Raw genomic sequence first — 493,401 nt, forward strand, 5'->3', positions numbered from 1 at the left:
TCGGGCACTCTGCATCCCAAAATCTCACCTGGAACCAGGAGGTGACCAGGATATGCATGACTGGGGCTGCTGGGCTGACACAGGAGCCGTTCAGCCATTCTGAGCGACCTCAGGCAGGAAGTTTAAATTTTAAGAAGCTGAGACCCAAAGATCTCTGATGCACTACCAGCCTCCAGATGCAAGCCGCTATTTAAGGCACAGCAAAAGCGAGCTCTCAGCTTGGGCCTGCTGGAACATGCGCAGCCAAAACCACATCAAGCAGCGAGTGGGAGGCTACTTGTGCAAGGCTGTCCTTCCACAAGGAGAGAGCTACACCAGAAAGTCAGCCCAAAGGGAATCAGGGAATCAAAGAGCATCAGGGAATGCTGGAGTTGGTGAGAAAACCCCAGCCAGGTAGTGCAGCAAAACCAGCTCACATTTGGTTACCCCACAAACAATGTTGTAAGAACAGAGGCTAAGATTCCATGTGTGACTTCAACACTTTAATTCCACACATTTTGAATCATTAACAGTGAAAATTAACAGTCTTTAGGATTTTAGGCAACATCGTGTATTTTTCTAACTCCTGAACTTGCCAGGTGTCCCAGTCAAACCCCAGAGGTACAAGATGTCCAAATCCAAGCCCTGGGTGCTGCCATCTGCACTAGGACACCCAAATGCCCATTTCATGACCTCGAGTGTCCGAATCAACAGCCAACACAGCTTTACAATACTGTTTACAGACATTTTACAGAGGGTTTGTCAAGAGCCCGGAAGCACATTTGCCTCAGGGAAGCTGTACATCTTTAACACCCCTGCCAAAAGGAAGAGAGTATGCAGTAACTTACTGTTGTGTTACTTTTACTAGTAAATCAGTTATTTTACAGAATCAGTGCTAGAAAAAATTCAGCATTAGAGAAACTGAAAGAGAAGCCCAAGAAGCATTGAGACCCTTCTGAGGAGCGAGCTTCACTCATTTAGGGAGGAATTGTGAGCAGCGCATGTATTGAACAGCTGACTTGCCCTTGTGAGGCTTGTACTTGAGCTAGAAAAACATCACCAGTTTGCGAACTACTTTCCTTTGACACAGCCCAGTGTTTTTCTTTGTCATCCTGAAAGCAGTAAGGTCAACCAACAGATATTAAATACTAAATAAGATAACGTACCTAGAATTCCATGAATTAGACAACAGGTTTGTTACCTACTCTGTGCAGCAACCCAGCTGCTGTTAAACAGGCAACAACAGAAATCCCATTCTCTTCACAGGATCTGAAGGCTTCGCTCTCTGCAAACGCCTGTAACTTTTGCCCCCAGGACTTACAATGTGTTTTGTTCACACGTTTTACAAAATGCCATCAAATATTCCAAGAAAGGGCTTGACATCATCACTTTCACCATCAGGAAGGTACCTGACGAAGACAAGACCAACAACAACATCAGGTTAGGTGTGGTCCACAGCCTATGACATCAGGAGCACTACACAAAGTACAGTCAGGAGATACCAGCACAAAACAAACAATTGTAAAATGTTTTCCTTTCTAAGTTAATTGCTACTCTTAGTGTGAAAACTCATGTCTTTACAACGAACATTATAAATTGACACATCACCCGAAGACCAGTGTTCCAGGAGAACTGAGCACTGGAACACAGGCAACAGAAAACACAGACAACTCTGTATTACCTGGGATCCATTTCTCTTTCCTGGCCTCTTGTGCAAATAAAAAAATCCTCTTTCCGAGTGAATTTAGAAGAGCCCGATGTTGTTTCTGAGACAGAGTACCGGATGTTTCCTAGCTCTTCTGGAGGATTCCAATACTTTTTTCCTTGCAGACTGAACTGCAAAGCAAACATTAAAGGTTTACACAGTTAAAAACCCAACTGAAAGTGGAAGTGCCAAGCTGCTGCAGTATCAGTACCAACAGGGATGGGCAGGTATCAGACAGGGACCAAGCACAGGATAAATACAATTACGTACTGGATGACGGGCAGAATCACAATCACATTGAGTAAAGGGGTTTGAAGTCGTGCTGTATATAGTAAATTCCAGACCGAGTTCTTTGTATCACTGATATCACTCTGACCACAGGATGCACGTGTGTTTGCATAACACCAAAAGGTTCAGACACTCAGCATGTCCACACTTATTCATCAGTCAGATACAGTAAATCAATTTACATGTTAAATACGCTAGTTAGAGGAAAATCTTGTGACTCACCATATTTATATTCCCACTCTGTGCAGATAGCACATCAGAGGTGAATGTATCAGCCACAGACACCACTGAGTTCTGACTATCAGTCTCATCTTGCAATGAGCACAAACTGAAAATAGAAAGTTGAATAATTTTAAGTATTTTTACAGAAGTGCAGAACTATTCACTCTTCAGTTCAGGATTTTCTATTTATTCCCCTGCACACTTAAATAAAAAAAATAAATCACTTAATAATCCATAACTTTTAAAAGCTGACATTCCACTCACTTCCATGAGAGAAGAACCTCCTATACATTTAATCATACAGATGCATATGAAATACAGACAATGGTGTTAACTGAATCAAATGGTGATACACTAAACACATTGCTTACTCTATCAAAATGTCATTGGTGGCTCTGCTGCTGGCAGGCTGGCAAAGTGCTTCATGCTCCTCTGGAATTTCAAGACAGATATTTCCACGTCCCATGTAAAAAAGGAAGTTTTAAACACTGAGTCGCAAAACAGTCAAACTCTTTTGTAAATGTTTTACCTAACATGATCAATAAGTTTGAAAATTATTTAAATGTTTTAACACTTGAAATATTCATGCCGTGGGCTCTGGGCTAATGTAAAGGCAAACAGGGTTAAGCAGACGGAAAAATTAACAAATATGCAGTTGCAGACCACACAAAAAATGTCTAATTCTTACTTTCTCAGCTCTCCCTTCCATTCCAGCTTTGTCTCAGTACAGCTGACACTCAAGGCAGAGCAATAAGCCTAGTGATTAAGGCAATTAACCAAAAATGTCAGGCAGTTCATTGTATGCTAGAGGAAATGATTCTCAAATAACAGCCTGCACAATAACTCGTGTGTAGGAGAAAAAGAATGTTGTCAAAGTAACCTTACCTAATTCCCTACTGGCAAAGCTGCTAGCAAACACTAATTTCTCATCATCAATGTCGTCCCAAACATCACTTCTCAGCTCAAAGTCCACAGTCAGAGCATCTGAAACACAAGCTCTGCTTTTATCTATATCAGAGAAGTTAGGCATTAAAGATCTTTAACAGCTTTTAATGTCTTGCCTCCTGGCTCCTCTCCCTCCCCAGCACTGGATGTTTCCAGAGAAAGCTGTACCACGTCTGTAACGGACGGGTACAAAAACCATGCTATGCTTTAGGGCCAGCTGTTCTATCTGTTGAACAGAGGATTGTCACACATGCTTTTGCCTCAGCATTACTTTGAGAAAAGAGACCCACGGTGTAGGGTCTAGAAACACAGGCCTTGTAAAAATCACTGCAATGCCCTTCTTCCCCTTTGCCAGAAGCATCAGTTCTCCACTGATAAGGCAGACTGATTATTTAACACAAAAAGTAAAAACATGTGTGGCCTCTCCAGTGGAAAAGAAACAGAAAGAGAGAATTCCTTTACAGACAGAGCTGTTTGACTGGCTGTTAACTCGGTTACTGAATGGTCACATTTCAACATCTACCAGACCAAAGCTCACATTTCACCAACTTCTCCAGCAGAAAGGAAAAAGAGGAAAATGTGGGTAAAACAGAGGGGTAGAACACTTGTTACCAGTGGCTTCAGTGCGAACATGTTATAGCCATGACTTTCAGGGAGTACGTATCAATTTGCTCCCTAATACCTTTGATTTCATTACTGTTTTATTTGGAAGTACATTTAGATGCTTAGCTCTGAATTAGAAACTCTCAGCGACAGCACAAAGCAAGCCAGTGAAGGCCACTATGCTTCCCTGTACATTCAGTGTTTTATGATGCTGTACCAGTGACTGCAGTAATTTCAGCAAGCTGGAGTTCACCAGTCTATTCAAGTCCAAACAGTGCAAATGGTCATTTCAGACATTAGCAATAACTTACTGCTCTTTCCATAGCTCCAGGACTGCAGCTGTTTCCCAGACCCTTCTAAGCTGTTACCAGTACCTACTTGGGCCATTGTGGGGGAGGAAGAGGTCTGTTCATTGCTCGCTCTGCTAAAGAAAATCAGTAACTTTCCAGTAAAAAAGCTACCAAAAGTTGCAACACAATTGTATCCAAAAAACAGTTCTTAGCTGTTACAACTTAACCTGCCCTCTAAAACAGGACAGATTTCTATTTTTGTTACTCCTATTAATCAGTACCTTGGCAATGCTGGCAACAAAGCTTTAGGTGAAAAAGCAAATTGTTTGAGATCCACATTTTGCGCTTGATTTAACATCTGCATCTAAAGAAAGTAGATTATTGTAACCAGTAAGATATAGACATATTGGAAACTTGCTTTTTTCAATCTTAATGATGCTGTTAATGTTGCATCAAGTTAACATTATTTTTAAAGATCACACACAAAATCTCTCTGGTGTCTGCATATCAAAAGTAATCAGTTAAAAAAGCTTGGATTCCCTGCTCCTACTGGTGTTATCCAAGTCCCCTGGCAAAGTCAGACTCCTTTATCACTGACTCACCTGTACCAGCTGTCGGCTAAATCATCCTCTTTGGCAAATAAACAAGCAAACAAAACTGTGACTAGGAAATAAACCACTGCAATATCACAGGTGCCATTGTGCCAAGAAAGGTGCCAAGAAGAACTGGTATAGTACTACAGTCAAAAAGACAGTGTAAGCCAGGGGATCTTCAGAACTGAAAACCCAACATGATTTAGCTTCTTATGAACTAGCAGATCTACCTGTCAATGCCGAAAGATCTCTTAGCAACACCACAAATATCACTACTTGATTACACTTGGGTCATGTTTTGCCAAGGCCAAGTCACCGTACAGTCCCTTCCAGTGACACCCCAGTCCGTAACACCACACACAGAGAGCACACGCACAGCAGTGGATTGCTGGAGGTGCTCCTGACAAGCAGAATCTCTCAAAGCTTTCTGGACCTCTGGTACTTTTGTACTTTGCTTTTTGCATTTCACACAGGAAAAGACAAAACTTCGTATTCAGTTATAAAATTCTCTCTGCCAACAAAGTACACAAACACATCAGAGATCAAACCAAATCCAGTCACTGGCTAACTGTGTTCAAACGAACCTTTAACCGTTTCACTGGCGGTACAGATGAGATCGAGTTCCTGCTCCTTAAATCAGCAAGGTACAAAGAAAAATTTGAATCTCCACTCATCTCTGATTTCGGAGCTACTCCTGTTTTACCTGAGAAAAGCAATTAGAACAGCCTTCAGAGGAGTTTACACGGTTTAAAATCTAATTCTTTTCAGATCGATGGAAAGTTTGGTAACAAGATTAGCATCTTCTATTAAAATATCCTGAAAAATTTAACACACCACTATTTATATAACAGTGCAAAAGCCTGACATTGCTCTTAAATCACATGCTAGACGTTCTGAAAAATATTAATGATTGCAGTGCCTATGAAAGTGCTATCAGCAAAACTTTTCATTACTGCTTGCATGACTGCATCATAGCAACAACTCAGGCCTGACTCTTGCCTATATTGCTTCTGTTAACGTTGCTTCTGCTAGAAATGAAGTTACTCTAAATTACATTTGTCTGAAACTGACAGAAATAGTAGATTTAATGAAACTCACAGCAGTCATGTCCACACACATCTTTATTCTTACAGCGATGGTTGCATTCTCTGCTTCCGTATTTCTTGTAAACAATCTCCTGTTTAGATCTGCCTCCTAGATAAACACAATACAGAAATGCTCTCTTTTTAATTCCATATCCATTTCTGGGAGCATACTTCCTGCAGTAAAGGATGGGCCACAAGTCATCCGGGACACTAGAATTTAGTTGCCTTCAACAAAACTTTAGGCTGCTTTAACAATGTACTTGGAAAGAACTTCATCAGAGTTATGGAAAGAGAGAGGTGTGACGACATTTCCCAGTTCAAACAGTAACATTTGATGCCAAGCACCAAAGGTTATTTTTACTTTCCAGTTCCTTAAAGACCTGTGCTGTCACACTCAACAAGCTGCAGCAACAGCACAGGTAAATAACAACCTAGCTCTGGACTGAAAGCAGACTGCCATGTTCTGCTGCCTTTGGCACTGCGGATGCTGTGACCTGACCGTTTACCTGTAGCCACTTCTGCTGCCCGCAGACCTTGGGGTGAGCCACAACACGGATCAAGGGAAGGCTTCGCTGTCAGTTTTCGATCTGCAACCACCCTGCTTCTGCCTGGTGCCAGTGTCAGGTAAAATGCTGTGTACGTTTGCTGTATGTCGAGGCCAACTAGGAAACCCAGACAGAATTATTGAAAATAAACAATTTCTAAACTACCGATTGCCTTTGGTTTTCCAAAGAATTTAAGAAAGTATAAAAGTTATTAAAAGATCACGGAAATTCATCAGGATAATGCACCATTAAAAATGCACTACTACGAGAATGGATTCTTTATGACTAAGATTAAAAACCCCAAACATTCTAAGAATTTAAGACAGTGTCTCAATCAGTAACAAATTCAGCCCCTCAACAGAATGTTTGTATTATTTTTCCCTGGCTTTGCACTGCCAATATAATGTTAACTTCAAAATTGTACTCACTCCGTTACAGGAGCATCAGCAGCTTGGCACTCGCAAGGAGTACGTCAAAAGTACTTGTGAAGTAGAGTGCTAATAACAGTTCTAGTTCTAACTAAACCAAGATTGATATGATAGTACAACACACACAACTTGTAAAGAGTATTTTTGTATTTTATTGGACAAATTTTCCAACCAGACAAGCTTATAAAAAATGAGAGATCACCTTCAGGTCTGAAACAGAAGCAGACTAAAATAAGTAGAGACTAGGAAGGCCTGCTTTAAGTTTCTCTGTGCTGTTGCTAGACTGGTGAGTTTTACTGAACTCAGCACAGCATGTAGACAGCCAAGAAGCAATAAAAGGACAACCTTGTCTTCATCTCTGGTTACAACATCCTCCCTTTTTCTGAGTTGCAGGGTTAGCCATAGGAACACAGATTATCCCAGGCTGGATTCCTGTAACAGTCCCACTAGTCAATGTTTATCTCAGAAGCGCCCATTATACTTTGGTTACCCCAGCACACAGCAACCGCAGGGCCCAGAGACAGAATTTCATAGTTAGTCTGTTGTTAAATTGTGTTTCCGAGTTATAGGTTCCAGAGCCATTGCTGCCTCTCTTCAGCTGCTGCTCCAGTTCAGTTCTATGGAAGCCAGCCCTGAGGGGACCAATGTTTCAATCCACACATCTTAAGGCACAACGCTCTCCACTGTAGAAATGTCTTTCTGCTGGAGGGGACCACTAATCCATACCCAGTACTTCTTTATCCTGATGCAAAACCTCACCATTCACAAAGACAGCTCTTCTCCGCATAAATAACCCACGAAGCCGATAGGTTGTTCCTAACGAAAGTTAATTCAGCTTCAAGGTGAAGAGCAAAAGCAAATCCTAACCTGTACCAGCAGAGCCAAACACTACCTCCTGGTAGCAGTTTGGATGTCTCCGGGTTCATTAATATGCGAGTAATTGAAACAAGCAGGTATGTAATTAGGACTGTTAAGGAATACTCAACCCAGCAAAAGACATGCAATAGAATTTTGTTTCCAGATCCATTCATTGCAATACATTTTTGTATTTATATAAAGTGTTTTAATAATTTATTCAAAACTCTCCTGCAGTTGTTTTTAAAGCACACCAATCCACCTACCATAATCTGAACTAATTAAATTTATACTGATGACTTCTGACTTAAGAGCTCTTCTCACATCAATTTTCTTTGTCCAGTTGCCAGTTTTCAGCAGCGCAGAATCCCTGAAATGTATCAGAGAAGCTTTGTTAGACATGGACAATGCAAGCAAGGCCATGCACTGCGGCCTCTGTAATCAAGCGAAAAAGCCTTTATTTGGTCTTAGCTCTTGGGTTTTGCTGGGTCAGTGGCCTAAGGAAAACCTTCCAATGGGATTTTTGGCCACAAGAGTGCCAGGATCCTGCCAAGCAGATTCAGCTCTGCCAGAAGTGCCAGACTGGCCTGAACTCACATGAAGGGCACACAGTTGGAAAAGATTTTGTTTCTCTTTCCCCATTTGCTCCAAGCATATCTTGGCTAACCAAAGAATTTAATTCCACCTCTGAGCACAAAACAATTTAGACTATATGATATAATTAAAGAAATCTAGTTAATAAGGCTTGAGAATGTATCTTTTTAACAGGTATATTTACTTGGTTTATAGTTAGGTGGGTATTACTATGACCTCCACACTATGTCGTCAGTGCTGTACAGGCGTTTACCCTTGCTCTCTGTGCTGACAAGCACACTGGCATGGTTGGTGGATGTGAACCTTGCCCACCATTTTAAGTGACAGCGATGACTAGAAAACGCTGTGTGACAGAGAATGATTTGGTACCACTTAGCATTGGTGTAGAAAGTACTGCAAATGCTGCGAATCACAGAGAGGATTAAAAGCCAGCCCCCTGAAAAGATGTAAGGCAACCCCCCTGGTCATACGAACATAATCTTCTGATTAAAAATGACTTGGTTGTCAGCGTCTCCTATGATCAGAGTAACGTAGTGAAAGTCCGTTGCTGTCCTCTTTGCCTGCAGCTGCTCGTAGTTGGTTAACGTGATGGTTATTAGGATTTCTGCCAATGTATCACTGTATTTTGGAAGCTAGGGAAGAATAACATAAAGATGTTATTGCTAAAAGATGCCAAGTAAAATATATGCCCTTCGATAAATTTTTAATAGAAGCACAACAGCTCGATCCAAGCAATTTCAGTTTGTGGTACCATTTCTATTTGTTGCTCTGAGACACCATTACACCATGCTAACTTGCCCACAGCTGAACAGCCGAGATTCGATTAAGTGTTGAGAATAAAAGAGAGTCTACATTGAGCCCTAGAAAAATTCTCTGTTGTTTGAAGCAAAACCAGAAAGACATAAAAAGAAAACGAGGTAAGTTTTAGCATCCCAACATATTTGTAACTGTTAAATCTTTCTTCTGAGAACAGCATTAGAGCTATTAACCTGCTACTATGGCAAATGAAACAATAAACCAGAACTGATTGTTACACCAATAGGATTTCACATGTTTATTTAGTTTTTAGCTTCAAAGGCATCTTCAGTTGCACCACCTTTGCGAGACACCTTAAGGCTGTTTTTCAGATTATGTGACCTGTTCAAAGACCAAACGCGTACCAGAGCCTCAAAGCTCTGCTCGCACATGGAATTGCACCCTGCATCTATAACATTAAATGCTATTATGAGAGGCCAATGCATTGTAGGGATGTACATCCCAGGGCTCTCCTTCAGTCTGTAAGGAGACTCTTTAAAACTCTTAAATTTATGCGTGCTAAGATGCAAAGAGGCCTCTATATTGTGTAATATTCTACCAGCAAAGGCTCAAAATGTCTTTTAAATCAGTATTTGCTCTTTCACTTAATAATATCAGCATAAAAACATAAAATAAATAAAAAAGCATTTACCTGTTCAATGTCAAGTTTGTATTTTGGAAGGTGCAGAACAGATTCTTTTATCTGGTTTCCAAAAGGCGGATGCCTGTTCAAAATCTGCAGATTTAATTTCATTTCTGATACATTCAGCTGATCAGAGATGCCAAAAGAAACATAAATTCAAGGAATCGATCACCTGAGTAATTATGCTACTAACAAAAGCCCTGTCACTCCTGGTTCTCTGATGTCAGCAATGCCCAGGACAACAACATCACCAAAACAAAAGGCCAGCACTGTTTCAGCCTGGACCACTTCTGCTCAGGTGAGAGCCAGTGAACGAGCCAAAGGCCTCAAACCCGACTGCTTTGGATTTATCGGAGATGAGGATTCTAACAGTGCTCCAGCTTTAGTCAAAAAAACCCCAAATGACAGGAAAACTGTAACAAGGGCAGAAAAGAAAAATGAAATTCCTAAAGCCCAAACAGCAAACCCCAAGTAAGATCCATTTCCTTTAGAAATCCGTTAGATCTTCCACACCACCGTTTGCCTCAGAACAGACACCAAGAGGCAAAGCCCTTGTTCTGGGCTGAAAACTGACTTCCCCATCCTATGGCTAACTTAACTGAACCCAGCAACAGCGGGAATCCAGGACTCTCACCATTCACCTACAGTAAGAGAAACTGTCGATACCCATTCCCTTTTATGTTTTCTCTAACATTCCTACAAGGGAAACACACACTGCCCTTTGTTTCAAACTATGTTAATGACCAAATTCCACACACCAAAGCAACTGCTTTTCAAAAGCAGCCAGACTGGTGAAATCATCCCCACTAAATTTGCTAAACCAAAACATATTGTCAAAGAAAATGAGCAGCAGCTGCACTTTTTAATTTGCTCATATAACTCACTTAAACCATGCAATGGTGCTGACTGCTATACAGCAGATCTACGTTAACCACACTGCTTGTATGGGAACAGGACTAACACTCCTCATCTCCCTTATCACAGTTATCTGCACAGAAAACTACAAATTACCAGTTCGAGCTCCCTTGCATTTATGTCTTCTATTTTTTTGAATGTTGTCAGCCCTGCATTTACCATAGCGTTTGACAGCGAGACACCTGTGAAAGATTTAAATTTTATGCTGTTAAATAACAATCACTTATCTCAAAATCTTCTCCACAACGCAATGATAGCAGGAAAAAACAAGCAGAAATCATTTTCTAGCATGTTTATCCCAGCTTTTTGTCCAGCAAATCACTACATGTCTTATGTTGTTGTTATTCAATTTCACTTATCCATTAGTACAGAGAAAAAGAAATGCAATACAAATCAAAGAACAACTTAAATACTATGAAATCCAGGAAAAAAATCACTAAATGTATTACTTTTACCATAACAGACTATCCTGACAACTGTGGGACTCAATTGTGGCAAATGAGTAATTAAGATACTCATTTAATTACGTAAGCAGACCCTCAGAAATCGGCAGCCTGATAATAAGGTTTGATTCTCTATCAGATTACACCGTTATCATTTCTGACTAGTACCTACCAATTTTTTCAAGTTGTTTAGACACGTGAAGTGAATTTTCCCAAAGCCTGCACCTGAAACACTTGGCTAGAATCAGAGAGTTCAATAGAGCGGAGAAGTTGTTCTTACATGATGCCAGGAAGTCAGACAACCCTGTAGAACCAAGGCTGACTTGTATTACTCAGACAAAATGTTGGTTACTATTAGACGCCTTAGAGAAGGATTAAATGTTACCGTACATCTAGTAACCCGTAAGCCATTTCTAAATATTCTGCCAGTATCCTGTGTCAAAGTGAAGTCCTGAACAGGAATGCATCCTAGCTGGGCCTGAATGAGACTGGGAAAAACAGTTTTTGGTACATAAGCCGTACTGTAAACTAAGTGTAACAGCATAACAATTTCTACCACAAAACAAAAGAAGATTCAGAACAGAAACAATGAAATGCAAGATCTGGTCCTCTGTAAAACAATACAAATTTTAGCAAGGCCTTCAACAGCCATAAAACAACAGCTTTTCTATAAGAAGTAACAACATGATGTGATAGCTACCAGTTTATTTTCATTTCTCTTGTTTTTATCTTCCCCTCCATTGGAAACCTATGCATGAAAATAAACATGTTTTGTGCCATTCATTTTGTTTCTTGTTAAAAAGATACTTTCCTTTTTCAATGTATCTATTTTTGATACCTGATAGTTATTTTATCCTTGTCTCTGTTCAAAGTGTTCAGTATTTTCTTCTCATTTGTTCTCAGCTTGATATCCAGAAACTCAGTGCAGTTGGAGATCATTGTGATCTGTAACAACTGAACTCTTTTAGTGTTTCTCTGCCTTTTTCTACTGCTTCCTCCAACTTCTTTTTAAGAAAACATTTTTAAAAAGCCTCTACTGTCTCAGCACTGTGACCATGCAGAGATGGTCGTTCAGGTCTGACCCGACTCCCTCCCCTTCACCCTCCTGTAACAGCTGTCATGTGGCAAAAGGGGAAGATATTTCTTTCCGTTTTCACATTACTTTTCCCCTTCAGATTACCCCACGTCAACCCCACTGCTCATACTTTATGACATACAAGGCAAACACAAATAGTTTTTGCAATCATTATGTATTTCACTTTACTTCCTCCACCCTTCAATTGCAAAGGCAGCTACAGAACAGGCTTTCCATTTAATCATGGCCACTCTGCTCTACTGTAGCATTTGCTTCAAAACAAAACATCTTTTGTGACCCAGCAGTGAGGATAACAACCTGTGATCTGACAGAGGAAAATTACTTAAACCAGTGAGACAAAGGGATTCTTTTAGAAGTAAAACTTGCTCTCTACGCAGCTGGATTTTACAATACAAAACCAACTACTAAACCACAAAACAATACAGTATTCAATACACACACTGAACAACTTCAGCAACTTTCTATCTTGACAAGCAAGGCTGGTGAGAGGAGAAAGAGTTGGAAATTGCAAGATCTAATAGTACAAAGCCTCAGAAATGCTCCATATGGAATTGATCTAGATTTATTCTCTAAAACTTCACATAAATAAACCTCAAGCTCTTTAAAGGGAAAAAACCCTTCAGCCGCTTATCTTTGATTCTGTTTAAAACCAATTGAACATACATAAATTTTCTTCATGAAGTTAAATTACCAATTCCTTTAGCGTCTCTGTCCCCTTAATGATGAAAAACTGTTTCACTGTATCAAACGCAATATAATACCAGGCCATTAGTCTTCCCGTCTCTAGAAGAGAGGAATATATTTTAAAAAAGAAACTTGTCAAGTCTTTTCGGTGTATTTTTTTCAAGTCACAAAATCAAATCCATTCCCTTAGGACGTGGCTCTATGCAATCCCCCTGCTGCCTCAGTACATCCTTGCCCTCAGCTGCTGCTGAGCCTCACTGACCTAGCACAGAGGGGCAGGAAGAACACATGGAATTCGGGTTCTCCAGTGGAGATGAATTCACACTGACAAACCCGACTGGGAACTGCAGCTGCTGAGAAGCCTCCCTCCTCTGGCAGAGGGCTGTGAAGAGCAGGTACTGATCAAACCTGTCTTCTGTTGCAGTGTCATACCCAGTTATTCTGGGATCATGTTCTGTAATTGTTTCCAAATAGGCAATTAAATCTCCAGCACCCGCAAGACAAAATCCATGCATGGATCAGCATTCAGAGAACGCTGTTCAGACATACACTCTGCTCAAACTGCCTCTCGGACCCTGCTCTCTACATTTGGGTGCCCTGTTTCCGGCAACAGGAACAGTTGTGCCCCTTTGCAGTTCACTGCTAGCTCAACATCACTTCTGACAATTTGTGTATTTTTAAAAGAGTTACCTGTTGGTTTGAAATTATTTGCTTCATCCATCCTGATCAAATCAAGAGATGATAAATCATTTAAGTTCTTCAAACACAATTCTGTCAATGATTTGAAAACAGACACATTTTTAGGGCACACAGAAAAACTTATCTACGTACAACCCAAAACAATGTCACCATCAAATTGCAATGAACACATAGCCAAGTATTTCCCAGAACTCAAGCCAAGGATTTAGACTGGTCCTGCTTCTGCTAAAGTCAGTGGTTAATGTCCCTCCAGGGACAGCTCACTCCAAGACATCTCGTACAGGACATCACAGCTCTTTTTCAGAAAAGCACAAGTGGCAAAGTAAGAGAAACCGAGCACACGGAATGCAGGCTGCCTTGTTCAATTCTGAATGAGGGACCAGAGAGTCTGCAGCATTTATACACAAGATTTCTGATACCGCACTAACACTGAAATGGCTGAAATGTCAAGCATCCACAGGTATTCATGAATCCTTCACCAGAATTTTCATCCTGTATCAGGTGCATTTGTGTTTTCTTCACTAAACCTATTTTGTCAGATACCTGCACGAGGATGACTGCAGCGTTTTGGTTTTCTCTCTTTCCAAACCAACGTAATTAAAAGGCAAAAACTGCATTAATACAATGTTCAGCAATTAAAAATAAGTTGCAAAAGCATCCAAAGCAATAGCTCCCATAGCAACCAGCAATCACTCACATCGTGTGTGAATGTATGAAAACATAATTAAGTGCATCACTACAAAACATGTCACGTGTGCAGGGAAAAGGAGCTGGTTTCCTTCAGAACTGTAAAAAGAGATTGTTTCTAAGACCAGAGCATTTCAAGGAAATACAATCCACACCTAAAACACAATTGTAAGTGCAGTCTTCTGCCCTAGCCCTTTCTGTAGAAGGGACTTCACACCAGGCCTTCTCCCATAAAGGCTGATTTAGGCAGTAACATGCTCCATTCCTGCAATTTTAAACTTTTCCAAACAAGGCGAAAACATTTACATTTTACATCCTTTGTTTTCAAGGCTGAATCTATGATGAAGGGAAGGTGACAATTTCTGAAAAGAGTTTTTTAGAAAGTATAGTAACAGAAATTAAGGAAAGTGAATGAGATCAGTCAAAGGATGATTAGAAAGAATTACAAGAAATCAAAATTAAAAGTGCTCTGCTCCATGTTTCTGAGTATGGAGATGAGATAGGTAAAGCCATCTAATTTTTTTTCTCTATGCAAGAAAAACTTTTCCACCAATCAAAATATACTGATAGTGTTTCAAAAGTATCAAATTAAATAACTAGCACAACATAGTAAATCACTTGTTCTGTGAAGGGCTCTATTAGAACCCATGGAGATAGAAACATGGATGAACCTGCCCTAAAATGCAACATCTTACTGAAAGAAAGCTTAAAAGCCATTTACCTTGTAATTTTGCTTCAATTCCAGTTTTATCCAACCCAGATGAGAAACCTTCATGAAAAGACAAGAGGCTTTTTAACCCAATGCAATTCTATACTCCCTCCTCAACTCCGTAACTCCATTCCAGTCATGTCTGCAAATCCCCAAACAGAAGTGCCTACAGCCATGCCTGGTGACTTTGGAAGCAAGCACGGTGCAAGCGGCAGCGCCCACAGCGATGGCCAGGGCGGGGGATGGGGAGGCTGCTCTGGACAAGATCAGTTGTGACCCCAGCATTAAGGTCACTGAACTTTTGCGGTAAAAAAGCTATGAAATACTAGACAATTTTCTTCCTTAGCAGCAGATTGCATATTAAGCACTGAAAAGTACATCACATATTGGGACAGCATTAATGCATGGCCCAGTGTATTGAGAGCATAACAAACATATCATTACACAGCTGTCAAAGGCTTCTTTCACAGTTTTGAAGGGTTAGACCATGCTGAAACTCTTATCTCTTAGAGTAAGGCACTTGAAACCCTTCCTTCTGTAAATGTTACAGGCCATACCACACACCTTGTTTCCAATCTCTTCTGAAAGAACAGTCCACAAGAAAACGAAAGCAACAAACACTATGGCACTAACACATCCCAGTGTCATAGTTTAGATTGATTAAAAACAAACTAACAAACCGTAATGAGACGGATTTTTTAAGGCTCTGATGTACAGGAATGTCGATCGAATCCACTCCAAAGCCACACTGACATTTGTGACAGTGTGCAGCACTATTTCTGCATTTAAGTGCTCCACAAGATGCCTGTGCAAGCTGGCAAAACAAACCAAACAACGTCAGTACATTTCCCAATTAACAGCACTAAAACTTGGGAAAAAAACCAAATCTTAACCAACCTCCTCCCCTAAACCCACAACAATCGCCTGGTTTGTTCTATGGGTTTTTTTTGTTTGCATTTGGTTTTTAATCCCTGAAATCAATAGAAAACAGTAAAGAATACATAAATAATCAACAATGTCATTTCTTTGTTATCACTTAATGTCCAGCAGGGAAAAATAAAAACACTTGCCAACTGCAAGGTTTCCCAGTCATTTAGAAAACAAAGCTTCACTCATGTAAAAGTCACAGCAGTGTTGATAGTTTGGATATATTTGAAAAATTAAAGCTTAACAAAACTAAATGAGCAAAATTTCCTGTTTTACCCTTTAATGTTTTAACTTTCCTACCTACTTCCATTGCTACTGTTCACCTCGAGTGAACTCTATAGGGTAGTGTTTACCAGGCTCTATCACCTAAAAATTCAGAGACACAATCTGGGTTCAGTTCTTGCCTTTTGCCTTTGCATTATGGACTTTTCCAGTTCCTGCTGTTTTCCAGCATACAACGATCTTTTGGTTAAGTTTAAGACGTTCTCAAGATAGTTTTATCTGATAAAACAGAGGCTGTCAGTGGCTGAATGGCTTGAGTTGAATTGCCTTAGATTTTTCTTAAACGTCTTCTAAACAGACCAATAAGCACCCCAAGCCCACCTAAAAAACCACTTTCTGTAGGAACTACGATACATTGCTCCCTTCTATACAGCCTTACGAAATCGTGAGTTACCTGCTCTCTATCACATCAGCACCATTTAACATCTGTATGTACTTCTCTCTCGTGCTCCAACGAGTCATGATAACTGCTGTGGCTGTAGTGTCAAACTGAAAGGTAAAAAGCACACACAAAACCTGCTCTCTAGCTCCCAGCCGAAAACGCATTCCATATCTGTTGAAGTCATTAAACATGTTTTCTTAAAACCCTTGCTGAACTGGCTGTTGAATGCCAAGGCCTCTGTAACCTAAAGTCAAGTCCTCACTCCCCTGGGCAGCGAGCAGGATCGGAGACCCCAACCCTGTGGCAGGCTGGTCAGCACAGCAGCCCCTGTGTGCTCGCATGTACAGCAGAGACCTGCGGGAAACACCCCAAACTGAATTGCACCAACCTCCTGCCAAGGCCCACAGCCAAGGAAACGACCATTAGTCATCCGCAAGCACTAGAAATTCTTGAGTGAACAGCCAGGCCTTTTGCAGTAATGTTTTGTCTTTATCACCTGCTCTCCAGCCACCTCACCTAGATTATTTAATTTTGTAATGGAAAAAATCCTGTCAGACTGATTTACTGGGGTTTGTACGAGCAGTTTCCCGACCCTTGTGTTTTTCCAATCAGATTAGTGTACATGTTATAGAAAGGCAGAGCTTGGTAAATACTCAGGTCTTGACTCCGTGAGTTAAAGTGGCTCAGGATTCTGCGTCACAATTTTAAAAATCTTACTGAATTACAGTCTCTAGCAAAAAAACCCCAAAGTTAGGAACATCAGAATGTCCACACCAGTTCAGGTCTTAGGCCGAGATAAGATGCTGTCAGGTACACAGCATCTGCCAGTCACTGACATAAGCATCCTCTGGAAACAGAGGCGGTGCAGGCAACATCCTGTGTTAGGCTTTAGCTGTATTCCCAAAAACTAAAAGATCTAGAAGTGTAAGATCTAACATAAATGAATTGGAGACTTTAAAGAGATGTAACTAAAACAATCATTTTTTAATCCCTGCCCTTTCTTTTTTACAAGCAGAGCAGTGTCTAAACCCTTTCTAAATACATCATTCTTGGCACCAGCAGCCTCTTGTGGAAGCACAGTGAACTATAGCTCTTCAAAGGCAGCGTTTCTGAGCCTCCCCCTCTGCTCCACTGCTAACTCAATGAGATATATCATTGCTCTGTTGTCAGGAGAACAAAAGCACATTGCTCTCTATCCAAGAGTCCGGAGTTTTTATCATGTGATTTATAAGCTGTGTGCCAGCTCCCTACATTTCCCGTACTCCTCATCTGCTATGCAAGCCAAGTGTAATCTTTACATCTTCGCATGACAAGGGGAAGCAGCACTTTTCAGCGGACAATACAAAAGCAAATAGATCTCTTTCTTAATGAAGAAGTTACCCAGGAGCAGTTTAACTATTCATAACATCCCTTTAGGAACCCAATGCTGCAGTAAGATCATGAGCACTGTAGTTTCTCCACCAAGAATAGTTTCCACTGCTCTGCTTATAGAGAGCATCAATAGAATACAGTACGGACTTACTTGAGGCCTCCCTGCTCTCCCGATCATCTGCAGAATATCAGTTTCGCTGTACTCCTGGAACACTCCTCCAACATAGTGCATTGTGGATTTTATGACCACCAGGTGCGCAGGCAGATTGACTCCCATGGCTAGAGTGCTGGTGGTAACTACATCAGGTTAAAGAACATCAATGAGCACCGCCGGAATGTCCAGCAGGAGCTAAACAAGCAGCCAATAAGTGACTCACTTGTGATTCCTGAAAGCTCTAATTTCCTAATGAAGTCAGTGGGCGTTCTGCATCACAAGAAGTCACACAAACCACAGACAGGTTTTTGCTTAACAATTTCGGTGTATCTGATCATTAGCATTCATTTATTACCAAACATTCTTTAGCACACTCCAACCCAGATATTTGTATTTAGATGCTCCTTAACATCTGGAGCTAGCCCAGAATCATAGAATCATAGAATAGTTTGGGGCCAAAGTGACCTTAAAAGACCATCCAGTTCCAACCCCCTGCCATGGGCAGCAACACCTCCCACAGGATCAGGCTAACCAAAGCCCATCCAACCTGGCCTTGAACACCTGCAGGGATGGGGTAGCCACAATTTCCCTAGGTAACCTGTGCCAGGGCCTCACCACCCCCATGGTGAAGAAATTCTTCCATATGTCTAGCCTAAATCTGCCCCTCTCCAGTTAATACCCATTGCCCCTAGTCCTGTCAGTACAACCCTTTGTAAACAGTCTGCAGCTTCTGCCAGCCTTCATAAGGTTTCAGATAGTTATAAAGAACAAAGGATTCAGAAAATATATTCTAAAATATTACTTTTCATTTGCATCAGAAGAAAAACAATGATAACTGTATTTGTCTAACAAAAGCCTCAGTGACCAAATCTTCAATTTTCTCCCTTACATCTTGTTTCACTTGCCCAATGTTGTTTAAGTATATAGAAGTTCACAACAGGAAGTAGATATGCAAGATATATCAAGATGCCATAAAGGTATCAAAGGAAGTAACAGACTTATTCACACTAAGGAAAGAGAATGATGCAGCCACGACCTATGTGGTATGAAGATTCCCTTCTCTAGTAACATGTGCCATTATCAAAGATACTTTGCAGTGATACAGAAAAGTTATCTAAACACCTCCTCCTGCCATGCAAAAAGAGTCATCAGTCTTCATTAAGGGATAGGTCCTACAAACCTGGTTTGCAAGTTCCTGCCCCGTAACAAGAAAAGCTTTCTGCAGTAAACCAGGTTCCTTCCACAGTACTTTATTTGTCTTCCTATCTTGGTACTTGAAGCTTAGTTAACAATTTCACTTGAAATTTTGTTCTACAGAGTTTACTCAGCCTTTTTTTCTCTTTCTGTTGCACAGATTGCATACCTTTTCCCTATTTAGTCATTGAGATTACCAAAACTGAGTAAACTCCTCTGTGGCATAATGTTTTTTAAACAGTATCAGGTACAGTATGCTGTTATCTGTCTCCAACGTAACACACACAGAGAAGAAACATTATTCCTCTTCCTTGGTGGATAGGGAGGGTGGCCTCTGTGTACAGTGAAAAGCAGAACAGTCCTATGGTCATCAGTAACAGTGTGTATGTGTGCTCACAGGGTAAAAGGGCACGTGAAACACAAACACATCTTTATCTGCATGTCACAAAGGAACTCCAAAGGTTAAACATACCACAAAATCATAGCATATCACCCCTTCCAAGCTGCAATCTTCTCAGGACACACTAACAACATTTGCACTTGCCAAGTTACATTCACTCACAAAGCACTGGTAAGTCTCCTGCAGTAAAAGCTCCTTCAATCACTTTTCTGTCGGATACCTCCATGCCCGCATGATGATAAGCCACACCACACATTAAGAGATCTGAAAATGGAAATCACATCCATCACTTAGCTACGTGTCCTTAATCAAGTACTTACTCACAGAGCAGAGCAGTATGTTGTGCTTACCTCTCAGTTTGGAATCTTTCAACGAATTTGCAGACCTCTGTAACCTATGCAACACACATACACACACACAAAGAACACTTCAAAATCACAGAACAGATCCACTAATCGAAGTGCAATACAGAAAAACACAAGTACAGTTTTAGCTGCAAAAGCAAAGTATCACATCAAACTAGACAAAATCACTGAAGACTGCAAGAGGCCTCCCTTGACAGGTACATTTTTACATCCTTTCCCACAATTCTACTGCATTTGTGCTTTATAAGGATGTTCTTGGTTCTCACCTCTGCATTAGACTATCAAAAGGACACAGTCGGAGGATAACTTTAAATATACACCCTGCACAGTTTCAACTGCCACCTTTCCCATCATGGCGAAGGGAATGAGCTGACTCTCTGGGGCAGCTCAGACATTTTCCCAAGTCACAGCCTACAACCTCGATGTGCTGTTCACACAGGGCAAAGACCACCACATTTGAGGGCCACAATCGGGAAGCAGCTTCTGCAGCCACCATCACCAGGCAACTATGACATAAATCACAACTGCTATAGGTCAGAGTGTAATTATTAAAGGTAGCTGATAACGCAAAGACTTCTTATGGCTTAACTTGAAACACTAAGACCATATCCCATTCAACTATCCATATATTTAATCTTTCTACTACAAGGACTTATAGATCCACAGGAATCATCATTCATATGTTTCAAAAGCAACTTTTACAAGCAACTGGATGTTTGTGAGAAATACCCTAAAAATCTGAGAATGAAGCTTCCCAAGAAGAGTGTCAATTTATCCAAAGAACATCAGCTGTAGCGACAGTTTTGCTGCAGATGCTCCTCTGCTAGAAACTGTACCAGCTCAATGGCTTCACAGATGCCACAGGATTACTAAAACACAGAAATGCTTATTAACAACTCAAATACAAAAATACCTTTGTTTCTGTTCGATACTCAGCAGAAACTTAGCGTCTTTCGCAAGAACAGAGGCAGCCTGCTGTACTCCTTTTCTTGTGGCACAGAACTATAAATAAGAAAAGATTTTTTTGAATCAACACCTTTAAGAAACAATTTCCAATTTGATGGAAAAAACAAGCTGCTGTACCACAAGCGCTGGTTTCTGTTCCGAGTATGTTTGTATAACGCTGGCTATCTTGTAGTTGAGAGTTAAGTCAAATTTGAATTCTGTCTGACTGTCACTGCAAGGAAAACCAAGAACGACTTTGCGCAGCTTCACCGGCCGCTGATCATCATCTATTTTCAGACATACAGCAGGCATCTTGCTATCTGAAAGCCACTCTGCAATCTTTAAAGAAGAAGAAATAAAGTTGAAATGACAAAGTTCTGCTTTTAATCACACTCTGCTCTAACTTCATCACACAATAATTAACTCAGCTTTTGTCCCACATAAGCCAGTAACATATCTGACATCGTGTTTATCACTAAAATCACAGGGGAGGTTCTGCATTCTACATGACCAATTTAATTTGGACTGAAATCTCAATTCTGCTGTGATTTGTACTTAGAGACAAAAACCACAAACAGAAATCTAAAACCGAAGCCTTTCCATACTTGGCTGATGGTTCCGTATGGCTGTAGTGATCTGTCACATTCACACTGACCTCACCCTGCCTTCAGCCGACAGCTTCAAAAGGACAGCTTTGTCAGCAATTGGAGTTTATACCTCCATGTACCTCCTACAAACTACAGCTCCATGAATTAAAATACAGTTAAAATGTAACTCTTACATCTTCAGCGTTTGGGATTGTTGCAGACACAGCTACAAATCTCAAGGGAGGAACAGTGTCATGGTTCTCCGAAAGATGCCAAAGAGAAGACTGAACAGTCTTCATCCGACTGACTACAACTTCTAACGTTGCGCCCCGGCTTTCATCCTTTATAACATGCACCTATCAGGAATTGTAGAAGATCAGCTAAATATTTCTCCAGCTACAATGTGTACATCTGCTAAGTGAACAGTATCCTTTCCAAATCTCCGAACAAACCAGTGCACACAAAACAGTATTTTTTTTACCTCATCAATAAGAAACAGTCGCACAAGCTGGACTACAGAATTGTCTCTCCACCTTCTAGTCATGCTATCCCATTTTTCCTAAGAGGAAAAATCAATTCAACCAAACAGAAGGTTAAAATGCTTTAAAGGCCAACATGTGCCAGAAGTACAGCCCAAGCAGCCCTGCCCAAACTTCAGTAAACTGTTAAATAAAATCCATTAACCCAATCCCAGCTGACACCATCGATGTTTCACCTGGCACAGAGGGAGGTTACTAATGGCAGTTTATATGAATGAGTAGCACACACAGCAGAGCACAGGCAAGCGTAAGGAGCATAAAATGACTGCTTATTACACAAACCAGAGGAGCGGCCTAGCAGTAGACAGTGAGCAGTCTACCCATGTCTGCTTATTACAGGTTTTTGTAAGGATCAGGACTGAAACCTACTGGGGTTGTGATAATAATGTGAGCATGATGTATTTCAAACAGATCGTCCACCACTGTATCTCCTGTCAGCTCCTTGCAGCTGAGTCCTATCGGTCCAAATTTTTCTTTCCAATCATCAAAACGCTGGTTGCACAGAGCTTTTATTGGAGCCACTACAAATAATGCAAAATAATCAGGGTTGTAGCAGGAAAACCACACTGTATTGCTAAACATGCCAAATGCATACATTCTTAAGCAGTTTTCTTAATTTCCCTAATTTTCAGCTTTGCCTCCAGAACCATAAACTTTGTAACTGGTATCATTATCCTCATTATCCTATTCCATGTGCACAGATCAACGTGCAGTTCGGGCTACCCCATCAGCAATCAGAAACAGAATGCTTTAATTAAGGTTATTTATCCCCCTCATAATCCTGAAAGTTCCAACCAGCCTGTTTGTATCAATGCTTTCAGGGCAATCAAACCCATTACAGCACTCGGAAACACTCCAGCTCAGTGTGCTGACAGAGAAACTGTAACACACACCTTTAATTAAAGACACAGCACAGTACACTCTGAATCCACACTGGCTTTATTCTAAGAATTTGTACATATTGGAATTGAGAAAAAAAAGTAGGCTGAAACTTTTGTAAATATAAAGCTTAACCATTAACAGCAAGACTGACAAATCTATCACTGAATTAATTCATTAAAACTTGGGCAAACCCAGTTTTCAAACCTGATTTGCATGATATGAACTCAACTCTCAAAGAAGGAAAGAAAAACGTGTACTTGTGACCCTCTTCAGTAATTTCATTAGTTCCTACATAGACCACCTAACCCAGGAAGGGCACAGCTCTGCTGCCTCTGAACTGACAGACAGAAAGCAGCAGTTCCCATGAAACCCTGCCAGGTTAATGTATATTAGGAAACTGGATCCTGCTTTCAGAGCAACAGTCAGGCACGCAAAAGATACCACACCAGCTCTGGTTCTGACATTCAGAACTGGCTTTCATTTCCTCTTCCTCCCTCTCCTGTCCTCATGTACGCCTCATTGCCATAGAGGACAAGCTCTTCACAAGGTTTTTTAACCTTTATTTTTTTAACCTTCAACATTTCCTACTGCTGTCACCAAAATGCTGAAAGCTGCATAATACTTACTGTAAACAACTTTAATGTTTAACCACGGCAGCGGCACTTCCATGAGCAATCTGGTAATGGCCAGCTCGAACATCACAGTTTTGCCAGAGCCTGTCGGAGCGCAAATCACAAAATTCCTGTCTGTGTAGAGAAGCTAGGGAAGAATTGCAAAGGAGTGAATATATCACAGCTATCGGTTGTACTTGCTCAGACAACCCAAAAGCACTGTCTGGGGAAAACACCACGGGGACATTATTATTACATTGATATACAGAGTCCTCTAAAAAACTGTGTATCATGTGAAGGGACAGCAAGTTCTGCTTTTCTTAATCTTCCTGTGGAAACCATTAAACACAGTTCCTGATCTGTACACATAAATAAACAAATAATTCACACCTTCACACAAACGTATTTAAAAGGAAGAAAAACATTTCTTAAAGTCCTTGTGGTCTCTTCTCCCAGCTAAGCATAATCCTGCTCAGCTATTCCAGGAAGAGGTTCTTGGGTATATTACAGTTTTCCAACTCCTTTTAAATTCAAAATAGCAAAATACCACATAAATTTATCTGCAAAGTATTACATGCAGGTGCAGTTCATATTTCATACTTACATCATCCAAAGCTTTAGACTGTGCATAGTTAAAATATGGGAATTCCTTAAAAATACTTCTAAATTGGGTTGCTTGGCAGCATTAAGGAACTTAAAACAACTGAGTGAAAATCATACAATTTATTCTAACACTGTATCATCTGATTCCCAGCACATTACCAACCAAAACTCTTCCAGTGTAACGCAGGAAATTTGTAGCCACAGGAATAAAACCTCGTGATTCTGTCAATGCAAAAGCATTGCAGTGAGCTCAGTGACTCAGACCCAGCAAGCACAAGGATACGTATTTCTGCAACAGACCTCAACATGTCCAGTTTTCTTCCTGTAGTTCCTAAGGAAATAAAAGCAGTACAATCATGAAACCGGGTTTGTTTTGAACCCATAATCGTGAAAGACACCTTTGCAACATCATTCGTGGTGGGTGTTCTGTGAGGTTCAACGAGGAGCTGCAAGGTCCAGGGGATACAAAAGCTGACAGGACAGGACAAGGAAGTCACAAACTCATCATTTGCAAAGCTATTCATTTACCTGTCATATCCAGAATTGCCGCAGCATTAGGAAATGGTTTCATTTTAATTCCATTTGCAGACACAACGTCCCCATCATTTACCCTATACAGAGTAAAATCGCAGTCTCGAGTTACTGGAGCATGATTCTTTCTCCGTAAAGCTTCTTTTCTCGCTTCTTCCATGTTTTCACTCAAATTTAAGTAAGGATCAGTTTCTTTCACATCCATAGAACGATCTTTAAATTCGTTGCTTTTGTAAACAGAATCAGACATTTTAAATAAGCTGCAAAATATTCAGGATCTTCATTAGTTTATTGCAACCTCAAACAGTTTCTCTAATGGTATGTTTGTATCAGAAACAGAGCTAGCAAGATACAATCAAAAACAAGTTTGGATCTGGCTGTATTTGATCCGACACTCTACCACCTGAAGAAGACACCTCTCCAGATACATTTTATCTTTACTTTCATTCCAGACAGAACCTGAAAAAAAACCCTGTCTGTCCGGATGGGAATCCCCACAACAGATTAATTCTCAAACTGCATAACTAAAACCAACAGAGACACCCCGGACAGAAGAGGAGTTTATCTGTAAAACCTTTCCTCCTAGGAGCACTGAAACCATGCTGAGAACGGTTCAAGGCTGGCTGACCTCTGCTCTAAAAAGCCAGTGATCTCAGCCTGCTCATGCATCATAGTGTGGTTAAAGAACTCAAAATGGTATTTTGAAAAATTTGCGTTATCTAACAACTTCAAAATTAAAGCAGCAACCCTCATCCTTGCTTTCCTCATAAAAGAGGCTGAGCTCAGGACACATTTAATTGCAACACTAAAATACTGCAAACGGGAAATATCTCTTCTCCTTACACTGAGAAGAGTTGGTGTGTGGAGCCCTACTAAAGTACCTTTAATTAAGGACCCAAACATCTGCGTCCAGCACGTGTATCTAAAATAACAGCATTATTCTGACAGATGATGAGTTACCAGAACTGACCAGACACACACCTTTTTCTAAACGCTGAATGAACACTTTCATCATCACCCTCTGCTGGAAAATTACTTAATATCTTATTTTGGGAAAAGTCTGTACCAGGTTGCTGAGAAACCCGTGTTGCTGTTTGAGATTTGTGTGGGTCAGAAGACAGAAACAATGAAACCATCTTCAGACTTTCACGCTGAAAACTAATGTTCTCTTTCTCTCCCATGCTTAAGTGGAGCACTTCTTTCTCTGAGGCGATGCCAAACCGAACAGGGGCTGGTGATTTACCATTGATTGCTTCACCATTACTTTTACACTGCTGTGTAAACTGCTGGTGCATTCTCCCTCCTACAAAACAACACATTCTTGTTACTTCTATTAATATTCATAGTAGTTTTATTAAATATCTTCCACATAAAATAAGCCAAATTCACATGTATCATATGAGCTGGTATTTCTATCTTACTGCAAGAACCATAGTATATATTTTATGACTCGCGCTGCTGAATGCAATGCACCTGCTGTCAAATGAAAAGTTCTAAAAATAGGGTCACTTTCTGGGTTTCCTATACAAAGTAATGGAGCAAAACTGCTCCTCAGAAATACAAATGAGTTTAAGAGAGAAATTCTTCACCCTGTCCCAGAATAAAGCTGGTCTTTTAAGAAAATGACACAGTGACCAAGCTGTAAGTTCCTCCGAGGAACAGCTGCGAGATAGCCCTGCAAACTCAGCAGTCACTACCGGTAATATGGTCAGGGACGGGCTGGTTTCAGAGCCAGCTTGGTTAACTATCGCCTGTTGCAGAGTTAGCTCTCAGCAGGATTGGTGTCCTGATAGGGCCGACTGTACAAAGATTGCTGTCAGCAAACCGAAGGCAAGAGCAGGAATAAGCAACTGAATGCAACAAGATCTCGGAACAGCTCTGTTCTGCAGCCTAATTGCAATGTTATCCATCTAGAAACTTGCAATGGCCCGTTTGTCCCATAACCTCAGCAGTGCCAACACCACAAACAACAGAAAGCTCATTTAAGTGAGCAGGTCTTAAAGAAATTGCTCTTGCATAAAGCAGGAAAAAAATCCTTTCTGTCATAAGAACAGAAGTCCTGAATAGAGAATACTAGAAATCAGCACAGTGGCTCAGAATCACAGAAATCTGGCTGACAGAGATAGAGAAACCAAATCCGTTACCATCCATTTCCTTCAATTGATCCTGAATGCCTAGGCAGAAGGAATATTCGGCTTCACAGCAATCAATGGCCAGGTTCAAATCTGCCCTCGTGAAGAGCAATCTGTACAAAGCCCCAGAAGGAAGACAGGTTCATGTAAACCCCATGTTCCCTGGGTGCAAGACAGAGCATCAGATCCACGTGTCGCATTATGCTCTTACAGCTGTATCCCACTCCATTAGGATGCTTCATAGAACAATGTGGAGTAGCTGAAATGTTAATCCCACTCCTCACCTTGCCCACCTCTGCACAGTAAACTTTTAGCCTGTATGTGCCCAAAGACAACTGCCAATCCTCCAAAAATGTGAGACCATTACTCTCAACTAAAAGACATTCTTTGTCTCTGTTTGCACACCTAGAATGCTTCATATCTCACAGTATTAAAAGACAGAGGAGGAATTCTCTGTCAAACTTATTTCTTCTTATGCCATTCAAAACCAATGTCAAACATCACGGTTCAGTGGCACTTGGCAGTGTTAAGTTTACAGTTGGACTCTGTGACTCTTCTCCACCCACAATGACCCTATTCTATGATATTTTACTCAGTAGAGTGTTTTCTTCCAGTTCCCTCTGCAATTCCTCTGCGGGCGGAATTTCAGCAATAGCTGGAGCAGGCGCAATACACCAAGTCTTCGGCTTTTCATTTTCTAGAGACCTATTTTTAACACACAAGCACAAGGTGAAAGCATTCTTTAAGCATCCTTCACAGCATGTAGCTCAATATCATCAACCAAAATAACCTACTGTTTCTCCTCAAAAAAAAAAGATATGCTTATTCTTTTAATCACAGAAAAAAGGAGTAAAACTTCAGCTGACCCATATTTCTTTCAGCCCTAAGATACACCTGCACCACTCAATACACTGTGCTTGGACAAACATTTTGCAGTATGGGTTATAAATTTCTAGCCCCACATCGCTATTGGTAGGCAGAAAAGGGAGTTACAGAAAATAACCAAAAACCACAAATCAGAGTGTGGAAAAACTTGGGAAACAGTTATGTATATCTTACAATAAAAATTTACCTTGGTCTTGTACCTGGTCTTTCATAAAACAAACTATCCAATGAAAAGCCATTGTCATCAGAGTGGAACATTTTCAGAGCAAACGTGAAGTCTCTTGATCTGCAAAACACAGCACAAGGAGCTGTGACACTGGAATTGCTAAGCTGAACCTGTATATGCAATACAAAGCTCGCCTGTTATCAGTGCCAATACTCAATTTCTAGCTTTTTTTTCTTTTAGAGCTCTTGACTGGATCCCTAATTCTTCTTCAAGAAAAGAAACCCCCTCCTGATAAAATGTGGCTCCTCTTACTTATAATGAAAAAGTCCTGTAAGACAGCACTTTAAACAACCTGTACATTACCAGGTCAGGAGAGGAAGAGTGGGTGTGAAGGAAGATATAGATAAAAGTTTACAGTACATTAAATGATTTCTAATAATAATGCTTCTATACAACTGCAGACAAAAATTATGTACATTTTTTTTCCCTCCAGCATCTCATTAGCAACACGTGAAAAAACTCTTTCTGTGTGCTTTGCAAAGAACATTCAGGTTTACTTAATCATGGCACACTAACAGCTGTGAATCAAAAGATTAAAAAATATTTTTCTTCCACAGCAGCTGTAAAACTTCCAAGTATCTTAATGTTCCAAATTTAAACCAGAAAACATTTCACAGTACTAGCATACAGAGCATATAATAAAAACTGCCTTTGAACACAATGAAGACAAGGTTCTAGAACTCAAAGCAAGGCACCCGGCAATGCCCCTTTTATCCTCTTCTTCAGAGGAAGTCTGCAATATCAATTCCACCAGTTTCCGCCACATCCCCAGCACCAGGTTTTGCCACTTTTCCCTTCACACTAATAAATCAAGAATTTAGAAATCACACAGATAAATCTATCAAAGACGGTTGCTTTCGCAAGCTTTCAGTGTCAGGAATCCAAAGCAGGAGTTCTCAGGCTAGGCATCAGCAGAGACGGCAGCAAGCATCTGTCAGGAGTCCCATCAAGCTGAAGCTATTCAAGTAGTAATTATCTGCCTTAAGTGTTTATCCAGCTGAATAACCATCACTCCATCAGCTCCAAGACCAGCAAATACTTCACACCAGCAGGAAATGGTTTTTATACCTCAGTTGGGGAATCTCCAATCTATTATTATGCAACTTCTATTTTAATAATTTGGATTTGTGATTCTCACCCTTGAGCAGTCCTTGTTACTCACAATATTGAATCCTCCAGGCCCTTCAGGCCCTCCTGTACATCATTTATTCTTTGATTGGTCCCATTAATTCCAATTGCTTAATGATGTAGGTACAAATGAAAGATGTGATGGCACAACAGCCCTTTATGCAGTGTTGCATTCATTCCCCTGGTTGCCGGCCATCAGCTGGGACACCCCTCTCAAAATCCCCAGCCGAGGGGAAAAAACATAAATAAAAAAAGGAGAAAAAAAAAAGGCTGTGAGATGGACAGGAATGAAAGGGTCTTTTTGAGACTCTCAATGCTGTTTGACACCACTGGGAAAACGCATATTCAAGGGAGTGGGGTGAGAGAATGAGTCAGTGCTCACAGGAGCAGCACCTCCTCTATGAAGAGAGGCTGAGAGAGTTGGGGTTGTTCAGCCTGGAGAAGAGAAGGCTCTGAAGAGACATTATTGTAGCCTTTCAGTACTTAAACAGGGCTGATAAGAAAGATGGGGAAAAATGTTTTAGCAGGGCCTGTAGCGACAGGGCAAGCAGGAATGGTTTTAAACTGAAAGATAAGTTCAGACTAGCTAGTAGGAAAAAAATTTTCTCAGTGAGGCTGGTGAGGTAGTGGCACAGGCTGCCCAGAGAGGTGGAAGGTGCCCCATCCCTGGAGGTGCTCCCTGGGACAGGAGCTGGGCTCGATGATTCTTTGGGGTCCCTTCCAGCTTAGGACATTCAGTGGTGGTTCTGTGTCCAGAGTTAAGTTGGATGGGCCTCTAAGCACCGTGGTGTGGTTGAAGCTATCCTTGCTCCTGCAGGGGTATTGGACTGGACAGGCATTAAGGTCCTTTCCAACACAAACCATTCCCGATTCACCCTTGCACACAGGTGTCTGCCAGCCCCATCAGTAACCACCTCTCCTGTATCTGCTGTGAAAACAGCTTTTTCAAGGCTTACTACAAACACCGCGTGCCTCAAGGGCTTTTGCTCTGATTTCGAACTTTTTACCTCCCTCCCAAACCTCCCTCTCCTCAGAGCTCTGCATTTCATAGAATCATTAGGTTGGAAAAGACCTTAGAGATCATCAGCTCCAACCGTATCTGTCCACTACTAAATCATATCCCCAAGCACCTCATCTACCGTCCCTTAAACCCCTCCCAGGATGGGGACTCCACCAGCTCCCTCAGCATCCATTCCAGTGCTTGAGAACCCTTTCAGTGAACAGATATTCCCTAATGTCTGATCTGAACATCCCCTGACGCAGCTTGAGGCCATTCCCTCTTGTTCTATCACTGATCACTTGGGAGAAGAGGCCAGCACCCCCTCTCTGCAACTTCCTTTTAGGTGGTTGCAGAGAGCAATGAGGTCTCCCCTCAGCCTCATCTTCTCCAGGCTAAACAACCCCAGCTCCCTCAGCCGCTCCTCCTAAGACATGTTTTCCTCCCAAGACCTGTTTTCACCTCAGCGTGCTCTGGAGGTCCCAGCCTTCAGGGACACCGACCCAAACGATCGACAGCCGCTGCCTCCTCGCCGGTGCCAGGAGCCCACAGAGGGGACAGAAGGTGTCCCTTCCTCAGGGCGCTCCTTCTCCGCTCCTGTGAGAAACCCCTCGAAGCCAGGCTCCTTTTCCCGCCTGAGCAAACGCACCACAGGTCAGCCTCACACAAAATGGCGGCAACGGGGGTGCCAGGGCGGTGCCCCGCACAAAATGGCGGCAACGGGGGTGCCAGGTTGGTGCCCCCGCACAAAATGGCGGCGTCCGGGCCGCCCTGAGTCCCAGGGCCGCGCCTGCCGAGCCAGCGGGACGCGGCGAGTCCCAGCCGATCGTTTCCCAGGGCAGCGCCGCCCTCCAGAGGCTGCGGCAGCCGGGCGGCTCCGCGATGGAAGCGTCGGGGTCCCGCCGGCACAGCGGCCGTGGCTGCCGGCGAATCGAGTCTGAGACCCGTTTGCAGCAAAGGCGCCCACCCTTCATAGCCCGCCTGGGCAACACGAGGCGGCGATCTCCATCCGTGTGCAGCCAGAGATGGGGCAGAGTGTCTCTCCCACTTACATGTGTATAAATTTTCAAAGAAATCTTATACCAGTTCTGGTTGAGAAAAACATGCTATAAAAACCATTCTGTCAGAGGAACTTTCTGTCTGACTTTAAAAAAATACAGTTACTTGGATGAAAATTCAACTCTACTCCAGCTTGAATAAAAATATTCCACTTTTTGTATCAGTGAAACCAAAAAATGCCACCAAATCAACTCTGCAAGATTCATTTTCGAACTTCAGAAAGGAAGGATCCTTTAACGCAAGACTGGGCAACATGAGAGCGATCTCTGTGTGCAGCCAGACAAGAGCTGAAGGTGTCTCCTGCTTACAGGCATGTGGATAAATCTTCCCAGAATCTTATGCATATTCTATTTTCCAAAGGCCGTGTCATTAGGAACTTCACAACAGTCAAACCTCTTGCTAATTTGGAGCTGAGACAACCTGTACTTGGATGAAAACTTAACTCTACTTTAGCTTAAATCAAAATACTCTACTTTTTATTTCACTGAAATGAAAAATACTGGCAAATCAACCCTCTAAAACTCATTTTAGAGCTTTAGAAAGCAACCACCCTTCAACGCCAGCTCGGGCAACACGAGGCAGTGATCTCCATCCATGTGCAGCCAGAGCTGGGACAGAATGTGTTTCCCACTTACAGGCATGTGGATAAATCTTCCCAGAAATCTTAGGTGTGTTCTATTACTTTCCAAGGACTCATTTTAATGTCATTACAAACTTCACAGCAGTCAAAACCTCTGATAATTTGGAGCTGGGTCCAGTGCTCTACCTGACCATGCAGTCTTTCCCTATCTCAAATGCAAACAGAGGTGATTATGGAAAAAACCACCCCTCTGTTCAGCACAGATAAACTGGACACAAGAGTAACAGTGTCTAGAAAACCACTATTTGAAAAAACAGGCTATAAAAACCCACTCTATCAGAGGGATGTTCTGTCTAGCTTTCAAAAAAATAGTTACTTGGATGAACTTTAATTTACCTTAAATTCAAATAGCCCACGTTTTGTAATAGTAAATGCTTCTTGTATCGGCAGGTGCCTTTGCTCTGTGACACCGGAGGGACCACTGACACCCACAAGCCCTGACACCAGTGGGAAGGGGCCAAATTTCCTTTAAAACAGAAAAAAAAGACATGTGGAAGGACCCCTCTGGTGCCAGATTAGAGCTTGCCCAAATGTGGATTTGCCAGGAATTTCTCTGTTGAGAAGTTATAAAATCATAGAATCACAGCATCATCCAATGGTTTGGGTTGGAAGGGACCTTAAAGATCATCCAGTTCCACCACCCTGCCATGGGCAGGGACAAGTCCTGACTCACTTTTACTTTTTACTAATGGAAAGTTGCTTTAGTTAAAAGAAACCTTCATGTGTCACCTTCCACTTATCTAGAGGACAACACTATCAGAAATGCATATTTGTGACTTTTGGTTTACAAGAAGCTCTTGAGAGCAGAGGTGTTTTTTTCTCTCAGTTCACACTAAGAGTATGACTGAGTATAAATTAGAGAAGCTGGTGGATTCCTGCACTGTATGACGCTATTAGCAAAACGATTCCCTACAGGAAGAAATAAATACACTGAAAATATTGATTCTTACAATTTTTTTAGTGGATTTTGGAAAATTGTTTATATATTCTTTTCCTGCTGCTGAACTAGAGCAACTGCCTCAGCTTATATGAACCAAAACAATACCACCTAAGGTTTTTGCAACACTGCTTTTTCCCCCACAGAAACAGTGTAACTTATAATTCCGGACTTGCCAGGATAGCTTTTGAATTAGTAAATTCAAAATAAATTGCAGAACTCTCTCAGAAAGAGTGAATTTTGAGCTGGTTCAAAGCTTTGTGCCATTCAACAGCTCCTATAGAGGCAGCTATGGTAAATATGTATTTCCTCATACATAAATAGATGAAAAGGAGACAGAAGATATTCTCAAATATTGATTGAATTTGACATAAATAATTTTTATTTAATCAACATATTTGGTTTACTTTCTTGAAAATATTGATTAATTTTTAACTTTTCATTTCAGATTCTTAGACATTGTTTACGCAGCATAAGTGCATTCTGTCAGACTGCGCAAGCCCAGGCCAATTAATACCAGGTAGTAAAAGTTACACTCATTTTTGCAGTTCTGTTTATATGAGATCTTTCATTAATTTTTCTTACCTTATAAAGTCTTGTATCACAACTGTGTCATATTACAGTATTCCCAAATTTTGCACCAAATGTTTAGATGCTTTAATCCACCTCCCCATCTAATTACTGGGCAGCCAACCAAGGGTAAGCAGCACTGCATTCCGACTTCCAACATGACAGGATCTTGGCCAGCACAGAACAACAAAAGATTTTATGATAAAGAGCTCAGAATACAATCAGGGCTGCTAACGAACCCCTCGTCTGAAATTAAATTCTGAAGCCACCAATGTTATTCAGTAATTTCAATAAAACCGGGGAAATGTTTGGGCTTATAAGCATACAATAAGCATTCATTTTGTGCTTGTAATAAATTCTGAAACCAGAGAGCATTTTTACTTCTTACTATTAGAGAACGCCATCTTCGATTCTGGCCTCAGGCAAGTTTCCATCTTAGTTCACAACATCTGCTTTTAGCTGACCAGACTTTAAAGTTTAAAGCGATAATACAAACAGTTCATTTTTTAAAGCTATTTTTTCTTCGATTCTCTTCCCTAGGTGACATCTCCCTCAACACATGCACAAATCACATAAAATATATAGCAAAGCAGTCTCTCAACTGCTCTGAGACAGTTTAATTTTTGATTTTCCCCAAGCCTAACATCTGATCTGCCATATGTTTTGAGTCTTTCCAGCTCAAGGAGATCACATACTAAGTCATAAACCTGCATGTTCTGGAGCAACTAGAAAATCACAAACACCAGGCATTGGTCAGTGATCCGTATGATAACAGAACAATACCCATACTTAGTAAATACAAAGCTGTTAGAAGATACAGTTTTCTCCAGAACTTACAAATTGAGCAAATCAGCGGCAAACAAATTAAATGTACAAAAGCATCCAGACACGAATGGGCTGACAATCATTGGTGTCTTCTCCCAGTTCCCTTTCTTTGGCTTTATCCAAAATCTCTGAGATGTGACAAAACCATTGGTCTCTAAAGAGTGCCCTCTCTCATAACAGAAATCACTATCAAGCATTCGAAGGTCTGAAAATTCCAGGCAGCCCCTGAACTGTACAATTTTTATTACATGCTTGAGATGTTTGCAATGATTCATTTATTAAAATAATTGTAAGATTCAAGAATTTAAAAACAAATAATATTTGCAGCTGTAACCTTTTCCAGTCAAAACTGGGAAATAAAAATACAGTGAAAAAAAAGTTGCTTAGACAAGAAAAAGAAAAGGGGAGTTTCTTCCCTTTTCTCCTGCTGGCTGGCATTTAAAAACATGGCCCTGATGCTGCACCACCCTTGCAAAATGCAAACCAGGTGAATAACTCGATTCGTGGCAGCTGAAGTTACTCATGTGCATAAGTGTTTGCAAGGTTGGGTCTTAAGAGAGCTAAACGCAGCTCCATCGGGGCCCTGGCAATGCCGCTCTGCGTGTCCGCCGGAGGGGATCCCCCGGTCCTGATCCCCGTGCTGCTCCCCAGGGCTACTGCCTGCTCTGGCCATGCCTCTCACATATTTAACAGTGTATTTTTTCATAGTGAGGTGGGGAAAGTGTTCTTTTCTTTCTTTTTTACCTTTGTTTCCTTTTTCAGTTTCTTACCTGTACAGGATTCTCTCTTTTAAGAGATGAATTCCTCCCGCTGAACCCCTCAAGCATAGGCTACCCACCAAGGACCACATGAATTTTGTATAGTATTAGCATCTTACTTCAAATAACGAAACAAGAACATTTCTTGTTCAGAACTCCACCCTGAACAAATCTCAGCATGTACAAACATAGTATTCTATGTCGCAAACTATTGATGCATCTATGTTTTGCACATATATCCTATATCAAATATCAGATATCATATCACATCATATTACTGAGTATAGAATTTACAATTCACTTAGCTGATACTTTTTAATTTTTGTTTATTTAAATTAAAGGCTCGGTTGTTCAAATGTGGCCTATGCAGAAGGAAAGAAAATGAGATTAGTGCTGTGGTGGGATTTGGCATATACCTTCTAGGAAACAAGTCATCACTGTTTTCCTTAAAAGTAAAACATCAAGAATGTCCTGTTGATACACGGAGTCTGCTTCTGAATTAATGACAAACAAACCTGGAAGTTATATGTGCAACCACTGTTTTGGAAAATAACTAATTTGGCTATTTTTATTGTGTCGATTCCAACAATCTACGTTTTAAAGAGAGGAGAGATGGATACTTTTTGAAATACAGCTATTTTGTTGAAGTCAGGTCTCAACAGAAGAATGGGGTACAACAAATTGTCCTTATTTCATTAGCTTTTTCTCTAGATTATTATGAACCAATGATATTTACTATTTTTTATATATTTACTACATACAATGGCTAACATCTGGATTCCATGTCTTTGACAAGATTTCCTGTCAGCACAATTCCTTGCTTTGGATTGGAATCTATAATTCTATCACTGAGAAAAATGGTTCAGAATCCCCTAAAAAGGAATACATTTGTAGATTTATTCTTTTTATTAGATGACTGTATTATATTTTAATAGAATAAAATAGATATAATTTTATCCATAAGTATATAATTATAAAATCTACAGATTTTTCCTAGAATAGTTTTCTCATTTGTATAAAACATAAAACATTAACACAAATTAATGTTATGAATAGTTCTGCTGTGAGCTTTGTGCAGGAGCAGGGAGCAGCAGTGATAATGTTTTCTTGTTGCAGCCTGAGCCTGTTAATTTTATTGAATCAGTTCCCTGGAGAACATAAAGTCTCTTTCTACCCAGGTTTTGAGGTAATATGCACTGTTTAGGAATTTCATTTTGTGTGCAGCGTTGTCAATTCTTAAAACCTTTACTAATAGTAGTGTTCATGTATCACTGAATCACTGAATAAATACACGTCCAAAAGGTTCACCTTATGAATCTCCGGTTCTACAAATACTCCTCGATAGTACTTGCAGAGCAGTTGGCTTTGAGTCAGGCTTGTGAGAGAAACCTGCTAACTTTCTGCTGCTTATTAAACTGACAAGAAAAAGACATTACGGAAAGAAAAGGTCCATTGAATAAGTCAGGAAATGTAATTCTCAGGCAAAGGGGTGTTTCCCATCTTGGAAAAGCTGTGTACACAGAAATCAGAATATGACTGAGGTATCTGTCCCCATTGGAGGGACAGGAGAAAATCCGTGAGTTTTGAAAATACAGCTCTGACATAAGGTGAATTTTCAGAATATATTTTGCGTTAGACAAAGAGTATTTTTCACCAAGAGGGGTTATGTCTTGTTGAAACTTTTTTTATTTTGGCAGATAGTGTTTTGAGAAGCAGACGGGGGTAAGGAGACCTTGATTCTTCGCATGACACTATGGCCACTTAGCATCCACATGTCGGAGTCCTCAGGGAAACTTGTTTTCTTGGATTCATGTCCACTCCATTTTCTTCAGCAAAAGAAAAAACCAGCAAGTATTTTCACTCCTGTCCTCTTTGAAATGCTCGTCCAAAGATTTATAGGAAAGCTTATTTTACGTGTTTTCTTCCTTCCCTGGTCCCATCCTAATTACTAAACTTACGTTGATTAAGGTGGAACAAAGCAACTCAGCCACACAAGCCATGTTTGAAGAAGTGGTGTGATCCACAAGTGAGGTGAAGGGGGTCCAGCCAACATAATTAATGGCTCAATGTAGTCAGGGCTAAGACACGTGTATTCTAGAGCTAATTCTGATAATCCTGAACTGCCTTTCCTAGGCTGACAGCGTGCTTACTCAGTTATTTCTAATAATCTTCCATACTGTAGCTGTGCTGTGCGTTTTAAGTTAAACAGCAACAATGTGCCAATTAAATTTCTGCAGCCTGTATGATCTGAACACCCTACAGATCCTTAGCTTTTTCAAAGTAGGTCCGTGTATACAGATTTTGTTTGATCTCTGGTTCATGTCAACCTGGTTTTGAAACATACCGTAACTAGAAAATACTTCTTTATGATATGTTAGTTATCAGGAATGTGATCTGTACTGATAGTGGGGGAAAAAAGTTCATGCAGTCATCTTTCTTCAGAAAATAAGTTTATTCTCCTTGCATTAAAGTAGAAAGCATGCACTCCTTTAAGTTTGGATTTTCTCCCATACTTAGCTATTTTAGCTTTTATGATCATAAAGAGCATTGTCCCAAGCCTTTTGATTTTAAATTTAATAATTTGATGCTTGAAAGTATAATAGTATTTACTGAATGCATCATAAAATGGTTAAGTGCAAAACTGTGTCTCTCGTACATGCCACCAAAGCGCGGTCTAGTCCTGAGGAGAGCAGTAGGATGTTATTGCAGTTGCAGCACAAGTGGAGAAGAGTTATGGACCTTGCAGTTGATGGAAGGGTTGCCAGCCAACCCTCCTGAGTCCATATTACATACCAGGAAAATGTCTGTGTTCTAAAGCACTTGCACCATGTTGATGTAGGAATTAAACATGCTGTGGGGCTTTGAAAGGTGTGAGGGAACCCTACTGTTGCAGATTTGACAAGATGTTGACATTATAGTACACACCAGAACGATGCGAGTATCTGATATTAACATTATTATGTTGAGTACTTCATGACAGTTCTCGGGTTCACAGCCTTCCTGTACGGTTTGATGCAGTTCTGTTGCACAAGTCCTGAAAGCATTCGAACAGAATATTTTTTTCAATTTAGAGAAATTTGTACCGCTATTAACTTGAGCTGCGTTGTGGTTTTGTACTGAAAATTACGGGAAACAAGTCTAATTCTAAATGTGACAATAGCAAGTGTCTTACATTCTGCAATGCAGTAACTTGTACAGATGTTCCACTTTCAGTTGGAGTAGTTGGTGCGATTGTACCAGTTGTGACACGTTATCTTCTGCAAACAAAACCCAAATGAAACAGAAAGTTACCTGAGAACCAGCAGAAGGGTAAGCCTGACTACACCGACCTTTGAATTGTCCAGCACCAGGTGGGTTTGCTCCAAGCAAACTGTGGACTCCACATTGCAGAGCACGACAGGAATAGGCATTGTATTAGATGGAACATGTTCTGGGAAACTTCCAGACTTAAGAAGTAAAGGCAGTGACTGAAGCCTGGAGGCTTCTTACCATCACAGAAACATTTGAGTTCAAAATCCCATTGCACTTTGGCACAAAACGCTGAGGATGGTTTACACAGACTGAAGTTATCCTCAAAGTAGCACAACTTCTTTGGTGACAGTGGAGAACCTGAGACATCAACGTGTTCCAAAGAAAGAGAAAAACTTCTGTCAGATGGAATTTTTGATAAAAATGGAAGAGGCAGCAAGGAACACAGTTGAAAAATGCAGTATGTCGACACACTACCAAAAGAAACAGAGTTGGATATGAAACACTTTTATAACAAGCTGACTACTGACAACGATACAGAAAGTAGGTGACAGCATTTCAAAGTCAAGACATTCTACATACTTGTTGATGTGTTTACAACACAGATGAAAGAGCAGTTTCAAGATTTCACAGAGAAACGCAAGCTGACACGTTGACGTTGATAAAGTTTTAAAAACATTTTCTCATATAAAGTGATGAAAACTTTGTAATTTGCATATTTAGTCCAGCTATTCACTAATCAGCCCTTGCAAGTATTAATTCAGAGCAGACAGACTGAGTGGTTAGTTTTTTGGTCAGATATTAAGGAGAGAAGATATTTGTTTAAACACATGGAGAAAGATGGCATGGTCAGTGGCCTGGGGCTGTGGTTGCTGAAGAAGGCAGGAGGTCTCAGTGCTCTGAGAGTTCTGTGTCTCTTCTGCTGGGATGTGGTGTGCCACATGGGTTTTCTCTGGAATATCCTGTGAACAGCTGAAGGCCTTGGCTTCCCATGTAATTTTGGGGAAGACTTGGTAAATTATGGAATCTAGCAAGTCACTACAAAGTATGTGGTGTCTCCCTCCTCTTTTTTCCAGACAGCATTGTAGTTCTAGCATTCACTCAAGATCCCTTCCCTTTTATAAAGGGATTTCAATCCACATCTCCCACATTCAGGGTGAAAACTCCAATTACTCAGTTGCTGGGTTTTGAGGGCCAGGCCTTTCTCAGCTCCTCCATGGTAAAACCATTTGAAATGGTTTGGCATAATTAAACCTTCTGTAGGGAGAGTGCGTATGTGCCAGCATGAGTGTTTGGCTCAGGAAAATCAGCTGGGAGCTCCCCCGAACCAAACCACTGCATTCCCCCAGGCTACAGGAGAGTACAGACATGTCTGCTCTTGTCCAAATATTTAATTCATGCAAAGGAACCCAACCAAAAACCCACTATAAGCAAGCAGAATATTTCTGGTGACATCAGTGATGTCTGGATCACATTTGCAAGGAGAACCAAAGAGTCAAATCAATATTCAAAAGTGGAAAATGTAATTTGTTTGCATTCTAATAGCACTGAACTGCAGGAGTGGATTTCATGCTGCTTTTAAATCTGTTTAATTTAGTATGGAAGAAACTAAATATTAAAAACTTCTACCTTAACAGAATGCTTTTGCAAATCATACTGACTTACATCAAATTAACAAGATCTACTTACTCTGAATTTTGGCTGCAGCAAACTTGCAGTATTCTTTAGAAATAACACTAATTGTGAAAACTGGGAGTGTGAGCAAGGGCAGAGCACCAGAACATCACGACAGAAGGCCGGTGTTTGCGCAGTTTTAGAGCACGGATTTACCGTGTGACCACTGCAGCCGGCAGCTCTGTGGCATGGCTCTGCCCACTGCTTTCATGTACAAACATGTATGAGTATGTATAGCTGTAAGGGCAAAACCTGGTCTACAGCAGTTAGCTTGGGGAGCAAGGTAAAACCTAGAAGCCCAACTCCTCTTTTGCGACCACTGCTGCTGTGTGTCCAGCTCAAAATACGCATCTCACCCGTTATTCCTTTCTGCCCATTCAACAGTTGTATAATGTGTCACTGAAACAGAGAATTTCAAGGAGCCAGTGTTTTCCCAGTAGCTCCCACCTCCCCTCTCTGGTAGTAAAGCATAGCTTGATTTTTAACTGCTATAACCAGCGATTCCTTAACTGATTTCTGGGAAGCCCACTGGCATTCTCATCACAATAGGATGAGGGCGAGATTTTAAGATCTATGATCCTCGTGCTAGGCCGTTTGGTTGGCATTGTCTTTGTGCTTGGACAATCCGGGACAGACTCAAAGTGATGCTTGAGAAACTCCAATACCTCAGACCGCTTCCGTTTTAAAATACCCAATTATTTTAAGACTCCGCATCCAAACCTTGGGCAAATGTGTTATCTCCAACTGGAATGTTCTGCTCATGGTGAAATTTCAGCAGAACGTGGCTTTGTTTCAGCAGCATTTCAGGAATTTCTAATTCATTCAGAACATTCTGGTAGAAAAAGGCAGTAAAATAAGATTTTGCAGGTGTGGAAATTCTTTTTTTTTTAAAAAAATCAGTTATACTTTTGCATTACCTATATTTTTCCTAGTTTTATTTTAATAGTAGAAATGTTGGCAGCCTTATTTGCTGCTGTCACAAAAACAAGCCATCTTTACCACGATGATTTATGTAGCTAGACAGTCTGCAGCATGTGTCTGCAGTTATAGAGCTGCAATTTGCATGAAATGGTATTTTTATGTTATATTTTAACATTATACCAAGAATTGTTGGCCACGTGTTTGGGAGGGATTAAAAACCCGCTATCCTCCTGTTAAACTGGGGAGAAGGGCTTGCTGCTCATCCCATTTCTATTGGCTGTTCACAACATTTCAAATAACCCGTTTTAAACACCACATCTCGCAAGAAACAGCTGCAGAAATACTAGAAAAGAGAGGAAAAAGCTGAGACTGAACACAAAAGATATGGCATTTCATTACTGTCATTGTCGTATTAAACCTATCTTCTAGGTTAACAATCTACCAGTTCTCAAAAAAAAAGAGACAAGCTATCTCAATCCTTTACATCCAATTCTCCGCTTTGCCATCAACTCCTTTCAAAACAGGCAACAGTTGATGCCGCAGGGGGACTCTTCGGAATGCCCTCAGCTCTGAAACACTGGCTGGAAATAGGACTTCAAGGTGGTGGAGGGGAGCACGAGCTGAGCTGAGGAGGTCTTTGATTCGGTCCCATTGAATCATTAGCGTTTCAGAAAGACGAGAGCACTGGGTGTTGGATAACATTGCTATGGGGAATTAAAATACTGTCCAGAGGCCCTTTGCTGAAAGGATCTCCCTTCCCATGGCTGTGTTCTCTTCAATAATTCAGGCGAGATGCCCTATGTGCTCTCTGCATCGCTCTCCTTGCAGGATGCAGCTCTTCTCTTTGACAGACTGCTTTGGTGTGGGCTCGGACGCTGCCCCCAACCCCTTCCCTCAGCCCACCGGGCCCCCATGCTCCTCTGCCAGGGACGCTGCTTTTCTTTCTACGTAGGGCTTTCTTCTGTGCGGGGGCATGGAACAGTTTTCTTGTCAACTGCGCTGCTTTTTTCTCATGTCTGTAGCTCTTCAGAACCAGAAGTGTGGGAAGCACATGGAAAACACCAGAGAGGTCCTATGCTCCCCTTTGTTCACCGGTGACCTGAGGGGGTAATTCTGCCTCCGTTACATCGGTGTGAATGAACAGAAAATACAGTCCTGTCTATACTGCTAAACTAAGAGAAAATATACACAAATAAAAGTAGCTAAACCCTGGAGTTGGCAGCTTTTAGAGGCTGACAATTGTTTGGTTTTCACTTTAACCCGTAGAAGTTAGAGGCACCAGAGAGGAAAGTCAGCAGGATCTGCAGGATCAGAGCAGTGACAGCAGAGGGACGGTGAAGTTCCAAGTGCCTGGCAACAGCCTAAAAGTGGAAAATTTAGCCTTGTACATCAATTCCAGTACAAGCCTGCGTGTGTTTTGCACCAAAACCAGCGACATCTCAGCACCTCCTGCTTGTGGAATACCCATGGTAGCTACGAGGCAGCCGGCGGCTCCTACAGACAGAGCACGGACAGCCCCCACTGCCCTCCTTCCCCGGCCAGGGATGCCAGCAGCAAGGCCATTGCTCACTGGGCAAAAGACCTGGGGCACCTCCCTGTGTTACTCATGAATTAAATTCATTTACAATTGTCTTCTTCACATGAGATACTTTAGAAAAGCCTGCTGGACAACAGCATTGCAGATCTCACAGCTCAGTGTTTGCCGCTTGCTGCTTTCTTGAAGAATGACATTATTTTTGATCCATTTACCTCATCATTCCCATATTTTGTGGCTATAACAGGAAGCAGTTGCGTAACCGGCTCACACGGTTCTGTAGCTGTGCCATCTGGTCCTGTGGTTTGCACACCGCAGAGTGAAGAACCAAAATTAAAACCAGGATGCAGTCATCAAAACTCTGCCCTGGAGGGCTGGTGTGCCGCCAAACCCTCTGCTTGGAGGACCTTACTCCGACAAAGCAATTGTCATAAACTTCCCTGCGCCACTTTGGTCTCCGTGGCACGCTCTGATTTTGCTGAAGAGAATACCTGCGTCCCTGAAGTCCCCTGTGCTGCACATACAACATGTGCAGCTGATGGTTTGGCTGAGCAGAGGCATCCTTGTTGCCCAAACACCTCCATTCTGCATCTGGAGGCTGCAGACCCGGCTGTCCCGAACCAGGACTCAGTGGCTCAGCCCCGTAGCAGCACAGGGAGAACCGCATTCCCCACAGGAGTACTGGGGTTGTGGTCTGTACCTGAGCAGAATGTTACGTGCTGGGCTCCTGAGCGATGGCGCAAAGGCCGGGCGCTTGCAGGCTGCGCTCTGGATTGCTGTGGGCGCAGTTAATCGTCAGCCTGCAGCCCAGCACCTCTGCCCAGCGAAGCACAGTGCTTCCTCTGCCTGCTTCTCTCTGGCATCCTCTTACTACTCAACATTATTTCGGTGTGTATAATCAAAAAAAGGCATTAAACTGCCCTGTCCCTTCCAGAGGCAGTTTTTGGAACTTTGTGATGAGGATGGGTTTAGCCCATTTTCCAGAAAGCGCCTCTACCAAGGAGAAATGCATAAAGAAAAGAGTATTTCATCTGGATAACCCAGTGTTTCTATTACAATCACATAACGTCTAATTATGTACTCCATAAATCTTCATATTTTGTTATGAAGCTCATAATAGCAAAGGCTGATAAATAGATTCTCTTCCCTGGCCACTACCAATTGAGTAGAAAAAATACTTATTTATGAAGCTTTATTAATAAAATGTGAATAATTCAAACAGCTTCTTCAGCGAAGAAACAGCAGTGGAGTACATTCTTATTTGCATATAGATGAAATGATGCTTTAGTGTCAGAGTGAAGAATTAAATAATAGGAGTTTTTACAGTGCAGCCCTGACAGCCTCATAAATATTATGGTCATAAGTTGCAGTTTCCTAAAAATCTCATTTTATCTTTTATTACAAAAATATGACCGAAGGGCCAACTCCTGCTCGTTTTATGTGTGGGAGTATTCCCAGTGACAACACAATTACTCAGTCAGTGAGGTTACCGGATTCAGCCTTGTGTCGGATAGCAGAGCAAAAGCACAGTGGTATCTACGGATCTGTTGAAGAGCAGAATCTCTTGTTTAACCACAAAAAAACCCTTGAATGGTGGTAAAACACAGAGACTGACAAAGACAATTGTAACTGTGCGCTCAGACAGATGCTCAAAGTCAAGATACAACACGGGGAGAGGCAAAGCGCTCAGCTCACATCCGTAAGGTGCCAGTATCCCCTTGGTCACACAGGTACCAGTTTGGCCACACCCGGCATTCCTGTTAGAAGGCAATTGATCCCACAAGCTGCAGCAAGTACAGAAACACTGAAATGGCCTTAAACGGGTTGTTCCTCCTGAGGAAAGCTTTGGGTTTGTCTCTCAGCTGAGGGGAGACCTTATTGCTCTTTACAACTACCTAAAAGGAGGTTGCAGAGAGGTCGCTGTTGGTTTCTTCTCCCAAGCGATGGGTGATAGGGCAATCACATGGCATTTTCTCTGACTTCAGATCATTCTGCGTGGTGTTCTCTATGCTCACTTCATTTCCTCAGTTCCCATCGTGCACTGTGAGCATCAGACCCGTGCGGACCATACCCTCATCACCCTCAGCCACCATGAACATCAGCGCTCTGTAAGCCAAGGTCTGAGCCAACCTTTTGCTATAGCCAACTCATCAGCTGACTGGCCAGTCCTTTCCAACTTTCCCACTGGATAGCAGGGCCTACGATCCTTATTCTGACCTCTTCTATTGATTTATTAAAACATACTTTGTTTCAATGACACCCAGTTTGTGAAAGGTCAAGAATTCCTCTGCATCTTTGCCTGAGGCCACTTTTATATCTATTTTTAACCCCCTTTAAGCAGGCTGCACAGGCTGCTATATTCTGGTCTGTTTTCTGACACCACAATAATTCTTGATATTTCAAATATAACTGATCAGGAAATCCTGGCAGAGACCATCCCATCCGAGTGCATTATTCCAGTGCTACGAAGCATTGGGAAGGGCTTGTTTGCACGTGAGAGCAAAGCTGGCAATCTTGGCTTTCCTGTAAAATGGTTAAGAATCATAGAGTGGTTTGGGTTGGAGGGGATCTCAAAGCCCATCCAGTCCCACCCCTGCCATGGGCAGGGACACCTCCCACTGGCTCAGGGGCTCCAAGCCCCACCCAACCTGGCCTGGAACCCCTCCAGGGATGGGGCAGCCACCACTGCTCTGGGCACCCTGGGCCAGGGCCTCCCCACCCTCAGCGTGAAGAATCTCTCCTTATGTCCAGTCTAAATCTGCCCCTCTCCAGTTAAAACCCTGCACTGCTCTGGATTGGAACGGGGAGGGTTTACGCGATGGGAAAGCGAACGGGTCCCCGCCCCGGTACGGGATGCCCACCCCGCGCCGCCCCCGCCAGCGCCGCCATTGGCCCCGCCCCCTCCATCGCGGCCCTGCCCCCGCGCCCCGCCCCCTCCATCACGGCCCTGCCCCCGCGCCCCGCCCCATTGGCCCCGCCCGCCCTGCGCCGCCATTGGCCGCGGCCGCGGGTTCCGGCAGGCGCCGCCATTGGCTGCGCGTGGCGCTCGGGCCGAGGCGGCAGCAGCGAATCCTCGCGCGTGAGTCCCGGTCCCCGCGCTGCCCTCCTGCTCCCCTCAGCCCCCCAGCGACCCCTTTCCTCCTCTGCCCCCTCCGCTCTCTCCTTGCTTCCCTCAGTCCCCTTCCTACTTTCAATCGGCCTCCTGCTCTCCTCACCCCCCCATTTCCCCCCTCAGGCCCCTCTTCCCGCTCCCCTCTGCTCCTTCTCCCCCCATCCCCCCATCGCTCCTCTCTCGTCCCCGCTCCCCTCTGTTGCCTCCCAGCTCTCTCTCCCCGCAGTCCCCCCACTCTTTGATCCCCCTCCCACTTCCATCAGCCTCCTGCTCCCCTCGGCCCTCTCTTCCCGCTCCCCCCATTGCTGCTCTCTTATCCTCTCCCGCTCCCCGGTCTCCTCAGCCTCCCCTTCTCCCGTCGGCTCCCCCATCAGCCTCTCCTCGCTCTCCTCTGCCCCCGCTTTCTCCCCCCAGTCCCCCACTGCCCTCTCTTTGCTCCCTGCAGCCCCTCTCCCACTCCATCAGCCTCCCGCCCCCTCAGGCTCCTACTGTGCTCTCTACCCTCCCCATTCTCCCCCCACACCCCCCAGACAACACCTTAGTGCAGGGCTTAACCCGGCCGCAGAACTTCCCTCCCTTAGTTGCCAAAGTCGAGGCATTAGTATCAGCTTTATTGTTTCCAGGTGTGTCTGTGTCAGCTCCTGTTAAGGGAGCTTTGCCCTTTAGCAGATACGATCCAGGTGCAGGCATCCCTTAGCTAAGGGCTCAGGGGCTCCAGGGAAGCTGGGGAGGGGCTTTTGGTCAGGGGATGCAGGGATAGGATGAGGGTGAACGATTTTCAGCTGGGAGAGGGGAGATTGAGGTGAGACCTTGGGGAGAAATGTTTTCCTATAAGGTTGCCCAGATGTGGCTGCCCCATCCCTGGAGGTGTTGAAGGCCAGGTTGGATGGGGCTTGGAACCCCTGATCCAGGGGGAGGTGTCCCTGCCCATGGCAGGGGGGTGGAGCTTTATGGGCTTTAAGGTCCATTCCCACCCAAACCATTCTGTGATTCGATAATTTTAGTGTGTAGGGTTGAAATGTTTGGGTCGGAAGACCCTCGAGCTTCATAGGCTCTTTGAATCTGTCGCCGTCTGTTTGGTTTTACTTATATTATAGAGAACATTTTCTTTAATCCAGAGATGTGATTTAGCTGTGAGAAAGTTCTTCAAGCTGAAACTTTGGATCATTTTGGTCTTTGTCTTTTTTAACCTTAATGTTGTCTTGAGTGTAAATGGCATCTTTTTTTTAATGTAAATCCTAAATACGTGACTTAGTCAAACTTTGTCTGATATTCCATTTTATAACTGTTAAGCTTACTTCCCAATTAGTTACCCATTGTTCAATATACTCGACTATCTGTGGTATTGGGTTCTGCAGATTTTAACATAAACAAAATGACTTCATGAGTTACAGAGCCCCTTTTGCCCTCCCTGTGGTCAACAGGGCCTAAGCGTGTTCCATGGCGGTGTGCAGGCAGGCAGATGTGTTCATTTTCTTTGCCTAAACACGGTGTTTGTGGCCAGCGTTGGACTGGCAGAGCCTGGAGCTGGTGTGAGGCTGAATCGAGGCCAGCATGCCATAGGGAGCAGGACAGGGGCTGTATTAATTTGCAGTCCTTATTCTGCTGCTGAGGCCCTGCTGTTTCGGGTTTGGAACTGGCTTATCTGCCTATGCAGCACTAGCAGAGGGAGTGCCTGCGAGAGCGCAGAAATATCCCTAATCTCATTTCTTAGGTTGTCAGTCCCACTCTCCAGCAAAGTTCCCTCAGAAATTGCCTGTCCCCGTTCTGTTGCATGAGGACAACAGAATAAAGGTAGCTCCAGTTCCTTGGGGACAAAACAGATGAAATCAGTTTAAAAGGATCTATCCTCCAGTCTGAAGTTTTTCCGAGTGTTTCCCCTACGTGGAAAAATTCAGCCAGAAATTTGAAGGTTTGGCAGAGTTACAAGCAAGGGAGATCTTTGAGCGGCACCAGTGTTGGGAAAGGTGCTTACTGGCCCACCTGTCACTGGTTGTCCTGCCCTGTAGCTCTCTGCCTTTGTTTTCCTCTTGAAGCAGGATTATCTGGGTGTTTTGTTTGTATGATATTTGTATAGTTTACTAATGTACAGATGTATTGACAGTGTTCCCATGATTTGGGAAGAAGCATTTCAAAATAAGTGTGTGCCATTATTTCTTGTTATGTCTATGCTTCTTCTGTGGTCTTCCTTCCCTCCCCCCTTTTTCCCCTCTTGCTAGAGGTGCAGGGGGGTTTACTGGTTTACTTTTTCTCTGGAATAGTGGGTGACGCTTTGCTGTTTTAAGTAGCATGGAGGAACTCCTCAAACTCCCTAAATCTCATCTCGGTACTGCGTGCAGGGCCAGGAAGTGTCTCACCAGATCTGCTTGCTCCCCCAGGTGTCCAGCAGTGCTCCATAAAGCGCTGGATATTTTCCTTCAGGTGTTTTTTGTGATGGAGGTGGTGTTGAATCCTCCTTGCGATGAACAGCACCCTCCTCAGGCTGAAGACTTCCAGGAGAAGCAGGAGCAGAACAGCAAGCTCTCAGGTATGTGCTAAAATGGATTGCTAATGAGTTTTGTTGCTGACATGCTGCTTTATCACTTCAGGAAATCTCAACATCCTTTGTGAGCCTGTCTCTGTGTGGCCTAGTGTGGGAAGAGCGAAACTGAAATCACTGAATGGAAAACTGCTTAATCGTTTGCAATAACACAGTCCAACGTCCTTGTCCTGCCATCTAGCGATTGCAGCACGGCATGCTGCCACTTCAGTGCAGAGCAAACGTCTGTTTTGGTGTTTAAACATTTATTTATTTACTTAAGTATTACTTTAGGTATCAGTGAGAAAGATTGCGTTATTTACCTTAAAAAAAAAATTAATATTTTCTTCTGCTTACTGAAAAAAATTGTTATAGTTTTGCCTTTGATTAAGTGGATCTTGAAAATCTCATTAAGTCATTTATCAATGAGCTGTAACCTGATGCCAGAAGGGTTTGGCCTTCTCAGAAACTGCTGGGTGGCAGAGAAGGTGGGGGGGTGGAGAAGAAAAAGAAATGTTAAACGGTGCAGTTTGAGGGAATATGATGGTGAACAGCAATAATAGAGATACAGAAGCAGGTGTGCACATGGTAGCATCAGCAGGGGTAGATAGCTCTGTTGTTTTTTCCTCTATTTATGTGCTAAGTGTGATTTGTCTTCTCAAAAATAAATCTGACATCGAATCAAGCAGTAGCATTCTGAACTTATTTTCCTCATTCTTTCCACAGCAGGAGTAAAAAAAGATATTGAAAAACTTTATGAAGTGGTGCCACAGCTTCTGAATGTGTTTAAAATTAAGGAAAAAATTGGAGAAGGTAAGTGTTTTATTTTAGCTTGCTTAGACTTGGATTTCTTTTGGTATTTCTAACTTAAGAAGTGTAAGTCTAAGATCTCCATATGTGTGATTTAATGAAAGGCCTTTTGGATTTACTTACTCTTTATAGGAATTCTAACCTGTTGCTGAGCACAGAGGTGTGTTAGTGAGTGACATTTTCAAGCCTTTCAGAAAAGGGGTATTCCAGTTTTGACAACTAAAAATTTTGTAGATGCATTTGAGTAAATTAGGTCTTGACACTCCATGCTTTTTCTCTTTTTCTTGAGAAATCTGTTTGTATACAGCTGTGTTTTGACTTTTGAACTGCTGTTCTTACAGTTGGCTTTGTTTCCACTGAAGCCCTGCAGGCAGAACTGGAGTAGGAGACTGGAGGATCATAGCTGCTTTAGTTAAATAAAACTAACTCTTTAATACATACAGTATCAAATTCTGGGATGCTTGTGTGGCCCTTGCCTTCAGATCCTACTGCAGATGCCTTTAATAGGCAGGACTGTAAACAGATTCTTAGAGACTTCTGAGCATGGGATCTTTTTGAAGCTTCACCAGTTTGATCTTTGAAATGCCCTGTGCTCCCCACTTTTAAAGAAAGACGTTGATAAGAAACTGTATTGTTTTACAGCTGTTTTGTGATAGGATGCCTGTGGTGGCAGGCTGGGTGGCCAAAGGCTTTTGTCTTACCTTCCCCACCCCTAAGGGATCCCCCCAAACCATCCCAGCTCCATTTATCACAGCAATACATTTCAAAACCAAAAAGAGTTCTGTCTGTCGTACAAAAGACAGTGTAATTAGACAAAATCTCTTGTTGTGAGTACTACTCTGATTTTGCTTTTGGGAGTAAATGGTGCTTTTAAAAAAATCCCACTTGCAGCATGAGAAAATAAGCTTCGACTTGGGATTCTGTGCTGGGGTCACTTCCATTTTTAGTGGTTCTCGCCACAAAAAAAGCATGTCTTAAGTCAGCTTGGGAACCCTTCTCTCTATAATCGGTTCTACTAAATGCATGGGACTCTAGAATTTTTATATATTTAGGACCACTTGGGGGTTTTGCTAGCATTTTGATGTACATGTGTGCTTACAGACTGTCAAACTAGCACAGTGCAAACACAATACTTAAAATCTAATCAACAGTAATTTGTACTGCTTATTTGTGTGGAAGAATGCTTCAACTTGTATATGCAGACATCTCAGATCATTAGGATAAATTAACCCCCAAGAGGTATACCAAGGTGTTGTTAATTAAATGAGTGGGTAAGTTTGCATGCAGTCAGAGTGCTCTCTCTCAAATGAGTCCATCACATTCTGTTTATGCAGTAATGCCCTGGGCAAACCAATAGTGCAGTTTATACATCACGGGAGAAGTCTTAACTGTATTGATGAGGTAACAGAATTAGGAAAAATGTCGTAATTTCAGAGTGCTTTGAGTTGCGCTTTCTGGATTAGCGTCATGTAGCCCGCTTACAGCATGGGGAGAGGGGAGTGAGGTGTCAGATGAAAGTGAGCTGCCTAAACAAGAAAGAAAATCAAAGACGGGAAATTTACATTCAAAGGGTTTGGTGTCCCGGCAAGTTAGACAGTGTTACATTTGCATTTTTACTGACAGAAAAAACTTGTATACAAGATCCCTGAATTCAGTAGTAGAAAAAAGGAACTGCGTTCTTCTCTTCCAGAGTCTGCTTTTGATGTAGCATCAAGTGTACTGCTGGATTGTGATCTGAAAAATCCAAACTGACCTAATTAAAAATGCTGAAGGCGGTGTTTTTTCTCCTCCTCTACAGGTACTTTTAGCTCTGTTTACTTGGCCACAGCACAGCTAAAAACAGGATATGAGGAAAAGCTGGCTCTGAAACACCTGATTCCCACCAGCCATCCTCTGCGCATTGCTGCTGAGCTCCAGTGCCTCACGGTAGCAGGGTACGTAAATGATAATCACCAGTGTCCTGACTATACTGCTGTACATTATCTCGCTGTTCTGTATTGATTTATTTTCCGCTTTGGCACTTCACTTGCTGTTTTTTAACTGCAGACAAGTGTGTTCTTTTTATCACGAGCAAGTAAGAAATGGAGTGCCTTACCTGTTACAGGTGCCTTTTCTGCCATTCCCGGTTTGCAGACCTGTGTTTTCCTTCTCAGAAGTTCCATTATATATCTCTGCAGTAACAAAAATCCCACTTCTGAAATGCTTAAACAAAATAATCTTCATCAGAAAATGTGGTTTTGGGAACGAATGTTTGTTTCCAGAATGTGAATAGCACCTTCTTAAAGTAGTTGCTGTCATGAAAGTGAAGTCCTACGATTAATTACAGCGGTAACAACAAACCATGGCCTCGCATTAATCTGTGGAGCCCTCGCTGCAAATTGCAGGGCTTGAGTGGAACACAGTGATGAGGAGCCACAGCGAATATGCTGACTGCAGCTGAGATTGCTGTCAGTATAGATTCGGTTAGAAAAGAAAGCCTGACTGAAGTGTTTAAGAAATAAAGGAAAATAACCATCCATCTTACCATCTTTGTTCAGTGATGTTACTTTTCTTCTAGGGGACAAGATAATGTTATGGGAGTTAAATACTGCTTTAGGAAGAACGATCATGTAGTTATTGTTATGCCATATCTGGAACATGAGTCCTTCCTGGTGAGTCCCAGGCTTTTTATGTGCAGTAAAACTATTTAATTAAAGCAATTGCCTAACTACAGTTATCAATATATTCTTTCAGGACATATTGAATTCCCTTTCCTTTGAAGAAGTGAGGGAATACATGTTTAATCTATTCAAAGCACTGAGGCGCATTCATCACTTCGGCATTGTTCACCGCGATGTCAAGCCCAGTAACTTCCTTTACAACAGGCGGCTGAAAGAGTAAGTCTGTCCCGGTGACAGCGATGTGGTCTTGTTTTTCTCTGCCGGGGCAGAACAGAGTCAGTTACGCTTTGGGGTTTTCTCCTTCCAGCTGTAACACGAGTGCTTAAGCAATAAATAGGGATTTTTTTTTTTTTTTTTTCATTTGTAAACCTTTTCTTTCTGTGTTTGGGGATGTGAGGAGGGGAGGATTTTTGTTTCATTCTTAATGTAATATTGGCTTCATAGAGCAACCAGTGCCTGGAAAAAATTAAGATTTTTCTATTGAGTAAAAGTATTTATTGTTTTGAATATGATTGAGAAGAATAAAATTAGCATTTATCTTTTTTTAATAAGAAAGCTAATAGCATGCATAGACTGATATCTGTAAACCTTCACTCATAGGTAGAGTAAAACTGACAGATGAGACAGCTGGATCCAGGCTAGTTTCAGCTTATGTTGAATTAATGTTTATAACTGGTAGAGTTGAGGTTTGCCTGTAAGTTACAGTATTTAAAGGCTGTAAAAAGGAGGGTACTGCTTTTTTTTGTGAAGAGCTGAAATGGATAGAATAAGGAAGTGTTTCAGTGTGAGTGGTCCTGTAGCTGTGCTGGTGTTGCACTGTGTACAGGTTAGACGTTGAGGGGCTGCAGTGTACCCAGAGAAGAGGGACGGAGCCGGGGAAGGGGCTGGAGCTCAGCGGCTCTGGGAGTGGCTGAGGGACCTGGGGTTGTTTAGCCTGGAGAAGAGGAGGCTGAGGGGAGACCTCATCACGCTCTGCAGCTCCCAGAAGGGAGGTTGTGGTGAGGCAGGTGATGGTCTCCAAAGTAACAAGTGATAAGACGAGAGGAAATGGCCTCAAGTTGTGCTAGGAAAGGTTTAGATTGGATATTAGGAAATATTCCTTCACAGAAAAAGTTGTCAGGCACTGCCAGAAGCTGCCCCGGGCGGTGGTGGAGTCTCCATCCCTAGAGATGTTTAAAAGCCATGTGAATGTGGTGTTTAGAGACGGAGTTTAGTGGTGAACTTGGCAGCGTGAACTTTATGGTTGTACGCAATGATCTTACAGGTCTTCTCCAACCTAAAAGATTCTATGATTTTATATGGTGCAAGTTTGTAGGGGAGACTTGATTCTGTTTTGCTTTAAAAGTTTGAGCAATACGGATTTTGTATTTCAATCTGTCAAACAAGTTTGTAGTGTCATTCCGCCCTTTAGTGTTTGCAAGAGCCTTGATCTCTGCTTCAGGTGTGGAGGCCATGGAGCTGGGTTGGTCTGAGCCCCAGGCACCATTCACCGTTCGCCTCATCTGCCTTTATCTGTGCCTCTGCCTGTGGGGATCCTGCAAGGGTCACGGCACTTGTACTTGGCTGTAGGACCAGCATAGCTCCAGGAAGGGGTTGCTGACAATATTTTTTTAACACCATTGGAGAAAGTGTGATATTGAGAGGATTCTGGGATGAGAATGTAAGATGGGTGTAGGGTAAAAACTTCGAGGGGTTAGGTAAGATAGGACAAGAAGAGGAGAAGGAGGAAGACTGTGATGCTGGCAGCAGTACCGGTAAGCAATGTATTGAGTAAAACATGAGAGAGCACTAAGTAAATGGGTACTGAATAGTAAGAGGAACTGATTGATGCATACTTTGTGACTCCTGATTCTGAATTTCTGTCTTTCAGGTATGCCTTGGTAGATTTTGGCTTGGCACAAGGAACCCCCGATACAAAAATCGAACTTCTCAAAGCTGCCCATTCTGAAGACCAGGAGGGAAGTTGCTCACAAAATAATTCCACCGTAGCCCCAGGAAATGAAGTTTCTGTCAGTGTCCCAGCACCTAAGCAGGCAGCTCAAAAGGCAGCTGCAAAAGCAGCCGAGAAAAGGCCCAGCTCACTTTCAAAAGCGCAGATTAAACAAGGAAGAGGAGGAAAGGTTCTCAGTCTATTTCATTAATGTTGTTGTATGCTAATGCATTGCTTCATCCAACAGGGGGGGATGTAATACCTGAAAAAAAGCAGTGCCTGTGGCTCTTGCAGGGTCCTAAGGTGATGCACAGAATGACAGCTTTTGTATCAAAGTGGCTGGTTTTATGTAACCCTGTTGGCATCATTTACAATCTGTTAGATAAAATACAGTGCTGAAGGCTGAACAAAACCCTAGTGTGGGTTACTGTTTAGACAGCCTGAGGTTTTTAAGTGATACGTCCTGTGGAGCTCCTCCCCAAGCCAATAACTATTCATCTTCATTATTGTCCCTTTCTCTTGGTATTGCAGGAGGATTCTGTGCAGCATTCTGTCCAGCGCTCTGTCTTTGGAGAGAGGAATTTCAATGTCTATAGCTCTGCATACCAGGAGAACTCGAGTACAAAAGTAAGGAGTGTCGCTCATCAGGAAGGGCAACATGTTACACATTTGAGAAATGATAGAAGCCGTTGTTCTGCCAGACTGGACACTGCTCAGGCATGCTGCAGAACTAAAAGGTTTTGAGTAGGTCGTTGTGTGTGTTTGCTGAAAGGTTCGAAGAGGTTTTCATTTTGTTTCAGTCCTTTATGAAACTTTTGGAGGCGGTTATGTAGCTGCTTCCGTAGCAGATCTTTGTATGCTGAATTAATCTCTTTTCCTAGACATGGATCTGTGCAACTAAGATACACTAAGGTTGTCAAAGTTAATTTTTTTGTATTTTGCAAATGAAGCTGGAGAGAGAACTTGTAATAAATATTTTTCTGCCCTTTTTGTAACTAGTATTTAGTACGATGAGGAGGAAACCCCAGTGAAATGAAAGGGTTTGGCCAACAGTGATCATCCTATTGCAGAAGGAGAGTCTGTGCCTGTGTGTTGCTGTGGCAGTCCATAGACTTGTTTTGATTCTCACACAGAATTGAAAGAGTTCTTGAAACATTACACTAACTTGAAAAATACTTGTCCTGTAGCTTCAGAATATCAAATGTATAGTGGTTTTTGGTAAACGTGAGAAATGTTTTCAGAAGGGGAGGAGATCAGGGTATTTAGAAAGCTCCAGTGACTGTTTTATAGGTGTACTATTGTTAAAAAGGGTTACTTTCTTCTGTTCTAAAATCACAACTTCTTGCTCACAAGCACCTCTAAGGTCTTAGTGTTTTAGGGACTAGCCTATCTGTTTGTAAAGAGAAATCTGTCCTCTTTTCTCACTGCAGCTCATAAAGCAACCCAAGATGACGGATGTTTCATCCAGGAGATTGGTAACAAAGAAGAAGATTATTTCTACCAAAACCATGAGCAATGGGGCCGCCAGGAAAGCTGCCAGTGGTTGTCCCTCGAACCTGATTTGCGACTGCTATGCCACGGACAGAGTTTGCAGTGTTTGCCTTTCAAGGTAATTTGCTCTGATAATGTTGTAAAACTTTCTGCTCTGCTGTCAGGCAAGGTCAGAAACTTGGATTTACTGGGCAGCTGATTTAGTAGGTGACAGAGAGCATTTGATCTGTGTGACCCATAAAACCCTGAGTATGCTCTTCTTAAATAAAAATAGTTCATGGAATGAATGGAATCGTTCGTTCACTGCTCTCTGCAGCAAGAGGTTCACAGTAATGATTATTTATTGGTCCTGTAGTTAATTATCCACGTACAAGTGTTATAGCAAATTGCTTGGATTAATTACAGCACTTAGAGGACAAGACATCAGTCTGACATTAGGAGTTATCTAATAGGTCACGCCAGCATGTTGGATTTGGGAAATCATGACGTAGAATAAAAAAGAAACATGAATAGGTTTGGTTTTTTTTTTTAATTGAAAGAGTATGTTTAAGTTTTGGTAACAGACAGGTTAATAATACAGTTCAACTCCACATGGCTGCGGTTGGTTTTGGTTACAATTGACTATTGTCTTTCATCCACACACTGAGGGACAGATCAGTGCAGAGAACTCTGCTCGCCAGGCACAGCCTGTGGGCTGCCTCTTCCCAGGGCGCGATGAGACCGTAGGAATTTGCCAGACTCTGTTCCCCACAGAAGGAAGGCACTTCCTCTGGCAAGTTTATTTCATTTTGAAATAGTTGTAATCTCACACCTTTTAGTTCATTTAACGACAAGTAAATTCTTGTTGACGCTCAGAAATAGAAACCGCAGTTTGCTGGAGACTGACACAAATCCAGAGCATCTACAGTCCAGAATCCAGTGCATTTTTGGCCCTTGGATAATTAGCCTCGATTTTAAAGTTTCCTATGAAAACAAGCCTTTAGCAAAACTGTTGCTGCTGTTGGATGAAACTGGAGAAGGTCACTGTAAGTGAAATATGCAGTAGGTATTTCTGTGCTAGTGCCTTATGCTAGATAATCTAATAATCAAATGGGTCATATAGTAAGGCTGTTACCTTATGCAACATAATAATTTCATGCTAGATAATTATAAGGTGCTTCAAACTTCTATAAAACTTGATGGCAGGGTTAGGCTGGTCACACATATCTTGCACAAGAATATTCTAAAAATAATATTAAGCTCCATAATTAACTTATTTATCAACTTCTATATTCTAAACGCGTTTGTCTCTTATGCCAAGGTGCCAGCAAGTCGCTCCCAGGGCAGGAACACCGGGATTCAGAGCACCAGAGGTGTTAACGAAGTGCCCCACTCAGACCACAGGTACCGCACAACAGACTGAACCAAGGGCTTTTTCACCTTCTGGTTCTTCTCATTTATCCATGTTATGTTGTCTTTTTTGATGGGAACTTTTTTGTTTAGGTGTGCAATTAATCACATTGTCCCTTCTAATACTTAGCAAGCACTTCCTGATTTTAATTAGAAGTTTATTATTCAGAGCAAGAACAAGTTAGGAATGTTTTCCTGTGTTTGAAACTCTAATGTGTCTTTATTCCTGTAAGAGGTGGTGCCATGTGCAGGAGGTGAATACAAGGAGTTTTAAAAGAAAACAAAGCTGTTGGTTTTTATCAAGTTTCTTGGCTTATTTATTCAAGTAAAATCTTGAATGATTCTCGAGGAGAGGACATGCTTCAGGCTTTTCTAGACTGTTACATACTTTGCTAGTAGGCAATAATGATATAATTGTACCTGTGTGTTAGAAAGCATTGGTTAACATTTCTTATTATCAGATGTTTTCCTTTTTCCTGGTGCTTGAAGTAGCTGGTCTAGAAATGTAATGATTTTTTCATAATAATTTTTTCACTTACTAGGCTTAAAAACTCCCAGGTCAGGAAGTTTCAGTAATCTGGGTAAACTCCAGGGCAGAGCAGAGGGACAGTTAATGCAGGAGCTGGTGTAGGCAGGGTGGCAGAGGTTGTGTCTGCCTGGGGAACAGGGGAGCAACAAAAGCAAAGTTACCCGTTAAGCATTTGGCATGTGACCAGGAGTTCTGACTTACAAAAAAGGGGGATAAATACACATGTCCTCAAACATTGGATTTAAGATGATGTATACCTTTTGAGAAAGTTGTCCATTTTCAGTCCTTAAAGTGCATAAACACACTCAGAACAGACATTGATATGTTTGATCAGCTCATCCCTGGATAACTGACTGCTATTGTGAGACAATGTCTGTGCCTTGGGTGTGACTGGGGATTCCACGGGGCATGACAGCCTGTTTGGAGTTCCCGTGCCTGCGCTGGAACAGCCGGCTTTATGGGCTAGAAGGGATCCAGAAATTCTGACAAGTTCAGGCAATCTCTGCATCTGTCTAGACAGAATTTGGGCAGAAAGAAGGCAAACCTAGGAAATCTTGGACATGTGCTAGTGTGTTGTGCTTTCAGACGAGTTCTGTTCTCCAGGGTAATGGAGATTAAGATTCCAGAAAATATGGGTAAAGCTGGAAACCCTTGGGTATGGCACAGACAGCCCTGAAAGCATGGAGTCAGTGGTGCCGGCTCCTGTCATACATCAGCAGAGGCCTTAATGAGAACAGGGTGAATGATAGTGATATTTATGAGGTGATGTTGTATTTGAACCAATAAACCTTGCCCGCTCCCATCTGGGACTGTTGGAGTCACTGCTCACTACCAGTTCTGTGCTGAGACCGTGTTACCAGCTGGACCCTTCTGGCTCTGTCCAGAGCGACTAGCGCATCCGAGCCAGGTTCCCAGTGTGGGGAATACAGCCTAGACCCCTGGTTTAGGGTGTTATACAGGTCCAGTTTTGCTTTAGTCTGGTCTGTCCCTCTGCTCCCCTCTCCTCTGGCTGTACACTGACTGGAGAACCCCAGACAAAAGCTAAATAGCAGTTTTATGGTTTTGATGTCCTTGTGCAGAGTCTTTCAGTGTGCTGATGACCCCAGCCCTGACAGAACAGGATTTACTGAGCCCTTCAGATAGAGAACATCTATTGATTTCAGCAAGAGTTAAGTAATTAAACAGCTTTAAAAGTCTTGAACTCATGACTCCCACTTTCCCAGTCATGCGGGGGATGCGCAAAAACTTTGTGACAGGAACTATGAAGAAGATATAAAACTTTTCCAGTATAAATTGTGCCAAATGTTTAACTTGATATTTTTATTTTTTTTAATAAAAGACTTTAGTTACAAAACCAAATTAAGTCAGCTTAATATATTTTTTCTCAAAGTCTATGCTAACAGTGTTTCTAGCTAAAGTGTCCAATATAATTACTGCCTACTTTACTTATTTTGTTCAAGAGAAGCAGAATCCTTCAAACTCTCCTCCACTTTCCTTGTAGTCTCTCACAACATGCACCTTAGTGAGCCAAAGCCTGATGGCACACAGGTGCTCACATCACTGTCAGTGTTGGTTCCCCCTGTGCTTTGGCATCTCTCCCCAGAGTGCTCTGTACTCTTTGCAGTGTAGGGAAAGTGATGAATAACTCCTGACTGCTGCAGTCCTGAAGCTGGCTGGCTTGTCCGGTGATCTCATGTGTGAGAGGGACGAAGTTGATAGGAAGATAAGTTCTTTAGCGCTGCCTGACTGTGGCAGCCTCAGTCCAGAACAATTCAGATTTGATTTCATTTGTGAATTATTTATGATGCCTCTGTAAGATTTTCTTAATAAGAAGCAAATAAACATCAGAACGAGGCAGTTTTTCACCCTCTCTCATCTCCCTGGGTTAAACAACCTCAGGCGCTGGTCTGGTGTATTTTAGGTTTAGCAAGTTAATGGAATTACATGAAATGTTCCGTAGAAAAGTTCAAGTGCTCCCTCTGCATCACAGCAGGAAATTGGTCTTCAATCTAATTATCATAATTATCACTGTTTGCCACAGTGTTATCTGTGCAACCAAAGTCAGTAACTCAGAACATAACTCTGATAGGTACTATCCAAGTAATAATTTCTCTTTAAAGACAGTTGTGATTTTGTTTGTGATGAAATTGTGAGTTGAGTTATTGCTCTCGATTGCAGCAATTGACATGTGGTCTGCGGGAATCATATTCCTGTCTCTGCTCAGCGGCCGGTATCCATTTTACAAAGCGAGTGATGATTTAACTGCTTTGGCACAAATCATGACAGTTCGTGGATCCAGAGAAACCATTCAGGCTGCTAAAACTTTCGGTATGCAAACCTTAATTATGGGTAAAAGGGGAAAATATATGCGTGGTCTGTTAGTCAATGCAGTGACTGACAATCTGTGGGGTTTTTTTTAATATATAAACATATTTTTAGGTTTGGGAGTAATTTTGGAGGTACATCACACTTCTTCCACGTAAAACACTAAAAGCGCTGGTCTATAACACAGCTTTAAACAAGTTTTGTATTCTTTTTTTTCTAATCTGCATATTAGGTATTCATGCCATAGGTTTCTCAACTGCTGTGCTGCCTTTTGCTAAGTCAGGGCCACTTGAGGTGAAATCTGCCAACTGAATGTTTTTCTGCTGGCATTCGGTTCAAATTCTTGAGGCAGTGTTGCTATTCCTGCACAATTTGCCTAGAGGCTTAAGTCAATGTGACTTAATATTTAGATGATGTAAACCTGGCTTCCCTCCACCTCTGAGAAGGACTAGTAAAAAAACCCAAACCCCACCAGCCAGCCTGTTTAAAAAACAAAACCACCACTAAGCACACAAAGAACTAAAATACCTGTTCCCCAAGTTGTTGGCAAACAAAATGCCGCAGCACCTGCTACCTGGAAGGGTAAGGGACAGCATCGATTCTTGTTCTCCAGAGATGTCAAAACCAAGGTATTGATTTTCTTCAGTTCTGTTAAAATGACAGTGAAATGCAAAAAGGCAGAGTGGGGGGTGAAATCTGAACAGCCAGCTCTGTTCTGAGCAGAACCAAGACTCGTCCTTCTGCCTTGCTGTAAAACGTGGCTGATTTGGAGGGAGGGGCGGTTGGGTTTGTGTTGGTGTTTTGGGGTTTGTTTTAGTGCTGGTTACACATCAAGACACAAAGTTTCCCTGAAACAAACTTAGAGTTGCATAGAAGTGTAATAAAGCACGGTCAAATCTGTCTTCCAGGTAAATCAGTTCTGTGCACCCAGGTTGTCCCTGCACAAAACCTAAGAACCCTCTGTGAGAAGTTGAGAGGAACAAACAGCAGCTGTAAGAGATCCCAGGGTGAGGCACCCAGCAAGGCTGTAAGTGACTCGGCGTCACCAGTCGCAGCAGACAAACCCTGTCCTGAGACACTTGGAAAGCAACCTCAGCACCTAACAAGCTCTCAGGAAGGCGATGGTGCGTTGGAAATCAAAGCAGCAGACTTGAAAGGATGGGATCAGGTTCCTGACGAAGCATACGACCTCCTCGACAAGCTACTAGACTTGAACCCTGCAACAAGGATAACTGCCCAAGAGGCTCTGCTACACCCTTTTTTTAAGGACATGAGACCCTGAGAAGATTCCTCTTCTCTGTTACTGCTCCCATGGGTTTTCTGTGGAAATGAGATGCTCAGGTGGCTTTACCTTGCAGTCCTCAGCGTTCACACGTGTTGCAATACCATCACACCATGCTCGTAACTACTGACGTTATCTTGTACCGTTGGACTGCAAATGGAAGTTTTCTGTAAGAGATACTCACAGGTTTGAAAACAACACAACCAGCACTAATATCACCAAGACAGAGCCGAGGGGTTACCACTGAGCATACCTGTTCTCTGAGGAAGTTACGTTGGATCAAAAGCTACAAAGAGAGAGTTTCACAAGTTATAATGCTTAATTATTGGAATGCGCCCATAAAACGTACACATTTGCCTTAAGCTATGATGGAAATAAAGTGTTTGAGAGGTTTTTCCCATCTTTTAATACCTCTTTGTTCCTGATCAGTACACAAGGGACCAAAAATGGGACAGTGTTAGTTGGGCTCAGATTGTTTTCAGAGGACAGGGTTACTCTGGAAGTGCTGCTGGAGGTTCTGTCATGAAAAGAAAAGCACAATTGCTTTAAAGGTACGTTTTTGGTCCTGTCTGCTCTCTCCTACTTAGGCAATAGCAATAACTGCTGTTACTTACTTTGTGTAGCCCAGGTGTCCTCAGTGCTGTGGTAACTGTCAAAGTGCCTCAACTGCTGCCTTCAGGAGGGCTCATGTGACCTGCGCAGGTTTGGTTTGTTACAGAAAGGGATTTTTTTTGTTGTTTTTAAGGAATATCTGTTAAATAAAGGATTTGGCTTTTCTAACTTTGGAAGATTGCCTAGAGTTGCTTCTGGAAAAATGAGTCAGGTAAGGTTTTCCCGTGGGATGGTTCTGCTTGGGTAGAGTTGTGCATGTTAGTGTCCTGTATGGGTTCCTCAGTGATAGGAAACACTTTTCAGATAGCTCTGGTATCATAGTGGAAGCACCGTAATTATCCAGGAGGTCTCAGCACTGCATTGGCTGTTGTCTGTGCTGAGTAGGAAAATCAGCCCACAGGCGCTCTAACCCCACGCTTTCACTGTGCAAAGTGAGGTACATTGCAGTCAGGAGGAGTTACACCAAAACTGAATACATTGTTTGTCCATGTGCATTCTTTGAAATGCTGATGGAGTTGTGGCTAAGGGGGGAGGTCGTAAAAACTGTTCTGAGAAGAGATTGCTGCTCCTATAGCTCTTGTCTAAGCCTTCTCCTATGAGTTGGTGGTTGCAATAGCACAAAGGTCCCAGCTGGGGCTGCAGAGACAGCGTTTCAGTATATAACCCCCCCCCAGAGTCCATAAAGTGAGGGTAACGCTGGACTCTTCCTGGCAGCGGCTGTTAGAGAAAAATATCTGCAGATGTCAGAATACTGATTGCAGAAAATCTCAAAACCCGCAAGGCCTTGGGGCCCAGGTCTCAGTAATTTCTGCTGTTTATGTAATTTCAACACAGCGCATCACTGAGAAATTGTTTATCTAAAGGAGCTGTGGCCAAATTTGGCAAGCAATGCTGCCTGCCAGCAGCTGCAGCTGTATTGTTTCCTCCTCCTTCACTCATGCTGTCTACAGTGCAATGAGTAGCTGAAAAGGGGCAAAGAGATGTCAACTATCCATCACCAGTGCTGTGAACGACTGCAAAAGAATGAAAGCTAGAAGTAAAATAGTAATGCAATGGACTCTCAATTAGAAAGAGAAAATCAAGGAAAGCAGCAAGGAAACACTAGCATTGTGCAGTGGTTGCTACTGAGTTTTCTGCTTCTCCTGTGGCTCTAGGAATCACTTGGAGACAGAGCTAACAGCCAAGTACCAAAATTCCTTTAAAGTTTAATTACATTATTTGAGCTGTTCATAAACTGAATGTAAATCTCCTGTGGTACGAGCTGCACTTAGGAACAAACTGCACAGAAATGACATTTTCACAACGCATGTTCTGTGGGGGCGAGGCTGCAGCTGGGTTACTGTTTGGTTCAGGACACCCTGCTCCAACCAGGATATTAAGAAACTGGAAATAAACCAAATCTGGCAGGGAAAAGCAGCATGGACTTGAGAAACTGCCACCTTGACCAGAGCGCTGGGAGCAAATCTAAACACGCCTGTGTATCAGCTTGGCACGGGCTGGCTCCTCTGTACCGAGCCAGGCTATGCAGGGAAACAGCGGCACAGCTTCTAAATGATAACTTACAATTAGAAAATAACAGACAATTGATCAATTTGATGCTTTGACTTGGCTGTGGTCAATCTCCTACCAGCCAGTATGAAGGCTGCAGGAACCCTGGTAAATAGTTTTGGACACGGATGCAAAATCCCCAGCCCAGCACCACTCCAGTACCTGTGTTCCCCACCCCTCGTTCAGAGCTTATAAATGGAGACTCAGTCCGGGGCTTGTCCTTGGAACTTCCTCATGGAGATTCCTCACCTACAGGTTTCATAGAGCACATAAAGCTGATTAATAAACCCTACCCTTTCTAGACAGCATGGATCCTAATGAGTTTGGTAGGACAGTGCTGTGCCACTCCAACTGATTCCGGCTGACCCCACACCATGCTGATCCCAGGGCTGGGGGGACAGCCGAAACATGCTTTTCTGCCTGTGGCCTCCAGTAAAACTCGAGGTAAACACCAAAATTACTCTACTGAACCAATTCTTTCTCAAGTGCCCATTGACCATGATCACTGTTTGTGAGGTGGTGTTGGGATGCCTGATAATGTTATTGCATAATGCCCAATAACATATATACGCCAGCACACCCATCACTCTGGAAATCTGCTAAGGAAGGGATGAAGGAACTGGAATGCAGCACTGAGCTGCCTGTGCTGGGCCCGGTGGCAGGGACACCAACCAGCGTGTCCCCTATGACTGAGGAAGGGAGCTGCGGGTGCAGAGGAGCCGCACCACCAGCTGTGGAAGCTCCAGGTGGTGGTTACCATGAGGGGCAGCTCTTCCAGGGCCACGTTTATGGCCCAGCAGAAGAAATCATTCCTCAGCATTAACGCTGGCCCAAACACTGAGCTCCAGCAGCTGCCCAGAGACCAGCGCAGTGCTGTGTGCGGGCACTGCCTCGCGCCCGGGGCCACGCAGGATCCCCGGGCAGGTGCTGCAGGTGGGACGCAGCGGCAGGGAAGCACCCAGGGGCGCGTGGCCTCCTCCCAGCTGGGTTCTGCGCAGCGTCTGCCTCCCCGCACCAGCAGGCCCTGCAGGCAGCGCCAGCACCAACCCCTCCTACAGTTTATAAAGCTGACAAACGGAGTAATAGATTGCCTTTAAAGATATGCAGCTTATTTATCGGGAGGAGCTGAGCTGGATACAGCAGTGCAGGATTTTTTCCTTATCAAAACAGACATAGAACTGAAAGCTGGATGCTACCAGCTACCACCATAAATTCCAATTGCCATCAAGCAAACTGCAACAAGTCATTAATATTCCCCTCCCTGATGGGGGGGGGAGATCTTCCTGTCCATCTGCCCTTCTATACTGGGTTGACTTTTGTCTTTAACTACTCCACACAGTTAACAGGGACGCACCATTTCTTGGTAAGTCTTATTTCTCTCGGGTCAGAAATATCTTTTTCAGACTGTAATAAGAAAATGTATTGTCCTCCCTCCTTGCCTTCTGCATTCTCCTTCCCAGAAATTATTTCATGCAATCGATAACGTGATCGAGCACACCAGACCTAAGCCCAGGAGGGATCTTCAGCAACTCTTCTGAAACTTGCTGGTGACCGAAGTGTCAGAAGAATCCTCTAAACTGGGTTCCTTCATTTGGGTGGAACAAAGCAACAGGTTCTACTGTCTGAGAGAGCAGAACTCAACCAAAATGCTTCAAAAGCACCTTCAAAAGCTGCTATTTTATAGATTTTCAGGTGTTGCATCAGTGTCAGGGCAAGAATGTGATTTCCTCCAAGCCTTTTCAGGCACACTTCTCAAAAATTTCTCTTTGACTCTGCTATCGTAAGCGCTAGGACAATCGAGGTTTGAATTCAGAACTTCGGCAGGATACACGTACCCAGGCTATCCCTGCCAATAACCATCAGGAGCACAGAAAGGGTCTGGACAGGCTAAAGCCAGACGAAGTGACCGAAACACATGGGAGGAGCAGCAATGACATGTAATTGGAATGAGATTCCACCTGAAAGGGGTGGAGATTCATTTTGATACCTTGGAAGAGTGAAAAGGAAGAACTAAATTTTCACAGCCAGAGTCCCTCAGATAACTGCACAAACCCTGGTCACTGTGCACACCGAAGCGTTACCAAACACACTGTCCTGTCTGAGAGCAAAAAGAGAACACGCAGCGTTTTGTAGGCTATTTGTGTGCTGGGGCAGGTGAGCATGCAGCAGCCCTGCCACCCCATCCCTTCAGCATCCAGACCCGAGGCTCACCTGAGCAGCTACAGCCCTTTAGGCTGTGGCCCCCCAGGCCCCCTCCCTGCAAACCAAGCGTGTGGAAAGAAAAGGGAGTTTGGGACCACGTGCCTACATCTCACCCTGCTGTGCAAAGGCAGACTGAAGCTGCAGAGCAAAGTCCATCATGCTTGAAAACTGCTTCCTAAGCATAACCTGGCGAAGAAAAGAGCTCGGAATAGCGATTAAAAAAAAAATGACCCCCCCCTTACTTGGCAGCTCACGTCAAAGCAGCTCAAGCACATGCCTGAAGCTGCCCAGATGGTTGGGTTTCCGCTCCAGCGGGGCCTGTGCTGATGCTGCAGCGTTGCAGATTTACGGGACCGAGCAGCAGCCACAGTCCCTGGATGCTGCTGGCACCTCTGCTCGGCTGCGGCGCGCTCCTCCACGCGCCCACACGGATCCTGCACTCCTGTAGCTCACACAAAGCCAGAGCAATGCTTCTCAGACTCCAGCAGTCCTGCCAATTCCAGCAAAGCACACACATCTCCTGAGGATTCAGTTTATGTGTATGTGTGCTACGCAGGTACAGAAGGTTTTCACAGCCCAATAACTGACCAGGGCTTGCAAAATGCCACAAACCAACAGTGGGCAAGGATGAAAATGCAAGAAGAGGTGGCTACAGAGTGAGTTAAGGTACAGAGTGAGTTAAGGTTACTACAACACCCTTTTTTCACCTAATGGTGTTAAAAAGGGGCTGTACCCACAGTGCCTAGAAATTACCGTGTGTGTTACAAATACTCGAGTTTAATCCCTAAACCGTTCTTCAAAGCTCTTTGCGAGCCTAAAGCATCCGGTTATTTCAAATGGACGTTATCTGCCTCAGAGAGAAACTCCCTTGCGGGGGAAGCTCTGGTTGCCAAGCGCTTGGCAGGACAGATTGCAGCGAGGTACCTCGCCCGGGCCATGAAAGAGCGCGAGACAGAGCCCGATTTAACAAAATGAGCTGCACCCACTCCAAAAGCACAACGCCAAGTTTCAAAATACTCTGGCTTGCAGGAAAGCTTTAAAGATAAGTTTCCAACAGCCATCTCGACAGGCTGCTCGATGCACACGCACGCTAGGGTTTCATACAGAAATACAGCTCGTAATGAGGCCGCAGCAAGGGAACTCCTGCCAGGAGGAGGACATATATAGAGAACGTGGTCGTGCATTGCCTATAAAACTCGGTCCATTAATTACAGCTGGCGAGCAGCGCACATAGGAGACAGGGTGGTTGGGAAATCGATTGCAAGAGCTGCTGGTGAGAAGACAAAGTCTGTGCCAGAGGGCCATAAGCAGTCTGTGAATAAGTGAGCCTATTCCTGCAAAAGGTTATTGACTGCAGAGACAAAGTGGCCCACGGACCCTTCGCCAGTGCTCCAGACAGACAGTGGCTGACCTGCTAACCAAGCTACATCGAAAATAACTCTCCCTTACAGCATTCTTTCCCCAAAAAGCTGCAGATGCCCATGTCCCCAGGGAAGAAGTGGCGAGAGGGCCACAAGATGCACAAGTCTTGCCACATTTAAAAAAAAAAAAAAAAAAATTTCTAGTCCTTCTTGGTTTCTGAAGCACACCGTGAGGAAAAGATAAACGGTCCATTTAGGAGGCATCCATGGAAGAAAGCCCAAGCCTGCCTCTGAAAAGGTAAATGAATTTACTCACTTCATGTGTGCGAGTTGCAGTGATACGTGCAGATCCTTCCTCGCCCTTCTGGTCGCGTTTGCTGGAACAGACTGGCTCCCCAGAACTTGCAGCTGCACAAAGTTAGATCATCCATTGGGGAGACAAACGCACAGAATCTAAACAGGACTGTGCCCTGGACAGAAACAAACAACATGTTTATTATTATATAATAAACAGAAGCACGTAAGATACTCCTTCTCCCCATCCCTGGAGAGCCTGCGGAGGAGCCGCAGGATTCACCCCAGCGGATACGGGCAGAACCTCAGAACCTGCATGTCTCACACACATATTTTAGCATAGTTTTGTCATTATAAAACTGTACTACAAGAAAAGTTAACTTAGTGGCTTGCTCGGGGTGTTAATGACGCAGAAGCGTGTCACTTCAAAACAAGTGTAGCTCACCTTTAGAGCATGCACTGCTCTGATCACACCCACCTCCGGTGAAGTGAGGAACTGCTGGAACTGCAGCAATGGGAAACTTGCTCTTCTCCGAGATACATAGGAACTGCTTATTTCTTCATGATCTGGATTTTCATTTAGTTATTACTGCAGTGAAGTGAAACAAGAGCTGTAGCATCCTGGTAAATTAATTACAGCCCACTTCCCCTCCACCTCTTGTGTGTTTTGATTCTAAAGCTGCAGGACAGGCAGGCCCTTCCCTCTTCCCATCTCCAATTGATCTTTGGACAGGACCATCTCACACCTCAGTTTGGAATTCACTGGTTTTCAGTTGATCATAGAATAGTTTGGGTTGGAAGGGACCTTAGAGATCATCTAGTTCCAATCCCTCTGCCATGAGCAGGGACATCCCACTGGATCAGGCTGCCCGAGGCCCATCCAACCTGGCCTTGAACACCTCCAGGGATGGGGCAGCCACAGCTTCCCTGGGCAACCTGGGCCAGGGCCTCCCCACTCCCATGGTGAAGAAATTCTTCCTAACGTCTGGCCTAAATCTGCCCCTCTCTGGTTTATTCCTAGCTTCTAGGAGGATCTGTTCCATGATCTTCCCAGGCACAGAGGTGAGGCTGAGAGGTCGGTAGTTCTCAGGGTCATCTTTTCTACCCTTTTTTAAAACAGGCACAACGTTCCCCTTCTTCCAATGACTTCTCCTGACTGCCAGGACTTTGCAAATATCACGGAGAGTGGCTTGGCTTGATTTTATCATCTACTCCTTCCAAAACAGAGGTTTGCTTTTGGATAGCATTGGGTCATTTCCATGCAGGTGAAGCCCAGCCATCGCGGTGCTGCTGGAGCCGCAGGTCCTGGCTTCGGCAGGGTTCTCCGGTCTGCGATACGTGAGCACGGCCTCAGAGTGTACACACGGAGTTACCAAGGCCATCAGTGGTGCCAGGGAGGTCTCGCCTGCTGGGGCGGAGCCATTTGTGGTCAGCTGGGATGAGGGGATGAAGGAAGGGAACCACCCATGCCACACCATGTTTCCGGAGAGCACAGCCTGCACCCACGCCACCACCCTCGCCTTCGCTGGAGCAGGACTGGACCAGGATCCTGGTCTGCCCCACTGACTTGCCACACTTTATTTTTACACTGTTCATGCCAGAATCAAGTAGGTAGAAACTGGCATTTTGATTTCTAGCAGAGGATATATCGGTTGTCCCAACCCTACATGTTGGAGATCAAGCATGCCCCAACTTTCACACCTGGTAGAGAGGTGAAAAGAAGTTTCCTCTCATATTGTGTCCTCCCTTTTTTACGGAAACGAAGACTGAAGCACCTTGCCTAAGAGCTCTGTTTGCTCAAGCCTAAGATACCTGCAGCGCACTCACTGAACCCCGAAGAGCTCCAAACACCTCCACAGCCTATAAAACACTACTCAACAAGCAGCAGAGAGGTTCAGACTCACATCAATAGCCCCAAGCCTGGTAACACCCGACAGGAAGAACGCTGAAGAAACAGAGCGCCAGCCCTGCCCTGGTCCCTACAACAACAGGAAATGTGTTAAACAAAAGCCTGAGCTCATCCCAAGAAGCAATCAATGCCCCCAGTGCACAGGAAAAAGGTACAACCTGGGAAGAGAGGTCAGGAAACACACTGGCAATGAGCTCGGTCATGCGCAGCCAGGCTCCTGGAGAGGTTTTGCTGCCCCTCGAGATGCGTGAATGGCACAAAGCTGCTCAGGATAAACCTGATTTCTACCACTTTCTGCAGCACTTTGATGAAGCTGTCAACACCCCACAGCAGAGTTGGCTTGCACATGGCAACACATCCCATCTGGAACCTCCCAGCGTTTGGGAGGAGGGATGGGCCCACCGAGGCCAACAAGAGAGCAGAAGTAGGGCTGCTCCACAAGAGGACGTGACCCAGGAGCCAAAGTGACCACAGAGCATACGGCCTCCTCACCAGGAGGGGCAGGGCAGGGGGCTGGCACATCAGCAGCTGAAGCAAAGGGATGAACCGCATCCAGGGTCTAAGTGGAGAGACCAGGCAGGAGCAACAGGAGTTGGGGCTGGAGACCGGGCCACAGCACGGATCCGAGACCCACCCAGCAGGCAGGGCCAGGGCGAGCACGCTGCAGAAGCCTGAGCTGAAGCGCAGTCCCGTCCGGGGGCAGAGGGTACGGGGGAGGCTGGCTGGGGCCAGCGCGGCACTCGAGGCCCTGACAGCAGCCCAGACCTCAACTGCCTTCTTTCCTCGCAGGAGGAGGGCACGGTCACAGCTCCATTGCTTTTATCATGTTTTTGAAAGGAAAGACAGCTGCCTCAGTACTTGTGTCTCTCCTTTAAGAGAGCAGCTTTTAAAACAGCTGTTAGGGTAATTGAAGCTCATGCTGTCAAATAAATTGACCATGTGATTTCTGAGGTTTACTTCATTTATACCTTCTAAAGCCAGCCCCGGGGACCTCAGAGCTGCTGCTCAAGCAAGTATTTCAGTGCTTTAACTCGGTATTGAAAACATATTACTGTCATCTTTCAACCTCCATTTGTGCCTCTCTCACAAGCTGCTTCCTGCCACATCACACTCCTTCGTTTCTGGGTTTCTGTGTGAAGAAAAAAAACTCAAATCCCAGGCCTGGCCTGCACTGTTAGGTAACCTCGCAAGCAGTGCAGGAATTTGTGATGCTGAGTGGCCGCAGCTGAGTGAGCAGACTTGGCAAGCTCCGGTTTTACTTCCTGCGACACTGGAATGCGGAGCAGCTCGCTGGGCTTTGGAGTTTGTACAGTAATTATTGCACTAAGGAGTCAGCCTGAGAAAGGAAAACACTGCAGGCGTTGAAGCAAACCTGCTGGTGGGTCTGCAGAGCGGGACTTGACCAAAATCAAGTGTTTCAAAGTAGGTCAGCACAGCACATTGCAGGTGCGAGTACGTGGTCACCGGGCTGCAGCAGAGCGTACAAGAGCAGGGCTCCAACCCAAGGTGACTCTAAACTGCCCTCTTCCTGCCCTTCTCCCCATTCCTCTCCCAGCTTCTGCATGTCCCACATATTTTCAAGCTACTTCATTTCTAAGCTGGCGTCTGCTCCGAGCAATGAAAGGAGAGGGGGGTTTCCTTTGGGAGATCTAGAGAAGTGCGTCTCGTTCTCAGGCTCTGGTGCCAAGCACCCCAAAGGTCTCCAGTCACCAGGAGATGTGACTTCAGGACAGGCTGCCCAGGCATGAGAGCTGCTCGCTCCCAGCAGCCAGGAGCACTGCGGAAACAGCAAAGGGAGGCTCAACGCGGGATTCAATACGCTATAGGATTCAGATACATCAAATATTTGCAGATGCCTCCTGAAGGATCTGGCTGCACTGCTGCACCAAACCATGGGCTGCTACGTTTCTCAGCGGAAACACATATCCTCTCCCTGACCCCAAGCCTCACAGTTCAGGTTTTGCAGGAAAGCTTGAGGATAACAGATATTGCCATTTCAGGCAGCATTATCTCCACCCAGGGGAGCTCTGGAAGGTGAGCTGGACACACCTACGTGCTAGCAGCTACCCTGGAAGAGTCTCTACTTTCCCGTTCCTCTCCCAATGACCAGGCTGCTTGACCCCATCTGTGGGACATACGTAACCCACATTCCTCACAGCAGCCTCATTGCTCAGTGATGACCACTGCCCCAGCTCGGCATCGCAGCGTTCCACCTCCAGGCTCGGGTCACTGAGCCCACGGTTCAGTCCGGGTTCCTGGGCCAGGTGATGTGCGAGTCACCTCCTCTTTGATGATAAAGAGGAGGCATAAACAAACCCCTTCCTTGCACAAGCCATTCGGGCTTTGGACACGTTGGAGCACGTATCGACACAGCCGCCCCAGAGCGGCATTGCCTGAAAGGGCATTTTGCTCTGAAGTACAAAGCCACAGCACAGCCTTTCAGCACTGGGTTCAAGGCCCTGTGGGCAAGGCCAACTCCACACCGACTCGTCGGAGCCTCCTGCTGTTCCTGCTCTTCCTACTAGAGCCAAGCCCAGTTCCATCGCTCAGAAGCTCCCCTTGGCAATTCCAGTACCACCTGTGATGCACAACGGCATCACTAATCATTTCTTTGCCCCAAGACTCTGCAGAACAGACTTGACTGAACCATTTGTGCCCCCAACAGCAGTTCCGTTTCAACTGAAAACTTGAAAAAAGTAGGAATTGAAGGATGATCTCTCCATCCTAGGAAGAAATATCACAGACCTCTACGGCCAGAACACAGCACACGGCTTTGAGCGAGTCTCCTCAAACAACTTGTAGGATTTGTTTAAAAATTGAACATACGCTATGAGAAATTATAGGTTTCATCGCATCTACCTTTTAGATTATGATAATAACCTATAGACTTCAAACGCTCCAGATACAACACCTGAAGGGTGCAGTGATTATCCCTTTCCTCCAGAAACACACTTGGTTGAAGAGGATCCCTCCTCAGAGCAGCATCTCCCGCCCTTTTCCCCACCCTTTTTCCCCCCTCAGAAAATACAGATTCTCTCTTCCGCTCATCTCAGCGCTTCTGGAGCCATCGTGGTGGTGTGGAAGTTTTTGTTTTGCTGGCACTACGACTGCAACACTGTTGGTGCTGAAGTTTAGACCAGAAGAGCAGATTAACAGTTCAGCTTTTGGATAACATAGAAACACTACCAGGGTGGTTTAAAAGCAACTTACTGTCCCATCCACCCTCACCTCTGAAAAATACAGTTCTACCTAGACTATAAAGAAAGGATTTCCACACTAAAGTAAACACGCAAGAATCTTCTCCTCCGTGGTAAGACACTAGCATCGCTTTTCTGTCTTTGTTTCAGACTTTCCCCATCTCTGCACTTTCCCAGTAGCTGTGATTTCTATCAATTTTAAATTATGAAGTGCACACCGTCACAATTCCAAACAGAACTTTTAGGTTGTTACTTTGGTGTGTTTCTGTGTTTTTCTGTCAGAACATACTTCCTGCCCATCACATCTTTGCATCCACATCCAGCGGGTACTGAGCACTGATAGAAGGCAGGAACCTCTGCTGTCCAGATAGTTAGTGAATATTCCAGATATATAGTGAATATTCCAGAATTTGCCTCATCACATAGTATCGGCAGAAGCAAATCTCTATTAGAGTCCTTTGGCTGATGCTGTTCTCCCCACTATTGCATCGGAGGCAGCAGATGAGGATGCTCTCTGGAGAGTTCCTCAGCTTCACAGAAATTCTGACGCTATCGTCTGGTGCTTCAAGTGTCACAGTCAAACGAGCCCCAGCCGGTCACGCTCTCGTCCAGCATGTTCTCTCACTCGGCTCACACACCCTTCAGTTAAACAACCGATACGTTAATTCATAGACCACACTGTTCAGCCTGGTCTCCTTCAGCAAGGAGGTTTCAGCCCCTGTGCTGTCTGTACATCTATCACTTGTGTAACCTCCCCCCGCAAAACCACTCCTGACCTTTTCTGCCACATCTCCAGAAGGGCAGAAATCTCCCAGATTCATTACTAGCTGGCTCCTAGATGGATGAGAGACCTGGATTTGTCACCCATGCAGCACACACACAAGAACAGAGTAAAACAGCAACAAATCCATCCAGGAGCACGCGAGGGAAGCCGTGAGCAGAGGGGCACAGCACAACCTCGGCGCTTGGCTGGATTGCCACGCACCCCCTCTGCACTTGGGGAACGACGGGCACGAGGCACGGCCACGCCTCACCGTCTGCTGGAGCCGCACAGCACACGGCGCTGGCGAAGGCCCCAGCGCCCGCAGCACAGACAGCACCGCACCGTCCCGCCTCTCACGGTCTTTCCTCTTGTCCGTTTTCAGTTGTTCCTCCCAGTTTTTCAGATGGTGTAGGTTTGCTGCTCTCGCTGGCCTCTCCTTTCCCCTACCTAAAAGACATCTTAGTTTGTCATCCTATTTCACCCAGCCTTAGCCCCGGGACCGCCTTTCACATAAACACTGTCACTGCTTACAGACTGCCTTTAATCGTGACCGACTGCAGACACGCACTGCAAAGCTCCCACGCGGTCTGCTCACCTCAGCGGCATTTTCTGTGCCAAGCATAAGCTCCTAACGCTTTGCATTTTCTTTCACTGAAGAGTTTTAAATGCAGAATGCATTTCATTCACGGAATTGCCAGCTCCCTTCTTTTTACACCACAAGTTCGAACTGCTCTGCTTTCTGCTCTACTGCCCCATAAATGGGTTACAGCAAATACTGAAACCGCCTTTATCTTTTATTCTCCAGTCCCTTGCATTACTTAGTTCTATTTCCAGTTAACACAAGCTTTTGTCGCCAGCAACACTGCCTGTTGCTATGGTTTTTACCCCTCATGTTTGTTTCCATTAGTACTGGTCCTTTGTCAGTCGTTTGACATGTTTTTACTTGCTTCATTTGTAGTTTATCTCTTTATTGCCTCACTTGCTTAGGTATCATTTGGACTCAAATAATCTGATCAAGTACCTGGAATACTTCCAGACTTTTAAAACAATACTGTAGGACATTAAGCTTAGATTTAGAAGCAGCCTAGCTCCTAGCCAGCTTCATTTTCCTGTTGGGAGACTGCAAGGCTTTCCAGGAGCAGAGCATACTCCACATTTTTACGGCTGTATCAATGATCTTTCTGGCCTTGGACCGAAACTCAGTTTATACCCTATTGCTCTGTGATGCACAGACAGGCAGGACTTCAGGATGGAGCCTTTGTAAACGGAGACGAGCAGCCAGCAGTTTTACCCCATGTTTCTAGCCTTGGGTATCTTGGATTCCAGTTGATTTTCTGACCCTGCCTGGAGAACAGAGAGTTAGATACTGCCTTGGACTAAGTCCCTTCTGCTAGTTTCAGTGCTTACTCCATGTCCAAATCCCTTTGGAGCAGGCCATTTTCATATCAAGAAAGAAACTAATGTCTCTACTTTCAAGGAAAGTCTTGGTACAGCGCGCACCTCCTACAGATGCTCTGGGCAAAACCAGAACTAGAAAGCAGAAGTTGGTGTTGGTAAATCTTCTTCCCACAGTCGCCCAGAGCCAATGCAACGGCCCACATGAACGCTCACCGTCACAACTACAGATTACGCAGTCAGAATCCTAAGAACAGCAGCACGATTTACCCAGGCAGACAGTTCACTCCACATGGTTTCAGGCCAAACTGCTGGTCATACACAACTGTCTTGCAAATATTACAACTCAACCTTTTTCATGTGACATTTCCTACCCTCAGTACCCATCCTCCCAGCTCAGGTGCACCACGGCCTTACAGCTGTGAAATTCTAGGACATGCTGGGCAGAAGAAATCAAACAGAAGTTCTGGTGAGCAGTCACTGCCTGATCTGTTCATCAGGGATGTTTTCTGACGTACATCCATTCGTACATTTACCACTTTCCCACTCCACTTGCAATTACACTGGATGTGGGGTGTTAACATCTACAGAACTGAGACCAAATCAAATAATTCTGCTCTTTCTTGCGATTTAAGAAGCTATAACTGCATTTTACTTTTCACTTTGTAAATTCTTAAGTTTCCTTATGCAGGACTTGCACACTAGAAGAGAATAATTGGTACTTTCCAATTCATTTTTATTCTTAATTTTTCTAAAGGAGTGTTGGGAATTGTACACAATAGGACTGAGTGAGCCATGGATACAGGCATGCCGACCCCTGCAAGATCAGGGAGAGCGAGTATGCATTCGGCAATTCCCTCTCAATGTTTGTATTACAGCAATACTAGAGAATATCTGTAAGATAATGCATCTTCTCTGTTCTGGACATTGTTTGTTCTGTGAAATACAGGCATGCATAGAGAACATGTTTGGGCAAAAGACTGCGAGCTTTCTCTTGCAGAAAATTCCCCTCCTCCCTGCGTTTCAGTACTTTCTTATCAGGGATTCAGAACTTGCTGATTAGGAGTTGCTGTGCAGAAACAAAATACCCAGTCAAATCCCCCGAACGGCACATCCTTCCTATACAGTGGCAAAGTTCATGACTGAAGTGTTTATAACATGTCTCATCGTTTACTAGGTAGCATGCTTTCTATCAAATTTTTATAGGGAAAATCTACTTTGCCAGGAAAAAAGTTACTTTATTACTGGTGAAAAATCACAATGGAAATGCTGCTATCAACCCTCCCCCTCATAAACATCATCAAAGAATCGTACCAAATAAGGTTTGTAATGATCTTTTATTTAAAAAAGAAACAAACTATTTATACTTTTACAAGACTCTGTCCTATTTTAGTAAATGTTTGGCAAAGTTATTTGATTAAGGAGCAACCTGACCCTCATTTAACACGGTTATTTGCCATAATTTAATCTTCCATCAATTCAGCTTAACTACTAAGTGCTACTAACTAATCTTTTGATATCTTCAGGTTAAGTAATACCTTTTCATAGCTTGGTTAAGACTGTGTTAACCAAGATAAGTGACCAGGGATCTTTGGACACTTCTTACAGACATCCAAAAGCTGACAACAACAAAAGACTCAGCAACTCAGTGGTGAGTGCTCCAAGGAGAGCAGTGTGCTCACCTCTGTGATCACTAGGTGCATCTTTGACTCCTACAACAAGCTTTGCTTCAGAGCCTTTTTTTTTTGATCTCTGAAAGCTTTTTAGAAGCTGTGATTTCTGGTCTTTACCCAGGCGTTGAAGCCCACCCAGTCCCATGTTGTGCTACCCTCGTGCAGCATCTCAAAGCAGCTTGGACATATCCAAACCAGAGTCTGGCACCGGTGCTGGAGGGCTGCATCCCTCGTCCTCCCTGCAGTCGCCTGCGTGTTGTCCCCGGGCTTTGCCACCAGCAGTGCCCGGCACCCCGCGCTCCTCACACAGTGGCACCACGTGCAGAGCTCCCACAGCTCCCACCGCACAGCATTACTCAAGGCCCGAGCCAGCGATAGCACACCCCTCTAACCTCATGAAGGTAACCGGCTGGTTCTCCCTCCCCCCAAATTATTTTGTCCATTCACTGGATAAATCTCTTATTTCCCGATATGAGAAGGTTTTGTTCTCTCTGCCAGTGCCAGTTACCCCGTGTGCGCTCACCCACCAGATCATTTATGAACCAGGACTGCCATGTCACTGCCTCCACAAAGGCTTTCTGGGTTATTATTCTTTGTAGTAAAAACCAGAAGGGTTAAATAACCTCCTCTAGGTTACCTGAAATGACACTTGGCACAAGTGAATAAAAGTGTAGTCTTCCAAACTGCAGAACCATTGCTTCCCTCAGACTGAAAACTGTTCCTTCTACAGTGAAATCCTTATTTACCCTATTCAGAAAAACCAATTTTGCTCTTGAAAATTGAGAGCTGTGTGTTTTCTTTGGAGGTAATAAACATTATGCAGGATTTCTCATCTTGTTTTTCCTACTGTATTACCATCCACACCTTTCTTCACCTAATCCTGCATTTCTGAGGGAATCACAAAATGTGGAAGCCTGTGCCTTCACTCCATTTAATCCAGTGTTTGTGTGTTCTCCTTCAGTTTTTCCATCTATTACATTTACTTCAGCACTCAGCATTTCAAGGACGCCAGGAAAGATTATAATTCCTGGTATCTGGAAAATACATCTTCAGCCAAACCCTGGTAGCCTGCTCAGCCTCTGCTTCCTCCCCGACCGCGTGCCCAGCCAGCGGGACACCCCGCAGCGTCCCTGGCTGGCACACGGGGCAGCAGGCCAAGGGCTTTGAAAGCTGCCTGCTCTGTTTTGTGGCAGCTTCACTCCTTCCCTGGAATAACCCAGGTAGCTTCTTGCACAACAAAATGCTTCTAAATTGCAGGATTCAGTTTAATAAGTATCACCCAAGAGGAAGTGAACAGCTGCTCTGCACTCCCCTCTGCCGTCCTGCCCCTCCAGCCACGGTGGCAGTGGTCACACCGTCCCTGCCTTGGTCCTACAAGTTCGCTCACATCAGGTGATCATCTCATACAGGTCAGAAATGTAGTAATGACTTAAATGTGTACAATAACCATTATAATCTCTCCTAAAGCATGTAAGAATACCCGCTATATCTGTCAAGCTATCTGACAGAGTTCTGCTAAGGGCAGCTTGCAGCAGCAGAAGGCATTTTCCTCGGCACTGAAAAAGGCAGATCTGTGGATGATGCACAGGCAGAAGAAACAACATTTGATTATTGAGTACCTTTAAGAAAAGCATCACCTAAATATGAACTTGTCCTCATAAAACCAGAGTTGGCCATTGCCAACAAAAACCTTCCACAGAAGACATTGGGAGGAGATGGTGACAGCCTCCACGTAGCTACGAGACATCAGAAAACTGCACCCAGGCTAAATAAAATAGCAAATAACAGCTCTGCGCTCTGGAGAAGCAGACAGCAGAAGCCACTGCCCAGGACGCAGGCTGAGAGATGGCAAGGCTTGGACTGTTTCAGTGTGAACGATTTGGCTCCAGCGGTTCCCTCGGAGACAGCACAAGCAGCTGTGGGAGCCCCAGCCCGGCCAGCAGCGCCCGGAGCCAGGGCATGGCGCGCCTGGGAAGGCTGGGATGTCTGAGCGAGGAAATAGCATTATCCTCAATTCCAGTGTCCAAGGCAAAAGGACATTATGTGCTTCTTTTTAATGACTAGAGCAAGTCATGTTTCTGCCAAGAAGACACAGGCCAGTTTCTCCTAGCAGAGCGAGCTCTGCCCGCTCTCCTGGGCAGGGACAGGAGTGACCACTCAAAGGGGTCCCTGCACCCTGCTCCTCACCAGCCACAGACACTAGAGAACACGGTTATCCTCATTGGTTCCCGTTTTGCCAGAAGCAGGAAAACAATGTAGGTGCTTAAACCAACTACGTGCATCAAGTGCAGAGGCTGACGAAGCTGCCCACTGCAGCCTGAAGTCGGGTTCCAGCCAGAGTGGCCCATGTGCTTTAGTCAGCTCTTTGCTTTTCTCTTCAATTTGTTCCCGAATCCTCTGCTTGAAGCAAGGTTGTTGCATCTTTTTATTACCATTATTTATGAGACATAAGGCAAACACACTTTCCACCCTAACTAGCAAACCAGGCCAGCTCCTGTCTCTCGCGTACAGACCCAGACTGGAGGCGTGACAGCTATCTTTCCTCTCCTCGTGTCCGCCCTTAAACAAGCAAGACTTTCTCCAAGGCCAACTGTCCGGTCCCATCACCACAGACTGTCGGCGAGCTCGTACCACACGATGAAGCAGCAGTTCCTGCCTAACTCGTGCTGCTTCCCAGCACTGCGAACAGTTCAACATCCTCAGTAACACAAAGGGTTAAGGACAACCAACAGTCCCCCAATCACCTTCTGCATAAGTTATTAGTCACTTTAGTAGGGTATAAATCAGCAAAGCAGCAGATTAGTGGCTGTCAGAAACAGTTTACATATCAAATTGTGTGCTGTCCTCCAGAGTTGTCTTTGGAAATAGAGGATCAGTGGCTGCTCACATCCGAAGTTACTTTGAAAGAGAAAGCAGGGAAAACCTCCACTCTCGAGGGTTTTTTCCCTTTCTGCCCACTTGACAGACAGAATTCTCCCCCCTCCAGGAGAAATGGCATTCAGCTTTAGTTTCTGCTGTGTAAAAGCAAGGGCTGGGGGGTGGAGACTGATTAAGAGTTCGTTCTCAGTCCATATTGGCAACTATCATGATTTTATCACCACTCTTCAATTTTGTCCTAGGGATGTATTTAATAAAACCCTCACATTTCATTAAAAAAAAACCCCAGCTTTAGTTTGTAGCTCTGCTTGCAGAGAAGCCTCAGTTAACTCTGTAGTAACTCCTACACAGGTAAGAAACCAGAAATCCATCCCAAATTTAAGCCAGCTGACCTGGATAACAGTAACCTCTCTTTTGTAGCATACAGTTTGGCATGGACTTCAAAACCTGCCAGAGAAGCAGGGTAAGTACCTGGAGCAGCTTGCTCTCTCCAAGCTTCACGCTGCAAGCCCTCTGCCACAAAGCTTCAGCAACTGTTAACTGGTAATAGATGGCACCAGAAGGCCTGAAATGCAGCGTTATCTGCACGCCCCGTCCGATGGGGCAGGGAGCAGAAAGCAAGGAGGTGGGGGGAAAGAAAAAAAAAGACAGATCAGCAGAAAATACAGCTGTAAGCATGGGGAAATTAGCCTAATTCATAACAGGAATAGCTGAGAGAAGCCCCTAGGGACAAACAAATGAGAGGGAATTGGGGCTGTCTTACTAACAGCATGAAGAAAGCTCACAATAAATTAAAACAGAACTTGCCTTGCCCGGTACCTGGGCTAATTAATTTCCACTGGCTCTCAGTGCTGGTTATGGCTAATTCCCCAATACAGAAAATGTTGAGCTGGAGCTGCAGCAGAGACTGCTTTTTTTAATTGCCCCACACCACCAGAACTCTTTCACATTAAAATAAAACCCTTTTGGCCTTCCACCCAAACACAAGCGGAGGAGGAGGCGGAGGGTGCACAGCCCACAGCAGCCCCTCACGTGCACAAGTGCCCACGTCAGTGGGGATGGGCTGAACACTGCACCACACACCGACAGGTCCTCAGACCTGTCCCCTTTATTCGCCAAGGTAAATTCCATTGCCAACAGGGAAGGTGCGAAGGTTTAGACCCCACTGCTTTAGACAGCATGATTCTGCAACACGCCTGCGCTTACAGCAAACTATACCAGGCAAGGGGAGACTCTTAAGCCATTGAACAAGAACACCAGGAGCACGACAAGGCCAGAGCAAGGGGAAACCGCCGAACAAAATCTACTCTTTAACATCAGCGTTTGTTTGTTTGCAGCAGTTGTTATCTCAGGGACAGCACAAGGAGAAGCTGCTGGTAATGACCTTCCGTATCTTAACTGATCGGAGGTGCCTCAACCAGGACGAAGTGGAGGGATCTGCTAGTCCTCGAGCTAGCAGTGAATACACCCTTCTCTTATCTGTGTCAGCACAGAGATCGAAATATCCCAGCATACAGCCTTGAGTTTTACAAATCGGCATTCATAAGAACCTTGCAAATTCCAATCAGATTATAAAATGTAAGCCCTCTGATATAAATTACAAAACAGACTCCTGAGAACAAGCTCAACGGCTTCAGAGTCAATATTTCACAGAGCGCTAATTGTGGCAACACAACTGTGTTGAAATTCTTATGTCCCTGATGGGTTTCCAGCTTCCATTTTCAGCTGTAAACAGTCAAGGAAATAATGTTTGAGTTCCTCATTTCCCCAGGGGAAGGGATATGTAAAGCTTTCCAAAGCTTCGTGAATTCCTTTGGCAGCTCCTAATTGAGCTCTCCCCCTGCCAAAGAGTGAGTATTTCACCTCGTGGATGTTCTCAGAAATGTGAACCCATGCACTAGACATTTGGTCAGCATTACATTCGATAGTGTATTTCCATGTGCTCGACGGCGGTTCTGCCCTTAGCTGGATAGCTCGGGTTAGCCTTGCAGAAGTGATTCCTACGTTGTAGAGCACGGAATCAGCCTTCTGAATCTGTGGCCTTGGAGAAAGGACATATGGAACTGCACAATCAGAGAAGCCGTTTGCCCCATGTCCAAGAACAGCACGAACCGTGGCAGGGAGGGTTTGCTCGAGGCCCTGTCAAGTAGGTCAGCTACAAGCCTCAGTACAGAGCAACACAGAAGCTGTCTGGCGCCAGGTGGGATGGGCCTGGACAAGAGACTTTCTTATGTTCTCTTTGCAGTATACTTTTTCCTAGGTATATGATGGAATCAGGGCTGTCTAATCACCACTGATCTGTTCATCACCTTGGGAGGAGAGCTCCAGCTGCGTTGGACTGAGAAGGGCTGCCAGAACAGGCATTGGGCTGCACAAGGATTCCAGCCACAGCCTCTGGGCCAGGGGTTAGGGTTAACCCTTGCCATGGGTTCGGAGACACAGCTCAGAGCTCCAAGCGGGGCCAGAACACAAAGGGGCAGCCAGAAGAACAGGTCAGGCACACAAACAATTAACTCCTGGCCATTTGTGAGGCTATAACGGGGCATTCTTGTACACCAATTAGCCAGCATCTGCGGTCAGTGTCAGAGCAAAGCAGAACCAGGAAGGGTTTGGGGCACAGTGGCACCTAAGGGCTGCCAGCAGGGAGGGTGGGTTGCGCAGATGTCCGATCCCTGACAGCTTATTCCTCTGGGTGGTACCTGAGGGCTGTGGGTCAGCGGTCAGCCCACAACCAGGATTAAGGTTCAGGGCTGTCTCTCTCTGGTAACTCTAACTGAAAAAGGGACTGAACCCTTTTCCACATGCACCATTCATTCCCCAAACTGCCAAGGACAAAGCCCTCATACAGCCCACCCCTTCCTTTGGGGGGTCACCACTTGGAGACCTTGGCTTTTCCCATTTCTTACCCAAACAGTAACTCTGGGCTTGGTCTTAGCCACGTGCCCAAAGATAGAGTTTTCTCAAGACCTGATTCTTCCTGCTCTTTTTCATGTTAATAATTAGTCTTGTCAAACCCAAGGTAGTCCTGGGTTGTAAGCACGTGGTCCTTGTTAATCTTAGGGCAGCTCCACCAGCTGTGGAGCCGATTATCCCAGCCCTGAATTTAGGCTGGATTTCTCCATCCTGACTACCTAGAAAGGAGGGGAGCAGTTAGCAGAGCTACTTGCTCACAAAGACCAGCCTGCTTGCATCGCAAACCGTAAGCACAGTGCTGTTGTAAACTGTATTTGTGGTCATTTTCTTGTCTTAGCATTAGTATTTTATGAAGTTGAAGCACCAGTATTGGTGCTATACTACTTGAAAGCATTAACTGCTTCTATCCATCAGTCCTCGTTCTGGAGCCCTGTCTTGATGCCACAAAATAGGCAGCCCAGGAAGGCTTCCCCGCCTGCTGGAGCCCTAAACCAGGGAAGTGGGCGAGATGGCGTTTCTGTGTTACATCAGGAGGATGCTTGCAGGAGGAAAGGGAACAAACAACACTGTTAATACTGTCAGCAACTGCAGACCTGTAAACACTAAAATAACCGAGGCAGCTGGCAAAACCCTCTTGAAGAATAACTATGGCAAACCTCTAACTCCAAAACAGAAATAGTGATCAGTTGGCACAAAGAGTGTATTGTATGCTGAGAAATAGTCCTCAGGATTCCTTGGGGGCTAAATACATTGTGCAACAAACACCACCTGCAGGAGCACTATGGAGCCAAGGGATACAGGGGTAGACAGGAAAGGGATGACGGTAGAAATCTCACTAGCCAAGCTCACCGCTCTCCGGAAATATTATAATACCACATACCAGAGTGCCCAAGTTGTTTTTCTTGCTTCATAATTTGATTTTCCATATGGTTTCATAATTAGCCACCTTAGTTCAAGATACCATTTAAGATCTTTAGGAAATCTGTCTTATAAAATGTTTCCTCAGAGCAGTTTGTAAGCAGATAAACTCCACAACACTGGTTTTGTGTGTACAGCAGTGGTAGAGCTAACCAGATTCCTGGAGGTCCGCCACAAAGCAATGTTTCTCCCGTCGGCTTAGCAGGCAAAACCAGCATACCAGTGGCCAAGATGGCATGGTTATACCGATCCCTTGTAACTCCATCAACAATAAAAAAAGAATTAGTTGGTAGAAACAGAGCATAGGTTGCAAACCACCCCCCAAACACCTATGACCTCAACCAGCCAGTTGCCATTAAAGCCGAAGTTGCAACCTGGTTACTTTCCAGCGTACAACACAAGTATTCAGTGAGCTCAGGGCATTGCACAACACTGTCTGCACAGAGACGGAGGAATTAGTTTTTCCAGACTTGGAGCTGTATCAGAGACAGCTCAGATGCATTCACAGCTGGTTCATTTTGGACCCAGCGATGATGTAAGCAAGCACCGAGCAGCAAGTGATCTGCTGCGCATTTGCCAGAGCAGACTGGGACACCACATTCACACAAGAACTCTCTCGGACACAGACTGGCCTTTAAAAATACAAAGCAAGCAAAACAAAAGAAACCCAAAGTGCAGATTTAGTCATCTCAAAAAGGTTAAGCAGCACCAAATAAACGTAGCAATGGCAATCACTGGCTCTGCCTCCTTATTGGTACCTGCAGCTGAACCTGGTTCACCTCAGCTCCCCACCAGCACTGCAGAGCAGCTCTCCTGGCTTTTAGTGAAACCACGAGTGAGCTTCAATAAAAGCTGCACATGAATTGCCCTTTGCCATCATTGTCCTTTTCCAAACATGATGGTTTTAGAATGCCTAAAACTAACAAATCTTAGAGACTTCCTAAACATCTCTGTATGAATTGATGTTCTCGATTGTGCTCTTTTTAGAAACGTGCAAAAGTTTACCAAATAAATACATTTTAATATAGTTTCAGAGTTTCACAATGAAAGACGTGTAGTTACAGCAGAAGCTCTTTGTATTTGCCCATATAAGTTTCTTTCCTCTATTTACCTTTTCTCCTGAAACCTCATTCAAGGACCAGAGTTGCCTGCATAAACAGTGAAGCGTGTCCAAAAGAAACAACAGTAGAAGAAAATCCCTAGGTCAGCAACAATTTAAACTGTGATTGTTTCAAACCACCAATGTTTTACACAAGCCAGAGTTTCTTCAATCTCAGCTTTGGCAACAACATATGTACTCAAGGTTGCGCGCTCCCCTCACCGAGTCGGCAGCGTATGAGTTTCCCACGTATTAGCAACATTGCCTCCGTTAGAAACCAGCTCTTAAAATATCAAAAAATAAGGCATTTCCAGCCCAGTCTTCTCCCACATGAGGTGGGTGAGAAACCATTCGCCCAGGGCCCAGCTCCACACTAATAAGCCTACAGCAAACCTCTGCCACACAAGCCCGCAGCCGTCGGCCGGTTGGAACCGTTTTGGCTGTTGGAAGGTGCTGCACGGCCAGCACCGGCTGCTCTGCATCCCACTGGGGCCATCAGCGTGCTCCTGCCTTTCTCCTCCAGAGCAGCATTCCCGGGACGCTCCCACCCCGGTTACTACTCAGGCACGAGGGCACTGTGCTGTGATGCTCCCAGGGTATCCCTAGGAGCCGGAAAACATAGATGTGTGCAGTCATACAAATACTGAAACTATAAAACCCCAAGAAAACGGAACCACACCTAAACCCAAGCAGCTGGGATCAGGGCCAGGAAGACAAGCGCGGTATCTGAGCCTTGCCTTCAGCTCCCACCTACGAGGGGCGAGAGCTGCGGGTGCTGCTCAGTGCTGCGGATCGCCGTCTGCGCTGCCACAGTGACATCCCACTCCTTTCGGTCTCCCAGACTTCTGCTTCCCTGAGCAACATTCTGGTGTTCCTTTGGTGGCCAAGGAGAGGAAGAGCAGCCTTACCTCGGCCCAGGGGCTGGCTTGTCCCCGCTCTCAGCCTGCACCGCCATACCCCCCCTCCCACCACGAGCAGGATAAAGTCACTGTGGCATTCACATCTTTCATGCAAGTTAAATGGAAGTGGGTAGAAAACTGAGCCACGACTTAAGCTCCTACTCTACAAAAATCACTTTCTGCACATGCTTCAGAGAAGATATCCTGACATTTGAATTTTTTAAGGTTTTTAAAACTGATGCTTCGCACTGCTTAACACGCACATTTTTTCTCAGATCAGTTTGCCCTCGAACATTGAGCCGTTCATCTCTCCCTGCTAGGAAAAAGGCACATATTTTTTCTTGAGTCTTAAGTGAAAATAAAGGAATGCAGCTTATCTGACATTCTGTTTACTCTTATACATCACCATTGTGTAAGGTCTATAAATATTTTCCATTTCCTGCATTTTAGCATCTGCAAGATTTGTCCACAGTCTTTTAGATCAGTATTCATATATTATTTCTGACAAAAGTTGAATAAACACATTTCAAGGGCTCTGCCCCCCACCCCTGGATGTAACTTTACACTCACATACAAAGTCCCTGCAGGATTCATATTCACTGTCCCTCTACAATTTCAGGTTCAAAGGCCTATGTTTAAAAAACTGAAAACACAGCACATGAATTTTGTTAAGCTGCCTTACCTTTGCCTGCTGAGCTCAGCGCGGCACTAATCCCAGAAGTGGTTGGCTCCTTCCCCTGACATCCTGCACCAGGACGGAGCCTCTGGAGCACCAGTGCCAGCCAGAACACCCAGCGGGACACTGAGACCCGGAGCAAGCATAGACCCAGATATCCAATTACTAAACCCTGGGCAGGTGTCAGCCCTCAGCCCCTGATGTCCATCTATCAGACCCTGGGCAGGTGTTGGTAGTTGACCCCTGATGTCCAGCTCCCAGACTCTGGGCAGGTGTCGGCAGTCGACTCCTAATGTTCAGTTTCCAACCCCTCCTGTGCAGCTGAGGGAATAAGCTCAGCTGTGTGAGCTGAAACGGGGACAGAAGGCACAGAGCAGAAATCCATTTAAAACCAAACCCTACTTTCGGTACGAAAGCCTTCAGTCAATTCAATGAGCCGACCCGATAAGGAAGGAGAGTGTTAGAATGATTTTACGTAATCCTATTCCACCAAAATCACCATTCAAATTAAGTAAAGTTGTTCCCCTCTGGAGAAAAGTCCTGCCTCCACGTACAGGCTCCTCTGCGCAGTGCATTTTGTGGGCGATAGTTTCTTACTGTCATGGTCAAAAGCTAAAGTAAGATTTATGAATTCTATGCAAACAGATACTCTGGTAGAAACGTGCCTGTCGGTGCCTACACGGAACGGGAGAGCAAACCAGAGTAAAGAACTGTGAACCAAACCCTTGTGCCTAGCAAGGATAATAGCTGGATTAAAACATTGTAGGAAAGCATTTACACAGCCCCAAACAACCATACATTTCAATACGTTAGAAGTTCTGATTTTAATTAATCTTCCTCTTGTCCTTCAATTATCTTGCCTTCGCTGCTTACTCATCTCCGTTTTAACCCTCATTCCAACCTGGCTGTGGGAAAATGTCTTCCTCCACAAGTAAACTCATCATGATGCTCAGAACAGGGCGAGAGGCTTTCTCTCAGAAGTTAAAAGGGGAATCATGGAATGGTTTGGGTGGGAAGGGACCTCCAAGCCCATCCAGTCCCACCCCCTGCCATGGGCAGGGACACCTCCCACTGGATCAGGGGCTCCAAGCCCCATCCAACCTGGCCTGGAACCCCTCCAGGGATGGGGCAGCCACCGCTGCTCTGGGCACCCTGGGCCAGGGCCTCACTGCCCGCACAGGAAAGGATTTTTTCCTAAGATCTCATCTCAGTCTCCCCTCTTTCAGCTGAAAACCGCTCTCCCTCATCCTCTCCCTGCACTCCCTGGTCCAGAGCCCCTCCACAGCTTCCCCGCAGCCCCTTTCAGTGCTGGAAGCTGCTCTAAGGCCACTGCGGAGACTTCTCCTCTCCAGGCTGAACAATCCCCTGTCAGAGAGTTTACTAAACAGAATTTAAAGCTTTCTGCAAGAACGCAGCCAACTGCTTTTGTTTCTTTTTCACCCCCCTGCACCCAAGGAACAAGTGAGTCACCTCCGTGACGCACCCAGCACACACTGATCAGATCACACAAAATAAATGTCTCGAGAAACAATCTGTGTTTCCAAGAAACCTTCACGGCAGTTTGAGCTGCCCCTTCATACCTTGTCCAATTTCTCACCCTAACTTCAGAGAAGTCATTATGGTTATAGCACATACCCCGGTAAAACTGCTGCCCATGGCTTTTTCCCTGCTCAGAGCTCATGTTTGGTTGAACATGCCTGCTCTTCAGTCCGAGTAAAGCGCGCAGGAGGAAGAACTTGAAATGGAGAAGACAGTTTATGGAAGGAGCCCCTTCTGTGGGTTGGATGTGGATGGCTGGAGAGGGAGAAAGGAGCCCTGGAGCTGGAGCAATATGATTGTGGCAGGACACTGCAGCCTGCAAGCCAGCAGGAGACGGTGGGCAGGAGCCCAACACTCGGGCCAGCTCGCTCCAAAATCCAAAGATGAATTTTCTACATTCATCGTTTACAGAAAATTCTACACAAGAGTGAGAAGCTTATTAAATGATACAGGACATGGCATTCATCGCTCAGAGCCAAAGTAACCTCAGAGCATGCAATTAATTTTGAAATATGGAGTCAACAAAACATGGGTATTTCAAGTTTACCCTGGACTACGATGCCTCCTCCCCACACGAATCCCTTCACGACACCTCCCATTCCTGGGAGTGTTTCTTTTACAGCCTGACATGAACACTTGTGCAGATTCGCTCTTCTACAAGTCCTGCAGGTCGTGACAGAGGGACCGTGCTGTAAACACCCTGGATGGACACTGGGAGCAGAGAAGAGGAACAACAGCCTCTGATGTCCTACATGCTATCCTTTAATATAGCTAAGGAATTCACAAGTGAACAGGATCTTTAAAAAGTCAGCTTTGTCAGTAAACAGATGGCGCCTGTGCAATCACAGCTCCAGGTTCCACTGGACACACCTGCTGGTAGTGGTAAAATCACCTCATTTATTTCTAATTCGTGGTGTTATTTGCAGTAGGAAAGAGCACTGAGTGTTTCACTGTTTGACTTTGGAGACTGCACAGGGAAAACAAATAAACGATAGGAACAAGAAACCCATACTTTAAATTTTTATGGAGATTTTCTTAATGCAATTCTTTAACAATATTATGGACTACATGTCAAAATGTGCCTTTCAGCAAGAAAAGTCAGAAAACACCACAGTGAAGCTTTTTAACCTTTCACATTTCCCTGCAGGTTGCTGCAGTAGCTACAGGAGGACGGAGACCTCCGACGGCTCTCAGCTCTCGGCCACGCACCACCTCTAGTGCCATAAAGTGCACGTGAAAGCCGAATGGGCCAGAAGAGCGAGGAAGAGACAAGTTACAAGCCTTGCCAGGGTTCCTGGCAGAGCCGGGCTCTCCACAGCCCCGTGCCCACGGAGCGGTTTCCATCCCTCCATAGCAAGCACAGGGTTATGCTTCTTAAACGGCATTTGGACTGGGAACGTCATTCTTCAGAACTGATGTCTAAATGGAACAGAGCAGATAAGAGGCAACCCCAAAGGGCTTCAACTAGGTTGTTTGCACCTCAAACAGTACAATACTGCATCCTCAGCTCCCTGGATTTAGACCTGTCGAGATCTGCTCCGAGTTCCCCGTGTATGGGTACCAGAATCTGGCTCACTGAGGTAATAATCAGTTGCATTGCAGAAATGGGCACAAATTCCCTGCTACAAAATCTACATCAAACCTCCAGATGACTCAGACGCGCAGGCAAGGTGGCCTAAACAGGTACTTTCTGTGTCTAATTTACAACGTGTGAACCTGGAGTATGCAGAAATAACAAACGCTAACAAGAAATCCACTGCTAAGACCTATTTGTCACTATCAGGATTTAAAATGAAAGAAGATAAGCACAAGCTGCTTTTAGTGCAAAATGAACTCAGACCATGAGAGGAGGAAGATCCATAAAGGGAGATGAGCAGCACAGAGCCAATTGTTCAACTGCTCTACCAGAAAGAGATTTACGTGGGCAACTCCCACTAGGGCTCCAGTAATTTCTGCACAAGCGCCGTGTGCCTCAATTCGGGATCAGACCCACAGCGTTAGATGCTCGCAAGGCAGTTTCAGCTCTGTGGCATTTGCCTGTTTGCATTGGCCTGATAGGAACATCAAAGAAAAATCGCTGCTATGAAGAAATGTTTTTCTTAATTAGCATCACCAGTGAAAAGCTCTTATTACTGTCTTAGGGAGAGTAAAACCCGATGTTTTCACAAGATTTATATGCTAGCTTTGATCAACCCATCTCCCTCAAGAAAAAAGAAACAGGCAACCCTTCCCTGAGCTGTTTTCACTGTCCCAATGACAACTACACGAGTTATTGAGTACTGCAGAAGAACAAAACAATGGTGTGACATTCCCCCAGCTGGCTGCCAGCTCGCCCCAAGCTCACAGCCAGCGAGTGAAACCCGGTGATGTAATTCGGAAGAGCAGTTTAAATCAGGCTTCATTTCAGCCCTAGAATTCCTCAGTAAAATGGACAATGCAAGATTTCTCAGGAAAGACTTGGACAGGTCTCAGCTGGACCCAAACACTGTAGGAGCCGTTGCAGGGGTCACACAAGGTGTCCCGCTGCGGCTGTTGGTCCTAGGAGAGACGAGAGGTTCCCAGACATCCCTGCGAGATCTGTCCTGGGTGATGAATCAGGGGGTATGCAGAAAGCAGAGCCTGTGAGACATGGCAAGTGGTCTCCTTACATTTGATGACTGATAAAAGAACTACTCTGATTTATAAAAAAAAAATATTTTAGCCCTGTGCAACAGCTTCACGTGTCCGTATTTACAGAACTGGGCAGCAATTTCTTTCCACAAACTTAAAATCGTCCCCGAAGAGCTCAACACAACAGACAGCCCATACAGTTTGCTTTTTTTGCCCTGCCCCAATCTACCAGCTGTCTAAGAGCAGTGAGTGATTTTACTGTTTCGGTTGCTATTCCAAGGCACTTGATGAGCCCTGAGTGTCAGCCGCAATCTACGTGTCGTTTGCAAATACCATGTGTTACTTCTTTGTCCCCAGGGAGGTCACCTCATTTGCAACCCCACTTTGGCCAAGATCAAAGTGCTAAGCTAGATTGTGCTTGCTTTGTCCAAAAAGCATGCTCAGAAGTGTGAATGGTTCACACACACTTGGTGCAAGAACGGCAAGAAGCTCAAGAGAAAAAGAGAAAGAAACTCTCCTGCTTGAAACCTTGGATCAACGAAACAGCTTTGAAGCCTCACTGGCGAGTGGGCTTCATCACATGCCCTGATAATTAGCCCAGTCCTGTCCAGAGCACGGACACGCTTTAAAGCAGTTGCCAGTTACAAACATCTGGAAACAGGCAATGAGAATGGGGTTTATAAAGGGTGGGACAGTTACAGCTGACTCACGTATGACTAATGCTGGCGTTTGCCTTGGCAGCCCCATCAAGTGTTGCTCCGAAAGGAGACGCGAGGGCAGCAGTGGCCCAGTGACGGCTGTCACCCTTGTCAGGAGCCAGGCAGCCGTTTGGCTTCACAAGCTCAGAAGTGACAGCGCCTCAGAAACACAGCACAGGGCTCTGCACGTTGGCAAAACCTCTCTCTGTTTACAGGAGAGAGACTGCCCCAGAAAGACACCATGTCCATTTTACCGGGTTGCCCTTGCCTGGGCAAGGCCACAGCTGCTCTGGGAGTGAAGAGATCTCGAGTGTCACCCCCGTGTGCTCCGATACACGGTACAGAACCCCCAAGGGCTTTGCTGATTAATATCATCCACACGTTTGTGGAGGACTGCCCAGAACACCTGCCTCAACCTTCTTTGGGGTTTTCCTAGCAAACCCTGCACCATCCATGGAAGGCAGCAGAGCTCCGGCGCATCGCTGCCCGGCACGCCTCGCTCAGAACACGTGCATTTTTAAGAAATGAGTATGGCATTCTGCCCTGGCTGATGCAAAACGTGAGCCTTCTTGACTCAAATGTGAACAGCAGGACCAGCACCGCAGTTGTCAGAACTTCAGTTGGAAATCAGAGCTTTTAACGCTGACTAGAGTTGAGGAAAAAGGCTTTTCAGCTGTGGAGTAAAATTCAGATGTTTGGAGTGGGCAATGTGCTGAACTAAAGCTGCGAGAAGTTTGAGTTGGAAAACTGGGGACTAGGTCCTGTTTTCAATAAAAGTCTTAAAGAAGGAGGGAAGAGCCAGAGTTCCAGGAATCAACTTTGGATCTGAAGTACACTGGTGGCTGTCCAAACTGACTGCTTGCCAGGTTTTATTTCTGTTATTCAGTGCTAAAGAACAGCTTACACACTTGAGAGATGCTCTGCTGGTGTAAAGGGACAGAACCCGACTAAAGTTGAAGGAGCAGGTTTGTACCAGCTGAGTCTCTGGCCCTTCGTTTGCTCTAAAAATGAAATATGGACTCTGAATAACAACAAACTCTTTTTTTCCTTCAAACATGGCACCAAGCCTGGGTGCTGCAAGCGCCTCCAGTTTTACACACATTGATTTCTTTCAGTGCTGTGAAAACTCTTCCAAAAGGTTTGTAAGCAGGAGGTACCAACTGAGTTATCGCACCTAAAGACAGAAGCTGCCTATCTGCACAGAGGTGACCCTGTCTCCTCTAGCCTCCTTCTATCTAACTCTTCCCTTCACTGATTGTGTCAAAATACACTTACATCACTTTATTTTGACACTGGCACCACCAGCACTCATAAGCTCTGAGCATTGATGAATTCATTCCCATTCAATTAAACCACATGATTTTTCTAAGAACTACCCCCCAGCCTGGCAGAGAAGACATACATCCAGACGGATCCCAGCCCACTGCAGGTGCTCAGTTAGGAAGGGAATTGCTGTAGGGTCAGCCCAGCGCCGCTACAGGGGACAGGCAAGGTGTGCTGGGTGAGCCTCAGGAGCGCCTGCCTCCAGCGACCAGACAGGGAGCACACGGGGGGGCTCCCCGAACTGCCTGAACTAAACAAAGAGAATCCAAACTTCCACGTTTTGAAAGAGAGAACAATTGAGTCACATCTGCCACACGCTTGCTCACAGAAGCACTGCCTTGCACGCTCTAAATGCTTCTGCACTACTCATGCCCACGTGCATTTGTCCTCTAACACACACACCAGCGCTTTCCCTCCCCGAGGTCTCCCACTACCAGGCGGAATGATGAGTATTTGTATATATGTGTGCGTCTATAGTTAAAAATGTAAATGTGTGACTACCTCGCTTTTTCGTACCAGAGTTTGTCCTTGGTTAATAAAAGCTCATTAAAGCTATTAAAATGCAGCTGGGGCCCATGTAACCATACTATTTGTCATTACCCAAATAAACAGGGTAATTAAGGTTTGTTACAGCTTCTAAAAGTGAATAGCAAATTTGTTCTTGGGTCACTGTTGTTTAACCAGATATTGACTAAGAAGGATGCACACCAGAAGTAAGACATCTGATTTTCAACATCCTGTATCCTTAACCCGTGATGTAAATTTTCATTTAAGCTTTTTGGTTTTTACCTTTTGAGTGAAAGAATAACGCCATGAATGAAAGTTTACAAAAGCAAGCAATGAGAAATCTTTTGGAATCAGCTTTGCATAACCCCATCCTACCATTAAACCAGAAAACAAAATTAACTGTACGCAAGGCGTTGCTGGAGCCAGATTTCTGAAGTTCTGGACATAGCTATGGGCTCCTCCATAGTTTGTCCCACGTTCAGGGGACAGGAATGACTTGAGCAGGAGAAATCATTCCTTGTCCACAGAGCAGATCATCCTGTGCATTCCACAGCCCGCAGGGACCGGAGAAGGGCCAGGCAGCAGGCCTGGCAAAGGACTCTTGGTTTATGACAAACCCTTGTTGTCTAACATCTAGTAAAGCGTGACTCACCGAGGGACACACATTTGAGGGGAGTCACAGAAAAATTAACTACGCACTGCCAGTAAAAACATGGGTGTATTCACTCTGGCTTTGTAATGGTACAAAGCGTGTCAGCAGGGTACACGCTTCCCAGTGCAATCAGCCCTCAGCCCTCTCTGCACAAAACCAGTACACTCTGCTTCTCATGTTACAATACTCATAATCACAGCGTCGATCCAACTTGTGCTGTCAAACAACTCAACAATAACCTCATCATGGATTCCTTCCTTTTTCCATACGTAATTACCAACATCACCTCCCCACATCAGCGGACTGAGGGCACCGCCAGCTCAGTGTATCTAAAATAAACATACAGCCTCACCTTCTACTTACGTAGGTGTTTGTCCCCCTGTACCCGCTCCTACCTCTCTGCTGACCATCTTCTAAACCTTCTGCACGCTCCATCGTTGTGCACAGGCAGCTGGGTCCGTGCTTCCCCATGCACCAGTGCTGCCTGACAAGCACGTTCTGGGGTTCTAAGAGGGGGTTTAAAACATTTTGTCAGAGGAGTGAGATCCAAACCCCACCTTTGGGTCTCTTTTCCACTCTGGCTTATGACCAGAGCCCCCGCACAGACACCAAACCGAGCCGCCCGCTGTCTCTCCCCACGCCTCCTGTGGCGCTCCCTTCAGACACAATTTAACCTCTGGGGTGAAAACCTGAGCCACTCTCCCTCCCCATCAAATCCTCCCCCATCTTTCAGCAACAGCAATGTTTGATTCTGTTAAAACCTGTCCACAACAGCCCTGCCCTTCCCCACCCCTCTCCTGCTGTGCCTACACGGATGGTCATGGCTGTTCTCTCAACCCTGCAGCCCAACACCTCGGTCCCCTCAGTGTCCCCGGCACCTCTGTGCCGGCAGCTCCTCGCCTCACCCACCAAAGCCCTCCCGGACGCTGTTCTGAGCTCTGCCCCGACCGGACCCGTTTGCTCCTGCGGGAGCCGCACAGGACAACACAGAAGTGGACGCTGTTATTCTAAGCGTGGCTTTTAGCAGCGGGGGAGCTCCCCAGAAGGCAGCACGAGACCTTGACCCGTTCTCCTCGCACTGCGAGCACGTGCCAGCACTGCGCGTTGTCATTGGGTTAATGACTCCTAACCGAAGCCTTTGGTAGCCCACGGACCTTCTGCCTGAAACGAAAGCCAGAGACAACTGCTTAGCACACACAACCCCCTTATTTGTCTGAAAAGGCCTGTTAACACAGGGCACATCAGGAGGGACGTCCCCCAGAGTCACTGTCACAAGTCGAGTCAGTAACAACCCCGCTCAGTTGCCGATGCCCAATCCTGCAGGCGTGAGCTCCCGGTGACCGGCAACGTCCCACCCGCACGCAGGTCACGGCGCAGCGCCTTTCAGCCCAAGCATGGCACGAGGCTTCAGCCTCCCATTTCCAGACACTTCCCAACTGCTTCCTTCATGCTATTTTACAGTTTCCTTCCGGTGATTTAAATTTTCTGACATGTTTTGGCACTCAAAAGTTTTGTGAAAACCTAAACATTCCTGCTGCAAATGCCCCCCGTGTGGGATCCTCTGAAATCTTCCTGTTTATTTTATTTCCCACTCTTAACAGCTAGAGTTACGAACCACTTCTACCATCACAGACTAATACAAATATTGTGTGGAGCAAAGCTTTTCCCTGGATCCCAAGCGCTCCCGACCCTGTGGAACACGCCTGCTTGCACGGAAGGACAGACAACTGCTTGATCCTTTCCCCCTTGTACAATGCAAACCTGGGTGCCGAATGCTCAGAGAACTGGAAACACAGCAGCTGCTCGCAGAGAGGTACTTTGATTTTAGCATGTATACTATAAAAAATCTACCTGGTTGACAAAATAGAGTGAGCTTGCTGAGCCACTTGAAGCACCTTTAAATGCCATCAGCTTTCTCTGCTTAACACTTCACGTTCTGATTGTTAAAACACTGATTGGATTTTGTCAGTACAGCCTGCTCTTCGCTAGCGCTGGCGTTTACAAGCCGCAGTAAAGCCACGGCAGAGCGAAAAAGAGACTCCACCCAAATATTTTTTAACCAATTCTACAGATGCCAAAATAACTGGATGGAAAAAACCTTGACATTTTCAAAAAGTGCAAGAGTAACACCGCTGCACTGCTTTTCCTCCTCGACTCTCTGTAAACCAACTCGCTTTATGCTTTTCCCAAACACAGAGGAGCTCAGCCCCGAACCCAATGCCGGGTGGGCGAGACGGGCTGCCCGGCAGTCCTGGAGCCTCCTCGGCGCACACCGCGTTCCGGACACATTGCAGTCCATTCCCAAAGGCTTCTAGCAAACAACAGACTATAAAAATGTAATTGAAGCCATGAAGCCGTAACCTTCTTTGGGGAGGTGAAGCAATGTAATTTGAGCTTTCTTAAGCAAAGAGTTCAAACGGTGTAAATGCACCCAGGCTGGCAAGGCCAGGTCTAGGGCCAGCGAGCTGGGAATGCCGCACAAACCCCAGGCTGCAAACAGACGTCCACCCTCATAAGTATCTGCTTCACAATTACAAACTGACAGCTGGGAGAATTTATCACAATATTGGCCCCTTTTCCTTTTGTATTGCCTTGGAGGGAACGCTGCGATAAATTTAATCCTGTTTAAATCAGCAGAGCTCTGGACTGTGTCTTCTGGAACCGGCACTCAGTATTTCCTGACTCTCCAATGTTTGCTTCACTCACGAACGCTTGACAGAAACAAACACACACAGCACCGATCTTACTCCATAACATGGTAAAACTCTTACTTCTTAATGTCTAAAAATATGCAAATATATCACAATTTCATGGTTAATAACTGCATTTTAAAATTAATTGCCCACATGAGAAACGATCATGCTTTCACACCGTGTCTCAGTCAAAATACAAACCTGAAAGGTGAAGAACAGCTCCAGTACCTTTATTCCGTGTCAGCTCTACAGAGCTCGTTGCTAAAGGAAAAAACTGTCTTGAAGAAACTGAAACTGGGTTGTTATGAGGCAATGGACCTGCTGCACCTCCCTGAGCTGTAAGTCACAGGCAACACGCGGGCTTACAATTGCTTCTCACCATCAGCCTGTTCTGCACTGATGGAATCTTGGTATTTAAAAGCGATCATTAAACATTCTGGATCCCTTTCTCAGGGAACTCTTCTGAGAGTTAAGAACCACAACCTTTGACTAACCCAGGGAACACCACCGAGGCTGCTCCCCTCGAGCAACCTGGAAGAGCATTTTGCACATGAAATACAGGAAATAAAGCACTAACCAGGGTAGTAAACACTCAACTCCTTGCGCCGCTGACACACGGCCAGACTATCTGCTCTAGCAGGATGACCCTTCAGCAACAAAAACACTCCTCGGCCTCACTGGCGTCTCCCCAGTGCCCTCACAGCCCAACGGAGCGTTGCTGCTGCAGCCAGAGGAAGAAGAGCAGGGCCTTGGGCTGGGGTTGGCGCAGGAGACTGAGGCTGAGTTGTGACATGCAGCAACATACCACCAGAGCTCTGGACCTCAACTTAGCATGAAGAACAACAGCATTTAACTAAATATATGTACCGGTTTCTGCAAAAAGACTCAATAATGATAAGCCAACCAAAGGCAATGGGTAAAGGAACACAGAAAGGTGGAGAAGGAGGTCATCACACAAAATGAAATCCTGCCTTAACACACGCAATTCCCACCAAAGTGGGAATCATCATCACCTAGATGGTATTTAAGGTCCTTTGGACAAACCATTCTACGATTCTAAGTTTATGGGACACAAGGACAAGGCAGCGAGACAGAACTTCATCTACCGACTCCAAATAAATGAATCGTGGCATCAGTTATTAATAAATCGATATATATTTTATTATACACAAGAAACTAAGATGATGTGACACTGTTGTTATCAAAACTGTACAACTATGCATTTCCACAAGTCTCTGGAATACTGAATGTAACATGAAATACAAGCAGGGTGTTCAGACTGGCCACAGGTATTAGCAAGTAAATTTCTCCCATTCTTTCATTTTAGGAAACATCTGGCATTTGGATCTTAAACAAATGTACTTATTTGCTCAAAGGTGAGAATATTGTTTGGAACTGGTATGAACATGGCAGCAAAGAGCTGGTAATGCTGTGAACATCCCCACGAATGGCAAACAACAACAGAGCAGAACAGTCACCTCACACGAAGGGATGTACAACCTTCTTGTGAAGCCTGAGGTAGATACATAACAGAAAGAACAGTACATACAGGAGAGAAATGGTTAGAAAAGGGCAGCAGGAGGGTAACGATCATCAGAATCCACAGACATTTTGCAAAATCCATTTCCATGTGGAAAAACGCTACAGAAATAGACCAACACAGAAAGATCTGAGATCTTGAAACACGGATCTAGTAATGTCCAGAGCCAAATGCAGTAGAAGGTTAGAGCTAGTGGTTAGACGATGCACGACACAACGATCAGTCTATTTTGTAGTTAAGTACGTTACTAAAAGCTTTGACCGACAGAAGGTATCCCTTTTAAGTCCAATCCTCCCATTCTTACATAGGAAGTTCCTTCGCAGTTGATTCCATCATGCTGAACGCATGCATTCCATCGCATCCACTACCACCCAGCCCATTCCTTTAACGCCTTCCACTGGGACAGGAGCATCTCCCTGACCTCCCTCACCCCGCGGTACCTGCCACGAGCCATGCAGCACAGCAGGACCGTGTCTGATACGGGCAGGAACCAGCTGTTTGCGGTTATGCTTTTTGGAGCCTGCCGGGAAAGCAGAGACAGAGGAGCACCAGCGCCCTGACTGCGGCAGCTCGGCTAAAGCACTGCACCTTCCTGAACAAAGCAATCAACTGGGAATGCCCCGGGTTGGTTTTCTCCCCCTTTATCTCTCTCTCCATTGAAGGAGAAATAGCTGTTCCATCTGCTAAGTAATGATGTGTAGTTTTGGTAACCTTGAATAGACAATTAATTCAAATTGGTTAAAATTCTGCACTAAAAAGTAGCTAAGTACACCAAGCTCAGTTAATGTATCCTGTATTTCAAATACAAGTCGACAAATCAAACTTTTGATCCTTATATATTTTTGGTTTATCCAACGGTAAATATAAATCTGTAAATTATTTTAAAATTAGAGTAAATTTTTGATAAAAAACATTAATAATGCAGCATGTTTCTCTCGAAAGTACACAGGCATCTATTTTACATAAAAGTTTCCAACCTGACCATCCCAACAACAAAATCAAATACTTCCAATAAGAAACTACTCAATAAAATATCTGAGGAAGGAAAGGGTTAAAACTGGGGAAAGAATTGACAAAATATGTAAATTTCACAGTAATTGATATTAAACATTTCATATAGAGTAACTTACATTTATCTAAAACATTTAAATATATCTTTATACAGAAATTTAATGTAGTAAAATATAGCTATGATTGAACTTAGACTCTAGTCTTCTTTGAAGACACCTTTAAGGACTTGACACATAGAATATGCGTACGCAATACATTCAGCTGAAGGTTAGGCAAAGCGCTTTCTTTCCAACCCCCCCAGTAGCACATTCGTCCTCCCAACACCTCACATCAGAGGTGTCGCTGCACACCCTTATGCACGGGGACAACTACACTTCCGCTACGATGTCCTCGGTGTCACCAGGGCGACTCGGTGGCCCTATGGCACAAACACGTCTCACGCGCGTAACTCCACACGGGCTCTGAGAACAGCCGTGACGCGTAGAGCCAGGCGTGCGCTCGCATGAGCGAGGACGAGGGGGTAGTTACCCACATGCATAAATGTCTGCAGGATTGGTAACAGCTTTCATTTAAAGTGAGCAATATTCCACCTGACCCCGGGCCCCCGGATCTATTGCACAGCCTGCACTCTGACCATCCTGGTGTCAGCAAGGCACAAGAGTAGAAACGGCAAGAGAAATGTGCAGCTCAGAGAGACCATCGCTCTTGCGGAACGGATCCCCGTCTCCTCTTGCAGGACACAGGTAAGCTTAACTAAATCAATGAACGTCACTCATCTCATTTTTAGAGGAAAAAAAAAAATGCTCATTCTTCCTCAAAGGAGAAGGATCAGTAGAACACATTACAATTACAAAGTGGCAACATAATGGTCAGACAATTCCACCTTAAGTGTCTTCGTCTTTCCATTTGGCATCAATCTGAAGGTCGAGACATGACAATGACACTAAAAAAATACTGTGCGGATTAGTACCTTTCTGCCATTCCCACATTCCGACTCTACTTTGGGACTACCCAATTGCAACATCCACACCACAGTTCAACACAAACAACAGCACAACTGCTGTAAGAGAACAGTTTCAGCTCCATGGGCAGCATTCTGCCCAAACAACAGGCTCTGCTGTACATTCTTTGTGCCCTTAAGACCATCTCTTCTTTCAAAGAGAAGAGAATTTGGGCTAAAGGATTAGAACCAAATCACCTTTTTGATCTCCTTTATCTACCCATTATAAACTGAAGAGACAGTTGTTTCTTATTTTTTTATCTAACTGTGGGCGCTATGTCTTTTCTGTACAGAAGGAACACTGAGCTGACTTCCCGGTTGTTAAAGCGGTAAGTTAGGCTCTGCGTACTTCAGCACACATCTGTTTGCATAAAGACATTGCCATTAAAGGCACAGGCGCGCGCGCGCGCACACACACACACACACATGTAAATTAATGCACAAGAACATTATTTACCTTAATGTTTGTGTGTGCCAATATTTGGTATAGCAACTTAAAAACATCTCTTGTTAAAGAGCTTTGGCCCAGAGAAAAGAAAGGGAATGTCAGAGTGCGCTCTTCTCCACTTCACAAATCAATGCATATTAGACCAAAAATACCTGGAACAAACCCGAAGCTGCAGACACAACAGGAAAGCAAATGAGATGCTGTAGCTGTAAGCTTAACAAAACAAAGGTTACTCAGAAGTGGCTAAACATAGCTGGAGTAATAAAATGTTATAAACCAGAGAGATCTGATCTTGAGGCTTTCTGGCTTACACAAACAGAAATCCTTTGACCCAAGATCATCTTTGTTCTGCTTATCTTGTTGAATTCCCCTGATGAACACCTTGGGTCAACAAGAAGGTTCAGGGAAAGAAGAAAGTCATACAGACAAAGCAGCATCCTCCGAACTGGCACAGATTTCACATTGCGGGCCGGCGGCCCTGAGCAGGTTGCGGTACTGTACAATTAGTAGCTTTGTCACATGTAGCACAACACGCAATAGGAGATCCACAGGCCGTGTTCACCCACGCGCTGCGTGCCCACGCTCACACACAGTGGCTTCCCCCAGATAAAGTCAGTCTTTTGGGTTTTTTTTTTTTTTTTCCTGTAGAAAAATGCCTCCTCGTTTGTTTTTTTTTTTTCCAAAGCAACCAACCCCCTGGTTGTAACTTTACAAAGCTGATGTCCCCACACAGCCCTGTGAAGCCAGGTGCTCCTCCGCTGCTCCTCAGGCATGTTCCTCTGGAGTTAGGTAGCGCTGCTGCTGGAGCAGGGCGTGCTCTGCGTGCTGCCGATGCTGTGCGCCGCACTGCTGTTCTCCGAGCCCGGCGGGGATGTAGGGACCTCCTGCCTGCCCGCTGCTTCCCCTGAGGGAAACAGGAGACAAGAAGTGGGGTCAGGAGAAGGGAGATTGAGAATGCTGCCAAGCTGTCATAGAAAACAATAATCCTTTCCTTCCCTGTCGTCCTCTTCGCATTGTTTGTCTTTCCGTGCAAGGACTATCTCGGGTGGCAGACCCCAAACAGAGTACTGCTGTAAATGTGACCAGACTTTGGCACCTCAGCTTCGCTAAGCACACAGGGAAAAGAATAATGCTGCTTTTGGAAGGCCTGTAAGAGCAGCTGATGGAAACTGCCAAGACAGACACCAGCACCTTCTCTCATCAGCTGTCTCTCAGATGGGTCCAGTATAGGACTCCGACCAGGTTCATGGAGAAAGGCCAGTGAAATGTAGTCTTTAGTTTTAACACCAGTTCACAGAGCGACATGTTTACTAAAACTGGAGCTGAAGACAATGTTCTTCCATCAGCTGGATACCACAAATCCTGAGACACGGCCAGTTTTCCTCAGGGAGAAAAACAACAGGCTACCCTGCAAGCTTGACTTGATTTACTCTGAACAGAACATGCAGGAAGCTCCCCTATAGCTACCATAGAACATGCAGCACTCATAACCTGTAGGCAGAATGATTCTCATCATTGCTCGTTGTTTTCTGACAATAAATTAAAAGCCCTTTGTTATTTGGATTGCCAAATCAGGCACTAGGAGTTAAAGCCAAATTTACGGCTGCTGATGAAAATCTGATTTTCTGTCTGCTCTCCTCACACCCCTTCTGCAGCCGTGGCTGTGATCCTGTGGCAATCAGGATGGGAAACCATGCTCTCAGCACAATAATGTGGACAGGCTGCGCTGCTCGAGCCGCAGACCAACTGTGGCAGCCAGCACCACCACGGCTGCTGCCCCAGCAAAGGAGCAAGACGGAAATGTTTTTCCAGATCATGGGCAGGAATGACTAAGACAAATCAAAGGCTGGTACATCTCCTGCCTCCTAAGTCTACAGTGATGCAGATCTCCGGCTTCACGGTGCCCTACGTCATCTGAAACCCAGCTCTGCAGAGTCCAATTTTAATTCTCTGCTCAGGACTCGGTGGCGCTCCTGTTGCTCAGTTCTTGCTTCAGTGGCAGGGTGAGGGCCGGAGACACAGCCTGCATCCAGAGGGTTACAGAGCAGGGACGAGCCAGCTTCCTCCCACAGGAGCTGCTCTGGCACATCCCCATGCCCTGCATGCTGCTGCCCAGCTGCCAGAGCCCCAGGCTCCTCCGGAATGCAGCCACAGAGGAAGTGTGCCTCTAACGCTTTGTGTCTTGGGCCAGAAAACGTCTTTCTGCAGGCTTTCAGTGTGCGAAGGTCTGCTCTGGTGAGGGCTTCTCACAGCAGAGGCTGCAAGTGCTCTTTGTAAGGGAAGCTGGCAGGTTTGCCGCTAGTGCTGCAGCCACAGCTGTACAAGGCCCCACAGCGCACAGCTCCAGCCTTACGCCCCACTGCTTTAGGAATGGGGAGGAAAGAAGAGATGGGACAGGACAGAAAAACAACAAACTAAAACACTAAACCACATTGCCCAGGACGCCAATGAAATGTTTAAAAAGAGGGTGAGGATCTCACGCTTGAATTCAGCGTTCAGCACAGCATTCACCACTGTTGAGCAGACTTTTATTCTATTTTTCTCAGTCTACGGAACAACTACGTAGCTCGTCCATGAGCAGTGGCTTTCTGATCACGTGCAGTGGGGCAGAATCTACTCCCAGTCATCTGCGAATAAACCAAGTTTCAGCTCTAACTGGCATTGGAATGGCTTTCCACCCATCAGAACAAACTGTTATCAAATCAATGTCTGTGCCATCGTGCTGCGAGAGCTTTCATAGCCTTGTCTGGATGTCCTCCCTCTCTTCTCCTCCAGTTGTTTGTGTACAAATCTTCTTTTCTTCTGTACTACAGGAAATATTTATAAAGGCAGTGACAAGCAAACTCCCTTTCATTAGAACACAAATATCAGACAACACCAAGCCACTATCGCCTACTCCCAGGAGGAAAGGCTGCTACAGCCGCACGCAGAGGACCCGCAGCTACACTGCTCCCCCAGTGGGGCCCCGGCCCTGCACCCTCCTGCCAGCTCTCCTTCCAGCTCTGCTGTCACTCACGGGAGTGCACACAGCCCTGCGTAAGCCTCAGTGTGTCAATATGATCCGTATGCCGTTACCCATCAATTCATTTCTAAGCTAAACACATGCTTTTCTTCTGCTTGGCAAAGCACCAGAGCAGGGCCGGCGTCCCCGCGGGTCCGACAGCTCGCTGCTCTCCCAGCTCCTCTGGAAAGCGTTCTCGGAGGCACCTTCCCTTCAGTTCAGGATGGGAGCCGTTCCCCTCCGTGGCCACGCTCCGCTGTGACTCAGTCGCCTCTGCAGCACCTCCTTTCTAGAGCGCGATCAGCAGCTCTGCGAGGCCACAATCTTGTTGAACAACACATTTTCAGTGTCCTGACTGAAGGGGATCCAAATCAAAGTGATGCTGTGAACATGGTCAAGCACCCACAGCTGGACTGGCTGATTTTTCCTACATTTTATTTCCTCAACACCTACCTAATCTGTAGAGTGGTGTTTATAAAGAATATTCATCAAAAGGATGTCCAGAAATGTCAGTTAACATGGAAGCAGCATTCCCCATCTGTATTTTGCATGTAAACAGTCTTCTGTGCCTCCTTACGGAACCAGAGCTGCTCAAAACGGACACGTTTCAGCTATTGACAGTAAACAAGCTTTCACCCATCCCAATGCAACAACATGCGCTTTATTATTCACACTTCGGAAAGCTGCCAGCTGTACTCCCTGTCCAGGAAGTCTGGATGTTTGCTTTTCTATCTCCCTTTGCCAAATATAATTGGTTGCTATGTCAGTTTATTTTAAATCAGATCCCATAAAAAAAGAGCAAAGTGGGGGAGGAGAACGCTTTTAACTTCTCAGATTTTGGAACATTTTCTCCTGTTAACTCACAACATGTCCTGGAGAAGCAGGAAAGCACGCTGTCGAAGAGGGTGAAGGAACCAAGAGTCTCTGCAACATTCACTTTACTTGGCCTAGTGGCCCAATAATTGATCAGACTTGTGTGTTCAACCTTTCTTAAACACAGTTGATTACTCCTTTTTAAGGCAGATGTTACATTGGCAGATATTTACAGGGTTAAATTTTGATGGATTCCTGCATCCATGTACACCACAAGATTATTGCTTCCTAAGACTCCCAAGCAAGTCACGTTAATTGTGGCAATTCTGCTACTGTCCCTTTGTTCTCAGGCCCTCTCTGGGCAGAACCAACACCAACGTGGAAAGCTTTCAGCCACCTTTCATGTCCTTTAACCTTCTGGAAAGAGGATCAAAAGTACAGAGTCCTCCTGCAGAAAAGAGGGCTAAAATTTCCAACCCCCCCCACCTTGCCACAATGCTAGCATCCCTCCTTTCTTCCCTTGCTACCTGTTTATCTCAGGCATCTGCACTCCAGGTTGAATTATTTCAGAGAATCCAGAGTCTTTTAGAGCACAATTGTGATGCTTTGGCAGAAATCCCTGATGTTTTTTATTACTGAAATCAGCAAATGTCCTACATGAAAAAAACCCAACACAACAATCCTTGTTCGATATTTGGAGATGAAATTCTACTTATCTCCTAGTTCTTTTCCGCTATCGGTTGTTTGAGGTTTTAATGTTAACAGCCTATAAAGATGAACAAAAGAGCTCATTCATTTGATGCTTTCTCCATGCTACAAGTCCACCAGCAGAGACACACTGATAAATTATAATGGCAAACCTCCTTACTGCTGACAAAAACAGCTTTTTGCTGTATACTTATGGTACTAGAGCAATGAAAGTACCTCACTTGGCTCAGCCCAAGCTGCCATCTCCACCAGCAGGAGCTTATGTCCATGTTCTAAGTATCCTCAAAACACAGGTTTGGAATTGACTGAGGCTTTCCAACCCTTCCTCTAAATCATGTGCTAGAAACCCAGCACTGCTCCCAACAACAGATGGGATTTCAGAGCACAATTCAGCATTGCCTGATTCTCTAATGGCAGATGACAGCCGCTCTGTAGATGAAATTTAGATTATGTCTCTCTTTCCCCCTCCTTATTTTAATGAAAGTCTGCAGCCAGTTCAGAATGTTTCCACTGGATTATCTTGTCTGCCACAGCCACTGTCCTCTCAGAGACTGTCCCCGCCAGAGCCTTCGTCACACTCTGCTCCAGGCTGGGCTTTGTAGTACGAGTTATTAGGCCCAGAAAAATTATGTGCACAGGAGCGTAGGTTCATTTCACAATCCTTTGAAGATCTGAACCAGATCAGTTCCTACATATTTTTTATCATTTCTGTGACACTCTGATCTGATGAGTTACAACGTCCCCTCCCTTTCCTTTCCTCTAATTTATTACTTTTGGTCTGCTCTGTTTCTCCACATATTTCCACCCGTCAAACAGAGCCCGAGCAGCTGCCCTCTGCACGACGCGGTCACTGTGACTGATGCGCAGCCTCCAACGGGACTGGCCCAAGTCCCTTGCTGCTGCAGGATTTATCGTGTTGGCTTCCATGTGTTCCTTGACTACTGACACACAACATGTGTCTACAGATGGTTCTGTACATGAACAGAGACTGAACTCCCACAAATGCAGAACCAACAATATTAATTTAACAATTTTTGTAATTTTTTTATCAATAATGGCTAATTATTTGGGAATTGTCTTCTTAACTTAAACACTTACTCAATGAAATTGCATTTACTCTTCCGCTTTGTTTCAGCACTGTATGAGGCAGAATTATCCTATTTATACATATTACCACAACTTTTACATTTTCCACATTTGCCTCAATTCCAAACAAGCTTCGTACAAAGCTGATGCACTGAGAAGTATGAAACTGCTTATACAAAACTGCTGTGCTGCCAACTGGAGAGAAATCCACCTGTTCGGGGTTTTTTTCCAAACTGACATAAACTCCTGGGTCATAATATTTACGGCATCTCTGATCTGACAGGGCCTAATTCTGACTCCTAAATAGCTTCCACAAGGTTTTAGATGCTGAAAAATCCCCACAGTAGGCTACGTGAGAATTCCAGGTCTGAAGTAAGGAAGGAATCCTGCCCCTGCATGTGGTGCTGGTGAGGCCACACCTCAAATTCTGAGCTCAGTTCTGGGCCCCTCGCTCCAAGAGGGACCTTGAGGGGCTGGAGCACATCCAGAGAAGAGAACGGAGCTGGAGGACAGGGCTATGAGAGGCAGCTGAGGGACCTGGGGCTTTTTATTCTGGTGAAGACGAGGCTGAGGGGAGACCTCATCGCTCTCTGCAGCTCCCAGAAAGGAGGTTGTGGGGAGGAGGGAGCTGGGCTCTGCTCCCAAGTAACAAAGGATAGGATGAGAGGAAATGGCCTCCAGTTACACTGGGGGGTTAGGTTGGGTATTAGGAAAAATTTCTTTACTGAAAGTGTGGTGCAGCCCTGGCAGAGGCTGCCCAGGGCAGTGGTGGAACCTCCACCCCCAGAGGGGTTCAAAGACCACGTGGCAGTGGCACTTGTGGACACGGTTCAGTTGGCATCATGAGGTTGGGCTGACGGTTGGATAGGATGCGCTTAAAGGGCTTTCCAACCTTAGTGATTCTGTGATTCCTATCATTCTGTGATTCTGTAATTGACCTCCCATTCTACCAGTTCAGTGTAACATCTGAAGAATGGAAGAATAAACAACTGGTGCAAAAATTCTGCATAATCCAGGCCCAAGAAGCGGTTTCAAGTTTAGGTACATTCAGAATATGTTCATGAAGATAAAGCACTAGCCATCTGGCCCACTCCTTGTCCTGACCACCCCACATCCCCAGCCCCATCTGCCTCATTCAGTAACTGCAAAGAAGTTTTTAAAGCAGGAGTACGGGAACCAGAAAGGATCCATTAACTGATATGTAACTCAATTTGAAATAGAGACGCTACTGACGATGACGCGCAAGCCAGGAATACTCAGTTTTACTCATGTCCCAGATGAGTTTTCAGATTTGCGTTTAGGATTATTTTAGCATATTTTAAATCATGTTTATAATGCATAACACCTCCCTTCGGGGAAGGGTGGGTACCAAACCACTAACAGCCTCATGGGAGGAGCTGCTGGAAACACCCTCAGGAAAGCAGAGAGCGAGAGAAAAGGTCTTGGATAGCCACAGCCGGCCCCCTCCTCTTCCCTCCCACCTCGCACGAGGGCGGCCCACACCACACCTCCCACAGCCTGACCTGTGCTGAGCTATGCGAGAACCCTCACACTTACCGGTGCGTGAGTAGATAAACCAGAGTGCTCCAGTCAGCAGGGCTCCGATCACAAACGCCGCAAAGGCAATGCCCACGACCGTCAGCGTGTCCAGCCCATAAAACACCGCTGCGAAGGCAACACACAGTGAGGAGTGTTTAGTTTCAGAGGCAAATAGCATTGTGCAGACAATCACCCTTGCACTTCCATGGAAAAGTGTTTTAAAAACCCAGAGTTAATTAAGCACCATTTTAAGGAACTGACGAGCAGATTTGCATCAAGGAAATAAAAGTGATGCTTTCAAAGCCTGGCTTCAGTCCAATCAGCTTTTCCATACCAGGAAGCAAAACCTCTGCTCAGCACACCCAAATCTGCGAAAAGTTGCACAAATCAAGCTTTTTTCAGTCATCTGTTAATAATTTGCTTTCAATTAAATATCTTTAAAAAGTGCTTGAAAAAGGCTGAGACTTTTGGTAAAAGATGCTTTGCATTTAACTGCCCCAGTGTTGAAGCAAACTTTCCCCCCATCTCCTGCGAGCTCAGCCTGCGCTCTAGGTGGAGAACGGAACTGCTGTTAAGAGGGAAGAGATGCCAGCAAAAAGTCAGGGAAAACATAAATAGAAACAATTGTTTTTCGCATTTGGCAATGCTTGCAATAAATGAAATGAACTCCAGAACACAAAAATAGAACCGCACACACACAAAATCACTTTCTAGGGGAGAGGCCCTGTTGTGAGACAGTTTCAAGGGTAACAGCATCTGGTTCCTGGATGTGTTGCCCCCTGGATGTTTGCATTCAAACAGAGAAGCTCTCAGCTTTTGTGGTTTCCCTGTTGGTGATTATGAAAACTTCAAACAATAATCATCACTCTTTTAGCAATCATTCAGAAAAATTTCTTTCTACAAAACTGATTTCTAGTTTCAGCATTTTTAATGTCTCCCGGTGCACAAAATGGCTTTGGGACAGTGAATTACATCTCACTGGCAAAGCTGGCCAGGAACTGAGCTCTCTGGATCTTCTCAGTAGCATCTTTCCGTGGAATTCCAGTTCTCAAAACACAGCCATCACCCTCACTTTACGTGTTCCTGCATCTAGACGACATTCCTACGGACCACCCCCAGCCCAACAGCTCCTGAGATACTCAGGGGCCTTCCCCTCTTCCCCCTTGGACAAACACCTTCTTCAGCAGCTCCTGTTGGCCAGGGCCTTCAGGACCTGTTTCTGGGTGCCTGTGGCCAAGTTTGCATGCGCAACAGCTCACACACAGTGGCCTTGAAGGTTTTTCTCCCGTTTCTTCTTTGAAACTATTTCTGAATCCTTTGGCCACATCTGATCATTCTAAATGCTAACAGAAAACTCTCCTAAACTCAGCAGCACAAGACAGAGCCAGCGTCCTCTCAGGAGGAAACTCAGTAGAGGGGAGAAAGTCACATGGAGGCAGAAAATGGCAAAGGCATCATTTTTTATTCCCCTTGCCATTTTGAGCAAACTTAGTCCCAGAGACACAGGGCCAGGAGCAGAGGAAAACAACATCTTTGCACTTTCTCTTCTAATCCTCCCTGTTCTCCGTTCATTCTTGGTTTCGACTACAGATTATCTTCACCCTCCTGTTGACTATTGTCTTCCAGTGGTGCTTCTCTCATTTTCTTCCCTTCCCGGCTCAGTAATTGACCTTGGTTGATTCTCTCCACCAAGACAACAGAAAGAACAAAGAACTGAAGCCACCTCAAGCCAGCGATCTCATCTACAGCGTGAGTTGTAAGTGCTGGTGCCGGGTAACTGGGGACATGGTCAGCTGCAGGGCAGGGGAGGGGAGAGGCTGAGAGCAGGACACGGACCTCCGTACGGTGGCACTGCTCCCAAACCCCGGTACCGCGCAGTCACAGCCTCAGCATAGATGCAAAATAACACACATGCATAAGAAAATGAACTTGCTCTGGTTGACTCTCAATGGTGTTTTTCCAAATTTGATTTCCTCATACATAAAAGTCACAGCCATTCTCTTCACCCACTCAGGGGAATCTCTCAGCCAGCAATACCTCAGGATTCTGTTCTTTCCCACAATTTCACACACACACACACACACACACACACACACACACACAGAGTCAGAAAACTTGACATTCATTTTCTTTATTGATCTAATACTTTCTAGTCAAAAGTTTAAGGCTTAAAATGGATTGGTTTCAGTGTTACTTACGTGGCTGTCTCACGTTCGGCTTTGGCAGGGAAGGATCTAATTGAAAAAATAAAGACAAGAAACCACAAAACATTAATCAGAGTTCCACACGCAGCCTAAAAAAAGTCATGCAAGTGACCTTCAGGCTCTGGTCTGACAGAAGGACATGAATTGTAGATTTTACAAACCTAGGTCTTCAGGAAAACCAGCTCAATGAACTTGCTCAGCTCGAAAGAACTGTTTGTCTGGGAACACACCTGCAGAACCGTTCCTGAATCGCACACTTTGCCGGGGAGCACACTGCAACCTTTTGCACCCCGATGTCACCAGGTGCGACCCGCGGTAACTGTTTATCCCTGTGTGGAGCTCTTAAAGAGCACAGATTGCCACGACTGTGATGGTGATGACATTCACCTGACCACTCACCGATCACAAACATGAGATACCAGCATGCTAAATCACAAAAAAAACCCTATTAAAACCCAGCCCTGGCTATCGCCTCTAAAGAGAAGTCAGCACTACGGCATGGCACACACTGCTTTGTCCAGATTTCAATAATATGTGTTGATTCACACATTTCCCTGAATCCTACTTGACATTCTGTTTTGGAAGTTGTGTGGGTTTTTTTTGTTTTGGTTTTTAATTATATATAGCTATCATATCAAAACTATTATTCTTGGCCAGGATATCAAATATCATCACCACTATCAGCAAGTAACAGAAAGAGACAAGCACACATCTGTTAAAAACATGTAGAATTTCTTTCGCTGCACTAGCTTCTCTTATCTCTCTCCAAGAATGCCACCTCAAGCAGAAGAGCCAGAGACTCTGGCGCTGGAGCCCAGGACCTGTTTGCTTAGCTGCAGTTTGATCCCCAGGAACTTCTGGCACCTCTCAGCGTGTTCAGTGCAACGGCTGCAAAAGGATTTGATGAGAGGGTGCCCAATCGTTGGTTTTGTATCTTTAGCAACTGGAAAGACTTTTAATTGCTACAAAAACACAGTCACTCAAAAATACTGAAAATAAATGTATTTATTTATTTAAAGTATTGTTAAACCAAGATGACGCTTCTAACTTCTCAAACCCAAATGGCAGTGCTAAACTGCCACCAGTGTCCTCTCAGATCATTGAGCTCCTACACAAATCACAGAATCGTGGAATCAGAGAATCACTAGGTTGGAAAAGACTTCTTAGATCATCGAGTCCAACCATTCCTATCTGCCACTAAACCATGTCCCTGAGCCAGTTTGTTCTGGCTCTTGAACTGCCACATGCACAACTGCCCCCTCTGGCTCGGCGAGCAGATCCAGTGGCAGCACCTCACACAACAGGGTCTGCAATGGGGAAAGCTGGCCTGTTCGCGTGACAGAATATGAAGAACACTGCCTCCAAGATGCACATTCTCCTGTTCTGCAACGCAATATCATTTCTTCTCCAAATCTTAGAGGCACACAGCAGCCAACAATAGCATGGGCTTTTACAAAGGGTTTGCTCGATTCACTGTAGAACAACTGCATACCAACAAAGCCACCTCGCTAACATCCCACTCTGTACCGTGGCTGAAAGCTGAGATATGCTGGGGAGCTTCCCATAAAACATCCTGAAACTAGGCTAAATCACCCCCAATGCAACAAAATACTCTATCAGGCTGTTGTCCTGTAACTGATCTTAATAAATGCAGCTCATCTCTGCACACTGAGACCTTGTGCCTCTCACAAAGACAACATTCTGAGTGGACCCTGGGACGGGAGCTGCACACAATGCTCCAAACATCGGAAGGGCAAGGGAGCTCAGAGTACGAGCCTGTTCATTGAAAGCTGAACTGCAGGATTTACTCATTCCCGATAGAACAACCACTGAAAAAAAAGAGCGCTTTGTAAAAAGCAAGAGCACGGAATCAGGCCCAGAGCACAGTTTCAGCTCTAACACTCTGACGGTTCAAATACTTGCCTTTAATTCACAGTGGGTTTGATCTGTAAGAAGAGTTGGTTAAAAAAAACGACAACTAAACACAAGCCAACTTGCCGAGTTAAACAGAACCAGTCGTTGCTTATGTCCCCTAGCAATGCTGAATGGTGCTTTCAATTGTTTGAAGACTAAAAAAGCAGGCACTGTACAAGGGAGATTAAAGGACTTCTGATCCCCATCCTTTTGACACTCCCCAAAAAGCATTCCAAAATCAAACAGCCCTTGGACACAACTGAAAGTTTTTTGATGTGCGTGTGAAGCCACTGAAGCTTCTCATTAAACTGCTGTGCTAATACAAAAAGAAAAGGTAACACACATATCTTTTCTTCTACAAAGACAACAGAACACGATTGATGCTGTTGTCAGAGGGAGGCACCAAAAAAATCTTTCCAATTAAATGAAGGTATGAAAACAGGTCTTATTTCTTATCACTCACAGGACATACTCTTAAGCTAGAGCACAGTCTGGCATTATCTCATGATGCTCTTCAGCCTTTCAGCTTCTCCAGTCTGTTACCAGCCACACTCGTGTTTGTTTCCACAAAGCTTAGGTCATCTAAGAAGCCCCACCAAAGCAGAGCGAAGCCACCCTTGTGCACCTTGTCTCTGCTCTTCACAGTTTAACAGCCTAACGAGTCTTTCTCCAGCCACCTCGTTGCTTTACACCCCAACCAGGCTTTAGCATCCTCAATGCTCTGCAACGCTCGCATTGTTATTCCTAAATACAGATTTACAAGCACAAAGAAACGACACAGCAGGGAGCTGAGCTCTGCCTTTGATCTCTGGGCAACAAGAAGTTGCTGGAAGCGCCTCTGCTTAGTTTGTACTTCTCAAAGCTGCATTGTTGTGTAGTACTGTATTCCTGTCTAAAAACACATCCAGAGTTCAATCAAGATTATTAAAAACTGGCAATGAACTGCTATGATGATTGCTGCCAGGGAAAGCTCTAACCAAGGGACGTCTTACACGTACAGCTTCACCACAGGATCACACCCCGCCATGCACTCGGAGAGCTCTCTCAGGCAGCTCCATGCTACACACTATAATATACATGGCTTCATTAAACATTCAGGCTCACTTTCATACCTCCCAGTTTTTCTCCATGTGTTATTACGACAAGGGGCTTAGTGAATGTTTTCTTGTTGTGCATCATGGCCAAGATCATGTCCACGTTGAGAGAGGTGCAAGCTTCATCAGGAGGAACGCACTGCAAGTGGAACAAACAGTGTGCGAAGTCAGAGCCACCTGGCTGCCAGGCCAGCGGCACCAGCTGCTCCCTCATGAACAGTTTTATCTGATATTATTTACCAGAAAAAGAGGAGAATCTGCCAACAACCCCCATGTAATGTGCTGGGCAAAGGGAACTCGGCACTGCGCTCCAGCTCGCCCCTTTTCCTTCAGTGAGAGCCCCTCACCCAGAGGAGACTGGCACAACTGAACGAAAGGCAAGAATTCTTCTATTTATGAATAAACGCTCTTTTTAAAAACCTGTTAGCCAAAACTGTAGCCATCAACACACGATCAACAACAACAAATCACCTTTAAAAAATACATCAAGGGGATGTGCAAAAACCCCAATGTAAAAATAAATACAAAATTTTTAGAACACATTCTTTAACAACTCATTCACAGCAATTTCTGTTAGTTTTACAGCAAAATTCAGCAATTCCTTTTTCAGATCACAATATTACATGATATTACACACATCTTCAGATATTAAAGTTAACATTGTTCTTGCTTTGGATACGTATGTGCAATGGATAGCAAAGATAAATCCACTTGCACAATAAAATGCGACTTCTATTTATCCCATATAAATACCTAATGAAATTGAAACAGACTGCAAAGTATGTGGTCAAAATGCATTGCATCATAACCCTCATCTACTAAAATCTTGAGCCTAGAGCTATCATATTTATTACACCAATTCTGTAGAAAACTGTTCAACAACTTCAAAGTTCAGGTGAAAAAAACCCCCTTATTTTCCCCTAAATCGGGCAGTTAGATGTGAATAAATTACTTACCTTTGGTAGTCCTTGAGTATCTTTGTCTTTGTTTGTACACAAAGTCAGCTCACAGTGAAGGAAGAGCAGTGAGATGTTGAACATCGGTTTAAACACAAAGCTAAATCGTTTTTTGTCCTTCTGTGCATGCGGGACCGGGAAGTTCACCTTCTCGATGCTGTAGAACTTAACAGACTCATCTTTAGGACAAATGTTTTCTATAATGGTGTAGTCAGACATTCTGTCTGGGTTTGAGAACGGGGAAACAAAGCATGTTTGAATGGCAAAGCCCAGGGATCTGTCGGCTTTGGTCACAGACACCTGCATTACAGAGAAAGACATGGTCAGATCCCAGTTTAGGTCACATTTCATTAACATTTTCAACAATTTTTAAGCAGTTTTCCCGCACCACTTCCAATCTGAACTATTTGAAGACTAAACGTTAAGGGCAGACTGCGAGACACAAAATCTGTGGTTGAACCCAGCAGCTGTTCAACAGTGTAAGCGTGCGTAAACACGGCAAGCCCTTCTCCTGCTGAGAGTGGATGAGAACTGCAGGGCAGGGCAGACGCAGCTCAGGGCTGCAACCCACGGCTTCCCTCACACAGACCATGGCAGAGCCGTACAAAGGCAGCTACTAATCCACATCTTCGGATCTGTTTGGAACTTTAAAAAAAAAGAGAAAAACATAGAAGCAACAGAGGCAGCAGAGAACCCCCCCAGCCAGGAGAGGAATGCAGAGGCAGGGAGGTCAGGGGCTGGCGTGTAGGTGGCATTCCGGGACTGGGGGGAACAGGGGAGCCTCCTAAAAAGCCACAATTTCTTGTGAAATGATCCTTTTCGTTTATCATAAGTCTGAAATTCATATTCTGTTATGAAAAATAATTAAGACTGCAAACTTCCAGCTGGACTGGAACACAGACAACAAACACTACAGAATAATTAGGACACAAATTTAGATGGGATTTGTAAGAAATGGAGCATGTTGCTCAATAAACAACAGAAGTGCTGTGCCTAACCATTAACACTGTCAGATGAACCCAATTCCACAAGAAATAATTGCCTTCTTCGAAGAAATGCACCTTAAAATGTGTACTTAATCCCTATGTGCTGCCTGGATGTTTAAGGATGAGCCTGCCAAATTTTCCTGTGGTCTGTATAGAAATTTTTGGATACTATGATTTGTGCAGTGAATTAAGCCCTTTCTCATTCTTTGTCTCCCTTACACGAGCAGAAATTAAATTAGAGACGAAGGGATGGAGCATCAAGCATGCAAGACCAACTTCTAAAGAGAATAGGAATAAAGCCTGAGGAATGAAAGCCAAACTATGTGTACCGACATGTCAACAGTCTGATGAGGTGAACCAGTTAAAAATAGATTACGGCAAGGAGGAGAGGCACACTACAGCTTCGTGAAACACCATCAGGTAAATAAAAGGATGAATGATATATCAGGGAAAGAAGAGAACTACAGAAGGAAGGTGAGACCAAAATATGAGAATAGAATGACAACAAAGACAAAAGAGAGGAAAGAAAAAAAGCCAAAAATTCAAATACAAACCTGATTTCTAGTAGAGAAAGAAAAGGCAGATGGAGTTCTTACAGAATGATCTAAGCAATTTATTTACCAAAACACCAAATATAAATTGTTAATAACAAAAGCAAAACAGACACAAAAATGAAAAAATGAAATCTCTGTCAGCAAAAAACAGTCACAGAAGTTCAGCACTGACACAGATTTTCCACTGTGCAAGAAGGAGAAAAAGAAAAAAAAAACCTTCTGCCAGGACAGGTGATGAAGAAATCAGAACATCTGTCTGAACAAACAGCCCCAGAACCAGACAAATCCGGGGCTCCCAGCCAGGAGATTCATCCCAGAGCGCAGGAGAAAGCAGCCGCTTTTATCCAAATGAACAAAATAGTGTGTCTTTCATAAACACAGTCTTAACCGAGCATGACACGCATTCTCTTTGCTTCAGCCATCTGAAGTACCTTCCATGGGGTAAAGCATGAGCAAGAGACACAACACTGAACCAGCGAAGAAAGCCACACCAACGGCAAATGCTTACGTGCAACATGGGGTCCCAGAGCGGAGCTGACTTGGGCAGGTGGAAAACTCAATATACTCATTTTTCTGGTCTGATCAGCCCAGAGCTCACGGCTCGTAATTTATTCGTCTCTAAACTACCTCATTGCCAACGTTGGATTTATCAATGCCCATCATTATTTGAGAAACACAAAATTCTACTCACAGCACTACCTTTAGAAATACTGACTGCACTGCTCTGAAATTGCCCAGATTTGAGAAGCAATTTGCAATGCACAGCAATGTTACCAAGTGCAAAGTGCACCTAAAGGCAAATGCTCCTGGCTATTGACTTTGCTGCTCTTATTCACCTGAAGCTGTTGATTTTCGAGCATGATCACTCAAAAGGATTGCAGCTGGTGTTTGCGAGTGGATTGGGGGAGAGATAAGAATCTGTACTAACTTTTTTGATTTGTTACCTCAACATATATCGGCCCGTTCTCTGCGACAGAAAAGAGTCCTTGGCAGGGAGCAAGGAACAGATCCGTTTTGTACAGCTCCATGTTGAAGGTCACGTTGGAGATATGTGGTTCAGGAGACCAGAACGTGCCCTTGTTATCCGCTGGCTGCTGCAGCGTGCAATTAAACTGAAACGAAAACAAGAACATAGCATCCTGAGTCAGGAGTGGCAGTGGGATAAGGAAATTTGGAGAGCACAGTGCAGGCCCACCAACATTCTGTCTACATAGTGCAAACCTTCACCAGAGTCAAAAGAAACACAAGTGAGAATAAATCTGTTACAAGATCAATCAATTGCTATACAATTAATGTAATTTATGTGAAGTGCCAATTACAACAGGCATTTCTCTATTGTCAGGTGCAAATCTTAAGAGTGACATACCGCTATTTTAGGCCAGATCGAGAAAGCAACATCGCCCTCATCAGCATCCCCTGGAAATCCATTATCCCCCGATTCCATGTCATCATCATCAAAGCCGCTGCTCTCAGCCGCTGAAGACAGCTGAATGACGATCTGCACAGAGCAAATTGCAAGCGCACAACATTAGGTGACAACTGAGCACCCTCTTCATGGTCATTATTTTCTTCTCACTTCAGAACAATGCAAAGCCCAAAAGAAGGGCTCCGGCTGGGTGGAAAGTGAAGACACAGCTGAAGTAGCCTTGTGCTTCACATGCGAGATCTGTTGGGCACATTTACAAAACGCCCCTAAGGTTTTTCCAGAACTCAGAGCCAGAAAAGACACCAGTCCGGGTGCTGGTATCTGGAGGAGCAGCCTCGTGTTTCCACTCTATTTCTGGTATTTCTATAACCAAAATTGAAAAAAAAGAAATGGCTTTCTAAAGAGATTTTTTTGCAACTTGCAGGTTTCCTTTATGCACTCATGGAAAATCACTTAAAAGTGTTGGGGTCATTAAAGGATTCTCTCTTCTGCATTTGCATAACGTTTTCAGAGATTCACACCCAAACCCAGGATGTCCCTCTCTTCTTTTTTTCCTTTTTGTTTTTCTCTGAATTTCTACCCAATCTCCACACACACACCTCTTTTTCCCCTCCTTTGCACACTCTCTCCTTTCTTCACCTAGAAATGCCCATTTTTGTTTCTGATGTTCCGTGCTCTGCTCCTCCGTGCCCTGCAGCTTCTCAGCTGGTCCCCTCCCTCACAGGACTCCATCTTTCCTGGACACAGTGACCACTAAGCAGTGGCACACACACTCTTTAAGATCCCACTGCATGGTGCTTATTCTTTCGGAGAAATGCTCCAAATTGTGAAAGATGTCATACATGATTCAGAGCTGAAATGAGCAGTCAAGACTAGTAAGAGACATAGTGGAGGAAGAAGAGGAGGCAAACGTCCATTTTAGTTTGGGCCACAAAAACAGAACACAGGAGCGATGACGGTATTTAGCTCCAGAGAGGTGCTGTTCTGCAGTTTGGAGAGGTTTCTGCCCCCAGCCTTTGGTCAGGACTGTGTCCAGGGTTTGGTGCTCCAGACCTGCCAGTCTGGAAGGGTTTTAACCAGGCAAGGTCAGATCAGATCACTCTCACTGTGTTTGGGTTGGACCACAGGCTTTCCACCATTTGCCAAGGCCACTTCTATGGACGGGAAAGCTCACAGAGCAACGTGTCACAACCTCGCAGCCCAGGTCAGCTATGCTGTACTTGAGCTCGTGAGCTGAGCCGTCTGGGAGCAGCTGCTTAGAGCAAAATTGGGCTCCTTAGCATCATCACTCTCATACAAGCCCTCAAGAGTGCCTTCATCGCATACATCAATTGACAGCAAATACGAATCCAAATTATAAGAGAAACGCACACAATTTTTCACACACAACTTCAGAAGAAGAGAGTTTCACTTAAAATAATTCAGCACATGAAGTAAAAGGCATTGCCTTGTGCAATGCTCCCTCCCCTCCTCACAGCTATGTGGTGCTGCTGGCTTATGGGCACACCACAGCTGCACAGGGAAACCTGGTGCAACCTGGCTCTGAGACTGGTACAGACACTCCCCAAAGTGCAGTCACGCAGCTTTGTAGGAGTATTTAACTCCAAGCCCTCCTTTTCCCTTCGGGATTCTATATGACCACAAGAGCACACTGAACGTGCAGCCTTCGTACCTCCTTGAATGCAACGACTGTGGCTGCAATGAGGTTTGAGCTAGACAGGAAAAGAGCAGAACGCCTCCTTTCTGCTAAGACTAAAGCTAATGACAACGGCTTCCTTGTACCACTGGCATGGGCAGTGCAGAACGCAGCTCCTCTTTGTAAAATACTCACAGAGTTAAAATAAACAATCTTGTTCAAGATGTGGGCTGACCGAGTCCCGCATTCGTTCAGCAAAGACTCAAAAATGAAGTGGGTCCCATTCGTCTTGGCTTTGCAAGAGTGATCCAGCAGTGAGAGTTCTGTCTTGGTATAGCCACTAGCCTGAAACAAAGGTGCTTTGTCAGTGGTTGAAACCCAATTGTGTTCGGCTGTTGCTCACGGTGCAGCTCAGCTCAGAACACTGCTCACAACTGCCGAGGGGAGGAAGTGGAGCTCATTGTACTGCCATCCAGGGAAGGTCACTCTCAAAACGCTGTTGTACATGACAGACAAGGAACAAATGCAACATGGAACAAAGAAAACAACAGGTTCATTATTAATCTGCTGATTAATAAAGCTGACTCTGTCTAGTCTGAAATGAGCTAAAAATGCTGTCTGTATCAGGCTCTTTTCCACAGCACAAATGGACACAAGCAAGCCATCAACTGGTAGATGGTAAAGGCAGATCTGTTCAGGTCTCACACAGCTATCAAAAGCAGCTTCTTTGTTCTCTGGAGCTTAAAACCTCAGACTGACAGTTGAGTACAGTGACTTTTTGACAGAACCAACCCTGCAACAGTTTAGTCAGAAATCCCTCTCCAAAATACAGGATTGCTAGGAAGTGGAAACAAGACCCTGAGTTACGCAAAGAAACTCTACAGTATAGCTTCCTCATCAAGGAGTTTCCTGGGTGGTCACAGCTGTAAACTTTAGAATGTTTATTTTTTTAATCAAAATACAAATAAAATGGTTTGCCGCAAAAGCCTGCCCAAATTTGAGAACGAAAGATGACACTAACCTGCAGTGAGTCTTTTTCCACAGCTACCGTCATGACTTTGTCATCACAATTTATCGATGGCACTACACCCGCACTGCCCTGAACCTCCTCGGGTTCTTTATGTTTTGAGAGGGAGTGCTCAAAGTCATGATTTATTAACGTATGTACTGAATCCCTGGACGGGAAGATTCCTGTTCCCATCGCGTTATGCCTTCCTCTATTAATGTGAAAAGGAAAAGCCGGGCCATCACTTAATGCAGGGTTCTTTGGTGCGGGCAGCGGGTTAGCACCCAGCAATTCTGTCAGCTCTGGAGGAAGAGAATGGTCTTCTTCATCATTCATCTCTTCTAAAAAACAAGAAGGAAAATCAGAGCATTAGGCTATTGGATATTTTTCCTTAAGGTATCCAGAACTAATAATTTCTGTACAAACAGAATATTCTCCAGAAAGGAATCCCTTGCAGGACACCCGAAGCAGCATCTCTGTACTCTCCGTGTAATCAGCCACACTTCCTCTACTAAGGATTTAGCTGTTACCGAGGCATTTCATCTCGGTATATTTAGTCCCTGCCAGGAATCTACCCCACTAAAAGCTGAAAATAAACTTTGACAAGCAGCCCTATTACACGTGAAAGGCAACCACAGAGGTAAAAGAAACATCGCATTCAGCAAACACACTATTTCGGTGCTGCTGAAATAGCCTGAGTGCAAATCACTGGGTGAAATTCCTCCAGGAGCTACCCCATCCCAATTCAGGCACTCCACCACTGCGGACCTGCTCAGACAGCCAGGCTGAAGCTAAAGGAGAGGTAACTTTATACTGAGTAGACACAAACCCTGTCTCCTGGCTTACTCACGCGACTGCTCAGCACAAAGATCTCAACACCTGGCCCAAGCAGTTTGTGATCTGCAACCCAAGACAGTGCAATCGACATCAATGTGAATGTAACCTTTAGCAAAACAGCTAAAAACATTTTTAGTGGTTGAAATTCAGAATTCATTAAAAAGCAGATGCAACTCCACCAGCTTCAATGTACCCAGACATCTTGACATCAGCAAGGACTTGGGCCAAATAACTGATTGGTTTTAATGTATCTGTATATTCCACTTGTTCACGCTGTCTTGGTAAGCCAGTTTTGTCTGTAAACAACTGAAAAGCTTATTTAACTGTCTCAAGGAAACACAATGCTTATACTTCTGCAGAAAAATAAAATCAGAGCTGGCTTTATTAACTAATAAGATATGCAGTTGCTGAAGTCATTCCAGTGAACACTGAGCACGACGGCTGTAACTTAGCGAGACAATCTACAACCATTAATAGCACCAACACTGCAGGAAATAACACAATTTGCCTGGACTTTTCCAATCAGAAAACCACATTATTTTAACCAGCATTCATGAACATTACCAGCACTCTTGGTGACGAAGGCAGTGCAACCCCAACAACTAAGCACCTTTGCAGCCATCGCATTCCTGGAGACCCACAACATATTTTTCCTATACACGAGTCCACTCCGTTTACCTGTCTCTTCCAGTTGCAGATGGAATCTGTTCGCAACGGGGGCTTTTGTGTAGGAGGTCACTGGACTATAGCTGTGCTCATGAGCCCACTTGATCAAACTCTCATGCGACGAAGGAATATCAGGAATTATTGATTTACTCATAGTCATGGAGCGTTCCGATTCCTTTCCGAACCCAATACTGTTTGATGTCTACAAACAGAGAAAAACTCGCTGATGATTTACCATTTAAGGACACTTAAAATGCAACAGTGACACTGACTGAATGGATTTTTTACTCTGTTTTACTCTATCAGCTAAGGCAAACAAAGAACACCTGTGAAACAAACCAAGCTCTGCCACCTCAAGCACAACCACCGCACACATGCAGAAACCCCTCCTTCCTCCAGCCTCTGCCTGGAGAACAATAAATCAGGGCAGTCCTGACAGGCAGAACCTGTTAATCCCTAACCAAGACAGAGACGTGTTTACAGCCGTTCGTAAAACGCTGTATTTTCTTCAAAACTGATGGGACAGGACTCCTGAGGTGAGGGGAACTCACAGGATAAGTGGTTTTTCTAATGTTCCCTTCATTTCTTTGAATCAAGCATGACTTCAGCTTCACGTGGGCAAACCTTTGCTCAGAGAGCATTACTGAAAAAGGCAAAACACAGAGTGCTCCTGAGGCAGAGTTCATACCAGCTCGTGCTTTCAAGGCAGCTGGCATTGAGGAGACTTTGTGCCGCTCCGAATGAGCTTCGTACTAAAAATGTTGTGTGCCTCCTTCAGAACATTGAGGATGTTAAACAGAGCCGAATTCACTGCTTAACAGAGTGATAAGTAACACCATGCACATTTACGTGAGGCCAAACTACCTAAAAGACAACATACACTTTCTGCACATAAAGAAAACTTAAAATTTAATTAGCAATTCCAGTTTCACACAAATGCATCAGTAGAGGAAACTCAGAAATGCTCTTGCTGACTTCTTTCTTTTATTACTAGATGATGACAAATAATGGCCAGTCAGTGCTGGCCACGGGGTACAAAGCAGTCACACTGGCAGCCAGCTTTTGCTTTACCATAAATGTTCTGCAAAATAACAAGTTTTCTTGTCCAAACGGACAAGTTGAAGGAACAGAATGAGCATCTTGAGCTCTCAGAGGAGCAGTTAGAAAATTTCACTAGCGCTACACTCTACCTTGCTTGTAAGTGCATGGCACCTTACACTCAAGCTCGACACACCTGTGTGTATTTTCACACTCACAGCATTACTGCTACCACTACAATTGCACTGGTGGCCACAGGACAGGCTGGACACCCAGCAGGAAAGGCACCGCGACCCACCTATCAATGATTTCAGCAATGTGCTTGAACTGCACTCCCAATACGCAGGCGCTACCCCCGAATGCTCCATGACAAACACCCCCTCCAGGCCCGATTCCCCTCTCCATCACACAGACTACATTTTTGTAACATCCCCATTGATTTCTCTCAAAGTGAACAGATCTCCGCTCTCATTAGCTCTAGACCACCAGAAGACTGACTGCGCTGATGTCCTGCCCAGACGGCTTTGAGGCAGTGGCCACAGGGAGCTGTGGCCACCCATCACTGAGCTCAGCTGCACTGCTTTACCTGACCTCAGAAACGGAGCTTTTGGACAAAGAAGTGAATGAAGCTCAGAGACACTTGAGGGAATGGCACGGTTTACCTTTAGCTCCCTCCCTCATCTCTTCCTAAAGACCCAGTTCCGCATCCTTTTAAACACTCACAACTTCACAGTTGAAGTCGAAGGGAATTTTAGGTGCAGCTTGTCTGGTCTGAGGACGCTGTTACCAGTGCAGCTACCAAAGACCTGCAAAGGCCACTGAAGAGAAGAAGCAAAAAGGAAGCAATAGGTATCCCGTTTTTAGTGCCTTACTACTGGATCAACTAATCTTTTATTCTTCAACAGATAAAAACCTTGACATGATTTATCACATAATTTTCATGTTATCACACAGCTTTGATTCACTGCAATTACAATGCTACACCAACTTTGCTCTATCTCCCTCTCCATTTTCCTCTTTTTTTTTTGTCACAAGGAGACAGCTGAACAAATATTATCTCCGAATTTTACTGTCCTAGCCGGCACTTGACCATTTCCAGGGCTTGTTTATATCTTCCTACTCCATGCTGAGCCTGTAAACATTCAGCCCTGCATTGCCTCAATGAAACAAAACCAATTGCCAGGGCTTTCAGAGACAGACAGTCCTTCTCTCACCCGCCCTACCAACACCTTGACATGCAGTGTGTGGAACCAGGCGATCAGAGCCGCCCACCGACCTACCCAGAAATTGGTGGGCACTGTTCCTATGTGAAGAACAGTCCCTCCCTGCTTCTGAGACCCTCACAGGCTGGTTCTGCACGTTTCACCTCTCTCACTCTTTGCTTCCCACCACTTTTATTGTCTTTCTGCAACTTGACCTCTGCCCACTGCGCATCCCCCAGTTTTGTAGGACACCGAATCCAGAGGAAGCAAAGTGAACGGCAGAGTCCACAGGCGCAGAAACACACAGCACTGCACGGGGGCTGAGGTAGGCACAGACTGCAAAGAGGGGTTAAATGCAGCCTTGGAGGAAGGCACTGCACGAGTATTATCTGCAATTACTTTACCTAAATTGCTTTCATTTCACTTGGGTTTGTGCCCCTCCTCTTTCAGAGTTCCAAGAAACACAGCAAGCTGGAGATGAGCTAGATGACCCAAAACGTCTTTTTCATTTCTTCTCTATGAACTTAGACCACAATAACTCACAGTCCTGGGTCTGAGGCAGCTTAGACCTAACCTTCCCCTCTCCATTTGCCAATCCCCTCAAGACAAGTCTGATTCGCCCTGTCGTACCGAGGGCAAGGAGTCAGGAAAATTGAAGCGCATGGAACTGCTTCAACTAATAAAAAGAACATTGTGAAACATTACCTAATTGTTTAGTAATGTTTTAATGCATTGTCTAAATTTGGGCTTGGAAAGGCCTCCAGCTTAATAGAGATACAAACAGATCCGAAAGGCTGGATGTGCAGACTTTTAGCGACATGGGTGTGGGGGGGTTAGTTCTCTTCCACATCCCCCTCTCAATAAAGGACAAAGACATCCAGCAATTGGTGCATCTCTATAAAAGCAGCAGTACAGCAAACAGCTACTCACAAATCCGAACGTAAATACAAAGTCTTTTATACACTGACATTTCCATATATAGTATTCCTTTCCCTTTTTGTTAATCTGACTAAAACGTTCCTCAGGGCTCAGTGCTGGGTCCAGCTCTGTTCAATGTCTTTATCAATGACCTGGATGAAGGCATTGAGTGCACCGTCAGCAAGTTTGCAGATGACACTAAGCTGGGAGGAAGTGTCGATCTGCTGGAGGGTAGGGAGGCTCTGCAAAGGGATCTGAACAGGCTGGACTGCTGGGCCGAGACCAATGGCATGAGGTTTAACAAGGCCAAATGCCGGGTCCCGCACTTGGGGCACAACAACCCTATGCAGCGCTACAGACTGGGGGAAGAATGGCTGGAGAGCTGCACGGAAGAGAAGGACCTGGGGGTGCTGGTTGACAGCCGACTGAACATGAGCCAGCAGTGTGCCCAGGTGGCCAAGAAGGCCAATGGCATCTTGGCTTGTATCAGAAATGGGGTCACCAGCAGGTCCAGGGAGGTTATTCTCCCTCTGTACTCAGCACTGGTGAGACCGCACCCTGAATACTGTGTTCAGTTCTGGACCCCTCACCACAAGAAGGATGTTGAGGCTCTGGAGCGTGTCCAGAGAAGAGCAACAAAGCTGGTGAGGGGGCTGGAGAACAAGTCTTACGAGGAGCGGCTGAGAGAGCTGGGGTTGTTTAGCCTGGAGAAGAGGAGGCTGAGGGGAGACCTTATTGCTCTCTACAACTACCTGAAAGGAGGCTGTGGAGAGGAGGGAGCTGGCCTCTTCTCCCAAGTGACAGAGGACAGGACAAGAGGGAATGGCCTGAAGCTCCGTCAGGGGAGGTTCAGGTTGGATATCAGAAAAAAATTCTTCACAGTAAGAGTCATTGGGCACTGGAACAGCTGCCCAGGGAGGTGGTCGAGTCGCCTTCCCTGGAGGTGTTTAAGGAACGGGTGGATGAAGTGCTTAGGGACATGGTTTAGGGAGTGTTAGGAATGGTTGGACTCGATGATCCAATGGGTCCTTTCCAACCCTGTGATTCTGTAATTCTGTGATTCTGTTACCTCCTAACTCTCAGTTCAGAAATAATTTTCACTTATATTTTTTACTTAGACTTTCCACAATTACTAAAGAAGCACTTCAAAAAACACAGCAGCCTTGCTTTGCTGTACTCAACTGCAGCCCCTCAGACATTCGAAAATACTCTAGAATTCCTCTCACTGAAGATTCACCACCCACAAAGAGGCAGCTCCATGGCTATGGAGTACGGTACTCTGTCTCCAACTGTGAGGTGAACTGATGCACAATTCCCTGTCCTGTGAAAGTGGATCCACAGAGGCTGAAATCTAGAGTGGGGAATTCTATGGAACAATCCAGAATGCAGCTTTCAAGCCAGGCATGGTTTTTCCTTTGAGTGCAGTAATCCTGACCTTGACCTTTCTCTCTAAGGGCTGATTATTTAGGACCTGCAAAATGACCAGATCACCCTTTTCATCCCTAAGATAAAGGTGCGTCAGGCATCAAAAGGGAATTTCATCATCCAATCTAGATAATTTTTCCATTCGATTTCCTGAGCAATGCCATAATTTATGCCCTTTTATTTCCCTTCCTTTCAAAATCCAGCATGGAATCCAGCCTACCATTCTGTCTTCTTAGGAGACTCAGATCAAGCACCCTTTGAATCCTGCCACAACTGCTCTTGCTCACATTAAAATGAGAAAGCCACTTAGCAAAGTAAAATTCTTACAAATACAGACTGCTGGAGTTGGGTCAGAAGGGACCTCAAAGCCCATCCAGTTCCAACCCTCTGCCATGGGCAGGGACACCTTTCCTCTGAATGAGGTTGCTCAGAGCCCCATCCAATCTGGCCTCATCATCCCCACAGGAAAAAAATCTTCTTCCTAAGATCTCATTTCAATCTCCCCTCTTGCAGCTGAAAACCGTTTCCCCTCATCCTCTCCCTGCTCTTCCTGATCCAGAGTCCCTCCCCAGCTCTCCTGGAGCCCCTTTCAGTCCTGGAAGCTGCTCTAAGGTCTTCCCACAGCCTTCTCTTCTCCAGGCTGAACAACCCCAGCCCTCTCAGCCTGTCCTCGTGCAGGAGGTTGTCCAGCCCTCAGATCATCTCTGTGGCCTCCTCTGGCCTCACTCCAATAGCTCCATGTCCTCCCTGTGCTGAGGACTCCAGAACTGGATGCAGGGCTCCAGGCGAGGTCTCACCAGATCAGAGCAGAAGGGCAGAATCCCCTCCCTTGCCCTGCTGCAAAACTGGTAATCAGGAGGCCACTGGGTGGTCCTGAGCAAACCCCCAGCTCCACTGTACAAGGTGTTACTGACTGATTGCTTCAGACAGAAATCAGCAGCACATTTATAGGCTGCAAGATCAGTCCATTTTATTTATTTCAGAGCATGGGTAACACGCTTTCTTAGTGGAAATTATCTTGAGCCACAAGGCCTGGACCAAAAACCATCTGAATGAGAACCTCCAATTACGCATAAGTATAGTCTCAGCAGTTCAGCTTTAGAGATCCTGGGTTTAATTGTTTTAAAAGGTATGATTTGCGGTCTGAGCAGAAGTGAGGTCAATGTGCCCTAACGCTTGCTGGGGACAGAAGCACTGGCAGGGCAGAGGGCTGGAGGCTACTGCAGCCACAAGTGGAAGGAGCACAAACATTTCCACTTCTGAAGGGCCGTGGGCGTTTGCCGCGTATCCAGGATTATCTACTCTGTGCTCACAGGCATCCTTCCAACTTCTGAGATGAACCTGCAGATCCACTCACCAAAGTGACAGCAAAAAGCGAGAGGAACATCCAACTCAAAGAGACACAGACCCTAAATCCTTGCACTAAGCACCTGGCATCTGCGACATGCTGGTCAGTTAATGGCCCATATGTTAGAAGTCAATGAGGAAAAAAAGGTATTTTCTGTATTTACTCTTGCATGCTGTAATAATTCAAAAAAGCAGCTAAGAGAGTAAACATTCAGAAATCACTACGTTCCAGCACCATATGACATCTAAATGGAGCCTATGCTGTTGCAGTGTGACAGCTCTCAAAAAATAAAGGTGCCTTAACTTACAATCACTTCCAGCTTTCCCTGAACATCATGCGACTTGATAACCCAGTTGACAGACTTCTTACACTTGAGGATAAGCACGACGTCTCTGACGAGTTTGCTGCCCGGTTGAGATGGTTTAATGTCAACGATTATATCCACCTGGAAAGTACTGAATGTGGAAAACAAAAGTTAGACCAGAATGCCAAAAATTTTCAGCTATCAACCTTCTTCCAATCCATCTTGTTTCCACTGTCTGGCCAGCTGATTAAAATGCTGGAGATTATCCCAGGCAATACAACATGTGCGAAACAGACTGTTATTGCACAGATGCTGAAACAATTTTGCGTAACAATAGAAATAAATACTTTTTAGACAATATTTTAGTCTCCTGTTTACGAGAAGTGTGCTGCTGGTTTCAGCTGCTCCTTACAGTGGGTTGCTTATGTGACTAGTGGTTTGCTTTACAAAGTGAATTTCATTTTCTTCTTTCATTGTGACATTGCTTAAATATAGCTGTTTTGGTTTCCTCTGGCTATAGCTGTATTAAAGCTCAAAATGATACCTTACAAAAAGCAAAAAGACAAATTAGGCAGGTTGATAGCAAAAAAAAAAAAGCACCAGTACTAGACTGAGGAGTGTCCCTGCCTCAGAAGTTGAATTGTGGAAATTACTTTACTTAGGATCTTGCATGTGCTGAGGAATTAAGCCGCATATTCAGTTTCCAATATTTCTGGATATATACTTAGTTTAGAAAGAAAAGAAAACAGATGTCAAACCTACTGCTTGCTGGAAAATAGATAAACGCTACCCTGATTTTCAAGACTTCAGTAAAATAAGTAGAGCAAATGGGTGTGCACCCATCAATAACATCCCGTCATGCAAAACAGTAACCCAACAGAAAACCCTTTACTTCCAGACCATCCTACAGGGCCCTATGTCACGAGAACATGCTCATCCCCAAGTAACAGGTTTCAGCCAATATTCTGCACTGAGCCTTCATGTGTCCTGAGACCTTGGCTTCACCTCCTCAAGTTTTACCCCTGCCCGGCTGAGCTTCTGACACTCCTTTGTGGATATAACCTTTGTAAAGGTACCTATGGGTAACACATAAAGCTGAGAAGAGAGCAAGAGGAATTCAACTTATCAATTTTTACTTTTAATAACAAAACATGTAAACACTTTGCAGTGTTACCATCTGCAGAACAAACTCCTACCATACTACCAGCCACGGCTGAAAGCCCAGTGGGCCTGGAGACAGGGCTGCATCGCAGAACACTGCAAGTGCTTACAGTGCTGCTGATGCCAAAGGACAGCACCATTCAGGATGTGGCTGCAAGTGCCACCACGCAGAGGCAGATCATCTGGGCTTGCCCACTCCACTTCCACTACGTCTCAGCACTTCTTACTCTCCCAAGGTTGCTAGGCAAGGATATTCTCAGCCTCTGGTTTCACCATCTCACAAGGGGATAATTACCCTTCCTGTAAAAACCCCTCCTGCCATCCACTTCCATCTCTGTGCACAAGATCCTCTGTAGGGATGCCTTGTGCTCACCTGTAACTCATGAGCACAACTGGACAATGCCGGATATCCAATGTCTGCAGGATGCAGACAGGATTTTAATTCTACCTTATCTCTCATGAAACTTACTTTTTATTTCTTGCAAAAGGGAAAGCCACCTAAATTTCACAGGATCTCTGTTCTAGCAACCACACCCAGCATTTACAAGGAGCTTTCCCAGGTATGACTATCTGAAGAAAACCCCACTCGTACTCCCAACTGAGACCTTGGAGAGACCAGTGAAGGATGGATGCTTTAAATGTCTCACCTCACAGCTTCTCAGTAGCTTTGACAATTTAGATAATCCTTAAAACACGTACAGAGTGTTGAGCAATCTCCCCTAACCCCTAGCCATAGACAGCTTTGGTCAGTGGGCCACTGACAACCCCTAACACCTCCTGCAATTATCAAACTGCCCCTTAGACTCAGCGAGTAACTTAGCAGACGATCCTGTCGTGATTCTGCAGACCAGCCATGGAGCCATAGACCATGGACTGCAGGTCACTCCTCACCTCAGAGCCCTGTGTCAGAGCCACTGCCCTTGGCCTCGTGCCAACTACCCCAACCCACGACAGCGCAAGGTGGCTTTAACCTCTCTCATCTCCTCACACAGCGGTCTCACCTTAAACCCTGCCTGTCAGACGCTGTCCCTATTCATAGCCCCTTACTCACCTTATTCTTGGAAAAATGTGCTTGATTCAGCAAGAAGAGGGGTAAAATACAATCCATAAAACCTGTGCTTTGCAGTCTTGTCCAGAAAAACCATGGAATCATGAAGCAGCATCCAAAAACTTTTACACACTGAAGAACTAATTTCTATTTTAGGCAAAGCACTGAGGTTCAGGCTCTTGTTGTAGGGATGGAATAGCTACTTCCATGTGATTTTCAACAGACAGGTGAAAATCCATGATTTCAAACAGATTCAGTCTATTCAGAGCATACTTTACCTGTACGGATTGGAATTTGGAGTGAGGAGTTCAATGATGTGAACTTCTCTTTCCTGGACGAAGTGAGACATGAGGCATCCCTCTGCTGATTTTGGCTGAAGGTATCCCGCAAGATAATTTAAAGAGAGAAAATTCTTTTCTATGTTGCACGAAGGAGGAAAAACTTGATCTAGAGAGGAAAAGAAAAAGGAAGCATATGCATGTTTACAGACTGGAAGGGGTCTCTGTCACCTGCCACAAGCACTTGTGACAAAGTGGCATCGAAGAGAGATCACTTGAACTACACAACACATCTTTGGTAAAATACATACTTCTAAACTGAACAGTTTCTGTTTATGGATTTAAACAGTTAATGAAAGAAAATCCCTACAAAGAAAACTGAAGACAATACCAAAGCAGAATATGTGAGCATTTTTCAGTACATTTGATTTGTTCCTTGCACCTTTAAAAAAAAAGATTTCTTTCATTTGAAACTCACTCATCAAAAATTTTTGTGATTGATTCATTCTCCCTTTAGAAAATGTTTTATTCTTGTAACTCTAAACTTACCATACTATCAAAGACAGTATTTTCCTATCTATTGTATAGTCAGTCAGTGTTTAGAAATACTGCAGCTCTCTTGTGTGTGGAAAACTGAATAAAGTAGGAAAAGGATGAAACTGTTGATATTAAGGAAGACTGACTATAACAATGATAACTGAAATTAAGAAATTCTGGATAGTCAGTTTCTCTTATGGTTTTACCTGCCTACTTGATCGCCAATATTAACTAGTGAGCAGAGCAAAACAAAAACATTCATTGTATGAAGTTCTTGTGCACAGCCTACGCTGCCGTTCCCCAAGAAAAAGTATTTCCCTTGAAAAATAGGAATACTTTGCATTTCTGATATAGCTTTACATATGAAACGTCATAATAGACAGAAGGAGTAAGTATCATGTTCAAAGACACAAAGTCCTGTAGGAATGCATATCCCTGTGACTGGCTCTGCGACCTCTGCTTCCCTGGTAAGGTCAGCAGCAAGACGGAAAAAAAGAAATAATTCAAATAAAATGCATTATGCATGCAAAACTGTGGGTGAACTCTGGAAAGCTGAGCTGAGACCCCTTGCTCCCAAAACAAAAGCTGTAATGTCACCCCCAAAGCGCCTTTGTGCGGGGCAGCACACAACTGTGCTGGGAGACAGAGACTCGGTGACCCTGGCCACTGCAGAAACAATTTGGGGAGTTCCTCCTCCTCATCCTACACAAAGTACTCTTTTGAGTATCAACCTTGCTGTCCTCTCCACCCAATCTATGGAAGCTGTATGAGGCTGTGCCTATTCACACTGCCTCAGCAAAGCACTCTGACATCTGCTACGTGCCCTGCCAGAGCAGCCCCGAACGCAGCTGCGGTTCTGCCAGCTCCTCCCACAACAGCAGAGAATGGAAAATGATCCCAAATGCTCTGCGCTGAGCCTGAATTTACACATACAAACACACAGAAATACTAGGAACTGGCTTCTCAGCTGCTGCACAACACGATTCAAGCCATGAAATAAAACCTCTGAGCTGCACATGGATGGTCACACACGTGCTATTGTTTGCCATGTCAGAGAACTGGGTTCTTGCTCTTGGTACTTCCAGAACCGCTGCCTTCTCCCTCACCAGCGCTGAGCTCCCCAACCTGGGCCTCCTCGACAGCACGCCTTCTCTCTGCAGCACATTTCACTCTGTCACTGGCTGGCAGACACACTTACACCCCTCTTCACCAAAACGTGTTTACTCTCATCCCTGCCAGACACCAAGATCTGGACTGGGGCAGAAAAGGAAAGTGATCCACTTTATCCTCCTTTGCTTGCTACACTTTTCTTCAGTCTCAGGGCAGTCTACTCGCTTTGGAAGGGACTGCAGGTGCCTGCAACTAATTAAAAACCCTCCTAAACCATCCAGCCAATAGTCCATTTATGGGCTCTGGGCCTCTCTAATCTCCACAGATTCCCACTATGGACTCAGACATGGAGCATGCCTGTGATACCCTCAGCAGAGGATCCCTGGCCGACATGTCCAAGTGTCTTGGGGACCCGCTGGCAAGCAGGGATGCGGTGGAGCCATATGCAGCAGCTGGCAGCCACCTTCCCCTCCGGCACATGCCATGCTGCGCAGATGGGGGTGGACAACTGCACACTGCGATCTGCAGTTTCCACTTTACAGACAAGGACAGACACTGTCTGCTCTATTCTGCACTAATTAGGTGTCACCCACAGGTTCTTGGCTAAATTGGATAAATGTGGAGAATCCCAGCTTAAAACCATGAGGAGGTTTTTGTGAAAACAAGGGCTGTTAATCAGGTGTGGTTTTCCAAGTTGAGTGCCTTAGGCAGCAGCAGTCCAGTTCAGCAATAAAACCCCCTTCCAACAGAGCTTCCCTTTCAAAGTCTGGGCTCGGAATGTGTGAGGCACTTGTGATTTTCCCCAGCCACTCTGATGGCAGGGCGTTCTCGTGTGCAGTTTTCTAGCCCTTAGCCTGATAAGATCAGCACCTTGACTGATGTTTGATGGCAGGTTAGATGAACAATTTGTGTGTGCTGGTGTGTATGGCATACAAGTTCAGAGTCAGGACTGCAGCTGCTGCCAGGACAGGAGCACAGCGTTACCCTCTGCACACAGCCTGTATGTTTTCCAGCCTAGCTATTGTTAGGGTTGACTATTCTCTGTTCTTATTTAGCTAAAAATGTGCTGAAATGAGGCTCCCTCCAGGCTAGCACATCTGCCCTGGATTTACACCGGCGGTACTGCATGTGTTCACTAACATTTAGCTACCTGATAAGTCTCCCTTACTTGTACACTCGTATCATACTGAAGCATGAGGAATTAAACTGACTTCTACCAAAAACCATGCATTAAGATCACCATCACCATGGCAGTCCCACTTTGTAGAGCCTGACAGCCAATTATCATGCAATCATTTTGCCACCTCCTTCATTACACAAACCAAAGCAAGAACAAGAAACTCCACTTCTCATTCCCCTTCCTCCAAACCCTCACTCTGGCCCCTTCAGGTCCTCACTGTGCTCACCAACCCTGCAGTATTGGATGGCCACTTGTTCGAATCAACACTTGTTCGAATTCATTCAGCTGCGCTTGGCCCTGACCCAGTTTGCTCACTCACTCAGCTGCCTCTCATCTGCAGCTTCAAAAGTGATTCCAGAACCCCATGGTGTCAGAAGAGGTTTTATTCTACAAAAGATCACCCTTCTTCAGACCATTCTGTCCTCTAGCTTGCCTTTTCTGTTCACTGCACTCAGCTGCAGCCTGAACTGCTAAGATGTTACATCTTCCACCTCCAGATTTTTCTAAGTCGAGTGAGGCTGAAAGGCAGACAATTACACGAACACTGCCATGGGATTTGGTGTCAGTCAGGTAGCAAGGAACTCCTGCGGGTGACCCTGTAGATGTGCTGAGCAATAGCTGTGATTCACAGCCTCACAGCTGAGGGTACACAGCTAAAGTACTCAAGGAGTGAGAGCTTTCTATGAAACACCTGAACTGTCCCTCAGTGTATGCTGCTGTCTGTAGAATCCAGTGATCCCATCCTTCACTACGAAGAGAAGTCAACCAGGTCCACATCCCACATGGTTTCCACAGGACCCCTTGCACGACTGCCGCAGCTCAAAAGCTGAACCTCTCTCCATCCCATAATGCACCCACTCACTCATACTCATCTTCTGCCAAAGAGTTAAATTGAAATCAAATACGGTTACAGCTGAGCTAGTTTGTAGGAGCCTTCTCAGCAAACGCCTATTTTGATTGCCTGCCAAGCTCCATTTTGTGTGCTTATTCCTAACTAAATTGTGTTTTGACACATCCTGAGGATAAGGTAAAGCTCTCCTGTGGAGCTGCTTTGTCTGACTGGAGACTGCAAATCAACAACAAAGTTTCATCTGTTTTATGACATATCTTATTAAATGTTCATCTCTGCAACAGAGACCACTACTCCCATGTATAAGTTCCAAGGGCACTTTAATAAGCTAATAAATATATTTCTGAATGATTTTCTGGCACTGGAATCAAAGACTGGTGCCAAGTAGAACAAAAATCATGCAGGGGAATCCTGTACAAATTTGGCAGGGATAAAACTAATATAGGCGTTTTCTGATTTTGGGGGGCAAGCCTCATGCTTTAGGAAATCAAATTATCAGATACAGGTGGTTAGGAAAGAATGTTTTCTCCACAGAAAGTTCTTGTGGTTTTCTTTTGTAGCCAACTGGTTCAGCTATGCCAGAGTTTCTCTAGAAATCCTGCTGAATTAGGCTGCTGGTTCTAGTAATCACTGAGCGCACCAGCACTCGCCGGATGCTGATACATTGTCCTAAGGATTTCTACTTTTCCCATCACTGAACATCTTGAGAGACTACTAGTTTCAAAATATCTGGACCACCAGCTGCACACGAGTCTCCATTCACTGTTCACGGTCTTTATTCTTGTTGGTTTGGATTTAGCCTAAACCAGGATGTTTGCTTTAGCCTGAACTTGGATGGCATCTTCAGAGAGCAAAGAAACCAGTGAATTGCAGGCCAGTAGGTGAAGAACCCTGACAGCTGCAAATATCCCATACCTGCAGAAAGAACCAGGCCAGCCCAACAACCTTGCTAATCGAGGACAGCCTCCTCTCCTGCAAGTGCCTTTCCCCAGTCATGTATTTTTCAGAATATGAACTTGCACAGAGATAAGCAGGGCATAGACCCTCCTGAACCGCCTTCCTCTAAGAACTTGCTTTGGCCCCAAGTTGCACCGGTGGAGGTTTAGATTGGATATTAGGGAAAATGTCTTTATTGACAGAACGGTGAAGCCTTGGCAGAGGCTGCCCAGGGCAGTGGGGGAGCCTCCATCCCTGGAGGGGTTCAAGAAGTGTGTAGACGTGGCACTTTGGGACACGGCTCAGTTGGCAGAGTGGGGTTGGGCTGATGGCTGGACTGGATGAGCTTAAAGATCTTTTCCAACCTTCATGATTCTATGAACAGAGTGGAGAGAAGAGCTGTGGCTCTTGTGCTATCCACAGCTGATGAGCCACTCAGGTGGAGCTCCCCTGCAGAAGACACACTGTGTGATCGGCATCCAGATGAGGGAAGCGTGAGCCAGAAGGTGCTGCACAGACTCATGTTGCTAAGTTGTTCCAATGTTGCTCAGCTGCAGAGATACAGCCCAAACCCTTCCCTGGACTAGACCTGTGAAATCCCCTATGAGCTGGAGTCCCCTCCCACCTGCCCTAGGCCACCTGAAGAATTTGGCATGCGGCTTACAGGGACAGGAAATTTTGTTCCTTGGGATGAAAATAGACAAGGACATCAGAGTCCACTTATCTTGGTGAGGAAAGCAATCATTCCTTGCCCAAAGTAGTCTGGATCCTTATATAAGCAAATACTGAAAACAATATAACTCGGTTCTTTCTAGACCTTACTCTCTACCTCAGGTTCTCTGCTTCAGTCCTTTGAATGAATAGTTTAGCTTTGACTCTTGTACGACTCTGGCCAACTGCATCCATGTCTGAGCATAAAATTATGGCACTAGATCTCATTAAATTTGCCTAAATCCAAGGTCTGGTGTTTAGCCTTGCTCTTATTTCTCTGCCTTCCCCTTCCGTATCTCACCTCTTGGAAAAAGCATGTTTAAGATTAAAATAAAAAATGGGAAATCATACTACAGCAAGACTTACTCCAGAACTCCCATTGGTTCTGTTGGCTTTGAGTTTATTTACCTTCTCCTACTTTAATATAGATGTTTCTTGATATTTTGAGTTCGGTGAAAGATGTCACTGCTCCATACTCCTTCTGGGCCCACTGCAGCAGATGTTCATTTTTCTCAGGAAAAACCTTCTCTTCCTTTTCTGCTGACAAGGAGAAATTCCCCTTCTCAAACCGAACAACAGAGCCTAAAGACACCTGATGGAAACAAAAACCATATTTTTAACAGGGGACACTTACCCATGCAGATAGGTAGCGTGTTTAAGCAATGCGATCTGTCACACCCAAACACAGTGACTGTGGGGGATTACAGCTTATTTCCAACAGCGCCTGAACTTCACTGTTCTAACCTAATGGACACATTCCCTCACACAGCTGTAACACAGTCCCGGCTTCCACGCTGCTGCAGAAGACAAGGCTGCAGGAAAGGAGAACCATTGTCTTGTGCTGTCCTCAGAGCAGCCTGAGGAGAAGTCTTGAGTCGCTCTGCTGCTCGCCTCCCCATTCCCTTTCCCTGTCTTTCTGGTAAACCAGATTGCTCTGGTGGAACAAAAGTAAACTCTTCCTCCTACTGAAAAATCCCAAACCACCGATGATGATAGGAAGAGTGAAAAATGCAGCATAATAATTTCTAGCCTGTCCTGAGTATTATTTACAAGTTATAACAGCGTAACGGTCATAAGTGTCTCTCTAATCTTTTAAACAACAGAATACATTAATAGTAATTATTTCACAGATCATCTGAAGTCAGGTTCCAGTTTCAGAAACTAATTAATGGCAACCAATGATTACCTTCCCTGCAGCTACTGTTCCAGCTCTATTTCACAATGTTATATATCCATTTTTTAGCACCTACAAATATTTGCCCAAGTAGACGGATAAATTACAAACTCCAAAGATCTTCCCTATGCCCGCAGTGATTCCGCTTGCATTTATCATGCACATATCACATTTTCTCCTCTAAGAGAAGGCCCATGTAACTCAGAGATCACTCTGACCAGACCTGTCACAGAAACCAGCTCAGCGATTCTTTTGCCAGCATAGTTTTCAGTTTAAGCTAACATCTGTTTCGATTCGGAATGATCTTCTTTATTTGTTGCTTTCATATGACTATTATAAAACATTTCCTTGAGATGAAAAAGTCTTTATTCAGTGAACACAGAACATATTGGATTCTCTCAATACTCTCACCCTACTACAGTAAGAAAGCAAAATCTGTCATTAAAAATATCCACATCCCCAAATCTACAGAGCGAGGAAAAGAGAGCAATGTCATTCTCTTCAAAACCCAGTTAGCACATGGCACTCCCTTTGAACTTCCACTGCTGATATACCCCATGGACTGGATTTACAGCACACTTCCACAGCACTGCTAACACACTGAATTTTAGAGTGTGCCCGGCATCAGAGGATGGCACGGACACCGCACTGGGCAGGGCAGGCAGGGATCACAAGCAGAGCATCGGCAGGCGAGACACCTCCAAGCAGCCCTGCCCTAATGGGAAAAATCTCCTGTGCACAAAAATGCAGGATTTAAGGATTGAAGCAGTTGTTCTTCAGCAGGGATACTGAATAGATACTGGCATTCCAGCATCAGGAGCAAACCTCCGCAAGTACTTTAAAAGCACTACAGTTTCTCCAATAAGGACAGTAATGGCTTCGATTTGCACTATTTCACAATGGTTTTGGTATTTTAAGGTCAATATTAGAGGAAAGAAGTATCAGTGTGACCTTTTAAGATATTTGAGGAAAGGGTGAGAGAAAATAACATGCTTTATTATTATTAGCTGGCAATACTACATTTTCCCTGTATTTCTCAATTGGTACTTGAGATATTTGCACGTAAGCTAACACAACAGCTTTCTCCTCAGAACACACTCAGTTTTCCACTTATTAGTAATTAGAACTTGAAATCCTTCTGAATCATCTCACCGTGTGACAAACATCTTCCAGCGAGACAGATCCTATCGATGGACCCCAGAGTTACTGAGTCAGGTACCAGCCAGGAACCAGCAGACAGAAAGCGGCGACCCAACAGTCTGGCACAAGCATTCTCACTGAATGATCACACATGGAAAACAGCTCCAAACAAACATCCAGCTCATCAACTTTTATTATTTTAATCCCATACTGAAGCCTGTTTGCAATGCTGGTTCCATGACCAGGTTTTAGGAAGGAGCACAGGGTTCTGTTGTGGCTGCCAGTGTTGGTATTTTCACTACTCGGACTTCAGGCAAGGTTAAGTGAGCCAAGCACTTTATTTTTTCTGGAAAGAATTCAACAGCTTCTTCCAAAAAAGGCAACCGTCACTGTTTCAACACCTGCCTTGAGCATTAACTACTTACTCCTCACGGCAAACCAAAGCAGCGTGTTCTAATGTACACAGTCAGAGCATTAAAACCAAAGAAGGTTTTAAATAGTTGGGGAAATATCAGTAATTTTTATCTGAATGCTCATTAGACAGCTGACTGGGTGATTAGAAACTGCTGCCACACACACTTTATCTCCTCACCTCATCTCCTCGCAGCAGTTGCTTTCAGAGTAGAAAAAGCACCCCGGCTCTATTCCTTCCTGTTGTTGCGAGGACATTAGAAGTGGCTGTGGCAGAATATCCTCTGCAGCCAACTGCGCCTACACGCCTGCCACATTTCTGAGGCCAGCTGAGATAAATTCCAAGCCTCAGGTGGAAAATCACTTTGCACACCCAAACAATGCTGGCCATGTCCACCAACTATAGCAAGAGCCACAGTTCAGAGGGCTCTTTGGTAGTCCAAAGGGATGAGGGTCACATACAACGTGGTGACAACTTGCTCCCAAACCTTGAATGTCCTATTTAAGAACAAGCTGTGTTTAGGAACGTGTTTTGATCCCAGGCACCACTGACCACTCGGGAGAACAGGGACGGCAATGTTCTCTGCTCCGCACAGAAGCAAGGAAATGCCCCCTCTTGTGCTGGAAGAAAAGCCTTTATGTGTCCCTTAAGAAAACCTCCCAGCCTTACATAAATGACCTTTGCAAGGCTGCCGTGGTGGTTCAGGACATCAGGTACCCTCATAGGTGCCAAACAGCGTAACTCACAATTCCCAGAAGAAGCGCCCTGAGGCGTCTCAAATACACAAGCCAGGGAGCAAGCATTGCACACACTCCAAACAGCATCTTCTGGTTCTTATTTTACCTATTTCCTTCTCTCCTTTTCTATGTTTATTGCTATTTCTTCCCTTTGAACCTGATCCAGAGGGGATATTTACTTTGTTTGCTTTATGACATTTTAAGTACCCGACATAGCTATAATTCAGAACTCCCAAGTAGGAAGTAGGCTCACAATTTAGCCTTGAGAGAGAGGCAGGCACCTCTGCGAGATGACTCAGTATGAAGTGAAGCGTCCACGGCACGAACCAATCCCTCCCCTCACAGCAGCCACTGTCCCTCCAGCACGAGTGACCAACACAGACACCCATAAAGCCAGGACTGAGGCAAATACACTAGCAGAAGAAAAGCAGCATCCTTCATATTTTTATCTGAGCTATGCAGCACCAGACCTGTGGCAGAACACAGAGGAGAGGAGTAAATCTGCTCAGAATAAAATCAAAAACTTGAACCAGCTTTCAAAGCAGCCCACGTGGGTTCAGACTCAGCTGAACATCACCGTGACCATTTTTGATAATGTGCTTTGATGTGCTTTGGTCTACTTAGAGAGGAAAAGAAAAGCCATGGATGGAGAAATAGTAGGTATTTAGAGACTCAAAAATAGATCCTTTGTTGTTCATAAATCCACATATAACACACAGCAATCACCAAGAGAACCATTCTCTTCAGTAAGCGAACAAGAAACATGTTGCTTTTGAAATGACATGTGAATCACCCACCAGCTTTGCACAGTCCTCACCAGCCGCAGAGGTGCGATGTGCTCAGGCAGCAGTAAAATTGTTCATTTTCAGCTCAGTGTTCTCAAGACCACTTACAGTCATCACAAAATTCCACTCCCAGTTTTCACATTTTTGAAAACAAACACATAGATAAGCAGCACTACCCTGTTTTGTTTCAGATTTTAATTCTGCTTCCCAGAAGAGGCTCAGTGCACCAACCACCAGAGATCTCCATAGGAATTAAGGCTGCTCACCACTTTCTCGGGATGAGAGCAGAACCTCGTGGGATCAGACCCCCGCATGGTTTTGTATACCTAGACGGGTGATCCTGGCATTTCCCATCAAAGCTGAAACTGTGTCAGACCAAGTGAAACTCTCAGAACCCCCATGGAACAGTTACTAGAATGATAAAAAGGAAACAAAACCAAAATCCATGTGCAGGGGAAATCTGTTCTCAAAATACAGGGCTCAGCAGGGGTTTATTGATGGCTCGCAGGTGACTGTACATTCATCTCACATTAATCCAACAACATCTTCATAGACTCAACATAACACTCAATTGATCTGAACAAAATAAGGCAGCAGAAGCTTTTACGGGGATTGTTTCAAGTTAGACTCAGTTTAGTGGAAGAAGAGAAGGGGAGAATCAAAGCGTGTCTATGCAACTGCAGCTATAGTTTCCACGGGAATCAATGACTCAGTAACACAACCTGTTGTGATTTAGTATCTCCACATCACTAACACTAATGGTTTGCCAAAAAAGTACCGCCTGGTTCTGTAAATTTGACCAGCTAACCCCCTGTTTGCTAAAGCAAGTGAAGAGAGGAAGGAGCTGTGACCATACAGAAGAGCCATGACCATCACAGATGACTGTTCCAGGCCCTCCAGCCTCCTGCAGGATGGGTCTGGGAACAAACCTCAACCACTGAATGACAGAATGTTGCTTTTTTCCTCAGTCTTAAAGCCTGGTTTAACTTAAGCCCAAATCTTCACAGAATCATAGAACAGTTTGGATCAGAAAGGACCTCAAAGCCCATCCAGTTCTGCCCCTGCCACGAGCAGGGACACGTCCCACTGGATCAGGGGCTCCAAGCCCCATCCAACCCGGCCTTGAACCCCTCCAGGGATGAGGCAGCCACCACTGCTCTGGGCAACCTGGGCCAGGGCCTCCCTGCCCTCACAGCAAAGAATTTCTTCCTTATATCTCATCTCAATCTCCCCTCTTTCAGTGTAAAGCCATTCCCCCTTGTCTTGTCACTCCAGACCTTTGTAAAAAGCCTCTCCCCAGATTTCCTGGAGCCCCTTTCAGCACTGGAAGCTGCTCCAAGGTCTCCCCGCACCCTTCTCTTCTCCAGGCTGAACAACCCCAGCTCTCCCAGCCTGGCCTCACAGCAGAGATGCTCCAGCCCTCTGAAAACAGTGGGTCTGGGCTCCTAGAGGGATGGTGAGGAGCAGGAGCACTCCGGCACAGTTAGCGACAGCAATGTGGAAGACCAGCATCAGCTCTGAGAGGTAGCAGCATCCAGACCTGGTCCCTCACACTCTCAACACAGCTTTGGTGGGAGAAGTGACCCGTGCAGACAGCCCCCTCTTGAAGCAGAAAGAAACACCAAGCAATAAAGCCTGAATTTTGAAACAAGTCTTAAATCACCTGGGAAAGAGAAGATCTCATATGAACTATGTGATACTTTTAGCAAACCAGGCTCCAAAAAGTGCAGGGCTTGAACATCCTGTGAAAGGAGAAACGAAGGCACCTGGACCTGCCTCGCTTCCTTCAAAATTTACTGGCACACTGGTATTTCTGAAATAGTTCTGCCCCAACCAAAGTACTTACAGTAAAAGCAGAGGACATCTATATATCACAAAATTCCCCTATTTTGGGACATCTCCCTACCACATACAGACATCTTCCACTATACACTGCATATTTGCTCCATGGGCTGTATCCTGCCAAAAATACCACCTCTTTTTTCTGTAACACTTTCCTGTGGCAAGCTCTGAATGACAAATACCCCTCAATATTTAAAGATGCTTCTACAGGGTTATTGTACTCAAACTCCTTCTACTGGATGCAGGCAATGCATCCCTTTAAACATGGATATACCACCCTGTCACTGTCTGGCATTCACGATTCTGACAAAATTCTTCCTCTCTGTCACGAAGAATGTAAGAACAGCCACGATCTGCAGCCTGAGGTCCCTTGACACAAACCAGTTAGACAGATGGCAGGAAAGCGGGGCTTGGCAGGGGGTCCCATCCGGTCATGGGACAAAGACCCCAGGGAAGTTCACTACTAGGAAAGCATAATAAGAGTCACTGTTTACTAAACACTGCTTTTAATTAGACATTAAGTGTTGATTTCACACTCTTTCAAAAGGCAAGGAAACAGTGTGGGGAGGGGAAGGGGGAACCTGAACTCTGTCAAGTGGGAAAGGGCAACCAAAGGATCATTGCCAGCTCCTGAGCAGAGGATTGGAGAAAAAAAACAAACCCAAGGCTCTACAGAAATGTAAAGGTCCTTTAAAATTCCTCTTCACACTGTTACACAACACTGAAAATCCACTGCTCTTACTCTGACTAGTGACAGGTCCCTATTTATACCAGATTTATCACTAGCCATGCATTTCCTATCCCTTCTCACTCTCCTAGTGCAGCGCGCTGCCCACATCTGGGGCTGTTTAACCAGCGATTGGAAAGTCAGCCTCCTGACTTCCCATTAAATAGGAGGCACAGGAAAACAAACAGCACTTGTTTTTCAGTGAGTCTTGTCAGTTCTCCAAAATCTAGTGCAAACCATAGCACAGCCTGTGGTTTGGTGGCAAAGACCCAAAGTATGTGAACCATATTTTCATGAAGTGAGAGGAATAAACCAGCTATTGGCTGGAGTAACAAGAACACGGCTTTTTTTTCTTAGAAACACAGAGATGACTAATAATTAAACTTTTCATTCTATCACTTATTCTTCTTTCGAGCTTTTCTTTTTTTTCTCTTCAATCGCAAGCCAGGAGCATGTGATCTAGCTGTGTATTTATCATTACTGGTGTTGCTTCCTCTTATGACTGACTGAGCATATGCAGTCAGTCCTATTAAACAGGTTCTTGGGAGTAAGGTTATTTGCTTGCATAAGTGCTTTCTCATCCATAACTCTTACTCATTCAATCATCTGAGTAACTAACTCAGGGAAAGAGCTGAAGCATCACATCTTAAATCAAATATTATACAAAATCACACATGTAGCTATTTAAGAGGGCTTGGGTTCTATTCTGACAGAGATTTCTCCCAGGAAACCACAAAGGACTGGGTCCCTTCTTTCACTGATTTAACTCTCACTACTTTCTCTTGCCCAGCAAATATATTTCTAGGCCATAAAAGCAATTGAGAAAGCTACCAAATCTAAAGAAAAAAAACTCCCTTGCTGAGCAGCACCTATAAACCCCTCTTTCTGGGAAGTTTCATAAACCTTCTGGGTTTCTGCCAAGCCACGCTCGCAATAAACTGCTTTTAGGGAAGGAGAGAAATAATGACGTGATGAAAATGGAGGAAATAATTTTGTTACATGAAAAACTAGAAGTGGGACGGTGGGAGAAGTCTTGTAAGGGTTTTCTGCAAGACGGACCTGCAACAAGAGCACGGGTAAAAGCATTTTCTACAGGTGTTGCCTGGCAGATGTGAAACTGCCATCTGTCCTAAGCCAACCTAATCACCAGGGAAGATGTCCTTCAGCTTCCTCCCCACTTTCCCCCTTTATGGTGTTGTTTTTTCCTCAACAGAAAATAAATGTATTTAGCACAGACGCTGAGTATTCCTCTTGCTGAACGGAGCCGACCTCCCCACCCTCGCCTGGCTCTTCTGAGTGATGGTGGGACTGATGGGCCAGCCCCGGAACACTTGAACAGAAGATGCCTCTTCCCAAACTGTTGGGGTTTGAGGCATGTAAAAACACCCAATGAGACTCAGATGATAAGATAGACCAGTCACCAAGATTCTCAATTACGTGGCTCAGGCACAGTTCAGGCACTAACCCACTGCAGGTATTTTTTGAGTGAAATGCTACGATACTTGGGTACGTTTATTTCTAACACAATGAGAATGAAGTCACTAAAATCACAGTAATTTTCCCAGCACCACTTACTTAACCCATAAAGGTATATGTAACTTGTATAGAGTCTGAAAACAACCCTGTCTATAGCAAAGGCACTGCTTACACCTCTCTGGGCCGTCACCCTTTGGCCACTTTTCACTAACACAAACAGAAATTTACATTGGATTTTACCAATATGCTAAAGTTTTTCCTTAGTTCTAGCTCCTAGTGTTCCTTCTGGTCTACAGCTTGGAAAAAGATGCCCTGAGAAGCCAAATGACAACACAATGAGGCAGCAGACCAGTAAAGAACAACTCCTCCAGCACCAGTGCCCATCTCTGATGGCTTTCTCCACAGCGCCGTTGCTCTGTAAGCATCACCATGCTTCGATTCACTGCCATGAGTTCGGGAAAAAGTCCTCAAAACATTGACATTAAACCTAGCCTCCTGTTAACACAACACAGCCTTTGGTTTGGCTGAGGTATGCTATTTAATATTAATGGTAAATAATCCCACTGTGAGGTTTAGCCCCCAGCAGACAATGTGTGCACATGAACTTGAGAGGTGCCTCTGTGAAGATGAAGCATGCGACAAGTCACTGTGCTGAGTCAAGTCCTGTGCATCACACAATAAAAACATGTGCAAAACCTCATACACGCACCCAATTTATAATTTTATATTTAAAAATGTTCACCGGAAAGGTACCGTGTACTTCCCACTATACTATTTCCACACCCTCAAAAGCTGGAGTTTCTCCCGCATTCATCTGAAACATCTGCTGAAGGGACAACCAAGCTCAAGGCAAAAATTCAAGCTTGGACTCTATGATAAGAACTTCAGCTACAGCCCAACTCAGTAGTACTGCGTTTTCCTGTCTTTCAGATATGCACTGACACAACCTTTAAATCTTTTCATCCTTTCCTTTAAATAAAGCAATCTCAGGAGGCTCCACTGTAGTGGGAACTCAAAGAATGAATCCCCAAGGTAGCAGCCCATCTTCCTACAGAGGGCACTGAGGACACATAGCCCTACCTCCACCCTCTGCTCCAACACAAACACCATTTCAGCGCAGTGTGCCTTGGTTTCTCCACCCGTACAGTGGCACTAATGGCACTTCACAGAGTGTTCTGATTCATTAGCACTATCAGCAGATAATGAATACTCTTTCTAACACAGTTCTCTTCTTTGTCAGAAATAATCCTGGTTCTACTAACACAACTAGCTTGTAACTTTTATTTACTTATTCAAACACACTTCCCCATAGCATTTTAAAAACTTGTAAAGTTGTATATCAAAATATGATGTTTTACAGAAAAATAATTGCTAGGAATAAAAGGAAATCAACAGCTAAGAATTCACTAATGGTTACGTGATTCTCTAACTACAAACTCTGACCTGGCTCTAGGGCTGCAGTCTTTACCAGCAGTGATGTCCCAGACCTTGGCATTTGAGATTCTTCAGGCCGCTCAGCTTTCTAACCAGTGATTAATCAATGGAACAGCACGATTCATATTTCACATACAGTACATTCATGAAATTGTGAACGACTGCATTCTATGAAAAGTCAGGAGGAGAAGCTGGCAAGGCAATGATTGTCCTGTTCAAGGCTCCCATAGAGACAGACACAATAGCTATGACACTCCCGTGATACGTGTGGCACAGATCGCTGTTCTGAGGACAGAACTCATGGGCATCAAAAAAGGGTTTTAGAATCTGAAATCTTACATGACTCAAACTACTGTGTTTTCTGGCATGGCTACACATTTCAGGAGAACGAACAAGACAGTGCTGCAGAAAGACACGGTGAAGCCAAGTATTTTCAAACCAGGGCCGAGGAAGCGAGCTCTGCGTTCAGCTCCTTCGGAGCTGCAATCTATACTCCTAGGCTCTCAAGCCTACCAGAGGCTCTGGCAGGGAGGCGGGGAGCTTCTCCACTATTGGAGTAGAAGCAGTGTGTCCATCTGCCCCACCCCAACCATCACTCCTGGTTCTGCACAGGGACAGGCTTCTCTAGGCCAGAAGCAGTCCCAGGGACTGAGAAATGCCATGGCTCAATGCAGGCAAAGAGCTCTGCTGACACCCTCGAGCCCCTCGCCCCCCGTCTGGCACACCGCGCTTGCCCACAGGCGCTGCTGGCACTTACTTAGGGTTTCCCACCTTTGCTGTGGTGCATGATTCTGTGCACTTTTTTCAAAGCATTTGGGAAAACAATGCGTTTGTCCTCGTGAGCAGAGTGGAACTGTGGGAGCAATGGATGGTCACAGCATCTCAAGTGTTCAGCCTGCAACCTCCTGGCCCATCACCCCAAGCCGCACCAGCTACTGACAAACCAGTACATGGAAAGTGGGAAGGGATGAGCCCCTGATGAGAGACTGGAGTCAGCGTAAGTTTGCAGCAAAAATACTGCCTTAGAGAGAAAAGACAGAGAATGAATTTCTGGAGAGAGAGGGACTGCAGGGACCAAACTGGGAGAGGTAACGGCAGATCAGTACTCAGTGCTTTCTGTTCTGCAGGCTCATTCTTCAAGCTCTTTACAGAAAACAAAAATAGCAACCTTAATGTGGTGAAAGGAGAAACACATACATTATACGGCACATGAAGAGATCCAAAGCTCTAATGGAATTACTTGGGTGTTTAAAGGTGATTAGGGAGCTAGCTCTCTCCTTGCAATGGAAAGGTGTGCTCTCCCATCCGCACAGCTCATGGGGAGCAGCATTACCCCAGCACCACAAGCGCGCGCTAGGAGGATGGTGTGACACATCACAGCTTTCAGGCCTTGCTGTGACCAGCAGAGCCTGAGAAAGGCTGGAATACTGAGAGGAGGTGTTTGAGTCCCACCACGGAGAACTGAACTCGTAGTGTCTCTCAGATTCTTCTACCCCATCTGAGACTCAGCCCAGCCCCAGACAATTTCTCCTTTGGGACAAATTGAGAGTGCTGCTGCTCGCGTTTTCAAGGCCACTTTTGTAACCAGGAGAGCTTGAAATAGTCTTCGGAAGCAAACACTGAGCTAATTGTACAGCTTTGGCAGCTGAGGCCTTCAGCACATTCCTATTGTTCCTATGCATTAATACGACCTGCTGAAGCCCTGCTGAGCCAAACCGAGCGAGCCCAGCAGGGTCACAGCCTCAACACCAGCATGGCCCACTGAGCAGCAATGGATGGCTCCCAGCAGAGCACCTCTTCGCTCCCAGAGGCAAGGCAAGGGCAGAGGGGAAAGCCCAAAGGAGGAGGAAGAGAAGGGAAGAGAGAGCCAGATGCAAACTAGCTGATATGGAAAGGGAGTGATGACATAGTAATTGTAGAGCAGATCAAAACTAAACTGAAAGTAGGTCCAAGACTCTTTTAACTGATAAAAGGTGCTGTTTCTTTTGGCCAAAGAAGAGTGAGGAATCTTAGCGGGCTGTTGTTCATCACCTTATTCCTCAGTCATTCTCTGACCAGAGCTGAACTATACTGGTTGCAGCAAGGACATTTACCAGGAATGTAATACAAGAAGATAACAGTTAAGAGTCTCTGACACAGTAATGAGAAAACCTGAGATCGCAACTACTTTAGAACACAAACAAGCTCAAGTTCTTTGCACCAGTCAGTAACGCATTGCACTGGAAACAGGACAGAGTCCTTCAAAGTTCAAAATACTAAGGGTACTCTTACTCTTGTACCCTGATGACAGGAAGGACAAAAGCAATCCTAAAAACTTGTGGTGCCTACAAGTGACAGGACCCTGTGTGCTTAACGGTGTCACCCCTACATGAGGTCAGAGAGCAGTGTCCCTTGCCAGGGAGACAATGCAGTGGCACTGCCACTTTTCCCTTCCACTGATGCACAGTGACACCATCCAGTTCCCATTCGGCACTGCAGAAGCCACCTTGCCTACCACTGCCAGCTGGGCTGGAGGAGCAAAATTAAATCCTATAAGGCTGCAGCTAAAAATAATCAAGTTTAGTTCTGCAATTAGAGTTGAATATAGTAAAAGCTGCAACTTTAACAAAGACGACTCATGATAGACATGATGTCAGGCATTAAAAATTTAATCCAAACAACTTGTCTGTTTCACTACAAATAGCAAATCAACATCCTGGCAAACTGCAAGGACGTGATTTACAAATACTAGGTAATATCTGGACCCTACATTCTAAGCAGTGCTCCAGCCTTTCTGAGAAATAAGAATGACTTCATTCTAGGCTTAGCTTGGTCACTTCAACAGCCCAGGCTTCACTGCAGACATAAACTGTGAGTGCACATACTGGGCTCAGTACATACAGACATTAGTTTTGGTCACGGACCACACAACTAGTGTCCACTCACTGTATTCCCCATTGCTTTGAGTTTCTTTGCGTTGTGGCACCATTAAGCTTCTAATGAGGACTGGCAAACTATTACACCCTCACAGCTTTTGGGACTGGAATGGCTGACAGCGTTCATAACTACACAATAAGCAGAGTCTGAAAAAGCAGGTTTGGTTTCTTTGCCTTTAGCTTTGCCCTTCCCCCTAACCATTCCCCAGAGCCCTACACCGAAACGTGACCTCCTGTTAACTTGCTTTTTAGTGTACATTTGAACGCAAATGCCACTCACTCTGTGTCTCTGCTACAGAACCAGCTGGAGGGCTGGCAGTACTTACAAAGAAAACTCTTCGGACTCCAGGTGCCAGTCTTTCTGTTTTCAGCTTCCAGACCAGAGGCAAAGGAGAATTGAGAAGAAACACCAGAGGCTTCTGGTGGATATGCACTGACGAAATTGGATTCAAATGTAACGTGACCTACGGAGAAAAACAGAAATACGTGAATACTCCCTTGTAGGTTTCAAAACAAAAGTGGTATTTAAAACAATGAATCAAAGGTCATTTTCATATATATTATAGCTTCCAGCATTCAGACCTCTTGACCCAAAACTATAGACTAATCTAATTCCAAGAACATCAGTCGGCAGAGCACAGATAATATAAAGAATAAAATAGTTAACATTTGTGCTCTACGCTTGCAGAGCACTGCTGAAGTGTTTAAGGAAACCTTGGCAAACGCTGATGAAAAATAGCTTCTGTGAAAGGTCAAACCACTAAGCCGAGAGTTGGAGAAAGAGGAGATAAAAGGAATTGCAAGCAAACCCTGAGTTCTGGTTTCTAGACGGCAACCTACAAAGCTGGCTTAGAGCACAAACCTCATCTGCTGATGCCATTAGGGCACAAATCAAACCTGCAAAACAAATAACACTAAACAAAAACCAGGAGGGACAAACCCAGAAGCGCAGGCGAGCGTGACACTAGTTTATGGAAGGAATTCCAACAGAAACGTTAACACACACTAGGGAAGGAAAATGCCCGTCTGCAGGGACTATAGGCTACGTGGGGAAAATGATCCCAGGGAAGAGGACATCACAGACTTGAGGCAACCTGTTAGAGGTGATTTGCAAGCAACCAGTCTGCAGTGGTTGAAAGCCCCTCCTGCCCAGCTCCTCGTATCCCAGCGTCACCCTTCTAGAGAGGGCTGACGGGAGCGACACTCCAATCATGCACAAAGCAGAGAAGCGCCTGTTGGGTTTTAGCACATAACAACTTGTAATTGAAATCACAGTGGTTTTGCAGTACCTAATAAGCTTTTTAAGCAGTCAGCATTTGGCTTGATAGTTGACCTTGCCTTACAGGAACAAAGCTTTCGTCTGCAATCAAGAGGTGATGTATCCCACAGACAAAGCAGGGAAGCCAATGTCCCACCAACAAGTGGCCGGTGGGCCCCCTGACAGAGCATCACAGGTCTTTCTAGAAATGGTATAGATGGAGCTAGCACCAACACAATCACCCATTTCATGGAATCACGAGAAGGTTTGGGGCGGAAGGGACCTCAAAGCCCACCCAGTTCCAACCCCCTGCCATGGATCCAACACCTCCCACTGGATCCATCTGAGTGGTGGCACACAGAAATGAGCAAACAGGTAAATTCAGAATAAATTTTGTCTCTTGCTATAGAATTTGAAAGGACATCCGAGATAAGGAAGACCCCAGGTACAGTTGATTGCATCATTCTTATACAGTGGTAAGCACCAGTTAGCTCACCATTAAAGTAAACGCAGACTGATCTGGCAACCTAACTAGATGAAAGCTAGACACCAAACTGAATATTAGGTGCCTATTATTGTTGAAAAATGTTCCAAAAGAAAAAGTTAGCTTTCTTATTTTAACTTGTTTTAATTTTCGCTCCCCCAAAGTGCAAAGCTCCCCACCACTGACGAGGGAAAGGGAAGCCCAGGTCTCAGGACTGACAGCAGAAAGACCTTTTGCTGCTACTTAAGGACTTGCCAAAAAGCCAGCAAACAGCTGGCTATGTTACATACCCGCTGGCAGCTGAGCAGAGGCTTACCTGCAGATTTTACCAGATTCTTAACACCCACTGAATGAAGGCGTTTCAAGTCCCGGCAGTGAAAGAGATGTCAAAGCCTAGAAGCACACCTCTGGTACATTTACCTTTGTCATGCTTGATTAAAACTTGTTGCAAAACTGCTATTAAAAGAACAATTCTGCATTTGAACTAAACCCAAACCGCTTTCAGAACAAATCCCTCTTTAATTCCACCACCTCAGGCAGCGCCAGCTCCGCTGGGGGGAAGGCTGGGCACCATCACCTTCCACCCCAAGGCAGCCTACTTGCTGCCTGGTCTCTCCTGGCAGGAGGGATGCTTGGATTTGTGCATTTCCGGAAGAAAATACCAAGTATCACAGATCACCACCTCTACCAGGGACCACATCTCTCTCCACTTTCTGCCTCAACAGGATAAAACACTGCACAGTGTCAGCGCTTTGAATGCTAAGGGATGACAGAGACCTCACACGCCAAATAGCCCTGGATCTTAGCTAAAAAACCTGCTTTACAGTGTAAGGCTGTAAAGTAAAAAATATTTCTGTTAGCTGAAAATAATAGAGCACATAAAATTATTTGTTTTACAAGGCTCTGGCTTTGTTGTTCTGTCTAGAAATGGGGAGGTAAAACCAGAGGAAAAAAGGGTGTTTGGAAAATTAAATATTAAATTCCTGGCTATTAAAACTAATTCATTAATTCTATGGCATTTCAACTTTAATCACTGCTAATTAGTAATAATCTGTTTAAATTATTAAACACAATTACCTTGTTCTGAGGCTATGTTTTCTTACAAAGCAGTAAAAATACTGTAATCCAAGTTTACCAAAGCAGCCCAGTACCTTCTGCAGTCCTGACCTGGCAAGTAGGAGATCTAATGGTATTCTGATATTTTTTTAGCTCCAAAAGGCGTAAAGTGCATTTGATTTTAAACTCTCTAAACTTCAAAGAGTCAAAGAGAAAAATCTACCACACTAAATGCAGCCAGTACTAAACACACCCGCTCTCCTCATCTGCATCCATAGTCACATTTTCACACCCAAGAATAACTGGTTCCCTCTGATCCTAAAGGAAGCAAAGACTAATGTAAATATTGATGAAATGAGCTCTAATACAGGTTTATCTACTTAAATAAACAAGAACAGACAAACAGCATCAATCCTCTCACACTTAACAACAGGGCACTCGGCTTGGGTCTGCACCCTGGTGGGGTTTTCATTAAAACCTCAAGTCAACGCAAAGCTCCTATTAGAAATTTTAAAAATGTTTGCTATTTCAAACCTCTGGTATTTATTAAAATCAGCAGCAATACAAGAAATACAACACAATCTGAAAACTCCATCTTGGAAAGAGCCAGGCCAAGTCCTTTGGGGAATAAGGAAATGGAGAAGTATCTCTGTTTCTCCTGATCTCAGACAAGGTTCTCCAAAGCCAACATCTATCAGACAAGACAGATGGCTTAGACTTCATGAAGACTTCAGCCTGTTGGTCACAGGAGACAGCACACAGAGCAACCACACCACCTCAGTGAGGAAATCAGAGACTCTGCAACAGCATCTGCTATTGAGCTTCGGAGCTGCTACCCCTTTGGGCTTTGGAAATTAAATATTTATATAATATACACATATATGATCGTTTCCATACGTGCATGGAAATAATCAACAAAGTTTGAGCCGTATTTGGGAGCAGTGACATATCTATCCATGCCTTTGGCTGGGACTATAGGATAAGTTATATCACATAATAGAATTTTCCTACGTTTCTGCCTGAAAAATGCAGGCTGATCCTTAAGAAAAGCTACAGAACTTTACCACAAAACCAATTCGTTTTTCGTAAGTACATTAAGTGTCCCCATGAAAGCTGTCAGAATAAATGTAATTTTGCACTAGCACACTCCTCAGTTCACTCACAAGTAAGGTAGCAACAAAACACAGAGTGGAATTCATGTTCCTAGTCCTAAAGTTGAGAGAGACTATCATTAATGTGAGCGTGCTTCTGCAGCAGCCTCTGTCACTATAGTCCCTGGTATCTATATTGCCTGGCACCATAGTCCTTGGCCGAACAGAGTCCTCAGCACCAACCTGGGTTTCTAGTCTAAAAAACACCCCAAAGAGCAACTTGAAAATTGCTCAGGACCATCTCAGTCACCATGTTTTCCACAATTCCATTTTGCGCTGGAGGCCCTGGGCAGCCTGGCCGGACCACAACCGTTCCCTCTGAGAAGTCGTACAGAACTAACAGACTACTCCCAGCTATTCCCCCTCAGTATTGAGGATTGCCCCCATCGCTGTCTGTGCCCGATGACACACAACAGCAGTACGTACTAGGGGAGACTCTTTTCTGTCCTTGGAAAGACTCACAAAGATAACATGGGCAGAGTAATAGCAGTTGCTTGTTAACTAGACCAAGTGACCTAAAGGTGCTTTAGCCCATTTTATGATTCTGCTTTAATTTTGCTTCGGTATTGCTTGACCAAGCAGCTCACAGAGCTGTGCGAGATGGGGAAGACTTTGACTGAGGTAGGATGTTGCTGAGAAGTACAAAAGGTGTGCATTTTACAAGCTTATAAGGAGCAGAACCACTGTTTTCCTTGGTTGGTCAGTAGTTGCACCAGCCCTTCTGGACACATGTGTCAGCAATGGTCCACTTGGCAAGGCTCAGCTTCAGTGGCTGTTCATGAGAGCTCGTGCCTCTTCCTGGCTCAGTTCTGCCCTTCACCACTCTCCTGTGGCACCCACTTCTCCAAATAATATGTGACTAACTTGTATGGAATAAGACAACTTGGTCACAGGTGGAAATTAAAGATTAAAGCTGTTCTAAAAATTGTACAACAAAACCTACAAATTGATTTTTAAAAAGCACACCAACAATAGAGCAGATCACTGACTGGGACAAGAACCACAGGGAAGTTCCATCTGCTGGAATGCATTTTTTCAACAGACATTATAAAAACTGTAAAAAAACCAAAAGTAAAATAAAGACTTAAAAAAAAGACCTCACTTCATAGGTGCCATGTCTATCTTACTTATGCTGTAATTCCTCAGCCAGCTGTACGGATCTGTTGGAGTGGATCCAGAGGAGGTCACGGAGATGATCCGAGGGCTGGAGCACCTCCCATCCAAGGACAGGCTGAGAGAGTTGGGGTTGTTCAGCCTGGAGAAGAGAAGGCTCCGGGGAGACCTTAGAGCAGCTTCCAGTGCTGAAAGGGGCTCCAGGAAAGCTGGGGAGGGGCTCCTGATCAGGGAGTGCAGGGACAGGATGAGGGTGAATGGTTTTCAGCCGCAAGAGGGGAGATTAAGATGAGATCTTAGGGAGAAATGTTTTGCTGTGAGGGTGGGGAGGCCCTGGCCCGGGGTGCCCAGAGCAGCAGTGGCTGCCCCATCCCTGGAGGAGTTCCAGGCCAGGCTGGATGGGGCTTGGAGCCCCTGATCCAGTGGGAGGTGTCCCTGACCATGGCAGGGGCGGAAGTGGATGGGCTTTGAGGTCCCTTCTGACCCAAACCATTCCATGATCATGTGCTCCTATGACACTTGCATGTGTCCACGTTGGTCTCCACAGGTTGCACAGGCTGCAGAATTCCTTTAAAGTCTCCAGCAGCCGCAGTGTTAAGGCAGCCACAGAGGCTCCTCTGTCCCCGGGGATCACAGCTTCATGCAAGGCTGAATATCACCACAGAAACCAACTACAAAAACAGTCTGCGGGCTCCGGCCCCGTTGCTCTGGTAAAGCAATTTGTACTGCAAGAAAGGCAAGGGCACAAACGCTGAAAGCTGATCAAAGCAAACACTGCTGCTAAAGGGCCATTTTGTTTTGCTGACTTCAAGGCACGGAATCGCAGGCTGTTTTGTTCTAAAGAGATGAAAATCAAGTGCCAAGGATCTGTAAGGTCGAATTAACTATTCCAGTGTGATGGTCGTTAGATAAATTCATAGCACATTTTCCAAAACAGTCATTACAAATTGTGCTAATAAAGCAGGACAAAATACACTGCGGTGAACTGTCCTGCCCCAGCGAGGACAGCTCTTTGCTAGGAGAGCAGAAAACTGAATACAAACTCTCAGATAATACAAACAGGCTTTCTGACTTACAAGTGATGCACTGAACCTGGTTTTATGACATCTTAATTCATTACTCAGCTGTAACCATTAAGTTAATTAGCACAAAGCAGGCAAAATTTAGACGAGAAACGTGAAGATTCATTCCTGCCCCTGACCTCTCTAAGTGTTTCCACTCTTGTTAATGTAACGTTCCTAGGACATGAATTACCTGGTACTGAAACAGAGAAACTAACCCGAAGAACGTGATCTCTCCAGCTCATTAGTGCAGATTACCCAGTGCAAGAGGATTAGAATATCTACTGAAATTCATTTGAAAAACACGATGTGGATACATTGCCTATGAAAGAATTCCATCAAGGATTAATCCCCGAACCCACCTGAAGTGGTGGGATCTAGCCCCACACCACTTTTCAGAGGTGTTTCTCTTTGCTGTGGGAAGGGTCTCCAGGCCAAATTTTTTCTGTTTAAGATGTAAGTAAAGAAAAAGTGTATTCTTCAGATGGGAGCTGCAAACTCAAAACGAAACGTTTTCTTTTTTGCACACTTGTCTTTTCGCTCTGCTCACTGAATATCATGTTACAGATCTGACACTGAACCATCTGTAGCAGATTTCAATGTCCAGCTTTCATGAACCAATGGTTTTCGAGAGAGTGCTGGCTGATTTTTCCAAGAAACACAAAATATGTTCACATGGTGTCACTGCTGGAAGATGCTTTTGCTCAAAGGGTTACATATTTGTACTCTTTAACCAAACGCATAAACAAGTTCCTGTAGGCAGGTGAGACCCCTCTGGGAAGGTTTTCCAACATGGGCTCTTACTCGTACAGAGCAAGCACCTATCTGTTTGTGAAAACTCACCCCAGCAATGAATCATCAAATGGTTTGGGTTGGAACAGACCTTAAAGATCATCCAGTTCCAACACCTTCTACTGGATCAGGTTGGTCAGAGTGCCATCCAACCTGGCCTTGAACCTCTCCAGGGATGGGGCAGCCACCACTGCTCTGGGCAACCTGGGCCAGGGCCTCCCCACCCTCACTGTAAAAAATGTCTTCCTTATATCTCATCCAAATCTCCCTTCTCTTAGTTTAAAGCCACTACTTCTTGTCTTGTCACAACAGGCTTTGCTAAAGAGCCCCTCCCCAGCTTTCCTGGAGCCCCTTTCAGCACTGGAAGCTGCTCTAAGGTTTCCCTGCAGCCTTCTCCTCTCCGGGCAGAGCAACCCCAACTCTCTCAGCCTGGCCTCACAGCAGAGGTGTCAGATCATTTCCATGACCTCCTCTGGACTCACGCCAGCTGATCTGTGTCCTTCTTCCTTCTTCAATGAGACAGAAAATCTTCAGAACAGCACCAGAGAAATAAATACTTCCAGGAAACCTGCACTGCCACTCAAATCAAGCACTGATCCCCACAAGCAGTTACTTTTTCTCCTGCAGAACTCGAAGCTGTGCCACCCTCACAGCTCTCGCCAGACGCACGGCGGTCTCTTCCCTCTGCCAACACCAAAGGATGCTGCTGGGGCAGGGACCTGGTCTTTCAGGAGTGAGCAGGGGGCTGCAACATACATCGGGAGGGAAAGCCCTTTTGTTTCTGCATTTCTGCCAGGATGAGGCTCAGGGAATGGCTCCGAGTCCCTGACGCCTCTTACCAGGTGTGGGGAGAACCAAAGTTTATTTCCAAGGATCAGGCAGCACTCTAATTCTAAAACCAACCCCTCGCTTATTTTACCCTGAACATATGGTTGCAAATGGATTTGCTTTGCCTGGACCTTCTCGCCCCCGCTCTACAGAGAGAATTGGATGACCAACCAGCAGTTACAGCTCAATTGTGAAAATCATGGGAAAGATTCATGCCTGGCACAATTCCATTGAGTCACTGGCATTAACCCAGAGCCTGATATGGTCCCATACATTATCTTATTAAAAAGAACATTATTGCATAATCTGCTGACCCTTAGGATCTACCACCCAGACTGCCAAACTGGGCTCTACTGGAAAGCAGGCAAGAGAACAGAAAGGTTGGTGAGGACTACCCAGCTCTGATCTACAGCCCACTGCATGCTTTCCATTAAGAAGTATGGTCAGAAACCTTTGACCAAAAAGAAAACCTTTTTTTGTCTGTTTGTCCTGTGACAGGGGTTAAAGGTCAGGGTGCACTGTGCTAGACAGAGTTTGCTCCCCAAAGAGCTTACAAACCCAGATATCCCAGTCCCGCACCATATGTGCATGCCAACATCCACTAGCAAACTATTTTGAAGTAGGCATGATGTTCACAGGTGGCCACTTCAATGTGAAGATGTAATATTGATGATTCAGAGCAGAAATGGCAGCTGCAGTGCATGTGTTCAATGGGACAACTACGTAAAGCTCCCTTTGGCCTCAGTGCAGCTGGAGTATCACCCGAGCAAAGCAACACGTGTAAACTGCCAACATCAGCTTCCTTCATCTGGAGATACAACATCTAGTTTTCTCTATGCACACATATTTTAACCTAGGTTTCACGTCCTAAGTGTTATCTGATGCATTACACAGTTCATAGAATCAGAGTTCTCCTGAAAACTCAGATTTTCCAAAACCTTCTGGCTGCAGCAAAGCAAGCAGACAGTTTGTGCATGGACATCTCTGCTCAGCTCTGCCAGCCAAATCCCATCTTCCCATTCTATCCCCACTTTGGGCACCTGCAGATCCTGTGCTGCCCGCGGTTCGCTCAGTGGACAGCCCGTGTTCACGAGGGCAAGGCTGGGACCACTGCGCCCTTTCCTCCTGCAACCCAAACCAGATGATCAGGATCTCAAAGATTAAGTGAAACCATTTGTGCCATCTGCCCTTCGTCGAAGCAGTCCAGCTTCCCAGTGCTAGAGACCCAGGAACACGATGTTTCGCTCAGCCCTGCATAAATCAGTAGAGGTCAATACCATTCACATGCCGTGTAATGAATCCTAAGGGGAAAGGCCTTCTTTTATACATTTTGTGGGAAAATTTCTTGTTGGCTTTAGATCTATTTAAGGGCACGGGATCCATTCCTGTAAGCTGCAAACACAGCATCTCCTGTTGTCGTAATGGCCTGTTCATAAAACAGTATCACAGCAGACTTTTACTTTAATTAATAAGTGAAAAGACTCATGTGAAAAGGAAACGCTTTCCTAGACAACATTCTACTCTGCACTGTACAGATACTGCAGATCTCAGCTCTTCCTTGGTGAATCAGCTGGGCTGCAAAGTAAGCTTAATTTCATAATCCTTTTCCCTTCTCCCATCCTTAACCTTTCATCAGGTGTCCAATGTCCTGAAATAACAAAGGCAGGAGAATCACTGCTGCACTAGAAGATGTGTGAACACACCATGAAAAGCAGTACCTGAACCGAAGCAAACTAACAGATAAAAGGCAGATGACAAACTGCTGCCGGGACCATTTTCCTTAAACACATTTGGGGCATTCTGAGCACTTTTTCTTGGAACAGTTTCTGCTGCCTGTATTTTCAGTGTTAGACAGATGCAGCCACTCACCCAGCAATTCCATAGCTGCACTAATGTACCACTAATTATTGATGCATCTTCTCTCCTGACGGGTCTGGTCAGTCACAGCTCAGTTCAGTACCAAGGGTGTGTTCAGAGACTCAGTGCTAGCACTGCCTCATCTCTCTTGGGCTCTGAACTCTGAGTTCAGAGTTCTTCTCAATTGCAAAACACCATGGAGATACAACACAGCACACAGTGTCAGAAGAACATGATGGCAAAACTGGAATTGGAATAAAGGGTAAACCCTGAACAGATGAACATCCTACCTTCCACTGTTCCAAAAGCTGCAGGTGGGCAAGGAGAAGATGCTGAGACAATGAGGCTTCAGAAAGCAAGAGATTACAAACAAACATGTAACAGATGATGAAAAGCCTGCAGTACAAAGGGTTATGCCATTCGAGAGCATATGTAAAACAATCTGTTCCTCAAAGGGTTTACAGCCAGACCACACATAGATCCAACTGACTGAGAAAAAGAAACATCATTGTACAGGTCCCTTAGAGATACACAGTCACACTGGGAGGTGTAAAAAGTGGAGTTCACATTTTTATTGGACATGCAAAACTGAATTCTTTCTTTCCAAGCCAGGGTGAAGTACAGTGTGCGTGCATGAGCCACAAAAACCCGAAAACCTAAGCATCAGCACTCAATTTAGGAAACAGCTTTGTTTATTATCAGAAACCCCCCAGCCTGAGTAAGAGTTGGTGCAAGCCTGTGTCTGTAATACCTACACCAGCAAATGCCACTAGAAACTAAAGACACAGGAAAGTGCTTTCAGAGGAGAAAAAGGAATCGTAACCAGTCCATCACCTCACTGCTCTCCTGGGGTAGGTTTTCACTCTTCCCAAATTTTTTCTATTTCCAAACTTCAAAACATCATCAGCACTTTTACTCTCTGTACAGTAGTTCAAAGAATTCATTTATGATACTGACTGCACAGGAAAAAAAAATAAAAAAAAAATAATCAAACCCACCAGACCTCTACAGAACCAACTTTCCTACTCAGTCAGGCCTACTTGCACAACAAGAGTGTATGTACTCACAGAAGCAAAGCCAAGCAAACCAACAAAATCCTCCAGAAGACCTTTTGAGGCTGTCAGTCAATTCTTTTCTTGCACAGTGATGCCATTCCACGCATCAGCTTTCCAGCTGCCAGTATAAGAGTGGGCTGCTGCTCCTTGTGGGCGGTGTTTTCCCACAGAGCTTCAGGTGTATTTCCAGTGTCCAATTTACCACGTAGCAACTACCACTCAAAACCCCGTTAGTGGAAGAAAGGAGGCTTGTTCCAATGATCTATTGTGAAAAGACACCCACAAAGCAAAACTAATGTCATCCAGAGTCACATTTCTTGACAGACCTAGCCTTCACTTAGGTATGTGCATGTACTCATAGACTGTCCGTGCAGAAGAACTGAAGACTTTGCTTGAAGACTTTGCTTCCTTGGGTGATGACCGAAGAGTGAGCTGGATATGTCAGAATGCTGGTTATCTCCAGAAAGGTGACAGATTTTAATACTTCTCCCTCACTGAGGAGACTTAGGTCATCACCAAGTATCACTTCTCATCTAGAAACACCGACTACCACCACCATGTGTATGACATGGCATGAGCTCCAATACTAACACAAATATTTCTGGACTACAAATTGCTGTGGTGATCATTAAAGAGACATTATTATTTAAGTACCTATAATTCCTTCAAACTTTTCCAAGCAGTTGAAGTTTCAGATGTTGGCACCTCACAGTGGTGTTTTCACAGCTTCTCCTTTACATGACAAGTTTCCCTGCTGTAGGAGCACTCTGCCTATGTTTCACAGCAAAGATAAGAGACTCTTCTAAAGAAATACAAACCCGAGTACAGGATAAGTGTTTCCAAAAGCATGATCCACATTAAAAAACCCATCTCAATTAGAATATTTGTTCATTTTCTCATCTGTTGCCCCTCCAAGGTTTTTCCTTTTCAGCTGATGCAGGAGCATGGCTGTCAGGCACAGCAAGCCTGACACACAGTTTGTGTTGGAAACCTTCCCCAGTGCTAGGAGGCTGGAGGAGAACAACTCCATTAATTCCAGCTTTTGGTTCAAAGAGACGCTCCAAAGAACACCACAAACACGACCACTCATGACAATGTTGCTCCAACATCTCATACACACATGCCCAAAGTTACACTGGAACCTGCCCATCGAGTCTGGGATATCAACAGGCGCCCAGAAATGTCATCACTCCCTTCATTATCTTTGCTTGGGGAAAATAACTGTAGGCAAAGCAGTGATTTATAAATTCCAAGGTGTGTTAGACAGAAGCTCTGAGGACGGAACTGGAGACCAAGGATGGGCATCACAGTTTATGATCAAAACACATGCATCTCTATGGAAGAACATGTGCAGGCACGTGCAGGGTGCACTCGCACACCCATGAGCAGAGACGGAGGGAGAGTCCATCCAGCAGAGACTGTGGCAGCAGCCCAGGTTCTCTCTACAGGTCTGCAGCAGCACCTCAGCTCCTTTAGGCATTTGCAACAGGGAAAACAAGAGACCAATTTTCAGCTTCTGGGTTGTTCTAAACAGCAGTCAGCAAAACCAAAAAACATAAGTGATCAGAGAAGTCATTCTGCCACTGTCCCTGCTGAACCCTTTACCCTTCTGTGGTGGGCCTTGGCTTCAGACACCCTTCCACACAGGTCTCAAACTAAGAAGCAGGTCTCACTTTCTGCATACAGTCCCCTTTCTAAAAACTGAGCACACCAAAGCTTTGCACAGCACTTTGTGAGTCATGAGAAGTCCCTGCTGCCTTTGTAAGGGCAGGCGTGCAGCAAGGCGCTCCTGAAGGACAGCAGGCTCTGCACAAACAGGCTCCTCTGGGCGACACACACTTTCCTCTGGCAGTTCTGGGGGGCAGAATTGGAAACAACTGCCAGGTCTGATGGCCAGCAAATCCTGAGCTGGCTGGAAACATCCCACAAAGACTGCAGGCGAGAACAAACAAGAAGAAAAAGCCACATTTAAAAAGACTGGATTTTATGCAAGCACAGATGCTCCAAAGCACTAACAAAGAGGAGAGTGGGGAGAGTGCTGTGAGGCTTTTCAAGAAATGGAGGCTGGGGTAGCTGTGGGTTTGTTTTTTGAAGACATTGCAATGCTGTGTCCATTACTGAGGCAATTCAGACATCGGTGCCATCTAGTGCATTAGCTGCATGAAAGCTCCCAGGATCAAGAGATGCATGGCATGAGGGACTTCTGCTTTCCAAGAAACAAGTACAGGGTGGTTCTGGAGTGCATCTGCCACAGCGTCGCTCACAACTTGACCCCAACACCTCACTGGCACACAGCTCTGGTGGAAGCAGTAATTCATCTAGGCTTCCCTTCTTGATATTCTGATGTAAGCATGAGGGAAGGGGTCCACAAGTCGTATGCAAAACACCATGAAAGAAGATTGTGATACAAAGCAGCAGCCAACCTCATGCTTGATGGAGAGGTTTGCTGATGACAAACTCCTTTTCTACTGCCACTCTGGAGGTCCTGCTGGGACTGGTAATGTTGCTTCTGGACGTCTGTGAGCCACAGATCATCATGGAACAAGCAGTAACAGGGTGAAAGGGACCAAGGGAGCTCCAGAGAAGTGGTGAAGTCTCCATCCCACGTGCAGCAACGTAGGCTTCCCGCTGTCCCGCAGTAAGGGAGCAGAGGGCAGAGGCAACACAGCTTGGCAAATGCAGTGATGTGTCCTTTATTTCCCAGCCTAATTCTGCACCACACATCCTTGTCGGCTCACCAGAAATACCCAACCTGCACAGCAACAGGAGCTGCCCATGCACAGATCCAGTATTCACGTTACTTTAATCAAAAGGTTAATCTCACAGAACTAATTAACTCTTTATTCTTGAGGCTTTTGTTTTATGAGTTTAGGAGTACCTAAGATAATGATCCAATCATTTTAATTTGGATTATTAAACCTGAGCTGCATCAAAAAACTTCTGAACACAGTTAAACTGAACACTTTGTGAAATTCAGTAAATATGGAGAAAAATAGTCAAAATTAACCATGTTTTCATCACTCTCATTGTCCAGGTCTCCAGAGCCCTAAAATATAACCCGTTGAGACACAGAACTATCCTGAACTCAGGATGTTCTGCAAAGGTCAGGACGTAGAAACACATTATCAGGTGACTACTTCAGCATCTTTTCCTGCCCTGTTTTTACAACTTCGAAAATCTGTCCAAAATGCACTTCAACATTGGACTTCAATTTTGCCCATCATTTTATGACTTAAGTGGGTCAGCTCTGGTGCCCCAGACACACCACTAGTAAGTACTTTGCTGTTGTAATCACCCTGCTCCACAGGAACTAACCTGCATTTTAATATCAGAATTGCTCTTAAAGGAAAATATGCTTTTTTTATTATGAAATTGTTGCCAAGTAACACTGGTTAAACAGTGGGGAAAAGGTCCATTGAATTATTACAGCCTTATGGCATTACTAACAATTGTAAAAATAAAGATGAGTCCTTGATTTTGCTGCTTTCATTTCACAGAACACATGTTAAACATCTGTATCAGGCATAACATCTTAAAGCCATTGAGGATGAGGATGTCAATGAAAACAATAGTGACGCCACTGCCAAGAACTCTGATTCCATGTATTCATATGTATTCAATCCTAAGTATTCACATGAGATTAATGTTTATCTGCCTTTGTCCCCCCTTCAGCTCTTTCCTTTGTGGCTGCGTGCCTGAATCGGCCCAGGGAAATTCAACCGACAGATAATGAAGAGTCCTCTGTTAATTCAGGACTCAACAGCACACCTAGCTAAGGAGGGACCTGCACCCTAAAACAAGTTTTATGTTTTTCTACACACGTTTTCCTGGTGCAAATCTCCAGCGTTTCCAAGCCCCTCCACAAAAACCGGTTGTTTCTCCAAACAGAACAAGAAGCTCCATAGAAAAGCAACAATCTCCGTCCAAAAAACTGGGAAACCGAAGCAGTGAAGCCGCCCAAAGCTGAAGAGAAAGTTCTTATAAAAGTTCAGTAGTTCCAGGCTTTCCACTGAGCCCCAGATGCACAGAAACGCACACACGCACTCACTTCCCCAGGAATATTTGATCAAATAAAACAAACAAAGGAGGCCTGCGTTTCACATGCCAAGTTCAATATAAACACTTGTGGCTATTACATGCGCCCGTGTTCTATTTCCTATGATAAAGCGCAGCCAATAGGAACTGTGATAAAAGACATTTCTAAGAAATACTTGAAAAAGAGTAGAACTTTCGGGGTTCTTAATTGAAGAAAGTGTCTTTGTGGTCCTAGCAAATAAGATGTCACCCCAACAGAGACTATCAGTTCCTTGAAGATCACAGATACCATCACAGCATTTCACAATAGGACCTTGCACCTAAGACTTCAGATTTCAGTCTTAGCATGTAAGTGCTAAATCACTGACTCAGTTTTGCAAAGTTTTTCAGAATACAGAATCCCATACATTTCCAGACCCCTCTCCCCTCCTTTTTTTTTTTTTTCAGTTTACAGAGAAGAAAAAGCACCCAAACCTTCCTAATCTTTACAGAGAAGCCTGTCCACGTCACAGGAGGAACACGAGCCCTTGCCATGCCCTTCCCTAGATCAGCCACTCTCCCATGTCTAAATTTGCACATGCTCCTTGCCTCTACATTCTACACAAGTGTCAAAGGGAGTTAAACTAATGCAAACATCAATGCTGCATATTTATGAGAACCAGGAGAAGTGCACAAGGATGTTTAATGCATAAGCCTTCTGAGGAATTTGCCAGGGGAAGTTTGCGCTCCTCCCAGCACGGAAGGAATGTGTCATTTAGCAGCATGTAGCGCAGGGCAGGTTAAAAACAAAACACAACCCGACCTCCTCCCCGAGAAAAAGCCTGCACTTAAAGACTTTCATATTCCACATTATCAGAACTTCAGCCAACCTCTGAATGAATGCATGGTTTATTTTAAACATGCCTTCCATGCTGCTGAATCCAAATGACGTGCTGTCACACACAAATGCTGGTTTTGCTCTGGAGTGTACTGGCAATAAGGTACGACAAACAGACCCCTACCTTTGCTATCAGTGTCTGCAGGCCACAGGAAACACCTCCGCTGGTAAATCAAACTGGTGGAACTCAAGTTGATGGGCACGTTCTACTTTAAGACAAAAGGCCACTTGGAGCTGGGTTTTACAATAATGGAAGAGATAACATTTGCTCTGCTTTGTTTCCTGAGTCCAACCTTGTAAGTGAAAGCCACTCTTTCCAAGTTGTTTACGTGTTTGTGCTCGGCACTGTCGCCAGCACGCCTTGCTCCAGCTTCCTGTGCAGTTCAGAGCAGCCATCTCCAAGGGCTGCAACTGGAAATGGGTCAGGAGATGGGAGAAAGAACACAAGGGCTGTGAAACACGTTCTGTGCATCACCATGTGGCACATTGCAGCAGTCCACAGAAAAGACAGCTTGGGGCAAGCTGCTTTCTTACTGTAAGCACATTAGGGGAGGCACAAGCAGCACCTTTTTGCTAGGCAGCAACTATTTTTGTTCAGAGCCAAATATTTAAGTCTTATATCATTCTGTCAATCTGATTAGACAGTGGTGGCACGGCCTGCAGCCTCGTGCACATGTGACTCAAGCTCCCGTTGCGTGCACGCAACTGCAGACACTGCTCTGTTACACAAGCGGTGCCAGGAGCATCAAACAGGAGGGAAAGTTGGATTTGTGTGAACGCTAGCCTGGCAGCTGATTTATTCTGGTCTTTTGGGAGGTACAAGCTCTAGCCGCAGCCTGCACCATCCCATCCCCCAGGCACCTGTCAGTAACTAAGAAGTGACGAGTTCCCACTGTGCCATGTCCCCACAGCGAGGGCACTCTTGTGCCCGCTTTCAGCATTGGTGGTTACCTTGTGAGATCTGACTCTCAGACCCAATATCTGTGACTTTGCCAATGGATCTAAAGGTTCCGGGGTGATGAGAGAGGCTCTAACAAATACATCACAGAATTATGGTTGGTTTTCACAAGAAACTATGTTACCAAAAAAAATAAAGAATAGTAATTCCAACTCCACTCTGTGTTTCATGCCCTGAGAACTCACTGTACCTAGGCTCTCCTCAGGCACTTGCAGTGCACTCATCAGGCCGATAACCAGTGCCTGGCAAACTAAGAAAGGCTTAAAAAAAAAACCCCTAAGAAACAACTCAAACCAAAAGAAACCCTTGCTTTTCATTCCCAGCCCCACTAAAAAAAAAAAAGCCCATAAAACCCCACAGCTGTACTTTTTCTATTCCTCTCCTGACAGTTGAACCGGAGACCACTTGACATTTCTCATTAAGGGCAGCCAGTGAGATGCCTACAGAAAAAGTAGCAAATAACTTTTTTTATCATACATTAGAAACTGCAGAAAGTGCACATACTGAAAGTGAACAAAGTGAACACAGGAGCTGATGTTTCATGGATGCATACACTATCCATTGAGCAGGACACAGCATAAACGCAACAAGGCTGTTATTGAAGACAGTGGAAAGATTCCGATTATAGCCAACAGTATCTGCCTTTATTTAAATGACTACAAAAGGCTCCACTTAAAGGTTTTTGGAGCACATATTTAGACCCTCTTTTTCTAAGCTTCTGCCTCCTATACCATTATCTTTTTTCTCTCATTACAAATGCTGCTAATTGTGGTCCCGCGCATAGCTCCCGCAGGACGTGGCACGGAGGCCTTGTGCGTGCATTACTGTAAAGAACATGAGTGGAGCAGCTCAGCTGTCACAGCATGCAATGTTTTCTTTTCACTTCAGCACTCTGTTTTGATGAGTTTTGAGAGTAAACAACAGTACCGTACAACCTAATATCAAAATTTCTTCTTATGCTGTTGCTTTCAGAGCAGCTCAAGTTCTTGCCAATCCCTCCAAGTGCAAGGCACGTCAGTAAGTAACTGGGCTGTACACGAGTGCTGCCATAGTCAGCAACACCTGCTTTCCTCCCCTCCTCAGTCCCACTCAGCGAAACATTAAGAATGTTTTGCAGAGGTAAAAGAATTTGAACTTAAATATTTGTTTATAGTGGTCGTGGCAGGGATCCAAAGGCATTCATGTTAATTTGCAACACATTTAGGTAAACGAACTGCTTTGAAGAGGACCAATTCTGTGAAGGCCTCTTGCAGATCTAAATCTGTTTCTTATTTCCTTTGCCCGCCCCATCACCTTTTTTAAGCACACTTCACAGTTGTGAAAGGTGATGGCAGAGGGGCTGGGTATGGAAGTGGTTACAAAGCATAGGTGGACAGCACCCATGCAAGCTGTGCTTGCTGCTTTGCGGTCTTTCTGGTCACCATTCAGAAACAATGTTATTCAGAACAATGCCATTTGCAGACACGCTCGTAGCCAGGGATTTAGACAAAAAGTCATTTCCCCTTTACCTGTCTCTCATGGTGGCCAAGATCTTCCTCGGGGTTCCTGAGGTTGAGGACGTGCACCTCTTGTGGCAGGCTGGTTGTGCCCCTGCTTGCGCAGCCAGATAAGACTGTAAAACTCTCCAGTAAGGCATGGACAGGGTGCGAACTGTTAATCCGTGATAAGACACATTCAATCCTGGGCACGGGACCTGCAGAGTAAGACACAGATGCACATCATTTGGAGAAAAAGCAATACACGGATTACACCTGTCAAGTAATGATCATCGCTTGGTCACAAAGCCCACAGGAACACAAGCAGAGGCCTCATGTTCATTACCCACAAAATGAAGACGTTTATTTCTATGCCCTTTTAAATTCTCTTGAATTTAACTTGTTGGTTTGTTTCTCTCTAAAAGTCTAAATTTCAAGTATGAATTCCAAAACTGAAGGTAGTTCTGTCCTTACCAAGGAGGAAACCAAGGATAAAAGGGAAAAGAAACCAAAAAAACCCAAAGGAATATAAACAATGCAGTGATAGTGGTAGGAGAAACTGGTTCATCTTAAATGTGAATTATTTGTTTATGCCAAGCACTGTTATCTCCAACCACTGAAAAATGCAACCATGTATATACAACAATGAAAAGTTAATCTCTAGCATAAAATAATTACATCAGGAAGGATTTGGGCGAGTTGGATTTGCTGCTTTTGAAGCAGTGTTGATTTATAGTGAATGTCTTTCGAATCCATTGTACAAAACAGCAGGCATCTGTCACATGATAAAATGAAATGTTTGTTTACCGAGTCTATTTTACGTCTGACAGCAATTATCTAACCTGATAACAGATATCTGGTCCAGAGCAGAGCTTACGCCCTTTCAAATAATCACCCCAGCATGATGCAGTGCCGTGCTCTCATATGGTACGTGAGGCAGCACGATGGATGCAGCAAGAGAGCACCACTGCCGAAACACACGGAGCTCTTTACAGTTAAACTATATCTCAGGAAACTGAAGCAGGACAAATATTTATGAAAAGCAGCCCTGCTTTCCAAAGGGCTCGACCCCACCCCAACAGTAACAGACGCAGCATGGGTTTGATTCAGAAGGCCATGGGAGAACGTAATTGGCGTAACCTCTCATTTGCACCAAAGTAGCTCAGATAGGAATCAGAGTCACATGAACCAGTCAGTTTGGAGGCTGCAAGGCATGACAGAGAAATATAAGTTAGAAGCACGATCTTTTTCCCCAGACAGTACATCTGCAATTGAAGTAAAACGGCTCCTTTGAAAAAGATTCAAAATGAAAACAAATCCTCCAGTGATCAAACAGCAGAGCTCTGGTTTTGCGAGGTCTATTTCCAGGTACGGCAGCACTACAGATCATCAGACTTCGATGTACAAATGTTTAATGACGTTAGCACTGACCTACGCATTGCTGGGTAAAAAAGACAGTTCACTCAAGACTCAGTTAGCAACTGGCCATTTAGAAGTCAGAGAGTCCATCTCACACCACACTTCATCTGGGAAAAGCAAAGCCCCTTGTCGTGCTGAAGGGGCTGCTGCTGATCCCACCAATGCATGGTACATATCCCCCCAGCTCCCACGGAACAGGAATACTTGTTAAAAGCATAAATCACACATGCCTGTGCATGGGATACAGAGGATAAACAAGTTTTCTGCTTTCTGTGAGGGGTGTGGTAGCAGCACTGACAGCCAGCTGGGGGGATCTGGGGCTTATTGAGGGGTTTTAATTTCTTTTTAAGAATAAGCATACAAAATGGGACAAGTCCAAGCAACGACAGTTAAAAAAAAAAAAAAAAAAAGAAAAACCCATAACTGTGAAAAAGCTGCCCTTTGTAATAGTTGAGGAGTTATAGGAGTTATTTAAAATTTGTAACAATAACACTTGGAACAAGACAGAAATGGAGTTGCCAGAAAAAAAACGTGCACTTTCTTTAGTGAGGGTTCAGCAGAAAGAGCTAAAACCTCTCCCTCTCAGCAGAAAGGCTCCCTGTGAACACCTATTTCCATGCAGTACATACACCAATCCTCCCCTCGAGCCTCCATCTGGTCTTCATTTCTTCATTCTGTACAAATTCATCACATTAGAGGAGAAGATATCTGGATTTCCCCTCACTTCCTACAAGGACACATCCCCGTGAAGATGACAGGGACTGGTACATCAAGCTGTCAGCAACTGCTCCCTTCCCAGGCACCTCAAGCGCAAGTTAAGAAAGCTCTTCTCTCTCCAAGGCCCACTGTTCTCGATGGGGAGATGGAAATACTCCAGACTGGAGCAGAAGGCCACATGGCAGGTAACCACAGGCAGCCGAGCTCTGTCTGCACGATGAGAGGCAGATGGAGGCATGCCCTCCTTGCCCGCACTCCATGCCAGCGGGGCATGGGCCACCACCCTCCTCTGACTGGAAAGCCATTTACTTCCCTGAGGTGGTTTAAATCCTACAAAACGCATATTTACCACTCAGAATAAACAAACAGAAAGCCTTCTCTATGACACTGCTAATCTGGCTGTTTATCGCCTCCACGCCAACTGAGTGTATTTGAAAGCCATCATGAAACCACAGCCTCATCCTGCCCGGATCTTACTGTTCTGGTGCCTGGCCATGCACCAACACCAGAATCGGGCTCTGCCAGCTTCTCACTCCAACCCCACACCCCCTTCCTGCAGACCTTACTGACATCCTGCCAAAATTCCCTGCCAGTTCATCCAATTGATGTATCAGGAGCACCTCATTAGCTCCAAACACGTACAGAGGCTCTCTTGCATGTCATCCCATCAAACTGGATCTTCAAGAGTCAAAAGCATCTTCCAGGTTGCACATCCCAGGGCAGCTTCAAGCCTCCAGCCCCTCCTCTGCTGAGGAAGTGAGTCTGCGTGCCCAGCTTTTGTTTAACTTGCATGGACCATGCATCCATTTAACCTCGTTAGCAAACCCTGGCTCTTACCACCATCAAATTTTAGTTGCTTAATGTCTGCAAAGCCTTTTGAAGATGGAAAGCAGGTTAGGCAATTTTATAAAGAACCACTTACTACACACGTTTTACAATGGCAGATGTTCAGCAAATTCAAAATTCTAGACAATTGTTCAATATTGAATTAGTTTCCACTTCCAATTAATAACACTATATTAAAGGAAATCTGAATGCAGCCCCAACTGTGTTTGATACTGACATCTGGAACAGATTCAATACAAGCTCACATTCTTGTTTCCCATATCATCCGTGCTGCTAATGAGTAACACGTGTTCTGCTATGCAAAAGCAGCAGACATGGGAGTAGGACACTAAGAGGGATAACACAACAGCCCCAGACCAGCTCATAACCGAGATGGATTTTATTCAAATACTAAAGGCTAAGACACATTCTATTGTATTTCCATGGAGATTTCTGCAGTGTTGTCAGCTGAAAAGTGTGACCAGCTCCTGCAAACTGCATAGGGCTCTGCGGGGGGCTCCACGGCACATTCGGGAGGTTACCATACGTCACATCAGATACAAGCCACACCAAGGGGACAGAACACTCCTTAGAAGCAGAAAAGATTGATTCTAATTGATTTTTGAGCGAGGGAATGACACAAATCTAGTCATTATACATAGAGATAGAAGAATTCAGACTTAAGGAACATCAGGGATCTCTGTGCTGTCAGATACAAAGTAATATAAATTCCTGCAGGTCCTGCTAGAATTCACCACTTTACACATTGAAAAGCAAGTCTTAGAGGAGTCTAATCATCCATGCAGAGATTTCAGTATCCTCACATGACAATTCCACAAACGTTCTTCTGGAGAAGGTTAATTTAAGGGCATTTTTTTATATCAGCTAGTGACAATGATGACTGGAACAAGAAGGAAGAAAAGAGACAGGATCCTGAAACCTTCTCTTGAATAACAAGAAGGTTCTGTAAAAGAGGAGAGGAAGCCATTTTCTCTTGAACTGAAAAGCTTAAGATTCCCTGCAGAGCACCTGAGCAGACTTTGTAGTAAGTGCTTCCTGCAACCTTCACCACTCACCTCCAAAGAAGTAAGCCCATGGGTGAAGGGCCACTGTTCCACGTGGAGTAATTATTACCATCTACACAACCTCCTTCTTATAGAAGTCTTCTCACTGAGGGAAACATTTATAACAAAAAAGTACACTGGAGTATTGAGGCAAGTAAGGATCTACAGAGAGAAGCAATACCTGCCACTCAGAGAAAAGACAAGCCATTACAAGTTATTTCATATGGGTAGCTCTGTAACAGGAGCTACTAAATACCCGTCTGTGTGTTCCTTCACCGAAGGCCACCTGGGAAGCAATTCCTGATAATTCCAATGATGTTGTGGATAATGGACAACCTCCACCATGAGTACAGAGAACAGCTTTTACCGCCAATAACCATGAAAACAGCTTCACACTCCTAAGCGAGCCCTTGAGTAAGACACCTCTGCTCAGGATCAGTTCCGGCAAGCAGCCCTAAGCCCTGAGAGATGGAAAAGACGAGCAGAGATGATAGGAAACATCACAGCTGCTTTGTGATGAGAGGCAGTGGCACACAGAGGAAACCGCAGCCTTTCTCCTCAGGGAAAAGGAGAAGCATTTCCACCGTGATCACCACTAATAAGAAGCTGAGTGTCCAGGACTCTCTTTCTGGATTACGCAACCTTCCTCTCTGAATAAGCATGACCACCAGAAGAAAGACACAGGGGATAGAAACAAGGTCTTGAACGGTACACTGGACCTTCATACTGGCCAGCAGGAAGACTAAAGTAGACCACCATTGCCCAAAGCAATTTATATTTGTATAACTCTACTGCTGATGTATTTTTGTGTCTTCTAGACTTTTGGCTGGGACAGGAGGACAGCATTATGGTTTTCTTGTTCTATACAGCTCATGGCAGCAGCTCCAACTCTGACAAAACACAGCACGCGTAATGCAGAAAGATAGTGCTGCCCATCTGCCACAATTTGGGGGAGGAAGAAGAAAAAAAATCAATAGCAAACAAAGTTTTGGTGTGTTTCAACATCACTTTTCTTAGTACATAGTCAGAAATGCATGGCAGTGACAAAGGTTGTAGATTTCTTATGACAAAAAGAAGAGATTCCTGGATACATTAAGAAATAAATTTTAGAGTGTGGGGTGGGGTATATTTAGTTAGATTTTATTTACACTTTGCACCTAGTAATTTAATCTCAAGTTTCAATAAACTAGCAGTCACAACAGGATATGTTCAATATTGCATTTCTATCACGTCCCAGCACTTACTTATGTACTGATTTTACAGTTGCTCACACAGATCTGGTCCTCCAAGCCTCTCCTCGTGCAGCTGTGGACTGCATGGAAATACAGCAGCTACCCCCCTTTAGTAAGACTATTTACATTAACCAGGAATTCCCCAGGAAAAGTATTTTAAAACTTCTCAAAAGCTGACATTTTCCACATTTGAGGAATAACTCTGATGAGCGTTTGTTCCAACCCCACACCATCACCACTGCCCAGTATCAATGCATTCAGAGCAGGTTCTGCTTTAGCAGAGGGAACAGCAGATTCCTCGTCAACTGCAACTGAAGCAGGACTGTGATTGAGTGAATGTTCGTGCAAGCCCTTGAATACACTTTAGGGCTTCGGCAGAGATGCACTGAAGGAGCAAACAAGTCCAGGAGAAACCGATATGCACAGAAACTCAGGTAGGGGCATAGGAAAAAGAAAAGGAGACAGAAGCATTGTACTTAAGCACAAACAGCAGAGCTGTTGTACACAGGGCTGGGCAAGTTCCCCTTCATATCGTATTTTTCACGGTGGAACTACTTTTAACTGAATTTTCAGAGGGGCAAGGGGGAAAGGTTTAAAATTACAGGGGAAGGATTCAGGGGCATGGACTAGTTTGGGCTCTTTCAAAAGCCAAACCAAACCAAACAAACAAAAGACCCCAAAACTCAACCTCCACATATATCTGTTTGAAAAGAGTAAGCTACAAAACTTAAACTGCAAAGAAGAAAAATATATCCTCAAGAAATATTCAGTACAGATGGCAGGATTTGGGTGTAGGAGTTAAAACACACAACTAACTGAAAACATGCACTTATGCACAAACACAGCAGAGGTTCCCATTCCAGTGCCTAGAGCCCACTAATCTCTAGCAACATCACTTCATGACTTGATCCCTACTCCTTCCCTCTTTCTCTAAGGAAGAAAAAGCAAAACTACCCTCTGGAACTGCGAATTAAACTCCATCCTTCACCTTTACATGGGTTTCCACTGTTAAGGCTATGTGCGGACCCCGTGCTCTACGTGCTCTCAATCCCCAATTATCTCAACACCCAATTAACTCCCATCTCACCGTCATCAACGCTGCCCTGAACTATTCCACGTGCGGGCCAAACTATTCCAAAGTTTCAATATATTAGATTGCACTTAATCTGCAATGTATTATCATCATTTATTTCCTGAAGCCCTTCTAGACCTTACTGTGCATGACGAGCATCCTCTGCCTGCCCAGTGGGATCAGTCAGAGCTGCAGATGACAGACCCCACACCTTCTTTGAGGTGCTTTATGTTTGGTACAAATTCCTGCTGCTGGGTTCTGCTTCTAAGCAAAATAATCTTGCATGCCTCTCTGGAGGACGTGTTACACAAAACCCATCCCCCTGCTCCAAGCCACCAGGAAATGCACAATGTTCATCTCATCTGTTTAGCAGAGATAGCCTAACCTCAAGTGGTGCTTGCACAGATCTCACTATTTTTTTTCCATACAGGAAAAAAATTCAAATTACATTTTGAAAGCAGAAATGCTTTCTCATTCTTTCTCAAAAAATAAGCTTGTACTGATGTTTTGTCCTTACCAGGATGTGAGATTGATACAAGTTCAACTGGAAAAGATAACCATCAAATAAAACTCAGCTTCTGTAGCAACGTACTGCTAGTTAGAAAGGATGGATTACACGTAAACTATCCATTTTACGAAAAATGTCAATGACAGTCAAATTTTTTCATTATACAGCAAAACTCATGGCAATACCAAAGCAAGCAAGGTAAAGCCAGGCAATGCCAATCAGTCAGTACCCTGCTTAACCAAAGAACTCCATCTGTCTTGTTTGTACACCTATCGAGCTAATGAAACAGAAAAGGCGATGAATAAAAAACCTGTTTGGTTTAACATCCGCTGAGCACAATTTTAAGACATTGTTACGCATGAGGCATAACCTTAGAAACAAACATCTGCAGCAGGAGAACAAAGCAGCCTTTCAAAGCAGATGCACTGTGCCACAAAGCAACATTCTGCGTGACCTCTGCTGTCCCCCTTTCTGACCAGAAGTACCATCACAGCCTTACCTTCTCCCGAGGTCTGCAGCAAAACACTGCTTACGGGAACTCCTCTCCAGTAGTTTTCCATGCCTAAACAAGCACAATCATCCATGCACACACACTCTCTCCCCCCACCATCCCTTCTCCCGAATGAGTATCTGGAAAACACTCCACTACCATAAGAGCATCTTTTCATCTGTATAAACAGAACAGCATTAATGTGTTGAGTTCCATTTAAATAAATCCAGAACACACAACTTCTGTTTTCCATGCCAAAGAACTGAGAACAAGCAGTCCATCAATGTCTCAGCAAGGGGTTCCTGAGTTTTTTCTGTTGTTATCCTCAGGTGGTAGAAAACAGACAAGTTTCCAAACCTTGGTCTGTAACTCAAGTGTAGGTGACCACTCCCGCGTGCTGTTGAGCACAAATCCTTTTAAACAGCCAGCACTGCTCAGGCTGAGGACTCCTCCAGCCACAGCTGTGTTTCAGAAAGGCCCGACTTCCATCACAAACTTGTATCAAGACTGCTAAAGACACAGAATTATTTCAGATAAACTGCAAGCACTGTGCCTTAACAGCCCTAATAGAAGAACCAAGTGTAGTGTTCTGTTTCCACCACCATTAACAGATTAAGTGGTCTGCAGTCCCGTGACTGCACAAACGGGAAGAAAGGAACAAACATGAACTATTCCCAACATTACCCGTTCATTATTGCAAACAACATTCAAACTTTTTGTTGTGAAAGTCTCTTTTCCCCAGAGATAGCCCATAAATTCCATCAGATTTATCCCTCTTTACTGTAGAAAGGATAGGAAGTTGCATGGAAACAATGAATGGAAGTGCACTTTTTATCAGGCAACGACAGGAAGCATTCCGCTTGGTTTACATGAGAGCTCCATATTGAGGCCAAAAGGGGGAAAAAAAAAAAAGCCTATATAAATCGAATGCCCGCTTAGAGCAAAAATAACTAAAACAGGCTTCAAACTCATTGTATTTTTAATAAAGCAGCATTGAAACTCCTAAACTCATCCTACTCACACTATGGCTGTTACTGCATTTCTGAAAATGAGTAAATTAAAAAGGACAGAGAAGGAAATTCCAGACTTTATACAATCGGTTTCAGGAGATGAAGAGAAAGAACCATATCAACTTTCACAACCAGCCACAGACTAATTCATGCATCAAAGAGCAAGCAGACAAACACATGTGTAAACACAGATCGGACCTCAGCAGTCTCTGCTTGCGAAGAAAACAAGCCTGCTGAGTCTCTCTCAGAGCAAAACATTACCTATTTAAATTGCAAGCGTGTACTTCAGTTCCCTGTACTGACGCGACTCCTGAAAGGGCTGCTACAAGTTCTAACACAGGGCAGGGCTGGTATCACATCTCAGGCAGCATCAACAGCTACAGGTACAGGTACCAACACATGCAGTAACAGAAGGATTATAGAACGTGCTCATGGCATGAGGAGCAGAGGTCGGATTTCTGGTTTAGGTGGATTTTGTTGTTTGTTTGTTTTTCTGTTTTGTTTGTTTCTCTTTCTTTCTTAAAGTTTAGTTCAGAAGGATTTAAAAATGAGAAACTGCCATGGCAGTTTGCAGAAACACCAGTCACTGCTGCACACTTGATGCCTGCTGACTGCCTTTCGGAGCTCCACAGGTAGCCGCCTTCGGACCAGACATACCTGGTGCTGCGCTGGCTGGCTGAGCGGCACTGCCATGCAGTCCAAAGAGTTCATACCCAAAGCCTCATCTGCTGGCTGAAGAGAGCAACTCGAGGAGAGTGGGGCGACTGACAGTGCTCGTGTCAACTGAGCCAGGGTGCACACCAACCACAGATTTGATAGATACTCTTCCAGGTTAGAAACATTTATAATCGCTGTTACCGAAACTACTACATATGCAAAGACTTCTAAATTATTACAGTATTACAGACTTCTACAAACCATTTTTGACAGCTCCAAAATGAAAGCGTAACCAACATTTTCCTTTTTATTTCTTTTATTCAGGCCCAAATTGCTCCCATTCCTTCACATCCAGAGACACATTGAACTTACAGGGGCTCTATCTGTGCTTTTTTTTTCCCCTCTATTCTCCTTTCCACAACTCTCCTGAACTTTTCTGTCACGTTTTCTTTTCTATCAAACCCTTCCTATTCCATTAAGCAGTTCCTACACAGTCGCTCAGTGTCACCACCACTTGTCTGTCACTACACCTTCAGACAACAGGCTCTCCTTTCAGAAAGACATCTTGCTTTTCATCTGTCAGCTGGATCATTGGCAGGTCACTTTTTGGTCTTCAGAGAGGAAATAATGAATTCTGGATGTTGGCGCATGCGGATGCATGCACATCTGGAGAGAAAGAGGCCATTTCCTTTCAAAGAGATCTTCTTTTTGACACAGATGCAGAACACCAGACGATGTAGTTTGCAGCCCAACAGCAACTCGCATGCGTGGGAGACTTGCCATTCAAGCGTAACCCATCTGAAGAGCAAGCCAGCAGCCACCACCTCGAATCCTTGGCCAGTTCTGAAGGACCCTGCTCAGCACACCAGGCTTGCAGTGCAAAGCAGATGTAGAGAGCTTTCTGGGCTGGAGTTTGGGGTTTGTCCCTCCCTCAGTTTTGCCTGTCAGAAGCCAATCTGTGCTGACCAATAGGTGCTTCACTTGAACATTAAACTGTATAACCCTAATTCCTGATGTGCTAGCTGAGATATCACTTTCTACTAAAAAAGGGAACATCTGCTTAGCACCGAATGTCAGGACGATCTGATAAACATGTTGCTAGCTGTGGAGTTGGAACATGAGCAGAACCTCTGAAACGCACGGTTCGCATGCTGCCAGCCAGACCAGGACACACTGGGGTTGCCTCCCCCACCTCAGCTGCAAGTGGACTGAAAATCATGGAATCCTGGAATGGTTCGAGTCAAAAGGGACCTCAAAGCCAATCCAGTTCCATGGGCAGGGACACCTCCCACTGGATCAGGCGCTTCAAGCCCCATCCAGCCTGGCCTTGAGCACCTCCAGGGATGCGGCAGCAGTTGCCCGCTGCTCTGGGCAACCCGGGCCAGGGCCTCCCCACCCTCATAGGAGAACATTTCTTCAGGATATCAGTGGAACAGCCCCTTCATCAAATGCTCTGTGACTTGGGCTTCCAGTCACGGCAGCTGGCAACAGCGTGCTTCAGTCCCATCAAACAGAACAGACCTCAGAAGTGACAAAAAGCCAGATGGAAGGAAACAGTCTTGGGGGAAGATGGCTCCGTGACTGAGGGAATACCAGCCCTTTCCTAATTAAAAATAACAAGATTACAAGTTCAACTGAAGGCTGAATTCCTGTAACTGACCCTTTAAGGACGAGTTCACTACCACTAAACGTCTCACTGCACAAACTGATCCCTGTCAAGGACTTAAGCAAAATAAATCTTCCCTCCTCAAATCACTTAATGTTTCAGTCTTGTTTTGAAGAAAGTAAAAAAAAATTATACAAACAAAAAGAAAGAAAAAAAGGTAAAACCTACAGTACTCTTCTCCAGCCCCCACTCCATTAAACTCTGCTCAGGCTCTGTTGCAGACCAGCAGGGCTATCAGTTCTGGAATACACCTTGCTACAGGTTTTCTCTTCAGATTTGAGAATCCCATTCTCTGCTTTGCTTTTAACTAGGAAAGTCTCTGTGCCCAGAACTGCTCAAGGCTCCATGCCTGAAAGAGAGGAGGAAACACCAGGTCAGCCCCAGTGCTGCAGAACGCTTAGAGCCCTTGCTCTGTCCTGAACTCAAGGACGGCATCCTCTTGGACAGGGAACAGCAGCCACACTTCCCTCTTCGAAAGACACAAAGCTAAATGCCAGCATATGTTTTTTCAAGTTCATCAAGGTATCTCAGACAGGCTGGCTGGGCCGAGCTGGTGCTGGAGGTCACTCAAGCCACAGGTCAGTGTCCAACAAGGGCTACAAACATAATGGAGCAGTGGTCCTACAGCTGTGGTCCACAGGTCACAGATGGCTCCACTGCTCACAAGTAGTCTGCATAACCCCATTTTCTACGTGCCAAATCCAGCCAGAAAGTCTGACGGATAAGGTGCATGGCGGCCCTGGCAACACTCTGAGGAGTGGCTATGCACCTAGATATTGGTGCAGAAAACAAATCCCACACTTGTGAGTCATCAGGGACAGAAGTCAATCAGAATAGCCCTCAGGCAGCACAAATGCTGTGCCTGGCCCCTTGGGCACAGCTCTGTGCTTCGTGTACATGGCTTGCCATTCCGTCTGCAAGGGACCACGGGGACAGACTCAAATGAGCAAGTCTCTTGTGGCACGGCAGGTCTGATAGACCTATACATACATACGTGTGACAGACAGACACAGTTAATTCTACAGTAAGAGGAATGAAAAAACACTGAAACCTAACGCTGCAGGTTCACCAGACAGGATGAATCACCCAACACCTTACCACAGCCAAAACCAGGGTGTTTCATCCCCTCCACCTCTCCTTCCCACCAAAACTTCCCAGCTACCTTATTCTGACGCTCATCAAACTTGCCTTCCCCAGGAGCTGATTCAACTCACTAGCATGACAGGAAACCAACCCAGCAACACAGAGACAAAGCAAGTTTCTGTTGGTCTTTGGTGCACTGAGTGACAGGGAGGAAGGCTTGAAGAGCACCAAGGCTGGCTCCCACTATGGGCAGTGGGTAACCTGCACCCCTGGGCAGCAGGTGGCCGTCGGACCCAACTGTGCTCATGCAACTGCAGGCTGAATGTGAAAAGACCTTCCTAGGAAGAGAAACTGCTGATTTTAGAATGTGCTAGCTTTGCAAATATGTTTTCCTTCTAGCCCATGAGCAGCACTAAAGCAACACAGACTGCCTCTTCTAAAAGCCCCTCGTGCATTCTCACTTTGACTGTATCTTTCCACAGTAGGGAACACATATAACCACAGCTTAGCAACTGCTCAACTACCAAAAAGGCTTCATACAATCCTCACCAAGTTTCACATAGATACAGGTGTGCATAAATAAGTATAAATATATATTTATACACACAGATACTACACACACACGATATTCTCCAAAGGTATTTGACCTATCTGTTGACAAAAAAATACAGTGGAAATGAGAGCAATTAATCATACTGAAGTCATATAAAGGTGTTTGTTCTAGTTTCAAAGAGCACACAGGACACTGATGGTTCTGAACATCAAGCCCTTCCTGCAAGGATTTTGTTGACTTTCCTCAGCGTTACTGAAGTCACCATTTACAATGACAGGACATTGCAGTCATGACATAAGGTCTCTTAAAATTGCTTCCCTAATGAACATTCCCGTAAGGCCGCTATTAATACCACAGCTGGAAGGCAGGACTGAGGCCACCTCCTCTCTAAGTGGTCACCAAATCACATTCCAGCACACCCTTCTGCTCCACACCTTTGCTTTCTGCGTTAAGCTCCTGAAAACTGTCACAGCCACACTGAGAAGATCTTACAAGTGACAGCTTTAGTCCTGAGGGGGGAGAAGTCTGAAGTTTGAATGGCTTTAATGCTTTATTAAATGGATGCCCTGCAGCCTCAATTCATTTGCATACTTGGGATCCCATGGCACAGTCCTTCAGATACCACAAAGTCACTTACTCTTGTTGAATTAACCTAATGCTTTTATCCAAACAGAATCTGCTTTCAAGGAGACTGAAAGAGCTGTAAAACGCTTTCATCAGATGAGCTCTCAGTTACATTCCAAGTCAGACCTGCCTGTAGCTTACAGGAGAGGGGCAAGGAAGGAGCAGAATGCTATTAAAAATAGCTGAAATGAGGATCAGTGCGTTTTACTTACAGCTCCGATTAAACAAATCCTGAGTGAACGCTGTTTGGTTTACAAGTTCTTCTGGCCATGGCAGAAGAGGTTGCTTGTAGACAAATGCCCTTGAACTGCCTTGCAGTAGAAGAGCTTAGGATCAACCAGTTTTGGATCAATGTGAGATGCTGTCTTGCCCTGCACTCACTGAACTTTCTCCAATAGCCAGTAACATATTAAAAAAAAAAAAAAAAGAAGAAAAAAAACCCAACACACTGAAAATTATGATCTGCAATGTCCAACCTCCTCCTTCAAAAGCAGAAGGATTTTCATCCCAGTGCAGGGTTCCCATGAGGAGACTCTAGGTGGTTACACAGCTCTGCAGCACTTCTATCCAGTATGTCCCTGCACTGCAGCCATTTGTCCAGACTTCCAAACATCTGGAAGCAATTCCTGACAGTAACAGTAGCTTTAACCAAGCTCCTAGATCCCAAAAAGTCCTGAACAAAAAGTCAAACTCCTGTTATTCCATCCTGAAGATGCTTCCAGGCAGAAAAAGAAGCCATGGTGAAAAAGGGCAGAGGAGACTACTTTCCAGTAGTGTTGGGTAGCTGCAGCAGCTGGGGAGCACCTTACTCAAGAGGCCAGCTACACGTAAAGAGATTGAATCTTAAATATAGATGAAGGTCCAAGTGGTCCAAAGTACCTGAAAGTAGGATTAAAACATGTTGATTGTGGGAATCACACACATTTCAACATCTGCATCCACTCCACCCAGCTGACTGCTGGGCTGTGCCCAGACAACCACCTGCTGGCAGGTGCCTATACTAAAAACACCAGCTTCTCCAGTGCAGACACGATCGGCCACACTCACCATACAGAGCTGGCAACCAGAAAGTCTGAATCGTCAACATGGAACACAAATGACAAAATTCAGATCCCTTTCCATTATTGGTGTTTATTGTGCAGGACGATGGTACAGTTTGCTGCCTCAAAGGACGAGAAAGTTTTCTATAGGAGGAAAAGCACCCTGACTCAGACCAGCTCAGAACCCATCCATCATAAACACCTACATTCTTTAACTATAAAAAGGCTTTTTGAAAAACTGAACTCATGAATAACATCCAGAGGTTTGTTCGCTGGGTGCAATATCTGTCCAGACCAAGCGCATATTTTTTCTCGCCTGCTGCTGCTTCTATGAAGAAGCAATATTCAGACAATTAAATAAATAGATCTGCTCCTCAAGACAACTGCGTTTGGATTACAGCTATGAAAAGCAGAAACTATCTTTGTTTTTTCCCTTCCAAAACTAGAAGAAACTGAACTTTGTTATTTTAACAAGGCTCAACAGGATGAGTGGAATACAAGTGCAGAGGTCAAGAGGCCCAAGAAATCTCTGGTTTGAACCTCCACTCAGCAAAGCTGACCAGAAGCAACTGAAACGATACTTACAGTCCTGTACCAGAACAAACTGAAACTAATATTAACAAACTCGGTGCTTACGACACACTCTGAGGACAGGCTCTGTTTAAAGTGTGATGTTACAAATTAAGCTTGGCTGTTAAGCTAATACTGAAGTGTGAAAAACACCCAACCCAGCCTCCAAGAGTCCACAGGCTGTTCCACCACAGCTCAGCGTTGCCATCCCCACAGTGAAGTTATCTCGAGCAAGATGACCTAAACCAGAAATGCCGGGTCCATCTGTAAGCCTAAACAAATATTTTTCAGAGTATTTGCAAAGAGTCAGGGATCTGAGACTCTGTAAATGCTCGGACCAAGTAAACCAGATGTAGGTTTCCTAAATATGTAAATATCATTAAACCATCATTAAGGCTAGCACTTAAGATAAAAGGTTTGCACTAATGTGACTCCAAGGCTATATTTTCCCCTTTTATAACTTGTTAACATTACTACCACTAATTTATAGGGCAAAAGAAATGTAGCAGTTAAAAAAGCGAGCTTGTCCTCAGGCAAATAAAGTGGTGGCTTTTAAATGAGACTTCAAATTAACCCTATTTACCTCACACCGTATGGTCTCCCTGAGCACTTTACACAAAAACACCACTCGACTGTTATTCACATCTTCCGTTAAGAAAAGCATATTGTCAAACCGACACTGGGGTATGTGACCACACAGCATGACCCGGCCAGAGCGTCACTGGGCAGGGTATGGGCCCGTGCCGGGCTGTTCTCCTGCTCCCCTCAACACACCAGTCCCACCAGAAACGCAACAGCAGTCATAAAAAGGAAGATGGCAGAGACATCAAACCACTAAAATTAAAATCTCAGAAATATTTATGGAAAATTGGGACTGGGGAGATTATTTTGTCTCAGTTGCAAGGAGAAGCAAGGCAGGAAGGCAGACGCTCCCTTCTCTTGCAGGCATTGTGCCCTACCAGCTCCCTTTCACACGGGCTGTCAATGCAGCTGAAGCCAAAGGAAAGTACAGGGGAGAAGGAGCCCTTCTGCCTCCTCCTTCCCGCTCTCCCCCATGATGCGGCTTTGAGCAACCTGACCTGGCGGGAGGTGTCCTTGCCCATGTTGAACCGGATGGACTTTGAGGTCCCTTCCAACCCAAACCATTCCATGATTCCATGAACTGTATGGTACAGAACCGATAACAGAAATTATGCTTTATTGCCTTCAATTATTTCTTTCACAGTCTTTGCCTCCTACTCTTTTTTATTCACAGCTTCTCACTTCTCAGTCAAACGCCATATTTACTTCCTTAACACCTCTACAACAAAACTTAAATGACTGTAAATTCACTAGCTGATATCATCTCGTACACCCTGCTGCACATTCAGGAATGTGTTTGCCAGTCTGTTTCGCTCCTTTTTCAACTATAACCTCTCTGGGGCAGACATCTATCCTTACCAAGAGCATATCCGTTCAACTTGACTTACAGGCATCCAAGCTCAGCTATTCCTATCCGCATAAACACTGTGTCATCAGGTCATCACAGCAGAAGTTCATGTTGCAGGAAGATAACAAGTGTGACGTGTTTCAACACACCAGCATTATCTTGCTTGACCAGATACAATCACAGTGTAATGCAGCCCCATGTACCTTGTATGAAGCCAATCATGGGCTGGGAGAAGATGAAATACACCAAAAAATGCTTTTATAAAAATCTTGAATGCCAGTCTTGAAAGACTGAAAAAGCCTTATCACCAAAAAGCTACCTAGTTTTTAGGTGACAAATATATCTACGTTTTCAACCAATGTTGCTTTAATTAAATGCTACCTATGTTTGTGGTTTGTTCTTCAATGCAATGCGATTTTCTTTGTAAGCATCCCACAGCCTTCAACTCAAGAATCTTTCAAGGGTTATCCCTTCAATATAAAATTGAGTTTCCGGCTCCTCCTTATGTCTCAGTGCAGCAGCATTCAGAAAGAAGCCTGTAAGCAGTATTGAAACATTAAAGACCCATTGCTTTCTTAAGTCAGAGATGATTTGCAAGTTGAACTGCATTACCTGTTTTATAATGAACGGCTAATTTGGGGATTGTGTGAGAATCTCAGTATTTCTTTCCCTCTCCTAAACTGTGAGGTTCCGTGGGAGTCCTGTATTTTTCTTTTTAAAAAAGAAGGCTTTTTTGGGGCAGGCTGCTCTGTTAAAATAAAGAAAGCCTACGGGCATTATCCACACAAACAGCTGAAGGTCACTACCCAACTGTGATCATTATCTTATTATATGGCCTAATTCTGTAATGTGTTTTCATCCGGGATGTGATAATTACCTTTGTGTTTCTTTGTTTTTAACAAAAACTTGGAGATACCGGAATCTTTTACGGAAACGATGAATCATTTTGGAAGGCTGTGTGCAGCAAGAGTCACAGTTACAACCCTTCCTAGATCTTACAGCTTCATGGCCTTCATTTCCCAAAGGAATCTATTTTCTTGGACCCCTGCTTTTAGGAAAACAGCTCCAGGAGGATGCAAGTACCAATAAAACAGAATTTTCTGGTGAGGAACATCTCAATATACACATTCAGAAAATGAAAATTCATTCTAAATAAGCCACAAAATCCACAGGGAGACCATGTGTTTCCCTTTCCACCGAGGATTCAAACCACGGTAATATACTTGCAGCTTAATCAAATTAGGGCCAGCAAGCACATATACTGAAACCCAGCCAAGTCCTGAAATCACTACCTTAAACCCTGCATACATGCTGAATGCTTTAACAGCACAACTGCCCTGAAATCCCACTGAAATCTGTCAGTGCTTGTGGGGATGCTGGGTTTCATTATCTCACAGGGTCAAGCTCTTCGTCCTTAATCAGGCAAGGATCCAGATAAAGTCGACGGGGAATTTGCCAGAGAAAGGACTAAACAGAGAGTGAGAAAGGATAACTCTAAACAACTTGGGAGCAGATCTTTATACGGAACAGAGAGCACGCATAGCGTATGCCTGATTCATAGGGAGCAATTTAGCTCACGCAGATGGCAGCCACATGTGCAAAGATCTGGCTGTACATACCCTATACTCACGTCTCCTCTTCACTGACAGGAAAAAAGCTCATCACCAGAATGGATTTTGGTTATCTAAAATGTACGTTTTGACATAATTAGTCCAGTAACGAGATTTTCAAAACCATTAATCATAAAAGAATATAAGTTCTCATCAGTTTAATAAATTCAGTTGTGAAATAAAACTCTAATCAGTACCCTTGAGGTTCTTCTCTGCATTTCAGACCCCACAACAAAACAACATCATTCGCAATGAACAAGTAAAACTGCTCACTAAAGAGATCTCTCTAAAGGCTACCTGCAGTGTCAGCCAGAGCTCTTAAATCAGTTACTAATGGTTCGCCTTCTACTTCCCTGGAGCTGAGGTTTTGTTCAAGGAATTTCTAATTCAACACTACCACTCACTCCTTTTTATCCTGGAAAAAACTCACACCCTGCTCACTGCACCGCTTCTTCCCTTCCAAAATACAGATTTTCTCCTTCTCAACTTCCTTCTGCTCTCTTCTTCCCTTATCCAGCCTGTGACCTTCATTTTCTACTACAGGATTTCTCTCCATACAGTCCTAACAAGGGCGTTTGAAGCAATCCAGAGACGTGGTTCTACAAGAGTTAACCAAGCCCACATTTTCTTAATGTACTGACCAGCTGCTTGTTAGCTGTAACCAAAAGGAGCACGCATGCTGGCAGTTAATTGTTAAACACATTCTCAAACCTATTGATAAGCTGAAAACCATTCAAGCCTACGACATGAGCGTAGCATATACTCTCCCAGAACCGAGATGGCCTCCACGTGAGATCACAATGGCTCTTCTCCTCCAGCAGTCTTTTATTGACTTTTGCTTTTTATTTTTTTTTTAAAGGGAAGTTGGGGAAAGGAGTTGTAACTGGAAATAAGTCCTTTGTGTCCAACACTAATATCGCCTTCATGAGGCATGTATCTCAGTATCACCGCTGCCCGGAAAACAGTTTCAGGGAACCTCAGAGCCGATCTCTGCATGGCGAAGGTTCAATTCCCGTCTAAGGGCTTCCCTGACGAAGGCAAGAGCCCATTGACACTATGGACATCAGGTACTCATGCAGAGAACTCGGCTGCTGGTGATGTATCACTATGTATTGTCTTTTTCAGCACACAAAAAACCCTAGATGCCCCTTCTGTAACTATCAAACAAATAAGACTTCAGGAGAAAAGAAACAGGTATATTCTGTAAAAACACAGCACAAAATATTAATTAAGTGTAAAAGCCTGAGGATGTTCATGCTGGAAAATCAGAAGCTCTTTTGCCAGAGACTTCGCTGGAAGCAGACACCCAGTGAGCAGGGTGGCTTTTCCCTTCTCACAAAAAGGCAAACCAACAGCCCAGCCCCACGCATGAGGTGAGCAGCGAGACTTTCAGAGTGACTGGGCAACATTCAGAACAGTATCACTTGGTTTTCAAGTACAATCAGTAAAGGACAGTGTTATTTAGAAAACAGTCACATATCCTGGAACTTACTGGATGCAGAATAACTTGGCAGTGGAGTCAGCAGTGTGTGGGGCCTTATGCATGCTCTGCAGGCTTCAAAACAGTCCCCCAGAAAGGATATTAAATAAAATGAGTAATAGCTCTTCCCACTCAACATTAGAGGCACATGTAAAAGCTATCGAGTCAGCACTTGGTGGTGGCAGCTCGTAGAGTCAAATCTGCTTTGCTGGAATTTGTAAGTCTGAAGGTGACCACTGCTATGCATCTCACATACCTAGATACATTTTTTTAATTATTATTATTTTTGTAGAGATAACATTCAAATTACTCATTTCACTGCATCCATAACTAGCGGGTAAGATCAGGTTTTCATTATGGGAAAAAATCCAAAAGATAGGGACTGTCTTTCCCAGCTGACAGAAGTTGGATATTAAATAAAGAGCATTTTAACATGAACAAAAAAACAAGCAGTCAAAGAACCTAATACAGAGCCCATTTAAGTCACTGTAAGGTTTTTTTCACATTGTTTGGTAGGGTTTAGATAGCTCCAACATTCCAAGCTTTCACTTGCCGGCACTGCAGCATGACACAGTGGGTGTGAAGAGTTCCAGCTCATGTCCCTGACAAGGATTGCTGCCTCTCATTTAATTAACAGCTTTAACAGGAAAAGCATGCAAGTTCCAACACTGCATTGTACCATGGTGCATTTCTTTTCCATAATGCATTGTCCGTCAGTGCTGGAAACTCTGCTAAGTTGGCAAACCCTTCTTATGGGTACAGTTACATGACCAAAAAAAGTGTTTCTGTCAGTTTTTCATGTGCTCTGGGTGAGGAGGCGTAGCTATGCCAGTAAATCACTCGGGGTTGTTGCCATATTCTCCACTTCTGAACAGACATATTTGATTTGGTGGCTGATGTCTCACTGTGCCACCAGGTGAGCCATAGTTCAAGTTCTTCAAAGTACTTGAGCGATACTCTGACACACAACTCTGTAAGAAGAAATTCAGTTTTGATCTAAAACAAACATGAGGTGCTGCAGAAAAAGGAGGCTTCACTACCCCACCACCCACCTTCAAGGGTCCTTGTGTTTGCTCTAGCAATGGCAAAGGTGCAGGGGAAACCAGACACTGAGAACTTCAAAAGCTCTCATGTAAGCACACAGGAGCCATACTGAAACTCATTCTTCCTATCAGCGGACTCGTGGTTAAACACCCGTTGCCTTCAATGATGCTTTATTAACACCTCATGAGACTCGAGATCATTTTCTGGCTGCACAATCTAGAAGCAGTCTTAACATCACGCTGCCTGGGAAGCTACTTTGTGAAGCATAAGCCTGACTGTATCTCTACTGTAAAAAGCCACCCCCTACTGATGTAGTGACAAGTGCTACCAAGGTTTTCCAATGGGATACAAACACGTGAACAAACAGATCCAAACGTCCACATTCCCAACAAGACCAACACAGACTGGGCTTATCGTGAATGAGAAACCAAGCAGGGCTGTTCAGCAGTGCCACCACTCAGCCCTATCACCAGTGCCACGCCTGGCTGGAAAAGGACAACAAAGGTCTTGTTTAGCACGAATGCTCTTTTCTCTGGATATAAAGGCTACAGCAACAAATCTAATATATTCAGAAATAAAGCACGGAAGTGTATTCTTATTCACCAGTTCCTTAACTGCCCTTAACATAATCATTACCAGTTTAGTTACCACCTCAGACAGTCAACTGCAGTCTTCACTCATCATAAATGTAAAGCGAGACCCCATATTTAACCCACAATAGGTTGTTAAGCCATTTTATGAGAACAATGTGTTTATATTAAAAACTTCCAATGTAACTGTTGTATTTAAATGTCCTTTGAGATTATCCAGGAGATCACAAGGATGCTTGTTTAAAAAGTCCGTGCCAGCTGCTATGTGTGTATATTAGGAGCCCGACAAAGGCAACAAACACTCATTACTGATGAGATCGTCATAACTAAGAAAACACACTAATACACATCTTGGATACAGACAGTTACAGGGAAGAATGGGACAGGAGGAAGAACACAAGCCCAAAGGAAGTGGGGAGCAGAGACCACCCCACTCATTGCAGGGTCTCACTGAAAGTGAATAATAGCATTGAGTCCTTTCACTGGCACTACAGGTTCCCACTAAACCTCTCTGCAACCATGCCAGTCATTAAATAACAGCGTGGAGGACCTAACAAGAAGTGGATAAGAAGAAAAGGAAACCAACCTCGGTGTCACAAATGGAAGGGGAACACCAAAAGACTTCAGACCAGAACAACAATATCATTACCACTTCAGGACATGAACCCTAGGATTTATTCTGTTAAGGAAGAAGAAGCTGTACTACACTGCTTTAATATTTCTGCCATACAACCATGTGAGATGGAATGTTATTACGTCGTATCAGATCAGACACTACATATGGTTTAGAATGGCATTGAAGGGCAGACAACGTAGTGACTCTGTGAAAAAAGTTACAGTCTAGACGCGAACCCTTTCCAGCTGTGGGGGCCTGCAGCCCATCAAGCAGCAAATCAAATGTCCAGAGTGGCATTGCAGTGAGGGAACCCAGCAGGGAGCACCTGGTGACCAGCACACAGGCTGGCACCGAGCAGCGCCAGAGGAAAATCACATCCCTTCTGTTGGAACAGAGGATTGCTCCTTTCCAAAACGTAATGAAAGCAACTGGAACAAGCAGACAACACAACTATCGGAACTGACTCAACTTAATTAGTTCAGTCAACTAGAACAAAATACGTTTATTGCTCTTATTAAATTAATCCAGCCCACTAGCATTGATTCATTGCTCATAAATCCTCTCCAATAAGTCCCAATTTCACTCTTCTTCTCCGAGCAATCTTGTCAAATCGTAGACAGATACATGAACGCTTGACCTATAAAACCACCGTGAGTCCATTGTTATTTCTCCGGAAAAGAAAGCTGCATTCTAGGACTCCTTGAGGCAGAAGTTCTTTGTTAGCAACCTTTGTTAGCAATTTTTTTGGCTGAACGCTTGTGTAGCGCTTGTGTGATGTGGAAACAAACAGAAGAATTAGCTGGTCAGGTGCTCTCCACACACCTGAAGCTTTTAACAACATCATCAAGCAGCTCAATGCACAGAACCACTTCACCTGAATTCTTTTCTCCCAAATCATGTCAGTAAAGCTGAAGTGCAACCTGGTTCTTCTACGAGCTGACTTACTCACAGGCTTCTTGCTGCAAATGTACCTCTGAGATCCAGTAACAGGGACCTAGAATTACATAACTTTAGTTTTTAAAGTTCTTTTATTCAAAACCAACCATCACAGAAAGTCATACACATTGTTTTACTTTAGGCATGAAATTGCTTCAAAACCACTTCGATAATCTCAAAAAATAAAAGAGAATAGAGATTTGAAGAGAATTTACAAGCAACAGAACATGGTATTTTCAGGACTGCTTTTATTTCCTGCTGCTGGCTTGCACTTACCTGCTAAGCACTCCTTATTCTGAGCATTTCAGCTACATGAATTTTTTCTCGTTCTAGAAATTATTACTCAAGCTGCTTAGCTGGCCTCTTAATGAGAGATACTCCAGAGACACTGGAGAAGCATTTGCTAAATTTTACAGTTTGGGCAACCGTAATCTTTTAGAAAACCTCAGAGCCCTCCCTACGATGCATATTTTAGCTCTCTCACTTCCATCTGTGACGACAAATGTTATTACAGCAATCAAACACCAGCACGGGGAGAATGGAAGTGAACACAGCAAACACTATGGCCAAGAGCGCTACTTCAGCAAGAGAAACAGCTCCTGGCCTAGTTCCAAACAGCAGGTGGGACAAGTAATATCCAAGGTACTCTCTGAACATTTTTCTTGCCAGTTCTCTCAAATAACCATTACTTTTTCAGCTTGAAAGTGAAAATACCCCATAGAAGAATTAATTATGGCTTTGAATTCATTAGTGACATGAAAGGAGATTTTGCCAGGCAATGCAGTCCTACCTGCTGTTGTAAGGGTTCTTCTAATGCTGCAAGAAAAGTCACATTTCGCCTTAAAATTCTTTGGCGTACAGCAAAGTAAGAGCAGTCAAGGGTTTGTGTCGTTTTTAAGACAAATGACAAATGGAGAAACTAAGAAAGAGTTAATAAGGGCCCACAGTATGGAGAGGATATTAATAGATCTACAAGCAAAATTTCCAAACTCCAATTCCCCTCAGAAAACAAAAGAACTATTTTTAGCACAGTATTTATAAAATACTCGAGTGGTGCTTAGAATTTGTTAAAGGCAAGTTTATCTTTAAAAAAAATGCAATCAATTTCCTCAGAAAGACAAGGATCAATGCCGTTTACCATCCCATGCCATCCAGTTCCCTGCAAAATTCCTTTTCATCAGTTGAGCCCTTCCCTCCAGAGACAGGCAGGAATGCTGCCATGTGCCTGCATCTGGACCATTCCAGTACTGCTTTATGGGCTCGACACAGCTTAGAATTCCTTTGGCACCATCCAGAGTCAGTTCGAATCAAAGAACAAGACTTTTGTATTTACTGATAAATGCTCCAGTTCAAAGCACTCAGTAAATATTCTTGGTTTGCTGAATCGGGACGCACAGCCCCACATCCCACTGCTCCACGTGTGTGCAGAACTGCGGAAATTCAAATGTATTCAGCTTCAGAGCCTTGCTGATGCAGGAGAAACGTACAGTCTGATGAGTCCAAGCCATTTCACCTCTATGACACAATTACCTCTGCTAAAATACAGAACCATCCTCTGTATCCTGACACTTAAGGCTCTTCAGAATTTCCATGCGGTCTTGGAAGATAAAAACACTATTTATGCAGGAACCGCAGACATAGCACAGAATCTGCCTCAATCGAGCTGTGGCTCAGACAGAAGATGAGATTAAAAACCTAATTTACACAGGAATAGATCACCAAAGAGCAGTGCCTAAGAAATATTGACTCAGAGGACCCATAGATTCAGTCTAGCTTCGGTTTTGATGAGTCTTTGTATTTACATTGCTCACTTAAAAACATCAGGTATGCTTGAAAAGTATTATCTCTTTTTGGGTGAAATTAAGATTAACTAACAATTTTTCATGTATATTCTGGCTTCTTAAAATTATCTCACCAAGCTCACCAACATGAAGTCAGGAATTCAGTGTTTTGTTCCCTATCAGATGAACATCTGACATTACGATGCTTCAAATCACCATCGGGGTGCTGAAAGGATAAAAGAAATTGGAACAATTTCCACCTTCCTAAGTGAGTCCGTGGTTCCCAATTAGTATTTCTCAGACTAAGAGCATGACAGGCTCTCATTAGAAGAGCTCGGCTGTTTCCTTACAGCCCCTACAAGAGGGCTCCCAGCCTGCCCAGCCTTTCCAATCCCCAATCCAAAGCATGGCAGTGGCACAGACACAAGATAAGCAGAGCACGGAACCAGCTTCTGCTCCTCTGAGCCTGCCAATCTCTAAACACTTCCAGTGCTGGTTAATCTCATCCTCTAAAGGACTGACCGTCCAGACCGTAAAGGGACAAGACTGGGTGGTTTTTCAAGGGAAACATAATTTGGCTGACTATGAGAGAGAACTGAAGGAAAAGGGAGGTGGAGAGTGAAATCTGTCCATTCAGAAGTTGCAACCAGTTCATGCTTTACTTCAGTCCTAACAGTTCAAGAGCCAACCTCTGTCCCTTGGTTCTCATCTTCTAACCACAAATTAAAGAAACAAACCCCCCCCACACCTCCGGCAACAAATATTTGGAGGAAAAAAAAAAAACTTACAACTTAATTACAATTGGGAAATACCCAAACTGTTGAAACTGAAGGAAATGTGTGAGTGACTCGCAGCATTTTTTCTTTCTTTTCTATCACCTTGCAGTGAAGGGCTTTCTATTATACTGTGAAGGATTCAATATTGCTTTTGGAAACACAGTTTTCAAGGTCAGGGAAGTTCCTCTTTAAAAAGAGATAAAAGATGTCATGACAAGGCCTTTTCTTCCTGCAGTTACCACTTGTGAACATGGCACCATTGCCACTGTAGCTGGGGGGCACAGATCCAGACGATAAGCTAGGTTACAAACACACAGCCTTACTGAAAACGAAGCACATGTGCTCAAAGCAATGTAAAATTACTTGTAAGAACAAATGTGTAAAAAGAAATAAAAGAAGAGCCAGGATAACAATACAGCAGAGAATGAGGGAATGAAGAGTTGCGGAAAGAAAACCAGAGACAAAGCTAACGTGAGCAGATAAACCAGTAAGCTCAGTATTACCAAAAATGGGTTAACTCTTCAATATATCAAATTCTTACAGCCCCCTCCATCAGCTTGAGCACAACCCTGAAACTCCATCACAAGCAGAGAGGTACCTACAGGGCAAGGAAAGGCAACACCAAATGTCAGGGGGTTGAGGGAAAGAGAACATAACAGCACAACAAATTCTGGTAGGTATCAGACGCCATGGCTGCTCTGTCAGCAGTGGGAATGATTTGCACCACCACAGGATCTACCCCTAAAGACTGGAATGAGACCTTTAACCAGCACAGATCCACAGCCTGTATTGCCCTTCTATGTTCTTTCCAGCTGAACAGTAAGGCAGGAAAGGAAAGGGAAAAAAGAAGTACAGGTTAAAGGGTTTTCCCATTCCTCTCTTGTTGAAGGGTTGGCCCTAAGGTCTAGGGCAGGTCTACATTTCAGCTGTCCTCTAAGACATTTTATCAAGACGTACACCATGCACCCAAGTGCACACATTTGCCAGCAAACAAAATAAACATGTTCCAGTCTGTGATTTAAACCACATTAGGACAGAACGTTTTTGCTCCCAAGACTACAAAGCCAGACTTTCTTGTGTTATCCAAGACTGCAGCGTGTGCAGGTCAAAGTGTTTGTGTGGAACTCCTACCACAAGCTGCCAGACCTTCAAAAACATAATTCCCTCAGACAGGCAAGTAGTGCCAGCAACTCTCCTCTCCGTCCTGCCTTGGACTTTCCATAAGGACAAAAAAATATCACAGTAGTCAAGGTTTTCTTTGCCATCTTTTTCAGTACAATTGAAGCTTATGTATAAATATGAGCTCACAAGAATTCTGTGTACAAGCTAGAAATAAATTGAATTCAGATAAGCATTTAGCTACATATATCTGGGCAGGAAGAGGAAGCAGAGGTATAGACTAATATTCAATGAGTATTTATACAGCCCAGTCTCAGTGCAAAGTTAGTGAGGTGTACTCTTGAAGCTCCTAGTATGAAAACAGGCAGGCTTGAGGCTCAGGTTTGAATATGCATCTCTGTGCATCATGCCATCTATCTTTGGGGGATGGAGTTCAGATATTTAACACATTTGTACCTAAAAAAGCAAGCATGGAAAGAAAAGAAAAAACAAAACGAACCAAAACACAGATTCTGTATAGATCGTCCGTATCTAAAAAGATATCTGAAAGTCAGCAACGAAACTGAGACCAATAAAGAGCAGTGTCACTGCAGGACTGGCAAACAGAAGAAAGGCTTAAGCAGGAGCAGCAGCCTCTCTACTTCAGAAACACAGAGTAAGCTGGAAAAAGCCTCAGTATACAAGAATCAACACCCTCGGGAGGTGGCATGCTGCCCCCTGCCTCCCCCAAGCTTCACCACAGGCACGCATGGATTTTATTTATACTTCTCAGTGTTATTTATACTAGTATGCTAATGGTCCCAGCCTGAAAGTGCGGGTTCCGTGCACTGGCAACTAAGAGCCAAGCCTGCTAATGCCCTGGCCATCACGCTGACAACAGCTCACAGGCTTCTGCCACAGCTTTTCCCACAAACCACTAGAATGCGTTGCTTGCTTCTACTCGTATTTCACCTACAGCCACAAACTCTTCAGTATTTAAAGAATAATGGTTTGGGTTAACAGGATTTGGTGACTACAAACCAAAAAATGTTGCAAAAGATCAGTTTAAATAACTTCAAAGAGCTGTCCTTGCTCGCTTGCAATGATATCTGCCCTAGATATTTCTCTCCTTCAGAGTCCATCAGTTCTTCACTGCTCTTATCTTACCATACTCACAATACTCTGTAAAGAACATTAACTAGTTGTTCTTATTAAGAATGTATTGGAAACGTGAAAAGCATGGAAGAAAATCAAAACCCACAGGACAGGCACAGCCAGAAACCACAACAATAGTGCTTCTTCATCTCCCTCTGACGAACTGTGACCCCTCCTACTCCCTTCAGCGATCTGCTCATGGAGACAGTGGGAAGAACCAGCCTCCAAGAAAGAAATAACTTTGAATCCAGCCCTGCTCTGAGCATGGGCCTGGAGTAGACTTGCAGAGGTCCCTCTCAGCCAAAATCGTTCCATGACTCTACTCATGAATAAGCATCTGTTCAAATCCAAGGCCACAGTGCTTTTCAAGAGCTTGTTTCAAGAATAGCTGCCAGAGGAAAACACAGAACTGGGGAGTAAAACCAAACAAAACCACAATAAACCTCAGGACAGGCAATAGATGCTAAGGTTTCTGAACAATGAATAACTTTCTAATAGTAGTACATGTTTGATAATACTTTTAAATTAGTGGGTTTTAATTAAAGCTGGTGTTACAAGGTAAGCTGACTTCTTAGGCAAGCAATCTCCTCAGTACAAAAATGGAATTGTGGTTGCGATCAATTAAAATAGTTTTTATCTCTTACACTGGCATTTTCTTTCAAAGTAGATTTTTATGCATCTATAATGATTCAGATCGCTCCAAGTAATTGCTTTTCTCAGCCAAGACCAGCATTCATCTATTCAGCCGAAGCCGCAGACACTCAGACACACCCTGTACTGCGGAGAGTTCATCAGTAATGGAGCTATTGCAAAATGTTAGCATCACGCACTATTAAACAATCAAAGTCAGTAATGCTGGATGGATGCCTTCAGGAGGTCAACCCCAGAGAAAGTCCCACAAGGCTTGAGGGCTTGAAACAACAGAATTTTCCATGCTGAGGATGAAAGGAAGCCAAATTGTAACACATTTAATTGCTCAGCCTTGTCTCTTCCAAAGCTGGTCATGCTTTCCACAGTGAGGACATTTCAGATTTAAGCCATCTGTCCACTGCCCACTTTTCCCACTACCTCACTTGGATTGACTGTGTCCACTTGGCCCCTTGTCCAACGCCCCGTGCTGTACACAGGCTGGACACATTTGAAGAGGTTTCCCCTTGCAATCACAGGAAGAACTCTGACAAACAAACACACTGAGAAGAATCACTTCAGCACTTGAAGGAACTACAATATAAGCTAGGTACTTGAACTCTATGGAGCTTTCCTTTCTCCCTCACTGGTTATTGCAACACAGTTTAAAAATCCCTGTTTAGGACAAACCATGGGACAGGAACAACTGCCATGAATGGCATCGCATCTTCCTAACCTACGGGACCTCCAGTAACACTGACAACTGTCACTAAAAGGTCTTTGCCATCACCACTCACAGGTAATGCTAAAACAGACAAGGCACTGTCAGGAATGGCGAAGGTGAGATTTATCCCAAGAGGGCAGAAAGGATGGACGGATTCCATGACCTATTATGACCCTTTCTGGGATCTTGTCAGCAAGTTCTTTTTATGAACTAAAATAATTGGGACTTAGCTCCAGACCACAGACCTCGAAGGCAGTACTGAGCTGAGCTGGCACTCTCTCTCAGCCCAGCTCTGCAGAGACTCGAGCTCAGCTTCACCAGCACAGCCCTGCACCCAAGGGGAATCAATTCAGCCTTGACAGAGCAGACAGCTTGACCTCAGAATCACACCGGCAGAGCCCCCACTGCCACCACCAAAGGCTTCCACACCAACCTTCTCCTTTACAATACACATGCACCATGTCATTCCATTTTTTGCTAAAGAAGCAAACAAATAGACAAAATAATATAAATTACTACTGCAGTTCTTTAATGATTTTACAGGGGAACACAGGCGCAAGAAAATCCTCTTACAGGAACAGCACTGTTTCTCACATCACCACACCAGCAGTTATGATCACAACAGCTTTATATAAAACCTAGATGTAAATATAAACTTCAGCTAACCTACATGTTTCAAGCATGAAAAAGTATTTTTGACCAATAATGCTGAACATATATAGTAAGTTGCACCGAATATATGATTTATATAATGCCACCTACCTGCAGCTGCGAAGCACAAATTCATCAAAGCAAACACTGCAGTTACACAACTCAAAGACATTTTTGCAAATGCTGTATCTTCTCAACTCCCTCTGTAGCTATTCACGCAGATTCCCTTCCTTCGAAACTTGTGGTATGTTTTGACATCAAATCTTCCAGGCTTTCAATTGCCTACAGAAAGAAGTAAAAATACATTTTAATACAAATATAACTTACAGAAATGTTACTAGATATTTAAACTTATCTCTCCTAACAAAAGAAACAGAATTCTTTCTAAAATGACTGCCAGAGGAGTGTATTTTATTTTTCCAGATGCCCTGGGTACTGATAGCCCAGTCCTCTCCCCTCATATTTCAGCACTTCTTGGTAGCTCTCTCACATCATGCATTGTGCAAGCTGTGATCTCCTTGGAAGTGAAATCCCGGAGTCCTTTCTGTCAGCTAACACTGAGGTCCCGCTGAACCCTGCCAATAGTACTAAGAGCTTCAGATGTGTTTATTTTACATATACAGACTTTCTCTGGACGTGTAAACATTTGTTTATTTATCTGCCGCTACCTTTGTTATACATGGAGAACCCTTCCACACTGCTCTCACAATAAAATTAACCCCTCATTTCTCAGTATCACAAATTCTGAAAACTCTTCAAGGCCACTTGATGCTCAATATAAACATGAAGCTGTTCAGAATCTTTAAGAGATTTTAAGATACACCAGGTCAGTAAAAGAACTGAAATGTGCTGTACAAATAAACAATGACACAGTTGGCACCTGCAGGCACTAAAAACACCAAAAATTCTGACTCCAGAATACGCACTGTTCCTTCTCTCACAGGTTCTCTGACACAAACTATTCTTTCCACTGCTCACCAGGATCAATTTAAAAAGTGTGAGGTGAGACTCCAACACTACCAGACCACATGGCTGAGGTAATGAGATACTGTGATGAGTTTCTATTGTTAATAGGAGGACAAACAACACAGCCTCATGAATCAGCACTTGTCCACCCTAAAATCCCAAACAAGCACCATCTACCTGAAGATTTCTATCACAATATTTTGTAGACAATGGGTTCATCTTCAAGCAAAAAAGTTCTGGAGAAGGATAAGCATACACAGAACCAATGCTAGAGACACCTCAAAACAGAAACACCTTGGAAAATGATAGCTTCGCTGGGCAGTTCACACTCTTGTAAGAATTATCCATGCTGAGCCTACTGGAAGGATTCAGTGACTTCCTAGATATCTCTCATCTCCCCCTGGAGTGTAAAGTTAAACAGCTAAACCCTCAAATCCATGCAGGGTACTGAACTTTGTGGGAAATTAAGGCCAATCTTTATTAAACAGAAATAATAAATTTTTGACAAAAATGCTGGACAAACTTCTAAGATAGAAGTATTTGAACACGAAAATCCAAATCAAACAGGTTTAATGCCAAACAGCAAACTATAAGCAATTTATGACAGACATCGAACATCATTTGGGAAGTCAAACATAGACTGCAATCACTTGCTTTTCCTCTAGATGGAAAGAAACAAATATATTCAGTGAGTGTATCTTGTTGCTAACTCAATTTTTAAATGCTACCATAAAGAAAAATTATCAAAAAGAGCAAATCATGATGTTTCCAGACAGTGTGAGCTATGAAAGACCATCATAACATCCTACAAGATGTCATACGTGCAAACTGGAACAGGCTGCCCAGAGAAGTGGTGGCTGCCCCATCCCTGGAGGTGTTCAAGGCCAGGATGGATGGGGCTTGCAGCAACTGTATCCAGTGGGGGGTGTCCCTGCCCATGGCAGGGGGTATAACTGGATGGGCTTTGAGGTCCCTTGCAACCCAAATCATTCTATGATTCTAACAAGCATTCCGCAACTTGAGTTACTGGTATATAATCACTTCATCAACAACAAACAGAACAGAAACCAGAAAAAGAGCAACCACAGCACATACGCTCAGTTAATAGCCTGAAGAGGAAAACGCAAGGCACTCGTGAGATCGCTCTTCCATCAGCACAAACCTACTCTTCAGTGACATTTTTACCGTGCACACAGTTGTGCAGAAATGTGGAACACAGCAAAAGCGCGGGAGATAAAGCAATCCCACATGTTCAAAGGCCAAGTTTCACTTTGACTTTGATTTGCAAAAGATGATTTAAAAAAGAGAGACCATGCATACATGAAAACAAGAGTGATTTCATTCCTCCTGCAGCTCACTGCCCAGTAACACTGACAAGGTACAACTCAGAGCAGGCAGGATCCCATTGAAACGCCCTGGGTTTCCACTCCAAGTCTGCCAGCTCATGAAGGATGAATAATAGAGATATCAATGAACATTAAGAAGAGCTTTCTAAAGAATGGGATCACTTACTTGTAGATAGCATTCGCAAACTTAAAAAGGAGGGCAAATGTCAAACCTTGAACAACAGGGTGAAACAGTGAAGCACTGACAGCAGGTCTGTTGAATTCAGGATGGATGACAGGATGATACCCAAACCGCCAGCTCCACAGCAGCAACTTCAGTCAAAAAGCACAGACAAAAATGCTACTAATAATTCATTTAAAAATAAACCTACCAAGCCAGCAAACTGTCAGTGTTCTGGAAAACCAGATCCTCCTCCCCTGTGCTGGGAGTCAGCTACAAAGCTGCTGTTACCTGACCATATGATAGTACCAAAGGGAGATAAATAAAACAGTTGAGAGATTCCGCTGTGGTGCAAAACATGCCAGAGTTTGTGTCAGCGCAAAACCTGCTGTCACCAGAAGAGTATAAAACCCACAAACTACGAACAACTGAGGCAGCCCCAGAACAGGGGGGCATTTCCTTTGAAATAAGATCAGAAATCTCTGCAAAGGGATCAGGGACCTGAAGTCTTTATCCAGGGACTAAACACAACTGCTGCTCAATTTGAAATTCAGAAGAAATTTCCGAGAGAATCATCTTTTCCTTTGGGTATATCTGGGTGGCTATTTCTGTAACAGAGGTCGTGGAAGGGCACATTAAAGTATAACCAGAAAATCCCAACGAGGAAGAGAGATGACATGAGAGCTTTACTAAATACACTGTTTTCATGCCAACTCTTTATGCTACTATGAGCTGCAAGAAAAGCTGGCAAAGAGGGATCTGCAGCCAGAGTCATTGAAGACTGGCTAAGAGGCAGAGTCTGTTGGGGCCACCTTCACTGAGGTTTGCTGCTGTCAACACCCCCAGTCTTGCTAAAAGTGAGGGTCTAAAAAGCACAAAAGGGCCTGTGCCATTGAGAAGAATAATTTTGCAGATGCCATCAAGGCTGAGTGCTGCTGGGAACATCAGAAAGAATCTTACTGCTACAAGATTTTATTAGGTTTGAGAGAAGATTGGGAGAATGGAAGGGGGAAATTCATTTTGAAGTACATCAGGACGAGAAGAGAAGGTGTTTCTGTTCCCTGTGAAAGGTTTCAATACTGTAGTAATCTGCCACATTTATTGCTGAACTGGGTTCTTACTGCTTTATTTTTCCCTTTTATTCTTGCTCCCTTAAGCCTTTTCCTCCACAGCCACCATCTGTTTCTATAATCACCACCCACCTTCCCCATACAAGCTCTTCCCCTGCCTTAACTCTGTCCTCCTGGCTGTCTAACCTTTTCCTTTACTGCCAGAAGAATAACTTCCACTTCCTCTCCTCCTTATCGACACAGACCCTGGGAATCCCCTGCTCTTTCCATGCATGGTGCCAGGGGTTGCACTGCTCTCTACGCCACCACTAACAAACACTCCTCTACCCAAGTAAGCCAAACCCCTCCTCCAAGTCACATCGCAGAGGTGAATGGGGATGCCTGAGCAGAGTCAGCAAGATCTGCCCCTTTGTGTTGTTTTGCCATAGCAACGTGAAACCAAGTTTCTAGGCCATCCAAGAAGGTCTTCACAGCCAGAGCTTTTCCACTTTTTGTTTGTTTGTTTTACACATGGCAACCATTTCACTTATTTGAACTTATTTAACCAGTTTGTCCCATTTGTCTATGTTGGTTCCCTGTGTGAATGCAGTGAATATGTGCATTCCATAAATAAAAACAGCAATAATGGGTATCAAGTACACCCAAGCTTAACTAAAAAATCACAGTCAACTACCCAAGCACTTCTATCAGCTTAGGAATAGAACAGTTTTTGAAAGAGTTTATAAGCCAACTTCTATTAAAGATGCACTTTAGCAATTTCCTTTTTATTAGATGACATTTATTCTCTGTTAATTCTGTGTGATTTGCACATTTACAGGTCAGAAAGCTGGATAATCAGGTTAGCAAGTATTAATGTGGAACTGAAAATCTGTATGTATTTTTTTAATGCCTGTGTCCAAGGCAAATACCAAAGTTCCACCATTCAGAACTCAAAACAGTAACTTATTCATGAACTATCAAGGGGACAGATTCTGTATTAGAAACAACAAAGTGGTTTCATTTTCAGGGACTACATGAATAGCAATAAAACTAAAAATCCTGACATATCAAAAGCCCCGGGAAAAAGTAATTCTGATGTCCTGCAGTTCACATGCTGCTGTGCTCGTAATGGGACATTTCAACAAGTCCCAGTTAAAGGCTATGGGAACTGGATGAGCGCCAAGGGAAGATGTTTTATGCCATTTAGCGATTGTGCCCCTCTATTCCATGTGGCTTTTGTTTCAATGTTCTGTTTATTTATTTTCTTATTAGTGCATTACAATGCAGCCTGCTCAAATCACAGGAAGCCACAAAATATACACACACAAGTCCACAGAAGATGTGAAACCGTTCCACCTTGTCAGTAATGGGTTACTGAGGCTGGGTTTGTTACCCGGTACTTGTTTTGCTCACAGCTGGCACAAAGCTTTGGTTTGGATGAGGGTGTCCATCCTCAGCATCATTTCATAACCAACTTTCTTCAGCTCCCCAACATTTTTAATCACCTGACTTGAATTGCTGTGAGTTTAGATCAGAGAAATAAAGTCACACTGCCAAACAGTGTGGAAGTTTCAGCTGAATAATCACTGCACAATCTAACGCATAAGTAAGAGACTGTTCATAAAACACGATAAAATCCTTCTGTTGTGAGTTCCCAGGACTTCCCTTCCCCCAAACGCTGGGAGCTGCGCAGCTGAATCTTTCCAGGCTGAGAGGCAAGGATTTGCTTACCAAGTGTAAACAAGAGAAGAGCCTCTGGCAGGATCAGGATGCCAGAGGGTTTCGATAGGTGGAAGGGAAGGAAGTGCATTCAGGAGGCTGTTAGTGGAAGAAGTACACAGGACTCTTCCATGAGGAGCAGACTGGAACAGATTTCTTTGACAACATCAGAACTTCCTAGAGGTCACTACATCTCTATAGAAGGGAGCACACTGAAACTGGCCCTGAGAACAGAGTTTAAACCCACCTGTAACCTGTGGACCAATAAGAACTTCTCTACTCTCACATAGAGCTCTCAGAGATATCCTGCATCACAGCATCTCTGAAAGAGTGGAGAAAACCAGATGTTGGGATGTTGTACAGTTCTTACACTCTGATGGCTCAAGCAATCTACAATCTAGTACCCACTTCAGCCACGCTTTCTGTGCAACTCACAGTGAGTCTACTCTTTCAGAAGCAAAGAAAAGTCTTAAAAGACCTTGACATGGCTCCGGCAGCCCTCCCATAACTCCCACCCAGAAAGACAACATTGCTTTAGGCAGTTCTGCACCCGTCTTCTAGCCAGAAGGTGAATGACAAACCTCGCTGCCTTCATCAAGGCACACAAGTGGCACAACCATGTGCCACTGCCTGATGGACATCAGGTAGCAGAGGAGGAAAAAAGCAAAGACAAAAGGTACGTACATAAAGACTGGGTTAAAGCTTCCATGGCAGCCCAAGAAATCTGAGTCTCACACCTCCACTGAAATAAAACTCGAGTTTCCAATGAACTCAACCAGCAACATCTCACCACAACAAGTAACAGGCTCCTTTTTCAAATGGAACTTGCTGCCTCTGAAAAGTTTGCCCTGAAACAAAACCGTTTCTGGTGCACAGGAATCTACAGGCTGAACAAGACTATCATAGATTCTATGAAACAAATTTCTACAGCCTTTCCTCCTCACAGTTAAATTTCTTTGGCCTAATTACTTTATTTTTTCATGGTTTCTAATTGGAAACAGAATAGGTTTCCTGGCGCTGGACTATCTCACTCTTCACAAACACAGTGGCAGCCAACAACCTCACACAAATTTCATTTATCCTATGTTTTACTTGGCTCGGTTTCTAATTGCACACCTAAATTAAACAGATAAGAACTCTAATGTACCTATCAGGTCAGATATAACCCCAGGGAATGCATCTCCTTGCAGAAAAGGAGCAACAGCAGGAGGGAAAGTTACCAACAACTGCGCAAGGCTTCCTCACTCCAGGTAAAAGATCTTAGCAAATTATTCTGTCAGTGAATGTGTGATGCTCTTATTCTTTCAAGATTAAGCTGCAAAACCTTAGAACTAGAAATATTCTAGCTGTAACCTTCCTACCAGGAAAAACAGCTAAATAAGTCTCTATTGGATTTAAAAGCTTGAAATGACTTCTATACATTTAGAGAAGTGGTTTGAAAACATGTCCTACAAGTACCCAAAATCCTCTGCACTAATTGTGAGAAACCAAAAAGGAGTAATAATGAAAAGCTAGACTATGGCATGAAGCATAAATTCACTATATAAGGATGCAATCCTCTTTGGGAGGGGAATTAAAAAAAAAAAAACCAACCAACCAGAAGTGGTCAGCAAAGTGAAGAGAATTGAAATCCAGCATTTCCCATCACAGGAGAACTGGGGGAGGTGGTACAGGTCAGCCAGCCCCACTGCCACAGTCCATGAGATATCAGAAGTATAAAATTCACAGCTTAAAATATTAACTGCTGTGTGCTTTAAAGTTAACCACATGCATTATCAAAACCACATTTTTGGGGAAAAAAATCTCAAAGCAGCGTGTATTGAATTTTGCTCTGTAGAAGAAGACATACACTAGAAAGCAGGTAGATCTGTAAATTATTTCTTCAGGTGCTACACAAGATAAACACATTTATCCAAAGCTGGCTGTCAGATGCTAAATTTTCAGATGCATATCTGTAAGATAAGCTTCTCCCACACAGGTAGGGAAGACCTGAAAGCGCTACTCAGTTAGAAGGATGAGTCAAAAGCAGCTTCCCTTTGTGCAGGAGTCACCTACACTCTCCCTAATTGTCTGCCAAATAACTGGTGTAATTAATTTGCTGGGCAGAGAAACTCATTCAGGCTGAGGCAAAACTTCTTTCATAAAGATTATAATTTACAATCACTGCAATGAGATTTTGTTTCAATCAAGATATGCATCACTGGCATGTTCCACTCAGAGTGGAGATCTACTCCCATGTAATTTTTACCATATAGGATTTCCTGCCTTTTATTATTTTATTTCCTGCATTTAATATAAAATATTAAATGCATGCATGAAGACTGTAAAAAGCTTTGAACACAAGTCTAAGGCCACAATAAATTTCTATGTTCATGTGAATAATTTGTGCATCTTGTCTGCCAGCAGGAAATTCCTACACCTCATCGCTGGAGAGAACCAAGTCACTGGATCGGGAAGTATCCAGAGCCATAGGACATCTTAAACCCTGGAGGAGGGAACCATCCCATGGTCCAGTAAGGTCATAGCCTTAATACAAGAAAAGGTCCATCTTTTCAAGTATTTCAACAGCTGGTTTATATATCAAACAGAATTCTGCTGTACTCAAATCATCGTCAAAAACAAAGCACTGCACTGGTGATAAAATGCTACCTCAGTTCTCAGTTGTGTTGTGTCAAACATGGCTTTAGCTTAATAAATTACTTCTGTAAAGCTAAGACAAGAGAGGCCACATCCGTCTCCAATCCACCTCCAGCTCTTGGTAAAGAAACACGTGTATTCAGCATATCCACGCTAGACAGCAAGCGCATGCGATGCTTTGGGATTTTTTATTGTCCCTGCCTCACAGAATGAATCTGCACTGATTCCCAACAGAAAATGCCTCTGCTTACAACAGCGATCCGAGTACAAGTGAACTGCTGTTCTTTTTCAGAATCCTTAACGACATCTCACAGCCCCTGTTGACTTCTGTGCAGGAAAACCACCCATACACGTTAGCTCTATAATTAACTGCTAGATAAGCTATGTTCCTGTCATCTCAACAGGTCTCTTGTGAGGTCACAACTAAACTTGTTTAAAAGAGGGGCCCTTTCCAGCTTAGTCCCAAAACTTTACACCATCTTGCAAAAGAAAAAAAAAAAAAAGAAAACAAAAAACCAACCTGAACATAGCCAACTGGTGCATGGAGATTAGACATGCTATTCCAGAGACCCGCTAGATATAATGAGATTAAATTTGTTAACAATAAACAGATATACCTCAATTTAAACTAGTATTTACAGAATGAAATAATGATGTTCACATTTCCCTCAATAAATTATTTAATTATAAAAACATCCCAAACTAGCGTATTTTGGCAGACATTACTGTTTGTAAGCAGTACAACTCCACGATAGGACAATTACAACGTGACATATAAACCGTTCCTTGCTGAACTTGACAAATCTGCCGATTCAGATATTCAAGGTAATAAAGGGCATTCTTTAAAAGAAAAAAAGTCTCTTTTGACATAGTGGAAATAAAAAATATGGGATATATAGTAAGTAGGAGCTTTAAACTCCCTCTTCCAGTCATTTCCAGTTCCATTTTGGCTAGCACAGAGTTAATTGTTGCTGTAACAGCGCAAGAAATGCTGCTCTGTTGGATGACTGCCAGCACAGAAAAACGCGAATCCACAGTTGCCGATGAAGCAATTCCAATTGCACTGTTTCTCTGCTAGTACGTTTTTCTGGCAAAACATGCTTCTACTCACGAAGTGGCTAGGAACTAGCACTACGCCGTTAATCACCCAAATATTGCTGCTGGAGGAGTAATGCCTGTTTATAAAACACGAATATTTTCGGGACCTAGATCAAAAGTAATGCGACTGCAAAGATATCTACAGTCCTTATTCTGGAGAGTATTCCCGAAGATCTACACAAACTGCCCAAGGCTTGGCAATTCACATCTGAAATGTTAACGGAATATTATTGGAGACAGCAAACTAAAGAACTGTGAGACAAATCAGGCAAAGCTCTAGCGCCGTCTTCAATAACTTTAGAACAGAAATCCCCCTTTGGCTTTCCAAACTGCACGCGTGAGTATCGCAGAGACCCAGACAGGGGAGAAAGTTCTGCGACTCCACAGAAATGACGGGAGAGGGAGATCGTCAATGGAACATCACACACATCTTCCTGTCCCTTCAAGACCTGGCAATGTCAGATAACGCTCCTAGAGAAGAACGTGCAGCCATTGGAATACGAGAGCACTGAACCGATGGGAAGAAAACCCATCTGCAGGTAACACCTCAGCCTGCAGCCAGCACCATCCCAGAGGATGCGCACAGCTCCACCTTTTAACTCGCTCATTTCCACTGAACTACGTTTTGTTTCCCCTTGCTTGAAGACCTGATGCCACGAGAACACACAACCACTCTCACTCAAAAGAAGCAGACCGGGTGCCCTGTGGCAGGCGCTCATCCCGCTGTCAGCGCAAGACAGATTAACCCTGAGGCTCAGCAGTGAGATGGCTCACACCGCCTGCAGGCAAGGAACCCGTTCTCTGCCTCTTCCGACAGAACAGCTGACATGCTGCAAATTCCCACTCTTCACTCAGCGTCCAGCAGGCTGTTTGCATGCCCACACCTCAAGTATTTGCCATAGGGCTGCACTAGACTTCACAAACCAGAAAGCAACACGGATCAATGCAAGCCATCCACTGTCCAAAGTAGAGGCCCAAAGTTTCAGCAAACTGGAGCTGCGGTTGGGAGACGGACTGCATGGACAGTTTTGTGTTCCCCCTGCTGGTTCAGCAATTAACTTCAAACACCGTTCCTGGAGGTGGGCATCAAAATGCTGTGGTGTTAGATGTTTTGACGCCAGAGAACAAAATCCAAAACTTAGTTTTTAAAAGAAATCCCATCTGTGGTAGATATCGTGTACATACCCTGACCAGACAAGGCTCCAGACACACAAACCGAGCATCAGAATCAACAGCCAAACACAACCTTCCCGGACAGAAAGGCTGGCAGGAGAGAAAACTCTGAAGCGTCACTTTAAACCTAAGAAGGTCCGACTACAGCAAACAATTGGGGGAAGCAAGTTTCAGAGTAAAGGGCTCTTCACCGAAGGAAGCCAACGACCTTCCCCCCTCCCAGCCCCTGTCCCTCCCTTCCTCCCCTAGCGAGCCCTGAAGGGGCCGCGGCTGCAGCCGTGTTGGCCCAGGTCTGCATCCCAACTGCAGCAGCTCCTGCTCAGACAGAGTTCAAGCCCTGAAAGCTTCATGGGTCAAACTGGAGCTCTTCTAACTAATAAGCTCCTTCCATTAACACTGTCCTAACACTCCTGCCGGAATCCCTTGACAGGACACCTGTGCACAGCCAGTTAAACTGCAGCCACCAGCCACCTTGTCCTGGGCACTCAGGGGAAAGATGTGGGCTGGAAGGGAAACAAAGCAGACCAGCCAAGTGGCGATAAACAAAAATATTTTGTCTTTGGGAAAAGTTGCATTTACATGTAGTTCTAAAGTCTTCCACGTGCCAGACTGTGACAGCAGCCGTGCTCAGGTCACAGCAAAATGAACCAAACTGATCCCACAACTGGAGAGCAGGCGGTGCTCTCCCTCTGGATTCCTCCACGGAGGGGGTCCAACACTGGCCTTCTCAGCCTCATCCAAAAAAAGAGTTATATTTATATATGAACTAAGCATTCATCCAGACCTAACCAGGAAGATACCTTTCTCAGAACAAAACTGCAGCACTCAGCCACCCAAGTCCCTCTCCTATAGGTTACAAACCCTGCCAGGGGGTTCTGTAAAACTGAGCTGGGTTGATGACTGTACATTAGAGGAGAAAATAATAAATTGTACCAATTAAATTATAATAGCTTAAAGGAGCCGAGATAAATAGATTTATACCTGGTTACAGCCGCCGCGAGCGGAAAAGGCGTCACCATACAGAGCTACACCTGAAGTCCCTTCTTTTGGAGAGAGCGAGAGGGATCACCTCGCGGCGTTCGACCCCAGTGACAGGAACCGCGGAATTACGAGCGCGCCTGAAACCGGGGACCGTTGGGAGAAGCACCGAACTCACACCCGGCGCGAGGAGGGACTCGCTCCGCAGGGAGCGAACCGCGCCGGTCACGCGTTGGGGATGGGACGGCGGGACACGGAGCCGCCGGGCACCGCGCGCTCGCACCCCCGGGAACCCGCGGCCGACGCCGCGCCCCGCGCCCCGCGCCTGACCCGCCCCCGCCCCGCAGCCCGCGCCCCGCCCGTACCTGCCAGCCGCGGGGCTCGGCGCGGCTCCGCCATGGGCAGCGCGGCGGGGCCGGGCGGGCGAAAGCAGCGCGGCCGCTGCTGCCCGGCCCGGTGGGGGGGGAAGGAGAGGCGGGGGGCGGGGCGCGGGGCGGGGCGGGCGGAGTCATTGGCCGCGGGGCGCGGGCAGCGCGCGGCACCGCCCCCCCGCACCGCCCCCGCCGCGCCTCGCGCCCCTCCCGCTCCCGCCCTTCGCACCGCCTCGCGCCCGCCCCTCGCGCCGCGCCCCTCGCGCCCGCCCCTCGCGCCGCGCTCCTCGTGCCCCCTCGCGCCTGCCACGCGCCCACTCGCGGCCCGCCCCCCCCACGCGCGTGGCACGCGCCCCGCATTCCCGGCCGAGCTCTGGAGCGGCGCCTTAAAGTATCGAACTGCAGGGCCTCATCGCGCCCGGGGCAGGGCTCGCTCGTTTGGATACCAGCCTGTGTTCGTGAGATCGTGGAACGGTTTGGGCTGGAAGGGACCCCAAAGCCTACCCAGTGCCACCACCCCCACTGGATCAGGGGCTCCGAGCCCCATCCAGCCTGGCCTCGAACCCCTCCAGGGATGGGGCAGCCACCACATCTGGGCAGCCTGGCCGGGGCCTCCCCACCCGCACAGGAGAACACTCCTCCCCAAGATCGCATCCCAGTCTCCCCTCTTCCAGCTCAAAACCGTTGCCCTTTGTCCTATCTTGGGCGCCCTGATCCAGTGGGATGTCCCTGCCCGTGGCAGTGGCTGGAACTTAAAGATGATCACCTTGAAGATGATTTTTAAGGTCCCTTCCAACCCTAACTATTCTATGATTCTATCCCAGCAGTCCCTGCTGAAAAGCTCCTCCCCGTCTTTCTCATCGCCTCTTTCCGTACTGGCGCTGCTCAAGGTCTCCCACAGCTCCTCTCCAGGCTGGACGCCGCTGCCCGTGCCGCGCTTAGCGCAGGTCGCTCAGTCCCGAGCCACAGCTCCTCTGGCCTTGGTCTGGCTGTCCTGACGCCCAGGGTTCTTCCATGGACCAGCAGCCGGGTTCTCAAGCACCGAACGCTCCGCATGCCCTGGAAGGAGCTCCGCTCAGCGCCTTTACCAAAACCAAACTTTAAGTTTAGTCAACAAGTCAACAGAAACTTCACTTGCATTATTTTAAGCAGACACTGCTGAAGATTATACACGGTGTTCTTTATAGTTAACCAGTGCTGATTTATTGAACCAAAGGCACAGCTTTTAACTTTTGTGAAACTCAGAACTAACACTTTCTAACTGCATTGGAGTTTACCGACAGAATTAGAGTTCACTTGATCTTAAAACCTTACCGTACTAAAACCATTATTGTCTTGATGATTCCTGCGGTTTTAAAGAACCACAAAATCCTCTCTGCTTTCAGTAATGACACTAGACTGGGGCCTGGGGACTAAAGATGGAGATAGGGACCATGTCCTGGTGTTGGTGGGGTGCTGGATAGCCTTCCTTCTAATAAACATGTTCTTATGATGAATCCACTGCCCCAAGTACAAGAGGGCTTCAAACAGCTGCCGCAGGATACAGGCATCTGATGATTGCCTGTGTATTTATAGCACTATTTCGAAGTTCTTCACCCACCAAAAGAAATGGAGGCTACAATAGCTCCACAAAATGTTTATTCTCAAATTGACTCGGAGAGCCTAATCCTGAAAGCACAGACTTCCATAAATGAGCAACTCAGTATGAAAATGTTTTCTTGTCACAAAGTACTTCAAGAGCACAGGGATTATTCTCATTCATTACTAAGGACTAATTCTCACAAACCCCTACCTTACTTCATACAGTGTCTAGAATTGCTTAAAGGCTAAAAGATCATCCCAGCCTTTATAGCATTAAAAAACAAATCCAAGATAGAAAGGACTACACTGTTCTAAGAAGTGTTTGAGTGTGTGCTTTTAAATGGATAGATCAAGTCAGCACAGGTTCTGTAACCCTGGGTCCGGAAGGCAGCCCAGCAGCCATGCTCCTGAAGTGCTAAAGAAGCACTGGTGGTTTTGAAGGCCCAGAAACTGGTAAACATCATAATACACTGCATTTCCAAAAGCGGAATAGATTAATAGGCATCTTGTAAGGCTATCTCGTACACAAGTCTGGTTTGGAATTGAGATCAAGCACGAGGAGCATGTTTAGATTAGCACAGTTATCACCCAGGTCACCTATTCTGCCCCGCTCTGAGGCAAAACTCTATTATTTAAAATTAACATTGTGATTTAGGCTGAGTTTTTTATTGTGCAGCTGGAGGCAGGGAAAGGAGAAGTCTAAAAGCCTCAACTGTCAATGGCTGATTGGGTGTGGGTTGTTGCGCTGCGGTAACTCCACCATTACAGTTACATGACTCTACCCACACAACCTTTGGTATGGAGGTTCAGTTAATAAAATTAAGCCCTTAAAAGTTTCTTAGAAAACGGCTAATTAATACAAACTAATCAGGTAAAATTCTTAATTCCTTACTGAATGATCCTGCATTCCTTGAACACCTAAAACTTCTGCCAAAGGTAAGTGAATGTTAGTGCTGAACTGCTAGGCTTGTCTACACTTGAAAGTTGCTTTGGATTAAGGCAGGGAATGAATTTAAAGTGCAGCAGCAAATCTGGAAAAATTCCAAATGCAGACAAGTCACATGCAACACAATCCTGGGAGGTACCATGGCTTCTGAGCTCAGAACGGGTGCTATATGTCCAATTCAAATAACACATTCTTGAAGATTTCAGATTTTAAAAGTAAGGAAACAGTCCAAAACCACTCAGCCCACCTAATCATCCCCTTGGTGCCTCCCGTTCTCACCTGCACGCCTTGCCCAGGCTCCCCTGTACCCTGTATCCTCTTTCCCTCACTCCAATATGCCCCTTACCCTCCTTCCTACATTTTTCTGATAGGCTGAGGGCTTATAAACATCTTCACAAGTGCAAACACAACAGGCCAGAGGAGGGAGGAAAGAAAGGGAGATTGTATGAGAGAAGGGGAAAATCAACAAAGAATCAAACGAGAAAAATGTGAAAGCAGCATACCTTCACTGCTCCCTCACTTTGTTCTGTCTGGATCCCATTCCTTATATTGCATTGTCTGGACCCCAATCTAAAATCTAATCAAAGCAGCACAAGTCAGTAGGTGACTTCAAACTCTTCAGTTCTGGACAATTCCCTTTGTGTTTGATCACAACACACCTAGAAATTAGTCATAAGAAAAATAGTTAACAAATAACATATATTCATACTTTCAGATTCAAGCGCACGTATAAACTCATATTCACCACTTTTAACACTTAAAATGTGGAGCTACAGATATGACTAAAATCACACATGTGGTTTGCAGGATCAGGCCCTGCACTGCTGTGTTTGGTTTTGAACTTTATATTGCGTGCTTGTGGTTTACAGACCGTATGGGTGGAATTCATCACAGCCAAGATGTAAATATCATAGGCTAAAATCTTCTCATGTATACAATGGCCTAATTGCTTTATTATTTTTTATTTATATAATGCCCACAGGGTGCCAAACATTTTACTGGGAAACACGGAGATGAAGCTGCTGCATAGGGAGAAAAAAACTCCGGTTAGCAAAGGTGAGAACTGCTGCTGGGGAACACACCTTTATTTTGCTTTTGAAATGGAAATTACCAACACTACTACAAAAGAAACGTGGAAAAGGTTTAATTTCATACTTTCCTATGTGACCTACATTTCAGATCTACCGGGAAATATGAATTAGTGTACAAGTTTTTCATTCCCGTATACTGACCAGTTTTAGATATTTTCAGAGGACAGATTCTTTTGTCTTTTTGTGCATGCATAAGGATTAGAGTGGTTTTGCAAGCCTTGGGTCTTTGTTTCATCCCTCCGAGTGATCTCTAATAAGTTGCATTCCTTATTTTGCTTTAGACTGCTGCTGATGAATGCCATATGTTGGAAATCTGTTTGGTTTTCCCACGTGTTAGTTCATCATCCTTGGCACTGAAATCACACATGTGCCAGGGAATGTGACCTAGCAACCTTCCACCGAGTCTGAGTGGAGATGCAAGGCAAGTGCATACATATATTTGAAAGGTTTACAATGAAACTGGACATAATTTGCTGCTGGAAAACCTTAATGTGATACACTGAATCATAAAGTATCAGTTCTTTAGTGTGTGTGAATTGCTATCATAATCCATTCTTTCTTGCCATTCACACATTAAAAAAGCTAAATGCGAGTTTCTTTTTCCTTCATATATACAGAAAAGATCAAGAGAGGTCCTGAGAGAATAGAGAGGAGGAAAAAAAACCCAGCCTCCTATCTGCTCCTTTACAAAACCTTGAGAGAAAGGATTGGCCTTTCCAGTTCTGGGGTCTCTGTTGTATCAGTGAGCAAGGGGCTGAGGAGAAAGACAATCCCAACACAGAAGTCCACACAGATGATGTGAAAGTAGCTGAGAGCACCTTAAACAGACTGACCAACACCACCAATCACAGCACCAATCCAAAGACAAAAACGTGAGATACCAGCTCACCACCAGCCCAGAGCACGCTCAACCAGCTGTATTTTCATTACTAGTCCTCATTGGGGGCCCAAACACAAGCCTCAGTAATTCCCACAGCTGCTTCTTGTAACCCAACAATATTCCCCGCCTTGCACAGTTTAACAAGAATTCTGTGTATTTCTGAGTTATTTGTTCCACAGAACGGGCAACGTCAAAAACGAAGGCAATAACGAACTGGAGGACATCACAAACCAAGGACATCAGAGCCAGTGCCCCAGTGTTATCATCTGAAATTGCTTTAAAGCAGGGACAGCCCAGGCCCCGCTGCATCGCAGGGCCAAGAACTGCTTGTACAGAACAGGTTGCTTGCACTCACCATGTGCGAGCTGTGCATCTGCTGAACCCTCTGAAGTTTATCAGCAACAGGATTCCAAACCATGGACAAAAAGCAACAATCAAAGGCAAGTTATGCTTCTAGAAGAGATGATAAATTTGTGTATCCAGTAAATCTGCGATTCAGGTCTTTCAATTTTGTTGCTGCCTTAAGGATTAATTTTATTTGGAGGACTGGGAATTCCATCTGACCCAAAATCTTTTTTCTGAGGTGTTTACAGACTGGCATGGCAGGCGTCCCCCATAGCAATGTAGACCTGCTGGTCAAAGCTCAGACTGAAAAATTCATGCTTTTCTGAACTTGCCAAAATGTACCTAAAAAATTCAACTTGCATAGATTGTAAGAGACAAAAACTACCCAGAGAGAAATATTATGCGCTTCCATTTTCTTTTTGAGACTTCATTTGTTTCCTTCAGTTACCCTGGGCGGTCAATAAAATAAAATGAATTAATAAAGCCAAACTATTTCTGCACGATGTAATCCTATTAGAACATGGAAGGATAACGTTTGCCTACTCTAAAAAATATGCTAATACGTCCAAGTATGCACAGCCAGCAATGAAAATCTATAAACCCAAGAGCTCTTTGTTATCTCACAGATAAAGAAAATGTATATTTTCACATGACTTAGTTATCTGTATATTTAGGCATCAAGATATTTTGATATCAAGGCAAGAGAAGCAGAATAGTTAACTACATTGAAAATTGTTCCTAATGTGTGACCCACAAAACTATTGCTACGAGGGTGAGAAAGGCCTCGTGCTAGGGAACACTGCTGGCCTCCCTCTGTCTCATCCTGTTTCTCCTGTGAAATGGACCAACCCCTTTGTTAATGAGCAGTAACTAATCCCAGAAGGAACCGGAGATACAAGAATGGATTCCCATACTAATTTGAAAAAGAACAGGACGCGTTAATGACGGGGCACGGGTGTCTGTTCACAGCTAGCACAGAACCATAGGAAGGGGTCTGTGGAACAAAACCTGTGTGCTGAGGGCCTGATGTCTACACCACGCACAGCTCACAGGGAGCCATTTCCAACCAACTCCAGTGTGGACTGCATGTCCATTAGTTGTTGGAGCATGTCAGGTCACAGTTTAATTTCACCCAGGAGGAGTCCCCTTTGTGTACTCCGAGACTGCAAATCAGACTCACACGTGGGAACATCGAGGAGGGTTTGATGTTGTGAACCAGACTCACACGTGGGAACATCGAGGAGGGTTTTTTTTCCAAAGCCCACTCCAGATCCAACCTAAAATTCTGAAGAATCCACATTCCAAATACTTCACAGGACACAGTGTTTGTCTGACTGCTCTGTTGGGACCTGCGTGGGCCAGAGGAACTTACAGATGAGACGCTGCAGGGCACCGACAGCCAAATAGATGTATTTGATACTGGTCCAAGATGTTCACACTCAAAGTGAATTCTAATTCACAAAACATTTTCCAATCTCTGCTTCCAGGAGTTGAAATCTATGCTGATGCAGAGAAACAGCTTCTATGTGCTACCCTGCTCTTCTCTATTCCTATTCTGACTCCATGTAGTCGTACTGGCCCTCTGCTAGGGAGAACTCCGCTGCCTGTCCATAACATCCTTCTCCCCCACCCTCTGTCACCTCTCAAACAAACCAGAAATGATCTTCCACTACACCTGGAACCTTTCACACCCATACGTGTGTGTGTGAGGCAGATGAACAAGGGGAGACACAGTCTTGGGCTTACCTTTATTTCTTAAATGTTCTTACTTCGTCAAGGTTAGACTGTTCAGCCACATTCTATCTCATTCTATGAGATGGAATTCAGATCCCCAAAGAAAAAGCAGCTGAATTCTTTGGGTCCAAAATTTTAGTTTTAGAAACATAAAAGGTAGGAAATTCTCTTTAATGCAAGAGGGATTACAAAGGCAATTGCTCAACAGCTGCATAATAAATCCCACATACATTCATGATAAAACAGACTTATTTAGCATGGGTATGAAAATACTTTTTTTTTTCCTCTGGCACAACATCCTTTCTTTTACTTTTGTGTAAGAGAATGTGATGGCAACAAAGGAAACCATCCCTTCAGCAGAAAGGCTAAGTTAGCATCTCTTAGGTCAAGTTAGCAAAAGACAGACAAAACATATGACTCGGCTGCTCTCTTTCCCAATTACAAGAAATGCAGTCGATGTTTGAGAGCAATTCCTATCCTAAGTAGTAAAACTAAAGCCCATGTTGGGATCTGTGTCTTTGTTGAATTTCTATGGGTAAAAAAAAGTCCAAACCAACATGTTCAGCAGTTCAGTTGAATATTCTTATTCTGTGTAGGTTTTGAAATACAGGTTCTTTGTACTTCTCAAAACTTAGTCCCTGGTAACTATCAGCATTGTATTAACACCACCTCTATGGACAATTTTTACTGTAACCATAGACACCACTCAAAGGAGCACAGGCCAGAGAGCGTTCTCAACTCATGCTTGGTCTCCCCATGCAGCCACACATGTGGTGAGCAGCTGTAAAATGGTCTTTGCACACTGCACACACTGCTGAAAATCATATGTACACGTATTATGTATGAAGCAAGTCCTGAAGCAAAATAATGCTGAATATTTCTTTTTACTTATATTTGTAAACGTTTAGCTTTCTTTCAATAAAGACAAATGTTTCCTGCTTAAGTTCTTCAAACAAAATAATAACAGTTAATTATTCAGAATTGCAGGGTTTCAAGTCCTTACCACGAGCCAGCCTCTTAACCACCTCTGCTATGGCGAGGACTCGAACGCTGTCACAAGTGACTCTGTTCCTGTGGCACCGTGACCAGCCCCACTGCAATAAAATGCAAAAATGAAAATGTCAATTGTTACTTGGTATACATTTTCCTCTGGGGGGCTATAAGCAAAAATTGAAACCAGCTGACACTGAGTCACCCTTCTAGACAATAAATATTGCTAATACGAATCTGATGTGTTGAAGGGTGGGGAGAAGCTCCAGAGACCAACACTGCCCTCATTCCTGTTCCACCACCAAACTGCAGGGGAAGTGGGGCATCTCCCCCACTCTGGTGAGAGCGTTGTTCCTGAACGCAGCTAAATCCATCCCCATGGAGATATCTTATCTTCCGGGCTCATGAACACTCTGCAGAGTGGATGGTTAGCATTTAGAACAGACCACACTGCGTGCAGCAAGTTATTGCATATGAGATTTCCCATGGCAGATAATTCCCAACCCGAACTACAAGGTCTTCCCTCCCACACTCACCACAAATGATATTATTTGAATGCTATTAATCCGCTCGGGGCAGCTGTGAAGCAGCAAAGTACAGCTAGCCAAGCACAGCAAAAGGATACCTGACTTTGCAGTTATTATTTAAGAAAAGAAAGCAGATCCACTGAAATGAGAAACACCTCCCTCTGCTCCCATCTTCCATCTGCCAACATGTCCAGATATTGCACATGAGGCTTATCACACACAAGAAAGGGAAGCGTCACATAAGCCCACTGTTCATTTAGAGATGTAAATCCGAGCAATTTTTTTTACTTCACACCTTTTTCTGCTTTCTTATAGTCCTTGTAATTATTAGTAATTTTTTACATTATAGTACATTTTGACCAACTATACACTGTAGAAATGTGCTGTCACTCTGATTTTAAAGCTAGGACGTGTGAAAAGAGAAGCAATCAATTGTCTGCCAGTCTTTCACACCTACCTCCCACACGTTTTCTGCATGCACCAAAATTGGTCAGATTACACTTAAATATTTTTTCCTTCAATTAAAAAAAAGAAATAGCTGATGCCAATTTAATCTGATTTATGGATCTGCCAGGAGAGCTTACAAAACTTGACGGCTAACTTGAGATGTTTCACAAAACATTTGCATTACAATATCTAATTACCTTGCTCTCTCCCGTTTCTGTATACTACATGTCAAAATCCAAACCCAGTGTTATAAAGTGGTTTTACTTTACTACTTTTAGTATTAACTTGTGTTTGCTCTGCCTGCCAGAGCAGTGCATGGATCATCCCTGTGCTCTGACTTTGCCTACTGTGTCACTCATCTCTACCAGGGAAGCCTTCCGGGAACTTCACCCATCGCACCCGCCCCTGTGGACCCCCAGTTCAGCCAGTCCCTGGTGTGTTTACCAAGGCATTAATAAGTTTTTCCCCTCAGAGTGAATAAAACCACTCGAGTGTCCAAGCTGTGTTGACTAAAGCCGTGAGGAGGTCGCCTGCCTGGAGAGATGTGTTCTGGAACCCCTCGCCACTTCAGCTTATACGAGCTCAGGTCTCCCGGTGGTACCAGCAAACAAACACCAGCCAAGGGGCAGGACCAAAGATGAGACACAGGCCAAAGCAAGCAAAGAAGTACATGGTAGGATGTGCGTTTTGTCCTCATAGAGTCCTGCATTGCTGGACTTGCTTGCTGGGACAATTCACACATTATCTGACTCCAGAAAGGGAGGCTGAATCAGGGCCCTTTGGATTAAAGAGTCTGTGAGCTTCAGCACTCAGACCCATGTTCACCAGACAAACTGGTCTCCCAAAAGTGCTTTTTTTTTCCCGTTATCGCAGTAAATGCCACGTAGCTAAGCCATTGCTGATACACGGGAGGGAGATCGGACTTCAACCCCGAGGATTATCCACATAGCTGCTAGAAAAGATATCAGAACCAGCTTCTTCAGACTTACAGGGGCCGTGTTTTTTCCAGCAGATATCTGGAGGAGGAGGGAAGAGTTGGAGAGATCCTTAGATCAGGAATGTAACATCCAGTAACGACTTACAGATGTCGGAGTAATGTTCGAGGATCTTCCCATTAGCCCAAAACTATTATTCGTACCATATGCAGAATAGAAGTCCCTTGCATAAGGCTGTAAACAAACTTCTCGACTAAATTTGTGGCTCAGCCAACTCCAGCCCTGAGGGCAGGGAGGAGTGAAGGGGGTAAAAGGGGCCTAATTTTGTAGCATCACACTCAGTTTTTATCATTACTTTAGAGATGGGATGTCTCCACTAATTAGGTTCCAAATTGCCACCACAAAACTATTGGAAATGCCAATAGTAAAGCAAGTAAAACCACACCCAGCACTGTAAGAGAGAGATTTGAATCTAGACGTGCAGCAGTAACGAGTAAAGATTGGAGTTTTCACTTCAACCATATGAACTCCACTGCCAAATAGAGAGTGAAAAGCATCCAAGCTGGGCGGCTCACATATACCTGGAAGAGTTTGTGTTTAAGTGCATCCAGCTTTCACAGTAAGTAGCATCCTATAACGAATCCTATTTCAGCAGTAAATACTAAGAAGCTGAACGCCTTATTTACTATAAATACTTCCAAGGCTTCAATTTCAGAGTCTCATTCATAAAGGCTGTTTCATAGGAATTATTTGCATAAATTAAAATCAACATTTGATCTTCATGCTGTTTCTTAATTATCGGATAAAGCTCTTAACAGTATATCTTTGGTGTAAAGCAAGGGCACGTTGGAGGTGACATATTGCTTTTACACATGAAAATAAACTGTTCACAGTGTGCGTCATCACAGAAGGGATCTGCCACCACATGTCCCTCAGGATCAGCAAGAGGCCATTCAATTGCCTCAGTCAGGTTCTCATTAGGATGCCAGCCAGCATTTTTACCAGCAAAAAGACGTTAGAATATGCCTGGGACCAGCGCTGTGTCTGTCACAGAGATCTGCCAAATGGGGAGCAGGAAAGGAAAGCAAAGGCACACCTGGAGTCTCACAGACCTCTGCATGGAGGTCAGCAGAAGGTGACCTCCCTTCCCTAGTCCTAAGCGACCATGACAAGATGTTCCCAGCCCCATCTGGAGCTGCACAGACCTTCTGGCAGCAAGAATGGAAGGCTACACACAAGTCAGCAGAGCCTGTGAGCCTGAGGTACCTGAGCTACGTTTCAGTTTCCAGAACTGCAGCAGTGGTTTCCACTCCACTATAGCTCCTCAATCTGTCTGTTCTACTGCCTATAAATAAATCAGTTCAGAATTATTACTGCAGAGCTTATAATTACGCAAGGCTCAAATTAGTGAGACGCAATATGAAATGCTAAGTCACTCATTTTTCTAGATCAGTTTCTAATAACTAGAAACAGAGCGGACAAGGCAGAACACAAACACATCTATGAAACAATCAGACATTGCATAAACATGGTACGTATGGATCAATACGTGTGTAATATTTTTCCCTTCACTCTAAGGAGCGCAGTCTCATGGCTCTGTCAGGATTATGCAAACAGAAAGGAAGGCTGCTTGCCGTGCTGCAGAAACAGCTGCTGTCTGTTCTGTGGCCACAAAGACAAATCTCTGTGAAAGCGCAAAACAATTCTATCTCCTTTCCAGCAACTTGCAGATTATGTTGAAACTGCAGTTCAACAAAATAGGTTTTTGAAGGGGCGGTAGGTGATCCATGATTCTGCTACAAACGCATCTGCGCTGCCAGCCCGAGATTTTATCTTGATGAAGACTGATACTTTCTTCCCTGATTAACTTCTTTTCATTCTAGACACAAGTCTAAAATACTTGTTTTCTATTCCTAGATTCCCCTTTCCACTTTCGCAATTTTCCTGAAATAAAGTCAGGTTGATTCATTAAAACAGGTTTAATAAAGGGAGTTTTACCACGTTAAACCTACCCAGGAGTTGTTTCTTCTGTAGCGAATAGCAAGTTCATAATTATTCAGATTTAATTTTTGATCAGTGAAGTCAAGAGCTGTGGTGCCTCAGGAGAGCAGTAAGAAATCTTGGGTTTGATCCAGCTGTTATTAACTGCAATGGCAGCTGAACAGGTTTTCCCTCGGTATCTCCACTGTACTATGGCAAACCCTCCTCTTTCATTTCTGTTCTCTTACCTTTGACAGATAATGTATTTTTTTATAATGAAGTTAAAAAAAAAGGAATTTCCTGCTAAGTATAGGGGTATATTCTCAGTCACTTTTTGAGGTTATTTATTCATTTCAATAATTCCTAATAATTTTTAAGCTGTTTAATTGGATTACTCAGATACTTGAAGAAATGCAGAGCACTTACACCTTCCGCTGACTTAGAGGGGTTTGGATCCATTTTAGGTCTAAACCCTCACGGTAAGACATCCTTTTGCAATACAGCTATGGGTGTATCTGCCACTCGCACAGCACAAGAACTTTTACACAAATAACTGAAAACATAGAATCGTAGGATGGTTTGGGCTGGAAGGGACCTTAAAGCTCATGCAGATGCAGTCCCCTGCCGTGGGCATGCGGGGCACATGCACACGATGTACCTGGACTTTGTAGGCACTGCATTCGCAGGGATAAGCGCACAAAAACCAGTGGGATTCAAGCTCTGCGCACAGCAATTTTTACAAACAGAGAATGCTGAAAGGTCACACTGTTAATAAGTCACATCGTTTCTCCGCATTTAGAATATCCCAGTGCTGGACGGATACTACAGCAGATTTCTGTTTACAGGAATCACCTGGAAAAGGTATAGGAAGAATGAAAATGAAAATCAGTCACCCAGTTTTTGTTACTCAGAGGCAGAAAAGCTGTCTGGAACAATTTGCTCTTAAAGGCTGTTTTAGCTGAAAAGAGGCCCCGAAGTGAAGAACAAACAAACTGTCACAGGAACAGAGAGCAAGTCTCTCAAGATCAGGGTTAAGGGTCATCGGTACAATCGCTCCAAGGCAAAACATTACTGCACCTTGGATTTATCTTGGCATGTAGACAAATAAAAAGGTACATCGGGGATGCACTTCCAGTGCCTTTCTGTAACCCTTGTGCATGCAACGCAGCCAAAACGTGTAACACAGAATGTAGTGTCTTGTGAAAATGAAATGGGAACCCTAAATATGTTGAAACAAAGGTGTGGAAATTGAGAAAACTAGATAATAATAAATAAAAGTTAGATAAATACACTTTGCTGTCGTGGTCTTGCAGAAGTTGCACTGCTCTTGTTCAAGCTAAGGCATTTTTGCCCCCTTGAAACGCAGAAGGCACAGGGTATGGAGGAGGACATGGCTCAGCCAGCGGATGAACACTACCATTACCGTGTGTGTCTGTGCGGGGACACGGGCTTTGGGTGGGCTGAAGCTGTGTTGTACTCATCTGGGAGAGCCAGCAGCAGGGCATCCAGAAGCTAGACCATGGGGCTGGATAAAGAGCTCACTCCCAGCATTAGGAGCAAGAGCACCAAGAGGCAGGACAGCCCCATCCCCTCTCCTGGATGTGGGTTTGGCTGCTGTGTTCGAGGCCAGCTCTGACGCGGTGCGGCCGGGCAGCTCTGGACAGGACTGCTTTGGAAAGAGCGCTGCAAGGGGCTCCTCGGCCCTTGCCCGAGCTATGTGGTCCTGGTTCCCGTGCCTGGCCACGTCCCTGCTGTCCTGAATCCAGCTGCCTGGCTTGGCCCAGGACCCACCTGGTCACCGTGACCTGGGTCGGCAATCTCTGGACTATCGGCCGACCCTGGCTGCTCTCAGGACCGATGTTGACATTTGTGCCCCTTGGGTGACATTCCAGCAATGTGTACTAGCTGCAAAGATCCCTACAGAGCAGAGAAAAGAAACAAGAAGACATCCCATCAGAGCAGTGCAGACCAAGTGCAGCCCCTCCCCACGCCATCAGGGTCACAGCTCGGTGGGGCAGAGACTCCTCTGAACGCTCCGGCAATTCTCTTTCTGGCAGCAAAAACGACCACCGCCTTCCACACCACAGGGGTGCTCTGCCCTGGCTTCATCCAGAACACATCAGTTTGGAACTGGGGGCTGCTCTCAAAATATCCTTCCTTAAAGTTCAATAGCGAACAGAATAACTGGCTTTAGTTTTTCAGTCACATGTTCTTTTGGCCGAACAAGGCATCTGATACCAAGTCAAGACAGAGCTACAGAACCACTGATTTTAATAACCTCGAAGCAAGCAGAATCAACTTTTAACAGTGCTGAGCTGACATCTACTGGTAGAAGTTTGCAACAGGGTAGGGCACTGGACACAGGCAACAGTGTTTTTCTTAAGGGTCTCCAAGTGGTACCTAGTGACTGATCTGCCATTGGAAAGGGTGAGAGCTCATTAAGCACAAATTTGATGTGATTCTGCTGTGAGGGCAGTGGTCTCTCTCAGAAGGACAGGGCACAGAGCTGGGGGATAGAACTGCTCAATCACCACCTCAGTCTTTGCAGTTCAAGCATAAATTCCAGACAATTTTATTAAAGCAAACAGTTGTGTTGAAATTCATTTCAGGCATATCTGCTCTTGGTTAGCTTAGATCATGAAGGGTATGAACACATAATAGCTTGCAACTGTGTTAGAGCAGCTCAAAAAGCTCTGGGGTCTCAGCTGAGACACAGTAATTACTAACAGGCACATCTTAGCCAGCTGCAGTGCAGAGTCAGCCCAGTGTGCATGAAGCTGCTATCGAAGAGGGCTTAAAAATTCAAATTATGCTGAAAGAAACAATTAGTAAATCAGAAAAAGATTGCTTTCCCAGGGACTTGAACTAGAGTAAGAACACTGCTTTAGATTGCCTGGAGTCAGCACTGTCACACCATAACTGCACTTGAAAATTACTGCCACAGATTCTGCCCAAACCACTACAAATGCAGTAATTTAATTTACGTTACACAGTAGAAATTAGACCACTGATCCCTGACTAAACACATGGAGTCTTACGTACTGTTGCTTTAGGTGGACATTAGAGACCGCTCAGAGAAGTTCCCATCTCACTGTCCAGCCCCATCTATAGGAAGAAAGCCTTGCGCTCACCGGCAATTGTCCTGCAGGGCCATCACCCAGTTCAACAAACCTTGAGACCTGGAGAGGATTGCACTCCCATTTCTTGCTTCACTTCATTGCGTGAGATTTCTATTACTTGCTCTGCTTCGCATACAGGAATCATTTCCATGCCAGTAACAATATCCCCTTCTTGTCACCTGCAAAGTATAAACTTTATGTTCCCTGCTCCCAGCTCAGGGGAGCTGCCAGAGGTCAATAACCCAAACTCAGAATAAGCTGGGCTAAATTCCAAGTCTTTGTAGACTTAATGACAACAGATCAAATTTATTAGGAAACAACCTGGTCCTCACTTTCATACTCCACCAGCATTTACTATATAGATTTGGGTTTAATTTAAGTAATGGAACTGGAGGACGAAGGAAGGTGTGAACACTGCAAAGCCCTTACCCAGACACACTATTTACACACTCCTCTTATGCCATAACCCAGTATGACTCGAAATAATTGATAAAACATAAGCATTCCCGTTGTCTTTAATCTTCAAACTTTAAAACCAAACCAAAATTGATCTAAGCAGAATCACTTGTCTTTTTCACCCCTCTGCCTTGTTTTAGGGACCAGCTAGCGAGCAGGTCTGGCACAAATAACCAGCCAGTGTGTCCCAGCCCTCTGCAGCTGGTGCTGTTTTACACTGATCACTTCCAACCAGGAGCACTGGTGGGGATGGGCTTAGTTAGGGCCGCAGGTGTGTGGCAGAGAGAAGAACGAGGGCCTGGGTAGATTATAAAGACCTCTGTGTCCTTTTTCTAAAGCTTTGTTCCTGCTTCACCCCTGTAGGTGGGAAGGAAGTGAGTTGTGGCTTTCCTTAAAACTAAGGTATGAAACTGTGCAGTCTGCTCTGTGGGTGGCAGCTCCGTCTCCAGCTGCCCAGGGCTATTAAGGTTGCTGGTTACAGTAGTAGCTGTAAGTCAGTGGTTCCTCAGTGTCCAATAATTGTGTGGCTTGTCTTTACAACTGATGTTTGCTTGCTGTACCCCAGGAGAGGTCCTGAGAGCAACGAGATGCTGATTTATGAGTATCTGGAAGGAGATGGCTGTGCTTCTGAGAGAAGAGATTGCGGCATCTGGAGTAAGAAGGCTGTGCTCTCTTCTGGGTGGCCTTAATGTATTAGCTGGAGGGTTAATACTGTTTATAAAACAGTTCTGTGATAATTGACTATCAGCTAAACAAAACTTGCTAAAGTGTCCTTGAAGGATGAAATGTTCTCAGATGCAGAGTCTGGCGGGCTGCGCTCCCGTCTGGGGGTTGTTAACGCTTCCCTGAGCAGCTGTGCCTGCCTAGGAGAGCGCTCCGTACCCCAGTTCCGTGCGGGCAGCCAGAGCCCCCAGCTAGGTCACTTTTCAGTGATCTGGGTAATGACAGCACGGCTGAGTAGGTGAAAACAGTGAGTGATGGACTTGGCTGGGGTGTGGGGCTCTTCAGACTGTATTGGAATGTCTCTCAGCTCTTAACACCTACCAGTTAGAGCAGAGGTAGATCATGTGTGTGTCTGGATTTCTCCCTTCTGAGATGCTTTGGGCCCCTCACCACAAGAAGGATGTTGAGGCTCTGGAGCGTGTCCAGAGAAGAGCAGCGAAGCTGGTGAGGGGGCTGGAGAACAAGTCTTATGAGGAGTGACTGAGAGAGCTGGAGTTGGTCTTGTTTTAACTTTTTGTAAGCTCTTGCTGGTGCAAGCAATGCCCTAGAGCAGTAAAATGGTTTATATTGGAAGACACTGGTGACAGGATGATTATTCAGTAATTTAAAACTACCACAGCTTGTTATTTATGACTTCAAACTAAAACTTCATGCCTAAACTATTGTCTTCTTATGTGAAATTAATATTATGAAAAACAAGTCATTTTGATCCCTGCTCTACTGTGGGCCTCAAAGCAATCTGACCTTGAACTAAATTTATCACTGGTGAAGTGTTGCTTTTAGTAGCCAGTGTGCCGGCTTATAGCGCAGAGCTGTTCCTGGGGTTGACAACTCCAGGTTGGTGCCTTTGTCTTTATTTAAAGAAAAGAAGGTTTTTCCCTCACTGGCAGCGGGGCTCAATGAGACAAGCGTGCTGTAACAACCAGACTGAACACACGGAGGAGAAATTGGAGCCGGTCTTCAGTTTCAGGGGCTGTTTGAGAAGAGCTTTTGGATGCTGAAAGGAAGAAGGAAGATAGAAGTGCAAGATGGGTGATGTCTGATGGGATGGTGCAGTTCAAGAGTGGGGCACAGGTACCACTATGTTCTGATAATAGAACTATGGAGCTTATGACCTTATCTGAAATTCATGGAATGCTTAGTTCCATGATAAAAAGCAGCCTATTGGATTTTTTAGTAGAAAGCAGGAGAAATTGAGAATGGAATGAGTGATGCTTTGTTGAATAGCACACAAAAAGCGATGGTTACACTGGAAAACCAGGGAACTGATGTTAGAATGAGGAAATATGGAGCTTTTTTGTCTTAAAGGCGAGAAGAAAGTGAAACTCTTGAGTGAGTGTGACTTGGTGCTGGGCTAGGAAGGTGGGCATGGACTGGAACTTCTCTGACGGTCTTGCCTGTTCTACTGCTGGTGTTATGCACCCAAACACAGTCTCCACGTCCCCAAGTACCTGTGTGTTCTGCTCCAGCACAGGAACAACGCTGCCCAAAGACAAATTACCATGACTGGCCCTTGCAGTATTCTCTAAGTGATCCACAACTATTTGGTGAGGGGAGTGAACCTTCTGCTGTCCTCTGGCATGCAGCAATGCTGATGTGGCAGAAAATTCTGCTGTGATTGTACCCAAACTCAAGAAGCACTGTTTCTAAAATGCTTCATTGGTAGTTGTAGGACTTACGTGTGGTGGATTGGCCGAGATGTGTGAGACAAGTGTAATACCCAGCTACCACTGTGCGCTCCGTGAGGCACAGAGTGCACTGTGAAGCTGCTTCTTAGGCTAAACTGCCTCTATCGGGCTCCTTTTGTGGAGGGGGAGACAGAAAATGTGTTCCTGGACTTTGAGAGATGAACCCTGGTGAGGAAGCTGATTTCTAAAGAAATCTTGGATCTCAACGTGCCTCCTCTTTAAGCCATTACAAATGTTGCTGTTTATAACCAAGAACCGACCTCTAGTGGTTCAGTTATGCGCTGTAAAACAAACCTGTCCTGGTTAAATGGAAGTGTGCTTGTGACTGCAGTATCAATGCTTCACAAACAGCAGTGAACGTGCAAACCATGTTAAACTTGGGTATCTTCACTGAATGCTATTAATTTCTCTTTTTTTTCCCCCCAGGTTCGATATATAATGAAGATCTTTGAACAAGTGGGTATATATGAAATCACTGAAGATGTCTGCTCCAAGCCAACACTGTTCCATTATTATTAACCCTCCTCCACCAGAATATATAAATAATAAAAATAGTGGTTGTCAAACAAACCAACTCCAGTACTTGCAGAGGGTGGTCATGAAAGCCATGTGGAGACACAACTTTTCCTGGCCGTTTCATCACCCTGTAGATGCGGCGGCACTGAACCTTCCTGTAAGAACCGCTTTGGGATTGGAGTATTAATAAGTATCACAGGACCTGTGAATTAATGCTAGCTTGAAAGAGGCTTTTTTGACACAACAGATCACACAAGACTACTTTTGCATATTAACTGCTTTCATTTATCCCAGTCTGCAAGAAAACTGTTTTTTCTCTGGTTCATACTAAGTGCCGCATCTGTGCCTCGTGATGCGAGACCAGAGTAAATCAATGTTTCTAAGGTATAATAAGAATGCTTAGACAGGCCTCTTGGAGTTTCTGGATTTTGGTACTTTGTCTTGTCTTCTTTCCAGCTCCCTGCTGCTTTAGCCAGCTTCCTTAACGCTGCATATAACGAGTATTCCTTTTGCCTTTGAGCTCTTTATTTTTAGTAGGAGGCAGTCAGCCTCTTTCAATGTCAAATACTTTATAATAGAGAAGCAGATCTGATTGATGCTGAAGTAAAAGGGTGAATCTGAACCCAGTTGGATAAATAGAAGCAATTACATTTGTAGTACTGCCTAGTTTCTAATTTTGTCAAGTTGCTCTGAAGTTTCTAGAGGAATTAAACATCCTTGCAATAAAGGGTAAGAACAGAGATGGTGCTCTCGTCACAGCAGATATACAGCATTTTTTTAGGGAACTGAAGATCTGATGCTTAAATTCGTGCTCTGATTGCTTTGTGGGGCTTATTTATGTTACAATTTAATTTCAACAAAGTGAATGAGTATAATGTCTTGTGACAAACTGCCTTAATTCAGGTGTCTTTAGACTCCAGTTTGGATCATCCCAGCCTTTTCAATGAGATGAACACACTGGTTATTTACACAGGGGTATTTCAAATAATGTGGAAGATGCTGCTCTTGGTAGATAAAGTAGAAAGGTGTCAAATAAGACCAGGGTACATTGCCTTAGACTCTTTCCCCTCTCCCCCTCATCCCATTAAGCAATCATGCTTGTGTTCCCAGATTTCCAGAACTAATCCTAAATCGCTGGCTCTGTTTAAAGCGGACAAAGCCTTTATCTGCGGCTGTTTCTCATGACAAACTCACTTGGTCAGTTTGTTCAAAAGCACAGTCAGTGGCTATCTTTGTCTTTTCTTACCATTTTTCCATCTTGGAAGGAGCTGTCATGGAAGGTTAATATTAAAGGTCATTCAATCAGAGCTGTAGCAACATTTGCTGCCTCGGGCCAGCTCTGCCTCTCTGGATTTCTAAGGCAGCTGCTTGACTTCTAAAAGTCTGTGTTAGTTCAACTGCTGCACAGGAACAAGCAAACTTTTGCCTCCACAGCAAGGACGATGAAGATATTTGCCTCCTTTGCTGCTCTCCTCCAGGTGTTAGAGGATGCAAAATGCACAACAATCTGTTGTTATTAGCTGTTAGTTAAAAGGCTTCTTGGGTTTGCTTTGTTAAATTCATCTGTCTGCGCTAGGATGTGTCTAGCTTTTTTATTGCACTAGAGCAGCTTGTTAGGTCAGCTTTAGAAGACTCTGAAATAGCAATAACTGCATGCAGTCACAATGTGTGTGCACTTCATGGGGTTGTTCCTGTTTGGATTTCTTACGTGCAGTAGTGGTGGATCAGCCTCCTGCTCCTAAACATGAGCTTTTAGCCACACTACTAAAATAATCACGACAGTTCATACTCCAGCTGCCTCTTGGCCTTGTTGACACATCTTCACTAGACTGACCAGGAGAGGAGGGCCGATACAGCCCAGGGGGTGAAGTATTGATCAGCAGCACTGGAAACCTGGCTCCTTTTTGTCAGTGACTGAGTATTTGTCAAAGTCTCTTTGGCTGTTCTCCACTGTTCTGGAAACCAGAGTGCTGCTTCAGGTCAGGCTTGGAGACAGCAAATGGGAAGTACGTATACTTTTCTTAAGTACCACCTGTACAGCTCTGGATCCTACTGAGGTAACGGTCCTTTGGGGCTTTGGACAGTGGATGGGATATGGCAGAGCGAGGAGAAAATCCTCAACGCTTACTCCTGTGGCACCTGTGGCTACAGAGGAAAGCATTCCTGTAGAGGAAATTGCTACATAAAGCAGTTCTTTCCTGCAATTTAACTTCCATAACTTAATGTGTAAGAGTTGTCGTGTCTAACGCTAAAGCTGTCTGACTCTTGCAAACCCACAGGATTATTACAGCATTATAAAGAAGCCTATGGACTTGAGCACCATCAAGAAGCGCCTGGAACACAATTACTACACAAAGGCTGTGGAATGCATCGAAGACTTTAAAACTATGTTCTTGAACTGCTACATATATAACAAGGTGTGTGAAATGTAGCCCCTTCCCAGTAACCAATTCATCAAACAATGCAAACCGGTCTAAAACAAGCAAATGGTTCTTGGAGCCTGTACTGAATCAGTCAATGTCTTCATGACTTTTTGACACTTTTCTCTGAGAAGCTGGAAGGCTTTGCTGGGTTTGACTGGGGGCACAAAGCAAAGTCCAGCTGGCTCTTAAAACACCCAAGTGCTGAGGCTGCTCTTCACAAGGATTTTGCTGGCAAAATCTCTGGGGCTTGGTTGCAGAGCTCATGAGCAGCGAGCAGCATGCAGCTGCTATATGGGTTTAGGGCTGGTAACCCTGAGCCACGCTCCACTCCTCCAAGTTTAGCTGCCCTGACTTGAAGTGCGAGCACCTACTTGTGCTCAAATGTTTGTTGGCTGTGTCTTGGTGTCTTTGTTTGAACAGCCTTCTTCAGGAGAGAGGAAAGGATAAGAGAGTTGCGGATCTGCTTCCTCTTCCCCTTGCTGTGGGGAGTATGCAGATACAAAGCAAGGAGGGCTGCAGGGGCAGTGAGAGAGAGCGTTTCAGTAATGAAGCAGCTGGTACCAAAGTGAGTTGGGGGGCAGGGACAACAGGGACTTAACTTCTCTGCTGCTGGTGGCTTGTTCCAATCTGTTCACTGCAGAAGGTAACCCTCTTACTGCAACCTCACCTTTCCTCTCAATGTTACTGACTGTTTTGCAGCCCGGTGATGACATTGTATTCATGGCCCAAGAACTGGAAAAAGTGTTCATGCAGAAAATAGCCCAGATGCCACCAGAAGAAAGGCAGGTGACCATCAACAAAGGGAACAGAAAAGGAAAGAAAACAGAAGGTAAGGCCTGAATTCTGCATTGGACAGAGCAAGCAAAAGCTTGGAAATGGGGAATTCTCTGTAGCTTGTCACAACTCAGCCCTAGACCAGCCAAGGTGCTCACCATTCTCCTAAAACATGAGACAAGGAACATCACTGTTCTAGCAGAGTCAGTGCAGCCATATAGGTACTAGTTAAACTTCCTATTTTCTACTCTTGAAATGTGTTTAAGAGCGGGTAAAAATCAGCATTAACAATTTCATCAGTGTTAGGTCTAGCTTCACAGGAAAACTGGTGCAATGCAATGTTCCTGCCCACAAAAAAAAAAAAAAGGTCGATTTGGCCAAGGCATCTCGAATGTATGGGGAAATAGCATAGTAAGTGCTTGAAGTGGCATTGGGAAGCCTAATTGTAACAGGCCAGGTCATGAGATGCAATTGCTCATCACTGCCTTGAAGTGTCTTTTTAATTGCTCTTATAACCAGTTTCACTTGTACAAAGTGCTCATTTCTACATCTAAGTTCTTAACACTGTCAAAGAACAAATATTTATATTGATAGAAGTGACACTATGTGATGCCCAGAACCACATCTGCATCACAGTGGGTTAATTTGGAGACCTCCAAGGTCGTCTTTCAAACTGGCCTGGAGACACTGCTGTCAGCTGTGTCTTGAAAGAGCTGCAACGCTTCTTCACCCTGATACAGCTGAACTGTTTGCCTTCTGACAGCCATGGAGCAGTGATCTTCACTAGCTCAGTTCTTACTGTGTTACTCAACCAATGCTTTTATTATTTAGCTCTGAAGCTCTTCAGGGTCTTCTGATGACTTCATTTGCTTCCTCTCACTGCTGTCCAGTGTGGTGGTCCTTGGGTTTTTTGCTGTTTGGATGTGGAAAAGTGGTTCTGTTGACAACTGTTCAATTTGATCATGAAAGAAATTAACTGCAATATTTAAAACCTAACTTTAAAACATTCTGTTTTAAAATAACTAGAAACAGAGCAGTCCAGCCTCAGGACATGGAATGAACAGAGCACAGCGCAGAAACAAGCTGAAAGCAGCAAGCAGCCTCCAGCGAGGACTCCAGAGCTCCAGCAGGTCACACCAGCTTCTTTGTCTGCAGCTCAGCTGGCAGCACTAATGCCAACCACTGTCCCTATAACAAAAGTAAGTGTCCTCAACTGACTTACAGGAAGGGGGGATAGAAATTGCTGCTTCAGGCACTAACAGCAAGACTATAGGAGCTACGCTTATTGCAGTGTCTTTTCAAAACTTCTGTTGTTACAGAGGACAGTGAAAGATCTCTATTAAATCTTCCAGGTCTCTGCTAATTAACTGGGCCAGTAGTAATTCTAGAAACTAAGCAGAAATCGGGATGTCTGCTTGGTATGTCTTTTCTTACAAATATGGGTTTAAAATGTTGTTCTCAAAGAAACAAAGTGAGCGCTAAGATGGTCATTCTTGAAGAGTACTGCTGTGCTTCTGCACCACTCTGATGTAGAAACTGTTCTTTCCCTGAGGTGTAGATAATGGTGTTAGTATTAAAATACAGCCTTTTCTATTTAATATCTTCTTGTATTTTCAGTGTAAATCAAACGCTCAATTTCTCCAAAACGGCATGTTTGCTTAAACCCTCTGTAACTGGCATGGAAGGTGTTTGTAGCTCAACAAAGCAAATTCTTGCTAACAGTGATCTGAATCATCCGTGTACATCTGATGCTTTCATCAGATAAACACCTTTGTATTGCCTTTAGTCTGGGTTTCGCTCTCCCACGAGGCACAGGCACGCGTGCCAGGCTCTCCTACCGTGTATATTTACACCTCATTGAAGAGCCTGAAAGCTGATGACAAAGCACATGTTGTATCACTTCTAAACCAAATAACAGCCAGGTTAAATAAAAACAGGGAGAAACCTTGTACATAAAGCCCCCAACCAGGCTTAAAATGAACTGCAGTAACTTTTCCCTTTCCCGCAACAGCCATCCTGTTCTAACAGCTGCTTGGAGGCCTCTTTAATGGCTGAAAGCTGACCACAACCTGACCTGCAGGACACTCTGTTCTTCCCTGTACCTCTAAGACTAAGCTCGATGTGCTGATCCTTGTGATGCCTTGGAGGCTTTCAGTCTAAGCTTGTGGAAGTGCCACAGTCTGTGTTTGCTACCTGTAACAGTTCTGGCGCTTAGATTTGTATGTGTAGTGTGAAGGCTGGCTCATCCTCTTGCTGTTCTGGTCAGTTGTATTTTAGACTGTAAGACTTTCTTTTCCCAGGCAAAGAAAGGTGTGAAAAGGAAGGCTGACACCACAACTCCTACTGCTTCAGTAATCACAGCGAGCAGTGAATCTTCTGCAACGCATAATGAAAGAAAAGCTGTTAAAGCACGCAGAGGTGAAAATGAATGCGCGATACCAACGAAGCTTCTAAAGAGATGCTCACTGGATTCTCGGCAGTCGCCTGAAACTCTTACAAAGGTTCACTTGTCAGAACAACTAAAGCATTGTAATGAAATACTGAAAGAAATGTTTTCAAAGAAACATGCGGCATATGCCTGGCCATTCTTAAAACCAGCGGACACTGCATCCTTCCCCCTTGGTGAGAACAGAGGGATCATCAAATGTCCTACAGACCTGGGGTCCATCAAAGTAAGTCTGTTTTGGAGGGAAGTGGACTATTGCTGTGCTTGCTTGAGTCACGTGCAATGACTGGATTTCAGTAGTGTTGGCACAATATAAAGGTTACTTCCCAATTCCTAACCCGTTATTTGACTCACAGTTATGGAAAAGGCTTTGTATGAGCGCCACGCTTAGAATCAAAACCAAGTGCTGAGTATGTGACCAAATACAGTCACCTGCACATTGCTGTCTTGACATTGCTCAAACCAGAACTACAGAGTCCTTACAGCAATGCCAGTTAGCAAATCAGTTTAAAGGAGGAAATTTCATAGCCTGGTAAAGAGGCAATGTTGAAGCAGATCTTACCATAATGGTGCTCACAGTACTTACTGTCCTGATACAAGCTGAACCTGAAAGTGGTTGTCAAAATTCTTGTCCTATGCTTTTTCTGCCAGTTCACGGTGATATTTTCTACTTTCAAGCCCTAAATGTGTGTTAATTTTCTTTTCCTCTAGAAGAAAATGGATAATTTTGAATACAGAGATATACAAGAATTTGCTACAGATGTCAGATCAATGTTCATAAGCTGCTACAAACATTGTCCAGACCATGAAGTAGTCGCTATGGCGAGAAAACTTCAGGTGAGTTATTTAAGTCAGACTTTGAAAAAGAGGAGGGCTCTAAGATTCTCTCATGGTCATCTCATGTCCTGATGTAGCATCTGCTCTTGTTATCAATTGCTGTGTTGCTATGTCATTTTAGAAAACAAGCAGCTGAAAAACGTGCTGACCTCTTTGCTGTTCCCAAACCTAAATCTCTAGGATGTTTTTGAGACGCGCTTTGCCAAAATCCCCGAGGAACCTGTTGCAAGCGTTCCTCTGCCACAGCTTAAAAGAGAAATGCCAGAAGTTTATTCCTGTGAGAGCAGTAACAATAACTCCTCAGAAGAAAAATCATCTGAAGACTCTGAAGAGGAGACAACAGTTCACCTTGCAAAGCTTCACGTGCAAGTAAGTATTAGTAATCAATGTGCGTGATTGTTACGATCTCTGATAATGCTACTTGCCACTGTCTGTTCTAAGGCTTTAGCACCAAGCATCAGTGTTTAAAGGATTCTGTAGGCATTTGCTTTTCTTAACACAGAACTTCATTCCTGTTGGAAACACCTCCAAACATGAAGCAAGTAGAGCCACAACAAAAACAAACTAGTTTCAGTGAATCATTGCTCTAGAACTTTCCTACCATCTTCTATGCATGTAGTCCATAACTAATCTATAATATAGCAAGATGCATGGAGAATAAACCCGTTTGGAAAGCAAACACGCTATTAATATCTGTTAAGCTGCCACAAGCCTCCTGTGATATTTAGGGTCAGTCTATTGTTCATCCTACGTGGCCTAAGATTATCAGCTTTCTGTTCTGCTTTTGGCAGCTCGAAGCTGTTCACCATCAGCTGCGGGCTTTGACCAGAGCCTGCTTGCCCAACCTGAAGAAGAAAAAGGGGAAGGCTAAGAGGGATAAAAGTAAGAACAAGGGAAAATACAAACTAAAAAGCCTGATTCAAAAGAAGAAAAAACTGAAACACAAAAAGAAATCTAAGAAAAAGCTGTCTTTAAACATGTAAGTGTGGGGGACTTGGGTGGGTGTGAAATTATTTTAAACTGCTGTCACTGCAGTGCGTGTTTCTCTTGCAGTCAATCAAAGAAAAGCATGCAGCAGGTCTTGTTGGCACTTAAGTTGGAAGATGAAGGTGGTGCCAAGCCTATGAATTATGATGAAAAAAGACAGTTGAGTTTGGACATAAATAAACTCCCTGGAGATAAGCTTGGGAAAGTAGTCCGTATAATACAATCAAAAGAGCCCTCACTGAGGAACTCCAACCCTGATGAGATAGAAATAGACTTTGAAACGTTAAAGGCTTCAACACTCAGAGAACTAGAGAGATACGTGGCAGCCTGTCTGAGGAAGAGACCAAGGAAGCAGAAGGGTATGTAGCATAGATGATGCTTACAAAACCAACCATGTTTGTTTTCTACTTTGCTGCAATGGTAAATTCTCTTTCACATGCAGCTAAAAAAACAACCAGGACAAAAGAGCAACTTAACTCTGAGAAGAAACAAGAGCTAGAGAAGAGACTGCTGGATGTCAATGGCCAACTAAACACGAAGAAGGAGGACCTAAAGTGTAATGTGACTCATATTTATTCGTTTGCAACAGAAATAGGTTAAAGTGGGACTCCTGCCTTGGGCTTTATCTACTGTTATGCACCTGGTGACTTTCTGCTTGGAACAACTGAGGTGTAAAGCTTCCCATTTGCCAGTCTTGAGTCTTCATAAGTTGAATGAGCTGGAGCCATAGCAGCACATCTGGTCAGTTATCTGGCCTGTCTGAAACACCTTCTGTATTCTTGCCCCTAATCCTTCATATTGGGTAAAGATAACTTCAGAGCTTAAGGGATCCTGAACACCTTCCTTATGCTGATAGAGGAAGATGGGGAGGAGAGTCACACAAACTGTACCAGTTTGCAATTTGCTTTCTGTGGCTTAGATTCAAGAATACCAAACTCCAGTCCTACTTCTCAGATTGCAGCCTCGCTGATGCCGTTGTGCTAGCAAAACCTCAGTGTGGTGACACGTGTCCTTTGTTCCCTTAGTCTTAAGGAAGTGCCCTAGCAGAAACAAGTCTGCTTTTCAGGCAATAATGTGTATCAATATCGAACCCTGAAATTCAGTACGTAGCTGAGCGTATCTCTGCTCATCGGCACAGATCAATGCAGCTGCAAACAATAGAAGCAGTCCTGCAAGGTGCAGGCTTGCATCCAGCATGAGCTGAAGCAACAGCCTTCCTGTCTGCTGCACCTAATGGCTTGAAAACATCCTGGAAAGAAATGCTTAAAGTAGCAGCTGAATTTCCAGTAGCAGCATTAATTTCCAATTATGTTGTGGGTAGAGGGGAGGCAGGCCAGAGAGTCTTTACAACTGGCTCGTTTACAAGGAAGAGTTCAAGCAGGCACTTAGCAAAGGCTTGTGTCCAGACAAACAGGTAGCCATGTAGTTTCTCATTTTCAAAGCTTTAATCAGAGCAATCCATTTTGCAAAAGCTTTTTGACTGCAACATCACTATAAACTGAGTTAAATCAGCCCTGCAGATGCAAAATAGTCAGATGGTGGGGAGGTGGCAGAAGATGACAGTTCTGGAGTGCATATGGTGTAGGGAAGAGGAGAGCTGGCTATAGATAAAGGCCTCAGCATGCAAGTCTGGCAGCAGCAACAAGCACAGAAACAGGCTCTTAATGGGCAAAAATGGCTTGAGTTGTGCCTTAAGACAGCACAATTTTAATCTAGTTTAGGGTTGTAAGTAGTATGATTGCAGCTCCTCCTTGGCTATTTTGTTCCACTAGCTTGCTGCTGGTAAATCTCCCTCTATAAAGGTCTCAAATCCACTGCTGAATGGACAGCGGGCAAGGAAACGGCAGAAGATTAATTCCCTAGTAGAACAGACCTACCAAGGGTGATCCTAGTCTGGCCACTGCAGGTGGTTCTAATGCTTTTCTTTTCTTCATGCAGATGAAAACAGTGCAGAGTCCAGTGTTGGACCAAGCAGACTGAGCGAGAGCAGCACCAGCAGCAGCTCCTCAGACTCAGGCAGCAGCACGAGCAGCGGTTCTAGTTCCTCAGACAGCAGTGACTCTGACTCGGGTCAGAATGCTTCCTTTTCTGTTTGCGCAGGCAAAACATCTGCCTTCTGAGTTAGTGCCTACTGGTCCTTATGCTCACTAAGGACTGCAGTTAACTTTGTTTTTGCTCCATGTTGAAGGCTCAATTCCAGGGCTGCTAAATGAGTCTCTTAACGCTGAGCTTGGGGGGGGGACCAAACATCATTTGAATATCTGCTCAATTTATTTGTGAAAACCTGTGTTTCTAATCTGGATACCTGCCTGAGAGGCTATAGCTTAGTCTTGTTCTGATTACTTTTTTTTTTTTAAAAGTGTCATTTACTTTATTTTCATCTCCTGGTCTGCAGCATGAAGGGTGCCTGACCTTGTGGGCAAGGCTGAGCCCTCAAGCTGACGGACAGAAGTGCCAACAGCACTGGCTGCAGAGTCAGAGCCTCTGCTGGTGCTTAGGCTGCCTCAAGCTTGTTCAAGGGATCTCATACTGCTGCAGCATCAGGATACAAGAACTATTATCTCTACACAGATATTTTTAGTTTTCTAGTAAAAGATCTCCTAAGCTGCAGGTCTACGTGTAGATATTTGTGTGAGGTACCTGTGTGAAGCAAGATGAATGCTCACCCTCATACTTTGCAGTATGGGGAAGCAAACAGTGGTCACTGATGACAGCACAGACCTTGATCCTACAGGAATCTTTGTGATCTCTCTTGTATCTGGCAGAAGCTCTCTAAACACATCAAGCTGAAGTTAAAGTATTTGAAATACGAACGTTCCTTTCCTTGTGAGGTTTGGCTCTCTACCTACAACTGCAACTTGCGTCTGGTATGTGTGGATAATGAAATGTACGTGATTTTTTCCCACCTCCCTCTTTCTGCCCACCTTGCTGTATTTGCAGCTACAGAAACCTGCTCAAAACACACTGGAGCCAAGCAGAGCTGTCCAACCTCTATTGAAAAATATAAGGTAAACTGACGGAAATAGAGCTAATATTTTTGTCCTAAGCAAAGTTATTAGTTAAGTACAATGGAACTGGATATAACACAACTTTATCAGGAGGTAATGAATATGGCTTTAATGCTGCAAGTTCTGTAAGTCTGACTTAAGTGGAGGTGTAAAATCTGCTGTTCCTGTGGGGTTTCTGCATGTCAGACCAATGCAGTGCATTTCACCTCATGGGATTTTGTCATCTGAACTCCTAGAAAATGCTAGATTAGTACTGTGATACAAAGGCTACTGGATCCTATAAACAGTGGAAATGGGATGGTGGTGGGGAAAGGGAGACAAACAGCTTTAAATTAAGGCTTGGCTGTGCTAACTACTACACTCTTTCCAGAGAACACCGCTGTGTTTACCCAGGACACCCTGCAATGCTGCTCTGCAAGCACTGCCCTCATCTCTTCCCAGTAGTTTGCAAAACTGTGGATCATCTGAGCTGCAGCCACCGCTCCCCAATGCACTGCAGAGGCTTCAGCCTATACAGAGTAGATCACTTAAACCATCTGAACACAATTCCCAGTCTCTTCCAGGTAACATCCTTATGGCAAGAAGCATGGCTGTACTTGGCTGCTGAGGAAAAGAGGGACAGCAGGACTAATGTTTGTGTTGCCCAATAAGCTTATCTCGGGGTTTTGGAAGTTATTGAGTGAGTAATAGAACACGTTCTCGCAGGGTATATAATATAGAGTGATGTGAATAAAGTGTGGCAGCACTGAGGACTGGAGAGGATTTGGATTCCTGGGGCACTTGTGGTGAGGCAGAATAGCATTAAAACAGGTGTTCATGCCTCACCCCAACGGCATGGAAAGTTATATATTAATAAATCTAGCATTACAAGAAGTTCTCAACACCTTAGGGCAGGAACTGGATGCTTAAACCTATCGCTACTGGTCCAGTTCATGTCTTAAACTCAGATTAGCTGAATTTACTGAGCTCTGAACCAACTGGTGCTGTCTGCACACATCAGATGTTAAGTTGCTTAGAAACTTGATCTAAGGGGCCATTCTTCTCCCTCCATCACTTCAAAAGGTTTAACAACTTCAGACACTAGAGTCTATTTTACAAAAGACGACTTGGTAACTGATTAACTGAGAAATCAATTAAAAACTAACTAAAAATAACAGTCTTGAATCGTGTAGCTGGGATCCATATCTTCATACTGAGTTAATCCACAGATCTAAACAGTGACCTCATTCTGAAGTGTAAGCCTGTACTTTGCATGGGAGGGGAAATCATACACTGCTTCTTTCTCAGGTATGGTCTCAGCTGGATCTGCTCTGCATGATGCTCCAGACCAGCAAGCTCCTCTGAGTGCTCCAAGGATACATCAGTCTTCCATCACTGGAGGCACAAAAGCTATTCCAGAGGTGAATTCATGCTTCTTTCCAAGTCACTTCTTTAAAGCATGCTCTTATTCCTTTAAATAGGATATAAGGTAATATTCCAAGCTTGAGTTTGATGCAGTGAAGCCACTTAAGGTTTACAACAAATGTTCTCCAAAACTACACTAACAAAGTGATTCTTATCCCTTAATAGGGCATTAATTCATTGCCTGCTGGCTGTAATACAAAAGGAAAGAGTTTGATCAATAGATCAAGTTTATCATGTACTACAAAGCTTATTTTATATGTGTAGTGCTATGGCTTAAAACAGAAGTAGCCCCTGTGCACGGACAACTTGGGACACAGCCTGTAAACCTACAGTCTCAGAATAGATGGGCAGTGTATGGTATAGGTTTCTGTCTTCTAACAAGATCAGTCTCAAATCTCTTGGCAACCCTCTGAAGACTCTAGAAGCTATTTTGGAGAAGCATGTTGCTTTTTCTTCCTGTTCCTAAAGCCATGGAAACTGGGGCTTTCAGCATCACACAGTGTTGTGAACTATTTAGTCACTTGAGTAATTTCTGTCTCAGTATGTTCTTGGAGAACATCATGGTCAGAAGGGCCTCTGTGGTAGAAAAGAAGTTACTGGTGTTACTGCAGCAGCACGGTCTCCACCTTAAGATGTTTAACTCTATTTCTCAACCTGGTTTCAAACAGGGCTGCTTTAGCCAGGCTTTAATAGCTTTTATTTCCAAAATGGATAGAAACTGCCTCTTCAGTCCTGCAAGGAAGGAAGAAAAGCAACTTGCCCTTTGCATTCATTGTTCAAAGGCAGCAAGGTTTGTGCGCTGTGAGCCTGGTCTGTGCAGTGACTTTCCCAGTTCACGGGGGTTACTGCAGTCTTGCACAGAGGAAAATGCCATCGAACTGAAGTAATGCAGCTGCCTTTCACCCTGACCCGTAAGGTAGAGTGGAGCAACCATTGTTACAACAGTAAAAGCTAACTTCTGTTATGTTGTGTTGTGTTAAGAATTAAAGACCTAGCATCAGTTTCTCATGTTTTACCCAGTCCATCGCTCAGCGCTTCTGAGCAGTTCCTGTTCTAAATCCAAAGTGTAAATGTAATCACTTGCTTTCACTTCCATAATATGGATGGAATCTAACTCTTCCCTGTTTTATACAGAAGCCAGCGCTGCACCAATGTACTGTTCTAAGGCTATGAATCTGTAACCTTGCTGCTGTGTAGGAAGCCACATTTGGAGCTTCAGGACATATTTTGAAGTCTAACTTCTTTTCTAGGTATCCACCACAACTTTCCAGGGTAACAGTGCTGACTGGACTAAACCAGCTGAGAAAACCATACATCCAGACAAACCAAACAAAGTCCAGCACAAGGCCAGTGACAGAGCTGCTGACTCAGTATCCATAAGTCAGGAACAAAGTATGTATTGTCATAATAAAAACTGATATCAGGGGTGCAAAGTCAAAAACATGTGAACCTGGCTTAAAGAAATAAAATGCTGAACACTCGTACAGTAATCAGTTTGCAGAATAATGGCAAGGGTGCAGTCTCTCCTTGCTCTTGCTTTTTCTTTCTGTTTTGCTGCTTTTTTTTTTCTTTTGAAAGACAAGTTAAATGGATGCTTGAGTCTTGTTCTGTGTTAAAATATATACTGATGCCCCAGTTTGTCAAACCTCACTGGAATTTAAGCTGTCTTCTGCTGGAGCTTCAGGGCCCATTGTGTATATCCTGAGTTACCATCTCTGGCTCTTGGTGACAGTAAAGTGGTGTCAAACAGGTTTTCACTACGGAACAAACTCTCCATTATTACAAGAACACAGGTTCCCTGAAAGCTACATTCCATGTAGAGATGCCTCAGACTTTGTATGCATTTCAAACCCAAGAATTTGAAGCTGGATAATGACCATCTATGCTGCAAGCCTAAAGTTCCTGGATACTGTTCTGGTTCCTCTCCAGCCTAGCTGTACAGACCTGGGCAGGGGAGGGACCCAGCTTCAGAAAATGTGAAGAAATGAAAGCAGCATATATTGGTATTCTAGATTCAAACATCTGAAGACTTTAGCCTTCACATAAAAAAAAAAAAACACACAACAGGTTGTCTTAAATTTCTTATTAAGCATTAATTTTAAATACTGAACATCATGGGGTATCATTGCTGAATGATGTAAAGTAACTGTTGTATCTGGTTCTAAAGAAGTGGTGGTGTCAGAGCACACCTAAATCTTCATCCCAGAAGCCCTTTAGAAAGGGGATATAATGAATCCTACTATACCACTTCACTGGTGTGAGTGTTGGGGATTTTTCCCCTCACATGTAACAAAAAGGTAACAGCACGTGGTATTCATAAACCCTGCAGGCTACGGGGAGTGCTGACCAAGTCACTTTGTTAAAAAAAAAAATGAAAAAAAAATTTAATAGGCTGGAGAGCTTTAAGCAAACTGAGTTTGCCTGATGATGTGGTTCTCTTAAAGAACACTGGAATCCAAGTGTAAGAGGGCTGGATGGGAGGTGAGCAGCTGGCATGGTGCTGTGCTGAGATTTTCTGACCAGCCTTTTGGGTGCTCTGCTGATCTCTCCTAGAATTAACCAGGAGTTAATGCCTCATCTCTAGTCAAGCTTAAACAAACAGGAGAGAAGCGGTCCAGTTCAACTGGAGCTTGGGAAATGTTTGGGAGTGTTTCTGTCATTCTGATCCAGATAATCATAATAAAAAATGGCAGTGTAAATTCTTAAGTCAACTTTTAGAATGACTGATTTTTTATCATTTAAATCAACATAAGTGAAAAATCTCTTTTATTTTTCCATCAGGTTATTGCATGCCTACTGATAAACCTAAGGGTGCAAACGTGCTAGAGCCAGCATCCAAAGTTCTCCCAAGAAAGGTAAGCGTTGCTCAAGTTGTCTTTGAGAAAGGTTTGAATATACTTACCAGAGTTGGTAATTCATCATCCTGGGACATTTTCTGAAAATCTGGTCATTTACAATTCAAATATTTAACATCTGATAGGTTTTGAGCATTGTTATAACCTGTACAGACTTATTTCTAGTGCTAAAATCAGGCAAACAAAACAAATCTATGGGCTTTAATAATTTCAGAAGGTAAATGATATCAGATTAAGTTAAAAATAGCATATTACTATCGTCATTTGAAATATAGTTCATCTTACCTAGTTTTAATGTTTAAACTCTTTGTGCCTCTTGATCTAGTTCTAATAGTCAAGCTATTGGCATGCTTTCCCTTGCTGATCCAGTACCAAAGCTCAGACTAGTGCGGAATAGCCTCAGGTACCACTGAAAACCCTGCTCTGAAACAGGACGGTGCTTTTGATGAAGTTATTTCAATTGGGAAATAATCTAAAGGGGTTTTATGAAATTCCAGTAAAATATTTCCTAGCATATAATACGTTCTTTTATAAAGAGGAACAGAGGAATTTTCTTACTTGTTATTTAAATTCTACTGTGGTAATCATCTATTTAAAAACAGCAAATCAAAACTGCTAGTCTTGATAGTTGATCGTATCAGCCCCGGGACCTAAAACATTTGTGTGCGTTCTCTTGGATTAAAACATTCCTGGGTTTTTTCTTTAGGCTCTCGGCTTTCAGAAAGCTATTAACTACCGTGCTGACTTCCATTCCAAAAACATGCACTTCCTTCATAAACATGTGAGTGCCTACTAGAAGCAGCAGTTCTCAAGAATACTGGGTTTATGCTGGTTCAGGCCCTGAAGAAAATACCAGCTGGGGAGAAACATGGGTATTGAAACCAAACAAACTCTATGAGCCTAATACAAAGCTATTGTTGTGTAAGGATGGCATATGGGAACAAGATGGATGTTCTCCATATTAAAATACCGTCAATGGACTTTATACAAGTTCAGAAAGCTTATGGAGAGATGTAGGTAGGGGGTGGGGTAAGAACAGCCACAAACACTAACAATGTTTCACACATTGCTACAGAATCTCAAAGCTGATGACAATTCTTGATTTTGCCATCAACAGCTTTAATTGCTGGATTTGTACTAATTGCTGTCAAAGTAAGGATATTGTGTTGCAGATATTCCCAAATAGGTGCAGTCAAACCAGCATTTTGTTAATGTAAGAACTAAGCAGGTAATGGATGATAAGTAGTTGTAAAGTACTTCTTCCTCCTCCATGTTTTCCTTTTTCTAATAATTTCAGGACACAAGATTTAAGAATATAGATTCCTGGGTCAGCTTGTGTAAAACAATGATGCTTCCAGCTCCGATAAAAACATCTGCTGAGAGCTTCCAACACTTCAGGAGAGCAGCGCTAAAGAAGAGGAGTGGGCAAATGCAGGAGTTGAAAAGGTCTCTGGTATCAGCTGAGAGGAAACTGCAAACCCTTCCTCGCAAAAAAGAAAGGTTTGTAACCACCACATAGGTTTCAATATTATTCTATTTTTTGCTGGCATGGCACTGGTTATCTCAGTTCTTCAGGAACAAGTGTCTGGATTAGGTAATTGCAGTGTCAGACACAGGGGAGCTGTACTGCTCTAAGCACAACTGCATGTCCAAAATGCACAAAGCAGCTTTTTCCCTGCAAATTGATACCATTTCAGCAGTCAAAGAAACTTTTCAGGTACTCCTCTTTGTTTGTTTGTTTGGGGTTTTGAGGGATGTTTCTTCTGTCCCTAGCAGCACTCAATACCCCTGGTCATGACCAGAATTCCCACTTGGTCTTAGTATCTTCCTTTCTTGTATCTGTAGCCAGGAAAAATCGCTATCCAATCAGTGTCCTAAGACAAAGTAGGATAATCCAGCCTTCAGGCCCCTGGCACTAACACAGCCAGCAGAGTTCAGCGTGCATCACTTCAGAGAGCAGAATTCTCTTCAGGTCAAAGGCTTGTTACAGAAAGAGAAAAATGGAAACAGCTTTTATCCCATACCAATCTCTTCTGCTTTCTTTAAGGGGCCGTGCAGGCCCAGGACTGGATGCCTCTGCAGCGGCAGAAGAGCCCCAAGAAAAGCAGAAGAACAAAGAGCTTCCTGAAGCTCAACAGCATCGGCTTATTCAAGACCGTAACTGGGCTAGGAAAATGGAACAAGAGCGCAGGAGGAGAGAAGCAGTAAGTTGCTGACTCTTGCCAGCTGATTTTGTTTCAACATTAGTAGAGAACAAAACCTGTTAGCTCAGATCCTTATTTTAGAGGGCCTGAAGGACTGAAACAAGAGGCCCATGCTATCTGAACAGGGAGTCCACGAAGTGAAATGGGAAACAGGTCTTCAAGGGGCGGAATGTGAAAAACTCTCTGCTTGGTCTTAGTTAATACTTTGCAGAGTACTAATGAATGTCGGGCTGCTCTGAAAATGCACTGACTTGCTTTCTTGCAGATGGCTCGTATGATTGACATGAATCTGCAGAGTGATATTATGGCATCTTTCGAAGAATACCTTGAGTGAAAGCTGTAGTTAACGTAGGACTGAGCTCCAACACCAACATGCGAGAAGGTACTAGTTACAAGCTTAAATGCTAAAGGCCACTTTAAAGAGCACTTTAGCGTCTCTGAAATGCTCGTCCTTAAAAGGCTGCTCATAGACACTTGGAGCATTATAAGAGCTGTGTACTGTTTGTTTACGATGTATGTAACCTCGCCTGCTCCACCGTGGAAGCCAGATGTTCTTTTGATCAGTTTTCTATGTTGTATGTATATATGAGAAAATATCAGCTGCTTGATTTTTTTTCTCATTTTTTAAATCACTTTTTTTCAGAAGCACTTGAGAATCTATTATACTGAGAACAGCAAATTCTTGTGTTTGACTGTATTAAGTCATAGCACCCTAAATACACACCTCTAGAAACTACTCTAAATCAAGGTCTTGTCAATTCTGATTGCATTAAAAGAATCCCTTGATTATGGCACACTCGCATGGGCTCTGGGCTGTGATAAAATTCCTCAATAATTGTGATAATTTCTACAGAATGTGTAACATTATTTGTAATTATGAAAAAAAAAAAGTTTCCTGAAACTCTAATTTCAGCACTAAATCCTGTATACTTGCGTGTCTTTTAAAGCCCAGGCATGCTGATTTTCTGTTTAATGTATTTTACGTTAACATAAAATTTAGCTAAGTGTGGAAGCCTGTTTGCCAGATGGCTCTGGTCTGGTTCTTCACAGAAAAGAATTACCTAAACCACACCACTGCTGGAATCTCCAGTTTGAAAGGCTTTCTGATTACAGCAGGATTTTGTTAATGTTGTGATACTTGTCTGAAATAGAAATCAGAGTGTAAAACCCCTATGTTCTTGTTGATTACATTGAGCTATCTCTAACCGAGCACGGGACTAATAAAACATTGTTTTATAGAATTAATACCAAAACACACTGTGTTACAGAAGTGTGGGGTAGAAGGGGCCCCATGAGATAATCTAGCTCAGTGGTCTCCAAACATTTTTCATTATGCACCCCATCAATAACTATTTAGGTCCATACCCCTCAAACTTATATATTTATTCATGTATGAATGATACACGTGTTCTACTGTACTTATATACTATGTACATGATAAAGCATACACAAATATTTTAAATAGCATTTATTTATTTTTTCTTAGTTACATTTATTTTGTTTTGTCATTTAAAAAAAATCATTTTGTATTAAATATTTTCTTCTCGCACTCTACTTGGGAGACCACTGATCTAGTTGAACCTCAATGCTCCTCCCTACAGAGACCCTGCTGTTATCCGGCCGTACTTGCTGACTGAGTTAATGCAGGCTCGAAATCTCCTGTTTTATGAAACAGGAGGTGATGTGGGAAGGGGAGTAATTTATTCTCTGCATTTCATCCACTCTGCATACGTGCACTGCTAACAGTATGAACTGGTACTGCTGCCCCTTCAAAAACTAATTCCAGCTTCTATGGCTCTATGCTGTCAGGATGACTTAAAGTCATTAGCTATTGCTAATCTGATAAAACCTTTATTTGCAACCTCTGAGCCAGCTCAGGAGCATGATCAGTTCCTACCTACAGAAAGAAGGCTGTGTCCAGCTGGAAAGGGAGATGGCCTCCAAACATAAGCGAGTAGAAGCCTATAATGATTGTTTGCCCAAAGCTCTCGCCACACTTGAGCAAGCAGGAAAGCCACTTGTGCAGATACAGCCTGCAAACAAAACACTGCTCAAACAGACTCACTAGTGTTAGTTGCCCAACAGTTAAACATGTACTAGTCTGTTAAGCCATTAACTTACCTTGCTTATTTGGGAGAACAGCTGCATTACCATGTCATTTTTACACTTCTGTCTACAGTGGTGGATTGATTCCACACATAAATGAAGGGTAAGAGAGTTAAAAGCTTTAAAAGGTTCCTCTGTCACTATGGAATATGTTAAATCTTTTACTGTCAGCTAGGAGTTGGTCAGGCTGCAGGCAGAGTCCGTGATGTGCTAAGTTGTCCTCTATTGTCTCTCAGAGCAATGGCATTAGCTGAACTGCCAGAAGAGAGCCAGGCAGATGGCACACCATGGAGGGCACAGCACACAGTCGAAGCACGCAGGACAATCTGCCCTAGGGAGGGTCTGGCTTGGCACCCATTACAGCAATAATTTAGAGCAGAAGGTCAGAAAATCAAAATATAAGGATGACAGAAAAATAACTGTTGAGGTTCTCAGTTACTCCTATTTGCTACTGGTTGGCAAGAGACTTATATATAAGATCCTAAGCTTCGTTCTGCAAAATGCTGGAAAGGATGCGTGTGTGGTGTTTGCCTCGTACAAACAGGTTTGCTACACACATGTAGACAGAGTGGCCTGGAGCACAAAGAAAGCGCTCCTTAATAAAAGAGGAATTCTGCTGCTGCTGCTTTATCCAACAGAACAGCTAAAGGACTGCAGGTGGAGGTGCCCAGGAATGCTGAGCCAAGATATGCAGAAATCTCATCAGGCAAAAGCCGCTCAGAACCACTGGGTGCACAGCACCATCTTCTCAGGTCTGACACTGGATCTGTATCCGGCATCAGGAGATGGCATTGCCAGACTCTATAGGCTATTGCAAAAGGTTGTGTCATTCAGAAGGTAGCTACCTAGGTAGCTTTAGATTTACAAACCACAAGCGGACTTAGTTCCATTCTTGAGAAAAAATGAGCTCTAGAGTTTGTACAAGAAATATGGCAAAGCCTGGCCAAATACCTGCTTATAAGGTGGCATGTCACAGTTCCGTCCTTGATCCTTCTGATGTGCTAGATGGCTGCTATTGTTTCAGGAATGCTGTGCTGAACCTGCTACTGGGTAGCCATCAGCCTTTCTTTAGAGCTAAGTGGAAGCTTGTGGCCAATTCCAGGATTTCCAGCCTGGGTTTTCCAGTTTTTCTCACCAGATGTTTTCTACCAGTTTATTCTGGTTACTGGTTTATCAGGGAATTTGATGACTACTGTGATATGAACCACACTGGTTGCTTTGCTTTTGCCAAACTTCCTAACTGGGTCACTGGTTTACAGAGGTGCACTTCAGGGAAAATCCTGCTGCAGCCGAGCTTATACCAAGAAGCTGCAAAGGCTCCTTCCCTACAAAGTCTGATGCATAGCAAATTAGCTGTATGCTAATCCTGGGTCGGCAGTGTGAGTAATCTGAGCATGAACGGAAGGCTCAGGCTCTGTAGGCATGATTCATATAATCCTGCCAGAGGCTGCAGAGGTTGGTGTCTTCACTGAATCATCGGCTTCTGGCATTGTTTCTTCTCTCCTTGCCTCGAACAGCCCAGCACCTTTCTCCCCAGCAGCCTGATAAAGCTCCTGACCTTAGTTTGTAGGGCTCACACTAAGACAATGGCCAGCGTTGGTAAGAGGAAGCCAGGCAGCTTTATATGGTGACTTGCAGGTGTTATCTTTGGTAGTAAAAAATATATCCAGGTAATGGTTTTGAGTCTTATTTAAGCTTTTAAATGCCTGAAAAGCAGTAATGGGCAATTATTTAGAAAGTTATTTTCTAATCATGGAATCATAGAATCACTAGGTTGGAAAAGACCTCTTAGATCGTAGAGTCCAACCATTCCTATCAACTTCTAAACCATGTCCCTGAGCACCTCGTCCACCCGTCTTTTAAACACCTCCAGGGATGGTGACTCAACCACCTCCCTGGGCAGCCTCTGCCAGTGCCCAATGACCCTTTCTGTGAAAAATTTCTTCCTGATATCCAGTCTGAATCTCCCCTGGCGGAGCTTGAAGCCATTCCCCCATTCGATTTACTTAAAAATAAAAATTTTGAGCTGGTTGAAACCAGCATTAATTCTGCTTCTGCCTTCAGTGAGAGAGGATTCAGCGTCACTGTCTATATTTGCCAGTCTGAATTTAGAACAAGTAGGAGAAAGCATTTGGTATGTTACACAGAAAAACTGTCTACAAGCTGTGTTCCGTGCATGGTGAAGAATGGCAGATATTCTGCCTGTACACATGCTTATCCAATTGGGGTTTTTAAACAGCTCATTAAATTACCTGTCTTGGAGTCAACATGTGCACGGTGTGTCTGTACCAGCTTCTACTCATGCTGCTGGACAGAGCAAGAAACATTTCTTGGAAGTGACGTTCTAGCCCTCCAAACTCAGCAGGATGAAGAAATTTTGGTCATTGTCAAATTCAGGTTAAAAGTGGCAAAATTCTCTCCCCCAAAAGGCAGTCGGTTGCACCTACGCTGGTGGGATCCGCCGTGACCGCTCTCGAACCCACCGGTGCCCTCCAGTCTGAGGCACAGGGGGCTGAGACCGACAGTAAGGGTGAGCGGGCGCAGCAGTCGGGGCAGGGGGGGACCCGCAGGCTCCTGCTGGAGCGATGCTCGGCGCCGCAGGCCGGGGGCACTGACTGTGCCCGACGCGGTTAGGAACCAACACCCAACCCCACCTCCCAGCCAATGTCTTTAAGGGAGAGAGTAAATTTTAAACATTTGAGTGCTGGAGTTCAAATTTTCTTTTTTCCCCTTCTATTTCTATAAAAAATGACTTATTAACAGCCTGTGACAACGAGGTCCGTAACGCCTAAACAGAACACCCGGCCGTGCGCCCGGGCGCCGCGGTGCTTTCAGGAGCGGCGGCGGGAGCCCCGGGAGCCCGAGCACAGCGGCACCGGGAGCCCCGGGCAGAGCGGGAGCTCGGGCGCAGCAGCACCGGCAGCGGCGCCACCGGGAGCCCCGGGCAGAGCGGGACCCCGGGCACGGCGGGAGCCCTGCGCGGGGCGGGCCGCGGGGCGGGCGCTCCCGGTGCCTCCGCCCCGCCCCCTCCGCCGCCGTGCCGGTGCGGCGCGGGCGGGGCGGGCGGCGATGCCGGCGGCTCGGCGGGCGCTGCGGGCGGCGCGGGCGCTGCTGTTCTGGGCGCTGGTGTACGGGTACTGCGCGCTCTGCGCCGCGCTGGCCGCGCTGCGCCTGCTCGGCAGCCTCGGCCGCGGCCCCGCGCGCGCCCTGCGCCGCCCCGCGCGGGACAGCGCACCCGCCTGCCTGCACGACCCCTCGCTGGGCACCCACTGCTACGTGCGCCTCAAGGTGAGCGCCGCGCTGACCGAGCGGGGCCCTGCGCGGGTGCTCGGTACCGGAGCGCCGCTCTGCACGCGTGTGCGCGGCGCCGGCGGCTCTGCCCTGCGCGGGTGCGTGTGTGCGCGGTACCGGGGCCCTGCTCTGCCCTGCGCGGGTGCCCGGTACCGGCTGATCGGCACTGCCCTGCCCTGCGCGGGTGCCCGGTACCGGCTGCTCTGCCCTGCGCGGTACCGGTGCTCCGCTCTGCACGCGTTGTGCGCGGCGCTGGGTGCGCTGCCCAGCCCTGCCCTGCGCGGGTACCCGGCATCGGTGCTCTGCTCTGCCCTGTGCGTGTGCGCAGCACTGGGTGCTCTGCCCAGCTCTGCCCTGCGCGGTACCGGCTGCTCTGCTTTGCATAGATGCGATACCGGGTGCTCTGCTTCGCCCTGCCCTGCACGGGTGCGTGTGTGCCCGGTACCGGGTGCCCTGCATTACCCTGCGCGGTACCGGCTGCTCTGCCTTGCGCGGGTGCGCGGTACCGGCCGATGGGCTGCCCTGCCCTGCCCGGCTGTGCACACGTGCATGGCACCAGCAGCTCCGTCCTGCTCTACATGTGTGCCACTGAGCGCACTCTCCTCTGTACATGTTTGTCCAGTTCGTGCACCAACACCTGGATGCAGTGGGAGGTGCCCCTGCCCACGGCAGGGGGTTGGAACCAGATGGGCTTTAGAGTCCCTTCCAACCCCAAGCATTCCATGATTCTGTAAGTCCCATTCCCAAGGTTGTGCTGGTAAAGCCACCAGTCAGTGTCTGTACCGGTCACCGGACACTGGTTTTCCCTCCAGCAGACGCTCTCAGTGAAGCTGTAGCACCTTGGTTTCTATTGTAATTACAGATGAGCAAAGAGTGCACTGCAACTTCTGTCCATTGTTACTTTTAGCAAAACGGGCACAAAGATTCAGTGATAGGACAAGAAGAAATGGCCTCAGGTTGCACCAGGGCAACTTTAGATTAGATGCTGGGAAAAATGTCTTTCCTGACAGAGTGGTGCAGCCCCAGCAGAGGCTGCCCAGAGCAGTGGGGGAGCCTCCAGCCCTGGAGGGGTTCAAGGAACATGTGGCTGCGGCACTTGGGGACACAGTTCAGTCAGCATGGGGGGGCTGGGCTGACAGTTGGATTGGATGAGCTGAGAGGCCTTTTCCAACCTCAGTGATTCCATGATTCTACAACTCCGTGATCTCTATTCTGAGCTGTCTGTGCAGATGATTTGATGCCAGACAGCGCCAATATAAATTGCTGAGCTTCCCAGTTCCTCATGATTTGCTTGGGGTTATTTCTACCATGAGGAGGCCCTTACCTGCTTTTGTACTCGTGTGCCACATTCTCTTTTCTGGTAGCACCAAGCGGTAAATGAAAGGGGGCCTGGGTGGGTGAGGGCTGTGATGGCAGTAAAAGAGCACTGGAGGAAATCAATTGCTGTCAGTATGGCAGCATGACTGATTTCAGGGAAGCTGAAACCCTCCTGCTACTGGGTTACAGCAGGCTTACGCGTTACTTTCTAAATGCCTATATCCCACAGAGCTGTGCAGGTTTCAAGAGAACAAAGAAAAACTATTTCAGAATAGACGGCAACACCCTGTGTCTGGTTTGGGGGCTGAGAGAAGGGAACAGAAAGGAACAACTGAAAAGGTAGAGGCTGGGCTTAGATTGGGTTATGTGACATTTAAACTGCTGCTGTACAAGTGGTGAATGAATTTGTGTGAGTAAAGTGGATTTCCTTAAAAGCAATAAAGAGATTAAAATAAAAACACGGAGGGTAAACCCCTAGAGGACACTAATTGAAAACAACAGGATGGAGGGAGGCTTACCCACTGCTCACAAAATTGAGAGGAGAAACTTGCACTTTAAATATAAAAGGGTCAAAGGCAGAGTCAAAGGGAGAAGGGTGAAGGTGCTGTAATGGCCCTAAGACTTGCTGTGAAAAGACCCTTAAGGACTTAGAAATGCATGGATACTTTTGCTTCTGGGGACTTCAACTTCATTGGCAGAGGAGAAATGTCAGTGTAGTTTTGAGCAGAACTGAGCTCTATGTTATATCTAAGTCCCTGTTATATCCATAGTGAGTACAGAAAACCCCAAGTGTTGCCTTTTCGGAACCGTTTCAAGAACTAAGACATAAGTTACGGGTGCAGTAGCTTGTCGGTGACTTAGCAGGTGCCAAGGTAGCTCAGGAAGCAGGAAGCATCTCTTTGGTGTAATAGAGGCTCTTGGTGTGCAGCAACGGGTTTTTTCCTTCCTCTTTAAAATAGCAGAGGCAGTGCAGGCGCTGACATTTGTTCGGGAGCTGTACAACCTTTCTCCTGCAGTTCCCTTCACGTGACTTCTGAACAGCGCGTTATGTTTTGCGAGCTCTTTCCCAACTTCTGTGTCTGCTTCTGTGCCAGCATTCGGCAAACCCTCTAGGTCATCATTTCAGCTTATTTCAATTCCATTGGCTTGACCTTGAGTTCCTGTCAGCTTGGGTACATCCATTTGGTTCAGAGGCATTCCAGAATGCAGCACCTGCACCAACAGTAACCGGCCTGCTGGTAATTCTCATCAGATCTGTATTATTAAAAGGTGCCTCGGTGACCACAGACAGGGCAAAAAGAACTTTAGAACTTTGAGGCTTTGTTTTCTGAAGCGCTTGAAACCTCACGCAGTAAAACTAAGCAAAATCCACTTGCTTTCTAGATCCTTAATGGTGATTGCTTTTGGTTCTTAAGAACCCATGCAGCCCTTTCCTGTGCCAAAATGCAAAGGGATGGGTTTCAAGAGCTGCTTAATCTTACAAACTAACTGGAATATGGAAAGTGCTTTTAAATTACGCTGTGTTGTAAAGTCTTTCCCTAGGGCATGTGGCTGGTGTCCCTGTGAAAGCACAGTGCTGACTTTGACCACAACCTTCGTCTCCGTGCCAGGCCGGGCTCTTTTGGGAAGGCGAGCGTGCTGGTGGCTGGGCTGGCACACCGTCAGCATCGCCCGGCACGTACCAAGGATGGGCCTCGCTGGAAGATGCTGTGGCAGCCAGGGTGGGGTGCTCGGCATTGTCTTGCTTCTTAGAATATTGTCTGAAACTGTATTTGTTCTCAAACCCCAGCACAGCAGTTCTATGCAGCAATAAAAACATTCTTCTTTTTCTCTCGTTTTTAGGATTCAGGGTTGAGATTCCACTATGTGGCTGCTGGAGAAAGGGGCAAACCACTCATGCTGCTGCTTCATGGCTTCCCAGAATTCTGGTAAAACTCTCTACGTGCCTTTTTTATATAAAGAAGGCCGTTTATGATACCCAAGAGAGATCATCTCAGCCTAAGGGTACCCCACGTGGTCTGGTTTGTGTATCTACGAGTGCTAAATAATGACATGAACTTTTAGTAGGGAACAAACCACTGGAACTTCTTTTAACTGCACATCCACAAAAAAATCCTGCAGGGCGACACAAACCAACCCATCTTTTTTGCACTTGCAATCCATTTTCCCCAAGTCTATACATTTTTCTTTGAACTTTGGGGAGGAAGTGCTCATCTTTAATGAATTTCTGTTTGGATAATGATGATACTAAAATGGCTAAACTTAGGAATTACAGCAAAGGGTGTTAAACTGAGGATCCGTTATGTGTTAAGTGCGATGTGGATTGCTGCATTTGTTAAAATACCATACATTAATTCCTGACTGGGGGAGGTGAAAGAGAACTATGAGTTCTATAGGCTACGATGCAGCCTAATTTCAGAACGCTACTCAGGGAAAAGGTTCTATTATTAGTTTGTCATAAGATGAATGATGAATCAAACCCAGTCCTAAATGTTTGTTTATAACAATGAAAGGCAGTCATGTGTTGAATGATTTAACCAAACTGCTCGGGCTGTCATTGCCAGGTTGGACTAGTGAAGCGTGACATGAACCAAAATAATAAAGGGATAGGGGAAGCGGTGATGGCAGTAATTCAGCAAGGGAAATGCTGCTTTTCCTTTCTCAACTGGGATATGGAGCTAGGCTCCACTGTTGGGGCTGTGTCCTGTCGGGCTGGGCGCAGTGGTACCATAATAAACTGGCCCAGGTGATCCAGAGTTCTTTTCTCTGTAGATGGTAATGGCTTCAATAATGATAGTAAGAAGTCACAGTTCTCTACAAATACATTTTCAAAGAAGTTGATTGTTCTAATAATAAATTGCTATCTGCAAGGATTAGAACTGTACACTGATGAAAAACGCAGTTAGATTGGGGGTTTGCATATTCCATGCAAACAATCATACTTTGCATAGTGCATATTCTAACACAATGAGATAGCTGAGACGCTGGCTGATTTCACCTGCAGTGATGATAATCTTGCAAAATTTAGCATCTTATATACATATTCTGCAGAGATCTGGTGTATTATTTTCATAAGCAGAAAGCTGTCATTGCAGTTTGGAATGGAGTCATACTTCAAGTAAGAGTTAATGTATTGTATTATCTGACCATTCATCAGAATGAACGGGAAACTTATCTAGGTCACCAGGACCACCAATAGCACATAGTTTCTATAACTGTCCTTAAAAAGAAGAACGCAGCTCAATATTCTATAAAGTACTCACACTACCAGTACTGATGTTGGTTTGTTAATTCAATCAGCAAGGGGATTTTAATGCAAGAACAGGGATTGTTCTGAGAGCATGAGGTAAAATAATCACAATTTGAGATATTTAAAGCCGCATCAAATTTTTATCATTTGGCTAGCAAAAAAAACCCTCAAGGCTGGCACACAGTTACAGCTCTCAACACAAACAAACTCTGCCTTGAAGTGTCTCAAGGTTACAAGTAGGACGACTACAACCAGGCAATGCTGACCTTGATCGGGGATGTCTGCAGAGAAAAGATCACAAGAATACCGTGCCTCAGAGCCATTAAGTGCTTCAGATGCATAAGAACCTGAAAGTCAATACCAATGTTGTGCAGAGACAGTAATAAAGTATTTGAAACTGGGCATAAGGTATTGAGAGAGCTGGGTCCCTGTAAGGTACATGATGGATTTTGTACCGTCTGCCTTTCAGAAATAACATGATCAGAAAGCCACCAAATAGTTCTCATTATTGAGTCTGATGAACATGAAAGCATTCACTAGTGTTGCCCAGTTCTGCTTGCACAGCGGTTGCCCAATAGTGACATTTCATGTGTGGCAAAGGGCTGTCTTTGCACAGGTCAGACGCTGGCTGTTGTGCTAACAGAAGACGAGGACAGCAAGTAGGCATTTTCTGAAAACAAAAATAGTTTGTTTATGTACTTATTTATGGACCTTATTGTTTCTTCTTACTGAGGCATATAGGCTAGCTACAGTAGTTACCATGGCAAATTCAGCTTCCAAGACATTATGTAATGCCTTTAAAAATGTCATTCCTGGAGATCTCAGCTAAACCTTATATTTGCATTGCATGGCACTGAAATGAAAAGGCTCCGACTGTTCTGTTTATATTAATACAAATGTCTATAATTGATGGGTATTACAGCAATATTACTTACGTTCCAACCCTCCAATAGGCTGGAGGCAAAGCTAAAGTGGAAGAGCCAAGGGTCTGATACAGACACAGTTTGAATTAAGGCAGAATTTTGTGCATCACTCAGGATCGCTGGTGATCCAAATGTTTTGGATCATTTATCTGAGATGGTTGAAACAAGAGCAGAGATAAAAGCTAGATCCTAGCACAGAGGGATGCAGCCATTATTAGATATGCCTCAAAGGATCGTGGTTTTCATAGATCTCTCTATTACAGTAGGCCACATCTGTCTTGGCACTGGCTATTCTGAAATTCATGTGTCTCAGTCGCAGCTGAAGGGCGGGCAGTTCTTGCAGGGTGAGACCCACCACTTTCCTGTTACTTTTGCCTCATCACACACATATGGCCACTACACACCTCTGCAGAACGGGGAATAGCCCAGGCCTTTGCCCGAGTTCTTAATTCTCTGTGTCTTTTAATGTGTGTGATTTTATCACTCTTCTTCCATAGAAACACAAGCAGTGAAATACTTTGTGTACTACCAGTGTGTGAAGAGATTATTCTGGAATAACTCTGGTAGGATAGACACAGCGGGAAGTATACATCATATAAATCAAGTGAACTTCACCTAGTTCATTTGTTATTCATTATATTTCTTTCTCTGGTTTATTCAGTGTATCAATTACCTGGCATTCCTATCTGAAAAGAAAAAACAAACCAAAACACAGTGTGCTTGAGGCACGCTTCCCTGCTCCAACAAACTGTGTTGTGAGCAGGCCAGGGGGAGGAGAAAGCGTTTCCAACCTTGCTTTTGTGATGAGACTACAGCTTCAAGGATAAAATGGAACAATCCTATGTGCAGGTTCATGTGCGCTGCCTTTGCAGCGAAGGGACCGTGCAAGACTCCCTGAAACTCCCAGGCTCCAACCGTGCCCCTTTCTGGCGCTGCACCTCCTCACTGGGGAGTTCACCAAGGGAACCCAAAGCTACCACGGCCACGAACGGCCAGCAGCTCTCACAGACAGAAAAAAAGATCTCCTTGCAAACGCAGCTGTGTTCATTTACACTCAGCTAATGGGACCAAAAGCATCGTGTTCATTCTGTTATTGTACTGCTTGACCTTGTAACTCCAATCTTTGTCTCCCCTTTGTTAGGTATTCCTGGCGCCATCAGCTGCGGGAATTTAAAAGTGAATATCGAGTGGTGGCCCTGGATTTGAGAGGTTATGGAGAAACAGATGCTCCTTCTCACAAAGAAAACTACAAGTTAGATTGCCTGATCACAGATATAAAGGACATCTTGGAATCTCTAGGTGCGTTAATAGAAGACAAACAACTCAGATTATAGACTACTTGATTTTCTGGGAAAATGCCCATAACGACCCAGCAGTGATTGTTTTTTAAAACAGATGCTACAGATGTGTGTAGAGAGAAAGCTTAGGACACTCACATTTTATGGACTATTGTCAATATTGATGAAAAAGGTTTGTTTTCCAGTTCTGATGTGCAAGTCGGTATAAACAATGTGTAAGGACAGTTTTCCATCATGAGTTTTAAAAAAAACCCCTTCCTCCATGCTGTGAAATCCAGCAGTACAAGCCTATGCTCTTTTTCCCTAAAAAGGGCTTCGCTTACTCCCAACTGTTACACTTACTGGTCATGTTATAAATTCCAGTCTCATAGCACTTGCAGACCAAAGGATTGAAATCAAGTGACATTTTTCTTGCACAAACAAGACAGAAAAAATATTGTGGGCTTTATAAAAATGGTGGCAGTACATCTGCTGTGTTTAAAAAAAATAAAGCCCAAAATATTCCTCCTGCACAGTAGTCGGTTCCTGAGAGCTGAATCACTGTCTTACTCAGCATCGGGAACAGAAGGGAGACGTTGCTCCCTGTGGCAAATGCACAGTGTGGCAGTCTAGAGCTGAGGCAAGTCTGCAATGTTTGCCCTTCCAGATGGGTCTGCAGCAGAGCCCTTCTGGCAGGAGATGGGAACACCGAGAGATGGCTCTTTCTCTCCCAGATCAATATCAAGGCAAATGGTTAGACAGCTGTTCTCTGAATCATTTCAGTTGCCTGCATGCTCCAGGAACAGTGAAAGAACTCACTGCATTTCACATGAGGAAATAAGTAAAGCAGTGATCCCAATCCTACACTTTGAATCCAGGATTTGCTTTGCTTGTGATGGTTGAATATTGTCCAAAGATTGGGCAGGTGGTCCCCACGCTGTGTTTGCATTTTCCACCCGATCCTCGTTGTGTTAATCTCCATGTTGATGCCATGGTTATACTTGTGAAGAGCTCTCATCATAATTCAATTTCATAGGGATTTAAAATTCTCTGAGAAAAGTACTTCTGAGGCTTGTTATCTTTGTTTGTTCTAACCCTGAGTTAAATTCTTTTGGAGAACTTGATTATATCAGAAGTGCTCCAAAAACTTTCTGTTTAGAAGGGGTTATAATGTGCTTTGACAGCTGTGTCCAAATTTATATTGGAACTCTAAACAGTGTGGCTTTTATACATTCCATTTGTATCGGATATGCCCAGCATTGTGGTCCTCAGTGAGGAGTGTGATGGTATCAGACACGACAGTATGGATGCCAGCATTGGTGAAGGGAGGAACAGTTAGGCTTGCAGAAACCAGCCATGATTTTTCTCCCGTTTTTTAAATTACCGTTTTTATCGATGGAAGAACAAGTACATGAATGCCAAGAACTTTAAAAACTGCCAACAAAACAGCATATGGAGAAAAGCTACAGGCCCACTCAGGATATAACCATGTGTATTCATGTACGTGTATATATATGGCTGTTAAGTATAACACCCACTTTTTGCATAATGATGGTGTTCAGTGCTTAGATACCATCCCATATTCAGAGAAATCAGTGAGGATTAGGTTTGTTCAGGATGTTGCTTAGTCCCTCTGTCTGAATTTTCAGACTCCCTAAACACAACAAATATACATTTATTATAATGACTTCAAGGTGAATTGTGTGTCTGGGCCAGCAGTGGCCGGGATGTGAACAGTGTGGCCCTTTGGATACAGACTGACTTGAGTTTGACACCGAGGTAGTACAGTTACAGTGTAATTCAAGTGCAATTAAAGAATTTTAATTACTTGTCAATTTCTTAACTGCAATAGCGCACTATTTTTTCTGGCCATTAGTACTAGAAGCAGTGCAGTATTCAATAGTTCACTTAATAAGTGTCCCGGGCCATGTCTTTAGCTCGTTATTTTATCGTGTGTGATAGTTGGTATGGATACAATTCCACTGAAATAAAAGCACCAATCTGTGTTTATGTGGTAGGATACAACAAGTGCGTGCTGGTTGGCCATGACTGGGGAGGAATGATCGCCTGGTTAGTGGCTATATGTTTCCCTGAAATGGTGACGAAGCTGATCGTGGTTAACTTCCCTCATCCTTCAGTGTTCACAGGTGAGTTTTATACTAGTCTTCGTTAACCCAGAGTACCTGCATTTTTACTGACATTGTGTCTGCTTTGAGGATGCTAAGCAAGAGCCAGCTACTTGTCCCTTTTGCTGGTCAGTAGATAAGTTGCCAGCACTCGGTGCCTTTCACAGTCTGGACTGTATTTTAGGAAGCGGTATGGTATCGAGTGTTAGGTTTTTGGAAATAATGGATTGTAGGAAGTGGGAGTGCTTGCAGTCAAACTTACCAATGGCTTTCTTAATCCTTGAAGGTCCACAATCAGAATTTTCATATACCAAAATCTTGTTTTCTACCATTTTGGCAGGATAAAATTCCCTGACCACAGCTGTATATTATGTTACACCTAGGCTTGGGCCTCACGGCATTATTAAATCTGCGTAAACCAGCCTCTATAAATGTGAAACAGACAGGGCTCAAGAATGCACAAGCAGTGAGCTCAAATACAGATTTACCTGCACCAGCAAAATGTGTGTTATGACAGGCTCTGAGCGTGTCTGCTATCAAGGATTACAAAATGCTTCATAGGGATTAGATCAACATTCAGTAATTAAAGTGGAAGTCATATTTCACTAATGTTAATTTCTTCAATTGCTGACTTTAGCCTATTTCCATTAAAAGCTCACCCCATTTCCCCAGGAATAGTTAAGAATATTCAGTGCAGCTTTTAATTCTCATTTCAGTTGGATGTAAATCTGACCTTACAGCACTGTAGAGTCAGAACCACTCACATGTGTATGTTCTCACAGTGGTTTTGGACACCTTTCTAAGCTATTAATGAACATTTTGCCAAGTAATTAAGCCTCACTTACCCATGGAAGGGTCTGTTCACCACCACCTGAGGCAGGAGCTTCTTGCAGTATTGTCACTGAGAGCAGGAGCCAGGCTGTATAGAAGACAAATAAATTTTATTGTAGTATTTCTTAGTATTTGTTTGCATATTTGTTAAGGTACAAAACCCCTTCTGTAGCTAGTTAAAGTCTCCCTGGATCGATTTTCTTCTGCTGTGGATTAAATGAAAATACACAGTTTGTAAGTTGTGGAGAGCAGTGAAGTTAGCAGTCTTTATAGAACAACAGACAAAGATCTAATGGGTGGTGCAATTTGAGAATGCATAAGATATGAAAGCTTATTTGATAGCTGACACTTCAATTTACTTTGTTTAAAAACCATTCTTATTCACTGTCAGAATGACTATTTCAGAGATATCTCCTATGTTGGGAGAGCAATGTTGCCTTCCTGAATTTACATCTATAAAGACTGGGCTCTGGACTTTCTTGTACCTGCACACAACCTGTGGTTGCTGTGAGGAAGTGAGATACTTGAGTGTCAGCCTTGCAACTTGTTGGAGACACAAAATCCCAATTAAGACATTAAAAAAAGGCTTAATGTGAATCTGGTGATATCATCTTTTGTTATATGTGCTTTGACATCTTTAAAAAGCGATGCTTTGTAACCTTGATGATGGTTCTTGAAATCACCAAGAACTGTTAGAGAAGTTCTTGAACTTTCCTAAACAGGGTTGGTGATGTCTTTAGAACGTGATGCATTGCCATCTACAGATTCCATCACATGTATGATGACAGAAATCCTTACAGACTTGTATTTATGCCTTTTATTCCACAGCTGAAAAAAATGCTTTGCATTAGCTACACAACTGGATCTCTAAGTGAAAACCTCTTGTGTGATTAAACTGCAGTGTCACTGCCCTCACCTAACTTTTGGCAGACATCTGGTTTGCTGACTGTTTCTATTAACACATATAAGAGAAGTACGTTTTGATGGTCATGTCATGTACTTACTCCTGAAACAATAACCATCTTTTGTCACATAGCATGCTCTAACGTAATACTTCTAAAACATTCCTTTAAGTTTAAAAAAATAGCAATATTAACAGTGATTTTGTTTGAGTCATCAGTTTTCATTTTTAATTCATGGACATTTTTGTTTCAGAATACATTCTACGACATCCATCACAATTGATTAAATCTGGTTACTACTTCTTTTTCCAAATGCCATGGTTTCCTGAGTTCATGTTTACAGTAAATGATTTCAAGGTGAGCAGAATGAGTGCTCTTGTTTATATGTTTAAACTGTGAGCGATGAAGGAATTGCGACCTATGTTGATCCCTCCTGATGTAGTGATAATTACTGGGAAAAAATGCAGAGCTTTCTGATTTTTCTTTGCAAGCTTTATGTATTTGCGTAAATTAGGATATAAGTGCATCGAGTCTCTGAAAGGAACCCTTACTCTTGCATTGCTGGGAGTTGTTCAGGTACACACATTTCCCATCCCCAGCCCCGCAGTGCATTCCTGCAGCCGGACAATCAGCCAATTCACTTGGGCCCATGTCAGCGGGACACATTCAGTGCCTGCAGAGCTCCCACTGGCTGATTTGAGGCTCCCATGTGCAGTGGCACATCCTCTCATCCCTCAGAGCCTGCTGCAGGGCAGGCAGAGTCCAGGCAACACATTCAGCCAGGCGATTAATTCTGCGTGAGGAGCCAACAAGGCCAACACCTTGTGTGACCTTAAAACGAAGTACAAGCGTGCAGAAAGGGAAAAAGCAGCTGCAGGTATGGATCCTCCAACACGCATAAACTGCCCCCAGTGCTGCACACCCCTGGGACAGCAGGCTGGGGTTCCAGATCTATCCTCCCAGCTGCAGCGTCCATCCCAAAGCAAAGCCTGTGCCCGCGCCTGCCCTTGCCTGTCACGGGTCAGGGTGCAGGACTGAGGAACTCAGCAGTGCTGGTATTTGCCTGCTCCTGAGAATTCTGAAGTTATACCAGAAATAAGCTTCCTGTGTGTTTTGCACAGAGCTCCCTAAAAGAGAATTTTAGCCATTAATTATACTCTGAACAATGTGTAAATAGATTTTAGAGAGATGTGTCCTGTTGAAGAAGAGAAATCACGTTTTCTAGCTATCTTATGTGGTGGCTTTATTCTTCCTTTTGTAGGTTCTGAAAAGTTTATTTACCAGCCAGGCCACTGGAATTGGTAGGAAAGGCTGCAGGTTAACAGCAGAGGATATTGAAGCCTATCTCTATGTCTTTTCACAACCTGGAGCACTCACTGGACCCATTAACCATTACAGAAATATTTTCAGGTGAGTGTAACCTTCTGAAACAAAGTAAAACATTCTGGAGACCCCTGAAGGCCAAACATTATTGCATCTTCTGCTACAGGAGGAGGAGGAAAAAGCCACTCATGCTTCCAGAGTCCCAAAAGGTAACAAACACATTCAGTGCCAAGCAGTGCCATGCTCAGTGAATTGGATGAGATACCCACACACACCAGTGAAACCAAACGGAAAATCTGTTTCAACCCAGGAAAGCAAAGACTCTTCCTCATTCACAGAGCCCGTGGCAAAAAAACCCTATCTCTCAATAATACTGACGAAATTAATTCGTCACAGGTCATATTATCTAGTAATACGCTTAAAGAGCTTTTTATTAGATAATTCTACCAGATAATGTGCCACCCAAGTAAGGTTGCCTCGCTTTTCCTTGTAACTGTACAAAACCATGTCTGACTTTAATTTTCATTGTGTTTAGGCTGTTTTTTCTATAAAATGGTGAGGTAAGGTTTTTTGTGACTCAGCCTAAAACTGCCCCTAGCTCAGTTTTCTTTTTGCCTGCATTGGTCTCCCCAGACTCGCTGGCAGCAGCACACACGTATAGCAGCTAAAACTGAGAGATGCTGTCATAACAGGGAATGGGTTTGCAAGCTTAATATATACTTTATTAACTTGAGCAGTTTCCTAACAATTTTAACTTTCCTGGAAGGAGACTGACACCCCCTTTATCTACCAAAAATGTAAGAGAAGGGGCCGGAAGGTCTTGAACGCTGCGTATCCTCTATGTAAAACCAGCAGCCCTTCCTTGAAGGACTTTACCAAGAAAAGCACGTGGAACTTCTTTCCTTTACTGCCGCCAGTCTTCAACAGTGCTAAATCTCCTGAATGCTTCTCCAGCACGAGATCAGCTTCCCAATATTCTTTAAAAATGACAGTTCTCTCCCTTCCCTAAAGTCAGACAGGAGGTGTTTGAAGTTGACTGACCCATCATTTCCCTGGTCCAAATTTAGCATCACCTTTACTGCTTTCTCTGTGCCCTCCATGCTGGCACTGTCGGGAGAGCAGTGAGCAGGGGAATCCTGGGAGAAAAACGGACATCTGAGCTAAGTGCTGGCTTGTACAGGCTGAGAGACAAAACTGGAGTGAGGGAGTAGAGAGATGGTGTATTTTCTTCTAAACAAGATAACACTGAGCACAGACACCCGTGGGGAATCGCTGGGATGGCTGTGCTGGTAACCGCATGCTTATTTAAAGCTATGCAGAGTAGAGATGACATCAGCTGGGATGTCCAAGGGCAATGGGGAACTGCAGGAGCCTGTGGGGAAGGGCTAATGAGGAGCTGGAGAGGATGAGCTCCCTGAGCCTAGTTCGTTACATTTGCCACAGCACCTCGCATCAGTGAGCGTGCACATTGACCAGATGCTTCTCTGACAATAACACTGAAATATCTGCAATAGCTAAGTTGCTATGGGATTCAGATGAAAGGAATGTAAGAGTTGCCTGTGTTTAAACTACTGTCTCAGGCTCAAAAAAAGCTTAGTATCAGTTATTCATCATAAAGTTTCCTTACAGTTAATAATTCCTTTGTGTGTGCACATATGTTTCTGCATTGCTTGTTTTATTTTTCTAATGGAAGTATCCCTGTACTGAATTCAGAGAACAACATTACAGGTGCTACTGGCCACAACATGGCAGGCTTTGAACAAGAAGGGAAAGACAGGTCTTCAACTCATTCATTTTTTTACACCAATTCTGCTGGTCACATCTTATGGGATGTGAATCATTAAAAACTAAACCTGGATTAGACACTTTCCCTTCCTCTCACTTAAGCCACTGAGCAGCACTTAGACACTGTTGACTTGTGTTCATCGTAACTGCCAGTGGGCTGGCACTGGTGCCCTACGTGTTAAAGGTTTCCAGCTCATTACCATCCACTTGGAGTTTCAGTCGTCCGAGCTGAATTCTTCTGGGAAGTTATTTCAAAAGAAATAATTGAAATCCCCTACTCCTATCCATCACCAACACACCCTTGCATAAACAGCACACTAGGCGTTTGGCCCCTTCACTAGACTCTAGATACAAACAGAATAAAAATCATAAAGCTTTCTGTATCACAGTTGGTTAAGAGAGTAAGCAGTAAAGCTTAACTTTCTTGTGATACTCCATTTTTTAGAAAAAGGGGTTAGTTCTCTTCCAGCAGTTCAGCAACACTTCAGTGTCTGTTAGCAGAACTGCTGGTTGGGTGCCAGTGCTCTGGGAAGGCTTGAATCTGTTCTTCAGAGACTTAAACTTCACAAGAGGGTCTTCCCTCTCTAACTGTGAAATCCGCATGTTAATCCATGTTAAAGGAGATTTCTAGAAACTCCAAACATGATGCGATGTGCCATATTCCAGACTGACAAGAAATACACTGTAGCTCTTAGGTGATGAAAAATGGCAGGTTGTTTGTGCCGTGTGTATAAAAAAAATCATTAGAGTTTTCCTAAGTGAGGGTACAAATTAATTTCAGACATCAAGGTTCTACAGAATATCCTTTTCTACAGCTATTTTTATTTCTATCTGTACTACATGATATTTAGTTTTGAGTAGGTCTGAAATGCTCTAGCTGGTGTCTTCCATAGTGTCCAAAACAGCAGCCTGCCGTTTCCTAGACAACCATTTTTTGGTAAAGCAGTTTGGCTACTTGGGTAGCTGCACGCTTTGAACACTGTGGTCTAAGTGTGATTCAGAGCATCCTATGTCATTAAAACCTACTTGCAGTAAATAGCGTGGGTTCAGATATTTGCTGTAGCATTCTTCAGCCAAGGGAGAGCCACTGACCTACAAAATCCTGGCCCTGTCCTTTCCCATTCGCTTTTACAGAGATCCTGGGGCTCCTGAGCTGTGCCCTATACCAAAGCATCATTCACGTTCCAAAAACAAGACCTCTGTTGCAGTCAGCTGCTGATGACAAACATACACCAGGAAAAGTATCTTCTAACAATTTTAGCATCCTTAAAAACAGTTAAAGGACCATGAGTCACAGGAGTGTTTTCTTGGTGTGGTAGAAGGTAGAAGGAACCTGGGAATCTTGCAAGGGGATTCACTGTGTGGATTTCAAAAGCTAAGTTGACTGTAATCTGTCTTGGTGATTTTTGTAGGAAAAGACCTAACCGTGTGTGCTTTCTTTTTAAAGCTGCCTGCCTCTGCAGCACCATGAAGTCACCATGCCAACCCTGCTGTTGTGGGGCGAAAGAGATGCGTTTATGGAGGTTGAGATGGCAGAAATGACCCGGATTTATGTTAAAAATCATTTCCGATTAACTATTCTGTCTGAAGCCAGTCACTGGCTGCAGCAGGATCAGCCTGACATCGTGAACAAGTTGATATGGACCTTTCTAAAGGAAGAGCCAACAAGAAAAAGAGAGTGACTGTATGTGTTTTAAGAGGTCTACGTAAAAGCTCTTCAGATTTAAAAACTATTATCAGGGCCACGTTTCCAGCCTGCCTTCTGTTTTGAGCTCTTTTAGAGAAAGGTGTTTTCAAATGTACTGTACGTTCGGACACTGATGTTACTGCTAAAAGAAGAAGTGAGTGCAAGAATATATGATATCAACATTGTTTTTACCTGTATACTTGTATTTTGCACATAAAAACACCTGCCTTAAGATAAACATGTATTTGTACAGAAAGAAAATCGTCAAAAAGTTGCTTGGTTTTGTTTTCTCCCTTGCTTTACAGTTCTAATGTGTGGTGCCTTTTACAAATTTATAATGAGGCATTTAAGCGGTGCCATGCTGAAGAAAGTCCTGAGTTTTCATTGTAGATTCACCTGAATTTTTTTAATGTATTTTACCATTAAACAGTAACTTAACTCTTCTTATTTTCTATATTTTAGCATACTGAATGACTGAAAAATTTGAGCACATTTCTAGTCTTCAAGTGAGTAACGATTTTGTTGTATTGCTGAATGCAGCTGCTTTGTGCGATGTGTTTTCCTTTCTCGATAAAAAATGGGAAACCTGTACCCTCAACTGAACAAGAAGAATGGAAAATTAAGATACAATGTGCATCAAATCCATCTCTGTCTAATAAAACACAACTTACACCACTCCCTTTATCTGACTTCTATGGGGAGAATTCTTACTGAAGCTACAAATGGGTTTGAATAGTGAGGTGTGTCCTCTGCACAGCCTCCCTCATGCTGTGATTGCTGTAGTGTAGTGGGAATAATGCCTCATTGTTGGCATTATCCTTCCTAAGTTAGCAACCACTGTTCTTGTCTCCAAGGACTGCTGCCCAGTTCCTGTGCGTATAGGGGAAAGAGACACAGTGATGATGGAAACAAGAGGGTAGAATTAACTTACATGCGATGGCAGCGGAGGGGAAAAGTAGATGCTAATGACAAAGAAAAGAGCAGCACAAAACACACTTCCTCAGAAGAGGTGAGTAACCTGCCTGCACGATTTCCAGAGGCTCCATCTCCACCTGAGAACAGCCAAGGACCAACTGGACCCATCAGAGGAGGCCATTGGAGGTACATGGGCTTGAACCAAGTGTCAGCAGCAAGAGGAAAAGGCATCTGGCAATGACTGGAGAGTCCCACAAGTCCATCACTGCCCTGTGTCCCATCTCTTCTGATCCACAGCTCCTGCCCAGGTGCTCCAGTTCCTGGGACCACTCAGGTCCCTTGCTGCCATGTGTGCCGTCTCGATCCACAGCTCCGCGTGGGTGCCACATGCAGTGCTCACGGGCAGGGCAATGCGGGTGCCATGGCCCGGGTGGTGCCTCCTGGCTGGGCAGCTGCGTCCTCTGGGTCACAGAAGCTGAGGAGGGGTCCCTTCTCCCCCCTTCACAATGTTCACATTGGATATAGGGAACATTTATTCACAGAAGGGGCTCCTGGGCACCAAACTGATGGAGTCCCCGTCCCCAAAGGGGTCTAACAGACATGGACGAGGCGCTCAGGGCTGGGTCACAGCGGGCAGGGACGGCCGAGCTCAAGGATCACGAGGCGATTGATTCCAAACCAAGCGATCCTGTGGTTGCAGTATTCATGAGGGTGGGGAGGCCACGGCCAGGGTGCCCAGAGTAGTGCTGGTGGCTGCCCCACGCCTGGAGGGGTTCGAGGCCAGGCTGGACGGGGCCCAGAGCCCCTGACCCCGTGGGAGGTGTTGGAACTGGATGGGCTTCGGGGTCCCCTCCCACCCAAACCATCCCATGAGTCCCAGCGTTCCCCTCACCCCGGGCACAGCGCCCCCTGCCGCCCGCTCACAGCGCAGCCGCTTCCCGCCCCTCAGGAATGCCCGCCCCGCCCCTCGGGGAGGCCTCGCCTGTCCTCGGGGAGTTCCCTCCCACAGCGAGGCCCCGCCCCTCACGGAGGCTCCGCTCCCCGTAAGGCCGCGCCCCTATCAGACAACGCCCCTCACGGAGGTTCGGCCCCTCGTGAAGCCCCGCCCCCCTCGCGGCCCCGCCCCTCTGGCGCGCGGGGGCGTGTCCGGCGCGGCGCCGCGGCCCCTCTTTGGGCGCACGGGCGGCCCCGCCCCGCGCTGGCGGGAAGGCCCCGCGCCGCGGCCGGTCGGGGCGTGCGGCTGGAGCGGCTCCGGCTCATGGCGCGCTGCGGCGGCATCACCCCCAGGGGCCCTGGGCTGGCGACAGCGGAGCGGCGGCGGCTGAAGGCTGCGCTGGCCGAGCAGCTCCGGCGGGACCTGGGCAGGTGGGCGCGGCCGGGGGGCGGTAACGGCGCTACGGGCGGGGGCAGCGGGCGCTGCGGGCAGCCTCCCCTCTGCCCCTCCTCTTCTCTCCAGCGCTGACACCCGCTAGAAAAGGCTCCGCTTCAGCGCTGTCTCCGCTTCCCCTTCCAGCGCTATAGAAACATGGAGTGGTTTGAGTGGGAAGGGACCCCAAAGCCCATCCAGTTCCATCCCCTGCCATGGGCTCCCACTGGATCAGGGGCTCCAAGCCCCATCCAACCTGGCCTGGAACCCCTCCAGGGATGGGGCAGCCACCGCTGCTCTGGGCACCCTGGGCCAGGGCCTCCCCACCGTCGGCATGAAGGAAACCCCTACTTATGTCCAGTCTAAATCTGTCCCTCTTCAATTTACACCCATTGCCCCTCGTCCCATCCCCACAAGCCTTTGTGAACAGTCCCTCTCCAGCTTTCCTGTAGCCCCTTCAGGTACTGGAAGGTCGCTATAAGATCTCCTCGGAGCCTTCTCTTCTCCAGGCTGAACAACCCCAACTCTCTCAGCCTGTCTTCGTATGGGAGGTGCTCCGGCCCTGGGATCATCTTTGTAGCCTCCTCTGGACTAACTGCAACAGCTCCATCTCCTTATGTTGAGGATTCCAGAACTGGACACAGTACTCCAGATGAGGTCTCACAAGAGAGGAACAGAGGGGCAGAATCCCCTCCCTCGCCCTGCTGGCCACACTGCTTTTGATGCAGCCCAGGACACGGTTGCCTTCTGGGCTGTGAGTGCATGTTGCCGGCTCATGTCAAGCTTCTCATCAATCAGCTATCTTCCCAGCCTTCCCACAGCATCCTCAGAGGACTCCACTGTAACTTCTTTCCCTCTGCCTCTGTCCAGCCACTGAAAGCACATGGGTACGCTCTGCTGTACCACATTTTTCTGTTATATAAAGTGCTTGTAATAGAACAAGAGACAAAGCAGGAAAAATCCGGGATGCATCCTCTAAAATGGTCTGTGCCTGCTAATTCCCTTGCTAGCAAGGTTACCTAATGAAAACAACAAAGCACAGCCACTCTAGTGTCATGTAAAAAACAAAAGTTATGGATTTGGAGACCTAGGAGGGTTTCATCAAGTTAGATGAAACTGCATCAAGAGGATGTATAGAGTTAGGAACTGTGATCATCACTGCAGTCCCAGTTGTCCATGGGTTAGGCCAGATGAAGCCCAGCTTTCCCACCAAACTGCGATTTCCGGACGAGGTGAGTCAAAAATATCCATGGGCTGGGCCAAATGCAGCCCAGCTTCCCCAAGAACCGCAGTCCCCGGGGTGAGCCATGGTGCGCTGCAAGTGCAGGATGTGGGCTGGCTGCTCCCTGGTGACCAGCACAAGGACCAGCACATTTTCCCATGGCCAGCTGTTAGCAGCTGTCCAACATCTCGCTTATCTTGCTCCAGACCTCGGGTGAGCACATGGGGGCATTGGCTGATGCTGGCCCCAGCCCATGCGCTCCTCCTTGCCTGTAAGTGCCTCTGATCCTCCTTTCAAAGAGCCAAGCAGCGCTTGTTTTTCTCCAGCGAAGCTGCAGTGGTGCCGCCTCCCTGCTATAAAACAGGGCTGGTGTTGGCGCCCATCAGCACTTCGGGGCGTGCGCGGGAGCCGAGTGTAAGCACTCGGGGAGTTTGGATGAGTTCAGGATGTGCCTGGAAAATGTCTGCATTTCCAGGCTCTTGAGATTGTTGGCCAGAGGAAGGGAAAGGTGTTTTCAAGTTTAGTGCCTAAAATATAACATCGGCCGCCCTCTCCTTGTTGGTTTCACTCATTTCCTCCTTATCCTTGTAACTAAGGCAGCAGGTGGCTAAAATGCGTATATTCAGGGTGCTGAAGTTGTAGTCAGTATGAAATGAAACTTTATTAACTGAGAGGAATATCTAAAACACAGAGTCCGTGTTGTGGAACAGGCTGATAAATGGGCATTTGTTAGGTTACTGTCAAAGTCTGGCAGGAGCACAAGCAAAACAAGCGGTAAGAAGTAAAACAGCATGGTTTTCATCCCATTTTTTCATAGCTCCATTATTACATCAATTGCATTAGTTTGCATCACATCCGTGGAAGCGTAGGCAGGGAAGACTTTAGTGCAGAACCATGATAATGCAGATTTTAAAAGTTCCAGATTATTTTACTTTGAAAATTGGGAAATAATTATTTGGAATAATTACTTTAGTTGTTTGTATACTGCTATATCATTCCTTTGTTCTCCTCATGTGAGCACTGAATATGCCTGCGTTTCATTGATCCTTGCTTTCAGTTTTGTCTGTATTTGCTGGAAGGCAAGAATGATCCCTGGAGTCCTGCATGTTCTCCTAAAATCACAGTATTGAAAACACCTTTAAACTCAGAACAGCTCGTCTAATGACCCTTTTATCTTCTCAATGTGAATTTGGATTCTTCATTTGAACGTCCCCGTATATTCTAAGCTAGGCATGAAGTGTGTTTTGTTTGTTTTTTGTTAACTTAGTCTTCAGTGCTGTTTGCCTCAGCTTTTGAATCCTCTGAGCTAGAATGTCCTGTGAAAATGTGTGTGTCAGAATGCGCTGGAGCGTGACCAGGGTGAGCTGCTTTGGACCCAGGGAAGGGAGCGTCTCTGATTGAGAAGAGCCTAATGTCACTGTTGGACTGATGACCTCTGCTAACATCAGCAGCTGTTGAACCGCAGGGGTTTCTTACTGTTAAGATGTAAATTAATTAGATCTTCACAAATCCAAAACAGTGCCTTAAATCACAGCTGGAAGTTGCCTGAGAGCTCGCTGAATTCTTGGAGCATGTGATAACTTGTAGCTGCAGTTGAGCTCCCGAGAGAAAGCTGTTGTCTTCTACAAAAGCTTGATGTTTTCTGCTTATAAATAGTGTTTCTCTGTAGAAGAGAGATACTGGTGTAGTGCTGAAGAGTTCATCTAAGTTCTAACACAGTCTCATTCCTTTTCCTGCTAGTGTTCAGCTTGTACTTCAGCTTCCCACATTGAAATGATCTTTCCTTGGGGATTTAGGGATCCTATTTTCCCACAAACTATATCTGGTGTGCATCTCCGTGGGACATTACTTCCTCTGGACCTCTGACTCTCTTCATCAGGAGAGATGTAGGCTATGTGTCACTTGAGCGTTGAGGGCTGTGCAGCTCTTCGTTTGAGCTTGATTTCTTTGAGTTTCTGTTCTGGAGTCCGACTGCCACAGAGCTGGAAAACACAGACTTTGAGTACTGGGAAGCAGAGTGAGCAGGGAAATGCATGGAAGTCGTGGGCTTGAATTTGCTAAAGAACTGCACAGTCTCCCTGCTCCAGCAACAACCTGTGGTCCTGTTCTTGTTAATATGGCGTGCCATGACTTGTCTTTGCCTTGTGCCGTTGTTACTCAGGGCTGGAAAGAGAGCAATAGATGGCCAGTCCGAGTTCCCAGCTCAGGAGTTGTGACAGTACATACGGGTATGACCACCTTAACAACCCATGTAAAGAGGGTCCACCAATCTTCCTCTTTCAATATGATGTTTTATTACTCCTGTCACACGTTTTTGTAGTCCTTGCTTTCAAAATCTAATAAAATAATAAAATTCTTATTCCCCACGTGCTCATTTCATGTCACTCTATATTGGCGAGAAGCTGTACCATGCAGACAAAAACATTCTGCCTAACTCAGTCCTTTGAATACAGGACTTCAGAAGGAAAATGGTTTCTTCATCTGGTTTCTCTGCCCCTTTAGAGGACAGTGTTACTCTGTGCCCAGTATGGGCAGTAAAGCCTCTTTGCCGTGGCGTGGGTGACAAGTGCAGATCTGTAAGTACATGTCTGCTGAACCCAGAGTGACTGTAGCTCTTCTGTTATGCTTCGCTAACTTCATCTGTACGGTATGGAGCCACAGATACAGCCTGTTATCTGTTCACAAGCTCTTTGTAAGGATCCATTCAGTTGCGGGAGTGCAGTGTCTTTCTATAAATATGAGATCTTTGCAGGAGCAGACTGCGGGCTTTGTTAGCCTTTCCAGATCTTGAGCCAAAAATAGGCTGGTGAAACAGATGGGAAGTGGGAAGCTGGAATTCCTGTATGGGCAAAGGAGAAGCTCTTGGGTAACGTTAACTGCAAATGCTCATGCTTTCAAGCACTTCCTTTGAAATTACAATTTATAGCTCTAACACCATTCATTTATATCTTTGTACCGTTCTTGTGGGTTTGTACTTGTAACCTTGATGTTAGAAGGTTTTTATATTTGAGGGGTTGTAAATTTGATGGTATTAAGGACAATCAAATGCCCTTCCTTGGTCACACTAAGATTTATAAATCAGTTACCTGTTGTTACTGACAGCTTGCTTCTGCTTTTGCTGGTAAGTGGTTACAGTAGATGAACTAGAAAGAGCAGACAGAAGTGTCTTAAATTAACAATAGTAAGGTGAAAGAAAGAAATCAACCTTGCTTCCTTTTAACTGGGTATTACGTTTTACTGATAATGCTTGTTTATGCTTTTTTAAGCACTGCATAAATAGGTTTTCCAGAGATACAGTTTTAAAGGCGAGGGAGTATTGTTAAGTACTGTAGAGTCCAGCTTTTGTTTTCTGTTTGTGAACTTTGTTAGGCAAAAAAAAAGTCACCTTTTATTTGTTTCTTTACTCCTCTAATTTTTTAGTTGATGGAAACTTGGTGTCATCTTCTAGGCTTGTGTATTCATCTGATAAAAATCTTACTGAAGCCAAGGACCTGGCTGTGATTAAAAAGCTATTGGAACCCAAATTGATGCAAGAAGACAACATCGCTGCTCATCAGAGCACTCAAACAAACGTCAATTCTCTTGAAGATGGCAAAAAAACACCTGCTTATCAGAGTACTCCAAGTGGAGCTGTGCAGAAAGAAGTTGCTTGTTCATCTTGTATTGAAGAGGGAATTCCAGAAGCAGTCGTTGATGCAGAAAGCAGCGAAGCCGCTGCAGGTAAGTTTGGAATTCTACTTTTGGATATTTTATTCTCTGTAGCAACAACAAACTGGCAGCATAATCTCATGAAAGAGGAACTGTATCACTTCTGTCAGTATCAAATCTGAAGCATTGGTCAAATTTCCAATATCTCATGTCAAAACAAGAGGGAAAATGCACATTCTGGAAACCTTGCAAGGACAATTGTGGCTTGAATATGCAATATTAAAAAATTCATTATGCTCAGATTTTCTTTTCAAGTATTCTGAGTTGTCTCTGTACTGTCAGCAATCCGGTCCACTTCAGACAAAGTGAAAATAGCCATTTCTCCCCATTTGCAGGTAATTCCACACTAGAAACTGCATCTGTGCTAGGAGAAAACTTACTGATGCTCTACAAGAAGTGCTGTTGCCCAGATATCACTCTTTGCGTAGAAGGCAAGCATTTCCAAGCTCACAGGTACGGAAGTTTTTACATTTTTCCACCAAAATCCCTCCAGTATGAAATCCTGCTGATGCTGTGCATCTATAGGAAGTGATTTCTGGTGCTGTTAGCCGGCTGTGAACTGTTAGCATTTAGGTCTTGTGTGAGAAGTGCCATAGTTTGATACTAATGAAAATTATTTCTCTCCTTAACAGCAGCTATTGTGAGAACAATTGTGTTTCTAGCACTCTTGAGATTGCCATTGTAAGCTCATATAACCAGTATGTACTCATATAGAAATACTGTGTAGGTTTTCTTTGCTAACCTTTTCTTAAATAATCTGTGCTCTCTGAAGAAAACTAAAACTATTCATAAACTAATCAGCTATTAATGCTGAATAAAATTACCACACAGGTATTCATATTTCTAGAGTGAGAATTATATTTTTTGTTCTGTGCACACAGGATCTGATTTTGCTTTCATTGCTTCAGTGATGTCAGTATGAAGATTGTTAGCAGCTTTTATTAGGCCTAAAGTCCAAGGCCATTTAAGAACTTTGACTCATTGGAATTTTGTAGCTTGGGAAAGCAAATCAAAGCATTGGTGCCATTCCCTGTACCCCCCATGATAGGAATCACTTTGCACTTGAGAGAGCAAACTAGAGAGCATGTATTTTGTCCTTTTGAGCATATAACTGAGAGATGCTGTAAAAAAAAAAACTCCGCTATTTTAAGTATTTTCTCAACACAAAACTGGTGTGGAGGGTTATTTTATGACATGACAAGCATCTTCACAGAAGATGTGTCAAAATAGTGTGTATTCGGGGTTATTTTATTTTTTTTTTAATCACAGAATTAGGATATATACCAAATTTCTAGGATGTAGTGTATTTAGGTGTGTTTTTTCCTTCTGGTCTACAGTATAAGAAAATGTGTTCTCAGTCTTTGAGAAACAAATGCTTTAGCGCACAAAGTCAACAAAAAGATTCCATCAGCAGAGCTGCTTTAATGTAGGCCACTTGCCGCCCGGAGCACTGGATCTGCCCTAACCAGCAGCCAAAGTATGGCAGTAAATCATAGAGGAAAAAAGGAGCTTCTGAACTAGCACAAACCTTGCTTGCTTTGGTGCTGCAGAACGTCAGCAGGAGGAGTGGATAAGAGAAATCTAAGAACTTCAGATACAACTGTGGTGAAAGCACCAGCAGGATTGATTTACTGTAAGGGGTTTTTGAAGTTCTTACCAGAAGGCCGTTTAGCCCCCACGCTCTCTCACCTGCTCATCTTGGTATTCCCTGCTTTCTCTATGAACTTCTAGCAGACCTCACAGTGTGAGCAGTGTGCTTGGAGAGATGCAAAGGTCTGTCCTCCTCGTGCTGTGCTGTGCTCTTGCAGAGCTCCAGGTGCTGCGAGTCCGTTTGTTCAGTAGTGGATGTGTGGCACAAACCGTGGCTGTAGGAAAGCGCAAATAAATTCACTTACCAATTTATTTGGTATCTGCATGTATTTTTCAAGTAGTGATGTATATGTAAGTAACACGTACTTGTCTGTATTCTACTGAGTATCTGTCTTATTTAAATGAGTCTCTGAAATACCCTCTGCCCTGACAGCTGGTCTAGCCCCTTGCGTTACCCAGACTTATTTGGATGATCTAGAGTTAGCATACTTCATCTCTCTGTGACACTGCGTTGTTGTATCTTGTGAAAACAGGATCATGTGTGTATTTCAAACTTCACATGTTAAAAATTGTGGTGTGATACGCATTTACATGTGGACATAGTCACTGCAATATGAAACGTTCTGAAAAAGTTTCGTTGTTATTATTATTGATGGATGAATCACAGGAGGAATGGGTGAGAAGTTCCTGATTTAAAGTATGCAGACTTCAGAAGCAGGAAAAGGGAAGAGAGAGGAGGGATTTCACAATATATAATGACTAGAAAAGATACCATAAATAGCGTTCTTCTTAATGCTTCCTACGCAAAATGCAAGTGCTCTGAAACACTTCAAGAGCCAACCAATACCTGCAAAAGAGAGGATTCTCATGCCTAATAGAATACTTTGCTTTTTCTGCCGAAGAAAATACATCACAAAGTAATTCTGTAAATAATTTGAAGCTTAGTAAGTGTCAGGAACAAAATGTATATATGAGAATATTATCTATGGCTGCAATAGCCCTGATAAGATACGTAAAGGCTGACACTAAAACTGATGTCAGTCTGGGAGGCCGAAATCACAAAGCAGTTCTCGCCCACTGTCGTCTTTTCCTTTTTGCCCTTCCACTTCCACCTTAAGAAGCTCCTCTCACATAGGTCTTTGCATCTGTTTTTTTGAAGACTGAAGATACTGAGCTGCACAGACTGGTCTTGGGATTCTTCATTGCCTTCGACATAAGTAGCAGTAAATCGAATTATCTCCTTTATGGCCATTGATACCTTTTCAATATTCCAGGGCAGTAAGTCCAAACAGAAGTGATTGATAGCTCTTCTCAAACAGTGCTGGAAACGCATCATGCTGTGCCAGATGTTAGCATCCGGTTAGACTGTAGGATGTGCTGGGAGCTGGCCAGCTAATTTTAAGAAAAGCGTTATGCTTCTCATTTTAATAATTACACCTTTTGTAATTTATAAAGAATTTAAGAGATTCATGTTATAATTATTTGGCAAAAATGTGACTGCATGAACAAGGTTATTTACTGTCATTTGGTAAATATAACAAGAAATAAACTTGCAGTTTTCCTATAATAAAAAGAGAAATGCTTGTGATAATTTCCTCTACATAAATGTCAGAGTCATACTGGAACTCAGCCATAACTGAGACATTTAGAATAGTGTGTGATTTTTTTTCTTTCGCATCCCTTGTGACTCTAGGCATGCTGGCAGGAAAGGCATGCGGTGTACACTGGCACCTTAATGCCTGAAGGACAGAGGTTTCCGTCAATGTTATCACAGTCTCATAATAAACATTTGTGCCTACTGGGGTGATGTTTGCTTTTTCTCTTTCAGGGCCATTTTGTGTGCCAGATCACGTTACTTTGCTGCAATGTTGAATGGAAGCTGGGCTGAGAGCTCCCAGGAGCGCGTCACTCTGCGAGGGTAGGTGTTGTCTGCGTGAGCCATGTCGGGGCAAAGGTAGGAGATTCACAATCACTGCAGATCTGTAAGTGCTGTGTGTAGAGTGCTGATGATTGGGCTGCCTTGACACTTCCCTCGGTACGTTCCTCGAGTGCTGTTCTAACCGCAGTGTGAAACTGTGTTGTGTGTTTGTTAATACTGTCCTATGGGTCAGGGAAGAAGGATTTTCATCAGCAGAAGAATACTGACCCTTTTTGTAGAGTAGGTTTTGGTATTCACAGTCAGTTTTACAATTCTCTCAGTTCATGTTGTACGTGTTATGAAACTTTTCATGAATGTAAGAAGTGTAATTTATTTTCATACCTATTTGTACAATAATAGCGTATTTATGATGTAGAACAATTACATTTCTTAAGTAGTGTTTAATAATGATATTTCAGTGTCATACGCTAAAACAGTTTTGACCAGTGGGCTTTGTGAGAGCTGAAAATGACAGAGTGTAGGATGAAAATGTAAGACTTTGTAGGTAAACCAGGGACTGCCAGGTCAGTTATGTGCAGTATCAGAAAAATTATGTGGCAAAACATAATTGCTTTGTGTTAATATAAAATGGCTTGGTCAAGGGTTGGTGATTCTAGTTTTGACAGTGTAACAGTATTGCTGCAAAACCAGGGAGGTTATCTGTTGATTTGATTATAAGTTCCTAACCCTCATCAAACTGTACTCGTCCAGTTGTTTCCTTGGCTCTTGGGCTGTACACGGTGTGCTCTAGAGGCTGATCATCAGTTGTAACTGGTATTTACGCTCCTCTCCCCATCACTGGTTTCTGTATGGCTGAGAAATTTTCACCTCTGTTTTTCAGTAGAGGGTTTCTCCAGAGAAGTACTTCATCTCTTTATGAGTACAGTCTCACTCCCATTTCTCATCATTTCTATCTTTTTAAACAGTTATAAATAAAGGCCATATGGTTTATTCTGAAATAATGAGAATTCTGCCGAAGATAACAGCTGTCCAGACTGCAGGGAAACTCTTTCTTGCTGATTTTATGGCTGTCATGTACTAATACAGAGAGACAACTGTGTTGGGTTTGCTTCTGAGTGTGCTGCAACCTTTTTTTTTGCCTTTTGTTTTTAGTTATCAGTGTCTGTTGCTTAAACATGTTGAATGCTTTAAAGGGTCTTAGCTCAACCTGCACGACTGTGTTCTGTTTATAGCGGTATACACAGCACCGTGGGCTCTGAGGGTTGCATATGGAGCTGTGTGTACGTAGGCACAATAAATCTGAATCTGGGCATAAAGGCTTTATCTAAATATTCCGAGATGCGACATTCCTACTTACCATCGTAGAAAAAGTATTAAATATATTTTTGTTGTGGGAGAAGCTTAAATGTATTTCTAAAACCAAGATTTTAAAACAGCTATTAAAACAATTTTAAAAAATATAGTTGCTTAATAATTGACTTATTGCTAGTAAAGAGCTTATTGCTAGTACAGAGCTTGGAGATGATGGAAAAAAGATCCTTTCTGCATATTATCATTGTCAATAATCTAGGCACGGTATTGGTCTGCTTATGGCTTGAAGTCAAAGATTTAAAGTATTACAAAGTTTCAGCAAGACTACTGAGTAGCAAAATTCACCCAAAATCTAGTGCTTTTAGATAGTTTTAAATTGCAGAAATCCTGAAAACACCTTTAATTTTATCAGACCATTCCCTTCCACTCAGAACGGTTGGAGGATGTAGCAGCCTTTTGACCAACTTCGTCTGGCTGAGAAATGTGGTGGCGTTTATTCTGGTCATGTCTTTATTTGTATATTTTCTTTCTCTTTTTGTAGTATAAGCCATGAAGAAATGAATGTCATCTTGCATTTTATTTATGGAGCTGTTCTGGACTTCCCAGACAAAGTCGATGTTGGGTATATGTCAACTTTCATTATGTTTAATTGTCATTCTGTGCTTGTTCTGTATTTCCTCAGTTAAAAGTCAAAAGGAAAATTCTTCTTCTAGTTTAGATAAGATGTCAAATATAATGATTGCTACACCTAAACATGCATGAGGAAATTCCAAAAATAAAGCTGTTGAATAAATCTTGTCTATTTGGCAGCTACTGGAAAAGGTGGGCCAGGTATTTTTGGACTATTATGTAAGAAGAGTGAAAAACAGGAGGGTGTTTTATACCAAAATAATTCCCAATTTGCCTGTACCTTCCTTTGAGATGTCAGAACAATATGTACAATGTGTGATAATAGAATAGTTAATATCTGGAATCTCTTTGTAAATAATCATTTGAGTTGATGGGAAGGCTGAGTAGTCTCGGATCCACAAAAACAATACATAGCAATTGGTATAAATGTTGGCATTTACTTCTGGGTAGTTTTTAGTCAGTGTTACACATAATCCTGAATTAGCATACTAAGTTCTGGAATGTGTGAGTTATTTCCTGAAGCCATTTATCTGTCAGCTGTTGAGCTCTGACACTAAGTATTAAAACACTACAATTTCCTAATGGTAGAAATGGTTGTTCAAATCTTATCTGTCTAAAATAATCATAGGGAATTGCTTATAATGTCAATGTTTAGATAATGAATTGATACAGAAAATGAAACTGTGTTATTGATTATGTAAAATAATTAATAGTTTGCTCACTGTGCTGTTTAGTGTTTGGAAGCGACATGATTCTGACACAATGTCATCGATAACATCTTATGTAATCCTTGGAAAAAAATAAAATGCCACAACTCTGTTGGCACAAGCTTGTTTTGTACTTGTTACCTGTAACACAGAGAAGCTGAGAGTCTTCCAAACAGTTTCTGGGGCAGTGGCTGCGGCTGAGTTTATAAAGACTGGGGCTGGGGGCTGGAACTTGTAAGCAATATGCATCTATGGAGATGGTTTTTGACTCCTGTTGTGGCTGTTTCTCCTTAGACGCATGCTGGGCATTGCAGATATGTATGGGCTGGATGGGCTGAAAGAAGTGGCGATCTACATTTTGAAAAGGGATTATTGCAACTTTTTCCAAAAGGTATATCCGTTCTCATGGTTTCGTGAACTGTAAAGCCTAGGAAGAATTTCCGTTCTTTTACCTGAGCACTGCTTTGACAAGACACATAACCATCATCTGGGTATGAGCTGAAGTCAGCAGGCCCTGTTCTTGGATGTAGATCTGCTGAATTTACTGGGATTGGTGATGGGAGGGAGGCCTGTGCTATCACCCATCTGTTTAGGGACCATGTGTAAACCATAACTGATGAAAAGCAGTATTCCACACGAGAAATTCAATATATGCATGGAGTATGCGTATGCGTAATAGTTCTTAATAGGAATATGGAAATACTGTGTGTTTGCTTATCAGATTCCATGGGTGTGTATTTAGAAGATATTTCCGTTCAATTAAAATCAGCTTAAAAAGGCACAACTGCTTAGAGCTGACCATTTTCGCGCATTGGGCTCCCTATGCTGAATCTACTTTATTGACACATGTGGAAGCAGAGGACTTTCCTGCTCTATATAAAGGCAACAAGTGTAAATACTATGGCAGCGAACAGCTCTTCTGTTTGAACTGAAGATTTTATACTTCTGTACAGTTTCTCTAAGTCAGAATGTACAATAATTGTGATATTTGCTAACTACCCTAGCCGGTTCCTGGAAGACAGCAGCCGGTACTGGAATGCATGGCTATTGCACATTCACTGGGAGTGGAAAACCTGTATGCTGCTTGCATGAAGTAAGTAAAACAAAATAAATTATGGTTCATGGCTCATTTCTCTGCTTCCTGTTGAAATTATTTTACTTTGTGGGATTGCATTTATTTTGGCATATAAAGCATTCATGTTTTAAACACGTTTTTCTTCACATTATCTTAGAAGGGTTCCGGATGCCAGCAGGTGCAGACAGACCATTTTTCATTTTCTTTACCTAACAATGGCTCTTTTTTCAACAGATGGGTAGGGAAACATTTCGCAAAATGTTTGTCGGAGAGAAGCTTTGCCAGTTTACCAACTGAGCTTCAGAACAACTGTCTCACCATGTTGATTAACTCTTTGGTAAGTAGTACATATGTGAAAATAAAGCAATGTGGATTTTTTTCCTTAATTAGCTGTGCAATGTAATTTAAGGGATAATAAATACAGTGATGCAAAACTGTAGTACACTTATACTGTGTTGAAGTTCCCATTAAAATAACAGTTTAAAACAAGATTTTGATGTGCAGATGTCATTGTTATCTTCACGGCACACGGTCTAGCGACAATCACATCCAAGTCCAGCATAACAAGACAAAACACAGCTGTGACATCATGGTTCAGTGTTATGTGCTCAGGTAGCGAGGAACAGCCAACTGCTAATCAGTTTCTGTGTGAGGTGATGGCATGCATCGCTGGGGATGCCTGTTTCCTCTTTGCCTATATGCTAATTTGGAAAAGTGCCTTTTTTTCAGGCTTCAGGGATCACTGGCTATCAGTGATCACAAGCTGTTTGGTTACAGGCAGGCTGACCTCTCAAAAATAAAGTAACAGTGTACGTATCTCCTGCTTCCCAGATAGCAGTGTGGCATTTGGTCCCCTCGACATTCAAGGTTCATTCCTTGTCGCACATACTTACATTGTTCCAATTTAGATCTGCCTCAACTTAAATACTTCCTAATTGTGTCTCTGTGTGAAACTGCCCTCAGAGCTGACTTAAAAGGCCTAGTTCAAATCAGTTACTTTTAACAGGAATTTGGTCCAGAACTGGGTAGAGGAGTTATAGGTAAACCTGTGCAGCCACCGCCAAGCGTGACTGTGTATGACTGTGAAGTAGGTTGGCATACACGGTGTCCTCTAGCCGCATCTGGTAGTGTTCACAGGATTAAAGGGCTGTGAAGGCTTCTTGGGATGTTTTTTCTCAGGATGTCTGTGATGGAGTACTTACCCCATCGGGTGCTGCAGCTGCAGGTCAGCTATGAGTTGTGGCTGCTTCTGCGTATTCTGGGGACAGCCTAAAGAACAAGAGAAGCTTGAGAGTATCCACAGTTATAAAAACTGAACAGTCCTTCTACCAGAATGCATTATTTTTAACAGAATAAAGGTAGTAGCTGTAGCTCTTAAGATCCTAGGTGTTCTGTCATTGTATCAGATCTAGTTGTTTCTAGAATGTGTGCAGAATATAGACATAGTTTTGTGCGTCATAGATTGGATAAATACCTGAGCAGTTTTAAGTAAGGTTTTCAGGGTTATAGATCAGTCCATGCTGATCTACAGGTGTTTGTAGTCACCCCACCTGCCATCTCCAAGCCAGCTCAGGTGTGCAGAGTAGACAAGTGTGTGAGCAGACACAGCTCCGGGCTCCCGCCAGGCACCCCCTTGCAGCGTGATCAGGACCCCTTACAGGTAAACCCAAGCCACCGCAGGCCTTCCTCCCCCTCTGTGCCTGTTACATCAAGATGCATGGTTATGGTTTGTGTTGAATACATGAGCTGTATATAAGATTCAGGTGGTTGCAGAGCAGTCGTGGTGCTGCTCCAGCTGGGTACTTGGCACTCTGGAGGGTTTGTGCAGCCTGGACTCAAGTGTGTTCTGGTTCCCAATTTACTGATTTAAACTCTGTGTTGGTGGGTCTTTGCGAGAGTCACTGGTATTTTTAGGGACTGAAGCCTAGAAAGCTTTTAGAATTGCGAAATGAAACTATAAAGCCTAAGCCGCTTCTGCCCACGGGCGCGTTCTGGTGATCATTGAATTTTGAGCTCTTCAGACACCCAGGCCAGAAACCCATGAAGCTCCCAATGGAGTTCTTCGCAATCTGCTGAAACACTTAATGCTGCTTGAGGAAGAAAAAAAAAAAAGGTCTGACATTCGTTTTGAAGGGGCTGCTGTATGTTTTAAGATCCTCTTTTCTTTGCTACAGTTCTCGGCTGTAACACTTTAACAGTTAGACCTGGTTAAACAGTACAACTCTACTGATCGTTTCATTTATGACCTTGGAAATGTGCAAGGTCAGTAATGAGAGCAGTCCTTGAAAGGAAGAAGAGGTGTGAAGACAAGGTGGTTGCTGATTGGGAGATCTCTGGGAAGCCAAATAATGAATGCAGACGTTAAAATGGGAGCACAGCGTAAACCACTCTTCAGGTACCTATCCTAGGTGCAAGAAAATGACTGGGTTTTAGCTAAGTAAATTGGATTCTGCTTTAGAATGGTTAGGACAAAATACAAGAGGATTCATTCAGAGCCACTCCTACAATGTGCTGATTTAATTAAAAGTCAATGAAGACATTTTGTATTTCACTGGAAGAGTCTAATGGGAGTAAACGCTTATTGCCAGTGAGCAGGGGCAGAATTCTGAGCAATTCATAAAGCTTGTAATTTGAGTCCAGGGGGAGCGGGATCAAACTGTAGGTGTATACTTACTCCTTCATTTACCCTGTATGTATGGGAGGAGACTAGGTTTGCCCACAGATTAGTAAAAGAATAATAAAAAATAGTTTAACAGTGGGTGGCCAGGTTTTGTTGTAGCTAAAATACATGTGAAGGAGACCCACTCTGCTTTCTACTTTGGATGGGACAAACATGATGATAATCTGAATTTACAGCAGGGGGGATTGTCAAATATTTATCTGAATTGTTGCTTTATCCAGTGTTGCTGATCTTACTGCATAATTTATCAGTGACCTGTTAGGTCACGTTGAGTAGAGCTTCCAGTCCCTTCTGATAACCATGAATTGCAAGTTCTTTAAGTGATGTGTTAGCCGGTGGAAGCTGCCCTCGGGTACCGTGCTGATGCAGTGCACCAAGGAATCAAAGGCACAGACCAGGGGAATAAATACTAGGAAAGATGTTTTGCTTCTTTTAAATGTAACCATAAACATAACTGTCACATTTCTTAGCAGAATGTCAGACAGCAAAGAGGGTAAGTTCAGTTTAAGTTACACCTGGGAAGAGAAGTATTTGATGTCTGACTCCTTTAAATAAGGCAAAAGCATTCATAACTATGCAAATGCGTGAGTATTTCTGTATTCTGAACGCTAGGCCATCCACACTCACCTAAAACTTTCACTTGCCCATTTTATTCAAGAATTTAGTACAGCTTTCAGTGACCCAACAGTTTTCTCTCTACTCAATTTCGCCATTTGCCTTATTTCATTCTGGTCTGTGGTATGTAATGACACACAGCTGGAAAAACTCAATAAACCTAGTGAAAACTTTCCTTCCTGACTTTGGCAGGCACAACAGAAGTGGTGTATTTTCCTTTTCTGCTTTAGTTTCAAAGGTAGGTTCAGTGCTCAGAATTATCCAAATCCAAATGTATTCCGAGGAGGGAAATGAATACGTGACTGGATCGTCGTGTGAGTCTTCTGCAACTGAACAGGAGCTGTTTTACGAGCAGCAGTTCTTGGGTGATTACTTGGCAACAGGCTGATTTCTGTTTTGATTTCAAGAACCATGAGAATGCCGCTTTCCTTCTGATGGAGAGCGACCGGCTGATCAATAGCCTTCCCCACGTGAAATGGACGGAGGCGGCCGTGGCCTTGGCATCCAGGCTGCGAGAGGAATGTGTGACATTCATTGTGGCGAACTTCCTACGTGTGGTACAGAGTGACAGCTTCTCTGGTTTGCTGCAGGTAAAAGAGCCCTCGAGCTGTTGTACACTTCCAAATGAATTCTGTCACACTTTGGATAGGCCAGGCTGCTAAGCCATCACTGCAGTTCCAGCTTCTGCTCTAAAGTACTATTCTATGGAAGCTTTAAAAAAAGATACAGGCAATGATAAGTTGTTGGGTTTTTTTTTTTGATAGTGGGTTTTTTCATTGTTGTTTTAAAGCACATTAATACTTTGATGTGCAGAGTTGATGCTGCGTTCCGGTTCTGTGCTGCGGTGAGCAAAAGCTTCAGGGAATCGACTCGATGATCCTAAAGGTCTTTACGGACTGAAACCGTTCTGTGATTCTGTAATTCAGTGGGACGGTTTCTGTGTCACAAAGAGATAAGGATGCACATAAGCTTTGGAAAAGCTGTCGGACCCTTAGAACAGCAGCATCTGCCTAGAAGAATTATTGAGTATTAGCAGTACACTCAAATTTCTACATCTTTGGGTCTGCAAGAACGAAGCAATGGTGCAGGTCCCAGTGAGACCGCACCCAGGCATCCAGCTGGAACGTTTGTTAATGTGTATAGACAATTAAAACAACTAACAGGGAGCTATTAAAACATTTTGTATCTAGAGTTGCATAGGGCTGTGAATTCATCACAGCGTGCTTGTTCCTAAGATTTGGGTTAGTGAGAGGGCTCAGGATGGTTTGCTAGAGGACTGGGGAGGGGTAAGGCTGTGGAAGGGATACAAAACTAGATGCTCGGCTTTGGAATACCTCATGCACGGCGTGACAGCAGATCCTTTCTGCTCGGTAATTCTTTTGCATACGAAGTACACTCTTTTGTTTTAAACAGCTGCCTTTTGTTGTTTCCTCAGGCACAGGCAATGAGCAGCAAACCCGACCTTCTAGAACTAATTTTTAATGCAATTGAAAAAGGTATTAATAATGAAAATAGCTGCTTTCTCCTTGTAGCTGTGGATACATTGTTGGACTCCACAGACGTGAAGGAGAAGGTAGGTTTTTCAATGGGCCGGTGGTGTTTCGTGAAGAGGTTCAAATCAGATGATGTGATTTGAGTTCAGGCTCAGTCCTGCAGCTGGGGTCACACAGAGAAGCATCTGCATAAATCCCACGTCCTGATAGAAATGCAAATGGTGTTGGCATTTGTTCACTGGTTTAACACACCTTCAAGAGAAACCCCAACTATGGCAATAAAAAAGTGATTGTATACTACTGAGAATGTAAGTCTCACAGGCACCAGTGCTCTGTTATCTTTACTATCGCTGTAAATTTGTGATGAGAAAGAGCTGACCAAAATGTTACATCATCTGAAACTTAGAGGGAAGAGAGCTTATTCCTTTTGTATATCTTTCCTTCTATTTGTAAAAGTCATAGCTATGTTTGGTTTTGTGCAAGCCTGTCCTCTGAAGCGAGGATGCCTCTTAATCTGGCTTGTATTTTTGGACTGGGGGAGGTGTCCGTCTCCATGTGGGTAACAGACTGTGTGTATCTGCTTAATCTAAATAATGTTTAAGTTGTGGTTGACTGTAATGCTGGGGATAATTCATGAATAATATGGCATACTGATTAAAATCCAGCGTGATGCTGCAAACACAGAATGAAAAATAAATGCACAGTGAATTACTGCAATCTGGTGCTGTTGTAGACCCTCTTGGTAAAAGTAATGAAAATTTAATCAGATACGTTATTTTTCCCTAGAGTATTTGACCTTGTTGTGACACAGCTGACAGTAAAGAGCTGTTATGGGTTCCTTCAAAAAAAAAAGAAAAAAAAGGAAGGGAAAAAGAAGCAATGTAGTGTTTTCTAGCGTGCCTTGGAGTGACTTCGGTTTAAAGTATTGTAAAAATCACTGTGGTGGGCAATAATCCTTCTAAAGCAGCGTCCCCGTCTACCAGACCATTATAAAATATAAGTGATGACATCATTGATCTAGCTTAGGGAGTAAGTGGATTCTGAGAGGAATAATGACTGGTTGCCATGACAATGTGCCCCTCGCCAGCTGCTGATTTGTTCCTTGAACACAGGGCTTTACGTGCGAGATCCAGGCGCTGCGTGATAAGCTCTGGGTCTTCCTGGTTCAGTCTTTTTATGCTGTTCGGCACACAGAGGGCTGGAAGCTGATGAGGCCGGACCATCAACAGAAAATACAAGCAGGTATGTCTGGCAGCAAATGGCGTTAGAGTTTTTTAGCTGTCCATTTAGTGCATAGAACATAGGTGGTATTGTGGAGCCAGATACAAACTAAAGCACAGTTTGCAATGCTGTGGGGTTGTGAAGTGGTATTTGGAATAGAGGTGTGATTGCATGCTAAGCTACTTTCAGATGTGGAAATCGGTAAGTCCTTTGCTGTGGAAAGGCTCCCCTGCTTTTCTTTTTAGGAGTGCTTACAGTAAGAACAAACCCATGTAGATTGAGTCTGTCCTTATTTACAGCCACTCTAAATTATGGAAAATACTGCAGCAGGATTAAAACCCTTATCGGTCTCATTTTTAAGGAGATAAGCACCGTGGCTGTATTAAATTTGCCCAAAGGAGATTATCCATTCTATGAATTCCATTTCTGTCCTTTATCACTTTCTACATGATGTGTAAATGCCGCTTGTCCCTTGCATAACGCCGATCCCGTGTGCTGTGAGTAAATGCGGACAGCTTGCCTTCCCAGCCGGGCAGTCTCGAGACACCGTGTCTGCGGCTGCAGAGCCCCCGGGAGCTGCATTCTCCTCTCCAAACCTTAACGGGCAGCACTCCCAACAACAAGGAGGTTTTGTTCCCAGTGTTTCTTTGTTAGGACGTACATGAGTCTTCTGAGGGTGTGGAGCTGATGATGGAGTTCGGGTTGTGGCTGAATATTAGCTTTGACAGCAGTGTTAGAAAAGAAAAGATCATGGTCAGGACTCGTGAAATCGAATTACTTGTGATTCAAAAAAGAAATAAACATGTTGGCGTCCTGTTTTTAGAGACATTCGTAGCTAGGATATGGTAGTTATAAAATTGATGCCTGTGTATAGATGGAAATGTTATTGAAACTGCATGCTGAGAAAAGGATGCAGGAACAGCCTCTAAGCCTGAGCTCACTGCTACTGCACAAAACAGGGTTAGGGTTTCTTCCTGGATTATAAAATCCTTCAAAGCTGTGGAGGTGGCTTTTGAAACAGGGGAGAGTTTTTTGGTTTTGGGGTGGTTTATTTTTTAGATGATTGTCCCCTTATTGCAAATAATGCTTAGGCTGCTTTGCACCAGTGTTTTCAATCCAAAAAACATTTCAGAGCGAGGTGTGCTCTAGCTGTCCAAGCTCCATCTTGCCAGAAATGGGTTTGTTTTCTTGTTAGGTTAAATTGTAACTCTGAGCTAGCACACGTTCTGTGTGTAAACAGGCTGAAATGTTTGCGTAAATCATCCAGTTTTAATGACAGGCAGAGCAATCATACAATATGGGCAGACAAACTGTAATCTGCAGGTGAAAGAAGTCTGGGATAACTTAAATCGACTTTCATCCTAAGGCTCTCTGGTGCTGGTTTATCTTGTAGAGATATAACCTGTGTAGAAGTAGAAGGCTGTAATAGAGGAGGAAGAATGCCACAAGAAGACAGATTATACTGATGGGTTTTTCATTCACAACATCTTGTGTTTCCTTAGGCACAAGTTCATGTGGATCTTGTCTGACTGTTGGTTTGTATTAATGTGCAGAGTCACTGCGGGAAGAAGGATTAGATCCCGGGGGTGCCATTTTCAGCAGACCTTTTGTGGTTTTTACAGACCTAGATAATCATTATTTTTAGTATCTACAGTAAGAATTCAGCAGGACTTTTGTTTGTGTTATCCAAAGATACATTTTTAACCTGTATAAATAGTACGGCAGAAGTTGAGGCACTGAATGATTAGGGTTTTTTTAATGCAGTTATTGCAAAATCTTCTTTTCAACTGTGACATGAATGCAAACAGAAATGAAACCTTATTGATTCTGGGCCTGTACAGTGTCTATAAATATCCTTTCTGTATTCTACAAGCGCAATTGATTTAAAGGCTTTATTGAAAAATGCTTCCCTCACCGAGCAGACCAGTCACAAAAAAAAAAGGCATTCACTGCCTGAAAATTCCCTGTGACAATCCCAGGCTTAACTCTCATGACATTGTGCTGCACGCTGTCTAGAGAGGCACTAGGACCTTGCTGTGTATACTTAAATGTCTTGGCTTTACTGCTTTTGAAAAGCAATAAAATTTACAGTAATCAATCTCCTCTTTCAATAGTCTAAAGAAATAGTCTATAAATTACAGTACATTGCTTAAAAGTCATGAGTGCTCTAAACTTGAAAGTCTCTTTTGGGGGAATTGTGTACACTTTCAGAGGTCTTGGTGCACTGTGATGTTTGGGTGAGCTGAACCTGGACAAACACATGTGTCTGACGATGGAAACTGGGAGCTAGCAGAGCTGAACAGCTCGCTGGCGGCTGCGTGATCTCATACTCACTTCTTGTACTGAACATAAAGCCATCTATTTCCAGTGAACATTTCCCGTATCACCAAAATTAGCCTCCTTGGAGTAATTACAGGACCCAAAGCACTGCTTTCTGGTTTCACATGCTAACTGAGTAGGCCGGGTTGTTTTCTGACTCCCTTCTTTCCTGCTCAATAGTAAAGAAACTGCTTGTTCTTTGACAGCTGCAGTTGACAAGGGTGATGACCGAAGGCTGGGCAAAAAACCTGTGTTCACTAGTTCTCAGGTAAACTTTTCTATCCAAACATTACAAATGCTCAGAAGCTTGTAAATAAAATTATTTTCATCAGGTGTTTTAAATTCAGTATTAATTTGTCCTATTATTTAATGGAACTTGCTTTTGAATAATGTGTATTTTTTTGGCAAGCTGTTATTTTTGCAGTCAGTCGAATCCAATACTGTAAACATCCTAGGACTCAGCCTGTGTTCTGCTACGTTTTCAAAGAGATCAGCTCAAATGAAAGACAGGAATTTGTGTTCAGAATCTCACATTCCGCTGGGGCTATGTAATGAGACAGATCTGTTTCCCAGAGCAAATGGTTTGTATGGAGCTGACGAATCTTCACCATTATCGCAGACCACCACGGCCCTGAGCGTGTTACACTCCCGGGGCTCAACAAAGAGCTTTAACGCCCTCAGCAACTCGCTCATTGACACTGAAACCACGTTACTATTTGGTAGAGAAACATTTCACGTGATTTGACAGTCTTGGATGCATTGTAGTGACACTGGTATCACAGAGATTCCATTTCATGCACTTAATTCTCAGTGTTTCAGTGTATATTTTCACCTGAGAGAAAAAGTCAATCTGTCAATCTTGTCACTTACCTGGCGGACGCGCTGTTGGTAATGGTTAAAAACGTCCCCTGGATTAGAAATTATGTTTCGGGTTTGTGTTTGTAATAATCCGTAGTCTGTAATCATCTTTGGAAAACATGCGCATGTGACTCCAAAGTAGTTTCTTCTCTTACTTTAGCAGAGACTAATAATATAAAATATTACAGAGTAATTTGTCCAAGGTGAAAGTGAAACTCTACTTAGATATTTCTATATCCTCTGTGTAGAGCAGTATTTCACGTGTGATGTGCTAGGTACTCTAGTTCTGGTGCTTTTATATCTTTGAAAGCTGGCAATCTGAGCTCAAATACATGGTTTTTATAAATTATTTTTGTGCTGAATCTGGTCACTTTAGATCACCTACTACTTACAAAGTAGCTGTGTTTTGGGAATGAGAGATTATGGATAGTTTGGTGTTATAAATGTCTCTTGTTTTGGTTTTACTTCACCTGATGCTTTTTCTTCTAGCTAAACAAATCTGTTACCAAATCTGTTGGCATACGGGAGCACTGCAAGAAAGATTGCTGGGGAGATCCTTCCACTAATCAGGATAAAATGAAATCGGATGGATTAGGAGCATCTGGACATACATCAAGCACCAGTAGAAACATTGTTGTTAAGGCTTCAAAGCATGAGGATGCAAAGGGGAAAGATGGCAAAAAAGTAGTTTCCAAGATTGCTAAGGATTCAAAATCTGGGGAAAAACCTGCTTCACCAAAAGCTAGAGCTGTTATAAAGACCAAAACAGAAAATAATGGCTCTGTGAAGGCTGAAAGCACACTTACCAAGCAAGATACAGAAAAGACATCATCTGCAGGTGGACAGAAAAATGTGGGAAGTGGCAAAGGACTAAAGAACCATGAGGGGAAAGTTGCAGGTGCCAGACCTAAAGTCCTGACAGTAACCTCCAACGTGCAGATCAAAACAAAACCATTGAAGAAAGCCCCGGGGAAGGAGTCTCCCCCCGGAGGGACTGTGGCAGGAGCTGCCAGCATGTCAGCCAACTCAAGCACAGAGATCCAGACTGCAGGTGAACAGGCAGAGGAACCCAGAGAGGAAAGACTGGTAGAAGAAGGGAAAAAACAGACAGGTAATTTTTTTAAATGCCCCTTGCTGATTTGCCCCAGGCTGCTCACACAAGGAAAACCGGCCTGGGAAGCATTAAAAAAATCTGCTATAGATTGATGAGTCGCCTTCTTCCCCTGTAAATGAATATTAACTTAAGAATATTAAGTTTATCTTCTATTAACTGATATTGTTGATCAACTGATATCCACAGAAAATGGTTTTAGAAGTTCAGCTTCTCTGCTGTTTTCAATAACCAATCTTTATATATTGGTATTCTTCTCAGTACTTAGATGCAATGCATTTCCCCCTATAATTAACCTTGAATTTACTTTACAGCAGTGAAAACAAAGTCATCTGCAAAGACATCAAATGGAGTCACAAACAACAAAAAAAAGACTGAGCAGGAGGCTAGTACCGTGGCAAGCAGGTGTGTTACCAGTCCCTGTTCTGGTTTACATACTTATGGGGATGGCAAGGGGTGTTCGCAGAAAATGTTTCAGGTGAACTACTAAATTTACCACTAAGTCAGTGTGTTCACTTTAATCTGAGAATGGTTGTCAGTTGTGTTATTAGCAAAACAATTTGAGTGAGCTACTGGAAACGCTGTAAAGATAAAATTGGTTTGGGTTTTGTGTTGGATTGCTTCACGCTAATATTTTTAAATTGTTATAGGTCATTCAGAGTTCTGCACGCTGGAACGGTTAACGACTGCACAAGGTGTCGTAAAGTTACTGTTTGTGGGGTGGTTTAGGTTACACCAGACAGGAAGAGAGCTTAAGCACTGTGGAATTGTGAAATGGGTCATTTATATGAGTCTATCAGAAAAATATATGTATGCACACATATAGTCTTTATTTTCCAAAAGTATGCCTTTTAGGTGACATTTTCAATCTTTGTAGATGTGTGCCTATTAAAACACATGTGCTTGTTTAAATAGAATTAAACATTGCTAGACCTTAAGCTTGGAAGTAACGGATATCATAATTTCTTTTTCAGTCTGACAAAAAAAACAACTGGAAAAGGGTGTAATGAACAAAACGTACAAGCTCTAAAGAAAAAAGGGAACGTGAGTAGCAATTCTGCAGCACAGCAAAAGGCTCCAAGCACACCTACCAGTTCTCCCAGGAGCCAAGGTAAAGATTCACACAGCAATGCAATTGGCATGTTGGGCGAAGCTTTGTCTTTTTGTTTTAGCACAAGCATTTGGCCAAAAATTTCTGAACAATTCTGTGTATTTTCCATGTGTCACTCTTCGAATCCTCAGCTGTAAAATGCAAATGAACAGTGTCTAAAAGACAGTCTGCACTGCCACGTGGTGTGTTCTTGCGCCTTTTTCATCTGCTCTGCAGAGTCTGTTATTTGCACTTCTGCACTTGGAACCAAGACTGTGAATGCAACAGAGACTCTGTAGGTCAAACATTTATGGTATGCATCAAAGATCCATGCTTCAGGCCTCTTTGTGGGCTGTTAGTCCAGGCCTCCCTTTTTTGGTTGCCACTAGTGACAGCATCGCTGACACTGACCACAGACACGTACGTGATTTCAGCAGCTGTTTGTATTGAGCATGGGAAGTGGCACTGTAGACCACAGAGAGGAAACCCTGCTTTGTAAAGAGGCAAGTGTGAAGGATGCAGCTACTTTTAATCCCATTTGGACTTGGCACTTACTGCAGGGTGCAGGGAGAACATTCAAGTTATATTATCTTAAATGCATTAGGATATAGAAAACACAGGTCCTGTCAATTTGTAGTCGTTAAAGCTCTTGCAATATTGTCTGACTGAGCAGGGACATTAATCCTAGTATTCTAATCACATTGTAACTAATGTAATTATTTTCTGCCTCCTGTCATTTCCTCTACAATAAAAATTGAAAGCAGCACTCCTCTTCCTGTGCAGTGTTTCTGTGCCCTGTTAGAGAGCTGCTGCTTTCTCCTCCAGTGCTGACTCCATGCTTCAGTTACAGGTTGCAGGAATTCCTTCATGTGTAGTCTGTGAAGTGCTTTAGTTTTAAAGGCAGCATGTTAATTCAAGATGTTGGGTTTGTCTACTGCTTGTTTAAGATCTCAATTCTTAATTCTTTCACAAGCCTTAAATCTCTTAGTTGCATAAAAAGCTGAGGAACTTGCTTATCAAGACAAACGCGTGTCAACATGAATTTAGTAAATACACTTTGACTACATAGGCAACCCTTATAGTCTCTTTTTTACTGTTTGTTAGGACCTCAGGCAGAATCGCCAAATTCACTGAAATCAGGAATGTCTCCAAAACATAATGAAGAAAAAAATGTGTTACAACATCTGTTTCAGACAGCGCTCCCAGAAAAACACCCTTCAGCCAAGAAGAGGAGTGTGAAGCAGTCACAGACTCCTGTAGTGAAAGCCACTGCAAAAATCCCACCTAAAACACAGGCTCTGTCGAAGCATGCTGAGATTGTGAATAATAAGGACCTGAAACTGAAAACAAGTGGGCAATCTGTATCAAAATCTAAGTCCCTTGCACAAAAACATTCACGGAGTGAATCTCCTGTTGTCCAGAAGAACGGTCACGCTGCTGAGCACAGCAGCTCAGGACAGAGACTGGAAAAGAGTGTGGCTGAAGCTGTGGCAGGGCAGCTGCACGGCAATAGCGAGTGCCGCTCTGTGAAGCAAAGTGCATCTTTAGCATCTGGGGTGGGAAGCAGCAGCGAAGAGAAGCTGCTGACGTCCTGTCAACCCAAAAACCAGAAATCATCAGATCCTTCTGAAAGTGTGGAATACAAAATACAATCCGAATCTTCTTCTGTAATTACAGGGGAAACTGTTTCTAAACTGCATGTTTCGCTGCAAAACAAAATGGAACCAAAGCAAATCTGTGGATCTCAGACTGGAATTAAACAGGTGGAGGATACAGAGAAAGGTGATTACACAGCTGAATTTTCCTGTCACGCGCCGTCTGCCAGTGATGGACACTCAGACTCTTCCAAGGAAACCAGTCAAAATGTTACTGTTTCGGGAGACCTGGCGAAACATTCAGCAGCAACAAAAGTCTGTACTGAACAAAGTGATAAATTAAATGCTGAAACAAGTGAAAATGCTTTACCAGGCTTTTCCAGAACAATAACCAATGAAGAGGATGGAATGTCATCTCCTCAGCTTCATATGGAGGGGTTTCTTACAGCTGATGAGCTGTGTGATACCTCAGCTTTAAGTGAATACCCATCGGTTACAGCAGATTTAGATGATGTTTCAGAATGTTCCACAGAACAAATTACAGAGAAATGTTCCCCTAGTTACACAGAGCCCACAGATCCTATGGAAACTCCAGAAAACCATGAAAACGCAGAAATTCCCTTTGTGGACCACTGGAGTACTGGTGCGCTAGATCCAAAGGAGAGTCCTGAGTCGGATACTGGCAGTGCAACCACGTCCTCTGATGATATAAAACCAAGGTCAGAAGATTACGATGCTGGAGGCTCACAGGATGATGAAGGATCCAACGAGAGAGGGATTTCTAAATGTAGCACTATGTTATGCCATGATTTTCTTGGAAGAAGCAGCAGCGACACAAGTACACCTGAGGAATTAAAAATCTATGACAGCAGCCTAAGAATAGAAGTGAAAATGAAAAAAGAGGGTTCTGATCTCTTCCGTGTTAATTCAACGAGTGACGATGAAATACCAAGAAAACGACCTGAGATTTGGTCCCATCAAGAAGGTGCAAGGCCCAACACCAGACAGAGCAAAAGTTCTACTTTCTGTAATACACAGTTTATTCAGGAAGCAGATCAAGTTTCTTCTTCTGCTGATGAGACAGAAGATGACAGATCTGAAGCAGAGAACATTGCAGAAAGCTTTCCTCCCCCAAATGTTCCTACTCAACAGTTCCAAGGAATTGATAACTTAGCTTTTGAAGATGCCACAGAAAATGACACTGTAAGTCAAGAGTTTTCTAAAAGTAAAAATTTCAAACGATCCGTTTTACTGTCAGTAGATGAATGCGAAGAGTTGGGATCTGATGATAGAGCAGAAACTCATACTTCACGTCAGCATTCCATAGAATCTCTTACTCCTTCAGAAGTATTTGACAGTGGTTCTCAAGAGCACCATGGAAAGACTTTTTATTCAAGATACTCACTGGAAATCGAAGATGGATTTTTGGATTGCAAACAGCGTAAGGATAGAGATGATAGGTCGGAGAAAAGCGAAAGTTCTCTCTTACATCTTCATGGCACTGATATCCCAGGAAAGGGGTATCAAGATGCTTCAATATCTGAACAAAATTGCCATGAGAAGCTGTGTTCAGCAGCGGGCTCGGGTCCAGGAGAAAAAACAAGTGTCAGTAGGAAGAATGAAGTGGTGAGTGAGTTTCTCCAGTGCAATAAAAACATAGACAATGATGCAAAATCTCAAGAAAGACCATGTCATTTGGATCTTCACCAGAGAGAAATCATTTCTGATGGGCAAAAGAACAGCTCTGCAAAGCCTGTAGAAGCCAGTAAGAGTCAGATACTGACTCAGGAAGTTCAAGTGAGAGACAGTCCCCCAGCGGCGACTGAATGCGCTAATACTGATTTACTTCCAGGTAATGTACAGAAATAGAAACATTCAATCATTCAAAAGTAGTAGGGGAAGCTTTGCCAGTTTGTCTGGTATTGAACCCTGCACTGAAGTAATTTTGGCTGAAACTATTAAATTTTCATATTTTTAAGTATTTCCCTTGGGTAGAGAATGCCTGTCTGTCTGAAATGTCTGTCAGTATCCTGCTGTTCAATGAGAAACCTGACTACAAGAAGAGAGGGTTTGTGCAATGCTAAAAGAAAGATTGGATGCAGCTGTCTGTACATCAGTTATTTTTGATCCAATCTAACATTGACAGCATCAGCTTTTGATGGAATCTGAGTATTTGTTTTGCCTGCTTGACAATATATAGTATGTCTGAATGGGATGTGCAATAACTCCAGTAATAACCTTGCCTAAAGCGCACTGAACTGTTTGCCCAAACAGCTATATGCATTATTATTACTATTTGAATTTATTTATTTATAGATTATAAACAAACCTGGATCCTTCTCCTACTGAATATAACTGAATATATGCCATATACCTCAGTGGGAGCAGGTTTGAACTCTGGTTTAGAGCTTATGAGATGTCTAAAAGTCTAAATTTTACCAGTAAAAGCTTATATCCTATGAGAGATTATACTTAAACTAATGATATATACAGAAAAGTTCTAACTTGTTTCATGTAGCTGGATGAATACTTGTCTAGTTTTGTGTTTTGTCTTCTTTATACCAATAATTCAGTCTGTTTATCCCATCAAAAATATGCAATAGTATTGATGGCAACTATTGTGTATTGAAGAGTAACGAAATGCTGGTGATGCTCTGTGTTCAGCCAGACCGCAGAACAAGAAGACGTACAAAGTTGTACCATTTTTTTAAGCTTGCTTGCCCTTGCCTGCAGCTGCCCTTGCATGTGCAGTGTAGAAATAAGCCTTGTGGATGAACTATTTTGTTTTTAATTCTCTTCTAAGCTGACGTAGCTCAAGTCACCATTCAGTAATCATTCTCTATTAATTCCCTCCATGCACCTCCTGGTCTAAATTTAATTTATGTAGTAAATGAGAAATTTCATGTGCGTTAAGTGTATATTTGCATTGTCATTTTCTGTATCAGAAACTTAATTATGGAGGTTATTGTTAATTACCAGTGGTGATTGCTGCTTTAACTTAATTTATAAATCATACTTTGTTTTTTACATAGGAAATAAATGCCTCAAATTTTGTCAGTTTTTCTATTACCTTCCATCCCCTCTTTTTACCCTGGTTGGATTGTCCTTCCTGAATGAGTTAAATTTTGCTCTGCACAGCCCTGAGGGGAGGATCATCTGCAATTTTTACATTGTACAGTATTGTGAATTATTTCAGGAGACATAGATGATTATGACACAATGGCACAAACCTGCCTGTATGAGCATCGGCCTTCCAAAACCCTTTCTCCAATATACGAGATGGATGTTGGAGAAGCAATTGAGCAGAGGATGGATTCAGAAACAGCAGTTCTAGATGTGGATTTTGAAGATCAGCAGTTTGCAGAGCAGGACTGGACTCTTCTCAGGCAATTGTTATCTGAGCAGGACTCAAACATAGGTTTCAAAAACTCTGTTCCTGAAGACCTTAACTTAGCACAATGTCTTATCAATCAGACACTGTTTCTGGCACGCGATGGTTCGCATCCTCAGGGTACATCACAAGTTGACACATTCAGTAGGTGGACTGAACTCATGTCTCCACTTGATGACTCTTCAGCAAGCATTACAGTAGCAAGCTTCTCATCTGAAGACTGTTCATCCCCTCAAGGGGAATGGACCATTCTTGAACTGGAAACCCATCATTAAGGTGATCCGATGTTTGCAGCTGAACTCCAACCTGTTCCCTAAATCTATTTTTGATGAGTTGTTTCCATACAGTAATGAAATACTGCATCAGTCAAGAACAAGCAATTCTTAATACTGAGGCAATCTTTCTGGTATAATGAGGTAAATATGTTAATTTATAATCTAGTTTTAATCACAGGTACGATAATTTTTTCAAGGCTTAAATGTGTGTCTTTTCTAAAAATGAACTTTGAGCATGTATTTTCTAGAACTATTAGAAAAATTAGGTTACATGAAAGAAAAATCTTGGTTTCTACCCTCCTTTTCTCTTTCTTTCTAACATTTAATATTCTCATTGAGCAGGAACTTAAAGATGACTGCACAATTAGTAGACTGTTCTCTTTTTTTCTCCTCTCTCTATATGGTGACTTCATTTTACAAGAATAAAAATTCAGAACAGTTGTGTTGAAAGGTGATGTGTGCCAACGCTGCTTTCAATGACAGAAAAATACACTTGTGTTTAAAGAAAACGTTTCAGTATGAACCTGCCTTGGGCTTTATGAGCAGCTTGTTTCATCTGTTTCTTCCAGATTGGATTTTTGTATTTTCGGTTTGTTTTGTTTTGAAGTTTCCAATAAATTTTTTAAATTGTCTTTCCTTTAACTGTAGTCCATCAGAAGGTCGGTGCTACAGGGTGACCACTGTTTATTTTTTGGAAATAGTTAAGTCAATATTTTTAATGTCATAGTGTATGAATTCTGAGGAGTTGGTAGAATGCTGCTCCTGTTCTAAAACAAAAAACAAGGTATGTCTGGTATCTTCACATGTATCTCGGTCAGAAGTAGTGGCCAGTGTTCCATCAGAAGTTTGATGTTGACTGCAATTACATTCAGGTTTCGGTTCATTACACTGTGGCCTTCTGACGCTCTCTGAGGCACGGCAAGACTCTTAGGAATCTGGTTTTATTTGTTCTCATAGATGCTACAGTTTTGGAGGGTTAAGGGAATACTTACTTCTTCTAGCCTCTAGCATAGCTTTTATATTGAGACAAAATGTCAGCGTAACCACTCTTCTGACTAAGTGGAACAGAATATACTTCACTGCTCGTTGTGCTGCTTTTGGGTGTGGACAGGACCAATTATTGTCTCTTCTGGTTTGTTGGGGGAGGGAGTGAGTAGCTACTCATAATTCTCACCGAGTTAGAACTCCTCCTGAAACATCCAGGGACACTTTTCCAGGATGATATTTTCCCTGCAGCCATCAGCCCTCTGAGAGATCTGCATTATGGAAATAGCAGGGCTTGTCTTTCGCACAGCTGGGAGTCTGAACAGGCAGTGTTCTCCCTCCTCTCGGTCTCTAACAGAAGTGCCTTCAGACTTGGGTGCTGTAGGGCAGAAAAAGGCTAATGACTGTTCTTTGTTGTTAAAACTGTTTAAGATAAGTGCACAGCTTAAGCTAGCTATAACCACCAAGAATAGGGCCGGGTTTGCAAGCTTTTGCACAATTCCAACTGTGCACCTTAATTCTCTTTAGAAACTTCCTTTTGTTTTCTTCAGTCAGAAACTCTCAGTTGGGTGGAAATATGAACTCGCTTCAGCATATGACTCTCTATTATCTAGAAAGCCACTTTGTTGAAATTCTGATACTGAAGTAGAAGTGGTGTTTTATTTTCCCCAAATTAAATGGGGGAAGAATTTTATCTCCTCCTTTAACATCAAGGCAGGGGAAAAAAGGAAAACCTTCCTTTCTCTTTATGTCAATAAAGAAGAAAGACTCAAAACTCATGTAAAGGTTGATGTTCAGTCTCATCATAAATATCTTTCCCCTACTCTTTTAGCTTTTAGCAGCATAAATAGTCTGAGATGACACAATTCAAAGTATTTTAAATGTAATATGCTGCATTAACGCCAGTCTTCATTTTGGGTGAGTTAGAAGAACCAAATTTTTAAGAGAATCTATTTTTCACCTTCAACTTTATCCACTGTCAGTATAGACAGTAACCTTTTTTGATAAATGAAAGAACCATGGTATTAGCCATAGGAGATGATGAAACTCTGGAGCAGCTCTTACAGAAGGCTGAGGAATGGTATTTTCTCAATTTCTATGTAAAAGACTACAGTAAAAGTTGTTTAAATACAATTTAATGAACTTTAAAATCCTGATGCTATTTTGGCAGGGAGCATTCACATGCTAAACAAAATGAAACGATGGAAAGAAGATAAAGGATTAGGAAAAGGGACAGAAAGTAAAAGAAGGGTCCCTTTTGTCTATTTTTTTTTTTTTGTGCTTTAACCGTGCTTTTAACTTCATACTGAATTGAAAAAGTAACACTGAAAAGTGGCACACAAAGCTCTGTTGTGTGAAATGCAATCACATATAGAGGGGTTTAAACTCTTTTCTTTCTTTGCATTTACTTTTCCAGTTGTGTGACAATTAAGTTAGCTTCTTTCTCCAAGTTCCCGGTGAGGTTGCAATTCCTTTAGCAGTTTTGGGGAGGCCAGTGATTAGGATTTGGTGTTTTGTTCACTTGGTACATATGCAGCCATAGCATCCAGCTTCTCACAGCCAAGGCGACTCTGTAGAAGCAGCAGGGATAGAAAGCGGTATTGTTTTTCATTCGCGTTAGCAGAGTGCCTGCGCGGCTCAGTCAGAGCAGCGTCCCACTGGCGAGACGTTGTACAAACACAGAACAAAAACAAGGGCTTCCCACTGAGCAGTTATAATCCAGGCTAAGACAAAAGACAAAAAAACATGGATGGAAAGGTAAAATGAGAGCGTCAGTATTTGTCTAGCTGATTAGCAATGGTTTTGGCATTCCATCAATTTAAATATAGTCATTTTTTTATTCTGCAGACATGATGAGAAGGGAAGATGTAGCAACAAGAAACAGTGAAATTTAGAGGCGAGGACTTAGAAGTCAGAGTTTAAAATAGTGACCCTGGGTTTACTTGACGTGAATGACACGTTATGAAAGTGAAAAATAAGGGAGGATGTTTGATGTGTATGGATTAAGTTTAACATAGGCCAGGCCTCCAAAGATTGATGGCAAGAGGTACTATTACTAGTTTTGTTTGGAAAATTAGACTGGAGAAGTAGCTTTGCAGGTTTTTTCATGTATAAGATGCTAGCTAGGATTGTATTAGTGGAATAAAACACTGTCAGATGTATTGCAGAGAGAAAAGCTAAGGAACTTGAGGCCCAAATGCTTAGACCACGACAGGAAACTGAGGAAAGTGAAGGTTCATCCAAGTTATTGCCAAGGAAATAAACAAAGATGATAACAGGAGTCAAACCAGGATGGCAGGATATAAGGGGAAAAAGCATCATAGGCTTCATTGAAGATGGCCAACAAGAGAGGTGAGTATAAAATAGCAGTTTTGAGGCCAGTTCAGACCGTGTTCTCGAGTACTGTGACCAAAATAATACCTTGGCTTCCTAAGAATGAAAGGCAAGTAGTGGCCAGTTTGGTACAGGATGATGGAAGTGCAGGAAGGAAACTGAGCTTCACCTTTGGCTCACAAAGAGAGGCAACAGTTAAAGCATGTCGGTTAATAACAGATTTTGGGTTGGTTTTGAAAGGCATGATATTATACCAGATCTATATAGTGTAGCAAAAGAAATGAGGAGACTGAGAGACTAAAGCAGAGATCAGGAAGACGTAAGTGTGCGTGAAAGCTCAGCAGGTTGCTAGGGCTGTGTCAGGGTCTATAGCACATAAAATGGTATTATTGTTGTTGTTATTATTTTGGAGGATCTAGTGGGCGTGTGTTCCTCACACAAAGGCTGTCTGTCGGAGCTGTTCCCCAGTGTTGTCTACCTAGTTTCTTTCAGGGAATGTGTACAAAACAAAAGTAATGCCCCTGTTTTGGGTACAGATTACGGGAGACTGTTTTAAGACTTCTAATATATATTATTGCTATCTGGAAAGTAGTAGCATGCTCATTCTACTTTGCTCCAGCAAATCTAAACCTTTGCATGAAAGAATCGAGAACTGCTATTACATCTGTTGCTCAGAACCAAGACACCTAAGAGGTCATTATTTCGCTTCCGCTAACATCAAAGGACAAACTCCTGTTGACCTCGGCTGAAGCACATTCAGGGCTTACCCATAGTAAGTGCATGTACTAGAAATGCTATTTTTCCAATGTATCCATTTCCTAGTTTTTCAGCTTTACTAAGGTTGTACAATTGTAGATGTGACAAATTGCAGCTGGAAGGACTTCAATTTAGAAGCCATAATTGTATGCTTTGTGTTAATAGTTCATGACCGGAGTGATTTAACATTGAGACGTTGATAGATTACTTTCTTGCCAGAACTACGCAGGATCTGAGGACAAAGATAGAATGAGAAATAGCAGCTTTGTAACAACAGATTATTCCATGGGAATGGGCTTTTAGATTTGAAATCCAATGTAATTAGAAGCTCTCATCTCTTGCAGCAAAGCCAGGCTGGTTTGCAGCTCTCTTGAACACAAGCTACGGGTGCTATTTTTTGAAAAATAAGCTTGACTCTATTCCTTGGCTAATTTAAACCCAAGCTTTGTATCAATAACTACTGCATGTGTGTAAGGCAACTAGACCTGTAACAGAGGAAAGTGATTTAAATATAATGTGGATTATCAAGTGGGGAAAAAGACTGAGTTTGATTTATTTTCTTATTTACTTTTGGTACCTAATAACTGGAGCAGATCTGCAGGGCATGCCTGCACACACACCTGTTTGTTTCTTGCATTTGACCTTCTTTATCCTTTGCTTTGCAATCCATCCTGTGTGGTCAATTAGGCCACAGTTCTGCAAGCACAACAGCGAATCCACTTAAACATTTGCAGATTGGCTTTCAGGTTAATGTGCACTTTTCAGAAAGGGTAATGGAACTGGCACTGGGGGCAGGCACTGTGCTTACTGGGGTTTTTCTATGGTACTCAGCTTAATAAGGTTGTAATCCTGATGAACCATCTGGACGCAGTTAAAAGTATGAAATAATAACGAAATTCCATTAAGTCGCTTCACTGTTCTCCTTGATTTGTTGCTGCAGTTCCCAGCTCACAAGGCTGTTCCATTAGAGAAATCAAAGTCCTCAGAAACATAACTCCTTGCATTATGTGCAACAACAGATCTTTTGCTGTTGCACAGTAAAATACGAATACTTGATGAGATCTTCAATAACTGAAGCCTCAATAGTGAGAGGGGGGGTGACTATACCTCAGTAACTAGGTATATTTAACCAGCACATCAATGAGTAAAATAGTGTTTGTACATTAACAAAAGGAGTGTTAACCGGATTAGAGTGAGTGCGCGTTCTGGTGATCCTCGGCAGGGGCTCACATGTACAGATCGGAGGACTGACCCCGGTTACCCAGGCAGTCCTGGGTTTTACATTTATGCACACAACTAAAAGTGACTGCCTTTTTCTCAGCTCCCACTGGAATTATTGTGCATGGTATCAGATCCACATTTATAAAAATCAGGATATTTTTAAGTGTCTGAACAGAAAAGCTGGTTGGTAACCCAAGTAAGCAGTTGGACTCACATAGCTGACTTTCTAACGGTATAAGCCAGTTTTGAGGCTGATCTCACCAGATGACATAATTCTACAGCATTCTCTTTTATGCAATCCTTATCTAGTCATTTGTGTGATTTTTCTTACACTTGTGTTTAATGAAATCGTTTTATTTATTCACTTTTAAGTGTGGCGTGGCATCCTGGCTCTCCATAGAACTACACCAGTGCTTAAAATATAAACCATATATCTACAAGCCAGATTCAGTGGAGGTAGCAGTTTGTTACCTTCACAGGATGAGGTGTTTGTCCATGTCCGTGAACATGAGACCCATCTGTAAGTCAAACTTCCTTCCTGTAACAACACGTCCTTCTGTATCTTTGTGGTAAAGAAGGAAACTTCAGTCTCCATTTTTGGGATTATCCTGTTCTATAAATCAGGATTAATCCTAGATATATATAGTGGAATGCATTTGGAGAAGAGTTGGAGTCACCACCTGTAGTCCATGGCTTTAAGGTCCTAGAATATTTTGGTCTCTCTATCTTTGGGAGAGTGAGGGGGGGATGTTAAGCTCTCAATGAATGCTTGCATGTTTTCCACTCACTTGCTTTTCAAACCTAGGTAATTAGCTGGGACCTAAGTAACAAGATTTCTAAATGAAACATGGTCTTCTGTTCCAGAACCTCTGTACGGTCGCATCATCCCACAAGCTTCCTTTCCCATGCTACATACTGAAGATTCTTAGTTGATTTCTGTATGACAGAAAATAATAAATCCGATCTGTAACTCAGCTGCTGAGTCACTGTACTTCATTGAACTGGTGGGCTGCTGCCATCAGTTTTTGTGTTCTGTAAACTGCAAAAAAAATCCTTACTTCCCTCCTTTAGCTGTTTAGCGAGCCTTTACTCCTTTTTCTTCTCTAAAAGGAAAAAAATACTTGTTCTTAGATCACGTCATCAAAGAACAAGGCAGATGCTCTGTGTGAAGATGAATAATTAGTTCTCATGTAAGAATCTATAGGGAAGGAAGATGTCTATGCCACCTCCCTACAACATCAAAAAATAGTGCTGAGTTAGAACGCACAGGACATGGCCCACGAGAGCACAGAGAAACACTGATTTGATAAAAGATTTTGCCTTGTCATAAGTTAGTTATTCATCCAAATGCTCAAGCCGTTATCTTCATCGTATGAGCGTTCTAATCCCAAGAACATTCTGTTCCTGCCTACGTGGGGTTCTCTGCTCTGCTCCCGGGAGTTACTCGACGCGCTGCCAGGCACAGCCGTGTTCATTCCTTCTCTTGCAGCCTCACCTGCACGTGAAATGCACTGTGTAGGTATGTGGAAAATGAATGCTTTCAAGGTGTAAAGCTAAGACTAGCAGAAGGTCAGTAATTATCACAGCAGAGATAACTGTAAGTAGTAAAATTAGGTTAGCACGTAATGTCAGGTAGCGCTGGAACCATCGAGTCACTTTTCGGAAGGGAGGCTACTGGGAGGAAGAATGCTCTGAAGAATGCACAGTCCAGAACATAATGTTTTCTTTGTGTCCAAGCACTATTTAATTAGTCTTCTCAGATGAAAGGAGAAAGTCAAGTCGCGTACGGAGTTTCAGAATCAAACAGCATTGCAAGATGAATTCCTTCCAGAATTGTCCCCCAAAAAATTCCTGGCCCAGGGGCTCAGCCTGTCCCATCGCCTAAGACTTGGACCACGCAAGAGTGAGCTGGGCGTCTATGCACAAGGAGGCAGGGGGGTCCAGTCCCTTCAGAACTTTCTAACTAAGAGAGAGTCTTATTTTCATTTTGTATGTGAGCTATTGTCAAATGTAACGACAGAGAGAAATATGTTCAGTTTCCATTATAACTTTTTGCCAAGCGAAATGAAGATGCACAGAATTTATATGAGTTAAAACACAACAACTAGAGTCAAAATACTGGCAGGAAGCAGTTACTCTTCAGGTTTTGGGTTTTCTCATTGTGCTATGATGCCTTTCAGGCTGGAGGGGGTGTGCAAATTCATATATAATAGGTGAGTATAGAGGAGTAAGGCAGCGGTTGATGTCTCAGGAGCCTAAATCCAGTGCTTAAATTGCTCTGTAATTTTTTAAAAAATGTAATAATTTCTCTCTTCTTTTATTTATCACCCATTCAAAGCAGCATTGCACTGAAGGAAACAGAAGTTAAAGATGTTTACATTTTTAATTGTTTTTTTTATTCCATTCTATTCCCTCTTATTATTTTTTTCTCTTTGTTGTGATTCCATTAACGTGTGTACATATTACTCATACTCCAAAATATTAATTCATATACACTAGTGTTTTAAATCAAGTAGAACCACTACAAACCAGTTCCTACTCTTTGCCACTGGGATTCCTCTAGTACTGAATAAAATTCATTCATCGTGTCTTTGAATTCAGACTTCACATTGGTGGATGTCAGCGGCATCATCAATTCTCATCATAGGATTGCCTTATTATTTTATAGTTGTATTTTAAAATAATTTCTGATGTTCTTAACACCCTGATTTTTGTGTGCAGTCAGAGCATGAGGCTCCAGTGCGTTACAGGAAATGACTTCACGGCTTGTTGGTCCTGTCACAGCTCTCCAGAACACTGCAGCCAGGACACCTCGTACATCTATTATTTTCCTTTAATTTGCTGACTTTTGCATTTACACTCCACAGAAATTTGAAAATTCAGTATTCGAAATATTTGACTTCCTGTCAAGGGTAGCATGGCACTTCCATGCCCTCGCAGCAACGGACAGCTTGGGTGCACTTGATGAACAGAAGCAGGAAATCAGGTGTGAATCCACTTCTTTTTTGTCTGAAAAGAAAGAGTCATCTTTAAATCACTAAGATGTCTCATTATTTCTAAGCAAGCCAGACAATTTGCTATTTAGATATATCATTTTTAATATGTAGATGAGGTCACTATTTTAAAATGCTCTAAAGAGAGTTTTAAAAGGACAAGCTTATACTATGGTCTCAGATTTTCAGTAAAAAATACCAGTTTCAGCAGACAGGCATGAGTCTCGCTTCATGGGCCGGGTGAAGAGCAGAGCTGGAGATCAGCGTTCTCTTTCAGTACTTTCAGTGACTGCACTCCAGTTCCTCTTTGCCATATAATAGAAGTACTCTTTCCTCTTATATGATAAAAAAAAAGCAGCTCCAACACTCTCAGTGTTTCTCTTTCAGTGGATGTGGTGCTGTTTCCTGCTTGCACATTTTTGCACTGTTCAACTGCTATGTTTAGGATATCACAGAAAAACCACTTCTTCCCCAGAAGAAGCCGCAGAATTAGTTGTCCATTAGCAACAGTCCCTTAAGACTTTTTTCCTATTGAAAAGCAGCCCCATTACCATTATTGTTGATTACACCCACTTGTTCTGCAGAGTGTCCATCCATGCTTTTATACTTTTTATCATATAAAAATAGCACTCAATCCATCCTCGCGTGGCTGCGGTCTCTCAGGCCAACACTGAGCTTATGGCAGACTTTGATGAGGACAAGGCAGCAGGGCTGTCAGCAGCATCCCCATGGAGCCTGACTGTACACTGCGGACTCGGGGTGGAGGAGAGGCAACCGGCTTCGGTGCCTCCCGCCGAGGCCAGGTTGCTCTCTTAGCAGTGTAGCCACTTAGCCACTCTCTTAGCCACTTCACGTGGCTGTTGGGAGCGTTGGTCGCCATCTGTGGCCGCCTCAGACCAGAGGTGAGGTGAGGCTGGTTTGGACTGCATCCCATCTCCGGCTAGGAGCGGCTGCAGCTCCTCCAGGGCGTGGGGAAGGACGTGGGGCCCCAAGAGCCATGGCCAGCAGCCATGGGAGGGGGCTCTGCTCTGTGCTCCATGTTCTGTGTGATGCCAAGGGATCCGTGCCCGGAGAGCCCTGACCTCCAGCTACGCTGAGGGGCCCTGCTCCATGCCCTGTGCGATGCCCGAGGGCTCTGTGTCCAGAAAGCCCTGCAAGGCTCAGCCGCGGGGCCAGCGTCCCCAGCCTGTCTGAAGGAGAATCACGGCCAAGCTGGATATCCAGGAGTGTTTTGAGAAAAGTGGGATGCAAACGCACCTGAGGAGAGCTGGTGCTCAGCCCTGTGGCGTGGGGGGCCCTCCAGGCTGGGCAGGGGTCCAGGGCACTCTTCCCAAAGCATCTCAGTGTAAAAGCTGCACTGTGACAATTGTGCCCTTTGGAAATGGAGAAAAGGGTCTTTAGTGGTTTTCAGTGCTTTTAGGAATGTTTTTCTGAAGTAACTCATCCATCACGCTACCTTCCCCGTCGTGGCTTGGAGGAAGCCCCTCAGCTGCAGGCTCTTCACAGCCATTTTGTACCCAATTCCCCCGGGAATGGGCACCTGGGGAATCGGGTGCTGCTCTGGGGTTTAATCAGATCTCTCGTGGATCCAGGTGCCTTAAACACTTCACCCCTTTAAGGGGCAGGCAGCTGTCACCTCTCTCTCCCCTCCCAGGCTCCTCAGAGGGTGGCAGCTGAGATTCCCCTGCAGAACCACTGACCCGGTGAATGAAATGGCAGAGAGCAGCAGGCGGGGGGAGCAGCCGGGATGGGTAACGACGGTCATCGTGAGCACAGCCCTGCAGGTACACCACCACGGGGACTCACCAAGAAATGCTGATAGAAGCATTTCCTATTTTCTTTATTCTATTTTGTGCAATGTTTGTGAGACTTCACCAGGAGTATTGTGTCCAGTTCTGGAATCCTCAGCATAAGAAGGATCTGGAGCTGTTGGAATGGGTCCAGAGAAGGCTACAAAGATGATCAGAGGACTGGAGCACCTTCCCTACAAGGACAGGCTGAGAGAGTTGGGGTTGTTCAGCCTGGAGAAGAGAAGGCTCTGAGGAGACCTTATAGCGACCTTCCAGTACCTGAAGGGGCTACAGGAAAGCTGGAGAGGGGCTGTTCATAAAGGCTTGTGGGGATAGGATGAGGGGGAATGGGGATAAACTGTAGAGAGGCAGATTTAAACTAGACATAAGGAGGAATTTCTTCATGATGAGGGTGGGGAGGCCCTGGCCCAGGTTGCCCAGAGCGCCGGTGGCTGCCCCGTCCCTGGAGGGGTTCAAGGCCAGCTTGGATGGGGTTTTGAGCATCCTGATCCAGTGGGAGGTGTCCCTGCTTATGGCAGGGGGTGGAACTGGATGGGCTTTGGGGTCCCTTCCAACCTAAACTATTCTATGATTCTATGTTAATGACTATAGGTTTTGAGGATGAAGCAGTGACACTAGTCTGAAGCGGTTTCTACTATAGTTCTGGTTCTTTTGTGTGTGTGGTTTTTCTCCTAGCTGCTTCTGTAGCTGTTTTGTATTCTCGCCACACGCTATTCTGAGTTATGCTGCTTTAGGACTGTCCTGCTAACTCATCATTTTTGCACTGCACTGACGCTGCTTTCAATTAGCACTATGAATAATTCCAACAGAAACGTTTCTAATTTTTTTAATTTCTCCCCGAACTCTTTGTTTTCCATTATACATTGTCAATGCTGGGGTAGATTATTACTCTGTGAGCATGCAATGCAGTTTAAAAGAGAGTCTGACAGATACTGACGTATATTTATACCCGTTAATATCAGAAGCCTGGACTGTGTTCCTTAGTCAAGTGAAAGGGCAGACAAGGAGCTGGTAATTAGTTCCTGCAGCTGAGACCAATTTCATGCCAGCTGGAGAGAATTGAGGGGCAAGAGGGCTTTGATTCACAGCGAGGATATCTTATGCTCACTTGGCTGACAAGGTTATCACCCCATCTCTGCTGTGTAAATGGGTGAATGGTGTTGAAGTCATTTCTGAATCATCTCAGTTTAAAGCCTATTCTTAATTGACCACTTGCCTTGGAATGACAGCCTGTAAACTGTCCCGGTTTGGGCACTGCTTCAAGAACAACTTAATCCATAATATGGTGAGAGGTATTGGAGGGTAGTGATCTAATCTGCGATACCAGCATAACTCACTCCTACAAATAAGAGCCCCAGCTCTGCTCAAAACAACTGCTGTTGGTAAGGACTCCCAGGAAGCAAAGAAATGGAAGCAGCTGAATAGAAAGCTAAGATGGCTGTTCTGTTGCAAAGACTTTGCTTTATATCAGTTTTGATTATGAGCTTTCTCTTTTTCCTGTGCAGCTATTCTTTCCTTACAGCTGTTATTTATATTTGTGCATTAAATGATTCACTGTCAGCAGTGGCTTTGAAGCAAAGTATTTCCAAAACTGTAGCTATGCCTCATAAGCGGACGCATAAGCATTCCCTTTGCAGCCCAACCGAAAGCTCACTTCTGGTGACTGTCTCCTTCAGGGTTCACTTGCTGTCCGGAGTTTATTTTGTACTTTTCCACTAAATCATGACACTTCCCTCTTTGGGCAGGCTGGCTATGTTTTAAATGAGTATTTTAACAAGCCTGTTAACAGCTAAAAAGGATTCAGTGCTTTAATGTTTAAAACCTATGTGTTTGCACAGCTTCTGTACAACATTATACTGCAGAAATGCTTTTTGCAGGCTGAAAAATATATCCAAACCCACCCCGTTCTCTAGGTGATGATGTTGCATAGTGCCATGTCCTAGTTTCCCTGAGTGGATTGCGTTCTGTCAAAAAGCTTTAAAGAAAACTATGCCCGACAGAGATTTTCTGAACTCTCTTCCAAATGAAATGCTGACATCTGTGAAAATAATGCAGTCTAATTAACTGGAGTCATAGGAACAGGCTGCTGTGTGTTCCTCGCTTCTGCAAATCCTCCTTTCGCACATCCTAAACAGACTGTAAAACGTTTGAGCTGCTTTATGTATTATGCAGGAGTTTCCTATGGCAAACTGAATGTGTGCATACAAAATTGTCATTCAGTGTTTGGCAGATTCCAATGCAAATACTTCAAAACTTCATTACCTGAAGAAGTTTAATTAACATTTTAATACTTTTTTTTTTTTGCAGCAGGAATAAAAATCGTTTTAAACAACAATGCTGAAGTTCTGTCTATAATGGTTCAGACAATGCTTTGAGAATGTTTGTATCTAACTTGTTGGATGAAAAAAACCATATTTTAAAAATTACCTCTTAAAATTTATTTAGAACCATGAAATTTCTACGCTTCTACAGAGACAACAACACCGCGTCCGATATTCAGAATCAGTGGAGATCGGCTCCGTGATTTTTTCTCTTTCTGGTACAGTACTTTCAAATTTTTATTTTTAAACTCGTAAGCTCTAACGAGGTACAAGCTCAAGCCCTGCTGCAGGCTGCGCCAAACCAGAGGCAGTTGTGTGAAGGCGGAAGGAGCTGTGATTACACATCAGTCAGAGGGTGGGGCAGAGAACTTGGAGGATGAACCATTTTCATTGGTTTGGGCTTCTTTTGGATGTATTGTAGAATTAAGTACATTAGAGTCTGTGACCATCAGCTGAATATTTCTTGTTAGAACTGAGCAAGCACGTTGAGTGCCACTGACGTGTACACAAGAATGAACCAATGCCCTTGGCTTTTGTCTTCCAAGCTGGGTTTGCAGGCCTGGTGGTAGCAGAGAAGTTAGGGAAAGCATTCTTTGAGCATGTTTGACTAAGAAATCACTGAAAGTGCTAACATGAAATTTCTCTCCTTCCTTCTTGGAGCAGAAGATCCTTCAGACAGGTAAAGGAGATGGCAGGCTGAAGCTTTCCTGAAAGGATTAATGCACATGCGCTGGCCTAGTCTCTTGCATCCTCAGCCGTTAAGCCTCCTCAACCTCAGCCACCTTAACTTTCCCTTTCAGAATAATGCAGTTGATGGGGTTATAACTTCATGTTTCACAGTAGACAGTTTACCTTACTGTTAAGATGTTACAGATGTGTTTATCTTCTCTAGAAACAGGACTTGCTGAGCTCTTCAATCTGCTTTTGCATTTGCCCTAAATTCATGTCATCATAGCAGCTGCTCGCTCCTGGAGCGTGTGCTTCCACAGGAGTTCAGATGTCTGTGCTTTGAGTGGATCAAACACTGCGGTTTTTATGTTATGCTCAAAAACAACCTCCGAGTTATTTGGAGTTTTATCTTAAAAATACCAGTCATCCCTGGCCAGGCCCATAATTCCATTTCACTGTCAAGATGTGTAAATTCGTTCGTGTGTTTTGTTCCCTCAGCTTTGAAATTGCTGTTTGAGTAAAAATTCTGCTTCCTTGTCTGTGGGGAGAACTGAACCTTGTCACTGCCATGGCGTGTGCATTTCCCTCCATTTCTCTGACAGGCGTTGCGTTCCTGCTGGCAGACACTCAGGACTTCCTTACGCCAGGGGAGGAGCAGCTCTTCAAAAGAATTCAGAAGTTCATGAACATTCACCGGAACAGCTTTTTGGTTTTGTCAGCTGCTCTTCATGGACCAGAAGAATGGAATGTTATGTTCAGGATCCAGAGAAGGTACGGCTTCAACACCAAACCAAACTCCTCATTGCTCATTCATAGGAAGAAATGAAGTAGCGGGCCTAGACTAAGGAATGTTATCGTAGGAATTATTTTCAGAAATATGAATCTTAATTTGCCAATTCAGCAGAAAATTATTTAAAGTATATGTTTATTAATGGCAAAAGAAAACAATACTAAGTGAATCAATCTGATGTGTCAGAGATAACAAAAGGGGACATTGCTCAAACCAGAGCAAATAACATCCCTTTCAGTGACTTTAGGGTCTGTAATACAATGATTTTTAAAGTCTTCTCTTGAACTGGGAAATTAGACAATTTTCTTAGCTCTGTCAGCATCTTTCATGGTCATTCCGAAACAAAATAAGCAAGCTTCCTTCCTGAGAAAAAGCTTTATTGTAAAGTACAGGTTCTTAACTAGCTTTTAAAATCTGTTTACTTGGGGCATTGTCTACGATATAGAGTTAGAACCACTTAAATAATCAATGCTATTTTACACCACAAGTATAAAGCTGGACATTAGAACTGTTTTATCTGTGGTTTCTAGTGAAGCCTGAACACACCCATGTTTCATTACACAGCTGATGACAACAGTTATCAGATTATGCTCCATACTTGAGTGAAGCCCATTTTCTGGTACAGGAGTCCTTGGTTGTGGTTGATGTTCACTCTTGGCATCAAAGAAGTGACTATTCTAATGGAGTCTTTGATCTTTACTTCCTGGAAACTAGCACAAGTTTCATTATATCCTGGGAATGCTGCCAAACGCTGATGAGTTGCAGAGTGTATGGGATGAAATGTAGGAAATCTATTACCTATTGGTGAAAATTCCATAAATTTTCATGAGAGGTCTTAAAAGCTCAGCCATCGTTCAGCAAGAACGCGTTACTCAGCTGATGGCGATGCTAATTCTCAGCCTGCTCTGTGGTTAAGTACAACAGATTTGTGCACGTGCTGATCACTAACAAAGGCGAAGCTCTGAAACTGCATTCCATTTTGCAACCAGTCATTTTGTTAAAATAAAAGCAACTGTTTTGTCACTGCAGGCCATACCAAACCACTGTTGATATTTTAGATGCGCATGCTTTGTTACTGCCTGGGCAGCTTGGGGTTCTGCTTGTGTCCATACACCACTGACTGAGCTCTTGCACTGCTGGGAGTGAAACTCAGGCTGTACTCTCTCAAACCAGAAATCATCCCTTGGATTTGCGAAAAAACAAAGATCCCTGGTATTTTCAGGTCTTCTTGTATTACCGTTTCTGCTTCTCTACAGTTTTGTTCAGTTGGGAAGTATTATTTTTATTATAATTGTTACCAAGAAAATATCAGAATTGCCGTTCAGCCCCTTGAATACTTGATGTAGGAGTGCGTGTGTGTTAGGGGAAGGGGGAGAAAAGCAATCTTTACCAGCGCAGCTCAAATGAGAGTCCAACTGATATCCCCAGCAAAGCCGCACAGGAGATGTTAAAAACACCCTGGAGCAAAGACCAGCCTTGTGTTCAACAGGCCAGTATTCTTCCCATTGATCACATTCATAAAATACAAATCAAATTTAGACTTGCTGTAACTGGAAGCAAAATTATTGACAGACATGGATTTTCATGGATCTAGGTAGGCACAAATGATTATTGCTTTATTGCACTCTGATCACAGAGTCTTTGCTTCGCCCATTGCCAGGTATCAGCAAAGTTGCATCTATTTATTTTCCTAAACATAAATCAAACCACGGTTCCTGCATCACAGTTTAGCAAAGCTCATGAGTGACCTGTGTGTCTGCTCCTGGGCAAGGACATTGCCTGTAATGTTTATTTTTGCTAATTAGAAGAATGGCAGCCCAGTTCCGATCAGATACCTCCTCACCAGCATGGGTCTTAATGTGAGTGAGTCTAAGTTATCAAATAGATGGAGGGGAGAACAAGCAGCAGTCACATGGGAGGCCACGGGGGAGGCCACAAGTGAGCAGCTGGCACTTTGTCTGGATTAAATGTTTGATTATTTAACATTCCTTATTCTTTGCTGTTAAGTCCCTATCATGTTTTAGCTCTAAAACAGGAAGCGGCAGCAATGCTAACATTGTCATTGTTACTCAAGACACAAGTCCTGAGGCACTGTGTCTGCCTAAGCCTTGATCTCTCTCCCATGACTGCACTGAATGCTAACTGATGTTAAAATATTTTAAATCTACAGATCCCATCCTCAGGAATGAATTCATATAAATTACATTATTTACAGACAGATAACGTAAGTTAGGTTAAATTATTTGAATAAGTTTTGACATGCTATTCTTAGCAGAATTATCCCATTATCTTACTCACACCTGACATACCGATTGCTATATTTAGTGTGCTGCAAAGATCTAGTTCCAATTCTGAAGGATTTTTAGCACAGTATTTTTAGATCCTTCCCCGTGTTCTCTCAAAGCCATAAAAAAAAAAAAAAAAAAAAAAAGCCTTTTTCCTGGCACTTAGAAAAGACAGTCCTCCATAAAACAGCAGAAGAGGGCTGAGTTCTCTCTGGACGTACACACGCTTAGGAAGAGTGAATTGACCGATTGCCAAAGAGCCCCAGGAAAAGAAACAAGCCCATCCAGATCCCACCCAAACCAGTGGCACAGAAACAAGACAGATGGGCACACAAACAGCACGAGCTCTACAGCTGCCTTTAGAGATAAAAGCAATCTCCTGGGTGACAGCACAGCAAGAAGCTGTTTACATCGTGTGGGAACGCTTGTTGAGTTTGATGGCAGAACCAATCAACTGTGCATTCTAAAAGTAACCCCTTAATTTGTTTTGATGCGCAGGTTCCTGGGCAGTAATTTACGTATAATACCAGTTCATAATACTGCTGAAACTGTGAAGCTAATGCTAACTATAGCGAAGGTAAGTCTGGTCACCTTTACTTACAAATAGTGGCTGTGCAGAAGCACATGAGCCAGGAAAAGCCAAAGACTAAAAATAATCGCTTTTCCAATGGAACTTTATGGTCACGTTGCCCATAACCCATGTAATGCACAGAGGTGGGATTGGTGCTCTGGTGCTTTAATCCATGGTTACAGGCAACTTTCAAAGCTCCCAATAGCAATGATTAAAACAAATTAGACATTTAAGAGCTAATTCAGCTCTTCTTTACCCCTATTGAGTTCGGTTCTCTTCACATCGTTTGTTACTGCGGAACCAGCCTGAGATCTGAATATGAAATGACCAAGTAAAAATGCCAACCTGAGAACTCTAGTTACTTATGTTTTTTTACTGATGCACCTACTGCTGTATTATTTCTGCAGCTTCATAATGACTGTTATTTATCTTTTCATCTGCAACACAGTCTGCATCAACACATTACTAATTAAATCTATTTACTGAACTTCCATGAAGAGCATCTGTCTATGAAAACTCTAAGTTAGATGCTAATGATAACAGCACTGGCAGCACAGACATACCAAAAGTAAAAGAGAGCAGGTAGAAGGACATGTTAGAAATCACATGAATTTACATTTTAACCTTTCTGGAAGTGGGCATCTCAAAATAAAAAGTGTTAAACTGTCCAGAGCGTTCCACATTTTAAAAGTGCATAAGCTGCACCTCACTCTGTGGCAGAAGCTGTTCACTCATTACAGTTTTGGCCCAGGCACTTAGAGCTTCCCAGCTCAGTCTCTTTATTTCCCCCCCTCTTTTATTTATTTTCTCTTTATATTTGGTACATGGATGCTGTGCATTACTGCAAATCACTTCTGTGCACATCATTCCTGAGTATCTACTTCAGAAAACATGATTCACATTTCACTGCAGAATAACTTTACATTTGTACTGTTTATAACATAAGATGCTGAATATTCTATTACTGAAGAGTTAATGTGTCCTACTCATAACATTTTCTTTCCTCCAAGATAACTTCCAAGCTGCGAGCAGATATTCATTACAAAATGGCCTTGACGAAAGCCCAAATAATGGAAAACAGCCCAGTCTGGAGGATGGTTCAGGAGTAGCAGTAGCAGTGCAATATATTTGGAGGATTTATTCATAAATAGAGTGGCTCCATTTTACACAAAATATATAATGTTGTTAGAAATAGTTACATTTCAGAAGTCTGCATATACAGCTTACACAGTTGAAATGGAAATTCGTATTAAATAACTTTCCAGTTGAATATACCAAAAATTGTTACAAATACCCATTCTAAGAGGGGGGAAAATGGTTTAACTGCAGTACAGAAAAGTCATCCTTATTTTTAATTTGATTCTGAACTTATGAGCTCATTTGTTTATAATAATTTCCCAAAATATTTAATATATTTTTGGGAAAGCTTTATGATTAAAGATAAGGATGATCAAAACAATTCCAAAATACAGGTTTCCTATCCTATGCAAAACCAGCTCTATGTGTGAAACCTGATACAGTGTGGTCTTAAACAAGTGTTAGCTGTTGTGTTACTAAGTTTTAACATCTTATTTGGCTCAAAGCTAATGTGTTTTTCTTTAAACCTGGTTTCATTTTCCATAGCATTTCTACTACTCTCTATCTACAGCTTAGAGTCCTGTTTGTAAATATAGAAGCTTGTTTGTCAGCATTAAAAAGTGCTAATAAAAATACCTTGTGCTTAAACAGCACTGTTTAATTAAGAGTTCTCCAGTGCCTTTATAAAAATCCTTATAATTTGCACCACCCATCAGCAACCTTTATCAAACAAAGTCTGAAAATGAACAGAAAAATAAATGCTTGACCAAACGTCCTGGCCACAGCACAGAACAAATTAAAATCTTTTGTTTCTAAACTTAAGAAATTGCATCCCATTCTAATGAGGAGGACTCTAGTGACCAGGACACATCTGTGAATCCCATGCACCAACCACAAAGGAAAGAGAACAGAGCAGCGTCTGCAGCTCTTTGAGGCCTCTCTAGACTGCTTTTCTTTGAAGCTGGTAGTCTCCTTTCAGCTCAAGTCTTACAGTCAAAATGTTAATTCAAATACTTCCGCTGACCTAACTGTTGTCATCCATTCCAGCCTTTATTTTCACTTCAATGAGCTCTTCTACTCGAGCTAGCACACTTTCTATTAAATCAAAGGTGAAGAGAGCCGAGTGCAAAACCTGAAATGACAAAAGATAAAGGTTGTTGTTATTAGAAGAATTTTATAAGTTTTTTTACCCATTATACAAGTCCATTTGTCTCCAGATTGAGATGATAGTTTCCAGTACTTCTGCATAACGAAAGACTCACCTGAAGCTGCATTTCAGTTGTCATGGCAGGCATCTTCTCCCCACTAACAGTTACAGAGCAGACTGTGTTTGAGCTGTGTGCTTCTGTGGAAGAAAATAACCATCTAGAGGTCAGGCTGCTCTTTCACATAACTTTTAGAGTGAAAACTATACCTACTATATTAGCAATTCGAGGCAGTAATTGTTAAAGACCACAAGCCCAAGGACTGACCAACCCAGGACAGGAGGTGCTGAACCTTTAGAGCAAGACAGTATGAGCTGGTGCTCTCTCTACACTTTCTCCATCACACGTGACTACATTACTAAACAAGCAATAGCAACAAAATTTATAAAGCTAAAATGCACTTTAAAAGAAAAAAGTAATCACAACATCTGATGCTTTGGGTTTTTTTTGGGTTTTTTTTGGTTTTTTTTTTTTTTAATGGGGTTTTGTGGGGTTTTTTTGTTGGTTTGGTTTTGTGGTTTTTTTTTTTTTAATATTTCCACATCCAGAGAGACAGCAGGAGTTTCTTCAGCTTGATTTAATGCATCTAGGCATGAGAAACATTTTATAAGAAAAGGCTGCAGGCATCTGTTTGAGGCAGATCACTTGCAGCAGGCAAGACTACAAGGACAAGTTAGAAACCAGCGGGGAAGAACTCTTATATCTAGATCCCATATTTTAAATTAAGGGTAAAAGGCCAAACCATTTACTGTTCCGAGTCACAGATTCTCTCCCAAACTCACACCTCCCTATGCTTTGTCAAAGGCCATTGAGGCCTTGTCAAACCCAAGAGGGACTTAAAGAAAAAGCTTTCCAACTGATTTGCAAGGATTCCTTTTAGAAAGATACGCACAGGTAGCCTTCAGAAACATCCCCCCTTCTCTGCCTCACAGAGTTTACAACGAGAGAAGAGGGTAAGACCAAGGGCAAAAACCTGTACTGACATTTTGGGAGCAGAAGCCAGCTCCTTGGGCTGTCTTATTTATACCAGAGAGCACAAGAGGAATGAGGATGTGACAGACACAGAGATGGCCCAGAGCAGCTACAGCTCTTATGCCCTGTGGAATGTGGCTGCCTAACCCACAGCAGAAGCTGATTCTGTGTGTCAGATATAAAAAAAACATTAAAAAAATCCTGACCATAATCCCTCAGGCTTTACGAGAGCACCTATTGGCTGTGCGAGTTATTTCTTCTCTCATCAGCCTCCCCACACCTGCTATGAAACCCAAGGGCTACGTATAAACAGGGAAACTTGGATGCTCCTGCCTCACCTTAAAACCAAAAGCATAAATGCAGAACAAACTTTGAAGATCTTCATGTGACTTTTCTAGGAGGCTTCCACAAGGTTTCCAAATGTGATGAGAGACAAACAAGTTCAGATTTTTCTGACTAATTACAAAAATCATTAATATCAAATACACAAACACTGAATTATTTGAAATTTAGAATCACATCAACAGTTAAATAAAACATGATCAGTACAACACTCACCTTTGCTGGCAAAGCATTTCCAAAGTTTCAAAATATCAACAGAGCTAAGCAAAAAAGAAAACAACTCACCTCTTCTGTTCTCTTTTGTGTTCTTTATCTCTGCTTCATAGTGAGCTTTTGACATATTGAGTCCCACGTGCAGTGGCTTTAAGAAGTTCTGCTCTATCTTGGCGAGTGCAGCCCACACACCTGTCTGTTCAAACAGAACATGGAGGGTTACACATCTGTTCTAATGGAGCATCGCAATGCTAAGGTTTGCACTTTGCCTAAAGATGAATAAAACGAACCTCTTGAACTGCAAAAGGTCAGTATTATTGTCATACAGAAATCCACCTGGAGGCTTGAGGGACACCACTGAATAGATAAGCAAGAGGAATCTTTTTTTTCCTCATGACAGAGATATTCTTTTATGGTGATACATGTTAAAACTGAGGACATAGACCACAGCTCAAGGCAGCGTAAAAATTTGCTTGTTTGCAGCAACAACTGAGCATGAATGCAACCAAATTTCAGCATAAAAGAACACACCACACATCTCCTAATGTGGTTAATAAAAGCATCACTTCTGAGGTACTGACCATCACAAAGGAAAACTGGTTTTGAATAAAAGGTAACAACATTCACAGGAACCCAGCCCTCAGCTAACCCGTAATTCCCAAATCAATTAGTACTTACTCGATTATCACTTTCACAGTCTTTAATGACCAAGTATCGCAGTAGATTTAGTGATGCCATAATCCTGCAAATTAAAACGGCACTATTATTTAGAACACTGATTTATACCCCAGAGATAATTTAAATTGTCTATGAGCCAGACATCCTAAAGATATCCATTTGTACAAAAGGCAGCTGCTCCCCAGCTGAGCAATAATGCTTAGTCTTGAGCACCACTGTGCAGTCACATCCACGTTAGAGCAGTTGGCATCATGCAGGTGGGACTAAACCTGTCAGCAGAGCAAAGGTCGGCGATCATGAGAGGGAAAGATCTCTCAGAGACAGAGCTTTATACCACAACTTATACCACAACTAGCGATGTGCATCACCAGTGATGCAAAGCGGACGTGAAACTACTGCGACAGTTCACTTTGTATTGAATCTTTATTTTGGGATACTTTTTAAAAATACGCTTTTTGCCTTTGCTTTATCACACTTATCAGCAGAAACTATTTACTGCTTTTTCCAGATAAATGGTACAATCACAGATCACACATCTGGGCTTTTAAGTAGTTAAGTGTCCATCTGGACGCTAGCACCCTACTGGCTTCCAAGCCCAATCTTCACTCATCACACAGGAAGAGACTTGTGTCACACAAGAGATTTTTAGAGGCATCTCCAGTTATTTTTGAGTTACTTAATGCAAGTGTTTGCTGTTCAGGTGGCTCTGTATTCTCACTCATAAGACACTGCATTCCCAGGAACAATCTGTCAACCAGCCTCCAAAGGGCTGCGAGCTGTAAGCTGCGTCTGATAGTTGTGATTTGCCTGTGTCACAAGTAAGACAAGTTAACACATTTCTTTTGTTCCTCCAGTCGCTCTGCAGAAAGCTGACAAACCATACAGTCCTGCAAGAAGAATGCCTTGCCAATTAGTTCTGTAACTTGATGTGCAAGGCCTTATATTCTCAGGGAAGGGAGAAGGAATTCCTTTCTTAATGTTAAAATCAAGGAAACAGCATTGTGCCATTCTTCTCTACAGAGTCAGTCAAAAGGATCATTGAAATCAGTGATCATTTCCACTTCTAGTTCCAAGAATTTAGAATACATTGATGCTGTCACCTCATTAGTTACATGACAGAGAACCTCTTGTAAAGTAAGGCAGCCTGAAGTCTTTTAAAGTGACAACAAGAGAAGAAAAGCCTCTGTGATTAGAGCTCACCTATCCGAGTTCTGCAGCAGATCTGTCTCAGCACCTTCCGGAAGCAGAAGCACCAAATCTAGAAGGGAGATCAGGTGATGTCCTGTAAACCAAATGCTGTCACACACCTTCTGAAAAAAAGAACACAAATTCATAGGCTGGAATTTTAAAATTGCCTTTTTGACAGCCAGGGTAACACTACACGGAAGAAAGGTATTGAGAGAATTCTGAGGCTGCACAGTCAAAACATTAATTAGTAAGGACATTTCAGAATACACTTTTACCTATTCGATGTTGGCACAAGCTGCTTTCGGAACAGTTTTCATATTATCACCTCCCTCCCCTTGCTGACTCAACACACAGGACAAAGCATCTTCTAATACATAGTCATTCATCGTTTCCTGACAACTATGCTAGCATAAAACATGCATAAATTCACTATACTGTCCTATCTGTAATAAGGAAGTATCTTTGAAAATCAAATTGTTTTTTCTTTTTAAAAAAAAATAAAAGAGAAAAAAGAGTTAGTAGTTTATTTTAAATTAATTTTTCCAACTTCCTTGTATAAATGATTATAAAATATGAGATTTAAACGCTTTGATCTGGCTTAACCAGATCAACTTATGACAAGTTTCATGTTAGTGATGCACTCACAATGCTGGCTGCCATCATAAAAACCAAGACAAAACCAATAGTTCTGTCTGAGCTGTAGCATTTGAATCATATTCAAGAAATGAGGATCTGTGAGAATATAGTAAGCTACTGAGTAGTTCCCCTTTAAGAGGCAAGCACGTCTTTTCAAGCACAGAAAAGCTAATAATAAATTCTTAGAAAAATACAGTAAGATTGTGAAATTAAAAAATACATTTGTAAAAATACAATGTAAAAATACATTTGCAGAAAGAAGCTAAATCACTCTTAAATTATATAATGTACCAATCTTATGTTTCTTTTCTGAGTGGATTTTTTTAACGCATCACTCAAAGCTGAAGCTGTACACATTTTCCCAACATAACACTGACAATTCTGGGGCAGCACGTCATGTTTAGTGGCAATCGCCTCACCGTTAATGACAGGTGAATCTGATCTTTTATATTTTTAATGATGTACCCTTCCACGCCAGCATGGTTGCTTGTCTTCAGTAAACACCTTCAAACAAAAAAACCAAAAGTATTATTTCTTCAAAGCTGCCTATTTTAGCCATCATAGCCTTATTCACTGCATGGCAGTTTTAGATCAGATAAATGAGATGTCTGTGTAACCTTTAAATCAGCTGACATAAGGCAGCAGATTTTGTGGGGCAATTGGAATTCATTATTTATCCAATAATTAACACAGTAAAATCAATGCAGTTTACAAGATGGAAACTCTGACAGAAATCTTTGCATCTATGCAATTTAGCTTGCAACAGGGCTGGCAATACACAACCCCCAGGTATCCAGACACTTACCTGAATAACGTGTATTTTCCCTCTGCATCAAATTTGTCTATGAACAACTGCAAAATACTCAAACTCTTCTTTCTCTAGAAAAAGAAAAAGATGTTATCAAATTAATTCTAATTAAATAAGTCCAGCACTTAGCTGATTCAGTGGGTCCTGTTACGTACCAGATGCTCCATGGGACAAAGGGTCATGACTTTCACCAAATCCTGCAGTCGGACAAAGAAAATATAAGTTCTAATTACATACAAATTACCACATTGCATCATACTGACCAAAATCTACTCTTTAAAAAAACCAAACTACCAAGCCTGAATCCCCCCCAGCCCACAAAGCCACAGCTGCGACAAAGTTCTCCTCAGGGAAATTCACACCAGTTCTGCGGGTGAACTCCCAGGGCTGCCATTCTGGTGCTGTTTTGTCCAGATAAGAGCGTAGACAAGCAGCAGATTTGTGAGAGGCAAAACTAAGCAGGCATCTTTCAGCTCAGCGCCCACCTGACGCAGTGGCCTGCACACACACTGAGGATGTTTCAATTGTCACGGGAAACGCATGTTGTAGTGGGCGAAAACACAAGCGATCCTGTACTACACTGAAGGTTTCCATTTAACGAAACAAGCATAAAAAGGTTGAGCAGTGTGTCCCCTCCCAAACACCCAGCTACAGCTAGGTATTTATCAGACTTTAAAGACTTCTGCACATTGGGTCCAATTACCTGAGGTACGTTAATGAAGTCTCTGAATTCTAAATACTGGTGCAGAAGGCTGTCATCTTCCATTCTCAGTAAACAGCTCTCAAACAGATCCTGCCGGGGGTTAAAAAGGCCAACACTGTACACACACATAAGCCATTCTTCCGTACACATAACATTTCTGGCTAAACCCACCTTCACTATCAATGCTCATTCACATACCTGAAACTCCTAGGAGCTACGAATGTAAGGAATAGTAATTTAAACATTTATGCATCTGCATAAATTTTAGTATCTATAAGACTGAAAAGCACCTAATTAAGCCTCAAAATATTTCTGACACTATTGTCTGAACTATCATTTGTTCCTTTCTCAGAGAGGGAAACAAACTTTTGCCATTACTTAAACCGGAGAAAATAAGCCTTCTAACATTGAAGATTTGATTAGAATGAAACTTACAAGTCCTTTAGATAACACAGACTCTTCTGTTCTAGAAGAAAAAGAAAATTATCAAATTTAAGCTGCTAATTAAAAAGACACTGTTGATATTTCAGAAGAAATACTAGAAGAGAGATCAAAAAGAACTTGTCCCTCAACAACGTTCATTCTATTTTCCATATGTAGTACCTTTATTATTCCTATCCACAACTTTTAGAATAAACTGGCTGATGAAAAACTGAAAATTCGACCCCCCTCTGCAGAGTCAAAAGTTCTCTCTTTTTCCTCTGTATTTATAAATGCTCAAAAGTAGTACCTCACACCTCACAGGTAGCCAGACACTGATTAAAGAAGCAAATGAAGCTTTTCCCCAGTTACTCCCTTTGCACAGTTCTGCAAGCCTAGGAGAAGCAGAGCAGATCTGCAACTGAAGAGACTATGAAGCTTTGTTTAAATTTTCTCAGGAAATGGGAAGCATTTATCATGGGAAACTGCCCTTCTACAGCAGTGCTAGAAACTGTTTGGTTACTGCTGCTTAGGGAAGGAGAAACAATCATAATAAACAGAAAAGTCTGGTTCCCTTTAGAAGTTCCAACCTCTAATCAGTTCGCATATCACACCAGAACACATTCAAATAAATGCTGTAATGATAGTCTCCTCTAGTAGTAAACTACTGGTTACACAAGCACAAGTAAACAAACAATCTAATTATTCTGTTTATGTGTTTAAAAGACAGATTTTGAATTTTCAGAATAAAATTTCTAAAAGTGCTGTCGCAACACAAGCTGGAAACAATGGATGTTTTGGACAACTTTTTATACTTCTTAGAAAAATATGTCATTTTGTTATGGAACTTTCCATTTGAACTCAGGTTTAAAAACCTCCTCTGAACTCAGCTGGTGTACTCAATATTTGTTTCTGTGAATTACTACGGTAGCTCACGCCCACCCTCTAGAACCCAAACACCACAAACCCTACCTCTTCAGGAGCACTTCAATATGCGTCATATTGCATTGCAGAAGGTAAGACGGACTAAAAGGAAAATCAGGTTTACATTAAACCACATACACATGCACACAGTTAGTGTATGACAGGATTAGTCTCATTTGAAGACTTTATAAACATATCTGTATAAAATTAACAACTTTGAAACAGACACAAAATAGTCAAATTGCTGTTAATCACTCTTACACAGAAACTGTCTATAAACAGAACTGAAAATGTAACATGTTAATTTTCAGCCTGTGACTAATCCTAGCAGTTTCTTTAAAAGGACAGCTCATCTCAAATCAAACTAACAACCTGCAGGACTGTGGTATGGTCTGATGCACGTAACACAAGCTACAAAAAATAAAAATGCATAAAGGTTGACATAAAACAAATACTGGTGAAATACACAGTTTTCTTTCAGAACTAGTCACAGACCAAACATTTTCTTCTGCTCAGAAAGAATCTTCAAAAACAGTCTTACAATAAGTGAGGAAGAGCAGTTCTTACCCAAATATCACTGGAAAGTGATCAATACCAAAATGCTGAACAAATACCAGATATGACAGACACGCCAAAGAGTCTGCAGAATTCTTCCGCTCTATGTCCACAAACTCCCGATTCTCCCAGTCTGGACTTTTGCCTTTACGATGTAAGAACACTAATGGAACCAATTCTCTTATATCCCACAAAATGTCCTAAAAAAGAGAAATACTGCGTACAGTTGCCTTTAAAAGGCCTGTGCTCCAAATGTTTCACACCTTTACCTGTATTCACTGCAAGTTCTCTTACACAGCATACGTATACATTAACAATGATATATACATGTACACAAAAAAGACTTACAAAGAGCAAAACTGTATCTGTAAGATCTGCAGTTTCCAGAGATGGGACCTGGCACTGTTCCAGACCTTTATTCACCTATATTATCTTAAAAGGCCCAGTCAATCAAGCCACTAACCAATAAAGGAAGTAAAATGGGATCTACAACAAATTCCGAACTAGGCCACTGTTTTTGTAAACACTGTACTTAATTTTGACTGCACTTAACTATAATTTCAGTTGCAAAACGCCGAAAGGGATGTTCTTCGATGCCTTCAAGTTGCTCGAGCTGAGCTGTCAATAACGGATATTCCAGGCTTTTCATACAGCTGAAAGAAAAAGGAGCAAAACTAAACCACCGATAAGGTCACACACAGACTGTAAGTGTCATTGATGACCAAGAACAAAGTCTATACTCTCATCAGTTCCTGCTATTCCTGATATTCCAGAGAGAATAACAAAAATAACATCTCCTGTAGAAGCATTCCTTAAGATTTCACCTCCAGGATACTATTACCCTCACTATTGTATATTTGAGGAGAAGCAGAACACCAAGACATCTCCACAACACAGAGGCTGATATTCCTTTACCATTTCCCTGTACTAGAAAAGTTTTTTACCTTTCTTCTCTTGGTTCATAAGTATCTAAGACATATTTAGGGGGTTTCTTTTTCAAAACACCATATCAGTTCACGTAAAATGGCAGCATTATATATAACACAAGCAAGATGATTTATTTGCTGCTTATGTGATAAATGCCTACCGTTCATTTTAGTTGAGTTATAGGAATACATTACACTGACATGAAACGCTCACAATTTTAATAGCTCTTCTTTCAACTCCACGTCATTGTATTCTGATGACTTTTCCATGTTCTTAACAACTTCATTCACAAAAGGTTTAGCGAAGTGCACCACCGCATGACAACACTGACAGAGACCAAGTTTATCTTCTTGTATTTGCTCTTTGGTGTAAGGTACAGGTAAGGGAGTGAGCTGATTCATAATTACAGCCAAAGACAAACCCACGGAGTAGGCCTTCTTGTGCTGAAGCTTTAAAAGCACTGGGAGAAAGCGGAGAAAAAAAGACAAACAGAGAGAAAGAACATTGAGACAAAAAAGTCATTACTTACTTAGTAGGGGGAAAAAGTGAAAAAAAAACATGACTACAGAAGAAAGCCTTCAGTTTCAGAGGAGAGGGGTCAAAACCTGAAATCACATGAGCAAACCCAGCAAGACTAAACATCACCAGTGGTTTAACATGCAGTGGTTGAGATGACCATGTGTTTGAGAATGACAAATACTCAAGCAGTTGTGTTCAACGCACTCCTCCTTTCTCTGTAGCACCATGATGAAGACTGAAATCTGTCTTTCTAGAACTATTCTAAGCAAAATAATATTCATTTATCTGATCTGGGAAGCTTATTTATTTTTGCTTTATTGCTTGACTCCTCCTACACTTGGTCAAACCAGCAGCAATGGCCCAGCCTTTCGGCTGAGGTCTGACTCTACCTGAAGCAGCCCAGGACAGTTCCATACTCCACACAGAACCAAAAGAAGAACTCCCACTAGTTCTCCACTTAACTTGCACTCAGAGCAGGCTGACTGCAGACCAAATGTCCAAAACCCATGTACTTCCCATTACCAAAATGTTTCTCTTGTTAAATTCCAATATAATTCAATAACGTTTCACAGACTGCTGCAGACTTAAATTTCATACCAGACACTGGATTCCATCTCACTTAAAATAGAAACTACTACTTCTCCCCTACTTTAGTGCATGTCCAAACCCAGTAATTTTAGGTTTTATGTACAAGCCAGAAGAATGCTTCTCTCCCACCAACCAAATATTGTAACCTGCCTCAATTTGAAATCAAAACTCTATACTACAAAAATACAGAATTGTACATTTCAGAGGTTAAATACTGAAGAATTTCACAAATCCATGCAATCCTCTTTCAGCAAGAGGAGTGTGAATTGTTTACACCTCTAAATTTCTTGTAGAAATTCTGTAAATGATGAAATATAGCTGAATACTGCTTTTCCATCTAAAATCTTTTTCTAACAGGCCAATATAAGCATGGAGATTACATACTGCGTTACTTTACAGAACATAATAGACTGAAAGGCCTGTCAGGACAGATATTGAAACTATTGAAAAATAAATGAGAAAATCATTTTTCAGAAATCACATGAAAAACAGCATCTTACCTGTCTGCAAGGGCTGAAGCAATAGCAAGACAGTCTGGCACACTTGCTCTCCAGAAGTCTGCTCAATCTGCTCAAGCAAACCCAAAAGAAGTTCCTTCGGATTGCATAGCTGCAGGAGAGGAAGAATACATGTTTTTAATCACCACGTTCACCTGCTAAAAAATTCACCACAAACAAACTTCAATATAGAAGCTCTTGGATGTCAAGAAAGCAGGTCTGAACATCCGAGATAATCTTTAAGAAAACAAATATGAAACGATACTTACTTCCCTACAATTCATGTCGTCTGTATAGTGTTTGTGTGTGTACACTTTCATTTAAGCCAAAAACACATAATAATGACACTGACTTGATTTCTATCATGTATAAAAACTTCACAGTACCCTAGCAAAATAATCGCTAGGAGAACAGAGAACAGAAACTTCAGTGTGAATTTAACTCAAGCTATAGTGTGCAAGTTGCTTTTTAAGTAGAAGAATTAAAGGGAACTAGTTTTCTAGAGGCTAACACTTTTTCCTCGCACCGCTCCACCAGAATCATGAGGACCACCACCATGCTCTATCTGCAGTGGACAAGAGGCAGTGTCCTTGTGGCCACTGACTGCCACAGCAGGCTATCAGAAACTCTGAGAGTTCTATCTGCCTTTTTCTTTGGGGCAATGCTATGTCTCTGTTTTGCCCAGTTACTAATTACATAAGATTTGTGAGAAGGTAATTATCTCCGAGAACACTAAGCCTGTGTCTAATTCAGACCAAACTGGCCCATGAATTTCAAAGTTGTGGGAGATGGACAGAAGAACCCAGAAACATTCATGCCATGTTTTCTTTGGAAATCAGAAGGCAAATAAGGACCTCTCCTTCCTTACAATTATTGTATTGTAACCATATATTTCAAAAACATACCTGTGCCAACTGATCAAGTATCTTCAGGCAGTGTTCTCGCTTATCATCTTGCTGTTTATACGTGAAAATACATCTAACAAGAGGAGAGATGAGATTCCAACCCATGTTCTTGACAATAACCTAAAAAACAGATTTTCAGAGAATAAATCAAAACCGGACATCTTCCAAGCACAGAAAGACAGTATACATGAAGGCCAAAAAAGACAACAGATAAGTGTCCTGGCTTTAACCAACACCAAAATTGAAAATTCAACATCCATTACCACAAAGTTCTGTACCTGACATACACTGTATTCTCTCCCCATACCTATAAACACAGCTTTGCATTTTGTTGAGGTTTCTTCAATGTATTAATTCTAACATGTCAATATCTAAGAATCCATATGGCAATACATTTAAAACAAGACTGCGCAGAGGAGTTTTGCTGAAAGAAAAAATGCTTAGACAAATTATGTTTAACCTGAGGGAATCCAGAAGGGATGCACCCTCTGCCTGATTGCTGAGGGGCAGAACAGGGGGCAGAATGCTTTGACACTGTGCAAGCACTGTTCAGCCACAGCTGAAACACTAGCATGCTCTCAACACTGTTTTGGTCAGAAACCGAAAATTGCACCGCAGGCTGCCACTAAGAAAATCAGCTCCATGCCAGTCAGACCCAGAACATCACCTGACATGCTGTCCCACAGAACAGGGACACCGTTGCTTTCTCTTTATTATGTTTTTGTCCTGTCTTTTCTCTTTGCTTAACTTACTGGAAAACAGTCCTTAATGGTTTTGTTAAGGTTTCTGTGAGCTAACTGAAGTTACACAAGAACGCGCAGCTAACACAGAACAACATATGAACTATGCAGGTGTACAACCTCACTCCACAGTGAAAGTAGCTTCCCCTTTTTAATAAGTATTTTTATCTATTTCACAGTGTGTTAGTGCACAATTAATACATGGGGCAAACTTACACTCACCTTGTTTTTCTCATTTTGAATTACTTCTAATAACTGAGCTGCATACCCATCTTCTAAACACTTCTGGCCTGCTACCTGAAACAAATTAAAATCTTCTCCTTTGAAATCAGCTTCTTCCAGAATTTGCTAGAAAGGAAATACATGCACATTTAACTCCATAGTTATCAAATGCAAATAAAAAATAAGAAAGCCCAAGCTTCCATTTCAAAGTTAAACAGAGTCATTGTAATTTAAAAAGCTACCAAGAGCTGCTATAGAAGACAAAGCAGTATTTCAATTGCACTTGCAAAATCCAGACTACAGCACGTTGTTTGGAAGATGGCTTTCCTACAACAACCTGCTAGGCTTTTGTTAATTCAGACAGCTACCACCGAGTACAAGAACACTGCTTTTTTCCAAGAAGCATAATTTTTCGAGCACCCAGGGATAAGCGCCACAGAAAAGTCAACAAAACATGGCGGCTGAACTTTGCTGCCTATTGAGGAGTCCTGCTAACAACTGCCTTGTGTTTTGGGATCCACTGGGTTTTATTATAATAAACACACACTGCTTACATTTGTTACTTTTATGGAAAGAAAACTACTTACACATCTTTGTATTATGGCTTGAAGTTCATCAACTGCCATTATAGTCTGGCTTGGTTCTTCTGGCATTGAAAACTACTGTAAATTAAAAAGTGCAGTATTAAAACACATGAAGTAAAAACAGAGACTGAAAAATAATTACATTATCAAAAAAAATGCCAATAGAGGAATGAGAACCACCTAGACAGACAGATATTATGAAGATCACATGATTAACAAAACAGAAAAAAAGGATTTTTAAGAAGCGCATACTATATTATTCTACTGCCCATATTTGCAGGAGACTAATACAGACAGGAAACAACCTGCTTCCTATGTACACAGAAGCAATTTTTCAAGCAGTATCAGAGTGTTCTTCAGAAGCCAGGATGCCTCAGCTACTCCTTGGTCAACTTGCACGGGCAACTGCAGCTAACACAGAGCAAGCCGGGGCTCACTGCATATTAAGTGCAGACACCTACAATATATTATATTTTCTGTGACTGCTGTCATCAGCAGAGCTCCCGCTCACCTCCAACAGGAGCACTCTAACCTGATACTTGGGATAAGCACAGCTGATCCAACCGCTGCACAAGTTTCTATCAACAGTCCAGTCAAGACTACATACACATCATTTATTTATTTCTAGTGTCTAGGCTGGTTTAGTTCAGTGGCCTCTTACCTCTAGGTAATTTAAAATCTTCTTGCTAAAAACACTGAAGTTAAACATTTGAGTAATGTTAAGTACATACAAAGTTTTACATAGCCAAGACCATTAATTACAAATAAAATCCAGCTTGGTTATCCATGAGATATACCATAGCAGCACTCAATCTTTATAGTTTTAAGTAATTCCATGTGCCTAAACCTGCTTATATGACCACTGTGTCAATTCCCTGCATAATTAGTGAATTATTCACCAAAACACCCAGTTCCACTTTTATACAGATCTCTCAGTGTAGTGACCTTAATCCCTCCTCTTATGTTTGACCTCTGTGCCGTCACACACCACCTTGACAACTGCAGTGCCTGAATGTTTACAAAAAATAGGTGACTCACAAAAGCAATCTAGCAGCGCACCCAGCCTGTCATTTCAATTGGGTCACTACTGTATATTCCATTACACACAGTGTACTACACAAGCTTTTAATTTTACAGGACATTACTAATCCTACCGAAAGAACTAAATACACTCCTGAACACTAATATTGTTGCATTTTCACCCCTCAGTAACGTTACAATACGCTCACAGCCCTGGGACAGCCCCGAATGCCCCTGTGCTGTCCCAAGGATTGACCAGCTGAGCTTCTGGATGCTCTCCGGCCTTAATACCTAATCCTGCTTCTAATTAAATCCTTTTGGCAGCTTCAGTGGCCGGAGGTGAGCACCCACGATGTGTGAAACCCTCCACAAAGAGGGTTTATTTTCTGCAATAACACCCACCCATCTCCCTCTTTTCTAATAACATCTACCTGGCCCTCTTCTTCCCCCTCCCCAATAACACCTGACAAGCTCCTTACTCCCAGTAACACCCAGCCCCCACCTCCCCAGTAATGCCCACCCGGCTCACTTTTTTCCAATAAGGCCTGCCTAGCCCTCTCCTCCCCAATAATATTCTCCTGCGTCCTTCTCCCCAATAACGCCTGGCTCCCACCTCCTCAGTAACACCCAACCAGTTCCCTCCTCTGCAATAACACCCACCTAAGTTCCCCCCTCCTCAGTAGCACCTGCCCAGCTCTTTTCCAATGAGACCCACCCAGCTCCCTCCTCCCGAATAACGCCCGCCTGGCTCCCTCTTTTCCAATGACACCCACACAGCCCCTCTTTTCCAATAACGTCTGCCTCGCCCCCTTCTCCCCAGTAACACCCGCCCAGTCCTCTCCTCCCTAACAACACCTGGCTCCCCCTCCCCCTTAATGCCCACCCGGCTCTTTTCCAATGACATCCACACAGCCCCTCTTTTCCAATGAGACCCACGCGGACTCTCTTTTCTCAATAACGCCCACCCAGCTCCCTCTTTTCCAATGAGAGCCACACAACCCCTCTTTTCCGATAACGCCCGCCGAGCTCCCCCTCCCCACGCACCTCCCCGCTCCGCTACCTCCCCTCCTCAACACCGCCCGGCCCCGGGCCGCACCGGCTCCTTCCCCCACGCCCCACACACGCCGCCCTCTCCGTACCCACCGCCCCTCGCTCCGCCCGAGCCGCGGCCCCGCCCCCGGGGTCAGAGGTCGCGGGGCGGCGTGCGCGGCAGTGATGGCGGCGGGGGCGCCGCGGGGCAAGGCCGGCCGGCGGCGCGCAGGTAGGGTGCGTGCTCCCCCACAGACCGCGCTGTGGGCTCGCCCTGCGCCCTCCGGACAGCGCGGCGGGTCCGCCCACCTCACTGCAGCGGGGGGTGGGTAGGATGCGGGATGCGTTTTTCCCCTCTGCGCGGCGCGTTGGGCTCGTCCTGCGCCCTCCGGGCATCGCGGTGGGCGCGCCCCAATCGGTGTGGCTGCGGGGGTGCTCGGCCGCGCCAGCGCGCCCGGGTCTGAGCTCTGAGTGTACTGGGGTGTGAGCAGCCACCCGCCTCCTGGGCTGGGAGGGGACCAGTAGGGAGGGGATTCTGCCCCGCTCTGAGACCCACCTGTGTCCAGGTGTGGAGCCTCAGCACAGGAAGGAGACGGGGCTGCTGGAGTGAGACCAGAGGAGACCAAGGAGATGATCCGAGGGCTGGAGAACCTCCCGTAGAAGGAGACTGCTGGTGGGGGGGGGTTGTTCAGCCTGGAGGAGAAGGCTGCGGGGAGACCTTCGAGCAGCTTCCAGTACTGAAAGGGGCTCCGGGAAAGCTCGGGGAGGGGCTTTTATAAGGGCCTGGAGTGACAAGGGGGAGTGGCTGTAAATTGGAAGGGGGAAGATTTAGATTGGACATTTGGAAGACATTCTTCACGCTGAGGGTGGGGAGGCCCTGGCCCAGGGTGCCCAGAGCAGCGGTGGCTGCCCCATCCCTGGAGGGGTTCCAGGCCAGGTTGGATGGGGCTTGGAGCCCCTGATCCAATGGGAGGTGTCCCTGCCCATGGCAGGGGGTGGGACTGGGTGGGTTTGAGATCCATTTCAACCCAAACCATTCCATGATTTTAGATTATTTTTCCGCCTTGCTGCCCAAGTCCCCCGTGTCGGTAGCTGGGTCGGGCCCTGAGCTGCCCGGGGTGGGGACGGGACGCAGGGAGAGTGGCAGATGCTCTACGATGTGGGAGCCACATCCCACATGGAGCAGAATCTCAGGGGAGCATTTGGGAAGCACTTCCGAGCAGTGGGATGCAGGGTGAAGCCAAGCTGGAGAGCCATCTGGGAACCAGGGTGAGCATGGCTGGCTCAAAGCCATTATCAGGGTTATTGTGCCTTTCCCTTTCTGGCTGAACAGAGTGCAATGCATGAGAGGGTGAAAGGAGCTGGCCCTGTCTGCCTCACGAAAAGCATGTCTGACTACCTGGTGAGTGATTCCCAGCTCACTGGAGTCACTCTTGGCCGCCTAAAGCAAGTTTCTAAGCAGTTCTCTTCTTTATATCTACAGTTTAGAGGCTTTAATGTTTTTTGTGTTATAATGTTTTCCCCTGCTAAAGAAAGTTCACTAATGTCTCCTTTTCTGCATTTCTATCTTTGGTTTCCAGGCAGTAAGCATTCAGCTGCTCTGAAGAACGAAGATCCTGCTCAGAGGTATGATTTCTAACTAACACTATGTAGCTTCCGTGGGGTTTTGCCACACTTTGAAATCACGTTCTCCACCTCACATATGTTTATGCATTCTCAGTGTACTGTGACTGACCTCAGGAGATTGCCAGCATCTGCATCCTGCGGACTGTTTTGGAATGATGCTGTGTAACTTCTGACAGCACGCACATATGTGCACTGTATAATTTGTCAAAGTTTGTGAATCTAACCTCCACAGTTGTATTTCCTTCATCTGTAGTGCTTGCTTTTGCCATCGTAATGTCTTTGCATGCCTGCAGTTTTTCTTTATTCACTGTAAAAACCAGACTTGAGAGGAAAAAACACTTTTTGCTGTGGACAATTAATAAAATATTCATTGGACTGTGTAGTAGACCTAGATTCCAAGTGAATAGCATAGAACATCAGTTAAGAGAACAGAATACCTATACTTTGCCAGCCTCTGTGGGAAACACTGCCAAGTGGGTATCGGAGGCACCTTGATGGTTGCTCTCCAGATATTTACTGACAACAGAATAGTGGCAGGACTGAAAAACACTCAGCACATCTACTGGGATTTATTTGCTTTATTCCTTCCTTTACTCTGTACCCTCATACCCAGTCTTGTCCCAGTTCTTCCCACTCATCATATCTCATACAGCTCCCGTTCTTCTGGCAGCACTCCATAAATTGTCCCAGGCTCTTTGTCCTGCTGGTTTTGGGTTTCCCTCTGCTGTGGGAAGAGGTGGATAACCTTGAGTGGAAATATTGCAGTGCAGTAAGAGTCAATACATTTCTGTGTAGAAATAAAGGAAACCAAGTCTGGAACTCCTTTGTGGTTACTACAGAATTACCAGTCCACTTGTTACTTTTTCTGGCCAACATGGTGTGATGCAGAAAAATGTGAGCTGCTGTATTTCAGAAGAAAGATAAAGATGTAATTGGAACATGATTTATGGAAATGTGCCCTCTGTGTCCTTCAGTGTCTGCTCTGTTACAGGAAAGTAGCTCTGGAGTCTGCTTTGAGAAAGAAGATTGAATTTGAGAAGAAAGCATTGCATATTGTTGAAGAACTCCTGGAAGAGGACATTACTGAAGAGTTCCTTCTGAACTCTGTAGGTGTTCCAGGTTTTTATACTGTTTTGTATCCTAGTATTTAACTTCTTTTAAATTCTTGGATCAATTTGCTGCAGTTCCAAGCAAGATGGGCAAATCATTTATTCCCTCTCTCATCAGTGCTGATGAGAATTGCCTTATTTTCAAGGGTTCTGCAGTGAAAACATGGCCTAGTTTTGCACTTGTGAATACATTTATGAATCCTCACTCTGTTCCCACAGCCTTTGTTTATGCCTCTGTGGTTCTGAACTGATAGGTGAAGTCTGTAGGCCCACATCACGTCACCTGTCAGTTTAGACCAAGTCTCTGTAGCACCCCACAGCTCTTCTGGCAGCAGTTTTGCTGGAACTGTGTGATGATTACTCCTGTTAGGGTTGTAAACGGGATGGTAAATAGGTGTGCAAAACATAGAAACAGAGGAAAATTCTGAAAATTGGTGCAAATTGAGGTAAAAATTAGAGGTAAAATCTGTCTGTGTCTGTCTTCTTTCCTTATTTGCCCTTCTACTATTTTTACTGTGTGGGTTCTAAATGTATATTAAGCTTAATAAATGTCATTATATTGAAAACATGTATTTGTTTATGAGCTGGTTTGAGTATGAAAAATTACAGTTTTTGCAGTATCTGTTGAACTATTTTCCTGTCATTTTAGGGAAAATGTATTACCCCATCACACTATAAAGATGTTGTTGATGAACGGTCTATCATCAAACTATGCGGTTATCCTCTGTGTCAAAATAAACTGGAAAATGTAAGCTGCTTTTTATTCATGTTGTTATCATCAGAATCTCTTCATATTTTTTATTCTCATGCATTTTCTCTTTAATTTTAAACTTACAATAATTAAACATAGACTAAAATACTGTGAAGTGATGGGCCAGGCATTGTGTCAGTCCATTTCAGTGTAATCATTCTGAAGTAAAAGGTAACTTTTGATATTTTATGTATGTTCCTCTCTGTGTTTGTCTGTGTAGTGGTGGGGGTCTCTTGACAACACAGTCTCACATGCGTATGAATAAATACGGATTAAAAAAGGACCTGTCTGGAACTGCCCAACACTTATACATGAGTAGGGTTCCTTCCATGGCAGCTTCGTTATTTTATGTTCAGCACTGGCTCTCCTGTAGGTGTGAAGTTGTCCTCTACTAATAGTGAGATGTAAATAATTAAAGATAAATTGCCATTCTTGCATCTGAGAGGGTACGATATCAAAAGAACCAAGTAGAAAGGTGATTGTAGTATGCAGTTCAATTAAAATGGAATGTATTGTATGGAATACAATGAAATGTATTGCACATATTAAAATATTAATTGAAAATGAAGTTTTCTGTAAAGTCTTGATGGAAGTAACAGCCTCACTGATGGAAACTTGTTGTTTTAGGTGCCAAAACAGAAGTACAGGATTTCAACAAAAACCAACAGAGTTTATGATATCACTGAAAGAAAGGTATGGTAATAAGTCTGTCTCTAAAATTTACTTAATAATGCCTCAACATCAGAGATGCATTTTATAGCAGCATTCATACAGAGGCTTGGTTCAGAGCCAGTCTGGTTGTTATGGTGATCATTTTCGTGAACTGTTAGAATATGAAGGGTTTTGTGCATTTCAGTTTCTAGGTGTTCTCTTTGGAAAGACAAAAACCTGCTTTTCTAAATTTAAACATAGGATGGAAAGTTTTACTTGGATAGCAGTTTGATTGTGGTACAGCTGATCTGTTAAAGACATCTGCAGAGAGGAGTTCCCTGTTTTGTTCTAGAAAAATCGGTGAGCTCTGATGGGGTCAAAGGGTACATCCTTTTCATTCACTTTTTGAGGACTTCTTTAATATAAAACCTGTCTCTTCACAAAGTCTGGGTTTTTTTCTTTAACCGTATTCATGCATGGCTGAGTAAAAGCCTTCTTTGCCTGCTCACAGGATGTGCAGTCGCCTACAAGTGCTTCTGTGCTGTTTTAGGACCCAACACTGGTTTGCTTCTCAATATGTAATAAAAGTGCAAAAAGCAGAAAAGTGGGGAAAAAAAGAAGCAGCTTAAAGTGGCTTATGGGGATGGGATAGAGCTGTTCAATAGGTTTGGTTTCTCAGGTGAATTAGAAACCTGGTCACAGGCTTAAAAAGAGATGTGAATTGGTACTTAAATTTTGCAGGCATAAAAAATGACTTTTGTACCTTTCCATGAATATTGAAGTTGTCTTTAATCATATTTTAATCGTGTCTTTAGTCATATTTTCTTGCTTTTTCTCTCATTTGCAGTGCTTTTGCAGTAACTTTTGCTATAAAGCATCTAAATATTTTGAAGCTCAAATTTCCAAAAGTCCGGTATGGATGCGAGAAGAGGAGGAGTGAGTATGACCTTATACATTTGTTGCTTCTTTTGAAAGTATTATTTTCTTATCCAAGCTGCAATGCTAATTAATGAGCTGCGGTGCATGGAAGCGATTAGGCTGGAGCAGAGGTGACTGTTGTTAATGTTAACTTAGCACAGTGTTAATTTTAAGTGTCATTGCCATATTGATGACAGTAATTCACGTGACTCCGTACTGTTCATGACTGCGCAGGAGACATGACCGTGCTAGCTTAGAGGGCAGACAAGTCATAAATAATAGTCAACTCCCATTAACTTTAAAATGGACTTATTAGGATTGGATTTCCTAGCTTAGGAAACATGGGCCTGTGAATAATGGATTGAGCCAATGGGTGTCACTGTTTAACAATAAATACTTGCCTAGAGACTGTTCCTAGCTGTGGTTTCTAGAGTTTCTGGAAACCTCTGAACTCCATTTTTTTGAAGTAGTATAACTTGTTAGCCTAATTTTTAGTGAAGTAAAATTTAAATAAGTGGAGATATCCTGAACATTCATAAATTTTTGCATTAATTTGGAGCGTTTTCCTATAAAGGGGCCAAGATGGTTGTTACTACAGAAACTTTGTGACCTGTCAGGATCTTGGCATGTTTGCTTTTTTGAAGAGGAGACCAAAGGGTGATCTGATAGTAGTCTACAACTTGAAAAAAGTTACAAAGATTATAGAGCCAAACTGTTCTTGGTTCATAGCAGAAAACTTAATAAAGGGTGACCCACAAATTATTACATGGATGGTTCAGTTTGGACATGGGGACAAAGATTGCCCTAAGGTTATGTTGGAATGAAATAGGATAGTCAGTGGTGTTTTAAAATCTCCATCTTTGAAGGTTTTCGGGATTTAAACTTCATGAATTTTTGGCTGGACTAATCTAGTGCTGGTGACAATTGCATTGCAAGCGGGAGGTCAGACTAGAGACCTCCAGAGGTCCTTTCTGATTAACATGTGTGACTTGCTGGTTCTTTTCAGTGTTGTTCAACAGAACAGCATCGTACTGCAGGTGCAAGTCCTGCTCGCTGAACATATATGTGTAAACTTGCTCTCACTAGCCCTGCTTTGAGCAGAGGGTGTTGGACTAGGAGATCCTCAGACGTCCTTCCAACCTCAACTATGTAATTTATGTATTTCAAGAGCACTGATTTAGCAGGAAAATCTTCATTCTTTATCTTCTTTTTTTTCAGGCCACCAGACATAGAACTGCTGAAGGAGGGACAGAGGTACATGGAACAATAATTTTTTTGGTTATTTGCACTTATAGTTAGAAATATTTTATAAGGTGAAAAGGGAATCTTTGATTTCCTGTGTTGCAGATAAAACCTTGTTAGAGCCTACACAAAGCATTATTTGTCTTGTTTAGTTTCCTACTTTGTGATTCTAAAGCAGCATGTTTGGTCTGTATGATTTAGTGTCCAGCTGCTCTTGGCCTGTGTGTCTTAATTGAGCCTGCTGAAATCTGAAACAAATACACTGTTTGCACTTTGAATATTTTATGCCATCTATTCTTTATAAAGCAAATGGTTCCAATTATATGCGATGAAAGCTTCTATACTTCTGAATCTAAAACATCTCTATCAACTAGAATGAAATCGTGCTATTCAATCATCATCTCTGCACCTTGCTGTGTGTTGTGACTTTTTGTTTGTTTTCTTTTGCAGCTCATGGCCGTTAGGTGGCAAACTCACATACACTAAAACCAGCTCAGCTGCCCCCTGATTTTAGCAAATCGTATTCATATATATGTTAAGATGCGTATCTTCATTTTAAAATTGCTTTATTCACCCTGCTGAGTCTGATGTTTTTTCTGTTGTCTTTAATAATATCTGTTTACTGGTTTTTTCTAACTGTCAATAAGGAACTGAGAATTCACTTCTCTAAATAGTGTCTGTACTTGTCATCTTGATTGCAGAACATTACAACTCCTTGATTCTAGAAGACTTTTAGAAGAGCAGCTGTGATTCTTAAAGCAAAAAAGTACTTCTGTTATAAAACCAAAAAAGCACTTCTGTTATAAAGCAAAAATACTATAATTATCTTTCTTATACAAGAATGAAAAGCTTTTATAGGTAACACTGGTTTCTTATTTCACTGATAGCTTGTGTTTTCTGTTACAGTGGATCATCTGGAGAAGAGATGAAAATACGTGATGAAGTAATTAAAGTTTCTGACATTGAAAATCCTAGGATATCTTCAAAGCTATCTGAATTTGGTTCTCATGACACAGCCAGTGACAGCAGTAGTGATAGTGAACAAGATTTTGTTTCTTCTGTCCTGCCTGGAAGCCAGTCCCGTTCAGCTGGTGTTGCACAGCAGTTGCACAGAAGCAGCATCCTCAGAAAGCAGCATGATCCAAAAGACTTCTCCAGCCCTAAAACTGAAGACACAGATGTGGTAGAAGCCACTGAACAACTATCTAATTGTAAATTAGGCGCTCAGGAAGAAGTATATGCTGGCTCTGTTCATAATAAAATAACTGCAATGTCTTCAGAAAGTATTTCTCTAGGAAAATCAGGTGCTGCAGAAAACTATGAAAACACACGTAGTGGCTCACAGGTAGTTTTTCTAGGTGTGAGCAGAAGAGGGGCTGAACATCTTAAAAGAATCTTAGCTAACTCAAAAGAACATAACAAATCGATACTGAGGAATCCAGTGAATTCCAAAGGCAGTTTATTAGAAGTGCTTAAACAAACACTTAAAGAATGGAGAACTGAGGAAACTATGAAATTTCTCTATGGCCCAAACTATGCTTCTTTACGCTCATCCAAACATGTGTCATCTGCCAAGCAGGAGAATGAAGAACTTGATGAGGATGACTTGGATGCAGCTGATGATCTCAACACTGCTGCTGTAGGGCTGTCTGAGAACAGTTTGAACTACTCACTACCTTTCACGAGCCCAGGAGGAATAGTTAAGCCTGTGCCGAGTTACAAAAAGCTAAAAGAAGAAACAGAGTTCCTAGAACTCCGAGTGAGAGAGTTCTATAAAGGAAAGTGCATCTTGGCAGAAGAGGCAGCAACTCAGGCACAAGCAGAGGAACATCCAAGCAAAGGCAAAGTAAGTGTCTGATGGAGTAGTGTTGAGGCTGAATAAAGCCTGCCTTCAAAGAATTGTTACAAGCTCTTTGTTTCTGTCATCTTAAGTGCTTACGGCCAGAGTAGCATCAAGCTATTAATCTAAAACAGTAAAAGGAAGGGTGAGTGGAGTCACAACAGTCCCGTAAGGTTGAGGAATCATTTCTTAGGTAGGCAAGAATTACTTTGACTGTCTGGTATACATTCACTTCTGAGTGCTGCTGCCTTCAATTTATGAAGAATGAAGGTAAGGAAAGTTTGCTTAGGTGAAACAATCTGTAAGACGGAGCAGATTTTGGGTGAGGAGGCAACGTGTTTGTGGGTTTTTTTGCCCTCCCCTTGTGATTCATTAATGAAATCTTTAATGATTTTTTTGCCTTTTATTGATGGCAGGGCATACTTGAGATTGGTTTCCTTTTCCTCTTGAGTAAGACTAGCATTGAGTAAGGTGGGCATTATTTATTTTTAAAATTCTCTGAGTTGCCATTGCTGATTTGTTTGGATATGTTGCTGCAATCCAGACCATTTGGAAGAAGACTTCGGGCGGATTTGCAGACCACAAAGTAGAGTGGTTTGAGGTTTTACCCCTTCTGGGTCAGGCAAACCAGCTGACAGCAGCCGGTTCTTGTCGCTGCTGTAGAACCAGCATGCTGACTCAGCTAGGGAGGTTGTGCAGTTTGTACTGGCAGGTGAAATTGCTTTTAAAGGCCAGGGGGGATATTAGCATCAGAGGCTATGATTTTCATAACGTTGCTTCTTGTAAAACAGAGCTTCTCCATTGCTGCTTGGAACAAATTTACCCTGACTTAAATTTCGAAGGAATTTACTATTAGTTGAATTAAAGTATCTAGTGTAGGTAAGGGGAAAAGTAGGTAAGGTGCACCTGTATGTTGTGTCAGATCAAGCAAACTTCTGTCCATTAAGAAATTACTGATTGGGAATTTCTTTTATTCAGACTTAAGTTTTCTTATGTTTAAACATTTATTGATAAGCTGTAAGTATTTTGATGCATTGACTTCAATGAAATACTAGGTTATAGATGTTAGGTTTTTGTCTAACACAGGAGGAGCAACAGGAAGATCTCATCTTCCCACTTGTTGATTCAACTGCACAAATGCAGATTAGAAAGCGAATTGTCCTTGAAAAACTGAGAAAAGCGTAAGTATCCTTTCCTTTGCTAAGTACCAAGCTGGAGTTGGTTCTCATTCATCATTATTTTCAGAAACAAACACGCTGCGCAAGGATATTTTTGGCTTTTCTGGGTGGCCTTAGACATAACTTAAACCCATTATTGCCCTTAAGAACTTGTTTATTTCTGAGAGAGTCATGGGCAGTGCAGTTGCAGGTGTCAGTTTGCACAGACTGCTGAGCTGGATGTCAGACTCTCACTGCTAAGGTGTTCTCTAGGTGGAACCCATCCCTTCCCACAGGCATTGGGGCTTACAGGTGACGGCATTCCAGGCTGGCATAACGGCACATTCCCACTCTTCAGTAGTTGGCAGAAGTCAATGCAATTGTGCCATTGCATTGAAAATGTCTGGGTTTTGTATCTAAATGTTTGTATAACACATGGAGCTTAAAGTCACAGAATTGTGAACTTCATAGAGTGTGTGGGTAGAACCATATTGGCACACACACACTGAACTAGAACTGCTTACTTTTGAGAGCAAGCTGTTGTAAAGTGAAGGTGTTGCCCCAACACCACTCAGAGGAATCTGAAATGTAAACTCCAGGCCTGATCTGCTGCACGAGTATCAATATCTTTCTTTTTATGAACTTCACGAGCTTTGGTGGAAGTCCTACTTGGAAAAAAATGAAAAAGAGAGGGAAATGCATATTGACCGGCGTTTGTTTCCTTCTAGATTGCCTGCAGTTCTGGGCCCTCTTCAGATTGCTCCAGGTGATGTTTACACAGAGCTGAAAAATCTTGTCAAAACCTTCCAGTGAGTATGGGTCTTTATTTAGAGATCCTTCTTTATTGATTAATTAAACATGCTGTTGAATGGTTTGTGATTTGGGCACAGAGAGGGCCCCACTGCAGATTTGCCCTTTCGTGGCTGTGTGTTCATGTAGGTAATGTCACATTCCCTGTGGACTAACAAGTCAGCCCTTTCCCTGCTCCTGGCGGTGGCTGGGTTACCAGGAGTATTTGTAGATGTTTGAAAACTAGGCCAGTGGTCTCTGGAGGATGATGGTGAGTCTTTTAAAGGTTCTGCTACCTCGTCACCTCCTATTAAGCCTGAGTTTCTGAGATCTGTTGCTTTCTTTTGCTCTAACTCCCTGCAGCCTGGCTAAATGTTTTTAGTGTGGCTAATATTTGTTACCACTAACTTCTACAGCCAGGAAGAAGGCGCAGTTTGACCTGTCCTTGATTTCAAGGGCAAGTAATTCTAGTGGACACTTTATCACAGATGAGGCTTCCGCTTCAGTCCAAAGCACCAAAGACTGTGTTTGGAAACACTGGCCTGAAGGAGGAGGGGAAACAGAGTGGTGGTGATTTCTCTGAACACTTTTAGATTTTCTTTGGGACACAACTCTCATCATTTGTGCCTGGATCATGTCCCGCATCTTGAAGTATTGACACGAAAAGGAGCAGCCATAGGTGCTAGCTCTGTGTGCATTGCCGCTCTTGAATCACACACACACACACACACATGCACAACCTGCATGAGGCTTACATGGAAATTCTCCAGAACTCATTCGTGTGGCATTTGCCACAAGGAATCCAGGCTTTGGTGAATCGAAACCCAACTCCACACAATTCCTGATGTTTTCTGTGATGTCTGGAAGGGTGCCGCTAAAACACAGGTTTCTCTGTGCGGGTTTCCCTACTGTGGACAGTGCTCTCTTCCTTTCTGGTGACTGTGCATTATCTTTTATATGTAAGAATTGTTAGTGCTTGAACTTGATTCTGTAATTGCAGTCTTTCAAGTTGTGATTGAACTTTTATTTTAACACCACCAAAACCAGGGAAGATATTACTGACGCTGATGGTAAAAATAATACAAGACATACAGTAAATAGGAGAGCGATAAAAAGCTTGGGGCCCTTTCTCCTTCTTGCGTTTCTGATCTGGAAGGGTCTGTGCATACACAAAATCCAGCTCATGGGTATGAAGATGAAGGCATAGGTTTGAATCTCCAGTTCTTTACATAGGTTTAAATTTCCTTACTATGAGTAGTCTCTCTGATTTTAGGTTGAGTGCTTTGGTGGGAGGGATCAATTTGAAGCTGTATTTCTGTTTGCAGGGTACAGAAATTTAAGCATTACCTTCTCTTTTAATGCTGTTAAAATGCTTAATGACTGTGGCAGGAGCACTGACAAATGCTAGCGCTCTTTCCTGCTTTAGCACTGGAAATAGTTAAGCTGAAGAACTTGCTGAAGAGGGTAGGAGATAAAACACAGGGCTGTCGTAGAGCTTAGCTGAAGAAGGTTGAAGAGCATGTGGTGAGCTGAGCAGCAACAATTTTCAGCTCCATTGGTTTTTAAAGGAACGTTTGCAGTTCAGCCTCCTTTGGGCAGCATTTTATTCAATCACCACTGCTGGGAAACACACTAGTGGAATCTCAGGAGGCATTTTAGAATGGTTAGAGCTCTTCCCAAACAGAGTCCCTCAGTGCCTGTAAGCTTTTGTTACAAAAACTGAGATGTCAAATAATTCTCCAGTGTGCGCAAAGGTGCTTTGTTAAAAGATCAAGTGAAAATTAGCTATTTTTATACAGATTGAGGCTAAATCATAATGTTTGTGAATGTGTTACTGGGCTTTTTAAGCATAATATTTCAAATTGAAAATAGATTTTCTTCTGTAACTTATGGTTGCAAGTATTTTAATTCTTTTCATGGGCCTCATTGACATTGAACTCTGTCAATGAATATGATACAGTTCTTTCCTAAAGATGCGTTTGAGATTTTTTATTGTATCTTTGTCTTGTTTCTGAGACAATATTTTAGCTTTTACATAAGTATGATGAGCGTATGTTATCTAGCATACACAGTCACTGGTGGTCTTTTACCTATTACCCTTGTTGAGTGCAGTTTTAGGTTCTGGGTTTCAAGGCAATCAGCAATACTTCATCATAGGGAAGGTTCTGTATGGAAATGTGAAAGTACCGGGATGTTAATGATACTTTTGCATGTAAATGGGCTTCTCTTGAGGAGAGCCTGAAGTTACAACAGATTAGCTCATTTTTGCTGCTTGTCATCAAACTAAATTATACTACAGTACGTGAAGTGTTGCTTTCTTCCAGGAGTAGAGCAGCTGCCTTTTATGGTTAAATTGGTTTAGTTGAAGTCTAAAGACACCAAATCTGTGCTTCAGTATTTGCCTGTGTTGACCTTGGTTAGTTAAACTTAGCTCTTCATAGTGCAAGTTATGTAAAAATTATATATAGGACCCCTAAGCCCTCAGTTTCCTGTCCAGGTCCTGTGAAGTCAGCTTGCTGCCTTGCAGAACAGGCAGATAGCCAAACTAACCAATCGGAAGCTTGAACTGGAATTACGTACACCTACACCTGGGATTCTGGATATGCAAACAAAAAGGCTGCTTCCTTTGCTGAGATGCTTATGACTTTACTTTGTAACAAAGAGAAACTGTAAAATGAAAGGAAGATAGAAAATCTCCATTTGGGGCCTGTTTTTTAATTTTTCTCCCAGTGTAGGAGCTTGGACATGCTGGGTAAAACTGAAGGACAGCCAGCATGGACATGTTCAAAGGAGAGTTCTTTAACCAAGTGTATAATTAGTACCAGTAACTCATTGCTGCTGGCTATTAGTCAAATTCATAGTAACACATTAAAAACAGAGCTGATGGATTCAAAGATGACAAGTATACTCTCACTGTAGGGATAAGCAGACTTATAGAAAAGACTATAACATTCAAGACTATAATTTACAAATAGGTATAAGGGAAAACATACTTTTAAAATATTGGTTTATATTAACCAGTTACATTCTCTTGTATCTTGTCCATAATACCTGACGCTAGGGGCCTGTCAGGGGATAATTGTTCAGTATAATAACACTGATGTCCATGTGCCGTTCCCCATTGGACACTGTTCCTGTTATCAAATTGCTCCCTAGAAATCCCAGGAAATGGAATCCTGCTGAGGAAACGGTGGGGAGCTCTTGCATTGCCAAGTTTCTTTCCCATAACTTCAAGTATATCATGGTCCCTGTTCAAGTTCTTGCCCAAGGCACTTAGGGGTGCGCTCAAATCTGCTGCTGCAGCGGATGCTGAGTACAAACCAGGCCATCATTCGTTAATGGAACTCTGCTAGCAAGATTTGCAGCTGACAGGAATTGGATGGGAACACAACTAAAGGAGAAGTAGAACCAGCTGTGTGTGCTCTTTTTCTGTGGGTTTGGGGTTTACTTTTTTGTTTATTGAGCCTTGTACTCCCCTGTGTTCCTACAACTCCTGTACTGGAGTTGGCTTTCTTTGCAGGCTGGGCACTAGTCAGCTACTGGGAGGTCATTTGGTATGGGATTTTTGTGCATCTTACCCTTTAGTCCTTCATCCTGTCTGTTTCTGCTGTTTGGATCCATTTGCTCAGTTTGAGCTCCTTCATGGAGCATTAAGCCTGCTGCCCAAGTCCTGCTGAAGGGTCGGAGCCGTTATGTCCAGCTGCCATGCATCCACAACACCTCAAACTAACAACTGAGTGACCCACACAGCTATCTGGGATCATCGTTCTTAGATTATCTGTGCTGCCCTAAGGAGGCAAAAAAAGTAGAGAAATTGTATTTTGAAAAGCTGCGCATTGTTTTCTGTCTCTGGGTAGGTGAAGGAGAATTTAGCTAAACTCCAAGAGAAAATGTTTTACTGCAAAACTCAAATCGCATACACAAAGTTCTGTAGAGTTTTAGCATTTCCACACTGTATGTTTGACAGAAATCCAGTGACCTCTCTTTCGAGGACTGTTCTGAGTAGCAGTTTTGGCTAGAGGCAAGACAAAGAATTAATGAACCATTTCTACAGAGGACTTGCATTTCCCTGTTTTCTGAGAGCTCTGCTCTTCAGAGGCCTTGGTGTTGACACACAGCTTGTTTTGGCAAGTGGCTGCCCTTCCACTGCTCCTTGTTATTTAAGGCTTCACACCTGTAGGTTGCCAGCTCTAGTCCAGTCTGCCAAAAATGGTATTTTCAGCTGCACAAGTGCTTCAGGATGGGTTTGCACTGAAAGGTTACTCAGTGAGGAAGCCTGACCTGACTGTTCATCCAGTCCGGTGACAGCAGGACATCAGCAGATCCATATTGCCGTATCCCGCTGGTTATCTGTGTCTTTTGGCTGTTTCCTTCATAAATAGCATATTGATGGCCATGACCAGTGTTCAGACCTTGCCAATCAATACTAACATTGAATAGGAGTTAATTGACACACATAACTGCATCTCTCCGTTTGTGTACGAGAATGACACCTTCCTGTGCTCTGATCAATAGTGACTCCATGTAGAGTACTGAAATAAAACTGCTTTCTTTATCTGACAGAGTTTTCCCAGGTGGCTGGGAGCTGTCTCTTCCATTGTGTCTCGTCGGGGCAGATTAACTGGAATGTTACGTATGAATTGCTTGTCAGGATGATTCCATCAGGCATTTCTGCAGTGTTTATCACTGTCATCAGCGTTGTGTCAAGACGCTCAACCTTTGTTTTGTCTCTTGTTCTGAAGCCAGAAAGATGTAACAGTTTGCCAGGTACAAGCTTTGTTGCCAGCTAACACCGCTACCTGTTTCAAATACTAATTGGGAAACATGGATGTCTTAATAGCAAAAATAACCTGTATTTGCTGGAACTACTGGTTCTGGTTTGGTGTGACAATTACTGTGCATGTGGTATAAAACATTACTTTTCCTTCATCCTTTAACAAAACCCAGGTCGAGATACTGCTTTGAATAATCACTGCTTCAAAATCTTGTTTTAGTTGGAAGACTTGGAGATTTGAGGTGTAAAATAGGACAGTATTGCTTTAAGCATTACTTTCTTTAAATAAAAATTAGTTTTATTAATTTTTAATAGCTTTCTGAAAGGGGGAAATACAAAATGGCCCTATAAAACATCTTATAACTGCATTTTTAGTGACCATTTTGAATGTAATTTGGGAACAGTAGTTAACAGAATCTGAATTTGAATGGTGGCAAGTACAAATAAGTTTATTTTTCCACTTTTTGGGGGTATCTATATATTGGGCAAGAGAAAGGAAGGAATTAAAAAAAACCCCAATCTTAACTGGGGAAGAGAACCCTGGCCTTGAATTTGTTGCCAGGTATTTCCTTTTAAGCAGCCTCCCTGCTTCAACAGTGCCCGTAGAGGTGGGTATAAATGACAGGGCAGCTTCACCCTGGAGTTGAGTTTACAGGGGACTGTGTGGAAAGGAAGCTGGGAGCCAGAAGGAAGTGAGCAGAGGGAGACACTGGCCCCTCAGTATCTCCGCTGATGACGTTAAGCTCGTGAGCATTTTTGGGTGCCTGCAAAGCCACAGCCTTGGGTTTAGCTCCAACTTTTCCATGAAATTGCTTGCCTTGAACATCATGGGTCTCAGCCAGTTCTCATGGAATTGTTTTGAGTCACATTAACGTTTGACTTAAAGCAGTCTGTCTTATTACGGAGTTCAGCCAAAAGGGACAGCAGGTATAAAACAGCAAGGCTTTTGTCAAGCGCCCGCGTGGTTCCTGATCCACACCTCATTTTCTTGCTCTTCCATCTGCAGTCGAACCCGTTGCATGAGTTGGAATTCTGGAGTTCCATTTTAAAACCAGAAATCAGCAGAGAATAGTCTCCAGCATCTTATAAAATCCCATCCGTTTCCACAGCATTAGCTTTTGCAGCAAATCTGGCTCTGCAACCGACAGGGGGAAACTCGGGTTCCATACTGGGGAATTTCCCAGCGGGTGTGAGAGAGCTGAGCCCTGACAGCAGCCAGCGCTATTGGTGAGCTAATTCAAAGGATGAGCTTCTGTTCAGTCTTCCCCATCCCACTTTCTTAAAGGAAAAAGAGACACACTGGGAATTCTGCAATTCCTCTGTTTTAGGATAAGGTGAAGGAGAAGCCTGCAAGCTGGTGAATTGCTCAGACACAGCTGTAATTGCTCTGTTGTAACTCAGTGTATTAGTCTTCTAGTGGTAGACTTAAATCAGAATTCAGCATATAAAATCTGTTACTTTCACTCCGAAATGTTCTGATTTTTGTTGTTGCTGTTTTTCAGGTTAACAAACAGAAATATTATTCACAAGATGCCTGAATGGACTCTAATTGCAATAGTTTTGTTATCAGTGTAAGTACCCTTTAATGTCAAATACTCTCATATACAACTGTCCTTTCTAGCCTATTGAGGCGATCTCATTTTCAGATAAAAGGAGGGAAAGATTTCTTTAACTTGGGAATTAACAAATTTTTTTTTCATGTAAATGAACTAAATTCTCTTGACAGAATAGAATTGGCCCACTTGCAGTGACGTGTTAACAATGGATAAACTTCATGTTAAGTTAAAAAAAGAAAAGTTAAGAGTTAGGAGTTTTTGGAGAGGAATGGTGGGGTGAAGGAGGAGTACAATTCGCTCCTCTGTTTGCTGCTGACAGACATTCGTCCCCTCTCTGACAGAAGGACGAAATGACATGTGTGTTGTATTATTTGGATTTAGCATAACTGCTAAATGATTTCTCATTTTACTTCTAATTTGTTAAAAAATTTCACTTCCACAATAAAAGTCAAATGATTTCCATAAAGATATGATGTGCTTCTAAATATGTTTATTTGGATAATCTACCAAACCTCTGTGAGAGGGGAAGGATTTTTTAGCAACTCCCATGTTTCTAAAAGGAATTCTGGGACCCAGTATTTTATTTTTATGAGGATTAGCTCTGTTGCTGAAGATCATGGTACCACTGTGCCTGCAGTCCTCCTTGCCAGTGTTCTACTTGCTGTAGAATTACATTCTCTCCATGGGTTTTCCTAATGGGAAGTCTGATTTTATCACAGTGTCTTTCAGTGAACTTTACACAGAGGCATGGTTTATAAAAGCTGGAGTCATATGCATCAAGTAACTTCCTTGATTCATATTTCCCAAATTCATTTCTGAAGTTAGAGATACAAACGTTGCAGTGTGTAAAACAGACAGTTCTCTCACCAGTTCCTATTAAACATTTAACACGAGTTCACCTTTTAAGAACTCACCGGTGGTTTCACGCAGTGTCAGGCCCTGCCTTTCAGCAGGGTTAAACCACCCAGCGATCTTTGTGTCTTGCACATTACGAGATTGCGAAAATCATATTCCAGAGACCGTTTATTACTGTGCTGCTGCTGCTTCTGGGCTTCCTGGGTCACTGGAGCCTGTTGGACAGAAGTACTTACAGACATACCCAGGTCAAGAAGTGTGGTGGGCCAGCCTCGTAGCACCCCAGCACTGCATTTCCTTTCCTTGATATTGCTGCGGTCTGACACATTGTGCCGGTGTTGCTGTCCCAAGGAAGACCATACCGGCAGGCATTAGAGCAGGCTTCAGCGAGCCTTGCATCTGTGTCACCCAGCCAGATACCGCTCAAATGATTCATTAAATCAGAACACAGAAAGTAACTTTACTTGAATGCCTTGGCATGAATTTTTTATCAACTAAAAGAACAAATCTTTTGTCATTTTTACTATATATTCTTATGGTTGAGTTGGTAATTTGTGAAACAGATCTTATCAATTTTTCAAATAGTTTCTGTATATTTAAGGAAATGATGACTCTTTTGGTGGGAAGTTAAAATATGTTGCTGCTCTCAGTGTACAGTGAGCTTTAAATGTTTACATACCTAATGACTGCTTTATGATTGCTTTAAAATGTTATACAAGTAGAGGCAGGCTTGGTAGCAATCGGGATGAGCAGATAGCCGTCTCTCTTTTGCATTTGCTTCCAAAGGCTCCACCTCTAAACAAATTAATTCTATTTGATCCTAAAATAGAGTAGATTTTATTTCTAATGTCATTCTAGTGAAATCATGAATAAAACTCCTGTTGACTTCAGCTTATTGTAGGGTTCTCTCCCAAGTTCATGATCTTCTGCTTTTGAACAACTTCTCCAGCTGCCTCTTAGGAGAGGATGGGGAAGAATGTAGGTGGGGTAGGATGGGTGTTAAGGTTGCTCTGAGGAAATAATGACCGTTGCACCATTTCTGGAGAGATTAAAGCAGTGCATTTAATTCTTTGGAAATTCTAATAGAACTTGAATATTGAGTGGAAGCCAGAAGCGTGCAGGGAAGGGCTGCTGCAGAGGTGGGCAGCCCCTCGCAGACAGGTCCTCAGACTGTGGCCCTTTCTCAGCTCCTGTGGTCTGCCAGGGAATCTGTTGTGTCTTATTGATGTTGCTCCTAAAGGGAATTACACTCTGTGAAGTCTTCTCCAGCTTTCCCTTAGCTGCGCTGAGAGACGATTCCCGTTGCAGCAGATGTGATGTCATTTAGATCACAGAGCTGTGTGGGGCCTGAGTCAGAGTGACTGTTCACTGTCTTCTGTCACTGGGAGAGGAGAACCTTTTGAGAACACGCATACACAGGTCTTGACCTGGTCCCGACACAGAGTGGCCATTTTAATCCGAACACTAAACAGTGCAGTAGCATAAGCAAAACCCTGGAAGATGGTAATGCTTCCTCTTTCCAGGAGGATGAAAGACCAGGTTACAGGTGCGCTGGTTTGCAGGAAGTATAAGAGCAGAGACTACAGAAGGCAGAGCGAGCATGGGCTTTCAGCATGCACCTCAAGAGAAGCTACTTAAGACTTCGAGTGGTTTTTGTCTAGTATTTTACTGCGAAGGGGTCAGGGTTCTTTTGTTTAAATTAGCAGCTGTTGGACTTCACTTGCACTGGGTTTTGTGCATCGATATTGTGGTCACCGCTTCCTCCTCCTGTACGGCAAGTGTGTGCTGAGGACTAAACCATGTGCCTGACTGCACTGTGTGCTCTCGGAGTGCCCTTTTTATGCTGTGCGACCGGGAGAATGGCTGTTAGTATTGCTGCTGTATTGAATTCAGGTATTATCACTGCTTAATATTCTGTTATGTTCTGATAATCCTATCCTCTCTTCACTGGAGTGTGCATGTTAACACTTTGTGGGATACAACATGTTGGATAATCAGAAAACCTACTTTTGGTGCTTACATTAGACCTAGGCTCCTTCTATAGCCTGCTGGTCCTCCGGAAGCTATTAGAACTACTTGTGTGCCCTTGAGTCTACCAATTGTTAAAGAAACCTGGGCTTCTAATTCATTGCTCTGAAATAAAGTGCCTGAAACTAGATGGTGTGCCTGTCTTTCCCAAAGGATGGAATGTTGGAGCATTTCCTGTTCCTAGTGAACAGCTGGATTGATTCAATCAAATAATCGTACAAAGTACGAATAGCCAGTCTCAGGCTTTATTGAAAATCTCACCCGAGGCATTCCTGTCTGTGACCAGCACATCCTGCGATGCTATATCGACCCTCCTAGGGCGCACTTTGACAGCCGGATAATTATGTTCCAGTAGTTGCATTTATGCCTAGCATGGAGGAAGTGACTCTCTAAAAATGATCTGTATACAGAATTCCTTATTTATTTGTCATATATGATAATGTTGGCAGTGACAGTTTTCTGACTTTTCCTGTTGCAATATTTAGTATGTTAAGCAGAACTTTGCTTATAGTAATAGCTGCTTGATAATGTACTGGGTGCTAGAGTAGAGAAACTGCATCTTTTCCACCCAAAGAACTTTGCAAGATAGCAAATGAAGCAGATGAATAGACACAGATATAGTGGTTCAAGGAAGAATGGAGAACGCAGTGGGAAGGTTGGTTGCTCTACAAGCGCGGGCACTTGCTGTTTTAGTGTATACCCCTGGCACAGCCTAATGGAAAGCTTTCAAGGTATTTTCAGGAAATGTCTGCTTTCATCTTACTTATCCGAGCTGGCTGGTTCCAGTGAACTGTGGTCAGCTCCATCCACAAAGCCTTGCAAGAGGTTCCCCCGCTAAAAGCTTTGAAGCATTTCAAAATGTTCTGGGATTCGTTTATAAGCATTCGGCTGCAGTATTTAAACAAACTCAAAATGGCCATGATCACTAAACAAAGGCCATCATTATACGTGTGCAGCCACTTTAGATAAACGTGTCGTGTGGAGATGTACTCTAGAGGTTTGCTCTCTTGGAGATAACAGCTCAGCAACTGGAGAGCCTTGGGCTCAAATATGCATTTTTACTCCTTTGCACACAGGAGTACAGCTATGGCTCAACACTGACATTTCTAAATAATTTTAAGAAGAATTCAATGTTTACGATACCACTATTGTGTTCTTGTCTGAAAATGTCTGAGTGTTTGAACTGTGCAAATCTGGTGCACAAATGTATCTTGGGCATGAATCAGACCTGCAGAGCGATTTGTGTTCCTACAGAACCCACATGCGGGTCAGCTGGATGATCTTTTATTTAGCAGGTCTGACAACAGAAGTCAGAAGTCTGGTTCCATGTTTCAGCTGGGAAAAGTCTTTTTCGTTAAACTAGAAATATAATTATTTCTTATTTCAAAACAGAATTTGCAGATCCAAAAAGCCTGTCTTTTTATAGAAGTGTTTGAATGTGGCTATAGTATTGTCTTCACTCTTGGTCTCTGTCCATAGAGTTGTGTTATTGTTTGGAAGGGGGAAAAGGCAAGTTTGTCTTAACAAGTTAAAAAAAGTAGAAGTCTGTTCTTCCCTTTTGCTCTCTTAATAATTATAGGTTGTCGTTTGGTGAGAGTGAACTGAGTCGGGTTTTCTGTTAAGCAGTTTCAGCAGTTCTTGCGTATCAGCACTTTCTGAGCAAACCCAAATCTGCGTACTTGGCATGTTGTAGAGGCAATCAGTGTTACTGTACTTCCTCCCAGTATGTCCCAGTGTTACTTGGGAAACAGAACAGTGTTCTGTGGGATTTGCAGTACTGTTAATTGGGACATCAGTCAGTGCTAACTTTAACATTAATTAACTATTTTCATCATTGAAAAGGGAGAAAACAGAAGAAGCCTCAGGAGTTGCAAAGCTGCTGCTTCTTGCATGAACAACCCACTGTGGTGCTGCAGTGCAGTTATGCAGGAAAGCAACGCGGTGGGTTTCATTGCAGCACATGCAGCTGCAGGCTTTGTTCCATTCCAGTATTTCTCATGGGTAGCCTTCAAATGAAGAATGGGATGTGCCATGTAACTTTCCCGTATGCCCAGCACAATCTTTCAGAGGTGAGCACGGGTTCTTTAGTTCCCCTTTACAGCCTTGGTCCTTGACCCCATCAGCAGGAGCGCAGCCTCGGTACACGCTGTCTCCCAGACTTCTGCTACATGGAGTTAGGGGCCTGTCCCAGAAAGCTCTCTTCTCGGCGCCTGCCAGTCTTGTTGCCCTGTGCGAAGGAAGAGCAGGGCATGGCTTTCTGCAAAGTGGCTTGGAAAACCCTTCCGAGAGATAGAAATCTGCATGTTCCCAGCAGCTGGGGCAGGGGGGACTGGGGCTGAAGTTGTGCCCAACTACAGAGCTGGTGTGCAAAGCGCATCACTGGTTGTAAATTGTCCTTCACGGTAGTAGTCTTTTGACTAAGCTTTTTGTTGGAATCTAGAAATACTTCTATGTTGAAAGTAACTGTGGAGCTTCTGCTTTAGTCACCCTTGGGAACTTCATATTCCAATGGTACTTGTGAGTTAAGACTATGGTAGTAGGAAAAGTACTTTCCTCTGCCATTTCACTTTTGCCTGTTGTGTGCGTAAAAAGGATATTTTTGTTCCAGCCCTCTGAAGGATAATCCTGCTAGGTTTCAGAAGAATGCTCTGTCCTGTTGCCTCTTTGGGGAGCTGACTTGGTCAGCAGAGTTCATGTCCTACTGAACTCTACACCACAACTATGAGCTGATCAAGCAAATGGAAACGTTGCCCAGCCCTGTTAGAGAGAAAACTGGTTTAAATTCATGTTTCTTGAAAAGGTATATATTTAGATGATTTCTTTTGTAATGCCATGGTTTTCCTCCTTCCACAATTCCTGCACACAGCTTTGCTGATTAGAAGTCATGTCTAATGCTAATGCTGCAAAAAAGATGCGAGTAATCCACACTGTTAGCAGCCACCCTCAACTTAGTTTTAAACTAAATATATTTTAACTTCATCCAGTGAGCAAACTGAACTGTAAATTGTGCAGCTGAATCCTGAAGCTGCAGCCCTATGAAAATACACTTGCTTCCTTATTAATAATTAATCTTAATACATTCAACACAAACATTATTCTATTATGAAACATTACCCATCTGTTAAAAGAAAAACATGACTGACACACACTTGCATCTTTTATTTTCAGAGTTTTAACTTTGTCTTAGTAAACTTTCTGAAGAACAGCCTACATAAATGGGGATGTGACACGAAGGCAGGGGTTTGACTTACAGGAAACTTCACTCTAAGATGATGATCAGTCCTGATTTGGCTTGTTGCTGTAACGGGCTGGTAGCAATCACAGCTGACCAGCACATGGGAGCTTAGTCCAGAAACTGCAATATGTGTGTGTAAAACCAGCATCCGTGCAGAATCAGTACAGACTCTTGATAGTTTAGAGGCTTGGGATTGCAAAATATTTTGTTTCATTTTCATAGATACCCCAGCTATACCCTGTGTTCCGCAAAAATGCATGTTTTGCTCAGTCTCCTCCTTGGCCCATCCCTGGAAATGTTCAAGGCCAGGTTGGATGGGACTCTGAGCAGCCTGATCCAGTGGGAGGTGTCCCTGCTTGTGGCAGGGGGTTGGGACAGGATGACCTTCATGGCCCCATCCAACCCAAACCATTCTGTGATTCCTCCTCCCACTCCATCCATCTCTCTGTATCCGTCAGAACAGTTTAAGAAGACACTGAATAGTCTTACTCGTTCATCATAAAACTCAGTATTTCTGAGATGAGGTGTTCAGTTATTTAAAAGGGTAAAGAATAGTTAAGAGTCACATGGCTCTTCATATTGTTTCAAACCTCATCACATGTTCTGCTTTTTTAGGAGTATGTTTTAAGTCTGCATACTTTCACAGATCAGTGTTAATAGTGTTCTTCTGTTATAGAGATGCTAAGATTAAGAATAGAAAATGGGTTTGCTGGATATCATCAAGTCAGTGATAGATCTGGAAATAAAACAACTAAGCAGGAACAGGAGGGTTCGCTGTTTTTTTTTTTTTAACCCTACTGAGAGCTGGCATGTCTGGGAAAAGGTTCCTGATAATCCTTAACTTGAAGGGATTTTTATGAATGTCATTTTGAGAGGGCTAAAACTGCACTGGTGTTTTCAAATCTGAGTTTTAAAATCTGAGAAAGGCAAGTACTGAGATCCTTCTGGTTTACCCTCTGAAGAAAAAAAATTTGGACCCAATGGAAGCAGGTTCTATTCCTGGCATGTCTCTTTACTCAGCTGCATTGTTCCAGGTGTTTGATCTGTGTATTGGACTGAAAGGCAGATAATCAAGTTACAGTGTTCGAAAGCTGTGAAACTGAACTATAATCAATTTTATGGTCATTGTTTCCACGGTAACTGAGCACAGGTGAGTACATTTTATAAAGTCAAGTATTGACAAACTGTTTACCTAAGCACACTGCACTGGAGCTGTTTTAACTGTAGGGCAGTATGTTTTACTTAATCTTTATTGGATTTTGCATATCACTTGGAGAATGACTTGATAGGAACACGTTTCCAGTACTGTGGCAGCAAAAACAGTCCAGTGAGTGTGAAAATGGATTTATAGGAAATAATGTTTAGTTTGTAAAATGTACCAGGTTTGTATATAAGAGTATCTTTTAGATATTAAATTGCCCTACATATGTGCACGGTAATTTATACAACACTGTCTATTTTTCAAAGTACTTAAAAGATCCAGGCTCTCAAAAACTTACACTTTAAGTTATTTTAACCTCACAGACCCTTGTATCTGTGCTTACTTTGACATAGCTGAGTAGTCCAGAGACTTCAGTGGTATAAATTCCAGTCTGTGAGAGGTGGCACTGGAGAACTTTGTGGAACACAAAAGGTTAAGAGTAGGAGACTGAAAAGATCAATTTTAAAATGCATTTTAAATTTATTAAATTTTAGATTTTGAATAAGTCAAAAAAGAGGGAGAAGTGGGAATACATGGTAGGGCTGAGAAGTACCTTTGGTCTGTCAGCTGGCTAGCAGGAAACGGACCTCCGATAGTGGAGCTCTTTGAACAGGGCCTGTCCTTGAGACATGTACCTGAGAAACTTAGATTTGTTGGAGCGAAACAGCTGGTAGTGATTGCTTCTGGGTTTGTATTGTGAGCTTTTGTTGCCTTGGCTTTATACAGATAAGTCAGCTGAACTGAAACCTTGTGGAACAAATCCTTGTGTGAAGGAAAGTGCTTTAACTGGCACATGGTGTTGTAAGAGTTCTGGTGCTTCATGAACTAATGTTGTAGTAATAACCTGAAACATGGTAACACAGAGCTGGGCACCAGATCCACTGGGTTTTTAAAAGAATCCTCCTGCAGTCGTATCTGCTAATACAAAAGAGTGAAAAACTCTCTGATCCAGGTAAAATTTGTGTGAAGAGTGCTCTTGATGAGAAACAGTAGGTGTCGTTGAGCTGGGTTTGGTGCTTCCTTAGGCTTCTCACCTGCCAAGAGGTTTTCCTAATCCACTGTTAAAAGACATCTGGAAACTGCTTTGCATATAATTGCCCAAGTCATCGGTTTTTGACAGACATATGTGGTATTTGTGTTGCTGGCAGTCAAGTGACATTTAGGCCCTGTTGAAAAGGAACCAAAGTTCTATCTGGACACCAACTCCAAGAAGTGTTTGTGGAAGGTGAACTTTGAAAGAAGGAAAACGTATGTTTTATATAAGTATAAACATAAACGTGCATCAAAGAGAACATTATTCTTGAACAAATGTGTGGGAGCTGCATAGGGAAAATGAAGGTAATGGAAAAAATTAACAAAGATAACTTTTGAATGAACCTTAAGTTTTGACACGTACTTGGATTATGTAGGAATTCCAGTCATTGATTTTGAATCAGTGTTCGTAGCATTGATTTGAATGTAGTGGACAAAAATTTTGAACTATGAATAATTTAGCGTCTGTTGCCACCAGAGGATTGGAGTGGCTGTGCTGGGTTCTGTGGGCAAGGCAGCACACGAGGATGAAAGGAAGTTAAATCATAAATAAAACACAAGTTGCACTTCAGCTACAAAATTCTTCTCTTTATGATGAGAGTAGGGTCTTCAGGCTATGTTTAAAACTGGCCCAGAAGTAGCTTTTTTCCCTTCCCTCAGTAAGAAACTTGTCTGTTTATTTCTGTCAGTTGTTATCATTCAACACTGCGGACTTTAGAGTGGTTTATCACTCATTAAGAAAACAGAATATAGGAATAAATTTGAGGAGATTAAAGGAAACTGCCCCTTAATCCGGACTTTCCTCTTGGACCAATAGGATGTGCTAACAAAGGGCCCCACATTAGAGGCTGCTTTCATTTCAGTGTTGCAAATGACGGTCATCATAATTACCTTCTTTTTGACACTAGTACTGTTGGATTAATTCCAGAGATATATTTCTTAATTCTAGACTGAACTCCAGAGATATATTTAAATACTTCTGCATCTTGTTTGTAAGTTGGATGCTTCCAGTTCAGGATTGTCTGTCAAATATTAATGGGTTCTAATGGAAAACATTCACTCCAGAGACAATCTTTTGCTTTTAAGGGTTCTGTTTAAATGTTGAGCTTTTTAAATCATGCTCAGACTAAAATTGTAAGAAACGAGTGGGATTTTCTAACCAAAACTGTGAGCGTAACGGCTAAATTACATAAGTTGCGCTGTAAAGGTTTCTAATTTCTGTTAGAACAGTGTGATTGTGTAACCGCTTCATTTTACCAAAGGTGGTTATTGTTTTAAGCTCCCTGGTGTTGCACCTTCACCTTCAAACTACATTTGCATTGTGCTTTCTGGCCAGTACTTCACTTTTGCCTGATGGGTTCATTTTGCTTTAAGAGCTGGGAAATCCCTGCTGTGATTTAATATAATTTACTAACAAGATTGCGTCGCTAGGCGAGTGTAGTGAATCCAGCGATGTACTGGTAGGTGAGGGACTCCACCTCCAATTAAGCAGTTAACGTATCGTGAAGAACATTCAGAATTACAGTGGTGCTTTGACTTATTCTGCCAAAATGTCTGAGCACCTCTCAGTAGGCGTTCATGAAATGGATAAATGTGGCAAGTGTTTCCATCCACCCCATCAACTGAAGCGCTGTTATCAAGTGATTGATCCTTTGGCGACACTCCAGTTGTACGGACAGGCAGATGGTCTACAGGCTGCAGTGCACCTCCATTTCAATGAGGTTTATTGCTGCTCTGTAACACTTGTTGTATTGACTCAGTCTAGCCATTTGTCTTAAACAAAACAATTACTTTTGTTTAATCAGTTGCGTTGGAGACTTCCTTCATAGGAACATAATTAAATGAAATCTAGGACTGTATTCTATAAAACTGTTATATTAAAATAATTACATTTCTGATTAATAATATTTTTATTGCATTGCTAAGCCCATCCAATCTGTAACACCAGAGTAATGTGAGTAATTTTGAAGTATTTTTATTAAACAAACAAACCATAAACCCAAAACTCCCCAGTGCTTGTGTGTCAGTGTAGTAGAACACATTATAATGTCAGGGTTGTCCCCATTCATTCATTTAACGTGGCTTTGTGTGTTTCTAGAGGGGTTTTACCACTAAATGAGATGAACTATTACTGAGAATAACCTGCAGCATCACGCTGATATTTTATAAATCTGCTTGAAGGTTTATTTCAATCTGGGGGTGAGGTTTTATGCTCTATCATCTACCTACAATGCAAGGAGTAGGAAATTCACTGCAGACAGCTGCTGGGGGATTCTGGGGCTGTTGATGACATTAAAGTACCTTGCATTACTGAAACAGCTTTAGAAGCTCCTAAGTAAAGGCATCCTCCTCACACTGCCCTGCAGCCCACCTTTGGCCCAAGAAGTGGCACAAGGTGATCAGCTCAGCTGTCTGCCTGTCCAGTGCCGCAGGCTTGATCTGGACTCCTCTGCGGAGCACCTGTTCACCGCTCTGCCACAGCATGAGTCTGAAAAACAATCCCTCCCCTACCACTTGCCAGCCAGCACTGCTGCAGGTGCTTTCTTTTCATCCAAGCGGTGCCATTCCAATACTTTATACCTTGTAGAAGCAATCAGATGTTATTTCCGTCATGATTTCAGCTCGAAATGGTAGGTACAGAGCTGGGAAAAAGAGTAGGTTAATACTCATTGTAAATCTCAGAAGTAGTTGGTATTTAGGTAGTACTGCCCCAAATGGTTATAAGATAAATATTTGGAGGGGAAAGCTGGAAAACTTGCGAGTTTATGGCTTTGTAACTTAATTCTTTTAAGTACAAATTGATTATTCATAAGGAAGGGCTGTCCTGCATTCTTTACTGTGTTTTTCCAAATCAGATATTGACTCAGAGTTGTCTTGCAAGCCTGAGTTTTGAGTGGAAATTTGACAAGATTTGCCGATTAATGTCCCTTGTCTGTGACCCACGCAAGAGCGCTGTTCCCTGCTTTTGAGTCAACAATTTAGACTTCAGTGAGCTGCTCTGCTTTCAGAGCCATTTGCTCACAAACAGAAGAGTACTGGGTCGCTGACCAGTCCTTGCCGAATCCCAGCAATGCAGGTTGGTGTAGGGATTCCCTTAAAATATTTTTCCTTTCTATCTGAATATTGGGAAGACAACTTTAAGTGTAAAGGGTTTTTCTGTTCAGATAGCGTTCAGGTTAATGGTTTATTGTAGCAGTGGACAGGTCATGGCTCCACAGAGCGCCTCCTGTGCCGTGATGTTTCTTTGTAAGTCGGTCCCTGTTAACACTGTGACCTGTCACAGCCGCGGAGCAAGTGTGCTTCAGCACCGTTCTAAGGACGCGCTGCTGGAATGGCTTAAGTGATCTCTCGGAACTTTTAATAGCCGTGTTTAATCACCTGAACTGACGCTACAGGCTTGTAAGCACTTTTTGTTAAGCACATACAGTGTGGCTGACTGCTGAAAACATTTTCGTGTAGGTTGAACTCCTAAATGTTTTTGCGAGGCGACTAATTCATAGAAAGCTTGGGTCTTGAGTTGAAGCACTGAAACCCAAAATGTAAACACTTTGTGGTAGCCAGATGTTGTTTAATAGCTCAACAACAATAGCTTGGGCTTCATGTGAATTTACCTTTTTTTCTCTTGAACACGTAACATATGTGGAATAGCCAGCAAATAGGAATTTTATCAATCAGATACAGTTTAACATTTTAAACAGTTTTTAAACTTTACAAAGACCTGGTTCCCATATGGTATAGGTGGGTGTGCAGGGACCGACGCTGTTCCATGAAGTCTGGTACGTACCTGGCTGTTTTTCCATGCACTAAGCACAACCGTGTCCTTTGAACAGAGTGCTGGAGGCCAGCCTTGGAAGCAGAGGGGTCTAACTTTAGACAGTAACCCTTATGTCTGTGTCCTTCTGTGGGTGATTGGTTCAAAATCACTTAAGCCTTTAGCTTTTCTTACTTTTATTTGACTTTATTCACGTAAAGTTTTTTCCACATGAATGCTGCAATATGTGAAAGAGTTAACAGAAAAGTAGAATTTATATTTTTCTCTTCATTGTCACAGTAGCTGGTTGTTATTGTAGTCGTGAGCATCCTGTTTCCTGTTGATATTCTACATCTTTTGAAGATGCGGCAGTTTCAAGGCAATTCCATGATCCTGAAGTCTGATGTACCAATAATTGAATTAGTCATGATAGTTTCTTCAGAGATAGGATCATTGCAGCTTGCAGTGACTTGAAGATATGGATTTTAGATCCTGTTCTGGTTTATTTGCATGCCATCATGGTTTAATTCAGTTAGCATTTCATGCAAGGATAAGCACAGAGCTCTTAATGCTCTGTTGTGCAGTGCCTCGAATACATACACTGGAGCGGCATTACTTGGAGGATGGAACTTGCCTCTCAGCGAAAACCAGCTGCTTGTGCTGGCTCCTCTCGCAGATGAAAGTTTCTGCTTCTGTTCCAGCAGCAGAGAAAAATACTTGAAAATAACTGCTTTTCAAGTGACAAGTTAAAGCATGATGTAAATGCCAAAGGAACACAGTTTTCCAAGATCGAAGCATTGGTGTATCTATTCATAAATGCTTAAGAAGTTGTCCCATGGAGGCACAATTTTTTACTAATGGCTAGAAACTTAGCTATGTGTCTTTGAAATTACTTTCTGATTTAGTCTCCTGCTTAACAGCTAATTAGTAGCTTAATTAGTTTTTAAAAAAAGTGCAGGTAAGGAAAAAAACTTGATCCACAGCTGAAATAACTTTTCCTTCCTTTTAAGTTAGTTTCTCACTATTTAATGCCTGGCAGTTTCTCTGACAATAGCAACAGGTTCTTCGTTCTTAGTGTGGGCTGTTGTATTGTTATCAATTATATTGTATGTAATACACCAGTCTTATGTACTGTAAGGAGCCAAGTGTTACCTTATAAACTGCCTTTCTCCAGCACAGGTGTTCAGATTAATGAACTTTGGGGTTTTTTTACATCTGATGCTGAAAAGTCATTTTTCTGTATCAAATATGTTGGATTTGGGTTTTTTTTTCCAGACTGTCACAACATACTCCAGTTTTCAAGACCACTCAGGCCAGTCCAACGTATACCCAGTTCCTGACTACATTGCTGGAAGAACTGCACTTCAAAAGTGAAGATCTGGAAAGTCTGACAAGCATCTTTGGGAAGGACAGCCTGCTTGACTGGTTAGTCAATGTTAAGTGGTTTTGCAGGTCAGGAACTAAGTCAGTTAACAACAGTTTGAATTTTCAGCATTCTGTAAGTCCACACAGCAACTACAGATCATATTAGCCAGAGCAGAAATGTGTGAAGCACATTTTGAAGTAAAAGAATAGATGTGGTATTGAAATGAGTGTAATCATTTTGTCTCTTACAGTAAGTGCCAGCTGCTTACTTATCACTTTAATCTTTTGAGAATACAAAGTTGGTTTACTGCAGTTTCAGGAGGAATTTTTACTTGATACAATTTATAAAACTGAAAATTTTGTGTGGCTCCAATGGCTGAGTCTCAGCAGGGTTTTTTATTATAACACTGAAATGGTTATGTTCGGTCTTCGTGATAAAAAAATTAAGCTGAAAGCTGTGCATTTTTTGCGTAATGGTGAGAGTGCATTTTGCTTCTGCCTAGGCTGAAGAATTAAAGAGCAAATACCTTATTTATGGCGTTAATATTCAACTGTTTAGAAGAATATAGAATTATAGTACTTAATTAAGTGATCAGCATATTAACATTACTGATCTTACTCCTTTGTTCCCCACAGAATAAGGTGATCATCCTGACATCTCCTGCTATTTGCAATAGTGTCACAGAAAACAGAACACTACCTACAATTGTTGGAACTGGTTTTTAAATGAAACATGAAATGTAGTATCAATTGTACTTCTTGCAGTTGCTTTTTCATTTGCTTCCTATGAATAAGGATTTTGAAGTCTTGTGGAGAAGCTAATTATAACAGCAGTCATTCAAGGTACGCATGAAGACTGGTTAAAACATGGGTCTTCTGAAAACTGACTGTGTCAAAGCAGTAGAAAAGAATTTTGATTGGTTTGGGTTTTTTCTTGCTTTGGAAATTTTCAGCCAAAATTTATCTGCAGGAGTTGGGGAAAGAAAGGGAGGGGAAAAAAAGGTGTATTAGCCTGGATAGTTGAGAAAGCTGCTGCTGATGTTGTTCCAGCTGAGCTGATGCACAGAGCAGTACCCTTTATGAATGGTGATGACAGCGCACAAAGAGGTCTGATCCGTAGCCTGTTGTTCTTGCTGCTTCTAAGAAAAGGGGTGGTTCCTGAACTTGTGCAAAAGTTATTTTTAAACAGCCTCTAATTGTTACTGATTTGGACTTTAAATATATTTGAATAACTAAAAGCTTAATTTTTTGCTTTCATTAGTCATTTTGTTTTAGAGAATTGTGTTATCTTGGCTGGGTGTGTTTTGCCTTGCTTCTGTCACTGACTGGTTATAAAATGCAATTTAAAACTAATCCACTTGTAATCCTTAATGATTCCATAAGACATAATTCCATCGCATAGTTCTGTGTGTAGGTCTTGAAAAGACTGGAGAAGGACGCCGTAAGGGACAGCACTTGCTCTGCCGCAAGCACCGGCATGAGATAAGGCTGAAGTGTGACTTAGCAGGGCTGGTAAATGCCATTTAAAACCAGTATGTATTCCCTTGGTTTATTTCCGTACTTGGGCACCAAAAGGGAGCTGTGCACTTACTGAGTTTATTGCTCTGGAATTCCTTCATGATAATCAGGATAAATAGGTCGATTTCCCCTGGCACACAGAAGTCTCTGCATACAGCTTTTCCCCAGAAGTTTTGTTGGCAGTGGATTTTATTTAGATGATGCTTGACTTTCCCTAACTGACTAATGTGAAGTTAAGTTCAGTACAATTTGCAAAAGCAGCAATTGAGATTGAGGAAAACCTTTCATGCAGAGTTAGAGCTGTTCGCTTTTCTAAGTATGCAGTAGGAAAAAAATACCCATCATGATCAGAGTGTGTCTGATGTCAAATTCATAAGAATGCATAGTGGAACACTTTTTACTTGATACACGCACAAAGAAGGCACAAGACCTCACCAAAAGAGAAGCTTAGACAAGCCTGAGTAGTAAGTATGATACTCTGAGCAAAACTTAAAGTTTGAATTTATATCTACCTGCTTCTGATTTTGGAAGTTGAGTATATTTCTATTTTTAGCTGGTACTTCCCTGTGGATTCTGAGCAAGCCAGTGTTTCTGGTGCGTTTACCTTGGTGCATCAAAATTACAACTACCCCATGACTCGGGGTAGGTTTATAGTTGGACTTGATGATCCGGTGGGTCCTTTCCAACCTGGTGATTCTGTGACAATGCTGCTATACCAAGTACACCTAAAGGCATCACAAATGCACATCATAGCAGGAATGTTGCTGTGTTTCAGGTTTGATGGCTCTCATTTGAAAGGTTTTACACTTCCTGTCAGTTTAGTGGTGTGATTTTTTTGTTAGTTATTTTTAGGCTTGGTGTTCAGCACATGCGATGTGGGAAACACATGGTCTTGCAGTAAGAGTGAATAGGTCACAGGCCCAAAGACCTCTCTAGCAGGGTTCACTGCAGCTGCTTTTACTGTTTGCCTTAGCAGCTCAAAAAAGTAAGCTCCCAGGATTTTTGCGTCTCCTCCTTGGTGCTGTATAGTAAGCTCACTCGTCCCTTCCTTGCCCTGAGAGAACAGGATAACCATTCTCTTCATGACCACCTTCACTAGCCCAGGAGAAAGTTCTGTAATGTGCTGGAAATGCCCTGAAGGGATATTCTTCACTTCACTTTAATGATTTCATATCACTTAGACCTGAGTAAAACACATGTAAGCAAATGCAGAAAGTATGCGTATACCCACTGTAGCAGGAGAGCTCGATTCATTTCATTGAAGACTATGAAAACAAAACAAAGCCTTAGTGAATCCAGACAAGTGTAACTGAGGTGGCTGTGCTGCTGTCTAAACCCAGAACTGGAAAGGTACCTCTGCCCTGTCTTCAGAGAGTGAGGCAGGGAACGACAGAGGGCCGGGTATATCCACGAGAGACATTTGGGGCCTCGAGGGCTCTGTGCACACCACACAGAGAGGATTCACCTGCATCATCAATCTTCAGCTTCAGTGAGTAGTTTAGAAGTGGTATTTGTTGTGATTTAAGGGGGGGAAGTGATGATCCTGTGTGTTGAACTTGTGTGTTCTACCCTTCTCTCCCTACTTTGGGAGAATCTGGACTCTACAAAATGCAAGAAGGGGAAAATGCAGCTCAGTGGGACTTTGGGACACAGCTGGCCTTTGCTGGAGAGAAAAGGACTAACATAGCAGAGAGGTGAAAAAGGAAGAAAGAAAGAGAAAGTTGTATTCACGCCTTCTAAATTTAGGCATCCAACCCTAGATACCTGCCTGTCTCCATTGACTTTGGAGAGAAACAGTGCTCTTAAATGTAGGTTCTCCAAATCATACCTCAGCACAGCTTCCAAGGTGGGTGGTGTTAACGCCTCTGCCCCGTTCCCCAGTGGCAGAAGTGGGTAAGTCAGCTGAGAACTGTGACTATAGACTGGCTCTCTCTTGAGTAACTGGTAAAGTGCGGCTGCAAACCAAGCGGGGACTGCCCTGCAAAGCAGGAAGCTTCTCGGCTATCTGAGCCTATGGTTTGCTTATTTCAATGGCTGCTGCTTCACATGGAATTATTTTCTTAACAGTAAGAATTAAAGCCAAAAGAATTGAAGACTTGCAGTCTTTAGGAAAAAAAATAATGCCCGTGTGTTGAAAGAACATCCTGGGCATCACGCTCTAGTTCTGCAGTTTTCCTCTCAGCTTTCCATCCTTACCGGTCACTTCTGCAGTCGCTCACCAACACCCAGTGCCATGGGTGAGTTTAGCTTGGTCACACTGGGCTGGCAGAGAATGCTGAACTGCCATTTCCAATGAGCATTAAATATTGAAAACACAGGCTCGGGCTCTCTTTGGCGTGTCTTAGGTTTCCACAAGCAGCAGATGGCATACAAGGCAGGGCTGGGCCCCTATGAAGCCCTCTGTTTCTCAGCAGCGTAGCTCTGCCACCTGACAGCCCCTTGGCCTCTGATTAGAGCCGGAGGAAGTGGGTGTGCCTGCCATTAACAAAGGCAGAAAGCAATGCTGCTAGAGTCTTTTCCTCTTGTGAGCTCTCTTTTTGTGACTCTTCGTCTTAGGACCGCTTCTCTGCACAGACGACAAGCAGTGCTTTGGGAGATGAGCTGCCTGAGAGACGCTGTGGAAGGTGAACTGTGGTGTTTGTGGTGCTAAACAGGAATTAGTGAGGCAGGGGAGAGAGCTGGGAACTTGTGTCTTCAAGCAGCTCGCATTTGAGCACCCTGGCCTCTGAGAGCAAAAGCATGCTTTGCCTCAGCTGCTGATCAGGACGTGCATGATAGATGTTTGTCGCTCGCCCTTGGCTGCTTGCAGCTGTAGAGCAAGAAGTGAAGCAACCAGGAGCTCTGAAAAAAATAGATGAGGGGGGCCAAAAAAGTGTAATTGGCATAAAGAAAGGTAAGAAACGAGCACAAGCCCTTTTAAACTGTTCTTGGGCTGGAAAACAGGCAATGCTGTGAGATATATGGGGCATCCTCCTCAAAATAGTCTCCTCGGTACATCATCGTGTTTGGGGCAGCATTAACAATCAGGCAGGGCTGGAAAGGCCACAAGCAAAGGCCACCAACCTTCGGTGCAGTGCTTCTGATATCTGTGAGCCACATTTGCCTTCCCTGTGACTTTCCCACCGCAGCTGAATGTGTAGACTTCAGTCCTAGGTTTAGGAACACTTATCAATCGGAATAACGCAGTAATTGTGGCCCCACCAGCCCTTCAGATGTCACAGGTTCGTTGGGTTTCCTGAGCTGACCCGCTGCCACCTCAAGCCAGCAGCTCCCTAAGCAGCGCCCCTCTTTCAGGAGCAGGCTAGAGCTGACACGTCTCAGCACTGTGAGAACTCCCGTTGCGAGGCAGCCCTCAGCATGCTCGGCAGCCTGTTCTGTAGAGGCAAAGCTGCAGTGCACTTTTGCACACTGATTATACGCAGGAGCTGCCTGCAAAGGTCAGAGAACAACGCCAGTGGGGCTGCCGGCATCATTGCAAGCCACATCAAACCAATGCCATTTCTGGCTCTATTTAGCCTCTTAAACCACATGGGATAAGTAACTGAATTGAATGCAAGGTGGGGCGGCAGCAGCTTCTGGGGGAGAGTCCTGTGATTTGGTTGGCCTTAGGCATTACTATAGAGAGCTTGTAGGTCTTTGGGTACAGCTTTAACAAGCTGCAAACATTCGGATCAGGATTTACATCATAAATCTTGCCTTTTTGTTCTACTCAAATGGGAGTGTCTACAAATCAGGTTAATATAATTTAACAGCGCAGTAGATAAGTAACAAAAAAGATTGTAATTGGTAGCATTATCTGAGAAGCCAGAACGAACCTGCTTACAGCTGTCAGCCGAGGCCTGACTCATCCGAGGTATTTTATAGCAACCATATGCTAGGCATGTCTATCTCACCTATTATGCAAAAAAAATGATAATGTTTCCTAATCAGGATTTGCCACTGAGCAGGTTTTTCCCGTAAACATCTCTGTATTGCAAATGCTATCCATGGTCAGGAGAAAGCCTTTTGCAAATGCTTCTGATTTGTTCATTTAACAAATAGAATAAACGGCCACAAATCTGTGGACAGGACTAATTCAGCAAGGCTGGCTGTCGTTCAAGGGACAGGTACGTGATTCCGGCAGTTGGCATGTCATAGAACAGAATCACAGCATCACTGAGGCTGGAAAAGACCTCTGTGCTCATCCAGTCCAACACCACCATGCCTGCTAAGCCAAGTCCCCAAGTGCCACCTCTTCTGTTAGGAGGTGGCTTCGGATCCCCTGCACTTCTTGTGCAAAACAACCTGGGTGTTCCAAACTGAAGGCACGGTCCCAAAGCAGGAACCAACCTGCAATACAGTCAAAATACTTCACCGAGGCAGCACATGTGGAGTTGTGTCAGTACAGTGTATTGAGCTGCATAGCCAGAAAAGAGGGTGAATTCCTGTCAGCACAGGAGAGACATTAACAATCAAGTTTGAAAATATTAAGGTCTTTTGGTAACAATGCTAGAATAATAATTGCATTTTAACGAAGGCAGACACCGCTGTAAACCTGTCAGTTGTTGGGTTTTGAGCAAGTTTTACATCCAGTTCTCTTTTACACAAACCTGCCTGCGCCTGTGTGCCTCTGCGGCCTGATGAGTCCTTCTTGCACGGACAGTGGTTACCCGTCCACGAGCCTCAGGTGTTCCCAGGACGCAGCCACAGCGCCCGAGCGGTCTCAGGGGCAACACGGGGCTGAAGCAGTGCGGGCACTTCCTGCTGTTCTCACAAGGGCAGCCGTTCGGCTGCTTAAAGCTCTGATGACAAAGCTCCTGTTGATGCAAACAAGAGAAAACTGTTGTCCTGGGAATTGTATGCCTTGTTTAGGAATCACAGTCTCGGATTTGTTTCAAGAAAAATCCTTCACTTAAAAGCTTTTTTGGATGGATTCTTTTTGTCTGAGCTCTGGGCTCTTAATTAAAAAACTAAAAGGAAAGTGGATTTTTTTTGCTGTTTAAGATCATCGGGTTATTATAAAATTTCACAGCTAGAAATCAAGTGTTTCTTCCTTCTCAAGGTAATTTCTTAAGGAGGCATCCGAGAACTTGGACAATGAGTGATTTTATAGATACTGCCTTAGCCCTCAGCAGCTCCAGGTCAAGCACATGTCAGCTCTGCTCACTATTCTTTTCTAAGATCCTCCCAAGCTCTGTGTTTTTGTACACGGCACATCTGATGCCTCTTGTTTTTCTTCTATAACCACGGATGTGCCCTCTTCAAAAAACTCACAATCTCAAAATACTGAGCTGACAAGCTGAGTGTCAAACCACACACCCCAACAGCAAGCAGTGCTGGAGAAAAACAGGAGAAATCACATAAATTGAAATTGAAATGAATCTGAAACATTCTCAGCTCGGAGCAGGCGTTGTTTCCTAAGCATGCGGAGGCCATTTGATGCTCTTAGGTTTTGTGCACACTTACTGCATGTGCAGCAGTTACTCTCGGAAAGAAGAGATTAATTTGAGCAGCACGTTATGCTTTTGTGTTAAGATGAGTTTTATCTCTCTGAGCTGATCTAGAGCCTTGCTGTGGGACTAAGCTGGGTTTCCCTGTTTGCCAAAGAGCAGCACGGGTGTTCTGTGCTGGGTTCCACCGGGTTAGGCAAGGCCTCTTCCCTGGGATCGTGGCATTTATGACGCCTCTCTGCGTCAGAGCCGGCAGGTACCGCTCACTCAGAGCGCACCAGAGAGCTGGACAGGAGCTGCGCACGCTCCCAGCATGAGCCACGGCTGCTGGTGTCCCTGTGCTGCTGGGCTGTTTGAAGTGACGTGTCCAGGCCTTCATGGAGAGGATGTTGCAGGACCCACCGCTCTCAGCTGTAGCGCCAATCTGCAAGCCACCCTTCCTCCCACCACGGGGCTGGGCCGGGGCAAGGTTTGGTCCACGATGCTCTAGTGCCAAGGTGCCAAATGCTTTATGAGTTACTGAAAGGCCTCGTGACACTCTCCTACAGAGAATGAGGTGCAGAAGCAGTGGAAGGGGTCATTGGCAGGCTGAAAACATACATAAGCCCAGCTAGCTGGTTTCTTTCTTAAACTGTCGAGCATATTTCACACTTTGCAGCATGCTGTCACCGTAGCTCTACGGTTCAAAATTTGTCATAGAGTAAAGAAAAAAGATTACAATTTAAAAGCATAGCTACAAACACGTATTTAGCTGCCTTTCAATATGCAACTGAAAGATAATGGTGTTGTGCAGGTTTCGCTAAAAGAAACATCCTTTTCTTCGTCTGGTGATTCAAAGGTAAAACAGTGACCTCCAGTTTTAGCACTTGACTGGTGATCTTCTGTAAAGATCTGTGTAAGAGCAGTGCTGGATTTGGGGTTACGTCATTTCTATTTTAGGGGTTTGAGTCAAAAGCTGGATTTTTTTTTTTTTCCTAGTTCATATCCATCTGATAAACTTGCATACAAGAGAGATGATGCCTGAAGCAAAGCTGATAAAGCCACCAATACCAAGAAGCAGGGGGTGGCCACAACAGCACAGATCACAGATACATATCTTCACATCCCTGTTTCCTTTACAAAGGGAGGAAGTTTCCTGCAGGTTGGCCCAAGAGTATCCAGCCTGAGAGCTAGCAAAGTACAATTTCCAAGAACCACGGGCTTTTAAGAATATTGAATTCAGTATTTCACAGGTAATATTCTAAATGTTTTCTATACCTGGTGCTACCAAAATTCCACAGCTGAGTAACACAGCTGGCAGAGATACAGGTGTCCCATGCTGGTTTATAGCTCTGCTCTTTTCTCTTCCCTCTTCTACCAAATCCTTCCTGTTCTTCATAGAATCATAGAATCACCAGGTTGGAAAGGACCCACTGGATCATCGAGTCCAACCATTCCTAACACTCCCTAAACCATGTCCCTAAGCACTTCATCCACCCATTCCTTAAACACCTCCAGAGAAGATGACTCGACCCCCTCCCTGGGCAGCTGTTCCAGTACCCAATGACTCTCTGTGAAGAGTTTTTTTCTGATATCCAGCCTGAACCTCCCTGGCGGAGCTTCAGGCCATTCCCCCTTGTCCTGTCCCCTGTCACTTGGGAGAAGAGGCCAGCTCCCTCCTCTCCACAGCCTCCTTTCAGGCAGTTGTAGAGAGCAATAAGGTCTCCACCTCAGCCTCCTCTTCTCCAGGCTAAACAACCCCAGCTCTCTCAGTTGCTCCTCATAAGACTCGTTCTCCAGCCCCTCACCAGCTTCATTGCTCTTCTCTGGACACGCTCCAGAGCCTCAGAATCCTTCTTGTGGTGAGGGGCCCAGAACTGAACACAGTACTCAAGGTGTGGCCTCACCAGTGCCGAGTACAGAGGGAGAAAGAGAATTCTTCCCCTCCCGATACCTGGCCATTCCTTTCTACTTTACCCCTTCATTCATTCCCATCACCAGCGCTCATCCTCCACCTGCTCCCTGTCCACCCCCTCAGGGATTCCACCCAGCGATTGGGTTTCCAGGGCAGGAGAGCCCTGGGCTTCCCACGGTCACGCCGGCACCCTGTGCCCCACGCAGGAACAGGGAGGGGATGGCACTGCCCACACCTCGTACCGGCCACGCGGGGAACTCTCTGTTGCACACAGGATGCTGAACAGAGGCTCCAGTGTGACGGCGGGTTGGTGCCCACCCACGCCTGCAGCCCCTCGCAGGCTGGAGCAATGCTGCCCGTGCCACTGCTGCGGGGCAAGAGGCTCATGGAATGGTCCCCACAACAGCGGCGGTGGATTGCTGTGAAACTGGTTGCTGGGACAGATATGAATCACCCAACAGCTACAGCAGGGCTCCTGTGCAGAGATGATTAAGAATTTTTATGCAACTTCTTTAATCCGAAGAGGCCTGCTTGGTTGAAAATGAAACCTCTGCAGGAAAAGCTTGGTTTTGATTAATTTCTCAACTCAAAAAAAAGTATCCAAATTGTCAGGATATTTCACGTCAACATTTCTAAACACACAGAAAAGAACAAAAAAAAGAAAATCGAGTTTAGAGTCACTTTTCATTTTAAGATGGGTTAAATTTCATTATGATAACTGGTCCCCGGCCATTTTAACACACCCTACATGGTTAACTTCTTTTGTTTGCAAAAATTTACATTTTTCGTGTCTTCTTGAATTGTCTGTAGTAGGTTACACTATGTGAACACTCAAATGTGTTTTTCCTTTAGAAGAAGTAACAGTATTTATTTTTTAAACTAAGTGATGAGGAGTAGTAACAGCTTCGTTCGGAATTTCCTGCCATGCAGTTACCCCCAAATAAATGGCCTGTGTCTGGCTGTCACCTGTCAAAAGCTGTTCTCTCTCGTAATGCAGCCCGGGAGGGTCTTACTGTTGCAAGGGGAGATGTATTCCTACTTTTAATTAATTGTTGTAAGAAATTGTCTAGTTTCAGAACTTTGGCGGCGACTACAAATTCACCGCTGCAGATGGGTCAAAACTGGTGATTACACAGCACTGGGCTGATCTTTACTGGCTGGTTTTTCTGACTGAGCTAATGGTGTTCTTACGACACATTTACACGTGTCGAGGTGAGCCCTTTACCATCCAAGAACCCTTTTAAAAGGGCTGTCAATGAGTTTCAGCATCAATTTCAAAGCATTTTCCAAAGACAGGTAACCCCTTTTCACAGAAAAGGAAAGTGAAAAGGGAATGCAGTGACTTATCCTGGCAGGGCGTGAGACACAGAGCCAGAAACAGACTGAGCTCCTGGTGCCACACGCGTGGCTTGGGCACTGAAAGGGCTTTTGCCAAAAAAAGGTAGAGGCATCCCAGCAGTCTGCAAAGGAAAATCCCTTTCAGGTAGAACACGCATTTAAAGTTCAACCTACATTGCTTTCTTCCTGGTGATAGATGCTGCAGGAGCTCTCTTATTCTTTTGTCCAACCCTACCCAGAGCTGAAAGAAAATTAGAAGTTTGTTGAATGTCTTTTTCAGCACCTGTTGCTTTGCCTGGATGCTGCTGTGCTGCAGACTTGCCTCCACACCAAACAGAAACGCTGCAGCCAAATTGGGTCAGATTTTTCACAAGCATTCACACAGAGAACATCACAGAGTGTGATAAGGAGGGCAGGTCGGTGTTACAGAGTGATCTGAATCACACAGCTGTAAGATGCATTTTAATACAAGCAGGTGAAGAGAATCTACCTGGGATGAAAGAAAGTGAGCTCCTGTGGTAGGATGAAAGTCTGCTTCTGGAAGCAATGGTGGGTACTAGGGTACAAGGTCAGCCTGGACAGCTGAACACTCAGCACAAAGGCATGATTATGTTTTTGGGATCTGCACCAATGTAGCAATGTCATGTACTACCTACCTCCGTACAGATGTTTAAAGTACAGTTGTAATTATAAATAGGAGAACAACCGCAAAATCAGCGCGAACGTCACAGACCTGTGAAACCATAGCAGAGCCAAGCCATGCTGCAGGTGGTGAAATACAGCACTGTGTGGGAGTTCACTATTTCCACATTAACGGTACTCAATCACAGTGGCTCATTTTCACATAGCTCGTTGAACTTCAGAAAGTTTGCCCAAAGGTTAAGGTTTGACATTTTGAGACAGAAAGACTTCATCTTCTATCCTCCAGTGAGAGCTACAATAAATAATCAATAATGGAAGAGGAACACAGACCCTTACTTCATCTCTTTCCAGGGTGAAAGCACTGCAAACATGCTTTTTTGACACAAATGCTTATTCTGAGGTCTTCATTACCAGAATTTCCAGTAAAACAGCCATAGGCAAGAAAGCACTTAATCTGCCCGTTACATTAGGCTGCCTGAAACCACACGTGAGTACAATTGTGAGTACAGGCGTAAGAAAATGTCCTCAAACTTCTAATGGACTAACAGAATGGTATTTTTATCAATATGTAAGGTTGCGACAAGGTCCTACATGAAGGGTAGTCATTTTGTATGTTAGAATTTCTTTTATTTTTTAACCAGTGTGACTTCTGTGCTAGTTTATGCAAAGCATGCCTCTAAGAATGAAACAGAGGCAGACAGGGCTTAACGCCTTGTGCACAACAGCGTAATTCTTGACTGCACTCAGAAATCAATTCTCTCTTTAGATTTAAGCATTAGTTCAGAGATGCTTACCTCTAGAAAGCAGTATTCTCCATGAAACAGTTCTGCTGATCTCTAATCAGGTGGCTTAGCTGCTGCACATCTGCTATTTCTGTAGCATAGGCTAGATACAACACAACACCTTCAGTTTTACTGCCATCACAGAAACACCCTGTCTGTAGGTGTTTGCACCACTTCTTACTCAGAGCTCTCCAGCTCAAGAAGGACTGGTGCCAGACTTCACCCCTAATACTTAAATCACACATCTTTCAGGGGGGTGACTTTTCCACCAAAAGATATGCATCCTCCATCATAGCAGGCTTGGGGAAAATGGTTCCCTTCAGAAACGGCTGCCACATTTCTCTGCAAGTTCATGGAATCATTTGTTTGGAAAAGACCTTTGGGATCATCGAGTCCAACTGTACCTTTCTACCACTAAATCATCCCTGAGCACCTCGTCTACCTGCCTTTTAAACACCTCCAGAGAAGGAAGACAAGTTTTCTTGTCCCTACTTAACGTTCTTGGATGGGTGTCAGGTATTTGGCTGCTAAGGATTTATCCTCTGCCTCCTGGATGAAAGGAACCATCTTAAAGGAATTTAGCTGCAGAAACCCTGAGAATCTCCACCAAAGCTGTATGAATTGTGGGTTCACAGCTTGCAGCAGGTCTTGCAAGTTGGATAGAGACAGAACCTTGATATTAAACCCAAGATCTTTGTGACAGCCTAGATCCCAATGCCCTGCAGCAATGAAAGAGCAGCAGAGGCACCAAACTGGTGCCCATCATCAACACAGCAGAAGTCAAAAGACCTCTGGGGTCTGTGTACCAACCTCAAGGCTGTAGCTGCACAGCAATTCCCTGGTACGTAGTGGAGAGTCACTGCTTTGCTCTAAGAAGAGACTGCAGCAAACCCAGTGGTGTCATCCAGACTCATCTCACAGCCATGCAGGTACAAGCGTGACAGAGTTAGTTGGTCATTAAGGAAAGTCCTTGTTCCCTACTCTCCCCAGGTATTGGTCTCATTTCCCTGTCATGTGCTTTGAGGTGAAGGAATAAAGTGCCCAGATCAGAACAGCAGCTTGAGAGGGATGAACTCTTTCAGGTGCCTTTGACTTCTCAGGACAAAGCAGCTTTGCACAGACCCCCTTATGGAAGTGTGGAGAGAGGGGAAGACATTCCACGTGCCACGAGAGGGAACTGCAGCTTCACAAAAAGAAGGGCATGGTGCCAGCTTAATATTTCCCCAGGACCTCATTCTCAGAGATTGCTGAACCACAGTGACTGCCCATAACCCAAGCAAACGGCAACCTCAAAGTTCAAGCACTGACATAAGAGAGTTCAACTTTGTTAGTCTGACAGTTATAGGAAAATGAGAATGAGGACCATCACACCATTAGGCAACTTTTAAACACGCATTTTTTTCCTATAGTCATAACATACAGCAGTCCCCAGAAAGAACTTCCCTTAGGATGTAATGACTGCAGGGAAAAAGCACTGAACAATTCTGCTTCCTAAACGCAACAGAGATCCAAAACAGGCACTCAAAATAAATAACCTGCTACAAAAGAGGAGAGGACCTGTGAAACCCTGCCGTTTGCATTCATCACAAACCACAGAGCCTCTGGGCAGGGTGTTATCCCATTGCAAGGAAGCTTCTCTCATCCAGTAACCCCCTCTCTCTGCTGAGGTCGGTTTCTGACTGGGAATGGGCTCATCCTTCAGCCTAGTTTCTGAGGATTAACTGGTTTGTGATACCATTGGATATGCCACTTGCAATTTAATGCAATGAATTTCAGGCTGCCCACAACCACCCTGCAGCTACAGTGTACCAGTTCTTTCTCTGGGAGAGTTTAAGAGTAGCCCTTAGTTCCCAGTCTTGAGAAAAAGCAGAGTGAAAAACAGATGCTGCCATAAGCACAAACCTCAAGTGTGCTGAGCCACACAAAATTGCAGCGGAAGCGCTGGAGATAAGAGTAACGCCTACTGACCTGGCATTTCCAACAGTCAGCAGTGACCAGGAAACAACCATTTTCCCCCTGCAGACCGATCGTTCCTGAGTTCAGCCTGCAGGGAGACCCTGCCAGCACCAGCAAGGCTCTTGCGATGGTCATCAGATGCAGTCCATGCATTATTGACTGGGTCATGGAGCTACAAACAGGCTCAGTTCAGCTTAGAGCACAGACCACTCAGATTTACTCCAAATATGACACATTAGATGTAGGTCATCCTACAGTCAGGTTCTTGCTCTTTGATTTCAGTTAGAGTAAGACAAATCTGTCAGATGTGAGTCAGCTCCTCTATGCTTCTGGGGCAATGGGAGTGTGCCTGTATACAGAGCTGTGCAATACCAAAAAAGAGACTGAATGTTTGACCTTTGTTTACCCAAGCTAGTCTCAGTTGACCAAAAGGCAAGTCAGATCTTATTACCATTTCTAGGATTGATTCAGCTCTGAATTAGGCCAGTTTCCACCACTCAGCTGCAGGTATGGCAGAAACTGCAGCAGCACCAGGAACCCAGAAGTCACACGAAATAAATAGTTTGGTGCAAAAATCTGGAACAGAAGTGGCAGATTGCACTGATTTATTCACCACCTTCACTCTAGCAAGGAGCCTTCTCCTGCACAGGTCTTCTCCAGGTCTGGCTGCCCCAGGGGAATGCCCAGGAGGTCCAAGAAGATGCACAAGCAGTGCACGAGCAGTACCCCAGCAGCACAAGCTATGAGGCCCTGCACAAGCGCGCAGGGGCCAGTCATCAAGGAGGCCATCTGAAACTACCGCAGCAGCAGTGCAGGACCAGCGGATGCCCTGTCACAAAGCTCAGAGTCCCTTTCCCCCCATGTAAATTCAAGACCAATCCTCAACAAGGGCACGTCTCCCTTTAGCTAGAACTTCATGACTGTAATACCTTGGGCAAATATTGACTCAGATCCAACACAGTGAAAATATTTGGTTTGCACCAGATGCAATGCGTATACATCCTTGAAACATTAGCTAAAGGAGTGATTTGGGAAAATAAAAGTTCTAGGTGGATGCGTTTACTTTGCAAGGTTGTTAGCGTTGTGCTCAGATCCCAAGAAGTGTGTGTGAAGGTTTAACCACAGGAAGAAAGCCAGCTGTAATTGTCGCTATGCACAGCAAAACCAAGTGCATGCACGTGCATTCCTGCATCTGCAGCTCACCCATATGATAGCTGAAGGGCTGAGGATCACTGACAGCTACGTTAATGAGTCCATATGTTCCTGCCCTAAAGAGACCTGAAAAGGTCTATCAGGTGAAGAAAAAAAATTACTGAGCTTATCGCTTCAGGACAGGTCCTCCAAAGCACTTGGCACCTCATGTTGGGCCTGCCTTCTCCAAGAACTTGGGCACCATTTCCCTGGCTCCCAGCAGCTCTTGGAAATGCTGACACCGTTCCAAGGAAAGGAAAGGTAACTGTCCCCTGTTCTCCTATGTGTCTTGCGCCAGCTTATTAGGAAGAGTTGTAGTAAAAAAGCACACATCTGAACAGAGAATCAGCTTTGTCAGAAGGCTGAAAGCAACAGGCAGGTATTTTGAGTAGTTTAAGTTGCTTCAGTTCTTAGTCCTCAGGTCCCTCTCCCTACCTTAACTGCCAATTCCCTGCATGGATCTCCTCTCTCCTGCTAAAAATCACCTGTCAGGTGTGGCTTTGGCAATTGCAGAGCTTGCGTTATGGCAACAAGGGCAGGGAGGGAAAGCAACATGGGAATGAGGGCAAAAGCACCTCAGCACTATTCAGTAACCTATGGATATTCCTTTCGTCCAATAGTTTAATTTTCTGAGTCCACAAGCATTCATTTTAGGGACCTTTCAGAAAGAACAGGAGCATCAAAAGAGCTTCATTTCCACATACGCCAAACAAGCTTAGAAGAAAAGAAAAAGCATAGATTTGTGTTTGGTGTTTTCACAGGAAGAATCCTAGTGATTTTTTTTTTTCTGGACAACTTAGGGAAAAACTCAATAGGCAGAAGGTCATACAGAACAGAATCATTGTTTGAGGCTGTTGGGCATAAATATTCAGTAATGCTATTTGACCACCTCTCTGAAAATAAATCAGCTGGAGTCTGCAACACATCCCAGGCAGCACTTGAGCAGTACAAGAGTAACATCTTGCTGAGTCTTCTTCCACAAGTGAATCTCTTCATCAGATACACAACAGCATCTGACACCTGGGGCTCTTGCACCCTCTGAACAGTCAACAGATATTGCCCAGAGCAACAGAAATGTGCAAGTCATCCACTGATCTGCATTGCACCTCCCTCTAACAGACTGCCTCACAACTCCACTGCAAATTCAGGGATGCTGGAGCTCTTGTGGTCATGAGAGACCAACACAGCAGCCAGCCCATCCCTCCAGACAGCTTTCCTACAGGCTTGCTGTGAACGCCTGCAGGAAACGCCAACAGCTTTACTCTGTCGCTAAGCCGACGTTGAAATCAGATAAAGCTTGGGAGCTGCAGGAACACCACAACCCCCAAAAGGGGAGTTACAGACAGGTTTCAACATGATGATCAGTTAAAGCAGCACTAGAAAAGAGATTGAAATTTTGGGCATATGTTTCCTTGAAAATATTCTCTTGTGCCACAAATTCATCATCAGAGGCCAGGATGCTTCACAGTAACATATCACAGGTTCAGGAACTGAGGTGACTTTAGAGCAGCCCCTAGACACTTTCCTGTACTCATGGTAAGGCAGTTAAGCTCAGGCCACAGTGTCACACAGCACACAGCCTCCTAACACAGCTGTAAATCCAGAAAGGCCACTTTGAGGATTACCCCTGCCATGGAAACTCTTTAGACATGTTGCAGTCCATATGCCTCATACCTGGAGTTTTCTGAGCATCATCCCCACGAGCAGCGCTTTCCACACCCTCCTCCCCAGCTAATTATTGACGGTCCAGCATGCTCTTGGCTCTGTGGGTCCAAGTGAGTTCAGCCCAGGTTTCCTTCCTCAGGATCACAGCATGTATTTTAGTGTTCCACCTCCCGTTCGGGTCATATTCCCCTTCCCAGGTGTTTGAGGTATTCCAGTGGAGGCACCAAATGGCTCCAGAACCGCCTCAGGAATCCTTACCCTGACCTTTCTGCTGCCCAGAGCCTGGACATGCCAGAGGGACTCGCTGCACACACGTTTTCTCTTGAGTGTTGTGGTGGAGTTTCCTCCACCTCTTTGTCAATCACTGTTACAACACACAGCCAAGCACCGTTAGCAAGATGTGCAATTACCCTGTTTGAAATCTCTCTTTCAAGCTTATCAGACTGCAGATGCACCAGGAGTCCCTGGCCGGCCTCTGTGTGCCACAGGTGGGTGGAGATAAACACCATGGCTCACGGCTTTCTTGTACTGAGGACACCTTCCCTACTGCCCCTGCCCCCCTGTCATAGAATAACAGAATCATTAGGTTGGAAAAGACCTTAGACATCATCAACTCCAGCCGTTCCTGTCCACTACTAAATGATGTCCCCAAGCACCTCATCTACCATCTTTTAAACCCCTCCCATGATGGTGACTCCACCATCTCCCTGGGAAAGGGAAGGCTGTGAAGGCTGCCCTGATCAGCCCTCACACAAAGGGACATTTTAGTTTGGTTTTGTCCTACAGAAGTGAATTTCAGCCTTCAGGGCATCATATAAAGGTGTTAAATCCGATCCTCAGCTACACGAAGACAGCTTTGTACAGAACTAAAATAAAAAGGATTTTTTAAATTGGGCTCCAGGAACGAGGCCCCTTTCACACTTGTTCAAGTTGGCAAAATATTTTGCTGCACTGTGAACATGAAACCTCCCAGAAGCACAGCTGGGGCAGCCGTGGTGTCAGTGTCATCAGAGATTATGCTGTGTCCTCTGGCTGCCGTGAGCACTTCACCTCCTTTAGTCCATGTACCTGACGCCAGTCACCACCCATTATTCACAATAAACATAAGAGCACCCTTTTGGAGTAATGAGACAGAAATAACAGGAATCAGGGCATCCAAACAGCAGGCCAGACGTGTGGCAAGCCAGGAGCAGGGCTGTACCACTGCAGGCTGTCCCTGCTGAGCACCAGCCTGGCTTGGAGTCCACATGTGGGAGCCAGCTCTCAGCAAGGGCATCTACCATCAGCTCCCACAGAGACCCCCCTAACAGCATCTGGGGTGAGAGACCACCACGAGGGACCTGATTCTCCCGTCAGCACTCGTGCCCTTGAGGATCTTTACAGATAATTCCCACTGGATATTCACCGAGCTCCCACCACGCAGCTGCTGGGAAAGGGAGCAGGCAAAGGGTGATGTTTACAAAGGAGACTCTCACTGCCAGCAACAGACACCCGCACTGTAACACAAGCTACACATCCAGTCATGCTGCTTAACAGCAGCATTTCCCCTGATAAGGGTGAACAGCAGCAGAACCCAACCCAGCCGGCACCATTGCCCTGGTGTTACTCTCTACTGTAAGGGATCCTCAGGATCCAACACGCTGGCTGAGTTGAGAAGCATCTCCCCTCACATCTGTGTTTTGCAGAGAGCTCCTTGGCTCTCCAGCTGCTATCGAGATCTAAAACACCAGCAAAGAGAATGAGGCCCTTAATCTTGCTCGAGCATCAGTACAAAGGCTGTGGCAGCCTTCTCCAATCATACAGAGGCAGAAAAAAATTGCTCAAACTTGAGATTTCAGCAACCGAACATGCAGGGAAAGAAAACGGACATCCAAATGGCAAGTGGAAAGAGCCACAGTTAAAAACCAAACCACAGTATGCTCAAAAGAGAGAAGTAACAGTCAAACATCTTGCTCTCTGAAATTACCTGGTGCCTAGCAGTTTGAGGCACTTCACACTTCAGCAAGCACATGCTCCTCCGTGGCCTCGGTCTGCCTGCAGACCCACCGTGAGTGGCATGAGGGGTTTCAGACAGAGAAAGTTAGAATTTAGGCAAGAGTGTGAGATGACAGAGCTCACCTCGCTTACATAAAACCCCTTCCTCCAGTACATGCAACCACTCTTTTCCATCCCTGCAAGGGTCTGTGACGCAACTCGGGCTGGGGAAACCTGGACGGAAACACCCGCTGGAACATCACCCCCCTCACCCGGGATGAAGGGAGAGGAGGCAAACGGCCTTGCCACCCTGCAAGAGCCAGGCACAGCTCGGCAAGCAGGGAGAGAGCGAGTGAGGCGACCTGGGACACAGTGCTGGTGTGCAAAACACCTCAGCCGTGGTGGAAATATCACACAGGAAGGGGATTCTTCTCAAGGGCCACTAATGTTAAATTAAGCTACTGAAAACACAAATAATTCCAAAACCAACTGCCAGCAGACACAGAGTACGCAGCAGAGCTCAGCAAAGGTCAGGCCCTGTGGCACAAAGCCTGGCACAAACACACAGAAGCTCCAGCTCTTCGCTTGCCGAGCTGAGGCACCGGCGCCTGACTCGCGCCTGCTGCTACTCAGCGTGAGCAAGAGCATCCCAGTCCTGCGAGGCTGAGCTGCCCACCCACCAGGGCTGCGACATAAGGGATGTCTACACTTGCAACTTTGAGCTGAAAGAGGGGAGATTTAAATGAGATATTAGGAAGAATTTTTTTTGCTGTGCGGGTGGGGAGGCCCTGGCCCAGGGTGCCCAGAGCAGTGGGGGCTGCCCCATCCCTGGAGGGGTTCCAGGCCAGGTTGGATGGGGCTCGGAGCCCCTGATCCAGTGGGAGGTGTCCCTGCCCATGGCAGGGGTGGGACTGGATGGGCTTTGAAGTTCCCTCCAACGCAAACCATTCCACGAGTCTATGAACTGTCCCTCCTCGGCAGCTCAGAGAGTCAGAACAGCTGTGTAAGAGGATCGAGACCTTTTCTCACCTATTCCCTTTGTGGGAGCTGTCTCCACACCTGTCTGCATTGCTGTGTTTCAGAAACGCAAAAAGCAGCAGTAGAGGCACAACTGTCAGTCTGTGAAACTGGGAATTTAGCAGGTGTTACAGATAACATAAGATCCCTTGGCTTAAATCAGGGTAAATTAATCGCTAGAAGCAGTCACTGCAAGCAATTTAGGCCAAGTAAATATCTAACCTCTTCTGGCTGATCACTTAAAGAAATACAATTCATCTCTTGTAGCTCTTCATTGCAGGACTGAAACTTTCCTGTATGAAACACTGACAACATCCATTTTGCTTCTTGCCTTGTCAGGCAAGTGTACCCTCTTGAACCCTAGGAGTCCAGCTTCCTGTCTCTTGCACCGATACCTCTTTTAGCCCTATGAACCTGCGTGTTATCAGTGGATTTGGGAATGTATTATTCACGGGAAAAATAAAAAAAAAAAAAAAAAAAAAAGGAAGCATAAACTGCCTGTTGTCACAGAGGGCTGCAATTTCCTTTCAATGGCAGCTGGCTACACTAAATCCATGGAACGTAGTGGCCATTTCAAACCCGTGCTGCGCTGCCTCTGCCAGTGCACCGGGCTGCCCAGCCACCTCCATCCCACACACCAAGGAGTGAGCTGCCAGCGGGACGAGCCGGCAGCTGAGGTGCCTTCCAGGCTGCGTGTGCCGCTTCATCCGGCACTGCTGCAGCCGCTTCTGCCAGCGCCTCGGCGAGCCGGGGTGGATGTGCCTGCACGCAGGGGTACCCAGCTGGGTGGGAGAGCACACGCATGCCAGAAAGCTTGCTGGATAGTATTAAAAGAAAGAAATAATTTCATCAGTTGTCACATTATGTTCCTTCTAGGTTTGTCCTGTTCAGTAATCTTTTGTCATCTGTACTGAAAACAAAAAATCCAGACGGGAAGCATCGTGTTGGAACAAACACACAAATGTGATTTGCTTTCATCTTATTTGAAAGATTTATCACATGCTCCAGGTCAGTCCGCTAGGCAGCACTATTCCAACAAGGCGTGGCCAGCATCTTTGTAATGTACGAAACATTTTCTTCCTAATCGATGTGCTCCGTGTTCACAGCCCACGTGTTGTGTACATTACAAACAGGTGCAAGAGAGGACGTTTTCTGAGATTCGTGTATTGGGGTGTTTTTCTTTTTTCTTTTTTCTCCAGTAGGGAGTCAAAGACACAACAGATACCCATACTCAATACATATTCTGACACATCTGCAGCTTTAGATGTGTAAATATGTTTTCAAATCTGGTTCCGTAACTTTAAATGCCTTCTAATGCATTACAGACATTTACATGCCATAAATCTATTTAGATTGCTTTATAACTCAGAAGAAAAAAGTACTGGAAACTACAACTATCCTACTAACAACTGAAAAAAAAAAAAGAATAATTACCCTTCTCAGAGGCCATATCCACGGGAGGTGAGAACAGAGAGCAAAGCTGTGGCTTGGCAATGGAGCGGTGTCTAGGGTTCAGCAGGGAAAAACCTCTGGAATTCCAGCTCTGAGCAGGCATCTCGTAGGGTCCCTGCTAGAGAAGCGCTTCAGTGACTTACATGCATATTTCAGTGCTTTTCTAAATCAGAATTCCCTCAAAGGGCTGTATGCTGAGCTGTATTTCACCATGAAGTTTAGAATAAGACCCAAATCATAACTAAAGGCAAAAGCCATTCCTGATGTGAACTGGGGTTATGCTGGAGATGAATTAGACACAAATGACCCATTTGATTTTTCTTTCTTACAGAAGGAAAATGCAGAGACTTGAGGAGCGCTTTTTTGTCAGCGTGCCACAGCAGCACAGCTTGTAAAGAAGTTTGCACAAGTCTCACAGTCTTTCACCCAGGACTTCTTCTCAAAACCTCTTCCTCCCTTCCCCTATCAACTGCACCAAGAGTTTTGCTGGAGGAAGGAGCAAGACCCAGAAGAGCCGCTCTCTCCCTCGTGTCGCAATATCCAATCTGAGTGCTACTATCAGCTTTTGGAAACTGACTGGAGCAAACACAGCTGATGCTTGCATATTTTAATTTTAAACATCTCCACTCCACATAAGGATGGAACCTAATAAGTTGCTTTGTTTCTGCCTCATGAATTAATCCAGCCTGCTAACTGATTTGGATAAAGCATTTTGATTCCAACTAAGAAGTTTATTTTCTGGGCAGGTAAAACAACTTTTTGAGGCAAATTAACAAGTTTGTTAGCTTGCCAGGAGAAGTATTTTTATAATAACTGCATGAAATAGACTTTTTTTGGTTTTAATCTGCTTGTTCCACCCATGTCTTTTAAATCAATCAGATAAATTCACCTTGTTTTTCAATGCCCTGAATCCTGATAGCCCTGCACACTTGATAGGTAATTTAATCATTGTTGGTGTGGATGAACACAAGCTCAAATTAGCTCCTGAAAGGCTTGGTCGGCCTGTGGATAGCACTTTTATGTGGGAACTGAGCTTCACCAACTGGTTAGCTAGAGGTGTCATTAAAAATTTACAGAAAGAAACAAAGGTGTGCTCCAGTGTCTCTCCTTACCCTTTCTACTGTTACTCTGGCAGACAAAAGGTATGGAACCTGCTTCATGAATAATGAGTCATGTAATATGCAGAATGCATTTTTAATGCACACAGTAATAACACCAAGAGAGATATTTCCAATCTTCGGGCTTGCACCACAGCCTCTCAGTAGCCTGTTCTGATTCTCCCCAGATAGATCTCTTTCTCCTCCTCTCCATTTCGAATTCCCCACCTTAAAGCCATGACTTTTCCCCAGAGGTAGCCACGTTTCACCCAAACCGGCACTGAGCCGATGCTTAGCGCAAGAGGACTGGCGAGGCAGGGTGCACCGTCCTACACACCCCCGGTCATTCTGAAGTGGTTCTGGCCCGAGCAGCAACTCAGTGCCAGGGTACCAAAAGTACATCAGCAAGCTGTAAGACGCTCTAGGGCAAAACACGCTTAAAGCAACAAAACCACCTGCAGAGTTCCCTCCCTTGAAGGGCAGCCATGCCACCCAGGCTGAGTCCATGTGCGGAGCCTCCTGCCCCATCAGCGCTGCCTCCCGCAGCCACCCAGCCCGCACCACACTCGACCCACACCCTTGTCCCATCTAAAAATGAGACCCTCAGGACGCAGGTGGACACTGCTGTTGCAGTTTTAAAGGTAAATGCCAGTAACTGAGCTTGCTGGAGGAAGGCAGGGAGGCTGTGCCTGGCAGGAGGGCCCTCCTGAGGGCAGCGGGGCTGAGACCAGCTGCCAAAGCTTTGCTTCCCTGTGCCCAGTACCCCCAGGAGCACTCACTCCATCTGCAGCAGCAGCTTTCCTGCCACATGATCACCCAGCATCATCTCAAGCCTACCTGTGCTGCCCATTGAGCCTCTCCTTGGAGCTGCTCCTGTGCTGGGCAGGGCTCAGGGCATCACCAGGATTTCCTCGTTACCCCTTAGTTTCTTACACTTATCCTCTGCTTCAATCAACCCAGCATAATGGGCCTAATGTGGTCCTCAGAGCACCTGTGCCTGCCATGGTGCTTGTGCTGCATCCTCCCACTCTGCCCGCTGTGATCATGTGCCATTTTCCCATGTAATAAAAACCCTGGCTGCAAAGCCTCAGAGTGGGTGACCACTTGTGGAAGAGAGGAGATACGTGGCAGCACCGAGGGCAGCCCTGTGGGGAAGGGGCTGCCGCTGGAGCTACCAGAGGGAGCGGGAAGCTGAACCGTGGGGGAACCTGGGTGGCCCCATGGCAGGACGCTGCAAGGGGGCCACCGGCTTACTGGTTCTGTCTAGAACAAAAGCACAAAGCTGGAACCGAGAGTATAAATCCACGTGGTAGCACAAGGTTACACTTACACAAAAAAGCACACATTGTCATGCTGTTCCCTGACGGTAAAAGGGTGAGAGACCCCTTCATCATCCTCTTTTGTGTGGGCTGTGACTGCCAGCTGGACCAAGCCCTGCTCCCAGGGCAGGCAGGCAAGAGGCAGTTCTGAGAGTCCCCACAGGCTGCAGTACAAACGAGGCACCCGCTGCTCAGCTGTCCCTGCACACTCCTGGGCACAGACATTTAATCTTGCACAAGAACACTTAGGTTCCTCCTGCGCTACGTGGGAACTTCTGGCAATGTGCATTTCCAAAGAGACACTTAAACCTACTGTTGCCCCTCTTAAACTCTCCTGTGTGACAGTTCTAACCCCAGCATAACCCAACCTTCAAAGTGTGAAGCGTTTACCTGAAATCAGTGGGAGTCAGACAAGTAAATACATCAATGTTCTTTAATCACCAGAGCCCTTTTGCCACTTCTGCTGTGCCTGCATTCCCTTCTCGAATGCCACATCCCTGACCATGACTGTGGTGTATCTTCGTAACCGTTGACATTCCAAATGTGCTGAAAATAAAAATCACTCGGACAATCCTCAATACTTTATTAACTTAAAACATTGTTCCAATAAATATGTACCAATAAACATAAGACACACGATAAAATCTAAATAAGGACATTTACAAACCTCTCAACAAAGTAAAAACAGCATTGTTTTAACCAAGGTACATGCAGGGTCATTTAAGGCAAGTTCAGTCAATTATACTTTTATAACAATTCCTGCCCACCTCAGCTGTGTTTCCCTTTAAAAAATAAAAAAAAAAAAAACCAAAAACAAATATACAAATTATGCTACGGAGTAGCTGTTTTCCAGTTATCTGAACAAGCCCAGAGTGCAGAAGCCAGAAATGGTTCTGGACAGAAAGTCTGTGCCTCCCCGGAGCTCCAGCCCTCCTCAGCCAGGATCTCTTGTTGGGTGGGTTTCTAGTCATAAGGCATCAAGTCTGTGCTTCAGCTTTCCCACCCATGTGCCACAACCTTCCTTCTCCCCAGGAGGCACAGCAAGCACCCCCATCCCTCCAAGAGTCAAGCACACAGCCAAGCCTTGCACAGGCAGCGATGGGAGAACAAGGGTCCCTCTATGACTGCTAACACAGCTCCCAATTTGCACCAGAACACAGGAGAGCAGGATCTGATCCAAGCTGGTACCGCTGCTTAAAACCAGCAAGATGTCAAACTGCACAGTTCGGTCCTGATCCTCCAGGCTTTCCTGACAGGAATCCTAGAGGGAAGCCCATCAGCACTGAGACCAAACCCATGTGTGCTCCCACCCCATGTGCCAATGGCTCCATCACTGCCCCGTAAGCACTGTTGCACCCACAATCTCTGCGAGGTGATTCAAGCTACTGCAAACTCCACGGGAGTCATCTTGGCCATGGGAGAAATATTTTCCAGCTTACAGATATTTGGTAGCTTATCCATCTTTGGAGTACTAGGCTTCATATTTAAAAGGCTTATCTTCCAGTGTTATTTCAGAAACAGAGAGGGGAAGAGAAAGAGAGAAACCCCAGCCTTTAGTTCCCGCTTTCACGGTTATTCAGGCTGCACTCCCAATGCACAGCCCTGCCCTCTCCTTTCCTCTCCGAGCTCCTGGTCAGAAAGGCATCCCAGGGTCTGTGTTCGGGGCAGAGCTCGGGTCCAGCGGGGAAGCCAAGGGAGTCTGTTCTCATAGTGTTGTAGGTACTTTCCATAACGTGGCAGGGGCTCATTTCAGGCCATGCTGTGTCTCCCGGTGTCTCCGTAAATCCACTTTCCGTTGGAAGCCTTTGCCACACAGATCACAGCCAAACGGCTTGAAGCCCGTGTGCTTCCGGCTGTGTGTGATGAGGTTGGAGCTCTGGCTGAAGGCTTTTCCACACACCTGGCACTTGTGAGGTTTCTCACCTGCAAGCAGAAGGCAAGAGGGAGAGAGGGTGTGAAAGAGGCAGCTCAGTCAGGACCTGAGCGAACAGGAAACACACACTGGGCCCTAGAGCTAATCAAAGCGATTCTTGTGCAGAGACCAGAGAAGTCATTCTTGTAACAAACGTGCAGTTGGGAGCCCCAGAGCATCAGCTGAGCAGGCCAGGACTCGGCTGCATCTCCCCCTGCCCAGGATGGTCCTGGGAGCTGCCTGCAGCACACAGCGCTTTCAGGGCATCACAGCTTGTGAATACACTTGGCCGCATGGGCTCTGGGTGATCGAAACCAGCTTTGTGTCCTAGAGACATGAGGAGCTCCTGGGAAGACCTCCAGTTGGTGCTGAATGCCTGACACCAGTTATTATAGCACCACCATGAGAACAGGGGGAGTAGACAGGTTGCTGTGCCAAACCCAGAGAGACGGGGTCTGACCCCAAGGGAGGCATGAGGGCCCGCGAGTGGGCAAATAATGCAACTAGGAATAAATTCAGAACTTCTCCGACAGAGGAGTCGGTGGCAATGGTGGCAAAACTCCACGGGCCTGCATGGGAGCAGGATCTCAGTGCATTTTCATCGCGTTTATTATCAAATAACGGATAAATGGGAACCCAACCACAAAACCAAGCCTGATTTTCAGAGTGGCTTTGCACCTGCAGAGCTCACTGACTTCAGCTGGAGCAACAAAGGAAACAAGCACGTTTGAAGATCCGATTCTTAGAAACATAAAATAAAACAAAATGTGCTGGAGGCTCAGTTCACAAGGGTATGCTGCAGATGATAGGGATCCCTTGTTCAGTTAAGGACCTGGATTAGAGTAGCAGGTTAAAGGCCCGGGCACAGTTTCTGATCTTAAAACAAAATAATGGGTTTGACTGATATAGATTTTGGCTGAAATTCCACTTAATCAAGACTCGTGAAAAAGTCACTATGGAAATATTTTGTGTTACTTCCTAAATAGTTCACTCTCATCCAGCAAGCATCTGGTGAAGAGTCTTTGTAAGTAACATTTATTGTTCACTGCTTGTCATCTAGAAGAGTCACAACCAAGCAACGCTACACACCGTGCCATCTTTCCACATATTTGCCATTTTTAGGCTTCACCATAGGTATCTGCTAGTGGTCACTCTCAGGAAACAGGATTTTGTTCATTTGAACCTTGTATTTGGCCAGTACAGCCGTTATTTTCTGCCTACAAATGCTTCCGTATCTCACACACCATTCATTTCCCTCTTCTTACAGTGAATGGTGCAGGTCTGAAAGGGAAGACGTTCTGTTGAAGATTTCTGATAAGCCTGCGTTCTCACTGAATTACATGTTTAAAACTATTTCCTTTAGTGATTCACCTGCACTTTATTAGTGTCCCTGTTCATTACTAGCAGTGAAACTTGAGAACTCTGCACCTCTCCTTCCACTCTGTATCAAACTACAGTCATTTCTCAGAAAGTCCGAGTGGAAGCACAGACAATCTCTGAGCAAATATTTAGACTAAAAGTTGGACCCTAGGCCCTCCAGCTTAGTGTTTGATCTAGAGGAGGAGACTCCCGTTGTTCCTACTATAAATTGGTAGATCCTGCAAAAAGAAATGCTGCAAACAAATTCACCTGTCACTTTCCAGGGACTCAGTCATAAATCAAGGCTACGTGAATACCTTACTCTACAAATCATCTTACACAAAAGCCCTTTGAATAAATGTCTGTGGATCCTATTAAGGGAACACTGATTGGATTGCGAGGATTTGGGTTATTTTGCAGCTGCTGTTGATGAAACCACATTCAAATCACCCTCCTTTGCACGAGCAGAGCTCAGATGGGATGAATGGCAGCAGGGCACTGAGAAGCATGGGGAGGTGCATGTCCTCCTCGGGCTGAGGAGGAAGGGACTGCTGCAGAGACCTCTTTGGAGAGGTATTTGCCCTCACAGTTGGGGCTGAACACTGTGTGTTCAGCAGCTGCAGGGCTGACCTGTGTGAATGAAGGTGTGTTTCTTCATATCAGATTTCTGGTGGAACCGCTTCCCACAGTACTGGCACGGATAGGGCCGGGTGTCCGAGTGGATGAGCAGGTGGGTGGACAGAGTAGAGGATCTCTTAAAACTCTTGCCACAAATCTTACAATCAAAGCTGCGTTCCTGCAGAAAAAGGAGGCCAAACTTTACACACAGGTTACACCACACCAACCATCGCACCAGCAGCAAACTGCCTGGCAGTGCATCCATGCTGCCCCTTCTGCCTTAGGAAGCGCTTCACTTCTCTAGAGAGCTGGACTGGCCAGCCATCTCACAAAAATGGAATTGAGCAGTTCTAGCTGTGGGCAGGAGGGGCCAGGTGGGAGCAGCCCTGACAGAGTGGGCAGAGTCCACCTGCATGTTTCAATGGGGCCCAAGACACGATCACCCCGCTGGGAAGCCCGGCAGCTGCAGCGCGGCTCAGAGGCCGCCTCCCCACTGTACACAGGAGAGGAGGCGCTGAGGTCTGCTCGCTTTCCTGGGAAATCTCTGTGCGGGCTGGTTTCTGCTGGCAGCGTAATAACCAATGGTTTATTTGTAGTTCCATTAAAATTCAAGTGAAAGGCACCTATAGTACCTGGGGAAAACAGCTTTTTGGTTTACTGCTTCAACAGATGAACATAAATGCATTAAGACTTGCTGCCTCTCTCCTCTATGCCCCACACTCCTCTCCATCACTTTCTTCCACCATAAATCACCTCTTCTTTCCACCCTTTAACTACCGACACACCTTCCCCTCATCCTCCTATGCTTTCACACAACCACCTTAGTTTATTTGGCTTTTAATGTGCCCCCTCCCCCTGAAATGCTGTGCCCTCTGTGGACACAACAGACAGTGCTGCCCTTTTCACCACTATTCAATGGTTGATGAGCTATTTCCCCTCACTGTGCTCTGCTGTTGCACACTCATGAACTTGTAAATGAAACGGTTAGCAAAAAAAACCACTGCTATAACTCTATCCTCCAAAAGCCACTCTGAAGAATGGAGATTTGCCAGGTCAAGTGGGTGGGTGAAGGGGAAATATGGCACAATATCAGCAGGTGGAAAATGTTACAAGTCCTCCTACCAAACTTAACTACCATATTCTTCTGGTGTATGACTCAGAGCATGCTGAGACGGGTGAAGTCTCTGCTCTATACCTGACTGGTCATTCAGATGTTCCCTGCACAGACACCATGACTACAAACAAGGGAAGACTCCCTTCTTTGTGAGCTGCATGGGAAGACAGCACAGTGAGTCGCTTTAGCTGTTAAAAGAAGTCACATTCACATTACAACTTCTAGCTCCAAGAATGAGAATTTATTATATATCATCTGTTACTTCTAGGGAGCTAAAAGTGCCCATTGCTTAACACAGATGCACATGAGGTCTAGGGAATGGAAACAAAGCCTGTGCTCTTTCACCTGTTGATTTGCTCCTCTGCTCACTAGCTGCCCACCTTTTCCTCTGCCTGCCGCAGCATCCTTCACCCACACTGCCCAAGCAGCCCCGCCACGTACTCCTCCTGCCCTCAGTGAGATGCCCACCCACTGCCCGGTGACCGCCCTCACGCAGCCGGCCCTCGGACCTCCATCCCCCACGCTCACCTGCGAGTGCACAGCCTTGTGCTGCTCCAGGCTGACGGCGTGGCCAAAGGTCTTGCCACACATGTCACAGGCAAAAGGCCTCGTGCCACTGTGTGAGCGGCGCACGTGTACCTCAAGGCCATGTGGCGTGGAGAAGACCTGATGGGAGAGAGCACACAGGGTCAAGCTTGCCGGGGGGTGGGGCTGGGGAAGAGCCAGGACCTGAGTGGGAGAAAGGGATCCCTACCTTGCTGCACTTGACACACTTGTAAGAGCCAGTGCTGATGAGCAGCGGGCGGCACAAGAGGTCGGATTCTACCTTGATGCCCCCTGGCCCCTTCTCTTGCTGCAGCCCAGACTGTGTCTCAGCATAGAGTCCAGGTGCTGCTGCTGGCGGCCGCTCAAACAGTCCTGTGCCTGTGGCGCCGAAGTCACCATAAAGTCCAAGGGAGGAACTACACTCCGCACCATAGAGCGCTGGCTCGGAGCCCCGCTCGCAGAAGAGCCCAAGGGCTGAGGTTCGCTCCAGCGTCGGGCAGGGTCTGTAGCTTTGCACAAGGTGTCTCAGCTCGGAGCCACCCAAACTGTTCCACACGTACGGCTTGAAGGGCACTGAGAAGGGGGGTGCTTCATCTAGGGACGGGCACACAGATCGCTCCGAGGCTGTGGAAACACAAGGGCTGGGAATTAGCACGCTCCACAGTGCAGCCACTGCCACAGCACTGAACTGTCTCAGTACTCGGACTTGTGCCCAGAGCCAGACCCCTGTACCACACAGCAAGGCTGCCCTTTCATCTCTAGTGGGAATGTATTGTATACTGCACAGCAGGGTCCAGGCACTTCACACTACCTGCTCATCTGCTGTCCCAGCCAAATTATTTAAAGGAGACATTAATTTTGTCCTCTTCTATTTCTAGGTGCCCAGGTGTGTACACACCTATCTGACTGTTGAGACACTAAACAACCCAGCCTGCAACTTCCTTTGGTTTTATCTCAGAAACGTTTTATCTACTGTGTCCCAAGATGGGCATCAAAGCTGACAGTCCATGTTTCAACTCTGACGTAGATCCCATGTATCCATATAGTGAATGTGACATTACGCACATGCCAGAAGAAGCAAGGGTACTGAGATTTACCTGTACCACAAAACCAAAAACTCCTCATTACGCAATTTAATGCCCAAATCTAGTCGCTCAATTTCATGCCACAACTATATTGCAGCAAAACTGAAATAAAGACCAGCTGCTGAGGTCCTTGAGTGTCATGCCTCACATTTTCAGAAAAAAAATAAGCTAAAATCAGTCCTCATCTGAAATAAAATCATGGTTGCTTGAGATTGCTCTGTGCTTCTCCAAGAAAAGAAACTGAGTCCACCTAAAACACAGAGCTTTGGAAAAACCATCAGTGTAGGTCACATTAAAAATTGAAGACACAAAAAGATTTTCCTAGCAGTGGTAATCAAAGCAATTTTCCACCAGGACAAGCTCAGGTGGCTTCAGCTGGTTCTAACGGGCTCGCCTTTGGCAGTAGCATCTGACCAAGGCACCACAGGATGAATCACACCTGGGGGCCCACAGCAGAGTCTGATGCAACAGCAGAGCCTTTGAGATCAGCATCTGAAGGCACAAACACTTAGGGAGCCTCGCCTAGAGGAAAGCACAGCCGGGCAGGGAACAGGAGGTACCAAACCCCAACTGCGTCTGCCAGAGATGCTGAGCAGTGCTCAAGGTGAGCTGCTTTCACTCTTCATCACAACAGGCAGCAGCACTGGGAGAAGAGAATGTGTCCACTGGACAAACGTTCCGGTGAACCGAGGAAAAGATGACCCCATTAACTGCTGAAGTGCCGGTGCCCTCACAGAGATATTAGCACCCCTCACAACTTGTGCTTCCAGAACAACCTCCCTTATCCAAAAACCTGTCCATCCATAATAGTTCTCTTGCTTTTTTCTTGTTCCTGTCAGCTTCACAACTTCCATGGCTTTCTCAGCTGTCAGCAAATCAAGATAACCTGGCGTGGGCTAGGGAAGGAAGGCATGATGTTAGGCTACCCCTTTGGACAGGCAGATAGTCACTAGAGGTTACACAAAGGAGTGGGAAACGAGGTGAAAACTGAGCTTTGAATGACTTTACTGTTTCCTCTCTTTTACATAATTTCAGATGTTAACAGTCTCAAATTCTTCCACTGAAATTAGCAGTCTTCTGGTTGGAAATACATATGCACGTACCAACTGGGACTTCTGAACAGAGCGATGAAATCAAATTAGCCGACATGGTGCTGAGCATGATTTTTCCTGTTCTGCACTGACTGAGAAGTTGTGGTCAGCGTCACAGCATCTCTCTTGTGTCTTTGCAACCAGTTTCAGTGTTGCCATCTCTCACGATTTTATCGCAAGATTCAAAACTATCTCAAAGCCCCAGCTCTTGAAACTGCATGATTTCATCAGGCCCTCAATTTTCCTTTTGTTTGCTTGTTCTTGTTTTAACTTTTCTTTTTCCTCTCAAAGTCAATTTCTAGCCCAGCCTGCAAAGAAAAGCCCGAAAACATAAACCCTCGATATTTCAGCACTAGAACTGAACATCCATAAGGTATTACTTACAATCTTGATTTCTAATCCAGTCCATTGAGTGAGAGGAGAGGGAAGGCTGACCTGATTTTTGAGCCGTTGGAATTGGCAACGCAGGACACAGTAAACACTGCACCACAGATCAGTTTGCGTGCAATATTCCTTTCACCACCTCACACACTTTGGAGACCTCTCAAGCACAGGTGTAGGGGAGCCAGCCAGGCTGTACTCAGCTATACGCCCTATGTAAGGCAAGCTCAAAGCATCCAAGCACTGTACCCAGCGTCAAGGCCACCTGCAAACCCTGCTCAGCCACACGACAGGGCTCTCCTGCATCTGCCTCTCCCGCGCTCTGCAGCATCTAGGCCTCCTCGGGGTGAGCAGAGGGTGAGGCAGATCCTCCCTCCTCTTACTGGCAGTTCTGTGCAGCCTCTACGCAGACCACTCCTGAGAGAAAAAAACATTAATGCTCTTTTTTTGAAGGTAAGGCAAATTTAATCTGAAATGTTTGGGAACAGATAGATCTGCACAGCAAAAAAAGATTGAAGTGTCCTCCTCCACAGAGCACAAAACACCACGATCACGGCACAACCGCTCTGTACCCAGTATAAAGCCTCCCTCCAGGACTGCAGCACGGACAGGAGACACCAATATACTGTTGCACCGGGCTATGGGGCACCTTCTGCATATGCAAACGCATGCGATTACAGACACAGGTAGAAAGTGAGGCTAAACAACAAAGTGATTTGCACTGATGGAGTCAACAACATCTCAGAGCTTAAAAGGCATTGTGTCTGTCTGCGCCCGCCCGGGTCGGCAGCACAGCGCTCGAAGACAAACCTGAAATCTGTTTTCCACCGCGCGCTGAAGCGCAGCCCGCAGCCACCTTCACCTCTGGGGATGAGGGAGGGAGCGCAGCCCCCGCGGCACCTGCCCCGCGCAGCGCTGACAGCGGCCGCTGCGCACCTGCCCGCCCGCCCCAGCTCGGACGCCGCGCTCCACCCCGGCACGAGCACCACCGCCTCGGCCTCCCCCGGCGCGCCTGGGCGCCAATTCCAGCTCCGAAGCCGCTGGAGGGCAGAGGGGCTGCGGACAGCCCTAAGAAGCCCGACTAATCCTGCCCTCATCCTTAACGGCACAGCACCTCTCAGTGCTTTAATAACGCTCTTCCCGTGCAGTACCCGAGCCCTTCGCCCCCCGCCCCTCCCGCCCCGGCAAGATCTGGGGATGCCACCCCCGTTCCGCGGGCCCCGGGCTGGGAGCCGAGGGATCCCGCGGCGGGGGGGAACGAGGGGGGAGGAGGAAGAGGCAGAGCAGACCCGGTAAATAGCTGCACACGTGTCTTTTAGACACCTCGTAAAAACGGGCTGTTTCCCACTCGGAAACTGTAACTATTTGGGGAAGGAGGAGCGGGACAGATTCGTTAGAACAAGAACACACGTTGCTACGCTTGGTGCAGAAATATTAGCAAAAGGGAGGCTGAGGCACCGCCCGCCCCGGCTGACACCGTCCCGCGGGGGGCGGCGGGGACACCGGGCAGCGCCGCGGGAGCCTCGGAGCCCTGAACGGGGGAGAAGCCTTAGAAATGCAAGCCCACGGGATTACAATTGTCGTTACACCCCTATCCAGGCGAAGTAGGAAAATCGAAGGGGAAACGGGCCCGAGTATTCGTTTGCTGGCGTCTGCTGCCAGTCGGTAAAGCTGAGACAATTTTTCCTTTGCTAAGACAAAAATTGCTCTTTTTTCCAGTTGTCGCTTTTTGCTTGAGGCAATGAAAAGCGGGTTTTATTTATACGTATTTTCGTTATAAGATGACACCACCGTATATTTAAACGAGATAAGTGTTAGCGCCAGGCTGGGGACAGCATCTCCCACTGCTCCGACCACATCAAAGCCTGGACGAGGAGCCAGAGACAGCGCTGCAGCCATAAGTGTGAGTTTCCTGGATTTGGGGTGTTTAAATCTGACCGTCATTATTTTCATCTGGGTTTCACGAATGCGTTTTTAGAAAAGCAAAACAACAAAAAGAGGGGGGGGGTGGGGGAGGAAGATGTCCTTTTTATAGGCGAGAGGCAAGAATTAACCTGAAAGAGAGTTGGGGAGAACGCCTGGCAGGTGGATCGAAACACAAAGCCTCAGTGCAGGTACAGGCACAGTCCGGGAGAAACTGTCACTGTCCCAAAAAACACCTCCGGTCCAGACAGCAGGACCCTGCGGGAAAACGCCGGGACCTTGAAATACATAAACCGTTTGGCTCTAGCAACTGATCAGAAACAAATCGGCGCGTTACAGCTTTCCTACAGCCGGGCTGGGAAGGCAGCCCAGGGGAGAGACCCGAAACGAGTGGAAGGAGTAGATTGGACCGGGAAAAGGCAAATCTGCTCCTCGTCCTCGCTGTCGGCGGGGCGCAGCCCCGAGCGCTGCCCGGTGCCGGCGCGGACCCTGCCCCGAGCGCTGCCCGGTACCGGCGCGGACGCAGCCCCGAGCGCTGCCCGGTGCCGGCGCGGACCCTGCCCCGAGCGCTGCCCGGTGCCGGCGCGGACCCTGCCCCGAGCGCTGCCCGGTGCCGGCGCGGACCCTGCCCCGAGCGCTGCCCGGTGCCGGCGCGGACCCTGCCCCGAGCGCTGCCCCGAGCGCTGCCCGGTGCCGGCACGGACCCACCTGGCGAGACGGAGGGTGAGGGCGGTCTCCAGCAGTCCTCGGGCTCGGACTCGCGGCCGCAGACGCTGCCCTCGCAGCTGGGCGCCGACTCGGAGGCGCCGTCGGCGGCCTCGGTGAGGGGCGGCCCCGGGGAGAGGCGCCCCGGGGGCTGCGGGACGGGCAGGACGGCGCGGCGCAACCCCGCGCCCTCGGGGATCCTCGTGTCTGCGGGGAGAAGGCGGCGAGGGTGGGTCAGTGCGGGGCGGCCACTCGCGGGGGGCGCGGGGCGGCGGGCACCGGTCCTACCTGCGCAGATCTGGGCGAGCAGGGTCTCCAGCCGCAGGCTGCAGTCCTGGTCGGCGGAGCGCGGCTGGTGGTAGCTGTGCGCCTTCTTGCTCTTGACGAGGAAGGACCTCGGCATGGTGGGTGCTGCCGCGGCCGCGCTCCCTCTGCCAGCGGCGGCCGCGTCACCCGCGAGCGGCCCGCGGGGCAGGAGGGCCTGGGGGAGGCACCGTCACACCGGGGCGACGCCCGGGAGGGGCCGGGGGCGGCCCCGCTCGCCTCGCCCCCGCCCCAGTACCGCACGTGGGAGCGGGGACGTCCGCCTGGAGGGGGGGAGGGAGGGACGCCGGCCCGACGGCGGGAGGCGTCTGCCCGGGGGAGGGGGGATGTCCGCCCGACGGCGACTCCCTGAACCGGGCATCGCCGGCCGGAGGAGCGGGGAATGCGGCAGCGGCCGCGCCGCGAGCGGGGCAGGAGCGAAGCGCACCCCGAAGGGCTCCTCGGTCCCCGGGGCGATAGGAGAGCCGTCGCAAACCCGACAGCCTGAACCCGCGGGGCTCACCCATCCGCCGCGAATAACGCGGCGACGGACAGCGGAATCCGTCCTGCGGCTGCGGGCACCGAAGGGGGCGGGGGGACGCCTCGGGGGGACGGGGCTGCGGGGCTCTGGCCGGGTTAGCGGCGCTGCCCGAGCCTGCTCCTCGGGGGTTCGCTCGAGCTAAAACAATGAGTTTAAACCACGTCTCTTTCGTCCTTCGGGGGTGCTTTGTTTTTTTCCTTCCCCCATGTCTGTGGCGTCGGGTTTGCGAACGGGGAAAGGAGGGGAGAGTGCCGGCCCCGCCAGCGGCGGCCCTGGCTGTGCGGGAGGCACCGGCAGCTCCCGTCCCGCAGCACATCCCCGAGCCCAGCCCAGCCCAGCCCAGCCGCCTCGGCGCCGCCCCAGGGCGGAGCGGGACGGGGCAAAGCGGGGCCGCAACCCACCTGCCCGGCACCCCCCAAACCCCCGACTGGGGCGGGAGGGGAAGGAGAAAGGAGAGGGAGAAGGGGGAAAAGGGGAGGGAGGAGAAAGAGAGGAAGAAGAAGGGAGAGGAGAGGAGAGGAGAGGAGAGGAGAGGAGAGGAGAGGAGAGGAGAGGAGAGGAGAGGAGAGGAGAGGAGTGAGGAGAAGGAAAGGAGGGGGAGGAGACGTGAGGAAACGTGAGGAGAAGAGGGGAAGGGGCGCTGGCAGCCGGGCGGCCGCTGCCCACGCCCAGCGAGCGCTTACCCATTCGGAGGTGAAGGGAGCTGGTCTGCAGGAGGGGTTTGCGCCTAGTTTGTGTGACTTTAAATTTAGCCTCCCTTTAAGGAGCAATGGTGCTTGAGTTAGCTTTTTTTCTCTTTTCTGTCTCTCTCAACTCCTTCAGAGCTCGGCCCCCTAAACCACAGATTCCACTTCCTGAGCGTTAGGAGCTTCTGCAACAACAACAAAAAAATTGCTTAAAAAAAAAAAAGCTAAAGCCTCACAAGTCGGCACTGTTCCCCCCCCCCGTCTCTCATTTTCCTCAAATGAAAACCTCTTACCGTATTCCACCTCCCGGGCCCCGCTGCAGTGACACCGAGGTGTCATTCTGGAGCCGGGCGTTTCATTTCTCTCGGGGCTCTGCTCTAGAAATTACACACTTCTATCTGAACTATTCTTGGATCCCCTTCGACTTCCGCAACGAGAACAAGTCACAGATTCAAAACACAGATTGAGCAGAGGCGGCGGGCGAGCCCTGCCCCGTGTTCGCAGCATCCCCAGCGCCGGGGGACCCCCAGCATCCCCGGCATCCCGGGACCCCAGCCTCCTCAGTATCCCCAGCATCCCGTCCCGGGACCGCAGGAGGCGGCTCTCCCCGCGCTGTCGGGACCGGGGCTGGGACAGAGCCCGGGGCGACGGAAACCTCCCCGGGACTAGAAATAACTTGTTGTGGAAAACTCTTTCGGGATAAATACGCCCAACGGCGCTGAAAATACCTTAAGACCCAAGCCTCGAGGTTTGCTCATTTCCCTTCGGATTTAGGTAATGGTTAAATATGGAAGGGGTGGGCGAGATGCCCCCCGGCTGCGGGCGCCCACCGAGGGGCGGCGGCCGGGGCTGCGGCGGTGCGGGAGCAGAGCAGGGAGCGGCCCCGGCCCGGCTCCCTCCGGCGAGGGGCGGCCGCTCCCCTGCGCTCACACCGCGGCCCCGGCTGGGTCCGGGCTCGGGCCCCGCCGGGGTTTCACACCGCTGCCGGCTCAGAAGGCGCCGGGCCGGGGCTCAGCCTCCCTCGGCCGGCGTCGTTCGCGGAGCGTTACCTCCCCCCGCCCCGAGGCGTTCACACTCCAGTTCGGTCGCTTCGTGCCCGTGAGGCCGCGTGGGGCGCAGGATTCGCTTCCCGACACCCACCGGAGCCAGCGGCCGCTCTGACCCGCAGCCCGAGCGCGGCCGAGACCGCGGGGAGTGGGGCTTCGGCGCCCCTCGGCCCTTCCCTTCGCCCTCCCGGCTCTGCGGGTTTCACCCTCCCGGGCCGCCTCGGTCTGTTGCTCTGAAAATTGACGCCCTGGGCTTTCAAAATAAACGCTGGGACCAGCAGAAACAACGGGATGGGAACAGTTCGGGGTTACCCCGCCTGCGCCCCTTCGCTGACTCGCTGCTGGCGGCTTCGTGCCCGGCGACCCTCCTCGCGCGGGTCGAAACGGTCACAAACTCCCCATTCGATCGCTTCAAACGGCGCTGCGGGACGGGACCCGCGGGTGGCTCCGGCTCGGCCACAGCCAAACCCCTGATGGTGTTTAGTTCCACGTTGCGGGCAGGTGCGAGGGCCGCGCCTTCTCCCCGGCCCCGCAGCGGGACGCGCCGCACCTCGGCGTTCGGCTTCGGGCCCCTCGCTACGGGAGAGACACCGAGGGGCCGGAGCGAGCCCAGAGCGGGGACGGGGCTGGGGAACAGGGGTTACGAGAGCGGCTGAGGGACCCGGGGCTGTTCAGCCTGGAGAAGAGGAGGCTGAGGGGAGCCCTCATGGCCGCCTGCAGCTCCTGAAAGGAGGGTGTGGGGAGGAGGGAGCTGGGCTCTGCTCCCGACGGACAGCGACGGGACGAGGGGGAACGGCCTCAAGTTGTGCCAGGGCAGGTTCAGATTGGATATCAGGACAAATCGCTTCACGGAAAGGGTTCTCGGGCCCTGGAACGGCTCCCAGGGCGGTGGTGGAGTCCCCATCCCCGGGGGGTTTAAAGGCCGGGCAGACGAGGTGCTCAGGGTTCAGCAGTGGACGGGGGCGGTGGGACTCGATGATCCCAAAGCTCTTTTCCAACCAAACGATCCTATGATAAGGAAACCGATCACCCGGCGCGGGCGGTGCACGCAGCGCATCCTCCTCTCCCGGGAGGGCGACGCTGCTCGGGCAGAGCGGGCGGGAGCGGCCCCGCCACCCGCAGACCAGCCCGAGCCCCCCCCGGGACCCGCCGCCCCGCAGGAGCCCCCGACCGGGGTAGCGCTGCCCCGGCCTTAGCGCTGCGCCGTTGCTGCCCCATTGCTGCCCCCTTGCTGCCCCCTTGCCCCCCCCATCGCCCCCCCATTGCCCCGCACCGCGAGTGCCCCGGCAGGGACCGGCGGCCGGGCTGACTCCTCTCCCACTCGCGGCGCTCGTTCGGTAACGCGTGAGCCTTTTTCATCCCGTACACTTCCATCGGGACACACTGAGAGCTGCGGGACATCACGAAGTGTTTCCCATCCCGGTGCGAAAAAGCCCCACAGCCAGCGGCCCTGACCTGGCAGAGGGGTGGGATTCGTGGGAAGGGGGGACGGCGCCCGGGGTGCGTTTCAGCAGAGCTGCCCCGATGCTTCCCCGCAGCGAGGAGTGAACAGAAATCTGTGTCGGTGCAGTGGAATGCGATGGTAACTGCGTGATCGCTACCTCCGAGCGACAGAAGAGGGGAGAGAGAAATAACAGGAGGGGGTTAAACTTGAGTGGGATTTTAAGCCGTGCTTAAAACTGAAGAGCTACTCAGTGTAATTGCCTGCACCGTTCGCAGCAGCTGCCCGAGGGCACCGTCAGAGCCAACAGGACACCGGTGGGGCACCAGAGGCACCGGGCCCGATGGCACCTTCGTGTTCGGAAGGGAGGAGACACCGTAACGGGAGGAAAGACTTGAAGAACAGGATCTGACAGGTGAGCTGCTTGGTACCTAGGGGCGGAGAAGCAATTTCTTGTGTGTGGAATTCAAGACTGGGAGAACACGGCGGAAGAGGGTGATTCTGTGGGGAACTTGTGAGCAATGGGTGAATTTCAAAGTGATAAAACCCGAGATCTCATTATACAGAACACTTCAACTATGAGAAGCTGCTAGAACTTGTAGCACTGTGCATCCTGTTGGGAAGCGTGTCTTTATTATAGTAACGGCTTGTAAATATATAATTATTTTTAGCACATCCTGATTATTGTTTATTTTTTTCCCCAGCATCTTGTCAGTACCTTCTTTGTGTTTCTCCCTGTGGCCTAGACACGTGCTGTAAATGTGTGAGACAGTAACCAGCGAGTTTTGATAGCAATGTTTTAGATTGCTGAGGAAACCAAAGCAGATCAGAAAGCAATGATCACTGTGAGCATGAACTGGAGCAGACGGTGACGGTGATGCTGATGGCTGTGGTGAAAAGAGGGATTCCAGCTTTGGGAAAGAGCAGCCTCAGAACTTACCCCACTGTGAACAGGAGAAGGTTGAATCGAGCAGAGACAGAACATAAACTGCAAAATGGCCTCAGGAACCACAGTTCTCATAGCGGGATGCTGGGCATTTTAGTCACTTAAGCAACAGAATACAGCTCTAAGAGTATGCCACACAGCTTCTGGGTTTCACAGTTGTGAAACGAGGTATTAATTCCTGGAAAGGGCGGCTGTTAAGCTGTTGTATCTCGGGGTTGTACCTCAGGCAATCAGTGTCTGTGCACACGTAGCCATACGTTTGTCAGCATGTCTTCTCTGCTCTGAGGCTGAAACTTCATGCTATACAGAGGTTATGCTGAAAGTCTATTTACTGTGTGCTTTTCATTCCACCACTCAGAATCTCTGGTTTGACGGGCTTCTGTGTAAATGTACTTCACTGACTTTCCTTGTATGTTGAGCTAGTTTGTAAAACAAACAAACAAAACCATCAGAGAACTAAAAAAAAAATCTTGCTGCAATTATACTTATCAAAATATTTGATAGAATGAAACTGAACTTCATTAAATCCAGAAATCGCTTAGCTGATACACAGTTAATCTGCCTCCGCGATGGCAGTTTCCACAGGCCATGCCAGGAACTGGATGGGCGTGGGGAACTTTGCAGCAAGACCAAAGGAAGTGGGGAGCTGCAGAAATCAGTCACATAGAATCTGTCACCCACCTGCTTTGGGATTTACCTTACTTTGCATCCAAGCAGGTAATGCTGCGGAGACCAGAATTACATCCAGGATGTGCTTCTTCCACACAGCCCTCCCCATGGTTCTTTGAACATTTGTTCTCTGCTGAGTTGTGCTGTTCCTTTCCGAGGACACAGCCAAGATAACAGTAAAAGAAAGGCTGAACGGGACCGGCAGATGCATTCAGCAATGTGCTTCCATGCTTGGGTACTCTGAAACAACTACTCTGCTGCTTGTGGGCAGCGAGATGGGTAACACATGTGCCGGCCATCAGTACTGACTGCTGTACGGATGCTTTTTCATTAAGAGAACAGCTACAAACATGGCTAGAAAAGAGGTCTTAAGGATTGTTTAATTACGTGATGGCAGTAATCACTGCCATTAAGAATATTGTGGACTAGAATGCATCTGTGAGGGCGAGTGAGTGTTCATATGACAGCAGTAAAATACCTGTTCTGTTTGAGACACTAGGGCTGTTCTGCAGATCTAAGTTTTCGGGAGAGCATGAAAGCAGCACGCTCAGTTCAGCTCTTACTGCTTTGGTAAGTCGCACCTCTTCAGCGACAGGACCAGGTGCTCATCTCCGAGGCAGTTCTGCCACACACAGCTATAGGAGCGCTGAACTTAAATATTTTCATTGCACTGACCATGCCTTCATTAGAACTGTAGACGTGGATAATTTTTCACCTCATTTGAACCACCACTCTTGCTCAGACCCAGCAAGTCACTAAGCAGTAACGAAGGGCGGTAGCTTAGAAGTCACTAAGCAGTAAATGCTGCAACCTTGTTAAATCATGAAAAATTTATTTTCATTACATATATATGAAGGTAAAAGATTTCAGTCAATAGTGTTTTGAACAAGCATTTCCAACATGAACCTGTTAGTGTAGCTAGGCTGAAATGCAAGGTAAAGTTAGTGTTTTGCCTTTATTTAGTAATTCATTTCTAGTGTGTATATACAGAATTCGTTCTCCCGTTAGAATACCAGAGGCAATAATATTGCAACATTTACATTCCTCATATAAAATGGTGTAATGTACATTTTCGGCTTGGTGTAGATATATAAATATGTACAAAATAAACATTATTGTAATTAATATATTCAGACCAGGTATTATTTAGCAACATCAAAAGCAGATGCACATAGATTTAAGTGAAAATGGTGAAAACCACCTTTATGACATTAGTGACCATTATTTGCGTATATGAAGTAATACAGATCAAGGCTTCTTTTTCAAGCCTTCCATGGGCATCCAGTAACTTTAGTAAAAACAAAAGTAATTGAGAAGCATAAGATAATTATACATATATAGGTGTAATGACCAGATGGTTTACTAGGGTCCATCTTGACCACAAATGGATAACAATGTAAAACATACACATTTTTTCAGAGCATAAAATATCGCACAAGAGCAATTTCTTCTGAGGAAAATATTTCCTGTGTTTGTGAACAGCAAAAATGGTTCTTCTGCATTAAAGAAATGACATATTTGCAGTTTCTAAACCAAGGAACATTCAGTAATACTGTCAGAACTGTCATCCATCAGCTTCTTCCAGCCTGTTTTATGGCAACGGCCTGTCGTTAACAGGATTTGGCAAAGAGAGAAGGCAGAGAGACAGTACGTATATGTGTTTATCACGGGCCAGGCCAGATCCAACAGTCACCTAAACCAGCTTTTGTCAGTTACCTGACAATTCCACCCTTAAAGGAAGATGAAAGTCTCCAATGCCAGTCACAGTGATAATCACACAGTAGTAGAGTAAGATTCCATTCTTCTCTGCTTGGAAACCCTCTGGTCTGAATTCTCAGTCTGAAGGGCTCTTTCCTCAGTATCGCTGTCACTGCTGTCTACGACGGTGTGATCCAGAGCCATCTGACCAGTCCTGCTGTGGAGATGAAAGGTCACCCCACTCTCCTGTATGGAGTTAGTTATAAAATCTTCATCAGAAGAATGAAATGATTCATCGTCTCCTGTGAAATGGTTGACAATGTGAATCCCATCAAAAGTGGGTTGGTCTGAGAAGCCTCTCTGGCCTTTTAGGCATTTGATCTGTTCAAAAAAGCAGAAGGTAACAGTTAATCAGAGCTAAAAGTCCAGCAGCAAAAAAAATATGCATTTCCAAGAAATGTCTCACTGAACTCTTCCTAGAGTACATTAAACACCAGACCGAGAAGTAGCACATTCAATGATCAGTTCGAAATTCAGCTGGAATCAGAAGAAAGTGACTTCTCGCCTCTGGCTGCCCAAGCAAGGGACCTGAAAAGAATGTCTTAAACAGTACTTGGAATTTCTCCAAAGCTCTCCTTCGCTCCTAAGTATTTCAATTTCAAGGCTTAATAATCAAGGGACCTAGAATCACAAATGTCAGATTCCTTCAGGCTATTTGCTGCATCTTTAACATTCCCATGAGAATGGTTTATAGGTAGTTTTCCAGAGTGGCCTATTTGTTTTGACAGCACATCTTACTTTTACAGGTCCGTTCTCTCCCTTATCACCTAACTTCTCACTGGAGAAAAGCCCTTCCACGGCCCCCAAAAAGCAGTGAATACTGTCACTGTCACACAGCAAAAAGCAGAGAACACGCTTAGCTGTCTACACTGCAGGATCGAGTGTCTCTGCCTCAGCTAGTTCAGACCCAGGGAGGCCTCAGATCAAGAAGTATGAGAGGAACATCTCTTTGTGTGGCATAAATGGATCAAAGTTTAAATTTTAAGAGAACATTAAACAAGACAAAAATTGTCAGAGCACGGGCAGATATGATAATGTTTTAATTAAAAACACACTGTGGAGTGATAAACTATTACAACCACACCTTCAAGCTGTGCAAAAGTAAAACCGAAAGCTCTGAAGTCTGGCAAGTCCCCTGTTAATTCAGTGAAAATAATGCCAACTCAGGGAAGCCACTCCTGAGGCTATGTTTTTAGAATTCCATTTTTTTCTAGCTTTTAGTAGCAAGTACATCGGGGCCAGTTTGACAGCCTGAAAGTAGAAAGATAAGAAATTCTGAGGATGCAGAAAACCATTAAAAATGCATTACAGAAACATTCCTAATGTCACTGTGGAAGCTTAAAGGGGAAGATGCACCAAGTGCTATTGTGCACTTTTCACAGTAACAGAGACCTGGAAAGTAGAAAGAAGAAAAACCCTGAAGAGCTGCTTTACACAAATCAATTTAAACATTCCAGAAATCTAACGCAATATTCACTTTAACAAAAAATGCCTGTAAGTCCTTGCTGTGGACACCAATGGAAGATTTTACTGCTCCATTTGAGGCAGAAGGAATGTCTGTACTTACCAGAAGTGGGCTTGTGAAAAAGACGAGAATAAAAAAGCGATTGAGAAAAGATCACAGGTGTTATAATCATGCTAGAAGCCATCAAATCTGACGCTACCAGCATGTAAAAGCTCCATCTTTTGATGTGTATGTAGACCTCTCTGTTAGGAACATGGGTATATGCTGCAGATCTAACCCTTGACTGTAACTACACATACTGATGTTAGTGGCTTGCACTTTCTTCACACACACATTGGCTGCAGTTCTCTCACGAGGAACTTGCTTGTGGAAAGGGAAACAAAACAAAAGCTTCCTCACTTGCATCACACAACCCATGATGTGAAATCAGCTTACACTGGATACTGGGTATTAGTAACATGTATCTGGGATAGATAATTTTTACTGGTTTATACATCTAGCTACAGAAAACCCAATACAGAGATTCTTGTGTTATTCAGAAATATTACCCCTAAAAATATCCCACAATATCATCAATCAGCTGCCACGTGAAGTTTACAAAACAGCTATCAAATTTAGTCAATAAGAAAATAAAACACAGAAAACCAAAATGAAACGCAACAATTTCTCTCCATCCTCAACCACAGGAAAAAGCTCCACTGTGCAAGTGAATAGAAATTTCCTATTAGAGTAAGAAATTATATGCTGTTAGGCCTGTGCAGTTCAGCCATGGGCTCATCAGCAACTGCAAACTTGATACTCGGTGGTAGTTGTCCAGAGTATTCAGAAAGCCAGGCCAATGATCTCAACTGTCTTCCTGAAGACTCCAGCACAAAGCCGTTAGATGAGTGTATTTAGGTAACATGGCAAAATCATGGCTTCACAGTTTTAGGCACAGCCTTTCCTAACAACGAGTAAGAGTCTGTGGAAAATGCTGTCAGTGAAAAAAATCATGAACTGACACAGCCCCTGCCAGTTCCTAAAGTGGGCCGGGGGAAAAAAGTGTGCTCTTGTAGTTCATTTAATGCAAGGATGCGATGTGTGACCTTTCAGAAACACTTCTTCTGCCCTGCAGCTCTCTGCTTGCCTACCCTTTTTCTCAAGCAGTCCTCACATCAAAGGGGAACCCGGCTGCCAGGAAGAAACGTGAACGAACTGTAGAGAACATACGTGACAAGTCTATTGATTGTAACAGTCCCAGAACTCCTGTCTGCTCAAGAAATGGCCGTCTCCGCCAGGTGCACGTGCAGGTTCAGTGGAGGGGCACCAAAACTGTTAAGGGGCAGGAGCTTAGCCTTAGGATAACAGAGAACTGGTTCTTTACTTGAAATGCACGGTGGGAGAAGAGACATGGATCACAGCACAACACACAGGGCTGTGTTTGAAAATGAAGGGAAAACAATTGCCACAGAGCTAGTCGAAAGCTACAACAGGTTCTGTCTGAGCTATACCCAGGATCTGTCACTTCTGTTCCCTTTGGTACCAAGAGCCAATATTGGTTAAACCCTTCCGGGTCTGGGTCTGGCCCTTCCTTTGTGTGAAGGGAACTAGACCTCAATCAGCCCAACGTGAACCTTGGCTGTTACTGCCTCCGTTTTGCAAGAATCTCAAATCTGATCGCATCTGTGAAAAAAATAGGTCTGGTAAACCCACATGTTTTGCTTTTAATTCTCAAATCCAGGTCGTACTGTCTAGATGACTGCAGCTTCAACCCAGTTTTCAGTACAGCACATTCACATGGTCTTCAGGACATTTCAAAGTGTTAACAATGTTGTGTGACAAAATGTATGTCATCATTATCCCTTTGAAACCCAGACGAATCAAGAACTGAATCTTAATAAAATTGTTTTAATTTATATACCTTCTGCCTAAAGAATTCAGCATTTTAAATACAAACTGTATGTCCCAATGGTCAACACACAAAGACCTTAACTTTTAGCAGGTATCAGTGTACTTCCACAAATTCAGAAGAGGTGAGAAAAGGCTAACAATCAGATCCTTGAACCTCAGAATAAACTTTCTTACCTGATGCTGACTGCCTCGTCAAGCCAGGCATGAAGGAAAGACAGTAAAGAGAAATTTAGAAGATTTAGTACAACTCAGAAGTTCTTCCATGTTAAATCACAGAATCAAAGAATAGTTTGAAGGGTGTTAGTCAGCTGCAAGCAAATTCTAGTTCTAACCCCTTTGTTTTTTAAATAGAGAACATTTTCAGGTGGGACTTGGTGAGAGAGAGTTCCACTTAAGCTCTGGAAGGCATTTTTAAATTATTTTTTTTTAAAGCTAGGAATTCAGTAGTGGAAAGAATTCAAACTAAAATGCTACCTTCTGCTCCCTTTGAAAGGCTCCAGCAACTAATTATTGACTTATACTCAATTCTGAAGTAGCAGAGCTTTAACAAAAGTTGCCAATATGTATTCAATATACTCATGGTAGGAGAAGCAAGCAATACTCAAGTGAGGTCAAAATATCACTGCCTCAGCTGAATAAAACTGGTTTTGGTAGAAGGCAGTGTGTTAAATTTTTATTTAAAGAATAAAGATACTGAATTCTCATTGCTTTTACTTATAGCAAGAGGAACCTAAAAATCAGAGTTCCCTCTTTATTTGTCTCCGCCTTAGTAATAGTAGGAAGTCTTAATAAGATTTCCTGCTTAAAAAAAAAACATGATTCAATATAAAACTAGATTGTTGCTGAAAGTACAATCTAACCACGTCTTGCTGCGAAGAAACGAGTCATAAGCACATCCAAATACCTGTCCTGTAATTCAGAAAAACGTTGTCAACTTGGCCACACAGAATCAGAGATGCAGGAGTCAAAATCTAATTGCAAGCTATTTAAAAATAGCTGTTATGATCTATTAAATTACAATAATATTTAACATTAATAAAAGCAATTTAATTTGGGTTCTTAAAAAATCCCAAGACTAATAGTGGGCAGCATCTAACAGGCTCTCTTATCGTAGCGAACAGCTGCGCTTTGCTGCTGCCCCTTGCTTCCACGTGAGGCATATGCTAGGACGCTATCACTTCTTTAAGAAAGCGTCTAGGAACTTCTTCTGGAAAAAGGTTTATCTCAGAAAATGAAGTAGTTACAGCATCTCAGACTGAATTAATGGAAAAGACATTGTTATTTGGGAGACAAACATCAGTCCAGACAAATGTTACATGCATTATGTACTACAATGCAGATGCATTTCTGCCCACGCACAGAGAGAATGAACAAGGCTCAGGCTTTTTCACACTGCATTTCCACTTCCATGAACACAAGCAACTCCTTAGACAGCGTAAGCTCTCTCAAGCCCGTTTTAACATACACGATTGTGCTTCCACAGCGAGCCACACTCATACTGAAACCATCACAACATGAACGCTGCACCAACAGAGACATCGTGAGCTAAACGAATAGTTGCAGTAACTAATATTAGCAATCTATCACCTAAACCAATCCTTGGCCAGTCTGATGGCTGACCAGCCACCATGCACATGGGGATTCTGAAGTTCTCCAGCAGAGCCGCCTTCCCTATATGAAGGGGTTGGCCAAGCACGAACTGTGACAAAACCGAATCAAGAGCAATTCAATGAAAGCTATTGTTTAGTGATCTTGGAGAAGTCCAAGATCTAAACCAAACTTCAGTATGGTTCGATACATCCTGCAATAAAGAGAGAGTTTAATGCAATCCCAAACAGACTTCCAAGACATTTTTCGTTCTGCTCAAGCAGGATGCAGTTTACCCACATGTATGGATCATACACAAAAGACAGAGGAGTCTTCTGAGAGATTCCCGACAACTGCTAAAGCTCTCAAGATCATGTATGAAACTGGTCAACAACACAGTGCACACAATACAACAACATGCTCTGTTTAGAATTCCCTAACACATCTACAAACAAATTTGAAAACAGTATGTTAAATTAGATGTGTGTTATCATTGTGACTGTATTAGGACAAAGCTCAGAGTTGTGGCTTTTATGTCAGCGTCAGTGAATTTCCTGTTTCACTTCAGTTAACATTAAGGTTTTTTTCTAAGCCCAAAGCTATAATTGCAGCCAGCACTAGGATTATTAATTTGTAAATGACAGCCATGAGCAGTGCCAGACAGGAGTCACTCTTAGAAATCATTGATGATTCCAGAACCCCAAACAGCCAGTGACTCCAGGAAGCCCCATGTACTCTGCTTGCTCCCGTTACTCGGTCACTGTTCCAGCTGAGGAAGAGGCCCTAGTACGTGAACTCCCTGTTAGAAAGGTCACCACTGAGAGGGACGGCATGGCTGCTCTTCCCTGGAATCCCTACAAAAAGCTGCAGATCTGGCTTCCCCCATCTCTAACTGAAGCCATTCTGGATTTTCCACTGCGATATCCACCTCTACGGGTTCACACACAGAATTAGAACACAGTTCACAGACCTCAAAAGGTATGAAAGGAATATGCCGAAAAAGAAAAAAGCAGGAGTGGAAATCTCAGTGAACAGTCTCTTCCTCTCACCGTGAGGCAGACATGGAGGAGATCTGCAACACAGATACCCTCAGCAGAGAAATTCAGGAAATAGGCTACATATTCTTCCCCCCCCCCCATAGTTGTCTTTTTTTCCTTTTTAATTTAAAATATTAAGATTAAAAATCTTCCAGAACAACTTTGAGTCTTAGATTTCCTAAATATGTCCCGCTTCAGCTTAAGACTCAACTACCTCATTTTTAAATTAATACACTCAAATAGGAAGTGTTTCTGTGGTGTTCTTCTGACTGCTCCTTTCCCCGAGATTTAATTTTGTGACAAAATGAAAAAAAAATCTCAGCAAATTAGCTAGATGATGTTGAAATCCAGTTGTTCGACTCATTCTAACAGGCTGCTGAAGGGTCATGGACATAAGGAAGAAAGTGAATACACTTAAAAATGTGTTTAAATAACTCTGGAAAACTATTCCAGGGAAGTTTTACCACAAAACTAACATGGACAAAAATACTTTTCCCTCTTGTAGTTCACCTAACTACAAATACTAAAGTCAGTCTGAAGGGTCTGGGGTGGGGGACTGATATCAGTTTGGGGTTCAGCAGAGTGGAATGACCATCATGTTGCTTTATGATCCTTCTTTGGCTTTGTCTTTCCCCAGCCCCTGACAGTGATGTCTGTAGGGCAGAACTCAAGATTCTAGTCAGTGTCATTTAATGAGTCAGGCTAGTTAACCAAAACCAAACTGAAATTGCCGCTTAAAAACAATCCAGTGCATTCGGTCTGTGACCTAAGAAAGCAGGAAATGTCTTGATCATGCTTACAAATAACAGGCAATGACAGCATTTCAAACTCCGTTTGCAAAATTGCTTCCTTTGCTTAGTAGCCAATAAATCACTATTAAACTTTCCATTTATCACAGAGCCTTATTTATTTGTTTTAAGCTAGTTCTGTCTTTGATATCCTTTAAATGTGGGTATTAATTTCCTTGTCTGAAAATTTCACCCTGCAGAAGTTTCAGTCCAATAAACAAACAGCCAGTTTTCAGGGAGCCTAGCCAGGAACGTTTGAGACGAAGCTGTGAGCCAGCCCCCGCGGGGTCCCCGCAGGAGAGCCAGGCTGCACTCCAGGCTGTCTGGGACCCATCCACCTTAGCACCTCTGGCCCTTCATTTGGGACAGAGTGCAGCCTGACTACAATGGGAAACCTGCCATGAACCCTGACAAGGGCTAAAGATTACAGAGTAGTGCAAGCTTAGTGGTTACTATAACACTGTATCTCTAAAAATTATAAATAGGTTCCTAAGGGAAATTAACTCTGCTTTGTATGGACAAGTTCTACGCTGTATTTACTTCCTGCTAGCATGACCCTATCTGCCCCCTGGACAATCTCATAATGCGCTTATCAAGATAAAAATTAATTGACAGAGTTTCTCGGAGCACTTGCTGGACTATGTAGCTCCTTATTTTTAAATGTAATAAAATGAATCTTTGAGAAAAGTTCATTTGATTTGTTCAGGTTTTTAGGACAAGCAGAAAGAAGCAGATAGAGAAAACAAATTTATCATTACTTTTGGTATGGCAGGAAGGTTCAAAAGCGGCTGATCTGCAACATAACCTCATTGTGGGAAAACTGCATCTGTCCTTACCCAGCTGTCTGCAGGGTCTCGTGTGTGGCTGAGTTCTTGATTTACACTACCTCGACACACACAACTGTCCCTGGAGCTCATGAATCAAATTCAATCCAATACGGTTGCAGTGCGATGCATCCACTTGTTACAGCAATTGCAGCAAAACTCCTTGGAAAGGGCCACAAGGGCAGCTGACTAGAAGTCAGCACAAGGATTGAACTCCAGGCTTGACGAGCCTGTTGTGCACCCAAACCGGAACAGCAGTGAACAGCAACCTCGTACATCTCCAGAGACCCCGGCTGCTTTTTTTCTGTTGTACCAAAATGGCTGCTAGTCTGAAAGGCAAAAACCCAAACAGTTTCTGCATCAAGATTTCTTTTTTTTGTCATCTCCAGTGGGATTAAAAGCTGCAGTTATGAGGTCCTATAACATTACAGGAATCATCTGCCCCGCTCATCCTTAGCTCCACGGAATCCACGCTCATGCATGTGATCAACTATTAAATTCTCCTGTTTGAGGAAAGAATTATCGTAGGTTTTGGAACCTGTACTTCTAAAAGGATGACCCAGAGCCACGCACTGGTGTACAACCCGGAGTACTTATGTCAGATGGACTTTGCTGATCAGATCACTAGACAGAGCTCAAACATCACGGTGTGTCAGAAACGAAAAGCAAAACAGTAGCAAGAAGTTTCCAAGACTGAGTCATTTCAGGCTTCTGTTTTTTTTTTTTAATAGCACCTCGATATTTGGCCTCTGTTTTAAAATGCCAGCTTCTGTAAGTCATACTTAGTCTCACAGTAATACAAAATCCCTAGAAGATGTCAGAAAGTTTAAATAAAATCTATGAAATAGTTTTAATGCATTGAAGGAAAGCTCATCTCCAGTTGTCCTGCAATTTGTTTCACATTGACTTGCATGTACTCTTAAATTTCCTCTGACTTAAGCTTTTATATAGAGTTTTTTCAACATTATCAGTTAAAGTGCTCTTGAACCAAAAGGAAATATGTTAAATGCATGTTGTATATCAGTTTTGCCGTAGACGAGTCTGCTGCATTGTAAACGTGACAAAGACTAAACCTAGCAGTGCTCAGCCAAAAAGGTTTCCAGTGAATCAGAACAGGAAACCAATAAAGCGATCAATGGGAGGTCATGACTTTTTGATCACTGCACTACATGGTTAAAGAATCTGGTTTTGATCTAGTGCTATGTGATCAAATTCAACTTTGAAGTTCTGTATCAAATATGCAACTGAAATTGCAGCAGCACTAAGGAAGCACTCAACTTTGATTTCTTTTGAAAAATACTAAGTTTTTGATAACTCTAATTTCAGACTTTATCTACTGAGGGAATTTTTCTGAGATCTGACAAGTTTGTTGTAGCGAGAGTGTTTGCGATTCCAAACAAAGTTCTAAGCTGGCTTAGCCCTGGGAAGTTCCCAGAAATAGCTAGTTGGTAGGTGGAAGGAAAGTTCCCAGAAATGCTTCCCACAAGGAGTTAATGGAAGTGTTTATTCGGAGTGAGGACACTGCAACAAAAATATTTTAAAACAGCAGCATGATCACACTGAATGTACTGCAATTACTATATCCAAGGAACCACCTAAATATCAATGTTCCTGCTACCTAGAGTGTGCATCTATAAATACAAGAGTTACTGAAACCTCAAGCCTTAACTAGAATGTACTGGCTGATACAGAGACTTGAAATGTACCATTCTGGGCAACAGTTACAGGAAATGATCATTTCGCACTTTTACTCTGTCCTTTTAAAGTAGGAGTTAAACTCAGCGTGTTTAAATGGACTAAGTAACATTTATTTTTGCCTCTGATTGCAGAAATTACTTCCATTTGTGCTGGCTGCCATTCTGAGTGATAGAAGAATTTTAGGAGAGGTTTCCACCACACTTCCACTGCTTGCCCCACTTATATTCAGATAAATTCATATAGCTGTATTACAAGCTAAGGCACGGTGCTCCTCTCCTGAGCTTGTTTCTCACACAGATGGCACCCCTAAATGGTTGCCAACACAAAATATTTTGCAAGAAACAACTACTCAGATGAATTCAAACCAGTAGAGCTTAACCTCTCCACTTTTCAATCCCCAGAATTTGATTTATAGGCAGGAACATAGGACAGACCCTGACATCGCTATAATTGGTACAGCAGACAGGTCACATGGCATTATTGCCATAATAACAAAATAATTTTTCTCCTTTATCTATAACCAGTTTATTTGCCTTGGCATCCAAACAGACGTTGAAGAGGGATTCATTATAGTTAAGCATAAATAAGTATCTTAAATTCTCATTCCACTATCAAGAACTAGCACACTGCTCAGCAAGACAGATCAGAGCTTTGACCCAGGATTCAGTCAGAAAAAGAAAAGGGAAATGTTTGTAGAGAGAATAATCACCAATCTTTATTTTATCACTGAACCTGATCTGTCAGTAGTGGCAGTGAAACAGTTAGGATTCATACCTGAAACTGCTGGCCTCATCAAAGCGAGGAAAGTCCTTACCTATTCCATTTGTGGACAGAATCCAGCACTGTCCTGGCTAATGTTTTTACATTTAGAGGGTTCCTCCACTCTTATGAGAGATGGAAGATATTTTATGGATGGTGTAGACATTACTCGATGCAAAGATGAGGATGAATTGGCCAAAGATCTATGCAATGGAGCACCATCATTATGGAACCAATCCTACCTTTTGGGAAGTGTAACACATCTGTGTTAATTACACTATGAACACTCATTCAAAATTAATTGAATCAAACCAATAGGTGTTCACAAACCATACAGGGACTCCATTGTACAGTAACACTTCTGCCTGTTGACTGCTTAGTTAAGCCAGACAGGGTCTTAAGCTCCCTGTTTTTATGAAAGGCAGGGTAACTACACTGGAGAAAGTTACCAGAAAATTAAGAAGCCCAATCTGTTCTTCTGTAACACTATTGGTATTGTCAAGCCAGTGTCATGTCTCTGGCTCTCAAGGATAAGCTGAACTAAGGGCGTAAAGCAATGCACTTTTCTGAAGCATACGGTATATATTTAACTACTCTGTGCAGACAGAGCTGCTGCGTTAGATTGGGTGTCTGCAAACCACATGACCTCACCCACACTATCTTATCACATCACAGGTTCCTCACACTGACCACAACCACTTAAATCAGACCCTGCCAGCACAGAGCCGCTGGAGCTCTGACACGTACTAGCAAACCAATTGCATTTTTAGCTGTCCAGCAGCCCTGCAAGAACTCTGCCTGTGGGGAGGGAAAAAATCTGATGGTCTCTTGTCCGACTGTGCTTGCAAGATACGGTAAAAGAAAAGCACATGATTTATTATGCTATAAACTTCACCACAAGTTGAAATGCTTGCTCTGTAAATCTGAGGGCTAACATATTTCCTTTCAGGGATAACATTTCTTATCGAGTCAGAAAACATTTATAGACAGCCACATATTTTGAAAGCATTTGTCTAGTAAAACAAACTATGAGAAGGTGTCAATAGGATTCCGGTCAGCACTGAGAAACAAGCGCTCTGCAAGAGATACTACAGCGCTTGTAGAGTGTGAAAACTGCCTGAAGTAAGTCCCACAGATCAGCCAGTTTTATGAAAGCCAGCAAGTAAAATGACAATTGCCAAGAGACAAACATACTCTGCCTGTACTACATGGAAAGCAAATAGTACACTCCTTCCAAAAGAAAGGGGGAAAACAAGTTGGCTGACCGAGTAGAAGAGCATTCCATCTACCAGTAAACTTTACAGGAAGCACCTAAGCATTGTTGGACTTGCTGTTCTCTCCTCAGTTCTGATGAGAGAAATGTTAGATGTGATTCATTTCTGTTTCCAAGATACCTAAATGTTGATAAATCCAATGCTTTCTGGTTCTCATTTGCTTGTATGGTCTGATCCACTGCTCGTCACCAACCTACATCTGTCTCAGAGAAGTTCAAGTTCCTCACAGACGTGTCCCCACTGCAGCCATGACTGCAATGCTGCAGAGGCACATCTGAACCCAGCAGCCAGACAGCAGCAGTCCAGGCACAGCAGGGTGAAGCTCGGTTGTTTGCTTCTGAACACAGTCTAGTGGGCTTCAGGTAACAGAACACTGGTTTTGGTAAGCACTGAATTTGGCTCAAAGGAAGCCCAGTAACAAAATTCACAGAGGAATTCACAGCAACGCTTCCTGCTGGTATCCCATCATCACCCAGGTGCCCAGGTGCTATTATTGTGAGAGGAACAGGAGTTCGGGACAGTGCTAGATGTGGCCAGCCCATCTTGTGACACTCCAGAGGGCCACAAGCAGCATCACAGTTTTGTGCTCATTGATGGCCGATGCATTTAGCTGCTGGTAAAGACATTTCCTTGTGTCCTCAGGAAAGGACTCGGACTAAACTGTGCTGGGGACCAGAGCTGCTCACTGGGCCTTAATGATCCAAGATATTTATTAGCTAGTAATAAAAAAAAAGGAGGAAGTAGTTTGGCAGCTTTTAAACACAGCTTACCTACCAGACAAGTTTATCGCGTTTAAGACCAAAGAAACTGTTGATGTGGTTTAAACTTTCCTCTTGTGCACTACAGTGCACTGAATTTTATTTAGGTGTTGTATGATGTGGCCTGTATAGGTGCTTTTTTAAATTCTTCACCCTGATGGCTATGGTTCACTTCCCCTTCTCCATTTTAGTTTCAGCAGTGAAAGCCTAGAAAGCTGGCCCGAGCTCCAAAGTGTATCCTTAATTCAGCCCTACTACCAATTACTCCTTTGGTCATAACTTATGCATTATTTATCCTCAAAGTAATTACTTAAAGTGTCTTAAATTATATTTACACAAGCAAAACATTTTAAAAGCACAGTATTTAATCTCCAACTTTTATATCTCTTTTCATTAAGCCAATCTTAAAATGTTAGCTCACCAGGAGCAAGATCAGACCATGAGATAACGCCTATATCAGAATCTTACTGACTGCATTAGGTTCTTAAAACATAATATCAGATCTGTTCCTAGATAAACTATACATACGTGGGAATTAAAAAAGTATTAAACTAGTGCTCACTGCTTTCTTGGGTAGCCATCAAGTTTTCAGATACTGAAAACAGGAAATACTATAAATAAAATCCCCCCCTTCCTGCATTGTCCATATATAAGAACTTCATCACCAGAACTGCATTAGAAGTGACAATTATAAAGCCTTTAAAAAACCTCATAAATTATTTTGGCAGATTAACAATGCTCTGGTCCTCTGTCTTCCTGTTCTTTCCCACCAACCATGCTGAAATACTGTTAATATGAGCAGTTTGCAGAGGGTTTCCAGCTGCTGGAACAACGGTGTCACACTAACATCAAGACTTCAGTTTTCATTCAAATACCAAACACACACACACAAGGTCTGCACATTAGAAAACAATCTCATCCTTGCTTCCTCTCATAATATTTCAGGCAATGTTTCGTTAAGAGTGTACCTTGTAGAGGAACAGCCAGGACAACACCAGCTCTGTACTGCATTTTGGACGTCGGTCAAAGGCAGATGCCTGGAAAAAACTAAGGACTGGCCAGTACGTAGTGGTGTTTTCCCAGAACGCTCTTCCCAAACTCCAGCAAGATGCCCATTTTTCAGTTATACAAACGACATCTGTGCATCTCCAGGGATTAGTTTTTCTTCTTCTCTGAATTTAGGCAGTTATATTTTCCAATTAACATCTATATTAGTACATGGAATGATTTGGGATCTAAAGGAATTCAATCTTTTAAATTCACAAAAAAACATATCCTCTAGTGCTTTTTTTTCAACACAGCTTTAGTTTCATTGAAAGATCCCAGTCCTTGCACTGGAAGAGAAGTGAACAAACACTCTATACCCATCTTCTACTTCATCCCATTTACAGTCGGAATATTTTATACACACACTTCCCCCTTCAAAATTTCTCAGATGAAAAAAACCCCAAACCAGTAATGTTTATCCAGGCACCAGGAGTAGGGGCACAGGAATGGGTGATCCTGCTCCTTAGGGTCACAAGCTGCACTGGCTGCTCAGAGTGACCACACAACAGCTGGAACACCAGGAACAGAAAAACAGTTCTAAAACAAGTTAGTTTACTTCAAAAACTTCAGTTATTTTCCCTGGTAACTTTGTGTTGATTATGCTTTCAGCATTAGTTCAGCCAAGTCCTAATGCAGTTTTTTGTATCCCCTGAGAGTGGCAAGAGATAGAGCAAAGAAATGCCCCAGTATCTTTGGAAAGCTTTATTCATATCTAAGACCAAAGCTTCTAAGCTTATAAGTTTCCAGAAACCACCTCTCCTCCACAAATCTCCTTGCCTCTATAGGGGTCTGAAACTTCTACCTGGAAATAATTTCTTTTACCTAAGAGTGTAGGTCAAGAGCGAAAGCTGCCAGGATTATAAAGAATATTTCCTAAGTAAAAAATGCCAAATAACTTGTCAAAAATAAAAATTTAAAAAAGCATCACTAAGCTCTGAGAGTTCAACTGCTTTTGAGCTAGAAACACCTACTGGATCTCTCAAGTATAGGAAAATGTTAAAAATGGATTTTAGAGACCTGTCTTCAATATCTATATTCCTGCTTTCCATGGAAAAAAAAAATGCATGCTAAGTGAAGGAAGCACTGAATTTCTCTGTGTTCCTGCCCCCTTCACGATGCCGTCCCTGGTGTGGACTGCCAATACACAGCAGAACCACAGCCATATGGAGTGATGCTCCGCAAACCCAACTGCAGAGGCTGCTGGCTTTTGTGGATTTGCACACATCTTAGGCAGAACTCAGCTTTTAATACGAAGACTGTCACAAGATTAAAACAACCCTACAAACGAAATACTTCAGTAACTGAAAAAAAGAAACTGCAATTTAGCAGCAAAACAAACTCATTGCAGTATTCCAAGAGACAAAAACATCAGTGAGCAGTTTGACAAAGACAAACTTTACAGAGCTTCGCTAGAAAAACCATTTAAACTTAAGCACTTCAGTCCTAAATCACAAAGTCTGTGAGACCGAAAACCACTCACTTTTGTCTCCAAAGGTGTCTTGTGGTCTGCCAGCATAGTTTGTGGGCAGGCATGTCAACTCTAATCTCCTGTGCCACTCCTGTAATCTAGGTAACACACGCGAGCCTTGCAACATCCAGCAGGAAGCAGAGCCGGCTCTGCGTAACCTATACAGCGACTGCGTGTGCATGAATGCAGAACCTCCGCAGTTTGTAAATCATTTAATTCATTTCTGCTTGAATTAAAAGTAACAAGTGGCAAACTACAAAGAACCTCCTCCTCTTTTCCCCAGTATATGATTTATGTTGGTAGGAGTAACAATTAGCTCAAGACTTATCTTAGTTTTTCTTAAACTTCCAGCTGTACTTAATGGAAAGTCTCAACAGCCTGAGCTTTCCATGTATGCTTTTCCCCATACAGAAGCAGCTTCACCTCAGTTCTTTCTACCGAAACGGGACACTCTCTTGAGCAGCAAAGATGTTTCACAAGATTTGCTTTCACCGAACATTTCAGTTCATATGGCAACTCCATACTAAGAAGTTCTAGCACTGCTTGCGCAGCTGGAGAGTCTGTAACCCACAGTACAAATTCTGCCGTGCCTGCACACTCAGGTAATTTATGTTACCTCTGCTAAAGCACAGAAGCGTAAAGCTAAGAGACAGAGGACAGTGCTCATGAGACCTTGCTTCTCTTGTGCCAAAGATGAAGCAATCAAGCTCGTGTGCTTACCAACAAGAGGAAGAAAGATGCTGCACAGAAGCTGCAGCCTTGGGGGGTTGCAGAGTGGAAAGACATTCTGGGTTAAAAGCCTGGTAAGCTAGAAGCAGTCAGGAATGCTGTAGAGACAGTTTTGAGAATGTAAGGGAAACTGGGAAAGAAAGAAAGAAAGGAAAGAAAGAAAGGAAAGAAAGAAAGGAAAGAAAGAAAGGAAAGAAAGAAAGGAAAGAAAGAAAGGAAAGAAAGAAAGGAAAGAAAGAAAGGAAAGAAAGAAAGGAAAGAAAGAAAGGAAGAAAGGAAGAAAGGAAGGAAGGAAGGAAGGAAGGAAGGAAGGAAGGAAGAAAGAAAGAAAGAAAGAAAGAAAGAAAGAAAGAAAGAAAGAAAGAAAGAAAGAAAGAAAGAGAGAAATTAAAGCAAGCTACGTAGGAAGATTTTGATTAATGAAAAGTACAAACAGTATGGAAGAGAAAAAAAAACATTCAATAAGCAGAATCAGCACTCACGGCCACGCCAAGACATCTAACCTTGTTCCACACACACCTATCCCATCCCTATCTTAAACCATAAAACTTTTGCATTACTTTATGTCCAGTTAGAAGCTTCCCAATTACAACACAATAGAGGGTAACCATGCAGTTACCATGGCTTTTACATGACCACCAGTTGGGAGGTTGTGGTCAGCAGTCACAGACACCATCACCCTATCTTCAGGAAGATGAATTAGCAAATTTGTAACGTTTTTCATGTTTTTGCAGAAGTAGAATAAAAAAGCAGCTAGCCAAAAAGCAAAGAACATAGTCATTAATGGATCTACACACAAAGACATTTCAGTGCAGATCTAAACAATTCAGTTTACTTAGTTGGTATGGACTAAATTACACTAATCCTAACATTTGTTGAGGACAAACATTTTTACCTCTATTTCTATTTTATTTACATTTTGCTGTGTCAGGAAACACTGCAAATCAAGTTCTTAACTTAGCAGCTCTGTTAATCGAAGACTTTGCACCAACTTATCCATAAACACTACATATATTTCAGATGATTAACCTTGCATTACCTCAAAATCAGCCCAGTGGGACTTGCTCAAAATAAAGGATTGTGCATTAGCTATTACTTTTCCTCCACATTAAATAATTAGACATGCAACAGTAAGGGGAAAGAAGTGTCGTTAGTCAACAAGGGCTTCCAGGCTTTCAGAAGCTCTGCGTAAGGAAGCATTCAGAAATGCTACCAAGGCAGATTTAGTCTACTACACAGAGAGTTTTGTCCCACTGTTTCTGTCTATCCTGGAATGAGATACTTTGTTCCTGTAGTGTTTACCTAGTTTGGAAATTAAAAGTGAAGCAACAACAAAGCAGGTATCGGGAAGAGGAGTGGCTCTTCTCCATGGAATTACTCAATATCTCCAATTGTTGAATTCTTATTCTCCCTAGCTGATATTTTTATTCAATAAATTTGAAATGGTAATAAAGATTTGTATAGACGTAACTGTTCACGAACCCCTGGTATTACTCAGAATTCTCATTGTCCTGCAAGCTAACGAACCTCATTGTCATTCCAGCCTGTTCATATGAACACATGAAACATGCACACCATTGCTTCTTAGACAGGTGTATCGCAGATGCCTGTACAAAGAAAATTATGCAATAGCTTTCCAACTGCAACTCTACTTTTCCTCCAAAGCAGTGGTTTCTTACCTTTTGAGCCTATGCCGTGTAGAGGAAAAAGTCAGTACAGGGTCTTATGTATTCATAATGCAAAATATGCAAAGTATCTGGCTTTCTGGGAATTCTACAAGCAACTTGCTTTCTCATAAGGAACAAAGCCAGCTTGCTCTAGTCCATTAATGGTAAAAGCAAGGTTATTGATTTTCAGGTTTGTTTTTAAATGAGCCTAATGATTGGTAAAGGTGCTGAACTGAGGGCCCTAGAGGCTACCCTCAATCATTCCAAGATCCCCCACAACATTATTATCCTCAAGGGACTGGTCCCAAAAGGCTGAATCCATTCAGATTGCTATGAAAATTCTACATACACTTAAATAAATAAAGGATGTGTTTGTTTAACAAGAGCCAAAGGGCAAATAACAAGGTTGTACAGCTCTACCAGAGCCGTATATTAGAAGGCACAGGGAAACAGCAGCAGCCTGCAGCGTGCGGATAACGGGGCGCTTTGCACACAGCGCAGTACTGGATAGAGGCATTACTTCACAGCGCAGGATGAACTGCAATGAGTCGGTGAGCATGACAGTTACATAAGCCATTTCGGTTTCAGGACCTCCCGATCTTTTAACTAACAGAAAGTTACTACAACTATTAAAGCAAGGAAGTTTGAACACAGAAATTTCATAGGTTGAAGGGTTTGGCGGTTTAAAACTTAAAAATCTGTTAACTGACATTAAGCAAGCATCCTTTGTCTTTTTAAGCAATCGAAGTATGCTGCCACGTAAAAATCATCTCACAACAGCTAGAACCAAAAAACATCCACACATGGATGACTCTGCTCACACAAATGCAGTTCAGTTTCTAACTAAACTCATGTTTAAAGCTGTAACAAATCAAGGCATGAGGGGGTTTATTTTCATGCACCCAGCTCCACTTGCAGTAAATGCAACACAGTGAAATACGATCAACTTCTGACATTAAGGAAAAAAACAAAGATGGAACATAAATGCTGATCTCGTTTAATAATAAATCGCATAACTAAGCTATTTTTTGTCCTTGCATCTCAGGATAAGGGCAAGATACATGTATAAGAGCTAGTTTTATTGCATTCATTTAAAGCAACGTACATTGGCAAAATCACGCGCTGAAGCTGTAACAACTATAAGATAAGCAAATCCTACTGCAAATGAAAGAGGAAAAAAGGTGCAAACAAGCAGGAACAGCAGTGTTTTATCACTTACCTCATGATGCAGCTCTGCTATCTGATCTTTCAGTTCTCTGATGTACTGGTTAGAATCAGATTTATTAAGCTGCCCTTGAATCTTTCCTTCTTCTTTCTGTTTTGGTTAAAAAAAAAAAAGTTATTCAAATTATTCATGGATATAATATATTAAATATCTTCTTTTAACTGTCTGCGTATTTTTGCCATGACCAGAAGCTCTTCACAGACCCCATCTAGCACTTTTCACCCAGCTGAAACTAGAGCAGGTACCCAGGGGTGTCAGCAGCTCAGACCAAGCTGTCCCTATCAACAGCAACCCTGGCACAGGCAGGTTCTAAGGAGAAGCACCAGGAATTAACAAGGCTTCCCAGGTGGAATTCACACACAGTGTACATGAGGTTGCACACGCACTGTAGTGAAGCATCCCTACAGAATACTAGTGATGTATGGAAAATAGTGTACATTATTTTCACTGATGTAAAGTTTTCATTTAGCGACAAGGAATTCCTCTTTGTCTCCAAGTGACATGTAAATAAAACATGTTCTTTCCTTGTACTGCAGGACACAATGCTGGGGAACGCTACACAGGACAAGCTTTTTTTCTCCCTTAAAAAGAAGCTGTAATGTATCAAATATTGTAGCATTTACTGAATAGCAGTTCCTGAGAGTGTAAGTGGAGAGAGGTGTCCCCTGGCAGCAGTGCTGCAGGAGGTACAGAGAAACACCGGTGAGTGGAAGAAGCCTGAGACAAAGAGGAACACGAGATTCCCCTCCTTTGCCAACCAAAGGCAGCTCTGGAGTTTCACAGTGCTTAAGCAAGCATCTTCTGCACTTCAATGCCTGTAACACCAACTCTCAGTCTGGCTCTACAGAGAATCCTAGTAAAACTGACCCAAACTTGGCAGATCTGCAGCAAATAACCACCCTCGATGGAGAAGGCAGACAGTGTCTTCAGTCTGATACTACTAAGTCAAAAGCAGTAGGTTTTGTGTTGGGTTTTTTGGGTTTGTTTTTATTTTCCAGCTAAGTAATTTCTGTAGAAGCCACCAGCTTTAGAGAACAGAAGACCGTGATTTTATAGAAGTATATACCTTTATGTTTTATATAAATATGTAAATCACATACAACCAATTTATTGTAGAATTACAAATATCATGGCAATATCTGTTTTTATCACCGATAGCTCATTTTGTTGAAGGCTTAAATTTACTTGAAGAAAGCAAACAGTTTATTTCAACAACAGCCAAGTTCAAAGTCATTTGCAAACAGAATTGAAACACCTTTTAGAATGAACAGCATCAATTGTTCCTCAAAATACAAGCCAAAAAGCTTTAATGGAGAGGTTCTTTTAAAACATCCCTCTGAAATACCACCACGACAGGATATGTCCCAGAACTCCAGGAGGAGGAACAATACACCACCTTCCAAACCCTTCTGCGTCAGGAAGGGAACAACCTCAAGCACTGTCACTGCTGGCAATCTCAAAGTAATTTCTCCAATTTCAGACTCTGTTTTTCTCACAGCAGGGTATGCAGCGTTACAGTATTGCTTGAAAATAACTTTGCCATATTCACTACTAATACACAGCATCTGCAGCATGGAGGCACAAGGTCCTCTAATGTATAATCCAACATTAAACCTGGCTTCCAAGGTAACCTATGGCTCAAATTCACAAAAAAAATATTAACATTATACAACATTAACTAATTGTTCTTGTCCTAAAGAACTCCCTTCACACACACAGGCCCCTCCTCTCTTCTCATAAGGGTGACTATTGGTATTGGAGAAACCAAACCAGAAGCAGCATAAGCTGCAGGCTAAAAATACCACTGTTCACATCTGCATATAGAAAAAGTCCAGACAACAAGAAGATTCTGATCTCTTGTGGTAGCAGGACTATATGGGAGCAATGCCTAAGTCCTTTCTCTCTGTTTGAAACCCTTATTTCTCCATTTAGACTTCTTATTCCATGGACTACACCATTAGTTTGTGATGTTACACTATCGTATGAAAAACAAGAGTAAAGCAAGGTTTTACCGTAAATAGGAAACAGGTGCCATAGCTCTTTTAAAAATCAAAGTGCAATAAAGAGCTGAGCTTACATCCAAGCTGCAGGCACAACAACATGGTTCGGTCAGTGCAAACCGACAGCAGAAGCACTAACATTCACTAGCTCAAGTTTGGCGCTGCACAAACAGCCAAGAGTTTTCTGCTCATGCTATACAGGACACTCCACACGGGGAGCTATCCACCTCACACTGGGAGTTATCCACCTCCGCTGGGTGAAGAGGGTTTATTGTGACTTTGCATTACCTAAATGACGCTGTAAAGCTAATGCGGATATGACAGAATAATCTGACAGGTACATTTGCATGGAAGAGCTGACTCCAGCTCCAGTCAGCTGGAGCTGAATGTGGGGCGAAAGCCTGGCTCGAGAGACCCTCATCCTCAGCAAAGAGCAAATAAGTTTCAGTTTTCCTTTCATAGCCACAGATTCTGTAGAGCCGACAATTCACAAAAACACATTTAGCACAAAAAAAGGAACCCTGCAATGTAGTTTTCTACAAAGATACTTTCCAGAGAAAAGCCATGCTTAACTTCCTCTTGCGACACCCAGAACACCAGAGGTCAGAAGCCGGTCCTTTCAACTGGCTGCTGCAGAAATCAGGAGTTCCCAGCTAACTAAAAAAGCCAGTATTCCATGAGCTACAGAGCCTGTCCACAGGGGCTGAACTAGGAGGATGGCATAGGAGAAACTTTAGGACAAGGCATCTCTGAGCAAGAGCAAAGAGCTATTCTGTTGTCATTAAAAAAAAATAAGCAGAGTTGATCGTGCCATTAATTAAATGACATTCCTGCAGGTACAGCAGCAAACAACTATAAACCATGCAAGGTTAGACACTGGAGCATTAAAATATTTCTTAGTTCTTACCAAATGCATCTAATTTAGGGAATAAGTAATGAGTAGACAGCTGAAATTTTACATATTTCAAACGAACCAAAACACTTATTCTATAAAAAGTAGTTTTATCTGTCAAATGATGACCTTTAAATTATCCAAAATTCTTTAGAACTGTGAGATCGGTATTTCTCATCAATACTTATATTTATTTTCATACAAGTACCAAACACTACTATCATCTGTAAAACTGTTCCACTCTCCAGTCACATTTCATATTTACATTAAGTTCAGATTAATTTCTAAGTTTCCAAATTCTGATAAGCATTTGTTAATCAAAGGCAAATTTTAATGTGAGCAACTTAAATTTGGCACTAACGTTCCATTGCGCTAGTTTTTTTATTAGGCCAGCTGGACAGAACTCAAAAAGAAAAACTGTTGACAGAAACAGCTTTGTAGTTCCTTTTTACCACGACAAAGCGATATGAACAGCTTTCCCTCTTACCTGTGGTATCCATCACAAAGACCGAATACTTTCTCCCAAAAATTGCGTAGTTCTGGATTTGCTTTTCAACCTTAGGAAACACCACCCGTTACTTCCTGATTACCATCAAAACCTATTTCTTACTGGTTTTATCCAGCGATCTCAACATCACCCTAGAGTCTCCTCAGGGTACTGTCAGCATGCGGACATCTTGAGAGAGCGACCCCTGCCACCGCCCCACGCAGGGCAGATCCCCACTCGGACATCAGGGCTCCAGCTGGCGCCAGCCCCGTGCCAGGGGACAGCCGTCTGCTGCTGTGACTGGCGAAAGCCTCGAGACAGCACGCACACTCGTGCTCCAAACATTTATCAGCACATGTGGAAACTGCACAAATGATTTTATGTTCATCTTTCACTTAGTAGCTTACTTAAGAGAGTTTGAGCAGCTTCATCTTGGATTTTCTCTTTCAAATATAATATTAGGCAGATAAAACTACTGAATCCGAGACTGATCTAGTCACGAGGCAACTGAGACTGAGAACAGTTACCATTTGTTCCTAGTTCAGATCTGACTTAAACTGCACTAAGAGAGGGACAGAACTAGTGGGGCTGCAAGTGACATGGGAGCGGGACAGCAACTGAGAAGACACAACAGGTACTCAATGGAACAGGTAAGGACCTTAGGCAACAGCACTGATGGGTTCCTGCAGATCTGATCTTCAGCCTGCTCTCCGCAGGCACATTATCCCTTCCTCCTGTTGTACTGCTGTTCATTTTGCTTCCAGGTATCTAACGCTAAAGAACAGACTAATTCATTTCTCCTCCTAAGCGCCCAACAGCAGATGTTGAAAAGGTTTCTAGGCTCAGACAGGAAGAAATCAGTCTTGTGTGGGTTAAGTGTTGTCCGGCCTCAGCTACCTCAGCCTAAGAACCTGCTATGGCAAATGGAAGCTCAACTCCGGAGCTCAAAGGACAACTTGAGTTGGAAGCAAAGGGCTGCTTGCCCAAAGGATGGAAGCCTGCACCCTCCGTGGTCCAACTCCTGCAGCCAGGGAGGTCAGAGCCCACATCGAGGACATTCTTGTGACCCTTCTTTCTTGTCAACCCTAATTATTATTATTATTGCTAGCTTCTTGCTTCATGTGTTGAGTCATGAAGATGGCTGGAAATCTCATGCTGTTAGGAAGGATGGATTTGAAAAGTCTCCCACAGATAAAGCAAGTCAATCACAACTCTCTTAAACGGACATAAAACCTGTCTTCTGTAAAACCACTACAGAAAAATGTTAGCTACACGACCCTGCTCAAGGCACCCTGAATCCATCTTTAACTTCCATTTTTTTAAAAAAATACCTAAAATCTAAGAGTTTTCATTTCCATTAAATTACATTTCCATATGCACTTGCTGCAAACTGGTCCGGCTTCCTCAGAAGAGCATAGAACAGACTATTTCTTTGGGAAGGGACCTACAACGATCACCTGGTTCAACTGCCTGGCCAGTTCAGGGCTGGCCAAATGTTACTACGGGCTTTGTCCAAACGCCTCTTAAACATCAACAGCTTTAGGGCATCGAACACCTCTCCAGAAAGCCTGTTCCAGCATCTAGCCACCTTCTTGGTAAAGAAATACATCCTTAATGTCCAGTCTAAATCTCTCCTGGCGCGGCTCAGAGCCATTCTCATGCGTCCGATTGCTGGATACCAGGGAGAAGAGCTCAGCACCTCCCTCTCCACTTCTCCCCACCCCCCTCAGGAAGCTGAGAGAGCAATGAGGTTGCACTTCAGCCTTCTTTTTCCAAACCAGGCAAACCTAAGCTCCTTAGCCACTCCGTACAGGTCTTCCTTTCCATCCCTGTTACCAGCTTCGTTGCCTTCCTTGGGACGCATTCAAGGACCCTCATATCCTTCTTAAATGATGGGGCCCAGACCTGCACGCAGTTCTCCAGGTGAGCCAAACCAGAAGTTGCTAGGCAGCCCCACTGACATAAGTAAAACTAAACCGCTTTCACGTAGCTGGAGTTGATTTAATTGAATGCTTCTTATGGTGGCATTTAATTCAGTAGGAACCAAGCATGTCACTCATCATTGGTTTTATACTGGGCTTGAATGGTTTTGCATTAATGGGCTTGAGTAGTTCTGTACTTCTGAAGAAAACAATTGGACCAACTGTACATGTTCAGAAGTGAATGCTAAGACTCCACTTACAATTCAAAAGTTATGAACATCACACCTTTGAAGAGGAAACAGCGTAAGCAATTATTAATCTCTCTCCATTTAAAAAAAATAATCTAAGATTATACATGCAGGAAGTGGGTTGTTCGGGTTTTTGAGGGGGAGCACTATTACATAAAATCTGTGGTACTGGGGGAGGTCACGACACAACAACAGCTGGTGTCTGGGCAAACGCTAGCCATTTCAAGTTTAAAACTAATACGGAGTGAAAAAGGCAGATAATAGATCAATGAGGAAAGTGTGAGTATTATCCAACAGTAAAATAATGAAAGCTTGACAACTATGGACTCCAGGAACTTTGTTTAAACACAACCCCACAGCCATACGTGCATGAAGCTCTACACTGTTTCCCTAGGGCCCTAGTCCCACATGCTGGCATCACTGCAGCGCCTGCGTCCTCCTCCCAGAAAAGATTTTAGAAAAGTAATACCAGTTGGTGTTAAATCTGCAATTATGGATCCATCGTCTCATTTTCACTGGTCTTGAAGGTAACTTGCCCAAGCCTTCCCAGCTCCACCAGCACTAACAGGGCTAGGACACCCTGCGCCCAAGAAAGGGATGCCCTAGTGGCCATGGATCGCCTCTGCTCAAGGAAAAGGTTCTCGTGTCTGTGTAAACTGCCATTCCACAATCCAACATCCTGCCTCAGAGGTTGTGTATGGAGAGGGAACAGTATGGGCAGCGAAGCAGGACATGAGCCCTGAAGGTTTGGAGGCTCTGACCTCTCCTCCTGCTCTGAAGTGGAGTGACCATACCTGCAAGAGCTACGCTGAGTGCTCCTGAGAGGAAAAATCTCTTCTCCAAAAATTTGCTGCTTAGGATGAGGAAAAATTCTGCCCACCAAAAAGCATGTTGAGATTCCTGGTTGTAGCATCATGCTCAAACCCTCCTTTGCCGGGCTTTCTAAGAAGAAAACAGCTTTTCTGTGCCTTCTAAAGCAGCATCAGCGAATCTTAAGAAATGCACCTGATGCCTACTGAGAACTAGGAAGCACGTGGAGAGCCTCCAAACTCAGGCAGCATCGGTCCAGAATGTACAGCTGACAACACCAGAACGCAGGGACAGACTGCTCCCAAGAACACTGATCTCAAATACCTGGAACCGCTACCGAACAGCACCCCTAAAAAATTTATGTACAATAGTCAAGATAAACCAAAGATAAATAACAAGTAAATCAGTGGCTAGAAACCATCTAGAACATGCTGGAGGCCTTAAGCCAGCTTTTGCTGCTCGACCAACGTCTAAAATACCAAAGACCAATGCAATCGGATTTTCAGTTGTAGGTGTTTCATCACAAGAGGAGCACAAGCACAAAGTTCTCTAAAACACTCTTCATAATGACATCAGAGTAGGAAAACCAACATGTCAGCAAAAAAATAAGCCATTTTAAATAAGAAAGCATCTAGGCTTATTTTCACTTTAATAACTGCAAACTTATAAACACAGAAAACCAAAAGCAATGGTTGTACAGGTAGCCAAAACCCAGGCATCCCAGCCGGTTGCTGTTCCTCAGAGAACAGTGTCTCATCATCACTAAAAATGTCTAAAAGGTGGGACATTTCCCTAACACTTAGCTTGATCTGTTACCAATTAAATATTTCTAAGTCAGAAAAATCTCCCTCTTTTCAGGGGAGATTTTTAAATCCGTACTCTTTGGCAAAAGACACTGTATTAAAAATGTAAATGAAGGTGATTCAGAAGAGTAAGCGTGGTAACTAGTGTCCTTTCAGTGACTTTACAGTGACTCATTCTAGACTTTCAAAAAACATATCACTAACATCACACACCACTATTGATAAGAGTAAAAAAAAAGTTTCCTGTAATTTGAAAAGATGGAAACAATTTCTTTACTCAACAGTCACTACTTGGAAAAGTTATTAAATAGAGGTCATAGAAAGGCTTCATTCTAACGAAACAGTGCTAAAAGGTTAAGCTGTGGGGGGGAGAAATAGCACAATCATGGATTTCCTTTACAGTTAGTTGCTCTCAAAGCAGCTTTGACATGGTTAGAGATAGGGTAAATGTGGCAGAATTCTCTGAATCTGCCAGGAAACACCTCAGGAGGAAGCGATGGTACTCCGTCCAGATCAACGTAACAAAGAAGAATGAATTCCGATAGATAATTTTTGCTTTAAGATTACTCAGATCTAAAACCAGTTTTCTACACTTTGAGTGTGCTCAGTGCTTCCCCAACCCAAACCAGCCATGGGTAACCTTAAGAGGGTGCAACAAGTCACCAGCCTGAACAGCGACGGTGGGAGAGGCATGAAGCTGCAGCACAGAGACCGCAGCTGCTCCAGCTCCACTTCCTCTGCCTGCCCATGCTCCCCACTGGCTTCACGCTCCTTACTTGGGACAGCTGATCTGACTTGGAACTGATTTACCCCTGCCTGAACGGCTCTAGAGCCTCTTTCTCTCAGTTAGTCTGTCCTTCCTCAAACTATTGCAGGGAAAGCTTCTTTCAAACCAAACCAAACCAAACCAAACCAAACCAAACCAAACCAAACCAAACCAAACCCCCATCACTAAGGGACCAACAGGACTGCCCGTACGCCATCAGGAGGAACATTTGCTGCTAGGCTGGAAGGGTAGCAGTGCTTGGTAGGCTTTTCCTGGCAGCTCTAGGAAAGCACACGCAAGCTAAAGGCAATAGTGTTCAGTTCAGCTGAAAACAAGATATACAGATTTTTTCCCTGAGGAAACAAACCTGAAGTTTTGCGGATCGACTACAGACAGAGGGAAACAATCTCCATCCCTCTGTCCTGGCTCTTGACATCTTACAAAGGGATGGGACAAAAAGGATCAAAGAGTGCACCGCAGCTTGGCCAAAACAGTCATTTGGTTACAGGATGTGAATTTCTAACCTTTGCGATAAGTAGAACAGATCATATTAAAGAGAACAGCTTCTCCCCAGTGTGGAGGCACAGAAGATAGCAGCTCAATCAGCCAAAAATCCATCCTTCAGTTGTTCACAGTCTGCTCATATGTCCTGCTAAAAGCCCAAAAGCCTGCTAAACACTTCCAAGTCATGTTTGCTTCCCAAGGGTTTTATAAGCTGAACTGGCAAGTGAGAGAAAAATACAGAGAGGACAGAGGAGAAAACAAAGGCTGACAGAGTAAACCTTTGTTTATACATAACTTCGGAGGTTTTCTTTGTCACTTCTGGGGCTTACATACATGCAACAGAAGTTAAACTACAGTTACACTTCAATTGTGTGTTATTTTTGCTAAGAAACAACTCCGACATTTCTTTTCTTTAAGGACATCCACCCTGCATTGGACTATTCCTTGCATTCCAATACAACAACACAGAAGTTTGAAAGCTTGGCATGAGAAACTGAATGCCTGACTAAGGTAAGATGACATTCAGAATACATGAAAAATAACTTCCTAACATTATAGCAAAGTGACGTCTTGCTGCAGAACTATATCTACTACTAAATGATAGAGTTTATCTCCTTCTCCATGTCGGTCATTATTACCAACCAAAACTAGGAGTGACCCAGAAACTGTGATTTAGATCCAGCCTTTGCGTAACGTCAGAGCAGTTCCTATGTGGGAGTAGTGACACTCCACATTACAAATTTAAAACTGGTGTCTTGCACCTACACCTACATGAAGATTTAAAAGAAAATGGCACAATTTAGGTTAAACATTGCTATGGACTGTGTGGACCTGGCACTGAATCCCTAGAGCTTCTTAGAAAAGCACCAGCCCCGTCAGAAGAGGAAGGGTATGTGGTAAGTAACTTCCTCCTCGGCTTTATCAGCTTGGAAACAATACAAGCAGCAGACCTCTTCGTGATGCTTGGTAAAAGCACAATTACTGTGAGACTGTCAAGACTGGCTGAATGTATTTATGGTATTAAATACTGCATTTCAAGTCATTAAGGCAAATCTGTATTAAAAGAGCCTCTGCTCTCCACATCAGGTCACAGTGATTCCAGAGACAAGGTGAATGGAAGAGAACGGGAGGCAGCTCTTCCTCCAACGAGGAAGAAGTTATGCAGATTTTCAATTTCCTTAAAAAGTAGGTTCTGTTTAAGCTCCACTATCAGCCGCATGCTTTATAGTTCACAAGCTTGGGGAGTTCAGGCTTTCCAGCTCCATTACTACATTTTTTTGGTGCAGGTGTTTCGGAGGTCTTTGAGCATGAGTACCCAAAAAGGAAGTTTTGATCACAAGTTTCATATTTGCTGGCAAACATACTGTCAAAAATATCTGTTTGCTTACAGAATCTTACAAAAAAAAAAAAAAGTCTGTGACAGCCCAATAAAAGCATTTCAAGTCACATCTGGAGTGTCAAAAGCAAGTAAATTAACCTTGGAGAGGCCTATTTCTACTCAATTGCTTTTGGTTTAAATGGCTTTATTCAGTGAACACTGACAGTCTGTATTTCACAACTGAAGAAGGTGAATTTCAGTCTAGAACAAGTTTGATATCAGCCATGCACCAGAAGTCTAATAGGACAAACTCATTAAATCAGACACACAGACACAGAATGGCTTCGTACTCCAGCCTGCACACGCAGAAAGCAGAGCCGTTCTCAGCGGTGCAAAAAGTCACCAATCTTACTGAGGGACTACAGACCAAGAAACCATTCAGAGGTGATCATCTGAGAACACCAGAAAGCTCATCTAAATGGGTGAGCTATCAGAAAAAAAGAGCTGATCATTATGGGAGTCACCATTTTTTCATTTCACAAAACCAAGACCAGAGTATTTTTTGGTATTGGTCAGACAATGGAAGCAGGATAGCATTTAAAGTCTGTGCTAAAGGAAAAATAAAGCAAAATGAGTACTGGCTCCACACCTACAAAATCCCATCACTTCAAGTAACCTTCAGCCTTTTTCTTTTTGTTTCAGTAAAACACTAACCCACGAGCAGAAGATTGACCTGAACTCAGCTACTCTGTTATCTCATTAGATAAATGATTCAAATGCGATGCTTGCTGCACTTACCTAAGTATTTCTAATGTAATGATCACAGCATTATCTAAGCTTTACATGATTAAAAGAAATGATTGTTTTATCTTTTAATAAATTTAGTTCCTGCTGCACTAGAGAAAAAACATTTGAAGTAAAAATTCTTTATACAAGCTCCATTAAATTTCTTTGTACGTTCCATACATGAAGAGATGAAAACGATGCAAGCATTTGAGAAATCACAGGGAAAAGAAGGCTTTAACACAATGCAGTAAAATCATCCCCTTGAAAGAAAGATTTCAGAGGGAAGTAATACTAGTTTAAACAAAAAAAATCAAACTGTAGAGTAACTAGCTTATACCTCACGAATAACAACCAGGACAACAGTATGTGAGTATGGGAAGGACAGACTATAGCAAGACATCAGGATTTCTCAAAGCCGTGGAAATACAAAGAACAGACATTTCTGGCGCTCTCATCTAGGGAGCAGTGAGCTCATGGGACAGTGAAAGCTCCCAAGGGAACTGAAAGCACAGGGAACACCACAGAGGCCAAAGGATGCCAGATCTGGCAGTGACACGGTAGCAGTAAATAACGTATCTGGTTGAGATTTAAATAAAGGGAGTCAGAGTTTCAAAACACATCTTCCAATACTGGTTACAGCAGAAGAGTAAGCACAGAAAAGACTGCTTGTGGGAATCAAAAGGTATGAGTTTTTTTCAGACAGAGGATGTTTTCAATCTCATCTATTAACTGGTAAGAACTACCAATTACAAGACAAAAAAACACATACAGAAGCCAGAGTTTAAACGAGTGTTGCCTGTAGTATGGTTCTTGTACAGAAACAACTACCAGCTCACAAGAATGCCTATCAGACAGATTTAAGACCTTTGCTTATGAAGCAGTCACGTTCAGCACTACCCCACTTGGCAAAGCAGCATGTTGTATTCACAGTAGGGTAATAAGGAAAGAAAAGGGAGGAAGAAAAAAGAAAACTAAGTACAAAAACTAATGAATATTAAGTTATGACTGGTTACCTGGATTTCTAATTCAGCAATATGTTGCTGGAGTTCAGCCACAGCCGCGATGCGGTCTGCCTCGCGGAGCCGTACTGCCATCACTTCTTCTTTACTCTGAAAAGAGTAACAGATTGAAGCTAACAAATACTAGACTTTTTGGTTGATCAGAGGCTGTGCACTGCTTTTACCCAAAATCAGGTAAGTAAAGAAAACTTAATACATTGCTGTATGCAATATCATACCTATTGATAAAGCACGTTCTAAAAAACCTGGCACACGTGCCTTACACGACAGCCCCAGGGCACTGTGGCTTCTCGCACCCCTCATGAGGATAAAGCCAGCCAGTAACCTGGCAAGGTTCGGGCTTGACAAGAATAGTAAGGTTTCTCATTCTACTTTAAACTTCAGCTCCTATTTTTTCATTTCAATTTTCTTTAACATTAAAATCTCATTTTCCTCATACGGTGAAATAACCTTAAAAGAATGCTGCACAGGAATTGCCTTCATTTACTGCAGTACAGAGGTAGGGAAACAAGAACCTAAACCAGTCTCTTCCATAAGAGGAAAAAACCTTGCAAGACTTATCCTTTATTTTTTGTCCATATTATGTGTGCAAAAGTTAAAGACCTAAGTTATGAGTAAATGGTGATGGATTTAGCTATAAAATGAACTAATTAAATCTAAGATTTGAACATCAGATCGAGTTGTCTTCGGTGCATTGACAGTAATAAAAATGACTCTTTTGCCCAGTGTTTTTGGGCTGTCCCCTTAAAGCCTGGTTACTGTTAGGCAATGACTACCAAAACACTCCCTTCTGTAGAGCTCCGCATTCAAATACTACTTTTACTCCCTTTTTCTGAACTTAAACTAATTTGGCAGTAATGGTCAGTGTTGAAGTAATGAACCTCATCCGTCACTGAAGACAACTGGAGTAGACAGTGATCAGAATCTGTTGTGCAGGAGTATCTTTTTTGGATATTATACACATCCAATTTTCCAGGTAGAACCACATTTTAGAGTAAAAGTTTATCTTTGTGGGACAACAAAGCAGCAGCTCTGTCAAAACCTCAAGTGATTTTTGTGAGATGGTAAATTCAAGACAATATTGTCAAATCGGCAAAAGAAAGTTTTGTGTTTGTGATTTCTAATTCTCAAGACACGCTTCTATCCAACAATAGCAGAGAAGATTAAAAAGTACATATACATGAGCACAAATCATTATTCATGATGTTGTTTACCTTGCATTCAATCTCTGCTTGTCTGCGTTTTGCTTCATTCAATTGAGCAAGAAGTCCTTTGTTCTGTGCAGAAAGATACTGTACCTTCCCTTGCAGGTTGGTAACTTCTTGCTCCGCCCTTCGTAAGTGGTTGCTATTGATCTGATTCTGAAATTTATGACAAAAAAAGGAAAGAAAATGCATGCTAAGGAAAGGTCTTTCATATTAACTGAACTCTCCAAAGTCTGACAAGAAAGACTTATAGGTCATTTACTATAAAAAAACTTTTGATGAAAAGCATTCAGAATTTTCCAAGTGTCATCAGGAAAGTCTGCATGACTTCTCGTTTATGACGGGGATATCGAAATTGCTCTAAAACAACAGATGAGTCATTGTAAGGACATCACAGCAAAGCTCCTGTACATGTGTTTTTCCCAATATCACGCTTAGGTAGGCAAACTCCACCAACAAGCTGATGCATCCAAGAACCATCAGGTATGTCAGAAATATTATGTGCACGTTTCCCTGTCCAGTGAATTCCTGAAAAAGTAATTAATTGACCTTAACTAAGATCGGTGCATTAGCACAAGTCCCATCATTTTTATCAGAAGCTGTGCAGAGACTAGTACGTAACACAAGAACCAATGCATTTCTGTCAGATGGCAGCTAAACAGCATAAGCACAAAGACTCAATGCACAGCATGGAAGGGAGAAGCACCTAACGGTTCCGAGGTTAATGCATGCAATCTGGACAGCAGGATGCCTATGCCCCCTACTGACTACAATACAAACACTGATAGAAGGAGCACATGCTACCTGTACTGAAACATCATTAACACTGCAATGAACATTTTATGAGTTAAGGCAACAGAAAAGTTCTATTCAGCTGGTGGAGAAGAGGTGCCTCTGTCAGAAATAAACCCCTGAGTGCCTTGCAGTTACCTCCTCTCTTGTCAGCAGTACATCCTTACGTGCTGTCCTGGTTTCTGGGATTGACAGATCTCGTCAAGTAAACCCCTTGTTTCTTTGTTTAGCTTCTGGGATGCACAGGTATTCCATGGGAGGATCTCCCAAAAGCCTGTTGCAAACCCTTCCCAATCAATGGCACATTGCGCTTGTATCAGTTGAAAGTTCACTGATATAATACAAACTCACCAACTTTGGTACACTTTTATTTCAGATTTGTTTGCTTAATAACAATTTATTCCCTAGTTACACAGATGAATTATTATTGTCTTTTCTGCACCAATCTCAGCAATGGTTAATCATGCTTTGTTTTTCTGACACACGAAAGGTAAAGCTTCTACTAAAATCACCTGACAGCATGCAGCTGCTTTGCTGAGAGTCCACAGTTTAGTAACAAGAGTCCTGACCTCTGGAGATAATCTAGGATACGCAATTTCACTAGAGAAAGAAAAGGCTACCATTAAAGCATGAGAATTACTACTATCAGTGTCATCAATTAGGTTTGTGAAATTCAAAACACCTTAAACATGCTTTTGTTGTTACACCAGTTACAATTTCATGAATTAAGATTCACACACATTCAGTCTTCCAATTAGTCCAAATGAGAAATTCAGATAGCTTAGTCCTGGGAAAGATTAAAGAAGAGACATCAAAGTAAGATGTATGTGCTAGATTCTCCCTTCTAGAGTCACAGCATTAAAAAGCACATTTTGGAACTAAATTAATGCCTGTAGATGGCAAAGATCACCATCAGATATGTACCATTTGACACAAGTTTGCCAGCATTCAGGTCAGTTCACATGTGCTAGGGCTCAGTAACATACCTGTGTTTCCATCTCCATCATTCTTTGCTTGGTCTCCTTCAGTTCAGCCTGAGTTTCTGCTTCTCTCAGCCGGACTGTCATCAGCTCATCCTGTAGCTCATTCACTGTGTTTTTTCTGGGAGGATCTTTCCATCTTCCAGTGGTACGAGCTAGATGACGCTAAAAAACAACATGCCATTGCTGATAATGCCTGATCTTTCCTGGTGTTTCCTTATTTCATAGTATCATAGTATCATATTATAGTTAGGGTTGGAAGGGACCTTAAAGATCATCTAGTTCCAACCCCCTGCCATGGGCAGGGACACCTCCCACTGGCTCAGGCTGCCCAAGGCCCATCCATCCTGACCTCGAACACCTCCAGGGACAGGGCAGCCACAACTTCCCTGGGCAACCTGTTCCAGTGCCTCATCACTCTCATGGTGAAGAAATTCCTCCTACTGTCTAGCCTAAATCTGCCCCTTTCCAGTTTATACTCATTCCCGCTGGTCTTATCCCCACAAGCCTTTGTGAACAGTCCCTCTCCAGCTTTCCTGTAGCCCCTTCAGGTACTGGAAGGTCGCTATAAGGTCTCCTCGGAGCCTTCTCTTCTCCAGGCTGAACAACCCCAACTCTCTCAGCCTGTCCTCATACGCGAGGTGCTCCAGTCCTCTGATCATCTTTGTAGCCTCCTCTGGACCCATTCCAACAGCTCCATCTCCTTCTTGTGTTGAGGATTCCAGAACTGGACACAGTATTCCAGATGAGGTCTCACAGGAGAGGAGCAGAGGGGCAGAATCCCCTCCCTCGCCCTGCTGGCCACGCTGCTTTTGATGCAGCCCAGGACACGGCTGGCCTTCTGGGCTGCGAGTGCACATTGCCAGCTCATGTCGAGCTTGTCATCAACCAATTTCATTTCAGGTCTCCAAGTTATACAGGGAGAAGTTGCTATAATGCTCCTGTTTGTCCTGAAAACTGGAAACCCACGGAAACGTACTACTTGCAAGAATAGACAATAAAAAAGCTGAAGAGAGTTATTCCCAACTACAATAAGTTAGTCAACTGAGACTTCTCCCTATTTCTAACCCTTGTGAACATTTAGCGAATCAGGAGTACTGACCAGGTAGTTCCTTTCTATGAGAACGGTTCACTGGCAGCACAGGCTCTCTGCTTTCTGGATCAATTTCTAACCTGCTCTGGAAGGAAAGTTTCTTGTGGCAACTGCATTTAAAGATTTTCTCACCTCAGTGGCCTTATCGACAATCACTAATTTCTTCTTGATCTCTGCATCTCAAAAATTCATAGTCTTTTGCTTTATCATCATTCACTGAAAACAAAACTTGTTGCGAGTGTATTGCTACCATACCTGCCAGTGCTCCTCCAAGTCCTTGACTTGCTGCCTTAGTTCCTTCAGACCCATCAGAGCTTCTGCTTCTCTTAATTTTACTGCAATCAATTCTTCCTGTAGCCTTGCCACATTTTCCTCATCAGGGAGAGAGCTGTTCCTCTGCAACAAGGACCATCCTCTTAAATATGGATTTGAGTAAAATTGTGCTTAGTGAGACCTACTCCAAGAATGGAATGACAACTCTTATTACTAATCAAGCTTTCTTAATTACACATCCCTTGAAAAACAAAACTCCTCAAAAATCTAAGTTCCTGGATATAGTGGATGTGTATAATGATCTTCCAACTGCCAACTACAGAAATAAATTACCAAGGCAGTCCTAGAAATTTTGACTTCCAGAACTGCCCAGACGGTATTCCTAACAAAGCGTTACTTACACTATTTTGCACAAGTCATCAAAAATATGGAGAGAAATCAGAAAGATTTTTTGCTAGTTGGCAAACATAAAGCAAATGCAGAACAGAAATTACACCTTCAGAGTTATAACTTTTATTTAGACTTACAGGAAAAAAAATGAGTTGAATCTTATTTTTTGGGAAGTAGGCCACCTGCCCTTGAAAGGGATAAAAGATACAGTGACAAAGAAACCATCTGTTAATACTTCTAAACAACCACCAGTCAAGAACAGGTCTTGCAGATGAAAGTGCATGGATGGTTACACCACCACCAGGAAAAAAGTAGAAAGACAAGAGCAAGCTAAACAGAAAACAGGAAAGCACATGGCAGGAGTGACCTGGGGAAAGTGAAACAATGATGAAAGCAAAATGATGGAAGTCTGGGAGAAAAAGAGAGAGGAAGAAAAAGGACAGTCTGCCTAACTGCAATATCCCTCCATTGGACCACTGGTCACCAAATACTCAGTTGTTGAACTGTGCTTCACCGCTTCCCTCTGTATTTCTCAGCAGTGATTGCCAGCAGAACTGTCTATTGTTGAGGTATGTGATACTGTGACAGCTGCCAGACTTTCTTGAGAGCTGATAGTACATTATCGACATGAACAGAAAACGGCACAACAGTCACTTATTAGAACTGCCTTGTTTCAAAATCAAGCAATCTGAATATTGGCAGATAGAGGAAGTGACAGGGTTTGTCTCCGAGTGGTTTTATCACTGTCAGTATAGCCAGACAAGCCTTGGGGTATCAGCAGGGTTTTCCCAGATCACACGACACGTCACCAGCAGCAGTGAAAAAGATGAGTTTGTAGGGATTTGAGGGCGTTCTTCAGTCACTTTCTCCTGTGCCCAAGTTCATTATGACAGACTGAAATACTCCTGTCCATCTGAGTTTATCCACTACACTGGAATTGTGTCCCCACTGCTCCAGATTTTCTTCACATTTCAGTTTTCAGCGTATGCTATCCTCAGGCTGACAAAGGTCAAGTAAGCTAGCAGCCTCTTTTTGAACTGAAAACTATCTTGGATCCTGAATCCTTATCAATGTTCACTTCGCTAAAAACCTCCACAGTTCTGGCCTGGTAGATTCCCATCAAGACGTCTGACAGTAGAATCTTGACTCCAGTGGGATAATCGAACTAGATCTTAAGTTCTGGACACATTCTGAGTGGTCCAATATGGCTCTTGAAAATCTCCACAAGGAAACAATTTCCACAGCCAACACCACAAGATCTGAAAAGCAGCGCTTTATGTTAGGTCAGTGAGTGGGTTTTTTCTTTGGTTTTTTTTTTTTCAGTTTTATTTTGCAGTTAAATTTTTCTTCAAAGAAAGGTAAATGTTTGACAGCTCAGACTCCAGCATCAGGAAGTTACAAGCTGGGATGGCATCCATAAACCAGCACCAATTTTGATACTAAACAGTGGAGAGATTCTGTCCCTGCCCATAACGGTATGGAGTGGGAGATACTCCAGACCTAGGAATGGCAACATCAAAGTCCCTCCTTCTCCCCTCCAGAAATATTTAGTTTTGCATCACCTCAATGCTCACCCTAAGCCCACCGCTCTTGTTGCAGGATGTAATTTTGAAACAATTGATGTGTACTGTAAAGATTCCACCAGAATCCAAGTCTTCCACTGTAGTGGGCTTCAGGAACAGAAGAAAAGTGATCCATTCTTCACAAACCTTTCCCAGGGCAAACAGATCTTAGTTTATTTGCTATGCTAACTTCTGGTTCGAAAAGCATCTTGCAGTCAGGAAAATGGAGAAGAGAAGATTCTAGAGCACAGTTATGCAAAGAATTAGAGGGACCTGTATTCTGATTCTGGTGCAATTTACCTTTTCCATCTCTAGAACTTTATCTTGCATCTCCTTCAAGGCACAATGCGATTCGGCTTCACTCAGCCTGGCTTGGACCAGCTCTTTCTCCAGCTGTAGCACAAAGTCTTCACTGTAGCGTGAACTGCATTTATGCTACAAAGTTTGCAGAAATATGTTTAGTATGAAGCACAGGTGGTTTGAAAGGGCTTTTATGTGCTATATTTGGAGTGAAAAGTACATTCAAATGCTTAATATCAGGAATACCAGCTTAAAAGGAACAGAAGTGCTTACCTTGTTCAAGTCTACTGACATGTAAGAACCCCAATGCAATGCCTCTCAAACATCTGCACCTTCACACAGCCAACTGCGCAAGACCAGACTGAGAGCCCCACTAGCACTGATAAGCAACAACTCGCACTTTTCTCTCACTGTTACCCAAACTGAAAAATTCTGAAGGGATCTGTGATTGCGTTGTGATATGCAAAGATGCTAGGAAAGACCAGCTAATTACAAGGTTAACACAAGCATCTCTCCATCTCTACTTACATAAACTCTGATTCAGCAGAAGCCTTCCATAGTCTTGGATTTAAAATAAAGCCATGGATGCGTCAATGTGCAACCCCTTTGATTTGGCCCTCTCTTCCACTCCAACCCTCGGCTCTTGTTTGCTCACAATATACATATTCCTTCGAGACTCCCTTTTAGGGCAAGTCCTGTGGATGTATGAGTAAAATCCCAGCACAAGTAACAGTATCACCCCTTTCAGACAGGCAGCACAGGCCCATGCTACAGGGAAATGTGGTTCTTTCCATGCAGCACTTGCTCCCAGCCTCCCTCTGGCCAGCCCTGCACACCCCAACACATCTCCTGAGCAATAAAATAGCGGGTCAGAACTGCACATCACTCATTCCAGACTTCAGTGGGAAGGGAAGGAACCACACAGTTCTGCTCTAGAAAGTTAACTCACCATTAACTTATTTCTGGACTGCTGACTAACTAGAATTAAAAGTGAGGTCTATCCTTTCACTTGCTAAAGCACAATTCCACATGAAACTGCATCTTCCAACAGATGCACCCAGCTGCTTATCAATGCCCCTCAGGCGACACACACAGAGCAGCTGAAATGGACTCCCTGTCTCTGGTTCTGGGTTCTGCTTACAGCACACACGGGACAAGAATGAATGCCATATGCTTTGCCCAGATAAGAAATCCTCCAGTACTTCCCAGGAAATGAAAATAGAACAGCAGATGTGGAGACCTGAATACATACTGTTGCAAAGTCGGTGGGTAAGTGTACTCTAAATAGTTTTGGACTATAAAAATCTAGCTGATGCTTGTCAAATAATAAGTGATGGGGAGTGTAAGAAAAGTTCCCTATCCACTTTCAGGCACAAGCCATGACTTCTTTAAACTGGCATTCAGATTTCACCTGCTGAAGGAACAGGTCAGCAGCACCTATCCATTTCGCCACAACAAGCTTGAAATCAAGTCTCCATATTCTGGCAAAGAAATACAACCAAGACCAAAACAGACATAAAGACCAATATTCACAAGTTCAAAGTTGTGATTTTTGCTCCTTATAAAAACAACACACAATTTTAGGAGCTTAGTATATAAAGGTGACACAAGCTTACAGTCAAAACAGTGTCTGAAAACTACTTTAAGACTGACCTCTCTAGAAAAAGACCTGCTTTTATACCGTAAGCCCTAGAATTTGTGATACAAACCACAATGTAAATCCAGATTTCCAAGCACCAGCCAAATGCTTTAACCACAGTAACACTGTTTTTCTTGGCTGTGTTGGAAAGTTGTCCATAATATAAAGCACTAAAAATGCAGTTCTACAGCCATTTACTTCTGAAAGAAACAAGTCCTTCCTTTTCTGCACACAACTGGATTTGTTTTCTCCCAACTTCTCTTAAAATTTTAGAAATGGTAAAATTTCAGAGACTGACACAACCATTCCTACTATTAGTTTGGCCAACGACAGATTATTACACGTAATTACAGAACACTTTTCTAGTACTCTGTTCTGAAGGGCAGTGAACAGGCTGCTCAGCAGCTGCTCACTAACTTTGTTTACGCACTTAAGCGCTACCTGTAGTACTTGACCAAGTACAGTACTTTTATTATCAGCTTTTTGGTTGCAAATCAGACCATAATCCATAAAAAAGTGAATTATGAAATAGAGCAAAGCCTTCCATAAGGTTGCAACACTTATTTACAAGCATATATTCCCCATATCAACTACCAGACTTAATTATTATCAGTCATTTTAGCATGAGTTCCTGAAAAGAAACTGTGCATTGTAGAGTTGCAGTACCAATAACCAAATACATGGCTATAAATTACCTTGCAATCTGACTCTTCAGTCAATGAAAATTCTATTTCCACATAACGCCCTTTGAAGAGCCTTCTTAAAAACAACTAGAGTCTTGCTGAGAAAGACAGAGATCTGCGTGCTGAAGCTGTATTTAACTGGCAGAATCACTAGATTATTCATTTTTATACATCAGCAGAGACTCTTTTTCATATAGAAACAGCAGGAGAAAAAGAACAGTGCAAAAACCGTTTAGCACATAATTATCAGGAATAAGTTAAAACAGGCTGATTGCCCTCACCCCTGATTGCTCAAATACCATGGCTTTCAGCGTGCCTCATACACAGTTCTTGATTTCCTAGTAGCATGAGGAATAACATGGAATAACTCTTCAGACACAAGAATGCTCCTCTACCACATCTGTACTCGACTCCCCGAAGCAGTGCTGCAATGGAGAATTTCTCCCTATGCACACACACCCTGTAGGCACCTCCACCATGCACCTTCAGGGCATCCGATTTCTGCTACCAAATCTCATACAGCAAATGGAATAAACCCTCAATAAAGTTTAAATACAAATGCACACTCTTTTCTCAAGGGGTACGCTAGCCTTATTGGAAATAAGGTTTAGATAGTATTTTTGCTAACAACAACATAGAAATACCTACTCTTATTCCCAGTGCCTCATGATTTAAGTAAAAGTGAGTTGTATTTTGTTGGCTTTTTTTTTTTTATTTAAATCCCATAGTGTTGTTCAGAATAGGCAGCCACAAGTATCCTCAGGCAGTTCTTTTCACGCATTCCTATTTAGAAATTCATATCCAAATATTACAGGTTGTATCACACTGAAACAGACAGCTCAAGACTGGTGAAGCTATAGATCGTAAATAATGTAGGATGGATGCCGTACCTTCAAACAAGTATGGTTAAACTATGCAGCTGTTGCTAAGTTCACACAATCATTTCTGCTAATCATAAACAAAACTGAAATAATTGGAGAAAAAAAAAAACATGAAAACAAATATTTGTAAGTCAATGGTGACAAGAAGTCTTGCCAAGGACAAAGCTCCCGACACTAGGAAGTGGCAGAAAGATCTATTTGTGTGGTCAAAGTGAAACGCTAATGTTCCAAAGGAATTGCTGGGTTTCCAGCAGGTGGTGCATGAAGCTCAGGCACCTGTTTGCATCTCTTGCTCCTTCTTCCATGCTTGAGAACAAAGTTGAAAGCCTATTGAAGTGCAAATCTTCAAATGCAGCCCAAGGTAGGAAAGCTAACTGAAACCATATTGACACTTACACCGTGTTGTCCATGTTAACTCAGACAAGCCCTCAGAACTGACCACAGCACTATTTCTCACACTTCGTTGTCTGGAAGCTACCAGGCACCAATCCCCCTTCAGCCACAAGGATTCCCCACCTCAGTTCCACACAGACTCCTACAGACACATTCACATTCCAGCAGAGGAGAACAAAGCTGCAATCACGTGGGGTAGGAAGTGGGGTTCTTAAATTAACTGTCCATGCTCACATTTTACTTATTCTCCCCTCCTGCATGACCTGTCCAGTCTCCTGCCCTTCCAGCTCCAACTCTGCCAATCCTGCAATCTGCAGTTAGCCACGGTTTTGCTCAGGACCAGTTCCCACACCCACCCAACCCACCAGGCTTCCCTGGCATTGCTACTTAATAAGGGCCACAGCATAATTCAATGCATTAGCTTTAAAAGTCATGTTACCCATCAATTAGCTAACAGATAAATATAGCATTGTAGCCTCTTCTAATAGCTTTCAATTGAGTACAGGTTAAGGAACAAGGACACCTCCAAAAACACATCCCAAAAGCACATGTGCTGTTGTAATCAGACAGTGAACAGCTGGCTACCCAAGGCTCTGTACACATTCGTTTCAATTCACTTGAAAGATTACAGTCCATCTAAAAATTTTGAAAGCATTGCTAGAACATGTTGTTTTCCCTACAGAAACTGCTGAAGTCAAATAAAAAGCAGCATTACACATTACAGAGCAACAGCTCATTAGTAACTCTTTGTGACTATTCTAAAACATGCACCTTTTTTACACTGAATTCATTAAACAGACAGAATAAACCATTCCTTTTCAGTCTAACAGTAAATCTCATCTCCAACTCCCAAGACAATATACAAGTGTTTCCAGAGCCCCAGTGGAAGGCCTGCAAACCCAAGTGCGGCACTGCCCAGAAGGGCTGCGGTAAGCAGCTGCAGCGCGCTGTGGCTCCGAAAAGCTGCGCTTCCTGCACCTGAAATGCCCAGATAAGCATGTGGATACCACCATGGAGAACAATACAAGCGCATTCACATCAGCACTGCTGGAGTAGAGGACTGCTGGAACTGCTTCCCACTCTCTCTCAAGAGAAGATACCAGGTACTTTTAAAGTCGCTTAGGGAAAGCATCCTCAGTCTCACAGGAAGGGGCTGCAGCCTTGCACCTAATGCTACCTAAAACACATAGTGCAAACACACAGTACAGACAGAGCTCCTAAAAGCTATTGTCCTGCTCTATCTGCACTGAAACTCACACCTTTTAATCAAGTCCTGTCGTTCCAATACCCTTCTACCTTTGCAGGCAGCAAATTGAAGCATGCTAGGAAAAATAAATACAGGTACACAGAAGAAATATTAATATGGAAGAGACTAACTTCAATGAGAAGCTAGAGGGAGGCACTACGAATTAGCTCTCGGATATGTTACTCAGTGACACAATCTGCAACAGCTATAATCTTAGCATCAGGAGCTACCAAAGGTTGGGGGGGTGAAAATATTTCTTTGGTGGCAGTGGGGTTTGGGATGGGTTTTGTTGTTGTTTGTGTTTTGACTTAGTGTATCTTGTGTTTATTTCTTTAAACTAATAACTTACATCTCTCCAGGGTTATGAATCTCATTGATCAATAAGAACAGACCAATATATCCCTTAGTCCAATACGGGTAATTTTAAGAACACAAATCACAATGAACAAGCATGTACAAGGACAGCACAGAGACCATGTCATGATGAGGAACGATAAACACAGGTGAGTGAGAAAGACGTGGTGATGTGCTGCCAGGCTCCTTACCCATTGCTGCTGCTGCTGGAGCTCCCTGATGGTATTCTCAGCTCGCTCCAGTTTAGAAGTGGCCTCATCACTCTGCTGTTTGAGGGTGGCCAGCTCCCGCTTTATGAGGTAGTTTTCCTCAGCCTCCTGGGCCCTCGTCACTTGTCCCTTAGGACATAATTTATTTGTTTTTAAGCAATTGAGGACAAATCGAAGAAAGATTGGCTTTGCGATGCTTAGGTGCTTATCTCATCAGATTGGTTTTGCAAACAGTAATTGATAGAAATTTTAGGACAATAGTAGTAAACAGCCGCTTTAGTACCTTATTACAGGGTTCAGCAAGCACAATTGCGTACTTGCATTTAGTTCCATTCATGCAATATTACCGTTGTACATGCACAGATTTAAGGTTGCATTGCTCAATTTCAGTGTTAATAGTGTCATAGAATCCACTTGTCATCAGAATTCATACCAAAAAATTGCATTAGGTTAGGAAAAATATTACAACGTGCAGGTATTGGGTTTATATATTTTTAGTAAACAAAATAAAACAAGTTTCTAGCAAGAGATTAGCTCTATATTTATTCCAAATCAGCAAGGCAGGGATTGAGTGCAGCATGCAAATCTGCATGCATTAAAGCAGTCGGGGGGGTTTCTGAGAGCAGGAAGACTCATACATTAAGAGACTAAAAGACTATACCTGTATCAATCTATCTGCCAAGGAAGCACTTTCCTACAAGGGAAAAATTCAGACAGGAGTAAGGAAAAGAAAAACAAAAAAAAACAGAAGGGTGATAATAGTGACCAAAAAAAAAAAAAAAAAAAAAAGAGACAAGAGCTGAGAGAAAGAATTCTACCATTTTCTATACAAACTGTTTTTGCAAATGAACAGCTCTTCATGTAAGTTAAGGCAAGTCAGCCTGGAAGTGCCAGGGAGCAGCTGTTTTGGCAGTAGGTTTAACATCGCCTGTCTGTGTGACACAAGAAGATCTCAAGGTCAGATTTCCATAACTCTTTAACATTCACCTACAGGAAATTGAGTATTTTTATCTGAACGGCTTGCTTTCCTAATTAACAAAAGTGATTGACACATTATCCTATATGATCTAGCCAATCAATGTGAGACGTGACGTATGGTCCATCCACAACATGAAAGGAAGGTACAATTCGAGCACAAAGCCAACTCTACTCAGTACCAGGGCATTCATGCAGAACTAAAACCTCAAAAAAGACGGAGCAGGAAAGTTGAACGGTGCAAACTGACAGACACAAGGAGAAAATTCCACCCCTGACAACTAATATTTTGCTTTACTGGTCTCTCACAGTAACTCAATTGAGCAATTCATAGATTCTCTTTCCTTGCCAGAATTTTGCAAGACAGAAATTTTCGTTTCTGCACACTGACAACCACCATGCCCCCCTCCTCTCCCAAGCTCCACATCTAATTAAGCTCAACTCTATTATCCTTGAAAGCATTCATTTATTGCAGATTGGACAGAGAACATAATTATTTGGAGACCACCGCTGCCCTTGGAACTTTAATTTTAATAGAGGTCCAGACTGGTTGATAAGAACTATTACTTCAAAGTTAAGCTAAGATGTTTGTCATTAAGGAAATCACAACTACATCATACAGGTTAGGTCGAGGAAAAAATATTTTTGAATAACAGTAAGATTCCAACAGAAGAACTGAATGTGTCTGTTTCTTATGAGTCTTTTTCAGATGCTGTGATAATTACTTTCAGAAGTTCTTATTAATACACAACATTTTCCCATTCTGAAGTGCTCTAATTCCAGTCAGAATGCGATACTATGAAAGTGAATTCCGAAATTTTAAGTACAGAATTCGCAAAAGCACTGGCATCTGGCAGTTCATCATAAACTTCCTAATTTAAAAAAAATCTGATTTCAAACCTTTGTGAATGAAGTATAAACCAGGGACATTTATCACTAAAAATTTGCCAAGTGCACGGATTTGATTCACTACACTTCAAACTTCTTAAAAAACAAGAGACTGCTTTTTTCAGTTAATTTTATCAGCACCTCAATATTAGAAACAAAGATGTTTATAAAACTGTATTTTTGGTCACAGCTTTCACAATATGTCCTGCATAATGTGCATTTTTCCAAACTACATTCAGAAATCACTCGATAAGAATGACATAATTGGCTGTTTTTCCACTGAATGGTGATGGATTGCACAACTGAAGCGTGACACCTTTTGGCTAAGTCAACATATAATACTCAATTCTAAGCAGAATCTTTACCCTTTTCTACCCTGTGAAACAATAACAACTGCTCGCATCTCAAAAGAGCATTCACTGTTCCTGGTTAAGGTGGACAAGACCATTCCCACTCTAGAGCAGACCACCTTGGTAAATCTGTCCCCGAGCCCAGCACCAAAATACAGAGAGGCCACTGCAGAACATTGCCTGCGTGGTGCCAATGCATTGACAACAGTCAGCCTGCGCACTTCTAAAGTTATATCCAGTTACAGAGAAGCCTAACAAAACTCTACGCCAGACTAAAACGATGAGAAATGTCTGAAAAGGTATTCTCCCCATGTACCCAGAATTGCTACAAAAATTCAAATCTCTGTAAAACCTAATGGCAGCAGCCTTCATGTGCTAAATTGAGTGCTGCAACACCCCCCTCTGCTGCTGGGTGACGAAGTGACCTGCCTTCACCTCCAGCTTGCTCTCTGCACTGGCAGGTCTGTCACTTTGCTCCTACATAAAAACCCCCATCAACTTCAGATTTCCAAAACTGAGGATTCTCTCACAACAACCTCTTTTCCACCCAAGCGGCCCACTGTTTCATGTGGTCTTCTGGACTCTGAACACATGCTTCTAACTCAGGAAGAGAACAGTACAGCCGGAGCTGGGTAGTTCAAAAGGTTTGATTTCATACTCCCTGAGAGCCAGACATAACCTCAAACATTTCAAGCACTGACCCCACTTGCTCCATTATTGCCACGCTGTTTGGGTAAGCCCTGTTAGTAAATTCCAACAATATGCAAGACAAACAGGAAGCTCTAAACCTGAGATTCCCGTTTCATTGAATAAAATTGACATCAGTTTAGGTGTAAATTAGCACAGAGTTCAACCTAATCACCAACATACTTACTTTTTCTAAGGTTTCAATGCGCTGTTTCAGGAGTCTGTTCTCAGTCCGTAACCTCTGGAAGGCAAACAGTTGAATCAAGTTAGGAACTGCAAGTCTGACAAAAGCCAACCAAGCTAACAACATTGTCTCATCACACCTATGAAAACCAATATAAATACAAAAATAATTAGTGGCCTTAACATTCTTTTATATGATGCACTAACTCCAACCGTGAGTTTAAACAGCTTCCCACAGTGAAGTTGGATAGTCGTCTTGCATCTGTGTTGCATTAGATCAAAGCAGTGTGTCTGCTAGTGAACCACAGGGCTTAACCACACAGCAGACTTGACAACCTCCTCTTCACAAACCGTGTCAGACAGAGTCTTCATGGCTAAGGGACATGAAACTACATTCCCTGTGCTAAGACAGGCTGACGAGATAGCTACGAGGTTTCCTCTTTTCCTCCCAATAATTTATGCTAAACTATGTAACAATATTTACTCAATATGTAAGTTTACACTGAAAATCATTTACCTCAGATGCCCTGGAAGTAAGAAGAAACTGTACCAAATTGCACATTTTACCAGTGCATTTCCTATAGATTTTGGCACTCAGGATTCAGACAGAAGATGCGTGTAGCCCTAAGAACAGAGCCACGGTTATTGGTTCAGTAACGCTTCACTCTGCCAGCCTAACAGACTGGCAGTGTGCTTGTTCTTCCAGCTCTCTAAAACAGCAGAGCCTCTCAGCAAAAGAGAGCAAGCCCAAAACAGTTTACGTAAGCTCCGAAAGCAGGGCCTAGGAACAGCCAGCTTTGGGTTGGCGGGGTGGTGGGTTGGGACGTTTTGGTTGGTTTTGTTGCAGTTCTTGGGGTGGCAGGGAAGGATTTTAAATCAGCTCAAGTACTAGAATCTAAAGTTACAATTGTCTTTCAAACTATTTCATTCTGCCCTACTCTACAGAGAGCCGTCATTTGAGCCCTGCACATCACCTGATCGAAGCTGCCACTACAGCAGGACATAACTCTGCTCACCGCTCCACTGTCTGTTACAGTGGTCACAGCCTGCTAAGAAGAGCTGCAAACGCCACAGCACTCCCAGGCGCACAGCACAGAATTGGCCTGAAGAAACCAATCCTGAAGGGCCAAACGACCAGCCATGGGCAGGCAACGGTGCTATAACTCACACCCTCGACTAAGCTCTGTATGCTGCACTCACCCATTATATCTCCCACTGCCTTTTCTCATGGAACTAGCTAAAAACACGATGCAAGGAAGCACATCCAAATCAAACACCATGCTGTGAAAAAAAGGTGAAAAAAGAAAAAAAGGCAGCAAAAGCTAGTTATGTCATAAAAGCCAAAAGCTGCAATGATTCAGTACATGAAGGAAGTAGGTCAAGTCAGGGAAAAGCAAACAACAACTGCACTTGCAGGGTGGATTTTTCCACAGTAAGTATCGATTGCAGAAGCCCCTAAAGAAAAAGTGTCTGCAGACAGAAGACAATCTTGGGTCCAATGCAGACAGAAAACCAATATCTCCCAGCAAATGATAACCCACTCGTGCATTCTGATAAACTCTGCATCAAAATATGATCTACCAGCCTCCTGTGTGGGGCACCTGTAACACATGTAACACCTGTTACACATGTAACCTGGTGTATTCAGAACCCCTGACAAATGAGGTTGTCTATAAATGAGCTTCAGTCAGCAGGACAAAACAAAACTAAGTACAGGAGGCCTCCAACAAATATTTTTCTTTAAATTTCCTCCAGAAATCTCAATAATTTCACTATCTGTGTCCTCTATGAACAGATATCCCAATACAAATGTTGAAAGGAAAGAGTGGGAACCCTAGTCCATATCCTGCTATGTGCACAGATCAAATATGTATCAGGAATGAAACTGATCCATAAGTAAATTTGTTAAGACTCTCTTACTTTAATTTCAACTTGTTCTTCCATTTCTTTTGTCTTTATTGTAGTGTATTCCTTTTCTAACCTAAAAATTAGAAATAGTAAATTATGATTAGGAAAACTGCAGATAACTTACTTGATGTAACACCTAACAAACAGTAGAATAGAGAGACAGATCATTGATATTTCCTCTGTTTAAGCGGCCACTTGAAACGCACTCCTGCACATATTTAGACTGGACATTCAAAACAAAAATTCAAACATCAAGACCCCTGTAGATCTGAACTGACTCTGAACCAGCACCCCAAAGTGCAGGTGCCTGCTTGCATACATTTGCAGCAGCTACTCTGTAACAACCCCACAATCTGAATAATCCCCACAATAATCAATTCAATAGACTCAGGTAAAAGGAAAAAAAGCTGGGAAAGCCTGGACAAACATGACTTAGGTGTCTTTGAGACAGTGACATGGAATAATCCCATCAATTTCTCTGTCTACTGTTTATCATCCAGACAACAGAAGATGCAAGAAGATTGGAGATAAATATCTTAAACCTTTATAACAATTTCGGCCCCTCTTCATCAAACCACAGAATTGTCCCAACTGAAAAAGGGGGCAACAAGAAAAAACACACCAAGATAAACGATGTCTCCACAGAAGGCAATCAGGGAAGTTCAGACGTAAAATGTCAGGCTTTTAAACAACATACACTTATATCTGCTTTCAGAGAGAATGTTTTCCCCCCCAAGAGCTTTGTTTCTACTTCTGTTTGGGAGAAGACTGCTCACAGTACAGCACTGATCATAGGTAGCTGACAGAAGGACTGGCAAACTCAACTTGAAAGCCCCGAGCACAGCCTGCAGGGCAAGCACAGGGCATGGGCAATACATTACAGCCAACAGGAGAATCGCCAGACTTTACCTGGGAAAAGCACAGTATGTGCAGCATGGCTACTGAACATCATTTACCGCAGGCAGAAAAGAGGAGACGTGCAACCAACCTTAAAAAAAATAGTTTTAGGCTCAGGATTCCAAACCTCCAGTGAAAGTTATTGCACAACCATGAATGGTTTTATGAAGTTTCATCAATTTGTATTTTGAATATACATGCACTCCTTACCACTGTGAATAGTTCCAGTTCCTGAGAACTAAACTCTTCAGAATTTAGGCCAGATCACAAAGTTTAACCTCCTTTCCCTGCTTCACCCTCAAAAAAATGAAACAATCCTCCAAAAACACACCCTCACTTCTTCTGTCCATGTCCTCTTTACATAAGTGCTGTAATTCTTCACAACTTGCAGCTTAATTTTATTTAAGAAAAATGGCAAATACTGCTCTAGAAGAATTTTCTTGTGGACAGAACTTCAGTTTCAACTGTTTATAGCAAAAAAAATACAAAAAAGTTTAAAGATGGAAAATTCAAAACAAAATATCAAATAGTTTTAAATATAAACAAACAGCTCTTAGCAACAGTAGAATCTATGTTCTCAGAACATTATACCTACTTTTTCATCTTTTTTGCATTGTATTTGACTTGATAAGATGCTTGGATTAATTTTTCTGGACCACTGTCAAACTGATGTGGAATGACCTTTTGAAAGTGCTAAAAGCAATGAAAGCACAAGATTACATATGATTAATAGCTGCAGGAAACACACACACAATTACACATTTCAGACATCTCTTAGAATTATTACCACCTTAATTTACCTGTAACATTCCTTCCATGTCAAGTTGCAGCAATTCTGCTTGGTTCATCTGAAGCAGTGCTAAACCTACTCGAAACACTATCTCTAAGCCCTGAAAACAGAAGGTAAGAAATACCCAACAATTATTCATGGCACCGTCAGCAGCACAGAATGATTCCAGTATCTACTGACGTTGAAAGTCTCATCCAATTTCTCAAACAGGCAAAAGGCTACTGAAAAATCTCTCCACAAATTGGTTCTGGGTTTCTTGTTTTGTTCCAAGGACAGGCAGTCCGGCTGTTTGTCCTCATGCTGGACCCCTACCCTCCATGAGGCTGTTGCTACAGTAAGAGCTCAAGTGACAGGTGTCATCTGTGTCAGCTTTACCAAAAGTTTTAAATATACCCAGCACAAAAAAAACCCCCAGGGACTTCTCAAAAAGCCATTTTCATGTCCAACATGGTACAACACAGTTAAACTGCTTAAACAGACAGAAGCCAATGTCTCACTCATCTGTACAATCGTGGACATTCTTGAGTGTAAACTGAAAGGATACATCTCTGACTGACAATTTTCTAAAAGGGGATCACAGAGAAAGAGCACAAGTAGACCATAAGCTTTGATTTGTTAAGAATTAAAACCATGCAAAGCCCTAATCCTAAACATGACTTAGGTGTCTTTGAGACAGTGACATGGAATAATCCCATCAATTTCTCTGTCTACTGTTTATCATCCAGACAACAGAAGATGGCAACATTCACTATTCTTGGCCTGAACATCCATTATGGAACTTTAACTCTGGCCTGAAAGCAGCATTAGTTTCCACTCCAAAGATACGATAATACTGGGAAACAGATGTCCCAGTTGTATGCAATGCTATTGCACTGCATCCACAACTGACAAGTTTGGTAACTCCTCAATAGGCTTAGAGTACAGAGCTGCATACAGTACCTACATTCAAAGATTCAATTTTCTTTCTTGATAAACTACATACACAGACGTCATCATCATAATCATCTGATAAGCCTAAGGACTAAAAATCACGACTATTTGAGATTTGCCCATCATAATGGAATTTATACCACTACCTAAATAACTGCTTTTAGCAGCTGCTACTGAAACAGAACACAGGAGTATTGAGTAGTTACCTCAGACATAAAGATATCAAATATTCTTGTTGCAATTGGTAGTGGGAAAGTTGTAAGGAATATAGTTAAAAACCACGATGATGCATACATAGAAGTGTGGAAACTCTGAGACTGAAAGTGCACATAAAGCTCTGGAAGATGCTCCTGGAAAAGAAGTGGAAGAAAAAAAACATATGTTAAGCTTCTGCTGGTGGCGTGTCCATGTTCTGGACAAATTCTGAATAAATGCTGATATTTAGTATAGACAGCAGCTTTGTAATGCAGACTAGGAAAGACCTTATCATTACCAAGAGCCATGCAATAGAAGCTCCAGTACAGAATGCCCTGCAGCACTTCTCTAGCCTGCACAGACTACAAAAACACTTCCTGATCCTAACAGGAAGTCACAAGCTTGTAAATCCCTAAGTCTAGAGCAGGGAAGATCTTACATACAGCCAGAGACTGCTGTCTTATCTGCTACCTAACACCCTACTCCTCATCATATTAGGGACTGGATCACAAAACACAAACTTTTTTGTCTCTATGAGCCTGACCAGGAAGCAAATGTTCTGTCTGACACATCTGAACATGATTTTAATTCTACAGAGGAGGGTATTTCCCACTCTCCATTTTTATATTAGCTATAACGTGATTACGAATTATATGAATTATAAATTGACTTTCAGAATCATCAATCCAAACAGAATTAGACACTCATATGCTTAAACTGTAGCAATACAAAGTCTCAGGCTTCAGCGTTTCAAGCCAGCTGCTGTCCGCCCAAGGTTAAAGTAGACCATACAGCCCCATGCATTTACCCCAAATTCTGAAACTGGTTGCTCTCAAGAGAACAGCCTAGAAGCCAACAGACATTTCTGCTCTTGAACTGCAATTCTCCATTTCCTTACTAACAGTTACCAATGAGAAAGTCTGACAGATTTTGTAGGTACCTGTATCATGCATTCAAACTGGTACATACAAAGGCCCAGTTCAGCCATGCTTGGTTTAAAAAGTTCTCGTAGTCTGTAATCTTGCATTAATTTAACAAACACACAGAATGCCTCTTCTTCTGGCATCTACATGAAAAACAAAAAAGTAAAAACTCTGGACAAACATAAGGATACACTGGAGTAAGTGCCTGGGAGGGTGCAGAGTGTGTGTGCACGCAGTGGGGCCTGGGGGAGTACTGGTTTTTTGGTTGTTGGGTTTTGGGACCATTTTTTTCTGGGGGAGTAGGGATGTTTTCAAGGGTTTTATAACCAATTACTGTAATTACCTTTCATATATATATTGAATTCTATCAAGCAATTTCTAATTTCGAAGCTGAAATGGATATTTCTTACAGCCTGCTTTGTCATAAAACTGAAGACTATCAAATCAACTGTGCAGTTCGATTTGAACTCCAAGGAGACTCAGTGTAACAGAATCAAAATGAGGAGTTCATTAACAGTTGAAGCAACATTCACTGAAGCAGTTCACAAATCCGCAATCCTACCTTAGCTCTAAGAAATACATGTGTTCTTCCCCTCAAAGATAGCATCTTCTTAGCAAATAGGGCCACAGAGAACAAATCTCATTTGCTTTGGAGGGTAAACAGCTGCCCATGACAATTCCATAGTAAGAAAATGATGAAGGAAAGCTAGTATAAAAATTCCCAATAAATCACCATGATATTATGCATTCTAACAAGGATTTGAAGGTTTGTATATTTTTAATATTGTGTTTACCTGCATAAGCAGTAATCCAACTATAAAAGCGCTTCCTTGACAGTATCCAACCTCACGATCCACCAAAGAATAAGCCTATGAAATAAAGTTTTAAGACTCCCAACAATTAAAACCTCATTATTAATAAATAGTAATCACAGTTCATGTTGTTATTTTGCTAATAACGTTCTCTTCCTCTCCCAAACCCAGCAAGGACAGACACTATTCAGGAGTTTTAGTCAGATATTCTAGCTGCTACCTGCTGCTACAAAGGGGTGAACTCTGCTCTCTGACAACTACAGAGCTAAACCTAAGGCATGCCTACAAAAATACGGGCAGTTTTCAGCTATGGGACCTTGCCAAAAGATAACCAAGAGAGCTAGCATGAAACTGCACAACGCTACTGCTTTTTCAGGAGATAGACCTGATGAAGAAACAACAGTTCTTTTCAAGAGCAATGTGTGCTGCAGTTTCATTTACAGGTGAAGGAAACATGGGGATGTTCACGCGCACTGCATATCCATTTTGGAGTTATGGAGGTTACCAGGATTTGGAAACCTGCTGACTTTGCTGTTGAAATACATTGTATGGAAAAGTCTGTCTTGCAAAATTTAAATTCTAATACAATGAAGACAAAATAATGCAAACCTAATGTTACGGTGGCATCCTCACTGCGTGCTTGGGATCTCCAACACTGCACGTTAGCCTGTACCAGCCATTTGCTGCTCCCACTGGCAGGTTCAGGAACACTTGAAAACTGAATGCTTGTTCTTATTTACAGTGATCTTGTCCTGGTCAGTGAGGTTTACTTCATGCCACCACTGGCTATCAGCAGGTCGCATATGACTTTGTTTTAACACAACATTAGGAAGCTTTTTTAATCTCTTTTCAAGTAAAACTCTGAACTATAGGAATACCGTATACAAAAGCTATCTTTGAAACAAGGATGTAATTTGTTAAACTGCTCATGTCAAGTGGAGTAAGTTTAAAAAACCTGAACACAAGAAACTGATACCATTTTGGCATCCAAATGTTTATGCCTGTTCTTGCTCACATACTTTCAAGGGCTGAAATAGCAACTTACCTTCATTACATTGAACAAGACCTCCTGCCCTAGGCTGTCTTTTTCTTTAAAAAAATCATGTTCAGGGTATGTTCTAGCAATGTCCCTTCTTATTAACTTCTCACAAGGAGATGTCATTTTCAAAAGCTCTGAATACTGATCCTTAATTGGCATGCTTTGGGCACTGCACAAGAGCTGCCAAACAATTGCTCTGAAGTGATGAGGTATCCCTTTTCGAACAAGCTCCTGAAGCACAAAAAAGAGACACAAAAATTCATTATATATTTCCAGAAAACACGAACATGAGCCAAAATAACAAAATACTTCAAAAAATTAAAGTTCCTCACAACTTCAGAGAATGTTTACGTCATGTCACAAACTAACCATATAGTTTACACAATGTGTACACCTTAATTTTAGTGTGATGGATTGCCAGCTAAGAGAGAGAAGGAATCCTTTTTAGTGGCTAAATTAGCTAATGAAAGTAGCTCCCTACTCATAGTAAGCTACTTCAAAAACAGAATATTCAAATAATTTTAAACAAGAACTCCCATGAGCCAGAATGTAATATAGTTATTTTTATATTTCACTGAATACTATTGATAACACCCTTAGTTACGTTTGTACCATTGAGATACAAGAAATCACCAATTTAAAGTTATTTCCATTGTAAATGCAGAATGACACGTTAGGCTGACTTTCAACAAACAAACCAAAACCACAAAAAATACTGAGAATTATTTAACCAGCAAAGCAAAACTCACTGGAAATGTAACTAAATATTTACGGAAAATTAGTCAAATGCTCCCCAAATTATACTTGGCCAGCTGTACTAACAAGCAATACTGGTGATACACTGAGGTGTTCCAATGCATGCAGTTCAAACAAACTTTACCCCACCATCTCTACTCATCACTATCTCACTTCTGCTTTATCTTGCCAGGTTTATGGGGCCTTCCTTCTGTGCCCTTTTGGGAGCACCGCTAAAAAACCTGTTTTCTCTATGCAAGCATGTAGGCTTGAATTCATTTTCTCCCCTTGCTTCCTCTCTCAAGTCATGTTCTCTCTTCACAACTGCTTCACATAAAAGATACTTCACTTGAGCCCATTGTTCTGCCTCCCCACTACCTATTCATACACACACATTTCAAACTGCTCAAAAGGCCCTGAAATTTGTATTCTGCACATAAAACCACAGACTGGAGTCACTAAAGAACCAAAGCAGCACAGACTTGCCTACAAACACAAAATCCCACGCTGCTGTACTTGCTGCCTCTGGAACACGGGTATGTTCAGATGCCCCGGATAATTTTTAGTTTGAATTTACAGTGTAATTGAATTCCAGTGTTGTATGTGTCTACCACTAACCCTGACTGGACACACAGTGGTCAATGTTTGTCCAGTTCACTCAGAATTTAGAAACCATGTGTTCTGCTTGAGGTCATCCCTGGTGTCAACACACTGCACATGCACAAAACCCTAAACTGATCAGAGCCTCAGTAGCATTATCAGCTTTTCTAATAAAAATGCTTTCAAATGACAGCATCCAGCTATTGGGTGCCCTGAAGTGGGTTTTCAGTAATTCCACTTTGAAAAAATGAAGCACATCTTCCCTATCTATGTTCATGGTAATCTCTCTTTAGAGGTAGACCGAAAGCTTCAGCATTCAAGACACAGTAAATGCATTTAGGACATAAAGGGACATTTGCTCGGAAAAAAATGCTACCAAAGTCTGGTAATGATGACATCAGAAACATTAAGGCTTAGGGATGGAATAGGTTCAACTTGAAGCATCAATTTAATATATATCTATAAAAAATCAGACCAACAGGAAGACAAAACAGTATCACATCACGTTACAAATATATCCTAAAAAATAGTCTCCAAGTCGTACCTTAACTTGCTTTTCTTTCTTTTTCCGTACATCTTCCCATTCGTTCACAATCCTCCCCCACAAGATCCAGGAGTCTTCCTCAAGATGGCTGAGATTGCTGGAAGCTGATGAACTAGATACGAGAGAAGATCCACTATTTCTTCTTGATCCATTTACTGACCGCAAGGATTTGCTATCTGTTTCCAAGAGTCTGCAAACACAGCAATACAAAAAACAAATTCAAGTTCTTCCAATCACAGGACCACACTGCTAATTGTTTGTTTAGAAGTTAACTCTTACAACTTCTGTACAAAGAATGCACCCACAGGCTCAGTGGAACAGTTTTTCCCAATACCTATTTGCACTGAATTTGAAAGGAAGAACTGGTCAACATTAGTGCTTCTTCTTGGGATCTCAAGTCATTCTGCAGACAGAAAACACCTCCCACTGCAGCCTTTCAAGACACAGATAAAAGTGTCACATCATGTATCAATAACACTAAAAGATTTTCATACAAGTGTTTTGGGTCTCATGAACTAGATCTTAACAAATAAAGATATCAAATTAGAGAAAGCATAGAAGCATTGCAAATCTAGTGTTCTTTTACTCATCCATCAGCTGGAGATAATAGGCCTACAGGGAAGATGTACAAGGTTTGTTATGAGATGTAACTACCAGCAAGAGGGTTTGGATTTTACCAACAACAAAACCCCCACACCTCTCGTGCATTGAGCTGACAAAGAGAACAGAAGGAAGTTAAACATCCCCAATGATCGCATCAAATGTCAAAGTATTGCAAAAGAGACAGTAATTTTAAAGAAAAGAAAAAAATTAGCCTGCTAGAAGACTACCCAATTACACTTCTTTTTAATTGATAGTGTACTGAATAATTAAAACATGGAGCAATTTTAAAACATCTGACATTTGCTGACAACTGTTCACAAATCAATATAGTGTTTGTAAATGTGTGGGAGAAATTGCAGCCATAAAGAACAAAGACCAGGCAACAACAAAAGAGGTCCATATGGCTAATGAGTGTGTAATTAAAGCCTGGAGTTCTGATTAAGATCTTCTGGGGTTATCAGGAAGCAAGGCACACATACAGTACTGGACAGGCTGCCCAAGAGACTCCCTATGAGCTGGTTGCTGTGGCTATTGATCCCGCAGGGGCTGGGATTCTGAGCAAACAGGCATGTTTGGTTTGTCCTCAGCCAACACTGAGCCCCACGAGTACAGGAAAGGTTCCTAGACCACATGTTAGGTGAGAGCAGGAACTCGGACTAACTACAAAATCTGCTTTACTATATCAGGAGTTTCATTTGTGCTTCCAAGAATCCCAACATCTTCAAATCAAGGGTATCCGGCTGAATGATTTCGCAGTGCACCTGCACAAAAGTTCCCTCTGCCTCACAGCAAGGTCAGGTTAGGCTTTAGAGATTTAATAAATCATAACCTGGGTTATACTGTACCTGCAGTATATCTATAATTCTTAAGCTCTCTGCTGTCATAGAGATATTTATACCAGCTTTCCCTAAACCCAGCTTTCACCTACTGTTGTTTATGGAATTTAAGGAAAGAAGGGTAATTCATACCATGAAGACAAGTACAGTCTCTGCAGCACTGTTTTGCCTGGAAAAGGGTAGTGCCTTAGGAAAAAAAATAAACCAAAGAAAAATCAAGCTTTTTCAAGATCAACTTCAATTCATATTAAGGAAATGCAGAAAATTTCACTTTGAATAAATAAAATATAAATAAAAAAATATAAAATATTTTTAAAATATTTTTAAATATATTTTTATTTTATAAAATATAAATTAAAAATACACTTCTAATGTTTAGTAACCTGGCAGATACTGATCCATAATGAAAACTCAGTTTGGAACTCCTCCCCTCAATCTGACAGTGCCTAAGGATCAAATTCAAAGTAATCAGAGGAGAAACAAGCACAGAAGAAATATTACGATTGTAAACCCAAGGTTCTAACAAGTCACTGTCAGTATTCACAGCCTTCCACAGAAGTTGTGCTAAGTTTCTGTAATTCAACCTTACCTGGATAAACTCATTGTCCTTAGATGTGAAAAGAGGAAGTTGTTTTTACAGCAAGTGGCGAGTTCTGTGGCATTTAGTCACCATTTTCTTTCACCTAAAACTTTGTAAATGATTTACTGACTCCAAACAGCTCCACCAGGACTCTGGACTGAGCTGCCTCATTGTTCTGAGGGGACGTTCAGTGCAATTGGATTACAGAATAATGCAAGACATAACTGATACAATTTGAGTTCTTACCACTCTTAGCTGTTTAACTGGTTCATAGTCCCCTTATTGATATAAAAGCCAACAATGAAAAGGAAACCTTTAAAAATGTCCATCACCAGCATTTTTTCCAGCGAGCTGAAACAAGAATAGTTCCCTGTGTTCTGAGTAAAATTCCTTGTTAACAAAGTGCCACTGTGCTAAAATGCAGATTCAAAATGGTTCTGAAACTACAGCATACCCAGCGCAAGAGCAGCACTAAATTTCTGTAATTGAAGTGTAGTATCTCAGGAGAAGAGGTACACTGAAAGGATAGCCCCTAATTAGAATTCACACAGGAAACTACTGTGCGATTGTACAACTGCTCTGGCTAAATTACATAAAACCAGACAAGATTTGCTAGCTTATTTACTAAGTAAAGAAAGCTGACTTGAAAAAGAAAGGCTAGCAAGCCCAAGCTCATATTCCTCTTTCAACGAGCAAACCAGTAACTGCAGGGCTTAAAGAGATGACTCTAGATGTAAAGACATAAAGCTACAACACAGGCACACAGTCCAAAGAACAGATTATTAATGCTTTCCAAATAAAAGTTAGTCACTGCATCACGAACAAAGCTGAACGCAGATTAAATGCAAATCAGCTTTCTTAAAAGCACTCCAAATATTTTTTTTCTTCTTTTGATAAATTTTGATCTGCTGCTAGCACAGCAAAAGGTACACAGGGCTCATGTTCAAAGCAGAGACAATCCCGTAAACCACAAGGAAAGGAGGATGAGGTGTTTCTAGAAGCTGCTTCCATCCTTGGTCAAGAACTAGACAGATATAACAAATTCCCTGTAAGCTGCACTGCTGTTAGGCTGTATAATACAAAGATAAGAGAAGATGGGCCAAGTGACACCACGGCATCAGCCCCTTCCCCTTCTGGTTACCCTTTTCCTCATAAGGAATATATAAGGAGTATACTGAAAGTTACTGCCCTCGTAACTGAATCAGCAGAGTAGAAAACCAAGAAACTCAGTGGCCCCAGTGCAAAGTCCAGCACGCCAGCAGAAGATGGAACAGAAGCTGGTTTGAGCTAAACTGTCCAACTTTGCCCTTCCCTGCAGCACAAGGCAGAGCAATCTCCAGGAGGTATCACAGCCCTGCAGCTCTCTGCTAAGTCTAAAGCCTACCTGGAGCTCGAGTTCTCCTTTACAGTCAGTCTCTCATGAGCTACTGAAATATATGCGTCAAATATAACCACATTTTGCAAGAGGCCAGCTGACTTAGAAATCCTGCCTCAAGAGCGCAAAGATAGCTTCTGGAAATTACACAGCCCAATTTCATCTCTTGGCAAGACTGCCGATCTGCAGTCAGTGCGCACACCAGGAGCAAGTGATCCAACACAGTTTCATCTTGAAATGTAGATAGTGCAGATATATACAGCCATGAGAAGGCGGGCAAGAAAACAGTTGTTTACTATATAAAAACAAAAAAAAAAGCCAGGATGAACAGAAAAGACTGATTAGATGTTTACTCTTCATTGAATTAAGACATTATGCATCTGCCACCATGAGCATAACAGCAGGATGTATCTAGTAATTCCTGCAAATAAAGATGGTTAAACACTGTCCTGTCTCTAAACAGAATAGACTATGCAGTGGAAAGCAAGAACTGGGTAAAAGTGGCAAAAATGGAATTCTGAAATCTTCAACATTTCAAAAAGCTAAGAGAAATTACCAATTTGAACTAAGAAGGTGAAAAGGCTATATGACAGTTTCATCCCAGAGATATTCCATTTTGAATTAGATACTGAAAACCACATTGCTCTAGTGTAAATTCTACATATTAGAGGCAGCTGCAAAGAATCCTGTAAAACCAGGAGAGAAAGACACCATATAGAGTTCCACAAAAAAAGAAATTTTAAAAGCATCATGCAAGAACACAAGTTCTTAAACCTTGGGGCCTTGAAACTGAAATGTTATGCTGCGAAGTTTTACCTAACGCCCTTCAACAGCCCCTGCACCAAAACCGCAATGAACCCGTTTTAGCATTGTTACTATACCAAAGAGACCAAGAAGGTTTCCACTCACCTGTTCTGCTCCTCGAGCTTAGCAAGCAATTCTAAGTCGTCCGGGCTCAGTTGTGTGGGTGAGGATGGTGAGAGCGCGGGTGTGGAGAGTGTGGTGGAGGATGATGTAGTGTGCAGAGAGGCAGACGGACTGGCCACCTGACTGGCCATCTGACTGACCGTGTGCGACACCGTGTTCTTCACCCATGAGAGAGTCGAGCTCAGCTTCCCTGCAACCTTCTCTGTCGCCACCTGCGATGACAAAGAGAAGAGGAGGCAACAGTTGTCGGTTTGGAATAGTTTTTCTTCCAGTAAACCTGCCATCACTGATGTGAGAAAAAAAGATACCATCTGCAGAGGGACATTGTTTATTTCCCTGGAACACCCAGAGCTGCAAGAAGCAACACAAGCACCAACAGCAATAGGATAACATGCAAGTATGCTGCTCATCCACAGCGAAAGACTTGGCAGAACTCCTCAGGTATACTCACAGAGCTGACTTCTGCAGCACCGAAATGCTGTTGCATCCAGGATCAGCCCAGACTTCCCAGTACAAATATAGAAACAAAAGCTTATTTTAAAACATCTTGATAAACTAATAATGGTGCAGAAAGTGTAGAAAAATAGACATAGAAACAATCAACCACTTCAATGATGGACCCTGAAACAGTACAAGTGTATTAGTATACACACTCCAGACTACCCGCCATTCACCTTCATTAATCCCTGCAGAAAAGTGACAGAGCAGTGGCACCACATTTCTAATCTAACCAAAGCAAGAGATCCTCCAGCATCTCCCGGCATGCAGAAAACAATCACAAAGCATCTACACGAATCTGCCACAGCTCCTGAACATCTGACATTAAGGCCTCAGGCAGGCATCTCTTCCCCTTCCTCACCTTCTTCTGAGGTCGCCCCTACAATAAGAGTCCCTTGACCACGATCCCACTGCCAGCGCACAGACAAGCCTGGGGTTTCAAAACGATACTGGAGGAAAAGTGAGAGGTGCTACCAGAGCAGAAGGAAGCTCTGAACAGACAGTTGGGGAATCTGCAGATCCAGGATTGTGGGGGTTAGCTGGGGCTAACCACAACCCATGCTACCTCCTGACCACTGTTATGGGGTAACAGCCCAACAGATTCACCGATTGCTGGAGAAGAAAAGAGAGCAGTCCTGGAGCTATTTTCTAAGGAACCTCTCACTAGAGCTTCCTTCAGTTTAAGAGGCTTTGACCTACAGTGACTCAGAGCTCAATTCCGCCCTGTCCCAACACATGCACAATCTGGATGCACCTTAGAGGAAAGGGCACCTGCCCCACAAAAGGTTAAAACTTTCCAAAAACCAAGGCTGAAGAGGAACTTCCTTTGAAGTGGGGCTGCTGGCAGCTATTTATTTTGACCTCTGCTGACTTCCTCAAAAGACTGAATTGCTCAGTGGTTGCCACAAACAATTCTACAGTACAGCTTATGCAATAATTGCTAAGATACTAAAGACACTGAGCTGTAGGAAAAAATACTCTTGAGATCCTCTACCAGAATCTAACTAAAGCAGAATTTCAACTGGAAAAACTAACTCCGCCTCAGCACACTGCAGACCCCTCTGAAGCACAGGATACAGACCCAGTGACTGGTTGCTAAAGCAGAAGCTTGAATTTAGATACAATGCCACAACAAAATTTTTTGTGAACCTAATCCAGCAGAATTGTATTTTCACACCATACTGAAAGGCATGACACGCTAAATGCCTTCAGAAAACAAGAGGAACCCACTGCAAATCAAACACCAAACAGTGGTACTCCTCTCCCCCCCTTCTCTCCTACAGAGCTGCCAAGAGGTTTACCATTTCCATACACTTAACGTTCATTCTGGAAACAGCAATAGGTTTTGCTAGAACTCTTCAGATGCAGGAATACAAAACACAGGTGGGAGATAAGCATCCGAAAGGTTCCAGCTGGTTCTCACATCACCACGGGACAAGAAAAAACAGGTATATCAATGTTTTAAGCAAAACTACCCACCATATGATCTTTTAAAGATAATCTTTGAAAAATCACCTCCAAATCCTAGCATTTGACACCATCTTTTATGCAAGAAAGGAATAAAAATTGCTGGAGGTTTCAAAACCTTAAGTGTAATACACGCATTAATATTTCACTCAGTCAATATCTTCTATTCTCTATTGCTGGAAAAGGATAAATTACTGCTGTTTCACTTTGAATAAAATAGCATCATTATAAAAGTAACTCATACATCTTGCTTTAGACTGATTATTTTCTCAAAGGCTTTAAGCTGCTTAAAACATAAGTAATGCAACTAGACCTAAAACAAGACTGGCCCCATTTTCACCAGCATTTAACAACACAGCACACGACTGCCACGCTCAGTATGTTTCACTAGTCACTCATTCTAAGAATCTGACATACAAATATTTCGAGTAACACCCTATGTGACAGAAACAGGAAGAGAAAGCATACCATAAATTTTTGCCTTCTTACAAAGCAAAGTAACCAGGAAGACTTACGGTGAAAAAGTAAATCCAGGCTGAGTCTGACTTACACATTACAAGGTTCACATTGCATGTTAAGAGAGCTGAAGCTTATCAAGAATCTCACTGCATTCATTCACCAACACATCAGCAGGCTTTAAAAATTAATGCAAAGGTTTGTAGAAATCAATTATGTGAAAAATACTAAGAAAAAGTATGGTCAAGAAAACCATGCAAGACAGCAGTGAAACCAGAACAATGTGTCTGACAACACTACTGATGCTCAAAGTAGCTCAGAGGTTCATTAGAACGTATTCACAGAATTAGTACCCCACAAAAATATCCCTAGTCTGCTATCTGAAAGCAGGAATACATACAGCAAGTAAAGCCACAGCTGCAACAAGCAAATGTTTGAAGGTCAAAAGGCTGGCAGTGGAGTTCGTACCAAAAACATACAGAAACTTAGTCTGGGAAAACAGCTACATCAGTCAGCAGGGCCAAGTCGAAGCAGGAAAACAGATCTGATCTAATAGCTACCTTATCAAGCCTACATCCTTCTGATGGGCTTTTCCAGGGAATCCTAATAACCTAAAGCCAGCTCTCACTGTCAGCATCAGTCAAGATTCCTGGACACAAAGGCACTTAGCTATCAATCCTAAACAGGACAGGGTAACAGGATTTTCATAGTTTATCGTTTCACCCATGTTAATCTCAAAAATTATATTTAGGGACAGAAGATGTCATAAAGTTATTCTTAGACAAGTGACTTCAGACCTTCCAGAAAACAGGCCGCTGAAATTTGAAAAACCTTTCTGGGAGCAACACACCAGTGTTCCGATCCACACACATGGTGCTCCTGCACTCGTCCTTCCAACTCTTTACCCCACCCTTAACAAAGAACAAAAACCTCTGCTACCTGGCATAAGCTGTTCAACTCTGTGCACTCTGTTCCACCCAACCGGGCAGCCCTACCTGCCTGTCACCAAACCACAGACCACTGCTGCTTCCCACCCTGCTGCCGACGATCGCCACAACAAGGAATCCGCGTCCCATTACCAAGACAGCATGTTCACACAGTGCAGAAGTGAATCCTACCGACTCCCACCGCTATGAGGACACACGTACACAAAATACAGAGATAAAGCCTACCAAGTCCCAAGAGATACATACCTCTCTACCCTGGCAGCACAACAGAAAGGGGCAAAGGTTTCATTCCAGCCCCTTCAGAGAAATGGGCCTCCCTCAATTAAAAAACAAAGAGCTATCAATTTGTTGAAATGAGTCCTCCTGCCTTTAGACATAACAGTGCAGATAAATTCGTCATGAACAATGGCTGGTACTTTCGCTGGGCGTCACCAACTCCAAGTAACACAGGGAAACCTGTATGAGCATTTGGTTCAACACCTCCCTGCTTCAGAGATGTGATTTTGCTCAACACAGCATTCTAGAAAGTCTCAAGAAAGCCAGTATTGTTAAACCTTCACTCTTTTCTTATTTTTGGACAGTGTCGTCAAGGCTTTCCTAAACAAATATTCCTTTTACAGACTGGTTATTATTTAATTGGTAACTTCTCCGCAGGTCTGCAGCAGCATCTCCCTTTTGGCTACCACAATGATGCTCTGCACTCCTTCCCTTTGCTACTCCTCATTTTTGTGGAGAAGCAACCATCATCACCGCTCAGCTGTGTGTCACAGAGAGAACTGGTTTCCTTTTTATTCCCAGTGTTTTTGAGATGTGGAAATTCAAGCTACACTTGAAGAGTATCAAAATAACCTGCACTCTCTGGGAAGCATGCCAAAACATTGGGACCACCATCGGGATGATCAAGTCATGATTACTTATGATTAATGTGATCAAATCCAGAGTCACCCCATTTTAAAAACTCACCTTTTTCCCAGAGAGGTCTCGCTCCAGAACCTGCCCAATAATCAGACTGTGAGCACAATCGCTGCCCCTGGTCTGCTCACAGTGACACCAACACTTCTCACTGCCGATGGCCACCTCTGGAGACGGGCAGGCAGGGGTACGCCTTGTACACTTTCTGCAGGACACAGGGAACCAAGCCGCGCCGTCCAGCCCCACACCAGGTATCTGCACCCAGGCTCCAAGCCGCAGTGCTACACTTGCTCTCAGTTTGCCAGGTGACCAAGAGCACAAAAGAGATCATCCACATCTGCCTGCCTCAGATCATGCAGACACTTAAGTGTGTGAATTTTGAGTTTGAAAACACTGATCTTTAAAAAGATGCAGGGGATGAGACTCAACTAGCAAAGACTTCCTACTCTCCTGCAGTTTCCAGTGAGCAAAACAGAACTACCAGGAATTCTCCCCCACCCGGTCAGGCATCGGGCACGGCACAGACCTGCCTGCTACGTACTTCAAGCTACTGCAGAGATAATAAGTGTTTATATTGCTATCATACACAGATATATGTGATATGCAGTTTATATTTGCCCACTGAAATGCACAAAATTCACTATCAACTTTATGTTCAGTATCTTGAATTAGCTGCTGATTGAAGTGCTTTATGACCAAGAGGAACTACAAAGCCGTGTTTAGATTTGTTAGTTACTCAAAGGCACGCTGCAGTGGAGCAGCACACGAAGTACTGTAAGCATGGCCAGCTGAAGGCAGACCACAGCCCCCCATGTTACATACAATTACATAAATCCCTTTCCTCGAGAACCCCGGGGTATTGTGCAGCACCTCACAGAAACCCCAGAAGTGCCACCACCCCATATCTGTGCATTTGCCAGACACACAATATTTTTTTTCCAAAAAAGCCTATTTAGATTTCTTTAAAAAAAAAAAAAACTTATTTCACTGTACACACTGAACTACCTCAATACCTCCATTGTGCATTTCACTGTGGGAAATCCGTATTGAAGTTACAGGTACCTTGATTACCGAAAATACTGTCTCAATTATTCTGTCATATGACAAAGTAAAAATAACTGCAAGCCTTACACACACCACAGTATGTGTGTGTGTGTATATATATGTATTTGCTCTCTGTTTTCTCTTCCGAAAAGAGGAAGAGGAAGATATGGGAACTTCCAGCATATAGGAAACAATCCTCACACTATTCTACAAACAAAAAGGAGTCTCACATAATTGGGGCTGAAATGGTATGTGTAGTTTTCAAGCCAGTTATATAGCATTCCATGGGCCCAGTCTCCTGCCTGCTCAAAAAGCGTTAATAGCATTCTAATAGCTGAAGAATAAATTAAACTGACTCAGCCAACGACACATGCAGGAGAGGTAGCTGGTGAATCAGCCTGTTATCATGCTTCCCAACAAACTAAAATCTTAATTTAGGGCTCAAACATGTCTCCACTATAAGCTCCATCTCTATCGTTTATACTACAACTTCACAGAAGTGGGTTTTGGTGCAGTCTGAGTAAAAACTCCTGATTTACTCTCCTATTCCTGATTTTTCTTGAAACATCTCCTAAAGACAGTAAGCAATACCACTGCTAGTAATCACCAGCTTCTATTTCACTGGATATTGACTTGCTCTCCTAGTCTTTCTGATACACAGAATAAAGCAGTCTAACATTTTACATTGTGTAAATCATAAGTTAGCAGAAAGCTTTCTGTAGTATCATTTAGTAAATACACACTTTTTAAAACACCTGCAGACTCGCATGTATCAGGGCTCTGATGGCCCCAACACATCTGACAGAAGAAACTTGAAGCTGCAGGTTCCATAGACAACACAACATCCTAAACCACGAGCTGTTTTAAGGAGGTTCTTCATTAGACGTGTTGTAGTGATCCACTAAAGGCTGAAACCATTGCTCAAAATCACATGAATAACATTTCAATCACTGACCAAACTGCACTGAATTCTCCTTACTCCCAAGAACAACTCCAGGTTTTTAACTACCTCTGCAGTCCAGTGTGGGTTACAATCTGTTGAGCCCTGTCCCCTTACGCCAGCTGAGAAGACAAGGTGCTTCTGCATGCACCATCTCTTGTCCATCTGAAGATGGTCCTTTAACAATTAAGTTTCAAACCTGACACAGGGATGCAAGAACCTTCAGGAAACCAGAGACTTTCTTTCAAGGGGAAAAAGACTTAGATATGGCAGCTTTGTGCAACAGATGGCTGAGAGCTCCACAGGGCTGCAAGCGAAAACCCTGAAGGACAGCAGCTAAAACCTATAACAGGGAACACTCTTTGTTTCTTTGTTCTCTTAGACCTCCGTGTGGAAAACATCTCTGTATTGAAGTTCAGCCTGCCAAGGCACACTTGCACTTATGCTTGAGGGACCATCCCCTCAGAGAACAGAACAGAGCAAGAATCAGATTAATCAGCTAAAATAAAGAACAACTCCCGCAAAGTCAGTTTGTTTATGCACTACATTGGAAGGGTTTTTTCTTTTCAATAAAATGCAACTCAATCACTTCACTGGAGGTCAAGTATCATCAGGCATTTCTGAAAAGTAACACACACTGAAGGACACACATGTTTATCATTAAAGCTCCTTTCTACCAATTTTACTTCTCCTCATTCCCCAACACCGAGCTTCCTTAGCACTGCACTTAGCCAGCTTCCTCCTGGAAAGGAGCCAGAACCAGCATCTAAACCACATTAGGACAAAAAATAAACAAACAAAAGTACATAAATGCAGCCAAAATTGCCGGAAGCCTTATGTCCATATTTTGGAAGTCAGAAACAACTAAATCATGTTTTTAAATGTTCACTGATTCATAATCAAAATCAATGTTTTTAACATACCTCTTCATTTAAAAGGTACACAAAATTTTCCAGGAGTTACATGGGTAAGTTTAAAAAAGCTCTATTTCCAACAACATGAAGACATATCACTGCATATGTTTGTTTTTATGAACTGGCAACCCATGTGTTTTCTGGTGTAATTCTCCTTGTTCACAGAGATTAGATAAAGTCACGTCACAACCTACAGGCTAGAACCAGAACACTTCTCTCCCATGCACCAAGTCATGCACAGTTCCCATTCCAAAGAGATAGATAAAACGGGAGTTCATGGAGAAACCAAGGAACATCAGTATGGCTTTATAGAATATTGTAACACCTGAAACTTCATCAATTACTTACTAGAATTTTAAGCAAATGGGGGAATAGGGGTTGGCGACACCCTGCCTTCAGGATATTACACTTCTTGGCTTTAAGTGATCAGCTAAAAGGTCAACTTGCTATCAGTTAAACTCAAGAGAGTAAAACAATTTCTAAATGACTGACTGGTAACCAGCTTTGCTTGTGAGCTACGAATGCTCTGCAACCTGCAGTTGCTGACAGAGAACAAGAAATAAAGGGTATAGGTTTTAGCAGCATAACCGATTCAGTCATTTTCACACAGAAAGTTCTCTATCAGCACAATATAATTGCATTTTTTTAATTAAAAAAGAAAAGAATCGAGAACATGTTATGATGTCATCAAACAGGTATTTAATGCTATGCTGAGAACCACTAAGCCTCAGTCATGACAATAAGGCATAAGAGAACTCAGGAGTATGAGAAGTTCAATATCTTACTACGTAGCAGAATGCATTACAACAACTTGTTATCAAAACATGAAGTTGGGAAAGTTGTTTTTTTAAAGTATTAAACTGTGGAAACAAAAATAAGTCAGAAGAGGCTTTAATTCAGCATGCTGTCGACATACTTAAATGACATAAATTCCAGAGATTCAGAGAATAGCTCCTCAAAATAATGTACTCCTATTGTACTTAGTATTTCAGGGTTTTTTCTTTTTAAACAATAACTTTTAATTTGGTCTTGTGGAAAAACATTAATTAAGAGTACACCATCAAGGCAAGCATAGGTTGTTTCAGAAAATAACATGCACAAAGTCAGTATTTGTTTCCTTTACCACTTCTTCTCGCAGACTGCTCTTCCTTAAGCATTACAAAATTATTTATCTTTTCTACAAGTTAAGACGATGAACTAGGAAGAATAGGAAAATGCAAACATAATATTAAGCACGAATACCCCAGCGTAGCACGTCATTTCCCCTATCCCTTCTCTTCTTGTAAGCTTTGAAAGGCTTTTCTCCCACCTCTTCCTCTCCATGTACCCCACTACAACCCCTTTGCTCTCCAACCATCTCCTGCTCGCTTTCTCAAAGGCAATCAGATGAGTCCACAGGAGACAAACATCTGGAGAGCAATAAAAAGAAAAACAAACCCAAACCAAGAAATCTGAAGCACCAAGCTGTAGCTCAGGAAGTTGCTGAGCTTCAGCCCGTGGGAGGCTGGGAAGAGATACAAGGAGGAAGGAAGGCTGTTCCGTCGAAGCTTTATTCTCCCCCTATCTGCTCCCTCAAAGGCACCGCTGGGCGGGCGCTCACTGACAATCCCTACAGCAGCTCGCGTCCCCTATATCCAATTCAGGCAATGCTGATTCATAACAGCGACTGCTTTCCTCCTGAGCATGCCCCTCTTCCACCGTCCATCTCCATTTCCTCTTCTAAGCCTTACTGGAAAAATTAATACATCTATATATTTCAAAAAAAGCCTTAAATCTTTGTAAGTGTAAATACAGAGCTGTACAAGGACGATCAAAGCAGAAAGGACGCGCTCAAAGGAGGGCAGAGAAATAAACAGGCATACTTATGCAAACCACTTTTTAACACTCGGTACCAGGAAAATAAAACAAGCTCTTTTGGGGTATGTGAAGTAGAGCATATTAAAAACAAAAAACAAAAAAATGGGGAAGTTTTGAATTTTTTGACAAATACTTTTGAAGACAAGTAGAACATCGAACGCTGTCAGTTCTCTGTAGGAGCCTGCCTCCTTTCCACATCTCTTGTAAGTGATCCTTGAAAAACAAACCAAAATGGCACGCCAGCTTCTTGTTTGCTGTAAAAATGCTCTGTTAGCAATGCTGAAAGTCACAGAACCACGTAATGGTTTGAGTCGGAAGGGACCCCAAAGCCCATCCAGTTCCAACACCTCCCACTGGCTCAGGGGCTCCGAGCCCCATCCAGCCTGGCCTCGAACCCCTCCAGGGATGGGGCAGCCACCACATCTGGGCAGCCTGGCCGGGGCCTCCCCACCCGCACAGGAGAACACTCCTCCTCGGATCTCACCCCCATCTCCTCTTTTCCAGCTCAGACCCGTCCCCTCGCCCTGTCCCGGCGCTTCCCGGCCCAGAGCCACCGCCCCGCTCTCCATCCAGCGCCGGGGCGGCTCCAGGGGCTCCCGGAGCACGGATCGCCCGTCCTCGCAGCCGGAGGAGCCGCCACGATAAGAAGACCCCGGGAGAGACCGGGGGGTGGAAGGGAGGGGGATCTGGGGGGTCGATTTGGAGGGGAGGTGGGAGAGACGGTGGGGGAAGATCTGGAGGAGGGGAGAATGGGGAGGGGGATGTGGAAGCGGGGATTTGGAGAGGGAGGATTCGGGGGGCGGGGGGATCTGGAGAGGAGAGAGATCTTGGGGGAGGGAGGTCTGGAGGAGAGGATTTAGGAGGGGGTTGGAACGGGGGTGGGGAAGAGGGGGTTATTTGGAGGGGGGGGGGAATCGGGCGGGTGGATAGAGCAAGGGAAATGGGGGGGGGGGGGGGGCGGGGGGGAAGCGGCGTTTCCCGAGGCTCACCTTGGCGGCGCTGCCCGCGGCGCGGGGGTGCGGGCATCGGCGGCACCGGCCCCGTTACCGGCCCCGACACCGGCCCCGCGCCGCCACGTCCCTCCGCGCAGGCGCAGCGAGACCGGGGGCGGCAGCGCCGGGGGAGGGGAGGGCAGCGCCGCGGAGCCGGGGCTATGGGGCCCGGGACCACTCGGCTCCGCCCCGCGGGGTCCCAGGGTCGGTGCGGTCGCCCCCGAGTGCCCTGACACCCGGTGTCAGGCTCCAGGCCGGCAGGACCCCCGGGGGATCCGTGGTGTGAGCGCGTGTCCCGGCGCCCCGCAGGGGTCGGGCCGGGGGTGCCCCGATGCCCCGGGTGGGTCCTGTCACCCCTTCTCCGCGCGGGACCCGCTGCGACAGCACCGCTGTACCGGGGACACGCACCCCGCCGCAGCACCCCGGTGCCCCGGGCAGCCGGGACCCCGTGGCCAGGCCCGGCACGCTGCAGCTGCTCTGCTAACGGGGCTTTTGTGGGATGCGCAGAGCACCTGCCCGGGGGTTCCCATAACATGTCTCCACGGTGGAGCTGCATGCCATGGAATCATCGAATAGTTTGGGTCGGAAGGGGCCTTAAAGATCATCCAGTTCCAACCCCCCTAACGTGGGTCCCCAGGGATCAGGCTGCCCAAGGCCCATCCAACCTGGCCTTGGAACCCCTCCAGGGATGGGGCAGCCACAGCTTCCCTAGGCAACCTGGGCCAGGGCCTCACCGCTCTCATCATGAAGAAATTCTTCCTAATGTCTAGTCTAAATCTACCCCTCTCCAGTTTATCCCCGTTCCCCCTTGTTCTATTCCCACAAGCCTTTGTAAACAGCCCTTCTCCAGCTTGGAGCCTTCTCTTCTCCAGGCTGAACAAGCCCAACTCTCTCAGCCTGTCCTCATACAGGTATCCCATCACATCCCTACATGCTCTGCGCCCGCAGTCTCTCCCTGGCACCCCTACAAACGCAGGGCACCGCTTCCCCAGCTCCAGCCATAACGTGGGCTAAAAGGGTGATTCCTGTTCCCAGAGACATGGGAATCGCTGAGGTAAAAACTAAGATTTCTTCAATGTTTTAAATAAACACTTTTTACTGATAACAGGAAAAAAATATATTTTTGTTTTTCTGTGATGCTGTTTCTCAGTTTCTGCTGTGCTGGCTGCGGTGATTTCTAGGGCACATTCTGCAGAGCAAGGTGTCCTGCAGGCCTTTGGAGCCACATCCCGTGTGTGGGAGCAGCACCTTTGGCCAGTGGAGCTGCTCCCCCAGCAAGGCCCCTCTCCAGCTGCGGGGGGACGAGGCAGTGTGGCTGTGGCAGTGACTGGACCAACCTGTGTGGTCACCTGTGCTTTCTGCTGTCACTTGAGCAGCAACTGCCTTGCTGAAGCCAAACCGGTTGTGCCGGAGGCCTGTCCATATGTACCCTCCTCCTGGCACTGCCACTTGCTGGTATTTGAGGTGTATGATCTCTGTTTGGCTAGAGTGGTGCGCGTGTCCTGGTAGTGTTGAAAACTTTTTTTTAATTATGCTTTTATTATCATCCTTACAAATGAAAGCCTCTGTGCGTTTTTGTCTCGGCATCTCGGTTCTTCGCTGTAGGACGATGGCCAACAGTTTCCTTCCTTGGTGAGACACTGCTCCAGGTTGATGTTGTCCTGGCTGCTGGAGGCAGCTGGTAGCACCTGGCTGAATGTGCCCAATGAATGCCTCTGGGATTGTAGGATGGTGGCAAGCGATCCCATTGCTTTGTGGACAATGCTCTGGGTGGATGCTGCCCCAGCTGCTGGAGGCACCTAGCCGAACGTGCCCAAGGAATGCCTGCAAGGAGGGGTGCCCATGGCCGCCAGCGCTGCGGGGAGCTGGTTCATGTGAGAACCTTACGAGGTTCAGCAAGTCCAAGTGCAAGGTCCTGCACCTGGGTCGGAGCAATCCTCGATTTCAGTCCAGGATGGGGGATGACATGCTTGAGAGCAGCTCTGCAGAGAAGGACTTGGGGTGCTGGTCGATGAGAAGCTCAACGTGAGCTAGCAATGTGCACTCACAGCCCAGAAGGCAACCGTGTCCTGGGCTGCATCAAAAGCAGTGTGGCCAGCAGGGCGAGGGAGGGGAATCTGCCCCTTTATTCCTCTCTTATGAGACCTCATCTGGAATACTGTGTCCAGTGCAGTACTGTGTCCAATCCTCAACATAAGAAGCAGATGGAGCTGTTGGAACGGGTCCAGAGAAGTCTGCAAAGATGATCGGAGGGCTGGAGCACCTCCCATACGAGGACAGGCTGAGAGAGTTGAGGTTGTTCGGTCTGGAGAAGGCTCCGAGACCTTCCAGCGACCTTCCAGCGCCTGAAGGTCGGCAGGGGGCGGTGCAGGGTAGTGTGGAGGGGGCTGTGCGCGCGGTCCTCCGGGCCGGCAGGGGGCGAAGTTGGAGCGGGGTTGCTTGGGTTGCGCAGGGTCCCCCGGGCCGGCAGGGGGCGGTGTCGTGCCCGGGTCCGGAGTCGCGGCTGCGCGGGGGGCGTGGCCTTTTCGCCCCAGCTGCGGAGGCGGCCGTTGTGCGGAGCGGGCCCCGGCCTCGGCGGAGACCGGACAGAGCCTGGCACGATGGTCAGTGCGGGCCCCGCGGGACCCCCGCGCCCGGAACAGACCCTACCTGGGGTGCCGCGGCTGCCGCGAGGCTCGGACAGCACGGATGGAGCCCGATTGCCGCGGGCCGGGCCCGGCTGCGGCGTGGCCGCGGCGGCCATGGGCGGCGCGGGAGGGACCGGGGAGGGCGTCGGGGCGCCGCGGTGCCCGCATCCCGGCATTGTGCGGGGCCGGGGAGGGGCGGGCGCCCCGCATGTGGTTTTTATGCCGCTACAGGCTGTGCCGTCTCGGTGCTTGCCCCGCCGTCCTGTCCCGGCGGAGTCCCGCGGGGCCTGGGCGGTGACCCCCGCTCTGCTTCTCGCTGCAGGGGTTCGTGAAAGTTGTCAAGAACAAGGCCTACTTCAAGAGGTACCAAGTGAAGTTCAGGAGAAGGAGAGGTACTGTTCAATGGCCTGTCGGGCAGTTAGACGGCGCGAGTGGATAATCTTACTCTTTTTCACGTGCCTTTTCTACTTGTTTTTCAGAGGGAAAAACGGATTACTATGCTCGCAAGCGCTTGGTAATCCAAGATAAAAACAAGTACAACACCCCCAAGTACCGGATGATCGTGCGCGTTACCAACAGGGACATCATTTGCCAGGTGAGGTCTGGAGCTCTCCTTCCCTGCCGGCCTTCCCAGAGCGGGGCAGCGGGCGGTGGCCGAGCTGCGGCTGTGATGTAGGAGCTTCGCGGGGGAGAGCAGCTGCAACGCTGACACGGCCTCAGCAATGAGGCAGATAGAAAATAGGTGTTACCGGTGTTAGCACTATTCAGCGAGATTACTCGTGATTCGAGATTGCACTGATATAGTGAACTGAGTAAATGGAAGGTTTTAGGGAGAGGAAGATGCCTCTGTTTTTTCATCTGCTGCCTTTGAAGTGCTCTGAGCAGAGCCTCATTGCCTGAGGGCAGCAGAGCTGCCTGCGTGACCTGTCAGCACCCAAAGGTGCTCTCTCTTCTCAGTCTGTTTCTGTGATGCGTGTATTGTAGGAAGCAGCTGGGCCTTATGGTGGCTTTCTTAAAGGAGAGTGGTAAGCGAGAACAGCAGGCGCTTCTTCAAGCTTATTAAACCTCCAATTGTGTTGCATCAAACACAGTTCCTCACCCTGGGTTGCTGTCTTGTTTCATGTTCAGAATATTTTGACGAATTTTGGAGGTTAAAGAATTAGGCATATTTTTTCTACCATAAATACATGTTAAGCTCCAAAAAAAAATCTAGAGAAGTTTTTAATTGACATTTCTTCATAGAATAATTATCTGTTGAGAGTGTGGAGAGTGGTGGTTTTGCAGTCAGTTCACATGAAACTGACCTTGACGAGACTATTTTATCTTTGTAATTCAACAAAAATCAGTGGTGGCAGGTGCTTACACCTCACTGATAGTGCCTTTCCAGCGTGTAGGGATCCTGCAAAGAGGGACAGGTTTTGGATGTAGAAGGGAGATGGTGGAAGTCAAAGGGAGGAGGGTCTGCATGTGAAAGGAGTAGCAGAAACATACCTGATAGTAGTGCCATCTCACAGGAGCCCCCTGAGTGTGAAAGTCGCAGACCTGTTGATAACATCATTTGTGAGGCCCATAACAGTGTTAGCATGGACTCTGGTGGTTTTGCCTGGTTTCGAGGTGTGTTATGTACTGTGTTTTTTGAGAGCTACATGGAGAAAGTGGGGCAGAATCCATCCACATCCATAACTCTGGGTTCTTTGAAAGGTTGCTTTTGTAGGCAGTTTCCTGGCCCTTTGATGTGTGAGGAGAGGTATATAAAATCTGTTGCTGACACGCACTTTCTCTAGGGTGATGCAGGTTGGAATTCTTGGTGTCTGTACTTGAGAAGTTGATGACGTCTCTGAAAAAAAACGCAAAACCTTGAATGCAAAGTTTGGCAATTTGGACGTTTCTATACAGAATTCCTGTCAGTTGCAGTAGGTGTCACAGAAACACTGAATTGAGCCCAGAGTTACTGTGAGCGCATTAATGGTTCTTTTGTTGTCAGATCGCCTATGCCAGAATTGAAGGCGACATGATTGTCTGTGCTGCTTATGCCCATGAGCTGCCAAAGTATGGGGTGAAGGTTGGCCTGACCAACTACGCGGCAGCGTACTGCACCGGCCTGCTGCTGGCACGCAGGGTAGGTATCTGCTGGATTGCCTGGGGGTCACCGCTCGGCTTTTTGGATTTCCTTACCAGAGAAAGCCCACATCTTCAAGTGGCGTGTTAGTATTGATCCCTGACTCCATGGGCTGCTCTACAGAGTCACTTCTGCTCCTCACCCTGTAGATCTGATGGCCTTCTGGGGCTGTCAGATCCCAGCAAGGAGTGTGATGGTGTGTGATTTCAGCGCCAGCAGCCCATGTTGAATTCTTAGCACTTGAGTTGGTGGAGGGAGGGAATCGAGATAAAAATGTAAGAAACGTACCTCTAAGAGTTAGAAAACGTGTGATAGCATCCATCCATTCTCCGTGCAAGCTCTTGAACAAGTCTGAAATTCCTTGTTTATCTGTTGGAACAAAGGGCTGGAACTCAGTAGGCGTGCGTACTGTGGTGGTGGGTAAAGCTTTGTTATTAATATGGGGTATATCATTTTTGTAAGGAAATGGGTTAAAAACATGAAGATTCTACTGCAAATCTGTGTTTTAAGGTGATGCTTCATTTTGTCAGTAAATGGAAGCCTTTTTTTTTCTTTCCCCTTCCTCACAGCTTCTGAATAAATTTGGCCTTGATAAAATCTACGAAGGCCAAGTAGAAGTGACTGGTGATGAATACAATGTGGAAAGTGTGGATGGAAAGCCTGGTGCTTTCACGTGCTACCTGGATGCAGGCCTTGCCAGAACCACCACTGGAAACAAAGTCTTTGGTGCTCTGAAGGGTGCAGTGGATGGTGGTCTGTCCATCCCGCACAGGTAACCTCACCTCTTTGGAAGAATCCAGAATTTAGGATTAACCGGAGATTGCTTCTGTGTGTGACAGCCTACATACACTGTCACTTCATATGAAATAACACTGCCTTGACCTGGTAATGATGCTGTAGCCTGGGTTCTGGGACGGGGGTGGTTTTCATTAGTTCGTTGGTTGTTTTTTAACCCGCAAGTGCAATTCTGATGGTGCTGCTGGGAATCTCGCAGCTATCGGGAGTTGCTATTAAATTTTTAGAAACTAAAGAGCCATCTTGTAGCTTTTACTTAAAATCATCAAGTGATGGAATGCACTTAAGTCAGTATCCTTTATCACTCTGTTGGTTTAAGTCTGTAGCAAATGGTATATATGTGTCAGTTCCACTGTGAAAAGTTGTACACGCCACGAACAAAGCCACTGACATTTGCTACAGCTGTCAGTACAGCAGCAGGTCAGAGCAGTAGTCCACTCACACTTCAGATTTCCACGGCAAGTTTTGACAATTCCTGTCTCAGGCTACGAATTACTAACTCTGGGGTTTTGTTAGTTACAGCTGATACCTCACAGCAGCGGGGGAAAACCTGAGCTGTGTTGTGTTTATTTCGCTACCCTCTCCCACATGGACCTGTTCACTTTTGGCGGATGGTACCATTTTCCTGGCTCGGCTGCTATGTGATGATATCCCGATGACTGAATACTCTGTAGTTGGTCCTTGGGGTGTGCGTGATGTACTGCACTGTTTCAAGACGGGACTGATGGCAACCGAGATGAACTCTAAACTTGTATTTCTTAGTTTTCTATCTCTTAATTTTAATTAGAGGGTCCAACCCCTCAGTTAATCTGTAGGAGAATCTGATGTATTGGTCATTCTGATGTAATCTCTCCACTGAGTTGGAGCACTTGGCAGTGTGTCTGTATCTGACTGTAACCACTGTTCCACAGTACCAAACGCTTCCCTGGTTATGACTCAGAAAGCAAGGAATTCAACGCAGAGGTTCACCGCAAGCATATCATGGGCCAGAATGTCGCAGACTACATGCGCTACCTGATGGAGGAGGATGAAGACGCTTACAAAAAACAGTTCTCCCAGTACATAAAGAACAACATAACACCTGACGGGGTAAGGATTATCTGGTTGGCACTTGTTAATAGGGAGGCCAGTAAGTTTTGTGTAGGGACTTCTCTCCTAATGCAAATAAGCTTGATGTGTGAAACAATGTGATTTATATTGTATTATCCATGCAAAGAAAACTTTTTCCTTCTTAAAGGGCTCCATAGTACATCGTAGATGTTGTGAAAGCAAGACATTTTTTCTTGCTGTAAAGCTGAACGTTCTGCCTGTAAATCTAAGCCTTACAGGACTGCGTTCTAAGCAGGACCACTGTGAGGGTTTTCTCTGATACAGAAATTAACCTGAGGTTTATATATATACTCCCCACTCGTTCCTAATCCTGCACCACTGCCTGTTGCTTTCGCAGCTGTGAGGATGTGCTTGGTGTCAGATCTTGGTTGTGAATTGTGTGACCCAAGAGGCAGTTCTAGGTCGGAGGTAAATATGGAACAGCCCCAGCAGGCTCTGTTGTGGAAGCTGGCATCTCATGATGCTATGGAGTGTGATACATCTTATTTCAGTACTCCTTAACACTTCAGAGGATTTGTACAACACACTGTAAGATTACCAAGGTGCTGCTTTCACTCCTTCGCAGTGTCAAACTCCTTGCAGATGGCTTCTTTTGCTGCCTGTGATGCTTTTGATTGGTTTCCCCAGTTAGTGCACCTGAAGTTAGTGCATGAAACAAACATTCTCGCATCCCATTTTTAAGCTATGGAAAACTTAAATTCATTCTTTATCCATTGCTATGGAGTTTGGATGTGTGTGTGGGGAAACTTCATTAATTGCTAACATTTTGTAACTTAGTCTTTACCACGCCGTATTGTAAATGCCAGCCTCATCTGTTTTACTGAACAAGCAGCACTTACAGCTTGTACTGTGATGCAGTGAGCCTAGGACTTGAGACAGCAGCAAGACACTTGTACATCTAGAACATTTTTCACAGCTGGGAACTAGTGGTCTTAATTAACCATGAACACAGGCATTCTTAAAACTGGTGCCATTATGGAGCTGTTATTGACTCTGGGACAAAGCAGCGCGATTGTATCCTTGGGGACCGTGCAGGGACTGCTGTCACTATGTCCACGGGGAGCACGCAGGGACTGCCCTGGTTCTTGTTAGTCTGTGGCTGCTCTCACCACAACCGCTGCTTTTCCCTCTTACTGAGCAGCTCTGCAACATGCAGTGCACTAGGGTCTGCAAAGGGGCAAGACTACAGGTCTGATCACACTTTGATAAGTAAACATGAAGTAGAATAACTTTCTGGCCTGCCTTTTAATTTAAACGTGGGGAAGCTGCGGCACAGAGACAAGTTGTGAGTTTGGAAGTGTAAATCACATCACAGCAACGGTAGGAGTTTCAGCACACTGTGCAGTCATCTTCTTTACGAGGGAAGTGTTTTAAAGGCAACCACACAGAATTACAAACTGCTGTGATGCAGCTGGTCTCTAGTGCATGCGCTGAGGAGGCTGTCTTGGATTTGTGAGAGGATCCTACAGCCAGACCACTACAGAGAATTTAATGTTTTTTGTTTTTAAGATGGAAGAAATGTATAAGAAAGCCCATGCTGCTATACGGGATAATCCAGTCCATGAAAAGAAACCCAAGAGAGAAGTAAAGAAAAAGAGGTAAGCTGTCATCCTCTTAACAGGAACGTGACTTCTCCATGAAAGGTGTTTTAGTTACCTCAAAACACATAATTCACATTGCAGTCGTGTCAAAACTCACACGGGTTTTAGACCAGATTGAGATTCAAGCACTGCTGTGTAGTTGGCAGGAGGCAACCTCAGCCATAGGAATTGAACACTGAAGAGCTCTCAAGCATGTAAGGCATTTTTGAAGTGGAGCGTACTTGTGGCTGGAATAGCTGGAACTCTGAAGTGTGTCTCTTCGGGCCTTAGTGTTTCCAGGCAAGGGCAGGCTGACTAATGTGCCAATACTGAATTATTTTGGTTTTTTAGGGGTCTGGGAGAACAGAAGTCAAGGCACAGCTGTTGCATTGGGGTAGATACTGCCTGTACTTGAGTCTCAGCAAGAGTGCTGAGCTTGCCTCTTGAGCAATTGGGCTGCTGCAGTCTAACCACACCTTTCTGTGGTGCTCTGCCTACAGCTGTTAATCATTGAGCTAATGAAGTGTGTTGGAGAAATGGGCTGTGTTCTAGAATGGCATTCTATATCACAGTCCTGGCGTGGTGTAGGTTTCCTGACCACCTTTTTGCTCTTTTCTGCCTTGGAGGTATCATATGCTATGCTTATATTGCAGATGGAACTGTCCTAAGCTGTCCCTCGCCCAGAGGAAAGACCGTGTTGCTCAGAAGAAGGCTAGCTTCCTCAGGGCCCAGGAGCGCACAGCCGATAGTTAAGACAACTTCCACAGTTTCCTATGAAGCTTTGGAAAAAGTGGCAATAAATTTATCAAATAAGCAACTGTCTCAAACTGGCTTATTAATTTATCTTACAAAGATGCAAAATAGTTGTTACAGTACAGATCTTCTGTAGCCTTAAGGGTGTTTTTCCCCTTCAAAGCACTGTATGAACTGAGCTCCCTCACAAAGGAGGAGAGACACAAGATACTTCAAAACCAAGGCTGCTGTATAAGAATTATTCCCGTAAGAAAGGGAAATCAACTTGATTAATTTTGGTGTGATTGGTATCAAAGACTGGATAAAAAAAAAAAACCTCGCTACTTCAAACTACACAGAGATTTAAAAAAAAATAAAAAGGCTTCTATGTGTCCTTCCTCATCTTTGTTCCAGCTTGGTGTGATGGGACAAGCTGTGTGACTGAAGAGAAAAGCAGCCACAGTAGTTTCCAAAGTCTTTGCCCACAGGCAGCTTCAGGCTTTTGGGAACACAAATGGCAACATTTGCTGTTGCTGATGGAGGGATCCTTGTCTCATTGAAGCTTTTCAGCTTCCTCCAGTAACTGAAGTAAGCGCTTTCATGCACTCGGCTCCAAGACCTGGCTGCTACTGACACAGGTACCATCTTAATGCAGAGTATTCAGGTTACCTAGTGCATAGATGAGAATTCACTGTTCAGTTACATCTACATGCTTTGTTACAGGCCCTTATTTCCTCCTACATATCAAGTTCCACAGGCAACTTCCTATTTGTTTCCCATTGGACTTCACTGAGGTTGGCTGCACAGTTCAAGCACATGTCAGGCAGGCTCCACAGAGGATAGCTTTGCTGTGAGGTGCTGGCAGAGGGTCAGCACTGCTACTGCCAGAGAAAAGGAGGTCTGTGAGTTATTTTAAACAAAATGTATTTTTTTCCAATGAAAGCTCCAGCTTGATGCAACAGCAACAAAAATGAAGGTTTCATTCAACAAACTGTGACATGTGTTACAAACTGTTAAACATGTGTTCCAGTTGTATAAAATGCCCAATGTGATCTTCCCTGTCCAAAACCTAGCAGCAATTGCAGTGAGAGTTTTCCACCAAGAACATAATTGCTTTATTAGCTCACTGTTGGAGGAGATTGCCAGGTTAGAGACAATAATTGGCATTAGCACAGTAATTCATAAACTGAAAAGCTAATCGCTATGCACTCAACCCAAGCTGCATCCTATTACAGAGGGTATGGAGAAGTGACTGTGTTGGTCCTGTACTTTACTTTCATCATTCAAGGAATGCATTTAATACAGTATACCTAAAGCAATTAAGAACCTTTTAAACACATAAATAAAGCTTGTCTTTACCTATGCTGAAAATGAATTAAGGGCCCACCTCACTTCTGTTGCACCTCATCCTCACTGTTACCATCTCATGGGCTCCCATTTAAGCAATATTCCATGATGCTGAACAATCCAGTTCCTGTCTAGCTCCTGCTTACATCTTTCCTGCAACAGTTTGAGAGGGTGTCAGTACAGCCTGTAGTGAAATGTGGAAAGTCAAGGCTTCACCCACAACAGTTTCTTGCTGCACATGTCAGAGCAAATTCCTACACTATGCAAGCTTCCTTTTTTTAAATATCAGGACCTTTCATTGATTTTAAGTTAATTTAAAAATTAATGAACTTCAGCTCTCCTATAATTGTTGAGTCCACAAACTCCTTGCTTCCCAGTATTTGCTACAGTTTAATTTGGGTAAAAGTTTCAACTGAATTACAATAACCTACCATTTTTGAAATGGATGCTGACATTGCTGCTAGATTGTATACATGATTTTAGGAAATAAATTTATAAAATTCTTGGCTCCCAAGATGGTTCACGGTACAAGGGCTTAATTAAAAAGTGTTGAACTACTTAAACATTCGAGATGTAAGCATGAGGTAACAAGGTGTAAACAGAATCTGATTTAAGCCTCGTATTACAACCTGTCAGTTCTATAATAAAATTCCACAGTTTAAAAATCATTTAAGTGCAAATTCTGCCATGCCAAGGTACCGGTAAACTTCAGTCTCACAGTTCAGCTTGTTCACAGCAGCAGCAGGGACTCAGATGTGTCATTTGCAATAGTGGTGGTTCCTCATAAAACTCCTTAGGATAAAAATCTCTTAGAAGTGTTTCACAAGTGAAAGATGATTTCCACAGAATTAAGATGTTCCACAGTTGATGTCGTGGCACAGTGAACACTTCCATCCTGTTTGTGATCTGACAAAGAGCACAGAACAGCCAAGCATGCAGGGTTCTTGTTTCCATAACACAGCACTGGAGCACCAGAGGCACTCTGGCCTCTACTCCATCATTCTGTGGCATTTTCTTTCTTGGAGAAGCCCCATTACAGGGCACTGACTGACAGGCAAGAGCTAAAGAGCCATTCACGAGATCTGAGTAGGAAACATCATTAGAAAACGCCAGAGATTGTTTTTATCAAACGTGTAAGGCCACCTCCAGTGGCAGGCATCAGTGTTCTCTTCTGCTGGTGGAGAAGCTACGAATCGTTCGTGTGGGAAATTTTCTTCCAGAGTAGAGTTTTTAAGTTATTGAGTATTAAGGAATGCTCCATTTCCATCTGGTGTGCTGTGACTTTCAGGGCAATGCACAAGTACAGTTGTTTTTCTAGTTCCTCGTGGACATCAGGAGGGGCTCCACGGAGCAGATAGTCCTTAAGCAGCTGGCAGGCTTTTGCCAGGTTTGGCTGAATCACCTCTGTGCCACATCTCATTCTGCTTTGGTCACAGAGAGTTCTGCAGTCCATACCATAAACACAGTCCGAGTCTGATTCACACGGACGGTCTTTGATTATTTCCTTCAAAGTCATTTCTGGCACAACTCTTCTCATGTCCATCATTTTCAAATCATATTTATCATTATATCCCAAGTTTTTGGCACTTGTATCACACATGAGAAAGTTTCCATAAGGTCCATGGAAAATATCTTCCACAAATTCTAAAAGCCCTATAGCTATTTTTGCCTTTCTGGGCCATGATGGAGTAAACCATTGGTCCATGCTTCTCCTGAAGCCAGAGGGAATGAGGAGTTCTATAATCCATGGAAGGCTGATTCCATAGAGAGAGGTATATTCAACTCTTTCGGTAACATAGAGGTCCCCACAAAACCCCATCAGCTTGGGAGTATGTTCCTTATCCTGCAGAATCACCATTAACAGAAACTCATCCAGCTGCAGAAGTGCCCAAGCAGATTTCGCCTCTGGCAGAGAAACTCTGCCGTCTTTGTTTCCATCAGCAAAAGACAGGATGAGATTAACCAGTTCTGAAAGATTTCCTTGTTCACCCAATTTGGCCTAAAAGCAACAAATGAAAGAGTTTAAGTATGATTTCATGAACTGCCACCAATCTGCCTGTCATTCCACCTCCTGTTACTCTCCTCCTATGGACAGCACGGTGGAGTGTGCTGTGTTCCAGCTTCCAGCCGCTATAGATGGTACAGGACTTGCTACCAGCTGCCTGAGGAGCTTCCTTTCTGTTCTGTTTTCAAAGGCACCAAGAACATCCTCTCCTGAATACCAGTGTTCTTTGCATTTCACAATACAAACACTGACATTCAAACATTGTTCCTGGTCAGATCCGTCTTTAGAAAAATCACACTGAGTAGTTGTTAAATATTCTCTTAGAAACAGTATGTAGACTTAAAATGTTTGAATCAAGCTTAGTTTTCAGTTGATTAAACCTTCCAGGTATAGAGAAATTGTTGTTATCTGACCTATACTTTGGCTAGCTATACAAAGTGCCCAGACACACTGGGTACCAATCTCATACAACAAGGGTACCCAAGTGATAAATATTATTTGACACAACCACCCCCAGTACCATCAGTGCATAAGAAACGTGCCATTGCTGGAGTTGGAACTCTTGCATTTTCAACTGCCACCAATGCACAGAAAGTCAGATAACCTTTTCCCAACCTAACAGCGATTCCAAACTGCCTGCTGCTCACTCAGACTGACAGACAAAGCCCCTGTAATGCAGGACAGCTCTGTGTAATGCTGGGGGGTGTGTGTGTGCACGTGTGCTCACTCAGCTGCAGCGGCAGCACCTCCTTCACTGGAGACACGGGAACTATGACAGTGAGAGAATTTTAAGAAAGAAAACCCAAAATCAGTGATGATGCAGCATCAAAGTGCTGACTCTACATTCTGCAAATTCTGAGGTAGCATTGAGGCAACAGAAATAAGTATCACGTTAATCTGCCCCAGAAAGCCCTGGAAGAAGCATCACTGGTCACTCCAGTTAGAGATCCCTGCTGTTCAACATAATGACTCTTCCCAAGCAGGAACAGCCTTTCAAATTGTGCTTCAGTCATTGTACTTGGTTATAACAACTCAAAAAGTAGCAAAATATATTTACCCTTTTTTTTTATACAAGTGAGAGCTGCAGACACACAATATATATAATACCAGCATCCATTAAACGGTAAGGAAAAAACCTGATAATTACTTCAAACTTCACGAAAAGCACCCATAGGAAAAATTATTTCTGTGTAGATTATTATTTTAACATGCACTTGAACAACGCTCATACAACACGGTGCTCTCTCCAGCTGCAGGAAATAAGCCCTTCTGTCAGAATAACTAAGCATGTACTTACCTTAAAAAGACCATATACCATTTCTTTGAATTTCTCAACAGTGGTTCCTCTTGTTGGTTTATCAAACAGTACTATTTCCTTCCTTGGCTCTGGGTCAGTACCAAAATCAAGTTGAGCAGCTTTTTCCATCTGGCATTTTATAACACCTTGCAGATTTCCCCAGATTCCTAAATATATCTATGCAGGAAAAGAAGGGGCAAAAAAACCACTGTAGAAGTCCATCTTCTAAAGCTCACCTGTGCTTCAACTACTGCTTCAATAGTTAGGGAGCCACACAGATCAGAAAATTGAGTCCTGTGTACAGTCAACACACAGCACACACTCAGACAATGGTGACTGCAAATACAGCGTGCTGCTGTGGGCACTGCTCTGTCAGAACGCAAAGACAGCTTGATAAACAGTGTAGCAGCGTCACTAACATGTTTGCATAGGCTGCTGCTTCTGCTTGGGAGGCAGGACAGCAAAGAAGTTACATGCTGTATAAAAGTAGAGGTGTTCTGTCAAAACATGGGAAGATCCAGTAATTGTATATGTATTATAAAATAATAATATACTCTTCTACATAGAGGAATAATATATAATATCATTAAAGGTTATTATATATAGGTACATGTTGTATATATTATTAACATATTATATGCCTATATATTCTCTCTACGTAGGTATATTACATACATATACAGAAACATGCTCCGCATGTTACAGCAAATCAAGTTGGAAATAATCTGTATCACACAGACACAGCTTGCTGACACTAAGGTCTGCTTGATATTCTAGAGAATAGCACTTTGGTAGGAAATAATAAAACCAGGCTGGAAGAGTAAAGCCTTACCTGGTTATTTGGCTTGGTTGACAAACATTTTCCAAAATACAGTGTTTCTTTAGCACAAAGACTGCTACATGCCGACCCATCAATAACTCCAGTCTTGTATTTATCACACTGAAAGAAACAGGGAAAAAAACATTTAACAGATTGCCCAAGAATGGACGCAGCAACTGCATCTCTGCCAACACCTGACTTTTGAACAAAAAACCAAAACAATGTTAATAACCCCATACCAAAGCAATATTAAGAAACTTCACTGGGTTTACCTGCATTGAAGATGTAATATACTTCAACACAATGGAATATCAAAACTTTATTAATTTAAATGTGGCACTAACTACACAACTGGCTGTGGAATTAGTCAGGACAAACACTGAAGAAAGCCATGCTCTACACACTTACTATGATTTTCCTGCAGTCATGCCCTCTGCACAGCTCTGTGTAGGTGGAGTACTGAACGTACACGACCCAGCTGCCAACAAACACCACCAGCCACGAGACAAAGAGGTACTTCATCCGCATGTAGGAGAGACGTACCTGGAGGGAACAGAACGAAAACTCTGTAATTCATTCAGCAGTACTCAGAATGATAGGAGCAAACACGATTCACTGTTTCACCTTTGAGAATTGGACTTCCACGTGGATAAAATAAGCAGCATGCATTACACAGAACAGCCATGTCCTTCAGTGAGCAAGACTGACAGGTGAGGTCAGTTTGACTTATGCAAGTGGGAGGAAAAGTCCTCCCTTGACAGACCTTCAACACAGCAAGCCAGGCTGCAAGAACCAATCTGATAAAAAACGCCAACTGTCAGAGCTGAACTACTTGCATTTTTCTCCAAGAGCAGTTATTGATGTTACACTCATCGTAAACCAGATCCCACAGACCGGGAACCTAGTCAAAACCTAATCTCTGTTAATGTATAAGTATGCAAGACAGACGTACAATGAGCAGGGTGGGTATCGGGGACAGGTTCCATGTGCTGCAGTCTCCCACTCCTCCCTTCAAATTACACCATTTAATGATGCCAGTAAAATTCCTCTGCACTAGCCTCACTTCCAGAGGTCTTCCTCACAACCAGATGCAATACTTCCCTGTTGTTCCTGTGGCCTCATGTTTACATTTCTCACTAGTGACAGAGGAAAAAAGTATTTATAAAGGCTTTGAGTGCCACTTCCTAACTTAAAATAAAGACAAAATACCACCCGTACATGCTTAGAACACGAAGAATCACAAGCTTTCTTACAAACCACACTACCTCAACAGACCGATGAAAAGCAGGAGGAGTCATTCCACATGTGAACCAGCAATCAGTGAGAACCGATACTTTACCAGTGCATTCAGAAATACTCCCCCAGCACCCCCACACACACAGAAGAGATCCAAAATCTTTGTTCAAGCTCAGAAGGACTCAGCCTCACCTGTTCTTCCTTCCAGACCACATTTTCACTTACTAGTTTTTTTTCTTTCCAGTCCCTATCTCCAGCTCCCCACCTAGCCAGTCTTCGTGTCCCCTCTCAAACCACACCTTATCTGCTGTTCATTTTCTCCCAGTCTGTTTCCAGCCAATCCTGCACACCGGCCTCAATTCCAGTCTTCCGCCACTCTCCAGTACCAGCACTCAGCACTGCTTAGCGCCTCATCCACCTCTTCAGTTCCTCCAGCACAACTTTCCTAGTTCAGAATCCTCGTTGTGAACTAGTGTCCATGTACAAAACACGCTCATTATTAGCACGCTTTCACAGCTCCGGGAAGCCCGAAGAGGCGGTACAGCAAAGCATCAGGAGAGCATCTCTCCCCATTCTCACTCCCGAAACCAAACGAAAGCTGTAGGCAGGGCAGGTGGACTTTTTTTGCACAGCATAGCTCTTATACCCACGCTACACAAAACAAACCAAAACCAAAACAGAGAGTCCTTCCCCACAGCTCCGTCCCAAGAAACCTCGGTTGCCAGCCCTGAAGCAGCCCTCCAGCAGAGGTCTCACAAAACACAGTTCTGAACTGAGAGGAGAAACCAGTAAATCACAAATATTTAAGGTACAGGACTGGGGGATCGCCTGATCTGGAACAGTTGTGAGCACTTAACCAGGTTTTTCTCAGACCATTCGGAGAACACAATGTGCTTTTTATTTGCTCTGTTCATATTTCCTTGTGGTTGAAGGACAGATGATACATAATGGTTGTAGCACTCACTACTACAGGCTCAGTGTCTTCTGTAATGATTTACTTATTTCCATTTTTTCCGTAAACCACCTAAAAACTCACAGTTTCATAAACCAGAGTTTAAGTTTTGTGGCTGATTTCAACATAGTAATAACATCAGTGAGTGCCCTGTAGTATAGTTCCTGAAATTATCTAATTAGGTGAGTCATTCCTCTATTTTTATTGTCACCAAACATTTCTGTAACTGGATAGCATGTCTAACACTGACCTCCTTTGCCTCTGCAAGCACAGTGAAATAGAGCAGCATCTGAAGAGAGGTACAGAAGCTATTTGTAATTAAAGCATGGTATTTTGATAAAATCAGACCATATTAAATTATCAATAACTATGCAACGAAGGCGTATTCATTAGTTTTTAGTGTTCATCTTTTTGTCAGGATTTACTTCCAGTCAACTGAGCAAACAGCAATCTGTCTATGAACAAATCACATCAGGAACATATGTTTTTGCCATAGAAAAGAACCTGACTCACATCTCCACAACGCTACAACGCTGTGCCAAAGGAACACATGCACGAACACCAATACTTACAACCATGCTGATAAAGGTTGGGTGTCAGATCCACACAGCTCCTCTGAGGCAGGGAACAGGGGACCTGTTCATATGATTGAAATCCCAGTTCACCCCACATTGCACTCTACAGAGCACTCCAAGTATTCCTTTTAAGTTTTATTATCCTCGTTTGAAGAATATAATAATATAAGCGGAAAGATTTTTCTGTGCTCTAGAATGGATATTGCCCCAAAACAAAGGAATCAAATCAAGGTAGAAGCTATCGCAATACATCTCCTTTCTTCTGATAAGTGCCAAGCCTGCTGGCAATGTTAAGTGCTTTCTCTTAGATGCAATTTTTAGTTTTCTTTCTCTAAAGAGAAGTATAATTTGTCTGAAACTACCACAATTTGAAACATATTCCACATTTTGATACCCAGCACCACACATAGAAAGAGTCCATGACAAAAACAAAAAAAAGCATCAGCACAGAGTTTCTGTGCATGTTCACTTCAGCACACTAGTATGTCTTACACCGCTTTCCAGTTCACAGATTCCAAATCTGGAGCTCTGACTCCATCTCATGCACACACAGAGATTCAAAGTAACACAAGAACTTCTTTTATAATGTGAAATTCTACCCACAAGCGAGAAAGAATACAAAATACAGTGGCAAGCAGCTTTTAGTGATTCAAGCAACATCTGTGAGAGACAGAAGCTCATAAAGCCTTAAAAAAATATGGGTTGCAGATAGTTATGAACAAGCAACCACAAGAAGGACACAAATGTCATTTACAGACACTAAATGCAAATATATGAAGGATTATTGTTCCACAGCTGCAGTCAGTCTGGAAAGTAAGTCCACAGAGAACAGAATGCTGGGGGCAGAGTTTGAACAGGAAAGATTAAAAAGATTATTGGCTTTTTTTCCAATTTGATTTTTGTTTAGAAATGAACCTTTCATACCTATTTAATTACCCAGTCCTTAATAAAAATATTGCAGAACACCTACAGGAAGAACTAAAAATGATTCTACCACATCCTCATTTCTACAGACAATGCTGACAATGCTCTTCCTAAACCTGTCACAAGACCCTCCTCTACAAAATGTCTTCTATTAATAGGATTAAAGAAAATTCTAATAAATTAACTTTCTTCAGCATTTCCCCACATGTACATAAGAGGAAGCTGCTGTAAATCAGGAATTATAGCAAATAAAAGCTAATTATTATCTTTCATCTATTTGAAAGATCAGACACAGTGACTGCCTTTAGAGACAGGTTTTGTTGTGTGGTTTTGTCTTTTTGGTTTTTTTTTTTTTAAAAAAAACCCCTCTATTTCTAATAACCCTAGCATTGTAGAACATAAATACTACAGCACACAAAACTACTGTTAAAATCTGAAGAAAATCAACAAAAACAAGTCTGCCAATTTTAGGCAAAGCTGTTTCATGTGTAAAAACTGCTCGGGAACCAAAACTTCTTGACAACAGTCCTCTTCATTCATCAGAGTTTCTTGCTGACTCCTTCCATGCACTCTTACAACACTGAACTTCAAATCAAGCTGCTATTAAATACAATTGTATGAAACTTGTACCATTTCATACAATCTCAGAGCCCAGCAGTGGTCTGCAGGCCTGAGCACCACTGCAGAGCATCGACCATACTCATAGTACAGAATAGAATATGGTGTATATGTGGGGTTTTCCAAATTTGTCCTCCTCCTCAGGCAGAAAAATAACGTATCTGGGACAGAAAATCCTTCCCAAATGCCATCTGACTACATCATACACTTGGCAGAGGCTCTGGTCTCAGCACTGTGTCAATAAAGCCACACAGCTTTTAACTTGCAGGAGACTTAACGCCCTGCCAGTTCAGAGCACAGACAAGAGCACACAACTGCTTACAGAAGTCCACAAAGTTCCATTCTCTTTGATTCAAAGGGAATTACTTTTCTAATAAGGACTTAGCCTTATTCCTTACCACAAAGGCCCAATCATCATTTGATTTCTTCCCCTCTATCAGGTTTCCATTTCCTCCCCAGAACTGGTCCGTGAGCGCAGACGCACTTGGTCCATCTCAGAAGTGTTGGAGCTGATGTGCACGTGCAGTACAAACGCCGCAGGGACAGGACTTGCTGAGCCCCGCTGGGTCACGTGTCTGCGGATGCACCGCATGCAGCAGACTCTGCACATACCGTCTGCAGAGCATTGGAACGCACCTCTGAGCAAGAAGTCCCAGGTGCAGGCTAGGGAGAAGTACATACAGACAGACTTCATCTGGAATCATGACAAACTGCCAGGAAGCTTTCAATAACACATTCAGGGTGACAGAAGCACTGAGAGTTCCAAAATTAATGAAAAAGGAAGAAAGTGCTCCAAACCAGGAAACACAATTTATCCTTTCTACTCCACTCTTTCATCGAGTTTCAAATGTGACCAAGGGAACATGGAACGAAGAAAAGTGTTTGTATTGCTTAAACAGATATTACAGAGTCGACTACTTCCATCACTGGTATCTTCTATTAAGTCATGTGCATTGAATAATAATGAGACATTCATCCCCTGGAACAGAACTGGAAAACCACTTCTGGCAAAACTCCAGCCTGGATGCACTCCAAAGCATATGGAGAGTAGCAGATCAAAACGCAACACAGTTTGCCAGTTTTTTGATAAGTGTACTTCTTATTTAAAACATTTTTATGATTAAAAGTATGAAAGTGATTCTTTGTTTAATAGCACAGAGAGCTTAATTCTGCAAAGTATTCCACATAGATTTCAAGAAGATAAGTGCACTACAGCTGAGTTGTTTGTTCCATTTGTTTTAAACACCAGCAATAAGAAAGAATAGATAAGAAAAAAAACTGTAGGCTGATCCTGCTTTGTTCTCTGTTACAGTTGGCTTATCCATCACAGCATGCACTTCAGGTACGCTGAGATGATGTCTGAGAATATTAGCACACGCTGTCTTGGATGCCATATACTGGACACGCTGATGCCTTTCAGAGCAGTCAGCGCACACCTACAACTACCCCAGTTCCTTGAGTTACTTGTATCCCGAGTCAAATAGTTAAGGCTGTTAGAGGCATCTTTTGAAGTAAGACAGTGACCAAGATGGAAAACAGGACACTTTTCCTTAAAAGGTTAAAGAAAAAAAAAAAAAAGTATTAAAACCTTAGCTGAAAGCGAGGATATAGGAAATTTTTGTTCTGTAGGGCTTTAAAACATGTTTATCCTTTGACCCTTCAGACACAGTGTCTTGTATGTTACTTGAGTCCAGGGGACATTTCCTACAGAGTCTGTACACTTAGTCACTACAGGTCAGAAGCCCCCAAGCATGCAAATGTTCTTTACGTGATTATGGCCCCTGGTGATCCTGCTGGCTCACCCTCAGCCTCAGGACACAACTGCTAACTACAGCAATCAGAAAGACCTTCAGGGCAATGTCTCCCAGATCTGGGACACTACCCTCTCCTCCTAAAACATCAATCGATTCCCAACAGTGTTATTCAACTGCAAGATCCTATAAATATAATCAGCTTTGTGTGTGTGGTATTTAGTAGCCTTTAAAAGTCTGTCAGGTTTTATAGGCTTTTTGTTATTTTATTTGTTTTACTACTATTACATGCTCTGCAATCTAAGCAAGGGGAAAGTTGCGTATTTCAGAGGTACTGTTTTGCGACAGAACTTTAACAGTGTCTCCCTTGTGATTAGGAACCGGGCTGAAGTAAGATGTCTAAGAGTTCACCCTGCACCTTTTACACGAGCTAACACTTGACAGCCTACCCTTCTGAGCCAGAAAGACCATCAGCTAGTTACCTATGGATCCAACATTCTGTATAAAGCTAAAGCTCATAATTAAAAGAACATTTGCCATAGAGTACCAGTTGCAAACAAACTCCCAGCACCCTGCTTCTCTCACAGCAGGAAAGCCAGGAGTTCTGCCTCACAGAACCCCATGTTCCACCTTCCCTGGTGAGCTACTGGAAACTGCACGGTAGTACTTCACAAATCTGCACCTCACTCATAGCTACATCTCAGGGAGTTGAAGTCCAGCATTTACTTAGAGAGCACTGGCTTATTTGGAGAAAAATCTCAATAAAGCGCTCAGCAACCGGTACAGTTAAACCTTGCCTACAGTTGTCATCTACCAACAGTAACACGCAGTGACAAGAAAAGCCAATATATCTATACTTTGCTGCCATTCCACGGATGCATCAGCTACCAACACACACTCACTGTCTAACACAGAAAAATATATCAATTTTCATAAGGACACTGTGAGCTAAAATAAATCGGTAGAATACTCAAATGCAGCTTCCTGTATAAGAAAGTACAACCAGAAACACGTTTTAAATCTGCAATAGAAACAAATATTTAACTTCTTTGGCTTTTCTAATAAATGATCTTGCTGTACTCCTGTTTCTCAACAGATTTTAAAATAACTTATTTTGCTTTAAAGGCCTTAAAGTAAACATAGAGAAAAAGAATGGAGGAAAACATTATCAGGCACCACCATGTAGAGACTTATTAAGGCAAAGGAGGCAAGCAATTTGGAGAACCCTAATTTGAAAGGCAGCATACAGATTGTGAGTTAATTTGCATTTCTGTCAGAGGCTTTCTTCTGCAGGAATCCAAATGCTACACGAGTCACTCCTTCACTAAGTAGATCAAGACAAATCTTTGCTGGTCTAAAAATCAAGTGATACTGACCCCAGATTTGCAGTGACAAGCCATAAAGCAAACACTAACCGTGTCTGTACGCTTTTCCTTAATGTCGCACCCCATTTTGAATACCTCCAAAAAGAGAAGATTGATAAAGTTCCAGATAAGGAGGAAATAAAACATTTGAGACTTTACAACGCATCAAGATGAAGTTTACATTGTTCAGTCTGAAGATAACAACGCATTTATTAAGACAACAGATGACAAACACGTAAGTAGCATATATAAGAAATGTAAATGTTATATTTGTCCTCTTAACTCCACAAACGTAGCTAAAATATAATGCAACAGGTAAAAAAAGGAAGCTCAGAGAGTAACTACCAATGTAGCACAGGGTCACCACTGACCGACACTGCACAGCAGAACTTCTCAGACAGGACGAAGACAGAACCTGTGCTGTAAGTGTAAACACACGAGTGTGTCTGGGAGCACGCACACACCCCCGGAGCGACCAACGAGCAGCGAAAGGAAAGCGTCCGGCGTTAATTGTTTTAAGAGAGTCGAGAAACGAGCCTGCTGAAGCCGGCTCGGCTCCGTCCTCCGGCCCGGCGGCAGGGGCCGGGGGAGTGCGGGGAGGGCAGGGGTGTCCGGGGCTGCAAGGGAGGGGAAAGCCGGGGAGGGCAGGGGTGTCCGGGGCTGCAAGGGAGGGAGAAGCCGGGGAAGGCGGCAGTGCTCGGGGCGGCAGCCCGGTGAGGCCGTCGGCGCTGCTGGGCGGCACCTGCCGCCGGGCCCCGCGGTGGGAGCGGCGCTGCCCGGCCCGCACCGGCCCTACCTGCGTGTGGTGCGGCTTCTTCAGCCAGGGCCCCGCGAGCAGCCGCCGCGCCATGGCAGCCGCGCATCCCCGCGGGAGAGCGGCGGGCAGCGGCCGCCCTGCCGCAGGCTCCACGGGCTCCGGGCGGGCAGCGGCCGCCCCCGCCCCCGGCGCGACTGGGCGATAGCAGCCGTGGGGGCGGGGCCGTCGGAGCACACCCCCATTGGGCGGGGTTCCACATGGCCGCGCCCAGCACAGGGCGCGACCTATCAGATCCTCGCACTCCGCCGGTGGGCGTGATCTCTCCTGACACCGCCCTCGATATGGGTGTAACCTATCGTGTCCTTCCCCCCAGTCTGTGGGCGGGGGTCGCACCTGGCCCCGCCCTTCCGGCCATTGGCGGAGGCTCTCTTGGCCACGCCCCCTTAAGGCCGTAACCTATCACGTCCCCATCCCTCCGCCTGTGGACGGGGTCTCTCCTGGACCCGCCCCCATAGCACGGGGCGGGGTCTCCCCAGCCAGCTTGTAATGCATGGGCGTGGCTTCCCGTGGTCCCGCCCCTCGGGCACTTCGAGGCCGCGTGCGTTCCCGCGCTCCCACCCAGGGCGGTCGCAGTTGTGACAAAGGCGGTTAATAAACAACGTGTCTCACTGATTGCGAGCAGGCTCCTGTCGTTTACTGGGCAGGGGATTAAAAGCAGCTGCTCTACAGCCTAAAAAAAAATTCAGTTCCTCCAATATTTTCCTTGATTTCCCCCAGTACGGTCGCTGTGGAGCCCCTGAAGCAGCCGCCAGCACTGAAGGAGCTCCAGGAGAGTTCGGCGGGGCCTCTGGGTCAGGGGGAGCGGTGACAGGGCGAGAGGAGCAGGTCTGAGCTGGAAGATGGGAGATTAGGATGAGATCTCTGGGAGAAATGTTCTCCTGTGAGAGTGGGGAGGCCCTCACCCAGGCTACCCAGACGTGGCTGCCCCATCTGTGGAGGGGTTCGAGGCCAGGCTGAATGGGGCTTGAGATCTCTTCTAACCCAAACTGTTCCACGGTTTTGTGATCCTATAAACAAGGAGGGAGCATTTGCCTGGGCCCTCAGTAATGCAGCTTAGAGACATCAGTCTCCTAAAGCAGGGAAAAAAATTATCAGTGGCTCCTTTGGCAGAGGATGGCACAAAGCCTCACACATTGCGAGAAGTCCCAGCCCAATCGAAATTAGCGGAAACACTGTTGACTTTGAATAAAATCGTCCTTTTTTAGGTCAAGTTTTATTTTTGTTGTCCCTCCTTGTGTTCATGGCTTCATTGTGACTTCTTTTAGCACGGTGAGTTTAGCAGATTTGAAGTCAGAAGGTGGGAGTCTCCTGTTTGGATGCTTTTGGCTGTGAGACTTCAGGCAAAAAGATGATGCCACAGTTTGGGGATAAAAATAACACAGAGATGAATGTTATGGCTTTGGTGTTCAATATGCTTTACCAAAGAAGGCTTCTTTGATGAAAAGACGGGTCACAAAAATACTACTGTAAGAACAAGTTACGTGTTTTTGGCAAGGCTTACTCTTAAGCAAAGCCATGTATCTGGAAACCAAATGTTAGGAGCTCACAAAGTGATAAAACTCTGCAGGATTTAAAAGACCTTGTGCTTCAAGATTCAAGAACAGTCTGTGACCACTTTTTCAATAATATAATCACTGCCAGAGTCACTCTGAAATATAAATCTGAAAATTAATTAGTAAGATTTGGCAGTGCCCTAAAGGCAAGGCTGGCTCTACTAACAGCCAGCGACTCTCAGCAAGGGTGTTTTCCTCTCCTCCTTCCTAAAGCAGGCCCAGATGGCCACGCTTTCTGCATCATGTGCTGCTGCAGCTCAGTGGTTCACACCAGTTTCACTGGGTTGTGGGCATACAAGGGAAAGGCAACACAAGAGGAGGCAGAGAGCAAACATTTAAGTGTTTTGCTTAATAATCCCAAGCCATTAATTCATCCAGTGCTCCATGCCAACCCTTGGAATGACAGGCTGGGAACAGTCATGAAATGCGGATCTCCCATATGGCAGGCAAGGATCTAAATGTTTCTTTCCTGTTACATCTGGATCCACACAGTTCCTGGCATGCATTCATTAGAGGATATATTTTTTACTTAGTACATGAGATCTTTGTTATCTGTGAGAGCAGGTGCTTTATTCCAGCGCCCAAGTGTTTAGTTATTCTCCAAGTACTCTTTGTGCCCAGTCTGTGCCAAATGCTAAAAAGTAAGGCCTTCTCAGCTACCTAGTACACACAGAATTCCCAATTAAGCCTTGGTAGAGGCAACTCCCATGAAAAGCTAGACCACCTAAGCCAGAACAGTAACAGAAAAGGTGTAACATGCACTGATTGGCATTCAGTGAGTGTGCAAAACCAAAGAGATGTTCTGAAGACCAGGGGCAGATGCAGAAAAGGAACAGAGACAGAACATAAATCATACTGATATGTTATATACAGTACAGGCTTTCCATTCAGACATGCCTTTCCATTCTGCGGTTCACATATTATCCAGTTTTGTATGCCTGTGCCAAAACTTTGGTGTATCTTAATGCCAAAGGAGTGACAGTTATGCAGATTTATCACTACCTGTTAATATTTAATTTCTCTATCAAGCTAAATCAACATTGCATGTGGTTAAATGCAGGGTTTGTGTATAAAATAGAAATCAGCTGCTGAATATAGAAGCACAGTGTTTGTCACTTGCGTTGTCAAAAGGTAAACGTGGGTTTATAATACCTCCTTACCTCCACTTTCAGTTCTATGACAACTTGGAGTTTATTACATGCTAAGTATAACTCAGAAAAAAATAAGAGTGGTTACATGCCCTGAGGCATACAGGAATTCTGGACAAACAGTGAATGAAAATATGAGGCTAATGTGGAGAATGGAAAACTACAGAGAATGGAAAACTACAGAGAATTATACTCAGTATAATGTGTACCTTTATAAATGTAATAATGAGTTTTATCCAGTTTATTTTTAAGAAGAGTCTGTTTTACTTCAGCGAGTAATGCAGGTTTTAAAATTAAACAAAAGCTAAACATTAACTTACTGCAGTGGTGCTTGACTTGCTTCTTAGGCAGTTATTTGAAGAGGCTGCACCCATGCAGTGATTTAACTTGAATGCTGTTGTAAGAGCCTCCATGGGAAATCCTCAGCATTCACACTCCCCACCGTCAAACTGTATGCAGGGAGCCTCTGGCCGATGTTAACAATCCCAAGATTTCTAATGTTAATAAGCACAAGACTTCTCTTTTTCACTGCAGCTTTACCAGTTTTCAGTCTGCCAGCACGGCTTCCTGGATTAGTGCTCTTATTCTTTGGATTTGTCTAAGAAGTGTACTATGGTCCTGGTGGTGCTGCAGTTTTAAAGTATGACGGCACCAGCAGGAAAGGGATACCCTAGCATTTGCCACTTACCTTGTTTTGTCATTACTTTTAACAAATGTATTTACACAATATACAACAAAACAATGATTTAAGGTGTTGCACTCCGATCTGTAAAAACTGTCAGCCCATTTACCAGTGTGGTACTACACTTAGATTTTTTTTACACTTAGATTTTTTTTTTTTTTTTAGATTCAGATGGGCACGATGTGTGGCTCCTGGCAGATGGAACAGCCACTGCGGCAGCCAGCGGCAGCAGCCCCCGGGCAGACGAGCACAGCCTCAGGTGGCAGCACTGCCAGGTGAGTTTGGTGAAGCCAGGAAGCTGCAGCCACAGCTACAGCCGCAGAGAAGAGCCGGGTCGCAGCCCCTTGATGGGGCTCACCTCCCCATGCCCTGCTCTGGCCCAGACCTCCCCTGCCGCCCTGAGGAGTGAGCTCGGGGCTCTAAACCAGCAGAAAAGGATTTACTGCTGTTGGGAAGTTGGTCCGTATGACGTGCTAGGAAGCAGGGCTCGAGGAGAGCCCTGGCAGCGTGCCAGGAGGAACGAAGCAGAACTGCCAGCCCTCAGCTCAGATTAGCTGCTTGGCAAAATCCCCACTCCCGCCTGGCTGCAGAAGCAGGGCAGGGGACCACTCCGCTGGCTGTGTGCATGTGCTGCACACAATCTGGGCTTTCACCCTGAAAGCACATGGCATTGATGTGGAAAGATCAAATATATGTCAGATAACAGCTATTCCGTTTGGATTGGCCCAGTTATACGTAGATTGCACCTTTTACTTAAGCATATCAATGTTAACACATGTGACAGTATCTCGAATTTATAAGCAGTGGGAAAAGGAAGCACGGCACTCATGGCTTGGCCAGTGCGCCGGCCTGGCACCGTGTAAAGCTACAAAAAGGGTTCCTGCTACATCTTCAGCCTCTGCAGCTGAGTGTACCAGATTGCAGGCAGCTGTAAGCGCTAGCAGGATCTGGTCATAAGGTACTGTTAACAAGGATTTTGTCTCTGTCTCCATCAGATAAAGAGATACTATTAGTAAAATAAAAACAAAAAAAAAAAAAGATACGCAAGGCACTTTCCATATGAGCGGGACTTGGCAGGTCTGCTGAAAGCTGTGAGAAGGCCCATACTGCATTCCAGGTGGTGGGAGAGCAGAAGGAATGCTGTACTAATGCTCCCTCCGGCCACACTGATGTCCAGAACAGATTTTTCACCACAGATGAAACAGCAATATTCTGCCATGCAACTGTATCCTGAGAGACTGTTAAACTTGTTTTCCCTTCAGTTTAGAGTTAAGAGGTAAGCCTGGTCTGTACTGCTGCAAAATTTAATCATACAAGATATGGAAATTCTGCTTTAGCAGAATTAGAATCCACAAAGGAGCACAGATGCTGGCAGACAAAACTTTGCCATAAAACTGGATGATGCCATGGTCTTCAAGAAGTTATGACACAACCCGTCATGATGTGAAGTATTTGAGACTGTAATTAGTTCTGCAAATCTGCAAAACAGAGCTAAAGTGAATGAATAAAATGCTTGCTTAGGCTTCAGCTCTGAAATTCTGACTCTGCATTTGAACATTAGTCACTGGAGCTTCCGTAACTGCTTTCAGATCTGTGCTTAGAGAACAGGAGAAGGAATGCATTGCGCCAGTGCATGATTGAGTTCTTGGGGAGTTTTGGAACCAGAACCTCTTCCTTATCCAGGCAATTACCCCAAATTTCAAGTCTTGGCCGCTGTTTGTTTTCTCAAATAAGGTGATTATGTGACCGTGGCAGCAGAATGACAGTGCAGAGAGAGTAGTAAACCTCTCTTAAATTCCAGCTCTGAGCAATGAGCTCATATTTTTATGCACTGGTCCCACAAGAGACAGACAGAAGAAAGATTACTGAGGACTACACTTGCATACCTTCACAAAATTCTTACTAGCTGGTGGAGTAACAAGCTGCAGCTCCCTCGTGGCTGTTTTCTGGAGCTAAAATAATGCTACATGTGTTCGTAAGGCTGCAATACAGAAAAGGCAGCATGACCAGTGAGAACACAGGAACTCATACGCAAGCACTCTCAGCACGGCCAAACTTATTCAAGCACTTATTTTTTTCTCCTCTGGACCTCACTCATTGTCTTTAGGTAAAATAAAAGCATTGCTACAATTAAGATAGATGCAAGATACATAGTGTCTCACAAGAAAAGCCTTTCCCAATCTTTAGCTAGCATGCTCAAAGATGCTGTAAACAATGCGGAAACACTATGTCTCGAGCTTTTTCTGTTTCAGCCCTTGAACATCTCGATCTGTTGCAAGGTTTATTTTTTCCACTGTTAATGCATGTGAACTGAAGTATCGGTTCTTGTTCAGCCATGTCCAGTGAACAGAGATACTGCAGCCATGGCGGGGCATGAGCTGCAATTTAAGACTAACTAAGGTTTCATACTGCAATGATGTGAACATTTAGCAACTTGTAAGTGCTATGAAGAACCATCTACGCGCCTGCCGAAGGCCTTGCAGTCATAAACAATCCTGAGTTATGTTTTACAAGTAACTTCAGGAAGGTTACACATCTGGAATAAAATAAAATTGTAAGTGAATACAGTATTAAGGACTTTTAAAGCAGCAGCTTGTTTGACAATTTTTCAAGCATCTGACATGTCTGTTGTTAGCAACGCAAAGCCAACACACATAGTTAGGTTTTTTTGAGCCTTTATTGCTTTGAGTAACAGTGCCAGGGAAGGGTTTAAAGCACAGAATTAGATTGTTAATGTTAGTTTTTAGAAGGTAAACAACCTTGAAATTGGTTTTCAACTTCAAATGTGGCTTAGCCAAAGGCTAATAAAGACTGTGATACAAACAGACCATATGCTAACCCACACAGTCATTGCCGTTCCATGCAGAGGTTGCAGATGCACTTTAGAGACCTACAATCAAAAACAGGACTGCAATTTTCTCAAAACAGTCTGTCTTCAACAGTTAGAAGCAGTAGATTGCTACTTATTAAGGAGATAAGAACAAAGAAATAATTGCTTAGGATTAGCAGGGCAAATATGTTGGTTTTCTATATGCTGAATTTAACAGAAGAAATAGTATTTGACTGGCTAAA

At 43.9% G+C, this 493,401-nt stretch overlaps 13 protein-coding genes, 2 long non-coding RNA genes and 1 other non-coding gene across 43 annotated transcripts; 9 read left to right on the top strand and 7 right to left on the bottom strand.

The window, feature by feature from the left end:
• Positions 1-478: 478 nt before the first annotated feature.
• On the bottom strand, positions 479-30,559 carry HFM1 (helicase for meiosis 1). Its single transcript, XM_054073336.1, has 35 exons — positions 30,407-30,559; positions 27,781-27,879; positions 27,301-27,413; positions 25,558-25,879; positions 24,574-24,836; positions 24,329-24,376; positions 24,047-24,117; positions 23,458-23,590; positions 22,319-22,470; positions 21,892-21,969; positions 21,605-21,766; positions 20,962-21,162; positions 20,792-20,880; positions 19,864-19,907; positions 19,676-19,777; positions 17,917-18,062; positions 16,407-16,501; positions 15,484-15,617; positions 14,816-14,863; positions 13,399-13,479; positions 12,716-12,807; positions 11,767-11,873; positions 11,629-11,676; positions 11,319-11,416; positions 11,101-11,232; positions 10,582-10,667; positions 9,580-9,696; positions 8,607-8,764; positions 7,805-7,908; positions 6,217-6,372; positions 3,080-3,178; positions 2,566-2,626; positions 2,195-2,300; positions 1,661-1,815; positions 479-1,388 (listed from the first exon to the last, which is right to left on the bottom strand). Exons 2-35 carry the CDS (start codon positions 27,849-27,851, stop codon positions 1,322-1,324), a joined length of 3,939 nt encoding a protein of 1,312 aa, XP_053929311.1. The 5' UTR covers positions 27,852-27,879; positions 30,407-30,559; the 3' UTR covers positions 479-1,321.
• A 14,542-nt stretch (positions 30,560-45,101) lies between these two features.
• CDC7 (cell division cycle 7) lies at positions 45,102-66,039 on the top strand. Of its 3 annotated transcripts, none has more exons than XM_054072999.1 (12): positions 45,102-45,190; positions 47,602-47,750; positions 48,468-48,554; positions 50,350-50,485; positions 51,109-51,202; positions 51,285-51,427; positions 53,082-53,167; positions 53,671-53,768; positions 54,572-54,750; positions 55,933-56,015; positions 58,729-58,878; positions 59,784-66,039. In XM_054072999.1, the coding sequence occupies exons 2-12, from the start codon at positions 47,657-47,659 to the stop codon at positions 60,155-60,157; spliced, it is 1,524 nt and encodes a 507-aa protein (XP_053928974.1). In that variant the 5' UTR covers positions 45,102-45,190; positions 47,602-47,656; the 3' UTR covers positions 60,158-66,039. The 3 variants fall into 3 exon arrangements, with proteins under 3 accessions (XP_053928974.1, XP_053928973.1, XP_053928972.1); XM_054072998.1 differs by having other exon boundaries at positions 48,471-48,554; positions 53,082-53,331; positions 53,673-53,768; positions 59,784-66,038; XM_054072997.1 differs by having other exon boundaries at positions 53,082-53,331; positions 53,673-53,768; positions 59,784-66,037.
• On the bottom strand, positions 60,719-95,045 carry LOC128852871 (uncharacterized). 3 transcript variants are annotated; one of them, XR_008450973.1, is made up of 3 exons: positions 94,717-95,045; positions 66,197-66,350; positions 60,719-60,851 (listed from the first exon to the last, which is right to left on the bottom strand). It is a non-coding gene; the product is annotated as an uncharacterized LOC128852871 (long non-coding RNA). The 3 variants fall into 3 exon arrangements; XR_008450971.1 differs by lacking the exon at positions 94,717-95,045 and adding an exon at positions 66,653-68,072; XR_008450972.1 differs by lacking the exon at positions 94,717-95,045 and adding an exon at positions 66,620-68,072.
• A 3,678-nt stretch (positions 95,046-98,723) lies between these two features.
• TGFBR3 (transforming growth factor beta receptor 3) lies at positions 98,724-204,295 on the bottom strand. Of its 4 annotated transcripts, none has more exons than XM_054072784.1 (17): positions 204,167-204,295; positions 192,787-192,957; positions 163,662-163,846; positions 145,955-146,092; positions 133,395-133,578; positions 127,663-127,831; positions 125,179-125,326; positions 118,953-119,142; positions 117,453-117,778; positions 116,627-116,776; positions 114,736-114,867; positions 114,314-114,481; positions 111,830-112,129; positions 110,892-111,012; positions 107,860-107,895; positions 105,680-105,787; positions 98,724-99,418 (listed from the first exon to the last, which is right to left on the bottom strand). In XM_054072784.1, exons 2-17 carry the CDS (start codon positions 192,845-192,847, stop codon positions 99,300-99,302), a joined length of 2,535 nt encoding a protein of 844 aa, XP_053928759.1. In that variant the 5' UTR covers positions 192,848-192,957; positions 204,167-204,295; the 3' UTR covers positions 98,724-99,299. The 4 variants fall into 4 exon arrangements, with proteins under 4 accessions (XP_053928759.1, XP_053928760.1, XP_053928761.1 ...); XM_054072785.1 differs by lacking the exon at positions 204,167-204,295 and adding an exon at positions 203,805-203,953; XM_054072786.1 differs by lacking the exon at positions 204,167-204,295 and adding an exon at positions 202,836-202,851.
• Positions 204,296-220,884: 16,589 nt separating this feature from the next.
• Positions 220,885-240,400, top strand: BRDT (bromodomain testis associated). Of its 3 annotated transcripts, none has more exons than XM_054072507.1 (21): positions 220,885-221,000; positions 222,041-222,287; positions 224,410-224,547; positions 225,253-225,382; positions 226,354-226,526; positions 227,628-227,999; positions 228,485-228,610; positions 228,791-228,979; positions 229,402-229,589; positions 229,646-229,956; positions 230,040-230,153; positions 231,536-231,667; positions 232,538-232,605; positions 232,976-233,168; positions 233,893-234,005; positions 235,260-235,401; positions 236,791-236,864; positions 237,571-237,645; positions 238,162-238,364; positions 238,912-239,068; positions 239,334-240,400. In XM_054072507.1, the coding sequence occupies exons 2-21, from the start codon at positions 222,081-222,083 to the stop codon at positions 239,400-239,402; spliced, it is 3,174 nt and encodes a 1,057-aa protein (XP_053928482.1). In that variant the 5' UTR covers positions 220,885-221,000; positions 222,041-222,080; the 3' UTR covers positions 239,403-240,400. The 3 variants fall into 3 exon arrangements, with proteins under 3 accessions (XP_053928482.1, XP_053928483.1, XP_053928484.1); XM_054072508.1 differs by having other exon boundaries at positions 229,664-229,956; XM_054072509.1 differs by lacking the exon at positions 237,571-237,645.
• A 3,811-nt stretch (positions 240,401-244,211) lies between these two features.
• EPHX4 (epoxide hydrolase 4) lies at positions 244,212-260,369 on the top strand. Its single transcript, XM_054072529.1, has 7 exons — positions 244,212-244,462; positions 247,625-247,710; positions 251,097-251,254; positions 253,251-253,379; positions 255,345-255,448; positions 256,353-256,501; positions 259,647-260,369. Exons 1-7 carry the CDS (start codon positions 244,244-244,246, stop codon positions 259,879-259,881), a joined length of 1,080 nt encoding a protein of 359 aa, XP_053928504.1. The 5' UTR covers positions 244,212-244,243; the 3' UTR covers positions 259,882-260,369.
• Positions 260,370-261,940: 1,571 nt separating this feature from the next.
• Positions 261,941-297,281, top strand: BTBD8 (BTB domain containing 8). 6 transcript variants are annotated; one of them, XM_054072502.1, is made up of 18 exons: positions 261,941-262,166; positions 266,838-267,109; positions 267,433-267,550; positions 270,516-270,605; positions 272,419-272,499; positions 273,509-273,605; positions 274,219-274,307; positions 274,524-274,626; positions 277,992-278,174; positions 279,020-279,157; positions 280,190-280,319; positions 282,824-282,885; positions 283,965-284,586; positions 284,901-284,991; positions 285,237-285,281; positions 285,561-285,697; positions 286,781-289,123; positions 290,304-290,609. In XM_054072502.1, exons 1-18 carry the CDS (start codon positions 262,060-262,062, stop codon positions 290,474-290,476), a joined length of 4,881 nt encoding a protein of 1,626 aa, XP_053928477.1. In that variant the 5' UTR covers positions 261,941-262,059; the 3' UTR covers positions 290,477-290,609. The 6 variants fall into 6 exon arrangements, with proteins under 6 accessions (XP_053928477.1, XP_053928472.1, XP_053928473.1 ...); XM_054072497.1 differs by having other exon boundaries at positions 261,943-262,166; positions 290,468-297,280; XM_054072498.1 differs by having other exon boundaries at positions 261,943-262,166; positions 284,904-284,991; positions 290,468-297,280.
• A 3,579-nt stretch (positions 297,282-300,860) lies between these two features.
• Positions 300,861-308,820, top strand: C8H1orf146 (chromosome 8 C1orf146 homolog). The gene is made up of 5 exons (XM_009556252.2): positions 300,861-301,009; positions 303,482-303,575; positions 304,629-304,797; positions 307,600-307,678; positions 308,683-308,820. Exons 1-5 carry the CDS (start codon positions 300,938-300,940, stop codon positions 308,779-308,781), a joined length of 513 nt encoding a protein of 170 aa, XP_009554547.2. The 5' UTR covers positions 300,861-300,937; the 3' UTR covers positions 308,782-308,820.
• Positions 308,797-325,148, bottom strand: GLMN (glomulin, FKBP associated protein). Of its 8 annotated transcripts, none has more exons than XR_008450914.1 (20): positions 324,456-324,523; positions 322,379-322,453; positions 321,792-321,917; positions 320,830-320,949; positions 319,928-320,036; positions 318,534-318,780; positions 317,947-318,046; positions 317,406-317,593; positions 316,887-316,940; positions 315,930-315,960; positions 315,495-315,584; positions 314,947-314,988; positions 314,789-314,862; positions 314,403-314,487; positions 313,360-313,469; positions 312,160-312,223; positions 311,554-311,677; positions 311,265-311,328; positions 310,012-310,094; positions 309,828-309,881 (listed from the first exon to the last, which is right to left on the bottom strand). XR_008450914.1 is itself a non-coding variant. In XM_054072523.1 (19 exons), exons 2-19 carry the CDS (start codon positions 322,442-322,444, stop codon positions 309,774-309,776), a joined length of 1,818 nt encoding a protein of 605 aa, XP_053928498.1. In that variant the 5' UTR covers positions 322,445-322,453; positions 324,456-324,516; the 3' UTR covers positions 308,797-309,773. The 8 variants fall into 8 exon arrangements, 6 of the variants coding, with proteins under 6 accessions (XP_053928498.1, XP_053928494.1, XP_053928497.1 ...); XR_008450913.1 differs by having other exon boundaries at positions 311,265-311,382; XM_054072523.1 differs by lacking the exon at positions 311,265-311,328 and having other exon boundaries at positions 308,797-309,881; positions 313,360-313,466; positions 324,456-324,516.
• RPAP2 (RNA polymerase II associated protein 2) lies at positions 323,748-360,819 on the top strand. The gene is made up of 14 exons (XM_054073791.1): positions 323,748-323,772; positions 324,384-324,656; positions 326,005-326,050; positions 327,042-327,156; positions 327,809-327,907; positions 328,538-328,603; positions 329,409-329,497; positions 330,698-330,733; positions 331,628-332,567; positions 333,648-333,742; positions 334,447-334,527; positions 340,784-340,852; positions 354,215-354,364; positions 354,941-360,819. Coding segments are annotated over exons 1-14 (2,085 nt in total). The 3' UTR covers positions 354,942-360,819.
• Positions 360,820-378,187: 17,368 nt separating this feature from the next.
• On the bottom strand, positions 378,188-390,267 carry GFI1 (growth factor independent 1 transcriptional repressor). Its single transcript, XM_054072528.1, has 8 exons — positions 390,136-390,267; positions 389,840-390,027; positions 388,601-388,793; positions 388,316-388,519; positions 383,336-383,751; positions 383,110-383,247; positions 381,480-381,645; positions 378,188-379,501 (listed from the first exon to the last, which is right to left on the bottom strand). The coding sequence occupies exons 3-8, from the start codon at positions 388,713-388,715 to the stop codon at positions 379,323-379,325; spliced, it is 1,218 nt and encodes a 405-aa protein (XP_053928503.1). The 5' UTR covers positions 388,716-388,793; positions 389,840-390,027; positions 390,136-390,267; the 3' UTR covers positions 378,188-379,322.
• A 3-nt stretch (positions 390,268-390,270) lies between these two features.
• LOC128852843 (uncharacterized) lies at positions 390,271-394,647 on the top strand. Its single transcript, XR_008450920.1, has 3 exons — positions 390,271-390,616; positions 392,608-392,744; positions 393,034-394,647. It is a non-coding gene; the product is annotated as an uncharacterized LOC128852843 (long non-coding RNA).
• A 187-nt stretch (positions 394,648-394,834) lies between these two features.
• On the bottom strand, positions 394,835-464,408 carry EVI5 (ecotropic viral integration site 5). 6 transcript variants are annotated; one of them, XM_054072511.1, is made up of 20 exons: positions 464,275-464,408; positions 454,233-454,462; positions 449,930-450,119; positions 448,057-448,281; positions 446,994-447,068; positions 446,217-446,342; positions 445,288-445,431; positions 444,162-444,251; positions 443,957-444,054; positions 442,477-442,537; positions 440,561-440,614; positions 438,135-438,167; positions 437,456-437,602; positions 432,069-432,203; positions 429,799-429,939; positions 428,457-428,615; positions 426,688-426,834; positions 425,468-425,563; positions 413,913-414,008; positions 394,836-396,023 (listed from the first exon to the last, which is right to left on the bottom strand). In XM_054072511.1, exons 2-20 carry the CDS (start codon positions 454,379-454,381, stop codon positions 395,718-395,720), a joined length of 2,472 nt encoding a protein of 823 aa, XP_053928486.1. In that variant the 5' UTR covers positions 454,382-454,462; positions 464,275-464,408; the 3' UTR covers positions 394,836-395,717. The 6 variants fall into 6 exon arrangements, with proteins under 6 accessions (XP_053928487.1, XP_053928488.1, XP_053928491.1 ...); XM_054072515.1 differs by lacking the exon at positions 464,275-464,408 and adding an exon at positions 451,501-451,554 and having other exon boundaries at positions 454,233-454,336; XM_054072512.1 differs by lacking the exon at positions 432,069-432,203 and having other exon boundaries at positions 394,835-396,023.
• A 2,408-nt stretch (positions 464,409-466,816) lies between these two features.
• Positions 466,817-473,325, top strand: RPL5 (ribosomal protein L5). Its single transcript, XM_054072530.1, has 8 exons — positions 466,817-466,880; positions 467,227-467,296; positions 467,384-467,499; positions 468,889-469,023; positions 469,593-469,795; positions 470,730-470,907; positions 472,438-472,526; positions 473,162-473,325. The coding sequence occupies exons 1-8, from the start codon at positions 466,878-466,880 to the stop codon at positions 473,259-473,261; spliced, it is 894 nt and encodes a 297-aa protein (XP_053928505.1). The 5' UTR covers positions 466,817-466,877; the 3' UTR covers positions 473,262-473,325.
• Positions 470,455-470,550, top strand: LOC128852963 (small nucleolar RNA SNORD21). Its single transcript, XR_008451133.1, has one exon. It is a non-coding gene; the product is annotated as a small nucleolar RNA SNORD21 (small nucleolar RNA).
• A 154-nt stretch (positions 473,326-473,479) lies between the features above and the next one.
• DIPK1A (divergent protein kinase domain 1A) lies at positions 473,480-487,111 on the bottom strand. 2 transcript variants are annotated; one of them, XM_054072525.1, is made up of 5 exons: positions 486,926-487,111; positions 479,118-479,252; positions 478,722-478,829; positions 477,890-478,066; positions 473,480-476,586 (listed from the first exon to the last, which is right to left on the bottom strand). In XM_054072525.1, the coding sequence occupies exons 1-5, from the start codon at positions 486,977-486,979 to the stop codon at positions 475,774-475,776; spliced, it is 1,287 nt and encodes a 428-aa protein (XP_053928500.1). In that variant the 5' UTR covers positions 486,980-487,111; the 3' UTR covers positions 473,480-475,773. The 2 variants fall into 2 exon arrangements, with proteins under 2 accessions (XP_053928500.1, XP_053928501.1); XM_054072526.1 differs by lacking the exon at positions 486,926-487,111 and adding an exon at positions 483,413-484,286.
• Between the last annotated feature and the right edge of the window lie 6,290 nt (positions 487,112-493,401).

Source organism: Cuculus canorus, chromosome 8 (genome assembly GCF_017976375.1).
Source record: "Cuculus canorus isolate bCucCan1 chromosome 8, bCucCan1.pri, whole genome shotgun sequence".
NCBI classification, from domain to species: Eukaryota; Metazoa; Chordata; class Aves; order Cuculiformes; family Cuculidae; genus Cuculus; species Cuculus canorus.

Bases quoted from the DNA above. Each gene is read 5' to 3' on its own strand.
- HFM1 (XM_054073336.1), bottom strand. From the start codon at position 27,851: ATGTTCCACTCTGATGACAATGGCTTTTCATTGGATAGTTTGTTTTAT. The intron at 11,417-11,628 runs GTAGCTATCACA...TGTTTTTCCCAG, and splicing joins AGAGAAATGAAAATAAACTG to TCTCATTCAGGCCCAGCTAG. The intron at 3,179-6,216 runs GTAAACGGTCAG...CTTGTGTTTCAG, and splicing joins GGCAGCAGAAGTGGCTACAG to ATGCTCTGACTGTGGACTTT.
- CDC7 (XM_054072997.1), top strand. From the start codon at position 47,657: ATGGAGGTGGTGTTGAATCCTCCTTGCGATGAACAGCACCCTCCTCAG. The intron at 54,751-55,932 runs GTAATTTGCTCT...TCTTATGCCAAG, and splicing joins TGCAGTGTTTGCCTTTCAAG to GTGCCAGCAAGTCGCTCCCA. The intron at 58,879-59,783 runs GTATGCAAACCT...TCTGTCTTCCAG, and splicing joins TCAGGCTGCTAAAACTTTCG to GTAAATCAGTTCTGTGCACC.
- TGFBR3 (XM_054072784.1), bottom strand. From the start codon at position 192,847: ATGTCTTTGAGTTGTGTAACTGCAGTGTTTGCTTTGATGAATTTGTGC. The intron at 127,832-133,394 runs GTAAATAAACTC...TTTCCTCTCTAG, and splicing joins CTATATTAAAGTAGGAGAAG to ATCAAGTTTTTCCTCCTTCG. The intron at 107,896-110,891 runs GTATGAAAGTGA...TTTTTCAATTAG, and splicing joins ACATGGAGAAAAACTGGGAG to ATCCTTCCCTGCCAAAGCCG.
- BRDT (XM_054072507.1), top strand. From the start codon at position 222,081: ATGAAATCACTGAAGATGTCTGCTCCAAGCCAACACTGTTCCATTATT. The intron at 226,527-227,627 runs GTAAGTGTCCTC...TTCTTTTCCCAG, and splicing joins CCACTGTCCCTATAACAAAA to GCAAAGAAAGGTGTGAAAAG. The intron at 238,365-238,911 runs GTTTGTAACCAC...GCTTTCTTTAAG, and splicing joins CTTCCTCGCAAAAAAGAAAG to GGGCCGTGCAGGCCCAGGAC.
- EPHX4 (XM_054072529.1), top strand. From the start codon at position 244,244: ATGCCGGCGGCTCGGCGGGCGCTGCGGGCGGCGCGGGCGCTGCTGTTC. The intron at 244,463-247,624 runs GTGAGCGCCGCG...TCTCGTTTTTAG, and splicing joins ACTGCTACGTGCGCCTCAAG to GATTCAGGGTTGAGATTCCA. The intron at 255,449-256,352 runs GTGAGCAGAATG...TTCCTTTTGTAG, and splicing joins TTACAGTAAATGATTTCAAG to GTTCTGAAAAGTTTATTTAC.
- BTBD8 (XM_054072497.1), top strand. From the start codon at position 262,060: ATGGCGCGCTGCGGCGGCATCACCCCCAGGGGCCCTGGGCTGGCGACA. The intron at 270,606-272,418 runs GTAGGTGTTGTC...CTCTTTTTGTAG, and splicing joins GAGCGCGTCACTCTGCGAGG to TATAAGCCATGAAGAAATGA. The intron at 284,992-285,236 runs GTGTGTTACCAG...AAATTGTTATAG, and splicing joins GCTAGTACCGTGGCAAGCAG to GTCATTCAGAGTTCTGCACG.
- C8H1orf146 (XM_009556252.2), top strand. From the start codon at position 300,938: ATGGCAGAGAGCAGCAGGCGGGGGGAGCAGCCGGGATGGGTAACGACG. The intron at 301,010-303,481 runs GTACACCACCAC...AAATTTATTTAG, and splicing joins TCGTGAGCACAGCCCTGCAG to AACCATGAAATTTCTACGCT. The intron at 304,798-307,599 runs GTACGGCTTCAA...TTTGATGCGCAG, and splicing joins ATGTTCAGGATCCAGAGAAG to GTTCCTGGGCAGTAATTTAC.
- GLMN (XM_054072519.1), bottom strand. From the start codon at position 322,444: ATGCCAGAAGAACCAAGCCAGACTATAATGGCAGTTGATGAACTTCAA. The intron at 314,989-315,494 runs GTAATTGGACCC...GTCCGACTGCAG, and splicing joins ACTTCATTAACGTACCTCAG to GATTTGGTGAAAGTCATGAC. The intron at 314,863-314,946 runs GTACGTAACAGG...TTCTTTTTCTAG, and splicing joins TTTGTCCCATGGAGCATCTG to AGAAAGAAGAGTTTGAGTAT.
- RPAP2 (XM_054073791.1), top strand. From the start codon at position 323,748: ATGTGTGAAACCCTCCACAAAGAGG. The intron at 327,908-328,537 runs GTAAGCTGCTTT...TTGTTGTTTTAG, and splicing joins GTCAAAATAAACTGGAAAAT to GTGCCAAAACAGAAGTACAG. The intron at 333,743-334,446 runs GTAAGTATCCTT...GTTTCCTTCTAG, and splicing joins CTTGAAAAACTGAGAAAAGC to ATTGCCTGCAGTTCTGGGCC.
- GFI1 (XM_054072528.1), bottom strand. From the start codon at position 388,715: ATGCCGAGGTCCTTCCTCGTCAAGAGCAAGAAGGCGCACAGCTACCAC. The intron at 388,520-388,600 runs GTAGGACCGGTG...TTCTCCCCGCAG, and splicing joins GCTCGCCCAGATCTGCGCAG to ACACGAGGATCCCCGAGGGC. The intron at 379,502-381,479 runs GTCAGCCCTGCA...TTCTGCTTGCAG, and splicing joins ACACACCTTCATTCACACAG to GTGAGAAACCTCACAAGTGC.
- EVI5 (XM_054072511.1), bottom strand. From the start codon at position 454,381: ATGGCCAGTCAGGTGGCCAGTCCGTCTGCCTCTCTGCACACTACATCA. The intron at 450,120-454,232 runs GTGAGTGGAAAC...CTGTGTTTGCAG, and splicing joins AAGCTCGAGGAGCAGAACAG to ACTCTTGGAAACAGATAGCA. The intron at 432,204-437,455 runs GTAAGGAGCCTG...CAAACTTTGTAG, and splicing joins TCCAGCAGCAGCAGCAATGG to CATAAATGCAGTTCACGCTA.
- RPL5 (XM_054072530.1), top strand. The intron at 467,500-468,888 runs GTGAGGTCTGGA...TTTTGTTGTCAG, and splicing joins ACAGGGACATCATTTGCCAG to ATCGCCTATGCCAGAATTGA. The intron at 469,796-470,729 runs GTAACCTCACCT...ACTGTTCCACAG, and splicing joins GGTCTGTCCATCCCGCACAG to TACCAAACGCTTCCCTGGTT.
- DIPK1A (XM_054072525.1), bottom strand. From the start codon at position 486,979: ATGGCGCGGCGGCTGCTCGCGGGGCCCTGGCTGAAGAAGCCGCACCAC. The intron at 478,830-479,117 runs GTAAGTGTGTAG...TGTTTCTTTCAG, and splicing joins ATGACTGCAGGAAAATCATA to TGTGATAAATACAAGACTGG. The intron at 478,067-478,721 runs GTAAGGCTTTAC...TTTCCTGCATAG, and splicing joins CAACCAAGCCAAATAACCAG to ATATATTTAGGAATCTGGGG.